The following is a 576,716-nucleotide window of genomic DNA, read 5'->3' on the forward strand; positions in this document are numbered from 1 at the left end:
TAAGAACTGTTGTCTCTCTGTTCGTGAGGAATAATGTTCTGCAGTTTTCATATAATATCTTTGGCTTTAATGTAGTAAAATGCTGGCCTCGTGGAATGAGTTGAGAAGACTTCAATTTTCTGAAGACTTTGGGTCGAAATGCTATTATTTCTTCCTTAAATGTTTAGTAGAATTCACCAGTAAATACATCTGAAAATTAAACTTTTGTGGGAAGTTTTAAAACTCTAAATTTCATTTCATTCATTGATATAGTGCTCTTCATGTTATCTATTTCTTCTTGAATTAGCTTAGTAGAATAGCTTGTATCTTTTAAGGAACTTGAAATTTTCTTTTCTCTTATGGGGGAAGCTGATGTCATTGGCTTGAGACCTTTCTTTTTTTTTTTTAAGTTTAGATAATTAGAGCAAAAATTTCCTTATAATTACTGCTTTAATTGTGGACAATAGATTTTCATATGTTGACTTTATTTTCATTCAGTTTTTAAAAATCTTTATTTTTCTTGTATTTCTTTTTGACTCACGTGGTATTTAGAAGTGTGTATAATTTACTTGCTAAATATTAGAGTTTTGTCCAGATTATTTTACTGAGTTCTAATTTAATTATATTGTGGTCAGATAATATACTTCGTATGGCTTTTGCCAGTCTTCTTGATTGGAAACAAATTTAATCACGTATTTTTGGACTGCTAGTTTCTAATTTTTAGCTATTATAAACAATTCTTGGATAAAATGAACTTGGGCTCTTTTTACCCTTTCTTTATTATTTTCTTAAAGTCTCAGAAACAAACATTTTGAGTCAAAGAGTACATACTTCCTTTTCTGAAATGTATCCATACTGTTACATGCTTTGTTTCATGTTTATATTCAATAATTTGCAAAGATTTTCTTCAGATTAAGATTTTTTTCTATAACATATTCTTAATGACTGCATAGCATTTTACTTTATTGATATTCAAAATTGTATTGACAATCCTCTACTGCTGGACATCTACGCTCTTTCTAATTTGAGGCAACTTTCCATAATGCTTTTAATAAACTACATTGTAGATCATTTGTCTGTGGGAGAGGATTGGCCTCATGAAAACAATGATTTAGGAAAATTAGGAACTACTACAGAAGACAGATTTGGGCTGAGAAGGACTGGAAGTAGAGAAGTCTATTCCATACCATTAGGATTCTAATATCATGCTTAAAAATGAGGCTGTGGTAGCAGCAGATGAATGGAGATGTTACAATGGATGCAATAAATAGTAAAATGAAAGAATCCATTACACTTAGCCACTCATTTTGGGAGAATTAAAATCAATTTCTATCTTTAAGGAGTAGCATTTCTAGATAAAATTGTATCTTCACATTTATTTTTTCTCAGCATTTGTGCTTATTTGTCAAGCAGTCATGTTTTCTAATTACTCAAAAGAGGTTTCTTTATAGATGATGAAAGGTAGCCAAGGAAAATGTTTTCTAAAGCAATTATGTAAAAGGAAGAGCAAGATTTATATAATTCACATTACTTTGCAAGGAATTCTTTTAGTCTCAAAATGTTTTGTCCTTTTGAATTATTAGGTTGGTCCAAACATAATTGTGGTTTTTTTTTTTCCATTGTTGGAATTTGCTGTTTGATACTGCAGTACATTCCTAGATAAATGTGATTATGTTATATGACATTTTAACGGGCATTTCTCACTTTATGTTTTTTGCTTATGACTTATTACTTGTTTATTTTATGTTAATTTTAGACTATGGAAATGATGTTAGACAAAAAGCAAATTTGAGCAATTTTCTTATCTGAGTTCAAAATGGATTATAAAGCAGCGGAGACAACTCACAACGTCAACAACACATTTGGTCCAGGAACTGCTATAGAATGTACAGTAAAGTGGTGGTTTAAGAAGTTTTGCAAAGGAGATGAGAGCCTTGAAGATGAGGAACATAGTGACTGTCCATTGGAAGTTTGACAGTGACCAATTGAGAGCAATCATTGAAGCCGATCCTCTTACAAGTACACAAGAAGTTGCCCAATAACTCAACGTCGATCATTCTATGGCATTCAGCATTTGAAGCAAATTGGATAAGTGGGTGCCTCATGAGCTGACTGAAAATTAAAAAAAAAAAATCATTTTGAAGTATCATCATCTGTTATTCTATGCAACAATAACCATTTCTCAATCAGATTGTGATTTGTGACAAAAAGCAGATTTATTTATTTATTTATTTATTGAGACGGAGTCTCGCTGTTGTTACCCAGGCTGGAGTGCAATGGCGTGATCTCGGCTCCCCACAACCTCCGCCTCCTGGGTTCAAGCAATTCTCCTGCCTCAGCCTCCCGAGTAGCTGGGATTACAGGCACGTGCCACCATGCCCAGCTAATTTTTTTGTATTTTTAGTAGAGACGGGGTTTCACCTTGTTGACCAGGATAGTCTTGATCTCTTGACTTCGTGATCCACCCGCCTCAGCCTCCCAAAGTGCTGGAATTATAGGCTTGAGCCACCACGCCCGACCAAAAACCAGATTTTATACAACAACTGGCGACAGTCAGCTCAGTGGCTAGACTGAACAGAAGCTCCAAAGCACTTCCCAAAGCCAGACTTGCACCAAAACAGGTCATGGTCACTGTTTGGTAGTCTGCTGCTAGTCTAATTCCCTACAGCTTTCTGAATATCATTACATTACTGAAACCATTACATCTGAGAAGTATGCTCAGCAAATCCATGAGATGCACTGAAAACTGCAACACCTGCAGCCAGCATTGGTCAGCAGAAAGGGCCTAATTCTCCACAACACCTGCCGGCACGGCACACAACCAATGCATCAAAAGTTAAACGAATTGGGCTATGAAGCTTTACCTTACCCACCGTATTCACCTGACCTCATATTCACTACTACTACTACTTCTTCGAGCATCTCAACAACTTTTTGCAGGGAAAACCCTTCCACAACCAGCAGGATGCAGAAAATGCTTTCCAAGAGTTCTCTGAATCCTGAAGCATGGATTTTTATGCTATAGGAATAAAAACCTTATTTCTCATTGGCAACATGTGTTCGTCATAAAGTTTCCTATTTTGATTAATAAAGATGTATTTAAGCCTAGTTATAATGATTTAAAATTCATGGTCCAAAACTTCAATTACTTTTGCACCAAACTAAGACAGGAACTTTGAGATCTGTAATCTTATTAGACTTTTTCTTATCATTATCTTATAATATTTAAATCAAAACATATTTGGTTACTTGACCTAGAGAAAGAGAATTTATGTCTCTTGTCAATAGCTCCCTGAGAGGACACAGCCCATAGCCTGTCTCCTGCAGTGCCTGGAGCACATTAGAAGCCTGTTGGGTGTGTTCAATGAATGGAGAAAACTTGTATCTATGCCTTCCAGTCCTATCTCATTACCCATTTCTTTCTCTTTGGAGTTCTTCTTCCTACCACTCTCACCATACAATTTTCAATGCTAAGACCTATGAAATGTTCATTATTATATGCATTTGCATAATCTATTTCTTATTTTAGCAGCTTATTTAGCTCTTTGTTCATATTTCTAAAAGCAAAATCTGTCATCTCATTTTAAAGTATCTTCTGAGCACTTCAAGTCTTTGCCTTGGCCAGGTCATCACAGTTACAGTGAGAGAAAGAATAGATGCCTGGCTTCATTATTCTCAGGAGGCTCAATCAAATGGCCATGTTCAACTCACTAGACTTAGCACCAAATTTCCTCACAAACCCAAAGAAAAATACGAGGCACACTGTCAGTTTCTTGATTGCTCATACAATGTCAAAAACCCAATATTATTACAAATCTAAATAAGAACATTATTTATAAATAAATAAGAAATTTATTTAGATTAGTGATACTAGGCCCAGTTTTCATTTCCCTTGTGGTATTCAGTATTTTTTCTAGGAGATCAGTTACATAACTACCTCAGTCACAAACTCAGTTCATAGAAACTGTCTGAGACTGCTTGTGCTGCTATAAAAGAATGCCTGAGTTTAATTTATAAAAAACAGAAATTTATTTTCTCACAGTTCTGGAGTATAGAATGTCCAAGACCGAGGAGCTGCAGGTTCAGCTGTCTGGTAAGAGCTTCTCACTGCTTGTAAGGTGGCACTTTGATGCTCCATCCTCTGGGGAAGTTAAATGGTATGTCCTCACATGGTGGAAGGCACAGAAGATCAAAAAAGGGCAAACTTCTTTGGTCCAACCCTTTTTATATGGGCACCCAATCCCATGAATGAGTGAAGGAGTCCTTATGACCTAATTACATTTCTAAGCCCACACCTCTAAATAGCATCCATTTGTAACACCTGTATTTTGGAAAAACACATTCAAACCATAGCAGAAGTCCAAAAGTATTGATTTTATTAATTAATGGATTATTTCTCACTCCTTAAGTCCCATCTGGAAATTTTATCATTTTAAATTGTTTAAATCCCTTTTATGCTATGTGCATGTAATAATATTGGCAATGCTACCCATCCAAATTTACCTAAAGCTTTTAAGATACTAAAAACTTCCCCACCTCTGCCTTTGTACTTATTAGCTAATGCGCTCAAGTGAAGACATTGAAGGCATTTATACTACATGTTGTGAATTTCTTTTTAGCGTTTTCAGCAAAAAACTCTCTCGATAAAGTATAACTTTTTTCTGACAGAATAAATAGCATATTATTTTTTATCTTTTTATTAAACATTTACTGGTTTAGTGAGCCTGGGAAAGTTATTTAAACTCTCCATACAGTGGTGCATTGAAGCAGGAGCCAGCTTGTGAGAGCCAATTGCTAAGTATTCAAGAGACTTGCCTAAAAGTTGTATGAACTTTGAGGGTTTGAAACCAGTGTTGGTGGGAGTATTCACCAGAGTTGGGGGCAAGTGTTACAAAGAAGGGCACTTTTTTCCCCGCAGAGCTGCTTTACCAGCTCACTACCACCCCTAAGCCTTATTCCCTCCTCCCAAAATGAGAATAATAATTTTAAACTGTATTAGATACGTTCCATTGCAGAAAACAGTCTCTCTGCTAGTTTAAGTAGAAAAGAAATTTTCTAGAGGGTCTTAAACGTCTTCTAGAATTGTAGGGAAGACTGATGAAACAGGTTATAGATACAGCTCTCTAAAATAAATGTGCGAGTCACACCATAAAACTGGGCCACCATGGAATGTACTGCCTCTTATATGTTCAGGAAGCTGCCTGTCCATTTGGGAAGCTGCTGCTATGGTTGCCAGTTCTAGACCTACTTTGCCTCCACCATGATCAGGAAAGCCTCCCTGATCAACAAGCCACCAGAAAACAGAGATCTCCACACTGCCTCAGTCTATGTCTCACCTTCAAACATTTCAGGAGAGCATCTGATTGATAGAAACTAAGTCACAACAAGAATTTTAGCTGCATTGGAGGCTCAGAAATACAGCCTTTATTCGGAGTGGTCTTGTGTTCAAATAAAATTCAGGAGTTCTGCGGGTATAGATTAGAAAAGACGGGGAGAACCGTTATTAAAGGACCTCCAGCAGTCTCTGCCATGGATAGCCTTTTCCCATCCCCATTACCTTGGAGTGCCTTTTTTCCCTAAACAGAAAACAATTCATACCCTGTCCAAGAGATACTATCTCAAAGTCGCATTCAGAGACTGAATTCAGCTCAAAAGAAAGAATCTCTGAGTGACAAAATGTCCTCACCATGAGGTACAGACCTCAAGCAATCCTCTCACCTTGGCCTCCCAAAGCACTGGGATTACAGATAAAGGCCACCATGCTTGGCGGAGACAGGGTCTTTATGGAGAGGAAATCAAGTTCAAATAAGGTCATTTGGGTGAGCCCTAATCCATATGACTGGCAGTGTCCTTATTAAAAAAGGGAAACTTGGGGCTCATGCCTGTAATCCCAGCACTTTGGGAGGCCGAGGCGGGTGGATCACAAGGTCAGGAGATGGAGACCAGCCGGGCCGACATGGTGAAACCTTATCTCTACTAAAAATACAAAAATTAGCCTGGCGTGGCGGCAGGTGCCTGTAATCCCAGCTACTTGGGAGGCTGAGGCAGGAGAATTGCGTAACCTGAGAGGCAGAGGTTGCAGTGAGCCGAGATCGCACCACTGCACTCCAGCCTGGTGACAGAGCAAGACCCTGTCTCAAAATATATAAAAAAAGGGAAAGTTGGATGCAGGAATGGCACATGGAGGGAGAATGCCATGTGACAATGAAAGCAGAGGTTGGGGTAATGTGACCAACAAGTTAAGGAATGCCAAAGGTTGCCAGCAAACCACCAGCAGTTTGGGAGAGGCATGAAACAGACTCTCCCTCATAGTCATCAGAAGGAGCTGGCCTTGCAGACATGTTGATCTTGGAGTTCTAATCTCTAGAACTTTGAGATAATAAATTTCTGCTGTTTAAGCCACCTAGTTTTTGGTATTTTGCTATGGTAACCCTAGTAAGCTAATATAGGCTTGTATTCATAATGCCCTAAAATAAGGAACTTGAACAGCAGGGTAACATGCTTTATTTGATCTACGTTCATTGTCTACCCAAAATGCTTTGGAGAAGAGCGTGTAAATAGGTGGACTCACAGTGCACAGTGCTCCTTCAGAGCACTCTCATCATTGCTTCAGTGTGGAGGTGCAGACAACTGACTTTTTCAACACTGTGAGGCACCACATTATTAAACTCACAAATGTTTTAGACTCTTGACCACAGGTTGAAATTCCCTGCCGCAGGTTTAAATTCTCTGTCCCCCCGCCCTTTTTTTTTAAGCAGAGATCTATATTCCCTTTATCCTCCTTGCAGCCTGGCTAGATCTAGATATAGTTCAACTCTCTCTTGTAAAACTTTGCTGAAAGTAGCAGTCACCAACTGACATCAATTGAATTTTTCCAGTGATCTAGCCTATAGCTACAGACTTGATAAGTATGTAGTCTCCTTTCCAAGGTAATTTAAACAGCAATTCGTTCAATACTTTGCCACTGAATAACCAGGGTCTCCAGTTTTCCAGACTGCTATGCTTGTTCTCATCATCTACTGCCTGGGCTGCTAAGACAATGAAATGTGCATCAATATCTTTTAGGGCTGTGCCCTATTTCTAAATTCTCAGTTTTGTGTTGTTCAGAGTTCATTTGCAGAGAACAGAATTCATTCTACCTAGTTTAATCAGAAAAGGATTTACTACAGGTTTTGTTATGGCTTAGAGAATCAGCTGGAGGGCTAAAGAAACACTCCAAGAATGCTTTACGAACAATACAAGAGTGGGGCCACCAATGCAGGTGTTCCTATAGATAATGGAAAACCCTCATGATCATAATGCAGTTTTGAGCCAGGGCAGGGGATGGGGACAGCAAGACCCAGGGCATAACTCCAGAAGCAACAGAACCACGACTTCTACCTTGCACATCTCTCATGCATGCATCTGATTAGCAGAATCTAAGTCAATCCAGTGCTGTAGCTGTAAGAATGTCTGAGCAATGTCTGTCATTCTGAACAATGATGTCTAGAATCAAGAGTTCTCTTTCTGTGAGAGAACGGGAAAAGGAGATATTGAAGAACAAGTAGTCAGATTGTGAATGTAAATATTTGAAGATTATTTTGGCACAGAGTGAGCCCTTAGCGATTGGCAGACTTATGGAAGTATAATACAAGTACCCTCCTTAAGAGGAGAAAAAAATCAGAAATATAAGATCAGATATACAAAAGAAAACTATGTCACAATCAGAAATACAAGATCAGCTATGTCAAAGAAAACTATGTCACAATCACTTTGAGCTTTTGGTCATTCAGGTGCACTACAGTGTTCTCTGACCTAGAATATTTGCAAATGTAACTTTATGGTTAACAGAGTTCATTCTCTGGAACAATTGACTTTGTAAGATAAAAATCCTGGCCCAAATGAATTCTCTTATACCTTGTTCCTTCTCCAGTGGTTTCACCATCCCATGCTTTCTGATACCCTTGATCTAAATAGATAAGAGCTCTCAGATGTGTATCAGGCCTGGTTTTATCTCTTTAAATTTAAATCCTAAATGTAGATTTGTAAAATAGAGCAGAGGTAAGCAGCGTTTTTCTAGAAAGGGTCAGGTAGCAATATTTTCAGCTTTGCAGATCATACAGTGCCTGTGAGCTAGCATGGCCTCTCACACCCAGTTGGAAGTTCCAGGTTGCCCCAGTCTAGTTTATCCTGTTGCTGCCCTGCTCTGACAGTCAGATTTTATACTGAGAAGGAGAATAGTATAGTGAATCAGAGAATAGAGAATCGTACAGGGATCACACCCGACCTCTGCCACTCATTTGCTGTATGACCTTAGGGTAAGTACTTAAGGTTTCTAAGCTTCATTTTGTAAGATCCAAGATAAGGTTCATGCTAATACCTACTTAGTGCAATGGCTAGACTATATATCAAGCATGTGATAGCTGTTATCTGTAATGGAGGATTTGGTGTCAGTTGTTTATATAATTTATGAGGATTATAATATTGTTAATTGGCTTTCATTGAAGTACTTTGATATATATGAAAAAGTAAATTTTGAATTTTTGTTTGCTTGTTTTTGTTTCTGTTGTTTTAAATATCTCATAACATGAATGTTTTCTACACAAGTATAGTGTGTTTTACTATTTAGTTGCCCTAATTTTTCTTAAAAGTATGCTTCTTTTTTTAAACAACTGGGCATATGTGTTTAACAACAGTACAGATAGCACAAATGTGAGTGAAAACATAAGTTCCATGGATATTTTAGTATATGATCCACTGATTCTGTGTCCAGTTATAAATGATCTATTTAGTCCTCAGCCTCTGAGGTCTGGAGACATACTTCCTCTACAGCTGATGCCATTCTCCATTTTATTAGGGACAGTGACAGACTCATTTTTTTTCCCTTTTGATCATTTTACAAAGCTTCAGTGGTTAACACACTTCAAGCCCTTCCTGGTTCAGATATATAGGTGTTCACTTCATTTGTTTCCCTTCTCCAGGGATCAAAACCTTGTGCTGCCAGTTTCTCAATGTGTGAAACCATTTTTTTCATAAGTTTAGTTGAGGAGATAGGAGAACAAGTCTGATACCAGTTACCACCTCATGGCAAAATACATTACTAAGATTTTTAAGAGTCTTATTTGGATACCAGAGTAATGCAAAATATTCAATTTATGAAAAAAAAACCAGATTTTTAAAACTTATGGTCTAAAAGCAGTTTTAATAGAAACAGAATGACTAGTTTCTTTGGGAGTTGAAAATTATCACGTAAAATCCTCTGGACCTTTTCTGAGCCACAGTTTGTCTTTAATATTCTCATAGTTTTTGTTTTTACAAGTATATTAGACTTCGTAACTCAAAATTCTTCTTCTAGAAATTTTGGTAATTTGTATTTCTTTAGAAATAGTATCCATTTATGTGTATTTGTTAGTTCCCAAAGACTTACTATTTTAATTTACCCTTTAATTGTTTTTTCCCCTTTCTTAGTCATAATTGCTTGACTTTTTGTTTTTTCCTTTGCTGTTTCGTCTTCTTTATTAGACTGTTTATATACCTATTTTCTAATGGTCAAACCAATCCCCACCAAAAATTTTTTAAAAACATGATGTGTTTTTTAAAATTTAAAGTTCTGGGATATGTGTGAAGGATGTACGGCTTTGTTGCATAAGCAAATATGTGCCATGGTGGTTTGCTGCACCTCTCAGCCCACATGTGATGTAATTTTAAATTTAATTCTCCTGTCTTTTGGCTTTCCATTTTTTCCCAATTTTTTGTTTGTATATTTGTTAATTCATTCCTTCTGATGTTTTTCTCTAACTTTTTGGTTGACTGATTCTTTCTTTTTTTAATTTAGATATGATTTTAATTGAGGTACAATGAAGTGTACATATCTTAAATGTACAATTCAATGAATTTGTACAGTCTTAGTTCTTGGTGACTAAATTCTGGCTTCAGTAATTTTGAGGCTTAGCTGTAAGTCAAGCCCTTGTGCTCTATAATAGTGTTTCTCAATTTTTTTTTTTTTTTTTTTTTTTTTTTTTTTGAGACAGGGTCTCTCTCTGTCACCCAGGCTGGAGTGCAGTGGCATGCTCTTGGCTCACTGCAGCTTCCACCTCTTGGGTTTAAACGATTCTCATGCCTTAGCCTCCTGAGTAGCTGGGACTATAGGCGTGTACCACCATCCCTGGCTAAGTTTAGCATTTTTAAGAGAGAGGGAGTTTCACCATGTTGCCCAGGCTAGTCTTGAACTCCTGACCTCAAGTGATCTGCCCACCTCAGTCTCCCAAAGTGCTGGGACTATAGGCATGAGCCACCACGTCCAGCCTCAAAATTTAATATACATAAAATCATCCAGGTGTCGTTTAAAAATGCAGATTCCAATTCAGTAGGTCAGGGCCTGAGATTCTGCAATTCCGATAAACTCCCAGGTAATACCAATGCTGCTGGTCTGTGGCCCCGACTTTGAGTATCAAATTTTTATAAGATATTTCTATATCCTTTTAACATTTTTTAATTTTTTTTTTAGCTTAATCCAGGTTGAGTTTCTTCTAGTTGCAAATAAATAGCTCTCAGTTAAGATACAATATACCCTCAGTCCTCGGTACAGGTAGCAGACCTGTATTTGTTGAATTAAATTTGCTGAATTAAATTAAGGCTTTGATATATAGTGTTTTGATTTTTGTTATTGTTAGTAACATTTTAAAATATTTTTGTTAATATTCTTCAGCATGCAGTGTTTAATTTTTCTCTTTAACCAATGTGTTTGGGGACAGATGTTTAGAAATTTTCAAGTAATTGGGGATATTTGTGAATGTGTTGTTTTGTTTACTTCTAGATTTATTGCCCAGGTTAGAAATTGTGGATATATTATTTCTGTGTTTTGGAATTTTAAAATGTTTTTCTTCTTGAAAATTCTTTCTTTAGATGTGTTAATATATTCAGTAGATCATAGTCAGGACTTGGCAGGGCAGCTGTTTTGTCACTTTAGGGTAAGTTTCCATATAGCTGATCAAATTCATTACATGCCACTTTTATATTTGAATTCTAGATGGAAACCTTATTTTCCCATTTTCAAACTATTTGTAGGGGAGATCTATCTGCTGCCTTACATACACAGTCCTCTCATGTGTGTAATGAAAATAGCAATAGTATATGCCTATTATCAGGCATTGCTGTAAAATGTAAAATGCTCAGCACTGTGCTTGTACCATAGCAAACCTTAAAAAATAGCTCCAGATGATATATTAATATATGTATTTCTGAATCTGCAGTTTTGCTGTTAGTAGCATTCTACTTTGATAGAGATAGAGTAGCTTTCAATTACCCAAACTTCATTCTGACCAAGAAAAACAGCAACAGATGAAGAACAAAAATAAAAGAAACAAAAACCTCCCAGAAACTATATGGAGGACAAGAAATCCCTTGGGGGGCATATGTGTGATGTAATGACTCCGGCCATCTAAAAACAAACCAAACAAAAAAAACAGCCAAGTTAATTTTGTTTAAAACATATTTTGCAGCATCCTCCAAGAGAATATACAGCATCCTTCTGTCAAGCAGTGTATCCAGAATGGAATCTTAATAATGAGATACAACTTTTTTACTTTTTTGAAATAGATATGTGGACTTAATCCTCTCCACCATTAAGCTGTGTAAATTCTCATAGTAAGAATTAGGCCTTTCATTTCTGGTCATTTACAGGTGCCTTGACGAAGAACTATCAAGCACCATCTGAATTGCATGGGGACTAAGAGCCCCAGTTTCAGAGTACAGCAGCCCTCAGCCAAATTCCTGTTTCTTCCCTCAGTAATTAAGCAACCTGCCTTAAGATTTATGCCTGTGGCTCCTCTCCTGTAAAAACTCACCTACCTTAGGAGGCTGTTAAGAGGATTCAGTGAGATATTAAATATGTACAACTTAATTAATAGCACTTTCCCCCAACCATTTCAGATTATTTATCTGCATATCCATCCATCCATCCAGAGAACCTCAGTAATTGGCCAATAATAATTCGCAAGTGAAAGGAGCTTTACAACTCACAAAGAAATTTTCTGTTATTATGTCACATGAAATAACACAAAGTATTTATTTTACATATAAAAGATGAAGTAAGGTTAAAAAAAAGCGGCCAGTAATAACTAGCTAGTAGTATTTGGTAATTCATTTGGTGAGGGTGACTTAAAAATGTATGGAGTATTACTTATTTTGGTTGCAAGTCTACCAGAAATGACTAACGGTGTAGCATTGCATTCCTCCCTGCTTTTGGTTCTCAAACTATGTATCTTAGTAAATGGAATATGCATGCAAAGCAGGCCTGGCTAATCAGTGCATCATAGCTACTTTGGCAAAGGAAGAGATTCACCGTTTCCCAAGCTTTCCATCAGATGGGTGACTTCACAGCCACTAGAAATGTTTCTCATCTTCGAGTAGATGGAAACTCCAACACTGTGCAGTTGCTAAATCCACTTGTCATACCCCCTCCTTTTCTCTACTTCTAAGGTTGCCCTCTAAACTTTTTTATCTGACGGTGGACACGAACACACTCACACACTCACACACACACACACACACACACACGCACGTTTGGCTAAAGGTCAATTCACACAGTAAGGTTGCCCTCTAAACGTTTATCTGACGGTGGGCACACGCGCACGCACACACACACACACACACACAAACACACACGTTTGCCTAAAGGTCAATTCACACAGTGGCAGTGACTTTCATTTTCCTTCCCAGCTTTCTCAGTTCTGAGTCCGGCTAAGCAGGAGGCAGAGAGCTCGCCCTCCTCTGCACGGGCTCTTTTTCTCATTTGAGAAGTAAGAAAGGTTAGGGTCAGGGTTAGAGTGGGTCCTGGGAGGAGTAGAGCAGTGGCGTGCTGCTAGGATATCCACAAGCGGGATGAATTTGGACCAGCTTTATCCCTCACTGTGATCCTTCACTTCGACTTCTGTTTCTCTGTCTCCCAGTTGGTTTACTGCCTGGCAAAGTTCTCTCACAATTAAGTGCCTACAGGACAGCCCCACCAATCCAAACCTGCAGGCAACCCCAGACCTCCGGGGCACCCCGGCGCGGCTCGGGCCAGCCCACACCCACGCGGAATCATTCCATTCATCTGCGACCAATCAGCGCTCCACACGCTCCCGCGCCAGCCCGTACGAGCGAGCGCGCGTTTCCCGGCCACCTCCTCCCAGCCCCCGGGAGCGCCCGGGTCCGGGCCAGGGGGCGGGACCGGGGGCTCGGCCCGCCTTACCCGGAGGTGCTGGGTTCCTTCCCGTCGGGCTGCTGCCGCCTGCGCCTCGGCGGGCTGGGAGGCTGATCGGTGCTGCTGGGAGCGGTGTGAGGTGCTGCGTGGCGCGCGGTGGCTGCTTCCACGTCCTCGCTTCACCTCGGGCAGCCGTGGGGCGAGCCACCGAGCCGCGGCGGGACTGCGGCGGCCGGGGCGCCCTGCCAGGTGCGTCTTCTGGACCTGCTCTAGGTCGTGGGACGAGGGAGTCCGCGGTGGGCGTTGGGGATGGCGGGCCCTGGCGTCCGGGCGGGAGTGGACCTCACAGAGAAAGAAAACTGAGCTCCACGGAGGGGACGGGGCGAGCAGGGAGGATCCCAGGGCTTACAACTCGCCCCTGCACGCCGCCCACCTGTTTAAGTACTAGGACGCCATTAGGCCTCAGTGTCCTCAGCTGTGAAATGGGAGCGGGGCGGTGGTAATCCCGCCTGATTGGGGGCAGTCCTGTTCGCACGAGCGCACCGCGCTTCCTGGTTCTTAGGCGCACTGACAGCGCAGGGGCAGCCGCGTCCCACCAGGCTTCGCGGAGGTGATGCTGATGGCTTGAGACGAAGTTTTCCCCGGGCTTACTGCCTTCCAAGGTCCCTGCTAAATGTATTAACTCATAATTTCTCACCAAATTAGCGTCACTGTTTCCCCTAATTCACACACAGGAAAAATCACCTTAGATCTTTGGGTTCAGCAGCCAGGACAAAATTTGACAAATTCATGGTGGGCCCAGGTTTTTAATGTGAAGTCTCTTCCAGCTTGTGATCAGCTTCCACAGGTTTACAAGACAGCTTTAGGCTCTGAAGTCAGACTACCTGGGTTGGAATTCTGGCTCCATCACTTATGAGCTTGTGATTTTAGACAAATGACTCAACCTCTCTGTTGCAATTTTCGCTTTCTGTAAAACAGGGACAATGATAGATGGACTTTTACTGTTGTATTAAATGAAATAATACAATGCAGTCCTTCTGTAAAGCAGCCAGAAGGACTGACCACATAGTAAGTGATCAGTAGGTGTTAGCTATTGTTATATTTTAAAATCAAGTACAGAGCATTAGGGTTTTTTTTTTAATCAAGTATTAGAACATTAGGGATTTGAAAAGTAAGCTGGATCATTCATATTGTAGAAGTACATTTCCATGTTGCATTTCTTTAAATAGTGAGCGCCTGCCAGAGCCAGTCTGAAAAAATAGAAGCTGCTGTACTTGTCTGAGTTGGAAAACTTTATAGTTCGACATTTATTGGAAATCCAGCTTATGCTGAAATTTTTATCTTAGTTAGAAAATATAATTAAATTTACAAAGCTTTGGTTTGTACGACACCGGGGAAAGTCCATGGCATGTTAAACTGAAGCTGTTCACGGAAGTGAAAACCATATTATTCAAGTAATGCAAGGTTAGACAATTCTGATACCTGCACTTCTTTAGTCATATTACAAAAGTACAAACAGATTTTTATGGCATTTATTTTCTATTAGAGGTTAAATGTTTTATTATGTTCCATATTTAAAATATGTGACAGATAGTTGAGAATAAATGGAGTTGGATTGATCAAGACTATGGTGCTGATAGATGGCCTCAAGAAAATTTTTACCTTTAAGAAAGCTGCCCTCCCTGTGATGGCAGCCACTGTCACCACTAGTGATCGCTTCAAAAACATGGACATAGAAAATATGAACAAAAAGATTAGTTTAAGGAAAAAACATGGAGGTGGACATTACTCAGTATTTGGCCATGGGACCGACAAGAATATAAAATCTTTTATATGAAGCTATTACATTCTGATAAGGTTAAGTGGTGCCTGTTCTCTCTTGAAATGTAAATGTTAGAGTTGGATAATTTATTGATATAAGGTGAAGATAAGGGAATAAAAGACTGAATTAGTAAAAGGAAGTTCAGAATGGTATTTAAAACATTTTCCTGACATTCTCCACAGTTGGAGATTGCAGGAGGTCAAATAGCGTGTTTTCCTTTCAATTAATGTCAGTATCCTGTTATATAAGGAGAAAGAGCCAAGACGTTAGTAACCCAATATTCTCCCCCTGACTTCTTGGTTCTAGAATAGATTCATATTTTGAGAGATGCTCGATTATGCCTGTTTACACAGAGGTAGCAGTTTTGATGGCAACTATTATTTCATGATGGACTTAATCTTGATGAAAATAATCCACGTGAGACTTAACTGCCTGGTTAAATATGTTGCTAGACATATTTAATCAGAGAGAGCATTCTGATTTTGTACTTCTTTCTCTTCCTTTCCTACCTCCCACTGCACCATGCTTTAAAAAACTATTAGTAGAATTTTTAAAATATTTTAGTTTTTGTTGTTATTTCTGTGAAAGCTTAAGGGTAGAATAAGTCAACCTTGAGAGTAAAAACTGGATTCCATCTGTTTCTGTAGTTCTAGGACCTGGTATATGATAGATGTTTGATAAATATTTAATAGTAGACCTCTTTAAGAAATTGTATTTCATTATGGTAATGGAAGTTTTAGTTTCTCAGAAGCTCTAGTATAAGTGAGCATACTCAGATAATCTTGAGGTGTTCCATAAGTGAGAATAGTAGCTTATTGTCTATTCATTTTTTCCATTTTTTGTTCACTGTTTTCATATTGAATGCTAAAACATAAGGAGAATAACATTGAACAAGCCACATTTCCTGCCCCCCAAAGATTTTACAGTTAAAAGGGAGAAGATAGCAAGTCAATAATTACAGCACAGAGTTGCTGTCAGAAAATATTGGAGGGGGAACTAACCCAAGTTCAGGGGAGTCCAAGAAAGATAAGTGGAAATTAGGTAATGAAAATATGCCACATCATAAAAGGGCTTGTAAGCTATAGCAAGGAGCTTGACCTTTATGCTGATCCATATGAATGAATGATAGTACTAAGTACCTTAAAGCTGCACATTCTCATCCTTTCTAGGTAACTTTCTAGGTAAATTTCTGTGTACTGGATTTGCCCAATGATAATGTTTGCTTCTGATAATAACTTTCCATTTCATCTTTGATTTCTATCAAAAGGTTTTGAGTAAATACTCTTATCTACCAACCACGCAACCTAATAGGTGACCTTTGGGTTTATAGAATATGTTTAATCATAGTGATTCCAGTAATAGATTAAAAAAAAAAACAAAAAAAAACAAGCCTTCTGCAAGAACTTGTGCTTGCTTATGGCATACTCTTGAATAAAGTCATTGTACTGGCTATTAAGTTGACGGCCTCTTGAATGAAATTGGGTATATTCTTGACTGAGAGACTTTTTGAATGAGCTCATCAACTTTCCATCCATGGATTGGATCTATACTTGTTATACACTTTGTATCACTTATATAGATCCTAAAAGGTATAGTGAATTTTCTATGTATACTTTCCCATGTTTCTATATAATTTTAGTATTTATGAATTTTAATGGCTTATATGCTCTAATTAGTGGTATTTAAATGTTGGCTACAACCTTAATTTATTTCTGTCACTTTAGTTTTTTTAGATCAGTTATTTCTGAACCCTGGCTAGACAACAGAATAATTAGTGAGACTATTTTAAAGGACCTACATTTCTGAGACCCATTCCAGAGCAAAGCCACTGAATCACACTGTTTGGCACTGGACCCTAAAATCTAACATCTAAAAACAGCAACAACTACTACAAAGCATAAAAAGGTGACTCTGATGTGTGCATCTGTAAGGTCGTCGTTGTCAACCTTATTCCCATAGAGGCTGGGGCTTGAGATTTCATTTAAATGTTTTCTTGACCTCTTTGCCAGCAATTTTATGGTTCTGTAATGGTCAACTTTACCCCTAAAACTTTTTTTCCCTTTAGCCTTTTACTGAAGAGTGGCAGGAATAGAGATAGAATAGTGAAAAGAAGGAATTACGTGAAGAAATTGGGGCTCTGGCACCAAAAGAAGACAAAGACCAAGTAATTTTTGTTTTGAAGCAATAACACATCAACAAAATAAGGGTCTACTCTGTGCCTGGCAGTGTTCTAGGTGGTGGAGATACAGTGATGAATAAAACAAGGACTTCTATGCTATTAGTTAGGAATGAGGTGGGCTAAGAGTAGAATCTAACACCTATGAATAAACAAGTTATATTGTCTGAGAATGATAAACACTATGAAGAAAAGATGTAACAGTAACTGCAGAAGGTTTTATGAAGGATAGGAGATTTAAACTGAAATTGGCATTACATTGTTATTAGTGATGCTAAGATTTGGGATCTAGCCATTTAGGCAGAGAAATATCGAGTACAGAGACCCTAAGTCAGTGATAAGCTAGATCTGTGTGAGGGACAGAAAGATAATCAGTGGGACTAGACCACTAGATAATGAGGTATGATGGTGTTGAAAGGAACCTATTCCTGTTAGGGGTAATCCCAAGCTTTTTGACTTGAAAATTTGGGCTCAATTACCATTTTAATAGGAAATTGTTAAAATGAGGAATACTGTGGCAAACTGAGGGAAGCCAGGGGAGTCAAGAGATTCCCTTTAGTCTTGAAGCTTTCGGTAGGCTTCTGGATCTGGGACTTTTGAGTCCATTGGAACAGTGGGGGCTGGAGGTAAACGTCTGAGAGTTAACAACATCTATACAAGACAGATGCAATCCCTTCGCTCTCCTCCTGCCTTCCCTTTTACTCTTTTATATGAATGATTTTAATAACTGTAAAAAAAAATATGTGATTCTCACCTCTGGCTATGGGTTGTTCATCTTGGGTGCAATTAGGAAAAAACGATGCCCAGGTCCTACTCTCAGAAATTATGATTAGATGATTTGGGGTGAGGGTAGCTATCTTTTTTAGCTCTGGTAGGTTATTATATTGTAAAGCCAGATTTGAGACCCACTGGTCTATTGCCTCAACTTGTGGTATTTGCTGATACTAATCTTGGTCTCCATAACAGAGAGAAGAAATGGAAGGACTTTCTGATGTTGCTTCTCTTGCAACTAAACTTAAAAACACTCTCATCCAGTACCACAGCATTGAAGAAGATAAGTGGCGAGTTGCTAAGAAAACGGTAAATTAGTTCAGTTACTTCTGTTTACGGTGTATCTTCTATCCAATGAATTAGTTGATGACTTTTAAAATTATATGGAACAATATGGACAAAGACCATACAGATATTGATCGACTTACCACCTATGCAACTTACGACCATTCGACTTTATGACCACAGTCACTAGCCATGACTGCTCCGCGTCTGGCAGCGCAAACGTTGCCCAGCTGGGCATACGACAGTGCGGACCAGCTTCTGGCAGCACTACCATCTCCGCGTGGCACCATTTCAACTGTACATTTAGCTTACTCAACTTAGGACCAAATCGTGTTATGTCCATTCCGCGGTCCCGACCGTGGTCGTAATTCGAGCACTACCTGTACTTTGGATGAATATGCAAGATAAATAATTGAGCTAATAAAGTTGATGGTCTCATGTCACACAGAGGAAGAAATACATCAGTAGTAATCCTATACTGCTTTTGTTAGCTCTTTGGATTTTAGACAAGAGGATAGGCTCCTGAAATCTAGAGCCTAAAGAATGCTCTCTTAAGTCAGCAAATAACATGTATCATTATCAATTTAAGAAAGTGTAGTACTCGATAGTTTAGAATAGTTTCAGATATATCAAAAAGCCTATGAAGGTAGCTAGTCAGTATTCCTTTTTACTAATATGACTTGCCCAGACTATTACATGGGTGAGTTGAGTGTTGCTAGAACCAATTCTAAAACCCAGGACACTTCTATTTAAGTGCTCTAGCTATTCTGATATTCAGAATTACTTGGGAAATGATGAGGAAAAACTGTAGGGACTAATTCACAGTAAAACTATCATAATAAATGTTAATTGTTTAATTGTTTTAAAGTTATGAACAATTTTAGAATGAAATATTTAGTGTTTCTAGTGTCATAGTCTGAATGCATTGGTAATGGTAAGTAAGATTGGACTAAGATAGTGCCATCATTGACTCTTACAGTATTTGGATCTCATTAAATGCTACTGAAAATATTTTTTGGAGGTCTATCATTTACAATGTGAAGAACTTTAGGATACAGAAGAAACTCAAATACAAATCCTCCTTTTATTGATGTAGATGACTTTTATGTATTCTGAAAATGTACTGAAGTTTTATTTTAATGCAAAGACAAATTCCCTAGACTTATAAAATTGTCAGTTTTGTGTCTAGCATTCCACCTATGTAATTATTACCATATAATGTTTTTATTTTTCTAGAAAGATGTAACTGTTTGGAGAAAACCCTCAGAAGAATTTAATGGATATCTGTAAGTACATCTTAATAGATTTACGCAGCTCTTAAGACTTTCTGAAACTTATATGCATTATCACTAGTAGTTATTGCTAGTAGGATTTAGCTTTTTAAGATTTTTTTTAACTTTTTTTTTTTTTTTGAGATGGAGTCTCACTTTGTCACCAAGGTTTGGAGTGCAGTGGCACCATCTCAGTTCATTGCAACCTCTGCTGCCTGGGTATAAGTAATTCTCCTGCCTCAGCCTCCTGAGTAGCTGGGATTACAGGTGCCTGCTACCACACTGGCTAATTTTTCTGTGGTTTTTAGTAGAGACAGGGTTTCATTATCTTGGCCAGGCTGGTTTTGAACTCCTGACTTAGTGATCAACATGCCTAGGCCTCTGAAAGTGCTAGGATTACAGGCGTGAGCCACCGCACCGGGTGAATTTTTTTAACTTTCTGGAAAGCATATTGGCCTTATGAATTCAGAGCCTTCAAAATGTCCGTGTCCTTTGTGGTCTGAGTTGGTGGTGAGGAGGTCATAAATAATGATATAAAATGGCTGATAAAATCTGAATTTCTTAGCATTGTATACATGACTCTTCTAATATTCTACATTTACTCAGTGCTATAGAACATTTTATCCTAGGACCTTATGTTGAAGAATTTATCAGAAAAATAACAGTTATTTAAGTACTTGCTCTTCTATCACAGCATTATTTATAATATTGAACATTATAAACCTGAATAATCAATAGATGATTCAGTATGAAACATCTGTGATAGAACATGATATAGCCTTTAAAAAACACATTTTTGAAGATTATTTAATAACATAAGAAAATAATATATTGCTTTTTAAAGCTTGTAGAGACAGCTGCCTTGCATACTTGGAGTAGAATATTCACATACTTAACACTCAGCCATTTTAAAAAATAAAACTGCTGGACCCTGTTAGTATACATGGAATCTTCTGAAGTGTAATGCCAAAGATAACATTCCCAGAGAGTTGAATGGTATAATATTTATGATAAGGACGGGGAAATTGGAGGTGGATTGAGCATTGTAAGCAAGTATGGAAGTTAATTCTTTAAATCAGTAATTCCCAGTGAGGCCTGAAAGTGTAAACACTGCCAAGGGAGCTTTATGCTTGGAGATCTGAAAAGACTTCATAGAGAGCTAATATTTGAGCTAAGACTTAAGAATTAGTATTTCTTAAGGAATGAAAGGCTTCATGTCCTAGGCAGAAGGTATTGCATATCTACCACATAAAAACATAGGAGAAAAACTGGTGGTTTTTTTTTTTTTTTTTTTTTTTTTTCAGATTCTTAAAGGGATATGTGATCAAAAGAGTAGTTGGACACAAAGTACTCTAAATGAGGCAGTAGCACAGAAGTCCAAAAGGGCAAATGAATGTGAAAGATTTAATGATGGTGGTAATGATAACCAACATTAATGGGAGCCACGTATTGTTCTAAGTACTTTATATTTAGGAAATACTCCTGATAAAAAATGTGGTGACTGATTCTGACTATGGAAATGGGGTTAAGAGAAAAAGAAGAGTCATAGCTGAATCTAAGGAATTCTAATTTGACTAGACTTATTTATGTTACTTCCACCTACCTCCTACCCCAAGTTAAAGAATATAGGATGGGAGAGCAGATTTACGATGGGGGAGATAATATAAGTTTGGCTTGAGATATTATAAAATGATTAAATAGCTTCAGATGCTTTTTTAAATAAAAAGGTACTGGTAGAGCTGAAGCTAATTTCTAATTTCATCTCCTTTCTTTCATCCCTAGAGGTAACTACTGTCCTGAAGTTATGTGTATTGTTCCTTTGTCGTACTTTGCCACATCATTATATATCCATAAACAATAAAAAGCATTATTTCGTGTGTTTTTTATGTTCATGTGTATGTGTTTGTATGTGTATATTTTGTTCAGTAATTTGCCTTTATTTTTTCATTAAATATTATGTTCTCAGGATTTAGCCATGTTGTTATATGTAAGTCCATTGGGTTTTTTTTTGTTAATATACCACAATGTTTTTATCTATGTTTGCAGATTTGCCTATTGATAGATTTTTAGGCTGTTGTCAGTTGTTTTCTACAAAGTACAATGCTATAGTAAACCTTTTGGGATATACCTCTTTGTGCACACGTGTAATTTTCTTTGGGTCATAGGGGTGTATATCTTCCATTCCTCAGACATTACCAACTTGCTCTCTAAAGTAGCAGTTTAAGGTTACTATTTACTACTTACAAGTTTTTAATCTCTGTCAGTGTGAAGGGTATTAATGAGATTGTTCTTGTTAGTATATACGTGATTACTAGTGAAGTTGAACATCTTTTATATATTTATTGATATCTCAGGTCAATCTTACTATGTCCTTTGCCCATCTTTTCTGTGGATTTTCTTTTTCCGATTGGTTTATAGAACCAATGTATCCTCTATAATAATTATTTGTTTATATGTGTAGCCCTACCTACCTTCTCCCAATCTGTGGCTAGTTTTAAAAAATGACTTATATTTTCTTGTGTGGTGTGCATGCTAATTTTCATTGATCTTTTGTATTATTTGTGTTTTTCTGTGTTTTACATATTCAAGAAGTCCCTGTGTAGTCTGAGGTCACAAAAATGGTATCTTGTATATTTTTCTCAAAATTTTAAAGTTTTTCATTTTACATATTTTACATAGATATTTAATTTTTATCTGGAATTAATTACTATGAGTAGTGGAAATAGGAACTTAAGTTTTATTTTCTCCATAAGGATAACTATTGAATCTAGGCACACCATTTATGGAATTATCCATTTTTCCCCACTGATAAGTAATGCTGCCTTTGAAATATGTCAAGTGCTGACATATTTATGAGTCAGTTCCTTGGTGTTCTGTTCTATTGCCCTATTTCTCTGTTCCTAATAAAAAGTTTTTAAAAGTCGAGGTAAAAATATTCATGTGCTAATATGTCAGAGGATAACTGAGAAAAAAATTTAAATAAATGGAAACCTTACGGCATTCTATAGACTGTTTTTGGCTATTCTATAACATGAAGCGACTTACAATGTTCATTATGATACATAGTATATCCTTCAGTTCTCTTATTAGAGTTGAGGCTAAAGGGTACATGCTGATAAAATAAGTGGTGGAACATAATTTATCAGAAAAGTTACTGGAATTTATTCCCTTTAGAAAAAAAACTCTTCATTAATTTTAATTTTAATTAATTAATTTATTTATTTGAGATGGAATCGCACTCAGTTGCCTAGTGGCATGATCTTGGCTCACTGCAACCTCCACCTCTGGGGTTCAAGCGATTCTTCTGCCTCAGCCTCCCAAGTAGCTGGGACTACAGATGCATGCCACTGTGCCTGGCTAAGTTTTATAATTTTACTAGAGGCAGGGTTTCACCTTGTTGGCCAGGCTGGTCTCAAACTCCTGACTTTAAGTGATCTACCAGCCTCGGCCTCACAGAGTGCTGGGATTATAGATGTGAACCACTGTGCCTGGCCTAAGTTTTATTCTTACTTTCAAGGTTACCTATATACTATAAGGGTATGCTGAAATTTTTTATTGTAACAGCAGTTGACTTTAACTTTTTTCCTCCAGCTACAAAGCCCAAGGTGTTATAGAAGACCTTGTCAATAGTATAATAGACCATATACGCCCAGGGCCTTGTCGTTTGGATTGGGACAGCTTGATGACTTCATTGGATATTTTGGAGAACTTTGAAGAGGTATCTGTTTATAGAACCATTGCTTTAGACTATGTGTATGTGCATGAGAGAGTGCATGAGTGAGCCAGAGTATATGAGCTTGAGCATTTGTACATACTTATATTCATTATATTCATTGCTTTGAGTATAGTACTCATGACAAAGATATCACATGGGAGTCCCATGCTGCCTCTTAAAAGTTTGCATTTCCTCATACTAATTAATGAGTGTTAGACTGAGTTTGTTTTCCACAGTAGCTATATCCTTGCTGCTTAAAAAAAATATTCAGCATCTTTAATTGTAAAACTCTAGTTAAGATTCTGAAATCTAAAATTCTGAAAAGACCACTATTATATTTAGGTTTCTAGGTGAATGTGTGAGGCATTTCTGTAATACTAAGCCAACATCAAAGACCAAAGATAAAAATCCTACCTTAAATATTCTAAAATTATGTAGCCAAAATAGCAAGCTGTTTCTATTTTTATTAATTTCTTGCTTAATGTTTGATTTCTTTAAATTAAAATGTTGTAGTCAAAGTATTTGTGGATTTGATCTTGAACACTAAAGCAGTCTATATCCCTTAATTCCATGTGGGTTGTTATATAGAATAAAATATGACTGTATTTAATTAGAAATTTGGATACTGGATAACTTGTACCTATTTTGATTATGTATCTTCTTCATGGCCATCCCATAGCAGTGAGATTTAGCATAGAGATCTAGATCTGTCAGAATCAGTGTAAGAATTATTATAATTATGAAACATTTTAAATAAATGTTCATTTCTTTCCAGAGATATATGAAGGTATGTGTGTTTCCTATAGTAGTAATACTTGTCTTACCTCTTGTTTTTCAGAATTGCTGTGTGATGCGTTACACTACCGCTGGTCAGCTTTGGAATATAATTTCCCCAAGAGAATTTGTTGATTTCTCCTATACTGTGGGCTATAAAGAAGGGCTTTTATCTTGTGGTAATAATCTCAAAACTTTATGCTTTTTTTTCAGTATGGTTTAAATATTCGTATTTTCTAGACTGGATGTTTCTTTCTTTGTGAAATATATTTTGAACTCTGACCCTGTAATCACTAAAATTTTTTTGCAAATGCTAAACTCTAGGGAGTAAAATAACAATATCAGAAGGGTTTCTGAAACCTTTCTGGTAAGTTTTTGTTCCCAGTTACATAGTATCCTCTAGGTCAGAGGTGGCAAATGTGGATCACATGACTGCCTCTAAGAAAGGGGTCTTGTAAATAGGTTTTCTTCTAAGACGCCCTTGGAAAACAATTTCTGATCATATACACAGGAAAACTAGATTTGGTATGTGTTAGGATATTCTTCCTTCCTTGAGCTTTGTTGTATTTTTCTTTTCAAGATTAAAAATACTGCCATTGGAAGGCTCCTGTTTTCTAAAATGTACCTATAGGTAAATTAATATTATTTTGTATATAATATATACATGAGTTAGCAGTTGTAAGTAAACATCTACTTGATTATTCTTAACTAGCAAGTACCAAAGTATAATATGGTCGTCACTGTGGGGAATAGTTAGGAGGCACCATGGATTATTGGCACCTCGAAGCCTAGGTGCTACAACCAAGATTTGTAGCTTCCAAGGAGTTACTAAGGTGACATGATGTCATGTATTCTGAAAGGATTAAAGTTTCCCCATTACCTGTCTGCCAACCTCTTGTCAGAATCCTCCTTGGTAAGTCTCTTTTTCATTCTGCCATGGTCACTCTTGGGGTTTAATTTTCATCTATATGGATAAGAATAAATATTTTAAAAAGAATTCTGGTAATGTTTTTAAATTAGAGTTTTATATAAATGTCAGTTGTTGCTATTAATAGTGTTATTGTTAAAATTGCCTTGTAGGAATAAGTCTTGACTGGGATGAAAAGAGACCAGAATTTGTTCGAGGATACAACCATCCCTGTGGTTGGTTTTGTGTTCCACTTAAGGACAACCCAAACCAGAGTCTTTTGACAGGATATATTCAGACAGATCTGCGTGGGATGATTCCTCAGTCAGCAGTAGACACAGCCATGGCAAGCACTTTAACCAACTTCTATGGTGATTTACGAAAAGCTTTATTATAGGCAAAATGCGTTCAAACTTGCAGGACTATGGATCAACTCTGTCTCTCAGCCACATGGCCTGTAAAAATCATTGATTCCACTCTTCTGCATAGCCTGTAGAAAAATTTGAAATAATTTTGGTTTAGTAGTACATTTGGTTTTATTCCTAAAGTAAATAGCTATCTAAGAGAGGGCATTTTCATTTTCTTTTCTTTTTTTTAAATTTTGAGACAGAATCTCACTCTGCTGCCCATGCTGGAGGGCGGTGGTGTGATCACAGCTCACTGCAGCTTTGATCTGACCATTCAAGGGGTTATTCTACCTCACCCTTCTGAATAGCTTGGACTACAGGTACACCACCATGCATGGCTATTCCTTTTTTTTATTTTTTTTTTTATTTTTTGTAGAGATGTGGTCTCACTATGTTGCCCAGGCTGGTCTTGAACTCCTGACCTCAAGAGATTCCCCACCTCATCCCCCTCAAAGTGTTGGGATTATAGGCATGAGCCCCCATTCCTGGGGGATTTAAATTCCCCCAATTTAAAATGTGGAATTCAGTTGCTGTCTAAATTTTGAGTCTCTTAAAAGTATCAGTCTGTAGCTGGAACAAATACATTCTTAGATTTATCTAGTGCCTAGATACCATTTTATAATAATTAGAATGGAGTATTATGGGTCCCCTAATTAATTTTGTGGCTGCCTTAAGTGAGATTTTCTAAATGATTTTCACATTCTAAATGACTTTGGGTTTTGAACTATCCATCTAGTTTACTTCTAAAATGAGAACTTGAGGCCTTTCAGTGTACGCAGGCAAATCTTTGTATATATTTATGTTTGTGTACATGCACACATCTTGAAATCCATTTCAATGTTTAATGTCAGTTGTTGATGTATTAGTATTTCTGTGTCTACTGTTTTGTTGTTGCTAATATGGGTAAAATGGGCCCTGAAATACATGCTAGAAAGGCCACAAAATGCACAAAAGCGTATAGTGTTTCAAGTGCATGATAGTTTGATTTGTGTTTTACTTTATTGAGTTTTCCTGGGTGTAAAGAAAGAATAAATCATAGTTCTTCATACCCATTTTGTCAAAGTGGAGCAGTGAAGCTGTTTTTTACTTTTGTTTTTATTTATTTTTTGCTCCTGGAGATGACAGATTTCAAAAAACAAAAGGTGGCAGCACCACAATGTTCATGGTGAATAATCTCATAGTATCGACATTGATCCAGCTCTGATAGGAGGGATGCACAAAGGGGTCTGTATTCTTAACGGCTTATTAATTACCAGTATCCTTTTCTAAGTTGAATTTACTTTTGAATTACTAGATTTCTTTCCCTTTCATTCGTTCTGCAGTAGTGAAAGAAAACTATTAGTTTCAGTTTCCCATGGTAATGGGTAAATGTTAGTTTTGACTTCTATTTTGTTCACTTATTTATATTAGTATAGAGTAGGAAGTCTCATGTTCTACTATTCTATCTAGGATGGTGAAATTCCAAAGGTGCCTAACTTGGGTAAGGGATTTGTGACAAGATAGTATACATTATTATAAGGGCTATTATTTCCTGACCTGGAGATCCCTAAAAGCAAATAAACTGCCTGCTATCTCTACTCTAGTGCTCTCTTTGTCCTTATCAACATATACTTCCTATGGAGTAATTACATAATTTACTATTAAACATGGATCCACTCTAGGTAAAATTACCCTCGTGGAAAAATTTTCATTGTGAAGATGATGAATTTAAAAATTATGTTTGAATCACCTAAAAAATATGTGCAGCTTCTAGATGGGCTCTGAAATCTGCTGGGCTCTAGCTGTGTACTTTAGAAAAATAACAACAGCTTTATTGATATATAATTTACATATTATGTCATTTACCCATTTTTAAGTGTCTAATTCAGTGAGTTTTTAAATACATATGTAGAATTGTGCAGCCATCAACACAATCTGGATTTAGAACTTTTCCATCATTCCGAAAGATTCCTTTTGTCTTTTTTGCAGACTCATATCTAACACAAATCTAAAGTTTATCACTGTTGCCAGGATAATTACTATAGGTTTTGTTTGGCTTTGTTTTGGAGAGTGGAGGTGTTCATAATTCTAAGCTCAGGAATCTTGTGATCATGTATTAAATATGTTATCTTATACCATAATGATATAAAAGCTTAATGATGTGGGTTGGGATGGATATTAACGTAAATAATTGAGTCTGCTGCTTCTATAGCAATGCTGTAGGGTAGAAAAATAATCTAAGTGATATATGTAATTTAAAAAATTCTAGAAGAAACAGCTGAAGTTAATTTTTATATTTTATTTAACTTAATACATTCAAAATGTTATTTTAACATGTAATTGATATAAAGATTTATTTTGATAGTTTGTATTGTTTCTTGTACTAATTCTCTGAAATCTGGTATGCATTTTACTAATTTGGGCAAGCCAAATTTTAAGTGCTCATCAGCCACATGAGGCCAGTGGATACTGTATTGAATAGCACAGTCCTATAGTATATTTATTAATTTGTCTTGTTATAAGATGAAATAGACTAATATGAAATAATATCTTAAATGGAAATCTTTTCTAGTCTCTAGATTCTTTGCTTGCTAAATAGGACATTTAAACTTTAGATATAAATCAGTTAGTAGTTGCCAATGAAATAAAATTATTGCCAAAAAATATTTTCCTTCAAAGATAAGTAACTTTTGATATGGCAGTTGATGAAATGAAAGAATATAATCTGCCTTGTTAGATGGTTATTTTCTGTAGCTTGTAGGTAGTATATATTAGAAACTTGTGTATGTAAGAAATATTTGGCATAATACTGTTTTCAGTACATAGTAGCTATTTTTTAAGGAAATTAGTTCCATACAAGAAAAAACTTATAATAAAAGTGATACTTTTGCATGAAATATTAGTTTGTGTTAATAACTCTTAGTTAACCCTTAAAGTTTAAAACAATATTCAGAAAAAATGAGAATCTAGCATTCTGTAGTTAATCTATAATATAAATTGATAAAGTACTAGTGGACTTGTAAATGTTAAAATTCTCTTCATTTCAGTGTTTCTTGAGGTTGGATATATTTGAAATTGTAGATTTCTATGTGCAAAATATCTCCTAGTTAATAGAGTTTTTTTATTCCCCTCCCTTCAGCCTATTCCTTTTCTAACTGAAGGACATTTTATCAACAGTAGTGTTGAATTCAATTAATATCTCAAGCTAAACAACAATGTAATTGAAGTTGTATCTGGAGAAGATAGGAAAACATTGCACAATTTAAGCCCTTAATGGTCTATTGAGCTTTTAGGGGATGTAGACTGCATGGCAGGGGCTACAGGGACAGAGCATTGCCTGTAATACAGATAAAAGCTTTACCTCTTTATTGGAGAGTATACTACCATCTTTTGAATCAGGTGTTTAAATCCAGTTTCTTTTAAGTAAATGGGGCTGTAGCGATCCCCACCATATAGAGAAATCAACAGAACCAGAGAAGTTAAGAGGCCTGATCAGGTTTCCCTTAGAACCTGTGTTGTATAATTACCTGCCTGATGTGTCTTCCGTGTCTTTCTTATTCAACTTCTAGAAGTAGAGAAGGTTAGGGCTTCAGCGTTGAAGAAACGTCAGAATAATTTCAAAAAACAGGAAGTTGGAATTATAATTTTTCAATTATTGTACTGTTTTTACAGATTTTACATATATAAATGTTAAAATTTATCTCTTGCAGTTCAATGAAAGCTATAATATAGATTTTTTAAAGAAGTTTATATAATTATTTTATGAACCAATATGTAAAACTAGAATATTTATTAAACTAATAAAGAATATGTTATTAGTATCAATAAAATATGTATTTTTAAATTGCTGTGAAATAAAATAAAAATTTCTAGACACTCTTAAAATTCGTCATTGATATTATCTTTGTAATTTAACATTAAGTACTATTTAGTTTCGTATGCCTGAACTTAAAGTATGTAATTTAACTTTCTGAATTCCTACAAAAGAAAAATATAAACCTGGAAAATAAAGTTAAAAACACACATGCTGATCTCTCCTGCAGTCTCATATAATTTAGCTATTATACAATACTGCTGAATCTTTATTTGCTATTATATATTTAGAACAAATGACGACTATATTCTGCCTTTGTAAATTATGGACAGGATTTATTGTACACATGTTCAAATAATTGTGTTACTTTGATTAGGAATTACCATGTTTTGTTTGGAATTGAAAAAACTAAAAGTAATGACAAGGACACTGATCTACGTTATCAGAAAGCAGTTAGGGATGCTGTGGGAAACATAGAAAATATGACTATGGAGCAGGAAGTTATTTTCCTCATTTAATAAAACATCTGGTACTATGGTTTGAATGTTTGTGTTCCTCTAAAATTCATACGTTGAAATCCTAACCTCTAAGATAATGGTTTTAAAGCTTTGAGAGTTGATTAGGTAGCCCTAATCAATGTGACTAGTACCTTTATAAAAGAGGCCCAAGTGAGATGCCTCACTCCTGCCATGCGAGGACACAGCAAGAAGGCACCCTCTGTGAGGAAGCAGGCCCTCATGTCTGCAGGACTGTTCTTGGACTTCTGCCAGAAATGTCAGAAATAAATTGTAGTAAGCCACCTACTTTATGGTATTTTATTACAGCAGCCTGAATGGTAATGAAAGCACTGGACTAGAAGCTGGGCAACCCTGGTCTATTCCTTCCTGCTACTGTGACCTTAGGTAAGTCATTACCTCTCCTGGGCATAATAGCTCTCTTTATAAAGTGAGCTTATTGGATTAAATGATTACTAATATCTTCTTTTAATTCTAGTGATTTTACAGTTTTACTCAACAGAAAATAAATATTTGAGCACTCAGTGTTAAAAAAAACATGCTATGAAACTTGAAGTATAATTTTATCTGAGAGAATGGGAAAACATTCAAGGAATGATTCAACTGCATATTTCAGGTGTAAGAAAAATGTCCATCATGTCTCACTTGAATTGTGGTAACATTTGAAATCACAGAATGCGAAGTTTTGGGTTCTTAAATGATTTATTATCATATTCTACATGCAAACTGCTTTACATTTCCCAGCAGCAAGGTATAGGCTTCTTTGGGCATGTTCTGACATGTCTGAGTGAACTTACACAAAGTAACATTGACCCTCAGTTCAAATTTCTACAATTAGTCTTCCAACACCCATTTTTTATAGTGTCACATATTCTTCAAGTTCCTGGAAAACATCCCCAAACCCCACACCCCCATATGTACACGTTTAATCCTTGAATTGGGTTATCCAATCTGAATCCAAGAAGTCACAGTGAGCTCTCATGTGGTCTGCCTCAGGCTTCAGGCAGCTGAGACAGCCCATGACTGTTGGGTCCCAACTGAAGGCAGTAGAAACTCACTGGTCAGTTACCACCATGGAAGAATACTGTAGCTCTACAACAGCAAATGGGCATGACTTTGATGAATTCTCTACAAACATTTTCTGTATGTACATTTATGGCCAGGCTAGACTTAATATATTTACCTAAATATATTGTAACGTATCTTTGTATTAAGTAGTCAGTAGCACCATTTTGTCAGGTTTTAAAAATGAAGTATTCACAGCTCTGTTTTCAGTGCTCTTCAGCTAGAAGTTGGGAAGGTAGCCTATAATCTTGGTTGTGTAAACTGAAAGTAGTTATACTTTGTCCTTCAAATCCTATGTGCTCTTGTGTTGGGCTAATGACTTGCAGCCCAAACTGTTAGATTTAGGTTTCCTGTATGCAATGCTGTTCCACTAATCTAATCCACTATGCTGCTATTGAGCTGCTTGTATTCCTTTAGCCCTTTGCTTTCAGCAACCCAGGAATAAAAATTTCTCCTTTAGAAAGGACTAGAAAACACATCCAGATAATGTCAGATAAGCCTAAAAGGCCCCATTAGGAAATAGGAATTTTTCCTTTCTCAGTGTCTACTAACCTATGATTTCTGTACCCTCACAGTATCTCCACTTCTTAGCTTCTCTTCCATCACTCAAATGACAGTCAATCTTTGTCCCTATCTTCATTTTATTTGTCCTCAGGAATAATGCAGCCATTAACTAATCACAGACATCTGAAATAGTCAAGACAACTAAAAGTACACATACTTTTAGTTGATTCAAAATGTCTCCCAAAAAATATTTCCTGACGACGGATGTAAAAATACTGCCTGCAATAACTGATATCAAAAGGAATTTACAAAAGAGTATGTAAAGGGACAAAAGGGAGACATGAAAAAGGACTTGACGGGAGCAGCTGGATCTTTAGAGAAATAAGTTCTGATGATTTTAAATTTTGTTGTGTGACACTTAGCTTCCTGCAGGTTGTCTTTTGAAATCTAAGCTTTCAGGTAGAATTCTATCAGAAATCCTGTGGGGATCACCTTTTCAGGTCAAATAACTTAAAAGATAGAAATAACGATGACAGTAGTGACCTTGATTTGGTCCTCATTGGCAACACTTTAGGAAGTACGTGATTTTTTGGAGTCTGAAGTTTTTCAGAAATTGGAGTCTTACAAAACTTGAAATTATCTATCATACTGTCGTTTACTCCATTTTGTCAGTGGAGACCTGGCCAATGCAGTTCTTTGCCTTCAGTGACTGAGGGCTTTACTTTTAACCTTTGGTGATTCCCCAAAATATCTTTGATGTGTTTGATTATTTTTATTTGGCTTAGAAGCACAGCAGATGAGCCAATTATGTCAGGTTAGATGCTCTGAGGAAAGGCTGCCCAGGTAGCTACCCAGAATAAGAAAGGAGCAAGGAAGTCTGTCTAATTCGATTTTGCACAAGATGAGATTCTGCTGCACACTGGCAACACTTCCCTGTGTATTTCAGCCTTTCACATCTAGTATTATTGCTTCACCTCTGTCTTGCATTTTTCCAGTCTATGATCAAGCCAGTTCTCAGCCAGACATGCCCCCTACTTCTTTCCTACCTGCAAAGATTCACCCATCTTTCACATACAGCCTGTGTTTCCATAAAGCTTTTCCTGGCAAAAGGGAGCTTCTCCCTCTTCATTCCTAGCGTTTATCATCTGCCTAAATTTAGCACAGGTTGTATGTATACAGGCTTTATCTGTAAGATTGGCTTTTCTCTCCAACTACAAAGCTCATTCCTGCATAGCATTGGATTTAATTCATCTTTGACTCCTCCATGGCATATAATAGTTTCTCAGTGAAACTTTACTGGGAAAATGGTTCCTGGAGTGGGCTGCCCCTGGGAAGCTTTAAAATTAGCAAATCACTTCCTTAAAGTGTGGTTAGGATGTAGGCCCGATATCCCCCAAACTATGTTGTTTAGTTTCTGGGAGAAACATTAGCTATTGACTTTACTCATTTCTAAAGTATCTGTCCATCAATGATTGTTTTCAAACTGAGCAATCAAAAAGATGGGCGGTGGGGGGGTCGGAATGTGGAATCTTAATTTGCATTTTATCTTTCCCCTCTCTCATTCCAGTAAAGTCTCTCTGCTACACACAACCATGAGGACTGGCAGATGATTCACATCTTTTGTTCTGAGTTTTACAGCGAGCATATCTTAGTGGCTATATTTTATTATTGATTGCTGCAATCGTTTAAAGAAAACATTATTTAGAGTTATAATTTTAGGTACTCCTAATAAGTTGATGTTGAGTTTTCTACTCAATATTTCATTTGTGACCTTTTGGTTACAGATGTTGAAAGTCAAACGGAAACACAAAGGTCATGAATGCCTATGTTTTCCTCAATATCTGGGTCACCAGCTTCCCTTAAGGGAGGTATTTTGGAATGAACAATTTCTCTGTGACAGAAATAGACCAAGACAAGGGCCCTTCTTGGATTTCTAAATATGTAAGAAAAGCAAAGGAAATCATTTACTCAGGGCCCTCTCTTTTCAAAAAAAAAAAAAAAATGAAATATGTAACACTCAGGAAAGTGTGGGGATTAGAAAGTGGCTTTCTTACATAAAAGAGCTGCCTGTTTGCCTATTCCCTGAGCTACTGATGAGAAAGTCATTGTCATATAATGCCACAAAATAAAGTGTATTATTTCCTAAAATAATTAATGAAAATCCAATTGATATAAATTACTCCAGAATATTATGAGAGATTCAGAACCAAAGGGATATTCTCATTTCTTAGCTTAGTAACAGCTGCAGATTGACTTAAATGTGAGCAAATGCCAGTGAAAGATGTCATTTACATAATTTTAAATGTAAGGATCAAATTTCTAAAACATGCTCAAAGTGCTAGAAATTTTTTAAATTCCACTCTCAGCCAATTCAATTCATACTCTCAATTTCTTTTTTTTCCAGGAATGATGCAATTTTGAGTTTTTAGTTCTGTAGGAAAATTTCACTAAGTTGTATCTCCAGCACAATTATTGCTGTGAGAACATCTGCAACATAAAACAAAATTTTCCCAACTTCCTAAGAAGCTAACGGGAATAAAAACCTTAAGCTAAGGAGAAAAAAACGTGGAATATCGGAATCTGTATTCCTGCAGGTCGCCAAAAAGGCATTGGGGTGCCATGAAAACCCAAGGTCATTGTTGTATTGTAAGGGGCCAGATAAACATTTTAGGCTTTGCAGTCCACATGGGCTCTGTTGAAAGTACTCAACTCTGCCTTGGCAGCATAAAAGCAGTCAAAACAATACGTACATAAATAAGCATGTCTGTGTTCCAACAAAAATGGGGCTTTGGTAGATTTTCTCTGTGAAGCATAGGTTGCTTGAGTTCTGAAAACTGTTGGAGATTCGAGTTCAGTTCTTGGGGAATTATATGGAAACTATTCTTTAAAAAAATATGCACATAAATTTTATGTGGGTATCTCAAAGACCAGAGATAAAAAGAATGACTGACATTCAAACAAGAGCATAAATAACTAATTTTGTTTACTATCAACCTCTTTTACTGATACTTTTCATTCACTGGGCATAAGAACTTAAACCCTAACTCGGCTGTACCCACTTGCTAAACTCACAAGATATTTAAACATTTTGAAGGAAAACAACATCTGTTGTGCATGGAATGACATACTCTTACAATGTTTGGGCCTAACTACTTAACAAATGAACATGTTACAACATTCTTTTGGCTTATGGGGGACTTTTAAAAATATTTCTGAGACTTAAGGGTGCCATAAACAAAACCTCAAATTATGAATAGCTATTTGTTTTCTATTATGCTGCCTATTAACTGTATTGCAGACATATGAAATAGATCAGGTTAAAAGGATGCAGTATGAGATGACAGTTTTCAGTTTATAGTCATACTTTTTTTTTTTTTTTTTTTGAGACGGAGTTTCACTCTTGCTGCCCAGGCTGGAGTGTAGTGGTGTGATCTTGGCTCACTGCAACCTCCGCCTCCTGGGTTCAAGCAATTCTGCCTCAGCCTCCTGAGTAGCTAAGACTACAGGTGTGTACCATCACATCCAGCTAATTTTTGTATTTTTAGTAAAGAAGGGGCTTCACCACATTGGCCAGGCTGGTCTTGAACTCCTGACCTCAGGTCATCCGTCCACCTCAGCCTCCCAGAGTGTTGGGATTTCAGGCATGAGCCACCACGCCCAGCCTACAGTCATACTTAATTATACCTTTACTAAACAGATGAACTGCTCTACATTTATCAAGGAAAGGCCAAACCTAGTAAATTTTTATCATTCGCAAACTGTCAGAGTTGGGAGAGAGCTTAAGGAAAACAACTTTCAAAAATTGGAATGTAAAGTCTATTGTATTTAAGTAGCCTGAAATAATCTTTTAAATGAAAAATAAAGATTTATCAGAGTGAAAATTCAATGTCATTTTGACACCATGAATCATAAGCAAATATTAAATATATACATTATCTATGCATTTTCCAGATCCATCTTCAAGAGGAGCTGAAAACAGCTGTTTAGAATAGTGTGATTTTGCAGTCTTAGCATTGCTGTTTAGAGTTTCAGACTAAATTCTGAGCCACAGATACCCTGCATTTCTCCCATCTGGTATGCTCCCGTCAGGGCTTTAGAGGACAAGCCTGATGGCCATAGGGATGTCCCACTGATCTGGGACACGGGGTAGCAAACCAAGACAGGAAAAGAGCAAGCAATTGGTGGAATCTCATCTTTCCATTATTGATCAATGACAATAAACCAATATTCAAATTGTATCACTTTTGATCAGAGGCTGAGAAGAGGTTTTCTCCCACTTGGCTCATTTGAGCTCAACCAGGTCGGATGCCTGGAGTCTTCTCTAGAACAGTATCTGATTACTTGGCAAGGCTTCCTTTTTCCCTAGTGGACCTCTGATCCAGAGGACAGGGAACAGACTGAGTTCTTGAAGGAAGTTAATATCACACAATCCAATAGTCTCGAATATATCACAGAGCATTTATGAAAGTTGGGATTTTAAATAACCAAACATAAATTAACCAAGTTTGTTACTGCTCTCCAAGAAAAGTATAGACATGGCTAAGCTTTATGAGCTGAGATTATATTATCTGATCTTAGGTAATATCCACAAGGATTAATAATAACAAAAATTTTCTTTTAATATATTGGTCAAAATATAGAAAGAGGAAACACTGAACTTGATTACTGTAAGTGGCTGGCTAATATCTCTCCAGTGATCTCTCTCCTTTTTTTCTTATTTGCCAAGGAGCCAAAAATTCACCCTGATTGTGTCAGGGGAATAAAAGGACTTTGAAAAATTTTACAAGAAATTATTAGGTACATTTTTATCACATGGTTATGAATATATATGTAATACCAATACTGAAATAACATGTACATAATTTTTTTTAATGCAGACACACATAACATCTAACCATTAAGCAGTGTTCAACCAGTAAATGCTCAACTACTAGCAATGACCCTGATCAGGAACATATGAATGATGAACATAAGGAAGTTAGAACATGGACTAACAGGCAGTAATTACAAGGAAATTGCAAATCCTTTTACGCAGGTTAATGTCTGGAAATTTTGCACCATGTAAAGTAAATCCAGACAACTAGACTGAACACTTTGCAATGACAAATAAGTGACATAATGGCATTATGATTTATTCTTCTATGTATATCTGTTCATTACATATTGAGTCAACCTTTTTCAAGAAAATGCTAGTACTGATTCACTTTTTTGAACTTTAAAAAAAAAAAAGATTTTCTTTGCAAGAACAATTCTAAAACAAAATAAATGGCTTACTAACTTTATCCTTTGCCTTTTCTGGCATTTTCTTTTTCCAACTTGAAATATAACCAGCTGCTTCTTGGGCAATAAAAACTGATTTATAAAACAAAATGGCTCTCTCCAAATTTTCAGCCTGTAGGCAACCCAGCATCAGTTACCATACATGTGAAACAGGACATAGGGATTGCTAAACATTCTGAATTACAAAATATGTTTAAAATACTATGAAATTGAGGTCACAGTAAAAATTGTTCCTTTCTTTTTAAGTCTTCCACTAAAAATGACTATAGAAGCTTGAAGATTATTCTAAAATCAGTATGTAAAAGATTTTCAAAAGTTTTTTGTTAAATCTATGTGTAATGGCAGTGTTGATTAAACTCTTCTAAGGAAATCTTAAAAATGCCAGCTATAGTCATATTCCAATTTTGAAGATAACTGGCAGGGTATCACCATTGTTATACAATCTTCATCATGCATATTTGGTATGGTTCAGATTTCCAGAAAGACATATTGCCGGTGATACAAGGATGGCATGCAGCATCCAGGCCTCAAAAATCAGATTCTATGTGCAGTCCTTCCCGAATGAAGACACATGGTTGGCTGACAGTAGATATTAGTAAGCAAGAATACTACTGGCATCATGGCAGTACTTAGGAGACTCTAGGCCAGGCGTCCCCAAACTACGACCCGTGGGCCACATGCGGCCCCCTGAGGCCATTTATCTGGCCCCTCGCTGCACTTCAGGGAGGGGTACCTCTTTCACTGGTGGTCAGTGAGAGGAGCACAGTATGTGGCGGCCCTCCAATGGTCTGAGGGACGGTGAACTGGACCCCTGTGTAAAAAGTTTGGGGACGCCTGCTCTAGGCTGTAGTCAAGACTCCAGGACCCATCAGGAATCAGAGGGACTAGTCAGTAAATAATTTAGTAATGCCCAGGAAAGTCTTGTTCTTTGAAGTTATGTTAGGAAACACTTCTCCTCTGAAGCACATGAATGGGCAGGAGTGGTCAATAAGTTTTTACTCAGTGTGTACATTTCTGAAAACACTTTTTGGCCTTCCACAGCTCTTCAATGCAAATACTGAGGCCACTTAAATCTAAGCATAGAACTTCAAGTGCCACTTTGCTTAAAATAAAAAGTACTCTAGACCAGTGCTAGTGGCTACCATATTAGACAGCACTGGTCTAGAGTACTTGATGTGACTATAGAGCACTTGATGTACCAAAGGCATAACATACACTCCTGATTTTGAAAACAGTATAAAAATAAAGAATTCAAAATATCTCATTAAATTTTAATATTAACTATATATTGATAGAATAATTTGGATGAATTGGATTAAAAATGCTACAGTTTCATCTATTTTTCTTAAAATGTGACTAATAGAAAAATTTAAATGACATGTGCTTGCATTATATTTATATTATATTTATATAATGCACTTGTTTTGGACAATAACTTCTACAGCCATATTATTCTAATTTTTACCTTATTTATGTGTCCTGGGAAAAGTGAAATTACAGTTTAAGAAAAAATACTAGATTCCAATTAGACATTGTTAATGGGGGAAATAATTCAAGACTGTCCTTCATTGTTAAACACACACACACATGCACACACACACATACATACACACACACATGCACACACACACATACATACACACACACACACACACACACACACACACACACACCCTAGTTTATGCTATGTACCTGAACTTGTCTCAAAATAAAAACCAATAACGTAATGTGATAATTGTTAGGTCTAAAATGCAAAATGTAATTTATTGCTTGTTGAAATTTAATTCTTTTGCTTTGTGACTATATTGCCAATTAGGAGTGATGTTATGAAGTATTTGTGAAATTAAATACCTATTTGTCTACTATTATTTAGCAAAGTAATCTTTGAGATAGACAATACATTCCATTTTAACAAGAAATATAAACATTGGTTGTGCTTTCAAAAATGTTCACATAATTATCCTAACTTAGGATGTATACATATGAAATCTCTGAATAATCTGACTGAAATGACCAACATTTTTGAAAGTTTGAATTTTTTCCTACTAAAACGATGAAACTAGTCACTATATAGTCATTGTCAGAATCTAATCTTTAACATATGAATCAAAATTTAAAACTCACATTGATTTTTAGAAAATGTAGCTTATAGGTTAAAAAAGATAGAGGGAATTATCTTCATCTCTTGAATACTCACATCAAGGAATGGTCATATGCACTCATTTAAATGAGTAAATTCTAAAATACACATTGGCCCTGGTATTTGCAACGTTGCTTCTGTAGTCCATGGGGCCAACCAATGCCGTCAGTGCTACCCTAGTGTTAGAATAACATAACAACTGCCCTTGGAACAATATGTCAGCCAGGGACAGGAAGGAATGATATGTTCTGATCTTTCAGCTAATTGCCACTTTCTAACAAGACCCCCTTCCCTCTCTTTGCTCTTCCAATACATACATATGTGTGTATGCATGCATGTGTATGTGCGTGGGTGCCTGTGTATATCTATTGAGTCTCATGGTAAAAAGTACAGCAGGAAGTTGATCCTCTTAAATAGAAATCTTAATGCTTAATAAAAAAGGCATTTTTAAAGGTTAAAAGCAGTGAGCCCCTAATAATGGACAACGTAAGAATTCTGAGAGGGAATAATTAAAGGAGAAAGGAAGAAAAGAGGGAAGAAGAAAAGTGCTCTTTACTAGATATACATATAAAACAAAACAAAACAAAACAAAATCTTCTGAGCTCAGATCATGTGCCTCTTCAGGGGCTCCATATCAGTGACCTGTCAGATTCTTAAACTATGAAAGACAGGAAGTCCCATCTTGTTTTCTTCCCATGAGAATAGTAGTAAAGGGAGATTTGTGATTGGAAAGAAGAATGTCTACTGAGGTCCAACAAGCTCTAGAAACTGGAGCTTTAATTTCATTTTCTAATTTAATAGTTTTGAGGGAAGACCAACATAATTTAAGAACTCTTTTTTTTAATTAGGATTTTTATGTGATAGTCATTTTTATTGTCTTTAACTTGGTCTCTGAAAATAATTGTTTTTTAAAATGAATTTTTTAAAATTAAGAAAACCCAACAATGTGATACATAATCTGATAAATATTCATTTCAACTCAAACTAGAAATAAATTGAGATACTTAGTGCAATATCTATAAGGGGAAAGTGTTCCTATGAAAGTTAAGGAGAAATTATATTTATTCTAGGTAAAATCATAACAAAATATTAGTTCTAATGTTTCAGCCTTTTAAGAGTCTGATTTAAAATCAGTATTTTTATTTTTGTTTTTGTTTTTTAAGGTAAATAAATGGCATTGTGCTAGATTTCTTGACAGGCACTATCTCAACACTACATTGTAAAATGTGGATACTTTCATTCTAAGTATGAGAAAAAGACATACTAGCTTTCCATAAATAACTAGTTTATAAGTGATATATGTAGATAACCATCAATTGGATAAAAAAAGAGCTTTGGTAAAGAATAATGTTTTCTTATGCTATTAAAGTCAATAATGAATAATCTTATAATGGAATATTATTCCTACTCCATTCAGACATTTTGGCACTAACCTGTGGAATACATTTTTCTAAATATTTGAAATTTGGTAATTACAGAGTTTATCCATTAAAATGTTCCTTTCTGTAAAGTTGTATAAATTCATGAGTAAATACAATTTTATCTGGAAAATGAAAAGAAATCAATCTTATCTTCAGTCTAAGTAGTCTTACCTTCTTTTCTTCCCTTTCTTTATTACACCTTAAGCTTCGTCTATCAGAAAGTCATCTCATTGGAGAGCAGGTGAAGGATGAAACTCAGAGTGAGTTTGTGAAATACTTTCTTCAGAGTTGTAAAATGGCAGAATCTTAGAAGATTTTGGTTATTATTAATACAGCATATATAAATAATAATAAAATAAAGCATTCTCCACATAAGCTTTAGGAACATATGGTTTCATGGCCTTTAAAGGATGCTTCAATTTCTTACTATTGCAAGTGGAATTTTTTTTTTTTTGCATGTATGTACAACTATCATCTACAAGCATCTCCTTGTAAACAGTTTGAACACATCAATGATAAAAAGTAAAATGTTGTGAAAGTCATGGGAACATGTCTTACAGCACTACCTAGTATTAGCTAAGCAGTAGTTCAAAGGAATTACTACCTTGTGAAGAAATCCAAAGGATGTAGGATGGCTGGGTTTTCAAACCAAAAACAGTTTGCTACTATTCACTTCAAATATGTGCCACTGGTTGCTGAAAATGTATGTTTTTAAGTGTCATGTTTTGTTTACTTGCAAAATTTAACTCATCGGGATTAGGTATCCATTACATGCCATAGAAGACACTATTATTTTCATAAAGCAGTCACATGCATTGAAGTTAGAATTACCAACTGGTATATATGTATTTGTTTTGCACCTCAAAAACAGAATCACTATAGTACATATCATGCTTCCACACCTTCCTTGCTGAAGGACAAAGTACATAAAATGCCGGTATTTGGCTTCCAGATTTGAAGGAAGCCGGTTTAGTACTCTGGCAGGATCACATCTTGCTGTGGAACTTCAAATCCCACAGCAGAGCTTCCTTGCTCTTCTCTGGGGGCTGCTGCTTCCTCCACAGTCTTCAGCTTCTCCTCTGCCAGGCCCTCCTCTGTTTGAGGGTCAGCCACCTTTATCCCATCCTTCACTGCCTTGGGCACCATCCTGGGGGCCTCTTCAGCATTCATATCTGCATCTTTAACTTTCTCTAAAGCCTGCAACTTCATCAGCTCAGCCTCTGCCCCCATAACTGGGGCTCGAGCCCCATCTCCTTGAATTTTCTCTCCTTCTGGAATAGCTTTGATGTCCTCGTTACCATCTTGAATTGGAGAAGGGTCTTGGCTAGCCTTGTGGCTCTCCTGGATACTGCCATGGCTGCTGCTGGCACTTCCCAGCCGGGAAGAGGCTACCACAGCCTTCACCGCTGCCTGATTGGAAACAGAAGAGTGTCAAGTGTTACCTCTGCTTTAACACACCGCATCAGAGCTCAATTCCAACTGTGCTTTTAGAGATTCTGTTTCATAGGTTAGTGTTAAAGCTTTCAAAGTATCTTATTCCTAGATTGTTTGTCAAAAGAAAATTTGGAAAATGAACAGTACAACCTCTTTAATCTCAAATTAAATACAAATTAGTGTATTTAATCATCTAGACAACTGAGAGCCTGAGTAAATGTGTTTACCCATGACTAACCAGTTTTTGAAAATTTTAAACTGTTTCCCAATATATTTGTTTTATGGAACACTAGTTCTGTGGATATTACTAGCTTTTACCATATGGATGTCATCATGGGGATACAAGAGTTCCATGATCAAGCTAGCTTGAGAAATCCTAGGTTAAGTCAATATTATGTAATTTGAGGTATTTATAATTAATTTGCCAGGCGTCCCCAAACTGCGGCCCCCTGAGGCCATTTATCCGGCCCCCCGCCGCACTTCAGGAAGGGGCACCTCTTTCATTGGTGGTCAGTGAGAGGAGCACAGTATGTGACGGCCCTCCAATGGTCTGAGGGACAGTGAACTGTTTGGGGATGCCTGAATTTGACCATGGAGTCTTCATATTTAGTTAGTCTGTATCAGCCTGTGAGCAATGGCTGCATAGGACCCTAATTCTGTCGCCCAGCTGTTCTCTGAGCTCATCTACTTAAAGAGCCAGTCCTAAACAGAGTTATGTAATAGAAAAGCTCCTAATCTCTATTCCATAGGTACTGTATAAAATGACATATTTTGTTAATTTACTATAGCACTTAAATTTTTACTTTTTTGTCAAGTAATCATTTATCTGTGTTAGTAAATACAGTTTCAAAATTTGTCTCCCAAGTTTTTCACATTCCAAAAGAAAACAGCTTTCTAAATAAATATCAGTTTTTCCTGAACAATGCCATTTAAGCAGTACACTTTAGTTAGATGGGAAGCAGCATTAATATATTTGGTATGTAAATATCAACTTATAACAAATTTCCGTTTATTAATAATGAATTCCTTATGAGAGGATAAGAAAACTGTAAGTAGCTTTGTGTCAGCATTATTGGAATTTCAAAGCAGGATTTTCCCTGGTGCTTTCAAAAATAAATAACAGTATTAGATGAAGAACGGTAGAACTATTATTGATAGATCAAGATAAGAGATACTTTTTTTAAAAAACCAAAACAAAACATATGCCATCTTACCTTAAGCTTACGCCGAGCATTGAATTCTTGGAGCTTCTTTTGAGCAGTATCCATGTGTACAAAATTGGCTGCTTTACCTGTGACCCATGGATGCTGGAGAGCTTGAAAGGTAGTCAGCCGTTTCTTTGGATCCAAAACAATTAATTTTCTGACCTGAAATAATAAAGAACCATAAACTTAAGGCAGGTTTTTGTGGTGACCTGGGCTTGCCCTCAGCTTACAAACTTCCCAGTCTTACTCTATTTCCCAGCTGTTCCACTAAATATATGTTGGAAAAAATTGTTTAAGTTCTCAGGGGTCACCGTGGATAGGAATGGCTTCAGGTAGCAGTAGCTGAGGGAGTGTGAAAAGATGGGGGCATGTACCACCTGAGACCCCCAAATTGACAGGCAGCTGTCCAACAGAAGTCAAGAAACAGCTCCCCACTTGCCTGTGGGCTGGAAGTTCTTTGAAGGCAGAACCAGCAAAATAATTCTGGGCTGCAATTCACAACCACCTAGAATTCAGAACTTAAAATACATTTCTGTGGTAACAGAATGAAATCATTCACACATCATCATTCTTTCTTGGCAATTCAATGACAAACAAAAGGGAGAGTATCCCAGCACTTATGGAATACTACCTGATGTTTCTATCTTGGGGTTCATAGTTCTTTCTAACCCCTTGAGGGTACATGAAGGACTAAGCCCAGAGTTTAAAAATCATTTTATAATCAAAGAAGTCAGTGGTTTGAGGGCATAATTTGTGTAAAGAATGGAATCCAATCATTGGCAGCCCATTCTTGGAGGATTACTACTGCTTGTGAGGATGGGCAGTCAATAAATTCCCAGGAAGGTCAAAAAATAAAATAATCCACAGTTCTGGACTTGGTAGGGGTGACCTGATATGAGGTAGAGAACTACTGGGATTCAGGAAGTGTGTTCAAGCCCTGGTTTATGCTGCTCACTACTTTTGTGACCCTAGACGCAGACATAATATATGAACTGCCTATGGATACCTCCTCAGGCCCTTTCCTTACAAGTCTTATTTCCACTTTAATTCCTTTGTAAATGCTTCTTAGATGAATATAAAACGTTTTAAAAACTCATGTAATCCTTTTAGTAGCCTTCTCATTTGGAACTAATAGTGCCAGTTCAAAAATGTGGGAAGCGGGGACGCTCATTTAGTGACTTGCCTAAGGTCAATCAATTTGGAATTGACGGAGCCTGTATTTAAACTCAGGTCTGTGTATATCAGAGCGTATCTTGTGGCCACTATGCCGTGACGTCTCCAAGGTGGTCAATCTCTCTGTACTTCAGCCTGCTCATGTGTAAAATAAGAAGCTTTGAATGATTGTAGGTCTCAGGTCTTTTCTAACTCTAATTACCTAAGGAGATGTGAACACAGGCGAAGGAAATTAGGTAGCAAATCAAATGAGGAATAAATACTATCTGGTTCTCTCAACACTTCCTTTCTGCAAAAGAATTTGTGTTTTGGCTAGATTTGCAGAAGGCAGAGACATGAGGCTATTTAGGCTTAAAATTGGAGAGGACATGGAGGAAGGCAGGATGGCTAAGAGAAAGCAAGCATGGTGGTAAATAAAAATCTGATAGTACTCAGCGCTATCATCCCTTGAACATGTCTACCAATAATTTTATGTAAATGAGATCTAATCCTTACAACATTTTTGACAATTAGGTATTTTCCTCTTATTTTTCAAACACATTGCTCCTCTCCCGCATCATTACAATCTTCCTCATGAAAATGCAAAGAATTTATTGAAAGTCAATGTACACCAAAAATTTATATACACCATTGTTAATGTTTACATTTGAAGATACTAGTAACAATCCTAACTGAATTGTTAGGGAACTTTCTGAAGGTTAGAATCACACTCAAAGCCTCACCATTACCCTGCAGTACCTCTTACATCCAGTTCCCCAACTCCTCAGCGTTTAGAGTGTCAATGACACAACAGATGTGGGTTTTGCTAGTAAGATGCATTTATGGAGCTGAAACGTTCTTCCAGTTCTGAAGTTTTAAGCAGTGATAAACTTACATGGGATCTAGCTGAATGAAGGAATATCAAAGCTAACCCTCTTAATCACTTCATGTTTATTAATGGTGAAAAGAAATAGAAGGAGGCTAAATAAGAGAACTATTTTAAGTTAGTTGATACTAGTTACTTAACATATATTATGTTCCTTAATTCTCACAACAACCTAGAGATAGGTACAATTATCATCCTAGATGAGAAAACTAAAGCATGCAGGGGTTGGGTCATAAGCCCAAGGTTACACTTCCAGGACATGACAAAGGGGGCATTTAAATCCAGGTGTGTCAGACTAAAACTTCATAGTGTTTTTCTGGATCCATTGTTTCATCCAATAAACATTTATTGAGCCTGTACTGTATGCCCGTGTGGTTCTAAGGTCTGGGTATACATGTTGTGTTCTGTCACAGAGCTCAAAATCTAATTAGGGAGGACCATTAAACAAATACATGATGACTATTATGAACTGGGGGGTGCAGGAGGTAAAGGAAGATTTTGGCAGAAGGAACCAACTGTAGGAGAGAGGGACTGAAGGGGAAGGCAGACCAAGCTTCCCAAGGGATGTCTAGCAGCAGCTGGAGCTTGAGAATGAGAGTTACCCAGGTGTGTGTGTGTATGTGTGTGTGTGTGTGTGTGTGTGTGTGTGTGTGTAATGGAGGAAAAGGTGGGGAAGAAGAAAGAGAGAACATTACAGAGCAGAAGAAAGAGTCATGGCAACATTCTGAGCTATGCTGATGAGAAAGTGCAAGTGTGCTACACTAGAGTGAAAAGTGATCAAAGGAGAGAGTGGCAGGCTCCAGACCAGGCAGTGGCCTGTAGATCTTGTTATGGGTTTTGGATTTTATCCTAAGATTCTTAAAGCAGGAGAAGGGCATGATGTAATTTATTTATAAGACCATCCCTCTGGATCCTGTGCAGACTATTTGAGAAAGTCATGAGAAGAGGAAAGGAGTCCACATAGGAGGTTGGAGCAGCAGTCTAGGGGGAGAGAACTGAATGGATTCAAGGGATGTTTGAGAGCATGGGGTATGACTTGAGGAAGGAGTTCCAATGACATATCTTCGTATCACCCATCACACACACTGACCTTCTTTTCCCGGTCATATTGGAAAAGACAAAAGCCTTATCTGTTCCATGAAGGAACACAGAGGATAAGGAAGAAATGCTTGAAGAAAAAAGAGCACTGGAAAGGGAGTCTGGACAACTGGATCAGCTCTAATAATACAGAGCTGGGAAGCTATGTGACCTTGGCAGTCATTTCACCCTCTGGCCTTTAGCATTCTCATCTTTAAAATGAGAGGAGGACTAGATGCCTCCTAAGACCTCGTGGACATCTAACCTTCTATGATTCAAAAGTCAGCTTTTAATTATGTCTGTGTGATTTTTCTCCAGTGGATCGATGATAACTGTTTCAATCTCATGCTAGCATCCTCTTGATTTTATAAGAGGTGAATGACCTCCCCAGAAGGTATGCATTTCCTAAATGCAAACAAATGTCAATATTAACTTAAGTGAGAAGAAATATAAAAACAAACAAAATGAACTATTAACACAGTGGAACATTTTTATAATGCCAATAATACATAATGGGACTTATGTTACTACCAGGATATTTTAATAACTTTGAATGAAATTTCAGGAAGCAATATTGTTTTAGCTGAAGTATATCTAGGCTGGATGCGGTGGCTCACAGGTGTAATCCCAGCTCTTTGGGAGGCCAAAGTGGGAGGACTGTCTGAGGGCAGGAGTTTGAGACCAGGCTGGGCAACATAACAATACCCCATATTTACAAAACAATTTTTTAAATTAGCTGGGTATGGTGGCATGCACCTCTGTCCCAGCTACTCAGGAAGTTAAGGTGGGAGGATTGCTTAAGCACAGGAGTTGGAAGCTACAGTGAGCCATGATCATGCTACTGCGCTCCAGCCTGGGTGACAAAGTGAGATCCCGTCTCAAAAAATAAAAAAATAAAAAAAAAGAAATGAGGTATATCTAAATTCTAGGCACTTGGAAGCCATGTTAAAACAGAATTCTTCTGTGTAAATTGTGTTAGAATTAACTCAGCACAGCTTTCTTCATAAGCAAGGTTTTTTATACTGATTAGGTAGTAAAAGCTCATTAATCCTACAGTGATTGCAGTTTATGATAATTCAGCTAATGATGAGCCAAAAACATATCTAGTTTTTATTCCCTAAAGAAAATATATTAATGAACTCATTTTATTAAAAATACTTTAAAATCAAAAGGACAAGAACAAAATTTAAAAAAATTGTACTGCCCATTGATTAGTTAAAAATCAATTTATTTCACTTTGTTTCATTTTGGTTTGGTTACACTTACCAAGTCCTTGGCATTCAGAGATACTTCATCCCACCAGGGGGAGATAAAGTAATATTCACAATTCAGAATTCTCCTGAACATGAACTGATCGCCTCGTTCATCATAGAATGGTTCAAATCCACAAAGTCTAGAGGAACAAAATATAGAGAATAAAATGTCTTTAAAAGCTCAAGTATATTTCATCAAATTTCTGTAGGAATTCAAGACTGTTCTTTTCTACAGCTTCTGCTATGGAAGTACATCTACTCAGCACAAGTATGTAACTGCCTTATTACAATTCACTACCGATAGTGTAAACACACAATCAAGGCCTCAGGAAGTAGGAATTAATATAAAACCAACTTAGGATTTCTACAAAAAGCTATAATAATAATTATTACACAGAAGAACAAGAATAATAATAGCTAACATTATAGACATTATGTTAAAGCCTCTCCATGGATCTTTTGACAGGTACTGAAAAGACAGAAAGACATGCAGACAGAGATTGATTAGACTTCCAATTTAGTATAAAAGGGAAGAGCTGGGATTTTTGAGAGTAAAGAAATTAAAAAGTGGAAAGAAGAAATTTTTCACTTATTTTTATTCTGCCCTATTCTATGAAATCTTCCATAGAAATGAATAAAGCTTTATGGTATTTCCATTCCATTCCAGTTTGGACTTCAGAAAGAACAAAGACAGGAACTGAAACTATTGTCAGGGAATGGCCTTACAAGATGTATAATATTAATACAGTCACCAGATGCAGTCGAAGAAATGAGCAGTCTCAATTTACCTCATTCTTTGAATCATTTTCTTCTACTGAGTCAGCTTAAAAATGAATGGGAAATGTGAGATAAAAGGGACAGAGAACTATCTTTGGCATCTTAACAAGAGAGAAAGGAAAAGCGAGCCTCCACTGTTTATAGATGGGTGGAAGTTCTAAAATCGGTAGGGACTGAGAAAGAGGGAACTGCTTAAAAAATCCCATGCCAGGGCGTGTGTTGCTTGTGTTCCATTTGAAAAAAAAAATGAGGGTGAGAGGGAGGATGAATAAAAGACATTTTCCCGAAGGCTTCCCTCAAGCTGGCCAGGTTGGTACATAGCATGAAAAATTAAAGTGCATCCTAATATGATGAGTTTTTAGAAAGAAGCAGTTTCTTATGTGCTTTTGTTCGTAGAATGTCCCACTGGGAGAATCGTTTGTCTCTTCCAGATATTCTGTAGCCAGCGAGAAAAATGTAAGCATTCTCCCCTTCCCTACTGAGCAATCTGCTCAGAGGATCCCACTCCCGACCTGCCTGTGGAAGAGCAGCCCAAGGTGAGACGGGGCACATGTGCTCACCTTGACAAGGAGAGAGTCTGGCCTTGCCTGCCTTGCCTGCCCTGCCCTGCTCTCCACGACACTAGAAACCTGTGGCCTGTTGCAGTTAGTCATGGAGAAATGAGCCAGCTTTCTAGACTTAGTTTAGGAGGTCACTTATATTTTCCCTTCTGAAAATGTAGAGACAAAAATGACCACTCGAGTTATAGTGCTCAACTGCCTTTTCTTTGATTTCAGTATGATTCGTGACTTTGTGCTTGGGTGACAGGAGGTAAAAGGCGTCAATTTAAAGCCTTAGGGCAGAACTGTAGTGTTGAAAGCTGAAGGCGAGAATTTGAATCTCTGATGCTATCTGATTTCTGATGAGATCACAAGGCCCAGTCCTGCAGCTTTTGTCTGTAGCGGCAGAGGGTTTAGGTATAAGAGTAAAGATACCAGAATTCCTGTGAGAAAAATTAGAACGGCCTTCATTTTCAGCCTAATGTCATTCTTAGAAACAGCAAGGCCATACCAACAGCCTGGTGGTAATAAGCTAGAACTCTTAAGAAGAGTGAAGTTAAAATGCAAGAGTAGCCACAAGAAGAGCGGCAAGAGTAAACAGAGTTCTTTATATGGATACGAAGAATCAAACGTCTATTCATGGCTTTATTGAAAAATGAGCCCCAGAGTTTACGTACATACAGACCAGTATCGGTAAAACAAATACCTCAACATTTGGAAGACAGAAGAAAGCATCTGACTGAAGCTTATAATGTAGCTTCATTGTAAGATTTACTTTCCCAGGAAGCATTAACAAAATGTATCCTTAGTTCTAATTCTTCATTTGGTTACTTCTGTACTCTGCTCTGTCTGTCTCCAACCCCCTCTGGTAAAATGAGTGACATGTTAGAGGTCATAGTCTCAGGTGCCCAGCAGGCCACTGAGTGTACATTAAACCAATCTAATAAAGGAGATCCAGGGATCCAGTGACCCAACCCACTAGAGAAAATGTGTCAGTTGACCTTGCCAGTGGACTTCACCAACTATTAATGAACTACAGAGTAAATAAAACATCCTCAGGCTTAGGGGCTGACAGAAGTTAGTTGAGAACTTAAGAATATTAGTTGTAAGCAGTACTGTTATTTTCACTTTGAAGGCTACCACTCTTACTTTCAACTAAACCTACTAGTTAATTACCTTAAGTGTATAAAGATGAAAGAAATATATAAAATAGTTTGCATAATTTGGTAATGAACTAGGGGATAGTACAGATTTTTAGAACTATCTTCAGGGTTACACTAACATATTTCTCAAATAATTACATTTTTCCCTTCATTTTTCCCATGTCAGTGATACCATGAAGTTTTATGCATTCCATATGTTCTAATTTTTCTGGGTAAATGTAACTTAATTTTCTACTTCCATCTCTCCAAGTTAGTTTATATCATTAATACTTAATGCCTCCCAGTACATTTCAACAGTGTACAATTGTCAGTATATAGGTACATAAATTGGGTATATTTATAGTTTACGAGCAAACCTAAATTTTGGGGACAACTACAGGATTCTTTACCTCTCCAAATTTCTCTCAAGCTTTTCTAAAGACACAAGGAATTGAACACTGAAAATATCTTTTTGTATTACATATTAGTAAGTGGCTATTTTATCAGGTGCTTGTTTAACCTTTTTATCTTGGCTGTCAGCCAACGTGTATCAGGTGAGCTTAGAGTCTGCTAATGTGCTTCTGGGCAGGCGGGTGGGTGGGGTTGGCCCCCCCACAGTTAGCCCATTCCTAGTCTATGTCACCTGGACACTGAATTTTTTAAGATCACTATTAAGTTAAAAACAAATTTAATAAAAAGCTTTCTGCTACGGACTGAATTGTATTCCCCCTCCCACCCCCAAATCCATATGTTGAAGCCCTAGCTCCCAATGTGATAGCATCTGGAGATGAAGCCCTTGGGAGGCAATCAGGTTTAGAAGAGGTCATGAGAGTGGGGCCTTCCTCATGGGATTAGTCCCCTCATAAGAAGAGACTCCACAGAGCTTGCTCTCTCTTTCTCCCCACCATGTCAGGGCACCGTGAAAGGGTGGCCACCTGCAAGTCAGGAGAGGGCCCTCAGCAGAAGTTGACTGTGCTGAAACTCTGATCTTGGGCTTCCAGCCCTCAAAACTGTGAGAAAATAATTTTCTGTTATTTAAGCCACTCAGTCTATATATTTCGTTAAGGCAGCCCAGGTAGACTAATATACTTACTTTCAAACCCTTTGAAATTTCTCTATAAATTTGAATATTATGCATTCCAACAACTAACTTTGTAGCACTCTAAATGGCAACAACGTCTCCTTGTTTTGAATTAAACTCTTGAACACATCAATATCTTATTTTTTGGTTGTTCTACAGTAATCTTCCTTCTCATATGCTCTTCTAATTGGTTGATTTTCTTCATCGCCACTTGCAGTTTCACCATTTCTTTGGCAAACTCCCTGAAACTCCTTATTTCTTATTAGAAAGGAGCTCAGGAATGGAGTTAGGGATACCACAGATTGAAATATTTTGCTCATTTTTTTCCCCCATGAAGTTTGTGTAGGGTGTTAAATTTAAGACCCTGGAAAACCTAACAGAAATAGTAAACAAAATTGATAGCTAAAACACATTTAAAATATTCCTGATAAGAAATATACCAGTTTGGAATTGCTTAAGAAATTAAATAGCCAGTTGCCCTTTTAAAAGGACTAAGTCTAATTATTTTAGATGAGATGCAAATAAGTAAAATAAGAGCAAGTTTACACAGGTGGTTTGGGGCTCACAGTCATTACCACTGGCAAGTAATGAATTGTTCCCTAAATCTGCTGCACATTGCATAGCAGATAAAGACATGGAAAAACCCTGGACAAGAATTCTGGTCTCAAGAAAATTACAAAATAAAAAGCAATGTTCATTTTCAGGAAATTCTATCACTAAATGCATTTTATATTTAATAGAAAATCACGAAAAGGCAAAAAGTAATCTTTACAGTTTTTATGAGAATTAGAGACACCTAGAAAATGTCACAGAAAGGTAAATAGTTTACATAAAAATTGCTTTTCTTCACTTACAAGATGTAGGTGATTATTCCTACAGACCACATGTCCACCTCAGGTCCATAGGCACAACCTCTAAGAATTTCAGGTGCTGCAAAAAAGTGAAAATTGTGTTAAGTTGGAGCTTACAGTCAACATTTGTATTTTAATATCAAGCAATGCGGAAGAAATGAATTCATCAAAAAAAGTTTCTGAACAGTTTTACAACCAATTTTCTCTCCCCAAACTACAGTATGAAGCTATAAATACTTATGTCTATTTTAATACTTATGAGAGAAATGACAGTCTGTGTTTGAGATGCATAAAACAACACTATTAACTTTAATATTCCATGTCAGAAGATCATGATACTGCTCAAATCAAGTAGAGCTGTATCTCTGCTACAAAAGACCCGGTACTTCAGAGGGAGTTTTGTACATAGAAATGAAAGTTAAGGGTAACAAGGGAGAAAAAAGTCACAATTATGTTCCTTGAGATCTAGACCTGCTGGGAGCAGGGTGTGTCAGTGAGTATGTGGGTCTGACAGTGCAGGGTGGGAACCAGGACAGATGGTGAGGAGGGTTGACAAGTATCTAGTCGGGAAGGTTGCAGCAGGGACTAGGAGGTGTCCTGGTACATGTCCTGGCACTGAGAGACACATGTAGGTTTCCAGGGAGCAGCTGATCCCAGTCAGCTTGAGGTCATGAACTGAGAAAGGGAAACTTATCTGTGCACAATGAGTAGGCTTGTATTAGTTCTGTCCACTGCTGTGAAAAAGAAAGGCTTTCTCAGCCATAAAATAGCCCTGGAGTGGAGAATAGTAGTATATTTTATATTTTTATTACCTTAGATTAGTGAAAATGGGTAATTAACTGGATCCAGGCAATTTTCCTGAGTGCTAAGGGTGTTATTTGTTTGCTCAATTAACAACAGAAGAAAAGGGGAAGTGAGAGTCCTATCATCTATGGAGAAATAGAGCTCAGGCCTGTTGTCCAGAGTGGCCTTTCTTGATTTTGAACACAAGTGCTCTAGGTGCTAGGAGTGTTTTCAAAGAAAGAGTTCTTTGATTAATGCTGAAGGCTGCTTGAGGAAGACCTTGGGGATGAGGATACCATATCATTCTCTGGGTGGGGGTTGAAATGCAAATAAACAAGATTCTCTGTCTATGCAGGCTGCAAATGTCATATTCAGTGTTGATTATCAAAGTGAGCTCTGGGGCCGGGTGCGGTGGCTCACAACTGTAATCCTAGCACTTTGGGAGGCTGAGGCAGGTGGATCACTTGAGGTGGAGAGTTTGAGACCAGCCTGGCCAACATGGTAAAACCCTGTTTCTACTAAAAATACAAAAAAATTAGCTGTGCATGGTGGTGGGTGCATGCAATCCCAGCTACTCGGGAGGCTGAGGCATAGCTTGAACCCAGGAGAATGAGACTCCATCTCAAAAAAAAAAAAAAAAAGAAAAGAAAAGAAAAAAGTGAGCTCTGGAAAGAGGCTATCCTCATGGGACTCTCTGGATTTATCATACAGGAATGAATACTGTGGATGTTTCACTGACCTCATCCCATACTAGCCCTTAACTCTTATCATGCTCCAATTACGATTTTCTCTTCCCTGTGGAAACTGTGTTACATAGAATATGAGGAATCTTCAAAAAGTTCATGGAAAATGCATATGATAAAAAATTATGCATGAATCTCACAATTTTTAATACCAAAATAAACTTTCACTAACTTGTCATAACATGTCCAAATAGGATCTAGTCTGAGATACTAAAAAGACTGAGACTTCAGTTTGAAAAGAGCTTCTATCTGAGCAACATTAATTCTGCTAAAACTGAAGCAAGAACAAACATCAAATTTGTGGTAAAGCTTGCGTGGAAGAATAGCAAAAACACTGAGCTTTATAAAAGTTTGTGGGGACAATGTTCTAAAGAAATTAACAGTGTACAAGTGGATAACTCACTTTAAGAAGGGACAAGACAATGTTGAAGATGAAGCCCACAGTGGCAGACCATCCATATCGGTTTTTGAGGAAAAAAAAAAATAATCTTGCTCATGGCCTAATTGAAGAGGACTGGCAACAACAGAAACAATAGCCAACACCACAGACATCTCAGTGAGTTCAGCTTATGCGATTCTGACTGAAAAATGAAGTTGAGCCAAGTTTCCACTCGATGGGTGACAACACCCTTGCACCCGTATCAGATGCAGACAAAAATACAGCTTTCAATGGAAATTATAAACAAGTGGGATTGAAATCCTGAACTGATTCTTCAAAGGATTATAAGAGAGATAAAACATGGCTTTGCCAGTACAATCCTGAAGAAAAGGCACAATCAAAGCAATGGCTACCAAGAGGTGAAAATGGTATAGTCTAAGCAAAAGCAAATTGGTAAAGAGTACGGGTCATGGCAATGGGTTTTTTTTTTTTTTTGATGCTCAAGGCATTTTGCCTGTTGACTTTCTGGAGAGCCAAAGAAAAATAACATGTGTTTAATATGAGATTGTTTTGAGAAAGTTAGCCACAGCTGTAACAGAAAAATTCCCAGGAAACCTTCACCAGAGAATCCTTCTCTTCCACAAAAATGCTCATGTTCATTCTTCTTATCAAACAAGGACCATTTTGTGAGACTTTTAATAGAAAATCGTCAGGCATCTACCTTGCAGTACTAACTTGGTTCCTTCTGACTTTTTTGTTTCCTTATCTTAAAATCTCTATAAGGAACATTTACTTTTTTTCAGTTAATAATGTAAAAAAGACTGCATTGACATGGTTAAGTTCCCATGATCCTCAGTTCTCTAGGGATAGACTAACAGGCTGGTGTTATCTTGACCTCGATGCAGCTTATGTTAAGAAATGAAGTTATCATTTTTTCATCACTTTTCACCATTTTCTGACAAACTTTTTGAAGTGACCCCTATGTGAGATAAAGAGCCTGTATGCTGAGATGAGGGTGTGCATTCTAGCTCTCTACACAGAAATTCAGCAAGATGCACCCTTTACAGAACTGTTTCTGCAGCCAAAACGTTTTTTTTTAATCTACAGGTAAATTAATCCTAGAAAATTTTTCTTTTAAGTTTTAATTAAAAAAATTAAGAAACATGCATGGCTGGTTACTATCATTTATTATCATTCACTCTGACATTCACTCTGTCAGGTTAGCTTTCATTCTCTGGGGCAATCTGTACCCCACAGAAGTTGTCTTTAAGCCCAACAGCCCTGACAGTGAACTTTCACTTGTAAAGGGGAACTCGGATTATGCTGCCATTGCAGGAGGGCTGCTACTGCCTATTTTTGACTCTGGGAACTATTCCAGCCAAGGAGCTGAATGCACAAATATTGAATATGCATATTCAACATGCATTAGTCCTTCTCCACTCAGGTTTTCACATCGGTGAATCTTATCTGGTCTGAAATGCTATCAAGCCCCACACTGACATTTAAACATAAATACAGAAACATATTGGGAGAGTCTTTTACATTTTCTGGATCTTGGTTTTTTACCTCTAAAATGTAAATGAATCACAATAGCTGATTTCCAAGTTAACTTTGAGTTTTACCCTGCTACCCATTATATTATTAGTAAAGAATGTGTTACTGACCATTCAACAAGAAGAGAGAACAAGAACCACCATTCTAACCTGCAGACCTGTTGCATTTCTCATTTCTTCTGCTACAACAGCTACTGTGTATCTGTGGGTACTCATCCTGTTGACTCTAGTGCAATCAATGCTCCCACCCTGTGTAGGCCAGGGACACATACTGGCAAGGGTCAGGTGTTTTCTCTAACCATTGTTTATAACTCCCAGCCAAAGAACTCTAAGGACAATGAATAGTGTGCTACAAACTGCTTTTTGGATCCACTTTATAGCGAGTCTGAGTTTTAAACCTAACACGGCAAGTTATGATCTCCTATCACAGCACTGGGTAGAACCTTACTCTCCAAAGGCAATTTATTTTTTGGTGAAACATTGTACTGCAATGAGGCTAAACTTGTCATGTAAAGAGCTGAACTTCACGAAGTGAAGAAAACAGACAAGTACAGTAAAAAATATTTTTGCCCTCCAAAATAAATTTCTCCTAAAAATAATTACCTTTTAAAAAAACTTATCTTTAAAATCATAAAAAATTGGGGTGAAACAAAGTCAAAACATCTAGACACAATTGTATATAATTTTTGATAACCTTTATATATATATATATATATTTTTTTTTTTGAGACAGAGTTTCACTTTTACTTCCCAGACTATAGTGCAGGTGAATTATTCCTAGAGAAAATTTTTAGGAATTTTTTCCTAGAAAATCTTGGCTCACTGCAACCTCTGCCTCCCAGGTTCAAGTGATTCTTGTGCCTCCACCTCTTGAGTAGCTGGGATTACAGGTGCCCGCCACCATGTCCAGCTAATTTTTGTATTTTTAGTAGAGATGGGGTTTAACCATGTTGGCCAGGTTGGTCTCCAACTCCTGACCTCAGGTGATCCACCTGCCTCGACCTCCCAAAGTGCTGAAATTACAGGCATGAGCCACTGTGCCCAGTCCAAATATTTTAAATTAGTAGTTAATATAGCATTGATTTTGTTCAGAACCAGCAGACCACACTCTAGTAAGCTAATTATGCACTTTCCATGAGCCAGATTTTTTTTTTATAAGAAAGTTCAGGCTCTGGCACCATAGCTTCAAGTCTCTTAAGTATCAACCTAAGTATCAAATGTCCTTGCAGATAATTCTACTAATTTGTGATCTCCGTAGGGTGAGAAACTTGGCTACTTTCAATCTAGTTTTTTTTTTTTTTAAAGACATCAATTAGTATATCTTTTAATGGTATCACTCCAGCTGTCCTTCATATCGATTCTCACCTCATTATGAAAACAAACAAAACAGAAGAAGAAAATCATTGTAAGATATAAAACAGCTTTCTTAATAATTTTATTTTTACTTCAGTAGCATTGGGAGAATAGGAGGTGTTTAGTCACATGGAAAAGTTCTTTAGTATTTCTGAGATTTTGGTGCACCCATTACCCAAGCATTGTATACTCTACCCAATGTGTAGTCTTTTATCCCTCACCCCCCATCTCACTCTTTTCCCTGAATCCCCAAAGCCCATTTGTATCATTCTTATGCCTTTGCATCCTCATAGCTTAGCTCCTACTTATGAGGGAGAACATATGATGTTTGTTTTTCCATTCCTGAGTTACTTCACTTTGAATAATAGTCTCCAATTCCATCCAGTTTGCTGCAAATGTCATTATGTTACTCCTTTTTATAGCTGAGTAGTATTCCATTGTGTGTGTGTGTGTGTGTGTGTGTGTGTGTGTGTGTGTGAGACTTCTTTTTTTTTTTTTTACTAACTCATTGATTGATGGGCATTTGGGCAAGTTTCTTTTCATATAACTTTTTTTCCTCTGAGTAGATATCCAGTAGTGGGATCGTTGGATCAAATGGTAATTCTACTTTTAGTTCTTTAAGGATCCCCACACTGTTTTCCATAGTGGTTGTATCAGTTTACATTCCCACCAACAGTGTAAAAGTGTTTCCTTTTCACAACATCTACACCAACATGTATTATTTTTTGATTTTTTGATCATGGCCATTCTTGCAGGAGTAAGGTGGTATTGCATTGTGGTTTTGATTTGCAATTCCCAAATCATCAGTGATGCTGGGCTTTTTTCTTTTTTTTTTTCATATGTTGGTTAGCCATTTGCATGTCTTCTTTTGAGAATTGTCCATTCATGTCCTTAGCCCACTTTTTGATGGGATTGGTTTTTTTCTTGCTGGTTTGTATGAGTTCCTTGTAGATTCTGGTTATTAGTCCTTTGTCAGATGTATAGATTGTGAAGATGTTCTCTCACTCTGTAGGTTATCTGTTTACTCTGCTGATTGTTTCTTTTGCTGTGCAGAAGCATTTTAGTTTGATTAATTCCCATCTATCTTTGTTTTTATTGCATTTGCTTTTATGTTCTTGATCATGAAGTCTTTGCCTAAGCCAATTTATGGGAGAGTTTTTCTCACTTGTCTCCTAGAATTTTTATGGTTTTAGGTCTTAGTTTTAAGTCCTTGTTCCATCTTGAGTTGATTTTTGTAAAAGGTGAGGAATGAGGATCCAGTTTCATTATTTTACATGTGGCTTGTCAATTATCCCATCACCATTTGTCAAATAGGGTATCCTTTCCCCACTTTGTTTTTGTCTGCTTTGTTGAAGATCAGTGGGTGTAAGTATTTGGCTTTATTTCTGGGTTTTTTATTCTGTTCCATTGAGCTATGTGCCTATTTTTATTCCAGTACCATGTTGTTTTGGTGACGATAGCCTTATAATATAGTTTAAAGTCAGGTAAGGTGATGCCTCCAGATTTGTTCTTTTTGCTTAGTCTTGCTTTGGCTATGTGGGCTCTTTTGTGTTTCCATATGAATTTTAGAAAAGTTTTTACTAAATCTGTGATGAATGATGGTGGTATTTTGATGGGAATTGCATTGAATTTGTAGACTGCTTTGGCAGTATGGTCATTTTCACAATATTGATGCTATTCATCCATAAGCATGGGACATGTTTCCATTTGTTTGTGTCATCTATGATTTCCTTCAGCAGTGTTTTGTAGTTTTCCTTGTAGAGGCCTTTCACACCCTTGGTTAGGTATGTTCCTAAGTATTTTAATCTTCTGTAGCTATTGTAAAAGGGGTTGAGTTTTTTGTTTTTTGTTTTTTTTTTTTTGATTCTCACCTTTGTTGCTGTTGGTGTATAGCACAGCTACTAATTTCTGTACATTAATTTTGTATCCTGAAACTTTGATGAATTCATTTATCAGATCTAGGAGCTTTTGGCAAAAGTCTTTAGGGTTTTGTAGGTATACAATGGTATCATCAGCAAACTGACAGTTTGACTTCCTCATTACTGATTTGGATGCCCTTTATTTCTTTCTCTTGTCTGACTGCTCTGGCTAGGACTTTGAGTACTATGTTGAATAAAAGTGATGAGAGTGGATATCCTTGTCTTGCTCCAGTTCTCAGAGGGAATGGTTTCAACTTTTCCCCATTCAGTTTTATGTTGGCTTTGAGTTTGTCATAAATGGCTTTTATTATATTAAGGTACAATCCTTCTATGCTGATTTTGCTGAGGGTTTTAATCATAAAGGGATGCTGCACTTTGTCAAATGCTTTTTCTTAAGTCCATTGAGATGATCATGTGATTTTTATTTTTAATTCTGATAAAAAGACTCCTGTTAATTTTCTGATATTACCCAGTAGATATACGTAGTATATCACATTTATTGACTTGCATATGTTAAACCATCCCTGCATCCCTGGTATGAAACCCACTTGTTCATGACAGATTATCTTTTTGATATGCTGTTGGATTTGGTTAGCTGATATTTTGTGAAGGATTTTTGCATCTATATTCATCAGGGATATTGATCTGTAGTCTTCTTTTCTGGATATGTCTTTTCCTGGTTTTGGTATGAGGATGATACTGGCTTCATAGAATGATTTAGAGAGGATTCCCTGTTTCTCTATCTTTTGGAATAGTGCCAATAGGATTAGTCCCAATTCTTCTTTCAATGTTTGATAGAATTCAGCTGTAAATCCATCAGGTCTTGGACTTTTTTTGTTGGTAACTTCTAAAATTAACATTTCAATCTTGCTGCTTCTTATTGGTCTGTTCAGAGTTTTTATTTCTTCCTGGTTTAATTTAAGAGGGTGGTATGTTTCCAGGAATTTATCCATCTCCTCTAGGTTTTCTAGTTTACGCCCTCTAAAGGTATTCCTAATAGCCTTGAATGATCTTTTGCTTTTCTGTGGTATTGGTAATAATACATTCCATTTTTTTCTAATTGAGCTGATTTGGGTCATCTCTTCTTTTCTTGGTTATTCTTGCTAATGGTCTACCTTTTTTTCTTATCATTTTAAAGAACCAGCTTTTTGTTTCATTTATCTCTTGTAATTTTTTTGGTTTGTTTCCATTTCATTTAGTTCTGCTTTGATCTTAGTTATTTCTTTTCTTCTGCTGGGTTGGGCTGGGTTTGTTCTTGTTTCTCTAGTTCCTTGAGATTTGACCTTAAATTGTCTATTTGTGCTTTTTCAGACTTTTTGATGTAGGCATTTAAAGGCATGAAATTTTCTCTTAGCACTGCCTTAAGTGAAACCCAGATGGATCCTTTGGCAACACCATCATTAGTAGCTCAGAGAAAAGAGAAGGAATATTTATTATTTACAGAACTTCAAATAGTAGAGGAAGCTCCAGAGAGTAGAATTGTGAATTGTGAATGGATGTTGCAAGATACAGATTTCTGACTCAATATACAAAACAATATTCTAACAACGAAAGCTGTCAGCAGTAATAGGGGCTATCTCCTTGGTTTGAGAGTGTTCACAAAAGCTGATTGACTCATCTCTCAGGATCCAAGGCTATTGGCAAGGGAAGAGAAGGAAGACTCCTGTTAATTTTTTTGATATTATGCAGTAAATATATAGGGTGTGGTATTAAATAATATCACCAGAAAACTGTCTATATATTCCATATATGTAAACGAAGTTGAGGATTATGGCAAACACTTACTTAAATCAAAGTTAACCAAATATATTTTGGCTTGAGATGGCTGATAAAATAGAAGTCACCAATATCCTCTCCTGACTTCTCATGTTCTTTTTGAGTTTAGAGACAGTCTTTTAATGTAATAGTAACCCTTAATTTCTGTGTCTCCACACCATAAATCACTTTCAGTGTCCACTTCTATAGAAGACACAGCTACTAAGATTATTTCCATTGTCTTGACTTTAGATAACCTGATGACTATGTGCCTGGATGTTGATCTTTATGTGATAAATTCCCCAGGTATTCTTTGAGCTTCCTGTAGTTGAACGTCTAGATCTCTAGCAAGGCCAGGGAAATTTTCCTCAATTATTCCCATAAATATATTTTCCTGACTTTTAGATTTTTCTTCTTCCTCAGGAACACCCATTATTTTTAGGTTTGTTATTTAGCATAATCCCAAACCTCCTGGAGGCTGTTTTCATTTTTTATAATTCTTTTGTCTTAATTGAATTGGGTTAATTCAAAAACTTTATCTTCGATCTCTGAAGTTCTTTCTTCTGCTTGTTCAGTCTATTGCTGAAACTTTCCAGTGCATTTTGCATTTCTCTAAGTGTGTCATTCATTTCCAGAAGTTGTGAATGTTTTTTTACTCATGCTATTTCCCTAAAGATTTTTCCCCTCATACCTCATATCATTTTTTAAAAATTTCATTAAATTTCACTTCACCTTTCTTTGGTTCCTCCTTGATTAGGTTGACAGTCAAACTTCTGATTTTTTTTTTCTTCTGGTAATTCAGGGATTTCTTTTGGTTTAGATCCATTGCTGGTGAGCTAATGTTAACTTTCTGCGGTGTGAATGAATCTTTTTTTGTCATATTACCAGAATTATGTTTCTGGTTCCTTCTCATTTGGGTAGGCTATGCCAGAGGGTAGATCTGGGGCTAAAAGGCTGCTGTTCAGATTCTTTCATCCCACAAGGTATTCCCTCAATGCTGTGCTCTCCTCCTATCTCTAGGGATGTAGCTTCCTGAGAGTCAAACTGCAATGCTTGTTATTTCTCTTCTGGATCTAGCCACTCAGTGGAGCTAGTGGGGTCTGGGCTGGTACTTGGGACCTGTGTCTGCACAGAGTCCTGTGATGTAAACTGTCTTCAGATCTCTCAGCCATGTATAGCAGCACCTGCTCCAGTGGAGGTGGCAGGAAAGTGAAATGGACTCTTTGAGGGTCCTTAGTTGTAGATTTGTTTATTGCAGTAGTTTTGTATTGGTTTGCTTCCTGCCAGGAGGTGGCACTTTCAAGAGAGCATCACCTGTGGTAGTAGGCTGGATCAGGTGATAGGTAGGGCCCTGGAGTCCCAAGAGTTTATATGCTTTGTCTTCAGAGTTTCTCAGCTGTCTCCTGGGGCCTGCAGGAACAATCTGCTTCCTACACAGGGTCTCTGAATTCTCTCCCATTTGTATATCTTCTTTTGACCATTGTCTATTCATGCTCTTTGCCGAGCTTTTTTTTTTCTTGCTGATTTGTAAAACAGTTTTTTAAAACGTATTTTAAAATACTTAGAATCATCATCTTTTCTGAATTAGTAAATAATCATTTATTGATTTTTTCTGGCTGTATTCCAAGTGAATCCAAGCTGTTTGCCACCTCCTAAAATTGTCTTATCAATTCACGTTATTGCTTATAAAACACTAAATGATACAGTGCTCTCATAAAATCACATATTCCAATCTCCAATGCAGAATAATTTTGGTAAAGAGTCTTAGAAATCCCAAGATATCAGACTTCTTTTTTTTTAAGCAAATTTAACTAAATGTAAAGAGCATACAAAAATTATACAAAAATTCAAACCTTATATATTCATTAACATACCATCTAGGCCAAAGAGTGATTTTTTAAACATTGAAACATTTAGAGATTGAGTGTTCCTCTAGAGATCAGGATCAGAATTTTACTTTATCAAATAAAATCATTGTAACTAGTTTTGGAAATGATTCTAAAATAGAAAGCATCAGATATGGCCTAGGGCTCACAGGGACCATTGGTGGTAAATTTGCCTTCATTCCTTAAATCCCCAGAAGAGAAATTAAGGGATGATTTTGGTCATTGATCGTACTTTCATTTTGTCGATGCCCTAGATGAACTTTATGATTCTTTCTTACTTACTGAGTTAAAACTACAGAGTGGCATTCTTCATCAGAAAACCTTTCAAACTATAAGTAACTCTTGGAAAAAATTTGAGGGAGACTAAGGTGAATGAAATCAACAGGTTCATTCATTCACTCATTAAAGAAATCATCAAATACTTCTTAAGCACCTGTTGTATGATAGGCCAACTATACTTGGGGGTGCTAGTGGAATAATGGTTGGGTTAAAGAGAACAAGTCCCTGAAGTCTAGGAGCTTACAGGTGGGTGGGGGGTGTAGAAGTTAATCAAAAACATCAAAGGAAGAAATGCAAAGTGATAACTGGAAGGGCTTGGTGGGAGAATGTCTTGTATTTAGTAGGGGGTTGGCCTGGTCACAGAGGTCAAGGAATGTGACTGAAGCAAGCAAAGTCTGAACTGAGATGTGGAGGATCTAGGGAAGTTAATTAGGCAAAGGGGTCAGAGGCTGAGGAAAAAGAGAGGAGAGTTGCAAGTAGAAAAAGAAGATATGCAAAGACCTTGTGGCAGGACGGAGCAAGGAGCACTGGAGGAACTGAAAGAAGCCAGCATGGCTGGAGCGCAGCTCAGGTATCTAGCCATGCCTATGTGTGATGAGCAGTGCCTGTGACTGCAGATTCAGTCAGTCAGGGGTCTTGTTTGTTTCAAAATTCTCTCCCTTCTTTTTTAGCAATTCAAAACACATGGGGAAAAAAATATATTTGCATTTGCATCTGAAAGTCTGAATCTGACTTTCCAGAATTATTCTCCATATTAGAGTTAGGGGAAAACAATGGTTTTGTTTGTTTGTTTGTTTTTACTGTAGAGGCTTGCCTTGAATTCGGAGTTTTCTGGGAGCCATAAAAATCCACTGTATTTTGAGCCCAGCATCTAGAGGCTCTCTAAACTGTTCCTCTGGAAAGTTGGAGGGAGGAGAGAGAAGGGTAAAGGACGCATGGGATTTATCTAAGGAGGCAGAAGAACAGTGTTAGGAAATTCTCTGCCTCTATCCTTTTCCTAGCTTGGCCTAGGAACCCAGAGGAGAAGAATGCACCTGGGGCAGCTGCCTAAAGGCAGCAGCAGTGCCCACAGTTGTGCAGACTCCCCACTGGGTGCTTTTCTCAGCCTCTGTACTTTGTGTGGTCCTTTGTTTAGCTGTCATCTACATTTGCTAAGAAAGGAGCACGACCTGTTTAAAACTTGGTGCAATTTTTGATTTGATAAGAAAGATAATGCCCCAGTTCAGGAGACTAAGTGCAGGGACAAAGACGCAGATGAGACTGAAATACAACTGAGACTTGCAGAGGGGGTTGCCTCTGGCTAGAAGCAGCCGTGTCCATTTACTACAGTGAGTCTCAGAACATTCTCTGTCCTATGTGTGTCATGCTCTGAAAGGTTGAGAAAGACTGAGAAGGTATTTGGGGCTTCTGTCATTTTAGTTTTCTGTGACTGGAGAGTGGTGTAAGAAAAGATAAAGGTAGGTGTTTTGAAACACAAGTGATGTACTTTATGTTCTAACTCACTCTTTCCTTTCTCCAGGGCTCTTGATTTTTCACACTGCAATTATCAGTCAATCTGACTCCCACTTCACGTTTTTCATTTAAGCTGTTAAAAAAAGTCTTCCTTACTAACAGAATTATATGATTTTCTCTTTGTATAAATCTTATAAATGAGTGAAAATAGTCTATTTTCCTCATCTTATTTTTTATTTTTTAAATAACATCTTGAAGAGAAAATCAAATATTTGAGAACACCTAGTGCTTTCAAAAGAGGAAAAAAAATACAACTTATTTTTATTACCCTGTGAAATCTGCTTTTCTTTGAAATTCCATCAAGGCTTCCTCTCTTGAAGTACTGCCATTTTCTCCAACTCTGAATCAGACCAAGTCTCCTGGTCACTACAGAGTTGTGATGGATGCTGGGAAAGTAGTATTAACTGCTGAAAAGCTACCTTTCAATTTTTGTGAAATGAAGTAGAATAAAATAAATAAACCTATCTCATCCTAATATTGACATTAAATAAAAATATCTTCAGTAGATGGAGGTGCAAAGATAAAGTAGTGGATGAGGAATTTAAAATGTCTCATGTGTTAAGTATGAAAAACATTATGAGGCAGGTGGATTGCCTGAGCTCAGGAGTTCAAGACTAGCCTGGGCAACACAGTGAGACACTTTGTGTACCAAAATACAAAAAATTAGCCAGGTGCAGTGGTGTGCGCCTGCAATCCTAGCTATTCGGGAGGCTGAGACAGGAGAATTGCTTGAACCCAGGAAGCAGAGGTTTCAGTGAGCCAAGATCATGCCACTGCACTTCAGCATGGGTGACAGAGCAAAACTCTGTCTCCAAGAAAATAAATAAAATAAATAAATAAATAAATAAATAAAAAATTATGTTTTTCTCTAAAGGAGATATAAACCTCACTGATGATTATCAATAATAATTCCTGCAAAACTTTTTATTTTTATTTTATGCATATCCTTTCTGTAATAACATTTTAAAGTGGAACATTCTGTAGGTGTTCTTGTCCAAAATAAGACATTTTAAGCAAGTCTTCTACCCACTTGCCATCAATCACCTCTTCCTTTTGACCTCTTTTCCTCCCATCATCCCACCCTCACAAATGTAATAATAGAGTCGAATCCTCACAGAGCTGTGAATTCTCTGGCACAGTTGGTTCTGTTCTTGAAGTAGTGTCTTCTATAGAACTGGGCATCAAAAATGATTTATGGTGTGGAGACCCAGAAGTTAAGGGTTACCATTACATTAAAAGACTGTCTCCAAACTCAAAGAGAACATGAGAAGTCAGGAGAGGATACTGGGGACAATCTCTTGAGATTCGATTTTATCAGCCATCTCAAACCAAAATATATTTGGTTAACTTTGAGTTAAGTAAGTGGTTGCCATAATCCTCAACTTAGTTTACAGGTACAGAATATATAGACAGTTTTCTGGTGATATTATTTAATACTACACACTATATAGCTACGGAGTGATATAAAAAAATTAACAGGAGTCTTCCGTCTCTTCCCTTGCTGATAGCCTTGGATCCCAGAAGATGAGTCAATCAGCTTTTGTGAACACTCCCAAACCAAGGAGATAGCCCTACTGCTGCTGACTGCTTCAGTTGTTAGAATATTGTTTTGTATATTAAGCCAGAAATCTGTCTTGCAGCATCCTTTCACAATTCCTAATTCTGCCCTCTGGAGCTTCTTCTACTATTTGAAGTTCTGTAAATAGTAAATGTTCCTTTTCTTCTCTCTGGCCTACTAATGGTGATACTGCCAAAGGATCAGCCTGGGTTGTCTACTTTTCTGTCTTGGGAATGCCTGATAATCTCGACTTGAAATGCCATCTATATGCTGGTAACATCCACATTTATATCAGTAGCCAAGTTGACACGTGGACATATATTACTTTCTGCCCACATGTCAGCTCCACTTGGATATCTAACAGACATGCAGAAATTAACAATCCCTAAGCCTGCTGTTCCAAATGTCTTCCCATTTCAGTAAATGTTAACTCCATTCCTTCAGTTGTTAGTGATCCCCTTTCCTACCTACTATTTTCTTCCCTTGTCACTGCATTCCAATCAACCCACCAGCTCTCTTAGTGGACCTTAAAGATACCTGATGTGTTCTTGCCTCAGGTTTAGTGTGCCTCATCCCCTTCACCTGGAACATTCTTTCCCTAGATATCCACGTGGTTTGCTCTCTCTTTTCTTTCTCTCAATTTTTTGCTTATATATTTCATTCTAACACAAAGCCTTCCTTAATTACCCTGTTTAAATTGTAACTCAGGCTCCTTTTCCAACTTTATATTACTTCACAGAAATGATCATCTCTTTCTGTATAATGTACATATTTATTGTGGTCTTCTCCCACTAAAATGTACTACAGTATACTTAAGGAAGAGTTATTTTGGTCTGGTTTTTACTGCTGTATCTTTATAACATACAACAGTGTCTAGTGCATAGCAGAAGTGCAACTAATATTTATTAAATGAGAAAAACCCTGACTGTTTTACACAACTGAAGTTCCATAGAAACCACTTTGTTCAGGGCAGCACCAAACCAATATAAGTACCTCAAAGACGCACTTTTCTTCAGATTTCGAACTTCTAATACAGCTTAAACTAAACTCGTGCCCAATCTGTAGAGTCCTTTCCTCTCTAAATCAAGAACAAGATTAGCTCTGGATGACCTTTCCTCGCCACACTGTATCTGTCCCTACTTTTCCTTTACTTGGCATTACTCAACTGATACAGATGCTGCAAGCATGCCTGTGGCAGTTATATGATGGCCTGGTGACATGATCTCCTCAGGGAGAAAAAAGGGTTATGGACAGAACGGGAGATGGATGTGGGGGACCCTTTCCACCCGGTTATCAGTCTCTGCCTCACTTCCTCTCCCCTTCCCTGATGGTCTTTTTCCCATTGTTCAAAAGCTACCCAAGAACCCTAGTGTGCAGCATACCAGATAGTCAAGTAGAAAGTTACAGTCGGTGCAATTGGAATTTTACCATGCATTTCATTAACTAGGTATTTTAAAAGATCATTGTAAAAATGAATTTACCACTTTGGGTGTTTAATTAATTCTTGGGTGAGATCATCCTTTACTTGATTGGATTCTAGTATAATTTGATACTCTTGTTATTTCACTTAAGCTATTTATTTTTTGGGAAATGAACATAAACACTATATGTTTTGTGAAACTATTCTAAAAGCTTCTATTTTAGGTTATGAAATGTATTCTTTGGTTTAAATTTTCCAACATTTTTCATATTAGTATATGTTCATGTTAGAGAAAATGTTTATTGGTTAACCTAACTTTCTGTTTTGTTGAGAGTTAAGCAGAGATCTCTTTTGTTCAACTGTTAGCTGCTGAAAATTTCTTAAATTTTGGAGAGTGAATCTAATGGGTTATTTCTTTTAAAATTAGCAATGTGGCAAGTGTGTGGGATCATCCTTGAAATCATGAAAGGGCACTAACGGAAGACAAGACTTGCTTAATTGTGCTGTGTAATCTTAGAAACTGTTCTGTGAATAGCATTTTAAGAAATACTTTCAATGGTAATATTCATATGACATGTTCAAATGTAAGGTCTGCTTGATATGTTCCAATAAGCTCTCTAGAAATTATTCTTATTTAAAAGCTTTTTAGTTCATGAATTCTTGAAAATGGCTCGTAAAATACATGTGTGTGAGGAAGAGAAAATTATTCTGTTTACTTTTAATAAGGTACTTTTAAATTTATCCTTTTAACTTATTAAAATATTAAATTAAAATATCCTTTTTTTCTCTGACTGTAAAAATTTCAGAAACTCATAGTGCCACGGCTATCTAGAGAAACTTGAATTCCCCTGATAAAGGCTGTCAGAGCACTGGATCATCTGTGAGGAGCTCACTGACCTCCATAAATAAATACAATGCAGTGAACGCTCAGCACAAAAGTGGCACTGGCAGATCAGATGCTGGGACCGACTCAATGAACTTCAGCACATCTCCTGTTTCATTCAGTGTCTGATCACTGAGGAGACTTTCTCTTCCTGTAGTCGTCAAAACTAAGAAACAAATCCCATCTTTGGTCCAATCATTTCCAATTTTGGAATAATAATTTTAAGCAGGTAAATATTGCTATACAAAAGGATACATTTTTCAGTGTAACTTCATACTTACCCAGTAGGAAGTGCCATATTTACCTAGTAAAAGTACTAAAATTTCTCAAACTATTATTTGGAAAACCAGTAGTCTTAAAAAAGATTATATTTATTTTCTCTATCTTTTTTTAAAATGGATTACCCTTTTAAAACCACTCTGTATTATAAGGAACTGTAACATTCATATTTAGTAAGTAATAGTTTTTTAAAAAACTATTTTAAAATGTCCATAAAACAATAAAGTTCAGAACTGTCAATGTCATTTAAATCTCAAGAGTATTATTTTTTAAATGAGTCTTTTTATTTCTAAACTAAAGAAATGTGAAAGAGATGCAGTAATTTCAAAGGCCCTCAAACCAACTCCCCAGATATTAGGACTTACTGTTGTGAGGACAAAATGGAAAAATCACTGCATAATCAAAGGAATTGATACCTTTTCAATAGTAATAAGAAAATGATGAGGATGATGATATTCATAATTATTGTAATGACTTCAGTAATGCCTAACATTTATTGCATGTTTTCGGTACCAGGTACTGTGCAAGAACTTCACATACATTATCTTATTTATTCTGTACAACAGCCCTATGAAATAAATGTTCTTATTATTTCCATTGTATAGTTGAGGAGACTGAGATTTAGAGGGTTTCACTAACATATTCAAGATGAAGCCTGAAGTAGGAACAGCCATCTGATTTCCAAGCCTAGTAAAGCATGAAAACATGAACAACAACAATACCACAAGAGCAACTCTACACCTGTGAGCAACAGGTAAACAGGGCCAAATATGGCCATCCCATCCCTGTAGTTACATATATAATCTGCAGAGAATGCAGACTGTGAAAGACACCTACCATGCCTTAGGGTAGATGAGCAATGAATATATGTGTGATTTTAATACTGAACATCAGGTTGGTGACACTGGCTTTTTTAGCCTATCACTATTTTCCGATCCTTTAGCAGGTGTCATTCAAGGATAGTTTTAAGGGCAGGAAGGCAAGGGAATCTCTCTTTTACCTGTCATTCCACACTTTCACCATGCCCTTCACATGCCAATAGCTAAAGTGCCACATTTAATCATCTCTGTATTATACTACCTCCATTTATAATTACTGATAATTATGACAGAACTGGTTACCAAGCAGTGCAAGCTTTCAAGCCTTCATCAGTTATAGTATATATGAAATATATGTATTCCTTCTATATGTAAACTCAGAATACTCTTATGGAATATTATTATTCTACAATATTATTTGTAGAATTAGGCACCTGCAGACTGTAAGTACAGAGATTTTTGCATATGATAGGAGTTTATTCTTCAATTGTTAATAATTAGCCTTCACTTTGGTTTGAATAGAAGCACAACATATATTTGCCATTACTAAAGCCTGAAAATAGCAAAACACTACACTTAGAGGCTTAGCACATGGGACATTTTTATGTATTAATACTTCCTCTGAGTTATGCCAGTAGGACTGTCTCAGAAAATAATGAGACCTTGGTAAATGCCAAAAGAAAACAAACTCTTAACAGCTTGTAGAGTCTGAAAATATAATTTGAATTATATGAAATGAAATATGAAACATGAACATACATAAGCTCATGAATAAATTAAATAACTGGTATTAGACTTTTTTTTATCTAACCCATTAACATATTGGTTTCTTTTCTACTCTAACAACTTGTCCTTCTTTTCTAGGATTGGCGTAGGTGGGTTTGAAACATCTACAGACTGCAAGTCTTAAACATCTAGACGAGTTAAAACATTTTGGCAGTTAATATTGTATAGTTACATTGCAGCACATTTATCAGGAGCTATGGCCTAATCGATCTTTTTCTTTTTGTGTGTATGTGACCTACTTCTTTTATCAAACACAAGATATTGAGAATCCCTTCAAAGCTGAACTCTCCATGGGTTATTTTAGAACACTAGTCATTAATTTCATTTATCTGGACCACAAATTTTAATTTTCTGGCCTGGGGTTTGGTTTTGGCTGGGCACATTTCCCAGGAAATAATGAGTATTTGCTTAAACATGAAGCATCTGTGATTTTTCTTTTGCGATTCACTTATAGGAGAACCCTCTGTTATTAATAGCCGGGGGCAAAGGTTCTATGAAAGAGACAGAATGCGTGGCTTTTCCTTTTTTACTTCCTGAGAAATGACAGATGGTATAACATAAACACTCAGTCTCTTAAAAGATGTAATATGAAAAGGCTTTCATTAAAAGTAAAGAGTAGACACAGTGCACATAAGGATAATCGACTTTGGATATAATCATCCTAAAAAGTAATGAAACAAGCTCACATCTCGTCTCTGTCAATAATACGGGTGTCAAACACCTTTTCCAGTTAAATGCTGTATTGTAAATATTTTAAATTTTTCTTTATATATATTATGATGTTTTTGACATCTTAAAAAGCCTTTCTGGCTGCAGAGAACCTGCCTCTCCTGGGGCTTGTTAATTATGAAAGATAATAAAACACCGCAGCCTGGGGCATGCTTTTCACATACAGATTAACCAGTCCAGTGCCATACCTCCTCCATCTGATCTGTACACCTCAGGAGGGGATATTTCTCTGCCTTAATAATCCAGGACCAGGAGCCAGGCAACCCACACAAATTATTCAAACTAGCCATTTCTAAACTGTTCACCTGCCTTGCCTTGCCTTTCCCAAGAAACTCCCCAAAAGGGCGGTGGCCTAAACTTTCCCTTCCTCCTGTCTTCTGCCACCTGACCACCCTAGTGTCTTTCCTGCGTGGCCCTGAGGGGCCTGCTGTGCCTCCTGTCTCTAGGACCTGTGAGTGTAACACACTTTTTCTTTCTGAGCCTCTCCTCTGTCTCCTCTTGTGACCACATCTGATTGACCATACCAAAAAAGATTACAAAAGAGTCTCTGTGTAAAGTCATGCTTTCTATAGAATCATGATTCTCACCAGTCTTGAGCTTGGGTCTCATTTCCAACTCTTTCTATATACGGACACTTTCCTCCCCACCTACTTATTCTCAAAAAGATACATGGCAAACTGATGACAGTATGTCTCTGGGGTGAGGAAAGAAAGGGCTAGAACTGATTTTCAAAGGAAATTTTAGCTTTACCCGTCAACAATCTAATTTTAGGATTACTTGTCAACAATCTAATTTTTGTAAGATAGATGAGACAAATATTCATAACGATATTAAAATTTACATTTAATTCAAAACCCTAGGTGTTGCCTCTGCTCTAGGTTATCTACTTCCTGGGCCCTAGTATTATGGTGATTTCTGTTTTTCCCAAGTGTTTTCCAGTGTTTCCTGTGTCACTACATATAAGTGTATCCTTAAAATCCTCCCCTCCTCTTCTGCTCCTATTATGAGGTAATACTTTAGTTTATTTCCTTTGGGTCAAGAGTATGTACGAAGACACAAATATTTACTTATTTAACCTTGCTCCAGTAAAGAAATATGTTGAACTTACTTGTTTTTAACTTCCAAGACTGCCCCAGCGTATACAATACTAATTCCATTTCTATATATTTTGCACTTTAGAGCCAAAAAACACTTTTATTTTCCATCTCAATCTCCAAAATAGTTCACTAAGGTAAGCAGAATCTACCTCCCAAACTCCATGCCAGGCTTCCTTGCTGCTTTCACTTCCTTTTCTTATAATATGGTAAACTACTTTTTCCTGATAAGCCACTACCTATAATAGAATTATCTTCGTCACTTTCAACCTCTTATTTCCCTTTTTCCTCATTATTTATAATCTAGGCTGAAATGGATATTTGCAAGAGAAAATAATAGAAAATAAGCCTCCATTATAAGATGGCATAATTTGTATGAAGGGCCTGTTTATTGAAAGGACAATAGATTAAAATAGTATTTTTACAATTTTTAAATATTTTTAAAAACTAAATAGTTGGATTTAGTAGATGAAATATGTCATCTGCTGAAAAGCTAGGGAATGACATCAGTATGTGTGTAGATTTCTGACATCAGAGTGGTAGAAAAGAGCATTTACATTATCTAATTCCTCTGTTTTCTTTCTATCCCTTTCCCCCTGAAATCCATCTGTCATAATAAGTCATAATGTTATCATCAAGACATTTACAAAATAGATACTTGATTTAAAAATGTTGCCTTGATTAAAAACCTTTGCTGGATCACCATTACTTATCAAGTCAAGCCTGAATCCCTTAGCCTGATGGTATAGATTCTTTAAACATGTGTTCCATCCGACCTTTCCAAGTCCATTTGTGCCCTCTGTACCAAAAACTCTGTGTTCTAGTCATACAAAGTTGACAAAGTGACAAACAGTACCTAAACTCATCAGATGCTGCCAATCCTTCATGACTTTGCTCTGCCTGTAACAGCTGACAAAGAATGCCCTGTGGCCACTTCTTTAATTGTTGAACTCTTACTCATCCTTCGGTGTCCAGCTCAAATACTCTTTCTTTCTAAGACCTCTCCAGCCAAAATTAATCCTAACTCATTAAAAGTAATATAAAATGCTTATATGGACATGAAGACATAGAGAAGGGCACAGAAGAATGCACGTGTTAATACTGAGTATAGTTATTTGAAGTTTTATTTCTTCCAATGACCAAGTAATAATTTTTCCTTTCCCTGAGACCAGGTTTCCTTTTATTGCCCAGGCTGGAGTGCAGTGTTAAAATCATAGCTCACTGTAGCCTCTAACTCCTGGGCTCAAGCAATCCTTCTGCCTCAGCCTCCTGAGTAACTAGGACAACAGGCACATGCCAACATGCCCAGCTATTTTTTTCCCCCACTATGTTGACCAGGCTGGTCTTGAACTCTGACCCTCAAACAATCGTCTCATTTCAGCCTCCCAAAGTGCTAAGATTATAAGCATGAGCCACTGCACTTGGCCAGATAATACTTTTGAATTTTAAAAAATTGAAATGAGCTGAACATGGTGGCTCATTCCTGTAATACCAACATTTTGGGAGGCTGAGGCGGGAAAATCACTTGAGGCCTGGAGTTCAAGACCAGCCTGGCCAACACAGCTAAACTCCCGTCTCTACTAAGAATATAAAAAAATAAAAATAAAATAAAAAAAGAAAAGATAAAAAAGCTGGGTGTGGTGGAATCCCAGCTACTCAGGAGGCTGAGGCATGAGAGTCAGTTGAACCCAGGAGGCGAAGGTTGCAATGAGCCAAGATCTGTCTCAAAAACAAAAAAAATAAAATTAAGATTTAAAAATAAAAGCAATAATGGTTAAATATTTCTATGAATACAGCTATATTGATTCATCTATACTAATTTTTTACAGGAAAGTTCTATGATTTTTAGGCCATTGGATACCTAGATTTTTATTCCTGAGCCTCTAACAACTAAATATGGAATCTTGGAGAAGTCTTAAGTCTCTGAACCTTAGTTAAGATAAAAATGTTAATAAATGAACACTAAAATTCTATGGATTTAATCACATATGTGCTTCAATGAATATATTACCATACTTTGCCAATGTCATTTTTATGATTTCAAAAGTTTTTTAAGGGAGTTAGTTGCATAGTATGTCTTTGCCTATTTCTGGGGCAGGGGTGACCTCAAATATAAAGGCCATGGAAAACAAGACAGATAATTCAAAATATTACCCTTTTCCTATGTTTCCATGGTGGCTTTCAATACACACAACCACACAACGCAATATTTCTTAAGATGCTATAATTTTTTGTTTGTATTTCTGGGTTCCTTCCTTCTTTCCTTCTCCCCTTCCTTTCCCTTCCTCCCTCCTTCCCTTTCCTCCCTCTCCCTATCTCTCTCTCTCTCTCTCTCTCTCTCTCTCTCTCTCTCTCTCTCTCTCTGATGGAGTTTCACCACCAGGCTGGAGTATAATGATGTGATCTTGTTTGGCTGCAACCTCCGCCTCCCGGGTGCAATCTAGTCTCCTGCCTCAGCCTCTTGAGTAGCTGGGATTACAGGTATCTCCCACCTTACCTGGCTAATTTTTTGTATTTTTAGTAAAGACAGGTTTTCACCATGTTGGTCAGGCTGGTCCCAAACTCCTGACCTCAGGTGCTCCACCTGCCTCGGCCTCCCAAAGTGCTGGGATTACAGGCATGAACGAGTGCATCTGGCCACATGTCTGTTTTCCTGTAGTTTGTGAGCCCCTGGGATGGGTATAAGGGCAGAAAATGCATCTCCCTGGTGCCATGCACTGGCTTCACTATATAGTAGGTGATTAATCGTTCACTGAAGAGATCAACTGAAATAAAGGGCATTTGTGTAAAAATATTCTCTTTGTTTTTGTTTTTTGAGATGGAGTCTCACTCTGTCACCCAGACTGGAGTGCAGTGGTGAACTCTCAGCTCACTGCAACCTCTGCCTCCCAGGTTCTAGCAATTCTCCTGCCTCAGCTGCCGAAGGAGCTAGGATTATAGGTGTGTGCCACCACGCTCAGCTAATTTTTGTATTATTATTATTATTTTTTTTAATAGAGATGGGTTTCACCATGTTGGCCAGGCTGGTCTTGAACTCCTGACTTACTTCAGGTGATCTATTCACCTCAGACTCCCAAAGTGCTGGGATTATAGGAGTGTACCACCATGCTTGGCCTATGTAAAAACATTCTGATCTAAGAGAAAAGGATGACTAATCTTGTGATTGATAACTTGAACTCAGATCTTTTTATAATTTAGATTAGAATTTTCATTGATCTGTGACATTCATTAACCACAACAATTTTAGGAAATCTTGTTAATTTTTATAAACTTTATTGGCTTTCAGGTTGTTGCCAAATTAATTAGACCATCAAGAAAAAAGAGCAGGTGTTATGGTAGTATGGGTCAAAAGTTTTTGCTCTTTCTGATTGTGATGTCTTCAGCCCATTCTGGGAGATGAGGTGGGAAGATGTGAGGAGCTCAACATCGTCATGGTCCAAGTGCGGACTGGAGAACTCTTGTAGAAAAATCTCACCTGAAGTCCTTGTCTTGGTGAGGCTAGGCCAGGCCATGAATGAGAACTAGGGACCACCCCATTCTCACTGTTGTCTTATATGCCCTCTGAATTAAACACACACTCTCCACCCAAGGAAAAGCAAAGGAAAGTGACAAAGGGCTCATGGATTTAATTCCAACTATAAACTACAGTGTTTCCTTCTCTTCTTCCCTATTGAGTCTTTCTACTGCCCAGTGGGTCTAAAAGTAGCCACTGGCTCAAAGGCATTCTAACAGCACTGCCCTAAAATCAACCCTTGAACCTCTCATAGAAAACAAGAAGTGATCACAGTATAATTTATATATGCCTTCTTCACAGAGACTCAAATTTTAAGCATTTACAAATAGAAATATTAGGAAATTTTTAAAATGAGATTGCTAAACAAAAATAGATGTCAAATAACAATGAAAGTAGGATATAATTGTGAAAAAGCATACCGCAGTACCCTGGGGTTCCACATACTGTCTTCATGAGCACTTGATGTTCCACAATTTTAGAGAGTCCAAAATCAGCTAACAACACAAGAAAAACATTTAATGAAGCACGTCTTTTCTCAGTTTATATTAGATGACAGAATATTTCTGTTATTCAAAAATAGAATTAACTTATTTATCTACTTGTTTGCTTTTCTATTTCATGGTGGGGTAGGTGGGTGGGAACAAGTTACCCAAGAAGAAGCTAAATAAATTAATTCAAGTGTTTCTTTAAATGGGAGAAAAATATGACTTCCAAATACATTTACAAATAAATCTGTATTTAATCTTTGTTCTTCTGTACATTCCCAACTTTCAGCAAATAAGCTATTTTTTCTTAAAGTAATAGTTGTAATATTTTGTCTAATGTTATTAATTCTGAAATTTATATAATAGTAACTCTAAGGGGCAATACAGAATCAGCGATATAATACAGAATCTTTAATTTATCAACAGAGTGGAGAAAAAACAGACTTTCATCAGTGTCATGAGAATTACAGAAATCTCAAAAGGTTTACTCGGCTTGAAAATAAATGTCAGACCCTAATGTATTTCATTTATAAGAATTTACTCTCACATGAAGACTATACGACTTTTTTGGTAAAAATCCTTTTTATTTATTTCTCAGAATATTACCTAGGTAAAATATTATCAAAAGTTGCTACCATTACAATTTGCTGAGCTACATCTCTGGCACTCGAGAAACATCAGGAAACCATTCAAGGCCATTCTCCAAGAGAGGCAGGTGCAGAATGAATTCCATTTTAGACTTCAAAGATAAACCCACATTTCCTGGCAGGTGCCTGATCCTTATCAGTGAAAGCAGCAGGAAGCCCTTCAGAAAGAAAACCTCTCCTGCCTAAATTAGTATCTATCCATCCATTTAAAGAAATTGCTTTAAGGATTAAATCTTTGAAAGCGATGTTAAAGAAAATGGAAACTGCCTGCTGTCCACTGCCTTACAGGAGTGGTTATGAGAACAAGCTGGCTACCCAACAGGACTTTCAGGATTTTTTCCTTAGGTTCCTGCATTCATAAAGCACATTATGTTGTCTGAGCTCTTCCCTGAGATGAACAACTTAGTTGTTAAAGGTGTTAACATCTGTAAATGCAGGGAACTTGGCAGATTAGCATGATAAGGACAGCACCAGAAGAGCAATACCCTTCAGAAGATTTCATGCAGATTGCACCAGCGAGAATTCATCGAAGATTAAGTTGAAAATATTTTTTGACATGAAGATTTGCTTTGGAAGAGACATGGAAAGTAACAATTATTATTATTTTTTTCTAAAGTGCTAAAGGTTTCTTTGGGTAGATCAGAATTTCCCAAAGTTCATCTTTGTAGTTTTTCAAAATGTGTATTCGTTTAAAAAAAAAAAAAAACTTATAGAATATGACATGTCAGTTTACATGTTAACAGTTTTAAAGTTCTGGAACTGGAAAGTCCTATAGAAATAAAAATCTTGTTTAACTTTTTAAAAGTTGGCATTTCCTAACTTATTTGCTCAGTCATAGCATTTCTGTGTATTGCTCCCACCCTTATTCATGCTGCTGAGAATCCAGTGTTCTTTGGAGTGCATTTTGGGAAAAGCAGATCTTAATTTATCTTTGTTCATATAAACAAGTGATTCAAAGCCTAGCTTCACTAATATGCACTAAACATTTTACGTCAAAGTTCTTTGTTACCTAAAATTAAGCTCCAAGCAATCTGTGGAATAAAAATTAATATCTCCAGAAAAGGTTACGTTTTCTATCATTTTGTTCACTATAAACATATTTACAAAATGCTAGGTCATCTCCTGAGGTCCTTGTCATTTCTAAGCTGATTCCTTTTTGTGCCCAGCAACAGAACACTAACTTCTAGGCAATCATTTTCAGATAAACATTCTAGGAAAGAGCACAAACTTTCCAAACAACACATTATTCCTTTACAGGTACCAAATATTCAGGAAAACTGAATGGTTGTAAAACTACATAGAGCAATATTTTAAAATTCCACACAGTTACATTTTTCTGCTCTGGGAAAAGGGCTTTACAAAACACGAAGAAATGTTCTCACCAATTTTGAGTGGAGCATCTGGGGCTGGAGTTGCATAGAGAAGATTCTCTGGTTTGAGATCACGATGGACAATTCCATTTTCATGTAGATACTAAAGAGGGAAAATAATGAAACAGCATTTGTGTAATTCTATTTATGGTTCGAACGTCTATACTTAATATTTTAAGAACTGTAAGTTATGTGATTCAAGAACACACATATGACTTAAAAATAAATACCATAGCCAGGCACGGTGGCTCACACCTGTAATCCCAGCACTTAGGGAGGCCTAGGCAGGTGGATCACGAGGTCAGGAGGTCGAGACCAGCCTGATCAACATGGTGAAACACTGTCTCTACTAAAAATACAAAAATTAGCCGGGTGTGGTGGCGTGTGCCTGTAATCCAAGTTACTTGGGAGGCTGAGGCAGGAGAATAGCTTGAATCAGGAGGCGGAGACTGCAGTAAGCTGAGACTGCACCACTGCAAGATCTCATCTCAAATAAATAAATAAATAACATAGAGGAAAATCTATTTTAAACTGTATACATTAAATAATGCCTTATAAATAGTTACCTAAATGTGATGCAATTTAAATTGTATAGAATCTTTTCCCAGAATGAAATATTTATTCCTCAGCTAATATTAGTTACAGTTTTCTTTATGCATATTAGTGTGTCAACTGGAATTGGCTAATTATTGTAACAAAGTCAAGGTGCTGTGTATTGAAATTTATCTGGCTTATTACCTATAAAGCATGATTGGATGTATGATCTTATAAACTCATATAGCAAAGGTTTCATAATTATTGCCCGAACAGACATTTAGATGTGAGTAGTTCTTATAGACAACTATCCTTAATAAGACAAATACTGTTTGATAATGAAGGATGTACTCACAGGCTCTTCTGAGAATTTGTAAATCTAACTTTCAGTACAGATGTTGACAGTTGTATTTGAGATGAATTTTCAAGATCACATCTAGCAACTCCATTCATTATATTGTACTTTAAATTATTTTGTAAAATTATGTGTAAACAATATATTCTCATTGTAAATGCTCAAGTCCCACCTGACTTCCTTTCCCCCAGTTCCAGTCCCCTCTTCAAAAGTAATCACTCATCAGTTTGAAACGTTTTTTCCCCAAAAGTTTGTTTGAACATTTTTCTATGCATTTACAAACAAGTATATGTACACTGGGCTAGATTCACTAATGCATAGAAAAAGCATTCTATGCTTTTATTAGTGAATCTAGGCTTGGAGTCACTTGTTTATATGAACAGATTTCTTTACAGATGTTAAATACTCAGGACATCTGTATTTGTATTACATTAGTTCATGCCTGTAATACCAGCACTTTGGTAGGCTGAGGGGGAAGAATTATTTGAGTCCAGGAGTTAGAGACCAGTCTGGGCAACATATCAAGAACCCACCTCTATGAAAAATTTTAAAAAGCCAGCAATGTTGGTGCATGCCTTGTAGTTCTAGTTACTCTGGAGGTTGAGGTGGGAGGTAACTTGAGCCCAGGAGGTCAAGGCTTCAGTGAACCATGATCAAGCCACTGCACCCCAGCCTGGGTGACAGAGCAAGATCTTGTCTCATAGGAAAATAAAAACAAAAAACCAAACCAAACAAAAGAATAAACACACACACACACACACACACACACACACACACACACACACACACGGTAATATCCCTGTTTCCTCCATTTTCCTACTTAAATATATCATAATATAATTTTTATGTGGCTTTTTTTTCTGCTTAACAAAATATCTTTGAAGACTTACCCTCATATCACTTTAGTGTATTCTATTTAATTCTTGCATCTTGCATTATAATTAATTTACTTATTCATTTTTAATTGACATTCAAGTTGTTTTCAATTTTGAAGAAGTTACAAGTAATACAATATAAACATTCTAGCACTTGAATATTTGAGTGTTTCTGTTGTATTTGAGTATTTTTCTAGGACAGATACCTGGAAGCAGGTCCAGTTGTGAAGCCAAAAGACATACAGTGTTTTTATTTTAATACATATTTCAAAATCACTCTCCCAAAAGCCTCCATCAATTTTTACTCACACAAATAATGTACGCATATATGTTAATATCTTTGCTAAATCTATATTTTTAACTTTTGCTGAGCTGGAGTGCAAAGATAGTATCTTAAGTTTGGTTTAATTTATCTTTCTCTGTTTACTAGTATAGTTGAGCTTCTCTTCATATGCTTCTTGGTAAATCAGTTTTCCTCTTCCATGAATTTCCTATTCATAACATTTGCCATGTTTCTGTCGATTTAAGAGAAAGTTTCCAATGTGCTGTTCTCTCTCCTTTCCTACCTCATGCCAGAAGGCAAGGAGTTCTTTATACTTAAGTCAAGTAAGGGGGGTTGCGGAGGTACAGCTTCAAGATCACTTAGTGGTTTGGGGAAACAGATAACTGGCTCATGTATGAAAACGGAAAGAAGAGAAGACAGTTGGAGCAGGTGAATGTGGAGAGGGCCTCAGGAAGATTCAGCTACTCTCAAATAATAGCTGGATGTACATTTCTCATGGGCCCAGTGTGGACTCTACAAGAAGGAATTAGACACGAGTCTCCATGAAGAGACTCTTCATGAAAGTGTTTCCTGTCAGTGGCTGCCACCTTAGCATCACAAAAAGCAGAGCATGAGGGTAGTGACAGAGGCATCTGAGGCTCTTACGTGTTTTAAACACTTACTATATTCTAAGCTCTATTTTTAATACCTTATACCTGTTGACTCATTTAATCTTCACAACAGTTCCATCCAGTAAGTCATCTAATATTTGTTTCTAAATGAGGAAACTGAGGCAACAAGAGGCTAAGAAATCTGTACAGTATCACAACTAGATACTAGAGTTGTGATTCAGACTCAGATATTTGGCTGTAGAGCACATATCCCTGCCTATTATGTAATTCCCAAGGAGATGCTCAATGAACATTTGTTACTTGACTGATCAGGGGAAGGGGACAAAATAAAAATAACAACAAAGGAAAAGAGGGGAGGATACTGGAAAAGAAAGGTAATGAAAGTGTGAAGAGAAACAAGAGAATGATAGAGGACCATGCTCCACTATGAATGATACCTAGGGAAAACATGCACATCCCCAAGAAGGAAGAGACTATCTTGATGTAAGCTGAGTTTGAAGGGGGAGATAGATAGAATATCTCATACAGTAGCCTTGGAACATATCTAAGAATTGCATAGTTTGAGAACAATACAACATACTGATTTTTTCCCCCAATCTTACCCAATTTAGAAACTATTGCATTGAGAAGAAAGAGAAGCTAGACATAGGAACACAGTAACAATGACAAATAAAATGATTTGGTAAGTTTTGTTTAGCAAAGAACTAATTACATGAAGATCCTCACTAAATGTTGTTCTGGCTGTCTTGAAAAGAAAAGGTGGTTGTTCCGTTCTAAGTACAAGTTAAACAACAACAACAAAAAACAACAAAAAAGAAAACATCATTTGACACTCCATAAAGGAGAACTAGACTGGATAAAAGAACGAAAGTTTGGAGAATAGTACTAGAACAAGGCACTATGCACTACCAAAGGAACAAGCTTTAAAACAAAACTTTCATAAATTGTACTCGTCAGTGTATTAAAGTGAAACTGATGTGTTGACTTAAAAGTCAAGTGGCTAAAGATGCAGTGATGCACGTAGCTATAATAGCACACTAGTGAGAAGTGGGCAAGTTCAAAGGCCTCTCTTAATAAATGAAGGCATCCTGTTTGACTCCAGTGGTGGGAATGAAGATGGCCAAGACTGCTGCTGGCCTGCAGCTGAGGTTTATGTGTGTGCTTTGTTGCTTTAGGATTGGGGTATGGGCCAGAAATATCAGAATGAAGCAAAGTTTCATTGTAAAACACTTTCTGGGATAGCAATATCACAGGGGAAAAGAACAGGATGCTGGTAGAGAGGGTAATGATGAAAACCTCTGGGTAGGGAATCCTGTGGTGTCAGATTATAGTAGTAGACAAGAGAAGAGGTCACAACGAACACACTGACTGTGGCGTGAGTCTCCTCAAAATTCTATGTCAGACTGGAGAAACAAACACTTTCATTGGATGGGAAATTTATTTCCTGTCTATTTATACATATGCATGCCATAAAACTATATTAAGTACATATTTCTAGAATGGATGATACGGCACTGGCAGAAAATGTTATTTTGCCTACATTACTTTTCTTAGATTCAATTCAAAACCTAAAATACTTACTCAATTAAGATTTTAATGAAACACTTATCTTTGATTTCAGTAGCAATCCTTATTAGGTGAATTAGTAGCAATCCTTATTAGGTGAATAAAATAATAAAGATTAGCAATCTTTATTATTTTAAATTAGACACTATGCAAAAACTTAATAGAAAAAGCTAGGTGTCTGGATTTAAACATACAAATTTCATGCTGACAGGATAAAAGTATATTTTAAAAGAGCAATTTACATTCAATCAACAAATAAATCAGCATGTAGAATTTATTTGTATACAAGATTAGAACAAGTATGTGTTGTGAAGCAACTGAGAAGATGTTGAGATTGTTTAAGAGGACAAACATGATTACTTCATTCCCTAATTTCTACTGTATGACCAGGTTTCAAAGAAGGTGAGATTTTAGGAATGGAAGCTATGGGAAGGTTTGGCTAATTACATAAAGGTAGGTATTCAGGAAAAACTTCAAAGCTTGGAAAAAGGTTCAAAAATTATCTATATTTACAGAGAAAGAAGCAACAACCACATTTTTTGTAATAGGAAAGAAGATATTATATTGGCGCACAGAAGTAACACGGAGAGCTCCCGTCTGCACACTCTAGCCAAGCAGAATCTAGGGACCTTGACTTTGGCTTTACAGAGAAGCTGAACTGTTTGGATTGTCCAGAGAAGCTGATTGGGCAGGACTGAGGATGAATGAAGAAATTACTCCATCCTCAGGCAGAGGTGAGCTCTTTCACCAGGATGAGAAAGCTGAAAATAGCATTATGAAAAATGGCTGTGCTTTAGATGACAGTGTACAGTTTATATATTAAAACATAAGAGTAGATATTTGGAATGTACTGGAAAAAGAAGAATTTTGGGATGCAAGTAAAAGCTATGTCAAACATGGCAAAGAGTAAAAATTTGTAGTTTTTCATTAGAAAAATTTACCTTCGCAGATGTAGAAATGATTCCTCAAGCAAGTATGCAGTAAAGTAGAATGAAGAATTAAAAAATAGAAAAGCTCCAATCTTATCTCACCATTTAGTGTTTAAAAAATGCAATAACCAAAATCTCAAATCTCCATTTTAAAGAGACAAAGACTGCTGCTCTGAATTCAGGGGGTGTCTAGACATGTAATTAAACTCTCTCCCGGTCCTAACAAAAACTGTTTCATTGTGTAATGAAAGTTACTGCACGGTAATTTAGTTTAATTACAGCTATGCTGTGTTCAATGGGCTGTGCGTGGTTAATTGATAATGTCTCAGGAGTTGGTAGGAGGAATTTTGAATCTCTTTAAAAATCTAACAGGACAAAGAAGAACCAGTCATTACAGAAAGAAAAACAGTATTCTGACTACAGTTTTCTTGATGGAAAGATAAATTAAACCACATGAATTTGCTCTTTTCCACTCAAAAAAATAAGAATGAATATACATAAATTAAAACAGGAACTTCAAAGTGAATACTCTATTTGGTGTCACGTCTGCTTTGGAGACCTGCTACTACCATCATCTTTATCGTTGACCTCTACTCAGTGATGCCTTAAGAATCATCAGTAGAATATACTAGAGAAGCAATTACTGTCACCCATGACAGGATCAACAGGTATGGTTAGTGTTATCTGGCTGTGGAATCTGTACTAAGCCATGATCCTTGGAGCATCTCAGGATCAGAAGAATCTATTTCAGGCAAAGTAGCCAAGCTTCAGAGCCTCTGAGCCATTCTTATCTATTTTGGAGTCATCCTTGATGCTTCCTTTTTCTTGACTGGCCTTGGCCAATCAGTCATAATTCTAATTCCAAAATATGTCTCATATCTATTTATTCTTCTCATTTACATTGTCACTACTTAGTAAGACCCTTCATATTCTTTACTGGCACTATTGTGTCTTTTAATCTTTTAATCTTCCCCATACATCCAAACACCAGGCCATCTTTCTAAATCACAAATTAACTCATGTCAATCATTGATTTAAAAATAAAACAGACTAGGCATGATGGCTCATGCCTGTAATCTCAGCACTTTGAGAGGCCGAGGTAGGCAGATCACGAGGTCAGGAGTCTGAGACCAGCCTGGCCAGTAAGGTGATACCCTGTCTCTACAAAAAACACAAAAATTATCCAGGTGTGATGACATGCGCCTGTAATCCTGGCTACTCAGGACGCTGGGGCAGGAAAATTGCTTGATCCAGGGAGGTGGAGGTTGCAGTGAACCGAGATCATGCTACTGCACTCCAGCCCGGGTGACAGAGTGAGACTGAGTCTCACAAAGAAAGAAAAAAAAAAGTCACTTGAAGCCACTGGCTATAAGCTTAAGTCTAATTTTCCCATGATGAGAATTAAAGGTCCTTCAAATTTTGTCCCCAGTTTGTGGCTGTGCCCCATCCTGGGACAATTCTTACCAGGCACTAGACACACAACCTTACTTACTATTCCTAAGCCATGCTATACACATTCCTACTTGGTTTCCAGAGGGTAAATCTTTCATGTACTTAATTGAATAATAATATTTTAAAGTGTATTTTATAGAGATTCTTGAAATAGTATTATTCATCTCACATGCTCTTCCAGAATCTTGTCACTTCCCCATCCAGAGACAAGAGTCTAGTTTTCCTTCTCTTGGTTCTGGGTAGGATTATAACTTGCCAGTAACCAACAGAATGCAGGAGAAATGATAATCTATGATTTCCAAGGTTAGGTCTTGATAGTCAATGTAGCTTCTATCTTGTTTGCTACATATTCATGTCTGGGTCTTTGAGCTGTCCTGTAAAAGGTGTGACTATCCAAGGCTATCATGCTGTAAGAAAATCGGGCAACATATTATAAGTGTAGTATTCATAGTACAATCAGCAGTCCCTGCCAAGGTTCCATGTGACAGACATTATCAACTTCCAGACATGTGAATGAATACAACTCTAGATTATCCTTTCTTCAGTCATCAAGCCCTTTTAAACCTTTGAGTCTTCTTGGCTTAGTCTCTAGACATTACGAAAAAGTCCTGACCCAAAGAGTATACAAATATAAGACAATGGTTGTTTTAATTTGCTAAACAGGATAATCTGTGAACATAGCAACAGTAACTGGAATACTTTATAACCCAGATTAATACCATGTTCTTTGTGAACTCTTCCCCCACTCTCATAAGCAAAACGCATCATTTTCTCTGCCTTCTGTGACATTCTTTATATCCATAGTCAAATACTTTAATGCTGTCATCGTATTTGTGTGCTTGCCTATCAAAGTAAAAATATATTCCTTGAAAGCAGAATTATTCATCTCTGTACTCTTACAATCTAGGCACAGGATGTGGTTTATAGTAGGTTTTTGAAAAATGTTTATAAAAATAGTATATAAAAGGAATGAATGAACGACTAGAATTATGAGCTAAATGAGCATCTATGGTATATATCAACAAAAAAGGAATGAATGAACGACAGAATTATGAGCTAAATGCGCATCTATGGTATATATCAACAAACTGACACAAAATACCAAGGAATGGCTAGAATTCACTCTGAAGTCTAGCACATATTTGTATTTAATAAATGTTTATTAAATACATAAAATGATGGGACTACCTGAGCCAAGACAGCACAGCTCCTAATATATCTGGATAAGAACAGATGTCCTAAGTCTATCCCTGTTCATAACCTTGTGTGGCTCTGTGTTCAAGTTAGCAACCTCAACTAATTCTGCTCTTTGTTTAAGGTACTATCAATGTATGTTCTTGAACAGCAGACAAGGAAGTGAAATATAACACAAATTGATTAGTTCCATTTTGTAGTGCACAACTGAATTTGCTTTAGCACTCCAGGTCAGTTAGTGATGAATTCTACAAGGTTATATATGTCTGATGAAGTCTTCATTTTGGTTCCATTTTTGAAAGCTGTTTTCATTGACTTTAGAATATCAGGTTCCTGGGCTTTTTTCTTTTACTTTTTAAAAATGTTTTAATTTTTAAAATATTTGTGTATAAACAGGAGATACACACACACAAACACACATACACACACACAAACACACACACACACACACACACACACACAAACAAGGTGTTTTGATATGGGCATGCAATGTGAAATAAGTACACTATGGAGAATGGGGGTATCTGTCCCCTCAAGAATTTATCCTTTGAGTTACAAATAACTGAATTGGTTATTTAAAAATATACAATTAAGTCATTATTGACTATAATAATCACCATAGTGTGGTATCAAATAGTCTTATTCATTCTAATTATTTTTCTTGGTACCCATTACCATCCCCACCTTCCCCACAACCGCCTACTACACTTCCCAGGCTCTGGTAACAATCATCCTACTCTCAATGTCCATGAGTTCAACTGATTTGATTTTTAGATCTTACAAAGAAGTGAAAATGTGCAACATTTGTTTTTCTATGTCTGGCTTATTTCATTAATATAATCATCTCCACTTCTATCCATCTTGTTGCAAATGACAGGATCTCTTTCTTTTTATGGCTGAATAGTACTCCATTGTGTATATGTACCACATTTTCTTTATCCAGTCATCTGCTGATAGACAGGTTGTTTCCAAATCTTAGCTATTGTAAACAGTGCTAAAACCAACATAAGAGTGCAGATACCTCTTCAGGTTCCTGATTTCCTTTCTTTAGGGTATATACTTAACAGTGAGATTACTGGATTATATGGTAGCTCAATTTTTCATTTTTTGAGGAACCTCCAAACTGTTCTCTATGGTGGTTGTACTAATTTACCTTCTCAATAAAATTTTACATAAAGCATTTTAACTGGGTGAGATGATATCTCATTTTAGTTTTGATGTGCATTTCTCTGATGATCAGTGATGTTAAGTACTTTTTCATATGCCTGTTTGCCATCTGTATGTCTTCTTTTGAGGAATGTCTACTCAAATCGTTTGCCCATTTTTTGATCAGATTATTATATTTTTTCCTATAGAGTCGAGATCCTTTTATACTCTGGTTATTGATTCTTTATCACAGGAGTAGTTTGTAAACATTTTCTCCCATTCTGTGGGTTTTTTCTTCACTTTCTTGATTGTATCCTTTTCTGTGCAGAAGCTTTTTAACTTGATGTGATCCTATGTGTCTGTGTTTGCTTTGGTTGCCTGTGCTTGTGGGGTACTGCTCAAAAAGTCTTTGCCCAGACAAATGTTCTGGAGTTTCCCCCATGTTTTCTTGTAGTCGTTTCACAGTTTGAGGTCATAAGTTTAAGTCTTTAATCCACTTTGATTTAATTTTTGTATATGGCAAGACCTAGGGGTCTAATTTCATTCTTTTGCATATGGATATCTAGTTTTCCAAGGACAATTTGTTGGAGAGACTGTCTTTTCCTCAGTGTATGTTCTTGGCACCTTTGTCAGAGATGAGTTCACTGTATGTGTATAGATTTGTTTCTGGGTTCTCTGTTCTGTTCCATTGGTCTATGTGCCTGTTTTTATGCCAATATCATGCTGGTTTGGTTACTACAGCTCTGTAACATAATTTGAAGTCAGGTAATGTGATTTCTCTAGATTTTTCTTTCTTTCTTTTTTTTTTTTTTTTTTTTTTTTTTGGCTTAGAATAGTGCTTTGGCCACTCTGGGGCTTTTGTGGTTCCATACAAAATTAGAAGTATTTTTTTCTATTTTTGTAAAGAATGTCATTGATATTTTGATAGTGATTTCACTCAATCTGTAGATTGCCTTGGGTAGTAAGGTCATTTTACCAATACTGATTCTTCCAGCCCATGAACTTTAAATATTTTTCCACTTTTTGGTGTCTTGTTCAATTTTTTTAATCAGTATTTTATACTTGTCATTATAGAGATCTTTCGCTTCCTTGGTTAAGTTTCCAGCTATGTCATTTTATTTGCGGCTATTTTTAAGTGGGATGAGTCTTTAAATTTCTTTTTCACATAGTTCAATGTTGGCATATAGAAATGCTACTGATTTTTATATCTTGATTTTGTATCCTGCAACCTTACCAAATTTGTTTATCAATTCTAATTCTTTTCTTGTGGAGTTTCAAGGTTTTTTCCAACTATAAGATCATATAATCAGCAAACAGGGGTAACTTAACTTATTCTCTCACACTCTGGATATACTTTATATCTTTCTCTTGTCTGATTTCTTTAGCTAGGGATTCCAGTACTATGTTGAATAACAGTGGTGACAGTGGGAAGCCTTGTTGAGTTACAGATCTTAGAGAAAAGGCTTTCAGTTTTTCCCCATTCAGTATAATACTGGCTGTGGGTCTGTCACATATGGCTTTTATTATGTTGAAGTATGTTCCTTCTATATACAGTTTTTTGAAGTTTTTTCTTTTTATCATGAAAGGAGGTTGAATTTTATTAAATGCCTTTTCAGCATCAATTGAAATGATCATACTGTTTTTGTCCTTCATTCTCTTGATATGACACGTCACAGTGATTGGTTTGCATATGTTGAACCATCCTTGTATCCCAACAATAAATCCCAGTTGGTCATAATGGATGGTCTTCCAAATGTGTCATTGAAATTGGCTTGCTAGTATTTTATTGAGGATTTTTGCATCAATGTTCATCACAGATACTGGCCTGTAGTTTTCTTTTTTTGATATATTACTGTCGGTTTTGGTATCAAGGAAATAATGGTCTCATAGAATGAGTCTGGAAGTATTCCCTCCTCTTCTATTTTTTGGAATAGTTTGAGTACGACTGATACTAGTTCTTTAAATGTTTTGTAGAATTTGGTGGTGAAGCCATTGGGTCTTGGGCTTTGGGCTTTTCTTTACTAGGAGGCTTTTATTTACTTATTTTATTTTATTTTACTTTGAGATGAGTTTTCACTCTCTCTACCAGCCTGGAATGCAGTGGTGTGACCTTGGCTCACTGCAGCCTCAGCCTACTGGGCTCAGCCTCCTGAAAAGCTGGGACTACGAATGCACACCATCCTGCCTGGCTATTTTTTTTTGTATATTTTGGTAGAGATAGGGTTTTGCCATGTTGCCCATGCTGATCTCAAACTCCTGAACTCAAGCAATCCACACACCCGGGCCTCAAAAAATACTGGGATTATAGGTATGAGCCATTGCACCTGGTGATGACTTCAATTTTATTACTTGTTATTGGTCTGTTCAGGTTTTAGATTTCTCTCTGATTCAATCTTGGTAGGTTGTATCTATGAATCTGTCCATTTCTTCTAGATTCCAACTTCTTGGCATATAGTTGCTCATAGTAGCCATTAATGATTCTTTAAATTTCTGTAGTATTAGCTGCAATGAATCCTTTTACATCTCTTATTTTATTTATTTAGATCTTCTCTTTTTTTCTTAATCTGGGAAAAAGTTTGTTAATTTTGTTTAACTTTCCGAAAAACCAACATTTTGTTTCACTAATCTTTTGCATTTTTAAATTTCAATTTCATTTGTTTCTGCCCTGATATTTATTAATGTTCTTCTACTAATGTTGGTATTGATTTGCTCTTGCTTTTCTAATTCTTTAAGATGCATCATTAAATTATTTATATAAAGTTATTCCTCTTTTCTGATGTAGGCACATAGAGTTATAAACTTCTCTCTGAATGCTGTTTTGCTGTATCTCATAGGTTTTGATACATTGTGTTTCCATTATCATTTGTTTCAAGACATTTCCTGACCTTTGGGAGTCTGAATATTAAATGCATTGAAATAGCCTTCAAGTTTAATTTTCTTGGTGTTCTACTTCGATGCAAATAAACTAGAAAATCTAGAAGAAATGAACAAATTACTGGACACCCTCCTAAGACTTAACTAGAAAGAAGATGAATCCCTGAGTAGACCAATAACAAGTTCTGAAATTGAGGCAGCAATTAACAGCTTACCAACCAAAAAAGTCCAGGGCCAGACAGATTCACAGTCAAATTCTACCAGAGGTACAAAGAGAAGTTGGTACCATTTCTTCTGAAACTATTTCAAACAATAGAAAAAGAGGGAATCCTCCCTAACTCATTTTATGAGGCCAGCATCATCCTGTTACCAAAACCTGACAGAGACACAACAAAAAAAGAAAATTTCAGGCCAATATTTCTGATGAACATTGATGTGAAAATCCTAAATAAAATACTGGCAAATCAAATCCAGCAGCATACCAAAAAAGCTTATCTACCATGATCAAGTCAGCTTTACCCCTGGGAAGCACAGCTGGTTCAACCTATGGAAATCAGTGAACATAACTCATCACATAAACAGAACCAATGACAAACACCACATGATGATCTCAACAGATGCAGAAAAGGCCTTTGACAAAATTCAACAGTGCTTCATGCTAAAAACTCTCAATAGAGTAGGTACTGATGGAATGTATTTCGAAATAATAAAAGCTATTTATGACAAACCCACAGCCAATATCATACTGAATGGGCAAAAATTGGAAGCATTTCCTCTGGCAACTGGCAGAAGGCAAGGGTGCCCACTCTCACCACTCCTATTCAACATAGTATTGGAAGTTCTGGCTAGGGTAATCAGGCAAGAGAAAGAAATAAAGTGTATTAAATTAGGAAAAGAGGAAGTCAAATTATCTCTGTTTGCAGATGATATGATTGTATATTTAGAAGATCCCATTGTCTCAGCCCAAAATCTCCTTAAGCTGATAAATAATTTCAGCAAAGTCTTAGGATATAAAATCAATGTGCAAAAATTACAAGCATTCTTATATATCAATAACAGACAAAGAGTCAAATCATGAGTGAACTCCCATTCACAACTGCCACAAAGAGAATAAAATACCTAGGAATACAACTAACAAGACACATGAAGGACCTCTTCAAGGAGAACTAGAAACCACTGCTCAAGGAAATATGAGAGGACACAAAGAGATGGAAAAATATTCCATGCTCATGGATAGGAAAAATTAATATCCTGAAAATGGCCATACTGCCCAAAGTAATTTATAGATTAAATGCTATCCCCATCAAGCTACCATTGACTTTCTTCATCAAATTTGAAAAAACTCCTTTAAATTTCATTTGGAACCAAAAAAGAGCCTGCATAGCCCAGACAATCCTAAGCAAAAACAACAAAGCTGAAGGCATCATGCTACCTGACTTCAAACTATACTACAAGGCTATAGTAACAAAAACAGCATGGTACTGGTACCAAAACAAATAGAAAAACCAATGAAAGAGAAAATAGCCCTCAGACATAACATCACACATCTACAACCATCTGATCTACAACAAACCTGACAAAATCAAGCAATGAGTAAAGAATTCCCTATTCAATAAATGGTGTTGGGGAAACTAGCCATATGCAGAAAGCTGAAACTAGATTCTTTTCTTATATTTTATAGAAAAATTAACTCAAGATGTATTAAAGACTTAAATGCAATACCTAAAAAGAAAACCTAGGCAACACTATTCAGGACATAGGCATGGGCAAAGACTTCATGACTAAAACACCAAAAGCAATGGCAACAAACGCCAAAATAGACAAAAGGGATCTAATCAAACTAAAGAGCTCTACACAGCAAAAGAAACCGTCATCAAAGTGAAAAGACAACCTACAGAATGGGAGAAAATGTTTGCAGTCTATCCATCTGACAAAAAATAAAATCCAGAATCTACAAAGAAGTTAAACAAATTTACAAGAAAAAAACAACCCCAACAAAAAAGTGGGTGAAGGATATGAACAAACACTTCTCAAAATAAGACATTTATGCAGTCAACAGACATACGAAAAAAAGCTCATCATCACTGGTCATTAGAAAAATGGAAATCAAAACCACATTGAGATATCATCTCACACCAGTTAGAATGGCAATCACTAAAAAGTCAGGAGACAACTCATGCTGGAGAGGATGTGGAGAAATAGGAAAATGCTTTTACACTGTTGGTGGGAGTGTAAATTAGTTCAACCATTGTGGAAGACAGTGTGGAAATTCCTCAAGGATCTAGAAACAGAAATACCATTTGACCCAGCAATCCCATTACTAGGTGTATACACAAAGGATTATAGATCATTCTACTATAAATACATAGGCACACATATGTTTATTATGGCACTGTTCACAATAGCAAAGACTTGGAACCAACTCAAATGCCCATCAATGATAGACTGGATAAAGAAAATGTGGCACATATACACACCATGGAATACCATGCAACCATAAAAAAGGATGAGTTCATGTCCTTTGCAGGGACATGGATAAAGCTGGAAACCATCCTCAGCAAACTAACACAAGAACAGAAAATCAAATGCCGCATTTTCTCACTCATTAGTGGGAGTTGAACAATGAGAACACATGGACACAGGGAGGGGAACATCACACACCAGGGCCTGTCAGTGGGTGCAGGTCTGGGGGAGGGATAGCATTAGGAGAAATACCTAATATAGATGATGGATTGATGGGTGCAGCAAACCACCATGGCACATGTATACCTACATAACAAACCTGCACATTTTGCACATATATCCCAGAACTTAAAATATGTAAAACATTCTTCTTGGTGTTCTACAATCTCCTTGCACTTGGATATTAATATATTTCTTCAAGTTTGGGAAATTCTCTGTTATTATCCCTTTGAACAAACTTTCTACACATATCTCTTTCTCTACCTCCTCTTTAGATTTGCCCTTTTAAGGCTATTTTCTAGATCCCATAGGCATGCATCATTGTATCTATTGCCACCTCTGTATATTTTCAATTAGCGGTCTTCAACGCCACTAATTCTTTCTTCTGTTTGATCCATTCTGCTATTAAAGGATTTTGATGCATTCTTCAACATGCCAATTGCATTTTTCAGCTCCAGAATTTCTGCCTGATTCTATTATTTCAATTTCTTACATTTATCTGATAGAATTCTGAATTCCTTCTCTGTGTTATCTTGAATTTCTTTGAGTTTCCTCAACACAGCTATTTTGAATTCCCTGTCTGAAAGGTCACATATCTCTGTTTCTCCAAGATTGGTCCCTGGTACCTTACTTAGTTCATTTGGTAAGGTCATGTTTTCTCAGATAGTGATGATGCTAGTAGATGTTCTTTGGTGTCTGAGCATTGAAGGATTAGGTATTTATTGTAGTTGTCACTGTGTGGGATTATTTGAAGCTGTTCTTCTTAAGGAGGCTTTTCAGACATTTTAAAGGACTTGTGTGTAGTGATCTAAGCTGTATGTACTTTAGGGGGCACCCCAAGCTCAGTAATATTGTGGTTCTTGCAGACTAATAGAGGTAACTCCTTGATAGTCTTGGACAAGATATGGGAGAATTCTCTGGATTACCAGGCAGAGACTCTTTTTCCCTTCCTTTATTTTCTCCCAGAGTCTATTTGTTCTGAATCTGGGGGTGGAGTGACACAAGCACCCCTCTGGCTACTAGAATGATTGTGCTGGGCCAGACCTGAAGCCCAGCACTGGGTCTTGCCCAAGCTCTGCTGTAACCACACTCTGGCTACTGCCTATGTTCAGTCAAGGCCCTGGGGCTCTACAACCAGCATGTGGCAAAGCCAGCTAGGCCTATAATCTCCCCTTCAGGGCAGGGAGGTTCCCAGGCTCCAGCTGGGCCCAGAAATGCTGTCCAGGAGTCAGGGACTACAGTCAAAAACCTTAGAAGTCTACCTGGTATTCTACTGTATTGCAGCTGAGCTGGCACTGAAACCACAAGACATAGTACTTCCCACTCTTCCCTTCCCTTTTCAAAAGCAGAGCAGCCCACAGCCGCTACCACCCCAGGCCACAAGGAGTACTGCCAGACTACTGCCGATGTTCCTGTAAGTCCCAAATGCTTTTAAGCCAGCTTGTCGTGAATGCTACCTGTCCTGGGACTAATCCTTCATGGCAGTGGGCTCCCCTCTGGGGTCAGGGCAGGTCCAAAACTGCCATCCATGAGTCAAGCTCTGGAACTGGGGTTGCCAGGAACCTGCTTGGTGCTCTACCCGCCTGTGGTAGTGGTGGTACCTAGCACCAGAAACTTTCATAGGCCAAGGCCCTAGATGTAGTACTCATGTATTGCTGCTGGTTATTTGAAGATCAAGGGCTCTTCAGTTAGCAGGTGATGAATACTGCCAGGACTGGGTCCTTTCTTTCAAGGCGTCAGGTTTCCTCCCGGCCCAGAGTATACTTAGAAATGCTGCCTGGGAGCTAGGGCCTGGAATAGGGCTCTCACAACTCTAGTGGCCTATCCTTCTGTGGCTGAGCTGGTATCCTAGATGCAAGATAAAGTCCTTCCGACTCTTCTCTTTCCTCTCCTCTCCTTAAGCAGAAGGAAGGTGTGTCTTTTGGAGCCAAGAGCCTGGACTTAGGGGAGGGGTGACGCATTTGGTTGTCTCAACTGGTCTTTCAGTATGTCACCTGCCCCGTCAGTCCACTGTCTCTGGGCCTAATTCAGCACTAGGACTCTTGTAAGAGTTGCAGTCCTTGTGGCCTAGACTGCCTTGCAAGTTGACTTGGAGAGTCAGAGTGCTGTAGCCCAGGGTGATAAGATTTGTGGGAACTCAAGTTCAGACCACTGGGATCTACAATTTCCCTCTGATTAGGACCGGTTTAAATGTTCCCTCCATGGGTGGGTATCAGCTGAATTTGGTTGGGGTTTCCCTTCTGCTTTAACAGGACAGCACTGAGTCCAATGCTTCACAATTGCTGTTCTCTCTTCCTCAGCATCCAGAGATGCTGTTCTTACCATGCTGCTGCCATTGGGGGCAGGGGAGGGGTGGCATCAGTGATTCAGGACTGATTTTTAATCTCTTCAGTGCCTCTTTCAGTGATATAAGGTTAAAACCAGGTACTATGAGCGCTCACCTGATTTTGGGTTCTTAGGAAGGTGCACCATCTTTCTCTGCCCCAAATCTTACATTCTTTACTAAACAATTTAAAATTATTTTCACAGTGTAATTTTTGGATAATGCATATGTGAAGAATAACTGTTATTGTTATCATCCATCTGTGAAGTCTACTTTCTCTATTTGAGGTATATATAAATTCACTTTAACATAACATCTCTTACCTTATGAATATTTACACAATATTTAATTTTGCATTTGGCCATAAACATGTTGCAGAATTGTTATTAACATTGCTTATGTGATAACCCAAAGTCAGTCCTTTTCAATACGGCACCATTTGATATGATCAATGATATATAAAACCAGAAAAAAGAGCCTAGTTATATATTTTTTTAATCTGGAGTACTTAGAAATTGTTATGGTTTTTCAAGTACTTCGCACATAAATATAAGGTACATTAATGATTTCATGAATTCAAGAATTAAAAATATAAAAATATTACATCATGAACTTGAACTCCATATAGTATCACGCTATTATTTAAATTGTTTGATACTGCCAATTTAGGTTAAATGATATGGTTTAAATAAAGGTATCTATTCCTTTAGAACATGTTGATTAATTTCAAAGCTATTAATAAAATTCCTGAGGTGATACGGTATTAAGGTAGAAATGCAGTATTAAAACCAAATTAAATGCATCTTAATACATTGTTCATGACATGAAAATTTCATGTGAATATACATGTGTTTTCTGGTGTTTATGGGGAATAAAATTTTAATTATATGCAAAGCTAATAAATTACTTAATAAATTATTCAATGCCAAAATGATTATATTTATACAGTATTGGTTATACTTGCCATAACAAATCATGCTAATTCCTTTTAGCTTTTCTTTCTCATCATTCCTGGTACTTAAAAAAGTTGGGTAAATGAATGAAAAACATTCTGAATCCTGCCAAACTATGTGCTCTCAGTCTTTCTATTTGTGGCTAGACTTAATTCAAAGGAAAATGGATCTGTTCTACAAAATCTTGAAGGAGGAGCTGGCAGGTGCTTGCATTTTGAAAGCACAGGAAGCTGCTATGCCTGGAAGTCATAGGAAACTGGTATGCCTGGTCATTCACAGGCTCTGGCACCACCTGTGCCAGGTGAGATCAACCTGATTCATCAGCCCACAGGGGCTGCACTGTATTTTATGACCTCACAAAACTGGCATAAATGGGCAACTACTTGTGAAGAAATACAATAATTGAATGAAAGTTGCAGTTGGCTATAAAGAATTAAATATATCTTCTACCCAATCTCTAACTATCGACTCATGTCAGGGATTTTCAACTTTTTAAATTTTTTAATGCTTTTGTTTTTTAGACAGAGTCTTGCTCTGTTGCCCAGGCTGGAGTACAGTGGAATGATCTCAAGATGTTCAACTTTTGATTTTTTCATCATTCCCGATATTCACCAAGTTACACAGCTAATCACACCTGGAAGAGGTGCCTCTGTGGAACTGCTACTATTTCCACCTACTCCTGAACTAAAAAGAAAAGAATATGCATATACTCTTAATTTATTTGAGACACTTAATTTTTCAAATTACAGTATGTAACATAATTCTCTTTCACTATGGCAAATAAGTAGTGTTCAAGAACTGAGTCCAAGAGTAAAACAAAGTAGAGGAAAATGTTAACAGGCACACCTGCTGCAATGCACCTGTGTCTTTTAAAGATGTATGACTTTTTTTCTTGCTATGTGACTTTTAAAATGGATGTATTGCACTTGGCTCATTTCAGTCTTACTCTCTGAATTCCTACCATGGTTAGGTATCTGCCTACTCATCTGTGTCTCTGTCTCTGGATTTGGATCCAGTATAATCTATACGAAGGCATGACAGTGGGTGATAGATGGCAAAGGATTAAGGATATAAACTGTAAAGTCACTTATTTGCGGTTCTAATCCTGCTTTTTCCAGGAACCATCTGTGTGATCCTGGAAAAGTTACTTAACCTCTCTGAGTCTTGGTCTCCTCATCTGTAAAATAAATCTGTATAATAAGCCTGATAGCCTTATAGGTGTAATGATTCAGTGAAATGATGTACTTAGTGCTTTTAGCTAAAGCTTGGTCCACAGTAGGTGCTAAATGAGTCATGGGAGTGATGTCTGGGACTGCTTATTGCTGAGATTGTTATTGTTAGGTCTTGAGTCACATGGATTCCAATTATGTACTCTTCCTAAGAGCCTATCACCTTTAAAAAAAAAAAAGAATAGAGCAAAAGCATTTATCCCCTTTCCTAAATGGCCCATTTTGAATGAAGAACTGAGGTATAATAAATGTGAATCAGTTTGTAACAAGGCTCTCCCTCAGTGATACTCAACTTAAAATAAGATGGTATTTCTGGAAATCTGCAGGATCCAGAGCATTAAATCTTGAGTGTGGCTAAGTTTCTGCAACAGCAATTTTATAGGCAAGAGGTAGAAAGATGATTTAGAAGTTAGATACTGTGGTTCTGGAATGGTTCCAACATTTGAGGGAACATTTCAAAGGGTAATTTGCACAGATGGTCAGAACCTATAGCACGTTCAACATATTATTCATAGAAATGTATGTGTTTCAACATTCAAGTGTGAGAAGTAGAAACCAAGACTGGAATGCAAAGTGTATTTGTGAAAAATTATGTTTTCAACTTAGATTTTCCCCTGTATCTATCATGTCAAGTTCTATAAAATTAGATTTCTTTTTCAAAATATAGTGGAATATGCCATGTATCTTTATTTAGATTTTAAAAGCCATTATTTTCCATGGAAAGTGCTCTCCTGCAGAGTTAGACTAGTATTATCATTTTTGAAAATAATGTGATTTAACAGTTTCTTAAATAATTAAACATATTTGGAGTCTCATTTTCCTTTAGAAACCATGGATATAAAACCAGTTCTAAAATACTCCCAACACTCAAAATGCTAGGATCCTAAAGAAGTTTTTGTAAATAATTAGATTCAAGTCAATGAATATTTATTGTGTCTGTTCCGTGTATATGGGTATGTGGGGTATATAAGGGTGGCGGTGGATGGTAGAGGAAAAGAGTAACAGATAGAAATGAATAAATCATCATTCCTAGTCTGGAGATGACCCAACCCATCACAGGAGCCAGGCCTGTGTGAAACCATAATATAGCATGGTAAATGCTATACACTGAGTGGTACAAAATGCCACATGAGTTCAGGAGAGAATATGAATTTGTTGAAATGATTAACTTATAGCTCTTGGGAAGAGCAAAAGATAAAAACAAATACAGGCCGGGCGTGGTGGCTCAAGCCTGTAATCCCAGCACTTTGGGAGGCCAAGGCAGGTGGATCACGAGGTCAAGAGATCGAGACCATCCTGGTCAACATGGAGAAACCCTGTCTCTACTAAAAATACAAAAAATTAGCTGGGCATGGTGGCTCATGCCTGTAATCCCAGCTACTCAGGAGGCTGAGGCAGGAGAATTGCCTGAACCCAGGAGGTGGAGGTTGCGGTGAGCCGAGATCGCACCATTGCACTCCAGCCTGGGTAACAAGAGCGAAACTCCGTCTCAAAAAAAAAAAAAAAAAAAAAAAAAAACAAATACAAATATAGTCATTCAGCTTTATAATTTATTATAGGTGAAGGAAGGAGAGGGTAGGACCTTAGATTAGAGATAGCTGCTTTCAGACATTAAGAAATGGGCCAGGAAGTCATAGAAACAAAAATAGTCCAAATGTTCCAACTGCTCTGATTTAAATGAACAAGTGTGGAAAATTATCAGAATTCCACAAGACTGCTTTAATTAATGGATGTTTGTAAAGATTGAGACTTAAAAGGCCCAGAAGTCCAAACGTTAAGAAGACCTCTACAGATAATTACTGTTGTGGTTAAGCTTAAAATGGGAGTTTTAACAACCTGGGGTTTCACTGGTGAGCAACTATGCAAAGGCCCATCTCGGAGCTTCAGGTTGTTTACAATTGTATAAATAATGACATAGGGAAATACTATTACCACTTTCCTCATAAGAAAAGATCCATGAAAAACTGGCAAGCACCTACTCGTTACTGAACTGCAAGTATAAAGAAGGCATTCTTAGACCTCTAGGTAAAAGAAAGCAGATCAACTATATGAAGGGAAATAGCAAGTTTGTCTCAGATTTCTGCAAGGCAACTTTCAGTGCAAGAAGAATATAGAGGAATGTGTACAGACTGCTAAGGTTAGAACCAAGTGTTCCACAGATATTTTAAGATGTCTGTATTAGTTTGTTCTCATACTGCTAATAAAGACATACCTGAGGCTGGGTAATTTATAAGAAAAAGAGGTTTAATGTTCTCACAGTTTCATATGGCTGAGGAGGCCCTCACAGTCATGGAGGAAGGTAAAGAAAGAGCAAAGGCACATCTTACATGGCAGCAGGCAAGAGAGTGTATGCAAGGGAACTGTCCTTTATAAAACCATCAAATCTCATAAGATTTATTCACTATCATGAGAACAGCATGGGAAAAATTTGATCCCATGATTCAATTATTACCTACAGGGTCCCTCCCATGACACCAGGGGATTATGGGAGCTGCAATTCAAGATGAGATTTGGACAGGGACACAGTCAAACTACATCAAAATCTTTCAACATAATCATTAGAAATCATGAAAGAACTTGGGGACTATAATGCTGATATGTCCTTCTGGAAACAAACCAGAAAAAAAAAAGACAAACCTAAGCAAAACAGAAGTTACTTGATTAAATCTATCTGACTAAGAAATGAGGAGAAAAAAGACAGATTATGTTAAGGGGAGATTTCCATTTGGATGCATTTAGAATTGTGCAAAGGTGTTTATCATTTTTGCAGTTACTTTTTGGGCTGCCTACTGGCATTCATTGTGTGGGGCCAGGGATGCTACACATCTATAAAGAAATTACTCTGCCCAAATGAAACTAGCATTCTTATTGCTCCCTTTGAGAAACTCTGCATCTTAGTCAAAGTGAAAAACTAAACTTTTGGAAGCATCCCTCATTCAGGAGTTATATACTTGAGATGGGAGTGAAGACAGTAACTAAAACCAGAAAATCAAGTTAACCTTCTGTTTCCATGACAGGCCCAGTATAGATAGGCCATGACCTAGGGTTTGTGCTGAAGAATGCAGATATATTTTTAACACTTTCCCAAATGAAAATCCCCAGGACTCATATGCTCCTTAAAAAAACTCCAAAATATCAGTTATAAGATATAAGCATCATACAACTGCATGGATGGAAACATTTAAAAATCACAGTAAAATATTACAATAGTCTCCAATGACAGAAAAGTTAAAGTGCAAATACAAAAACATATCACCACGGTAAAAGATACAACCAGAAGTCAGCACATTAAGATAATACATGGATGTTTTGAATTATTAGATAACACAAGGCTTACGAAGTATACAACCATGAATGCTTTTAAAAGCATTGGCCATGGAGATCTTATTGCAAAGTCAAATTTGATCAAGCATACTAACTTAATAATTTCAAAGTTGATAAATTGGTCAGGCTTGGGGGCTGACATCTGTAATCCCAGCACTTTGGGAAGAAGGCAGGAGGATCACTTGAGCCTAGAAGTTTGAGATCACCCTGGGCAACAGAGTGAGAACCCTTCTTTACATTTTTTTTTAATTAGCTGGGTGTGATAGCACATGCCTGTAGTCTCAGCTACTCAGGAGGCAGAAGTGGGAGGACTGCTTGAGCACAGGAGATTGAGGCTGCAGTGAGCTCTGACTGCACCACTCCAGTCTTGGTGACAGAGCAAGACTGTGTCTCTAAAATAAACAATTATATACAAATTTAAAAAGTTGAAAAATTGAATCCAATATTTATTTACTGAAATAGTTCTAATTACACTTTTTAAAACATCATCATTAGCCTTTTGGAAGACTGGCTAAAGCAGTTGTCCTTACTGTTGACTATGAATGTCCATAACATGTAAAAGATGTCATACATTCCACTCTGAGTATTAATTTATTTACAATTTATAATACAAATGTATTATTACATTGGTATTATGGTATTAATTTGTTTCTGTTTTGTTTTGTTTTTGAGACAGAATCTCACACTGTTACCAGGTTAGAGTGCAGTGGTGCGATCTCGGCTTAGTGCAACCACCGCCTCTCAGGTTCAAGCGAATCTCCTGAAACAGCCTCCTGAGTGGGACTACAGGCATGTACCACCAGACCCAGCTAATTTTTGTATTTTCAGTAGAATCAGGGTTTCACCACATTGGCCAGTATGGTCTTGATTGATCTCTTGACTTCATGATCCACCCGCCTTGGCCTTCCAAAGTGCTGGGATTACAGGCATGAGCCACTGCACCTGGCCTAATTTGTTAATAGTACTGACTTCCTAATTTCTCAGTCCTTCAAATTGTAATGAACTTTTTAGCTAAGTTTCTTGCATGTAGCAGTAGTTAATGGTTTTTGTGTTTCTGCATCTTACCTTATTGGAAACAGTTCACATGCAAACTCGATGACTTTCACAGCATCCTTATTATTTCTACTTTATAAATGAGAGGTCCCAATTTTGTAGCTAGAAAATATATTTACTGTAGATCTTAGCAACCTCAGCATATAATTACTTTCTTTCTTTACTAGGCAATAACCATCACCTTTTCACTTAAAGGAAACACTTTACAGCTCTCTTTGGCATTCTGAATTGGCAGTACCATTACTCTTATACTTTTTGGACATTATTAGTAAAATAAAGGTTCCCTGAGCAAAATCACTGCCATACTGCCACAGTTGATCTGATAATCAAGCTATGATATAATCTGATATCATAGCTTGGATATGCTGGACAGAGGGAGGAGTCTCATACTGGATGGCGCATAGCTAGAGGATGCAAAATTTTAATGGGCTACTCAGGTCAGGACAGATTGCAGTTTTAAACTTATGAATCATTTATTTCCAGAACTTTTCATTTAATATTTTTAGTCAGTGGCTGACCACAGATAAATGAAATAATGGAAAGTAAAACCTACGGTTACAGGGGTACTGTACAATACTTTTTTATCTATAGAGAAATGTCCTCTTCCTTATTCTTTTTTTTTTTTTTTTGTCTAAGACTATTCTTCCAGATGAATTTTAGAATTACTTTTTTGGATCCCAAAACAAAACCCTTGCTGAAATTCTAACAGCATTCAATTTATTTGGGAAGAAATGATATCTCTAAAATATTTGGAACTTGGGGATATGGTATGAATGTTTTTCTTTAAATGCTATAATTTTATTTATACAGGTTTCATTCATTTTTTTGATAATTTATTCTTAGCTATTAAATATTTAGTACTTATATAAATAGGCTTTATATCATATTTATATATATTTATATAATTTTATATATTTTATAACTATATCTTTATTATACTATAATATATTTATAGTATATTCATAAAATATAATTATATTTTATATAATGTAAAATATTTTATATAATTTTAATATTATATGACACATTATATATTTATATTAGATTACATTTCTATGTATACAGGTCCCATTCTGTTTTTGATAATTTATTCTTAGTTATTAAATAATTTTAGTACTAATATAAATAGCCTTTTTTCTATTCAATTTTCCAATTTATTTTTCCTGTTATATAGGCTCAATATATTTTATTTGACCACAATACTTTTCATTGGTTCTATGATCCAGTAGATTTTGTTTTTCCAAGAACACTATCATACCATATGCAAATAATTATTATTTCATTTTATCCTTTTCTGTTTTATTCTATTTCTATGTCAGGTCTTATTGCTCTGAATCAAGCTAACAGATGATGTTACTTAATAGTGGTAATGGAGGCATTTTTGCCGTATCTTTGATATTACTGAAGATGTTGGTATTTGGTGTTGATTTAAATGATTAACCTGGTTATGTATTGTGGGTGGTGGTGCTGCTGCTGAGAGGTGGAGAAGTGGAGAAAGAAGAGGGGGAAGTTGCAATTTGGTCTAAGTGATAAATTTCTAGGTTTAGATATAGATATACATAAGCTTTGGCAGCCAGAATCTATTTGTACAAAGAACTAAATTTTTTTCTAAGGAGAGCATCAGGCAATAATCTGGGCTTTGGGAGTAGCAAAGGGTTTTGAGGGGAGACAATTTTGAAGTTAGCACTGTCTCAGTCACTCATTTATCTCTGGACCTGGCTACTTAGTCTGCCTCTCAGTAAATGAGGGGTTGTAAAAATTGGGAGCAGTTTTTATTCAAAGTTACAAATTTGCTTCAGAAACAGAATTCTAAAAGTTTGGATATGTAGTGTTCTCGCTCTCATAAGTTTTGAAGATAATTTTAGTTGACCATTATAACAGCTATCAAAATACACATGTATATTTAAATTTATAATTTATTATCATTTTATGACACTTTTAATACTTTTGTGTTTTTATTCACTTAAAAAAATCACATGAACTTTTTGGGTTATATTTTGCCTTTGTTTTCTCTAATGATTTAGAAAATGTATCTCTAGTTTTTAAGTATATGGGTAGTGATTTTACAAAATACTTCAACCTATATTTTCTGTTTATCCTACATCAAGAATTAAATCAAATCTACTGACTCTTGGCTTCTATTGCAATATTTATTTTAGGCGTAAGCATTTTTTTACATTATATGTTTCCTATTTCAAAATTATTTGACAATTACATTTAGTTTTATAACAATTTATAGCTTTAGCTCCTTAATAATAATTTTTTTTTTTTTTGGTTTAGGATGGAGTCTTGCTCTTGTCACCCAGGCTGGAGTGTAGTGGTATGATCTCAGCTCACTGCAATCTCCACCTTCTGGGATCAAGCGATTCTTCTGCCTCAGTCTCCCAAGTAGCTGGGACTACAGGTGCGTGTTACCATGCCCAGCTAATTTTTGTATTTTTAGTAAAGACAAGGTTTCACCGTATCGGCCAGGCCAGTCTGGAACCCCTGACCTCGTGATCTGCCTGCCTCAGCCTCCTAAAGTGCTGGGATTACAGGCATGAGGCACTGCACCCAGCTAGCTTCATAGTAATTTTAATAATTGCCTCCAAGCCTTTTACAAGACAATTTCCTCATTTAAAATCTTATTTTTATTTATTAGTTGGCTGAAACATCATTAAAATATTTATTTCCCACTAGTAAATTAATGTTAGACAGGTTTTCTGAATACTAAAGATGTAAAATAGGTAAGCCCCAAAACTGGGGCTTAGCTTGGGAGGGTTCCTGGCTTCACCCAGGAAAGAATTCAAGGGCGAGCCAATAATGTTAGACTGCAGCTTTTATTGAAGCAGTGTTGTATAGCAGTAGAAGAATTACTACTTCTTGAAGAGCAGGGCAACCCTACAGTCAATGTGTCCAGAGTAGCAACTTAGAGGCAATTCTGCAGTCATATTTATATCCACATTTAATTACATATACATTAAGGGTTGGATTATGTAGAAATTTCTAGAAAAAGTGTGGTAATTTCTGGGTCACAGGGTTATTGTCATAGCAAGAGGCAGTAACTTCTGGGTGTAGCCATGGCAGTGATAAACTAAGATGGCACACTGGTAGCTGTGTCTTGTGGAAAGCTAGTTCCACCAAGTCCCTATTCTAGCTAGTCCTCAATTTGGTCCAGTGTCTAAGCCCTGCCTCCAGAGTTGAGTCTCACCTCCTACCTTACTTGTATATTACAGATGTTTCAGAATATTTGCAGCCTTCATATATGAGTGACTATTTAATGGTTATAGAATTCATAGATTACAACACATTCTTCCCTATAGACACTTGCTCTAATGTCCTCTAGTGTTCAATACTGGCTTGAGGTCTGAGTCTGGTTTGATTTTGTCCTTCCAGTATATGGTTTATATCCTGGCATTCTGTTTAAAATGTTGGTATTATTTTTGAAATGTTCAAAAACAACAGGGTAAATCTGGGTGTTTATCAGTTTACTCAGTTTTGACTAAAATGAGACATGGACTTACATTTTTTTGGCATGAAAAAATGGTTTCTTATTATATCCTTGACTACTGACTCTGTTTTATAGTCTGCTCATCTCCCCTTTGGGAAAATTGTTTTTTTAGACTGAATGTCTGTTCTCATATCTACTATCAACTTTCTTATAAGTGACATCTTTTCTCTTTTCTTCCTGCATTTTTGTAAAGCTTATTATATTTTGGGTCTGAATAAATCACTCAGTTATCTACAGCTTCAATTCTGCACTTAACTATTTTTAGTTCAGATTTTAATTTTTTAATTTGGTTTATGTAACCTTTATTATGCTTCCTTATCATTTATGCTCCTACCTAAGCAGAGCTTTATTTTTATTTCAAGCTGGTGATTTATTAATAACTTCTTCAAAATCAAGTGTGTTTCAATGTCAAAACACATGAATATTTCTGAATAAACAAAGCAGATGCTTTTAAAAGATATCTTTCATGCCTTTTTAATGTGTTTTCCCAAAAGTATGCTATTACTCTATATCTTTAAGACAAATTGCTTCCTGTTTTTCTATTTTAGGACATTCTTAATGGTTCCTATTTTCCATATTTCTTTACCAAACTTAAAAAGGGATTAATGCAAGTCTAATGTTTGCCAATAGATAAGACAAGTGGATTCTCCTTTGTGATTATCAACATTTACCTTAATTGTAAATCACCATTTACCTTAGTTGTCAATGGTGATGATCACAAAGGAGAATCTACTTGTCTTATTTCTATGTTGAAGTTCCAGTGAAGCAGTTCTTGTCATGTTTCCAGCCTCTAGCAATTTCCTATCAGGTTGTGGTTTGGATGCACAGTGGAAGAGTCATCTGTTCCTCCACCTGACTATGTGGAATTTATTTCTGAATAATTTGAAGCAATCTGTTGTTTTCTCTTGCATAGAGCATTACATAAGAATCAACAACTCTTAGAATTAATACTTCCATAGATCCTGCTGCCTTTAGCCCATCCTACAACTGCTGTCACATTCCAGAGACTTTTACTGACTGTTTTGCATTTATGAGACTTAAAGTCCAAGCTTTTCCATGACAGAAAAAAAGGATTTGAAATAGACTTAGCTCTCAGAGAAAGCCACTCACATAAAGTAAGATGCTGGATGTTAGCTCTGTCTGTGGCCCACATCTTGGTAAAGGATCTCACTAGGAGTGAGTGAGAACACCCAAGTCTCCTCCTGCTTGGTTCTTCTGTCTTGCCTTAGGACCCATCTTCACCTTTTCCTTTTAGAATATGGAAGCTTGTTGACAAATACTTCTTGTTCCTAGCAGCATTAAAACTTTGAAACTCTGTGTGTGTGTGTGTGTGTGTGTGTGTGTGTGTGTGTGTGTGTGTGTTATTGAACACAATAAAACAAATCTGAGAAAAGAAAATGAAGCACAAGGAGGTGCTTTCTTTCTTAACCTGGAAATGTCGACACTGCCATTTTATAAGATTCTACTACCACCTAGGAAGTGTGTGGCAATTACTATTTAATAATAATAAAATCAAAGTTCTATGGTCAAGCAATGACGTTAACAGAACATTATTATAGCATTGCCTGTAAGTTCTCATTCTGACCCAGAAATAAAATATATTCTACCTGATTATTGCAGAAAACTGTTCATTTTATCCAAACCACTCCTGAATTAGCCATTACCAATATAAAAACTTATTTTTTATGGGTCAAAGACATCACAAATTGTAGATTCACATCATACCCATATAATAGAAAGTAGAACTTTACTCCCTGAGGAAATACTTCAGCTTTTTGGCAAACAACTATTACCACAGAGTAAGGAAATAAATTTTATGGTCTCAGCCCATCCTCCAATAAACAATCAATGAAACAATAACCTAAAAATACAGTAGTGTTAGTCACTCTTTACCATCTGATATGGCTTGACTGTGTCCTCAATGAAATTTCACCTTAAACTGCAATAATCCCCATGTGTCAGGGAAGGGACTAGGTGGAAATAATTGAATTTTGGGGGGCAGTTCCCCCACACTGTTCTTATGGTATGGAATGATGGAATAAGTCTCATCAGAACTGATGGATTTATAAATATGAGCTCCCCTGCACAAGCCCTCTTGCCTGCCACCATGTAAGACGTGTCTTGCTTCCCTTTCACCTTTTGCCATGATTGTGAGGCTTCCCCAACCATGTGGAACTGTGGGTCAATTAAACATTTTTCATTTATAAATTACCCAGTCTCAGGTATGTTTTTATCAGCAGCAGCAGAACAGACTAATACAGTAAATTAAGGTACCAGATAGAGGGGTACTTCTGTAAAGGTACCCCAAAATGTGGAAGTGACTTTGGAACTGGATAACAGGCAGTTTGAAACAGTTTGGAGGTATCAGAAGAAAACAGCAAAATGTGGGAAAGTTTGAAACTTCCTAGAGACTTGGAGGGTTCAGAAGAAGACAGGAAGATGTGGGAAAGTTTGGAGCTTCCTAGAAACTTACTGAATGACTTTGACTCAAATGCTAATAGTGATATGGACAATAAAGTCCAGGCTGAGGTGGACCCAAATGGAGATGAGGAACTTCCTGGGAACTCCTGCTATGCAAACAGACTGGCAGCATTTTGCCCCTGCCCTAGAGACCTGTGGAACCTTGAACTTGAGAGATGATTTAGCGTATCTGGCAGAAGAAATTTTTAAGCAGCAAAGTGTTCAAGAGAAAGCAGAGAATACAATTTTGGAAAATTTGTAGTCTGTCAACGTGATAGAAAAGAAAATCCCATTTTCTAGGGAGAAATTCTAGCCTGCTGCAGAAATTTGCATAAGTAATGAGGAGCCAAATGTTAATCACCAAGACAATTGTGGAAAATGTCTCCAGGGCATGTGAGAGACCTTCACAGCACCCACTCCCACCTAATCACAGGCCTAGAAGCCTTGGAGGGAAAAATGGTTTCATGGGCCTGGCCCAGGGACCCCTGTGGTATGCAGCCTCAGGATATGGTGGCCTGTGTCCCAGCTGCAACAGTTCCAGCCATGGCTAAAATGAGCCAATGTACAACTCAGGCCATTGCTTCAGAAGGGGCAAGACCCAAGAATTGGTGGCTTCCACATAGTGTTGACCCTGCACGTGCACAGAAGTCAGTAACTGAGGTTGGAACCTCCATCTAGATTTCAGAGGATATATGGAAATGCCTAGATGCCCAGGCAGAAGTATGCTGCAGGAAACCTTCTATAGTGCAGAAGGGAAATGTGGAGTTGGAGCTCCCACATAGAGTCCCCACTGGGGCATTGCCTAGTGGAGTTGTGAGCAGGGGGCCATCATCCTTCAGACCCCAGAATGGTAGCTACCAACAACTTGCACCGTGTACCTGGAAAAGCTGCAGGCACTCAACACCAGCCCATGAAAGCAGCTGGGAGGGGAGCTGTACCCTGAAAAGCCACAGAGACAGAACTTCCCATGCCCATGGGAGCCCAAAGCTTGCATCAGCATGATCTGGATATGAGACATGGAATCAAAGGAGATTATTTCAGAGCTTTAAGATTTTACTGCCCCATTGGATTTCAGACTTGCATGGGGCCTGTAATCCCTATGTTTTGGCCAATGTTTCCCATTTGGAATGGCTGTATTTATCCAATGCCTGTATTCCCACTGTATCTAGGAAGTAACTAACTTACTTTTGATTATACGCTCATAAGTGAAAGGGACTTGCCTTGTCTCAGATGAGACTTTGGGCTGTGGACTTTTGAGTTAATGCTGAAATGAGTTAAGACTTTGGGGGATTGTTGGGAAGGCATGATTGGTTTTGTAATGTGAGGACATGAGATTTGGGAGAGGCCAGGGGCAGAATTATATGGTTAGGCTTTGTGTCCCCACTCAAATCCCATCTTGAATTGAAATAATTCCCATGTGTCAAGGGTAGGGTCAGCTAAAGATAACTGAATTATGGGAAGGGGTTTTCCCATTGTGTTCTCATGGTAGTGAATAAGCCTCAAGAGATCTGATGGTTTTATGAATGAAGTTCCCCTGCAAAAGCCCTCTTGCCTGCTGCCATGTAAGACATGTCTTTGCTTCTCCTTTGCCTTCTGCCATGATTGTGAGGCCTCCCCAGCCACTTGGAACTGAGAGTCCATTAAACCTCTTTTCTTTATAAATTACTCACTCTTGGGTATATCTTTATTAGCAGTGTGAGAACAGACTAATGCACCATCCTTAGAGAGAAACACTCCTACAAAGAAAGGATCACTGTTCACCTTGAGAACCAATGCCATGAGACACTGATATTTCCCAAAGTCATTCTTTCCTTTTGAGACAGAGTCTCACTTTGTTGCCCAGGCTGGAGTGCAGTGGCACAATCTTGGCTCACTGCAACCTCTGCCTCCCAGGTTCAAGTGATTCTCCTGCCTCAGCCTCCCTAGTACCAGTGCATACCACCATGCCCAGCTAATTTTGCATTTTTAGTAGTGATGGAGGTTTCACCATGTTGGTCAGACTGGTCTCGAACTCCTGATCTCAGGTCTACCACCTGCCTCGACCTCCCAAGGTGCTGGGATTAGAGTCGCAAGCCACCATGTCCAGCCTAGTCATTTTTTCTCAAAAGTCCTTCTCTTATAACCTGCAGTAGGTAGAGGCTATTGTGCACAAACTGTATCTACATATCTAAAGAAAACACTGTCCTCTGCCAGAGGCCATTCTGGGTGGCAAAATTCCTTGTTTATGATTTCAGCTTTTCAGAGCACTATTATAAGTATAGAATATATATAGGCCAAATTGTCAATTAGGGTAAAGTGTTTTGTTTTTTTAAAGATATTGTGATAATATCCTTCCTGTCATGGTCTATACATCCTTGCTTGGAATGAGCATTTTTTAAAGTTATTATAATGTGTAACCTTAAAAGTGTATTTCCTTAGAGACTGATTCCTCACCTTTTTCTTTTGCTTTATTAATGATAACCTTTGTCTACAGAAACAGAAACAGTGCATGCCTTTCTGGACCTCAAAAGGACACTGTGAGTACTTCTCTGTTAGAATACTTTGGAGTGTTATTTTTGTGTTTTTCTCTTTTTTTTCTTTTTCTTTTTTTGAGATGGAATTTTGCTTTGTCACCCAGACTAGAGTGCAGTGGTGCAATCTTGGCTTACTGCAACCTCTGCCTTGCAGGTTCAAGTGATTCTCCTGCCTCAGCCTTCTGAGTAGCGGGGATTACAAGCTCCTGCCACCGCATCCAACTAAATTTTATATTTTTAATAGAGACGAGGTTTCGCCATTTTGGCCAGGCTGGTCTCAAACTCCTGACCTTGTGATCCACCTGCCTCTGCCTCCCAAAGTGTTGGGATTACAGGAGTGAGCCACCGTGCCCCACCTTGTGTTTTTCTTTCATGCTGCCACTATTAACTAGACATATTTCCCATCCTGATTTGAGGCTAATTCTCCTACTTCAAAGTCTGATTCTGTGAATCACATCAACTAAAACCTAACAGAATAGCTATGAATTAACTTCTAAAGATCATAATCCAAGGATATCTAAGAAGAGGCAAGTCATACCTATTTAAAAAAAAACCTCATGTTCATGTCACCTTAATTAGTTTTTACAAAAGTGAGAGCACTCATCTCAATCCTGAGGCATTTCCTTGAGGTATTTTCTTATAAGAAAGATAAATAAGTTAGAGATGTTTTCTTATCCTCTTTTTATTACTAGACCTTTCAGAAAGAAAGTGTGTCTTGTGTTTACTTTCAGTAGCTCTCCTCGGGACATAGAATTCATGTTGTGTGCAAAGTGAACTCAGAGTTATCTGGTCTAGAAGACTTAGTGGGTATTCAAAAATGTTTGTTATTTTTATTGTTCTTTAATTCATCATTAGTTCTCAGATAAAGCAAAGAAAAAGAAGAGCATAAAAAGAAAAAAATAAGGAGACAGAAGCAAGAGTGGAAGAGAAAGAGGTAATTAGAGGAACTCAGACTGGAAAGAAGAGAATGAATAAAACCTTAGAGAGGAAGTAGGCAAAGAAGTGAGAAAAAAAGAATGTAATGCTAACTGTTAATAAAGGTTGAGAAAGTTTGATGAAAAGTTCTTATTGATCTTCTAAATCCTGCTGTCTGCAGTTCCCTACTCTAAATTATTTTTCATTATACCCAAGTCTTCATATACGTAACAGTCATAAATCTTCACAGTGAAGATCTAAGGGAAATGATGAACTTAGTTGGTTAGTACAATTCATTCATAGACCCAAAAATTACATCCTTTTTGAGGGGAAGGGAGTGCTTTTCATCCCTTGACTGGACATTTTAATATCCTTTCCACTGCTTTTGGATTTCATGCTGCCATCAGGGTGATGGTCTTGTAGCAAAAGTCCTTCAGGGCCTCTTCGTCTGCAGAATCATGTGAACCATTTTAGTAAGTCACCTGAGCCTCTCCAGGCCAGTCTCCCTGCCTCCCTAAGCCCTGGTTCCTGGTTCTCACCATATGTACTTAACTTTCAAGAAATAATCAAAGACCAGAGTCAGTGCCTTTGTACCTTTATTATGTTCCCTAAAAATGGAAAAAAATAAGTATTCTGGGAATTCCTTTTCTCTCATACTGGCTGCTAATTAAACAAATTTTCTTTAAAATTCCAATTCAGATACAACTTTCTCTGGCAAGATCTTTTCTGACTCGCTTTCTCTCTAGATATATCAAATAGCTTATTCCCTCTCTGACGCCTTTGAATTGCTAAGTGTACTTTTGCAATCTTGTAGCCATGGGTTTACATGTCTATCCACCCAGTTTATTGGCGAGCTTCTTGATCTCTGTATCTCAAAGTCCAGAACAAAATCTGGAATAAACTAGGGAATCAGTAATAGTTGAACTGAATTGTTTGTCTTATACAATGTTAACAAAACCCCCAACAACAAAAGTCATCTAGACTGTAATCAAAAAAATAATATTTTGTGTTCAGTGTAAACTAAGAATAATATCCTGAGTCACTAACTAACTTACCAAACCTCCTTTTGGCCAAGGAGATCCCAGGAAAACCTTAACAACTGAGTTCCTGGTTATGATGGGATGGGAGGTCAAACACGACTCATTATACTTCCTCCCTTCTGCAGTTTAGATGTGACAACTGACCAGCATTAATGCTAAAATAGAGATCTTAAGACTGATAAAATAGACTCTTTGTAGCAATGAAATATCAGCTTATAAACAGGTCCTAAGACCGTGACAGACAAGAGTTGAGTCACAGATCCCTACACTTAAGTAATGAACTGTGCTCTATCTGCCACAAGGTTTTTCTTTTTCTCTGGCAGCTAAACAAGCAATGACCTTGAGATAAGCAATGGTAAACCAACTGCAGCTCCACTAGACACTGATTAACTAACCTCGGCCCCTGTTCCACCGCCTGTAACTACAAGAGTCTGATTTCAGTAACTTTCTCCTGATTAGAACCGACCATGGACTGTGGTTATAGTCAGTTTACAGAGACTGTACACTTGAGTGTCCTGGTGTCCCATGGGCCTACTGGCATTTAGGGCCCAATTGTAATACATTAAGTTGTTAAATCTCCACCCCAAAATGGGCATAGGTCACATGTAACATGCATGTTTCGACAGGCATACGTTAAGGCTATCTTCATAAATATTCATATCTCCTACTGTATCCTGTTAAATATGTATGTTTAGCCAACCCATTCAACAAAAAATTCCTACCTAACTCCTCGTCCTTCAAAATGCCTGCTAACAGTCTCTGCCACAGGCTGCACTTCCCAACCTGTCAAATGGTCACCTTACAGCCTGTAACATGTTATAAGAAATACAGACTCCTTTCCAAATTTATAGATTGAGTTATTTTTAAGTTAACAAAGACAATCGCAGAATTCCTAGATACAAGATCCAGAATTTATTGTAGCTGACTTGAAAATTAAGAGAGAAGCCCATGTAGGCAAACTTTGGTAAAGTTTTGATATCATTATTATCATTAGTGATAATGATGTGCAGAAACATTTAACGAGAAGGAAATCCTTTCCCCTGCCCAGGAACTGCTTTCAGATCCCCTATGTCCCAATATGGCACTGTAATTTCACAATGTAGATTGCTTTTCTGTTCCAACATTTCTTTCTGATAAAATATTTATTCTCTGATTGAGCCACTAGTCTACTTTATTCTACGTCTGTAAATCCAAATATTATTACATTGACAGAACAGCTTGTTATTTCCTCTCTGGGAATTGTGATCTCTCAATTCTTATAGAAATTAAACTACTTTTGTTTTTTACAGGTAAAATTATTATTTTAGTGTTTCAATTCTTTAAACTTTGTGTTAATTAAAATCTATCCTCCAAAGATCAGTGCTCATACCTGAGTAGCAAGAGACAAAAGTCTCCCCAGAGAAAGAAATGCAAATATCATAGGAACTGACAGATTTCAACAACAAAAATACTTGCATTTTTGGTTTTAACCTCTCATTACTTACTTGAACTCTCTGAACCTCTTAATTGACAATAAGTGGACTCAAGCAGGAATGACATTCACAGAAACAAAGAACAAGTGTCAAAAGCAATTTTATTTTTAAACCCTTAAACTCCATTGTCCCTTCAAATCATACTTAATCCTGATTTAGCGGTATGTGGGTGTATGTTTGATATTCAGCGAAAATCAGTTTTTAGAAATTTGTGGGATCAGAATATTTTATGTAGAAGTATGCTCTTTGTGTTGTTTAAATGGATGGAAAATTATACAGCTTGCTCTGACCACATAAAAATTGTTAGCATATACTCAAAAGTTTATTCAAAAAACAGTGAAGTATCTTATTGCTTCAAGTAACAGGGCATATAATTCAAAACGGAAATATTGAGAAACCATTTTTATCCTCCCTGAGATATCGAGCAGTTGGAGAATTCCAATGGTGTCATATTTCTTCTCTTCCTTCCTCAGGATGACTTATGTTTCTCTTCATAATTACAGGATAGCAAAAGCAATTCCCAGCATCATATGCAGACCAACTAGGCCAGTGAAAAGGAGGAATGGCTTTTCTTTCCTTGAGTCTTCTTTACTAAGGGAAGATTTTTCCCAAAACTCATGAGCAAACTTTCCCAAGGAACTCACTGAGTAGAGTCGGATAACATGACCTTGCCCTAGCTGCAAGGGAGGCCAGGAGAATAAGTTCTGGTATGTTCCATCTTCCTATAAGGGAGATTGGATTTCTGCCAACAAAGAATAAGAGTTCAAAGTGGAAGATGGCTTTAATGTGTCAGATAATCTAAGGCTGAATATGCCTCTTAAATGGATAAACATCATTAAGCATAGTACTTGGTACTAAGTACAGACAGTAATTTATTTTGGTGTTACTTCTCTTGTTTTGATTTCATTGAACTCTAGGACCATTTCATGTACTTTAGTAGATTATGAACATTTTAGAAGACTCTGAATAAAAACAGAAATTCAGAATTTATTTTTTGTTTTTGAATAACATCCTGTATGATTTATTAAGCTATTGTCTCCAAACTTTATATCCATTTTTTTGTAGTCCACTTTACAATGCTGATACTTAAATTTCAAGCCACATTTTTCCTTCTCCAGTTGGCTCCATATTTGGCTCTGCCATGAGAGGGCATTAGGGAGAGAGTGGCAGCTAGAAGAGGAAGAAGGGATTGCTCCCTCCTGTTTGCTTTCTGAATCTGTTTTTCTGCTTGTTATTCCTGTGTCTCTGTGGAGGCACTCTTTCACCCTGCAGTGGCAGGTGGTTCCAGGAGTAGTAGTTGATTCCCATTTGCAGCTTTTACAACTCTCACATTACCAGTATTGGAGCCTTTCATAAGCAAGACCAGCACTGGCTGCCTGGAGCATCATCCTCAGAGACCTGAGGTCCAGCTTCATGGGAAATTCCTCTGAGGTCTGAAGCACCTACACCAGCCAAATAGTGAGCCCTCTTCACAAGTCCATAGAGAGCCTCCTTCAATCCTCTAAGTTTTAATAATTTTAACCTCTTCATTTTGTTCCCCCAGTCCCAGGGATAGCTGTTTCTTGAAGTTGTCACCACCACACATAATACCTTAGCTTAGTGTTCCTCATTTGGCTTTTCAGTTTTTCAGTGTCTAGTCATCAATTCATTATCAATTGATTTTCTCTATAAAAAGCTGACACTTGCTTTTTTAGAGAGTGAGTTTACAGGTTAATTTTTTTAATCAAAAGGAGCTTTTACAATTTCATCTTTTCTTGCCTCCCTATAATCATATCCATTATATATATATATATATACACACACACACATATACATATAGATGCTCAGATACCATATTGACATTTAAAGGGTTACATGCAACTCTTTACCACCATCATCACAGTCTTTAACTCAATCCTATCTAAAAAGCTATGTTATGCAACAGCAAATAGATTTAATAGTTACTCGACCATTTCCTTGTAGTTTTAAAGAAATGCAGTACTGATTAGCCTGGCCTACATAGTGAAATCCCATCTCTACTAAAATACTAAAATTAGCCAGGCATGGTGTTGTATGCCTGTAATCCCAGCTACTCGGGAGGCTGAGGCAGGAGAAATGCTTGAATCCAGGGCTGGAGGCTGCAGTAAGCCAAGATCACACCAATGCACTCCAGCCTGGGTAACAGAGCAAGATCCTGTCCCAAAACAAAGAAAAGAAAAAAGATAAGCAGTCCTATGCTCCATATGTACAAATTTCTCCAGGCTCCAATGTCACACTTCAAAATTAAGACATACAAGGGAGAACTGTGGCTAGAAAAAGAGAAGAAAGGCTGCATCAGTGATGGGTAATGCGGGGGATGATGACGTTTTGGAAACAGAGAAACTGTCAGGTGTCTGTGGTGACAAAAAAAGAACTGAAGATGGTGGCAGCAGTATTAGATATCAGAGGAGAGGGAATATTCCCTAATTATCCCTACAAGTCCATGGAAAAGGGATTTGACATTGTGTTCCCACAAGACGACCCTTCCAGAATGTCCAGACTGACCTAAACCATTTAACTTGGGACCACTGGAATTCATTTCAAGAAGAGAAAATACTCAAGAGGACTTAAGGGTTTGCTATCCAGGACTGATTGAATGAATTCCAATCCAAAGAGAAAAACGACTTTCAAACACACTTTAAAAGGTTTCACAGAAGCTATTTAAAGCCAGAAAAGCAGAAGGAACAAGGTTAAAGTCAGAGAAATACTGTAAAATATGTGGGGCAAGAATTAGGATGAAATACTGCAAGATATGTTACATAAGGAGTATAATTATACCTGCAACATATCTCCCAAGAACTTTTCAATCTTTAAGTTTTCTGCTTCTGTGCTTTCAACAACCAGCCTAGATATGTTATCTAGAGGAAATGTGAGATGTACCACTGATTACTCTGAGTTCCCAGCTGTCCCAATTTTTATAGCTATGTATAGCTATGTAATTGACAATAAACTATTTCATAAATGCCAGCCATTTCTCACAAGTTTTAAATTGCTTTGCTTTATACCTCTGAAACTCTTAGGGAAATTAATTTTTTTATTTAAGTTAACCCTTAATTGTAGTAATCAGAGAAAATCTGATTTTTACGAAGTTTCTTTCAAGGAGCATTTGACTTGAACGTGTTAGCTTAGCTCCTAAACTGGAATGTAGTGACAAAGAAAACCCCATCAAATTTCTTTTTAAATGTAGGATTAGCTATAAATTAATTAATTTATCTTTGCAGATCTGAGTCAGAGTTCTAAGAACTCTTATCCTTCTCTTTTATGTGGGGCACCCCTATTTGGAATATCCCTGCTTGAACTCTTTTATTTGTTAGTGGGTATAACTCTAAGAGGTGGAAAATTCTGATGCTGAGAACATCTATTTTTCACCAATTGAATAAGCGAGTTTCCCAGTCAGCTACATGAGGTATTACTAAATTGTAGCATTCCTACTGTGATAAGCCTTAAGAATGAAGAGCTGTTCTGAATGAACGAAGTCAAAGAAAGAACCTACTGAAGAAGGTGAGTTTTGAATGAGAGAAAAGAATGAAATGGTAGTAAGGAAACAGAAGAAGAATCTCACTCATAGAAGTAAGTTATAAAACTTTATCTCCTATGAAATGAGTAGAAAAATTATAGTAAAGATGTTTAGTACATGCCTCATCATCCAGAAAGATGAAATATAGAATGATGGTTCTTTCTTCATATTTTCATCAATTGTCATTTACTTATTCAGTGTTTACTGAGCTCCTACTTTATCAGGTACTATTTGGAGTCTGGGAATATAAAAGCCAAGAGCACAAAGTTCCTACTTTTATGCAGAGGTAATAAACACAAAACAGACAAAATACTGTTCAATTTTAAATAATTATAAGTGCAAAAAGAAAACACAACATGGTAATAGAAATGAAGATGACTTGGAGAGGTATTGGTGGTTATTATTTTAGGTAGAGTGGTCAGGGAAGGTCTCCCTGGAGAAGTGGCACTTCAGCAGAGACCTAAAAGTAGTAGAGGAGTGAGCTACAGAAAGATGTAAAGAAAGAGGGCTCCAGGCAGAGGAACAACAACTGCTCTGCGATGGGAGTTAACTGACCTTTGTGAGGGTCGGAAAACAAGGCTAGTGTGGCTCATAGTGTAGGTAGTGATGTTGGAACGTTGAGAAGGAACCTGAATATACAGGACATCCTAGGATATGTTAAGGCCTTTTGATTTTACTTTCGATGGGATGCCATTGCTGGTGTAAGCACAGAAAATATATAATTGATTTATGATTTAAATGGTAACTGGCTGACGTGAGGGGAATGGACTGGAAGTAGGTTTTGTAGCAGTCTGAGTAAGAGATTGTGCAGACTGAAACTAGGGCTATGGCTTAGTGAAGATGAAGAAAAATTGCCAAATTTGGGTTATGATTTGGAGATATACTGACTGGAGCTGTTGATTATTATTTGGGATTATTTGGATGTGAGGTGAATTCTAGGTTTTAGCAAGCAATGGCTGAATGGTAGTGCCATTTATCAAGATGAAGAAGATGGAGAGAGCCTTATAAAAGTGTTTTTGCTGTTATCAGTGAATGAGAGAACCAGGAATATACACCTACTGAAAACAGACAGCTTGAATTACAAAGACGGAAATGTGGGAATGTGAGGAGTGACTAAATTTGGTCATAGAAAAGTTAATTCCTACATGATAAACAAGTAGGGCTTCCGCCAAAATGAAATCACATTTCAAGTGAAATTATAGTTTTGTGACAAACAGCAGACTGTCATTCAAAACTGCATCTAGGATGCAATGAAAATTCAGGAATGAAGAGACACATAAATAAATAGTAAAAGCAAAAAAAAAAAAAGCACAAGAACAGATAATAGAAAAAGGTATGTATTTTGGTGTGGCAGCCTAGTTCAAAGGAAACAATTGCCTTTCCCTTAGAATAACCTCCCTTATCCCCAGGCCTGAGCAGCCACGTTTATACTGCACAATTCACACCCCATCCACAGCTGAATGGACTAGGGAAGGAAGTCTGACTCAAGCTATACGTGTGTAGCTTCTGTTCTAAAATTCTGAATTAAGACGAAGTGATATTTGTGTTCATTTTGAGTCAGATTTGAGTTTTTACTTTAATATGCTAATTCAGGATGGTTAGGTTGACCATATGTCACTTTGTGAATCTAAGCAGTAGAGAATATTAGTTGGAAGAGAACAGAGAGAAGCAGGTGATGAGAAAAAAGCAGCAGTGGGGAAGGAAAGTTCTGACCACTGTCCAGGGTGCTGGCTGGCTTCACACACCTCTGCAGCCTTACAATACACCCTTCCTGATTGTATGCATTCTGTCGCTTGCACATAGAGAAGCAAACGAAGATCACTCAGAACAATTATTTTGAAGATTACTTCATTTTCAAATGTTTTGTCAGTAGAATAGCATAAAAAGAGGAGAGTGGTATACTGAGGGGCACATGTCCCTCTCCCTCATTGTCACATTCTCTACCTACTGTCTCACGTGCCATCAGAGAATAATGTGCTACTGTCCCAGAAAGAAAAAAAGAAATCTGTCTGTTAGACCAAAGTATGTGATAGAACTAGAAACATGAAAAAGTACATGAATCCAGTTGGGTAAATTGCAAACACACACATACCACGCTGACTTGAGGATTTATTACCTGTTGTAACTATATACACGTACTAAAATTTCAGCACAATTCCTTTTCAAACTTTCTATTGGTATAACATATAAATAGAAAAGTACATGCAAGTTTACTGAACTTTTCTCCCGTGCAATCAGCACATAGATCAATGAGTATATTACACATTTTTTTAAGTACTTAGCTGGGGTGCAGGTATATCTGCATACATCTATAACATCTAATAAATCTTTAAACAAATGTACTGAGTATGAAGTGGCTTATACTCTTTTAGCTCTTTCATGAACATTGCTATGATTTCCATAAGTTAACTCATTTACTCTTTTCCACCATCCCGTCAGGTTAATCGCTACGCCTATTTTACAAAAGAAAACGGAGGCCTCAAAGATATTTAGTGACATGTCCAAGTTCACACAGCTAAAAACTGAACCTAGCTCTGTCTCATTGCCAAAGTATTCTTAACCGCTATACCAGCTGCCTGACTGATTCAGGTAAAGTGATAGTGGGCTATGGCCAGCAAGTTGACTTGAATAATTTATTATGAATAATAAGAAGAAATGAGGTTTTAAAATAGATAGTTAAGAAAAGTATAAACCTGCCACCATTATTATTATTTTATTAATTTATTTATTATACTTTAAGTTCTGGGATACACATGCAGAATGTGCAGGTTTGTTACATAGGTATACACGTGCCATGGGGGTTTGCTGCACCCATCAACCTGTCATCTACATTAGATATTTTTCCTAATGCTACCCCTCCCCTATCCTCCCAGACTGTGACAGGTCCCTGTGTGTGATGTTCCCCTCCCTGTGACCATGTGTTCTCATTGTTCACCTCTCACTTACAAGTGAGAACATGTAGTGTTTGGTTTTCTGTTCCTGTGTTAGTTTGCTGAGAATGACAGTTTCTAGCTTCATCCATGTCCCTGGAAAGGACATGAACTCATCCTTGTTCATAGCTGCATCCCATAGTATATACGTGCCACATTTTCTTTATCCAGTCTATCACTGATGGGCATTTAGGTTAGCCTCAAGTCTGCTATTGTTAACAGTGCTGCAATAAAGATACATGTGCATGTGTCTCTATAGTACAGAATATGAGAAAAATTTTTACAATCTATCCATCTGACAAAGGGCTAATATCCAGAATCTACAAATTTACAAGAAAAAAAACATCAAAAAGTGGGTGAAGGATATGAACAGACACTACTCAAAAGAAAACATTTATATGGCCAACAAACATATGAAAAAAAGCTCATCATCACTGGTCATTAGAGAAATGCAAATCAAAACCACAATGAGATACCATCTCATGCCAGTTAGAATGCCAATCATTAAGTCGAGAAACAAGAGATGCTGGAGAGGATGTGGAGAAATAGGAATGCTTTTATACTATTGGTGGGAGTGTAAATTGGTTCAACAATTGTGGAAGACAGTGTGGCAATTCCTCAAGGATCTAGAATCAGAAATATCATTTGACCCAGCAATTCCATTACTGTGTATATCCCCAAAGGATTATAAATCATTCTACTATAAAAACTGCCATTATTAAATGGAGAAGTAACAAAATAAAAATAGTGATTACAAGAGATGATTGTAGACTTACATATTTAAGAACAGGAATTGCGACTGGGTGCGATGGCTCACACCTGCTTTCCCAACACCGTGGGAGCTTGAGGCAAGCAGATTTCCAGAGGTCTGGAGTTTGAGACCTGCCTGGCTGACATGGTGAAACTCAATCTCTACTTTATACAAAAATTAGCTGGGCATGGTAGTGCATGCCTGTAGTCCCAGCTACTTGAGAGGCTGAGGCAAGGAGAATTGCTTCAATCCAGGAGGTGGAGGTTGCAGTGAGCTGAGATCAAGCCACTGCACTCCAGCCTGGGTGACAGAGCAAGACTCCATTAAAACAAACAAACAAAAAAGAATAGGAATTATAAGCAAATAGAAGTGCTTTTTTTTTTTTCAAGCATGCCACCAATAGTCATAGAATGATGAACAGGGTTAAGTTTACGCACATTTGAATAAAGCTTCAACTGAAGTTGGAAAGGTCTATGTAAGAGAAGGAAATGGAAGAGTTGAAACCCATTCCCTAGTGTGCAAACCTAGGCAACCAGAATTGGTAAATGTGTTGTGTGTGATAAAAGTCTGAAATGGGGTGGCTATTTGGATACAGTGAGAAGATGAATTTGATATTCAATGTTCATATAATCAGGAGCTGTTTTGGCATCCTCTCCAGGTTTCATTCACTCCCATTTCAAACTTTTCATCCCTCACTGTAGCAAAAAGATCAAACCCCTTTTATGGGAAGAAATAATTTGGAAGGACTGGGCTATAAAGCCAATTAAAGTTGGTGTTGATAGCTTAATAACGGATTTGGTTTGATCGGCTATTTCTAGAAGCCTTATGCAAAGGTTTTCAATGATGAAAAACCTTTTCATCATGGGTATGTAAGCTAGTTAGATATCAGAGTCCTCCCTCCCTCCCTCCTCTCCTCCTTTCTCCCTCCTTTCCTCTTTCCTTCCCTGCTTCCTGCTTTTGCTGTGGGTAAAACTCATAGGACCTGTGCTTCTGTCACTGTGGCTGATTTCTCAAGGTATTAAATAATGATTTTACTTAAATAACGAACTCCAAATAATGGAGTATACCTCAATTCTGGATAAATTTTATAGATTTGTCTCTTTAACGGATCCTGATAAATATCACCCCTACTTGGGCCCTGTCTTGAGTTCAAAGAATAATTTGTTCTGGTTTTATATTCGATAAATGAATCACCAAAGTGTTCCAGCCCATATTAGACACCATTAAATATATGGGAAGCTTTTAGCCAATTGAGTCTGTTTTATACAAGCAAATATTACCTGCTTAATATAATCCAAAAGAGCTTCTCGATAGTATATGTTTTTGTAAACGTGTATGCATTTAATTCCACCACTAACTTACAAAACTTGTATTCCAAATTAAATTATTAACATATTTATTTCTTGAAAAAAGCTGCTACATTTTTTATTTCTAATTCACTCATTTCTTGTCTTGAAAGAAAAGTCAATAATCTCTATGCTCCAAGGTCTATATCACATTCAACCTTCCTCCACATCTCTACCAAATTAAAACACAACAAAAGTAATGAAGAAATAAACTCAAGAATTGAGGAATAAAGAGTTGAAGAACAACAAAAGGCACCAAAATTTCATTTTGTCTCATAATAATAGAATGGAAATTAATTTAACACACTTGTGGCATTATATAGAGGACTGCATCTTTCAGACTTTGAGGAATCAATAGAAAATATCAGTTTATTCCATACATTTTTTTTGACAGGCAGTCTCTCTCCGTTGCCAAGGCTGGAGTGCAGTGGCATGATCTTAGCTCACTGCAACCTCCGCCTCCTAAGTTCAAGCAATTCTTGTGCCCCAGCCTCCGAAGTAGCTGGAATTACAGGTGTGTGCTACACATCCAGCTAATTTTTAAATTTTCATTAGAGATGGCATTTCACCACATTGGCAAGGCTGGTCTTAAACTCCTGACTTCAAGTAATCTGCCTGCCTCAGCCTCCCAAAGTGCTGAGATTACAGGGTTGAGCCACCATGCACAGCTTACTCCACATATTTTCTAATAAATATTTCACACCTTTGTGCTGTAAAATGTATGGCTTATCACAGATACGCATTTCTGAAATAATGATTCTGTAAAAGGAAGAAATGACTAAGAGTTGTACCATTGCTGTTACTTCGTACTTACAGCGACTGCCTCCAGGATTTGTTTAACAGCATCTGCAGCATCTCGCTCACTGTAATACCCCTTTTCCACAATCCTGGAAAAAAAAGAAAGGAAATGCTTCTCAAGCACATTCATTCAGAAGAGTGGGTATTAAAAGAAGTAAATTAATGTTAAAGATGGTCCATGTAAACAACTGAAACAAGCTACCCTACTACCATGGGAAAGATTTCTACAACCTGACACTCTAAAAATCTTTTGAGTTTACCTCGGAAATGGGGATGATTTTATTTTTCCTTGGCTTGAACTATCCATCATATTTGAGGATAAAACACTTTGCTTTAAACTTTGTATTGCAAATCATTCTAAACATACACCAGTAAATATTATACAAGGAAACACTCCCATGTAATCGTCACGTAGCTTTAACTAAAAATTCATGAACAGTTTTATCTGCTTAATTGCTTCTTCTCCTTCTTCATTATGTGAAAGCAAGCATCAGACATTATATAATTTCATTTCTAAATATTTAAGGAGGTATCTCTAAAAGATAAGGGACCTTCTAAAAATCATAGTCATAATACCAATATCATACCTATAATAATAATTCCTTATTATCAAATACACAGTGTTTCAAATTTCCAATTGTCTGAAACATGTTAAATTTTGTTTGTTTGAATCAGTATCCAAATAAAGTACAGGAAACTTGACTGGCTGGGATATCTCTTATTCTCTTTTAACCTGTAGTTTTTTTTCTCTCTCTCTCTTCTCCCTCAACCTTCTTTCTCTTCCTTCATCTTTCCCTTCTCCATCGCTGTTTCATTTTTGCATTGTTTCTTTTCTGAAAGATGGTCACTTGTTCTTGAGAGTTTCCCTATTTGACAGTGTGATTCTTTTTTTGTAAAACCTTTTAAGTTTAGGGGTACATGAGCAAGTTTGCTGCATAGGTAAACTTGTGTCATTGGGCTTTGTTGTACAGATACTCAGGTATTAAGCCTAGTACCCCTAAGTTATTTTTCCTGATGATCTCTCTCCTTCCTCCCACTCTCCACCCTCCTATTGGCTTCAGTGTGTGTTGTTCCTCTCTATGTATCCATGTATGCTCATCACTTAGCTCCCACTTACTTATAAGTGAGAACATGTGGTATTTGGTTTTCTGTTCCTGCATTAGTTTGGTAAGAAAAATGGCCTCTAGTTCCATCCATGTCTTGTAAAGGACATGATCTCATTCCTTTTATATGGCTGGATAGTATTCCATGGTGTATATGTACATTTTCTTTGTTCAATCTGAATCTAATCAAAGACCCTGGTACTACCTATTAATTAAAAAAAAATAGGGCAGAGAAATAGCTCCAAAGACATCAAAGGGATAGAATCACATTTGATTCTAGAGGATTACATTTCAATCTATAGCCTTGATGTCTTTGGAGCTATTTCCCTGCCCTCTCTATTTTTTATTAATGGATAGTGTTAGAATCTTGATTAGATGAAGGTTGAATTTTTAGTGAATACACTTTATAGGCAATATTGTGTATTTTGACAGAAGACACATGTTCAATTATGCTCCATTTCATGTTGTTAATGGTAAATATCAATGCCTAGATTCATCAAGTCATATTAGCAGTTTCAAGTTGGTAAAATCTCTCATTGCTTCTTCTTTCTTAGCTAAAAATTTTCCAATAATACAATTCTTTTAGGAAAGAAGAAATAAATTATTAGTTTTGTAACTTAACACTTTTCAAAATAATGAGTTTATTCACCAACATTTTCCATGATCAATTAGCATTTTTGTTCATTGTTTTGGTATCATTTTGAAAGTATGAATTTAACCGTATTTGATATGTTTCAATCTGCTCTAGCCATTCCTGGGTCAGTAGTAGGCTATGCAAGTTGGCTTTTTAAGTCTTTGGTAGTTCTTTTTCTAACCAGTACAATAACATACTTTAGGCTTATTTTGTACATCTGTCGTCTTAGACCTGGAATAAGTCATTGCCTCCTAGAAGTACAATTTCTTCTTAGTGGCAGATAGTAGTATTTTGCTAATTTTACATTTCATCCTTCAATTAAAAAATAGAAAGAGATATATATGTACATATGTTTATATTCCCATATTTCTTAGACAATAACATCATATTAATATGTATAAAATGTTTTATATATGTTTTACTATGTAGTCCATTTTATTTTCCTCTTTAATTTTAATTTTCTTTTGCATTTAGGAATGTTTGTATTTTTGTTCTAATGTCTTGAACATTAGTTTCTTCTTTTTTGGTTTGTTCTGTACTCTTGGCAACATTGACATTAACTAGCAGATATGATTTGGGTTTTTTGGATTTGTGTCCTCACCCAAATCTTATGTCAAATTGGAGGAGGGGCCTAGTGGGAAGTGACTGGATCATGGGGATGAATTTCTCCCTTGCCATTTTCATGACTGTGAGTTCTCATGAGATCTCATGGTTTAAAAGTATGTGGGACTTCCCTTTTTGTGCTCTCTCCTGCTCTGCCATGGGAAGATCTGTCTTGCTTCCCTTTCACCTTCTGCCATAATAGTAAGTTTTCTGAGACCTTTCCAGTCATGCAGAACTGAGAGTCAATTAAACATCTTTTCTTTATAAATCACCCAGTCTCAGGTAGTTCTTTACAGCGTGTGAGAATGAACTAATATACTATCAATCCAGCTAGTATGAACTTACAATACAAATACAATATATAGCCATCAAAAATTGAGAAGAAATAAGGACAGCTTGAAAAAAGATAAACTTCTTGATTGCTGTATAATTAGCAACAAGTAAAAGAATCTTATTTCAAAGTAATACAAGTGAGGAAAGAAAGTCTTATTATCTTAAGTAGGTGACAATTTTCTTATGATACAAGATGTGATTTTCAGAAAATCTGACAGCAGTCTGATTTTTGTCTAAATAATTGACTTGGTCTTTTTGCATGAATGTGGGCAAAAAAATTTTATTTTAATTTAAAGACTTTTAAGACATGTTTCATGAGAAACGTGGTTGTTCTAGGTTGAGTTATTCAGATTTGCGGCATAATCTTTCAATTTAGAGTGTTTTTATCATTCTTTTTAAATTTCAGGAATATTTTCTTGAAGTAGAATGTTCTCTATTAATTTTCTTCCATGGTTTTCTTCTTTGGGGTGTGCAATTATACATATGTAAGGATTTTTCTACCTTTGATTTATATCGTTGTTCTATAGTTTTCTTATTTTTAGCTTATTTTGTAACATTGTCTTATTTACATGTTTTTTGTGGGTGTTTCTTCCTGATATGCTTTACCTGCTTAAAGGAACTTTATTCTGCTCCTTATTGTCTCTCCTCTATTGACCTCCAGCTCCATCCATGTCCCATAATCATTCTCTATTGGAATTAACTGACATCCTTTCTGTTGCTGTCCATTTTTAAGCCAAATGGGTTTACTTAACCTTTTGACAGAGTAATAGGTCAGGATATCTTTTCCAGTTTCATGGCTCTTAACTTTCTGGTTATGTTCATTAAACATTCAAAAATATGCCCTCACACTTTCTGAGATCTCTTCCCCTCCCCTGGAACTTCATTCACTTACCTGTACCATCTCCACACTGATTAATTTGGATTCCCTTCCCAGCAGTTTCACCTATGTATAGAACCTTTTTCCCCAAGGGGCTTTAGATTTTCATTTCCAGAGTTCACAAGGCCTTGACAATGCATTCACTTTTCACACCTTACTGAAGGTGCACCCCTTTTACTTTTCAGAAATTTGGGTGGCAAAAAATCTCTCCCAATTTCAGCTTCTCTTTTTGTATTGGCCTACCCTTCTTTTAAATAAATTGAAAATTTGGGAGACTTGAGTGTTTGCATACTCGGGGTCTCTCATTTGTCTTCTTGCTTCCCTTGCTTCCTTGTGTAGAGGCGAAAATTCCACATGGCTCTTCCTGTTGTCATCAACTGGTCCTCACTGATTCATGTGTTAGGATTCATGGAGATACTCTGTCACCTGGTTTTGCTGTAGATATTGTCAGTGAGTTTTTGATTTTTCAAAACAAGTTGCTTTCTAGTCTTATAAGGAGTTTTTGGAAGACTGAAAAACAACTTTGTTGCTATGTGTAATGTTCCAGAATTTCAGGAGAAAACACATTTCTAGTATCACTGTAGATTAACAACTTCCATAAGATGACTTCAGCTGGCACAAAGTTTGAAAATGGTCAATTCAAACATAAAAGAGACAGGTTCAACGATGTTTCCAATTTTAAACAGAAAAGTTTTCTTGGAGTGTACCTCAAATAGCATATTTTCAGAAAGTACTTTTCTTTGATTTCTATTTTATTTAAATGTTGTTACAAGAAGTTTTAAGTTCTCAAAGTAGCTGGTATTAAAAGTTGAATTTAAAAATCTATAAAATGTTTCTAAAATTGGGGATGGGGTGAGAAAAAAGCAGAACAGATATGTCAAAAATAAAAAATGTATTAGAAGAAAAGACCTCAATGATTTTAGTTATTAAAATTCAGAAAAAAAATACTGATGCAAAAAATTAAATTATCTTATTTTCCTTATTTCATTATTTAGAACATTGGCAAGAAACACAAATTCATCATCTTTTTATTTTTTGGATACTTTACCAGCACTAGGGTCAAACAAAAGGAGAAAACAGATACAATATTTAGGACATGATTATTCATTTGTTCTTGAAAATAATTTTCTGATACTTACTTACAAAACTATAAAATTTTCCAATTCATGATTAGGTTAAATGGTCTACTTATAAAATTTTAATTGAAATGTTTCCTGGTGATATACTTTCTGAACATTTTAAAATTAAGTATGAGGGAAGGAGAAAAGAAGTACTATTGTGACAGAGTAAGTGTCTCCTCTGTGGCCTGTACCTAGAGCCTCAGGAACTTGGCTTTCTCCAGTCTTGTTAAAAGACTTGTTAACAGTCTTGTTAAAAGAGGAGAATTGTTAACAGTCTCGTTAAAAGAGAGACGTTCTTATAAAGATGATGGAGCAGAAGAGCTGTTAAATTTCCTTGCAACCTTATATTATCTCCAGAAGAGAATAAAATTGATTACCTCCTTGCCTGCAAAAAACAGTGTGGATTTTCCCCATAGTCACCAGACTAGAGCTTTACCACAGCTGCTTTTGCAGTAGTTTTCCAGGGTGCACCACTCATTCAAATGGCACTCCTTGTGGTTGAACAGAGCCAACTTCCACAAGCATGAGCTGTTTCCCCTAGGTGTCTATTAAAGACACAGTTCTTAGAGGCATCATCACTCTTCAGGAAGGCAGTACTTCACCCACTAGAATCTCCTCTCTATATTTTGGTTTATTATGTAATCTCAAGCTTCAGCCTAAGTATCTTCTATATTTTCATTTGGGTATAACTTAGGGTTAAGTGTCTACTGTGGGCTAAATGTTTATGTCTCCCCCAAATTCATAAGTTGAAACCTAATCACCAATGTGGATGGTATTAGGAGATGGGGCCTTTGGGAAGTGATTCTATCATGAATGATGAACCCTCATGAATGGGATTAATGCCTTTGTTAAAGAGACTGTAGAGAGCTTCTTTGCCCCTTTCACCACATGGGGACACAGCTAGAAAGTGCCATCCATTAATCAGAAGGTAGCCCCTCACCAGACATCGAATCTGCTGATGTATTTATCTTGGACTTTCCAGCCTCCAGAACTGTGATAAATAAATGTCATTGTTTATAAGCCAGTGAGTATAAGAAATTTTGTTATATCAGCCTGAATGAACTAAGACAGTGCTTGTGTTTCAGAATATGTTCTTGTATGAATGTCTAGGGCCTGGCTTGATGGAAGAGTGAATTTTCTTGAGAGCTATATTCAGATAGGAGGGAGAGAGGAGTAGTAGGTGTATAAAGAACAGTTAATAGAAACTTTACTAATTTTTCCCACTATGTGTTCAGTTAGTGAAATCATTTAATTAATCAGAGGATGCATTCCAACAGATACATCTGTTCATTTATTTATTCAGTAAATATTATGGAGTGACTGCTATGCGCTGGCCACTCTGTAGTGAACTGGACATTGCCTCTGCACTCATGGGGTTTCTCTTTGTGTAAGTAGACAGACAACATTCAACACAGTGTGGTAGATGATATGATTAAGGTATTCAAGAATGGACTAAGAGCTAGGAGAAAACGCAGGTAATCTATTCTGGAGGCCATGTAAGGTGAGGAAAGGATTCCAGAAATAGCTATATCTCAGCTCACACCTGAAAGGTGTATAGAAATTTTCCAGATGCAGGGAGGGTGGAAGTTGGGGGTAGGGATAGGTACTGAAGAAGGAGGTTGTGATATTAATTTACATTCCTAACTTCTAATGGGAGCCAGGTACTCGCTCAATATAAACAGAATTAAATTTGGGCTCTGCCCCAGATGAGACCACAGATGGTGGAGTAAAGAAAGTTACAAACAAAAAAAATTATCAGAGATGTAATGTACATGATGCAGGGTTTGAACAACCCAGGGATTTATTAATTCTGTAGTGAGAAACAGTGCCCATAGAGTAGATGTGTGGGGCAAGGACACGAAACACAAGTGCCTCCCCACCTCATCTCAGTGTGAACTCCACATACTGTATCTTGGCCACCCATCATCCTTCAATTGCTTCTCTTCCAAGCAGCTGCTGCTAAAAGGAGTTTTGCTCCCAGATGATTCTTTAACAAGATTGTCACAGGGTTAGGTTTCTGGAACTCAGACATCCTATCTTAAATATTTTATAAGTTGAGCTGCTACCCAGGCTATCCATGGCGGACTAAAAAGTTCAACAGCAATGAACTTCTCAAGTCGTAAATGGAGATTTACAACTTAGAACTGTGATTACAGGTGAAGATGTTACTGACCAGGCAAAGGAAAATAAAAGCTTGCAATTTATTTTTCTCAATTTCAGTGTATGACATCAGTAGACATGTTTGTCCGAAGCCTTCTGTGGTAAAATTATTAGCCTTCTCACTAGACTGTTGCTTGGATCACTCACAGAGCCTAGCTGCAAGAACTGCCCAGAGTCAGTAAATATTTATGGACTAAATACCAATTGCCAAGTGAATGGATGTCAGAAAAATTTCAGATCATGGATATTTGGACAATACTTTTGCCCATGTTCATTATCGTGGGGAACAAAAGCACTGGACTCAGAAGTGATTTCCATCACAAGTATATTGGCCATGACTCCAGGGGAAGAATAGCTGTGTGGATGCTTCCCAGAGGACAATGCAATAAGTGAAAAGATTATTGCTAGCTTTAGGAAGAAACTCAGAGTTACATAGTTTTAGATATTGTTGGAATAGCGTGAATCTTTTTCAAAACTTATTTTAAACTAAATCAAAGTCATTTAAATTCTGTAAAACTGAGTATTTGTTTCATGAAGTGACACATAATAATTCCTTTGTACAATTTAGCTGATGTCTCAAAAAACTTGCCAATGAAATTGAACTATGGATAAACAGTCAAGGTTTTATAGCTTTATACAAAATATACTCATGACTAAGTTTTAGAAGCAATGAAGTATTTAATCATTGCAGGGGTTTTAAAGCTATAAAAATAGAGGGGTAATTTTGGCTGATACTTTTGCTTTTTCATATTTAAACATAGTTATTGCTGTATTTCTCCTCAGATTTAGTAAACTAATTTCTGTTTTGTGCTTTGAAAAACAGTAAGGAAGCAGTTCAGATGCTACCAGCATTTTAAGATAATTGTCACAGGCCCCGGGCCATGTGGTTTGCCTCTCTGTGCCACATAATTTCCCAGTCATCCATTGTGGGCTAGGCCAGAGGGCTCAGAGCTCAAAACAAAATTTCTTCTACGATTTTAATCTCAACACTGATCCAAAAGGCTGCCCTAAGACTCCTGTTCCTACAGGCCCTCAGCCGCCAGGGGGCCTAACAGACATCTCGAGATCTGGGAAGGAAGCACGAAGGTGGTGGTGCATTTCCTCAAGCTCCTCCACTGAAACCCTCTGGCTTCAACAGGCCCTCTTACTCCATGACTCTGCCTTTTACTTCCACTGCTTGGTGTGCTGGTGCCCATGCTTTTCTCCCCAGTTGGTGTGTTTTTCCTCCCATCATTTAAAAATTATAGGATGAAAAACTACAGGCAATGCCTATTTCTCTCTATGGAGCTGCTGTAATAGATGACTCTTGTGCATTTGCTTCTGTCACACTAATTGCCACAAATTGAATTGAGCGCATCTCCATCCAGGCAGTTAACACGCGCACAGCAGCTGAAGAGCTCTAATCTGATCATATCCTGAGGCCCCAGACTTCCTGGCACATAGATTAGGAGCCCTACTGCTCTGCCCACCACTTGCAGCTTTTTCTCAAACGGCTGTGTAATAACTGTAGATGACTAGGTTTATGTGAGAAAGATATTGGTTTGAGGAGAATGTTCACTGAAGGATCAAATGACAGAGAATAAAAGCCCCAAATAATATAAAATTTTAGGAACCATGTCTTAAGGGATTCCCAATATACCATTATGCGGTTACATACAAAATTATTTTAAAATGAAATCTGCAGTAATCTGTGTAAATCTACCACTTCCTTGTAAGTTGCAATCACAGCTTCTCATTTTATTGATGTCATCATTGTCTGTTTTGGTGCTTTCTGTAAGAATTTTCCTTCCAAAGAATATTAAGTTCATATACTTTTCAGAAAAGTACTAGCACCTGTTACATTTGAATACTAAGAAGAAAGTCAGGGAATTGTGGATCAATGCGGGTGCTGGCCAGGGAGCTGACAAAAGACAGAGGAGTTCAAATCAAATTGCAAATCTGGGAATGGGCCTAAGAGAATCCCAGTCTACTTTCCTCATCCTATAGATAAAAGGCCTTATTCAAAGATATTATATCTATTGCTCAGGAGCACGCTGTTTATTTAATCGTTTGCTTGACAAATATCTAGCCCCAGCTTGCTTTCTGCCTAGCCCAGCTTTTAAAATCGAGACTAAGATGCTCATATTTTGTCCAACAGTGCATGGTCTTACTTTTGAATGTCATTTTGCCACAAGAGGCCCTTCCTTCTGGCCTCCACCTGCTAATTTCTGATTTCTCACATAAGAGTTAGCTCGGTCGGGCATGGTGGCTCAAGCCTGTAATCCCAGCACTTTGGGAGGCCGAGGCGGGTGGATCACGAGGTCGAGAGATAGAGACCATCCCAGTCAACATGGTGAAACCCCGTCTCTACTAAAAATACAAAAAACTAGCTGGGCATGGTGGCGCGTGCCTGTAATCCCAGCTACTTAGGAGGCTGAGGCAGGAGAATTGCCTGAGCCCAGGAGGCGGAGGTTGCAGTGAGCCAAGATCGCGCCATTGCATTCCAACCTGGGCAACAAGAGCGAAACTCCGTCTCAAAAAAAAAAAAAAAAAAAAAAAGAGTTAGCTCAAAAGATTTTGCCCCTTTCTGAAGCTGTTTCTGACTTATAAGACCCCCTTGTTTTGCATTCTACACACTGTTTTGTACTCTACACACTCTATACCCTAATTACAGCACTTATCATCCCCATATGAATACTTAGAGCTGAATATGGAGCCAATCTCTAACAAACGCAAAACATCTGATGATCTCTCTTTTATGTCTTGATCCTTATTTTTATTTCTATTTCCTAGCCCTCATTAAAAAAAAATTGTGATATTGTGGTCATTATTATAATCCCTAATATGCTTTTCTTGGAAGGTGATGGTACCTTAATAAATATTAGAGTCCATATCACATTTTTACTTTCCCTCTTTAGACTATGAGCTCCTTGAAAGTGGAGACAATATACAGTGGTTAACACACTGGTGGGAAGAGCACAAAGTAGGTGGTAAAGCCAGCATGGGAATGTGAGACCAGACTGTTAAGTGGGCTTTTTTGTCATGCTTAAAAGTATTGACTTTAAGTGAAAGTAGTGAGTAGCTTTCTGGGTTAACCTGATCAAGTCTATGCTTTAAACACAGACAGATGAAAAGGAATAAAACTAATACTCTCTAGGAGTCTACTGCAACGGGAAAGAATGCAAAGGCACAACAGGGCAGAAGCACTGGGAAAGGGAAAGGAAACAGATTTTTAAAGCTGCTCAGAGGAATAATTATGGGGAAGAGAGAAAGAAAATCGAAAGGAAAAGGAAATAATTAATTTTGATTAGTTTAGTTGGTGATTCAGTTCACAGGAAAGGGGAGCGAAATTGAGAGAGGGATGCCAAGTTCATTTGATTTAGAGGTGCTAATAGGACTTGGTGAGAAGCCTAGTAGACTGCTGAAAATACAGTTTTCATCTCTGCTGATACCGTAGCCAGTAGTATGGCTCAAACTACAGGCGAGTGTCAAATTTATCTACCAAGAATACAGGAAAAAGTTCAAGGGAAACTTAAGAGGTGGAGCAGAGAAGAAAAACTCAGGAAAGAGATCAAGAGAGAGAAAGCTGAAAAGTTGGATGAAAGTCAAGAGAAAAAGAGATGCTGTCCAACACTCCATGAATGATATGGAGAGGTAACCAGTAATATATAATGCTACAGACCAGTCTCCACATATGCATAGCCTTCAACATTAGCAGACCTTTAGTGCTCCTAAAAAACCCTTATTCTTGCCCTTGTCTGTTCTCACAATCACCCCTAAAATCTTCACCACTTCCTTCTTCAAGAGCCTTATTCCATTCTTTTCCAGTTAGTATTAGGAGGAGATCAATTTCCCTTCTTTAACAATACTGGAAAAGCAAAGGCTATCAAGATTGAAATACCCAAACCTCTCATATCCCACCACACTTCTATATCCAGCCCTAGGAAATCACTGCTTTGCTTCTATCTATAATTTTTTCCCCTTCTTGAAATTCCTTATAACGTCATAGAGTCATAGAATATATAGTCTTCTGTGTCTGGCGTTTTTCCCCTGGCATAAACTTTTTAAAGTTCATCCATGTTGTAGTGTCTATCAAAGAAACATTCCTTCTCATTGCTGAATCGTATTTCATTGTACATGGTGTTCATTACCCACTTGATGACATTTCAATTATCTCTCCTTTTGTAACACATCTAATTCCAGGTGTAGGCATCCATCTGGCCCCACTGTACTGCCTCCATGGAACTCAAAGGGCAAGGGGAACCAACAGACTTGCTAGTGCCCATAATGTTTGCTGTGCCAAAAATAACAAAGTCCTTTGTCTTTGATCCAGGAATCATGTGTTTTCCAGCATTCATAAAGAATAATAGGCTAATTTATTAGTTTATATGTAAGGTACAATTACATCTTGGTCCCAACAATGTCTTCTAACTTATTCCAAAAGTCTTTCTTTTTCAAAATTGCTTTGATTAATCTAGCTCCTTTGACCCTTTGTCTCTTTCTTTCTGCTTCTGTGGAAGAGCTTTTTTTTCTACCTTAAACAAATCCTTTTATCTGACTCTAGATCTCATTCCCTTTGTGCCTTTTCTAGAATGTTGTTCCAAATTTAAGTGCCTCATAGAAATCTCTCCCGCTTCTCTTTCTTATGAGCTCCTTCCCATCAGCAAATCAATGTACTCCCAGACCTACAGCTTAAAATAATAAATAAACTTCTGTTTATCTTGTGTGTTCTACTACCTTGCCTCTATTTTTCATTTCATGGACAAGCTTCTAGAAAAAGTAGACTGTAAGTCTAGTCCACGTCAAAGTATAAGTTTTCTTTACATGTAGCCAGATAAAGCCACATAAAGAGATGTATTTAAAATATCCAGGGTTGAAAAGCAAGTATATACATAGTAAAGTTCAAGTTAAGCCAACACTCAAGTAGGACAAACGTGAGATTACTAATCTGAAGTTTAATTTTTAAGCATAAGAGCACTGGCATTTGCAGCAGCATGACATGGTAGAAAAATGATATACTTTGGAATATGACATAGTTGAGTATAATCTTATCTAATTATTGTTATTAGATCATATATAAGCTGAATAACCTAACAGAAGTTAACAGACTTCTCTGATCCTCAGTTATCATTGTCTGTAAAATGTATACATCAAAGCCTACTTTATGTATGTGTTGCTATGATGATTAAATAGTATCATGTTAGTAAATTACCCTGCACACTCTGCCAGCAACCCAATAGGATCTCAAAAATGTCCCTCATTATATTGACTGATTATCCTTTTTTAACAATCACATTTTATAGAATTAACTATTAGAAAATTATGTTGATGACTAATTTCTGGCACAGTGGTCTTCATGAATTCAGACTTTTCCTAGGTTTGGTTAACCCTAATACCAACCAAGATACAACCCTAGAAAGACTGGGACAAGAAACAGCCTCAGTTCTATTTCTCAAATCTTTATCTGATAGAAATCCCCTGAAAATTCAGTTTGTTCTCACCAGCAATAAGAAGTCCAGAAATGCTGAAGTACAGTTTACTGTTAGGACTCAGATAGTAGGACTGGAGGTTAGGTCTGATTTTATGCATTATTACTACCTTTTTTAGTTTATGCTGTGGAAAAATATGGATATTAATACCTCAAAAAGGTGAAGGGTTATTGAGTGGGCTAAACAGATACATAGCTTTGCATAGAACCAATCAACATATAATGGATTTTCCATGTATAAATAGATATTTATTTTCTTGGAAATTATGTGAAAGAGACAAACTGGACTTAATAAGAAAGAAGGTAAGGCCATACAAGGAGGAAAGGGTTGGATCAGAAGACAGTCTGGTTGCTTGTACAGGGAAGATCATTAACCTTTATTAATTCTGTTTTCACATCTGCATAATGAGGATACTGGTTTTCATCCTGCTTGCTCAAATAGGTTGACTTTTTAAATGAGGAAAATATATTAGTGTCTATGAAAAATATTTAAATCCATATGTGAATTTTTGCTCTCACCAATGGTGGGTCAAACAAGCCTCCAGGCAAGAAAAATAAAAACAAACTAAATAAAATATTTGAACAGATCAGAGAGTTATTAAGTATGATGGTTAATAGTGAGTGTCAACTTGATTGGAATGAAGGATGCAAAGTATTGTTCCTGCATGTGTCTGTGAGGGTGTTGCCAAAGGAGATTAACAACGGAGTCAGTGAACTGGGAGATACAGACCCACCCTCAGTCTGGGTGGGCACTGTCTAATCAGCTGACAGCAAGGCTGTAATACAAGCAGGTAGAAGAGCGTGGAAAGATGAGACTGGCTAAGTCTTCTGGCCTCCATCTTTCTCCTGTGCTGGATGCTTCCTGCCCTCAAATATTAGACTCTAAGTTTTTCAGCTTTCAGACTCTTGGACTTATACCAGTTATTTGCCAGGGGCTCTTGGGCCTTTGGCCACAGACTGAAGGCTGCACTGTTGGCTTCCCTACTTGTATGGTTTGAGGACTCAAACTGGTCTACTGTGGAATTTCATTTTGTGACTGTGTGAGTCAATTCTCCTAATAAACTTCCCGTCATGTATACATCTATACTATTAGTTCTGTCCCTCTACAGAACTCTGACTAATTCACTAAGGAAGAAAAGGATTTAGGAACTAAAACCCAGAAGAGAAGAAAAACCCAGCAAAGCAAACCTGTCATCTGATGCTTCTGCTTTCCTTCTGAAGGCATTTACTGATTCCAACACAGCAGCTGACAGGCTGAGAAAGAAGCTGAATCAAGTTTCTGGCCATTGTACTGAGCTAAGGGGACAGAAGTTGGCATTCAGGGTCTGCCAAGTAAGAGGAGCCCTGGTAAAACGCCCTGGCTTAAAGTTAAGAACTTCAAAGAGCAAAGCCCTCTGAATAAGACTTGACAAGGAATATACCAGCCATTAGGAAGCCCAGCTTTGAATTAGCCCAATATCCAATTGTAGTAAAGTAATCTGTTTCTTAACCTTAAATGCCTGTTACAACAAAAGAAAATCTGCTTTTTTGGAAGGTAACAGCATTCCAAGTCTCAAATTCTAATAACTTTGGTACATACATTTGTATTGGAACAAGCCTAAGCAGGTAAGCAAAAACACAGAAAGAAATAGATCATGTCCTTTGCAGGGACATGGAAGGAGCTGAAGGCCATTATCCTTAGCAAACCAACACAAGAACAGAAAACCCAGTATTTCATGTTCTCACCTTTAAGTGGGCGCAAAATGATCAGAACACACGGACACATAGAGGGGGACAACACACATTGGGGCCTTTTGAAGGGTGGAAATTGGGAGGGTAGAGGGGATCAGGAAAAATAACTAATGGATTAGTGGTTATTAGGTTTAGTACTTGGGTGATGAAATAATCTGTACGACAAATCCCTGTGATACACATTTATGTATGTAACAAACCTGTAAATGTACCTCTGAACTAAAAAGTTTAAAAAAAAATTCTTTAGGAAAAATTGATGAAACAAACAAATGAAAAAGAGAAAACAGAAAAAAAAATCCATGATGATTTTTAAAAATGCAAAACTATACTTAGATACTTGAGTTACCTGACAAAAACCAGGGAAAAAACACTTCTGATTTAATTAGAAGACTGTAAGGATATTGCTAAATTTGCTGCCTTAAAATACAATCATTTTCAAGGAAAAAAAAGTTGGAAATTTGCTCTTAAAGCAAAACTCACACCTTGTCCACCTTGACAATTCAATGAAAATGGTGTTGAGGTTTTAAGAGTTGAGAACAAACCAAGAATGATTAAACAGAAACTTCATGGGAGCTTTCTTCTTCTCATGATGTCCTAACTGTGAAAATTTATTTATGTTTTAGATTTTTCTTGGGCACAAATCATTGATTTTATTCCAAAATTTCTAATAAATTGTCCTATGTAATTTACAATTTAAATTCTATGTAAAATAGCAGATTCTACTTGAATTCTATGTTTAATTTTTATAAGCATTATAGAATAGATTTTTTTGCTAATAAAATACAAACTTTTTGACTATAATTGACTCATATGATTATCTCTTCAGCAATTACTCCCTAGTTCATTCATTAGGTACGATTAGAGTCATCATTAGACCAGGAATGAATTCTTATCATCACAGTTAAATAAATTGGTTTTGACCTAAGTACAAAAAAAAAGATAACACATTACTTTTTAACTCTCAAGAAAAAAAAATCAATATATTGGATAATGCAGAATTTATTTTCAGCTTGATAAAATTTAAAGATAACTTGATAAAATTTAAAGAATTAAATAACTTAATGGAGAGACCAAGTTCTTATCAGCTAGGGCAATGTTGTAGACAACAACATGCAAAGGAAGAGTCTATCTTTTAAAACCACTAAGAGTTGAGTGCTTTACTGGCTGTCTGCCATTCTTTAAATGTTTTCTGCCAAATATGAATATTTCATCCATTTATCTCTGCAAATGAAATTTATCAATAGCATTTAGTTGTTTCGTTTTTAGCTATAGCTAAATTAAATTTCATCCCAAATTCTTTCATGGAAGAAAGGCTGGGAAGAAGAGAAGTAGATACCCTTGATTCCCAATTAACTCAAACCAATAGAGGGAGGGAAGTAAATAGCAAATACTATTAGCAGATGATTGCTTGGGTGTGGAATTCTTGTCCTGCAATTATTCATAATTTAAAAACATGAGATTTCTCTCTGATAGACCATAATTAGCCAAGAAATATGCAAAGTCTCCTTAGAGAAAGCTCATAACTCCAAAGCCAGCAGGATCTGACTATAAACTGACTCTATTAATGTGCCTAAAGAAGGAATACATCCATGAAAAAGAGTCAGATAAAGAGGTGTTAAAAAAGAAGCCATCATAGGCATATTGTGGCAATACCCAAATTACCCAGTTCAGGAGAGTCTTGCTTGAGGATGTGGGAACATGTGAACAAAACCATCCTCATAGTGGATTAGAACTGTCTAAGCTTTATTAGTAGCATAAAGCCTCTTCAAATTTGCTCTGAGATTTAGAGAAGTTAAGCAAATTATTCTAGGTTAGTTATGTATCTTTCAGTTGTAGAGTCAAGTTTCACAACTATGAGTCTTTCAAAAAAAAAAAAACAACTGCCGCCAGAGCTATATGTCTTTAGGCTACTGATATTCATTTCCTTCAGCTGACTTATTATTCTTATAATGTAAAAATAATCAAAATGTTATAATAAAGTCTAATAATATGTTGAACCTTCTCTAAAGAAGTTTCAACACGTATATGAACAAAATTCAGATGTATACCTATTACACATACATATGTAGTTGCGATGAAGCTAGGCCTTTTGCTCCTCATCTAAAGATCAAAATTTTCACTGGGCAATGTGAAAAAGAGACAGAACCTTTCAAAAACAATGTGAATACTTTTGAAAGCTCTTGAAGAGGCAGCAAATTTAACTGGATTGAATGGGGGTGGGAAGAAAAGTACCTTAGTCTATTTGAGCTGCTATTAAAAAACCCCATAACCTGTGTGTCTTATACATATCAAACATTTATTTCTCATAGTTCTGGAGGCTGAAAAGTCCAAGTACAAGACACCAGCAGATTTTGTGTCTAGTGAGGGCCTGCTTCCTCATAGAGGGCACTTTCTTGCTGTGTCCTTGCATAGTGAAAGGGGAAAGGCAGCTCTCTAGGGCCTCTTTTATAAGGGCACTACTCTTATTCCAGAGGGCTTCACCCTTATGACCTAATTACCTCTCAAAGATCCCATCTCCTAACACCATCACCTTAGGGAACAGAATTTCCACATACAAATTTTGGGGGCACACAAACCTTCAGATACTGGTAAGAGCAAAGGAGTGCTCCTCTCCCAACATATTCAAAACTAATCCCCTTAGGATATCTTTCTCCTCAGAGTCCCTTCATTGTAGCAATTGTTCATTCATTCATTCAGCGAATATATATGGAACATTTGCTGTGATCCAGGCTATATTAATGGTTCCCACAGTCTCTTCTGTCTTCACTCTAAACTGCAGTCCACCTGCCTCACCCTATTTTTAACCAAAACTTTTCCATTCATGCATGACTTCTTATCATTTCTAACATAGCCTACTTTGTCTTCTTTCAATTCCATTCTTTTTTGATTGTCTGATGAACACAACAAAAGGCTCTCAAGAGCGCATCAGGACAAATACAGAATTCTCATTAAGAGGGCAGGGAAGATGGAAAAACTATGGAAACATAAAGTTTGTGTGTCTTGTACAAATAGTTTACCTATATTATGCTCTTCCAGATTTCCAGGCACATCCCCCACCCCCAGTCTCTTCTCCTTTCTCACTCCTCTGCTTTGAAAGATGAACATACGAACAGGAAACCAAAGTTAGCAATAATTGGCTATAACAACATGTTTACTTTGCAACACGGAACTCTTTATATGGACTTCTAAAGAAAGTAAGCTTTAAAATAATCATTTAAAGATTATTGATTTTTATGAGCTTTTGGATCATAACAGAGAACACAGAGTACATGTCTAATTTTCCAAAATTTTCATCAAGTATTTTCTTAAAATATTTTTATAAATCTTACTATTTAGTTTAAATGTAATCTGATTTTAGAAATTCTATTTTTTTATTGAGGAAATAAATATTTATAAAGGTAAATAGATATTATAGTCTTTCTCTTTTTACTCACTAAATGTCTCAAGTTTTCATGTAACTACATCTTATCACTACCCTATCAACAAGTATGATCTGCCATTACAAAAAGTTTCAGGAGAAATGTCCTTTAGATTATATTTTGGTGGCCAAAAGTAAATCTTTCTGTGGTTATATTTCCAGAATCAACTCACCTATCAAACAGTTCTCCTCCTGTGACGAGTTCTAGGACCAGACTGATTTCTGTAGGGGTTTCAAATATCTCTTTAAGTTTTATCTAGGGAAAGATATAAAAAAAAGAGTATCACAAATTTCTTATTCCATCTTTCTTAGAAATAGCTAACACTATGGCTAAAACAACACTCTGCAATAGTAATATGTTGGATCACTGTTAACACAGTTTCCTCGTTCTTGTATCAGCTAGCTATTTCTCACTCTCTTTCTGAGTTGCTGATTTTATCAGTTACATCATTTTTTTTTCAAAGTTCCTGCAAAATGTGTTTACATTTTTCCTTTTGACAGTTGAAAAATATCTGCCTTAGAAACACTTTCTAACTTTTCTAAAATGTCCCAATTTCTGAACAGTTCAAAAATCAAAAACAACAACAATACAACTTCCTAAACCATTTTGGGCATCACGGTTGTTAGAGGTACAAAATGACTATTTCTTCTGGGAATTAGGACTTGAAATAAGGGGTCTGAGGCAGCTTAAAATCTGCCTCTATGTAAAGGATATCAATCAATAGCTAAAAAAATTGCCAGTGGGTAAAGGAATCCTCAGAAAAGTAGTGACGACAGTGACTTGACTGAGCATACCACAGTCTTCATCACATTCAGATATTCCAAGCAGTTTTAGGTATTTTTCTCCATATATATGAGAATCTAGTAGCCAGGACTAGTCTACAATTGAGGAAAATTCTACATTGACTTATCTTTGGAAAGAAGAGATGGATCGTGTAAAAGTGGTGATGGAGGTGGGAGATTTTATTAACTGCTTCCCCAGAGTCCTTTTCTCCCTACTTTATTATAAACAGAACTCCGATTTGTTCAGAGAAGCAAGGTGGCTAGCCCCAGACTGTGGATCATGAATGGCCTCAGGAACTAATTTCACAGCCTCTGTACAGTTAAGGGTAATCTTGTGACCAGCTCCAGCCAACAAAATTTGAAGAGACCCCTGCTGCCACAGTTTCTGAGAAAGCTTTTACTCTTCTAATGAGAATCTGTAGCTGAGATCCTACCCTCTTCTTCCCATTTTGAATATAGACGTGATGACTTGCAAAAATTGTGGAGCAGCCATATTAGGCCCAGGAGGGAAAAGGGTGAGGATGAAAGTCAACTGGCAGAACCACGGATGGTACCTGATTCTGGATGGCAGCACTGAGGAGCTGAGCCAGTGCTAAAACTGCCTGATTTCTGTTGCTTGCAACATAAGAAAAATATTTGTTTAAATCACCCTATTCAAGTTTTCTGCTATTTATAGCTGAAGGCTTCCCTAACTTATATGTTAAGTTTTAAGCACTTTGCCTTGAGCATAAGTAGGACATCACAGCTTCCTCAGAAAAATGGGCAAAAATGCTTTCTTGAAGTAGATGGCTTAATTCATAAAAACAATTTACGATCTAGAAAATGATTTTGTTCTTTTTCACTTCATCAGTTCAAGAAAGCTTTTTACTAAATCTTACCAACAGAGGCTTTGTCTTGTCTAGACAAAGCCTGAAGCAGAGCTTCTGAGGACATTTTATTTTCTGCATTCAAGTACATCATTTATTTGCATCTTCACATTGTTCTTGAAGCAGATCCTCTCTCAAAGCAGACTGAAATGACTTTGGAAAGCAATGTATTTTCTTCACAGGCTTTTTCAGTAATGGAAAATTAATAAGATAGGCACAAAAAGAAGGAAAAAGCCAGTGTTTTATTAGACCAAAACAAAACTCTTTGATTTTTATCCTTTTATACATGAAAATAAAGATGGTGTATATTTCTAATCTCTCTATTTTGGAACTTTTCTAGAGGTATTGCTTGCAAGACTTATTCAGCCAAAGATCGAAAATGTGACGAGATGAAGATAAGAGCTAGGCCGTGGTAGCTACCAGTGGTGGGAGAATCCCCTTCTCATCATCAGCATGGACAGTGAAGGACAAAGATCCCTTTCTCTAGCTCTGGAAATCATTTGAAATAGTAGTTTAAAAACCACTTACAATGTTTGGATGTGAGAGACGAAGAAGAACTCCTATCTCAGTTCTTACGATTTTTTTGTCCACCTAAAAGGCAAAATAAAAGAGATAAACTGAAAGAAACTCCCCGATTCATTGTGGCAGAGAAACAGAAACAGCAATAACTACCTGGGTGAGTCAGGCAACTGACAGAACTTAATCCCTTAGCTTTTGTGTATATGTGTCTCCTTCCTTTCTTTCTGTTTCAGCTACACCTCCTTTAGCTCTGCTTCCGACATAAGATAGAGCCAGGAACTAGTACGAATCACAGCTTGTCAGTCTCCTCACATGGCATCTTCCCCACTTTCCTATCAAAAGTCATCACTATCATGACTAAAGTACATCTCAACCTATCCTTCCTCCTTGCCTTCCTTTCTTATGTGGAATTCTCTGTCTAAACCCCAACGGAGCTGTCAATCATTTCACTTATCCTTCTCACACAGATGTAGCACACAACCCAACCTACCCAACCCGAATATCCTGTTCCCTGGCCATTGTGATAGGGTCAAGAATATTCAGCAGACCAAGTTATCCCAGTCAGGAGCCTCTCCAGAAATGCTGCTCAAATAATCAAGAAAGAGTTATTCCATCTTTCTCTGAAATCATGAGAGCAAAAGAGGATAGAGTCTGCTGCTAATAGTGAACAGTTTTGATACCATATGGGACCACTTTATTAAAATGATGCCAGTACAGGAAAAAACATTGCAGAGTTACAAAGAAAGAGGACTGTTGATATAATTTCATCCCCTGGATTCGGTTATACTAGTTTGCCCTTTGAATTTCTAATTGCACGAGCCACTACATTTCTTTTTTCTGCCTAAGTTATTCAGAGTTAGTTTCTGTTACTTGCCATGAAAGAATCCTAGTTAGTTCACCACTTGGTTTCTATGTTTGAGACAATGGCAGTTTAGTTCAGGATATTCAAAAATTAGGGATAGTCTCTCCAGCCCAATGATTGACTCCTTTAATCCAATAAGCTGGCATTTCAGAGCTCTAAAATTTATACAGTAAACATAAAGGTTTTAGTGTCTTCCTCTCCAACAACATTTATCGAAACAATTAACAGATATAATACCTGGACTTTTATTATGGTTTCTACCATTTGAGCTGTCCTGAACCCCTGAACTAGCAAGTTTACATGGTTTTGGAAATGAAGAAGTTTGTGTGCAATTCACAGTCAAACTCTGTGGGCATATCCAAGAGACTGCTTCAAATGGGAAACGGGTTCTTTCCTTTTAGTTCCTTCTGAGAAAGAAAGCACTCGTCTCAGGAGAAATCAAACCGCATGCCAATGGTGATAACCAATCACAACTTTCAAGATGATAAAGAACACTACCCAGTCATTTAATTTTCATTCTCTAATGAAAACATTAACCAACAAGGATGCAATATTTAAAAATAAAAAACAAATGAATACTCAAAGGACTTTTTCAAACTTTATATGTTCTTTTTCTTGGTTGCAAGGTGTAAATATATTTTACAATTATTTTATCTGGAAAATATTAATTTTTCCAGACCCTAAAGTACCTCACTTAAAGGAAACAGTCACCATTTCTAAATGTTTTCAGTTTTTATGAGACGGAAAAATGTTTACAAGGAGATCTTAAGGGGTTCCCAGCCCAATTAGAGATTTCTCAATAATTTATTTCACCAGTATACACAATAAAACATTAAATAGCCATATAGTCATGGTAAGGCCTCTTAAGCTATAGTAAAAGTTTTGGTCATTCATGCAGGCAATCAAGAGGCTTGAGATATTTTAATACATTCTTGCTAAAGAAAGTCAAGTTATTAAAATCAATTCGCAATACTACAAAACAAAAATATGTTTTACTTTTGTCATTTGGATGCGAGTCTGTGCAACCCAGCATACTTCTTAAAATATTTATAAACATCCCACATAAAATGCAACATCAGTTATAAATTCTTAGAGGAGAGAATGAATATATGATCTATGCATTTTAATACCTGACAGTTAATATGGTGTTACATAAGAGGGAAGACTCACTGTGATCAGAGAAAAGCAAGTTGCTAAGAACCTAACTTAAGTGACTGTACATCAAAGCGATAGGCTCTGGGGCTTTTGCAGCAAAGGAATAAAGACAGACACACATACTGATACATCCAGTGCTCTCTGACCCCAGAACTTTGGAGGCTGTTTCAGCAGTCTTCCCTGAACAATAAACCATAGCTACTCTGCATGATTCAGACTGCCTATTGACCAAAACTCTTTCAGTTGAAAGTAATAAACATTCAGCTCAAACTCACATAAGTTCCAAATGATAATTTATTGGCACATGTAACTGAGAAGTCAGAGTAGATCTATCTGCAGACATAACAAAATCTAGAGGTTCAGACTCAAATAATCTCTCTCTTTCTCTCTCACTCTCTCTCTCTCTTCCCCTGTGCATGTTTGTGTCTCTGTTTCTCTGTCTCTCCTTTTCAAATGGCATGAAACGTGGCCACAGAAGCACCAAGCCTGTATTTCTCAGGCTCATATTTCTAAGATGAGAGAGATGTTCTTTCTCAACATCTACCTAATCTTAAATAGTATTCTCATTAGCCTTGCTTGATTTATGTACCTACTCCTGGATGTAGGAGACATATAGTCATGACAAGGCCAAGAATGAGTCATAAGCGCTCTCCTTTGACCATGGTTGAGGGAGATGGCAGGCTTAGTTCCCTCAAAGAACGAATGTTATCAGACACTGAGGACTCCCTTATTGTTTGCTTTCAGTATTTGTTTCTTTCCTTTTACATTTGCATAAGATCCTGATCTATTACTCTGTTTCTTCCATGTCCCAGCCTAATCAGTCAATAATTATTATTCATTCATAACAACTCTTGCCATCAGTTGATTTAATATTTAAAGTTTTGACCACTTACCAGTAACCCAAATGGGCCCTACCAAAAAACAATTTAGAATTTTGCCTAGAAACTATTTTGAATCCATACTGGAAAGCTGATGTAGGTGCAATCACTTAGCTGGTGAACAAACCTAGCAGGGTACCTACTTTTGTACTTCAATTCTGCTGTTTTTTCCACTTCTGGGCAGCAACCTTGTCAATTGTTTTGATGTCAATAGTGATATAATTTGACGGAATATGAAGAACTTTAAGAAAATGATGGCTCTAGCCAGTATGAATGGTTGGAGTAGAAAATGGGATAAATAATTTACTAAAATCTTTGAGCTTTATGAGATAGAATAGAATTATAACCTCCATCATATTGTCAAAACTTATAAGTCAGAGGATCTTAAAAATAGAAAATTTAGAAACCAAAAATATATGTTTTATTGAACTAAAAATTTTAGGATGACTGAGTAAATTCTTTATTTTCTATGTAATGAATGTACAGAACACTGTAAGGGTAGGCTAAAATAGGTTTTATGTGCTCAGGCCCATGTTAAAAAATTGGGTCACAGGAAACAAACAAAATATGGTCCTTCCTACAATCTAATTTGGGAGATGCAACTCATCTACATAATGTTATCAGAAGACAGTAAAAGACAGTAGAGGAAGAATGCAAGTTACAAATGAACTTTGTTTTTAAAGTTCCACTGTTCAGTGGAAGATCGCTTTTCTGAGTCAACTTCTGCTAATATTCAAACAGTGGGCTTATTCTAAAAGACTTTTGAGATTACCAGTCATTTAAAAAATCACACTGTTGCTAATAGAAAATGAAGAATGTTTTGCTAGAGTGTGCACTGGGTACATGGAAGTGGTGTAAGGTGTGGGTTTCTGGTGGCTAATCAGTGGTGTCAGGCAGTATAGACAGCATGGTCCAGGAGGTAGTAGAGTGGCAGCACAAGACTCCAAAAGTTATTTAATTTAGTGAAAAAAGATACATTTCCCAAAAATTATTCAGCAAGACACAAACGCTTATACCAAATGACAAATGAGAGATCTTTGAAAAAGAGAGGCATTACTAGAACAGTCAGATGGCATTGTCAGAGCTCTTGCCTCACCTTCCATTTCAATTTCTGCAGATGCTATTAAAAAATTCAGATACAGATGTTTTATCACCACCTTCTCTTCAGGTCAACAAGGATTTCCTTGCTAATACCAAATAAATGAATTTGTCACTATTGCATAATGCTTTAAAGAAAATTTTAAGGACATTTAAAAAATCCTAATTTGTTCCTAAATTAAGATTGTTGTATTAGAATTTCTTTTTCTCACTAGGTTTCTAGGGTTTTGTAATATAGGCTTCTCCCACTCCCATCCCCCACCCCACCATTTTTCAGATATTTCTGATCAATTAAAATGAGATAGTAGAATCCTTTAATTTTTTTCTGATTATATATTTATATTAAACAAATATTTTCTAATACAAATATTAGAAATAATACAAATATATTCTAATACAAATATGCATTGTGAGCAATTTATCTTTTACCATGTTGTGTAGGGCATATTATATATTGAAATGCCATTTCTTTTTAGTTCTTTGAGAGTTGTTCAAATTCCTAAAATACTAAGAACAGGCCAGATTGCAAAAAGTCTGGGCTAGCAAATTTCTAGTAAAATCATTTGCTTTGTATTCAGAATTAATTTTTCTGTAAAAACAATTTTTTAAAATGTAATTATTTTTTCACTATACTCTATACCATCATTTCTCCATTTAAAATATGGTCTTAGGGTGATTTCAGGTCCTTAGGACCCTCTCAGGGTATATGTAGGGTTCGCCATTTTCCAATTGCATATCTGAGTGAGGCCAGATTTTTTCCACATAAAGTCAGCCCTCCATATCTGTGAGTTTGGCATCTTCAATTCAACTAACCATGGATGGAAAATATTTGGGAAATAAATCCCAACAACAATAAACAATAACTTGCCAGGCACAGTGGTTCACGCCTGTAATCCCAGTACTTTGGGAGGCCGAGGCGGGTGAATCACGAAGTCAGGAGATCAAGACCACCCTGGCTAACATGGTGAAACCCCATTTCTACTAAAAATAGAAAAAACTAGCTGGGCATAGTGGCAAGCACCTGTAGTCCCAGCTACTCTGGAGGCTGAGGCAGGAGAATTGCTTGAACCCAGGAGGCGGATGTTGCAGTGAGCCGATATTGTGCCACTGCACTCCAGCCTGGGGGACAGACAGAGACTCTATCTCAAAAAAACAAAACAAAATAAAACAAAACACAACAACTAAAATCGCAAATAAAAATATAGTGTAATAACTATTTACATAGCATTTACATTATATTACATATTAGAAATAATCTAGAGATTATTTAAAGAATATTAGTGCACATTCATAAATGATATGCAAATACTATGGCATTTTATAGTATGAGGGACTTAAGCAGCTGTGAATTTTGGTATCTGCAGGGGTCCTGCAACCAATCTCCCTGGATGCTGAAGGGTGACTGTACTTCAAACAAAATAACAAGTGGCAACAATTGAATGTGGAACTATATAAGAATCATGCTGTGTTCAGTTAGGTCAGATAGCAAAGAGATGTGCAAAACAATGACACTCTTCTCACTAAATATTTTATATTTTGAAAAGTAAGATATTTTCATTTGTTATTTATGTAAAAATATAATGGGTTTATAGTAATTCAAAATTTAATTAGTAATTTTTAAAAAATTATCATTTTTAATCTTTCATACAGCAAATATGCATAGCTATTTTTAATTCTCAATAATTTTGTATCAGCTGGGCATGGTGGCTCACACCTGTAATCCCAGTACTTTGGGAGGCCAAGGTAGGTGGATCACTTGGAGCTAGGAGTTTGAGAACAGACTGGTCAACAGGACAAAACCCTGTCTCTATTAAAAATATAAAATTAGCAGTGCATGGCAGCATATGCCTGCAATCCCAGTTACTCAGGAGGCTGAGGCAGAAGGATCACTTGAACCTGGGAGGTGGAGGTTGCAGTGAGCTGAGATTCTGCCACTGCACTCCAGCATGAGTAAAAGAATAAGAACCTGTCTCAATAATAATAATAATAATTTTGTAAGTAGAAAAGGCTCCTAAGACCAAAAACTTTGAGAGCAACTACTCCAAAAAATTTAACATTATACATTTGAAAACAGAATAAAAAGGAGGAAAAAAATTCCAGTAAAAATAATGTAAATTAAAAATATGTCAATTCAGTCATATATTTGCTCCTCTGAATGCTGGGACCCAGGGTGAAAAATGTGCAGGGAATAGTTTGGTGGAGGCTGGGAGGGGTGAAACAAGTAAGAATCTTCAAAGAAGGAACCTGGAGAAAAGTAAGGCCAAATACCATCAATCCAAAGAAAGTACACTAAGCAACAAAACCTGAATTACAAGTCAAAGTAATGATCAACAAGGAAACCAGCAGAGGGTAAAATTCAACAAAATGGAAATGGACAGCTATATGGCAAAGAAGCCAAGGACAACAAAATTGAAGCCAAAAATCATTCCAAGAAAGGTTAAGCTGAGGGTCATCTGTTTGTTGCTTTTTGGAAAGAAGTATGAGAGCTTCTTAAATAGCCATACTCCCAGGAGGAGCTCTCTTTACAAGTATGTCTTGGAGGTCACACCAATGTGGGTCTTGATAGCCATCTCCTCTCAACCTTTCCAATATTATTCTCATTCCAGAAGTTAGTGTTTTCCTTGCACTTTTAAATTGCCTTTCCAAATTCCTGGGGAGCTCTCACATTACCACTCAGAATAAATAACATTTTCCTAGAAAATAACTGTCAAGCAAACCACAAAATTCAATGGGCAGCTATCTGAACAGTCATTATTGCCACTTGAAATTAGCTTCCAAGTGTGACCATAATTAGCATCTTGAGAAGCATCAACAGATGGCTTTGAGAAACCAACATGACAACAACACTGAAACCCGTAAGATGTACCTTTAGTGTCTATAAAATATCTTGAAGAATAGTTTTTCCTTACTAACAATTTATGATTATAAAAATATATTTTACTAAAATCTTAACTTAGGACATGTATTTTAGCCCAAGTTCCCTAGAAAAAACACATGAGGCATGGATCAACACTCTGGTGCTTTATTTGGCAAACCCATCCCAATGAGAGTGAGGAAAGAGGAAAATGCAGAAAGGTCAGAGACACAGTGCAGTCAGCACCAAACATCCTAAAGAACTATAAAGACATACAGCAGGTCACATGGGCAGCTGTATCCAACAGGCACATAGTACTTTTCCAGAGATGTTTTACCAGGCTACTGTGCCTTGAAGAAGTCCATGGGAAGGAGAAAGAAGTGGAATTTTACCTACCCAGGACCTTCCTTTGTTTCCCATGGCTAAAATTTGGCCCATGGGTTAACTTTTCCATATTTCTGGGAGGTAAATGGCATCTCATTGGTAGTCACTTGTGATGGCATATTCCTCCACAAGGGATGTCATATCTCATTCAAACCCAAAGTAGCTATGAGAGCCAGAAATTTCAGGCATGTGCTTGGTTGGCTTACCTGAATCAAATTGCTACAGGACATTCGTTCCCCCTGGCTTAGGTAGCAAGTAGATAAAAAAAATATGAGGCGGCCCATCAGAGTTTTGTCCAATCACAGTATATCCTAGAGTTTTTAATCTGTTACTAGGTGCTATGATTTGACTGCACCCCCCCAAAAGTTCATGTGTTGGGAACGTAATTGACATTGTATTAGTATTAAGAGGTAGAGAGCCTTTAGGAGATTATTTAGGAGGTATTTGCCCTCATGAGTGATTTGATGCCATTATCCTAGGGGTGAGCTACTTATGACGGGAGTGGGCTCCTAATGAAAGGATACGCTCAGTTCTGTTTCTCTCCGTGACACGCACTTGCTTCAGTATCCTGCCCATCTGCCATGGGATGACCCACCTTCCAGAACTATGAGTCAAATACATTTCTGTTTATTATCGGGTCTATGGTATTCTGTTTTTAGCAATAGAAAATGGACTAAGAAACCAGGAAAACTAAAGTGACAGCAGTGGACTCACAGTCTTGCTTCTCTAATTTATAGTATGTTATTGCTCATCAGAAAGAACCTTGTCCCCACTTAAATTATTTGTCATTGCTCTTGTTACTAATATGAAGTGAATAGTCATCAAATGGCTTGACCACATGGGGTTTTTCTGTAATGCCTTGTCCGAGCTCCTTTACTTAAACTGCCTTAAGAATTCTAATGGCTTCTGATATACCTTCTGAAGATTATACACATAAAAAAATTAAAATTTAAAAACTTATTCAGATTTTCATAGTTTCAAGACTCCATGACACTCAAGATTTCTTAAAACTGAAATAAATCCCAATTTTCCTATCTGTCCTCATGTCAAGAGAAAAATAAGCAGAGAAGAGGTATAATTTCAGAGTAACACCAGAGAAAAAGTCTCAACCACTGGAATGAGATTGACCAAATACAGATCCTTCATTAAGATATGCAGAAAATACACTCTTGTGCTGGGACTAAGATTGTTGATGAGGAAAAGAGAAACAATTAAAAATACTGTGAAGAAGAAAGTAATGATACTTTAAACAAAAACAAAGGAAAATCAGTTTCTGCTTTGTGGAAATTATGAATGGAGCAAGGGAGTGAATAAACTGGAGAACAGAAGAGAAAATAAAACCAGATTTCTGTTAGATTTGAACCACTTAGCTATCTTAGATGTGGCCTATATCCAGACTGTGGAAGTTCAAATACTCTTGGAAAACTGGGGTGACCTGTGCAACTAGAGACTGCTGCTCTTTTTGTTCTAATCATTCAGGCAAGTAAAGCAGCATTTCCACACAAAACGCTCAGTTTTATCTTATTTTCCTTGTAGAGATTAAGACTCTAAATCTTGTTATGTCTCTGTATACCGTCTTTGGCTTCTTTGGCTTATTTTTGGTATGAATGATGTCCAGACATATGATGCAAAGTATATAATTGTGCTCATCAAATCCTTTATGGAAACAGAATGTAAGTCATTAATGGATAAATAAGTAAGCAACCAAATGTCTTTATGCTTTCCCAATGATTCCCTATGCATAACTTCTGCTTAATTTAGCATCCTATTTTCTGACATTCAACAAGTACACATTGGCACTAACACGCTTGGTAAAAAATCTTGACAACTGGAGTTTTGTTAGATTCAAGAATGACAATTTTAGTCAACAAGAATTTGAAAGCTAAGAACTTCTGTTCGAACACCCAAAAATCAAATGTGGGACACAAATACCAAGGTTTTCCTACATGAGGCTGGTACCTCCAATAAATACAGACTTTTAATCAACTCTCATTGTTTATCATTATCCTCTTGTTCTACCAGAAACCTGGCATCTTATGACTGTCTCACATTTGTCAGTGTTCTCAAGGAGTGACTTGTTTTTAGTCCAGTGGGGAAAGTACCCCAGGGCCTGGAAGTTGGATAGATATCCTTCTTCCTCATTGCTATGTCCATATCATTTCTCCTCCCTTCTTCCTCCAAAATCCCAGCTCCTTTGAAATGTCTTCCATCAGTAAATACATCCCGCAACTCCTCTTCACTGTAGTCACCTTCCAATCTCCCTTTCACGAACACACTCCTATACTGAACATTTTAGCAAGTATGTCTCTATCTCAACCATTATTCCCATAATCATTCTTAATAACTTCAACTTTCACGTGGATGGTTCATTCAACATTCTTGTCTCTCAGGTCTTTTACCACTGCCTCAATTCTTCCTTAGCCACTTATTTCCATGATAACATCTCAGGCCATATGGTTAGCTACCATCGGTTGAATCACATCACAAATCTTGATTTCAAACATTACACTCTCTGATCTCTACTACCTATCTTTATGGCTCCTACTTGGCTTAGATTCTATGGTCCTTTAGTGTAAGCCCTGTTCTGCTTATATATGTCTTCAACTTCTTTGCTCTTCTCTCCTTCAGTTGCATTTGCCAGGAAAACTTTTAATTGGTTTAAATGCTACTCTTCCCTTATTTAGTCCATATCTATGCCTGAACTGAAGTGAATGAAATAAAACATACAGCTATGGTTGCTGGTCCTATTTTTAATTTGTGACCCCAACTCTTAAGGGTCCTCAGCTTTCTCACTCTGAAATAGAACATGTTACACCTTCCCTCCTCCAACTTCTAATAGTCCTTCTTCCCTTTACTCTCATCTCATGACTTTGCTTTTAATTCACCGAGAAGTTATTAAAAAATCCAAAGACTATCTTCTCATCAGCCAATCTATTGATTTGTATGCATCTGTATTCAATTAATTTTATCCATTTATTTTACAAATAGTTTTGGGCACCCACTATGTAGAGATGCTATTCTGGACATGACAATACAGCAGTAAACAAAATAGATACACTTCCTGCCCTTGGAAGTTTATGTTTTAATAAGACAGAAAATGATTAAGTAAATATATAAAAAGCCCATAGTTGGTAAGCACAATGCAGTAAAACAAAAGAAAACAAACAGAGGTAAGGAAGGTGGAATGATGAAGGGTGCTATCTGAGATGGATGGTTAGAGAAGGTCTTTCTGATAGAATAACATAGGAAACGTCCATTTGGATCTGTGGGAGGAAGGTTTCAGACAGAAAAATAGCAAATGCAGAGGCCGTCAGCTATGAGTGGGGCTTGGAGCAACTGAGAGTGAGAAGGCCAGTTTAGCCAGAGCAAAGTGGCAGAGAAAGAAAGCAGAAGATGATGACCAAGGCTCTTCACAGTCAGAAGCTGGGTCATGAAAAGCCATGTTGCCCATGGTAAGAACTTTACAGTTTGGTGTAAAAGAGGTTAGATACAATTGCAGGATTCTGAGAGAGACAAGATATGATCTTAGTTAAATTTTAAAAGGATTCTTTGACTCTTGTAGGGGTAAGAATAATGGGACTCATTATGAGTAAAAGCAGATTCATCTAAGAAGTGGCTATGACAGTTATCCAGGTGAGAGATGATGGTTTGGGCCCAGGTAGTAGCAGTGTTCAAGGAAGTGAGACATGGATAGATATTTTTAAAAGAAGAGTCATTAGTATTTGAAGATGGACTGGCTATGGGATATAAGGGAAAGAGAAGTATAAAGGATGACTGCAAGTTTTTTCATCTGAGAAACAGGAAATCTAAAATTGCCACTTGCTGAGATGGGGAGACAGGAGAGAAGCAGCTTCAGAAAAATGCTAATAATTCCTTGGCCCTGTCCATTGTGCTGAACTCCCCTACCATTCTTCCCCTTCTTTCCCACTGGCTCACTGATCATCTTTGAGGAAGCCAGGATAGTCTCCACCAATTTGGGGTTCTTTCACTTTGCATTTGATAGTACTCTGTCTCAAATGCTCTTTTCCCAGATTTTTCAGTTTGAGTTTGGGATCAATGAAGAAGTGAATGAAAGGGACCACTGCATAGAGCAGGTGACAGTTTAGAGGTGCGGGCAGCAACAAGCATTGGACGTGGTGGGATGGAACAAGAAGGAGATTGACATTGCAAGGAAAGCCAATACTCTGTATTACATTTAACACTGACTAGCATGAAGTCAACCTTGTTCTGATCGGTATGGGAAGACAGACTCTGATCAGATAAGCTTGTCTTTGAACACTGTAAAACCCAATATTTTTTACAGCTCTGTTACCAGCCACCTCCTGCAGATGCTAAGACATCAGAGGAACAAAAGGAGAAAAGAAGGGCTTTCAAATAGAGGAGGAAACCCAGGATTTACATAGAGTTTAGGCAAAACAGGAGTGCCTCTGAGAAGCAAAAACCAGGAAGACACTTCTATTTTAGACCTTGAAGCCTTTGCAAGACAGGTAGATTTAGAACAGAGCAGTATCTCCAAAGGGAGTTACCTCTGCTCCTTCATTCATAGATTCTAAATACAAACCTATGTGCTTGCAGATACCAGAAATTCCTTTCACAGGAAACAGTCTTTTATTTTGCAATGAATGAAATTGGCTCAAAATATTCCTGGGAGATGTAACAAGCTGAACAAAGTTAATACAAAAAATCCGGCTGATGCTGGACTCTCACCAGAAAGAGGTTGGTCTTAGAGGAAGCAGGGAGAAGAGGGAAGGAACCTGATAGATAAAGCAGAAGAAGGATCTTCATGTCTTTACCCAACACTTTTTTCTCTTGCTTCTTTTGTCTATATCTCCCTAGGATCTAGAACACAGGAGCATGACCCTGATTTAATGCCTCTCATCTTTTAAAAGGTCTTTCTGTCCCTTACCACCCCCTCCTGCTTCCAAAGCATATCTCTGCTTCCCTTCACAGAAAACCTCTCTAGTGAAGCCTCTGAACTCTTTCTTCACTTCACCTGGGAGTAGAGGAAATAAAATTGATTTTTTCAAGTCACCATTCTGGTCTGACTTCTCTCCTACGTTAAAGGCCACAGTAATATTATATCATTGCCTAACTTGTCTCACTGCTTTGATCCTTATTTTTTATATTCATTCCCTCTGCACACAGCATCCAGAATGATGTCTTTAAAATGTAAATCCGATCATGTCACTCTCAGTTTAAATGCCTTTGTTGGAGTCCCATTGGGCTTACAAAAGTATAAACTCTTGGCCATAGACCTTAAAACTCAGGATGGCTTGGCCTCACCCTTTTGGTCTGATGTCACTGTCCTTTGTATGCAGGCCACTCAACTTCTAGACCAAGCTTCAAGGCGTCTGCACTTGCTACTCCCTCTTTCACCAGGCCTTTTTCACTCAGTTCACTAAGAGTCACCGAGAGGCCTTTCCTGGCCACTCCATCAAAGGTAGTTACAGACCCACACACATACAACATACACACACACCACGAGTCATACTGTTCAAACTGTATAACAGTTACAAAAAGTTATGTTATCATTTCATTGCTAATTCATTGTTTGTTTCTTACATCAGAGCATGAGTTTTGTGACAGAAAGGATCTTGTCTGTTTTCTGCATATGCTGTGTTTGGCGTTATTTACCAATATCTGGCATTTAATAATTTTTTAAGTGAATGAATGAGGTATGGAGGCTGGTGATTGAATACAGAAGCTGGCAACTCAAAGAAAAAAATCTGGTTTAACATTAAGCTTTGGTTAGATGAGATTAGAACTGATTAGTCAGTTGTCATCCTGCCACATAAGTCTACATATTTTTTCATGTTATTGACACTAATGGAGTGGAGAATGTCTGTTTCATAGCCAGAGCTAAGTATCCAGATCCTCTAGAGTCTCTAGATTCTTTCCCAAGGTAAATGAAGAACGCTTGGAAAAATATAAATTATTAAAGCACAGATGTAGTTGCTGACCTTCTAAATCCACTGCAGCAGGTAATGATACTCCTGCTGGCTCCTCTCCCCCATCATAGGCTATAAAGGCTTTTATAGCTTCCAGAGAGAAGTCCTGTCCTTTTCCTTCCAACAGTATACCTTAGCTTTAATTTGAGTGACCCATCATTTATATCAAACACAACCACAGACTGATTATAAGAGAAGGAAATGAGAGAGATTAGAAATGATAATGGTGAGAACTGGAAATGTACTATCCGTTACCAAAGAAGCAACTATGATATCCTTTGAAAGCAGAAAAGAATTCTACGGAGGCAGCTGTGGATTTTTTCATTTGCCTCTGTGCCCTCCATGGGTACAGAGCCTGGCTGGGTCTTTACTCATCATATTTCCCAAGAAGGAGCCAGCATCAGCATGATCTTACAAAAAAGAAACTGATATAACAAAGAGACAATTAATGTTAAGCCTCCCAAATTTTCTTTTAAGATTCATGTTTTAGGCCAAATGCAATGGCTCACACCTATAATTCTAGCACTTAGGAGGCCGAAGCAGGTAGATCACTTGAGGTCAGGAGTTTGAGACCAGCCTGGCCAACATGGTGAAACACTGCCTCTACTAAAAATACAAAAATCAGCGGGCTGTGGTGGCACGTGCCTGTAATCCCAGTTACTGGGGAGGCTGAGGCAGGAGAATCACTTGAACCTGGGAGGTGGAGGTTGCAGTGAGCTGAGATCACAAGATCGCACCATTGCACTCCAGTCTGGGCAACAGAGCAAGACTGCATCTCAAAAAAAAAAAAAAAAAAATCATGTTGTCAGAGCTAGAAGGGAATCAACATATATTAAATACTTTTATAAAAGTGTCATAGTCACATTAAAAAACATAAAAAATATAGAAGAGTGAAGAATATATCCATTATAACACAACTAATAAATGTATAATATACATATAAAATATATGTATAAAATGTATGTATAAAAGAAATATACATAAATATCTGAAAAAATAAACAAAAATACTCATATACATACATATCTGAAAAAAAATTTTTAAAAAAAATTTTTTTCAGATATGTATGTATATTTCTTTTTACACTTTCAAATATAAAAATATTTGAAAGTTTGTTACCTTTTTCACTAAAAATATCATTAACATTTTATAAATATCTATTATCCATAAACAGAATGTAAAACACCTTCCTAAAGGCCCAATGTCATCAGTGCCTAGCCATAAAATTAGACATGAATGATTTCTTAAAACTTATCACTAATATATTCCATCATCAGCATCCTTGTCAGTACATTTTTTAAAGAATTCAGTTTGAATCCTAGCTTGACCATTTAGAGTCCTTTAACAAGTCCCTTAATCTGTATGAGTATTGCTTCAATTTCATCATGTGTAAAATGGGGATAATAATTGTTATTCTGGAATATTATTGCTTTAAAGATTGAATAAGAATGTGTAAAATTTCCTAGTTCCTGTGAAATGTTCATTAAATGTCAGTGCCTTCCCTAGAATGACTTTTCAAATCAAAGTAATTATTTCTAGTCTTCTGTCTCCAGTTTTCTAATTCTTGACAAAGAAGTTACCACAATTGCAGCATACTAAGTTCAGAAATGGAGGGATTTATGAAAGTGTTCCACACTTACCAAAAGAAAGTGTCTACTAAACATGAAACACAATTTTATTTTTATTATTTTTAAAAAATTTCTGAAAGTGGATGACATCTTCATCAGAATCCTAAACTATATCCTACTGTAATCTTCCTGCCTGATGTGAATCAAAAAGACAACTAATACCTATTTGTATTTAAATAAATACCTTCCCTCACCTTTTCTGAAGACTAAGATAAGAGCTGCACTGTCCTGTTTAAACTTTAGGGAGGTTTCAAGATCATTTCATATGTTTACTAATTACTGTTGACCACCAGGGTCACATCTAAGTTGACTATAAACTTGGATGTCAGCCATGTCCTGTATATATTCAAGTCTAACAAAGGTGTAATATACTCCATCCTTTCCTCTTAGTGCCTTTTAGTAATTTTTATATGGTCAAGACAGTAATTTTAGTAATTTTTATGACCATTTTATATAACCAAGATTTTTAAATTATCAAGAAGGCATGAAAATAGTGAAATTTAGGTTTTCATTTTATATTCTTTCAGTCAAACAACAATGATTTATGTGCACAATTCCCAAACCATCTGCAGTAAGAGGCACAGTATTGTATACACTCGGAGGCCTGAGATATTCCTTTGGTCTTTTTCTTGATCCTTAAAACTAAGTGATTTTCTATTAGTTATAAAGCCAAGTAATTAATTATATTCAAACAGCTTATGACTTTGTAAACTGTTAAATAATAAAAATAAAAATAATACTCCTGAAAGTATTAACATTTTAAGCTTCATCAATTACATCTTAGGGTTTGATGAAAAAAATAAAATAAAAACCCAGATGCTTTTACAAGAAAGCTTAGCTCACTGCCTGTTCTTTCAAGGACAATTCAGACCTTTTTCAAAGATTCTAGCTAATATTGCTTATGAATGCTAAAACTTGGTAGGAAAAAAATGGGCTATATAAAGAGGGGCTTTTATGTGATTCTTTTAGAGTTATGACCAGAAAAGTATAGAAGAAATTAATGTTGAACCAAAAAATAATATAATCACACTCCGGCCCTGGAATGGGAAAGACAGATTCTAGAGATCTTAATGATTTGAGGTTTGAGAAAAAATTTCCATTGTCAATATTGCCCAATAGCAATATATTCTTTCTAGATGTAGAAGTCTGGATTTTCTGAGGTAGCATTTTAACATGAATGGAACCTAGAGCATCACTTGTCTCTGAAAGACCAGATACACAAGTGTGTCAGCTCATCCTTCCCAGAACCTTTCTCCATCCAGTGATGTGCACATCCTCAAAGCACTCCCATCAGCATGTCGGTAAGTCTCTTCTGAGTAACACTGCTCACAGGTTAAAAGCTTCATGTAAGAGTTAACTGGGTAGTATGCACACATTCCATGTTTATGCCCTATTATTTCTCCATCTCTGATATTTTCCAAGATTGTCTGACTTCAAAGTTATGGTGGCCAAGGGGCCTGTGATCCCTGGACTGCTTTGGTCTCTGAATGTCTGTTTAGTATTCATTGGCCTCTCCTGTTGAGCCAGTGAGCACATGACCTGTCCCCAGTCATCTGAAGCTGTAGGTTCCCTCACCTAGTCAAGTCTCTACTGCAGACAGCATCCGGCAGTGGCCCTGTTACATGGCCTGTTTATGCTCACCACACTCCCCTGGATTATATAAGCCAGAGACCAAGGGGAAAGAACAGGGTAAGGGAAACATTGCTCTGAGAGAGAGCTAAATTCAATCTTCACCCTAAAGAAATACTTTTAAACTAAAACAGACTCTTAATCTGGAAGAAACTAAGATATCTTTGACTGGAAATTTTTAGTATGTTTTCCTTCCAGGTATCCAGTGATAGCAAGAGGAATTCAGGTGCAGAAAAAATACTGTTGTTGAAAATAGAGGATACTTACACATTTTTTTGAAGTTATAAGTGTGGTGGGTAAATTTTGATTTGACACTCACCCACATTCCCCTTTCATAAAAATACATCAAAATTTAAAAGATGAGAATGATAAATTTGGATCTGCTTTATCAACAAAAGGTATCATATACAGTTGATAGTACTTTATTATGTATGTCACTCCTTGAAACTGATCAGGATACTCAGTGTGTCCTGGTGTCATTATGGTAAAAACAGTTCTAGATTGTTCTGATCCTAAAATCTCAAAGAAAAATGCTGGCAGTGAAGACTGAAACTGGACTCCTTCCTTACACCATATACAAAAATAAACTCAAAATGGATTAAAGTCTTAAATGTAAAACCCAAAACTATAAAAACTCTGGAAGGCAACCTAGGCAATATCATTCTGGACATAGGAACTGGCAAGGATTTCATGATGAAGATGCCAAAAGCAACTGCAGCAAAGCAAAAAATTGACAAATGGATCTAATTAAACTAAAGAGCAGAAGCTCTTTGCTGTGACTCTCAAGAGAGTAAACAGACAACCTACAGAATGGAATATTTACAAAGTATGCATCTGACAAAGGTCTAATATCTAGAACTTATAAGAAACTTACTCAAATTTATAAGAAAATAACAACCCCATTAAAAAGTGGGCAAAGGACACAAACACTTTTCAAAAGAAGACATACATGTGGTCAAAAAGCATATGACACAACGTATTAAAAAAAGCCTATGAATAAAAGTTTAACATCACTAATCATCAGAGAAATGCAAATCAAACCACAATCAAATACCATCTCACACCAGTCATGATGGCTATTATTAAAGAGTCAAAAAATCACAGACACTGGTGAGGTTGTGGAGAAAAGGGAACACTCAGACACTGTTGGTGGGAGTGTAAATTGGTTTAATCATCATAGAAAGCAATTCTTCAAAAAGCTGAAAACAGAACTACCATTCGACCCAGCAATGCCATTACTAGGTATATGTCCAAAGGAATTTAAATTGTTCTTTCATAAAGACACATGTACATATATGTTCACTGCAGCACTGTTTACACTAGCCAAGACATAGAATCAACCTAAAAGCCTATCAGTGGTAAACTGGATAAAGAAAATATGGTACATATACACATAGAATACTATGCAGCCATAAAAAAGAATGAGATCATGTGCTTTGCACGAACATGAATGGAGCTGGAGGCCTTGATCCTTAGGCCATTATCCAAACTAACTCAGGAACAGAAAACCAAATACTGCGTGTTCTCACTTAAAAGTGGGAGCTAAATGATGAGAACATATTGACACAAAGAGGAGAACAACAGACACTGGGGTCTACCTGAGGGTGAAGAGTGGTGGGGAGGGAGAGAAGCAGAAAAAATAACTACTGGGTACTAGGCTTAGTACCTGGGTAATGAAATAATCTGTATTTTTTTTAAAAAATGACATGAGTTTACCTACATAACAAACCTACATATGTATCCCATGAACCTAAAATAAAAGTTAAAAAAAATCAAAGAAAAATCCTGCCAGTGACAGATTGGTAGGTTGTGTGGGGGAAAACCATCCATCTGATATGTTCTTTTAGACATAACCATCCATCTGATGTTCTTCAGCTTTGCGGTAGAATAAGTATAGGTAACTTTAACTGAATTTATTCGGTGACAGATTCTTGCAGTAGCAAGGAAATTGGAATCTGACATATATAGCCATACCTATGCACACGCTGCCTCCCACCTACCACTAAGACAAAGAGTTAAGAGTCACATCAAGCCATGGGGTAGTCTGTATATCTCACAATTCCCAGTTGTGTTTCTTTCATTTGCCAGTGGATATAGTGTGTGAGAATCATTAAACTCAGGTTTTAACAGAATTTGGCAAAAATACCATGTTGCTTGCATTCTCTGCACACAGGAAATATTATCTGTCCATGTGTCACAGTATAACTTAGAAGCTGTTCTCAGCTTCTCTGTGACTCTGTCAATAAAGGCTTAATCATCCTTTATTGGGTAAGTAAAGAGAAACTTTTAGTTTTAGTCCCAAATCTGGACCAAAATCATTCCTGAATTATTTTTTTTCCTTTGTCTCTATCAGGGCCTTCATGGCGTGTAAAAAAAAATGCCCAGATTTGGAATTCAAAAGCCCTGAGTTTTAGAATACATTCTATTGTGTATTTTGGACATGCCACTTCTCTAAAACTCCCATGAGAAAAACACTTCCCTGGGGAGCTTTGTGTTAACATATGAAAGTGGGTACTGCATTATATAGTGTTTAATAATTAAATGTGGGTTCCATTCTTATTAGCATTATGCTGCTTTAGTGTTAAAAACTACTGATGCGACATATAGGGATTTGTAAGCGCTTAATTTTTAAAAAGGTTGAAAATGAATTCAGTACTGAAAACTACATGGATCTCTTTTAATTAGCATCCTCTGTACAGTCATTTCCCTTTTTCTAGAAAATTAATGGTTTTGAAGTTCTATGACTTGATCTTTTTTTAGCCTTCTTTTTCTCGTCTCCTTACATTGATGATGGATGCAACTCTGGCCACCATTCAACTTTTTGTACCATTAAAAAAAAAAAAAAAAACCTAAAATTTATTAACATATTTTCCCTGTTAACACTAAGATTATAGCTTTCCATTTCTCACTAAGGTATTCCTAAGTTTGCCTTGAGGCTGATAGCCTGTATCCTTCTGGCTCTCTCAGCTCTCCTGGTTATGGTCCATTGGACAGCACTCTCCAGCTCTGATCTCCTGACCCTGAGCTTCTCTCAGCTTCCCTAGTACCCCAGGCCCCCGCCTTTGATTACAAGGCATTTCCCACTGAGTTCTCTGAGAAGTTCCTAGACTCCTGCTTCTACTAGGCTGAAGCAACATAAGCTCTCCTTCTGAGGTTTCCTCTGTTTTTGGTTGGTTATACATCTTCTTTTTCTGCTCCACAGACCCCATTTAAAGAGTGAAAATCACTTTATTTCCAATTGATGAATGTTTATAAAAGTACTAATGTGTTAAATGTCATAATTTGAGTAGATGGCATACCAGCAAAGTAAATTAATTTTTTGGGCAACAGCACCCAGGCCTGTTAGTGCTCTAGCTCATGTGCTTGCTCGGTCTCTCTGTCTCTGTCTCTGTCTCTGTCTCTCTCTCTCTCTCTGTCTCTCTCTCTCAGTCTCTCACTCTGTCTCTCATCAGCTTGCTTCTGAATTGTGGTGCTTGCTTCTAAAAGGCAGCAAAATGCCTATACAAGATTGATATAATGAAAAGATGAAGAAGAATGCACAATTGTAGTAATTCCAGCAATTTTTATATCAATAAAGAAAATGCATCAAATCATAGCAATGAACACTCTGGCGGAATATGCCAACTTTCAAGTGTGTTCTTGAATGGTAAAGAATACAAAGCAGGCCAAGATTTTAACATTCTAACTGCCACCTTTACTCTCTTATAGATATATTCTCATCACAAACTGAATAGAAATATCCCTGTTCCTATTCCAGGAGACCTGATTTGATAGTCACTATGAAAATCAATAGGTTCCAACTGACAGAATGCTTGAAGAAGTTTCACTTCACTTGACACGGCTTGTTATCTGGAAGCTACTTTCCTTAATGTGTTCTGAGATCTCAATTGGGCCAAAAAGTCTATTTGAGCTTGTGATTTATTATTCTCTTCTCCATCACTGACCAAGGTGACCTTCCCTGTACTTCCACAGAACATCAGCAAGAGGTTAAAAGTGGCCAATAGCAGAGTATAATAGATGTATATCTTTAACCCAGACTGAATCATCCATCCCTCTTATGTACATCATAGCAATTAGAAAATGCATGGCTCATGGTCGGTTTTCCATATTCCCAAAGGATAGTAAAAAGACAGAGCAGGGAATCTCCATTGTGCATCCTGAGTCTGCCTGGTTGACTGCACAGTGGCAAAGTGTAGAGGATCTCTCTAGAGAGGTTGGTGGTTCCTACTCACTAAGGTATGAGAGGTTAGTTAAGCTTCCTCCTCTTGGCCCAAAGAAGTCTCATTTATTTTGCAATTTTTTTTTTTGAGATGGAGTCTCGCTCTGTTGCCCAGGCTGGAGTTCTCAGCTCTCTGCAACCTCTGTCTCCCAGGTTCAGATGATTCTCCTGTCTCAGCCTCACAAGTACTTGTGTATTTTTCAGCTTTATTGTGGTATAACTGACAAAAATTACACATATTTAAAGTGTACAATGTGATGTTCTGATGTACACATTACAAAATGATGGCCACAATCAAGCTAATTAACAAATCCATCACCTCACATAGTTATCTTTTTTTGTGGTGGGAATATTTAACATTTACTCCTAGAAAATTTCAAGTATAGGACACAGTGTTATTAACTATAATTCCCATGCTGTATGTTTGATTTGTAGAAATTGTTCATTTTACATAACTAAAAGTTTGTACCCTGATAATCATCCTTCTACTCTTTCTGAGTTCAACTTTTAAGATTACACATATAAGTGAGATCATGCAGTATCTGACTTTGTGTCTCGCATATTTCACTTAGCATAGTGTCCTCCAAGATCATTCATGTTGCTGCAATTGGCAGGATTATTTTCTTAAATGACATCGTTTTCTTAATTTCTTTTTCAGATAGTTTGTTGCTAATGTATAGAAATACAACTTATTTTTGTACTTCATTTATATCTTCTGAAACCTTACTAAAATAATTTATCAGTTCTTATGTAGTTTTTTTGTGGATTCTTTAGGGTTTTCTATAGATAAGATCATAGAATCTACAAACAGAGACAATTTTACTTCTCCCAAGAAGTCTCATTTAAATGCTGCTCAAAATATTTACAGGTATTTTTTTCCTAAGGTTATTTTGTCTCCTTTATTCTTTGACACATTTAGCTATTTTCCTTGGAGGATGATAATAACATCCATATAGTAAGGACCTCAAGCAGTCACACATTAATTTATATACTTTTCACTTAGTGAGACAGAAAAAACGTGAAATCAGACAAATCCATTTCCAAAATCTTGCTCTGCATTTACTATCTCGGTGGTTGTGAGCAGCTAGCCTCTCTGAGCCTCAGAAACCAAAACTGACCTTACAAAGACTATGTGAGGAAAGATGAGATTATTTATTTTTGCATACAACACATTTTTTGTTGCAATAATGTGTGTAAAGTTCCTGGCACACAGTAATTGCTCAATATATTGTAGTTACTGCCATTTCAGATTCTCTATTTAGGTACCTAGCTTTCTATAAACCATATACTCTGAGCATTACCTCCAACTACACCTACCCTTATCACTGAGAAACTGTTTCCTATTGCAGGTGGTGCAAAATGAGGAATGGGGAACAATTTCAGAAAGCCTACGTCAATGTTACACTCCTATCCACAGAATGTGAGGGAATCTTTTTCCCAAATCCTGGGCAAAGCTGGATATTAACATTTATTCTTTGTTTAGTTAATAATGATATGTTTTGACTGTGTTCCCCAAAGTTCACGTGTTAGAAACTTGATCCTCAATGCTGTGATGTTGAAAGGTGGGGCCTAAAGGGAGGTGATGGGACATGATTCCCCTGAATGGATTAATGTTCTTATTCCAAGAGTACTTCCCTTATAAAAGCATGAGTTTGGCACCCTCTTTCTCTCTCTCTTCCCCTCTCTTTGCTCTTCTGCCATGAGATGGCATGGGAAGAAGGCCCTCCCACATGCCGCCTCCTTGATTTTAAACTTCTCAGCCTCCTCCAGAACTGAGCCAGTAAATTTGTGTTCATTATAAATTATCCAGTCTGTGATGTTATGTTAGAGCAGCACAAACAAACTACAATAGGAGTAAAAATATTGTCTTATTAATTTAAGGTTATTTTTATTGTTAATGGCTATAAAATATCATCATTTTTATTTTTTCCGAATAGTATCTTTCCAAATATTTTGCCGTTTGTGAACAGCACAAGTTGAACAGGATACTGACCCTTAGTTTTCTCATGTGGACCCATTGAGAGTCCACCAGACTATACACATTCAATAAATAACAGCTACTTTAATTTTTTATTAGAGCTTTGGGGCTTTTCTTCATTAATTTCTAAATACTTTTATATTATTAAGGCTGTTGACGCTTAGCAAGCTGGTGATTGCTGTGGACTAAGTATTTGTGTCCCCACAAAATTCATGCTGAAGCCTAAACCCCAGTGTGATAGCATCTGGAGATGGACCTTGGGGAGGTAATTAGATGATGAGGGTGGAGCCCTCATGATAGGATTAGCACCCTTCTATGAGACAAAAGAGAGTTTGCTTACTCTCTGCTCTTTGAAATTGAACTCATGGTGAGAAGATTCTCTTCTGCAAACCAAGAAGAGTACCCTCACCACACACCAAATCTGCTGCCACCGTGGCCTCGGACTTCTCAGCCTCCAGAACTGTGAAAAATAAATTTCTATTGTGTAAGCCACCAAGTTTATGTTATTTGATCTCTTGGAGATGCAACTATAATATAGCGATAGCACCTACCTCACAAAGTATGACATATTATTTGTATGAGTATCATTTAAAAATCATAAAGTAATTTCAATTCTAAGTTATGGCCAGTGCAGTGGCTCACGCCTGTAATCCCAGCATTTTAGGAGGCTGGGGCAGGCAGATTACTTGAGGTCAGGAGTTTGACACCAGCCTGGCCATTATGGTGAAACCCCATCTCTACTAAAAAAATACAAAGATTAGCCACGCGTGGTGGTATGCACCTTTAATCCCAGCTACTCTGGAGGCTGAGGCAAGAAAATTGCTTGAGCCCAGGAGGCGAAGGTTACAGTGAGCCAAAATAATGCAATTGTACTCCAGCCTGGACAACAAGAGTGAAAATCCATCCCTCCCCCGAAAAAAATCCCGGTTGCTAGTTTCCTTATAAAGAGATATGCATATATGTTTACCTGTATATAAAAAGATAGGTGGATGTGGGAGCTAATGTCTGTCAACTGGTCAATTCTCATTACTTGGCCAATTAATATAGTACATCTCTATAAAAACATAGTATATTCTTCCTAAAGAAATCTTCTGGGGAAGTTGACATGACATGTAAAAGTTACAAAGAAAAAAAAGGCTAGAACAGGGAACAGAGCCCACCTTTGATGAATGCCTAATACATGCCAGGCAATACGAATGCATATTTTCATATGTATGTATGTATGTATGTGTCTCACTTCAGGTGATTCCCAGTTTACCCAGAGGTATTAATTATGTTTTCCCTATAAATTTTATTATCCATGTGTGTGCGTGTGTCTGTGTGTGTGTGTGTGTGTGTGTGTGTGTGTATTTCACTTCAGGTAATCCCCAGTTTACCCAGTGGTATAAATTGTGTTTCCTATCTTAAAACTGAGAAATCTGAAAATCTCTAATGGAGACATGCTAGAGATTCATCCACCAAGAAATTGGAATAAAGCCTATGTAGTCTGTAACTTAATCTTCAGATTCCCCTGTAATATCATAGTTATATACTCAAATGCTAACTCATAAGAATGTAAGGAAAAATAAATGGAACTTAAAAACCAACTAATAGAACAATTAACAAATCACAATGCATGGTTCTTCAATTAACTGGGAAGAGAATAAAAAATCAAACTAGCATTTATGGAAAATTTTATAAAATTTTGAGACATTTACTAGGTGAATGTTCATTATATTACTCAAGCAAAACCTTTCCAGAACTTTATCGGTATTAAAACAACTAAAATATACAAAATTAAACCTGGAACTGCTTTTCTATTGTGGACCTGGGCACAGTGCTCCAAGGTAAGAATCACACAGAAAAGAGCTTAGGGTTGGAAGTGTTTTAAATCTAGGTATTAGAGGCATCCGAGATTTACCTAAGTAGAAGGTCACAGGATCGGAAATTCTTATTGTGTGCCACATTACATTTGATAGCAATGATAGAATATGAACCCACTTTAGCAGTAATTTCAAAAGTACTCCAAAAACAATGTAAGTAATTCTGTTTACACAGAAGTGCATAATAATCCTCTGTGTTACTCACTGTTTGATTTTAAATCAAGCTAATGAGAGCATTAAAATTAAGTAGAATGAACTGGTACTCTTATGAAATATCTCTGTGAACTCATTCCAATTAATAACAATAATGTTCATCATGTATTACATGCTTCCTATGCGCTGGGAACTATTTATTTAAATCTTTGGTAGAACACTCTGACCTAGATGCTCTTGAACCCATTTTAAAGATGAAGAAACAGATTGAGAGACGTTCTATAACTTGTAAAGTCATTGAATTAGTATGTGGTAAAAATGTTCCTAAACTCAATCTGTCTGGTACCACAGCTCATAACATCATCCTACTGCTACATAACCTTTTTTTTTTTTTTGAGACAGAGCCTTGTTCTCTTACCCAGACTAGAATGTAGTGGTGCGATTTTGGCTTATTACAACCTCTGCCTCCCTGGTTCAAGCAATTCTATCACAGACTCCCAAGTAGCTGGTATTACAGATGCCTGCCACCATGCCCAGCTAATTTTTAAAAAAGATATTTTTAGTAGAGACAGGGTTTCACCGTGTTGGCCAGGCAGGTCTCGAACTCCTGACCTCAAGGGATCTGCCCGCTTTGGCCTCCCAAAGTGCTAGGATTACAGGTGTGAGCCACTGCGCCTGGCCACCATAGCCATTTTTAAGGAGAGTCAGAATATCTAGAAACTCTGATTTTACACACTGAGATTAGATCTCAGGCTCAATAATAGGTCTTTCATGAGAGGCATATATTTTACAGTTAAATTAATGCAAGCTTTTCCAAGAGTTGAGTTATACAGCTACAGATTTCATATGAATGCTGAAGTTTAAATATCTGTTTCCAAAATTCTAGGATACTATAAATTATTGGTGGGCATAATTTTCTTAAGTCTCAATCCGTTCTCCTTGAAAATGAGTCACATTTATACTCTGATGTGTGGTCATTTACATACATTCTGAGCTATGAACTCCTAAGGAGAAAGGTAAACTATAATTCATATGAATTACTCCTGGAATAGAGACTCCATCATCATCACATCATTCTTCAAAAGCTGAGATTCCATTTAACTCAGCAAAATTCAGTCCAGGTTGAAGTTTCCATCTGCTTAATTTGTTCTAATTTTGACACTTACTTGAATTTATATTTTTCCTTTCATGCAGTTTTAAGTTCACCATTTAACATCAATAAAAAGGTTACATCTTGTAAAACACTGGTTGTCCCCACTAGCCATATCTGTCAAAATCCTTTAATGACCCAAAATAACTTAATAAAATCTTTCTACTCTACTTCAAATATCACATACAGTAGAAACACTGAAGGGCTTGTTTCCTTCACCCTTCATTCATGATTTACAAAGTTCAAAGTTAAATTTCCACTGATAATTGCAAGAAAATTAGAAAATACATACAAGATAATGCAATATTTATGGGCAACAAAAATTGCACTTAGGCCATCCCTACCCAAGAGGAGAGGATGAATGTCATACCTAGGAATTTGATGACTTTTTCAGTACAAGAATCACTAACACTAAGTGGGAAAAAAAAATGAAACAAATAAACAACCCAAAAGGCACTTCAATTCATTTTCCTCTTTTGTTTACTCTTAACACCATCAAAGCTTTATCCCCGCTAATGACACAATGAGACAAATGGATATTGTTACAGAAAATATACAGGTGTTTTTCAACACAATAAAAAGTTGCCTCAATTATCATTTTCTATTTTCTGGCACTGCAATACATTTATAACAGTGAGTCACTGATGTTTGTTATAACATTTAGAGAGTGCAAGATCTTGAAATGCTTTCTGAATAACTAGAAGAAATGTTCAATTATGCGAACAGGATCTCAATGCTGAATTATGTTTTTCCCCAGACTTCTCATTATGAGAATGCTCATGTATCTGAAATGTTGAAATAGCAGAATGAACACTAATATACTATAATAATTGTTTATTTTTACCATATTTGATTTTCCTCTCTCTCCACACCTGTGCATATATATATAAAATTTGTTGTTGTTTAATCATTGAAAGTAAATTGCAGACTTTATGATGCTGGCTGATAAGTAATTTAGCATACTCCAATTCTTTGAAATGTAACTAAATATTAAATATATAATGTTATACCTATTTGTAAAATATATATTAACTTAAAGTATGTCTCATAATTACCTGTTAATTTCTCACAAGGATATTTACTATCCATAATATCCAGTTGTCTAAACATGACAAGTTCACTTTATGTTAATTATCAGAGTTGACTCTGTCCTGCAAGTGACCACCATAAGATTTCTCCACAAGAGCTGGTGCTTTAGTCTGTATTCCTATGGCTAAGTCAGAGCATTTACCTATTAAAACCCAGACATTTTGAGTATTTAATAAAATCTCAATGATACTCAGGGTTTTTTATGGAAAAATAGTCTCTTATTGCTAAACTACATTCTTCCTAATTATTTTATTAAGCTGTGAGAGAAGACCTTCATATTGTCACAAAATTGAATTTGTGTAAACTCCTATGGAAAAGTATTTAAACAGATCCTGAGAAAGAGGACTCATGTTAGGAGAAAGTCTGAGGAAGTCTTTCTCAGACTTAAAAATATTTATACATTAAATTATTTATAAGTTAGATGGATTTCCTTATGTTTATTAACTTTCTTAAATATGCTATGTTTTACTCATCTTCAGATAAAATATTGAATGGAGTATTTTCAAATTCATCTTAAAAGTCCTCCCTTATAGATATGGTAGAATTTAAACTCCCTCAAAAGGGGCAGTATCATAATTCTCAGTACTTCAGAATGTGACCTTATTTGGAAATTGCGTTGTTCCAGATACAATTAGTTTAGTTAAGACTGGGTCATACAGGAGTAGGGTGGGTCCCTACTCCAAGAGGGCTGGTTTTTTTTTCTTCAGAAGAGAGAAATCTGGACAGGGACATGCACAGAAGTAGGATGATGTAAAGACACACAGGGAGAAGACTGCCATGTGACCTTGTGAGAGGGAGCAAGAACCCCTCTTAGGGGACTGCCAGTCTCCCCTGGCCTCCCAGCAAGGAGATAAAATAAAAATATTGAGTTCCTTCTAGGGAGATTCCAGGCATCTAGCTAGCCCTGCAACCAGAAATTTGAATAGTAAACAAGAAATCCACTGAGCAAAAAGGTAATAATAGCTTAAACAATTGTTATCCAAGTAAGAGTCACAAGATGTTTGGTTCCTCATAGAAACTAAAGATAGCATCTCATATCCTTGAGTTGTTCTTCAGAAACCTTGACCCTCACCAGATGAAAAATGCCAATCACTGTCATGTAGACCTCAGATAAGGAGGAACTAAGAAGTGAACACTGACTACCATCCTTATTGTAAATTTCTTCCCTGAAAGCCTGTAGAGTCAGTCATGCCCAAAGGCCAGATCTTAACATTCCGTTCTTCTGACCACAAGTATTTAGACAAAATGTTGCTTCCCTAACCAACTATAAATCAAAGAATCTCAGAATCCACCTATTTGTAAGCCTCTACTTTAAGATATCCCCATCTTTTTGGGCCAAAGCAATGTATAACCTCCATATATTGATTGATGATTTTGCCTGTTACTTCTGCTTTCCTGATATGTAACCCTGCCTTTTACAATGCACCCTTGCTCATAAGCCACCGAGGAGTTGGGGTCTTAAGTGTGAGTTGCCTGATTCTCCTTGCTTGTCACCCTGTAATAAAAGCCTCACTTTTGCTCACTACAAGTCCTGGTGTTAGTGTTTTGTTTTTTTTTTTTTTTCTGCACACTGGGTGAGCTGGCTCAAGTTTGGTTTAGTAAAAACTGGAGACAGATATCAGAATAATGATCTATAAGCCAAGGAATGCAATGTATTTCTGGCTGTCACCAGAAGCCAGGAAAGTGGCATGAAACAGATCTTCCTCTGAGCCCTAAGAAGGAACCAACCCTGCCAGCTCTTTGATATTGGACTTCTAGCCTCCACAACTGTAAGAGAATAAATTTATGTTCTTTTAAGCCATCTAGTTCGTAGTAGTTTGTTGAGCCAGTCCTAGGAAACTAAGATGGATGGAAACACACAGACAGACAGATAGACAGATAGATGCCTCTTGGGCTTAGTCTAGTCATAAAATGAGGACAGGAACCACCCATTGAAATAATACAGTAGTCTTAAAGTTGTTAGTTGGACCACATAAAATTGCCATTTTTGAAGGCCAAGAAATAAGTTAAAAATTGCATTAATAAAGGCAATTTTGTGTTGTTGAGCCTAATAAATTACATATATAATTCAAGCTTTCTGAACCCTTTTTCTTCCCTTCAGGAGCAGACTCCTTGATTGAATTCCCAAAGAAAATATTTTCCCCACATCACTTTTCCTCTATAAATAGAATCTTAGGCTTCATTCATTTCCTTTAGATAAGGAAGTTTCCTTCTCCCTGACGGATATGGAATGAAATGCTAGAGGCAACTGCTTTTTGAGGTTTTGCCTGCTATTTCTCTCGTTTACACATCTCTGTGCATGGTTTATCCTAGGAGACAATACTGGGTATTCTATCTAATTCACATTCAAAGCTGAGGTTTCTTCAGGGCATTTCCTCTCATTCCATTTGGCACAGCAGTAACTGTGTTTGACAACATCTGCCTTATAGCACCACTCTGCAGCTCCATCTGACACTTTGTTCCCATTCACAGGCTCTTCCTGCCTGTCTTCTGAGGGAGATGTTTTCACAACAGCGAGAAGACAGTGAGGACAAACAAGAGCAGTGCTTACCCAACAAATATACATCATGAACCCACCAAATGGCTCCACTGACCTCTTATTCCAATTTATCAAAAACTTTTGACATAAGCCAGTGATTTTTAAACCAGCCTGTTGCCCTCGGAAATTCTTGAGCATTCACATGTGATTTCTAGCATTTATTTCTTAGAGTTTCATATGCCTCTTCCATCTCAAAGTTTCCTCAACTATGAAAAACAAATAGCCTTTCACATATTTTACTGACAATTTTTTTTAAATTATACTTTAAGTTCCGGGGTACATGTGCAGATCTTGCAGGATTGTTACATAGGTATACACATGCTATGGTGGTTTGCTGCCTCCATCTTTACCTACACTAGGTATTTCTCCTAATGTTATCCCTCTCCAGCATCCCCACACCCTGTTATGGCTCCCCTAGCCCCTCACCCCGCAACAGACCCCAGTGTGTGATGTTTTCCTCCCTGTGTCCATGTGTTCTCATTGTTTAATACTCACTTACGAGTGAGAACATGCAGTGTTTGGTTTTCTGTTCTTGTGTCAGTTTGCTGACAGTGGTTTCCAGATTCATCCAGGTCCACGCAAAGGACATGAACTCATCTTTTTTTATGGCTGTGTAGTATTCCATGGTGTATATATGCCACATTTTTTTACCAAGTCTATCATTGATGGGCATTTGGGTTGGTTCCAAGTCTTTGCTATTGTAAACAGTGCCACAATGTATATGTGTGCATGCATCTTTATAATAGACTGATTTAGAATCCTTTGGATATATAAGCAGTAATGGGATTGTAGGGTCAAATGGTATTCCTATTTCTAGCTCCTTGAGGAATCACCACACTGTCTTACAAAATGGTTGCACTAATTCACACTCCCACCAACACTGTAAAAGCATTCCTATTACTCCACATCCTATCCAGCATCTGTTGTCTCCAGATTTTTTAATGACTGCCGTTCTAACTGGTGTGAGATGGTATCCCAATGTGGTTTTGAATTGCATTTCTCTAATGATCAGTGATGAGGAGCTTTTTTTCATATGTTTGTTGGCCAACAACAGCACATAAATGTCTTATTTTGAAAAGTGCCTGTTCATATCCTTTGCCCAGTTTCTGATTGGGTTTTTTTTTCTTGTAAATTTGTTTGAGTTCTTTGTAGATTCTGGATATTAGCCCTTTGTCAGATGGGTAGTTTGCAAAAACTTTTTCCCATCCTGTGGTTTCACTCTAAGCACATAAACCAGTAAATCTAGATGAAGTGGATAAATTCCTGGACACTTACACTCTCCCAAGACTAAACCAGGAAGAAGGTGAATTCTTGAATAGACCAATAACAGGGTCTGAAGTTCAGGCAGCAGTAATAGCCTACTAACCAAAAAAGTCCAGGTCCAGATGGGTTCACAGCTGAATTCTACCAGATGTACAAAGAGGAGCTGGAACCATTCCTTCTGAAACTATTACAAACAACATAAAAAGAGGGAATACTCCCTAATTCATTTTATGAGATCAACATCATCCTGATACCAAAACCTGGCAGAGACACAACTAATAGAGAAAATTTCAGGCCAATATCCATGATGAACATCAACACAAAATCTTCAGTAAAATACCAGTAAACAAATTGCAACAGCACATCAAAAAGATATCCATCACGATCAAGTGAGCCTCATCCCAGGGATGCAAGGCGGGTTCGACATATGCAAATCTATCAACGTAATCCATCAACGTAATCAACGTCTATCAACGTAATCCAAAGACAAAAACCACATGATTATCTCAATAGATGCAGAGAAGGTCTTTGACAAAATTCAACAGCCCTTTATGCTAAAAACTCTCAATAAACTAGGTACCAGTGGAACATATCTCAAAATAATAAAAGCTATCTATGACAAACCCACAGCCAATATCATACTGAATGTGCAAAAACTGGAAGCATTCCCTTTGAAAACTGGCACTAGGCAAGGGTGCCCTCTCTCACTATTCTTATTCAACATAGTATTGGAAGTTCTAGTCAGAGCAATCAGGCAAGAAAATAAGGAGTACTCAACTAGGAAAAGAGGAACTCAAATTGTCTCTATTTGCAGATGATATATCGTATATTTAGAAGACCCCGTCGTCTCAGCCCAAAATCTCCTTAAGATGATAAGCAACTTCAACAAAGTCTCAGGATACAAAATCAATGTGCAAAAATCACAAGCAATCCTACACATCAATAACAGACAAACAGAGAGCCAAATGATGAGTGAACTCCCAATCACAACTGCTACAAAGAGAATAAAATATCTAGAAATACAACTAACAAAGGACATGAAGGACCTCTTCAAGGAGAACTACAAACCACTGCTCAACGAAATAAAAGAGGACAAAAACAGAAAAACATTCCATGCTCATGGTTAGGAAGAATAAATATAATGAAAATGGCCATTCTGCTCAAAGTCATTTATAGATTCAGTGCTATCCTCATCAAGCTACCATTGTCCTTCTTCACAGAACTGGAAAAAAACCACCTTAAACTTCATATAGAACCAAAAAAGAGTCTCCATAGCCAAGACAATCCTAAGCAAAAAGAACAAAGCTGGAGGCATCACCTACGTGATTTCAAACTACACTATAAGGCTACAGTAATCAAAACAGCATGGTACTGGTACCAAAACAGAGATATAGACAAGTGGAACAGAACAGAGGCCTCGGAAATAATGCCACACACCAATAACCATCTGATCTTTGACAAACCTGACAAAATCAAGCAATGATAAAAGGATTCCCTGTTTAATAAATGGTGTTTGGAAAAACTAGCTAACAAATGCAGAAAGCTGAAACTGGACCCATTCCTTATATCTTATACAAAAATTAACTCCAGATGGATTAAAGATTTAAACATAAGACCTAACACCATACAAATCCTGGAAGAAAACAGGCAATACCATTCAGGACATAGGCATAGGCAAGGACTTCATGACTAAAACACCAAAAGCAATGTCAACAAAAGGCAAAATAGAAAACTGGGATCTAATTAAACTTAAGAGCTTCCACTGACAACGTTTCAACCAACAAGAAATGGTAAAACCAAGTCATACAACATCTTGCGTGTGACTGCTGATAAAACATGCCATTTTATTTTCATAAAAAATATATTTAACACGAAATTCTATTTCATCAAAGTTTTAATAATCCTTAGCTCAGATAAATTTTATGACTATAAGAAATTAAATTAAGTGAAAATTCAGGCCAGGCGTGGTGGCTCAAGCCTGTAATCCCAGCACTTTGGGAGGCCGAGGCGGGTGGATCACGAGGTCAAGAGATCGAGACCATCCTGGTCAACATGGTGAAACCCCGTCTCTACTAATGGTGCAAAAAATTAGCTGAGCATGGTGGCGCGTGCCTGTAATCCCAGCTACTCCAGAGGCTGAGGCAGGAGAATTGCCTGAACCCAGGAGGCGGAGGTTGAGGTGAGCCGAGATCGCGCCATTGCCCTCCAGCCTGGGTAACAAGGGTGAAACTCCGTCTCAAAAAAAAAAAAAAAAAAGGAAAATTCAAAATCTTATCAATCAAAAGATTCCTCTACATTCTGGAATAACTTAAATCATTGCCTACACCAAACAGAAAATTCAGAATATAGAATTCATTAGTAGCAATTGCCATTTAAATTATTACCAACTTTCATTAAACTGTCTTTGTTATTTTGCTATTACTTTAAACAGTCTAAAAGATTGTTTAAAATGCCATTCTATTTCTATTTAGCTGAAAACTTTGTACCATTATGCTCTTCATTACAAGAGATTCTAAAATTTTCCTGTGCCAGACAATAAATAAACAGCTGTTAATTTTAAGCTGCCTTTAGGAAAAAAAAAATTCCTTGGCCTAAAAAATGTATTTGACTTCAAAATTTATGATACTTCTCAACATACTTTACAACTTGCTTTTCAGATACAGACATATATATATATCATATATTTGTTCATAAGAAATTTGAAAAGGAATGTGCTATAAAAGAGTATCTTGTCTTTTTGTGGTTTTATGAGTAGAGACTGTCTAAGAACACAAAATCCAAGTAGGGCATTACAATGGAAAAATACTCTGGGGTATAGATAGTATTACACAGGTGCTGGCAATTACATTTTGAACTCCCATCTGCTTTGTTTCTTACTCATTAGAGATGAGCCTAAGTCACTTTTGCCTCCTCAGCTTACCTATAAGTGTAGGGCAAAAGGGACAACCCCCAAACAAAAACCTTTCTTTTTTCTCAGTACAGTCTTCTAGATGAGCAGGTTCAGTCCCGGAAACATTAGCATTTGTTCAATTATACTCTACTGAAGCAAGTGTAACATTTGAAAATTAAGGCAAATTAGAAGCTGATGACTCCTTTAACAAATACATTTGTGTTTTATTTAAAATTCTTTTCAATAGCAAGCTTTTCTAACATATTAAAATGTGGTTTAAAAATTTAAATATTGAAATTATTTTATGTGTATGTGTGTGTATATATATGCAGACATACACACACACACACACACACACACATACATACACATATATGTATTTCCAAGAGCATGGCTGATATACAAAATAAGGTCTACCTGCCAACTCTAAATGTTTTTCTTGCCAAACTTCTCCCCACAACCACATCCAATTAGAGATCCAGTTGCTTTCAAAGTCTCATGCAATTTCCACCAGGCAACAACCTATTTGGGTTGCAACTCCCATAATTAAGAGTCAAACAAGTCACTTGCACATAGAAGCTCTCTGGCCCCTTTGTTCTTCAAGTCAGGTTCCTGCCTTCTCCAGGCCACAGGCTCCTTAGAAATGCCATTATACAATAAAATAAACTTACTGTTTTTTTTAACACTTTGAGAGCATAAGGCTTTTGGGTCCCCTTCTGTTTGCATCTGTACACAATGGATGTAGCACCCCTGGGGAAAAAAAACAAAAAGAAAATGTTATACTTTGGACATGAATTAAAGGAGAAAGCTTGAAAATAACTGTCTCTTGCAATAACCCAAGTAACTGACAAGTGCTTATAAATTCTATGATAGGACCAGCCCTGGCTGTCAAAAGTACTTCTTTTTAAATCACAACTGAATATAGTTTGCTCAGAAAAGTCTAGGTTTTCTAGCTTGCTCTTTTCTTTCTGCCTTATCCCTGTAAAAATAATGTACTTAGGGCTAGTGCACTGAGAAGGCTCTGGAATAAATCACATCCTCAGGTGAACGTTGTTTTTGAAGGAAACCCACCCAATTTCAGAATCCCAGAGCTCTCCTAAAGGTACATGGCTGGAATAAAATCATATGACTTTAGGGAGAGGGTTTAAGTTCAGCACTCTATATAGTTTGCACTTCCACAATTTGGTAAGGGAGCTGGGACACTGCCTCCTACTTTTTAATGTGTAGAAGAGATGGTAATCTGTAAAGAAGACAGTAAGAAGACACTTGATAACTATCTTTATATATGTGCAGGATTATTAATAAGAAAGCATTAAAAAGCAGGACAACATGGTCCAAATGCTTCGAACATCACATGAGAAGTAAAAGAATAAAAGAAAGAGAGATGAAAGAGAAGTATAGACCAAATAGGCTTGCGTTTCAACTTCAGAAAGAGAACTTCTAGAAACATCTTAAGAACAGTAAACTTGTTAGACTGAAGAATAGGCTAAAGGACCTCTTATAACATTGTCAGTCCTATGGTCCTGAAATTCCAAGTGAACACAAAGAAGTATAAAAATCAAACATTCCCAGCTATCCGAAGACAACAAATTTTTAACAAAGCCAAGAGAAGTCAAAGACTGGTGTGTTTTAAATGCAAATAGTTAAAAATATTAACATTTATTTTTAACACCTTGGTAAGGTATGACATATACATAAAGTAATAAAGAGTTCTAGAAATAGAATAAATGAAGGTAATATAAAATTCATTTCCTTATTTAAAATTGCTTTAAAAGACAACTAAGGCAAAAATATTAAAAATGCATTGTGTTTATAGCATGGGTAAAAATAAAACGTATGTAAGACAACAACAGTACAAATGATGGAAGGAAGAAATTGGGAAACACTGTTGTTAAATCCTTATACTACATGTCTAGTAGTCTAATATTATTTAAATATAGACTCTGATTAAAGATGCATATTTTGTAACCTAGAGCAATGACTAAAATAATTCTTTAACAGAAAAATCAACAATTCATAATGGAGCTAAAATGAAATACTCAAGAACAGAATGCAAAGAAGCAAAAACAAAATAATAGATTTAAAAAATAAAAGAGCTAACAATGTGATGGTTTTTAATCTAATCATATAGTTACATTAAATGTAAACCTTGTAAACCATGAATTAAAAGTTAAGAGCAGATTGGATAAAAAGTCAAGACCAAACTATATACTGTGTACAAGAAACTCATTTTAAATATATAAGAATAAATAGGTTAAAAAATAAAAGATGCATTAGGTTGGCATAAACCTGGTAAAAGAGATACTACATGAACCCTAACCATACAAAAGCAGAAACAGCTTGTCAATATGAGACTAAGTAAATTTTAGCAAAAGGATAAAGGGGGACATTAATTATGAAGCGGTCAACTATGAAAAATAACTTAATAAATATAAATATGTGTGCACCTAACAATATGGTTTCAAAATACATGAAAGAAAATCTTATAGAATTTAAAAGAGAAATTTAAAAATCCACAAATACACTTGGAAACTTCAATACATTGTCTCAGCAGTCAATAGGAAAACTAGTCGAACTCTCATCAAGAATTATAGAACAACAGACTAGTCCTACCAATTAAATTATACTAAGTGACATTTAGTAAAATCTCTACACCAAAACTTCAGATTACATTCACTTCGAAGTTATAAAAGAATAGACATGAATACAAACAAAATGTTTTTTGCCTGTGTTTTATGTAGGTAAATTAAGTTTCAAATGAAATAAAGAACAGTTGTCATATTTGAGGTAAGGCATTGGATTGGGGTAGAGGTGAAGGAAAATGATGAGGTGATTAAAAACACAGCTCCAACAATTACTAGCTATATGATCACATGCAAGTTACATGCCCTCTTTCTGCCTTCATGGTTCCCATCTGTAACATGGAAAAAATAACAGTACCTATCTCATGAATTGTTGTAAAGAGTAAATGTGCTAATCTATTTAAAGCATTTAGAGTGATGCTTGGCACAGTAAGGCCTATATAAGCATTTACACTCATTGTCACATATTTCTATATTTTTACAATTTTTACAAGAAAATATTCAAATGTTCTTCATGTAATTCTTTAATTTTAATTTTTACTGTTTTTTTAAAGGAAAGGATCCAAAGATAGTCCTACACATATATGATGGATTCTTTTCTGATAAAGGTAAAAAGGCAATTTGGTGACAAAAAATATATATATATAGTTTTTCTAGTACTTGAATGACTGAACAGACACATGCAAATAGATAAAAACAAAATTTATCCATATCTCACACCTTATATTAAAAAGTCCTCAAAATGGATCACAGAAATACAAAATAGAAACTATATAATTTCTTTCAAAAACAGAAAAAAAGTATTGTGATCTTTAGTTAGGCAGTGATTTCTTAGATACAAAACCAAAAACACAATAAATGAAAGAATAAGTAAATAAATTAAACTTCACTTAAGAGTGTCCGCTCTTTGAAAGTGTAGAAGAAAATATTTATAAATCAGATATCTTAAAAGGACTTGTGGGGGGGACTTTCAAGATGGCCGCTTAAGAACAGCCCAGGACTTCAGCTCCCAGTGAAAGTGCAGAGGGTGAGTGGACGCCGCATTTCCAGACGAACTGTTATTGCCCACAGACCAGGAGATACCCAGGCAGAGGGGTCGCCAGCGTCGCAATCCCAGCCGGTGCGGCTGTTTGGGCCCCCGCCGGGCTGATTCCGCCCGCGCGGCTGCTGTGACCACTCCCTGTTGCTGCGGTTCTCCGTACAAAAGCCACTGGTCTGGGAGCCCTCTTAGCTGGCGAGCAGAGCCTTGAGACGGCAGAATAGCCCATTCATCTGAAATAGCGAGCCAGGCCAGGAGATTCCTAGGCAAAAAATCCGCCAGGAGCCGGCGCCGCGGTTCGAGCCGACTCCGTGAGTCGCAGCACGGGAGATCCCGGCGCCTTTTCAACAAGCGACCGGAACGCGGGGTCGTTCAACTTAAAAGAAAAGACTCTGAGTCAGGGAGCCAGGTGATCAGGCTCGGTTGGTCCCACCCCTCCACCCCCAACAACAACGAAAACAAAAACAGTAATTGGAAACCCTCTGGGTTGAGCCCTTCAAACCAAGCACAGCTGAACCCGGACGGTCCGGCTCCGTGGGGGAGGGGCTTCCGCCATTACTGAGACTCTCCACCACTACTGAGGCAGGCTGCCGTTGCCGAGGCAACCCGCCGTTGCCGAGGCAACCTGCCACAACAGAGAGAGTCCGCCATAACAGAGGCGGGGCCACCATTGCCCAGACAGTTCTAACTACGCCCATATAAAAAGGACTACAGGGAAGAGCTCAGGGCAGCTGGGCGGAGCCCACAGCAGCTCAGCAAAGCCCCTGCGGGCAGGCAGAGGCTAGGCGTGCTGCTAGCTGGGCGGGTCCGACCTGAAAAAAAAAAAAAATCAAAAAAGGCAGTAGTGCAACGGAAACTCATAAAGCTCCAACTCCCTGGGACAGAGACAGACAACAGGTGGATAAACCCACAAAAATGGGTAGAAACCAGCGTAAAAAGGATGAAAACTCCCGAAACCAGAACACCTCTCCTCCTAAAAGTGATCACAACTCCTCACCAGCAAGGGAACCAGACCGGATGGAGAAGGAGGGTGATGAAATGACAGAATCAGACTTCAGAAGATGGGTAGTAAGAAACTACAATGAGCTAAAAGAACATGTTCTAACCCATCGCAAAGAAAATAGGAACCTTGAAAAAAGATTGGACGAACTGCTGACGAGAATGGACAGCATAGAGAGGAGAATAAGTGAATTGATGGAGCTGAAAAACGCAACACGAGAACTTCGTGAAGCATGCACAAGCTTCAACAGCCGAATTGACCAAGCAGAAGAAAGGATATCAGAGGTCGAAGACCAACTCAATGAAATAAAAAGAGAAGGCAAGAACAGAGAAAAAAGCGCAAAAAGGAATGAACAAAATCTTCAAGAAATGTGGGACTATGTGAAAAGACCTAATCTACGTCTGATAGGTGTACCTGAATGTGATGAAGAGAATGAATCCAAGCTGGAAAATACTCTTCAGGATATTATCCAGGAAAACTTCCCCAACCTAGCAAGGCAGACCAATATTCAAATCCAGGAAATACAGAGAACACCACAGAGATATTCCTCAAGAAGAGCAACCCCAAGGCACATAATCGTCAGATTCACCAGGGTTGAAATGAAAGAGAAAATGCTAAGGGCAGCCAGAGAGAAAGGGCGGGTTACCCACAAAGGGAAGCCCGTTAGACTCACAGCAGATCTCTCAGCAGAAACCCTACAAGCCAGAAGAGACTGGGGGCCAATATTCAACATCCTTAAAGAAAAGAACTTTCAACCCAGAATCTCCTATCCAGCCAAACTCAGCTTCATAAGTGAAGGAAAAATAAAATCCTTTGTGAACAAGCAAGCACTCAGAGATTTCATCACCACCAAACCTGCTCTACAAGAACTCCTGAAAGAGGCTCTACACATATAAAGGAACAACCAGTACCAGCCACTCCAAAAACACACCAAATGGTAAAAAAGCAGCAACACAATCAAGAATCTGCATCAACTAACCAACAAAACAGCCAGGTAGCATCAAAATGACAGCATCAAATTCACACATAACAATACTATCCCTAAATGTCAATGGACTAAATGCCCCAATCAAAAGACACAGACTGGCAAATTGGATAAAAAGCCAAAACCCATCAGTGTGCTGTATCCAGGAAACCCATCTTACATGCAAGGATACACAAAGGCTCAAAATAAAGGGATGGAGGAAGATCTACCAAGCAAATGGAGAGCAAAAAAAGGCAGGAGTTGCAATTCTCATCTCTGATAAAATAGACTTTAAAGCAACAAAGATCAAAAGAGACAAAGAAGGACATTACATAATGGTAAAAGGATCACTGCAACAAGAAGAGCTAACGATCCTAAATATATATGCACCCAATACAGGAGCACCCAGATACATAAGGCAAGTTCTTAATGACTTACAAAGAGACTTAGACTCCCACACAATAATAGTGGGAGACTTTAACACCCCATTGTCAATATTAGACAGATCAACCAGACAGAAAATCAACAAGGATATCCAGGACCTGAACACAGACCTGGAACGAGCAAACCTAATAGACATTTACAGAACTCTCCACCCCAAATCCACAGAATATACATTCTTCTCAGCACCACATCACACCTACTCTAAAATTGACCACATAATTGGCAATAAATCACTCCTCAGCAAATGCAAAAGAACAGAAATCATAACAAACAGTCTCTCAGACCACAGTGCAATCGAGTTAGAACTCAGAATGCAGAAACTAACTCAGAACCGCACAGCTTCATGGAAACTGAACAACTTGCTCTTGAATGTTGACTGGATAAACAATGAAATGAAGGCAGAAATAAAGATGTTCTTCGAAACCAATGAGAACGAAGACACAACATACCAGAATCTCTGGGACACATTTAAAGCAGTCTCTAGAGGAAAATATATAGCAATGAGTGCCCACATGAGAAGAAAGGAGAGATCGAAAATTGACACCCTATCATCAAAATTGAAAGAGCTAGAGGAGCAAGATCAAAAAAACTCAAAACCTAGCAGAAGACAGGAAATAACTAAGATCAGAGCAGAACTGAAGGAAATAGAGACACAAAAAACTCTTCAAAAAATCCATAAATCCAGGAGCTGGTTTTTTGAAAAGATCAACAAAATAGACAGACCACTAGCCAGATTAATAAAAAAGAAAAGAGAGAATAACCAAATTGATGCAATAAAAAACGATAAAGGGGATATCACCACAGATTCCACAGAAATCCAAACCATCATCAGAGATTATTACAAACAACTCTATGCACATAAACTAGTAAACCTGGAAGAAATGGATAAATTCCTGGACACCTGCAACCTCCCAAGCCTAAACCTGGAAGAAGCCGAAACCCTGAATAGACCAATAACATGGTCTGAAGTCGAGGCAGCAATAAAGAGCCTACCACCCAAAAAAAGCCCAGGTCCAGATGGGTTCACAGCTGAATTCTACCAGACATACAAGGAGGAGTTGATACCATTCCTTCTGAAACTATTCCAGACAATCCAAAAAGAGGGAATCCTTCCCAAATCATTTTACGAGACAAACATCATCCTGATACCAAAACCCGGCAGAGACTCAACAAGAAAAGAAAATTTCAGGCCAATATCCGTGATGAACATAGATGCAAAAATCTTCAATAAAATACTGGCAAACCGATTGCAACAGCATATCAAAAAGCTCATCCACCACGATCAAGTAGGATTCATTCCGGGGATGCAAGGCTGGTTCAACATACGCAAGTCCATAAACGTAATTCACCACATAAACAGAACCAAAGACAAAAACCACATGATTATCTCGATTGATGCAGAGAAGGCTTTTGACAAAATTCAACAACCCTTTATGCTAAAAACCCTCAATAAACTAGGTATTGACGGAACGTATCTCAAAACAATAAAAGCTATTTACGACAAACCAACAGCCAATATCATACTGAATGGGCAAAAACTGGAAGCATTCCCTTCGAAATCTGGCACTAGACAAGGATGCCCTCTCTCACCACTCCTATTCAATATAGTACTGGAAGTTCTAGCCAGAGCAATCAGGCAAGAAAAAGAAATAAAGGGTATCCAAATTGGAAAGGAGGAAATCAAATTGTCTCTATTTGCAGATGACATGATTGTATATCTGGAAGACCCCATCATCTCAGCCCAAAATCTCCTGAAACTGATAAACAACTTCAGCAAAGTCTCAGGATACAAAATCAACGTGCAAACATCACAAGCATTCCTATACACCAGTAATAGACTTCAAGAGAGCCAAATCAAGAACGAACTGCCATTCACAATTGCTACAAAGAGAATAAAGTACCTAGGAATACAACTAACAAGGAACGTAAAGGACCTCTTCAAGGAGAACTACAAGCCATTGCTCAACGAAATAAGAGAGGATACAAACAGATGGAGAAACATTCCATGTTCATGGTTAGGAAGAATCAACATCGTGAAAATGGCCATACTGCCCAAAGTAATTTACAGATTCAATGCTATTCCCATCAAGCTACCAATGACCTTCTTCACAGAACTGGAAAAAAACACCTTAAACTTCATATGGAACCAAAAGAGAGCCCGCATAGCCAAGTCAATTCTAAGCAAAAAGAACAAAGCGGGAGGCATCACACTACCGGACTTCAAACTATACTACAAGGCTACAGTAATCAAAACAGCATGGTACTGGTACCAAAACAGAGATATAGACCAATGGAACAGAACAGAGGCCTCACAGGAAATACAACATACCCACAACCATCTGATCTTCGACAAACCTGACAAAAACAAGCAATGGGGAAAGGACTCCCTGTTTAATAAATGGTGTTGGGAAAACTGGCTAGCCATGTGCAGAAAGCAGAAACAGGACCCCTTCCTGACACCTTACACCAAAATTAACTCCAGATGGATTAAAGACTTAAACATCAGACCTAATACCATAAAAACCTTAGAAGAAAATCTAGGCAAAACCATTCAGGACATAGGTGTAGGCAAGGACTTCATGACCAAAACGCCAAAAGCAATGGCAACAAAAGCCAAAATAGACAAATGGGACCTAATCAAACTCCACAGCTTCTGCACGGCAAAAGAAACAGTCAGTAGAGTGAATCGGCAACCAACAGAATGGGAAAAAATTTTTGCAGTCTACCCATCTGACAAGGGGCTGATATCCAGAATTTACAAAGAACTAAAGCAGATCTACAAGAAAAAAACAAACAAGCCCATTCAAAAATGGGCAAAGGATATGAACAGATACTTTACAAAAGAAGACATACAGGAGGCCAACAAACATATGAAAAAATGCTCATCATCACTGGTCATCAGAGAAATGCAAATCAAAACCACATTGAGATACCATCTCACACCAGTTAGAATGGCGATCATTAAAAAATCGGGAAACAACAGATGCTGGAGAGGATGTGGAGAAATAGGAACACTTTTACACTGTTGGTGGGAATGTAAATTAATTTAACCATTGTGGAAGACAGTGTGGCGATTCCTCAAGGACCTAAAAATAGAAATCCCATTTGACCCAGCAATCCCATTACTGGGTATATATCCAAAGGATTATAAATCATTCTACTACAAGGACACGTGCACACGAATGTTCATTGCAGCACTGTTTACAATAGCAAAGACCTGGAACCAACCCAAATGCCCAACAATGATAGACTGGATAGGGAAAATGTGGTACATATACACCATGGAATATTATGCAGCCATCAAAAACGATGAGTTCACGTCCTTTATAGGGACATGGATGAACCTGGAAACCATCATTCTCAGCAAACTGACACAAGAGCAGAAAATCAAACACCGTATATTCTCGCTCATAGGCGGGTGTTGAACAATGAGAACACATGGACACAGGGAGGGGAGCACTACACACTGGGGTCTGTTGGGGGGAAATGGGGGAGGGGTGGGGGGTGGGGAGGTGGGAAGAGATAGCACGGGGAGAAATGACAGATACAGGTGAGGGGACGGAAGGCAGCAAAGCACACTGCCATGTGTGTACCTATGCAACAATCTTGCATGTTCATCACATGTACCCCAAAACCTAAAATGCAATAAAAAAAAAGAAAAAAAAAAAGGACTTGTATCTAGAATACGTGAATAACTCTCAAAAGTCAATAAGAAAAACACATTAAAATGAGCAAAATATCTGAACATATACAACTGATAGTACAGAAATGTAAAGGATCTTAGAGACTAGAATGAACAAATATACATCAACAAATTGGATGACCAAGAAGAAATTAATAAATTCATAGATACATACAACCTATGAAGACTGAATCATGAAGAAAGAGAAAATCTGAACAATAATGAGTAAAAAGATAAAAAATGTAATAGTTTACCATCAAAAAAAGAAAGGAAAAGAAAAAAAGAAGCCTGGACTTAAAGGCTTACTGCTGAATTTTACCAAACATTTAAAAAACAAATATCAATCCTTCTTAAACTCTTTCAAAAACTGAAGAGGAGGGAATACTTTCAAACTAATTTTATGAGGCCACAATTACCCTGATATCAAAGCCAGACAAGACCACTACAAGAAAAGAAAATATCCTCAATGAACATAGATACAAAAATCCTCAAGAAAATACTAACAAACTAAATTCAACAGCACATTGAAAGGCTCATTCACCATGATCAAGTGATATTTATCTTGGGGATGAAAAAGGAAACATATTCAAATCAGTAACTGTGATATACCACATTAACAAAATGAAAGACAAATCATATGATCATCTCAATAGATGCAGAAAAAGCATCTGACAAAATTTAACATCATTCATGATAAAAACTCCCAACAAATTACATATAGAAAGAACATACCTCAACACAATAAAGGCCACAGATGACAAGCACACAGCTAATATACTCAGTGGTAAAAAGCTGAAAGCTGTTCCTTTAAAATCAAGAAAAAGACATGGATTTTCACTTTTATCACTTCTATTCAATACAGTAATAGAAACCCTCGCCAGAGCAACCAGGCAAGACAAGGAATAAAAGAAATCTGAATCAAAAAAGAGTAAGTTAAATTGTTTGTATTTTCAGATGATATGATTATATACACAAAAATCCTTAAAGACTTTACCAAAATACAGTTAGAAATAATAAATGAATTCAATAAAGTTGCAGGATATAATATCAACATTAAAAAATCAGTTGGGTTTCTATATACTGATAAAAAGCTATCCAAAAAAGAAATCAAGAAAATAATTCCACTTACAATAAATAAAATACTTAGAACTAAATTTAAACTAAGAAGTGAAAGATCTGTATACTGAAAACTATGTACAGTCATACAAGAAATTGAAGAAGACACAAAAGAATGAACGGATTTCCTGTGTTCATGGGTTGAAAGAATTAATACTGTTAAAGTGTCCATACTACCCAAAGCAATCTACAGATTCAATGTGATCCCTATCAAAATCCAGTAACATTTTCCACACAAATCTAAATTCCAAAATTCCTGTGGAATCAAAAAAGACCCCAAAGAGTCAAAGTAATCTTGAGCAAAAAAAAAAACAACAACAACAACAACAACAAAGCTAGAAATACCACACTACCTGATTTCAAAATCTACTACAAAGCTATAGTAATCAAATGGCATGGTACTGGCATAAAAATAAACACATTGAGTGAGCAATGGAACAAATAAAGATCCCTGAAATAAATCCACATATTTATGGCCAATTGGTTTTTGACAAAGATGCCAAGAACACATAATTGGTAAGAAATATTTTCATCAATAAATGGTACTGCGAAAACAAGCTATCCATATGCAAAAGAATGAAATAAGACCCTTAACTCACATCATTCACAAAGATCAACTCAAAATGAATTAAATACAAATGTATTACCTGAAACTGTAAAACTACTAAATGAAAAAATAGAGGGAAAGCTCCATAACTCTGGTCCTGGAAATATGTTTTGGATATGACCTCAAAAGCACAGGTAACAAAAGCAAAAATAGATAACTGGAATTACATCAAACTCAAAAGATTGTGCACAGCCAAGGAGACAACAGAGTATACAGACGACTGACAGAATGAATGGGAGAAAATATGTTTAAATGACACATCCGATAAGGGGTTAATATCCAAAATATATAAGGAACTCAAACACCTCAATAGCAAGAAAATAAATAACCTGATTAAAACATGGTCAAAGCTTATGGCTCAAAGCAATCTATAGAGTCAACACTATAACTATCAAACTACTAATATCGTTTTTCATAGAATTACAAAAAACTATTAATTTTTTTAATTGCATTTTAGGTTTTGGTGTACACGTGAAGAACACGCAAGATTGTTCCATAGGTACACACGTGGCAGTGTGATTTGCTGCCTTCTTCCCCATCACCTATATCTGGCATTTCTCCCCATGCTGTCTCTCCCCAACTCCCCACCCCCGCTGTCCCTCCCCTATTTCCCCCCAACAGACCCCAGTGTGTAGTGCTCCCCTCCCTGTGTGCATGTGTTCTCATTGTTCAACACCTGCCTATGAGTGAGAACATGCGGTGTTTGATTTTCTGCTCTCGTGTCAGTTTTCTGAGAATAATGGTTTCCCGGTTCATCCATCTCCCTACAAAGGACACGAACTCATCGTTTTTGATGGCTGCATAGTATTCCATGGTGTAACTATTCTAAAATTCATATGCCTTCAAAAATAGCCTGAATAGCCAAAGCAAAAAGAACAAAGCTGGAAGCATCATATTATTGAACTCCAAAATACACTATAAGGATACAGCAGCCAAAACAGCATAGTACTCAAATAAAAAGAGATACAATATACTAATGGAACAGAATATAGAAGCCAGAAATGAAGCCACACACCTACAGCCATCAGATCTTCAACAAATTCGACAAAAGCAATGGGAAAAGTTCTCCCCACTCAATAAATCATGCTAGGATAGCTGGCTAGCTATATGAAGAAGAATGAAACTGGATTCTCCCTTTCATCATGCACAAAACTTAACTCAAGATGGATTAAAGATTGAGATGTAAGACATCACACTATAAGAATCCTAGAAGAAAATCAGACAACTACCTTTCCAGACATTGGTCTTGGGAAAGAATTTTTGCCTATGTCCTCAAAAGAAGTTGCAACAAAACCAAAAACTGACAAATTGGACCTAATTAAAGAGTTTCTGCACAGCAAAATAAATTATCAAAAGAGTAAACAGACAACCTACAAACACCAGAGGCTTGGAGTGGAGAGACTGGGGAGATACTATGTTGGTTACAGGACACGAATGCTTAATTAGCAAGGAGGAACAAATTCAAGAGCTCTTAATAATATAGTTAATAATAATGTATTATATACTTGAAAATTACTGAGTAGTTCTTAAGTATTTATACCATTAAAAAATGAGATAATTCACATGTTAATTAGCTTGTTTTTGTTATTTCACAATGTATACATATTTTAGAATATCATATAGTACACTACATAATGTATAGTTATTACCAATGAAAAATGATTTGAACAGGTACTTTACCAAAGAAAATATAAGGATGCCAAATAACACAGAAAGATCCTCAGCATCATTAGTCATTAGGGAAATGCAAATTAAAATCACATGAAGATGGAACTACACACTGTGAAAGTTGATTACACAAATTGGATTATCCTTTTCATATCCAACTAAAACAAGTCCAGAGTGAGGAAGGCAAGGCATTTGGGACACATAACATTGCTTCAAAAATGTATTTCTTGACAAGTCTGGCAGCTGAAACTGCCTGTTGTAACTAGAGACCAGTTTTCTTTGTAACTGCTGCAACTTTAGGACTAATTTGGTTCACCACTATCACTCACTGATCAGGGCTTACCAGTTCCCCAGAACCTTACTAGTGCCAATGACCTTTCTCAAAAAGCAATATATAACATTTCTCCTGTTTATACAACCTCCAGCCTTCTTTGTTCTTCTGTCATACTGAAGACCACCTAGTCTGTATGTGTGCCCAAACTGCAATTCTTTCTTCTCAAATAAAACATTAAATTTAGAGATTTATCTCTGTATTTTTATTCTGCCTTCAACAACACTCAGTTGAAAGTGCATGCGCGTGCGCGCGCGCACACACACACACACACACACACACACACACAAAGGCTGGCAAGAGTGCAGAGCAACTGAAACTCTCACACATCACTGGTAAGAATATAAAATAATACAGCCACTTTTGAAAACAGGTTGACGGTGTTTTATAACATTAAGCACATCATATGACCTATGTATGTCTCTTCTAGGTATTTATTCAAATAAGATCAAAACAATGTTCAGTCACAAACTTGAACACAAATTTTCACAGCAGTTTTACCGGTACTCATCAAAAGCTAGAAACAGTTTCAATATCCCTGAACTGTGAAGTGGATTAATAATTTGTGATACATTCATGTAGTGAAATTCTACCTAGAAATGAAAAGGGAATTAATGAGGGTACACAAGACAACTTGGATGAATCTCTAAAACAATATCCAAAGTAAAAGAAGTCAGGTTCAAAAGTCTATATGGTATATGACTTCATTTATAATATTCTCACAGGCTAGAGAGGGATTGACTACAAAGGAGTATGGGGGAATTTTTTTCACATGATAGAATTTTTTTTATCTTGATTGTTATGGTGTTTACACAACTATATACATTTGTCAAAACAGGTAAAACTGCAATAAAATAGGTAAAATTTACTGTATAGAAATTACACTTTAATAAATATACAGTAAAAAAAGCCTTTTAGGACAACTATATTGTTTAAAGATAATAGTAGCTTATAGCATTCAACCCATTCTATTTTCATTTAATAGTAATAGGTGAATTTTTTTAAAAAAGAAATATATAAGGGAAAGACACAAACAGAAAAAACTAAAACTCTAATTTTAATTTTTATGAAAAATAAAATCAAAAAATTAGTATTACTCAAAAAGTCATGTAAAATATTAAATGGCATCCATTTGCTAATTTCCTCATCACATTAAATTAACCTATCAATAATTTCCATATATAAATCATTATCTTAGCAAAGCATTTTAAGAAACAATTAACAAATACATTTTGACTGATCAACTTTGGAACACAAGTATACTAGAAATAATGTTTTAAAGGCAAGAAAGAGTAAGCTAAAAGAAGAAAACAGCCTAAACTCATATGGAAATAACAATTCAATAATTCCTCAAAAACATAAACTATATTATTCACTGAAATTAAATAGTGGACTTAAGTATGTAAATGTAATTTTAGAAAGCAGTTACATTTTTGGTATGTTTAAATGAAAATAAGAATTATTTTGACGTAATGTACATTAACAGTTAATTTTTAATACAGAAAGAACATTTTTGTATAGTGTTGCATCTTCATTTCAAAATGGCATAGAGAAAACCACCACAAAATTGCTTGAGATTCAAAAGAAGCAAGGAGATTACAGATCAGAGGATATTTATGGAGTCATAGAACTGAAAAAAAAAAAAAAAAAGCTTTACTGTTCATGTCTATCCATTTATAACACATTCTTTGGCAAAAAGACCAAGAAATTATAGAAATTATATGTTGTAACTTTTTCTGCCATGATTTTAATGAGAAAAAAACTAATACTCTTTTCAAATCTGAGCTTGCTTTCCACTACTTTCTTTTACATTAGTTTTCTTTAATAGGAATTCTTAAAAAACTACTTATTTTTGACCTCTAATTTTGTCGAATATGGTTAGTTGGCTATTTAAAGCTTTAAAGACAAAACGTTAAAAACATATGCCATCATATTTTTTATTACACAAAAATAGAGTTGTCAGATATACAGTAAAAAAAGTATATTTTTATACTGTAATGTGTCTGTAAAATTGTGTGCAGTATTTGTACCTAATTGCAATATTATGTATAAAGTATATGTATAAATAAATATTACATATATATATATATATATATATATATATATATATATATATATGTGTGTGCACAATATATATTATATCCCCACACATTGTTCTGGAGAGCTGTTAAGAACCTGATGTTGGTACCTGACACTCTGTGCCCAACTTATGGAAGTGGGAGAAAAGCTCCAGAGATAATATTTATTTGCCTGAAAATGTTTCAAGTATAAAGTCCATTGCTACCACATTTAGGACTACATAGTATAGAAAGGGGCACTTCATCTTTCAGTTGACCGTAACATGCTCCTCATTCCTAATTCACATGGAATCACTATTTCTTTTCTCTTTTTCCAATAATCTTGCCCTTTTTTTTTCTTCCTCTCTTCTTTCTTGCTTTAAAGAAAGATAAATTGGTTTATTTTTTCCTCCAAAAAACAATGCAGGAGTGTTGATGTAACTGTTCATCCACTAGATGAGAGAGAGATATGCAAATGCATTCAAGGGGTCAAGTACAGATGAAATGTGATTCAAAATGGAATTAGGAAGTCTGGGTTCATATTAATATTTTAGGAAATTAAGATGAGATTGCACAATGTTCAGACAATTTAGCATCAAGGGCATTCTATTAAGGGAGGTTATAAATCAGAAATTATTTCTTCTAGGAGAGGAATAGTGGGATGTTTGTGATGATTTGAGGGAAAGCATTCAAGTTTGACTTTCCTTGCCACCAAGTCTACAATGTCCTCTTTGCAAATACAAGGGACTTCAGATATGGAATTTCTTAACACATAAAAGTCTGGAAGTACTGTTGACTACTCTGTTTTTCAGCTCCAGCTGGGTCTCTGCAATTATATGTCTCATGGCCACGTAAAAGTGTCTTTGCTAAGTTTATTAGGTCACGTAAGCTATTAGAGTTTCAGTTTTTTTTTTAATGGGAGGTGTCTTAAAATGAAACAAAGACTCATCTTTTTCTAATGTTGAATTTGCTTGGTTAAAAATACAGTTATGTCAAAATATTAATCATTTTAAAACATTTCAATAGATTTAATTTTCTTCTTTTGTTTTGTATTTGATTTTTAAAGTTTTTGTTTTCAATGTAGGTGCTTATTGGAAAGATCCTCTTAATATTCATTAGGAAAATGTTTAAAAGCAAGCTGTGATTTAAAAAAAGTGCCAAACATAGGCTGAAAATACAATGTGTCCAACTCTACATATCATCAAATTTCTCCTACATGACTGACTTGCTATTCTTTAATAAGCTATTCTTTTCACTGATTTTTAGGTTATATGAATTACTAAAGAAGACCAGTTATAACCCCAAAATTGATTCTTCTTATAAGGGAAAGCATGTCATTAAAGAACAGGAACCTGAAAAAAGTCAAAATCTATAAGTATTTAATGTCTGCATACATCCTGGCCCATTCTTGTTTTCACTGTTTCAGTCTCTTTATCTGTCAGCCTGCAACTCATCAGTGATCTTCAACCCTAGAATGCTTCAAGACATTCTCTGGTCACCAAGAGGGAAAAAATCTGACCCTCAAAATCAACAAAGAACAGGAGGAGAGATACTTAAATGATTTAATTAGTGATTTGACATTTCCAGTCTACAATGTGAAGAATGGCTAAACTTTAGAATTTAGAAGTTGCCATTAGATCTGGAGGTTTCCCAAGTCAGTTAAATGTTACACTCCTAAAATAAACCTCAAATATATCATGTCAAGGGATGATACTAAGCCCCAGATGTTAAGAAAAGTTCAAATCTAAAGTTTTGATAAGGTTGGCATCAGTCTGTCCATTGTCCACAACTGTACTCTCTTCTCATTGTCCACAACTGTACTCTTCTCAGGTTCATTCACTTGCTGAATCCTGCAGAAAGCAGCAGTAAGTACTTCACTTCAGTCTTCTCATGTCCTCCTACTGGGTACCTTACATCAACTCTCTGGTTGTCTCCCAGATAGAGTCTTCATTTGTTGTTTCAGCCTCATATCAGCTTATTCTATAGCCACTGTCTTATAAGTATCATTCCTGACCTATACACCCTTCTTCAAGACCTTACATTGGCAACTGTTAACTCTTCAACTCTGATCAACTCAAATTATTAATTATATTCTCTACTTTGTGGCTTCAGTTTCTCAAAATGCTGCCTGACTGCTAAACAATTTTTTTAAGTTGTTGCCTGACAGCACCCAGTTGTGAATTTGGCCCTAGTGTTTGGACCTCCATAAGCACTGGATTAAATACTGCTCCTCTTATTTCAGAAATTTAATAAAACTGCTGCCCTAAGATAAAGTAAAAGCTTAAGAAGCTCTGGAATCCAAATGCTGAATTTTAGCTACACCAAGGTAAAGCAAAAACAGCCTCAAATTATCAGGTAGCTTAATTACTTTTTCAGTCACAAAGGAATACATTAATAACAATAAAACTATGGAATAAAGGGTCTTAGTAACTCTTACCAGTCCTCTTTGTTTACTTCAAAATATTTTATGCCTCATATTGTTAGCTATTAGTATCGATTAATCAAACATCCTGTGAAAAGTTTATTTTCCTTTTTTTCTGTGAGTGGGTGTGTGCCCATATATGCAGCACACAGAACTGAATTATTGATCAATCATTTAATGTTATAATACGTGAAATAAGACAGCTATTGTTCATTCTTTTAACTTTTATCCTCCATTCAAAGTCCTGTTTGGTTCTATTCCATACCATCTACTGTAATATATTTAACGTGTGTCTACAAAATTCCATTTCCATACCTTCATTTATGTTTATGAATATTAATAAGCAATATATACCATTGTTTTTATATACTATTTAGATTTTATATGTGTTACTACACCATGTATCTCACTCCCCAATCCGCATTTTTTACACAGAACATGATATTCTTGATTAGCATAGTTCTAATGTTCACTGAATATGATACTCAATTATTCATTAGCATAATTCTTAATAAGTCTTAATTGCTGCACTCAATGGACATACCACACTTTATTTGTTCAGTAGGACTTGGATGAACATTTAGGTTTTTAACTACTTTAAACCAAAATTTAATGAATATTCTTTCTTCTGAGTTTTTCCACAACTGACTTATAACTTTCTAATGGGCCTGCAATTTTTCCTGCTATCTATGAGAAATCTTTTTAATCAGGAAGTAAAAGCACCAATGTTGTAATTCCTGAAGTCAGGCATAGCACCCAAATGCACTAGGCCAGCAGCTCACAGAAATCTCACCCTACATCTTTATGCTTGTATTCCCAAATAGAATCAAGGATAAAATTTAATTAGTTTTGAAGTACTAGAAAAGTTATTTCATTGTAGTGAGCACTGTCATTAAGGCTGAGGTTGTTAAGAACTGTAAGAAAAGGATGCTTAAGTTGTGTGGGTGTGAGCAATGTTTAGTCATATCTTTAAAAGCAGCAGAAATCACTGTTCATTTTAAAAGTGGAGTTAGATTTCATCAAGTGAAAATTTATTGGGTACTGTGCCAGGCACTTTATGGGATTATAAGGATGGCCCTGGCCCCTAATGGACTTAAAACAACATGAAAATAAGAAAAAAATCATATAAATAAATATAAAATTTTTTTTTATCATACTAAGTTCTGGGGTACATGTGCAGAATGTGCAGGTTTGTTACACAGGTATACAAGTGCCATGGTTGTTTGTGCATCCATCACCTCATCATCTACATTAGATATTTCTCCTAATGCTAACCCTCCCCTATTCCTCCACCCCCTGCTATCCCCCCCAGACCCCCAACCACTGACAGGCCCTGGTGTGTGACGTGTCCCTTGCTGGTGAGGAGTTGCGATCCCTTGAAGGAAAAGAGACATTCTGGATTTTTGAATTTTCAGCCTTCTTGCAATAGTTTCTTCCCATCTTCATCTATTTATCTACTTTTGGTCTTTGGAGTTGGTGACCTCTGGATGGGGTCTCTGAGTGGACATCCTTTCTGTTGATGTTGAAATTATTTATTTCTGTTTGTTAGCTTTCCTTATAAGAGTTAGGACCCTCTGCTGCAGGTCTGCTGGAGTTTGCTGGAGGTCCACTCCAGATGCTGCTTTCTAGGGAATCACCAGCAGGGGCTGCAGAACAGCAAAGATTGCTGCTGTTCTTTCCTCTGGTAGCTTTGTCCCAGAAGGGTCCTTGCCAGATGCCAGCCAGAGCTCTCCCTATATGAGGTGTCCATCAACCCCTGCTGGGAAGTGTCTCCCAGTCAGGATACATGGAGGTCAGGGAGCCACTTGAGGAGGCAGTCTGCCCCTTATCAGAGCTCAAACGCTGTGCTGGGATATCCACTGCTCCCTTCAGAGCTGCCAGGCAGGGACATTTAAGTCTGCTGAAGCTTTGGGCATAACTACCCCTTTTCCCAGGTACTCTGTCCCAGGAAGGTGGGGGCTTTATTTATAAGTTTGTGACAGGCTGCTGCCTTTTTTCAGAGATGCCCTGCCCAGTGAAGAGGGAGTCTAGTGACACAGTCTGCTTGCAGAGGCCTTGCCAAGCTGCCTTTGACCCAGTAGCTGTGGAAATGTCCCGTGACTTTGTTTACACAAGCAGGGTTAAAACCTCCTATCCAAGCCTCAACAATGGCTGATGCCCCTCCTCCCACCAAGCTGCAACATCCCAAGTCAAGCTCAGACTGCTGTGCTGGCTGCAAGAATTTCAAGCCAGTGGATCTTAGCTTGCTGATCTTCATGGGAATGGGACCTGCTGAGCCAGATCACTGGCTCCCTGGCTGCAGCCCCCTTTTTCAGGGGAGTGAGCAATTCTGTCTCGCTGGTGTTCCATTGGGGTATGAAAAAAACAAAACAAAACAAAAAAAAAAACTGCTGTGGCTAGCTTGGTGTCTTCCCAAACAGCTACCCAGTTTTGTGCTGGAAAGCTGGGGTGCTGACATTGTACATACCAGAGGGAATCTCCTGGTTTGTGGGTTGTGAAGACCGTGGGAAAAGTGCAGTATCTGAGCCAGAGTGCCAGGAAAAGTTCCTAATGGCTTTCCTTGGCTAGGAGAGGGCGTTCCCTGGTCCCTTGCACTTCCTCGGTGAAATAACACCCCACCCTGCTTTCACCCACCCTCCTTGGGCTGCACCCACTTTCTAACCAGTCCTAATGAGATGAACCAGGTATCTCAGTTGGATATTCGAAGACCACCCGCCTTCTCTGTCGCTGTTACTGGGAACTGCATGCCAGGGCTGTTCCTATTCAGCCATCTTGCCAGCCCTTCATATAATTTTCAAAGTAGGCTAAATACTAAAATCAAAACTATGGAGCTGTGGGTAGTACATATTTATAATTTATTGTCAAGACTGAATGTTTTTGAGGGTAGGATTAATTAATTATGCCAAAGCCATATACAGTATATATCACTCCATTTAGGTTTCCTTTGATTTCTCAGCAGTATCTTGAAGTGTTTCTAGTAAAAGTCTTTTATGACTTGTTACAGTACTGTTCATTGTTTTTTATTTCTTGATGTAATCATGATATTTTAGAATTTTCTTTTATGGTTGCTTGCTTCTAATATATATAAATACAATTTATTTTTGTATGGTAACATTTATCCTACAACCTTGCCAAATTAACCTATTAGTCTAGTGAAGTTTTTTGTTTGTTTGTTTGTTTCTGGGGTGAGGGTGTAGAGATTTCTACCCCAAAATACATTTTATCTGAAGAAATAGTTTTACTTCATACTTTACAATTCCCCTTTTCTTGTCCAATCGCACTAGCTTGGACCTCAAATATAATATTCTATTGAAGGAGTGGGAGCAGACATCGTTGCCTTATTCCTGGTCTTAAGGTGAAAGTTTTCAGTTTTTCATCACTAAAAATGACATTAGCTGTAGTTTTTCATAGATGTGGCTTGACATATTAAGAAAGGTCTTTTTCTTTCTTACTTTGCTGAGAGGTTTTTCTTTTCTTTTTCTTTTTTTTTTTGAGACGGAGCTTCACTCTTGTTACCCAGGCTGGAGTGCAACGGCGCGATCTCGGCTCACCGCAACCTCCGCCTCCTGGGTTCAGGCAATTCTCCTGCCTCAGCCACCTGAGTAGCTGGGATTACAGGCATGCACCACCATGCCCAGTTAATTTTTTTTTTTTTTTGTATTTTTGTAGAGACAGGGTTTCACCATGTTGACCAGGATGGTCTCGATCTCCTGACCTTGTGATCCAACCACCTCGGCCTCCCAAAGTGCTGGGATTACAGGCTTGAGCCACCGCGCCCAGCCTATTTTTCTTTTTAAATTATGAATGGACAGTGAATATTGTCAAATACTTAATCTGCCTTTATTGAGATGACTGTATGATTTTTTTTCTCATTAATATCCAAATGTGGCTACTTCCACTAATCAAGTAGTTAATGTAAAGCTCACCTTGCATTCTTGGAATAATCTCCACTTGCTGATAATGTATTGGTCCTTTTACATATTTCTGGGTTCTATTTGCTATTAATCATAAAAGAACTTTTAGACCTATGCAAAATTAAAACTACGAGGAACAAATATATAATTTTATTTTCTTAAATATGTCTGACATACTGCCCTCATAAAAAAGGAAGGATATTTTTTCAATTTTTTGCACAATTTTATGTAATACAGGCATTATTTACTTCTTAGGGCTTTTGTAGAACTCACCAGCGAAAATATCTGAGCTGTGGAGTCTTATTTTGAGGAAGGCTTTTAATAGAGAATGTATTTACTTAATAGATATAAGGTTATTTCTATTTTTATATCTTATGTCCCTTTTGGAAAGTTGTATCATCTTAGAAAATTTTCCATTTGATTTAATTTGTTGAATTTATTAGCCCAAAATTGTTATTTGTTCATAATATCTTTTCAATATCTACATGGTTTCTGGTAGATTATTCCTAATATTGTACTTTGTTTTTTTGCTTTTTCGTTTTCTTCATCAGTCTTGCTAGGGGTTTGTAAATTTCATTAAACATGTCAAAGGGGCAACCTTTAGCATTTTAAATTTTCCCCACCATTTGCTTTCAATTTTATTGACTGCTACATTATCTTTTTTCCCTCCTTTCTACTTCCTTTGAAATTGAATTGAATCTGTCTTCTTTTATATTTATTTACCTTCTTAAGGTAGAAATGAAGGTAATTAATTGTAAACCTTTTTAAAAAATACTCAGTGCTAAAATTTTTCTTTAAACGCTACTTTAGCTTATCCCACAACTTTCAATCTGTTGTATTTGCATTACCATTTAGTTGAAAATATTTAATAAATCTCCCTCAATTATTTTCTTTATCCTATGGCTTACTTAAAAGTATACTGCTTAATTTTCAAATACTTGGGGGATTTTTTGAATATTTTATTCTTAATTTAATTATACTATGGTAAAGAGCTTCTGCAGAGCAAAAGACACTATCATCAGAGTGAACAGGCAACCTACAGAATGAGAGAAAAATTTTGTAATCTATGTATCTGACAAAGATTTAATATCCAGAATCTACAAGGAACTTAAACAAATTTACAAGAAAAAAACAACACCATCAAAAAGTGGGTGAAAGATATGAACAGATATTTCTCAAAAGAAGACAGAAATTTATGTGGCCAACAAACATATGAAAAAAAACCTCATCATCACTGGTCATTAGAGAAATGCACATCAAAACCACAATGAGATACCATCTCATGCCAGTTAGAATGACGATTACTAAACAGTCAGGAAAATGGCAATTATATAAAAGACAGATGCTGGTGAGGCTATGGAGAAATAAAAATGCTTTTATACTATTGGTGAAAATGTAAATTACTGTGAAAGACAGTGTGGCAATTCCTCAAGGATCTAAAACCAGAAATACCACTTGAACCAGCAATCCCATTACTGGGTATATAGCCAAAGAATTATAAATCATTATACTATAAAGACACATGCATATATATGTTTACTGTAGCACTATTCACAATAGCAAAGACTTGGAACCAACTCAAATGCCCATCAATGATAGACTGGATAAAGAAAATGTGATACATATACATTATAGAATACTATGCAGGCATATAAAAGAATGAGTTCGTGTCCTTTGCATAGACATGGATGAAGCTGGAAGCCATCATTCTCAGCAAACTAATACAGGAACAGAAAATCAAACACTGCATGTTCTCACTCATAAGTGGGAGTTGAAAAACGAGAACACATTGACACAGGGAGGGGAACATCAGACATCGGGGCCTACTGTGGGGCTAGGAAGAAGGGGAGGAAGAGCATTAGAAAAATACCTAATGCACGTGGGGCTTAAAACCTAGATGGCAGGTTGCTAGCCGCAGCAAACCACCATGGCACATGTATACCTATGTAACAAACCTGCCCGTTTTACACATGTATCCTAGAACTAAAGTAAAATACAAAAATAAAAAATATGCATACTGTAAAGCTGGAAATTTTTAGAGATGTATTTTATGTTTCAATATATGATCTATTTTGAAGAACTGCTTATGCATTCTCAAAAAGGATTATTTAATCTGTCATCTAATCTGATGTTCTATGTCAATTAAATCAAGGTGATTGGTAATATTCAAATCATATATATTATTTATTATTTTGCCCACTTGTTCTAACAATTACTGAGCGGGGGGTGTTAAAATCTCTAGCTTTGTGCATCCATTTCTCTCTTCTTCAGTTTTTGCCTTATCTGTTACTAGCTGCATATACATTTAGAATTATGACTTTCTGATGTTTTAAATCCTTATGAAATACACCTTGATTTCTGGCAATGCTTTCTTAAAGTTTGTTTTACATCATACAAAAAAAAATAGCATAAACTATTGTATTATCAGCTAAATATAAAAAACTTTCTTGCAGAAAACTAAATATCACATGTTCTCACTCATAAGTGGGTGTTGAACAATGAGAACACACGAATACAGGCAGGGGAACATCACACACCAGTGCCTGGGGGTGGAGGGATAGGGGAGGAATAGCAGGGGGTGGGAGAATTAGGAAGGGATAGAATTAGAAGAAATACTTAATGTAGATGACAGGGTGATGGACGCAGCAAACCAACACCATGGCACGTGTATACCTATGTAACAAACCTGCACATGCACCCCAGAACTTAAAGTATAATAAATACATCTATTTTTTAAAAACTTTCTTATACTTAGAATTTGAATTATTTCTTTTTATATCCTTTTATTTTCAATCTATTTGTCTTTATATTTAAAGTGCATCTTCTAGAGATAATCTGGAAACTTTTTTCAGCATATCAATCTCTGCCTTTGGAGTATTTAGTTTATATTTAATATTATTTGTGATACAATTAGGTTTAAATCATCCATAATACTTAAAGAAATTGTTTCATTTGTTCTACTTTCATGCTATCATTTGGATTATTTTATTATTTTTAATCTATTTTATCAATTATCTTGGTCTTTACGACATATTTTATTGTTTTGTTAGTGACTGTCCTCAGGATTATAGTATATAGCTTATCCTACCCTACTCAGTTTATACTGTAAAATATAAACATCTCAAAACTGTAACTCCATTTACCACCTCCTCTTCCTTTCCTATCTTTTGGACTATTTTTATCTTATATTTTACTTCAATGACTTGATTTTGCTTTAAGTGACCAATTGTCTTAAAAGATAGTAAAGGCAGAATAAAAATGTGTCTCTCATATTACCTATATTCTACTTCCTATGGTCTTCATTCATTTCTATTAATCTGAACTTCTATTTAGTGTTATTTTTCTTCAAATTAAAAAAGCTTGTTTAGCATTACTTGTGGTGTATGTGTGCAACCATAGATTTTCTCGGTTTTCATTTATTTTAAAATGTCTATTTTATTCTCATTTTTTGAGGCATATTTCAACAAGATATACAATTCTGGGAAGACAGGTTTTTTTTTTTTTCCCTTGGAACTTTGAAGGTGTTGTTTCATTGTCTTCTGGTCTCTATTTTTTTTCTTTGAATGGGACATTAGCCATCATGCATATTCACTGTCCTATATGCAGATGCTCCTTGACTTATATTATAATAGGGTCCCAAAAAGCCCACTGTAAATCAAAAGAATCATAAGTGGAAAATTCATTTAATGCTGGCAACATAGCCAAGGGTCCTGAATTTATAAGTGGTTTGATTGTGATTTTTTTTTTTTTTTTTTTTTTTTTTGAGACGGAGTTTCGCTCTTGTTAACCCAGGCTGGAGTGCAATGGCGCAATCTCGGCTCACCGCAACCTCCGCCTCCTGGGTTCAGGCAATTCTCCTGCCTCAGCCTCCTGAGTAGCTGGGATTACAGGCACGCGCCACCATGCCCAGCTAATTTTTTGTATTTTTAGTAGAGACGGGGTTTCACCATGTTGACCGGGATGGTCTCGATCTCTTGACCTCGTGATCCACCCACCTCGGCCTCCCAAAGTGCTGGGATTACAGGCTTGAGCCACCGCGTCCGGCTTGATTGTGATTTTTTGATTTTACAATAGTGCAAACATGATATACATTTAGTAAAAATCATCAATTTACTATGGGATTTTGCCCTGATAAACCCATCATAAAACAAAAAGAAAAATCGTAAATATAGGACTGTCCATATATCATATCTTTGTTTCATGGTTTCTTTTAAGATTTTCTCTTTATCTTTAGTTTCTGGCTTTTGAGGATATATCTACCTTTGGTTTTCTTTGCATTTATCATGTTTGCTGTTCAATGAGCTTCTTGAATCTGTACTGTTCTTTACCTATTATAAACGTTTCCTTATTATAACTGTAAACATTTTTTTTCTGCCCATCTCTCTCTTTACTCTCCCTGAGATGTGCATTCCATTTATGATAGCCTTCTTGATATTTTCTCACAAGTTGTTGAGACTGCTCCTTTTTACCAATTGCTTTTCTTTCTATTTTTCAGATTGGATAATTTCTATTGATTTGTCTTCAAGTGCACTGACAATTTCTTCTGCAGCCTTCAATCCATTCTTAAGCCTATGCATTTTTAATTTCATATAACGTACTTTTCAATTCTAAAATTCCCATTAGGCTCTTTTCCATAGTTTCCATTTCTGTGCTGAAGTATTCTCTATGTTTAATTATTATCCCCATGTTTAGCTTTATATTCTTGAATGTATTAATAATTACAATAATTGTTTTTACAGTCTTTATCTGCTAATTCCAACATCTGAATTACCTCCAAATCTATTTTATTGACTCCCCCACCCCCACCCTGATTCTAAGTCACAATTTCTTGCTTCTTTGAAAATCTAGTAATTTCTTAAATTGTGTGATAGACATTTTTAAATGACATACACTGGGGAGTCTGTATTGTGTTATCTACCGTACTTTTAAACACAGCTGACCTTTTTTAGTAGCAGGCAGTTACATTGCTGACAAATTCTATTAATCCTATCCAGTTTGGTTTTATTTGTTGTTAGGAAAAATCTATTTGAATTTTGATCCTGATTCTGTGTTATGGTCCTTACTCTAGGATATAATCCTTATCTAAGTGTGATCTTTTTGAGGTCTCAAACAAAGATCTGAGGTGCTCAACAATGTCTCTCCACCATGGCCTGGCCACAGATCTAATGTCTCCCAGTTGTACATGCCTACCTATCCTCAGAGATTTCTGTTACCTCTCAGTGTCCCCACAGTTGCTTCTGCTTAGTCACATGAAATCTCATCATTCACTGTCCCCAGTTAGAGAATCCAGGTGAATATGGTACTCAGCTGTGTTTCCCTTCTCTCAAAGATCACAGACCTTTATTGCCCATTGCTCAATGCCTCAAAACAACTGTCTTATCACTACAGTCTAGGTTGTTTATTGAAGAAGGGCAAGTGTAGTACCTTTGATTCTATCATTGCCCACAGCAGAAGTCTTCCCTTATAGTCTTACTTTGTATCACCTTATTGAATTTTATTCAGACATGATTGTTACAAAAGGGAAACTAATATGTTTATTCTTCATGCATTTATTAAGAGTAAATTACAAATGTTGACAAAACTTGTGACTGGAGGAGATTAACAAATGATAAATCTATTTAAAGGCAGAATTAAGAAATTTCCCTTTGGTGCTCCAGGCTGCTTTTTAAACATCAACAGCATCTGTTATTGTTTCTGGAGAAGAAAAGGATTTTGAGGCATGAGATATAATTATATTATGTCAAAACACTGCACTCAAGAATTCTTCCTGTTGAATAGATGATCAAACAGACATATTTTAGGACAAAATAACTACCCATTTTAGATCACAGGCCTTGAGACTACACCCACTGCTGTTTCTAAAGGATTCATGTGGCTGAGAGCTATACCAGATGGCTGATACAGACATGCAAGAGATTTTATATCTCCCAGCTGTGACTTAGGCTTGTCAGTGACATTCAGTAACATCTAGCATTTAATATTAAGAGACTGTATGAATTAAAAGGCAGTAAGGTTACTCCTTCAACAAGAGGCTTAGCAGAGGCAAGGTTGGTGGCTTATTTAGCACACAGATGTGTTTTGTTTGGGCTGAACAGGATTTTTTTTTTTTTAAATGTTGAATGTTTTGCCAACATTTAAAAATTGGGAGACTTCACCAAAATTCAGATTTCCAGCTTCTCTTGAATACAGCAACACTAACTCCTTTTTGTGTCCAGCAGCATTGGTGAGACCCGAGTAGCAACTGTCTGCTTCTGAGAGGCTCTATGGTCCTTCCGGCAGCTTCACTGATTTACACCACCTCCCAGCTCCTGTTGACATTCACATTTGCCTCCTCTAATCTCATGAACACCTAGGAAGTGGGAATAGCTGGTAAACCAAAGCAGAGAAATGTTGAAAGGCTTACTTCCAGAGGTGTAGGTGGGATTATCAATTATTAGAGCTTATTTCATGTCTCCTCTTTACAATTCAGCCTAGCGGTTAGTGTTGCTGGGTTTTAGGGTGCAGGGGAGCATTTAGCTCCCCTGAGAGGATGTTTTTCCAGGCTCTTGGTCTCTCACTCACCCAAGAATGGGAGAGGGGACCACGGTGGGTACGCTTATAAGAAAATATCAGACCCCAAAGAGTTTTTTGCAGAAAAGTGATTTATTTAGGTAGCGAGAAAGAGAGAGAGAAACAGCTAGCTCTCACGCTGAGAAGGAAAAGCTGCTCTCACACTGAGTGAGAAGGGTTCCCAGAGGGGGAAAACCAACAAGGAAAGCCCCTCGCACACTAAGTGAGAATATTCAGAAAGGTAGAATCAGGAGAGGAAAAAGCAGCTTCCACGAGAGTGGAAGGAGTGCCCAGAAGGGTAAATCTACCCAGATAAGAGAGTCGGGGACTTTTAACCTAGCAGGAATTCCCACCTTCTCTAAGCCCCCGACCAAAGAAAAGTGTTCCTTTAAACTTCCGCTGGAGTGACTGATTTTTGCTTCTTTCCCAAGCATGTAAAAATTAAAACAAAGACGTTAAGTCTCCCAGATGGAGAGAGGGAGGGGGGCACTGGGAAGTTCTTGCCCTTGAAACTACGCCCCCTTGTGGACCCGGGAAGAGAATACATTCCTTCAGTTAGGAGTCCATAATTATTATTCCATTTCACAAATCAGACAATGTTGATAATAGATGTCACTATGCTATGACCACTATAAAAGAAAAAGCTAAAACTAATTTAACTATAACAGCCCATAGTTACGGCTGCAAGATGCATCTTGATTGCAGAGACGTTAAGATATGAAAGACCATGCACTTTAACAGCAATTAAAAACAGCAACATTAATTGGGCACAGTGGGTCACGTCTGCAATGCAGCACTTTGGGAGGCTGAGGCAGGTAGATCATCTGAGATCAGGAGTTCGAGACCAGCCTGACCAATATGGTGAAACCCCACCTCTATTAAAAATATATAATTAGCCGGGCATGGTGGCACATGCCTGTAATCCCAGCTACTTGAGAGGCTGAGGCAGGAGAATCACTTGAACCAGCGAGATGGAGGTTGTAGTGAGCCAAGATCATGCCATGGCACTCCAGGCTGGGCAATGAGCAAAACCCCATTTCAAACAACAAAAAAAATGGCAATATTATATATGACTAGTACTACACATTAACACTAAGTTACAAATTAATTTCAGTTTCTATCATTTTTGTTTCTACTCGATAGTCTCTTAAATAGGCCCCAGGCCTCTATCCTTATTCCTCTTCAGTCCTCCTCCATTCTACTACTGAAACAATCTTTCCAGAATGGAAATCTGACCATGACCCTCCCCTATGCTCTCTATCCCCATGATGGTGAGAAGAATCCAGTTTCCTTGGCATGTCAAGTGGGACCATGTGCCATCTTGCTCTTCTTCTTCCTGCCTTATATCCTTTTGTCTTCCCTTTTATACCTAGAAGTATCAGATTCACTGAGTCGAGCATGCTTCTCTTTTTGTTTACATCATCTCCTCCAGTTTTCTGAGGAACAAGGTTTTAGTCATTAAGGAATTCAATATAATCACCATCTCTTATGGCATACATATCACATTCTTTTTTATTCCATCCTGGACTCATTGGAAGCTAGCTTTTTCTACTCCTATACCTAGGAGTGCTTTGTGGTTTATTCACACACATGCCTATCTAGACCAGAGTTTGCAAGCAGCCATCTCATATGTTGATTCCACCTCAGTATATCTTAGATACAAAATGTTTAGACAGTTTTTTTAATTGGATGTCAACATTAACAACAGGGACATTTTACATTTTAAGCAAACTAAGCCTAGAAATGTAGAATTAGCATTCCTGGATAACCACAATCAGCTAAAGGTTTCGGTAGCTGTCTCATCAAAACTGGACATGATTTCCACAGTGTGTCAGGGGTCCCAACAGTCCCCATGATTTTGAATGTATCTTCTCACTCATCTAAAATACAGGCCTGCCCTCTATAAGCAGCAGAATTAGCAATTTTCATTATACACTGGGAACTCCTCACATTCACAGAGTGTCCTGCTAATCTATGTCCCTGGTGCCTAGCACACAGCCTGGAATATATAACCAGAGCTCGAGAAATGTTTTATGAATTGAATGAAGAAATCCGATATAATAATCACAACAACACAGCAAAAAGGAAAGGAATATTATGATACACAGCTGATAAACCACAGTTTTGGCAGTTAATATCTTATTCAAAAAGATGTAGTTAATGAGAGGAAGAGCACCGAATCCAAGACTCTGCTCTTTCTCAGGCCTTCTCACTAACACATACTGTGTCTCTTGTGGAAGTCTAACCAGACAGGTCATGAAAATGTAATACTTTTTTCAATTGATAAATTAATCACTACTACTACTGGAACAATGTTTCTAGAATAGAAATCTGACCCCATTACAGAGCATATTGTACATTGCCTTATATTATAGTTAATTGCATTTATGTGTCTCTCCAGTGTGACTTGAGGGTGAAGGCCTGTGACAAGCTAGTGCCTTTCATATAGTAGAAGTGGAATACTGGCTTGTAGAATTAAAATAAATTGAATGAATAACTCTCTGCTCCTTACCACTTCTGTCATAATAATGTCTTAAATCCTATAAGAAAGGAAGAAAAGGGAGGAAGGAAGGAGAGAAGAATAATATAAAAGAAAAATAAAAATACAATGAAGAGCCCACTTAAACGTACTTACTCTTTTCCATCTTTGTCAACAGTATTTGCCATCATAACACTGAAAAAATTTTTACTGTTTCTAATCTATTTAGATTTTAAGGTGTTACCTTCATTATCCTCATACTCAATCTGTCAGCTCTGTCAGATATTTGTATTTGCTTCCAGGAAGTCATAGCCTTCTCCCTCTGTATTAATGCAATTATCTGATTCTTTTATTAAGGCCCAAAGTGACATTAGTGACATTTCATTACAATTTAAGAGACACTCTTAGAATTAGAAGTGGCACTGCTTTCTTGGACAGTGTTGTCTAAGTTGAATTGCCTTGGACTATTATCAGAGCTTGGTATTTCCAGTTTGCTAGTTCCTCCACCTCCAACCCCACCTTCTACCCCAAAATAATATTCCTTTCTCTCTCTTCTTAGATATTAAAGTCGTTAGAGAATAAAACAACTGTTTTGCATGGCTATGTTATAGCAATCAGTCTTAAGAGAGTTTCATACTTTACTAAACAGTATTGAATGAGCCTCACTTTACTCATCTCAGAAAAAAGAAACCAGATCTGGGATTTTATTACCTGACAAGTTCTGGGAAAGGCCCAGGAGTACTACATAGCCACATGGATCATAAAGAATTGTGATTCAGCTAGCAACTTTAAATCCAAATATGGAAAGTTTGAGCACCTTTTTTGGGCTATTACTTAGTAAGCCATTTTGTGTCACAGATAGATAACACACTTCCTCCTAATGCATTTACTAAATCATGCAGTATACTTCCACAAAGCAACCACTATTATTTATAACTACCTTCTTGCCATAAATGAAAAGCTAAGATATAAAGAGATTAAGCAACTTGTGTAAATTAAATCAAGTGTTTCCATTTTCCTTGCGTGTAGTACAAATCTGCTTTTCTTTTTTAGCAAACTAACTTTATACATTCTACTAAAAAATAGCCTTTTAATACTGTTTTTCTTTTCTTTACTTTTTTTTTTTTTTTTTTACATATTACTCCACCAACTTTAGGATTCTGAATTTATTTGAAAACAAGAAGTAAAATTTGCATTCAGACAATACAGGGCCCGTTGTTCAAAAATTATTAAAATTTCAACATGGCCATAGCAGAGCATTAAACCAGGTGCAGAGCCCTTTTGAGCACAGGAATCTGTGGGGCTATACAGGACACATGCCCAGGAAGCTGGTCCTGACCACAGGCAAATCATTTGGCCTACTTGACCATTGGCTTGCTCATCTACAAATGAGGAGCATAATCACATATGCCATCATTATAAGGATCACATAAGTTGTCTGAAACATGTTAAAAATATAAGTTTGTGTTACAATTATTAGCTGAGGCACATTTATTTAACAACGGCTGTATTATAAAACACTTTCTACAGGCGAAGCCTGAATGAATAAGTATTGCTTATTTCCCTAGGAAAACTCAAATTCTTTCTTAAAACAACAGGCTTTACCATTATTTTATATCATTTGTGGGTTTAGCATAGTTAACAATAATATTCTCCTTCAAATAAGAGTTAACTATATAGATCTAACTAGGCACAAATGGGTGCCTTAAACTAACCTAAGCTGCTTTAAATCACTATGTAATGTAACTCTGAAATTTGACATTCATTTTTTAGCAGATTCCAGTCCTTGCATTGACCAGACCTCTAGATTCTGGGAAGAAATTCTCCTAGCACTTGTTTCTTATCAGATGCATTAATATTTAATCTCTCTTACAGATGTCAGAAGCCTAAGGTCTCTTCAGTTCTAAGCCCATGTCCTTTATATATTTCTTTATGCCTTTTCAGTAGTCTTCCTGCATTTTGTTTTTGGGTCAAAAACAAAGGAGAGAAACTTGAACCAGCTAGAAATTTTTTAATGAATTCCTATGTGCTCTTGATCCTCAAAACATATTAGGGTACAACCACAAAACCAACTCAGTTTTTAAGTGTAGAGGTCAAATGTCTCCACTACTTGTTCTGGTTTTGTTCTCAACCAGTCTTTCAGAGAACATTTAAATAGCTATGAAACAGGTTAGAATATTGCTATTCCTATTCTTGAAAATGCAATATTAATTGAAATTATAGATTGCTTGCTCCTGGTGATTTATCAACACCAGGAAAGCATTGAGACACTATGGCCTCCTATCCCTTTTGTCTTGTAGTATAACCACAATGTCACCTAAGAAAACTCTTTTTTTAAAACAAGTGATTTAAACAAATAATGGAGTTGCAGGTCAAACATGACACTATCTCTACGCCTGTAAAGGAGCCTTCTCTGTGCATCTTCATGTTCTTCAAACATCCATTTAAAGCTAAGGGTTCAGTCCTCAGAGCTGCAGGAAGATCAATCACTCAACATCTATCAAAAGCTCAGAGTTAAAAGAAGTAGCTACCTCAGGTGTTCTCATCTTCAAAGAGAAAAAGAAGGAAAAGGAGGTTACAACTCAAAGCATGTTTGCAAATGTCAGTTTGAGCGTTCTGGGAAAATGTCTGTAGAGTGAGACTAAATGGTTGAGAACAGTTAAGTGGGACAGTAGCAATCACAAAGTACCTCAAACTGAAACAGCAAAGGCTGATCATAGAAAAAGAACTGAGCTGATCCTTTATCTTCCCTAGGGGATTGGCGACATTTCCCCTGTTACTGTGGAGTAAGAATGGCCAACGGAGGCTGGAGAAAAAGGATTAGAGTATATTAGGCCACATGTCAAGGCTTTGATGTGATTAGAAATTATTGGAAAGCCCTTGAGAGAATGTCAATTTCCTCTTTATTATTGGTATTGTTTGCTTGGGTTATGAAATAATTTGAGTTCTCCAAAAATGCAATCTTGAATGAATAAAATGTCATGGTCTGCTTTGCTTCCTGCAGTGATTAAAAATAGCATCAAATTATTACCTAGAGAACCAAACAAAATGATAAACTCTTCTGTTCCCTGTTTAACTTCAATCCTAGATTTCCAACCTGCCTCTGAAGAAAACAGAGGATTGTGGCTGTGGTATTGCAGCCCTTTGCAATATCTCAGGTGACAATTATCTAGCAGAAGCTGCTGCCACTGGCTGCAGCCTGGGGAAAACTGAGAATGAGCCTTTTCAACAAAACATGGCAGAATTTGTCTAAATATTGCCAAACAGAAAATCACTTTTTCCAAGCTAATACTTATTTAGCTCCTCCTACACACATTGGGAAAAAAGAATTAGAAAGTTTAAGTCTTGGAGGAAAAGAGATTAAGAATGAGGTTTAGAGTTTCTTTATATGCAAAAAAAAATGAAGATCATAATCTTCAACAACTAAGATAGTAATGATGATTAAATTAGATATTTTATGTGAAAGGTCCTACCCCAGTGCCAGACATATAAATGAAACTAAATGAATTTTAATTTTCTTCTTTCTTCTTTATCTGATTTCAGAATTCCAGGTGAAAACTAACCTAATCAGAGAGACAAGAAATCATTAAAAAATGAGCTTGTCTGTGTTCTGTTCCCTACCTACAATATTAATATTTCAAATTAATCTGTGTGAATCAATACTCATTAAACTGCACCAGGCAAATGGTACAGAAAATTAAAATAGCTCACTATTCTCTACCTTATCAATTGAAAAGCTAATGCTACCAAAAGTTTCTAATTATCTGTGCAGGCAATGATTTTTCCCACTGATAAATTTTGAGGAGAAAATAAAACCTTTTAATTAACAGTTTTCTTCTTAAAGAACTCTGCCAAAAGCACACCCAATTGCACATACAGTTCAAATAAAGTATGGAAAACTTTTCCAGCTAATTCAGCAATAAACAAGGTAACAGTATGTTTATCACGAAACCAAGTGTCTTTAACAAAAATAGCCATGTAGAACCATAATATGGTAACCATTTGATCATGCCACTTTGCTATTACAATATATTATCTTTGATAACATACTTTTTATATCAAATCCATCTATCTCAGAAACTACATTTCATCATCTAAATTGATATGATCTACTCTTCAAAACGTCAACATTAAGAAAGCCTTTGTAGTTGTTTCTGGAGTATTTTAAACAACAATAAAAACACCCATATTGGTAAATGTCAGTTTCCTTCACTTTAATTGTCATTAAAAAGACACAAATGGTATTTTCAACATATTAACAAGACATTTATTTGATGGTCTTAATGGCTTTCAATCATATTCAAGATGAGAAATGAAACAAAAAATTACATCAGGGTATATCATTATATTGATGGGAATTAATTAAATGGTTCATTAGCATCTGCAGATTTTTAACTATCAGCTTCTTAAAGTTCTAAATATACTAGAAAAATATTCTGAAAAGGTTATAAAGTATTTTTGTTCCTTTTCTGAATTAAAGGCACTGTTAAATTTATCAGTTAATTATAAAGCAAACTTTTGAAATGTAAAATGTGGGTTATGGGCAAAGAAAGAACAATAAATACACTGTTATAAAACTGAGTTATAACATATGCTTTATTAATAAACAGATTTGCAGATTCATGATTGCAAAAATGTTTGAAATGTATTAAAACATGACTTTCCATTATGTGGATATGCTGTTGGTCAAGTCTTGCCTGCATTTAAACACTGATGAAGAAAGTGAGTCTTCAAAAGTAGTTCCAAGAGCATAGAAAAGTATCACTAACTCTTCATCAAAGTTACACAGCCTAAGACTAACAAAACCCTATACTTAAACTCAACTCTAGGTACCAACCATATCTCATACATTAAATAAACACATTCCCCAAAATGTCACAGCTTTTAATAATGTATTACTTTTTCAATTACTTTCTATTACACTTTTGGGGAGTAGCTTCTACTACTACTATAAAATAAAAATTATCCTGACAGAGAAAAAGACACACATTTAAGAACACTAATATTCACTACAAAGAAGATTCTACTTCTATTTTGTATATATCCATACAAATTATTGCCAAAAAAATTACTGAAAAGGACGATCAATTCACCTATCACACATCACTTAAAAGAGCATATATTAAAGTTAAGTCCAATTTTATTGGCTTCCTTTCTGAGTCCACAACAGTAAAATATATAAGCACCAAGTAGCTATGTCTGTATTCTGGGTATTCTCTGGAAATCCTTACAGATGAAATTCACTTAAAGAAAGTTTTTTTTTTTTTTTGATAATTCAAATGCAAAAGTACAAATAGCCAATTTATATTGTGTTCTAAACTCTGGGCACTATATTGATCACTTTGCACACATTATTTTGTAACAGTCGTCTATCATAACAGAAGATAAGAAGATAAGATTGGGGTTAGGAGACCTGAAGGAACATGACCAAGGTCACAAAGCTGACATGCAGCGGGAGGGAAGACTGAATTCGGATCTGGTCTGACTTCATCACTTATGTTCCTAGCCATTGTCAACTTAGACCCTGATTTTCACTGTTGATATTTTTGAGAAAAGTTGTGTAGATATTCATATTTCTTAAGTATAATGACATATTAGTTGATTACAAGGAGTTTCTAATGGAACATTCAATAGAGGGAAAAAGAAAAATCTCAAGTTTTAAATCTGTTAGTGAAGAGACTCCCACACAAAGAACACTGAGAATATTCAGCTTGGCTGCTCTGTGGGGTAGAAGCATTTTTGTTATCATAACTGTAGGTGAGACAGAGTTGCTACTGACATCTCTTGGGCAGAGGGCAGGGATATTTTGAAACATCCTGCCATGCACAGGATGACCCCTTATCCCACACAGCAAAGAATTATTGCTCCAAAATGCAAGTAGTGCTGAATTTGAGAAACCCTGGCTTAAGTTGAGACCTACTCGATTTAAAAATCACAAACTATTGAGGAATACAGAGTACCTAGAATAGACGGGGCATCTTTTTGGTGTGGTGAAAGGTCTCAAATCCTTCACACTTCGCTCAAGTTAAAGTTGCTTTGAGTTAAAAAGTTTTAACTCTGCAAGGAAGTTAGTTTTAAATATATTTACCTGAAGACAAAAAAAAAAGAGGGCCCCATTAAAAAGTGAAGCCTGCAAAATGTACACTTTAGCCAGTGCTCCAAAGATTATCCCAGAGAAGAAAGCGGATGAGCATAGCGGCTCTCCACTAACAAATCACATTAATCAATGGGGAGTTGGCCCCCAGCTCATTCCTACGCTGTTTCAAACTCAAGAGACATTTCTGAGTTTCCTGGATTGTTCCAGAACACTTAGAAGGCACAGCCTAAATAATCCTATTTAATTTGTGGATGAAGTATCATTCATTTGTATCTTGAAATTTCTGGCTGCCACTAGAAACTTCAGAATATTCAGAAAGAAGTCAAGGAAGCCTCTGGATATACTGACTGAGTCTTCTGGAATCCTAAAAAACACGCAAATTCAGGTCTCTTGGAACACAATAATAACTGACACCTAGCCCGCAGTTACTCACAACCAGGCTTTGTGCTATGCTCCTCACAGGCAGCTCCTCAGAGGCATTATCTCATTTCACTCTGAGAACAACATTATAAGCTAGTTATTTAATGCTGATTTTACAGATGAAGGGTAAAGCACAGTGAGGTTACTGACTTGCTCAAAGTTGTATGACTAATAAGAGGTAAATCTGGAACTTGAAGCCAGTTCTCTCTAGTATTAAAGTCTAGGCCTATAACCACCACGATATCTGGCTTGTTTGGTGATCCCTCAAACCCATATTCTCTGGGTACCTATTAGGAGTCCTCCACTTTGGTCTTAAGATCCTAGCACTCAGCTGCACAGGAAGTATTTGGGCCAGGTTGCAGGGTACATCACCTCACAATGAAATAGAGGTATTTCTTTGAATGAATAAGTTCCTTGTTTGAAAACTCATAACTGGAAAATCAAGAATTTTCTTTCCTTCAAAGAAAAAGGACTAACATTTCCAGAATGGAACTCTATCTCATATTTTTAGTTCTTCAACTTTTCTTTAAAAATACGTAACTGGTTTTCTACACATATCAGGAGATCTGACAGCTAAAAAATACCAAAGAAACAAAAACAAAAGCCAAATAGCAACAACATATCACCTGACTGCTACTGAAGATTGGGAAGACTGATAAATTACCCGTATTGATTCTCTCCTGGAATGAAACCAAATCTGACAGCAAACACAGCTGGTTTTATATAATATTTATGATTGTCCTTGAGACACAAGAAATTTGAGAACAATTTGATGTCTTTGAGGAAAAAAATGTCTTTTATAAATTTATGAAAGCTTTGAGAAAATTCTCAAGAAAAGCAAAGAATCCTTCAACTTTCCTTTGGATGACAGCTCTGCCAAATGAATAGAGGGTGCGAGGCCAGCTCTGGATAGCCTAGATGGTCCCCTACATGCCTGTGGAGGTCACAAACTGTCCAGAACAACCTGGCCTCAATCCATTACTTACACTTTGTACCCTCTTCTGCACCCACCTTCATTCTAAAGAAAGACTGGCCCATCAACATATCATCTATTTAGAGTTCAAAGATCAATTATTCTTCAAACAGAAATCCCAGAGGTACAAGGCACACTGTAGTGAGCTAATACAAGCATTCTCTCTCAGCAAGTCTTCCTTAAGGACAGCCACCGTGCAGGTGGTGACTGCCACATGGCAGCAGGCAGGCCCTCCATCTGCCAATTTTAGAAAATCTAAGGAAGAGAAACTAGAATGTTTTTTTCTTTTTGTTTTGGACCTAATTACAACCTTATGCCAGATAAACTGATGCCACATTCCCTTGCAATAAAACAGCAGGGGTGGGAGGAGGCTTTGGTTTTAAGTTTTTACCTTCACCCAGGTAATCCTCTCATTATAAAAAGATTAATGACAGCCAGACTCTGAAAATAAGCTCCACTAGTTACGAAGCTTATTTTTATTTTGAATCTTTATCTAAATTCAAACATATCATACCAGTGTTCTTAGAATGGATATGTGTGAGATCTGTTACATGTCTGTGAAAATGATCCTCCCCATTGCCGTCAGATGAACACAGCTAAGGCGACTCATCATCCCCACAGCCCAGAAAACTAGAGAAAGCATCTCAAATGAACATAAATATATGTTTCATGTACTCAAAAAGAAACATATTCACAATTCTTATTATAGTTCTACTACTATTTTAAAAAGCCAATACACTTTTTATAATTCAGTAGAATTTTCCTTAAGAGCTCAGAACATATCCTTAATCTTAAAGCTGTACCGTGTTCACTAGGACAGGGATTACTGAAGGATGAAAAGTAGTACTAACTGTCATTTTTCGTTGAGGAGTTCCTATGCACTAAGTACCAAGCTTAGCATCTACCTATATACCCCTCTGAGCCATCTTCCACTCTGCTGTCAAAGTATGCTTAAGTCTTAAAGTGCATTTTGTCATCTTTTTTTAAAAACCTTTCGGTAACTCACAATTGCCAATGGATACAACTCAGATTTCTTAGCATGACTTATAAGGCCATCTATCAACTCATTCATGCCTTCTTTGCCATTCGTGCCTGTAACAACTTCAAGCCTTACTGAACTTCTGTCAACCAACTACCTGGCATCTTACGATGTGGCACAGTATCATTTATCTTTATTGAAAGTATATGTACACAGATGACACTTTATTTTAGAAGGATACATTTATTTCCAAAGAAGCTACTGAACACATTAGAATGAATGTTTACTGGGGACTGAAGGTGAGGAGGTAGAAAGAGTGATAAAGAGATAACAAAGCAATTAAACTAGAGAAACCTTGCACAGGTGGGGATACTGGTGGCCATGACGAAGGAGCACCATTAACTCAGCTCTGCTCCCAAAACAACAAGGCTGAATATGCCTTGTTAGCCTAGGTAAATATGTGTACCAGGTTAATGTATGCACTCATGAAACGGTATCAGTAAACACTCCTCAGGTTAAGAACAGGACACAGAATACTGAACCCTGCCATCTACTCATTTCCTTAATCTAACAGACTATTTATCTATCTATTCTAAAGCATATGTGAGATTGCACATTTATTTTCCTACAAGTTAAGGTAACAGCCTAGCCTTTGTCCCCTATCAATGTCTGTCCCCACCTCCACATGATACTGAGACCACCAGTGGTGCTCGAGATGGAATAAATTCCAAGTCTCAAGTCCCATATCCAACTTACATTTATTTCAACTCACCTTTAAAAAATGAGCAAAGTTTTAGAGAACAGATATTTTAGTGAGATGACCGAAGTTAAAGGGTGGCCATGGAGAGACACTTTACCATGATCTGGACCTGGAAAACTCAATGCTAGGTGAACAAGTTGGAAAAGAAGAAATAACCTGTGCCACAGCTCACCCAGAGAAAGAGCCAGGAGGATGACTAAGCCAGCAGTAAAATGGCTTGTTAATGGCTCAGAACCTGAGTCAAATCTCACTCCTGGATTTGACTTTAGCTTAAGAAGCTTCAGCTTCTATGAGACCTTATGGGGATAGTTAAATGCAGCAACAAAAAATGGGCACACATTTTGCCCAAGAGTGGCCAGGAATCCTGGAAAGGGAGTGAGATGTTGATCCCAGACACCTGGAAGATTCCATCACAAATGCACATCTTTGATCATGCTGCCTTTTCTGCTATTCACCCTGCCCCGACCACCTAAGACCCAAGTCAAAGGCTTTCCTCTCCTACAACTCCCAGTACAGGCAGAATTAGTAAGTTTCTTCAGGGGGCATTTGGTTTGGTGTGGATGCTTACTAACAACGGAATAGTCTGAAGTTGCAAACACAACAATTGTTAAGCGATGTGCCCTCAGGATGCCCTAAACCAACAGTTAGCAGAGCCCTGAGACATTGCATTGCTCTTTTGCCTGTGCATTGTCTGAACTCACAAGATTCTAAGATACTCAGGTCCAAGAACCGTGTCTTCTTAATTCACATCTCTACCATGGATCGTAGTTCCTGGCAATTAGAAAGAACTTACTACATGTCTGTAATACAAAGGAAAAATCAGACAATGAAGTTAAACAAATATAACCACAAGATAGGTAATCCCTACATGACAAATAGAAGGTTAGTTATATCTCAATTATTTTTCATCTATAATTAAATGTAATTTTAAGATTATCGAATATTTAATTTTCCTTTTACTTCAAATAAATAACGGGGTTTCATTTGAAGACTGTAGAAGGTATGTTTAATGAATTCAATATTTAGGGCTAAAGCTCAGGTAATAAGCTATTGTTTTCCATAACACACATGATTCTAGAAGAATTTTACAAGACTGACTTTTCCTAAAATCTGAGTCAAACAACTGAACATCTCTGAATAACATTCTGGTTCCCACTGGACTAAATTTCAATTCCAGAGATGCTTAGCTGTCATTTTGAATTGATCTCCAAGGAGTATTGCTCCTAAAATTAATTTTTAAATTTCATCTGCAAGTTTTGTAGCTTGTAGATAAATATCTTTAAATAAAGAATAATAACTACAGTAAAGGGTATTAGTGTTTTTAAAGGGAACACTGATCAATTCTTTCATAAAACAAAAACATTCTTTAGTAATCCTTATTATTGCCTCCTATTTTATATGTTTTACATATTTGGATTTCTAAGCCCCAGGCTTTTCAAAATTAAAGCTCAATCATACTTTATTAGTAAATAAGGTGCATTTTAAAATAAGAACTAGTTTTGATAGATATATAAGGTAACTGGGACCCTGAGAATTTTAGGCAGTTTCCAAAAATGTTTAATTTACAGCTAAGTAGTAGCTGCACACTGAGAGAATATGACCTATAAATATAAAGTGTTTTAAGATTTCTTTTCAGTCTAAAGCCAATGGTAGTTGAAAAGCTTAAAGAATCCAGGGATTTATAATTTAAGAATATTTGCCCTTCAGCAAGCATCCTCAGCTAATTCAAATACCAGTTAAATCATTACATCAAAACCCCTTCAGAATAAATACTCCTTAACTGAGCAGAGATGTCTCTGTTTCTCATATGAAAACCAACTACCTTTAATCATTTTGCAAGTGAATAATAGAATAAATGACTGAAGAATAAGTATTCAAAAAACTACAATGGCTTATACTTTAATCTTTAAAAAAAAAAAAAAACCTTAATCTATAAATAGAACCAAGTTTATGTATAGGAAAGCTGTGGAGTCCACTACCATTTCCAAAATGGTAGTGGGGGAGGGTATAAGAAAGTTATTTGGCTAGAATGGAAGAATTGTCTCTGAATTGAGAAAATCCAATTCATTTGATTATTTTATGCTATCCAGATGTAGGTAACCCTATAAGAGTTATGTTTATTAAGAAAAATTCATCTTTCTATTTTCTCCCATTCCGCCTTCAAAGGAAAATAATGACTTTTAATGCAATGAAGGATTCACTAGAGACGTTCTAATCCTAGACATAGTTTCAAAGAAGATCAGGACTTAGTTCCTTTAATCACTCCATTCTAAGTGTTTCATCATTATCCATGTGGGAGCAAGTCAGCAGTTATCACCAGAGCTATTCTTTATTTTTCAATTCCTATCATTTCAAGTTAATTAAATGTAAATTTATATTCATTTTAACTGTTCAGTTTGCTGTCTATAAATCATTCTAAAGGATATGTTAAGTCTTTTTCAAAAAAGCTATTTGTTGCCATTCTCCAGTAAATAATCTTTTTAATTATGGCTAGGAAGAGATGTTGCCTGAAATACATAGAAGCAAATCATATTTATAGTGAAGATGCCCAGCCTTACCAGGTTAAGGAAGTGGAGTCGTATGTCTTACAAATGGCACCTGAACAGGGCTAATGAAAAAAAAAAAAAAAAAAATTGTAAGCCACGAAGCTATTAAATCCTTTTCTAGCGTGTGGACTTCAATTACAGGTCAGTTCAAATTGCAAATTTGTAAACTGCAAATTTTCCTAATGATAAATAAAATCCCATATATAAAATAATGGTCGCTGAGTTTATAAACACAACATAGAGAGGTTTGCAATCAATTTTGTTTTTCACGATTTTTTCCTTCCTCAAAATTAATTTTTATGCATATACATTTGACTAAATCTAATTTAAATATGCAGTTCAAATTCTTATTCTTAGGAGAATTCTTAAGGCGTGTTTAAAAATGATGTTAAAATAACTTCACTTGCTTTTAATTCCAACACTTACAATTCCACATTTTTTAAACATCTTTCTCCAGTCAATTTAAAATAGGTTGCAAAAGTTTAAATGGGTCAATTCCTTAAAGTGATGTGCTGAAATTTGGCAGTTTCAGTGAAGGAAAAAATTAATTTATTCATTTTAAAAGTCAATTATATTATTTTCTTCAGCTACTTATCCATGATATCTATCACTGTAAGGTCTATGGCCAAGTAAGCAGAAACTGAATTAAATATTTTAACAAAAAAAGGAGAAAAAAAGACATTTATTTAATTTTTTTTTTCTTTGAGAAGCTTGGACCAAAAAAAAAGGATTAATGCAAAGATTATCTATATTTTTCATCAGTGACTTCATTTTTACTACAACTACATACTTTCTTCAAAAAGATGATTCCAGAACTTTAAAATAACTTGAACAACTAGAGGAAGAGGCCAGTCCTACTCCCAGACAAGTCAAAGTTTCAGATTACAGAAAAGGAAAAATGTACACACAGCAATTCCAAATATGCTCTTTCTCTCTTGTATTTTCAGTTTCGTTAATGGTAGTAATTCTGTCTTGTTTCATAGATCTTATGAGCAAAGAAGCCACACGATCCAGACATTAGTATACAAATGGTTTATCATTTCTGTGATTTCAATTAGCTTCATCACTCCATGCTTTATTTCATTTCCCATTCTCTTGTCATTTTCTCTAGACTCAACATGAAATAATGGATGAAAGTGACAAAGAAGGCAAGGCGTGCAAAGAGAAAGAGACTGAGGTAGAGCCCAGCTAGAGCTGACTCTTGGTGAACAGAAGGGGCTGCTTGCTGGCTTGCTCAGGGAGGGGACCCCATGAGAAGCTCACCATAGGCGACATTTCAAAATATTGTGCAACAAGTCAATTTGGCAACCACAAAGAAACACCAATACAATGTCAAATATGGGACATATGATTGATTAGGAGTTGCAGAAAGCTTTTTTTAAAAAAGACAGAAATGGGAAGAAACCAACTTGCAGATTCCATTTGTCTCCGGATTTTCCAGTTTTATCAAATACATAACAACACTTTTCAATAGAGGCAAAGCACTAGCTACAAATGCTGACCACATAGGGAATTACAAATTCCTAGCAGCCACGGTTTAGAAAGTAAAAAGGAACAGGTTTACATTAATTTCTAAAACATACTTAATATAATCAGTATATTCAAACTATATCCAATATAAATTTAATACATCCCAAATACTGTCATTTAAACATTTAATCAATATAAATTAATGAAATGCTTTGCATTCTTTTTTGTCTTTGTAGTAAGTCTTCAAAATCTAAAATGTGTGTCACACCAATTGCCAGGTTCCAGTCCAAGTTGAGGTTTGAAGGGAGTGGGTGGGTGAGTGGTGGGTAGCTGGAAAAATACTTGAGGAAACAAAGCCAGTTTAGACATGCCTTTAATCTCTCTCTGGATCCAAGCCATTATGTACAGCATTAGCAGGGTAATTATACCTTTCACAGATAATAGTGGCTTCCAAGCCAAGCGAAAGCTCAATGTGAGTGGTTACCTAATGCACCTCATGGGGCATAGTTACATAATATTCGGAGTTGTGAGCCTGCACTCCAAATCTGCAGAGTCAAGCTGGGGTAGAAGGCTGCCTCAGCTTACTCCTGACTAAAGCGCAGCCATTTCCCTGACACTCCATCTCCTAGGCTGAAGGCATCTTCTGGGTAAAGACCATAGGGCAGAGCCCTGAATCTATGACCCACAACAAAAATACAAAGAGCAACATCTCACTGCTAGGATCTCAGCTATGCTACTTATGATGATTTGTGCCCAGCATAAGCCAGAGCCTAGAGATGCCCACCATCTCTATAGGTGGTCATCAGTAAGGCTCTCAATGGCCTTAATCTCCCAGAGACTCCTTGCAGGGCTGTTATGCTCTGCCAGTTGTCAGGGATAAAGGTACAACATTTGTTCCTAAAAGGGCATAGGTGCCTCCTTGGGCAGTAGTTACTATGTCTAAAGCCATTCAGTTTCACAACACCACCTTTCTCATCCAATCAACCTCATCTGTTAACAGAAGGAGGGCCATGCAGGTGTAATTCAGAGCCCAAGCAGTGTGCTCTACAAGCAGTAACTTGTGCTTCTACACTTATGACACCCACTCCAGGGACAGTCACTGCCAAGGGGTAGAACCACTAGGGGACTAGTCACACTTACACAAACCAAGAACTTAGCGCCTCCCAGTTATGCAGGTATCTGGGCAACATATGGAGAACAGTGGCCTCAAAACTCCTACATCCACCCTACTTCCATGAACAATGCTCTGCCTTCTCAATCAGAACCTTTGAGTAAGAACAAGACAGAATGGAAGAAGAAAGAAGAGTTGAATTCTCTCATGGGGTAGACTGTGATCATAGCTGAGTTTTCTAGCTATTCTTAGAACTCTGCAAGAGAGTATTCAAAATAATCTAAGTTTATTGTGCATTAATTATATTTCAATGAAAAGGATATTGTTTTTATTGCTAACTATTACTCTTTGCTATTCTTGGTTTTATATGGGCTCAAATTTTATAATGCATGTTTATAATTCATATTATTTAGAACTCATGTACATAATTTTTAAGTGATCAATAAGGAATTTTCAAAATAAAAGGCTACTGAAATAAATACCATTTCTCAATCATAAAATGTTCTCAGTATACAGATACTTAGAAGAAAATTGAGCAACATTCCTACACTAGGTGCTATGGTGAGGATGGCACTTCATCAATTTAGAGATACCACCAACTGCAAAACATACCAAAAAGAAAAAAACAGCTGCCAATTATCTGATGCCATTTACAGCAAAACATGTCCCAATTTCAGAGAAATGTTAAAATATACAAATCCTGTGTGTCTAATTATTGATGAAATACTGTATTTTTTAAATGATCTAACACAACTACAGGTAAAAGGTGCCAGATTCATGAAATTAACAGAGTATTCATGGCATTGAGACCACAAAGTTAGAGGAATAAGTACCAGTAGGATAATGTGTAACAACCGCAACATTCAGATATTTGTATTGGTACAAGGGGAAAAGGAAATAAATCTCTTAGATCTCTTCATCTGAACCACCACAGACAAGGGCCAGGCAATGAGAGACATTAGCATCCAGCGGAAAATTTAAACGGGTAACAAAATACTTCATAATCAAGAATTGTAATATTTCAACGAACTATTTAAACAAATTACAGTCAATGCAAAAAATCCAGAATATCAGAATTTTAAATAAAAACAGAACCAGTATAGTTGAATTTCTCTTTTGCCTCAAGCTCTAATATGACTCAGCAGGGCACTGAGAGCCACTCATGTCAACTGGAGTGAATTAAAATCTCTCTTAAATAGGTTTGATGAAGTGCATTGAGCTAGTTTTCCGCATCCCAGCCTAAACTTGAAATACCACATTACCCCAGGAAAAATTTTAGATCTTATGAATGAGTTATTAAGTCGTACTAAAAATCAATTGCATTGTGCTATTTTTGGAAAAAAAGAAGAGAATGCCTCATTGTTTTCCATTGCATTTAAAAGCATGTTTTACTAATTTTTAAATGCTGCTAGAAATCATTCATTTTTGGAATGTGATTCTAACCAAGCAAATTTTCGAAAAATCAGAATTCTAGTTTGCATTTTAGTTTTAAAAAGTGTCTGAAGCCTTTTGCTCATTTTAAAGGAGCTTAAGAGCAAGTTGGATCCTCCACCATTCAAAGCAACAGAATGTAAGGATTTGGGGCCAATCCTAAACAGTTATAAGCAGGAAGGCTCATAAAAGTTTTCACTTTTAAAACCTCATAAAGGTTCTGATCAACATCAATTTCACTGCATAAACCATTTTCTTGATTCATGCCATATTTGTGTCTACAATATAGTAATTTGAAACTGAATGACCCATAATCAATTGGGTATTATGCACAGATCCAGAACTGCTGCTAATGAATCAGAAGTGTCTACTCTGCAGGCATCTGGCTCATCACCTAAAAGAATTTCCCAAGAGTTTGTGATAGTATTATCAAGAAGCCAATATCCTGAGGGTTTTTTTGCTTTTGTTTAAACTCCACTATCAGTTACTAATACCCTTCCACCTTAAGCCCAATTTCTTTCAACCCATGGGTTGTCTATCTATACTCATTTATAGAGTTGCCCTATTTATATGAATATTTGTCAAATTACTTTTGGTAGAACACACTTATTTGATAAAACAATCATAGAATGCAAATGTAAATTTAAATAAATGGAAAAAATCAATAGGCAGCAAAGATTAAAGTTTGCTATCTGCCCCTTTTAAAAAGATTTGCCAAACCAAGACTTATTTTATTTTTTGTAACCCAGACATTCATCCGCAATGAACCAAGAATTCTTCATTATGACTTCTATAATATAAAGGCCAACCATGAAAATTTCCCTGACTTTTCCTGAGGAATGGAATATAGTGGTATTATTAACAGATTTGTTTTCCTTAGTCTTAAATATTTCCATATATTTGCTAAAGAAAAGCTTAACTTCTTTTAGAGGAAGCTTATGCTGAGCAACCAGATGCTTCTTTCTCCAACACAGCCAATAAGCATGCACTGATATGTGCCAAACCCACCGGGGTGGAGGTGGGATATTGACAGGGTGATGAAAAAGCTGACAATTTTCTAGAAGAAAGTATGTGGGCTATTACTTGCTTTTGTTTTTAGCAGGCAAATTTCCTGAAAGAATACATAAGTTATTTCTTTCTAAATGAAAAAGCTATGAGAACATATGGTCATCAATATTACACCGCTTTGAAAGAAGTCACTATGTTCAACTACAAAGCAAATGAAGACTGATAACATAATCAAAATTAAATATCTCAAACTCCAATTTTTGTCATATGCTTCAAACTCACTTTTTGAAACCATATGACCAAAACCAAAACAAAAAAACCTATTGGTTCAAGTTGTCCTTGTTCCCCTCTCATTTCCTGCTCTTTCTATTCTAACCACTAGACAACAGTGGGGATTAGAAGGAGCCCAGTCTATGAACATTTTAGAATATTATAGATTCATTCCCTCCAGAAAGAAAATTCCAAAATGTATTTTGGAGTTAAAGAGCAAATAAAGACAGCATCCTTTCTTACGTGTGCCAAGAGCCATAATTCTATTCTAACTTTTCCCTAAAACACATTTGTCTGATCAGAGAGATCTTTTACAGACACAGATCTGGGTTAAGCTCATCTTGCTCTCACTAACTGTGGTCTTCAGTGACACCAAGCTGGAGGCAAAAGGATAAACCGATAATTCTTAGGAATCATTTTAGGCCTGGAGTTCTTGAACCTAACTTGAACCACAATTTCCATATGTTTCACTCACTTTTGCAGTAGTAGAATATTGACTATGATTTTTAGATTGAGAAGTGAGCATGATGCTGCATCTAAATGAGAAATTTGTAGAATATGGAGGGACACTGACAATAGTCATGCTTTTAAAGATATTTATTGTTGGACACCCTCCCTATGTAACCATCTTCTTTTTACACTACTTATTCATTTGCAGATAGGCTGGTTTCTTTTTCTATTTTAAACTCTTAAATAGGAGATAAGGGGGAAGCCAATTTAGGAGAATTATCATGAAGAGTTAAATTTGAAGCCAGAACAACTGCAAATAAACCCTTTCAAACCACCACAGCTGGCAATATGTTTTTAATTTGAAATTTAAATCTGTAAGACTTTTAAAGTCACATATTTCTAAAATAAAATTTGCCTCTTGATGTTTTATGTAAAGAATTACTTCCCTGTATAGATATCAGAGCTTTAAGGCAATCAGCTTTTTATCACTTTGGATTAAAACGTGGAAAATATAACAGTTTCATGCACTGCACATAGCTTAGTAGCATCTGCAGCAATTTAATAATTATTCATGATAACAGTAGTTTGACTATATAATTTAAGAGAAATGCAACCTGCATTTCAAGAAAGGAGGAAACATTACCTAATTTGAGGACATGAACTCAAGCACCAAGGGAATCACTCAGATGCATGCTCTTCTGAGTTCCCACTGGATTTTCCCAAAAAAAAAAAAAAAAAAAAAAATTAGAAATAAGCAAAATTTGAAACAGAATACAGAACATGTGCATCAGTTGTGTTTTTGTAGCTTAGACAATGCTAGCATTTATAAGATATCACCATCTTACTTTTGAACTGAATAATATATAACTCAACCATGATTCTGAAAACTCTAGGGTAAAAATTAAAGAGAATATTTGTGGCATCCTCAACCTTTTAAGCTGTTTCTTCTAATTTAATTACTCAAAATAATTTAATAACTAATTTAATAACTCAAAATACATTTTTATTTCATTGACCGCATCAAAACAACTGTGAGCTTTCTATATGTATTCATCTGAATACGTTAGCAAATGAATGCATGGGTGAATAAATGGATAACACAAACAGATAACAAACTTTCCCAATTTTCATGAAAGCAAGTCATTTTTAAAAAGCAGACCACAGGCCGGGCGCAGTGGTTCACACCTGTAATTCCAGCACTTTGGGAGGCCAAGGTGAGCAGATCACGAGGTCAGGAGTTCAAGACCAGCTTGACCAACATGGTGAAACCCCGTCTCTACTAAAAATTCAAAAATTAGCTAGGCGTGGTGGTAGGTACCTGTAATCCCAGTTACTCGGAGGCTGAGGCAGAAGAATCGTTTGAACCTGGGAGGTGGAGGTTGCAGTGAGCTGAGATTATGCCATTACACTCCAGCCTGAGACCGTCTCAACAACAACAACAACAAAAGAGTAAACTACCACCACAAGAGCATCGAATATATCTAAGTTTCAATAAGCATAGTGTTTTCCTTCAAAAATTTATATGTAAGCTTAAATTAATAGATCTAGAAATATTAAAACTAATATTTTCCTAGAGAGTCCCATCCAACAATTAACTGAAGGTGTTCTGCCAAATAATAAGGATTGGCTTCTTAGTCCTCTGGGCACCCCAGAATCCAGAACAATGTATGACACATGCCATTTCTCCATACGTGTTTGTGGCAGGAAAGAATAAATGTGGGTGTCGATGTCCGTTCTACTTCCTTTAAGAGAAATCACTGGTTCCACTACTCAGAATACCAATTATCTCAACTTTAACAAAAATCAAGCCCTTTCTCTGTCAATGCTTCCTATACAGTGTTATTTCAAATACAGGAACCCTGCCCACTTTTAAAGGCAGGCACATTGCTGCATTCAAGCATTAAATTCTGTAAAAATTCATTTTTAAAAGACACTTCAAACATATATATTTGAGACAGTATCTTGCTCTGTCACCTAGCCTGAAGTACACTGGCATGATCACAGCTCACTGCAGCCTTGACCTCCTGGGCTCAAATAATCCTCCCATCTCAGCCTCCCAAGTAGTTAGGACTACAGGTGTGCACCACCACACCCAGCTAATTTTTTTCTTTTTTGTTATTGTTGTTACAGACATGGTCTAACTATGTTTCCCAGGCTGGTCTCGAACTCCTGGGCTCAAGCCATCCTCCCACCTCAACTTCTCAGAGTGTTGGGATTACAGGCGAGAGCGAGCATGCCTGACCCTCAAATATATTTTTAAAATCCAAATTCATGATAACAAAAGACTAAAGGAAGACTTAGATTTTCTCACTATGCTATTAAGGAGAGAAAAATATGTCTTTTTCTGAAGTTATAGTCTTGTTTTCACCAATAAAATAAGGTAGGCTTTTACTCTATGTGTCCTCATTTATATACACATTTTATACACACACACACACACACACACACACACACACATACACACACATTTATATGTGTACACATGCATTCACACCTTATATAGCATTATTTTACTGAACAATCTGTGGCTAATAAAGACTTTGAAATATTAGTTTTAAAGGAACTTAGATACACTTAAACATGATAACAATACAGAATGTTGCTGAAAGCCCACCTGTTTCATATACACTATCACTACCCATGAGGGTGATATCATGGAGCTAATTATGAGGATATATTGTCCCTGGTGCTGTTGTCAGACTGACTGAATATGCCAACCCAGTGTTACCATGACCTAGGTTATGCATTTATGATTTGACATAAAATTTTCTGCAAATGTGCATGTTTCTTTATTCTTCTGAAGACCACTGATTTTGGTGCAGGACGTTAGAATATAAATACATACCCATTGTGGCTTTTGTATTTTCATAAGCACCTGCAAATTTTTAAAACGCATTTTGTGTAATGTATACACACTGTCCTTATAAAATACTGTGTCATCAAGAAAAACCTAAGATATAAAACAAGTGAAAAGTATAACATCAAAGGTAGATAAGGAAAAGAAACGAAGAAAGCAAATGTCCTACATACAGGTTTAAAAATACAGGCCGAGTGTTATGGCTCATGCCTCTAGTTCCAGCACTTTAGGAGACCAAGGCAGGAGGATTACTTGGGACCAGGAGTTTGAGACCAGCTGCTCAGTATAGCAAAACCCTGTCTCTACAAAAACACTAAAAATACAAAAAAAAATTAGCTGGGCATGGTGGCTCATGCCTGTAATCCCAGCTACTCAGGAGGCTGAGGCAGAATAATTGCCTGAACCCAGGAGGCGGAGGTTGCGGTGAACCAAGATCATGCCATTGCACTCCAGCCTGGGTAACAAGAGTGAAACTCCGTCTCCAAAAAAAAAAAAAAAAAAAAAAAAAAAAAAAAAAAGTCAGCTGGGTGTGGTGGCACTTGCCTGTGGTCCTGGGGGCTGAGGCAAGAGGATCACTTTGGCCCAGGATGTCAAGGCTGCAGGAAGCTCTGATTGTGCTACTACACTCCAGCCTGAGTAACAGAGTAAGACACTGTCTCTAAACACATTAAAAATAAAACTACTGATTAATTAGATTCTTAACAGAGACTTCAGATAACATAAGTTACCAAGGAGACAGGTACTGTGAAGACATAAGGATGAGTAAAATTTTCCACTTGCTTTGGTTAACTTTAAAGAAAAGTAAGAATGTGTCGATAGATATCTAGAAAGAAACTTTGATTACAGGAAAGAAAATCAACAGCTATATATCATCTTTTTAGTTACTTTTTATTTCTAAAATATTTATTATATTTTTGTCACAAATTTAATATACACTATGTATTGAATATTCAAAAAAACAGGAAATCATAAAGAAGAAAATAATGTCACCACTGGATATGACTAGTGTTAACACTGAGATTTTTCAAACTGTTACTATTTTTCGAATACATAAACATATCTCCAACACTTAATAATTAACTCCAATACATATTTATATTAGATAACTTGACATAAAAATGAGTGATTCATTAAAAGTTTTGAGCTTATTTTACTTATAATTTTCAATCTTTTGTATACAAGAACCACAATAAAACTGATTCTGAGATTCTTGCCTTAGAATTTCCCATGGTAACATAAGGAGCCAGGTGGCATTTTCTTAATTTAAATGGCATTTGGACTATATAAGCCCAAGTTTCTTGATAGAATCCAAATCTGCTTATGTGGTTCCATACGTTTTACATATTGACTTTTACATCAACCTCCAAGAGAAGTGTGATTTTCAACTCTGCAGGTATGAGCAGGGGACCCTTGGCACCTTACCTTATGCCTGCACTTCTCCCACTTCTCACCACGTAGTCTCCCTGCTGATTCCATCATTGGACCACATGGCATCCACACACATGCAACTCACAAATGTGGAAAAGCTAATGTCTTTTAGTGCTTGTCTGTGGCCAACTGAAGAGTCACTGGAAAAAATGTTCCCCTTGACTCTGCCCTCAATCCCAGCCTCTGATGGATGGTTCTGAGTAGCAGATTATATGGCTTTTCAGGGGATAGACCCATGGGTGTAAGCAGTTACACTTCAGGCTCACACATCTTTACAGTGGCTGTCCTTCATTTTCCAGTTTATTTCTCTTAACCCGTACTCCTACTGCCTGGAATTTAATTCCCTAATTAAGTTACACTTAATAATAATTTTGTCTCAGGCCCTTACTTCTGGCTAGGGCAGGCGTCCCCAAACTATGGCCTGGCCCGCGGGCCGCATGCGGCCCCCTCAGGCCATTTATCCAGCCCCCCGCCGCACTTCGAGAAGGGACACCTCTTTCATTGGTGGTCCATGAGAGGAGCACAGTATGTGGCGGCCCTCCAATGGTCTGAGGGACAGTGAACTGGCCCCCTGTATAAAAAGTTTGGGGTTGCCTGGGCTAGGGATTAATGCATGACAAGAAGATGTAAAAATGTTTGCATAGCCATGAGAATTATTGGCCTTGCTTTTAAGATTAGAAGCACGTGGCCTAATAGCACAATGAAATGGCCAGTTACAACATCATCTTAGGTTCCAGCTCAAGGAAAATTTTTATGGGTTGGGGAGCAGGCATCTATTCTCCAAAACAGGGTTTATGTGTTGAACCAATGGCATATCTATGATACAGGTCTGGAGTGTACAAGTCTGGAAATCTAGGGACAAAGGTAGGATGGGCTCTTCCCACCTATACTCACAATCATCCACATGTGGAATTAGTACTTACTGTCCCCACAGCTTTACACCCTGCCATAGAATATTGGGTTCCCAGGGAGATACTGCTTCCACCAGCAGACATAATCAAGTTCCAACTAAATTTTGGATTCTTCATTATTGTGGACCAATAGGTAAAGAAATGAGTTTCTGTATTATGAGGAGTAACCAACCCTGAGAGCTAGCATTCCTGCTACACGATGGGAGTGGGGAAGAGTATGAATGTGAGGTGATTCATTGGGCATCTCTTGGTGCACTGTGATAATGGGGAATGAGCAACTGCAGCAGTTACAGGCCAACAAAAGCAAGGCATCTAAAGGTTTAGATCACTCAGGGATAAAGGTGTAGAACCACCCAGCAGTCAACCCATAAAGATTGGTGTCCAATTGCTGTCCAAGAGCAAGAAAAATCTAGAATAAATGGTGCAGCAAATTTAGAGTGAATATCAACTACAGCCCTGAGATTACTGGCAACAATGAGGACTATTAGTTGTTTGACTATCCTTCTTGCCTAAGTCCTTTAGAGATTATGACAGGCCACTATACTGAAGGGGTTACTTTGATAATTAGAAGTGGTGAGGAGGATATCTTGTATTCACCAAAAAAAGGTCCCTTAGGTAAGCTGAATATTTGACTTCATGCCTGTATTTCAACATCTCCTCTCTCACCATGAGCTGCCTATTTAGGCTAGACCACCAGCTCCTTCTCAGTACTCACACATGTGCAACATAAAAGTGTAAGGAAATTAGCTCTCTGTGCATGGGCCTTTGACCAATAGGAGCTAGGAACTGGCTGATACACAGTTATACTTTCTCTCCTACAATGGAAGGTCTTGAGAGGCACGTTTTTGCCTTGTAGAACAATCCTCTGAGACTGAGTAATCCATTCCAACTACTGGTAGCTTGCTCAGTAATGCATCATTTTATCAGCTTCACCTCCTTTTCTGTTTCATTTCCCCTACTATTCAACCCTGCTCCTTGGGACTTCACTCTCTAATAAAGTAATAGCATATATACTCTCCACCTCATGCTCTTCCATAAGAGGAAAGGAGGCTACGAGAATATAAAAGTATTTTCAAAAATCAACACAGAAAAGATAAACAAGATAGTAGAAAAATGAGTAAAAGACTGAATAGGGGCTTCATAAAATAGGAGATCTAAACAGGCTAAAAAAGAAAAAAAGCAGTGCTCAGGCCAGGCGCGGTGGCTCAAGCCTGTAATCCCAGCACTTTGGGAGGCTGAGGCGGGTGGATCACGAGGTCGAGAGATCGAGACCATCCTGGTCAACATGGTGAAACGCCGTCTCTACTAAAAATACAAAAAACTAGCTGGGCGTGGTGGTGCGTGCCTGTAATCCCAGCTACTCAGGAGGCTGAGGCAGGAGAATTGCCTGAGCCCAGGAGACGGAGGTTGCGGTGAGCCGAGACCGCGCCATTGCACTCCAGCCTGGGTAACAAGAGCGAAACTCTGTCTCAAAAAAAAAAAAAAAAAAAAAAAGTGCTCAACTGTTAGTAATCAGAAAAATATAATTGAAATTTCAGGCACTGTCTCAAAATAGTGTGATATGGCAAAGATGTGAGGTGATGGAGACTCATATACTATTGGTGGGACTGTAAATAGGTATAACTTCTTTGATAAAAAGAAACACTTTAATGAAGCAAAACTATGCATCCCTATGAACGCCAATCCATCTTCTGACCACCTACCCTAGAGAAACTCTTGCACATGTGTGCTACATTACAAAACAAGATGTTTAAAGCATCATTGTTTGTAACAGCTGAAATGTGGACACAAGCCAACTGGCCTTGAGCAGAATGGAAAAATAAATTGTGGTAATATTTTTATAATAGAATATCATAAGGCAATGAAACAAAAGAACTAGAACCATGTTCAAAACATGAATAAATCTTAAAAGCTTAATTTGACTAAAAGAAACAGATCAAAATATTATACACTGTGTAATTTCATTTATATAAAATTCAAAATGGGCAAAACTAAACTCTATTATTTACAACAGTACACTTAATGATAAAAGTACAAAGCAAAGCAAGGAAGTTGATTACCATAAAAAGGAAAGGGATATGATTAGGAGAAGGCCTGCCAGATGCATCTGGAGTGCTGGCAATTTCCCACTTCTTTTCCTGGGTGGTGGTTTTGCTTAACAATATTTCATTAGGGAGCATATGTATATTTTATACACTTTTCTATAGCTATGGGGGTTTTGCAAAAGGTTAAGACGCAATTTTTAATTTGCTTTTCATGAGAGATAACCACCTTTTAAACGTTACATCATCTCTAAGGGCCATATCAGTAAATGCTACAGAATGGCGATGATTAAAAAATCTGAAGACAACAGATTCTGGAGAGGATGCAGAGAAATAGGAACACTTTTATACTGTTAGTAGGAGTGCAAATTAGTTCAACCATTGTGGAAGACAGTGTGGCGATTCCTCAAGGATCTAGAAATAGAGATCCCATTTGACTCAATAATCCCATTATTGGATATATACCCAAAGGATTATAAATCCTGCCTTTGAGACTTACACCCACATGTTATCTTGTACAAATGTCTTGAACATTCCAAGCATCATTTGAAAAGGGGCTACAAAGGACTGAATAAAATACATAAAAGCTGTTATATAACTTAGCAATCATACCACATCATTGTTCATTATTATGCCAATTTATTTTTATATTAAGTGTTCTAATTATAAGGACACGTAAGCAAGAATTAGTCAACTACACATTTGCAAGTAAAAATAATCTATATGGTATTGTGAGATCCCAAAAGGCACAGCTATGCAACACTGGACGAAGGTTTACTCTCTCTGTAGCTCTATTTCTTCATCTTTAAGAAGATGTTAAGAATTACCTCAAAAGGGTGATTATGATGATGAAATGAGATGATATGTGAAGGCTGCTCTGTACAAAACCTAGAAACCTTTAACTCTTAGATGTTGTTCTCATTATTAGAATACGGGTTTCACTGAATTTTATATACCTCCATTTTTCTCTTACAAAAGTATGTCCCCAGCTCGATGACTTATACTTTGTGTTTTGGTCACATACCAATTCAGCTTCTGATTGATTCCGTTTAATGTCTCATTTATCCTAAACTTGGGTGATGGCAGCATCACAGCAATGCTACCAACGGCAAGTCTATGAGTAACAAAGGGTCCTCTTCACCAGACTGTCTTACTTTATCAGAAAAATGGATGACCACATGTAAATGCCAAAAGCAATTCCCCCAAACACTGCTCTGTCATCACATGGGAAACTACCCAACGATAAAGCAGAGATTCACCTGCTGATTAAAAAAACACTAATATTATCAGTAGACCATAATAGCACTGTCAGGGAACACACGCAGCTCACCATTAAGAGGATGACCATAAAAATGGATAAATATATCATTTTATTCTAACAGCACAGAAGAGTTACAACTGCAGCCATAAACAAAAGAGAAAAGATAGGAAGACTTTTCCACATGAAAAAGAATGGATTTTGAATGAATTAAGAAATGACATCCATTGCAGCTATGCTCACAGCACAGTGGGTGACATCATTAAGTACAGGAACCTCAATTTTGGCAAGACTTTTAAGTGTGTTTATAGAAAAATTTTTAGAAAAGCTAATAAGTATCATCCTGCTGACATATTGTGTTATTGAACAACTAAGTAAAGTACCACAGCATTCTGATTTCCATTAAAATCAGATTTCCATTGGCAACCTGTGCTTACATGAAGAAGCACATCAGAGTCTACAAAAACGTAAATTTAGTAGGATTCATCATAATGCACAGAGATACATGAGTATCTCAGATGTGTGTGCATGTGTATAGCTCATTTCCCAAGACATATATTAGCTGTTCATTAGTATATTTCATTCTACGTATTCTGCAGAGTACTGTTCTCTTTCTAGTGTACCACAATCACTTTAAGACAATTTTCATTTGTTTCAATTCCTTGAAGTAGGGCTTTATTTTTATGCTCCAGCCAAAAGAACAGTATGTGATATAATTCTTATTTTAGTGACAGACATTCCATATGTATCATGCATAAAATGTTAAAAAATTAGAAATCATCCAATATTTCTAGGATGTGTAGCATATGACACAGCAATAGCTTCTACTGATTTACAGCTAGGTTCCATAGGCAATTTTGTGAAAAAGTGAGTGTGTCATAATTTTAGGAGGAGATATCTCTTTTTCATGATTTAGGAAAAGATAAATCAGGAACAAAAAATACGTTAGGTGGGCAATCAAAATCTCACTACACACTTGCTTATCATACATGGGGATCAGAAATACTGGAGTATGTTTAACTTCCAAATTAGCAAAAGTAACATCAGGAAAAAGAAGAAATGCCCTCAGATAGCTTTCTCTTCCTTTGAACTCTTTTGCCTTTTATGAGCCTTTAAAGTTCAACAGTTTTGCCATCCTCCAGGGAAGCTCTTGAAGCTCTAAACTAAGCATCTTCCTCAGAGGGAGGTGGGGAGGTACAGCAAAAGAGACTACCTTAGGTTGGTGCTTCTGTCTGTGCCTGGGACCAAGCTTGTACAAGTCAGCCCTCAAAGGTTAGCGGAATCCAAATCTGAAGTGATAAGTGAAAAGTATGAAAAGATTCAGAGGAAAGCCATTATGCAGAGACCAGATAACTTTTTAGTTTCTTATTAGTTCATCTTTATGTTTCTCATATTACCCAATACAGTGCCTTGCAATAGCAGACTACAACTAAAGGTCTTTTGATTGAATATATTAATGTTTATTTAACAAATCCACATGGATACACAACTTTAAAAATGTCAAAGCCAAATATAAAGTGTTGGTTGCCTATGATCGCCTTCTAGCAATCTAAATATTGAAAATCTTCTGGCTAATAAATTAGGGTTATATAAAGGGTGTCATTTAAATAATTTGTGATAACAAATTCTAAGATGGGAGACTATTATTTTTGCTTCACAGTTACTTTATTAATTTAGTGATTTGTTTTAATTACATATTAAAGTTTCACCATATTTAAAATGTCAGACCTATTTTACGAAAGCCTCACAAATTATCTATTTTAACACTTTATGACACTATTCACATAAAATGATTTTTCAAGTAAAGTGGAATAGCAAAGAAAAAGGAAACAACCTAAATGCTCATGAGGATAGAAAGAGGTCATTAAAATATGTTACATTTTTAAACAGAATACTATTAATCAGTTACAGTGAATGAACTACTTTAGTTCATCAATTTCAAGATAGTTTTAAAATTGGTAGCATCATATACTTGCCATTGAATAGACAGTAGGAATGCCTCTATTGCCACTGATTAAGAATGAAAAAAAAATGTTATTCCTGAAGGCACACTTGGACAACTACAACCCTGTAACACTGCATGCAACAAACCATTTAAGAGTCATTTGAAGAATGAATATGAATTCTGATTGTTATTTGAAACCTTCTATTCACACCTCTGGACAGATCAAGAAACTGTGAGCATCAAGACTGCCACAATGGGTATCAGCAGTTTGGAAGACATTACTGGGGATAACAGTGGAGCATTCTTTAAAGAACTGTTTATTCATCAATACTCCTGATGGCACAGACTATGGTACTGTTTGGAAAAACACAAGCATCAGTAACTGAAGCAAGCAGTGATTAACGAAGAATTTAACTCTGACTGTGAAGAGGTTTTAGAACATCTTAACTAATTTTTCTTGTGTTTTCCTTTCTATATGTACAGACTACATTAGTCATAAATAAATGATTTAAAATCCTACATATAAATAAGTCTAAAAGAGCTTTCAATAAGGGTATCAGTTTAACTGGCAAAGGTTTTGTTTTCTATCTTAGTGACACAAAAATACTGATAAGTCAAGTATGATAGATCTTTATGCAAGTCCAAACCATCTCTGATTTACAATGGTTCCTCGACTTACACAATTTTGGCTTTATGATGTTATGAAAGCAATACACCTGAGGTAGAGACTGTATTTTGAATTTTGAATTTTTGATCTCAATCTTTTCCCAAGCTAGCGACAAGTGGAACAACTTGTGATGCTTGGCAGCAGTGGTGAACGTCAGCCCCCAGTCAGGCACGTGACCACAAGGATAAACAACTGACACTCTGCAGTGTGATGTGCTGCCAGATGATTTTGCCCAACTGGGGGATAATGTAAGTGTTGTGAGCATATTTAATGCAGGCTAGGCTTAGCTATGATGTCCCATAACTTAGGCATATTAAATGTGCTCCTGACTTACTGTACTTTCAACTTGTGATAGGTTTATTGAGACATAAGTACGTCCATCATGAGTTGAGAAACACTATACAAGGATAGATCTCATAAGCATATTGTTGAAAAAAAGTAGGTTGCAAAAATATGCTTACAGTATGATCTTACTTGTAAAGAAAGAACTCACGTAGAATGTAACCCTGTATTTTTGTGGCTATACATACAAGCGAGTCAAAATATAAAAAATAAACTGAAAGAAAACACATAGCTAATTATAGAGATTAATTTGATCCAAGAGGAGGTAAAAGATTGAGAATTAAGGTCATAGAAAAATGTGATTTAACTAATTCACTCATAAAGTTCTACTTTTCAAATGAGAAATATATTCTTACAGTATTGATTTTTTTTCAAGCAATGTATGCCCAGAAAAAACTGCCCAAGAGCAAATACATACAAATATCACCCAGTGCTTAATTATGAGTAGTTAATGGGACTGTCAGTCTTTTCTTATCTTCTAGCTGAAACTTCAATATCCACATCAGTCCCCTAATTTAAGAGAAAAATAACACTAGGGAACTGCATATGCACTTGTATTTTAAATGTCACTTAAGAGAATCAAGCATTAGCTCGATTATGCATCTATCAGAGTGACCCAGTCGTATTAGCCAAACAGCCCTATATTTGTTTTGTCTTTTGGCTTCCCCTTTGAGGAAAAGATGCAATGAAGAAAAAAAATACAATAAATTAGGAAGTCATTACCCTAATTCCAGAAAATTTCTTGTCAATTTTAGATAATTTTTCATGAGACACAGCATTCTTTCATCATCTATCTTGATATATGTTAAGCTATAAACATGGCTTTAAATGCTCATGAACTTGACTCCTTAAATCAAAAGTTTATCCTTGTATCTCTTGATAATCTTCTCATTACATAACCCAGAGAAACCAAAAAGATCTCTCTGGATTATGTAGTAAAGAGCTTTAACCCCTCTCTCCTGAAATGCTATTCTCCTCTTCCTTCTAGAGAAAGATGAATGATACATGTGCTTTACAACTCAGCATGTAAACAAGAATTAGGTTTACCATAGATTAAGGGAGAGGAGATGCAGGCAGGATATAGCTATATTTTATTCTATGTACTATATCATTTATAGGTGGGTTGCAAGAATAACATTATTCTAGTTATGCTAAGCTAAAAAGTTAATACAGAAAAGTAGGAGTGCAAAATCACTGACAGGACTACAGTAGCAGGCTTTAGGATAAGCCCCAGGAGCAGAGCCCAGAACAGCACTGCAGAACTGTCCAGCATGTCGCCATCAGAAATCTTTAGATTTCTAGATTCATGAGTCTGGAAGCCACCAACAACTCTGCTTAAATAGTCTCTTGACACATAACAAACTAGTGCCTTGCCTGTAGAATACTGTTACAGAAAACAAAGAACTCGAACTTCCCACAACCAGATTTGGCAATATCAACACCACAGCAGAAACACTGTCCCAACCTTCCTTTCTCCTCCAGATGTTATTTGAGTGTATAAAACTGGCAGGGCCAAATCACACCCAGAAACTCAGCAAAATCTAAAGAAGATTCCAAAAACTCTCCTGTCCTTCTCACTGTTGGTATCATAGCAACCATCCAACCAATGCTAATATTCCATTAATATTCTGAAGAAGTATATCCAAGCACTCTGAATTTTGTTCTGCGTTTTAATTAAAATTCTCAGAGGTCCACAGTGTGATTATGTTTCCTCTCTAGCCTACTTCCTTTCTGGTTCTCATCTCTGCCAATTTGCATGTAGAGCTCACTGTGTCACAGTTACCATCTGTTTAAATAACCCACATCTCAGAGATTTACACGGCTGCACGTGTCTTAGCAAACCTTTCAGTTTGGAGATCTAGGTCAGCTAGCCTAGATTTTTAACAGAACAGTTGGCTTTCCTATAGAAATAACTGTATTTAGAATTTTGGAGTGCTCATTTTTGTGCCAAGCTCTTGATCATCTGCATATATTTTAATTGAAATAAGGCAGGCTGATAGAGAAGCAGCAGCATGGTATTAAAGATAAGACCTTTGGTAGGTCACTTAAAAACTGATTAATAACTAGCTTATGTAACTGGCAGACTTACTGTGAGTCCCAAAAAATAATGTAAAAGAATTTGAGCCATTGCATATTTGTCTGCTTTCTACAGTACAATGTTTGTCTAGTGCTTTCAGAATGTTTTTTATATCAAATCTGTAATTCGCTGAAGCTGATTTTTAAAAGTAAGATGATATCATTATTGCCTGATATTTTTTCTAACGAGAAGATTCATTTAAAAGCTTGTTCTGTTTCAAAATAACCCCTATTACTGTGATCCCTGGGGAATATTCGTATTCCATTAGTAAATCACAATCAGATATATAAAAACACATTTTAGAAGATATTACTGTTCTTTTTATGAAAACTGCCTTCCAGTGTTTTTACTTACAAACTACAATACACATATCAAATTGACAGGTGTTTCAGACATCTTCTAACTTCAATACTGCTGTGAATACTGGCTCTATCACACTTCCTTCTTCCGAATGACCATATTCCTCAATTCACCCAATGAAGGCTTGTCAGGAATGATCCTATCATTCATTAAACTTAGTGTCCTAAGTTTCAACAATGCAAACAGCATTTGTGGATTGCCTAACTAAGCACCAGACCCAGAGGTGGGCACAAAGGACACAAGGATAAATATTATTCAATTCCTGCCCTGGGAGCACTCAAAATCTATGGGTAAATACACATACACATACACACCAGGCACACACATACATATGCACACTATGTAGAGCACTGCAAACAAAAACACAATATAATGAGTACCGCATTTTTGGCATAAAAAATAAAGTGATTCAAAAGCCTTAAAGATAAGCAATAAATTAGCAGTAGGAGTTAGGAATTGCTGAAATATCTGTACATTGACACAAAGTAGAAGAATTGTGTTCTATAATCAGTAATTCTATCATATGAAGGGAAAAGATGACTCTCTGAGAAAATTTTACTCCCTCCTCCCTCTGGCACATCTGTGCTTGGTTGGTGCAACCTTGAGTGTACAGCATCTGGCTTTCTTGTACATGGATTTGATGGCTCAGGGCCAGGCTGATTGGCAGAGACAGCTGAGATCTGCAGAAGGGATCCCAGTGTTGCTATGATGACAGAGCTCATCCTTCCAAGTAGCTCAGTAAGGGTTTCTCAAACTGAACTACAGTCATAGAGCTGGAAACCCAGGTCCCTTTGAACTTTGGCCCAGCCTCACTCCTTTCCTCCAGTAATATCCATCATTCTATCCTGACTTTTCAGGTTAGTATACACAGTAAGTTCAAGCCTATGACAAAATTTGCTTCAAATAAAAGAAATAATGGGTCCAAACTAGACTCATTTCAGGTAAAGTACATAAGTACTCCCCTCTGAGAAGGCCCTGTGTTGCAAAACTCCAGGAGTTGCACTCTTAACTGTCTAATTTCTCAAAATTTATCATCCATGTGTTAAAATAAAATAGCCCTCATACTCCAGGGGGCGCCATTGAGCCATACACTATTAGAGTCTCTTCGGGCTGTCCCCAGAGGTTGCATTGAGGTATCCCATTGCCATAGAGTTAGTGTGAACCAATCTTAAGGCATTTTACAATCCCTTCCAGAGCTCTCTAGGGTTACTTTTCCTATTAAAAGAGATCCGCTATATACTTATATTTTAAAAGTTCTTGTTATCACTGAACCTGGCCTTTTTTTCTCATTTCTTTGGAAAGGATAGAGTGGTTTCTTTCAGGAAGCAAAATCCCAGTTTAAGATGCCTTGCTTAGAAAAGAAACAATTATCTCAGAATCTCCGTAACAGACTCAATTGCTAAATAAAAACTACCACACTAGACTGTGAACTTCTTTCTATCAGGGATTTCTTCTCATCTGGTACTTTTGAACTGCATGTACTACCTTCTGCATTGCATTTACTCCATAAATATTTTTATACTTAGTTATTTTAATTATTAGTTTATTTACATAAACCTAACAGGATCTCTGTTTATAATATAATGCAGTATATATGTTGTGTACATATTTCAATGTTACAAAGTACATTTATTTTATTTTTTTCATTAAGTTAAAGGTTTTTGTAATTGGGAATGACCTTTCCCAAGTTATTTTGAACTATTTAAGCTGCCCTGTAAAAAAGCAAACAAGGCTGAATCTCCTAATTTCATATTGCAACTATTGTATAAATCTGTAAAATGCAACATTTACAGGGATTTGAGACAATGCCCATTTCCAACACAAAGGTAGGCACTCCATGTGTCCAGAGCCATGCAGTGACTCTAAAGCTATCAAGCATTCTCTTCACTGAGCATTGTGCAAAGCACTAGAATTATTCCTGTAGGAAGGCAACAAAAGGAAAACCCTTGCCTTTATAGACATTATAATCTCAGTTAGGAGAACTAATGCATACAGATGAATGCCCTAAAAACATTATTACAGCCTCTGAAACAGAAAGCAATAGAATACGTTGATTATTCAAATTCTACAATGGTATACTTTGACCACATATTAACTTTTCTTCTGTCTCCAAGTTACACTGCATCCTAAAATTTTTAAATAATTATTACTCATGTCTGAGAAATGATCAAATATTACTTATGACAGTACTGCATTTAAAATGTTTCCAGGAACACAGTTCTTATATTTATATACCAGCTAATCCTTATAACACATTCTAAATTCTCATCATTAAGAAGCAGTTTATAAAATCATTTGGTCCCCTAAACATCAATAAAAGCAGTGATATTATAAAACATATGAAATGATGCATGCGCTGTAGAAGCCATTGAGATAAACAAAAAAAAAGTGTATCATAAACTTAAAGAAAAAAACATGATTGCGTTTCATGACCAGCCTTTTAAAATTCATAACTTATTTTTTTAATCTAAAAACTATATTGATTATTGCAAAGTAACAGTGACTATCCACATCCTTTCAGAGCTGCTGGAACTTATGATCTCTTACCAAAATGGAAGTAACTGTAACTCTTATTATGGCAAACTCTGAAAAGGAGGTAAAAAGGAAAATAAAAATAAAATACTTTCTAGTCTGTTGAAATTGCAACAAGCAACCAGATGCATGAAACACTGCTTTTAATACCAGAAAATCAGTTGCAGGGAGTTTCTATGATGTATTATGCTTCTAATGCTTTTTGACATAACTTGCCCACATGCTTCTGTTTAATTCAATGGATATTTTATAGCCAACTGCTTCAAAATCAAGCCAAAGACTCATTCCAGCTCCTACTAGACTCCAGTGTTAAGTGGTTGAAAGCCTGTGGCCTCCAAAACCACAGCTGACATCTCAAGGATTCGAATACCTCCAGTATTCATGGATCTGCATGCGTTTTGCCTGTAAAACCTGGTTTCTCAAAATTTATCATCCATGTTTTAAAATCTTAATGAAAATTATGTAAAAAATAAACTTTTCAATAGTACATTTTGGACCATGTGACCATACCTCCTGAGAAATGGAAATTTGGTCAAGTGGGGAGATTTTCATTTAAAATGCTTAATTTCAGTCTAGAAAGATACTATCTATGGCAAACGAATAGCAATTTTAAGATCAAATTGCTTACTGCCTTTGAAGGTTACAAGAGACCAAACTTTTGTGATCAAAAAGGATCTCAGCAAATGGTAACAGAAAGATGGTCGAGAATTGTACTTTTTAAAAAATTTGGTAAGGATTCTTCAGTCTTAACATCTCTAATGTTTAACAATGATTAGGACATATTATTACTATTATCTAACTCATTAAGCAAGAGATGGGATCAAGATGACGGAATAAGAATCCACGGAAGTGACCCATCCCATCCCAAACCCATACAAATAACAGAAACATGTTTGAAAAATAAAGGAATACACAAGGCTGGTGGAAAACAAGGCATGACCTAAGTAATCAAGAAAGTATAAAAAATACAATTTTTTAGATTTTTACTTAATATATACATACATATTTTTACAGATGGGGTTTTGCTATGTTGCTCAGGCTGAACTTGAACTCGTGGGTGCGAATGATATTCCTGGCCTCAGCCTCCCCAGTAGCTGGGACTACAGACACATGCCACCATGCCCAGCAAAAAAATATTTAAATGACAGAATGCCTAAAGGCCAAAAACAATTTTAAATAAAAAAGGTGCAGAGCAGCCCCTAGATAGCTGCAAGCTTTTGGGGAAGTAGGGTACACTGCCAACAAGAAGAATAGAGGTGGCCCACAGGCTAAGGTGGCTGAATACCAGTGTGCTTGATAACAGGGGAGAAAAGAAAGTTTCAAAGAAAAACAGAAGGAGAGGATGGATATAAATCTTTAAACACTTATGTAATAGCAGTTTGCAAAACAGAGAATAGATACAGCAAACTTGTGGAAATGCTTCAGTAAATTATACGAGAATATTTCTCAAACTGAAATAAAAGCATTAGCCCTCACAATCAAAGGAATGGGGGATTTTAGAAGAAAACAAGCAAAGATTAGTTAATATTAAAATTAAACAATTCTCAACAATAATTGATATAAGAAGATGGTGGGACTATATCTTTAAAGTGATGAAACACACCACTTTGAACTTAAAATTCTTTTTTTTTTCTTTTATTAAAATTGATATATCATAGTTGTACATATTTTGGGGGTACATGTGGTTTTTAAGATACGTGTATATAATGTGTAATGATCAATTCAGGGTAATTGGGATATCTATCACCTCAAACAATAATCTTTTTTATGTTGGGAAAATTACAATTCTTCTAATTATTTTGAAATATGCAATAAACTATTGTTAACTATAATTTCCCTACTGCATTATCAAATATTAGAACTTTTTCCTTCTATCTAACCATATTTTTGTACCCATTAACCAACTTCTTTTCATCCTCCTAAACCTAAAATGTTCTACTCCCAACTATAATTCATATTCTAAAAGCAAAATAAAGATATTTTCAAGTATGTGAGATTCTAAGTCTATTACCCTCAGACACCCTGAAAGAATCACTACAGGTGGTACTAAAGTATAATGAAAAATGAATAGAAGAGGAAAACCAAACAAAGATGTAATGGTAAGCAAAGAAACAGTAAAATGTACGATAAAGTGCCAGTACGAATGCATTGTAATGTTTTAAATTCCAGTGACAATTTAGAATTTAAACCATAAATGCTATCAATATGAGAAGTGTCAAAAAAAAAAAAAGGAAGAACAAAGTAAAGTGTTCTAAGATTCTGGTCTTGTTCTTGCGAATATACAACTCAGCATACTGAGAATACAAAGTAAGAAACATTCTTGACTCAATAAATGCAAGCTGCAAGAACTGCACAGCATAGTGACCATAGCAATCTTCAAAATTGCTAAGAAGGCAGATTTTAAATGTACTCACAAGAAAGAACTGACAAGTATGTGAGGTGACAGACATGTTAGTCTGATTTAATCATTTCACAACGTATACATGTATCATAACATTACATTGTAACCCATAAATATATACAACTACTATTTGTCAAATAAAAATACAATAACATTAAGAAAAAAATCAAGAGCAACCATCATATTTCCTGGGGAAAGTTAAAGTTAGATATAAGAAAAAGATCTCTCTCTCTCTTCTACTGTTCAACAATATACTGGACTTTTTCATAAGTAGTCTTACACATTTTTTTTTAAAAAAAAAGAGTGGAATAACACTTAAAGATAAATGGACACATTTTAAGGAAGAAACTAATAATTTCCTACTCAATAATACTTTCTCCTTTTTCTTTTATAACAAACTTCAGATTTTCCCAATAGATAGACACACATTAAAAAGCTATTTAACACGTAATGTTGGCAAGAATGTAGGGAAACAGATATTGTCTCATTGAAGAGGAGTATTATTGAAGGGGTTATATTGGTATAATCGCTTTGAAGGGCTTTTTTTTTCCTATTAAAATTTCAAATGTGCATACACACTGATCCAAAAATTTTTCTTATCCAAATCCACCCTGGATACACACACATATATATATATGCATGTGTGTAGACATATAAGAAGACATTCACTGTGGCACTGTCATAGTGTAACGTAGAAACAAATGTGCATTGGAAAGAAAATTGTTAAACAAACTAAACTTTCACACTAGTCACTCATTCACAAATATTTATTGAACACCAGTTATGTGCCATTCACTGTTCTAGACCTTGGGGATGTATTAGCAAACAAATTCCAAAAATAAACTTTTCATTCTAGGGGAGGAAGACAGACAATGAAGAAATAAATCTATTACATGTCAGGTAGTGATAAATATAAAGAAAAATAAAGCATGTTAAGAGAGAGAGAGAGAGAGAGAGAGAGAGAGAGAGAGAGAGAGAAAGAGAGAGAGACAGAGACAGAGACAGAGAGAGAGAGAGAGAGAGACACCAAATGGGAGGATACAGGAGTTGGACAGGAACACCAAGGAACTTCTGATGAGGCTGTATTTGAGTAGAGACTTGAATGAAGTAAGGACATGAGGCAAGAAAATATTAAGGAGTGGAGCTTCTCAGTCAAGGAGACTGGTGGGCCTGTCTTCATGTGTTCCAGAAACATCAAGACACAGCCAGTGCGCGCAGAAAGGAGTGGGCAAGGAGAAGAATGCAATGAGAAATAAGGTAGCCGTACTCCATAGACGCCATCAAGTAAGAATTTTAGACTTTATTCTAAGTCTACTGGATACCATATAGCTATTAAAATTAATAATGTAAGTATATATGCCCTGGTATAAAGAGCCTGCAGGACAGACTAAAAAATTTGCAGAACAATACATACCTGCTAACACCTTTTCTATTAAAATGACACCCATACAAGACAAAGATAAAATGTTCTATGTGTATACATATATATGTGTGTTTACATGTATATGTGTGTGTGTATATGTGTATATATATATATACACACACATATACATTTTTTTAAGCTGATGGGTAACATTTCAAAGAGGAAATATTAGTTTCTTTGAGAAAAAAACCTGGAACAGAGAAAAGTGGTCAAGAGGAATTTTGGTAAATCTACACACTTTTAAATTTCTTTATGAGAACGAATACATCTATTACTAAATTAAAATTAGACTAAAAAATAAAGACCATCTTTAACCATCCAGCAAACGTCTGTATACCTAAAAACCAGGTATTGTTACTATTCTCTCTTCCAGATGAACACTTTATTTTTTTTTAATTTTTTTACTACCCACCCTGCCACCCAGACACTTCAGAATCTTACAATCTGTATATAAATTGTTCATAAGTACGATAATTACTCATAAAAACTATCTTTTTGTAGACAACTCTATCTGCCTCTGTGAATGTAGATGTGCTTATATATATGTATTTATGCATTTATATAAAAATACATAAGCAAATTTATGTATTTTTCTAAATATATAAATACTGTGTCATAAATGTTTGTGGCTAGGCCATTAGCACAAGATGGTAATGAGTACAGAAGTAATTAATGAGAAATCATAACTGAAATCATCAGTGACTACTGGTCTAGAGATAACAGTGGTATAATTTTTGACATGATAATATGTCCAACATGACAACAGTTTCTAGATTTAGAGAAAAGTGAATCAGTGAGGCATCCCTTTCCAACAACTCCTGATTCAGGGAAGCACAGAAATAAATATGGCACTTATGTACCTTCCTGGAATGCAATTCTTTAGCAGGATGCTGATAATTAAGTTGAAAGCATAGTCCCCTACATGATATCTGAGTGTATCAGAGTGGGAAAATAATGTACATAATCTGACAACTGGGTATGGATAGCCCTAGCAAATTAATTTTCTTATTGCTATGTAGTTCATAAACACCCTGTGTAGAGACAAGGATTATACAGAGAAGTGATGTACAAGACTGCAGAAATATTGGTGCTCCCTACTTTCTCTCAAAGCTTCTATTCTCAGAGTAATTTATTTTATTTCCTCTAAAATGACAGTAGACATTTTGCAATTTTGTAGAAATACTTGAATAATTTTATTTACAATACTTCCAAGTAATTAATTATCTTAATTACAAAAAGTCAAATACGTAACATTACCTAATATCTAATTCACAATACTGCCATAGTACATGATATGGATATGTTAAATCCAGTTTAAGTTTTATGTGAATGCATGTAAGCTGTAGTTTCTCAAGATTATAGCTCCAAAATACATTGCTCAGCTCTAGGCTCAAATCTAGGTTTCTGCCACTTAATAGTATAATCTCCTTGGGAAATCTGCATATTATATATATATATATATTATATATATATATATATTATATATGTTATAATATATATTTAATATACATATATATTAAATATACATTATTATATATACATGCTTAACACCATTATTGGCATGTATATGGTGGTTCTTCTTTCTGTAGCACAACACAGATGGTAAAGAGAATGGAAAAAAGAAAGCAACAGTCATCCATAAAATACTTGTAAAAAACCCAAAGAAAGATTTGGCTACTGACCTCTTTGGCAGAATTAATCCCAAGAAATTTTAAGTTGGAATGAAAATTTCCAAAGCACCTCTCTGACCTTCATGGTAAATTACTCATCTTTTAATTATATTCAATAACCTCCCCCCACTCCACACACACACCCCTAGGGCTGTTTGTAGGCCAGACACCATGATTCACATTGGTAACAAAGGAAATAAAGATATATTCCATGCTCTCTAAAGGTTGGTAGGTTAGGAGATAGGTAATACTTCTCATAATATTTTAAAAGACTATTCAAGAATTGGGGGAGATAAATTAAATGAGTTGGAGGAACATACCAATGACATCTGGATAATAGTGTCCATTTTGTTCTCTATCCTAGCTGAAGCTTTGAGTACAGAATATACATGAACTCTTATGGAACACTTAGAGGACCAGTGTCCTAGAAAAAAAATTTAGGAACTAAACAAGAGCAGGAAGAATGGTGATTAAGAGAAGGTAAAAAATCAAGCAAAGACGAAGTACAGGCCCATGTAAAATCAAAGATGTAGTCTTGCCAGATATTAAGGTAATTCTATACTTTCCTACATATTTGCTTGCATAGTAATAATACTACGATCATTTTATTAACTTCTGAGAGATGCTCCCAGCTACTGCTTGTTGCAATCTCACATCCATGACTTGCAGCTCCTTGCTCCCATCTCCTCCCACTAGCCAATCCAATTGCAACTATTTTTGAGTAGTGACACAGTATGGTAGGAGAATCATGGTGAAAACATAGGTGTGCATTCCATTTTGCTTCAACAACTACACATTAGCTAGCATGCTTTGAAGCACAGCATGTTCCAATCCTCCATCAAGTGATTTACCCTCACATGCCCTTGAATTCTTACATAAGGTAGAGACTATTGTCCTTTATCTGAACATTGAAGAGACCAGATCCCAGAGAGGTTTCACTAGCATACCCGAGGTCTCACAGTTTAAAATATCATATATATGGATTATTCAAGTTCTATGATCTTAAATATTACCAAATACATGTTCCACTGACATACTCACTGATATGGTTTGCTCTGTGTCCCTACCCAAATCTCATCTTGAATTATAACCCCTATTATCCCCAACTGTCGAGGGAGGGATCTGGTGGGTGGTGACTGGATCATGGGCGTGGTTCCCCCATGCTGTTTTGTGATAGTGACTTCTCACATGAGCTGATGGTTTTATGAGTGTTTGACAGTTCCTCCTTCATATTCTCTCTCCTGCAACCTTGCAAAGAAGGTGCCCGTTTCTCCTTCTGCCATAATTGTAAGTTTCCTGAGACCTTTCCAGCCACGTGAAACTGTGAGTCAATTAAACTTCCTTCCTTTATAAAGTACTCCATCTTGGATATAACTTTATAGCAGTGTAAGAACGACTGACATACTCATTTAGAAAATATTAGGTAATTACTACATGCTAGGCTCTAGGGTCTGGCACTCAGAAATATAGGTTGCAGGGTAAGAAAACTGAACTAGATGGATCCAAGTTGAGGTTTTGTCAGGCTGGAGAAATGAAGAATATGGTGGAATTGGGGATACTTTCAAGGGAGTATGAAAAATGTGGTTCATGGAATTTAAGAGTGAGAAAGGAAGGGTACAGGGTAAGCTGATAGGTAAGAAAAAAATTGAGGCACCAAAGGCTGAAGAAGAAGAGGTGTTTTGACAGTACTCATGTCAGAAGGCTGAAAGGAGAGGTTGTGATTCAAGGTTGGAATGTCAGGTGTGGAGCTGTTGCGTAGTTTCAGGTGTGGAGCTACTGTGTAGTTAGCTGAAAGTCATTAGGGACAAGGGAGTTAAAGCTTCCAGAGGCCAGGGGCATGGCAGCAACTAGAGAAAGAAAATGTGACCTAGGTGCTTAGTTGTTCAGTGTGTGAGAGGGAGTGATGGTGAAGTAAGAAATGGACAGGAAAGAGGAAGAGTAGCAGATGGAATGGTGAAAGCCTTAATAACAAGGGGTTTTACACAACCTTTTAGAAAAGAACTTACATTGATGAATTTTAATTTTTGTAACAGAGTTAACATTTAAAAAATATTTCCTAGATGTGCTTTCACTTCTCCTCCTACAAAATCATGTTTTCCAGTAGGTATTCTTTTTTTTTTTTTTTTCTTGAGACGGAGTTTCACTCTTGTTACCCAGGCTGGAGTGCAATGGCGTGATCTCGGCTCACCGCAACCTCCGCCTCCTGGGCTCAGGCAATTCTCCTGCCTCAGCCTCCTGAGTAGCTGGGATCACAGGCATGTGCCACCATGCCCAGCTAATTCTTTTTTTGTATTTTTAGTAGAGACGGGGTTTCACCATGTTGACCAGGATGGTCTCGATCTCTTGACCTCGTGATCCACCCGCCTTGGCCTCCCAAAGTGCTGGGATTACAGGCTTCAGCCACCGCGCCGGGCGGTATTCTGACAGTATAAGATTATGGGGCCGGGCGATTGCAGTGAGCTGAGATCGCGCCATTGCACTCCAGCCTGGGTAACAAGAGCGAAACTCCGTATCAGAAAAAAAAAAAAAAAAAAAAGATTATGGAAGGGGAGAGAGAAAGCTCTTTCAGAGGAAGAAGGACACGACACAGGGAAGCCTTTGTAGAATCGGAGGAGGAAATGAAAGACTGCCATATCTGGTCCTGGTGACTGCAGGAGTAGAGGAGAGACACAGGCAAGATCAAAAGTTCAGATGCATAGGTCCCTTACTTCCCTTGGGAGGAGGAGGACATTATGAAAACATCCAGCTGGATATGGGGAGCTCTATAAAACACTGGAGAGTCTGGTTAGTGGCATGCTTCCCTGTATGTTTGCTGAGGAAGTGCTTTGCATGCCCATGGCCAGCCATGTATGCCATAAAACAGACCCACAAGTATAGGAAGGTGGCTCAATGGGTGAGCTGAGTTAGACCTTCTGGCTCCCTACACCCCTGTTAGGGAATACAGGGAGTCCATAGGTTTCCATGTGTTCCAGGGAGGAGAGGAGGTGCTAACAGGGCTGGATGTAAGATAAAATAAGCCAAATGTGCAGGCAAATTGCTGGGACCAAGGATGTCACATAAGGGCTTGCATGGTACCCAAACTGCATGTCATTGCCTGCAGCTTAAAATCGATCTCAGCAGCCACTACTTCCAAAAGCAAACCAGACCAGCCACTGCATAGCAAGGACCCAGGAAGGTCCGAAGGATGCAGACTGGTTATGTGGCCACTATTTCTCCTGCTAAGAGTTCATGGAGAAAGCCCCTTTCCCCTACATAAACAGGTGTCACTTGAAGAGGAACAGGGGAAAGGGAGAAATATGAAAGACTGAATATTCATTTGGAAAAGACCAAGTTATACAAAATAGGTTACTGAAGTTAGACGATAATGTGATATCATAAACTGTCAAGTTTAAAATGTTTGCCTTCTCAATTCTGTTCAATCAGACCCGTCACAAATACCACTACTCATTGCAGAAGCTCAGCTCATATACAGAACATCAGGTAACTCGATTTTCTTGTCAAATATGCACGTGATGTGCAAGTTTACAGTTTCCATGCATACAACTATAAAAGCATTTCTTCCAAGTTATCATTATTGGTATTAAAATCCTTTAAAGCCAAATTTCCCATGTCTTGATTTCTTTATTGCTTCTAGCTATATATCCCTATATCAATTAAAAAAAAAACTTCCCTGCTTTCATATTTATTTTTTGCTGCTTTTCATTATTTGTAGTCACATCCATTCTTAAATTGATATAATCCAAGTTATATTTAGCATCTATAATCTTTCCTTTTCAATAGATCTTTGTTCCCCTAATCCTTTTTATTCTATGGTACATATCATTTTTAATATTTAATACTTCTCAGGTATAGAAGGGGGTAGAAAGGAATACTGAGTACTGTCTCTTTAAAATAGGGTGGAAACAAATTATCTTTGGCATGTCACATACCACGCATCCACCTTCCCAGCTATTATATTATATCACAAATATATGTAATATGATCTCCACTATCATTTCTCTCCATCCACCTTCATGTTTCCAGAGTTTTCTTTGAGTTTAGCTTCCTCAAAATTTTCTGTACAAAAGTTGAAAAGACCTTCCCTTTAATTTTTCCCATTAACTCCCTGCAAATGTTTAGATTTCCTTCTACAAAGTATCAGTTTACACATATAACTAAGTGGGGATCTTTCCTAGGCTGGAAATTCAAGGGGCCTGCCAAAGTAAAAGCTCCAGTGTTTCCATTATGCCCATTAAAATCTGTTTCAGTTTCATTTTTCCTCCAAAAAGATGAATACTTACATGTGCTATTCCAACATGAATCCATTAAATGCCTTTTTCTGTCCCAGTTCTCTCACAAACACACCTCTATTCTTCTTTGAATAATAATTATGATCATCTCAAAGTGGCTTTCAAGGGATTCACCATTAACATACATTTTAGCAAGAAACAGAAACCACAATATTCACTGGAAATATATAAAAGCAGAATCACTCATTCCCAATAGATCTAATGTGTCCATGGATCTAGAAGCACTTTTTACAACAAGAGTAGTACAAATAATTAGCAGAGGGCCCAGCTCAAGCTTCCATCAGGGAGCTCCTCACAGTGAATGACACTGGCCTAATGATGCCAATCTGCCTGTTGAGTGTAACTCCCAACAGACTTCTCTTGGAAAACACCGACAGCCTCAAGTTTAGTGAAGGGCATAGTGAGAAAAAAATCACTTCAACTAATCAGTACCGTTTGCTACCCAGACAAATAAATAATACAAAGATCTGTGACTTTTCAAATCAATTAGAATATGCATACTATATGTTCATCAGCATTCTCACTAATATTTACTGAATCAAAAGCAGTGGTGATCGTATTAGTGTTATTACTCTGAGCTATTGTGTTTGTAATGTGGGATGTTCTATCATCCCGTGTCCTTCAGAATGAAGATTCTTAATGTAGAAGGAAAACACAGATGTAATACACAAGAGATGGATAAAAACACATAGTTCTGAATTTAAATTCCAAGTATTATTGTTAATATATGCATACATAATAGAAAAGCCTGGAAACAATGACAAATCCTGTCACAATAAGCACCTCTAGGGCCCAAATTATGGTCTTGAAATACCATTTCCAACTAAAATAAACAAAGACTTTTTGGAGAAAGGACTATTCCACATTTAAGGCTTAAAATGTACAGATAAGCTCAGAGTATCTTAAACTAGACAATAAAGAAGTCCTCAGAGACTATCACAGTCATATTAATAGGATTCAAGAGCCAACCTGACGAGGCTCCTACTGACCAAAGGTGTGGAATGAAAGCAGAAGCTGGGAAAGCATGCAGAATCAGAAGAGAAGAGAACCCAGACTCTGGAAAATGTCAGTATTTACTGGCCGAGTAGAGACTATACCAGTAAAGAAGAAATAGACTGAGAGGCAAGGGAAAAGAAAACAGAGAGGCTGTTATAGCACAGAGACCAGTGGAGAACAGTATCTCAAGGAAGGTGTGGTCATTAACGTAGAATACTACTAAGAATTCAGATAAGGTGGGGACTGAAACACAGTCAATAGATTTATCACTTTGGCACCCCTAGCTAGAGCTACGGCATATGGCCAACCAGAATATCTGAATAAGATCTATAAACCAAATGCCATAGGGCTTAGACCAGGCGTCCCCAAACTTTTTACACAGGGGGCCAGTTCACTGTCCAGACCGTTGGAGGGCCGCCACATACTGTGTTCCTCTCACTGACCACCAATGAAAGAGGTGCCCCTTCCTGAAGTGCAGCGGGGGGCCGGATAAATGGCCTCAGGGGGCTGCATGTGGCCCACAGGCCGGTTTGGGGACACCTGGCTTAGACATTTGGTTTTTGAGGCCAAACATATCTGAAACAAGTATGATTCAATCTGGGGTGTGCGTATGTATGTATGTGTTGGTGGGAACAGGTAGGAGTGAAAGATCTGACAGAGAAAATTAGGCCAACTATGTCAATCTGTTGAGAAAGCCTAATAAACAGCAAGACAGTAATTCATAAGAATAAGGGGACCATTGGTGTCTAAACTTAAGTCTTGCTATTGTGCCAGAAATGTGGGTATTTTCAGAATTCATAGAGATCTTAAAAGTGCTTATAAATACCTGAGAATAGTAAAATACACCAAAAAGAAAAAAAAATCTATTCCCCAAAATGTAGCTTATATAAAGAATTCATGAATGTGAAGGTGAAAAGGCCTGGGTTGAAGAATGAAGCAACTGCAGTTCAGAATAAATGTAATAAGGGAGAAGCTCTTTATGGGCAGTTCTCACTAGCTCTCTCTCTCTCTCTCTCTCTCTCTCTCTCTCTCTCTCTCTGTGTGTGTGTGTGTGTGTGTGTGTGTGTGTGTGTGTGTGTGTGTGCGTGCGTGTGTGTATTTAGGAAACCTTTTATCCTACTTTTCAAACTCTTATTCTGTCCCATCTAGGCTGCCATCTCTTCTAAGTTTGCTAATTGATTGATCTCTCTGCCTCCAATTTGGCCTTACTCCAATTCATTCTATCAAAGATGTCTAAACTCCTCTATCTAAAGCAATTCTGTGCTAATGTTGGTCCCAACAAAACTCTAATGGCTCCCACCACCTACCAAGGAAATTTCAAAACCCTCCATGACATGGATTCTTTCCAAAACTTTATGCTGATGCTGCAGCTCAACTGGAAAACTCATTTCCTTCCGTTTTCCTTTCTTCTACATCTCCATCTGTCAAGGTTGCGGTGATTATTAAAACCCAAGAAAAAGTAAATCTCTTAATGAAGCATTTACTATTCATCTCACTTCTGTGTGATAGCTCCTTTCTCTGGTTCCCCATATCACCCATTCCTCCTCCTTTAAAGAATTTTCAAGATACAGCCTTATTTCATGTTTACCAGAATACAGAGTTTATTTCTGTCTACTAAATTTTGCATTCCTTGAAGACAGGGTTAATATCTTAGCCTCATGTATATATCTTATAATAAGCTATAAAAAGCCTTGAATCTGGTACATGCTGGATAAAGCCCTAATAAAGTGAAAAAATATATGTAAAATGAGAGAAGCTAAATTTTAGAGATTCTTAGGGATTATATTTAGAGTTGGAGAACCAAAGTATCTGACTATCTTGTGAATATGTTAAAATAACAACTTATCTTTATACCTCAAACAAAAGTTAAATTTAAATCCTAAAAGATGGTTTAGTAACCAGATGACCAGATACAGATAATGGCCAGCCAGTAAGCCACAGGGGGTATAAAACCACACCACATTTCTCTTTGGTTCCCAAGACAATGTTGCATTGCACCCGGCAGATAGTAGGACATCAATAAATAATACTTATTTAGTAAATTAATTAATTATTTCACTAAAATACTTATGAAGCATATCAGTGTTTCGGGGGTGTTTTTGGTGCTTGGGTTATAGCAGAATATATAATAAGCAAGATCCTTGCCTTCATGGGGCTTACATTCTCATGACAATGAGCAAGTAAAAGAAATGAACGATATACCTATAGTTACAATTACCTGAAGTCATTTAAAAAAAAAAACAAACTGGAAGATGGTAATAGAGGGTGTCTGGAGGAAGGAGACTAATACATATTGAAGAGTCTGGGGATCCTTGCCATCGAAAGGTCAATGGCAAGAAAGCCAGTCATGGAAACTTATGGAGGGATCTGACATCAAGTCAATCAGCGGATTGCTAGTATCTGCATCAAGCAAACAACATCAGACCTCGAGGAAAAGGGGGAATTGCCATGTCCAAAGGGACAGGACTACAAATCACCACCTATGTTCCTTAAGTACCTGCCTAAAGAGATCCTGGTTCCATCCTTGTCACTTGCCATGAAAGAAGAGGGCTCAACCTCTGCAGCCATTTCAACAGAGAAAATGACCCTCAAAGTATCACCAATGCAAAGGAAGAGACGAGAACAAGCTGAAATGGTTATCAGCAGTGAATTGTCCCAATTGTACTGGATCACATTAAAGACCTCAAACACCGCATGGACGACAGATGTGATGTGTGAGTAAGACCCTTGAAGGTCTGATGAAACAATGAAAAAAGATTTAGGGTGTCTGATGGGAAATTGAACAAACCAGACCAACATACTCTTCATGCATTCAAGAACCCTGCAAGGAGTTCTCTACCTGCTGGAAAGTTTTATGTTTATGTGCATCGTCGGGAAGCTACTAGGTCCTCCACCAGCTGTTTATACACCGACCACCCAGGCCGCTGACAACACCATCAGCACATCAAACCCCTGGAGTAACTGGTGACAACTGCACACGGAACAGAGCCACCGCTGCACCAAGATAACTGCAAGTCACACCAACAAAGCTGACAATCCGCAAGGCACCTGTGCAGCACCTGCCACCTCTTGCAGTAGAACCACAGACTCTACAACTCCATCCACAACTCCCACCAAACCAAGCCAACATCACACCAAAGTACATTAAAAAAAAAATAGCTGGTCATGCAAAAATCGGGTAGCAGAACTGCCCATGGAGAGAGCACAATGAGGGCAAATGCCCTAGGGAAGAAGTAAGCTTGGCAGTTTCAAAAGACAGAAAGGATAATATGCCTGAGAATTCATAAACCAGAGAAAGAATGGTAAGAGGTGAAATGGCTTTTTTTTTTCTTTTTTTCTTTTTCTTTTCTTTTTTTTTTTTTTTTTTTTTGAGGAGTCTTGCTCTGTTGCCCAGGCTGGAGTGCAGTGGCATGATCTCAGCTCACTGCAACCTCCACCTCCAAGGTTTAAGTGATTCTCCGGCCTCAGCCTCCTGAGTAGCTAAGATTACAGGCATGTGTCACCATGCCCAGCTAATTTTTTTTGTATTTTTAGTAGAGACGAGGTTTCACCATGTTGGCCAGGCTGGTCTCCAAATCCTGACTTCAGATAATCCACCCACCTTGGCCTCCTAAAGTTCTGGGATTGCAGGCATGAGCCACCACGCCTGGCCTTTTTTTTTTTTTCTATGAGAATGCTTTATTAGTCAAAACCACATACTCTGAAAGTGTTTTAAAATGCAACAGGAGGATATGAAGACACAAAGAACAAGTGCGTAGTGACACATGGCTATTAGAATACACTAAGTAAAGAATCCACACTGCTTACACCCTTTACAGAGTCTAGAGTAGGCGTCCCCAAATTGCGGCCCCCTGAGGCCATTTATCCGGCCCCCTACCACACTTCAGGAAGGGGCACCTCTTTCACTGGTGGTCAGTGAGAGGAGCACAGTATGTGGTGGCCCTCCAACCGTCTGAGGGACAGTGAACTGGCCCCCTGTGTAAAAAGTTTGGGGACCCCTGGTCTAGAGCCTAATTTGGGGGCTTTGAGAGTCACAGTTAGAATTTATTCTGAGCACAATGGAAATCTATGGGAAGGTTATACAGCTATTAATTAGAACAATTTGGACTGGCTTACATTTTTTAAAGTTTCCTCTCTATAAAAAATGGATTGTGGTAAGATTGCCAATAAAGAGAGTATTTCAATAGGCCATTTGAGATGCAGAGTACTGAACAGGATTAGGGTGGAGAGGAAATGGATATAGCAGTGATGATAGAGTTTGAAGGAAGTAGACTACAGTGCGAGTAGTAACAGAAAAGAAATAGCGTTGTGAAGAAATATGGCAATAAAAGTGAAAATAAAAGCAGAAAAGTAAATAACAATATTTCCCAAAGAGCTCAAATTATTTATTGTCCTTTAAACATGTTTCACTGGCCACTCAGTCAGAGCCCTAACCAACTCCTACCTTTCCTTCATTTTTCCCCATTTCACGCAACTTTACCATTCACAGTAATTAAGATGTATATAACATAAACGTTTCAGTAGTGCCTGAACATCACTAGCTATATTTATGAAATCTATTTCACATAATAGATATGGAAAACTGATGAAACACCTATTCCACAGAGGGAAAAAAGGAAAATCACCTGACACAGTCAAGATTTATCATTGAAAGTGTTCCCTTTAGAAAAATAGGGATGTGAACTACGATCTCTTTGGGCTATGTTCCTTTTTCTTCAGCTATCTGCCCGCTGGCTTATAGGATTCACTTATATTAGAAAGCAGTCAGCTAGGGGGTTAAATTATTGCTTTCTATGTTGCCAAAACACTCACTGTAATGTAATGGATACTTATGACAAACAGAAAGCAATGATACAAACCAATCAAACCAAAGTATGGGTCTGTGTGATAAATATATTCACTTTTAATAAATAGAAGAAAGAAAAGTAACAATTGCAAAGCATTTATTTTGAAATGTATCTCCATTTTTCTTCAAAAGGACAGAACCTGGGAAACAAATTGCAATTATAGCATACTATTATAATCTTTGTATAAACTTCATTAATAATAGCAGCTGCTCTACTGCATGACCCATTTCATTGTTATTGATGGAATATAGAGAGCCACATGAAAGCAAGTAAAGTGGGTCATTATTTACCTTTTAGTTTATACTTATGCATATGTAAAAGATGGCCATAAAATCCCCCTCAGGCGGGTGGATCACGAGGTCAAGAGATCGAGACCATCCTGTTCAACATGGTGAAACCCCGTCTCTACTAAAAATACAAAAAATCAGCTGGGCATGGTGGCACGTGCCTGTAATCCCAGCTACTCAGGAGGCTGAGGCAGGAGAATTGCCTGAACCCAGGAGGCGGAGGTTGCGGTGAGCCGAGATCGTGCCATTGCACTCCAGCCTGGGTAACAAGAGCGAAACTCCGTCTAAAAAAAAAAAAAAAAAAAAAAAAAAAAAAAAAATCCCCCTCAGATCAACTAAACTTTCAACAGGCTTCTTCCTAAGGCCTCTGACCTCCTTTTTAAAATGTGCTTCCTTGGGAAAACTTGCCATTATAAATTCTTGCTCTGCTGCTTTGAGACATAAATCTACAGCCCAGGAATGTCTTTTTCAAGAACCTGGAAGCCATTTCTTTTGACACATAACCAAGAAAGATAGTGCCCTATCTCTCAGTCTCTGCAGGAGAGTGGGAACCTAACTTCAATAAGCACCAATTAGGAAACTTGATGTCCTGATCAAGTTAATCAACCCACCACTAACATCCTCCTGTACTTTTCCACCAGCTCACCCAGTGCTCAGAAACTCTCCTGCCCTTTGTTTAGTGGAGTTCAGTTCAATCTTTCTCCTATATTACAATTTTCTTGGAAGTTTTTTTTGTTTTGTTTTGTTTTTTTTGGCCTGTTTAGCTAGTCTAGTGCAATTTTTTTAATGCACATCAAGTGACAGAATGAGGACCTTACACTGTGTCTCTACTGCCTGTGAAGGTATGTCAGCAGAGTGAGGGGCTCAGAAACCCATGTAAGGTGCTAGTGAATGAACACAAGGATGACTCTGCAGACCTAAGACCTCAAAAGTATTAAACTTTCAAAGATAAGGACTTCTCCTTAATATCCCAGGCTATATACCTCCAGAGAAAAGAGGAGGCTTGCTGTACAAGTTTTGCCTCTGAACAATGGCAAAGCATGTAAAAAGGAAAAAATACTTTTAAGAAGATCATAGTCCCCGGATTGGCACATATCCCAGCCCCGAAGAGCCTAAACTGGTTCACAAGGGGAGAGGAGCTGTAAGGAACAGTAAGTCATAGGCAGGGCCTCATTCCTGAAGGGTTAAGAGGCAAATTCTGCTTGTCATCAACACATAAGTTGTTAGAGAATACAACAGACGAAGGGATGGGGGAAATTCTCTTTAACTTTTGCATGATAAATGTGATATTAAAAAATGTTTAAAGATGGCTCTTTTCCAATGTTGGAAGCACAAAAAGTCATTGTGGTAACCTGGAAAAAAAACAATTATTAAAGTCAGAGAAGGAAACCATAAGGATATTGAGGTGAGGAAAATGAAGATAATTCTTGCTATGGCTGTTTGTGACTACATGAGGCTACTCTCGAAACCTCAAAGATTCAGAAGGGAAATACCTAGAGGAAGGAGAGGAGCCTAGCTGCTACAGAGTGACAGCTACACTCCCAGATTGGTGCAGCTGGGTAACGTGAGCTATGCTTAGCAAACAGTAACTACTGCATATTATGCACCAGACATTCTGCTAAGTGTTACAGCTACAAAGATGGAATACAACAAAGGCTCTCAGCATCCTAGTGGGGTCCAATATTGTGGAAATGATGTAATGTTATCAATGGTAATAAGAGTATGGAAAGTACTAGGGGAAAAAAGGTAATAACTGGGTTTGGGAATAAACAGGGGAAATTCCTTCACTGTGTATGACATCCAAACTGTATCTTTAAGGATAAAGTGTTTCACCAGATGGACAAGATCTGAGAAAGTGCATTCTACGAAGACAATCCATTTTAGGATGGAGGCCTCCATCAAAAATTAAGGTGACTGTTGGAATTGCAGCCTATTTATATATTCTGAAAAGTAGGGTAAGATTCGATTGTATACTGTGTAAAGAATCATGAGTGAGACAACCAGAATTTAACTATAAAGGTAATTTTGAGGATAAAATATAATCAACAAGGAGGAATGCTAAGGGAATGAAATTAGGAAACAGGACACATACTAGTTTATTCCAGAAATAACATAACTGAGAAAGGTTGAGGGTTTCAACGAAGATAGTAGCAGTAGGGATATAGGTAAGGTGTTGGATTTGAGAAATATTTATGGTTAGGAAAAAAGGGAGTAAATTGGAAGATAAGGAGTGAACAAAACTAAAGATTGAGACTACCTTCTTGAGAGATTGGTAGTGTAAGAGAAGACAGAAAGACATGCAGTGTTTCTGGAGGAAGATAAAATATTCAGATTCAAATATCAGGCCTACAGCTCAGAAGAAAGTTAGGGGCTGCAGATACATATTTAAGACAAGAACACTGGGTTATAACTAAAAATACAGGAAGACAAGAGACAAGAGCCTAAAGGTAGAACCTTGGAGCAAGCCCACACCTAGCCAGTAGGTGAAGAACGAGAAGCCAGTGAAGAAGGAAGAAGAGGATCAAGGAGGTATGCCGGAGATTTTATCAGTAGACACAGTGCAGGTAGGGCCAGTGGCATGAATTTCAGAAGGTTTTTATAATGAAGACTAATGCCAGAAAGAAATTGACTAATGTAAGGACTGAAAATGTTTCAGTTGACTTTGACCAATAAAAGAAGATCTTACTATTAGCAGCTTTAGTGACCTGATGAGACAGAATCAAGATTGACCCAGTCAGTGAAGACAATGAGACATGAGGATGGGGGAACACAAGTGAACAGATATGACCTTCAGGAATGTGAGTCATCAAGGGAACAAGAGAGACATTTATTTTGTCTTTCAAAATTCTTTTTGGCTATTATTTATGACATTAAAAGAATTTACAGAATTTACCAAAGAATTTATAAGTGTATTTAATTGATATGTCCTTGACAGACGCTTCTTAAATTATTTTCTGCTTGATTCTTCTAAAGTGTTCAGAAACACTCAATGTCACTTTTGATTGATCTTCAAATGACATTTTTCATAACACCTAGGTTATATATTTTTCCACTCACAGAACCTGTCAGGTTGTTAATGATCTATAAAAATCCACTTTCACACCCTCCAGGAATTCACTCTTAAGTGAGTCACAGGAAATCATTTGTTAATGTGAAGGGTCCTTTTGTAATACTTCCAATTAGTTTTACACAGTGGAACTTTCTGTAAGTCACATTTTTTTAATTCAAACCAGAACAAGCAGGAGATAACGCATATAAGTTTCGCATTTTTAAAAGGACACCAATGACTTGGAGCAACAAACATGGGGTCATCATTATTGCCTGGAGATGAGAATTCAGGGTGCTGTATGTATACCCATGTCCCATCCTCCAAAGACAGCAAATCCCTGATCCCAAATCCCCAATGGGCTATTGAAAACTTGCCCAATTCCTTTGCTTTGGTATTTTTTCCATGAATATCATGAGTTCAGTGCAAATATCTTTCAGGAAATTTGGGTTAAAATCATTTCTTCTTTCCTATACTTCAAATCAAATTACACTGAGAGAAACTTTTTTTTTTTTTATCATTGCTACAACTTTTTCCTGACTGCACTCAGTTTTTATTAAAAATTCATTTTCCATTTATTTAGAGACTCTTAAGCAGGCATCCCCAAACTACGGCCCACGGGCCGCATGCAGCCCCCTGAGGCCATTTATCTGGCCCCCTACCACACTTCAGGAAGGGGCACCTCTTTCACTGGTGGTCAGTGAGAGGAGCACAGTATGTGGCGGCCCTCCAATGATCTGAGGGACACTGAACTGGCCCCCTGTGTAAAAAGTTTGGGGACGCCTGCTCTTAAGTTATCAGCAGTTAAATGTTAAATTCTATGGCAAAAGCCAAGGTATGGGAGTGAGAGATAACAGAGATTAACATTAAATATATTACTCTCTAAGAAGCATATAATTTATATGTTTAAGGAGGATAAAGAAAACAAACTATTTCTGCCTGTTTTTGTGGGTTCTTGCTCTATGACTATGTCTCCTTTTATTTTACTGGGAGAAGAGGAAGAGAAGTGGAAAAGGTATAAACAGCATTATCTCAAAATGAGTTATCACTTGACAAATTAGCATGAGCAATAAAATATAATAAATCTCTTTCTTCCCTGGATTTGGGGCTAACAGCTTCATATAAATTTCATACTGTATGTTGAGATTTACTTCCTTAAGGGTATTTCCTAGGTTCTCTTTGACCTACATAGCTTGAGTTGTTTACTTTTCTCAGCTAACTTAGAGGCCTGTAACCTTTTTGGATTTTTGGTTTGGCTGTGTCCCCACCCAAATTTCAACTTGAATTGTATCTCCCAGAATTCTCGTGTGTTGTGGGAGGGGCTGGTCTTTACTGTGCTATTCTCATGACAGTAAATAAGTCTCATGAGATCTGATGGATTTATTGGGGGTTTCCGCTTTTGCTTCCTGCTCATTTTTCTCTTGCCACTGCCATGTAAGAAGTGCCTTTCAAATCCCACCATGATTCTGAGGCCTTCCCGGCCATATGGAACTGTAAGTCCAATTAAACCTCTTTGTGTTCCCAGTTTTGGGTATGTCTTTATCAGCAGTGTGAAAACGAACTAATACAAATTGATGTTAATTAGCCTAAATGTGGTGATTATTTTCTAAAGTATACGTATATCAAAATATCAAGCTGTACAATTTGAATATATCTAATTTTTATTTCAATGATATTAAATCTGTTAAAAAAATAAAGGCATTCAGACTACGTACTATTGGAATGTCCAATAAACTCATGTCTATTTTTAAGTTCCAGGATAAATGTGCAGAGTGTACGGACTTGTTACATAGGTAAACATGTGCCATGGTGGTTTGCTGCACCTATAAGCTTATCATCTAGGTATTAAGCCCAGCATGCATTAACTATTTATCCTGATACCCTCCCTCCTTTCACATCCTCCGCTATTTATTCTGATACTCTCCCTCCTCCCACACCCTCCCTCTGCTAGGCCCAGGGTGTGTTGTTCCCTTGAGACGGTATCTCATTTTCCATGTGTTCTCATTGTTCAGCTCCCATGTGAGTGAGAACAAGTGGTGTTTGGTTTTCTATTTCTGTGTTAGTTCGCTGAGGATAATGGCTTCCAGCTCCATCTATGTCCCTGCAAAGGATATGATCTTGTTCCTTTTTAAAGCTACACAGTATTCCTTGGTGTATATGTACCAAATTTTCTTTATCTAGTCTATCACTGATGGGCATCTGGGTTGATTCCATGTCTTTGCTACTATGAATAGTGCTGCAATAAACATATGTGTCAATGTATACAGCCAGTAAAGGGATTGCTGAGTCTAATAGTATTTCTGGTTCTACGTCTTTGAGGAATTGCCACACTGTCTTCCACAATGGTTGAACCAATTTATATTCCCACCAACCATGTAAAAGCGTTCCTATTTCTCCACAGCCTCACCAGCATCTGCTTTTTCTTGACTTTTTAATAACTGTCATTCTGACTGGTGTGAGATGGTATCTCATTGTGGTCTTGAATTGAATTTCTCTAATGATCAGTGATGTTGAGCTTGTTTTTATATTTGTCACCACATAAATGTCTTATTTTGAGAAGTGTCTGTTCATGTCCTTGGCCCACTTTTTAATAGGCTTTTTTCTTGTAAATTTGTTTAAGTTCCTTGTACATTCAGAATATTAGAACTTCGTCAGATGGATAGTAAAAATTTTCTCCCATTCTGTAGGCTATCTGTTCACTCTGATAATAGCTTCTTTTGTTGTACAGAAGCTCTTTAGTTTAATTAGACTATTTGTCAATTTTTGTTTTTGTTGCAATTGCTTTTGACATTTTTGTCATGAAATCTTCACCCAGGCCTATGTCCTAAATGGTATTGCCTAGATTTTCTTCTAGAGTTTTTATAGTTTGGGGTTTTACATTTAAGTCTTTAACCTATCTTGAGTTAATTTTTGCATGACTTATAAGGAAAGAGTCTAGTTTCAATTTTCTGCCTAAAAGCCATATTTATTTTTTTTAAAAAGATTTGTCTGAAAGACTGCTAGAATGTTACTGGCATAACTCTCACTGTCCACAGTGGTAAACTTGCAAAATACGGAAGATCAAACATACTGTTGTGAGCAATGAATATCACTTTACAAGTGTGCCCATGGTAGTTTACACATTTTCAAACATAATAAGCTGCTGCCAAGAATAGAAGCTATAAAGAGCATTAAAAAAAGACTTGGGCTGCCACATTATTCTGGTATATATGTGTGAATACTAAATCCTTTCCAGCCCTGAGAGTCAATTACTCCATTTATCACTGAAATTTATTGGTAAGAAAAGCCTTATTTTTATTAGGGCTCTCTAAAACTACTGGCTCATTTCAAATAAAATATTTTGAAATAATTCTAGATTCACAGGAAGTTGCAAAACTAGTATAAAGAAGTCCTACATGCCCTTCACCCAGTTCTCCCCAATGGTTATATTTTACATAATCATAGTAATATTAAAACCAGGAAACTGGCATTTGAGCAATGTGTCTGTGTAGCTCTATACCATTTCTCACATGTTGACTAATCTGACCACCAACACAACCAAGACACAAAACTATCACATCCCCACAGTGGTACCACTCATGTTCCTCTTTGTGGTCTCATCCAATTCCATCCCACCATACTACCACCATACCTAATCCCTTGAAACTACTAATTTGTTCTCTACCTCTATAATTTGGTCATTTTGAGAGTGTTATATAAATGGAATCACACCTTTTGAGATTGGCTTTTTTCACTAACATATGGCGCTTGAGTCCATCCAAGTTATTTCATGTATTAATTGTTTTTTGCTTTTTATTGCTAAGTAGTAGCCATGGTATGGATATAAGACAGGATCATTTTTGCGAGATATCCAGTTGGATTCTGTGATCAAAAAGTCAATATCAAAACGTCTACAGCTATATGTTGTGTGTGCGTGTGTGTGCGCGCACACACACGCGTGCATTCTAAATACAAGGAAACTGACCCTGGGGAAATGTTTTTAATCTTCATATCATTAGCCTTAAAAACAGTTTGTTTCCTACAACACTACTGATTCAACCCATTACCCACATATCCAGAAATACACTGGGAGAAGTTGTCATGTTAAGCATTATAAAACAGTGGTTAAGTAGAAAATGGGCATTTAATCAGAACACCATCCAGAGACTCCAAATAGCCACAAAATGATGATACAATGAATCCATAAATGCAATGCTTCTGAGACTACAAAGACAAATAATGGAGGCTTTGCAAGAATGGTCTGGGGCTTTGTGTGTACAAACACACAATTCAGCTGCTGTTTCCATTCCCCAGACAGGCTCAGCTAAGGTGGTGTGGAAAACATTACTCTAAAAGTCAGCAATAAAGATCTTAAGGACTTCAGAGCATGGCTTTTTTAAGGCTCCACTGAATTTACACAAACTCTGACCTAGCTGAAATTGTCAGCAAAGATAAACGGTTTGGTAAACTCTCCAAAGAAATGTATAGAAAATTAGAAAATCAGCCTACTAAACACAAAAATAAACTCGCTGGGCATGAATCCAAGAAAACTCACTCAGATTATAATAAAGATCGCTGCAAACATTTTCTGTTTGTAAGGAGAAATATAATTGCTTGATACTTGGGAAGAGTTTTTCCATTCATAGCTCACCAAAGTGAACAGATCCAATGGCAGTGATGATGGCACAGGATAGGCAGACCAAAGTTATTTATAAGGCTCAGGAACCAGGGCTTCATGGCCATCAACAGTAGTCAGACAACATCCAGCTATGATATTAGACCTGCAAACAACGTCCATCAGAAGCACACTTCAATCGAACCGGGGAATTTTTATACATAGCCCTAGTTTAAGCACCACATAAAACCATTCTGTTTTTTTTTTTTTTAAGAACTAAATAAAAGTTGGACAAAGTTTAGCTTTAGGAGTACTGGGATTTTGTTAGGCTCTTTTTCGTCCATGAGCTCACTGTGATGCTACTGCCATGAGGTGCTTCACATTTCCCCCCAGCATCTGATGTGGGCCTCATCACAGTATTTGCACAGAGTAGGGAAACAACTCCCCACGATCACAAAAGTCCCCAGCGAAAACCCAAGAACCTGACTGCAGTACACTTTTTACCCAATGATCCACACATATTTGGTTAGTTTCATTTTTATCACCATCACCCACAGAAATGTAGGTGCCTAGTGACGTAGGGCTGTGTGCATGATGCAATGATGGGGGATTAGCAGGAACAACTCCTTGGTCTGGGGGTGCTGGCAATCATAGGTAGAAATGTACATTCTCAGGAGTAGATAGGATGTGCAGGTAGATTTCTGTGAATGCTAAGAAAAACTTTACCTCTTTGTTCTATAGTTTCCTCAATATGTGAATTTCTGCACATCCTGCATAAACATCTCTGAAACACTTTAAAACTTGTATTTTGATATTAATGTTAGTTTCTGGTATTACAGCATGAGAAGGCATTAAATAAGGTTAACAGGTCTGTTCCCTGTGTTTTTCAAGGGTGTCAACCCTGCTCACCTCCAGGAAAGGATTCTGTACAGATACCTGGGATCATCTCACAGCACACACTACCATGGCCACGTGGCAGCAATCTCTGTCAGCCTCCCAGAGGGTGTGTCCACAGTGACTTCCCCTTGGGTGTCAGTACCTCCTACCCTAAATTCATTTCCTGTCAGTTTCTGTTTTTGTACCATACTCATAGACATTAATGAAGCAGCAGCAGAGCTGGTTATACCCTAGGAGGCAGAATAAAGGCCCTTGCCCTTAAGTTCCAAAACAGACCTTTTAAGAGCAAAATCTGAGTCACTTCCACATCCACGTGCAGGAATAATCTAGACAAAGAAAATGTATTCTGAGCTTCTACTTTTCATAAACAAGATTTGGTATTCATATCTTAAACTACGGTAGATTTACCAGAGTTTTATTTCTGCACACAATAAGATTTCTGAAATGCTTTTTCCAGGGGAAAAGAAAATGATTATATATAACATAACAGATAATTTATAATTTAAATAATTAAAATTTATTTGAGGATGATTTAAATAATGAGTTGCCTTGTCATTATGTAACCAAATGGAGCTGATAATGACAAAAGTCTTATCTGAGATGCAGAAATATCCGTGTGCATATATGAATATCAAACTAGAAAATTCAAATGGAAATTTTTGTCTCACTACTGAAAAATGAAAGAAAAGCCTGTATATAATTTGCTCAATAACCTCTCAGTAGCTAATCTTTTCTATTTTTCACAAAATGGAATGAAGTCAAGGTCATAAAATTGTAGCTAAGCATTTTAGCAAATGCACCATGTATATTTGTTCATTTCTGTTCTTTTTTAAAAAATTGTCTTTCATTTTTCTCAACACTGAAGCTGTTGGCTGTTTCAATATGGCATGGTGCTCCTCTTTCTGCTTCTTTTTAAATGAAAAGTAAGAAACAAAATATAAAATGGTATTGGAGTTCCCCAGGTGACATGACTGAAAAAACCAAATGCTGACCATCTGTTGCAGCAGAGCAGCCCAACCCTGTCCGGAACTGGAAATGTCTCTCCTTCCAGGCTCCAGGGGCAAGCAGGGCAGCCGGCACCTGCTGCTGGCCTGAGAGGTCTGCCTAGAAAAGCAGAATCAGCACATGGCTCTGAGGCTTCTCCATGGGCAGCTGCCAGAATCTGAAGATCCTTTTAGAAGAAGATGAAAGGCAAAAATGATGGGACAGGAAAGGTGCACTAAATTACCATCCATGCAGAAATCTGTTAAATTAAACCCAACTCCACATCAAAAACTGAGCCACTACCAATGAGAACATAAATGTGTGTATATGCATATGTCTGTGTTGTTCTAGTTACTTTATCAACAGAAACCAAGTAACCTACAAGAAACAAGTTATCTGTAGACAACAAAAGCAAGCTTGACAAAAATAAGAAGGCTATGACAAATGCAAATATGACTGACAACCTAAGCCCTCTATCTCTTTCTGTATTGTCCATGCACAGCTGTCATCAACAGAAGTAGCATCACTTGCTATTGTTAAGTATATGCCAGATTGGTGAAAGTTTGTAGACTGCTAGAATTATTTTTCTAGTCCACATGATGCTTCTTTCACACCTACCAAAAACTACCATTAATTAGAGACACATTCCTTATCTAGCCCTTATTTTGAATATCTGTCACATCAGAGATAAAATAATTTCTCAAGAAAAATTATGCACTGAGTCACGAATAATACAGTCAAAGTTTTTCTCACAAGTTATTTTGGTTAACATTATATTACAATTAACTTTTTTTTACAGCATTATTATTACTATGTTAGTTACCAGCTTACTGGTAAGAATATCACTGCAGAATTTTTAAATTGAGTACTATGTGTAAGTCCTTTTTGGGACCTGTAAGACTCCTAGGATATTTCTTTCACTAACTCTACTAGTAACCACAAGTTCCCCAAAAGTATGTTTAAATTTAAGCAGAGAGATCCATAGAAAATATGTGAGAAAATGCTGGTCATATCATAAAAGCCAAAGGAAGGATGCAGTTTTCTTTGTATTCCTCCACACTTCTTTTTTTTTGAGACAGAGTTTCACTCTTGTTACCCAGGCTGGAGTGCAAAGGCATGATCTTGGCTCACCGCAACCTCCGCCTCCTGGGTTCAGGCAATTCTCCTGCCTCAGCCTCCTGAGTAGCTGGGATTACAGGCATGCGCCACCATGTCCAGCTAATTTTTTAGATTTTTAGTAGAGATGGGGTTTCACCATGTTGACCAGGATGGTCTCGATCTCTTGACCTCGTGATCCACCCGCCTCGGCCTCCCAAAGTGCTGGGATTACAGGCTTGAGCCACCGCATCTGGCCTCACACTTCTTCATGTAAACAAAAATATGTAAGAAGGTATTGCAGTCACCACTTGTGGGGATCTGTCCTGCAAACCTTGACTCAACGACAGATGAGTAAACTCACTCACACATATCATACAGTGAATGGGTGGGTTGGGGTGTCCGGGCCACTAACAGACACTTGAGGAGGGTGCTGTAAAGAGATAGCAGCTGGCCGGGCGCGGTGGCTCAAGCCTGTAATCCCAGCACTTTGGGAGGCCGAGGCGGGTGGATCACGAGGTTGAGAGATCGAGACCAACCTGGTCAACATGGTGAAACCCCGTCTCTACTAAAAATACAAAAAATTAGCTGGGCATGGTGGTGTGTGCCTATAATCCCAGCTACTCAGGAGGCTGAGGCAGGAGAATTGCCTGAACCCAGGAGGCGGAGGTTGCGGTGAGCCGAGATTGCGCCATTGCACTCCAGCCTGGGTAACAAGAGCGAAACTCCGTCTCAAAAAAAAAAACAAAAAGAGATAGCAGCTGCCACCCCGACATGCTGGCTTCTCTGGCCTCTATTTAGCACACATTAAATGACAAAAGCTTTGAGTCAACATCACTAGAGTGAAGAGAGTAAAGTACAGGTTCTGAGGCTTAAAGCAAACACCATTAGTAGGTAATATCCTTGGTCAGCCTCCCCCTAGCAGCGCTATCCAGAATGATCAAAAGTTAGTTTAAAAGACCACATCAGTAAACAAGTTATTCAGATAAACTCCCCCACATTTCCTAGCTGTTTACTTTTCTTACCAACTAAAAGTAAAAAGATAAGCCTGCCTTCAGCTGAAACTTCTACCAAAACGATGCAAAATTCTCAGCCTTCCAAGAAAGTTTGTGACTACATTCTGTAACTTCCTCTAATATTTTTCTTTTAATATTTGTACAACCACCATGACTAAACTTCCATAAGAAGGCATTCACTCCAGGGTTTATGGTTATGCCATCCTATTTACAGCAAAAGCCCTGTATCTCTAGGCACAGATGATACTACAGCAGCCAACAATCAGAGTCACCACTTAAGTCAGCTGAAGAAGCCAAGACAAGTGACTCTGACAAAGTTTAAAATAATTCTCCAACTAGATCCATTCTTGGAAAGTGTATGACGGCAGAGTTGGGGGTAATTCCCAGGGTTGCCATATGACAGTGTCTTGGCACCCTGTAACTATGACTATGCCTTGGAATCCCATAACTCTGCCCTAGCCCAGATGCTTTCTGTTATGCTAACACAACTCCAGAAGTAACACAAGCATAAAGAAAATGTACAGAGATGCACAAGATTGGGCTCATAATTATTTTCTATCTTCTTCCATCAAGTCTATCTGAGTTCATTAGTAGCAATGAGATACAAACACTGGTTAAAAAAACACGTACACACACAAGTAAGTGAACCCCAAACACAATGCCACAAAGTCACATGTACATAACATTATATGAGATGGAAAAGCATAGGCTTCTTCAATCTACCTTGTATACTAGGAAACCTTCATTAGTGAATACATATTGAAATTTCCCTTCCTTAAAGCTCTGTATCACATTCTTACATATTTCAATGTAGTATTTAGAAGCCTTTAAAGGGAGGAAAAGACTAAGCAGGAAGAAAAAAAATAAGAAGCAAAGGAAAAGCATAGACGTCAGAAGACTCACAGAAAGAAAGGCCCTCTCAAATTAAGTCCATATAGCTGTATTTGTTTTTTATTTGAGAAAGAAATTAAGGAAGATAAGGCTATAATTGGCCCAGATCTGCCTTCCTTCCAGCTTTGTGATGCAGTGAACATGGCAATTAGACTGGACACGTCTTGTTAGGAAGTTCCCTTCTCTGATCGTCTTGGAGTTCCATTTTCAGGCTTTGACTACCAGTACACTTGTATATTTCTTTTTCTTTTTCTTTTTTTTTTTTTTTTTTGAGACGGAGTTTCGCTCTTGTTACCCAGGCTGGAGTGCAATGGTGCAATCTCGGCTCACCGCAACCTCCGCCTCCTGGGTTCAGGCAATTCTCCTGCCTCAGCCTCCTGAGTAGTTGGGATTACAGGCATGTGCCACCACGCCCAGCTAATTTTTTGTATTTTTATTAGAGACAGGGTTTCACCATGTTGACCAGGATGGTCTCGATCTCTCGACCTCGTGATCCACCCGCCTCGGCCTCCCAAAGTGCTGGGATTACAGGCTTGAGCCACCGCGCCCGGCCACACTTGTATATTTCTAAGACCAACCTGGACACCCATATAGCCAAGGCCTCTGCTAGACTACATGACCCTCGGAGAAAGAATTCAAAAAGAAATCTCTTCCTCTGAAATGAGCGTCTCAGTCAATGAAGAATGAAGCAGATGTCATTCTTTTGGTCAAAAGCCTTGTGTAGAGCACAAAGACTATGAAAGAGTAAAATGTAATCAGATTACTTACAACCCAAGAGCCTTTCACTAGTCACAAAACAATCAGTTCATAAATAGGAGGGGATAACATAAAATACAGCTACGCAACTGTAACAGATACAGCAATAGTTCCCACTTTTGAAGCCAAAGTTTTATTTAAGCATAGCAAGCCATAGCAAAGGATTTACAAAGCCAAGGCAACTGTTGGGCTGGAAAAAAAAAGTCACATCTATGGAAAGGCTAAGAAGTACTAGATAAAGAATATTTTTAAATATGGCTAAATGCTTGGTTCATCCCTGTAATCCCAAAGCTTTGAGAGGCTGAGGTAGGAGGGTCACTTGAGGCCAGGAGTTCAAAACCAGCCTGGCAACACAGGGAGATTCCATCTCTACAAAAAGTTTTTTAAATGTGAGAAAACTTAAGGTTGGGGCTAGAATTGAATGTTGCCTGGCAGGAAACATAGACAGTAAGTGGAAGTCAGGACAGAACATAGTGGTGATGGAGAATGGAAAACTTAGAGAGGAAGAAGAAAGATGGTAAAACAGGATCTAGGCAAGAATATAAAAGACAAAGAATAAAGCATATATGAGAAAGATAAATGAATATTACAGGGATGAAGACATTCTATGAAGGAGAAACAGTAAACTGGGAAGTGGGGTTGTACCTTTAGTATGCCAGCATTCTTCTAGAAATACAAAGTCCACATATAATAAGCCGTTAGGCATTGAAAATGGGTAACAAAATATGTGTTACCAGCTAACCTCAAAGTCCCGGATTTGGGTCCTCTGATAGTATTTTCAGCCCATTATCAAAAACAAAGCTGATTTTTAAGAAAAGCCAGTAGAGAAAATCTTTTTTTTTTTTTTTCTGAGATGGAGTTTCGCTCTTGTTGCCCAGGCTGGAGTGCAATGGCGCGATCTCGGCTCACCGCAACCTCCGCCTCCTGGGTTCAGGCAATTCTCCTGCCTCAGCCTCCTGAGTAGCTGGGATTACAGGCACATGCCACCATGCCCAGCTAATTTTTTGTATTTTTAGTAGAGACAGGGTTTCACCATGTTGACCAGGATGGTCTCGATCTCTTGACCTCGTGATCCACCCGTCTCGGCCTCCCAAAGTGCTGGGATTACAGGCTTGAGCCACCGCGCCCGGCGAATCTTCCTTCTTTAAAGAAGTGCATCATGCCTTCAGTGGGGTAGGAGAAGGCAAGATGATCTCCCCGAGCTCTGTGTAGCTGCCTGGTGGTGTATTCATGCACTCCGTCTGAATGTAAAAGCACTACGCATTGCCGCTGCCAAGTTGTGAACATCAAATGTGTGCATGGCCAATTTGCTCATAATTTCATTGCATTTTATTTTAGATATTTTATCTGTGACATAGTAAATTTGACAGGAAATTCACTTCAGAAGAGACCATAAGACAAAGTATAAGCTTTGGAGTCAGACAGATAATCAGACAGTCCTGGGGTAAAGCACTTCCTGCCTGTATGAAATGGCCAGGTTACTGTTCTCCCCAAGCCTCTGTTTCCTAGGGTTAATAATACTTATCCAGCAGGTTATTGTAAGAATTGAAGACAATAAAAATAATATTCCCAGCTCATAGTACACAGCTGCTAAATATCAACTGCTACTACTGCATGCAATTTCATATACTCAGTGGAAAAATACATTAAATATGCTTTTATGTTTTATAAGAATTTTATAAAAGTATATTTAAAAAGCAATGAACAATGAATATATTCTTAAACTAATAAAATATTCATCTATAGCCCTAAAATAAAAGGTATGGAAGATAATTAGGTGAAAGCAAATACACACACACACACACACACACACACACAGATGCAAGTATGAAAGAACTAAGAATAAAATGAATAGTGACCATTTCTGGGTAATGAGATTGACAGTAGTTTTTATATTCAGCCTTTTGTTTAACATTTTTAAAACTTTTATACTCAAAAGAATTTGTTATAATTATTTAGATTTACATATGTAAATATATATTTAAATACATACAGTTATATTCATATACATTATACACAAAATATAACATCTAGAACATTTAAATTATATTCCTTTTCAGTTTCAGTTATGTTTTATAATCTTTTTCAGTTTTCAGGCCATTGTCCCAAGTAGAACAGGTAATTTCCAGATCATTTGTGTTCCCAGAAGGAAGGAACCTTTCAAGTTTTACAGAGTTGGGTTTTCCCCAACTATTTGATAAAGGAAAGGCTCTCAGTCTTTTTCATGAATGATGAGGAAAGGAATAGGAAACTAGTATGTCCACTTTTTCATGCCAGTACACACCAACTGGTTTTTAAGTAATCTGGTAGAATTCAATCAAAATGGTTATTTTAAAACAGTAACCTCTTCAGATTCAACCAGTACTTTTCTATTTAAACCAAACTTCAAATTTTAATTTGTTAAAAAGCAATGCAAACACATTAAGGTGGCCCCCAAATAGAAAGTAGCTCAGAGGATTTGACAGAGATCCAGGATACAGTTCAGGGACCTGTGAAGACAATCTGTCTTTCATGCTCCACTCCTTTCCTGGCTAATGGATCTAACCACAACATGATTTGATTACACAGTTTCTGGCATATCTAGACTCTAGACCACATGACATTACTGAAATTTGATTACTGGTCATAGTCTAAGCCATATCTAGACTCTAGACCACATGACATTACTGATATGTTACAGGAGAGCAAACCTCATCTCTTTTTGATATAATAATACATCATCACAATAAGAAGGGATTTAAGCAGTGTCCAGAGGAAATATTTAATCTCCTCTAGGAATCAGGCACAACATATACTAAACACCATTGAGACTGAAGCAATGTGCTAGATATTGTGAGAGGACAGTAAAACAACACAAACAAAACCAGACTCACTTTCAGGACCTTTACTTGTCCTGCTTTTTTTTTTTTTTATGACTTGTTTTCTCTGGATTTAAATAATTTCTATAGCCTGTCACATTAAAAAGTAAGTGCTAAGATGAGGCTTATTAAGCCTGGGACACAGAACCTTCTCGATCTTACTGGCTGGTTTCCCACAGTAAGAAATCTCCAGGGTCGGGCGCAATGGCTCGTCCCTGTAATCCCAGTGCTCTAGGAGGCCTAGGTGGGTGCATCACGAGGTCAGGAGATCGGGACCATCCTGGCTAACACGGTGAAACCCCATCTCTACTAAAAATACAAAAAATCAGGCGGGCATGGTGGTCAGCGCCTGTAGTCCCAACTACTCGGGAGGCAGGAGAATCACTTGGACCTGGGAGGCGGAGGTTGCAGTGAGCAAGATCGCACCACTGCACTCCAGCCTGGGCAACAGAGTGAGACTTTGTCTCAAAAAAAAAGGAAAAGGCTGGGCGCAGTGGCTCAAGCCTGTAATCCCAGCACTTCAGGAGGCCGAGGCCGGTGGATCATGAGGTCAAGAGATCGAGACCATCCTGGTCAACATCGTGAAACCCCGTCTCTACTAAAAATACAAAAAATTAGCTGGGCATGGTGGCACATGCCTGTAATCCCAGAGGCAGGAGAATTGCCCGAATCCGGGAGGCGGAGGTTGCGGTGAGCCGAGATCGCACCATTGCACTCCAGCTTGGGTAACAAGAGCGAGACTCCGTCTCAAAAAAAAAAAAAAAAAAAAAAGGAAGAAAATTTCCAAAAATCAACAAACGTTTTAAAGCTATTACAATTTAATTTCTGCCAAAAGAAAGTGATGGCTCTGAACAAATATGAAAATCATTAACCCAAGAGTTAATAACCATTTAGTAATTTAAAAATATCTTTAAGTCAACATTTATTAAATTTCCACTTTGTGAAGAAGACACAAGGTATGATTCCAAAGGAGCTTACAGTTTCACAGAACAGAAACAGATATAAATACATTTAAGAACACAAACAGAAACATACAAACAAGTAAAATAGCGCTGAATTATAGCAAAGTCCTCTTGTTAGTCAGAGGTTACTTCAGTGCTTTCCAAAATGTATTCTGTAAAACACTAGTCCAGGGAGATAATCTGCAGGGGAACAAAAAGTCCTTGATCAAGTAAGTTTGAGAAACAGTTAAAAACCAGAATGTCCTTGAGCACATTGAAACCTGGAAAATCCTAGAGCAATGTTTAATCTACCATTTCTCAAATTTATTTAACCTTGCAATCCTTCTTTGGTCTTATAATTATTGATATCTGTGATAGTTTTATGTGTAAATTTTTATAAACTATAGTAGCATATTATTCAATTAAACAAGAGTCTTGGTATTACTATGAAGGTATTTTATAAATACAGTTAACAGGTACAATTAGGTGACATTAAAGTAGATTATCCTCCATTATCTGGGTAGGCCTCATCCAATCAGCTGAAAGTCCTTAGGAGCAAAACTGAGGTTTACCTGAAGAAAAGGAAATTCTACCTCAAAGCTATAGTATTAGTTCCTGCTCCAGACTTTCAAGTGTGCTGGCCTGTCCTACAGATTTCAGACTTGCTAGCCTTCCCAGCTGCATAAGTCAATTCCTTGGAAAAGAAATATATCATATTTATTTATTTATAAACAAAATAATATTTATAAGGATAAATTTATAAATTTCATAAAATTTATAAGTATAAAATATACATAAATTTATATATAAATATAAAGTTCTATTTATGTTTACTATTTAAAATATTACTAAAAATTTCTTTCTAAATTTATATCTATAAATATAAAATATAAACAACTTATATTTAATATAAATAGCAAATACTTAAAAATAAATGAATCAATGTATGTGCATGTGTGTATATGTGATTTTCTAGGATACATCCTACTATTTTTACATATATACACACATGCTACATATATATCTCAGTAGCAGCTGATATTTAACAGGTGTATACTATAAGCTGGGCATATTCTTTACATACACATATTTTATTGGTTGTTTTTCTCTAGTAGAACTCTGATTGATAAAACATCCCAAGGAACTAATGTTTTACATAACCTTCTTTAGGAAACACAGTAAATTCCCATCTTCTACAGCAATAAAATCTTATCTTTCACAGCACAGCATAACTATAATGAGATGCTAGCAGCTGTACACTGGAACCCCACTTAATATAAGGGATATAATAAATATTACTGGCTGCTGCTCAGCATGTTTCCTACAAATACTCACAAAAGTTGGCGTTGCCAGAGTCCTAAAAGTAGACCCTGACTGACATAAACAGACACTTGTAACCTCATCCCTACTGTGTCTAATTTGTTTAGGTATGGTGGTAATCTGGGCCTAAGTCAGTGCACAGACATCCCCCTGGCCAAGACAGTGGGTTCTGCTTCATTAAACAATAAAAGGAAGTAAAGATACCTACTGGCCTGGACGATGATGGCTGTTTGTCAGTATGAGAACTCATAGGCTGCATTTTGCTACCATGAGGGAAGCTGGTATGAAGACAAAGCCAACACACCAGGGAGGGCAAAGCTAAAATAAAGGCAGAGAAATAAATCTGTATCAAGTAGAACTGCATGTAAAAACTGAATAAGCTCTGGACTTTGGTGACTTGAACCAATGAATCTATTCTATTTTTAACGTGATCTCAGCTAGGTCTCTTTTGGTGCTTCAGTATTTACTCATTAAATTACATTTATATATAAAAGCACCCTAACTGATAAAAGGGAACAAAGAAGCAGTAAAAACTGGGAATATAAGAATACAGAACGCCCTTCTTGGGGATAGATGGACTGGGCAGGGTATATGGCAAAGGAAAAAGAAGTATGTTAAATGAATAGGTGAACACAAGCCGTATGCTTTCCAGTTATTCTGAGTATATGTACAAACACACTTATGTGAACAAACCTCAAACATCAGTGCTCCTTAAACATCTCAAGAATTCAATGAGAGCTATGGTGACTTGCTTCAGAAAAATGCCTCCACACATAAAATATAGCCTTCAATTTCAGAAGCTTCATATAGTCCCAAAACCTAGGCACAGAAAGGTCTATGGATCAAAGTTAGAAATCCCTGCTGTATATGGTGGCTGGAAGAAAAAAAATTGTTAACATCAATCCTTTTTATAAATAGACATAGAAGAATAAAAATAGAAACATGCTTTGGCTGACCACAGATTATTCAAACTGCAGTTATTTGTGAGAACCATTTACTCCTGTGGCTGACAATTTTGTTCACAGGATTACAACATACACACCCAACAGTTCTGTGTAACTTTGATTTGCATCAGAAACTTTGTCCATGAATGCACAGCATTTCATGGCACACACAGCAGTCATCTCATCACTTTTAAAATGTGAAGGCACTTTGTGTTATCAACAAACTTACGGACAGTTGAGAGGTTTCAAATATTAGATCAGAGAATTAATTGGGGCAGTCAAACTCATTTGCTGCTACTTAATGGAGTTAGGAAAATAAAAAACAAATTGAAGGGGTCAAAGTAGAGTTTGAGAGAAATATGAACCTGGTAGTGCGAACTCATGTCAGAGAAAATAGACTAAGAAAGGAAGAAAAGACATGGCGGAAACTCTATTAGTATATACATTCTTCAGTACAAGCTTAGATACAAGCATGTGAATAAAAGAAATATGACACTGTTTCAATTTTCCCCATTACCAATAATAAAAATTTCCGCTATTATCAACAATAAATTTTTCTTATCAGTTAAAGAAATTTAAAGCTTTACTTGACAGCCTATCATCATAGTCAGTGAAATTACTGACTGGGGTAAAGAAGAAAAGAGAAGAATATGTATTTAATGCATATTGGGTCCTGGTGGTATTAATTGAAATTAAGAATAAATATCAAAAATATTTCTCTTGTAAATAACATGGAATCAAGTGTCCCAGCTGTAAAAAAGTAAAAAGTAAGCTTAGTCCTGCAACCTGTGCAAGCCCCATAAAAGTACTACTTCCATGTGGGTTTTGCTAAATATTCTAGTAATATACTCATCAATCCATCCGCTCAGTAATTCACTTTTCCTGGAGTTGGGAAGAACAAACAAAAAAAAGATTTATTTAATTTATTATTATTACTATTTTGAGAGGGAGTCTTGCTCTGTTGCCCAGGTTGGAGTGCAGCAGCGTGATCTTGGCTCACTGCAGCCTCTGCCTCCTTGGTTCAAGCAATTCTCCTGCTTTCAGCCGAGTAGCTGGGACTACAGGCACGCGCTGCCACAACCAGCTAATTTTTGTATTTTTAATAGAGACAGGATTTCACTATGTTGACCAGGATGGTCTTGATCTCCTGCCCTCATGATCCACCCACCTCGGCCTCCCAAAGTGCTGGGATTACAGGCATGAGCCACTGAGCCCAACCTATTTTATGTTATATTTTAATATAGGTCAGCTTTTCAAAGTGGGTGGGACATTAGCATATTTAACTAGTATCTTCAAAGAGGTATAACAATGAATACCTCAGCCCCAATCACTTAGACCAGAAGACAATGCAAAACAACATCAAGGCTAGAATTCTTAACTGTGATTCCAATATATTTGAGGACAAAGATTTTTTTTACAAGGTGAACACTCTCCAAAATGGGAAGGAAGACAAGTATAAAATATTATGTAATGTTTAATAATTTTTGTTTTATTTCAATTTTTAAGACATATCCTCTGCAAAAAAAAAAAACAGTAAGCAAAACATACAAGGTAGAAAATAGTGCATATTTTAAAATCTAAATCTGTAACAGTTTCTTGGAGATACAAAATTTTATATTCTGAAATAATTCTGGAAAGCTGTAGGAGGAATAGCTAGGAATGGTTTAAGCTCAGCTTTCTGCAAATGGCACTTGTGAAGAAAGGAAGTATGTCAGAGACAAGGTGCAGAAGACCAAGCTTTTGGTTCCATTTCTACTGCTAACTGGCTTTGAGGGGCTGGAAGACACAGGTGACTTCTCTGTGCTTCAGTTTCTTTATCTGTATTAAAAAGCAAAAACAAACAAAACACTGGACTGATTGAATATTAAGGTGCTATCCAGCACTATGTTCCTGAAAAATCTAAGTCAGAATCTTAAGAATGGTGAAGATGTATGCATGTTGCATTCATGCAGCTATAGGCTCAAGATACAATCACAATAACATCAGTATTTTTACAGTATGAAGCTTGACACTCCCCAGAAGTGCCCGATTGTAAACACAGAAAAGAACCACTGGCTAGAAGACTCAACAGAGGTATTTGCCTGAATCCTGCCTCATCCTCTCAATAGGCTTCAAAAGGTACAAAAACAAACAGATATAAAACAAGAAGATATTGGCAGAGAGGGGAACAGGAGCCTTCCCCAACACAGGGCTAATAAAATTTCCAATTAGGTTAACTCAGTCATGATAGAACATATAACTAGCAGGCATTAAACATTTTTTGTTAATCTATGCTGTGTGACAAAGATTATTTCCTTGACAAAACTCTTCTCAGGCACCTGAGACGCCTTCTAGGTCCATCTGTGTGCTTCCTAGTAAAGTACAGTTTTCATAAGAACCTTGCTAAGTCAATCTGGCAAGAACCCACCACGCTGAATGTCTGATTACACTCAGGGTCTAATCAGGTTCCTCATCCTTCACCATTCCCCAGGTGATGCCTGATAACCCCGGCTACCTTCAGGAAAATCTGTGAGGTTGGTCTAGCCAGGTTCCCCGTATCACCGATGTTTCCTCTCAGTAATTTTCCAACCACTGTCCTTGCCCCTTGGCTATACAACCCCATTTGCCCACGCTGTCTTTGGAGTTCAGCCCAAGCTCTCTCTTCCCCACTGCAGGACCCCATTGCAGTGGTCCCTACTCAGGATTGCATGGTCCTGAGTAAAATCTGCCTTACTGTGCTTTACTAACTGTCACTGAATAATTTTTTTAACATCTGCCTAGAAAGGTGGAGGTACATGGGAACTATTAAATCTTAGAAGAGCTCCCAATCCAGGTGTAGAGGCAGACCTGCTCTCACGGCAGTGCAATAAAATGTAGAGGCAGAACGTGAAGCTGTTGGCATCCGAGCCAGGTAGGGCTTTCTGAGATGATACCTGCACCATCCTGAATTCAGAAAAGGTGTTTACAAAATAGGCAAGGGGGGTGTAGAAAGGGTGTGGGGGTGGGGTGAGGGGGTGTGGTTTGGGAAGGGGCTCCATGGAGGTGCTGCATAGAAACATGGGACAGCATGGCACATCCTGAGTGAGGAAAAATAGCTGTAGGGCTGGAGCCCAGGTGAGAACACAGGCATGGTGGGAATAAGACAGGAGTAAGATGGGAAGCACAAGAGCTGTTCTGAAAAGACCTGCTGTTCATGCAAAGGAGTTTCGCATCCTGGATGGAATGGGAGATGTTAAAGGATTTCAGGCAGGGGAGTGACATAATCAAACTTGGCCTTAGAAAGGTCATCTTACAAGCAGATGAAATGTGATAAGATTAGAGACAAGATTTAAAATACCAATGCAATAACCCAGGAAAGGAGTTCCAAATGATACAGATGAAAAAGATCAGTGGCCATACAGAGGAGGGGATGGATTTAAAATATATATATATATATATATATATATATATATATATATATATATTTTTTTTTTTTTTTTTTTTTTTTTTTTGAGACGGAGTTTCGCTCTTGTTACCCAGGCTGGAGTGCGATGGCGCGATCTCGGCTCACCGCAACCTCCGCCTCCTGGGTTCAGGCAATTCTCCTGCCTCAGCCTCCTGAGTAGCTGGGATTACAGGCATGTGCCACCATGCCCAGCTACTTTTTTGTATTTTTAGTAGAGACGGGGTTTCACCATATTGACCAGGATGGTCTCGATCTCTTGACCTCGTGATCCACCCGCCTCGGCCTCCCAAAGTGCTGGGATTACAGGCTTGAGCCACCGCACCCGGCCTAAAATATATTTAAGAGATATAAATCATACTCATTAACCTTTATTGAATGTGTGAAATATACTAGGTACTATGCCAAAAACTTTATAATACACTGTTTCACTGAATCTTCATAATAACCTTATGAGATTAGTATACCCCTTCCAAGGCTCAAAAAGGATAACTGACTTGCCCAGGGTTATATATGTATTAAGTTGGAGAATATGTCTTATTAGGGGCGTGAAGGAGAAATCTAGAATACCTCCAGTAAGTCTAGGTAAGGAGCAAAACAAATGGGGGTAACATGTACTGAGGCGGGCTACATGAGCAGGACAGCAGGTTTTGTTGTGGTTGTTTGGGGCGAGTGGAAGATGAAGTTAGTTTTGAATAGCCTGCATCAAAGTTGCCTGTGTGGTCTTCTAGTGGAAAGTTGCAACAGGCCACCTTAAATAAGGGTTGGTCCTGCCATAAATTATCCACCAACAGGACAAATACACAAACCAGTTATTGCCTAGAGCTTAATCTCTGCCAAGATAAAACAGACCTAACTTCATGCCTTCCCTTTAAGCCCTCAGCTCCAATGTGCTCCATTGTCTAAGAGCAAGATTCCAGAGGCAGCTTCTCCTATTAGATTTAAAGCTTCTCACTGGTTAGTACATTCCCAGTTGCATGATTTAGTGGCAGTAGTATATTTTCACAAGATTTTTCAAAAATGACTTAAGATATTCAATCATTCTTTTATATATATATAAGAATTTATCAGTTATAAAATAATACCTCAGAAATATTCCTTACAGAACTATAAACAATTTATGTAGATATTCCCCACTCTGGGCAGTGAAGTTCTTTCCCAATTAATCACGAAAAATGAAAGACAAATCCAGATTGAGGGCATAGGGGTGGGGGCTGGTTATTTCACAGGATACTTGTCCAGTATTCAAGACATTCAAAGTAACGAAAAACAAGTAAAGACTAAGAAACTGCCACAGAGCAAGAAAAACATGGTAACTACATGCAGTACAGTTGCCTAGACTGGATGCTAGAAGAGAAAAAGGACTTTAGTAGAAAAGCTAGTGAAATTCAAATAAAATCTGCAGTTTAGTTAATGTAAAAAAAAAAAAAAATTGGCCGGGCGCAGTGGCTCACGCCTGTAATCCCAGCACTTTGGGAGGCCAAGGCTGGTGGATCACGAGGTCAAGAGATTGAGACCATCCTGGTTAACATGGTGAAACCCCATCTCTACCAAAAATACAAAAAATTAGCTGGGCGTGGTGGCGCATGCCTGTAATCCCAGCTACTCAGGAGGCTGAGGCAGGAGAATTGCCTGAACCCAGGAGGCGGAGGTTGCGGTGAGCCGAGATCGCGCCATTGCACTCCAGCCTAGGTAACAAGAGCGAAACTCCGTCTCAAAAAAAAAAAAATTATTTTTCAAATAAAAAATATCGTTTTTAATCTTTGCAATAATCCTGTGAAAGAAGGCACTAGTATTTTCATTCTACAGAGGAGAAAAATGAAGCTTGTTACAATTTCAAAAATTCATTAGCAATAAACAGCTATGAGGTACCAGAGTTGGAATGTATCTTTACACTACCATAGTTGCCACTGGGGGTTCTATTAATATCTACCAAAGTCATAGGGTTATTTTATGTGGGCTGCAGTTCTGCTTTTTACTCTCAACACTGCCCTACAGCCAAAACATTTCCAAAATCTTAGAATCAGAGGATTTCCTGAAAGGCTGTGATATGCAATCATCTGCAATTCCTCCTCCATTACCAAGAGGCATTCCAGAATGAATAGCCTTTACCTAAATGACACTTAAGTAAGGTGTCATCAAATTTCTATCTCCCCACTTTTTTTCCCTTAGTTAGGAGTATATCATTAACAGATGTCTTGAAGGTTATTAATTTGTTTTCTTAAGTACTGCAATGAAGTTCCTTCACTAGAAGAGAGACTAAGACAATTAAAAACAGTTATTAACGAAAGATGAAACTGGAAAACAAGCAGTAATTTACAACTTAGGTATCGTGTTAGAGAAATACATTTTTTAGGTATGGCTAATAGTGACACCATTTAAATATTAACGTCTTCCAGGTGATATATTGATTTATCAGCATGCACAAACTAACAGACTGCTTTAAAATATTCCTTACTATTTACAGGTTTTTTTAGATTGTTAAATGATTTCCAGAACTCTATTCTTTATTTCTAAATCACAGGTAAGTTGCAGTAGTTCTGGGTTTGGTTATTTAACTTCCCAGGGAAGAATGCAACATTCAGAACGAAAAAATTAATTAATCTACAAAGAAGAGTTAAAGTTAGTGTGAATAAGATCACAAAGCAACAAAAAGATTAATATTTTCTAATTATAACACCCTTTTAGAAGCAAAGAAAATTGTAAAAATTATATAGAAAGAATCACATGAAACAGTTATTTTAAACTACCCCAACTGTCCTTTTGCCTGCAGATGTGGAAAATCTTATCTATACCTTCTTTTCAATACATGAAATGTCAAAAAACAGTAGTCAAATATTCACAAATACTGCACAAGGTACTACCCCTGGATAAAGGGGAAGCTTAGATGCTCAGAAAGCTTGCTCAGAAGCTGCAAGGAACAGCAGAGAATTACTAAGGCCTATTGCCAACACATTTCCAGAATTTTAGAATCTGATGAAATTTTCTGAGATAGTGTGCTATCCAATCACCTACAATCCCTCTGCCTTTATAGACAGCCATTCCAGAATTAATATTGATAATATCTAATGTGTACTGGACACTTACTATGTATAATGAATGCAATGACCTTATTTAATCATTATTATCTCTTCTTATGGGTGGGGAAGCTGAGGTTCATTGAAAATTTGTCTAAATGACACAGTTCAAGAGTGGCCAAACTGGGATTCTATTGCCCATCTTTCTAACTCCAAAGCCTGTCCTTTTCATTTATCTAATTATTTAACAATCCCTGCAAATAAAAATCTCCCTTCTTGGATAAACTCATGTTCATGCAAAGTCATGCAGTAAATGTCCCCATTTCAGTGTTGTGTGTTAGCTATTCATTAACCTAAGAAACATGAATCTTACTCTTGGGAATTTATAACGTAAGATAGAAAACTGACAATAACAGTCAGAGAAAGCAACCTAGTGCTAAAAAAATGCTGACAAGGTTAAAAAAATCCAATAAAACCAAACAAAACACAGGTAAAACAGTCCTCTAATTCATCATAAAGCATCACAGGTTTTTCAAGGCTTGAGAATGCATTTGGAATAAGGTGAAAATGTGGTCAAAGACCCAGAGGAACACTGGGTTCCTAGTCTTGAGAAAGTTTCCCAAAGTGATCGTGTGAGCTGTGCCAGAATGTAGATCCAAGTCCTGATGAAAACATATGATACTCAAGATGGGCCAAGTTTTATTTTTTAATAGCTGTGCTTCTAGTTGGCAACAAAAATCCCGTACCAGCTGCTGAGGAAATAATGTACCAGGAGCTGGCAGGCACTGGCACTTGGAAAGCCAACAGGTACGGATGCACAGTGGGATACCAAGGTGCTAGTGCCTGGAAGACAAGAGAGGAAGTGGGGATGTAGCCACAAAAGAACTGTCATCGTCTAGGGTCTGGCAAGGTGGAGGCATGCTAGGGAGCCTACCTCACATTAAAAAAAAAAAAAAAAGAGCAACTCAGAGTCAGCTTCAGCCATCCTAGATAAAGTAAGTAAGGGGCGGCCGGGCGCGGTGGCTCAAGCCTGTAATCCCAGCACTTTGGGAGGCCAAGGCGGGTGGATCACAAGGTCAAGAGATCGAGACCATCTTGGTCAACATGGTGAAACCCCGTCTCTACTAAAAATACAAAAAAAAATAGCTGGGCATGGTGGTGCGTGCCTGTAATCCCAGCTACTCAGGAGGCTGAGGCAGGAGAATTGCCTGAACCCAGGAGGCGGAGGTTGCGGTGAGCCGAGATCGCGCCATTGCACTCCAGCCTGGGTAACAAGAGTGAAACTCCGTCTCAAAAAAAAAAAAAAAAAAAAAAAAAAAAAAGTAAGTAAGGGGCTGCAGCTCTTGTGACATGGGGTTCTGGCCTCCCTTTCCCATCATCTGCGAGAAAACGCTGGACATCTGGGAAAGAAGAGCAGATCACTCCACAAACTGTGAAGTCAGACAAGTGCCAAAAAGGAAAAAAGGGTATGGGGTATCTTTTTCTGCTCTGCCCACTCTAATGAAGTGCCACAGACTGGGTGGTTTAACTAAAAATACATTTATTTTCACAGTTCTGGGGGCTGGAAGTCTGCAAACAGGTGCCAGCATGGTCAGGTTCTGGTGAGAACTCTCTTCCTGGCTTGCACAGGGCTGCCTTCTTGCTTGTCCTCTGTGGTTGGGGATGAGACTGAGAGCGCGCAAGCTCTAAAGTCTCTTCTAATAAGAGCACTAATGCCCTATCACCTCACCTAAACTTTAGAGTTTAAGTACTGCTAATTTTCTGCCAAAGGCCCATCTCCAAATCCCACTCTATTGGGAGTTAGGATCTCAATGCGTGCCTTTGGGGGAATAAACATTCAGTCCATAAGATGGCGAGATATAAGGGAATGCAAGCTACCTAGGCTCTGGTGAGAGGAAGGAAATGGAGAAATCAGGAGGGGACAGAGAAGAGCTCTGGGTCTAGGGATAAATGGACTCAGAAAACAAGGAGTAAGGTTGGTGAGGAGTGGCCTCCCTTCTGCCCCTTAGCCCTGTGTCTGCCCCTCTGCTTCCTACCCTCAGTTTCCTTTCACCATGCTCCTCTGGCCTCTGGTTGTCAAAAGAAACACGGGAAGGCACACATGTCTAAAATAATTCCTTTGACAGTGCATAAACATCAGGAATGTAAAGTTAATAACCCTACTTGGAAGTTAAGTCAAGCTGCATTTCTTTTTGATCAAAGATTTAAACATTTCAGTAAATAGCTTTTAAATAATATCCCCAAATAAAGATAGACATGGAACAGACTATCTATGCTCTTATCTCCTTCAAGACCCTCTCCTTAGGTCTTCCTTCCCCTTCTGTGTTCAAGGCAGGGGATATATTACCCAACCATGTGACAGGAGATTGCTAATTGGTTACATAGCCATAAACAGGTTATAAGTCAAGCTTTTAAAAATTAATGATTCTTTTCTAAAGGAAAAACTAGAGGGGTGGAGAAAGCCAGGAAACATAACTTTCTTCTAAATTTTCTCCTAGATATCCAGAACTAGTACTAGCATCTGTATGGTCTACAGAAGGATGTAAAAATGAGCAAATATAACAATAAGTACATTTTTTAAAGGTGATGCATTTTAAAAGCACAAAATAAGAATAAAATTTATGTGAGGATGCTCCAACACACTCAGAAAATCTTTCAAGCTTAGAGCCCTACTTACTCCAAAAGCTGCTCTGTCTCCTGAACAACATAAATAAGGTGATCACCCAGAGAATTCAACTGAAAGAAAATGCAGGTGCACACATGCTTTGGACTAGAAGGGATCATAGAGGCAGATGATCTTCTCACAGAAGATGACAGTATTCCCAGTCACTCAGAGATGGGGGCTCTTTAAAACAGAGAAGACTGACAAAAGACCAGACCTCCTTGGATTCAAAAGGACTTTCAATTGTGAAAACCCCACTGGTGCAACTGATTTATTACTCAGCAAATATTTAATGAGTGTTCACTATATACTAGGCATTGTGCAAAGATTCGGGAGACAGAGCAGTGAACAAAGGGACAGAAACCAGACCTTCAAGAGCTTACATTCTAATGGGAGGGAGACAGGTATTGTACAAGTAATTTCAGTGTGCTAGTTTACCAGGGGGTTCCTATAGGAAAAACATCCTGAAGAAAGAGAGTTTAAGTACTGCTGATTTTCCTGCAGCTATTCACCTAATTCCTCCGACATTTGTTCATTCACATAATGTTTCACAAACACTTAAGGGGAGGTAGGCATTAGGCTAAGGGATGGGCCAGTAATAGGAATAAAAGGGATAAGATATGGGGCTCCTCTGCCCAAGGAGCAGATATTCTGGTGGTGAAGATCACAGAGCATTCACCTGTAAGGCCATAAACAGTAAAGACGGGGAATTATGAAATGATATGAGAGAGGGAAAAGGGCAGACATTTTCTTACTGGGGTTGGATGACTGGCCTAGAGGGATTCACAGGAAAGGTACATTTCAGGCCAAGAGAGTTTCATGCGTAACACCACAGAGATATGAAGATCACTGAGGGGTCTTTGCAGCCAAGGCAGATAGAGTGTAAACAGCATAGGTGCTGAAGTCTGACAAATCAGGTCTCGAGTCTCAGCTCTGCTCCTCTTCACCTGACTGTGAGCTTGGACAAGGTGTTTCACCATTCTGAGCCTCAGGCTCCTCCTTGTGAATTGGTGCTGATGACAAACACCTGGTGCTATTCTTGAACTAATTAGCAGTGTACTTAAAGACACTAGAATCACACCAAGCTTCTAGTAAACATCCCACGATGGTAATTACGAAGAGAAGTGGTGGGGAAGTTGAGGTCAGATGATTGCTAACAAGGCTGCATAAACTGAACTAAGTAAAGTATTTACCCTATCAATACACAATTGGGAGTCATTATCTCCAGCCTCTCACCTTGTGGGCTGTGTGGGAATAATATTAAGTTTATGTGCTGGGTATGGAGCTCAGTGTTTCACATTTGTGATCTCATTTATTTGTCCCCAAAATGATGTGGGGAACACACTACCACAATCTTAACTTTACAAATGAAGCCAAGTGAGGTGTGGCTTTATGCCAGAAGAGGCAGTGAAGTAACAGTTGTGTCCTGCCTGTTCCTGTCTTAGCCCCTGCCTTGCTCAGCAGACCATCTGCACCAATCCAGCTGCCCAGGACCACCTGCTTGGCGCTCCCGCCTCAGAACCACCCCAAGTAGCTGCCTCGCCCACCTCTCCCCTGAAGAGCGGCTCCCCAGTGATCACTCCCTTCCACCACTCAGCTCAGACCCGGACCAGCATTCTGCTGCCCTTGCCTGGCCCAGGCCAGAACCTTAGGTCAACCGCTTCCCCCAATCCCAACAGCCCTTGGCTCAGTCCCAACATTCCATTTCCTCAATAGGTCAATATTTTAAAGAACTGCACTGGTTTTCAGGAGATCATCCTGAAAATTTCCTCAGGCGCCCACTTCGCTACATCACACATACATATGACAAGCTCTGTTTATTAGGTTCTTAGTTTGCCTCTAGTTACAGGTGGCACTCAGAAGAGCTCAAGAGTTTACCTCATTGAACACTGTTATTAGCATACATGTTCATATTGAGAGGAAAAAGAGAGGAAGAGCCCAGGGTCCCTCAGGAGTCACTAAAACGTTTCCACTCACAGAATAAACCTTTAGAGGCCTATTAGAACTGAACACTCTAGGCCAGGCTGATTTATTGATTATATATTTTGAATTTGGTCACATTTAATAGCATACTCTTATTTTCTCAGTGGTTGTCCTGACCAAGAGCTTTGAATAAAATGACTCACTTGAATGAATAAGTAGCAGATATTAAAATCCAGGTAAAGACTAATCTTAGACCAGTTTTCACAACTAAAGAATAACTTTGTGAGTCTGTTAGAGTCCTAAATGGAAGGTACCTGCTTACTAAGTTAAAGTAGTCATGAACTGTCCCTTCAAAGCAGTACAAGTAAGGCAGACCAAGCTAACAGTGTAAGATTCTGAGCAATGAAAGGGAAAATGCTAGTGTAGATCTCCAGTAAACAGTCTGTAAAGACCTAAAACAGGGAGATGTCATTCAAATACTGCATGGTAGGTAACAAGACATGTGTGAGCACAATTAAAGATCTGTCATCTTCTCTACTTCTAAGTTCCGGCTTGTAAAATCAATCAAGCGCTGTCTACAGGCATGACATATATCAAAGAAAACGCACTTTTAACAAAACATGCTACTACAAACTTGTGAAGAAAATAGGTAAGAATGTGTCCTATTCATTATCTTTTTCAGAGACTATTCCAATCAGACAGTGGTCTCAAGCTAGCCTTCCCTAATTTTTTTCTAAGTAAATTTGTACAAGAGTACCAATTTACTTTTGTACCTGGTGAATTTTTGAGCCATCCCACCCTAAAACATGACTTAACAAGTAAGTGGTAATAACACATTTGCTAACAGGGTTAAGCTCAGCATCCTGGCTCTAATGCCCACAACTCTTCAAGTACTGCCCACAAAAGGCTTTAGGTCAATGCCTTTAGCTGCTCAAGCCAGCAGTCGGCAAAATTTGCCATGAAGTGCATTAGTTGTATTAAAATTCAGGTTCTTGCAAACGAAGCCTATTTCTCTACTCTTTCTCCCTCTCAATTCCATGACCATTCAATCTTTGCTGTTGAAGCCAAAGTTAACATAACCCTCTGCTTGGTGTGCAAGCTGTATTCCTTTACTCTTGTTCTGTTTTCTTCTGTGTGACTGTTTTGGTTACAATGGCAGTAAGTTCTTATCAAAACCGTTCATCACGTACTCTTGAAATGCATAACAATTGCACATATGTACCCACTTCCCCTTTCTGCACAAAGACACACCTTGCAATATGATTTTTTATTTGCATTTTGATCTATATATTTGCTTTAAACTCATTTTTCATAAAGTAGAATGCTATTTAAATATAAAGAAGATTATTCAGTATCCACTTATGACTACGATTCTTTGGCCTAATCATCATCCAATAAAATGCTTTTGAGCACACGCTCCCAAACTGTGTACACTTATGTATACTTACATTATACTTATGTATAATACATATATACTATTAACGGTATATATGTGTTACTCAACCAACATTAATGTGCTTTTTAAAACATCCCAAAAAAATTAAAGACAAAAATTAGAAAAAGAAACCAAAATAGAGTCTCCAATACTTTCTTCTAGCACCTCACTTTACTATACATTCCCTGGCTATGGGTAACCCACTTTACAGACCTCTGCTACAATCAAAATATGAGTGGATGATTTAACTGTAGTCTATTCAAAATATAAAGAGGAATAATTCAAAAGATTGCTTAAACAAGGTCCCCATTTAAATGACCTTAATTATCCATCTGAGAAATATGCATAGCATACAGAAGGATTATTCAATACACAGCTAATATATTAGCAAATGGAAAAATTAACTGAACTCTCCTAGAGGTAGATCTTTCATCAGTGACTTATTTAGCATATTATTGTAACTCTAAATATAATAGAAAAATGATCCATTAGAAACATATTTAATTATTATGTACAAAACAAATGTCCCACCAATAGTCTTTTCAGATGAACACTGTTCATGGTATGGAAATTTAACTTACACGCCCTTCAAATAAAGCCTCTTCATTTTCACAAACATTATGTGAAGTAAACATCAGTCATATAATCAATATCAGACAGAAAGAAACAGGAGGAAGAAAGAGAAATGGAACTAGCCAACATGTTACATAGGTAAGAACCACAACAGTTTCAGTAGATTTTGTTAAAAGATGAGTATGCATTTAAAGCTTGTGCCCACGTGGAAAACTAATATAAAGTTGACATTTTCAAAGTGAAAGAGAGACTAAAGGTAGTTCCCTGAATACATGAAGATTTGATAGCATTTTAACCTGAAATTCTCACACAACTGAGGAGGAACACAAGTTTAGCTTGACTCGTTTAGGTTTGCAAACCACAGACCAGACCTAGCAGCCATTTGATATTGTAAGGTCTGCAATCTTCTTTTGATTTTTAAAAATGCAAAAACAATTATTGCATTTTTAAAAATCAAAAGAAGAATATTTTGTAATGTGAACATTACATGAAAGTCAAATTTTACTGCCATCAATGGCATTTCACTGGAACACAGTAACATGCTACTGTCTATATGTTGTCTGTGCCTGCTTTCTCTCCACCATGGCAGAGAAGAGCTGCAACACAGACCAAACAGCCTTCAAGCCTAAAAGACTTACTGTCTCTTTTTACTCGCTCTTTACCTGGTCTAGGTAACCAATCTCAGTCCAACATTTCTCCTTTCTTACCTAGCCACATGCTATGGGATGATTTTTTCCTTTTTTTTAAAAAATTAGCCTCATCAGTTTTCTCTTATCCATCCCCATGTTTGATCTACATTATAGGTAGTGGCAAATTCTGAGTCTCACAACCTCAGCCCAAGACCCAGCTACTTCTATAGCCGCCATTTTTCTCTCACAGTGGTTACTTTATCTACAACTTGGTTTTCAAGAGACACAGACTCACTCTTTTTTTTTTTTTTTTTTAAACGGGTTGTCTTTGGTCTGACATCAACTTACCCTACTAACCTTATCTGCCACTGTAATGTTCATGCTTTGTAAATACTGCAAAACAAAAATGTATATCCTGAATTTTTCTGTCCTTTTTTTTGCATTTTCTTAGAATGTATCATCTGCCTGATGTACTGTTTGCCAGTGCTTTACCTATTAAAATCCTGCCAAATTTCAAAGTCTACCCTCTCCCATAAAGACACCCCAGACCTGTCAGAATTATCACTCTGTCATGAAGACAGCTATGGTTCTTAGATCTCTCTCTCATATCAGTTTTATTCATTCTACTCATTCATTAATTTACCTTGTATTAGGTTTATTGTTGGTGCCCTATTAGTAGTACCCTATGTACTTGGAGGCCAAATATTGTTTTATTTATCATGCTCATTCATTCTCTAGCCCCTAAACTCACCCCAGATGCACTGCCAGCATACATTGTCTAGGTCAGAATTACTGAAAAGGTTAGAACTATAAAGAAGAGGACTTTAGGTAGCACAAAGGCATGGAATTAAATAACAAGGAATCAAAAAAAAAAAAGAGAGAGAGAGAGAGAACATCCTTTTCCTTTCAATTACTTTTCAATCATTCTGATTACATCAAGAAGAAAACCTCAATTTGTGCTACTCTGGTTTTACCTCCGGTAATCTTTGATAATCTCTTTTTTAACAAACAGACCAGTCCTCAGGGTTGCAGCCTTCTGCATGTGGACATGTACAGCTATAATTTACTAAAAATGCTATGTCTTTATTGCAATTTATTTTTATAATTTGTTTCTATTTATGGCAAATAACAATATGCTTTTATTTACAGTTTCCAATTTAGTGAAAATTATATTCTTGGTAAATTAGGTTAACAAAAATAAGGTAATTTAAAAGTAGAATACACATATAACAGAAATCTTATGGTATCATATAGAAATGGGAGAAACATTTGGTAGTAGCAGATACTCAGTAAAGCCAAATGAACATAATCTATCACCCTCCCTGTTGCTGTTCACTAACTATATAACTGAAAGAAAATGCGTAAAACACTAACTTCAAGACACGATTCTCAAAAGGAGAGAGGGGACATATTGGATGATGTTTAGAGACAGTTTTGGTTGTGACAACTTAAAAGGGTGTCGCCACTGGCACCTAGTGGGTAGAGGCCAGGGACACTGTTAAACATCCTGTAGTGCACAGGTCAGCCCCCCACAGATTATCTGGGCCAGAATGTCTACAGGGCCTCAATTGAGAAACCCTAATCTAAGAGAGAAAGGTCTACATGCATTGCCCTTTGCCCATCACTATGAATCACTGTCTCTCCAGACACTGTTCTTTTCTTTATTTGATCTTTACCACTGACAAGATAATGACTGAGGAAAACCTCTGACAAACTGTATTGAAGAGTCCATATCCTTTACGTACTAATACTGTGCCATCAATGTTTAGATCTAATTAAAACATTAGAATCATGAAATCTTCAGATAATCCTATACTAAAAATAGATTTTAAAAATAATTAAGGTAAAGATCAATATAATTTGAGTAAAACCTTGACTCTAGCTGCTATCAACTTCATGAAAAGTTGCTCTTTGTCCTGAATTCTATGGTTTTTTGACTCAATTAAATACCATATTATGCAGTATGAACTTGACCTTGAAATTTTAAAAAAGTCAATGTTCTCTTTATTAGATATGTAGCTTTCCCAAAAGACAGCTTAAAAAAAAAAAAAAAAAAAAAAAAACCTCTACTTAAAAAAAAAGAGAGAGAGAGGAAAAAAATAAAGTACTACCATAAAATGTTTCAACAACAAGTAGTTGAAACACTTCACTTGGCTAACACTGCTTTGTTCTTAAATGTATTACTGCAAACACATAACCCACACATATATGTCTGAGGGTAAAGTGTTTACAAGGAAGTTCTTTGAAGCTATTTTGTGGTTAGTGTTCTTTCTCTCTCTCTCTTTTTATCAAGTGAAGTTCTCCAGAACAGTTTAGAAGCAGATGGCACCTGTGTCTTTTTTTTTTTTTTTTCTCCAAAATCTGGAGTTATTTTTAACCTTGTAACAGTGTTTAAACATGGAAAAGTAGTGTGTTCTTAAAGCAATGATGTTATCATAGTCTTCAGTTGACTTTAAGGCTTTTTACAATGAGTATATTTCCAAATTTAGCATTTACTATACATTAACTTTTGTGGATGGTATAGCTCAGAGACATTTCATGCCTTTAAGTCCAACTTGATTTAACTCCTAATTCTGATACACCTGTGGTAAAGTGATAGTGAAGGTGAAACTGAATCCTTTTCATTTCAGAGCCACAAAACACTCTGCCAACAGAAAAGTAACATTATTTTTAACAACAGCAAACTACAGAGGTGGCAGCTATCAATACTCACACTGAAGAAAGGAAACCAATGCTGATTGAGATTAGGGCTATTGTCAGGTTAGTTTTAGGGAGAAGAGAAATGGGTTACAGTAGTCTCCTTATCCTAGGGTCACTAGAATCAATATCCCTACAATATCAAGATCAACATCGCAAAGAACAGGAAGCGGTACACATGCTGCACCTGGCCCACTTCATGATCATTGATTCGCCCTCTTTAAAATCACTCGTTGAACACCTGTTCAGTACTAAGTGCTGCGTTAGGCAGGAGCACGTAACAGTAAACAAGCCAAAGCCACAGACTCTGCCTTACAGAAGCTTATAATCAGCGTTCCTTGGAAGAGCCTATGCAGCCCCAGTTTTTACTCTCCCACTTGCAATCCCACCTTGTTGCTCAGTCAACTGCCTGAGAAAAGAATCAGATGCACAGACAACAAATAGGGACAGCACGAGTATACTTTTAATTCCTAGTTAGATTAAAAAAAAAAAAAACCCACCCCCAAGAGCTGAAATTTCTAAGGGCAGTCTGTGTCGCAGGAGATCAGCAGCCAGCAGTACACCTACCCCATAGGCTGTGGGGCCCGAAAGTACAGTGTCAGGGAAGAACCAAAGTGAAGCTCTGGCCAAGAAAATGGTTTAGGAAATGGATGGACCTAAAGAAAAGGAGACTCTGTTTCTTCACCAGCCATGCTGTGGATGGAATTGTGTCCCCTCAAAATTCACATGTTGAAGCCTTATCCCAACCCCAATATGATGGTATTCATAGGTGGGGTTTTGAGGAGGTAATTATGCTTGGGATTAGGTTAGGTGGGTAAAGCCTTCGTCATGGGATCAGTACTCTTATAAAAAGAGGCACCAGAGAACTTGGTTTCTCTCTCTCTTCCCCTCTCTTTCTCTCGTCCTCTCTGCCTTGTGATAACACAGTGAGAAGGCAGCCATCTGCAAGACACAAAGGGGGCCCTAACTGAGGAAATGCATTGGCTGGGACCTTGATCTTGGAATTCCTAGCCTCCAAAGCTGTGAGAAATGCATGTCTGTTGTTTAAGCCACCCAGTCTAAGACATCATGTTATATCAGCCAAAGTCAAGAGGACTAAGACAAGCCAAGGGCATTGGTTGAAGCCCCTCTCAGAAAATGCACACTTTTGTGTTTCCTTATAGAAAGCATTTGCTCACCATGACCCGAGGCCAGAGTATGCATTACCATGTAGAATATGCCACTTCTTGGCCTCTGAGTTCCTTCTCAACACAGCCCCTGGAACCCTCAGCCAGTTCAGATTACTGTGTGCCCAGGAGATCTTGGGGAGACACCAGAGTTTTTCCAAAATATTTGGAAGGGGAAAATCAATAATGACCTGGAGGCAAAGATAGGAGAATTTTTCTCTAGAGAGCTGCACCGAAAAGATACCACCCAATGTTGCCAAATGGTCTGCAGGGAATTTCTTTAAAGGACTCTGCCTCATAGCTTAATCTGTCACACACAGATTTATAGCCTAAAACAGCACTTTTCAAACTGAGTCACAACCCATTAGTGGGATGTGAAATCACGAGTTCAGCCAATTTTTTTAATGAAATAGATAAAATCAAACAGCATAGAATATAACATATTAAAGTACATTGCTGGTAAGAAGAATAAACATTGTTTTATAACATTGTTTCTGTTTCACACACACATACACACAAACACCCCTTACTATTGAAATCTATTTGGTTCCTAAGCAATAATGCGTATAGCAAGAGACCCTATATAATTAGTTTAATTGGGTTGACACACAAATGTATTTAAAAGTATAAATGTATACACACAATTATGTATAAATGACACATAAATGCATTATTTACAATTACATTGTAGTGGGGAGGAGTATGCAAAGTCCCTAGCCTAAAGAAACTACAGTAAGTGGAATGGGAACTAAAATAAAATAAAAAAGGCTCCAAAATATTTTACCACATTCTTCTCTTGTCCTAATTATCTGTCATTTGGTTTGGCTTCCTTCAATTTGTATGTCTGGGAATACATCTGGTTTTGTTATAAACTTTCTTTCAACCTGGAACAACAGAGAGAAACTAAAGGTGGGACAACTGAAAAACAGGACATGGATTTGCATACACAGACCAAATCTGCAACACCAAGTGGGCCAGACCACTTTCTGTCATTCCATGTGCCAAACCACAGTGCAGGTCTGGACCAGAGGCAGCTCCCTTCTCCCTCAGAAAAGCCTTTCAAATGCCAGTTTCTCAAATCACTGGGCATAAGACCAACTGCTCTCGAGGATATGGAGCCCTGAATAGGATTATGGCTAATTGATATTTTTAAATAGAATTGAATGTGTGTGTGTATCACCATTTTTGTAAACTTTAGGACCAACTCTATGAACAAAACAGTGTTTTCAAATGTGATTTTAGGAAAATTAGTTTGCCTGATACTCTTAAATAACCCCTCTACCCTATGTCCTCTCCATCAAAAGAAAGTAATCACATCTGTCTTGGTCTCAGTGGCTGCATGTGGATCAGTGCTGCCAGCACCTGCCTTCACAAGCACTATCCAGAGCTTCAGGTGGATATAGCCTTGGGAATTTAGCTCCCCTTGAGTTCCCAGACACATCCTCAGGGTGTATTGCCCCAAAGATCACTGTCCAATCTTCTTGCAATCAGGAGTCATTACTTTACAAAAGACAATTGTAATGAAGGAACCTACAAAACACTAATTCTGGTGGAGATCTACTTTCTAGAGCTAACCACAAGAGAAACATATAACATCGGAAGCACTGTTCTCTTAGCATATTAATGACAACTGCGTTGCTAATGAATTAGAGTCACACTGGCAGACAGATTTGGCCCAAAGCTGAGAGTAAGGCTTGAAACTAATGACCTGAGTTCAACTTCATCACTAGTGCAGGAAGAAAGAAGACTTTAGTTACTCAGCCAATACTTAAAATGATCATTCTGCTGCATTCTCTGGCTCTGCTAATTCTTAATCATTATATCTGGAATAGTAGTTGCTTTATGTTTTAGGTTTACTTAAAAATTTCTGATAATGAAGTGGTACTTCTCAAAGTCTCAGCCAAATAGAGTAAGCATGCACCTCACCAATGCTGCCATCTACAGAGAACTTACCAAACAATACACATCACTGCTGATAGAGCCTAAGTAAGAGATTTTAGCTTGTATTATTACTTAACATAGTTAAATTCTGTGACCTTTTACAATAATCAAAAGGCTAAATAATACAGCAAGAATCTTAGTAATGTATAGACAGAGGGTTCCTGACAGGATGGCTTTGACTTGCAATTTTTCAACTTTTATGATGGTGGGAAAGTGATAGCATTTAGTAGAAACCGTACTTCAAATTCTGATCTTTTCCTGACGTAGCAATATGTGGTAGAATACTCTCTCCGATGCTGGGCAGCGGCCATTAGCCACATCTCCCAGTTAACCACAGGAGGGTAAACAACCAGAACTCTAGAGTGTTCTGTGTTGCCGGTTTTTTGAATATTGTGTTTTGTGTTTCATATCTCATCATGTCTACAAAATCCCATCTGTACGCAATATTTAGCAAATAAAATCGGCTTTATGCTAGATGATTTTGCCCGAATGTAGGCTAATATTAAGTGGTCTGAGCATGTTTCAGGTAAGCTAGGCTATTTGTTAGCTTAGCTGCAGTAAATGCATTTCCAACTTCCAATATTTTCAACTTATGGTGGGCTTATTGGGACATAACATCATTGTAAGTCAAGAAGCTTCTGTATAACTGATTAATATTTGTCCTCCAAAATTTACTGCAACATGTTAATTCTGAACTAAAAAAAAAAAAAAAAACAACCCGAACTTCAAATTTCTTAGTTGTTTCCTATGCAGATACCATCCCATAAGTGTGTACAACTGGCAGGGTTTTTTTTTCCCCATTTCTCAAAGAGAATTTCTTGAGTTTCATGATGGTGAAGACAACATGTGTGGATAAGTCAGCCTATTTGAGGCATCTAGGGTTAATGTAACTCTGAAAGCACACAAGCTGCTGGGACAGTCCCTGCAGCAGCATCAGGCACTTCCTCTACTACATGGCAGTTTATAAAACACCAAGTAAACCATTTTAAGTAGATCAACTCTTTACTCAGAGGTTTACATGGCTCCACTGTCATATATCACAAAATTAATAACAGGTAGGTTTTGGATCTTAGAAAAATCAGCATCATTATCCTTTCATTTGAACCTACATACAACAGATCTTCAGATGAATACCGAAAAACGTGATCAGAAATGGATGTTTATGTATACGTTATTCAGCTCAAATACTTTGAAACCTTTTTAGCCGTGACAAATCACTGAATTCTCATTCAGAGGTTTGTCTTTTTTACACATGTTCTATATTCAATGAGCCTTCAATAGTAGTAGCAAATCGCGGGGAGAGTGAGCAGTAATCATTACATCTTCCCAGTAAGTACCAACATCCAGAATCCCGCTCCGGATCTTCCAAAGGCTTTAAAAAAATTAAAAGGCTGTGAGCAAAACTAGTTGCAGCAAAAAGAGAATGGAAAATGAAACTGCAAAGTAGTAAGTACAGAAACTGTAAGTTGTCAACCATTGATATTCCCTATACTAAAGATCCTGGATCTAAAATAAGTGTTGAAAGCAAGTCTCCTTACCTATGGATAGCAGAAAGAAAAGACAAAAAAAAGGAAGGGAAAGAAAAACATAATTTTCAATGGAGAACATATAGAATCATTCAGAAGGCCAAAGTGCTACCTGGTTGGATATTCAGAGGAGGGATAAGGGACATATCTCCAATCTTAAGGAGATGATCTGTTGCATATATAATTTAAACAAATCACTCCAATCCATGAAAGAACAGAAGCAGCAGCATTCGCACTAATTACCACTGCCTGGATCCCAAATGCTGCTTTCTCTTTAAAGCCACAGTAGTTCATTATTCTGCCTTCAACTATCTTAAATGATTCATTTCTCCCTTCACTCCTGAGAAGACTCTGCAGGGAAGATAGTATTTAAGTTTAATTTCTCGTGTCACTTGCTTTGGAGAGCTTGATGAGGGGAACGAGGAGGAATCCAATTTAAAAAATGTGTCTTGATTTGGAGGGGCACCCTCCGGCCCCCACCCCAAAAAATAACCACAAACAGGACCCTCTGTTAAGCTATAATCGTGAGCAAAGACATCACTTGGGAAAGCAGGGCCCACGTGCGGTGGGAGCTGTCACCCAAAGGAAGTGGCAGCCTACGAGGAAGAGGGAGGGTAGGAGGGAGCCGATCCTACAGCTGCACCGGCCTAGGCGCTCGGGTGGGGTGCGGGGACGGGAGCCGCACCTGAATGAAGGTTAGCTCTCCCCCGGACACTAACTAGGCGGAGAAACACCGAAGGGCGGGCAGGCTGGCTCCCGCGCCCTCGGAGCCGACGCCGCTGGAGGGACAAGCCCCCGTGCACGCCGCGGGCTTCCCCCGCCGGAGCCCGCGCCTTACCGTCCCAGCTCCGACTCCACCTCGAAGAAATCGCTCAGCGCATCCCTGTTGGAGCCGTCGATCCAGTAATCCGGGACGAGGCTCGCGGTCCCCGGGGCCGCGCTGGCGGTGACCGAAGAGCAGGACGCGGAGGAACAGGAGGGCACCGTGACTTTGAGCATCTTCGCAGCGGGACTCCGGAAGCCGCCGCCGCCGCTGCCCGAGCGAGAAGCCGCCCGCCGCCGCCGCCGCCTGCGAACGCGGGAGCGAGAGACAGGCGGCGTCCTTCACGCGCGCACACGCCCACCGCCGCCGCCCGCGCCCGCAGGGACGGTGGGCGGGAAGGGGCGAGACGCGGCGAGAGGGCGCGAGGGGGAGCCCGGAGTCGCCGCCCGCCGGAGGGAGGTGAGCTGCGCCGCTGAGGAGAGGCTCCCGCCCCCGCGCTCCCTCCCCACTCCCGCGCCCAGCCTTTCCCGCCGCCCTCCCTCTTTCCTTTCTCCCTCCCAGGCTGTGGCTGCCGCGGGCCGGTAGGGCGGCTCCGGATGCTGGAGCTTGGGGAAGGCTCAGAGACCCGCGCTGCATCCCACGCGCCCTCCCACGGGGGCCGGAGCTGGAGGGAGACCGGGCGCAGCGGGACGCTGGCTCCGGGTCGGCGGGTGCCAGGCGCACCCCGGGAGCACCTGGGTCCAGGCTACCCCGCCGGTTAGCTAGAGAGGGACCTAGGTGGCGGTGGCGCAACTCATCCCGCCCGGAGCGCGTCTCCGTGGCGAGTCCCTCCCTTCTAGCACCGGCTAACCAGCCATCCCTCTGTCAGAGCTTATATTGGTAGCCGGGGAGGGTGTGCGGTGGTCGCCAATCCCTGAGGGCTTCTGTGCCTGGACCCAGTGACAGCCGGAGGGGAAGGAAGCGCCCAGGTCCACACTGACCCGACTCACCTTTGAGTGAAGTCTTCAGTTGGAACAGATGCTGTCTGTCGTCGCTGCTGGTGGCACTGCCTCCTCTGGCGCTGCCGGAGCTCCTAAAAGAGCAGACACTAGGCAGTGTCGAGTTCAATCTCAGCATCTGAAGCCAGCAACAGAAGGGGCTCAGAATTACGGTTCTAGAAAGGCCTTTGGAAGCCAGCTAGTAAACCCTCTGCCTTAAGACAGGTCTTGTCCTCCTTCATGACAGAGCATATTGCTACATTTAAAGCTTTTTCTCTTCCCAAGAGATGTCTCCCATCATAAGCATTCTTACGGCCTGTCCATCAACTGTCATGGCTCTTGTTCTCAGTCTTAAATATACATCACTTATACTACCCTTGAACTTTTTCTTTTCAGATTTCAGCAAAGACAAACAATTAGTCATATTATGATACCTATACATGACAGTTTTTATATCACAATTCATTTCTGGCTAAATAGCTCTAGGCCCTTTCATCTTGCTTCACAGGTGTTATTTTAGCCTTTTTTTCTCCCTGACTTTCCTCCAGCATGCACTAAACTATTCCTGATAGCACAACCATTAACATGGTCCAATATTTAATCTAATTTATGGATTTATTATTCTTAAAATCCTGACTGCTATACTAGTGAACAAACAACCAAAAATGTCCAATCAAGTAGTTACAGGAATGTGATTCCTAGCTGATTGGAAATAGAAAACAAAATAACAGTCATCCATCTCTTAACCACAGTGAGAACTTGAAGAGATACATTCTTACGCATTGCAGATGTGAGAACATCATCGAGTATACTTGTACATACCCAGATAGTATAGCTTACTACACAGCTACGCTAGATGGAATAGTCAGTTGTTCCTTGACTGCAACCCTGTACAGCATTTTACTATACTGAATGCTACGGGCTAGCGGTCCCCACTCTTTTTAGCAGCAGGGACCAGTTTCTTGGAAGACAATTTTTCCATGGACAGGGGGTAGAGAAGATGGCTCTGGAATGATTCAAGTGTGTTACATTTATTGTGCACTTTATTATTATTACATTCTAATACATAATCAAATAATTATACAAGTCACCATAATGTAAAATCAGTGGAAGTCCTGAGCTTGTTTTCATGCAACTAGATGGTCCCATCTGGGGGTGATAGGAGACAGTGATAGATCATCAGGCATTAGATTCTCACAAGGAGTGTGCAAACTAGATCCCTCGCACGCGCAATTCCCAGTAGGGTTCATTCTCCTATGGGAATCTAATGCCATCACTGATCTGACAGGAGCCACAGCTCAGGCAGTAATGTGGGTGATGGAGAGCCCCTTTAAATACAGATGAAGCTTTCCTTGCTTGCAAAGCCCAGTTCCTAACAGGTCACAGAGCAGTCTGTGGCATAGGGGTTGGGAACCCCTGCTGTAGGCAATTTTAACACAACGATAAGTGTTTATGAATTTATGTATATCTAAACATAAGAAAGGTACAATAAAAATATTGTGCAAAAGATAAAAAATGGTACACCTGTATAGGGCACTTATCATGAATTCAGCTTGCAGGACTGAAAGTTGTTCTGTGTGAGTGAGTGAGTGATGAGTGAATATGAAGGCCTCAGACATTATGCTGCAATAGACTATAAATACTGTATGCTTACACTAAATTTATTTAGAATAGTTTCTTTCTTCAATGATAAATTAACCTCAGTTTGCTGTAATTTTACTTTATAAACTTTTTAATTTTTTAAAACGTTTTGATTCTTTAATAGAAATCACTAGCTGAAACACAAATACAAGATATTTTATACAAAATACATTGTAAAACTGTACAAAAATATTTTCGTTATATCCTTATTCTATAAGCTTTCTTCTTTTTAAAACAATTTTTTTTAAACTTTTTGAACGTTGTTGAAAACTAAGACATACATAGACACTAGCCCAGGCCTATGCAGAAACAGGGTCATCAATATCATGTCTTCCACCTCCGTATCTTGTCCAGCTGGAAGGTCTTCAGGGGCGATAATATGCATGGAGCTGTGTTATCTATGATGATAATGTCTTCTTCTGCAATACCTCCTGAAGGAGATGCCTGAGGCCGTTTTACAGTTAACTTTTTTTTTTCTTTCTTTTTTATTGCATTTTAGGTTTTGGGGTACATGTGAAGAACATGCAAGATTGTTGCATAGGTACGTACATGGCAGTGTGGTTTGCTGCCTTCCTTCCCCTCACCTGTATCTGTCATTTCTCCCCATGCTATCTCTTCCCACCTCCCCAACCCCCCGTCCCTCCCCCATTTCCCCCCAAGGGACCCCAGTGTGTAGTGCTCCCCTCCCTGTGTCCCTGTGTTCTCATTGTTCAACACCCGCCTATGAGTGAGAACATGTGGTGTTTGATTTTCTGCTCTTGTGTCAGTTTGCTGAGAATGATGGTTTCCAGGTTCATCCATGTCCCTGCAAAGGACACGAACTCATCGTTTTTGATGGCTGCATAATATTAGGTAGAGGAGAAAACTCTAAAATGACAATAAAATATATAGTATAGTAAATACTATGCTAGTATTTACTAGTTACATAGTATGAACTAGTAACAGTCATTTATGACCATTACAAAGTATAATGTGCTGTACATAATTGCATGCACTAGACTCTCAAATGATTGGCAGCACAGTAGGTTTGTTTACAGCAGCATCACCACAAACACATGAGTAATGTAGAATGCTATAAGACTAGGCTATGATGTCACTTGGTGACAGAAATTTTTCAGCTCTATTGGTCTTACGGGACCACCATTATATATGCAGCCCATCGCTGACCAAAATGTTGTACAAGATATGACTGTACAAAAACTATTCCTCATGATAATTTTATAATGACGAGTGCAAACTCAATGTACAGATACTCTAACAAATAACAAGTACTGCAAATTCATGCAAATTCACTTAAATTTTAGTAAAATTTTTTGGTAAAAGACTGAAAATGTCCACATGATGTTACTTCTCAGTGGATGGATTCACTATCATGTTGAAAAATCAAGTTCACAAGCAAAGCAAGTTAATAAAGGTCTCTAAAGTAAATTCTAGCTTCACTCAGCAAGTTTCCCTTGGCTTGCACTGACCAGTGGAGAGATGGGCATGAAATAGTTTCTAAGCCATTTTTATTCTCACCACTTTGAGGCAAGTCCAGCAGCAGCAGCACTGCATGTAAATACTTGCCTGTTGTTAGCAATTTCTTTACAACGTAAACCCAAAGCAAGCATGTTACATTAAAGGAGATGGTAAGCCTTTTTCTCCTGCTATTTTAGGTGACAATGATTCGAGAAAGCCGTTTCATGGTACCGAGGTGATTCTAGAATTTATATTTATATTCAGCTTAAGTTTAGTCATTTGACATCTATGCTTTCCATAACTGACTTTTGTAAATATACTATTAATTGAAGTTTAAAAACAGAATATTTTGTATAATTAATGCAGCTTACTTTTATTTCAGACATAAATAAAAATTAATAAATATTATATTAAAATAAGTGGAACAGGAATTAAATATACAAAATGTACCATTACTTCTTATCAAACCTCAACTGAAATGACCAGAAAAGGAACAGGGTTATTGTCTCACAAAAAGAAAAAGAGAAGTGATATCAACTGAATCTTGAAAACACAAACAGTAATAGACATAGAGGAGTTAATAAACCTGAAACCTTGATTTGCAATGGGAAAGCCAATAAGAAGAAATTTAATCCCTGTTATAAAATCAAGACATGTTCAGAAGTTAGAGTACTACATGGTTCTCAAGCTGAGGCAAAAAACAGAGAACAAAACATTGGTTAACAATGTGTATAAAGTTATTAGGCCCCTTCATCCAAATTGGAAAGGAAATAGGCAAATTGTTTTTGCTTGAAGATGATGTGATTTTACATTTAGAAAACGCTAAAGACTTCACCAAAAAAAAAAAAAAAAAAAAAAAAAAAAACTTAGAATTGACCAATCCTGTAAAGTTGCAGGATACAAAATCAACATATAAAAAGAGTAGCATTTCTGGATCCCATTCATAATAGCTACAAATAAAACAAAATATCTAGGTATAAACTTAACAAAAGAAGTGAAAGATGTCTATAATGAAAATCATAAAACATTGATGAAAGAAATTGAAGAGGACCCAAATAATGATAAAGATATTTTATATTCATGGATTGGAAAAAACAATATTTTTAAATGCCCACATTACCCAAAGTAATCTACACATTCAATGCAATGTCTATCAAAATGCCAATGACATTCTTCACAGAAATAGGAAAAATAATGCTAAAATTTAAGTAAAACCCCAAAAGAATCCAAATAGACAAAGCAATCCTGAGGCGGGGGTGGTGGGGGAAGCTGGAGGTATCACATTACATGGTTTCAAATTATAATGCCTAATATTGTAACCTAATATATATGTATAATCTATATTAGGTTTTATATATTATAATATATATTATTTTATATATATTATAATAATATATAATATATATTATTTTATATATATTATAATAATATGTAATATATATTATTTTATATATTATAATAATATATAATATATATTATTTTATATATATTATATATATAAAACCTAATATATTATAATACCTAATATTGTAACCTAATATATATGTATAATCTACATTAGGTTTTATATATATAATATATATTATACCTAAGTATAGTAACCAAAAGAGCATGATACTGGCATCAAAACAGATATATAGACCAGTGGGACAGAATAAAGCATCCAGAAATAATGTCATACACTTACAGTCAAATCATTTTTGAGAAAGGCATCAAGAACATGCATTAGGGAAAGGACAGTCTCTTCAATAAATGGTACTTGGAAAACTAGATGTCCATTTGCAGAAGAATTAATCTAGACCCCTATCTCTCACCATATACAAAAAAGCCGAAGTGGATTAAATACTTTAATATCTGAAACTATGAAACTACTAGAAGAGAACATTGGAGAAACACTCGAGTTTCTTGGTCTGGGAAACATTTCTTGAGTAAGGTCTCGAAAGCACAGGCAACCATAGCAAAAATGGACACATTGAATCACATCAAGCTAAAGTTTCTACACAGCAAAGAAAACAATAAAAAAAAAAGTGAAGAGACCACCACAGAATGGGAGAAAATATCTGCAAACTATCCATCTGACAAGGGTTTAATTACCAGAATATATGAGAAGCTCAAACAACTTTATAGGAAAAAAAATCTGATTGAAAAATGGGCAAAAGATCTTAATATACATTTCTCAAAAGAAGACATATAAATAGCCAACAACTATATAAAAATTACTATTCATCAGAGAAATGCAAATCAAAACAAGGAAATATCTCACCCCGTCTTTCTGATAAATGGCTTTTATCAGAGAGACAGGCAATAATGAATGTTGGTGAAAATGTGGGGGAAAGGGACCATCTTACACTGTTGGTGGGAATGTAAATTAGTACAGTCACTGTGAAGAACAGAACAGAGGTTCTTCAAAAGTAATAAATAAACTAAAAATAGAACTACCATGTGGTCCCACAATCCCACTGCTAGGTATATATCCAAAAGAAAGGAAATCAGTATATCGGAGAGACATCTACACTCTCATATTTATCGCAGTACTATTCATGATAGCCACAATATGGAATCAACCTAAGTATCCAGCAGTGGATGAATGGATAAAGAAAACATGCTATGTATACACAAGGAAATATCATTCAGCCATAAAAAGAATTCAGTCTTGTCATTTGCAGCAACATGGATGAAACTGGAGGATATTATGTTAAGTGAAATAAGCCAGGCAGAGAAAGTCAATATTGTGTGTTCTCACTCATATGTGGAAGCTAAGAAAAATATTGAACTCTTAGACAGTAGAATGATGGCTATCAGAGGATGGGAAGGGGATAAAGAGGGGATAGTTAATGGGTACAAAAATGCAGTTAGAGAGAGGGAATAAGATTTAATGTTCAGTAGCACAATAGGGCAACTATAGTAACAGTAATTTATTACATATTTCAATATTAACTAAGAGTGGAATTGGAATGTTTCTCACAACAAGGAAGTGATAAATGCTTGAGGGAATGGATATTCCAGTTGCCTTGATTTGATCATTACACATTGTATGCATGTATAAAGATATCACACGTCTCCCATACATAAGTACAACTATTATTGTATTCATAACAAAATTTTTTTTAATTAAAGTTTTTAGGCTTCCTAGATAACCTCTTCTAACAATTCACAGCCAAAAAACACTCATACCAAATCGTAGAAGAAGATAATATATTTAATTTTATAAATGTTGAACATGAAACAAAATGTTTTAGGTCAGAAGATACAGCTGAGACCATATTGAAAACAGAGATTAAGTGAAACTCTGCACAGTAAGCAGTGAGACTGCTGAGGCCACAGGCTCTCAGAAGGCTGAGAAATTGGTTTATGTCTCTTTTACCCCTAGCCATACAGCAATTGGTGGATTCTTCACTGAAGAAAATAAGTAACCTAAGGAGGGGTAAGCCTATGAGCACTGACACTGAGATACCCCCAACAAAATATCCTCATTTTTGTAAATCACCTTAGAGTGAAACCTAACCCAAAGTTTCTAATGAGTTACTTAGTGTCTCATTCATATATGAAAGGGCAAGATTGCATTCTGTTAATGGCAGAGAAGCTGGTATTACTAAGCTTCCTGCATATAAAAATTACAATCTCTGGACTAAATATAAACACAGTTACTTAAATGTGCAGAATAACAGCCAAAATCAGAAAACTGGAAATGATGTAACCCATGAAAGAAAGAAACTCTTCTGAATGAGATGTACATTTACTTGGCATTTTCTCTGAGGGCACTCTTGCAAGCAGCACAGGACAGCTACAACTCAAATAGAAAAATGTTGGTCTTATTAGCTTGAGGTATCAGAAAACAGAATTCAAGGCTGGCAGAGAGGTTGGAATTTGAGAAAGAAATTCCAGAAAGAAGGGACCACAGTGAAAGAATTAAAAAAAAAAAATCTGGGTCGGGCGCGGTGGCTCAAGCCTGTAATCCCAGCACTTTGGGAGGCCGAGGCGGGTGGATCACGAGGTCGAGAGATCAAGACCATCCTGGTCAACATGGTGAAACCCCGTCTCTACTCAAAATACAAAAAATTAGCTGGGCATGGTGGCGCGTGCCTGTAATCCCAGCTACTCAGGAGGCTGAGGCAGGAGAATTGCCTGAACCCAGGAGGTGGAGGTTGCGGTGAGCCGAGACCGCGCCATTGCACTCCAGCCTGGGTAACAAGAGCGAAACTCCATCTCAAAAAAAATAAATAAATAAAATAATTTCCTCTATATGATATTCAAGGAAAGGCAAAACTGAAGTGGCAGAATGCAGATCAAAGGAAACTGACCCCAGGATGAGTCATATGTTGATATTCACACAAAAAGGATTTAAAACCACTATTATAAATGTTTAAATAATTAAAGGAATTACCATAACGAAATGGGGGTTTTGTTCTATGGGGCTAACATGGGAGGGAATCAAATGCAAAAGGCTCTAAGGAATTTGGGGAGTGATAGAAAGGTTTTATATCATTATTATGGTGGTGATTACAGGATTTTATTCATTTGCCAAAACTCTTTGCATTATATTTTTAAATTGATAAATTTTACTGTACGTAAGTTGTATCTTAATAAAGACAATTAAAATTAAAGGCACAGTCCATGTTCTAACTTAGGTAAAATTAGAAGTCTATTAATATTGGAAAGAAAGAAGTTAAGTTGTGGCCATGTACAGATGACTTGGTTATTTTATAGAAAATTCTAAAAGTTGAGTTAGACTACTAAAATTGATCAGTGAATTTTCAAGGTGACAGTACACAAGATCAACATAAAACAATCAGTTGTATTCCCACATACTAATAGGAAATGATAGGAAAATTCAATAAAAACATTTGATTTACAATAAAATAAAAACATAAAATACTTACGAATCAATTCAACAGAAGATGTCCAAATTTTCTACAGTTAAAATTACCAAATATTGCTAAGAGAAAGTTTTGCAAATCGAAACTACAGTGAGAAACAATTTTATATCTGTCAGAATGACAATTATTAAAAAGTCAAAAAAAAAAAAAGATTCTGTTGAAACCACAGAGAAAAGGGAATGCTTATACACTATTAGTGGAAATGCAAATTAGCCAGTATACAAAGCAGTTGGAGACTTTTCAAAGAACTGAGAGCTACCATTTGACCCAGCAATCCCTTTACTGGCTATAGACACGAAGGAAAATAAATCGTTCTGCCAAAAATACACTTGCACTTGTATATTAATTGCAGCACTATTAATGATAGCAAAGCCAGAATCAACCGAGGTATCCATTGGTGGTGAACTGGATAAATAAAATATGGTACATATACACCATGGAATACTACAAACCCATAAAAAGTAATAAAATCATGTCCTTTGCAGCAACATGGATGTAGTTGGAGGCCATTATCCTAAGTGAATTAACACAGGAACAGAAAACCAAACATCACATGTTCTCACTTATAAGCGGGAGCTAAACACTGAGTAAACATGGACATAAAGGTGGGAACAACAGACACTGAAAACTACTGGAAGCAGGAGAGAGAAAGAGGTGGATGGGATGAAAAACTACCTATTGGATACTACACTCACTACCTGCATGGTGGTATCATCCATGCATCAAACCTCAGCATCATGCAGTATGCCCCTAAAACAAACCTGCACGTGTACCTTCAGAGGGCAAAATAAAAGTTGAAAAAGTCTAAGTGCAAAGATATGTCATGCTCATTAACTGGAAGACTCAATATTGTTAACATGTCAATTCTCTCCCTAACTGGTATGCAGAGTAAGACTAATCTTTTTTTTTTTTTGACATGTAGTCTTGCTCTGTCGCCCAGGCTGGAGTGCAGTGGCATGATTTCAGCTCACTGCAACTCTCTGCCTCCCAGGTTCAAGTGATTCTCCTGCCTCAGCCTTCTGAGTAGCTGGGATTATAGGTGCCCAACACTGCACCCGTCTAATTTTTGTATTTTTAGTAGAGATGGGGTTTCACCATTTTGGCCGGGCTGGTCTCAAATTCCTGACATAGTGATCTACTTGCTTGTCCTCCCAAAGTGCTAGGATTACAGATGTGAGCCACTGTGACCAGCCAGACTAATCCTAATAGGCTTTGTCTGTAGAAAATGAAAAACTTATGCTAGCATGTGTAAAGAAATACAAAACATCTGGGATACCAAAACAATCTTGAGAAGAACAAAGATGGAGAACTCTATCTGATTTTAAAATGTATTATAAAGTGACAGAAATAAAGACATTATAATATTGGTATAACAAAAAAGAGAGGTCAATGGTATAGAATGGAGTACGGAAATAGAATATATACATGTGGTCAATTTAATTTTGAAAAAGATATCAAAGCAGTTAAATAGGCAAAGGAAAGTTTTACAGTAAATGGTACTGAAATAATTAAATAAACACACAGGAATATATGAACTACAATCTTTTTCTTGTACCACAAAGATAAACTTAATTTAAAATAAACTTTTTATATAGAAGCTAAAACTATCATAGCATTTCTAAAAAAGACAGTAAAGAATGTCTCTAGGAACTTACAGTAGATAAAAATATCAGACAAGACACAATGAGCTCTAAATATAAAAGAAAAAGATTTTAAAATTGCAATTTGTCAAATTTAGAAACTTCTGTACAGCAAGAGACACAATTAAGAAAGTAAAAACAGAAGCCACGAGCTGAGAGTAAGTTTCTCAATAAGACTATTTGACAAATAATATGCATCCAGAATACACAAACCCTTGGAAATCAATAAGAATAAAACTAGCCGGGTGCGGTGGCTCAAGCCTGTAATCCCAGCACTTTGGGAGGCCGAGGCGGGTGGATCACGAGGTCGAGAGATCGAGACCATCCCGGTCAACGTGGTGAAACCCCGTCTCTACTAAAAATACAAAAAATTAGCTGGGCATGGTGGTGCGTGCCTGTAATCCCAGCTACTCAGGAGGCTGAGGCAGGAGAATTGCCTGAACCCAGGAGGCGGAGGTTGCGGTGAGCCGAGATCGCGCCATTGCACTCCAGCCTGGGTAACAAGAGTGAAACTCCGTCTCAAAAAAATAAATAAATAAATAAATAAAAATAAAAATAAAAATATGATTAATGGACTTCTAGTGTCTGCTGTGAAGATAGAGAGCGGGAAAGAACAATGTTTTCCACCCTTACAGAAACAACAAAAAATGCAAGGTCAAGATTTTCTTGAAAAGTTCAGAGAAGCGAGGTCACAGGAAAACCAGATAGTCTAAAATCTAAGGAGAAAAAGATGCCTATGAGGAAAGATAGCACTTGCTAACCTGGAACAAACACAGCCAGACATCAGTTAGAATTTGATTAGAAGAGTTAATAAATTAAGGGGTGTATTAGTTTATTTTCATACTGCTATAAAGAACTGCCTGAGTGAGACTGGGTAATTTATAAAGGAAAGAGGTTTAATTGATTCACAGTTCAGCATGGCTGGGGAGGCCTCAGGAAACTTACAATCATGGTGGAAGGCAAAGGAGAAGTAAGCACCTTCTTCACAAGGCACCAGGAAGGAAAAGTGTGCTGAGAGAAGGTAGCAGAGCCCCTTTAAAAAATCATCAGATCTTGTGAGACCTCACTCTCACAAGAACAGCAGGGAGGAACTGCTTCCCATGATTCAATTACCTCCACCTTGTCTCTCCTTTGTTGTGAGGACCATAATTTAAGATGAGATTTGGGTGGGGAAACAAAGACTAACCATATCAGGGAGTGTTGAGTGTGGGTTCACAAAGCCCCTGGGAGCCACATACTCCTATGTATAGGGGCAGTTTATATCTTCTTGCAGTCTTTTCTGCATAGACTCTTCTGGGCATACAAAAAAAAGGGGGGTGAGAGTCCTGAGAAAGTATGCCTCATGATGCAGACCTGGAGGATAAGAATGGTAGCTACCATGAAGAGGGTATAAAACCAGCCAAGACCTTCTCCCTTATCTCCCCTAATAAATAGAAGACTTCATCTGCAAGTGGTTTTGGCAAGAAGCATTGTAACCTTTAGGCACTGGGACAAACCTAATGCAGCTGGAGGAAGGGAACAGGGAAATATCCCCTTTTCCTGGAGTAAGAGACAGGAATATGTGCTGAACACAGAACTACAGATGGTGAAAAGGCAAGAGTTCTGAGGTCACGTTCCCAAGACCCAAGTATATAGGGCCTCCTAAAACTGAAGTTTTTTTGTTTGTTTTTTTTTAATTGCATATTAGGTTTTGCAGTACATGTGAAGAACATGCAAGATTGTTGCATAGGTACACACATGGCAGTGTGGTTTGCTGCCTTCCTTCCCCTCACCTGTATCTGTCATTTCTCCCCATGCTATCTCTTCCCACCTCCCCACTCCCCGTCCCTCCCCCATTTCCCCCCAACGGACCCCAGTGTGTAGTGCTTCCCTCCCTGTGTCCATTTGTTCTCATTGTTCAACACCCGCCTATGAGTGAGAACATGCGGTGTTTGATTTTCTGCTCTTGTGTCAGTTTGCTGAGAAACTGAAGTTTAATCAAAATAACAGAGATGATCCCCTCTTTTCTCTAGTACCAAGCTGACAAGCATCAAATAACAAGTAACGGTGGGGTGCTGCTAGGAAAGTCATAAGATAAGGGAGACAGACCCTCTCAGCTAATGCAAATGAGAGAACAAAAGCTGAGTGTCCAGCAGATAGAGGAACCTGCTCAGGAAACCAGGCTCCATCGAAAACTAAAGACATTGTTAGAGAAATCTGAAGCATGTGGTACACCGAGGATAAGCATAGCATAAACTGCGAGTCCAACCAGTATCCTCAGTAGATTAATCCAAACCTCCACACAATGCCTAACAGAAGGGAAGGCACGCTTCCTTACAGGCATGAAAACCACCTATTTCTACTCTCCAACAACAAGATGCACACATTAAACACAAAATTATGAGCAAACAAAATGGCAAGAAATAAACAACATACTGCTAAGAAACAAAGCTATAAACTGAACTGGACTCAGATGTGACAGAGATGTTAGAATTATCTGATAGCAATTGAAAAATAACTTTGACTCTGATGTTAACAACTGTAATGGAAAAAGTGAAAACATGAGATCGGTGGAAAATTTCAACAAGGAGGTGAGAACGAAAAGAATCAGATGAAATTTCAAGGAACAAAACCCGCTATGGTAACATAAAAGAAGAGTGCCTTCAACACACTCATCAGCAGACATGGCACAGCCTAGGAAAGATTCAGTGAACTTGAAAGTAGGTCAATTGAAAACACCCAAATTGAAACACAGAGCATCCAAGACCAATGGAACAATCTTAGAAATTCCATTTAGTCTCACAAATGCCTACATGGAATGCCAACAGGACAGAAATTTTCTAGCATTCTGTAGATTGTTCATTTTCTTAGTTTATTTTGCTGTGCAGGAGCTCTTTAGTTTAATTAGATCCCATTTGTCAAGTTTTGCTTTTGTTGCAGTTGTGTTTGATGTATTCATCATGAAATCTTTGCTTGTGCCTAGGTTGTCTCCCAGGGTTTTTATAGTTTTTAGTTTTACATTTAAGTCTTTAATCCATCTTGAGTTAATTTTTGTATATGGTGTAAAGAAGGAACTGGAGGCCATTATTCTTAGCAAACTTACACAGGAACAGAAAACCAAATACCATATATTCTTACTTATAAGTGGGAGCTAAATGATGAGAACTCATGAACACGTAGAGGGGATCAACACACACTGGGGCCTACTTGAGGGAGGAGACAGAGTATCAGGAAAAATAACTATTGGGTTCTAAGCTTCATACCTGGGTGATGAAATAATCTATACAACAAACCCCTGTGACTCAAGTATACATATGTAAGACACTTACAGATATACCACTGAATTTAAAATTTAAAAAACAAAAAAGAAAGAATAGGACAAAAAAAAATTGAAGAAATAATGGCTATGAATTTTCCAAAATCAGCAACATACACCAAATCACAGTTACAAGAAACTTAGAGAACCACAGGAGGATAAACATTGTGTGTGTGTGTGTGTGTGTGTGTGTGTGTGTGTGTGTGTATCTGGACATATAATATTCAATCTACTCGAATCAAAAGACAAAGAGAAAATTTGAATGTAATTGGAGAAAAAACATACCATGCACATAGAAAAATGATAAATTAAAAAAAAAGAGAAAATATATTCAATAAGGGGAAATAAACTAAAAAGATAAGAAAACAAATTAATGAAATGAAAAACAAATATACCATATAAATACTCAGCCCAAAGTTTGTTCCTTAAAAGAACCAATAAATTGATGAACTCCCAAATAGATTAATAGAGAAAGAGATACAAGTAACCATTATCAGGATTAAAGCAGGGGAAATCACAATAAATTTGATAAATTCTAAAAGTAATAAGAGAATATTATAAACTTTTGAATAAAATATTTCTCAGGAAAACACCATTTACTAAAACTGATACAAAAAAATTAAAAACTACAAACTTTGGATAGCTCTATAAATACTAAAGTTGAATCTTTCATTGAAAAGGTACACACACACACACACACACACACACACACACACACACATACACACACACACAGGCTCCAGACCCAGATGGGTTCACCTGAAAATTCTACATTTTAAGAAAGAACACCAATCTTAAACAAACTTCCAGAGAATTTTAAAAAGAGAAAAATTCTTAACTTGTCCTTAGAAGCCAGGATAAGCTGGTTTACAAAAAGTAGGTTATGGCTGGACACGTTGGTTCACGCCTGTAATCCCAACACTTTGGGAGGCCCAGGAAGAGGGATGACATGAGGTCAGGACTTCGAGACCAGCCTGGCCAACATGGCAAAACCCCGTCTCTACTAAAAATACAAAAATTAGCTGGGCATGTTGATGTGCCCCTGTAATCCCAGCTACTCAGGAGGCTGAGACAGGAGAATCACTTGAACCTTGGAGGCGGAGGTTGCAAGGTTGCAGTGACCCAAGATCATGCCATTGCACTCCAGTTGGGGTAACAGAGCAAGACTCCATTGCAAAAAAAAAAAAAAACAAGTAGGATGCAAGGAAGAAAATTTTCAGGCAAATATTATTTGTGAACTAAAATATTTTTAAGCAAAATATAAAAATTTTACTATGTTATGACTGAATTGTGTTTATCCCAAGAATTCAAGATTAACTTAACATTTCAAAATCACTCATATATTTTACCTACGTTAGCAAAAAGATAATCTTCTCAATAGAGGCAGAAAAGAATGATAAATGTCAAATCCATTAATGACTGAAAACACAGAAGTACTTTAAAAACCAGAATAGTGTCTGCAACAAAATTCACATTTAATAGATGGTGAAAAACTTCCCTCTGAAATCAGAAATTGTACAAACGTCCTCTCCATCACTACTTTCACTTTTACTCACTATTGTACAGGAAGCCTTATCCAGTGTAATAAGACAACATACAAAACAAAAACAAAAACCTAAAAGGAATAGTATTGAAAACACCAGTTACTATCACAGAAAATATGATGATTCGTGTTGAAATCCAAAAAGAATCTAAAATGAATTCCAGGAGAACCATCCCAGCAACCCTACCATGGCTGGTGTTCCCTGGACACCATGAACCGCACTGTCCGAACCTTCATCACTCCTGCCAACACCGACCGTCCCCACAACTGAGATGATGAAGGAGGAGCATGAGGTGGCTGTGCTGGGGGCACCCCACAATCCTGCTCCGCCAACATCCACCATGATCCACATTCGCAGCGAGACCTCCATGCCTGACTATTTCATCTGGTCCCTGTTCATCACATTCTTCATGAACTCCCCCTGCGTCGGCTTCAGCATTCGCCTACTCCGTGAAGTCTAGGGACATGCTTAGTGACATGACTGGGGCCCAGGCCTATGCCTCCACCACCAAGTCCCTCAACATCTGGGCCCTGATTTGGGGCATCATCATGACCCTTCTGCTGATCATCATCCCAGTACTGATCTGGAAGTCTATCGATAGATCAAGAGGAATCATCCAGGCCAGGGGCTCTACCTGTGACCTGTTTCCCACATACTCCACCTTCCATTCCTCGCCCTGCCCCTGAGCCACGTCCTGTATCAGCCCTTTAAACTCACACACTTTTCTACAATGGCGTTCAATAAAGTACATGTGTTCCTGGAAAAAAAAATAGTAATAAAATAAAAATAAAAGTAAAATGAATTCCAAAAATTAATGAGTTTATAGTTACTAAATGCACAGTCAATTTGCAACATTTGATATAAAAATTATATTTCTGTGTATTAGTAGTAACTAAAGAAAAAATTAAATCTATGGTGTTCAGGAGAAACAAAATTAAACTATTAAAATAGAAAAAATAAAGTTTAAAAATTATTAGCACATAATAAAGCAGATATATCAGTCTGGAATTGTGAGGGGTGGTAGAGAAGAAAAATCAGAAAACAGATAACAGTAGGCTACAAATCTTGTCCCTTGTAGGTAGAGATATTCTGATTAAACGTGGACATTGACAGAAAATTATAAGGTTAAATACATCTCAAAAAATAGAATAAAAATGAGAAAAATAGAAAGTGTATAGCTTTTCAACAACGAGGTGGAGGAAGAGAAAATAGGACAAATAAAGTTTGATAGACAAAAGGTAGAGAGCTTAAAAAAAAAAAAAAAAAAACTCCAAAATCATGAAGTATTTAAATGGCAGCGTATGAGATGCTATGGTGCACTGTCAAGTTTATTTCATTCAAAGGTAGCATCCTTTCTGAGGGTCAGCCTGCATTCAATAACTGATCCCAGACTCCTTCCCTCAATTCAGGACAACTCCTAAGGTCCTTCTCATATTGAGCTCTCCATGAGACTGGCTGAAACCTCTGGTATTGCACTTCAGCCTCTCCTTCTGCCCAGTCTTTCCTGGACTCCCTCACAGGGGTTGTTTCTGATTATTCCTCAAAACCTTTTCAGATGCGTATGCCTGTCTTCTCTATCTTAACAAATGTTTCTCAGGGGACTTGATTTCAGACAGTTGGTGCCAAGTGGACCAAGAAAGCGGAACTTCAAGGGTAGAATTTTGGAGCCAATCACCCCCCAGGTGGCTAATAATTAAGATCTCACCATCGGTAGCGAATGGAGTGTGGAAGATCCTGGAATACTGTGGCAACATATTCTGATTACATTTTGTTGCTTAACAAATATATGCAAAGCTGAGTGGCTTAAAATAACTATTTTATTACCTCTCATGATTCTGCGAGTTAATCAGGCTTAGCAGGGCAGTTCTCCAGCTTCAATGATGCTGCATGAAGTTGTAGTCAACTGGAAGCTGAATTGGGCTCATTCACTTGTTTGGAAGCTGAGGCTAGCTGAGGCTTTGAGATCACCTGAAACTGGTGAGCAGTGTGCCTATAAGTGAAGTCTTCAAAATATGGCAGCTGGGTTCCAAGAAGAACATACCAAGAACAAGGTTTCTCAGAGAGAAGAACTAGAAAAAGCAAGATCATTTAAAGACTAAAGCCAGCATTTTGTATAGTACAACATCACTTACACCGTATTCTATTATCAATGTAATCACAGCATAGACTAGATTCAAAGAGAGAGGAAGCAGGACCTGGAATATGTATATGGAAGGTGGGGTTAAACTGAGCCACCTTAGAACACTAGCTAATGCACAGTATAATTGTTAAAATTTCATTGGTGGTAAACTCAGAGGGTACAATAGTGAAGGAAAAGCATTGATGGGTACAATATCTCAAAAGTTTGAAAAGTTTGGGGAAAGTAATAATTATAAACAATGGAATCAAATGCATTTTGCTGCATGCAACCACGGCACCAGAGAAAGAAAAGAAAAGGCTGAGGATGATTAATCATGAACTACAAGCAAAGTGAAAAAGCCAGTGGGCTTCCCTGGCAGTTTTTGAAGAAACTGTCAACTACCGCGGTGGGACAGCAGAAAGAGTGGTGGATCGGGTACAGGACTTATTTATAAATCTGGCCAGCTGCAATGACACTGAATTCTCAATCTTGGAAGTGCTGTTAAACCCAGGTCAGTTTCTTTTTTGGAAGAAGTCTTGAGATGGAAAGTTCTTGGTTGACACACTAAAGAAATTTGAAATCCCAATTTCCCTGAACCATCTGCAGAAGTGGCCCACTCCTCCCTGCTAAAGGCTATCGCACCTCCCTTGACTGAAGATGCAACAGAGACCTCTGGCTTATAAGACAGTGTGCGTCTTCTTCAGGATCTGTCCCACCAATCAACAATCAAAACTGTTTTTGGAAAGTACTGTTAAATTCAACATTTGGCAATTATAATGAAAAAAAAAAAAAAAAAACTAGAAAAGACGTGGATAAACAACATTGTAAGTTCAAAGGAAATTTAAAATTATATTAGAGCCAGAATCATAGGAAAGTATTTTGATTATCTTTATGCCAGACATTTAGAAAACTTAAGTGAAGTGTATCACTTCATAGAAACATATATAATAACTAATTCAAGAAGTCAAAAGTAGAAGTATTATGAATAAAGAAATGAGCAGGCAACTAAAATATACTCTTTAAAAAGACCTTAGGTCCAAATAATTTCATAGAAGAATTTTATAACACTTCAAGTAGGAGACACTTTTTATATTTTATATCAACTATTTCAGAGGAGAAACAATTATGAAAAGCTATGTAAGTCATTATATTAGAATAGCCAAATTCTGCCATCAACAAAGGACAAAATGTGTACAAAAAAGAGAAAGAGAATTAAATTTGTCCTCATATGCATGCATATTAAAATCCTAAGTAAATATTAACATGCCAATCCCAGAAGAAAATTAAAGAATACTGTACTTCATATTCAAGTATAAGTTATTTCTGTCTTAGACATTTGCAAAAATCAGAGAACAATTGCTTCTCTGGAAATATATATGATTAAAAAGGCAGAAATTTCAGGATATGAAGAAATTTAGAAAGTAGAGTGTTATTGCATTAACTACTTATTGTATACCCAATACTATATTACACAAAATTCAAAAACTATCACAGTGGTTTCAGCCTTTGCTTATGAGATTGTTTCTTTTTCTTTTTTAATGTATCTGAACTAATATTGAGTCCTTTCATCCTCTCTTTATGTGAGATAAACTGATCTTTGTCTAACCTCTCCTGATGCAACTTTATTGGCAGTGATTCTAACCAGTTGTTGTTTCATTTCCTTATTCACACTGGTTAAATGGTAAAGTTCCTCTCTGTTCTTTGGTAGGAAAAGGAGAGGAAAATTTTGAGATGTATACTTACAAGGGAGAATCTAACCAAGGGTCTTTCAGAACACCTAGTTAAACATTAGAAAATAAATGTATATATTATTATTAGTGGACTAATGGAGAAAATCCATTAGATTATATTCAGTACCTATTAATGATTCAAAAAATTAGCAAGCAGAGACAAAAGGAATATTTCTAATAAAGGACGCTTACATGAAATCTATAGAAAATACCGTAGCTGATAGCAAAAATATGGGAAATATCCTCACTAAACACAAGAAAAAGTAGGGGATACCTGTTGTGTCTATGGCATCCTCAGTGTAATAAAGACACACAAGAAAGGAAAAAGAGGCATTGCTATGGGAAACAGAGGTAAAGCTAACACTTTTCTTTTCGTAAACAATATCAGTGAGAAAATGGATGTCACTGAAAAATACAAGGAGTTAAAATATAAAATTGAAGGGACTATGTACATATATATATCTATCTAATTATATATTTGTCTAGCTATACAATCTCCTCTTTCATAAGAAAGAGAAGATACCACAAAAGAGCCAAAAAAATCTGAAAAAGACTATGAATGAGAGATGACTTCAATTTACATATGATTACATGTTATTAGACCTATACTAATTAAACTTTAAGAGTTTAGAAATTGGAAAATGAGTCAATAAAATGGAATAAATCATATAAGCAGATTCATGTATCTGTAGGACTTTAGGATTAATTTGGTTTTTCAGACAGTGGGAAAAAATATGTCATCATTAAATTGTAGGAATTGTAGCTATCAATATGAAAAAATAAAGTAATATAATGTTTATGCCTCACATCATTTGCTAAATTTCAGATGCTTTAAAACACAAAATATTAAGCAACAATATAAATGTGTTAGAGAAAAAAAGTACAGAATATTTTTTTAAAGCTATGGGGTAGCAAAGGTTGTAAACAAAACCTCGACCCAGAAACCTAAAGTATAAATGACAAGTTTCACCTAAGAAGCTTAAAAACTTCTGTATAATGGGAATGGGGAAACATAGTAAAGATAACATACAAGTGGCAGAGATGAATTACTGCAACACATTTAATAGACAACTTATTAATAACCAGAATGTGTAAAGACTGCTATAAATAATTTAGGAAAAGGCAAACAACTCAACACTAAAACGAGTAAAGGATGCCAGATGGTAGTTCTCAAAAAGAGAAACAAAAGGGCCAGTAAACATGTAAAAGATATTCACAGGCAATCGTGTGTGTGTGTGTGTGTGTGTGTGTGTGTGTGTGTGTGTTTGGTTTTTCACCTATCAGATGGCATACATTGTTAAATCTGGGACAGATATAGGGAAACCAGCACATCCATATACAGTAGATAAGAGTCTTTTTTGGTAATATATTTTGGGAAGGCAATTAGGAAGAATGTATTCTAAATCTTAAATATCCTTGGCCCAACAATTCTGGCTCTAGCAATATATTTTTAAGAAATACATTCATGAGTGCTCAGTGATGTCCATTCGAGGCCATCCGTAACTTCATTGTGTTAATACCAAACTAGAAACACTAAAATTTCCATCAATAGGGGAAAGTTGTGAAAAGAATATGATATATGGCACATATAACCAACCTATATTACATGAAAAATTTTCCAATTATATTTTTGTAAGTTCAAATAGTAGGATATGATCCCCTTTGTGTTAAAATGTCAGTAAAGGTATATGTAAATACCTGTAATTGCATGGGAAGGGACAGAAGTATGAACACCAGATGCTTGACAGTGGCACCATCTGGGAGAGGAAAGCAGGACAGGCATACTGCAATGGTCATTTCAGGGTTTGCTCTCAATATTTTTGCATTTTAAAAATCTTTTACCAAGAGAATATGTTCATCCATTAGTAAGGTAAATAAAAAGATAAAACAGTTATAGCAGTGAGGTAGCAAAGGATTTTCCTTTTTAGTCCCTAGCAATATCTGTCTATGATGGACAAACTGGCTTCCAGTTCAGGTATTCCATTGATTTTGGCCATGCTTTGAGATACAGCCAAATTTTTAACAGATGCAGAGGAAAAGAAGAAGCATGTTTCTCAAGGCAAATCATTCATCACAACAATCATGTCAAACGCCTTTTCTTTTGCTACATATTTACCTACCCTCCATACTTTTCCCCAACTGGAATTGAGAATTTTCCTTCCTGAAATCTTCAGTTGCTAAGCAACATTTTCTTCTCTACAGAGCATAGTTGCTGTACTATACCAACTTTTCCTCAACTTCATCTTTCTCTTTTCTCCTAATCGTCTCTCTCACACACACATATATATACACACATAGAATTTCCTTCAGCTTGTCTATGTACATCACATTTGTTCATTTTTTATTGTTGTAAACTCTTAATTAAAAGAACAAAGAGAGGCTTCCCTTTTCCAATTTTAAGAGGATAGCAACCTCACAGATGGCTTTCCAAAAACTCAGAAGAGGATTGGTCTGGAGGTTAAAGTTTGGGGATAAAGTCCTAGATCTTGCACATTGCTGTATGATGATGATTCTCAGATGGCAAAGACCTATCATAATTCATTCAGTGTGCAGTTATTGAGCTACTACTGTTACAATATTCTGGATTTTGAGAATACAACAGTTGATGAAAACAGTTGCCACCCTCAAGAAGATTACATTTAAAGCTTTGTATAATATGAAGGCCTATTTCTGCTTCCAGCTTATTCAAACTCTACCTTAGCTCCCAACTACATTTTACCCTGGACAATGGCTGGACAAAGAGGCAGGGTATGTAGTAGGTGTTTGCAAAGCCTCTGCCCTACCTGGGTGCTAAAGGAGTGAAGGGGTGCAGAATGTTTTCCTTCTCTGGCCAACAGAGCTTGGAGACTGGCAGTGGACAGGCCTCAAGCAAGGAGCTGAGCTTTGAGATTTTGGCCCCTGGAGAGCTTTAGTCCCTCTGGAGGAGCTGCTGGTCTCCTTGGCCCTGAAATCCCTATTAGGTATTCACCCATGTGGAATGCTCACATATTGTTTGAGAACCATTGTTATACACAAAGCCTGCTCTGCTGGGATTTAAGTTCTGGCTCCATTACTTTGTAGCAGATTCACTTCCTATTCCATTAGCCAGACTCTACCAATTGAGACTAGGGGGGAGAGAGCCTTCCCTAGAAAAAAGCCATGCTTATCTATCACTGACCTGCAAGAGCACATCATACGGGTGGCCACCATTTTTTGATTATGTTTATAACACTCACGTAGGTCAACTTGAGTACTAAAGGTAGTAAAAGCCAGCTCCCTAAGGACCAATCATTAGGGTACCAGAACAAGCAGAGCTTGTAGCTCCTAGTAAAAAGGTAGCTCCTAGTAATAGGGAACTGTTGATAGAGAGAGGCCACACATTTAACATAATCAACAACAACAAAATAATAAGAGCACTTAAAGGCATTTAGTCACTACACTAAAATATACTTTCTCGAAATAAAAAGACTGCTTTTTAATTTTTTTCAAATAAATTTGATAGATGAAATGAAGAATAGAATGAGCACTGTGGATAATTAAATTATTGTCGTGGAAAATCTAAGTGTAGAAATGTTTCAAAACATGTAGCAAAAATAAAAAGCAATAGAAACCCTGAGGGAAGAGGAGAGTGATTTGGAAAAAGTATCTAGGAATCAAAATATCTAAATTATACTATATCCATTGGAGAGATAGAAACAAGAAAGAAGGCAATAATTAAATTCTAGAGAGCAATCTCTGGCTGCAAGAAGGATTTGATTCTGCATATTAAAGTTCTCACTCTCTCTGAGCAGGAGTGACTGCTAAAACATATCCAAGATAAAGAAAAAAAACAACAACAACATAAGTTTAAAAACAGAACTAGTTACAAAAGAAAAATGAAACAGACTGACATTAGATTTTTTTATATGTGATCCTGAAAGCTGGATGACATTTAAATATCATCCACAGGCTAGTGAGAGAAAAGCACTGCAACCCAATAAGCAAGAAATCACAGATAGTATCAACACACATCTCTTCCAAGGGGAATGCTTAAAAACAAACAAACAAAAAAGCATTAGCCAAAGAAATAAATCAGAACAGAAATCATAAAGTAAGGAAAGGTAAGAAGAAAGATTTTGGTGGTAAGAAATGAACTTTGCAATATATATCTCTATATGTAATGAGAGAAAGACTTGAAATAATAAAGGACTTTGAAATAAAATGGAACTCTAAAATAATACAAATTAATAGTTTAGAATTAAAGCACAAAATATTTCCCTGTAACTTTTGTGTTGAGAATATGGAGAAAGGAGAAGTACAAGAATTCTAATCATAGTTTGAAGAGAGTAGGGAATTTGGGCATTCATCTCATTCATCTTTTGGAGTGCAGCCAGGAATTAGAGGTTGCTATGGTCAGCAGGGAGTGTTTCCATTAGGATTGTGTTCAGCTACACAAAACAAGAAATCTGACTAAAAGGGGGCTTATGTTTCTCACATAACAGGAATCTGGAAGCAGGCTGTCCACTGCCGTTTCATGGTGCTAACAGGGACCTAATCTCCTACATTCCCACGCAGTTCTCTTTCTAGTGACTTTTGTCATCCTCACCTGGCTACTCTACCTTTACTTATGTGGAAGAGCAAAAGGCAAAAATACATTTCCAGCTGAGTCTAAAATTGTTTTACCTAGAGCCCTACCAAATAAATTTCTGCTTCCATATCATATAGCCAGAGAGTGGTCCATTGGCCACTTCAAATCAAAAGAAAGCAAGGGCAATCAAGTTTGCAACACTTCCTGCCTCTGGAAATATGTGCATTCTGATTAATAGAGAGAAAAAGGAGAATCAGATAACTAGCAATGTCCACAATTGGAACAGTTAATAAGTTGCTTTTATATCGTAAGTGAGAATTTATACTTGAAACAAGATGGTAACCCCAGTGTAATGGGTAAAGTTCAATAAAGTTAAAATTTCAAATTAGCAAGTGTAAATAGGAGAACAAAGAGTGATTTAATCATACCAAGAGAAACAAGTAAAAGAAGGAAACAATATAATAAAATAAATGGTATACTTTAGTAATATGGCAGAAAATGTGTAACTTCTTACTTTAAATATGAATGAACCAAATTACTCAATTTTAAGAAACAAAACCCAACTATATGTTATTTGTAAGATATATCGCTAAGGTGATAAACTAAAACAGACATTAAAAGGCAGAGACACGGGCGGAGGAACAAAAGGCAGAGACAGAAAATAAGAAAGAATCAGAGGGAAATAGATGCATTAAACAAGATAAAATTATAAAATGCGGTCTACACAGACAAAAAAGCCATTGTATAAAAAGAAAAGACAGTTATTGAAGAAGATATAGTAAGCAGAGACATGTATGCATCAGATAACACAGATAACACGGTGACTAGAAACACTGTGATAACTGTTATAACTATAAAAACAAAAAATAGAGGGAAATTTTAATATGCCACTTTAGTAATTAATTCACTCTAATAGAAAAGAAGCTTATCTTCTAATAGAGTTGATGGGAATGAGGGAATCAACAGGCAATTATAATACCGGAAATAATTGCTACGATAGAAATGAATACAGACTGTCCTGAACCCAGTTTCTGTTCTAGTAGATGGCACAGTCACAAAGTAGGTTAGACAACAATGGTTTCTGCCTTGTAGTAGTTCATGATTATGGCAGATAGTTCCATTCTGGGAAACACTTTAAGGTCAAGTTTTCTTCTTAAAAGTTTTTCCTCATTTAAGAAAATACCTTCACCAATACCAAGTACCAAAGTAATCTGCAATAACACGTGTGAATTTACTAAATATTTTGAAAACATTTTGAAAAAGATAGTATACTTTCTTTTTTAGATTACTGATATCATTCATTAAATATTTTTAATGAAATGTAATGAAGTAAATGTCTGGGGAAAACACTCAGCTAATTAATTATTTTTTTCTCATTATATGATTGCATAAAACAGGTGTTCACAGGTCCTTTGAAACAGTCACCGTTCCAAGATGTGCTGATGAAAGTTACCTTTGCTGCTCTAATGATCTGCTTGGCTGACAGGTTCCTAGGGGCTCCCAGGACTGACTTCATTACCTGAGTTACTGATTGCTCCCTTAATTTCTCAAGATTTGACAACTTCCCTAGCATACTCCCTTCTTCCTCCAAATTTGTTCACTTTAAGATTTATTTCCTGATCTTATTCTGATTTAGTTATTGTTGTAGTTCTCAATTGTGATTCAAATATGTGATAGTTACTAGAGCAGTTGTTCATATTAAGACCTTAAATTTTACAGAAAACAGAACTGAGAATTACATAAATCCAGTGTTTCGTGAAAGACTGCCTTTATAAAATGCCAGCATAGAATGATGGTTAGGAAATAAATACATAAAATTACTTTAAAAACCTGTGAATATAGCAATTAGATTCAAACTCTTTAAAATATGTGTTCGATTACGTGAGAATATAATTGCATCTCTGAATTTCAATTTTTGTGGGTTTTTTGCCCCTAATTGGTTCACTTCTAGCAGCTCGGTGAACGCTGAACATTAAAAATCGCTTAGCCATTTTTCAGATCATTGCTACAAGTTCTCATTCTTTGAGTCTGACCCTGACAAGCTAATAATTAAGATCAACAGTGATTTTCCATGAAGATTTTAGCACATCTTAGAGAAAATTCTGTAGTTCTGCAGGGCCATTTGGGTCATCACAGTGATTGAGGACTGCTAATTATATATTTTTTCTATTTGTAGCAGCTTTACTGAGATATAATTAATATACTAAGAACTGCGTATGTCTCATGTATACAATTTGATGAACTTGAATATATGCAAACACCCATAATACCGTCAACATGATCAAGGTAGTAGATACATCTAATAGCTCTCAAAAGATTTCCTTGTATTCCTTTGTTTTTATTTTTGGTTTACATTTTGTGGTAAGAACACTTAACACGAGATCAACCCTCTTAACATGAGATCTAACAACTTTTCAAGTGCACAATAGCACAGTGTGAACTGTCAGCACTATGTTGTATAGCAGATCTCCAGAACTTACACATCCAGTATAACTGAAACTTTTTACCGATTGAACAACTCCCCATTTCCCCCAACCCCTAGATCTGGCAACCACTGTTGTATTCTCTACTTCTATGAGTTTGAAGATTATGGATACCTCATATAGGTGAATTCATGCAGTATTTGAGATATCTCTAGCTGTGAAACTCATAAAAGCAAAAAAAAAAAAAAAAAAAACAATAGTGGTTGCTTCTTTCATTTAGTGGATAGAGTGAGAACTGTTAGAGGGCTTACAATGCAAGGAACAGTTGTGCACATTGAAGAGTTCTCTCACATAAGCACAACTTTTCCACACTGACAGATGTTTATGCAATTGAAAGAACAGTTTATAATTAGCAGAGCTTAAAACATTTGACATATAAACACACAACATCTTTAAAATATAATCACAAAATATTTCTCATGGTTTGAATACTTTTCAAAAATACAACAGAAATATTGACCATTATTTTAGGAAATCACATTGTGGAGAGCAACACTACTAGTGCATTTTGACACAATACACTACACTACTATTGGCCTGCTTTCTAAAGCTTAGTTCATGTGCGAATATGTAACAGAAAGCATTGAGACTCCTTCTAACAGATTAGAACAGAATATTTTTAAGTTAGCTGGGGCAGATACCATTTAGAAATCTTACTGTATCTATTTAAAAAGTTTTATTTTAATTTTCATATTATTGACCTCTTATGTAATTGTAAATTATAGCACAGGATAAATCTAGGTTAGAAAATCATATCTTAAAACGTTTTCTTGGAGTTACCTGTTACTATTTTCCTGTGCCCAGAATCAATCACACAACCTCTCTGTGGCACCTGATCTTTCTGTTTGTTTCAGCCTATCCTCTATACCCTGCTTCCCAGTGTCAAAGACAGAGGTAATTATAATTATCTGTTGTTATCTTTGTATCATTGGAGGTTAGCTCACTTTTATTGTATACAAATAATTCCTGTTATTATACTCCCAATGCTGGGTTTTATTTTTATGTCTTCTGTGTCTCTGCTCTATGATTCTTCTGTGTTCTTGCACTGAAAGTGTTAGATTAATTTCTCTTAATCCAAGTTTATTCATTCTGAACAAGTGTATATATCTAGCTTCCTTAGTATGTTTTCTGTTGAAATCTTATTTAATATTTACATATCAAAATATACTTAACAATATTAAGAACTATTTTCCATTTTTATTAAACTTAGGGCATTATATTGATTTAAAAGGTATGTAGTTTTCAGGTTTTAATATCCCTAAATTTAATCAAAGAACAGTGAATGGAGCATCTAGTTTGATAGAGTTAAGAGTCACAGATCTATGTTATTTCCCAAAGATTTAGTGAATGTGGTATGAGTATGATTGTGATTGTGGCTGTGGTTGTAGCAACTAACTATGGCACTGGTTATCATTACCATAGGGTTGTATATCAAAGTTAAACAAGAATGTCAGCTAAGTACTGATGCACAACGCTTGGCAAAAAAAAAAAAAAGAAGAAAGTGAATTTACTTTTCATTTCTCTCTTTTCCATTCTCTTTTTTCAATTATCCCTGCCAATATATTTCCTCCATTTTTCCTTCTAAAACATTCACACTTTCCAATTTCATCTCATGCCTTTACTCAAGCGTTCACCCTTCCTGGAATGCCCTTCCACCATAGTTTGTTTCAGAGTCAAGTCAAACACTGTAACAGTGAGCATTCCCTCATTGTCTTTATTAAAGGTAATTTTTTAAGACTGAATTTCCTTAGTACTATTTTAAAGCAAATATATTTCTCTTCATCTAACTTTCTTCTTTATATTATTTCTCTTTATACATATGACTTACTATGTCATAGGAATTCATAAGCTCCTTGAAGCCAGAATGTTTGGTTTTATTATCCCCCTACTATGTGCTTTACCTGACCAAATGAATGAATAAACATAATCCATCAGAAGCCTTTATTCCTGGAAAGTTTGAATAGTGAATAGTTGTTATTTTCAATATAACTATTTCAATATTTTCCATAACGCTGTTATTTTTAATAAGATTGCTACCGGCTGGGAGCAGTGGCTCAAGCCTGTAATCCCAGCACTTTGGGAGGCCGAGGTGGGCAGATCATGAGGTCAAGAGATCAAGACCATCCTGGCCAACATGATGAAACCCCTTCTCTACTAAAAATACAAAAATTAGCTGGGCATGGTGGCGTGTGCCTGTGGTCCCAGCTACTCAGGAGGCTGAGGCAGGAGAATTGCTTGAAACCGGGAGGCAGAGGTTGCAGCGAGCCGAGATTGTGCCACTGTACTCCAGCCTGGCACCTGGCAACAGAGTGAGACTCTGCCTCAAAAAAAAAAAAAAAAAAAAAAAAAGAGAGAGAAAGGAAAAAAAAGATTGCTACCTACTCTTAAAAGCAATTGGGGTTATACAAAATCTGCACTCTCTAAGAATTCAGCAAAATTGCAAAGAAAAAATATTAGTGTTTCACATACAAATGTTTAGGTCTCCTGATAACATTTCTACTGAAACTTAACTATGGTTCAACTTTCTGAAGTCTGTTTCCAGTGACAAAAGAGGAACGGCCCTATTAATATCGCTGTGGAAATATCACATGGTCTAACAGAGAGAATGGATATTTCACAAAGGAAGATGTTATTTGGATTAATGGGTAGGTGGAAACATTTAGTCTAGTTCTTTCTTTAGCAGTATGCTGTAACAAATTGTACTTGAATGCAGAGGCATATATTAGAGGACATTCTCTTTGCAGAATGTCAATGATGTTGTGTACTTCTAATTCTTCCCTGTCTTCAACTTCTGAGCCTCATAAAATAAAAATTACCTATTAGAAAAAAAAGCAATTGAAACCAGACCCTGAGGTGGTACCTTGTAAGTTTATAGCAGACTAGCTTTGGGAAGTATAACCAGAGATACAGCACATGGGAGCTTCAGGAGGCGAAGGTTGCAGTGAGCCGAGATCGTGCCATTGCACTCGAGCCTGGGTAACAAGAGTGAAACTCCGTCTCAAAAAAAAAAAAAAAAAAAAAAAAGAAAGAAAACAGTCAGGGGTCTTGTAAAACCTACTCTGACGAACAGAAACAGATTTTGTAAAGTGAAGCATAATTAGTGCTACAATCATGAGGATTTTCCAAAAATTTTAATGGAGAAAATGTATAGCTTGCCAAAAAGAATAAAAACCAAGCAGTGGCATTCAGTAATTGGGCTTTTATGCCTTACTAGATACTCACACTTAAAAAAAAAAAAAGTTTTAGTCATTTCATGTTTTCACCTTTTATTTATATTACATCTATATTATTTCAAACATAAATTTCTCTCTCAATTCCCAACAATTAGGATGCAATTCAATTTTTTTTCTATTTTGGATTTGTTACTGCTATCATTATGAATAAGCTTATAAAACATGCACAACTTTTCTTTGCCTTATAAAAATAATTAATCTTTTGGTTAGGGTCCAGCCATAAAAACAGAAACTATAGTTATTTTAACAGAGTAAATTTAATTTAAGGAATTGGTTAAGGAATTGTTGGAGAATGCAAAAGGAAACACCGAAGTAACAGATAAAGAAATTGTAAGAGGCAGCTGCTAGGACTGGAAGAATGAAAAGAAAGCTTCAGGTTATTTAAACTGACTAGCTGGTACTGGTATCTCAGGAGCATGGAAGAGGGACCCTGCATAGCTGAGACTCAGAAGTCTCAGGAAGGCACCTGAAGGGGCACCTGCAAGCTGGTGCTGTTATCTCTAAAGAGGCAAATGAGGCTGGCTCTGGGAGTGTAAGAAATAAACTGCTGCTGCCAATGTGAAGGATTGCTGTGGTGACACTGCAGGAGCGGGAAACAAAACTGGAAGGAGCAAATCTTTTCTGCCTCTTTGTATTCTTCCTCAGCCCCAGTTTGGCAGGAAGCCAGGTGGTGAAGAAACACAGAATCCAAAGTTCCAATTCCAGGATCTCACAGAAGAGTAGAGAGGAGTGTGTTTGAAGCAAAGAGATAAAAACTAATAAATAGAAAGTATAAGGAACTACTCTTTTTTTTTTCTTTTTTTCTTTTTTTTTTTTTCATTTTAAAAGATGGGGTTTCACCACGTTGGTCAGGCTGGTCTTGAACTCCTGACCTCAGGTGATCCGCCCACCTTGGCCTCCAAAGTGCTTGGATTATAGGCGTGAGCCACTATGCCTGGCCCAGGAATTACTCTTTTATATCTTCATGGATATGTGTACTATAAAATTTTAACTAATATTTTAAATCTTCATTATTTCTATATTATACCAAATGCAATTCCTTCAAAAGTGAAATAATTGTTGTAATAACAATTATAAAATTTTTAAAATAATTATAAAAATTATTATATAAGTACATATAATCTAATTATTAAAATTGCAAGTGAACCTTTTTGTTAACATGACATTAATCAATTTCTAAAAAGTGATTTTTCCTTGCCTTATAACAATAATGGATTACTTATGTCATAATTTTATTCAAGTTGTTAAAGATATACTAAACTATTTAGTATCTTTGGTTATGATACTGCATAAGAATTCATTGATTAAATTACAGCCTTATAGTCAGTTTTGCTTATCAATTAATCTCCAGGGTTTTCTCCAAACGCATTATTTTCAAATATTAGTACTAGTTATTAAAAGAATATTACAAAATTATAGCATGAAATAACATAATTTTGAACTAATTAGAAAACAATCTTTATGGCCGGGCGCAGTGGCTCAAGCCTGTAATCCCAGCACTTTGGGAGGCGGAGGCGGGTGGATCACGAGGTCAAGAGATCGAGACCATCCTGGTCAACATGGTGAAAACCCCGTCTCTACTAAAAATATAAAAAATTAGCTGGGCATGGTGGCGCGTGCCTATAATCCCAGCTACTCAGGAGGCTGAGGCAGGAGAATTGCCTGAACTCAGGAGGCGAAGGTTGCGGTGAGCCGAGATCGTGCCATTGCACTCGAGCCTGGGTAAAAAGAGTGAAACTCTGTCTCAAAAAAAAAAAAAAAAAAAAAGAAAGAAAACAGTCTTTATAAATGGAAATATAGAAGTGTTTTGTTTCCAACTTTGCCTCTAAAATATATACATATATGTTTTTCTGTCAAGCTACATACTTTGCAATAAATAATGTCAGTATTTTTGTAATATCTGCTATGTGCCAGATACTATCATGCTCATTACAGAGAAGATTCTCATTACAAATGTTTGAGTGAAGTATTATTATAATGAATGAAACTGAGGATCTAAAAGCATGAGTAATTTCCACTAAAATTACATGGCTAGTTAATTGGCTACCAATAATTTAGCTTTCTTATAGTGCCATTAACATCAATTACATTGTCATTGATATTAGTTGCCTTATCTTACCGTTGGTAAGATTCAAACTTTATTTATTTCTCTAAAATATAGTTTTTTTGAGAAAGAAGGTATCCTACAATCTTCCCAACTCTCTCTTCACACAGAATTATGTCCTTAGCAGTGGTTTATGATGCACACTGCTAAGAGAATATAAAATATGATCAAAGTCTAATCCAATGATAAAATAATAAAGTCTCAGAGTTGCCAAGGACCCCAGTCACCAACACTCAATCTATAACAAATATCTTCTTATAATACAGAGAAAATTTATTTATTGAAAATGTATTGAGCCCTTGCTCTTCCTAGGCACAATGCTATGTGGTTTACAGGCACCGTCTCATTTAATTCTCATCACAAGAGAAACAATAAATCAATACAGGAAGGTTGACAAATACAACACGAATGTACACATTTAATTATATTTCTAAATATCAGCAACAAAAATGAAAAACAAAATAGCACCATTTACAATATTATAAAAATGCACTAAACATCTAGAAATACATTTATTAGATACTAAGGAAGGATTTCTATGCTCAGAACTACAAACCTTGATCCCAGCACTTTGGGAGGCTTAGGGAGGAGGATCACTTGAGTCCAGGAGTTCAAGGCCAGCCTGAACAACATGGCAAGGACTCATCTCTACAAAAATAAAAAATAAAAAAATAGCTGAGTATAGTAGTATGCACCTGTGCTCCCAGCTACTTGGGAACCTAAAGTGAGAGGATTGCTTGAACCTAGGAGGTCAAGGCTGCAGTCAGCCATATTCACAGCCTGGGCAACAGAGCAAGACCATGTCTCAAAAAGAAAAAAGAAATACATGACAAGAGTAATAAACCATGCATATGAACTGGAAAACTTCATGGTGAAAAGATGTTCATGTCAATTCTTCTTAAATTGGGATATACATTTAGTTCAGTCCCAGTCAAAATATTAGGAACTATTTTTTAAATTTTGTTTTGTTTTGTTTTTTTTGCAAAGAAAACCTGACAATCTGGTTTCATAGTCTATATAGAGGTACAAAGAGTTAAATACAGTCAGAGCAATTATAAAGAAGAATGAAACTAGAGAAATTATGAAAACTGATATGAACATCTATTATTAAAAGGTATATTACTTTAGATAAAGGTAGTATTGGCACACAGATTAGCAAATTGACCAATGGAATATAATAGACATTGCAATAAATAATGCTTTCTGGCAAAGATGACACTGAGGTGTTTTCAATAAAAATACTTTAGTCAGGCCAGGCGCGGTGGCTCAGGCCTGTAATCCCAGCACTTTGGGAGGCCGAGGCAGGTGGATCGCGAGGTCAAGAGATCGAAACCACCCCGGTCAACATGGTGAAACCCCGTCTCTACTAAAAATACAAAAATTAGCTGGGTATGGTGGTGCGTGCCCGTAATCCCAGCTACTCAGGAGGCTGAGGCAGGAGAATTGCCTGAACCTAGGAGGCAGAGGTTGCGGTGAGCCGAGATCACACCATTGCACTCCAGCCTGGGAAACAAGAGCGAAACTGTCTCAAAGGAAAAAAAAAAAAAAAACTTTAGTCAATTGGATATTCATATTAGAAGTGATATATCTTTACCTGTACCTCACACCATACACAGGAATCACTTTCAGATGAACTGCAAATTTAAAAGTAAAAGGTAACAAAACAAAGTCTTCAGACAAAAAAATGGAAGAATATCTTCAGGTCTGTGAAATAAGCAAATATTTGTTAAGCTGGGACAAAAAAACAAAGGAAGAAATAGATACATTGGATCACATTAAAAATATATGACTTTTGTGCATACTACTAAAAAAGCAGGTCGTAGATTGGGGATGACTCATATCTAGTAATATAAACAACTTCTACAAACCAGTAATTACAATTTAGCCAACCAAAGAGAAATATAGATAAAAGATAAACAAATACTTTCTGAAAGAGGATATTCAACAATCAATAAACATGTAAAATGGGCTCCACTTCAGTAACAATCAGGGAAATGCATTAAATTTAAACCATAATGCAACACTACTATACATCCACCAAACTGGCTAACATGAAAAAGAGAGAAAATAGCAAATGTCAATGAGGATGTGAGAACACATAAGCACAGAATATTATAAATAAATGATTAGACTTAAAGTTTTCTGTTTTGTATTGATAGGAGATAGGTAAAATTATTGATTAATTTTAAACTTAACAAATGTATTACAAATGTGTATTTGAAATATTAAAATATTAAGAGAATAAAAATAGAACATACAACATTCAAACATCTAGAGAAGGAAAAAGTAAAATAATGAAAACTGAATTATGCTAATATAAGGCAATTAATCAAAAAAGCATGGTAAATAGAAACATAAGCTAAAAGATGTAAATATTAATAAATCTGAATTTCCAATACAGTTGTATAAGATAGTCTTTTTTTTTCCTTTTTCTAGAAAAAAATAAGGTAATATTTTGCATCTGCCTTTCAAAAATAAGAAATGATGTTAGGAAACTAATCCTGTAAGCCAGGCTGCTGCCTTAAACAAGAATCTTCTTACTCCTTTCTCCTTTAGCCTTGTCAATGGATGAGACACAAGTCTGGAAAATCCCATGCCTTTTTACTTCTTGAGGAGAGAAAAAGAAGGAAGAGATAAAGGAAGGAAACAGACTGGTTTTAGCAGGTCTCTGTTCTATCTAGTATTGTCTCTGGCAGGGGGAAAGAGCATGAATGAAGTAGGGGCAGAGGAACGATCTGGTCTCCACCTACTTGGTGGGTTGATGGCTTTAGCAAAAAGCCAGCTGGCAGGCTATGGCTAGCTACATTGTCTTGGAGGTGGCGGAGGAAGGCAAGAATAGCTCTATACGAACTAAAGATAGCACATGTTTTCTACACAGCCACTTCAGAGTATAAGTTGGATTTTATAATCCTGTTTCATGATTCATTAAGCAAAAGCTTAAAATGTTATTTAAAGTATGTATTTTCAAGATATCTGTTTTAACATTTAAACTGTTGCTTATAGTCTTAAATAATGATATTAATTTTACTTTTTTCTTTTACATCCAGATTCATTTGCTCAGTTCTATAGAAATATAGAAATAAAATTTTAAGTTACATATTTTAAAATATCTGTTCCCCAGTATTTAAAATGTTTTAAAATTTGCTTTTGAGTAAATTCAACAAAAATATTTTCATAGAAGATTGCTGCAATGCTCTATATTCTAGCTTGCCCTCTTCTACATACCCTGCTCCAGATCATAGTATAAAGGTTCATGCAATGAAATTAAATTTCAAGGAAAAAAACAGTAAAGAAGATGCTGTAAAATATTTTAATTATGGCCTTTAATTATGGTACCTTTTGTATTGGTAAGAGATAGGTAGAATTATTGGAATGATAATTGACACCATCCCATAAGAACTCTGACATTATTCTCATGATTTATAAAAGTCAAATATATCAAAAGCCTATTCAAATGAACAAAAATGATAAAATATATGAGAAAAACACTTTAGAATGCTCTTCATCTCTGTCAAATGAAAGAATAAATACTGTGTTTAGCTCTAATGAATTTATAATGCAACATAATTCATTTTCATTAATACCTATTATTTGCTATTAAGAAGGCTAAATTTTCATATAATTAATATATGACAGTTTTATTTCATATGAATTTTTTTATCTCTTCAATAAGGAGGCCATTTTGTTTTGGTTTGACAAATATGTGTCTTTTTACCGGTAACATCCTTCTCATGAAGTAGATTTGACAAATGTTTCTTTGTGTCATCTTATTATATTTTATTTATGATAAAATAGCATTTCATAAAATACAGAAAAAATATAATCACCTATAATTCAACTATCTAAATATAATTACCCTTATTTGTTTAATAGTCTTTTACATATTTTTACATTTACATACAATTTTTTAATGAAAGTAGGCTATTTTTTACATTTGAAAGCTCACTTTTTAACCACATACTTTTTGAATATCTTTATCTCCTCACCAATAAATAAAAATATATCTACAATTAAATATTCCATAACTTTTCTCTTATGATAAATTGTTAATACTATATACTCAGTTAGGCGTTATTTTGGTATATTTTGATTTTCATGTATTTTATAGTTTTTGTTTATTTGAATAGCATTTGATATATTTGACTTATATAAATTATAAGAATGATATCACAGGTTCCTATGAGATGGTCTGAATTATTCCAAAAATTCAGAGGTATAGGAAGCCATATTTCAGTGTTCATTCTTAAACAGGTTCTCTGAATGTATCAATTAATCAACACATTTTCAGTTTTTTCCTTGTCTATACAGATAACTAGGCAAATTCTAATAATCCTGAAGATACTAAACTCAATCCTGTGTGGGTTTTTTTTCTGGTTTTTACTCTTTTAAAAAAAAGTATGTGTGGCTGACACTGCTGTTGCTTACCCAATATCTGTTTTCTCTTTTTTAAATAAAGATTTCCATCTTCAAAGTATCAGCGTGTCCCATAAAAATCATGCAATCTCCCAGCCTCTGTTGCAGCTTAAATGTTAATCCTAAGCTTTTTTGTACTGTATTTAAGCAGCAGAGCCAGAGCACCCTCATCTCCCAATCTAATTTCTTAACGGGAGACAGTAATCAGCTGTGGTTTACACTTATCTAACTAACACTGTATCTTACCTCTTGTGGAGGAATCTTTCAGCCAATCCATACTGAAACCCTGTAGTATCACAAACGAACTTGTCTACAAGGCCATGCAGGTAACATAAATGTATAAATGAAGTGTAAATCAGATAGGGATAGAGAAGCTGTGATTAAGAGAAGAAAACAAGTACAGCCTAAGGCATTCATGTTCAATTTTTCAAGAGATATTTCTGGCCAAGCAAATCAAGGTTATGGGTTTTATTTATTTATGGGCACTAATTTGCAGCCTCCACTCTCCTCCATGCTAAGCATTGTGCAAGACGCTAGAGGGGATACTGGACAGCCTAAGACCACTGTCCTCAAGCATTTACTTTAGGTAGTAAGATGAACAGTCATGAATCACTGACAGCAAACAAAACAGTACATAATTACCTACTAGGATATCCAGTATTGACCACAAATGTTGTAGGTGTTTTGAAAAAGGCATGAGAATAAATGCTGGGAAAATTGAGAATGCTTATGAGAGAGATGCCCTTTGATCTTAAACTATGAAGAATGGGCAGAATTTGGCTATTCATAGCAATGTGGAGAATAATGGGAAGCCAAAAAGGGAACCCAGAATGAAGACATTAAAATGGGAACAAGTCTCGTGTGTTTTTGTATGGGACAGTAGAGATTGGCCTCACAGAGAAGAGAAACATTTGTACCATTTGGGGAAATGGTACAAATTAGGTTTGGATGGGTAGAACAAAATCAGGTTGGTGAGGTCTTTGGAAAATTGACAATTAGATTCCAGACAGTGGGAAGAACATAAAAACTGTAAAAACATAAGAACATCGATGGCAAAAAGTCTGACACAAAAGAAAGAAATTTAATAAGAAAAGTACTCAGGAAATTAATTTTAAAAATGACAGTATATACTTTCCTTAGATAACTATGCCATTTATTCATCCATTCACTGACTTTGGCATTCAGTAAGTGTTTGATCAGCATGTATGAATATCCCAAAGCCTAAACTAGGCTCTGGAGTTAACAATCCTAAAACAAGCAAAGAAACAAACAAAACATAAACACCATGCAATTGGGTTATACAGAATGTAGTGAGAAGACCTAGAAATATCTAAGAGTATTCTTCTTAAGGTGCTCTCAGAACAAGCTAAAATCATGCAATGAGATTTCCCACTCAAACAACACTTTTTTTTTTTTTTTTTTTTTTTTTTTTTTTTTTTTTTTTTGAGACGGAGTTTCGCTCTTGTTGCCCAGGCTGGAGTGCAATGGCGTGATCTCGGCTCACCGCAACCTCCGCCTCCTGGGTTCAGGCAATTCTCCTGCCTCAGCCTCCTGAGTAGCTGGGATTACAGGCACGTGCCACCATGCCCAGCTAATTTTTTTGTATTTTTAGTAGAGACGGGGTTTCACCAGGTTGACCAGGATGGTCTCGATCTCTCGACCTCGTGATCCACCCGCCTCGGCCTCCCAAAGTGCTGGGATTACAGGCTTGAGCCACCGCGCCCGGCTCAAACAACATTTAATATAGTTTTGGTTGTGCTAGCTGACTTAATTAGGTACCAGAAAGACGAGACAATGGAAAGAAAAAAGCAAATACATTATTTGTAGATAATAACATTGTATTTCAAGAAACCATAGTAAGAGAGTCTTATCCTCTAAGTGGTTATGAAATTAACACTGAAAAATCAGTAGCCTTTTGGTTTTGGGCTTATATATGTAAACAACAGTCCATTATAGAATATAATAGATGAAAAAAATTGCAGCTACAACTAAAGAATGAACTTTAGATGTGTATATAATCTATAGGAAGAAAACTATAAAGCCTACAGAAAACTTAAGAGAAAACTTTCATAAGTGGAAATACCTACTTGTTTTTGTTTAAGAAGACTAAAAAGTATAAAGATTTCTATAGTAGCTTGCAATTTTAGCATGTTCACAACTAAATTACTTCACTTATCTGTGACTCACCTATAACACATGAGTAATAATAAAAGCTACCTATGGAGTTGTTACGAAAATGAGTTAAGAGTGTGTAGTAAGCACTATATAAGTGATGATAGATAGATAGATAGATGATAGATAGATAGATAGATAGATAGATAGATGATAGATAGAATACCAATGGATATCTTTATGGTAGGGGTTAGGGGGAGACAATATTCTTTGTTTACATGAAAAATAAACATACTAAATAACTCAGAAAATTCTTAAAAATAATCTAAAATACAAATTTAAAATTTGATGTTAGCATAGATTGAGTAAAGAGATGAATCCAGAAACAGATTCAAATGTCTGTGGGAATTTAGTGTTTGATAAATATAACCTTTCAAAACAGCAGAGAAATATGAATTACTCAGCCTGACCAACATGGAGAAACCCCATTTCTACTAAAAATACTAAAACTTAGCTGGACGTGGCAGCACATGCCTATAATCCCAGCTACTCGGGAGGCTGAGACAGGAGAATCTCTTGAACCTGGGAGGTGGAGGTTGCAGTGAGCCAAGACTGCACCACTGTACTCCAGCCTGGGCTATAAGAGCAAAGACTCCATCTCAAAATAAAATAAAATAAAATAAAATAAATAAATATGAATTAATTAGCAGATGAGATTATAGCAAGAAAATGACTATCAGTAATGAATTAAGTTGTTAACCAGCTGACTTAAGTTTATTGAGTATGTACAGTTCAGTTTGTATACGTAACAGTAGCCACTGAAAACCCTTGAGTAGATGGACAAAGTCAGGTATTCCTTTGCTTAGAAAGCAAGCAAGTTTCCAAACAAATGCATATACAAACACTGATTGAACAATCAACAGCAAACAGCACAAAACAATCCATGACCTGCTCTGTAAACTTGATGAAGTCCAATTGACTAAAGTTTTAGGTGCTCTAACCACAAACTTACTTAAAAGATGCACATGTGATATACCTGACAACATTCATGAGAAAAGATTCTGTCACCCATATAATCAGCAGCATCATATAATCAACATCCACCAGTCTTTTAAATCAATGGCTGGAACCAGAACTGTTTTAAGATTCAAGGCGCTAGCTCCATCCCTAAAGGTGTGAAATATGGCCTCAATGGATTCTTAAATCCTGGTCATGCATGAGTAGAGAGTAACTCCAAAGTTTTTCGACCTACCCATACATCTTAAAGACCTTTAATTTCATCAATAAGATCGCATTTCTAGTTTTCATCAAGCTAGTGAGCAGGTAACAATTTTCAACAGAATTTTTAAAAATAAAAAACGATTTCTGATATCCAATATACTAATTAGAAAAGCAAAGCTTGATGGAGTTTGGGATAAGAGAAGAGCCTGTGGTTACTCCTCAGGAGTTCTGGTTTGCTGATGTAACACTAGCTTGTCTGCAAGATAGCATAAGCTGAGTAACACACATGGTATAACACTATACATGCAAAAAAACCCCTTTAAAGTAAATTATAGACATAGTGACAGTTGAACTCATACATCACTTTTTAGAGACAAATACATCCAATAAAGCATTTTTATATGACGATTTTAAAAGGTAGATGAGGTTACTAAGGTTGCTAAAAGAAAATAGGAGAAACATTTTGAACTCTCTTATTCTTTCTTAGCAATCAAACAAAAACCAGATGCAATTGAAATAAGATATATTTGACTTCCTAAGAACAAAAATTTTAACATAAATTAGTTCAAATAATAAATAAAAATTTGAAAAAAATATTTGCAACACGATAAGAACTAATTTTATTAATATAATAAGCTTGTACAAATCAACCATCCAATAGAGAAATAGGTAAAGAAAATAAAAAGTCAAATCTAAATGGTACTTATACAAAAGGATGCTGGACCCTATTTATAATAGAGAAATGCAAAATGAAACTAAATGAGTCCAGACTTTTCAATCAGGACAGAAAAAGTAAAAATTTGGTAACATATATGACATGGAGAAGCCCTGACCATCCATAAATTACGTGAGATTATAAACTTGCAAATTAGAAATGTCTCTCAAAATCCTAAGTATACATACTTTATTCCCCAGTAATAACACATTTGGGAATTTATTCTACAGATATTTATCACTTATGTACGAAGAATATATACTTGAATATACATTACCACATTGTTTGTAGTAACATTAAAGCAAAAACCACCTAAATTTTCACCAGTAGGATATATGTTCCATGCTGCTACATCTATACAATGGCAGTCACAGCTGTTAAACATAAATATTCCTAAACAGAAAATCTCCTATATATATATATATGTTTTATATATAGATATAGATATAGATATAGATATATCTCCTATATATAGATAGATATATATAAGAGATATATATATATCTCCTATATATATAGAGAGAGATATATATATATCTCCTATATATATCTATTCTTCATATTTTATTACTGTTTTAATTATACAAAAATAAATAAGTCTAGGTATTCTCTCAGAGGATATTTAAATTAGTCAGAGACAGATAAAGTAATTATATATATATATATATATATATATATAGAATTAAGTGAAAATGAAGGTTCAAAAAGTATTTGTGATATGTGAACCTTTGAGAAAAATTAAAAATTTAACATCTGTGTATATACACACATATGGCATAGACTATATCTAGAATAATTCACATTAAATTGGCTGCTCCCCAGCAGATGTGTATGGGGAGAGAAACAAGAGGCTGGTGATGAGCCATCAAGCTCTTTTTACTGTATACCTTTGTACTTTAATTTTTTTACTATCTGTTAAGTATTACTCCTTCAAGGGAATGTGTGAGAGGGAGAAGGAAGGAAGGAAAGACAGAGGGATGGAAGGAATGTAAATTTTAGACTTTTATAGGCAGTCAATATTAAGATTTTTATCTTTATGACAGCTAGAATATTCACTTGCCTTTCATTGCTAACTATTGTTTTTGGATTGAGCATTAAAATGAAAGTATGGTCAGTTATTTTATTCTTAACTTCAAATGGATTCTCTTCTGTGAGTCAATAAATGTCAGTATAAATGTACATAAGAATGCTCCATTTATGATCAATTTTGTTGTCTCATTTTCTATAAGGAGTGAAGACCAATACAAAGAATATTGCAGTGAATGGGTGTAAGACTTCTGTATGGAAACTGTACCAATCCACTGATTTTGAGGAAAGGAAGAGGTAATTATTTCATGAACAACTATTTGTGGGTAGAAAGCAATTCTTGGAATGGAATGTTTATGTTTTTCCTGGGAAAGCAGGCAATAAGTGCTGAGAATGTATTATAGTGTACCACATATCATCATGAAATGAAATTTATTTTACTTGGCATAAAATGATAGCAATTTGCTCTGCTGCCATGTTCTGTTTTCTTCTGGGTAAGATTTAATCTTATTTCAAATCTAAGCAAGTTGCTTACATTGAGAATAAATGGATTAAAATGGATAATGAGAACTGAACAGAAAAACTTTCACCCCATCAGATCCAAACAATTTAATTAGAGCGAAACACACTCTGTTGGAAGACTTCTATCAATGCAGCCTTTAAAAAGTTCCTTCTCTCAGCTGTGCCTGTATTTTGCAGTATACAAGTTAATTAAAATAATAATGATCTAGTGAGAACCTATGGTGGTTTACCTTGGGCTAAATTCTATTACTATTTCATTGCTTAAATTTTATTATTCTATTCTTCATATTTTATTACTGTTTTAATTATACAAAAATAAATAAGTCTAGGTATTCTCTCAGAGGATATTTAAATTAGTCAGAGACAGATAGATAAAGTAATAATTACAGTACTATGGGAAGATTTTTACTGAAAAAAAAATGTAAACACATGCATTTATCATTGCTGTCATATAAAACTCCATAAAATGTAGTAAAACATAAAGTTAAATAATTGTAAACATATTAACTTACCTAAAAATATAACAGAAGTAAACATACAGATAAAATTAATGAAGGTGAAACCCAGATGAATGAGTAGTGAACAACAGCAAACCTGAAGTATCATAAACTTAAGATCACTCCGAAGATTCCCATGTTGCTCAGTTCTCATTGAACAGAGCTCCCTGCTCAATCGTCAAGACTACAGAGTAAGAAAAGCTGGAGAAGACACATGATAACATTCTCTCTATTAGGCACATATATATTTAGCTTGATTTTTTTTTTTTTCTGGTGGAAAGAACTGATTCTGCTGGGCACAGTGGCTCATGCCTGTATCCCCAGCACTTTGGGAGGTTGAGGTGAGTGGACCACCTGAGGTCAGGAGTTCAAGACCAGCCTGGGCAGCATAATGAAACCCCATCTCTACTAAAAATACAAAAAATTAGCGAGGCATGGTGGCACGAGCCTGTAATCCCAGCTACTTAGGAGGCTGAGGCAGGAGAATCACTTGAACCCAGGAGGCAAAGGTTGCAGTGAGCCAAGATCATGCCATTGCACTCCAGCCTGGGCAACAAGAGAGAAACACCATCTCAAATAATAATAATAATAATAAAAGTATTGATTTCATGAAAATATTTTAGTAATTGTATAAGGTACCTTCTCAGAATTGATAGGTGCATATTTACATGCAAAAACTGGCAAAATAATTGGCAGCAAGACACATTTACATGACTTCATTTCTAGGTTTGTAATATTCTCTCCAGTGAACAGAATCAAGGGGCATATTTTATAAAATATCTTTTAAGTGAATCTGTAAAGCCCTAAAGATCTGGCAATATCTGATTCTGCCCATAGCACCCAGAATCAATGGGGAAAATAGAAGAGAAAAATAGAATTGTTAAAAATAAATTCACCAAAGTTTTTAAGAAATCAGACATACTGTTCATGACTCGTGATTATGAAAACATATCACTCATGAAATTTTCATGAATGGACCCATAAGACCTATAGTTGTATCAAATGACATGCTTTCTTAGAATGAGGACATAACATGAACAGATGAACAGAAAATGGAACAGAGGAGGCAAATTTCCTACATTCCAAATTTGACCGTTCCTAGTCTAAAGCTGTAAATAAATGCCCACAGCACTGATTTAAACTGTCTCTATCTCTTTGGGAGAAATGAGAGAACAGATAACCAGTTTTGGTAAAGACATAGATAGCATCACTTCACTTTCTACAAAAAAATAAATGTATAATAAGAAAATAAATAATTTTGTTTTGGTAAATTCAAGAACTTAGATGAAATAAATAAATTCCCTGAAAGGCAGAGACTGCCAGTGCTTGCTAAAGAGACAATAGCATGAATAGTCATACGGATATTAAATAGGTTGAGATTATAGTTAAAAACTTTTGCATAAGAAAACATAGTTTTGTCAGGCCCAGTGGCTGATGCCTGTAATGCCAACACTTTGGGAGGCTGAGATGGGAGCATTGCTTGAGTCTAGGTGTTCAAGACTAACCTGGGCAACATAGTGAGACTCTGACTGTACAAAAATATGCACAAAATTAGCCAGGAGTGTTGGCCCATGCCAGTAGACTTGGCTATTTGGAAGGCTGAGGTGTGAAGATTGCTTGAGTCCAGAAGGTCGAGGCTGCAGTGAGCTGAGATCATGCTATTGCACTCCAGCCTGGGTGAAACCCTGTCTCGAGAAAGGATATAAATAAAATTAAATGTTAAAAATAAAATATTTGGGTCTGGGATTTGGTTTGACCCTAATTTTACAAACTACTAAGTCAACTAATTACTGGTTTCATCAACGCTTTATAGAAAACATAAGGTTTGTATGTCAGAAAGGACTTTATCACTCATACCACAAGAAGCATGAGCATTAGCATAATTGCTTCAATTTCTCTTGATGTACTTGACAGAGTTGCACCTCAGAGGGATCCAGATGGAGTCTATATACATAGTGACATTCTATTTCACCTGAGGAAGACTAAACATAGGGATTCCACTACTTTTATAGTGAGTAGTAGCATGACCTTCTCTCTGCCTCTGAGAGAAAATTTTAAATTAGTAAATAAATATACAGTGTGTGAGAATTTCTGTGAAAAGAGATAAACAATAATACAGTAGCTCAGCAGAGAGTTGGGGTAGAGTCTTCTCAGAGCAAATTATTCTTTAACTCATCAAAAGATAAATTGGACTTATTCACAAGATTGAGGACAAAGGTGCTAAGTGGCATTCAGCTACGTGACACTCAAGAATATGCTTCATTGGCAAGGACCCCAAGTAGTTCAGGGAGTGGGAATGGGGAATGCAGGAGAGGAGGCAACTGTTGAGGGAGGAGTTGGCTGAGTCAGTGTTCAAGTCACGAAGGAGGATCTTCTATACTCAAAAGGGGATTGTCAGAACAGATTTGTCTGAGGCAAGAGCGTTCTTTCAAATGGGAGATGTATTGGAAAATGAGGAAACAAACAGGTCACTTCGGTGGCTGGTGAAGTAATCTTAAAAAAAAATGGTAGCAGTGGAGATGGAGAGTAAACACACCCTATCTATTCTAAAGAGATGGAATATATAGGTCCTGGGATAGGTAGGCAAAGTGAAGTCACAGCTGAATTTCAGGTTTCTGTTTGGGCTTCTGGGAGAATGTACTGGGAAAAGAATTTAAAAGAGGAGCACAATTTTATACGAAATGATGAGTACTGTTTCACATTTGTGTTTGTAAGATGTGAGGTGTCTAGGTTCAGCTGCCCAATAGACAAGACTCAGGAAAAAGTGTGGACTGGAGACAGTTATTGGAGCCCTGAGCCCAAGTGAAATCTTATGAGAGTACATGAAGTGATAAGAGCACCTTGGAAAGAACTCTAATGCATGCCAACATTTAGTGAGAACATTTATAGAGGACGGACTAAAACTAAGAGAGAAGGAATGATCAGAGGAAAACTTGACAAGAATAGTGTTTCAGAAATTAGAATATTTTTAAAAAAGAAGAAGACTGGCCGGGCACGGTGGCTCAAGCCTGTAATCCCAGCACTTTGGGAGGCCGAGGCGGGTGGATCACGAGGTCGAGAGATCGAGACCATCCTGGTCAACATGGTGAAACCCCGTCTCTACTAAAAATACAAAAAACTAGCTGGGCATGGTGGCACGTGCCTGTAATCCCAGCTACTTAGGAGGCTGAGACAGGAGAATTGCCTGAGCCCAGGAGGCGGAGGTTGTGGTGAGCCGAGATCGCGCCATTGCACTCCAGCCTGGGTAACAAGAGCGAAACTCCGTCTCAAAAAAAAAAAAAGAAAAAAAAGAAGAAGAAGACTGGCAAATGCTACAAAATATAACACAAAGACAAAAAAAAAAGTGTGTCTCAAATTTCACAATAATAAAGGATGATGTAGTGAGAGCAGCAGTTACCTTAGCTACCATGAGGCAGTGGGGTGGAAGCTCCATGTTACAGTGAATTGGAAGGAGAAAGTAGAGAGAGCAAGGGTGACTGTTTTTAAATTTTTATTTTATTTTAAGTTTCAGGATGCATGTGCAGGATGTGCAGGTTTGTTACGTTGGTAAACGTCTACCATGGTGATTCACTGCATCTATCATCCCATCACCTAGGTATTTAGTCCCACATGCATTAGCTATCTATCCTGATGCACTCCCTCCCACCCTGCTCCTCCTGACAAGCTCCAATGTGTGTTGTCCTCCTCCCTGTGTCCATGTGTTCTCATTGTTCAGCTCCCACTTATAAATGAAAATATGCTGTGTTTGGTTTTCTGTTCCTGTGTTAGTTTGCTAAGGATAATGTCTTCCACTCTATTCATGTCCATGAAAAAGACATCATCTCTTTCTTTTTTATGGCTGCATAGTATTCCATGGTGTATATGTACCACATTTTCTTTATCCAGTCTATCACCAATGGATATTTGGGTTGTATTTTTTTTTCTCTGAGACCAAGGCCATGGGGCCAGAGATGAGTCCATTTTAATTGCTGGGGAGGCAGGGAGGGACCTTAGAAATAGCTCTCTCCCCCCACCCCACATGTCCCATCCAGTTTGGGCAGGAAGCCACTTTCCCTAAAACAGTTCATTGCTGGGATCCTCTGAAGCGCTGCTGTGGAGGGCAGCCGCCAGACGAGGGCACAGGGCCTCAGAGGACGCTGATGCACTCTGTCAGCTCCTGTCAATGTCTTTGCTATTGTGAACAGTGCTGCAGTGAACATACACGTGTATGCATCTTTATAAAGGAATGATTTATATTCCTTTGGGTATTTACCCAGTAATGGGATGAGCAAGAAAAATCTTTTAAGTATGCAGGTCAGAGGAAAGTCAGACTACTTGCATTCTTTAGACAATTGATTTTGAACGAGGATTAGCTATAATCATTCAAAAATCTTAATTCTCAATGACTAAGGTGACATAGGATAAATAATTCGTCTATGTGGCAATGTTGAGATTTAAGTCGGGCCTTCTGTAACCTGTGCTCTTAACCCCAATTTTTTCTAGGACACTGTATAATTACTGTGTTCATATCCATATGGCCTGTGTCTTCACAAATCAGATATTTAAGGAGTCTCAAGAAAGGTCTTAAATCATTCAGTTGTATAATGCTCAAGCTGAAGAGAATGAATTTAACTTGATCATATTATGAATGTTTAGTTGACCCAGGGGTGTTAGGTATATTTCCCTAACCTACATAGCTACTAAGCCTGAGGCTGAAAGTGGAAGCGTTATCACCTGCCTTCTCATCAGTTCAACATATTAAAAAAAAAAAAAAAAAAAAAAAACTGCACTGAAAACAACAGTCTAATGTGTAGGAGATACAAGCGTTTCTTGTCTGAATGAGCCAGATCCCTCCAATTAATCAGACCTAACCCTGCTTTGGTACAATCTACATCCCAAAGTTCAGAAATAAAATTGCTTCAATTGGAAATAAGTGTTTTGATCCTACATGTCTCTAAACCAGACTCTCGTATGAGTGATGACAAAGACCCAAACATATTGACCCAGACAATAAATATTGATTCAGTGCTCTGGGGCATAAGCCCAGTTCCACTCTTAAGCATTGTAGCTGAAAAATAATATTCTCATTTCCATATAAAAGAAGTAAGGGTTGGCAAAATTACAGTCCTGAAATTCATAGACACAGGGTAGCACTAGCTAAAATTAAAGTTGTTTTTTTCTTTTAATTTTAGGGGTTTCTTGTTTAATGAGTACAGTTCTTCCTAGTTGTGTCTCATCTTTTTGCTCAGAAACAAAGCTTATTAAAGATCCCCGGCCTCAAAGCTAAGACTGCCATGATAAGTAAATTAACATACACACAAACCCCGAAAATGATTTTATTTATTTATTTATTTATTTTGAGACGGAGTTTCGCTCTTGTTACCCAGACTGGAGTGCAATGGTGAGATCTCAGCTCACCGCAACCTCTGCCTCCTGGGTTCAAGCAATTCTCCTGCCTCAGCCTCCCGAGTAGCTGGGACAACAGGCATGCGCCACTATGACCAGCTAATGATTTTTAGTAGAGACGAGGTTTCACCATGTTGACCAGGATGGTCTCGATCTCTTGACCTCATGATTCACCCACTTCGTCCTCCCAAAGTGCTGGGATTATAGGCGTGAGCCACCGCATCAGGCCGATTTTATTTAAGTAAAAAATGAAAAGGAGGCTGGGCATGGTGGCTCATGCCTGTAATCCTAGCACTTTGGGAGGTCAAGGCTGGTAGATTACCTGAGGTCAGCAGTTCGAGACCAGCCTGGACAACATGGTGAAACTCTGTTTCTTAAAAAAATTTAAAAAAAAAATAAATAAAAATAAATAATTTTTTTAAAAATGAAAAGATAGTTGGATAACTTAGAACCAGTGATGGGTATGTGGAATAGAGAAGTCAATGTTCACTTAGGAAGGTCTTGGTAAAAAGAGGCAGAAAAGAGTGTTACGAGAAGGTAAGGGGTAGGAGCCATAAAGAATAAATCATTTAAAATAACTCTAATGCAAAATAGTGCTGTCAGATTTCTAGTTTTTATAAAATTATCAGCTATCTTCTAACTCTATTTAAATCTGTGTCCTTTTAATTAGAGAGTTTATCTCAACAGCTAAGTCCAGAAATAGACAGGTAAAGAAATCCTGTCTAAAATTATAACACATTTAACTTATTCCCATGAGAATAGGTTAATTTATGAAATAGTCACCTGACCTGGGAAATAAAATAATGTTGGGAATTTGCAATTATTAAGGAAGAACTGATAGCTTAACATTTCTTCTGCACTTCCCATTACTTAATCACTGCTAAAAGCACATGTACAGTTTCTCTTAAGATCTAAACCATTATTTGTGCAATTTAAGAAAACCACCAGCCTGTACTTCGGAAAACAAAACCTAGAACATTTTCTAAATCATAATGATTTCTAGGTTTGCCTTCCTGAATATGTACGGGTTTTTGTAACCAACCATAGATTATTACCACGACCTATGTTCTATGACCTACATTATGCACATGCATATTTTTCTCAAGAAATTTAGATCCCCTACATTTTCTCAAAAGCAGATGCTTTCCTTCTTAGATAATATTTTGAAACATACTCACAAGACCTTTAAAATAGAAAGGAAAAACCAAAAGTGTGTATTTTAAGAGATGTATTGCAATAGCTCTTAATTGTGGAAGAAAAAGATTCTGGTCTTTTAAGAAAAAAAAAAGAACTTATTGTAATGATCTTGCATTGATCTAAGAACCTCAGAGGAAGATGGCGAAGGTCCAGCAGAAATGGACTACTTGGAATACCAATATCATCATTACTGACATATGCACTAAGTACTTCAGTTTGTACTGCCAATATCACCAGTACTGGATTCTGGACACAGCCATAGCACCACTCTCATGGCTGTCCTGAAAACTTTATCTCACTGCAACCACCACTGCTGCCAGAGGGTTCTCCAGTTTTCCATACCCTATGTTACTAGCTTGCAACTTACAGATGCATTTGATTAGCAGAACTAGGTCACATGCTCACACTCTCAATACGAGGAAGTCTGGGAAATAAATATGTAGCATCTTCAGCCTCTCTTCCATTCCTTAAAGCCTTGTCATCATCTGCACTGAGGCTAAGTTTCATGGATTCCAGACGTTGCAAAGGGAAAAGAAAATGAAACACAGAAGAAACTGGTCTGGAGATCTTAAGTCGCAGAGCTGGAAGTGGCACACATATTTGTTCACATTCCTTTGAGGAGAAATTAACGTGGTCACAACTAACGTCAAAAAAGACCAGGAAATTGTGTAGGTCTGGGAACCTCTATGTCAACTTGCAATTCTATTTCTATGAAGGAAGAAGATAATGGATTTTGGTGGACAGTGAGCAGTCTCCACTACAGTCAAGTAAGTGAAGGTGGCTAACAAGATATATTTAAGAGCCATTGAACATCAAAATTTATGAGATGAGGAATTCTTCAAACATAGGAAGAAGGCTTAGATGCTGGGCAGGCAAAAACAATCAAAATATCTAAGCAAAGAGAAGGATGTACTACCATATTTGTGTACAGTCTTGCGTGATCACCTTCATGAGCTCCTCTTCTGCATGTTGCTGCTCCTCCTTTGCTCTCTTTTCTGATCCGCACACACACTCTTGTGATCTCATCTACTCTCATTGTTCAATGGCCTTAAACATACCTCATTAGCCACCTTCATATACTTGACTGTAGCAGAGACTGCTCACTGTCCACCAAAATCCATTATCTTCTTCCTTCATAGAAATAGGATTGCAAGTTGACATAGAGGTTCCCAGACATACACAATTTCCCGATCTTTTTTGACATTAGTTGTGACCACGTTAATTTCTCCTCAAAGAAATATGAACAAATGTCATGTGTGCCACTTCCAGCTCTGCGACTTAAGATGTCCAGACCTGTTTGTTCTATGTTTCATTTTCCTTTTCCCTTTGCAGCCTCTGGAATCTATGGAACTTAGCCTCAATGCACATGATGACCAGGCTTTGAGGAATGGAAGAGCAACCTAGGAACCTGGGTTACTGAATAAGAAGCAGAACTACCCACCAGGCTGGAATGCTGACCTTGAACTAAAGTACGAGAGCCTGTATTTAAAGGCCTATCTCAGATAAGCTACTGGATTATTGTTAGTTATCTTTATCTTTTTAAAGTGGTTTAGTCTTATCCTAACACACACACACACACACACACACATGCACACATATACTAACAAATTTACCATCTCTCAGTAAAATCAGTATGTACCCAACTGGGTACACATACTGGGTACAAACCTTGGATTGGCCTAAACTCCTCTTTCTCTCTTGCTCTCCAAATTCAGCAGAACACTAAATTATGATATTTATACTCATTGAACTATTTCTTTCTTTAAATCTAAAGCTGCCACTTCAGTTTGGGCTCTTAGTTTATAGTTCCCAGTGTGCCTTTGTTTAGTTGCCCTCTCTGCATCGAATGTCTTCTGTCTCTCTTTCTGTTTATAGAGATTGAATCTCACTGTGTTATCCAGGCTAGACTTGAACTCTTGGGCTCAACCAATCCTCCCACCATGGCCCCCCAAAGTGCTGGGATTACAGCATGAGCCACTGCTCTTGATTTGCTCTCTCTTTTTCTCTAGCTTTTAAAAAAATGTTAATTTAATTTTAAGTCCTGGGATACATGTGCAGGATGTGCAGTTTTGATACATACATAAATGTGTGCCATGGTGGTTTGCTGCATCTAGCAACCCATCTCTAGGTATTTTTACTCATCTTTCAGGACTCAACTTAGTTACTATCTTCAACAAGGGTCCCCAGTGATACACAAATGTTCTTCCTCTATGATCCGCTAGCACACAGTGGCTATCTCTAGCTTAGCAGTTGCCCTAAAATGTTGAAATTAACTATAAATACGAATAAGTAGACTGTAAAAACCTTGAGGCAGAGATTGCATCTGTTGGTAGAATGACTATACTCCACTATTCAGATGTATAAAGAAATGATTACAGTAATCGGATTGCTGGGTCAAATGGGATTTCTATTTTTAGGTCATTGAGGAATCACCACACTGTCTTCCACAATGGTTGAATTAATTTACATTCCCACCAGCAGCGTAAAAGTGTTCCTATTTCTCCACATCCTCTCCAGCATCTGTTGTCTCCAGATTTTTTAATGATCGCCTTTCTAACTGGTGTGACATGGTATCTCAATGTGGTTTTGATTTGCATTTCTCTAATGACCAATGATGAGCATTTTTTCATGTTTGTTGGCCTCCTGTATGTCTTCTTTTGTAAAGTATCTGTTCATATCCTTCGCCCATTTTTGAATGGGCTTTTTTTTTTCTTGTAGATCTGTTTTAGTTCTTTGTAAATTCTGGATATCAGCCCCTTGTCAGATGGGTAGACTGCAAAAATTTTTTCCCTTTCTGTTGGTTGCCGATTCACTCTACTGACTGTTTCTTTTGCCGTGCAGAAGCTGTGGAGTTTAATTAGGTCCCATTTGTCTATTTTGGCTTTTGTTGCCATTGCTTTTGGCATTTTGGTCATGAAGTCCTTGCCTACACCTATGTCCTGAATGGTTTTGCCTAGATTTTCTTCTAGGGTTTTTATGGTGTTAGGTCTGATGTTTAAGTCTTTAATCCATCTGGAGTTAATTTTGGTGTAAGGTGTCAGGAAGGGGTCCTGTTTCTGCTTTCTGCACATGGCTAGCCAGTTTTCCCAACACCATTTATTAAACAGGGAATCCTTTCCCCATTGCTTGTTTTTGTCAGGTTTGGGTATATATCCGAAGGATTATAAATCATTCTACTATAAGGACACATGCACACGAATGTTCATTGCAGCACTGTTCACAATAGCAAAGACCTGGAACCAACCCAAATGCCCAACGATGATAGACTGGATAGGGAAGATGTGGTACATATACACCATGGAATTTTATGCAGCCATCAAAAGCAATGAGTTCACGTCCTTTGTAGGGACATGGATGAACCTGGAAACCATCATTCTCAGCAAACTGACACAAGAGCAGAAAATCAAACACTGCATGTTCTCACTCATAGGTGGGTGTTGATCAATGAGAACACATGGACACAAGGAGGGGAGCACTACACACTGGGGTCCCTTGGGGGGAAATAGGGGAGGGATGGGGGGTGGGGAGGTGGGAAGAGATAGCATGGGGAGAAATGACAGATACAGGTGAGGGGACGGAAAGCAGAAAACCACACTGCCATGTATGTACCTAAGCAACAATCTTGCATGTTCTTCATATGTACCCCTAAACCTAAAATGCAATAAAAAAATTTAAAAAAATAAATTAATTAAAAAAAAGAAATGATTACAACTTTACTCCCTTGCAATATCAGCCTTGCTGCTTTGCCTGACACTGAGCTCCCTACAGATTGCAGGAAATGCAGATACCTTTTATTGTGCAAGAGGGCAAAGACAGACTCAGAGAGCAGTACTTTTGCCTGTTTCTTTACCTAAATCTCTCCCTTAGCTGCTACTAATTAATTATCTACAAAACAGTTTGAAATCTTTCCAATCTTCCAAAAAAGCAAGGAGTAAGCCACTTCTCTCTGGTACTGTCCCATTTTTTTCTGGTGATTCTAACCATATTTCTAGGGTTTTGGTACAGAAAAGAGTTACACTCTTTTCAGACTTTCTTTTCTGTGTGGATGGAACCCTCCTTGCATTCTCTCTGCATTATGACTTTAATTCTAAGATCCGGAATCACACCCAGCAAGTTTCTTCATATATAAAAATAAAATGTGCAAAGAAAATTTGAAATTTACAATTCTTCTTCTCACACAACAAATACTGGATTTCAATATTATTATCCTGATATGAATTTAAAAACTCTAATTTGGATGTTCAAAGATGACTCCTTTGCATATCTACCCTACTGCTAATCTTCCTAGAGAAAAAGATATCTCTGACAGAAGAGCAGTTTCTCATTAGAGGAAAGTACACAAAAACATTTTTCTTAGGTGAATTCCCAAGAGACAAACCCCCTACCAGGTAAAGATATTTAAACAAGTAAGATGTCTTCTCTATACGTGGAGAATTGTATGCAGGAAGCTTACTAGGGAGTGGTCTCAGCCACAATCTCATAGAGGAAATTGGGGAAGCAGAGGGAGAAGTCGAATTGCTGTGCAGTTGCAATTAAGCCTTTAATTGCACCATGGGTGCTCTGGAGCAAGGATTCAGAGAAATGATGAGAATGGCTTTAAGTTTTCATAAGCCAAGTGTGGTAGATTATCTTTTCCAAGATGGCCCTAACAATATTTCCCATTCTACATGCTCTTTTGCAATGTTACCTCTCTCACTCTGCCATCAGGAGATGAGGTCTGTTTCCCATACCCTTGAATCTGGCTGGATGACCTGAAGCAGAAGTATGCAGTATAACATCTAAGCCTGGGCCTGAAGAGATCCCTGCCTTCTGACTTTGATATTAAGACAGTCCTTGGAAGCCAACTACCATGCAAGAAATCATGCTACCATGAGACCACCATTTTGTGAGGAAGCCCAAGCTACACATATGAAGAGAAACAGGATACAAGAGAAGCACAAAAATACAATATATAAATATGCAAATAAAGCCTTCTTGGACCTCTAAGAAACTAACCTAGTTCAGTTGACTGAGTGACCTGGCCAATGTCACCACTAAGGCCTGCTTGAATTCTTGACCCATAGAATCATGAGTACATAAAATGATGGTTGTTTTAGGTCACTACATTTTGATATAGTTTGTTACACCACAATAGAAATGGATGAAGAACCCAGCATCAAAATTTTTTCAGATCTTTAGAGCATGTCCCAGCTGACATCTAGATTGCATTGTCTTAAACAGTCCTCCATGCAGAAGACTTTCCAATAATTCCAACTTTCTACACACAGGAAACAGTCAAGTTGGACTCTCTTTGTAACAGTTAAAAGATGGTAATCTCCCACTTCATTCACCCTCAGTCTTACTCGATTTTGCCTATCACTTCCTTTCCTAAATTTCTGAAGCTAAAGACCACTCAAGTTTCAGTAGAAACCATGACTTTTAAATCAGAACTATTTCATTTCCTTGAGAAAAATTTTCTGAGTTCTGAAGCCAGTCCCCTGAGAAAATGCTGATGGAAAACATAATTACAGCATCCTAAAGCATTAGGCTTCCTGTCCTGATTACAACAAAAGACTCATGGGATTTCCACAAGACAGCCACTCCTGGAAACGATTCTATAATTGGGATAAAAGGCAAAAGGAAAATGAAATTCAGATCAATTCCTTGGGTTCTTCCTGTTTATCCTTATTCTAAATTTTCACATAACAAAATGAAGTAAGATTTCAGTGTGCTATTCTAGCATTCACTGTTTCCTTGCCTTTGGTATCCAAGTTTTAAAACCCTGATGTAGTGCATAGAAATAATAGAAAATTCTCATACTGTGCTTCCGGTTGGGTGGAATCATCCTATGTCAATACTAAGTAATGCAGCTTCCAGGGAGTCAACTGACTTGTCCGACCTTGCACAGTCATCACCATTAATCATGGCAGAATTTTTTTATAGAGACCATGGTGGCTATCAAATTGTCTTATTCTGTTTCTGCTGCTATTATAAAATATATGAGACCAGATAATTTGTTATAACAACTTATTTCTTACAGTTCTGGACATAGGAAGTCCAAGATCAAGGTCCTTGATGGCGAGGTAAGGCATTCATGTTGCATCTTCACATGGCAGAAGGGGCAAATGGACAGAAGAGATGAATGCTGTGTCTTCATATTTTGGGAGGGAGAAGGGCAATAAAGGGCCTAGTTAGTTCCCTCCAGCTTTTTATAAGGTCACTAATTCCATTTACAATCACAACTTAATCTCCTCCTAAAGGCTCTTTCTCTTTGTATTATAATTCATATCATCACATTGGCAATTACGTTTCAACATATGAATTTTGAAGGACACATTTAGATCATAGCACAAATTGTAATTATGGAAAATAATAGACAACCACAAATTATGTTGTCATACTCCTCCCACAGCCTCATTTCATTAAATTGTTGAACTCTGACCTTTGTAACCTACAAAAACAGCATCTCCATAGGCTTCAGCCTAATACAAATAATAAAACTAAAGCCTGTAACAAATTGAGTGACTGCCCAAAGGTGACCCAACTAGGTTGACACTGGCAGGGCTGCTATTAGAATCCAGTCTTCGTTTGACATACCCTATGATGATTCGTTTTACCCTCTGCTACTTCTTATCATCAATCAACATTTTAATGATGTTAGGTGGAAAGAGCTCAGGATTTAGAGACCTTGATAAATTCAGAATACAGTGTTCCAAGTCATTGAAGTTCCATGAGCCATTCATTCTTTACCTGTAGAATGGAAATAGTAAATTCAAAATCAAGGAGTCTGTGTATAAAGCATCTATTATTCATGCAGACCCTGTGTGCAGGTAGGTTGGGCTGCCACATACGTAGAGAGTTCTTTGACCTCCCAGAGGAAGTCCCTGAAGGACTTCATTAAGCACCCTTTAATCTGACATCCTCATTTCCCTTGTTTGGTTACTTTTGGGAATGTAAAGTGTTGTATATTGAGAAGACCTCTTACTTGTTTAAATATCTTTACCTGGTAGGGGGTTTGTATCTGTCCTTTTGGTGAGTTTAGTTAATGAAACTAGTTAGATCAATCAGCTACCATTCTACTCAGAAAGTTGGTTCAATTCTGTTGAAGTCTTGAAGGAAAAATGAGAGATCTATATTCAAATAATGACTCTTGGTTATTAATGCCATCAGTCAGAGTTTGAATAATAGAAAAATTAACAAGTAGACATATTAAGAAAGGTCTCATGGAAGAAAAAATATGTGAACAAAGTTTTAAAAGTTAGCATCTAACCTTGCAAATATACAAATATACAACAAAACAAGGTAAGATGTAATGAGACTTCGAAGATTCATAGGGAAATACTTCTCAGATAAGATTCTTCATTTGCAAGTAAGGGAACAACTATGGTTACTTAAGCAATAAAGGGGATGTGTTAAGGGGATAACAAGCAGCTCATGGAATGGACAAGAGGCTGGAAACCTGAGTTTGGATGCCAGGGAGGAATCAGGACCAGATGCAAGAGCAACTCTAGCTACAGAGACAGCATTGTTTTTTTCTATTCACATGTCTTTCTGTAGGTCTAAGGGTAAAGGAATTAATGGGACAAGTTTAGATCAAGTCCACAGAGAATAAGACTACCAATTTACAGCCACACCAGAACTCTACAGGATAGATAATTCTACCAAAAGAAAATTAGGTTGTGTTCAGGAAGAAGAATACATGTTGGACAGACATATGAACCAATAAGTGTCCACCCTAGAGTAGAACACAAGACCAGGTGGTTTGAGTAGGAAGGAAAAGAGATACATTGAAGACTTTCTTTGTGCTAGGTACTGTGATATTTCATACTTTCTATCATTTAATTTTCAAAACAACCCTGAAAATCAATTATTTTCTCCTTTTCCAAATGAGAAAACTGAAGCCAGGTTAAGGAAATTGCTTAGGTTTCTATGGCCAATAAGCATTTGGGCTGGGATTTGCATTTGTGTCTGCAGCTCTGCATTTGTGCTCTTTTAAACTGAGAGACAAGGCAAAGTTAGTAGTGCTGCTAGCCTTTAGGAGGAGCAGGCTAGCTTAGGTGTCATAGCAGGAGGACTGGCAGAGTTATGGGTCCTGCAAAAGGAGAATAAAAGAGAGATAGCAGTGAAAAGATCAGCAAACAGGTACCAAGACAGAACTGGAGAATAACAGAGGAAGGATGAAAGCTATAAAAATCTCCCCATAGGCTAGAGATTAGTCTTATTTTACTTTTTTAAAATAAATAAATAATAAAAACAAATGCAAGTACACTGACCTCCAGGTTGGCAGGACAAGAGATGGGACAGAGGGACAGAAATAAAGGAAGAAAAGGGGTATGAAGCAGGAAGGAAGCTGAGTATTTGAGTTGGTCCAGCGTCTGAATGTCAGTACTTTTTATAAATGGACAGATGCTTCTTTTTCCAATAATTTAGCACTAAAAATATTTATTGAACACTTGCTATAGAGACTACAGTGACAAAGAAAGAGACTAGTATAAACTAAGATTTGTGAAATAGGCAGGGAAACAAGCAGGCCTGGTAGGCCATGGGAAGGAGACCTGCTGTCATTAACTTTAAGAACAACTTGGAGCTATTGAAAGATTTCAGAGAGGGGAGTGACATAATCTCATTTATACTTCATCAAAATTACTCTGGCTACGCAGTAGCAAATAGACTGAACGGAAAAGAATGGCAGCAAGATATCCACTTATTACTATGGAGTCACTTTCTGAGTGAAAGAGAAAGCCTTCCTTAATTGAATTTAGTCCCTATGACTTTAGCCTTTGTGAGTGTTGAGGGGAGAATTGTGCAATGAGCTTTCTGGACCTAGTAGCTGCTATGGTTTGGATGTCTGTCCCCTCTAAACCTTAAGTTGAAATTTGATATTCAAGGTTGGGTCTCCCAGGAGGCATTTGGGTCTTGGGGGTAGATCCTTCATGAATGGATTAATGCCTTTTCTTAGGGGCTCATTTTGTTAGTTCTTTGTTTGTTTTGAGACACAGTCTCACTTCTTACCCAGGCTGGAGTGCAGTGGTGTGATCCTGGCTCACTGTAATCTCTGCTTCCCAGGTTCAAGCAATTGTAATGCCTCAGACTCTCAAGTAGCTGAGATTATAGGTAGACATCACCACGCCCAGCTAATTTTTGTGGTTTTGGTAGAAACAGAGTTTCATCATGTTGGTTAGGCTGGTCTTGAACTCCTGACCTCAAGTAATCTGCCTACTTCAGTTTCCCAAGATGCTGAGACTGTAGGTGTGAGCCACTGTGCCTGGCCTCATTCTGTTTGTTTCCTTCCACAATAGCTGGTTGTTAAAAACAGCTGGGTACCTCCCACCCCCTCACTTGCTTCCTGTCTTGCCACGTGATCTCTGCACACACGGGATCCCTTTCACCTTCCACCATGAGCGGAAGCAGTTTGAGGCCCTCACTAGGTACTGCATCTTGAACTTTCCTGGGCATCAGAATTGTGAGTGAAATAATTACTCAGCCTCAGGCATTTTTTAGCAACACAAAATAGACTAAGATAAATCCCTTCCCTCCCTGTGTTAATACTCTTCTTAATTCCTCACTTCCCATTTACATCGGTGAATAAAGAGCCTCCACTTTCTTTTGTTCTTTTTTGTGGGGCAACATTTAGTCACCTGACTGGGAAGAGACTTAAACAAATTCAATAACTGACATTCTAAAAAGTGGTCTTTCCTCTCTAGGAGGGATGTTCACATTTTAAAAGATGCAATCCATTGAAAAAACAAGAGCATTAATGGTAAATTTTCAGTCTTGGGTTACTGAGGGGGGCTATCAAGGTGTTTGAGGTTGGTGAATTTGAACACTCCTTAAATCCATCACCAAGTATGAAATATGTAGGCCTACATTTGGACTCCAGTGAAAGGTTACTTTTGACGTCAAAAAGCATGTCTTCGTATAATTGACAAAACCAAAGGTCTTAAAGGTTAGCACATGGACCAGTCATTAGGCACAGACTGCATAACAGACACAGAGAATCACCCATCCCACCATCCCCCCGCCACTTTGTTGGAGCTCATATCAGGGCCTGAAACTAAATTTGGCATCAATTGTAAACTCTTCATTGAGGCACCTAACATCTAGTTTAGTCATAAACATCCCATTTATGACATTGGCCTTTATGATTCAGGGTACACCTGAGTGTTGCGAATGTTTTTCAGACTTATAAACAATGGAAATTAATTTCTCCTGGTTTTAGAGGCTGGGAAGTCTAAGATGAAGGTGCCAACAGATTTATCTGGTGAGGGCTTTCTGACTCATAGCACCTTCTAGCTATGGCAGCTCTCTGAGGCCTTTTATGTTTTTTAATATAAATGTTTTTGAATGGAACTATTTCTTTTTTAAAAAATTAATTTTGTTATGTACATTTCAGTCATACAACATGATTGTAGGATACATATATGGTAAGACGGTTACTACAGGGAACAGATGAACGTATCCATCATCTCACTTAGTTACCCATTTTGCTTTCCTGGGGCCTCTTGTATAAGGGCACTAATTCCACTGATGAGGGTGCTCTTCACTAAAAACCTAAGCACCTTTCAAAGGCTCCAGATCCTAATACCATCACTTTGGGGATTAAGATTTCAACATGTGTATTCTAAGTGAGTAACTCAGGAATGGAAAACTAAACATCATATGTTCTCACTGACATGTGGGAGCCGAACTATGAGGATGCAAAGGCGTAAGACTGATACAATGGACACTGGGGACTTGGGAGGAAGAGTGGGAGGGGGCAAGGGATAAAAGACTACAAATTTGGTGCATTGTACACGGCTGGTACACCAAAATCTCACAAATCACCACTAAAGAGCTTGCTTCTGTAACCAATTACCTCCTGTACCCTGATGTCCCATGGAAAAATTTAAAAATAAGCATTGACACATAGAAAAGGTTAAAAACATAGCAAAATAGCCGGGCGCGGTGGCTCAAGCCTGTAATCCCAGCACTTTGGGAGGCCGAGGCGGGTGGATCACGAGGTCAAGAGATCGAGACCATCCTGGTCAACATGGTGAAACCCCGTCTCTACTCAAAATACAAAAAATTAGCTGGGCATGGTGGCGCGTGCCTGTAATCCCAGCTACTCAGGAGGCTGAGGCAGGAGAATTGCCTGAACCCAGGAGGCGGAGATTGTGGTGAGCCGAGATTGCGCCATTGCACTCCAGCATGGGTAACGAGCAAAAACTCCGTCTCAAAAAAAAAAAAAAAAAAAAAAAAAAACATAGCAAAATAAAAAAGATTTCACCATACGCATTTTGGGAAAACAAAACGTTCAGATCATAGCAATAAGTCTAGAGAATCAATAATGTCTAAGTGTCAGAAACATAATAACAGGAGGCACAGCACTGGGATCTAAACAGTGTGGGCCTTTGTGCTGTGCTCTGAGCACTTTTAAATATGTTGTACCTTGTATTTCTCAGTACAGCTCTAAGAGACAGGGCCATTAGCATTTCCAAATAATAGAGAAGGAAATATAGCTAACTGACTTGAAGACATTCAGCTCATAAGGGCAGCACACATGAAAGGTAAAGTGCATCAGTTGGAACCTCAAATGGTGCAGCTCTGCTGCTTACCAGTTAAGTGACTGATATGGTTTGTCTGTGTCCCCACCCAAATCTCATTTTACAGTTCCTGTAATCCCCGTGTGTGGTAGAAGGAACCCTGTGGGAGGTAATTGAATCGTGGAGGCTGTTTTCCCCATGCCATTCTCGTGATAGTGAGTAAATTCTTCTAAGAGCTGATGGATTTATAAGGGGCATCCCCCCTCACTCAGTTCTCATTCTTTTCCTTATTGCCACCACATGAAGGACGTGTTTGCTTCTCCTTCTGTCATAATTGTAAATTTCCTGAGGCCTCTACAGCTCTGCAGAACTGTGAGTCAATTAAACCTTTTTCCTTTATAATTTATCCAGTCTCAGGCAGTTCTTTATAGCAGCATCAGAATGGACTAATACAGTTTCCTTGGCCAAGTTATTGACACACACGCTTGTTTTTTTGGTTGCCTTATATGTGATATAGAAATAATGCCAGTATTTCACATATACACCATAGAATACTATGAAGCCATAAAAAAGAATGAATTCATGTCCTTTGCAGGGACATGGGTGAACTGGAAGCCGTCATTCTCAACAAACTAACACTGGAACAGAAATCCAAACACCACATATACCCATTCATAAGTTGGAGTTAAACAATGAGAACATATGGACACAGGAAGGGAAACATCACACTCTGGGACCTGTCGGAGAGTGGGGGGTGGGGGCAAGGGGAGAGCATTAGGACAAACACCTAATGCATGCAGGGCTTAAAACCTAAATGACAGATTGATAGATGCAGCAAACCACCATGGCATATGTATACCTATATAACAAACCTGCATTTTCTGCACATGTATCCCAGAACTTAAAGTAAAATTAAATAAAAGCAAGAAAGCAAGCAAGCAAGGAAGAAAGCAAGAGGAAGAAAAAAAAGAAAGAATGCCCGTATTCTGTTGTAGGGTTGTTTTGAGGATTAACTAAAGAAGTGATTGCATTGACTCCTTGTCTTCTGTAATCTGTTCTTCTACTGTCTGCTGAGCTCCCCAGTGGCCCCACAACTAGAACTTTGGTCCCCACTGAGCCTATCCTCCTTGAGCCATGCCCAAATCTTTAGCATTGCTCACTTCTTCCTTGACATGGGTCAAACTCCAAAGCTCTCTTCCCTTGTGTCCCTTTTACATAAAGAACATCCATTGAAAAACAATTAAAATAAATTAATAGCAATGTTGAATAAAGCCCAGAGTGTGTCTCTCTTCTGTTAGCTTGTGACTGGTTTATTTGTTTTACCATCTCTCTCTGCAACAAGGAAATGAATACATGATGGTAGATTTGCAGACACCATGACTTTTTTTCCTAAGGAAGCGTAGGGGCCTTCCTAGTTTCACAGATTACACACCGTAGGTAATCACCAACTCTGTTTGGGTGAGATTGGTCCATTTAAGAAACTAATTGCAACATGGAGTGATGGGAGCCAAGGGCAGGTGTTCGCAATACGGGCTGCAAAATAGAATCACCTGGGAAGCTTTTAAAAGGCTTGACTCTCAGGCTATACCATAGACAAATTAAATGAGCATTTTTTGAGCTAAAAACCAGACAGGTATTATTTTTTAACTCCCTACATTATTTCAATTTAATCTGGGCAGTTAACAAAAATAAATTTCAATATTCAGCCAATAAATTTCAGTATTGAAAACTGCTGCCTGCTGCCTGACTTTCTGGCCACAGTAGTTAAACTCATCTAATCAGTTTTTCTCTGGCTCCTTCACAAAACAGTTTGTTCACCTGCAAACTTGTGCTCACATATAATAAATCATTTGCATTGCCTTGAAGATGAATTTCATTTTGCAAAAATTACCACTAATTAAAAGACAAATACACAACCAAATCCTGACATTTAATGTTACTATTTGAACATGTGTTTCTCATTTCTAAAATCAACTGGTAGGAAGTCAAACTAATATACTCAATAACAGAAAATAATACTTTCTTACTGGATCCCTGAAATTTAAGAGATTTGCGGTGAGGAGTCCTCACATGTTGGATGGTGTCGTCATCTACTGGCACAATGTGGTATTGCAGTTCACCGTTAGATCCTGAGGACTCCGAGAGTAAAAATGCCTCTGCCCAGAGGGGGTTACTTATCACTCACTCCAGCGAGGCATAATGTTTCTGGGTCCAATACGTGGATTCCGCATCCTCAAAGGAGTCTTGGCTCTTACCAAAAGTCTAGTATTAGTGACCAAAATCTGATACTGTCTCTGAATATGAGAGTTAGTTTGATTAAATTGTGTTTTGATGCAGAAAAAAAAAAAATTTGTGGAGTATAAAAATACAGAAAAAAAAATTATTTGAGGAAACTTTAAAAGCATTCTGTGGATTAAACTAAAATTTGAAAGAGTTATAAATCCAGACTATTAGGAGACTTTCCCTCTCCTGATTTATTTTAATGGTGCTGAATAATGCTTGTGAGTGTTATAATCAGCCTATCTGGAGAGATCCTATAACAAGCACTGAGATTTATCTTCCCAATATCCATTAGCCCCTTCCCTTTTACTAACAGTATCCAAATTTTGTTCCAAGAAAAATTATCCCAAGCTACAAAACTCAATGTCTAGCACACCATCGCCTTCAGTTAGGGACCTCTACATGAAACTGTTCTCATCGATGGAATGTGGGTAACAACAGTCTGCTGGGAATTTCCGGGGGAAAATTTTACTTCCTGATAAGCATGCCATCCTTCTTCATCCTTTCTGCCAGTAAGGTGGGCAAAGGCAAAATAGGCATCGTATGGCCATTGAAATAGAAGCCACACGCTAAAGACAGCAAGGTAGGGAGGCAGATGAAGCCTGGACCGGCAGTGACTTCACGGGCCTAATACAGTAGCTCTGGACTCCCTGCCTCCCTAAAGACAGCCATTATAGACTGAATTTTGTCCCCACAAAATTTATGTGTTGAAGTCTTAACTCCTCATGTGACTGTATTTGGAGATAGGACCTTTTGGAAATAATTAAGGTTAAATAGGGTCATGGGGTGAAGCCCTAATCTGATTCGACTGGTGGTCTTAGAAGACGAAAAAGAGATGGGAGGAACTGAAATGAGCAGCTCCTTAATCTTAGACTCCCAGGCCTCCAGAACTGTGAGAAATACATTTCCGTTGTGTAAGTCATCCAGTCTAGAGTATTTAGTTACAGCATCCTACACAGACAAAAAAAAAAAAAAAAAAAAAAAAAAAAAAAAAAAAAAAAAAAAAAAAAAAAACCTCATTTGGTTAAGCCACTGTAATGGGTTTTCTATTGCTTGCCTGTGTGCTCTCCTCTGATGCAAAATGGGGTACCTGAAAATGGAATGTTGCAAGTAAAAGAGACAGAAATACAAAATTTCCAGGAATACAAGCTAGAGAAGTAGACAAGCCTTAGCCACTACAAGCTGCAAAGTTGATGACTTTTTTAATGTGGAATTTTTTGTCCTTACTGTAGCCGTAGCATCAAGGAAAGTGATAGAAAAATTAAAAATGTGTGTGCTTTTTAATTGCTGAGTTTTGCAAAGTCCCCATTGAGAGAAATGAATTCATACTAAAGCTAGTGATTCCAATAAGCTAAGAGAGCAGGTGTGGGCCTGTGGCCTGCAATCTAAGACATCTGAGAAGCCTATATGGTTAAGAGTCTACCAGCTTTGGAAAGAAAACACATTGCTTTCCTACCTCCAGCTGAAGCCTTTCATGTCAGAGCTGAAGCAGCAGCCTTAGCAGGGGCTGGTATTGGGTTCCCAGCTCTCTCTTCCAGGTCTCTGCTGGACAAAGGAGGCATACCTGCTGGTAAATACAGATTAAAGGGTGTTGCTTTTCCTCCAAATGTACGATTTCACATTGCTGATGACAGAAGTTAAGGGGAAAGACTACGTGTGAAAAATGAAGACCTGTGACCAGGAAACAATATTTCTCCGACCTTAATACTATGACTCCATACAATCTTTGGCTGTGGTTGCTCACAGGTGGCATTGAATAGACTGAAAGCCTATGACATTTTAGAAGGAACTGTATTTCTTTAGAAATACATTTCTAAATACATTTAGAAATAACTGTATTTCTAAAGAAATGCCAGGTCAGTAGAGGAAGAAGGAGGCTGTCGGGTTGCAGACACCAGGGTGGGCAGCAGTGCCAGTGGGCTTTGGTCCACAACTCTCCCTGGAAATGCAGGAAGGCTTTGACATGGAGAGGGAGCGGCTGCCGCCATAGTTTCGAGCTTGGCGCTAGGACTTACCTCAAACTTGTGTACTGAGGAGACCCAGATGTTGGCCTCAGCTCCTAGGCTTAACTCAGCAGATCAACCCATGAGAACTTCTATATTGAAACAAAGAAAAGGATCCATCAGAAAACAACATCTATTTTCTTGAGCATGGCAGCGAGGAAGCGGACAGGTATTGGAAACCCTACTCTCTGAAAAGCAGACTGAAAGGTGACAAAGAAGCTCAAGATGGATGGTGGAGAGGGGTATAACATTCTAGCACCTCAATCTAGAAATTTTAGTGAGAAACAACAACAGCTAAATGGAAGAGCAAGGATCAGAATTCCCAGAGGATGGTTCATAAGAAAAAAGAAAGAGGCCATGATTGGAACTCATCAGCAGCTGCATAGCGGGTCATGCAAAATTACGTGGAGAAGGGAGAATAAAAACTTCCCAGATAATCAAAACTGGAACTCTAGCTTATCAGGTCCCAGATTACTTTTTTTTTTTTCCTTTTTTGAGACAGGATCTGGTTCTGTCAGCCACGCTGGAGTGCACTGGGCCATCTTGGCTCACTTCAGCCGCTGCCTCCAGGTTCAAGAGGTTCCCCTGCCTCCGCCTCCTGAGTAGCTGGGACGACAGGTGGCTGCCATCATGCCCGGATTCTTTTCGTATTTTAAACAGAGACATAATTTCACCACGTTGGTCAGGCTGGTTTCAAACTCCTGATCTCAAGTGATCCATTCACCTTAGCCTCCCAAAATGCTGGGATTATAGGCTTTAGCCACTGTGCCCAGCCTCAGCGTACTTATTAAATCTCAAGCTAATCAGAACTATGATGGAGCCAAATTTATTGATCTGCCATCACCAAGAGTGCTTCCTAAACCACCATACCACTCATTCCTGTTTCCTTTATTCCTTCAGATAAGGAAATAATGATTCAAATTAAAACCTTACTGAAAGTATAGGTATAAAATAAGATAAAATACTGATGTTTAAATTTAGTTGTGTTTACAGATAGTTGTCAGTTGGTCTGAAATAAATTCACCAGGGAATAAATCTATTAATGTAGAGTTGCTAATTAATGTAAAATATATAATTAGACTTCACCTCATTTGTTGTATGTGCACTGTGATGTAATAGCTTCAGTGCAACTTGAAGTAACTAAATTAATAATTGTACTTGATATTAAGTGTTCTCAACTGAGTAACTTTTAAGTGAAACCGTTCACGTTTAGATTTGGGGAGTAGTAAATAAATAAACTTTTTCTGTTGCTTATTTGGGGAATATAGTGATTTAAGATGATCATTCACGGATCAGTAGACTGTTGAAAGTTAGTGAATCGGATTATAAACATTTAGCTAAGATATACAAGGATTGAGAACTAGGCAAACAACTCAAAGTTTAGTATCTAGAAACACCCTAACTAGTAATATGCCAGCAACTGGGTGCACTACTAAAAGAAAGTGTGAATATTTTTAATAGTTGGATTTTAGTAATTGGTACAGTGGTGAAGATGGAAGGGCACTTGGGACTCATTAGAATGAGGCATACTGTACTCCAGGGGCCCTGTGTACTGGATAATTGGATAGTCTGCCAACAAATATAACAAAACCATTTTTTTTTTAGAAACAATATGTAATGGTCACTCAATAGCTTTCAAAATACATTTTTGTATTATAGCACCACACAACCTATTCTGAAAGTGATCTGGCATCATCATTCCTACAAAACTTGCTTTGGAGAGTGGAAGCTTGCTTGGGCAGTTGTATAATATGGAATTTTTAAGTACCTAGGGAATAGAGAGCCATGTAAATATGTGTAATAAACTGATGCATATGTAAAATTTTCTTGGCCTTTATCCTACAAGAAATGAAATATTTTAATATGAATTTTCTGAATGTAAAATTATGGGCTGTTTTTTATACTATGGCCTAATTTTAAAGGCCCAAAATAATATTTTTTAAGTTTGCCCTTATGCCGAAGTGTCAGTGTATGTATGTTATACTTGATTTGGTTGTAAACTAGATTTCAAAGTAAATCCTAGTGTCATATGTTTTGTAACCTACAAGATTTAGGCTGCTGAAACATTATTTTTAAGATATGTAAAGTGTGGTGGAAGACTACGCTTTTTCCTTCTCTAAGCCCAGAGAAAAACTACTAAGGGGTCCCTCCAACCCTGAAGATTTGTTTTGGCTTTTACCAAGACTTGTAACCTATGATATAAAGAGAGTTTAGTGTGCGGTGCCAGTGGTGTTTGTTTTTTGTTTAGTCAAGAGTAAATTCAACCCAGGGGACCACTTATGCAAAAGATGTAAACTCTTGCATAATACATTGATAACATGTTTCACCAACCTCAAGGGTAAATGCTAAATATAAGTTAACCAAATAGCAAGTTAAAAGTAAAAAAGTATGAGTGTCAATTTAAAATTTCTAATTGTTAATGCCCTGTTTTCCAATTGTTCATCTTTTGTGATGTTTATAAGCAGACAACTAAGTTGTATTTATCCAAATAAATTCAGATGAAATTGCCTACATTAAATATTAATATTCAAAAGACAAGTTTATATAATACTTTATATAACATGAATTTAAAGCATAAAATTTAAAAAATAAAATTGTTTCACCCCCCCAAAGAATAGAAATATCAAACATCATGTGATCCATCAATAAAGAAGTAACAGAACCCCCATTTCACCCACAGAAATGAGTTGTGGGAGCTGTTCAGTCCTCAAAGGTTCTGCTCTCCGCATCTTTTTTGGCGTGGCCATAGGGAATCATAAACCACAGGACCCTAGCAAATTTGGCTAGCTAAGAAATTTATGTCACTGCTAGAGTAGGGAGTCCTTATTGTTCTTGCCTGGCAATAAGTGATTGTTATGTGCTATGTGGGCCAGTGACTGCTGTGTTTCTAGTTCTTCCTGTTTCCAAACAAAAACTTATAACTTCTGTTTAACCTTATTGCTCACCAGACAATGAGGAGCCATTTTGAGACCTGATGAAAAGCAGAACACACATTACACAAAGATCCTATTTTCAAAGTGAATGAAATAACTGCATGCGACAATGGTGTGCTGTTTCTTAGGAAGAAGCTGGAGAAAGTATTCTATTTATGAGAGGAAGAGTATGTATGAATATTACAAAGCCAAAGGGGTAGAATGTGGTAGAAGCCACTAGTTTTCCACCCAATAAACTTTCTCCTTTCATTTCTTACTAACGGAATCCCAATTTTGTTCAAATCAGCGATGTGCTCAAGAGCTGGGGATATGGTGACTGATCAGTTTTCCCTTTTTGTGTTAACTGCAAGAAGGCTTAAAACTAAGTTTGCAGCTCATCCTTAACAAGGAAATCTCTGTGATGTGCAGTATTGTAACGGCCTCATCCCTAGTTATAGCTTATATTTCAATCCATGATTTACATTTTTCTTTTTCACCTATTTTCATAAATACTGTTTTGCTATACTTACTTATTCCATCAAACCACTTTAAAACATTTAAAAATAAACCTTGTAGAAAAAGCAGCAAGGAGGGCCAACAGAATGAAAGAGAAGGAGAGAAGAAAGAAGGAAAGAAAGAGAAAAGAAAGAAAAGAGAGAAAAAGAAAGGAAGGAAGGAAGGGAGGGAGGGAAGACGGAAGGGAGGGAGGGAAGACAGAAGGAAGAAAGGGAAAAGAAAGAAAATGAAGGAAAGGAAGAGGAAGGAAGGAAGCAAGGAAGGAAGAAAGGAAGAAGAGAAAGAAAAAGGGAGACTTGGGAAGAAGGAATCAAGGGAAGAAGGAAAGGAACAGAAAGCAAGGACATACAACACACACTGAACCTTGCAGGTCTAAACCTATGAAAGGAAGATAAATGTCATTCCCACTGATGATTTAAGAATTAAACAATGCGATTTGTGGAGAAAGACTAATAAAAGATGGAATACAGTACAAAGGAATACAAAGATGAAATTAATTGGCTGAAGTATATGCTTATAGTTCCAAGCTTTTGAAATATTCTTTCTGGTGGCACATGGGAAATACTTTGATGCATGATAGCCTGTAAGTACCCCATCAGGCAAGCCATTCCAGGGACAACTTTCCCCAACCACAGTGTCACTCGCCAGGTAACCTGAGGAACAGTGGTGGCTTTTAATTTGACAGAGAAAAGCGGGGGCCAGAATGGGAGTCAAAATGGGTGACTAAGAAGGCACAGATATGAGTGCCTCGTATGCACTTTGTGGATTACAAATATTTACTGTCACTTGGTCCTTCTATCACTTTCTGTGTTCATGTACATGTTCTCTACTTCTTTCCTCTAACACATCTCGTGGGTTGCCACCTTATCTCTGCTTAACAAGATAAGCTTTGTTTATCCATTTGTTTTAGAATGTCCTCAAATAAAGAGGACATTCAATATTCAATATCCTCAGTGACACCTGACATGTTTATTTTTTTAATTTTTTATTTATTTATTTATTTATTTATTTTGAGATGGAGTCTCATTCTATCGCCCAGACTAGAGTGCAGTGGGGTGATCTCGGGTCACTGTAACCTCTGCCTACCAGGTTCAAGTGATTCTCCCACCTCAGCCTCTCCAGTAGTTGGGATTACAGCACACACCACCACACCAGGCTAATTTTTTGTGTTTTGGTAGAGATGCGCTTTTACTGTGTTGCCCAGGCTGATCTCAAACCCCCGAGCTCAGGCAATCTGCCCACCTCTGCTTCCCAAAGTGCTAGGATTACAGGTGTGAGCCACTGTGCCTGGCCGACCTGTCATCTTTTGCTTTAACAATGCTCCTTTCTACATCCATTCATAAGAAGGGAAAATGTCTAATTTTGAATTTGGCTTAATGCAGCTCACTAAAATAAGTATATGTAAACATTTAAACAAATGCCTATCATATTTATGTGTATATATTGGCATTAATATCTATTCATATCTTCACTGGGCATTTCAGGCATATTTCAAGACGGTGTAATAAAAGTAGAGATTAGTACCTACCTAAATATGAGCTATGATCCAGGCAGCAAATAACTTCATTAAATAAGTCAAATAACTTAATTATTTGAAGGTGCATTTTGCAACTTATTCATCTGAAAGGTAAAGATTTCTGCTCAAGGCCAGGCATGGTGGCTCATGCCTATAATCCCAACACTTTGGGAGGCCAAGGTGTGCAGATCACCAGAGGTCAGAAGTTGGAGCCTGGTGAAACCCCATCTCTACTAAAAATATGGAAATTAGCCCAGTGTGGTGGTGCATGCCTGTAATCCCAACTATTCAGGAGGCTGAGGCAGGAGAATGGCTTGAACCCCGGATGTTGAGGTTGCTCTGAGCCAAGATCACACCACTGCCCTCCAGCCTGGACAACAGAGCAAGACTCCATCACAAAAAATAAATAAATAAATTCTACTCAAAAGCAATCACATAAATCTACTGTAGAGTATGGATTAGTTTGGATTAGGAACATAGTTTGTGATAATTAAGGTGTCCAGTTAGTGACAACTAACTTTAATTGGCTATATTCTGGACCGGTGTTATTTTTCTATTCTTGAGGGAATGAGTGCTTGCCAATTAGGATTTTTGGTGCCCTGATAAAGAATATTTGTTGCCGGGTGTGGTGGCTCACGCCTGTAATCCCAGCACTTTGGGAAGCCGAGGCAGGTGGATCACAAGGTCGGGAGTTCGAGACCAGCCTGGCCAAAATGTTGAAACCCCCTCTCTACTAAAAATACAAAAATTAGCTGGGCGCAGTGGCACGCGCCTGTAATCCCAGCTACTCAGGAGGCTGAGGCAGGAGAATCGCTTGAACCTGGGAGGTGGAGGTTGCAGTGAGCTGAGATTGTGCCACTGCACTCCAGCCTGGGTGACAGAGTGAGACTCTGTCTTAAAAAAAATAATAATAATAAAATAAAATAAGAATATTTGTTAAGAAAAATTATCCAAGTTTGAAAATAAGGAAAAAATATTACTGCATGTCCTTCAAAAGTTATGCTAGAACATTAGCTAAGAAGCCACATTGTCTGACAAGAGTCATCTGATGATGTAAGGGGAGGTTACTTTGAACGATTATTTACATTTGACTAAGGCCCTGATTCTGTAAAGTTATTTGTTAGCTTGCAGAAGATTGAAAAGTTGTTAAAAACTATATGCCAGTAGAGATACAAGTAATTTCTTTTCAGAAAAGATATCCCTAATTTTGATATTTATTGCTCTGTAGAACATTAACTAATTTTTATGTTTTAAAATAACCTATTTATTAACAATGCAAACTTTTTGGTTTTATCCAAATATAAATTACAATATTCTTAGTTAGTGGCAAAGCATCAAAGGTTCTATACCTAACTGAGCAATTGATTTGAGCAGTCTTTCTTTCAGTCTCTCGTATCCTCTTAGAACCAGCTTTCCTTTCCTAATATTCCTAATAGTTCCATCACTGAGTTCAATGTATTTTTAGTTTTCTTAAAATTGTATTTGCGATACTCTTTTCCTACCCTCATTTAAATTAAATTAGGAAATAGACAAAAGTTTAATAAAGGTGATATACTTAAAGATAACAAACTCAAAATATAGCCATGTGTTGTTTATTGACAGGGATATATTCTAAGAAATGCATTTTTTTTTTTTTGAGACAGTCTTGCTCTGTCACCAGGCACCAGGCTGGAGGGCAGTGACAGGGTCTCGGCTCACTGCAACCTCCGCCTCCCAGGTTCAAGCAATTCTCCTGCCTCAGCCTCCCGAGTAGCTGGACTACAGGCGCGCACCACCATGCCCAGCTAATTTTTGTATATGTGGAATCTAAAGTTGATACCAGAGAAGTAGAAAGTAGAATAGTGGCCACCAGAGGCTGGGAGGAGAGGGGAAAGGGAGGACTGGAAGAGGTTGGTCAGTGAATATACTAACTTTAGATATTTTATTTTTCAGTTCTAGAATATTATTTTAGTCATTGTCAGGAAATTATAATTGTTCTGTTAAAATTCTCCATCTTTTCATCCAGTTTGTTCATATTTTCGTCAACTTCCTCCTAATAGTTTCAATTTATCTCTGGTTTCAAATGTCTTCAGGGCAAGATCAGTCCTGTGTGTATTACAGGTCCCTCCCTTTGGCAAGCCTTTGGGATCTCAGCACAATGAGTTGTCAAGAACTCCCTCTCTGACTTACCACCCAGCCTTCAGATTCCTGGGCTACGATGCGCTCTCATCACAAGTCTCCTGAGGGAGAATCAGTGGGCAGAACTTGGCCTTGAAACTCCTCCAGATTCCAGCTGGTCTCACTAACCCACATACAGACATTTAAAACTCCACTGACTGCACCTTACCCAGGAAGAGTCTCCCTGCTTGAATCAGGCCCAGTCCTCACCACCCCACGCCTGACTCAGCAGTTGCCCCTGGGGAAGATAATGGCTACTGATTTTCATTCTAGGAAGCACTTTTCTCTTTGGAGTAGGGTTCCTTTAGACTTCTTCCTATCCACAACATTTTGATGGCTTAAAAAACATGTTATTATATTATATTTTATTTTTTTTAGTTGATTACAACTAAAACTGCAAGCCTCTTGTTATATGATCAATAGTATGTTGTGAAATGCTATGGTCAAATTCATAAATGGCCCGTGAATGCATCCAGTTTTCTCTGCCTCTATTCTACCACCCGATCCAAGCCACCAACATCTTCCCCAAATTCCTCATTGATCTCCCTGCTTTTATTCTCATTTCACTAGTCTTGAATCTGTTCTGCATTCTGCAGTCATTGAACTCTTTAAAATGCATACCTAACGATAGCACCCTCTTGATGAACACTCTTGGATAGCTTATGGATTTTGATAAAGATAAAGATCAAAATCCTTAATGTGTGGTTTTTGGGTGATAATGCTGTGTCAAAGTAGGTTCACCAACTATAACAAATGTGCCACCCTGGTACATGGGGGAGATTGTGCCTGTTTGAGGGGAGGTTTTGTTTCTCATATATACATATGGGAAAATCTCTGTACCTTCTCAATTTTGCTGTGAATCTAAAACTGCTCTAAAAATAAAATCCATTAAAAATATGTAACTGCATACAATCTGTCCACAAATAATTATTTTTACAGGCTATTTATCCTGACAGATGAGGTGATGAAAAGACTGCCTCATCAGTACTTTGCTCAGACATTCTAGACTAGGCCTGAGATTGACCTTAATTCTTCTTGCTGAATGAGTGTGGGGTCAATAGAGGGCACTCCAACCCCAACCCAGAATCCAACTTATCTTTACATTGTTTTAACAACTATTTTTTTTGTTGGATGTGATGGCTCCTGCCTGTAATCCCAGCACTTTGGGAGGCCAAGGTGGGTGGTTCACGAGGTTGGGAGTTCAAGACCAGCCTGATCAACATGGTGCAAACTGTCTCTACTAAAAATGCAAAAAAAACAAAAACAAAAACAAAAGGCAGCCTGACCAACATGGTGAAACCCCATCTCTACTAAAAAAGAAAAAAAAAAAATGGCTAGGTATGGTGGCACATGCCTGTAACCCCAGCTAAAATAAATAAATAAAATAAAAACAATTATTTTATTAGCAACTTGGCTCATAAGTGACTTAATCAGTAAAGTTGGGACCGGCATTGAGAGCAGTAAGACCACCTGGCGCCAGCCTTAAGTGGGAAGAGGCCAGAATTTGGGATGCTGTTTAGCAAGCTTATAGAAAAGAGTAGGGTCAATGTCACAACTGTCACCTTCTTTTCTTTTCTGAGATGGAGTCTTGCTCTGTCACCAGACTAGACTGCAGTGACGTGATCTCTGCTCACTATAACCTCCGCCTCCTGGGTTCAAGCAATTCTTGTGCCTCAGCCTCCCAAGTAGTTGGGATTACAGGCATATGCCACCACACCCAACTAATTTTTGTATTTTTAGTCGAGGCAGAGTTTCACCATGTTGGCCAGGATGGTCTCGATCTCCTGACCTCATGATCCACCAGCCTCAGCCTCCCAAAGTGCTGGGATTACAGGAGTAAACCACTGTGCCTGACCTCTTTTCTTTCTCATATTTAAAATTTCAATTGTTATTTGAGTACAGGTCATTTTTGGTTATATGGATAAGTTCTTTAGTGGTGATTTAGTATACCTTTAGTGAGATTTTAGTGCACTTGTCCCCTGAGCTGTGTACACTGTATCTGAAATGTAGTCTTTTATCCCTCTCTCCTTTCCCAACCTTCTCTAAGTCCCCAAAGTTTATTACATCATTCTTACGCCTTTTTGTCCTCATAGCTTAGCTCTCACTTACAAGTGAGAAGATACAATATTTAATTTTGCATTCCGGAGTTATGACTTCACTTAGAATAATTGCCTCCAGTTCTATTCAAGTTGCTGCAAAAGACATTTTTTTTTATGGCTGAGTAGTATTTCATAATATATATTTTGCCCATTTTCTTTACCTACTTGTTAGTTGATAGACAATTAGGTTGGTTTCATATCTTTGCTATTGCGAATTGTGCTGCTGTTAACATGTGGGTGCGTGTGTCTTTTTCATATAATGACTTCTTTTCCTTTGGGTAGATACCCAGCAGTGGGATTGCTGGATCAAATGGTAGTTCTACTTTTAATTCTTTATGGAATCTCTATACTGTTTTCCATAGTGGTTTGTGGTTGGACTAATTTACATTCCCACCAGCAGTGTAAACTTGTTCCCTTTTCACAACATCCACACCAACATCTATTGTTTTTTATATTTTAACTATAGGCATGCTTGCAGGAATAATGTAGTAGGTATTTCATTGTGGTTTTGATTTGCATTTCCCTGATGATTAATGATATTGAGCATTTTTTTCATATGTTTGTTGGTTACTTGTATATCTTATTTTGAGAAATGTCTTTTCATGTCCTTTGTCCACTTTTTGATGGGGTTGTTTCTTTCTTGTTGATTTGTTTGAAATTTTTGTAGATTCTGCCTACTAGTCCTTTGTTAAATACATAGTTTGCAAATATTTTCTCTTACTCTGTGGATTGTCTGTTTACTCTGCTGATTATTTCTTTTGCTATGCAGAAGCTTTTTGTTTAATTAGGTTTATTTATTCTTGTTTTTGTTGCATTTGCTTTTGGGGTCTTAGTCATGCCTAAGCCAATGTCCAGAAGAGATTTACTGATGCTACCTTCTAGAATTTTTATGGTTTCAGATCTTAGATTTAATTCTTTGATCAATTTTGAGTTGATTTTTTGTATAAGGTGAGAGATGGGTATCCAGTTTTATTCTTCTACATGTGGCTTGCCAGTTTCTTCATCAGTCTTTATTGAATAGGGTGTCCTTTCCCCAATTTATAATTTGGTATGCTATGTTGAAGAGCAGTTGGCTGTAAGTATTTCGCTTTATTTCTGGGTTCTCTCTTCTGTTCCACTGGTCTACATGCCTATTTTTATGCCATGCTGTTTTGGTAACTAAAGCCTTGTAGTGTAATTTGAAGTCGGGTAATGTGATGCCTCCAGATTTGTTCTTTTTGATTAGTATTGCTTTGGCTATGTGGACTCCTTTTTGGTTCCATATGAATTTTAGGATGGTTTTTTTTCTAGTTTCATGAAGACTTATGATGGTATTTTGATGACGATTGCATTGAATCTATATATTGCTTTTGGCAATATGATCATTTTCACAATATTGATCATTCCCATCCATGAGCATTGGATGTGTTTCCATTTGTTTGTCATCTGTAATTTCTTTCAGCAGTGTTTTATAGTTTTCCTTGTAGAAATCTTTCATCTCCATGGTTAAGTATATTTCTAAGGTTTTGTTTTGTTTTTGTTTTTTTTTCTGTTGTAAAAGGGATTGAGTTTTTTATTTGATTCTCTGCTTGGTTGTTGTATAGCAGTGATGCTAATTTTTGAATTTTTATCCCAAGACTTTGCTAAATTCATTTATCAGATCTAGCAGCTTTCTGGATGATTCTTTATAGTTTCTTAGGTATACAATCACATCAGCAGCACACAGTGACAGTTTGACTTCCTCTTTTCTAATTTGGATGTACTTTCTTTCCTTCTCTTGCCTGATTGCTCTGGCTAGGACTTCTAGTACTATGTTGAAAAGAAGTGGTGAAAGTGGATATCCTTGTCTTGTTCCAGTTCTTAGGGGAATGCTTTCAACTTTTCTCTATTTAGTATGATGTTGGCTGTGGGTTTGTCATATATGGCTGTTGTTACTTTGAGGTAAGTCTCTTCTATGCCTATTTAGTTGAGGGCTTTTATTGTAAAGGATGCTAGATTTCATCAAATGCTTTTTCTCCAGTTATTGAGGTGATCATATGAGTTTTGTTTTTAATGCTGCTTATGTGATGTATCACATTTATTGACTTGTATAGATTCAATTATCCCTGCATCACTGGGGTGAAACCCACTTGGCCATGATGCATTATCTTTTTAGCATGCTGTTGGATGGAGTTAGCTAGTATTTTGTTGAGGATTTTTGCCTCTGTGCTTACCAAGGATATTGGTCTGTGGTTTTCTTTTTTGTTATGGCCTTTGCTGGCTTTGGTATTAGAGTGGTACTGGCTTCATAGCACGATTTAGGGAGGATTCCCTGTTTCCCTCTTTCGGAATAGTTTCAGTAAAATGGGTACCAATTCTTCTTTAAATGTCTGGTAGAATTCAGCTTTAAATCCATCTGCTCCTGGGCTTTTTTTTTTCCCCCAGCAATTTATAAATCACTGATTCAGTTTTGCTGCTTGTTATTGGTCTGTTCAGGGTTTCTGTTTCTTCCTGATTTAATTTAGAAGGGTTGCTTATTACCAGAAATTTATCGATTTCCTCTAGATGTTCTAATTTGTGCACATAAAGGTGTTCATAGTAGACTTGAATGATCTTTTGTATTTCGGTGGTATTGGTTTTAATATGTCACCTTTTTTCTATGAGCCATGGTACTGCCAATTCTAGAAGCATTGTTCAACACTCACAGCCACTTAGAGATACTGAACCAGAATAACCTAAGCCAGAACAAGCGAGAGTATTTGCATCAGCTGTTTTATTTCACACTAAAATGTTTCACCATTGATAAGGTATACATCAAAATGCATTTAAAGCATCCCATGTATAATGTGCATGAAAACTATCTCTATAGATACTGAATGGTGTAGGAGGAGTATTGGACCTTATGAAATAGAAGACAGGATCTGTTGCCAGTGTAACAGCAAGCTCTACTTTCCCTTTCTTTCTAACAGTGTCTCAATTTTGTGTTTAAATAGTGGCCAGAGGTATCTTTCCTATGCCTCTTTGACTTCCTTCTTGAGAAGGTTCTCTGAGGTCTGATCTCTATAGCTGTGTCAGTCAGCTTGAGCCTACAAAATGACAAACATAGGGAACAAAAAGCCTTGTTGTAAAAATGAAGCAGAGGAAGTAGGGGGAAAAGGCCTATGTCTTTCTCAGGACCATTGAATAATGTTACCACTGTGAAAAACTATCTACCAGACTTCTTTATGTGTGAGAAAAATTAATTTTTACTTGTGAAAATCAAGGTTAGTTGTTACTTAGTCTTGAATTTTTTTTTTTTTTTTTTTTTTTTTTTTTTGAGATGGAGTCTCACTCTGTACCCCATGCTGGAGTGCAGTGGCTGGATCTTGGTTCACTGAAACTTCCACCTCCCAGGTTCAAGTGATTCTCCTTCCTCAGCCTCCCTAGTAGCTGGGACTACAGGTGCATATTACCACGCCCAGCTAATTTTTTGTATTTTTAGCAGAGATGGGATTTCACCATGTTAGCCAGGCTGAGAAAATATTCTTAGCTAATAGAGAATTGTCTCTTATTTTAGGAAAACACACAGCAAGATGTTTTTCCTACTGCAAAGGATAGTATTTTATTATAGTCGCTGCTGTTATTGCTACTAGGAAGTTTAAGTGTGAAGATTTCCCAGTATGTTGCAAAGTTAGGCAGCTAAGGGGAAGATTTTCCTGCTTTTGACCCCCAATACCTTGTGAACACCCTTCTTTGCATGGGGAATTCCCCACTTAGAGTCTCTGCTTCCTGAACATAGAAACTTCATCTCTCAGCATTGGGTATAAGCCTGAGCCCTAGACTGTTCCTACTAAATGCCCTAACATTACCATATGAGTTGTAAGTACCACGGAGAAGCAGATGCTGTGAGTGAGGCATTGGAGACAGAGGTTCCAGTATCTATGGACAGTATCAGCCATGTGTACCGTGGGATGGCCTAGACGTGGTTCTCAGCCACTAAGTCTTCAAGGGACTTGGAAAAAGCCTTAATGTACTTAAATATTTTCTGCTAAAAATAGCTGAAACTGATTCTAAACATGCAGAGTGATACATTTCATTATGTTAATTGAAGCATTTTTTATTTATGACTTAATTGTTTTATTCTAAAGTTTTCCATCTAATCCTAATTGAACTCATTAGGTGGCTTATCCAACTACATCTGAGGTTGAATGGAGTTTTAAAACCTGAGACCAGCCCTGATCCCACTGGCTCTCTCAGAGGATCAACAGCAGTTCTGATTCATATTGCATACCTTGGAACATTAGATGTAAAGCATTTTCAGAGATATGCATTGGGTGTTAGCATATGCTAGCACCTCTTGGTAAGGCTATGTATTTCTCTAACCAATCAATTAGTGCAATGATTCTCAACATTTTTGGTCTCAGGAGCCCTTCACATTCTAAAAAATTATTGAGGATCTCAGTGTTACATGAATTATATCTATTGGTATTTCCTGTACTTGAAATACTGTAAGTAAATAGTTTTATGAAAATAGATTTTCATTATATTTTGCTGACCATCTGAAAATATTTGAACCCCCCCCAGGGAATACTGGACAGACAACTCTTAGAAAACCACTAAATTAGGTATTTATGGAACACTTGTGTGCACAAAATTTAAATGGGCTTTATAGCAAATTTGGAAGGTTAGCTGATGGCAGATAAAGGAATGAGACTTCCACACTGGCACAAGAGGAGGAAACCAACCATTAAGGGCATTGGAGATGCAGGCAAACAGTGACACACGTGGTCCTGCATGATCCAAATTCACCCTAAGTGCCTCTGGGCAGTGCTGTTTATTTAGGAGGTTTGCTACAACCAAGGCTATGAGAAAAGCAAAAAAAAAAAGGCCTTATGTTTCATAAAAGAATAATATTTTTAGGGATTAGTATTTTGTTTATAGATAAAACTTTTTTCAAGTGACACAGGTATGGTATATTTGCTGCTCTATTGTCATTTATCAGCAGGAAGAGAATGGTAATTTCCATCTTTGAGCTCTGGTAAAGGGTAAAGAGATAAGCTAATGTAAGATTATGCTTTTCTTCAACATTTAGTTAGTGTGGAATCAAGTGGATTATTTCTGTTTGTTGTTGAAAGAGTGAAACTCTCCGCCCTGATATTCTTCATGCTTTCTGGGAAATCTCAGGTAGGTACCACACCACTGAAATGAGGATCTCTTCTGCCAAGATCCACCCTTCCCACCACTTCCTGGAGAAGTTTCTGGCTCAGCCAAGCTACGTGACTCATGGCAACTCCCTCAGGTCTTCTGCCTCCCAGTTCATGCCAGCTGAGCACAGAGAGAAAGAGACAGGGCTCAGTGCTGACCTAGAGACCATTCACACCTCATAAAGACCCAGTGTCAGGGACTTGCATGCAAAAAAGTGTGATTAGGTCAAGTTGTGGCCTGGAGTTTTGGGAAAGGTCTGGTGACTTGGGTGACAAACACAATTGTAACTTCCAAAGACCACCTTCCAGAGGAAATAAGATCTGGCCAGCCACGTGATATAGCTACGAAGTAGCATGGATGGATGGATGGATAGATGGTTAGAGATGTATACATACATTTTATTTGAAAAGCTAAACAAAAAAAGTAAAAAGTAAAATACAGTAAAAAAACAAAAAACGAAAACAAAAAAAACCAAAAAAAAACTATAGCCAGGCGCGGTGGCTCAAGCCTGTAATCCCAGCACTTTGGGAGGCTGAGGCGGGTGGATCACGACGTCAAAAGATCGAGACCATCCTGGTCAACATGGTGAAACCCCGTCTCTACTAAAAATACAAAAAAAATTAGCTGGGCATGGTGGCGCGTGCCTGTAATCCCAGCTACTCAGGAGGCTGAGGCAGGAGAATTGCCTGAACCCGGGAGGCGGAGGTTGCGGTGAGCCGAGATCGCGCCATTGCACTCCAGCCTGGGTAACAAGAGTGAAACTCCGTCTCAAAAAAAAAAAAAAAAAAAAAAAAAAAAATTAATTAAATATGAAGTGCATAAAAATATATAGGCAGCAACACCCAGAATCAATATTTATTGATATTTTATCTTAATTCAAAAATACACAAAACATTGCAGAAAAAAGTCTCCTTTGTACCCAGTTCCAGGACCATTGACCCCTACATATTCCCAGAGGTAGCAGCTGACATGATTTTGGACACCCCTGACTTTCTATTGCCTTTCTCATGGCCCCCATCTCTGAATGCTGTCCTGTCTCTCTCTGCAATACATGCCCCTCCCACTCCCTTTGTTCAAGATCAATGGCAGCTGTCCTCTGTGCAGCCTCCCCTGGCTCCAAGAAGGCGGATGTGTGCTGCCTCTCCTCCTGCAAGGCTCATCTCCTGTACTTGGGGGTCAGGGGCCTTGTCTTATGTGCGTTGGGATCTCCGTCCTGCCATATCCCATACAAGATTATTGAATGAACCACTGAGAAAAGGGAATGGAATGGGTTGAGAGAAGCACAGTTCCACATGCACCTTTTCCCTTACCTATTGTAGCCCACATTTTTGAAGTACCTTCACTTCACCTCCTTGTCATCACAGCAACAGAGATGAACAACTCATCTCTGCCCCCTGCCTCCAGCTTTCCACACAGTGTACCAAGAGCTAAAACGGCACCCAGGCCCCTGGGGGATGGCCCTCAGCTCCAGGGACCACGTCTGACAAACTGCAAGGCTGTTTGTCTCTGCTTCCCTAAGCCTGGCCATCAGTTATCAGCCAGGAATGGAGACATGGTGTCTTCCAAGAAAAAAAAAGATAGTTTTTTTTCCTCCAATTGTTTTATCTCTTCATATGCACAGCTTTTCTAACTTACAAACCCTTTGTTAAAATGAGAATGGTAGTGAAGCAGCATGCAGGCATTTATTCATATTGTACTTTCTTCCCTTCAGGTATCTATGTGTATTTTGAGGCTACTCAGGAATTCCTGTACACACACACACACACACACACACACACACATCCATGTGTGCCACACTTTGAAACAAAGGGAGAAACTCGGCTGGGTGTGGTGGTTCACGCCTGTAAACCCAGCACTTTGGGAGGCCGAGGGGGGCGGATCACGAGGTCAAGAGATGGAGACCATCCTGGCCAACATGGTGAAACCCCGTCTCTACTAAAAATACAAAAATTTGCTGGGCGTGGTGGTGCAGGCCTGTAGTCCCAGCTACTTGGGAGGCTGAGGCAGGAGAATTGCTTGAACCCCGGAGGCGGAGGTTGTAGTGAGCCAAGATCACGCCACTGCACTCCAGTCTGGTGCCTGGTGACGGACTGAGACTCTGTCTCAACAACAACAACAACAAAAAAAATCGAGAAACCTCTAGCAGTCACTCTTTGCAGAGTGTGAAGGCTTAGAAACATCTCCTTTATCTTGGTTCTAAAAGAGAGCAAGGCAAAAGGCTAAGCAAAATAATATAAAAGAATAATTAGCTAAAATATAAGCTTCATAAGGACAGGGATTTTTATATGCTTTGTTTTCTAAACTATCTCAAGACAATAGAGCAGCATCTGAGACAGGGTCAGAGCTAAGTATTTGTTGAAGATAGAACGAATAAATTAATGATTGAAGGAAGGAAAGAGGAATGATCACAGCACTATGAGCTGGATGGGGAAGCTGTCAGCTTTGTGACTCTTTTTTTGGTATATGATGCTTCATGGAAATTAAATCCACATGGTAGCATGAGTCCAGGCTTCCATAACTCACTCACTCACCATTTCATCAGCCACTGAGCTTGCATCATATTTTACTCTAGAGAATAAGGTGTGGCCAGGAGTGAGGAAACAGGGCCAGAGTTCTGAGTCAGACATCATTCTGCGAAAGTTCAAATGAGAAAAAATAAGTTAATAGTAAAGACTGAAATTTAGCTAGAGATAGTGGAGAAAAAAAAGGGTAGCCAAACAAAACAAAAACCCTGGCTTTGAAATATTCATTCTTGGCTGTGGTAGCAATAAACAATATTGTTAAATTTTAAAAAATTGTTTGCAAGGATTTATGGAATTTTTATATTTTCAGAGAACAGTAAACTATTATTATCTACATGTCTGCAGTGTCAATAAATCATCTTAACAAAATAGAGATAAAACTAAGTTTTGAATATTTGTACCTTTTCAGAGACATTGAGTACATTCAGCTGGAATTGGAAATCAGCATAATCGGAATTGGAAAATGCAGCATATTATACACAGACATTGGGAAAAAGATCTCTACAGAATTCTTTATTTTATATATCCAACTGATTAAATTTCACCACGAGTCCTCATATTACTAGATTTAGGATGGGGAACAAAATTACCAATTAAAAAGTATCTTAATCTCTTTCACATTAGCTTAGGCTCTTTTGGATAATACTTTGTGAGATTTTATGTTCAAATTCCCTACCATGCCTGTTTCTTTCCTCACAAAGTAAGGTTCACAACGTGTGAGGGCCTTCTGAGTTGCCAGACTCTTCTCAACTTCCTCCACCAGGGCCATGGTCCCACCTAGCCTGTGCCCTGAGTCTCTGCCCGTCTTCCAACTGGGCCCTGCGCCACACGGTGGAGCAGCCACACTCTGCCACTGGGGCTCTACAGCAGGCCTGTTGGCATTCTACTCCCAGCTGCCTCACTCATTTGCCTCAGGGAGCAGGTGGAAACCTCCAGAGCCCTCCCATTGTCACCCACAGTCATGGAAACTGTGTGAGCTGTCACTGTCATTTCTTTCTGCCTAAGTCACACCCCTTGACTATGGCTACCATGTATCAGGACAGAGGCCCTGTGAGTCAACCTCCTCCAGGGGAGTCAGGACTTAGCCCCACAAGTCCGGAGTTCTACCTAATGTACCCAGTGATTTCTCCAGTGAATCCTCCATTCCCTCTTCTCCTTTTACTTCTAGATCTGGGGCCGGGGTCTACAAATCCTATCAAACCCTGTTCCTCACTTTCCCTCCTTGAGTCTTCTTCCTAGAACGAAGAGAGATCACAGGTGAGAATCTTATGCCTTATAGCCTTCTTTTTCCCCTTCTCCAGTTCTAAGTTCAGTTATATTAAGTCACCAGCAAGATTTGTTAAAACACATATTGCTAGCCCCTACCCACAAAGTTTTTATTTCAGTAGTTCTGTAGTGGGGCCTGCATTTCTAAGTTCCTGGGTGATGTTGATGTTGCTAATTGGGGAACCACAGTTTGAGAACCACTGACCTATACCGTTTGTTACCTTCTCTAACATCACTACTCCCTTTCCCTTGCAGTAAGTCCATGGCTTAGCCTTAATGGAGGAAGGACTGCAAGGTATATGCCTTATATTGTATCAAATTTGTATCTCAATCACTGAGATTACTCTTGGAAACAATTTTGGCTTGAGAGTTTCAGGATCTCAAACTATTAACATCAGAAAACAAGAGTCTGCAGAGCACAAATAAGACTAATAATGATCAAAAATGTATAAGAATAATTCTTTAAAAGACTGATGTGGTCTTGTTCCTTTGCCTTTCCAAACATACCACCTTTTCTGAGATTGAGGCAACTTTCTCATTGGAAGGAGACTAGTTTTTTTTTTTGTTTTTTTTTTTTCAGGGCTGTAACCTGAAATACTATGCGAATACACATAAATCATTCTAAAATGGGATTTTTCAGTGACATGATAGCTTTCCATCCTCTAAAAATGTAATCTTCACTTTAGCATAATAATTACGAGAGAGATGAAGACAGGAAGGTGGGGGTGTGTGGGGGTGGGCGAAGCTTTTTTGTCCCTGGCGGATGGTGAAAAGCTTATAAAACAAAAACAAAGGGATTCCTCTTTCTCCAGATGAAAAAAGGGAAGTGTAATAAATGAGGGGAAGACTTAGGACCCAGATGGGAGGGTTTTTAGTCATCAGTGCGCAATCTCAATTCTAGGAATAGGCTGAACATCAAGTGGATTGTTGACTGCCTTTGGCAGGTACTGGTTGCAGAGGAAAAACACAATCAAAGGAATGAAGCACTCTGCAAAGAAAAGCAGAATTCAAAGAGTACTTCTTGCATTTCTGTGCCACAGGTTACAAAAAATTCCTGAAAACAAAGTGACCTAACCCTTATTAGATAATCCAATATTCCTGAATTCTTATATTTCCCTTCCTGTTTAAAGATTATAATTTGCAGTCAAGAGTCCTAAATAACATGATAGAAAATATAATTAAAAAAATATTAACATCAGCCTTGCAGGCAAACACATTAGTAAAATCTTGTCTCAATGACCTGGCTCTCCCTGGGCACTTTGACTATCAGAAAACAAAATTACAAGTTATAAATTTAATTGGCTTTTATTCACCATTCATCAGGGAAGCCCTTCATTCTATAAAGTACAATGAGAACTCCCAGGGAGTTTTATAAGCTGATAACAAGGAAATCGAACACTAGAGAAAAAAGGTTAACATCAGGTTACTTTTTGTAAGGGTTAAAGTAGAAGAGGCTACCTTATTGTGCTGACTCAGGTTGACGGAAATCTCCTGTTTTCTAAGGTAACAATGGTCTGTTTTGGAATCTACCTGCTTCACTGAAGTTTCAGTTTGATTATGTGGCATTTAGCATGAGTGACTTCATTATAGTTTGGTCTGGTCTGCTGGGACCCAGTGCAGAAAGCTCAGTGCAAAACTATGGCCTTCCCAAATTTTTTAACAACCTGTTTATGTCAACCTAAAATAATCGAAAGGGTATGAATCTAATTTAAAGAGAGTTTATAAATGTGCAAAGTTTAAGGATAGCCCCCCGGAAACACCAACTCCAAAGAGTCAGTATTCTAAAGTAGAGAAGTTAAGGTCTCATTTATGTAGGTAGAGACAGAGGAGTTTCTTTTAGCAGGATTATAACATTATTCATGCAAGGTTGGGAAATAGTTATAGGAATTTGGTTATAGGATTTTTTTGGGGAAGGGTACATTTAGCATTTTTTATAGAGGGTGAAATACTTGTAGGTTTTCTGACATCTGGTCTAAGCAAAGCAGGACAATAAAGGGGAAATTGATCTATAACAAGGTCATTAAAAAGGCAAGAGGTTTTTTTCGTTCTTGACATCATTTAATTATCTCTAGTCATTGCACAGAACAAGCAAAATAAGAAAGTGAGTTGATCTATAATCTAAAAGAAGTAGCCATATGTGACTGAGATCAACATCACATCTCTCTCAAGGCTTAAAATGTCTTGGGGATTGTAACAGCTTTTAAATTATATTTCTTTTCATACAATACAAAATATATATATCAATCAGTTTACATATTTTCTATCCTCAGTGCTTTTATCTTTACAAAGGGCATATATTTAAAGTATAAAAATTTCTAATGCACAAAAATTTCAAGTACACAAATATTGGCTAGGAAATAAAGTCTCATCAATTGCAGAAGATAAAATTCTTTTGGATTTTCTAGTGACACTGTATTGACAAAGTGTTCGGCAGTTGAGATTGGAATATAAAAATCAAATCATTTTACCACAAACAGCAACAACCAATTATAATATGTATTAGAAAATGAAATTTTTTTATAGTAACAAAATTCCCAGAATGTCAAAAAGGGTTTTATATATTTATTATATATATATGAAAATCCATGAAACCAAAAGCTCTCCCACAAAAGATGATTTAATGAAGACATTCATTGTTCTTGAAGGGAAATACAGGTGGTCCTGAACAACACAGGTTTGGAATGCAAAGTTTCACTTATATGCAAATTCTTTTTCAACCAAACACAGATAAAACATATGGTATTTGAGGGATGAAAAACCCTCAAATACAAGGGCTGACTTTTCATATGCATATCATATCCATGATCTGCAAAGCAGATCGTGGGACCTGCTCGGATTTTGGTATCCGCAGGAGTCCTGGAACTGGATACCAAGGGAGGACTGTACTCAGTCTTATAGGTCTCTCCAAATCAGTCCTGTAAATGTGGTGCAACCCATATCAAAACCTCAAGAGATTATGCTAACCAGCAGTCAATAAATTTTTATAAAACTTTAAGAAGGCTTTGCCCTAAATTTGAAAACATACCAAACTATAATCAAACTAATGCATTATTAGGAATATCAAATAGCTCAATGAAATAATTTAACACATAAAGAAGTAGCATTTCAAATTGGACATTAAGAGTGGACTTTTCAATAAATGAGTTTTGAACAGATACTGGAGGCAGCGCTCTGTTTTACTCTTCACAAAAATCAATTCTAGATAAAGATCTACACATTACTCACACAGACTCAGGTCATAGAGGAAAACATGATAAATATGAAATGTGAAATGAACACATGCAAACATAGGAAGATACATATTGTAAATGTCTTAGAAAATAATTTGCTTTGGCCAGGTGTGATGGCTCACACCTGTAATCCCAGCACTTTGGGAGGCTGAGGCCGGTGGATCACGAGGTCAGGAATTTCAGAATAGCCTGACAAACAAGGTGAAACCCTGTCTCTACTAAAAATACAAACATTAGCCAGGTATGGTGGTGCGTGCCTGTAATCCCAGCTACTCGGGAGGCTGAGGCAGAATTGCTTGAACCTAGGAGGCAGAGGTTGCAGTGAGCCAAGGCCACAGAACTCCAGCCTGGGCGACAGTGCAAGACTCAGTCTCAAAAAATAACTTGCTTTCGATCTTGAAGTAAAAGTCATGAAATTAATCAATTTGATTGTACACAAATATAAAACATTTATTTAAAAAGGCACCATGTAAAATTAAAGCCAAATGGCTAAGTAGGAGAAAATGCTGGCAACAGGCATAAAAGATTAACACAGAAAATACAAGAGAACTCCTAACAAATCTGTGAGATAAAGGGACAAATCATTCAACAGTAGAGGAAAAAGACAATTCACAATATGTTTATATGTTTTAAAATAAACATACAAAAATATGTCCATCCTCACTAGTGAGAAATTTGATTCAAAACAAAAATAATTTTTAAAATTAGATTAATAAACATTACAAAAATCTAATAGCAAGTTTCGTTAATTATGTGGGGAAGCAGATTCTCATTTGTTGCTGAGGGGAACTATAACTTGATCCAGCCATTCTGGAAGCCAAATGGAAGCATCACTTCAAATTAAAAATGCTTATACTCCGGCCTGAAATTGAAATCCTAAGCATATACTACAGAGAAATCCGTATATGTACAAAAAGGGCTCATATAGAATAATGTTCCTTCCAGCATTGTTTGTAATTATAAAGGAGAAAAAAAGAAGGAAAACTTCCTTAAGTGTCTATCATAGGCAAAAGCAACTGTTGGACACTGCAAAAGAGATTAGGTAAATATGAATATACAAAAATAAAAAACTCCCGAGTAGAAACAGCAAGCTGTAGAATCATATACCTATATGTTCGTTAAAATCACAACTGTACATTTCCTGCGGCTGCAGATAATATATACACATTCTTAAACACTCATAAAAACAGTCTAAAACAAGATCTAGGAGAGTTAATAACTTACTTCTACGGAGGGTATTGGGACTGAAGATGGTTTTCAAAAAAGTACACAACCAAAATGTAGCCATATATTACATGTGCAATTTAAAAATTTAAAGGTAAACCAGTATGCACAGATTGATATATTTTTAAGGAAAATACAGGCAAAATTATATTTTGTATTTCTTTCCTGCCCTTGATGGAAACAGTACATGAAAGGTCTAGAAGATTACCTGCCAAAATGATGATGTAATACTACCTAAATGTATCTCCGATAGCAATACACTGAAGTCTATATGCTCACTTTAAAAGAGAAGAAAATTTGGTTCATGATTTGTATAAGCAATACAATTTCAGTTTATAGTGCTTATCATTTTGTTTTAGTGATTTACAATCTTTACTAGGCATAGAATTATATATTAGAATTTTGCCATATTCCAATTTAGAATATAGTATTTAGGAAGAGAAAAATATCATTTTTTAAGTTAGAACTTAAGTCATTATTAACATTTCCATCAATGGCATTAAGTCAATACACATTTCTAAAAAAACCCCCGAAATTCAGTACAATAACCAGATTGGTTTATTTCCTTAGTAGTTTACTAATTTTTACCTTACATCATTAAATAAAAACATGAACATTAAAGGTATCATTGGTAAACGCCTTTTGCTTCTTCTGGAGATTATTCCCTAAAACTCCCTTAGCTGAACAAGACGCTACTGGTGTTTGCATTCAACCCACTGCATTTCATGAAAGACCCAACTTTTGAGTGTATAAACTAAGAATCGTTTTTAGATCACTGTGCTTTAAAGAACTGCTTATTTTTAATTCATGTATTGCAAAAGTCTTGAGCCATAAAAAAAACCAAAATGATGATGAGGAAGAAAAGACAACTCCAGGGCTACCTGGTTTCTAAAGAAAAGTGTATTCAGCAGTTTCCTCCCAAATAAAAAGGTCATCAGTGAGGAAGGAAAACCTTTGAAGGCCAACTTCCGATGGAATTTGGAATTTCCCTTACCTATCCTTGCTATCAGTTTAAATGTCTACAGCAATTTGCCTTGGGCAAGGAAGGGCCTCCCACATTTCTGATCCATGAACAACTTCCTTTCAGTATGTTACAATGGAGAAAGCACTAGGCCAGTCTTATATCTGACATTTTCAATTTAATTCAGCAATACTTCACAGTGAACATGCAGCATCTCTTATATGAGATATATACTCAAAAAATATAGCAGGTAATAATTTTAAAATTTTTGAATTTAAAATAATTTTCATAATTAAAAATAATTATTTAAAATACTATAAAAGCTAATGTGAAGAGACTCAGAAAATAAATCATTTGAGCAGATTCTTTTGAGTCTTCAAAACAAAAGGTAGGTATAATTTATTTTTTTAAACTTTTTGTAGAGATGGGATCTTGCTTGCTATGTTGCCCAGGCTGGTCTCAAGCAATCCTCCCGCTTTGGCCTCCCGAAGTGCTGGAATTACAGGCATTATCCATCTGCCTAGGTGGCACGTGTGATTTTACTTCAAGAAAGTATTTAGCATTTAAAGTGGAGATTTACTGACCAGTTAAGAGTGCTAGCCCTTATTTTCTTTTCACATTGACCCTTGGAAAATAAGAAATGAGTTCAATTGAACCTATTTAATATGTAAGTCTTTGATTTGTTTAGTCACAAATTTATTTTCATAACAAAGCACTTTTGAGGTAATTTAATATACACATGCTTTGATTGAAGAGTGATTGCAAATGGATCCAGTTTTCTTCCACCTGGGATGACAAATTTGTTATTTCTTCTAGGAGTATTGGCTCTGAAGGAAGCATTTTAAGGTGTAACTGCAATGAAAAAAATATGACAGTTTAACATTTAAGACAATTAAAATTTTAACTAATCTGGATTCAATTTTTCGACCAAAGGAACCACATAAGACATTATTTGAATACTTTTTTCTTAAGCGTTGGTTTATTCCTATCTCCAATTTTCCCTTCCTCTATCAAACTTTTTTTTATTATAAGCTCCTTTATGGTACTATCGCTTCTCTGGTAGAATTAAAGTGGTCATCACTCTTCTCCACCTAAAGACAGTCCTGGTACAGATCCAGAAACAAGGTCCTAGTTCTAAGACTAAATTCACATTTCCACATTGCTGTATGTTTTCCCTCTCAATATTCCACATTGGTAATAAATGGCAGACAGGGTCCTTTATCTTCTAAAATTTCAGTAAATTCATATTTGGGAACTAACACTTCGCAACTTTGGAAAAAGATTTAGAGACAATTTGTGGCATTTCTGTATTTTAATCCTACATGTCACTTCCTAAATATCTAACTTTTAAATAATTAGGTCATTTTAGGTATGAATGGGATAAAAATCAAATCTATTATCACCAAAAATTGGCATCATCTACCTCCTTCAACACATTATACCACTAAAGTAGACCCTCAAAACGTGAGTTCTCCTTTATACTAATCTTAAAATAACTCTCTTATTGTCAAATGATCAAAACTCCTTTACCAAGGATAGAAGTAAATATTTTGATTTCAGTAGTAAAACAAACAAACAAAACCCGGTTTTCTATTCACAATCACAAAAAACTTCCAAAATGTAACTAACCACTGAAAAAAGAAAAGTTAATAGTTCAGCACACTGGTTCAAGCAGACAGCATCAGGTCAGGGGGTAAAGTCAAAATTGTTGTGCAGTTGAGTAAGAAAGGAAAACAAGACTACCAAGCTATACTGTCCAGCTGTCCAATGCAGTAGTCAATAGCCACATGTGAGTATTTAAATTTCAATTAATTAAAACTGTATAAAATTAAAAATTCAGTTTCTTGATCATATTGTCTACATTTCAAATATTCAGTAGCTACATGTGGCAAGTGGCTACAATATTGGAAAGGGTGGATATAGAACATACCCATCTTTGCAGAAAGTTCTATTAGATAGCACTGCCACAGAGGAAGAAAAGCTGGGTAGTACCACCTGACATTAGACTTACCTTTAGAAACAATGCAAGGTATGCCTGGGCTAACTCGAAATCACGCTTTCTGTCCAGCATCATCCCAATCATTTTCAAGAAGCTCTGCATGACTTCTATAGACCCACCACAATCAGGAGACAAGCTTCGCAGCTCTGTTTCAATTCCTGATGGGCCTAATTCTTTCAGAAGGTTGAGAGCCATGTCATCTGCATTACATTTTAAAAAGAGTCCAGTTATGATTTGATTATAATAATTTATCATAGAAAAGTACAGTTTTCCCTTCCATACCCATATGTTTAAATGGAATGGGAGATTCTTCCTGTCAATTAATCTTTTTCATATTATGTAGTAGAATGAAATTCAAAATAATTGAAAATCAATACAAATGATGACAGCAATAAAAAAGAAAGTACTTAGAACACTTTTTTCCCCATAATTTAACCTTTTTTCCTGTTAGAATCTAATGCCTCACAACAGAAAGTTTAAAATTTAAAAATGCTCATATCTCTCTCAGAGTAAATCCTAATATAAGAAGGCTATAAAGATACAAGTAAAAGTATTAATAGTGGTTAGCAGTGGAAATCTGATGAGGCATAATAATTTATTTTTCTTTTTTATTGTTATAATGTTATAAAAGTACATAATCATTAGGAAATTTAATACTAACAATATAGAAATACATAAAATCAGAGGGGAAAGACCATACCCCTTATTCTTACCCAGCCCAAACCTACTTCTTCTCCCTAGAAGTGTTGTTTCATATGTACCCTAGGAAAACATACTCAATACACTTACAGCTATTTTTTATGAGCCACTTAATATGAGAATTGCAATGACTATGCTTTAGCTTTCTGAAAAGGAACATCACCAATGACAAAAGTCTAATCCATTTTAGATCCTTCAGTATATATTAAACAACAGTGTTTTTATTTTTTTGTCTCCCCACAAACATTAAGAAGTCATTTACAAGGGCTTATTAGTATCCTTCTTTGACTTTTGCTAATGTGGACTCAAGTGATCTTAGTATGAAAACAAAAGCATTTGAATCAAAACAAGAGGATAAGTTAAAATTATCAGGAGAGTGACCATGATTTTTTAAGTGATTACATGAGACGGAGTTTCGCTCTTGTTACCCAGGCTGGAGTGCAATGGCGCGATCTCGGCTCACCGCAACCTCCGCCTCCTGGGTTCAGGCAATTCTCCTGCCTCAGCCTCCCGAGTAGCTGGGATTACAGGCACGTGCCACCATGCCCAGCTAATTTTTTGTATTTTTAGTAGAGACGGGGTTTCACTATGTTGACCGGGATGGTCTCGATCTCTTGACCTCGTGATCCACCCGCCTCGGCCTCCCAAAGTGCTGGGATTACAGGCTTGAGCCACCGCGCCCGGCCGCGATTACATTTCTTATGGCTCATCACTATTAGCTACAGATTGTAGCCTTCAAAATTTAAATGTATTAACAAAAGAGGTAGATTAAAACATTTCCCTTTTAATAGAATAATTTGAAAATACATGAAATCATCTAAGCAGTCTGCTGTATTACAAATTATAAATAAAAACAAAAGGCTTGCAAATTTTCTGATACAAAAAAATGACATACTAAATTTTTACACTTAATTCACATCAAGAAGGATCTCATTATAAATGAATTGAATTACACTTAATTCCCATCAAGAAGGATCTCATTATAAATGTAGTCAATAGATATGTTCATCTCCAAATAGCAAAAAATAAATTAGAAATATGAAAAATCTTCAACAGATTTTTGTAATATCAATACCATTTGAGTTTAGTGAACTTATTTAATATAAAAGCTAAAATTACTTGAAATTAAAACCAAAATTTCAATCATTTTAATTTTTACTATCTTCTCTTAACTACTGAGAAATCTGATAATACTTCTTTCAATCTCTCCTCATATAAAATAAGCTGAAGATATTTGTTAAAATATTTTATAATTCAACTTACATTTATTATTTACCAGTCCTTCTTCAAGTTTCAAGCAGAAATCTGATTTTTGAGCCAAAACTCCAAGATTTACCACTTTAGACTTAAACAAAAACAAATAGACATTATTCAAATAATACAAGTAACATCCGATAATGTACAGTTTGTAATTAAAAGCTATCATCAATTTACCCCATATCTGTAAAACTAGGTCTTGTTAAATAAGTGCACAAAACACATACAAACAAACATACACTCATATACTTAGAATGTTCTAATTTGTTTTTTACCTGCTGAGGATCATTATTTTGTTCAGGTGCAGCATATCTGGGTACAAGACCAGGAATTGTTGGAATGAAAAATGGTGCTGATTTGGGTACTTTGGGTGGTTCCCTTGGTTTATTCTTTTTCTGATTAAGAGAAAATGAGAAAGAAAAATAGCAATTATCCTGCCAACAATTTCTAATATTTAATTTTAAATCAATTTCAAAACAAAATACCAAAAAGTAAAAGAGGAATGAAACTCATAGAAAGTTAAAATACAATCTCTTCTGACCAATACCCAGAGCTAACCTTAACCTGAAATTTCCAATGCAGATCTCCTGCACCCTTGCTGACAGGCTGAAAAAAAGTGACACAGGAGAAATTCTACCAAGGGCACAGGAGAAATTCTAAGATGAACAAAGCTAATCTTCCTAAAATATGAATATTTATGTGAATATTTAAATAAACTTTTTGTATTGAGTACAAACTCATAAAACAGGATGGAAAGCAAAATTTACATAAATTCTTAATAGAAAAGAGTTTCTCAAATTACTTTTCTCCAAAAGAACTTTGGAGCCACAAGCAGACTGACATTATAAATAATTTGATAATCTTCTTGCAAAGTACAGCTCTAATTCTTCTATTTCACTGGAATTTTAATTTTTCCTTAGTACTCTGTGCTTTTAAAATGCAAGAAAACATGATTGCTGGTTTGTAAATATTTCAAATGCTAGTAAAATTATATAAGGAAAAACTCCATTGTGATTTCCTGAAAAAAAACTGAAAGAATTTTGTTTTGGTGAGTACACTGCTACATATTAGTATTTCAGGAACATTTTCCTTTGGAGACAGAGTTCCACTCCATTGCCCAGGCTGGAGTGCAGTGAGCTCACTGCAACCTCCGCCTCCAGGGTTCAAGCAATTCTCCTGCCTCAACCTCCTGAGCAGCTGGGATTACAGGCGTGTACCACAGGCCTAGCAAATTTTTCTATTTTTAGTAGAGACAAGGTTTCACTATATTGGCCAGGCTGGTCTCAAACTCCTGACCTCAAATTATCCACCTGCTTCGGCCTCCCAAAGTGGTAGGATTACAGGCATGTACCACCGTACCCTGCCTCTCAGGAATATTTGATGAAAGAGCCTTTCTATGGTAAAGTGCCTGATAAAGAAGTCTCACAATTTTACCTCACATTATTCTTCTATTCTTTAGGAGCTCTGCAGTCTTAGGCAGACTTTCTATTCCAAAGTGGAGTCATGGCATAAAAGAAAATGATTACGTGAACACAGGACAAAACACTGTTAACTGTAGTGTAGAGCCCTTTAGGATGATGGAGACTGTAAGGAGTCACAGTTACCATTCTAACTCACCATTCTTGAGTTAGAAAGGGGACAGTCACTGATTTGTTAAAACCCAACGACTTTGGAGGAACTCCATAGTGCCCTGAAAATTATCTAATCTCACAAAGAAAAGCGAAAATAGAAGTTATCCACAGGACAAATATAAACCATTATCTTGGTACATTCTTGTTTAATAGAAAAATATTAGAGGTTTTAGCATATTCCTCTCATAAAGATAATCCACTCATGTTTTGATACAAGATTTTATGTAGTGCAAACTGCATCTTAGTGAGGACCACAGTAGCCCAAAAACTCATCTCAGTTAATTGTGCATTATTCTGATTGCTCCCCCACAGTAATCTACTTGTACAGTTTAATGCCTTGCATTTGAACTATTTCATAAAGTACTCCCTTCAAAGCTGACAGTGTGGACACCATCATGAAGAGATTCGACACCATGCTTCTAGACAGCACACCTTTATACAGATGACCAACCTCTCAAAAAGTTAGCAAGTAAAAAGAAGCAATTTTAACTTCTGTGAGGAAATGTAATGTGAAAACTTTTCTTTCCTTATCCAAGACACGCATTTCTTTTCTTGTGTTATTAGTTACAAGGACAGTTACATCTTGTTAGTTACTTATGTCAGTGTTCCTTAAACTTTTTACCAGAGCCCATACTGTGACTTAAGTCACCTAGCCTATCTAGCGTATGTGTATGTCTAACCAACTCACGTTTCACCAAATAATACTTGCATTCATGATCAAAAGGTAACCTGAAATTTTTCACTCTATTGTATTCCTTTGGGTAGTTTTTGTTACTCACTAGTGGGGGTCATAATACATACTCTAAAAAAATACTAATCTATACCATAGTTGTCCATTTTTCACGCATAATGATAAATTCCTCAAGGACATAGGAGTTGGATTTTTTTTTACCACCATACTCTCCAGGTACATTATTTAGTACCTAGTTCATGTTAACTTATGTATCTGGCCCTGGTACAGCAAGTTCTAAAAATCTTTCAGTAGCTGACAGAGTATGGTGTAAGACAGGGCATGGTGTGAGATAAAGGGTTAACTTAATAAAATGAAAACGTAGTGAAATTTCTCTGGTCCTCAAATGCCTACCAGTAGAAATACATTATAATAGCTATTTTTTGTTCCCACTTGTCTTAGAAACTTATATAAAAGTGATTTCTTAGGCTGGATTTTAAAGGATTAGTTTCCAATAGCTCTGTACAGGCTGAACTTTTGCCACATCCAAATGTCTGCTGAGTTTCTCCAAGTTGAAATAAATATGAGTATCTTGTGATAATCACACCATATTAAATAATACCTGATTAAATAGAATTGTCACTGTTATCTTATACATTAACTGCTCCTCCTAATGCCCTCAAAGTAGGGGAAGTTCTCTCTGCTTAAAAACATAAAGATGTGCCGGGCGCGGTGGCTCAGGCCTGTAATCCCAGCACTTTGGGAGGCCGAGGCGGGTGGATCACGAGGTCGAAAGATCGAGACCATCCTGGTCAACATGGTGAAACCCTGTCTCTACTAAAAATACAATAAAACTAGCTGGGCGTGGTGGCGTGTGCCTGTAATCCCAGCTACTTAGGAGGCTGAGGCAGGAGAATTGCCTGAGACAAGGAGGCGGAGGTTGCGGTGAGCCGAGATTGCGCCATTGCACTCCAGCCTGGGTAACAAGAGCGAAACTCCGTCTCAAAAAACAAAACAAAACAAAAACCAAACGTAAAAATGCTTCTGGATGCATGCTTGGGGTCTATTAAGTGCATTAATTAAATGTACTACAGTATTACCTTAATAACATCAAGATTAAGAAGGTTTTTCCACCGTGATTCAGGAAGAAGTGAAAGAGTCACCAATTGCTCATCCAACTGTTCTGGTGAATCATACTCTATCATTTCATCACTTGGTTCTACTGTTTCTTCTGATACTTCTACATCTTTAAAAAATGTTCAGGTAAAACAAATTAACCCAAAATGAGATTTTTACCATATAAAAGCAACTTAATTCATTTCAAATTCATCTGTTTCATAACATGTTCACTCTATGCAGCCTTGTAAACTATTCATTTATTTCATTTCCTTATCCCTGTCTTTTCCTTATTTTCTCATATTAACTACAACTCCCATCACTAGTCCCAAAACACCTTCTTCACTGGTATACTATTTGATATATTATAAATGCCACATCTATTATATTTCTGCATAAATTCACAAAGTCATTCAAAGTCTTTTCTATATCAGTTAAAAAACACTTTGGTTGAATGCACTAAAGTTTGCCTTTGGTAGCAGTATCTCCTATATTAGGTTTATAATATTATACCTCAAAAATTATTTTGCAATTTTGTGATTACCTTGGGTTTGGCAAGTACCAGGAAGCATCACTACTGAAGGGACATAATCTGTAGGAAGTGGCCGTAATGAAACAACTGAATACAGAGAAATATTGGACCTGAGAAAACAAAACAGAAGCAATATTTTAAAAATTATAAAAAGTTTCTTCAGGGAAAAACGCTACAATCTTAAATTTGACTACAGACTTCTATTAGTTAAAAAAAGGCCTCAAAGATAGACTGTATCAATTTAAAAATGCCTTGATTTATGTCATAGATGCCATTATAAATAATAAAGCTATATAAATTATTGAGTCTCTTTCCTGACATAGTATTAAAGACAGACCAGTAGCAGATAATACTTTTATAAGGCAAAATAACTTTCATATATTGTCTTGACATATATCAACCTTTATTTAAGGATATTGTAACAGAAGGAAAAATGAACTCAGAGAGTGAGTCACAGCGTGACTGTGTTGAGCATATTCTTGCAGTTGCTGAAAGATCATAGATTCCCCTTTTCTAGAATATCCCTCTAAGTAGCTATATTTCTACTTCTCAGTCTGCACCCTGGCCATGGATGACTAATGAAGATGTAGACACCTGTCCCAAAGTAGGGGACAGGTTTTTTTTTTCCCGCACGCTTTATGAAGCTGGAACAGAAAATAAAAATTAAGAATTTCAGGTTTTGAGTAATTAATAGCAGTACTTTATAGAGAAAGGCCATACTCCTGCTGGGAGGTCTCATAGCTACTATTCTTTTCTAAATTGTTGTAGCCTCATGGATTCTAGGAGATACTCCATTTTACAAATTAGGGTGAACAGGGTCTATTTCTATTATATATTAAAATTGCTTTGTATCTTCAAATATAATTATAGCATTTTATAATTAAATGTTTCTCTGCAATCAATTCTTTCTTTTACTCAATAATAATAGTTAAAAGAATTAGATGTTTTAAGTTAGGAAAGAGACAAAATTTTTTCTAAACACAGGTGATGTTCTATTTATTACGAGCAATCATAATCCCTTACAAGTTCATCATAAGAGAATTTGAAGATCATATAAGGATCTTTACATGGTCATGCAACTAGAATAAATCTCAGAAAGTATTCTGCTTATACTCGTGCCTTTTTTTATAGACAAAGTAGGCTGAAGTTCAGAAGTGACTGGCCAAGTTCATTAAAGTAGTAGTGGGACACTGGCAGGAAAACTATGGCCTGGCTGAGGACTCCTTTTTGCTAAACTTTTAATTAACTTATTCTTTCTGCAAATAAAAGCCAAATACAATAACAGATAAAAATCAATCATTTGGTTTAGAATATATACTTAAGAAAAGCGGTCTACATTACCAAGCAGATGTTTAATCAATCACAAACTTACAGTGAATTAAGTATTTATGTTAACCTGTGACATTTCCATTTAATGACCACTTTAGCAACTATAACTTTCTGACAATACAATCTTCATTATCCCAAAACAGCACTGTATGAAAGAACTTACCATAGATAAATTCCAAGGTGGTCCACATGGGAAGTTGCCAGAAAGTCTCCAGTAGGAGACATAGAAACATTCAGAGGAGCCGAGTCCAACAAAAAGCAGTCTATCAAGCTACAGAAATAATTAACACATTAAAATTATCTGAACTCTACAAAAAGGATATAATTCACAAAAATATTTTTGCTAAAAGGACAAGGGATAAGAGATGCAGAAAATGCGTGTTGGTGTTTTTTTAATCATCAGTATCAATCAGAAAGTCTCCACTAATAAACAGCTTTGTTAACTACGTTACTATGTGAAAATAATCTCACTTAATGAGAAAGACACAACATTAACTAGACCAACTAACTGGAGAAGCAGTTTCAACAAAAGGGAGAAAAGAGGAGGAAATCTGTTTTTCTGGAATACTAAATTTTGATAGGATGACTTGGGGACAATTCTAAAGACATAACATTTAAAATAAATCTAATTATTAGTATTCTGTATTTTTTGTTACTTCAGTGAAACTAATGAAAAACTTAGGCAAGAGGAGAAAGTAATATAACAAAAAGGATGTAAATAAGAATGGTAATTTAAAAAAAAAACCTTTTGAGCAACTGCAGCTGTTTTTCAAATAAGTAGTTATGCTATACATGAAACACATGAAAATTCAGTCTCTAGAGCCACAAAGTAATTTATGGAAACTAGTCCCATAGCTTTAAAATCCTGAAGGGGTTTACAAGTTGGGGTGAAAGGGAGAGTAACCACAACCAGGCAGAGGACTCAGAATGGGCTTCACAGAGAACACTTGTGTTTGAGGGGAGCTTTACAAATGGGACAGGATTTCAATGGATATTGATGTCTAGTAGAGAAAGCATTTTCTGGCTAAGAGAAATGTGGCAGATAAGGCGAGGGAAAATACAATTGTATATAGTGAGGAGTGCAGTTTTGTAGGACCATTAAGCATAAGCATAAGCATAAGGATAAGGCTGCATACAATGTTTTATATACCAAACACCTGAGTTTGTTTTAATCTTGTAATTGATGAAAAGTCATTAACCACTGAAGAGGAGATAGTGGCATAATCTTCTCTTTCATAGAAAATTTGCAATCAGAATGTAGAATATATTAGAACAGAGAGAATGGTGAGAATATGTAGTAATCATCTAACAAGCAACAAAGATAACTAGGATGGTGAGAGCAAAAAGCGAAAAGAGGTATATTTAAGAAACAAAGAGAAGGCCTATACTCATCTGAATCCTGCTGGAAAGATTCCTTAGGCTGCCTAAAAGTGAGTAGCTTTCAGCAGAGTATACTGGTTTTTAATGACAGCTATTCTTTTTTTTTTTTTGAGATGGAGTTTCGCTCTTGTTACCCAGGCTGGAGTGCAATGGCACGATCTCGGCTCACTGCAACTTCCACCTCCTGGGTTCAAGCAGTTCTGCCTCAGCCTCCCGAGTAGCTGGGACTACAGGTGTGCGCCACCATGCCCAGCTAATTTTTATATTTTTAGTAGAGAGGGGGTTTCACCATGCTGACCAGGATGGTCTCAATCTCTTGACCTTGTGATCCACCCTATTCGGCCTCCCAAAGTGCTGGGATTATAGGCGTGAGCCACCGCGCCCAGTCCAATGACAGCAATTCTGAAGTCAATAAACATATTTTATTTATTGACTTCAGCTATTCTGAAGTCAGTAAATATATATATAAATATATCCATAGGAAGGTACACACAAATGACTCAAGTTCAGGATGTACATTAATAATACAAATTACTTCAAGAGTAACACTTTTTTTAGTGCTCTATGTGAGGAAGTATCCTCAGTACTTGAGTGTGCTAACTAATCTAATCTTCACAAACCCTACAAGGCAGATCGTCCTTACCATACAGTCCAGAAAACTGAGGTCCAGTAAGATTTTAAATTCACTCAAGGCAGAGAGCAATTGGGTCAGTATATTCACTCAAGCAGTTCTACCCAATTCATATTGTTAGCTAATATACATTCTAGTAAAGCCACTACTGAAACTGAAGCACAAAATAGGGCAATAGCTTATACACACCCAGGGTATGCCTACACCAGTGATTGACAGGACACACCGTGAGCAGCTCAAATGTAAATGAAGACTGTCCAGTGGGAGGCATTAAGTTGCTCACCCATGGTAAAATGCCTCTCTCAATTTGCTGAAAGAGCCAATAAAAATGTAAACCTTAAACAATGACTGCAAGAAAAGACAATTAAAAGCACTGGAAACAAACACACACCCATCAAACTGTGTTTAGGAAAATGACTGCTGTTTAGTTGTCCTTTACGGGAAAGGGAGCAATAGCTTGTCTGATTTCTGTTCGAAAGCACACAAGAATGGCTTTTGTTGGGAATCAAAGGAATTGGGGAAAGCACTTGCTAAACACTTACTCTATGCCATGGACTGTTAAGTTATTTATGTTAAGCCATTTAATCCAAACAATCCAGAGATGAAGATATTATTCTAACACATACAGATGAAGATTAAACCTACGATACGGCAATTTCAAATCTTAAGGTATCTCCTTTGTCTAAATATTAGTCATCAAAAGTTTATGTATGTGAAGAGTAAAACTTCCTAACATGTTTAGGAACTATCTGTTAAGAAGAAAACTTAATTGCTTGAGCAAACTTATTTTATTTAAACTATAATTATCTTGTCAACTTCGTTGTGTAACTTCATTTCCACAGCTGTGGTGTGTGGGTAGATGGGACTTCCATTATATAAAACCACCAAATTGAGGAAGGTGGTTTCCACATACACAGCATATTCTACACTGTCACATTAGTTCATAAAACATAAATGCACAGGCTCATCCCAGACCTAAAACTACCATACAGTTTCATGCTAATCTTAAAAAAATAAGTTCAGTCCCAGGTACCTTATAATTTCTTCCGAAAGAATATTAATACAATTCCTATTCTAAGGGATCAGATTACAAGATCAGAGCCCTGCATATACATTCAGTAGGTTGTTTCTGATGATTATTTTGCCCAAATGGAGACTGTTTCCATATGTTCTATTTTCAAAGTGCTAAAATCATCTTCCACAGAAATCTTTAAGGAGTAGCACAAAGGGATGTTTTTGCCTCAGTGAGAAATTCAAAACAATGTTCTATTCCAATTCTTCTCATGTAATGTTCCTCAGGAAGTAGGGGTGGGGTAAGACAGAACAAATGAAGAATTCTATGAAGACTATTTAATTTTACATATTCCTCATCCCTCAAAGAACTCAATCTGGACCGGGAGTGGTGGCTGATGCCTGTAATCGCAGCATTTTGGGAGAATGAGGTGGGCAGATCATTGAGGTCAGGAGTTTGAGACCAGCTTAGCCAACATGGTGAAACCCTTTCTCCATTAAATATACAAAAAAAAATTAGCCGGGTATGGAGGGGTGTGCCTGTGGTCCCAGCTGCTCGGGAGCCTGAGGTAGGAGAATCCCTTGAACCCTGGAGACGGATGTTGCAGTGAGCTGAGATTGCAACACTGCACTCCAGCCTGGGCAACAGAACAAGACTTTGTCTCGGAAAAAAAAAAAAAATTCAATCTGAACTTCTGTTAGATCAAAAACAACCAGACATAAAAGGTGGTGGTAAAGGAACGATAATTTCAGAGATATAAAATTTCAACTGTTTCTCTGAGAATTTTACAAACATAAAAAATGTTTCAGCACTTAAAAAAAAACTTCATAGGAAAGTTTAATACCTACGCAATTTGTTTAAAATAGGCACAATTCCAGATGGATATCCCTGTATGTTAATACACTCAAGGGTTTACTCATAGACAGCTTCACTTTCCAGGCTATGTAACATGTTTTCATTATTCAAATTATGTAACTGAAAGAAAAACTAGGAATCTCCATAGGTTGAATTATGTTTTTTAAAAAAGAGGGAAATTAAGGCCAGGTGCGGTGGCTCAAGCCTGTAATCCCAGCACTTTGGGAGGCCAAGGCGGGTGGATCACGAGGTCGAGAGATCGAGACCATCCTGGTCAACATGGTGAAACCCCGTCTCTACTAAAAAATACAAAAAAACTAGCTGGGCGTGGTGGCGTGTGCCTGTAATCCCAGCTACTCAGGAGGTTGAGGCAGGAGAATTGCCTGAGCCCAGGAGGCGGAGGTTGCGGTGAGCCGAGATCGCGCCATTGCACTCCAGCCTGGGTAACAAGAGCGAAACTCCGTCTCAAAAAAAAAAAAAAAAAAATAAAGAGGGAAATTAAAAAAAAACCCAAGTTACCCACGGTTGTATAATAAAACACTAACCTTAACTTTATTATCTTCCACATCAAGAAAATCAGTTCATTCTTAAAACAAGACACAGTCTGAGCCAAGGCGATAACATAACAACAGTTCTGCCAGGCGTGGTGGCTCAAGCCTGTAATCCCAGCACTTTGGGAGGCTGAGGCGGGTGGATCACAAGGTCAAGAGATCGAGACCATTCCGGTCAACATGGTGAAACCCCGTCTCTACTAAAAATACAAAAAATTAGCTGGGCATGGTGGCGCGTGCCTGTAATCCCAGCTATTGAGGAGGCTGAGGCAGGAGAATTGCCTGAACCCAGGAGGCGGAGGTTGCAGTGAGCCGAGATCGTGCCATTGCACTCCAGCCTGGGTAACAAGAGTGAAACTCCATCTCAAAAAAAAATAAAAATAAAAATAAATAAACATAACAACAGTTCTTTCTCCTGTGCTTATTTTGCCATTTATAAACTAAGTTGCCTTGGGCAAATCACTTAACTTTTCTAAAAGCCTCCACTTCATCATTTTTGAAATGGGACTAATAACAGTAATAGTACCTACAACCTCTTAGGATATGAAAAATAAAAGCACTCACAGTGCCTAGCAGCATATCGTAAATGTTAGCTTAGTTGCAATTAAGCAGCAGCAGTTGTTTGATAGTTATTCAAGCTCTCTCATTTGGTCCACTTCAAATTTTAACTGAAACTATTTTTTTAAATAAAAATATGCTTTTTCCAATCAATGTTCATTTTATTACATTTTCTTTTAATAATTCGATGTGGTCACTTCTTGCTCTTGTGCTACACCCAGCTTCATGTCTCTCTATTCGCTTACAATGGCCTATGCTCACCTAAAAATAAGATACTAGAGTTGAAAATTTATCAGATTTTGATCTTTTCAACTTTTTACTGATATAAGAAATTCAGCAAAAGGCTAATGCTGAATCAAAAGTTAGTGGCTTTGAATGCTACTTTCAGATCCTAATTTTTCTATTTCGAAGATGAATTAACCACTTAAAAAAAACCTGCCGATTTATTACTACTGAATAATCTATCTCTCCCACTAATATTAACTAAAACTATTAAAAAAGAAAATGAAAAAGGCACTATGCCAACTCTACTATTTATATAACTTTCTTACTTTACAACAACTCAAATTAGTTAACATTAACTTTTAGAAAATAGCAAAAGCCCAAGAAGTGACAGACCACTAATATTTCTAATAGTGTCTTTAACAAAATGTTTAATTAAAGAAATACCAACTTTAGGTGAACCTTCTAAAACCAAAGGAGGATACAGTCAATAAATTATATTTTGATTTACTCTATTTTAAGTGAAAGAGACACACCTGTGCACAAAGATCCCTAGTTATTAGAGCTGGACCCACTAGCAACAATCCTTAGCAGTGCTTACTACAAATCCACTGTATACTCAAGATAGGTAGGTATGCCTCAGGCTTGTTTCAAACTTGAAGGGAACTGAGGACATCAGGGTTTTTCCTTCCTAAAGGTCAAATTGTTTTCATGTATGAGCTTATCCAATTCCTGAGTAGGAAGAGGAAGTGAACAGAGCTTAATTTAGGAAAATTTTAGATTAAAAAGTACCACCTTCCTTCTGATTTTTCTCATCTATCTTTTTTTAATGGTATGGTACTGTTAAATTAGATGTTTTGCTATTCCCATAATTCTTCCTTTCTTCATACTCATCTAGGCAATCCTATGTTAAATGATATGATTTTAAATGGTATCTACACCTACATAATTTTTAACGACAAACCCCACACACATTCTGTATGTCTCTTCTGTTTATACCATTTACAGATTTGGTTGTTTTCTCTTTAAAGTGCTAGAATAGGAGCAAATTTCAACCCATGAAATAGATTTCTGAACATCTGTTAGGTTTTACCCAAATCTAAAGACACATATTTTTACTACTTTTAAGATATAGTTTGAATGTCCCCTCTAAAACTCATGTTTAAACTTAATCCACAATGTGACAGTACTGAGGGGGAGGGCCTTTAAGAGGTGACTGGATCATGAGGACTCTGTCCTCATTAATGGATTAACCCATTCATAGATTAATGGATTATCATGAAAGGGAAACTGGTGGCTTTATAAGAAAAGGAAGACAGACTTGAGCCATTACATTATCACGCTGAGTGACAGTCCCAAGGTGGTATGGGGTATCACCCTTACTAATGTGATACCCCATACTACCTTGGAACTATTCAGAGTCTCCACCAGCAAGAAGGCTCTCACCAGCTATGGCCTCTTGACTTGGGGCTTTTCAATCTCCCAAACTGTAAGAAACAAACTCCTTTTCTTTAGAAATAACAGGGTTTCAATATTCCAAGCAACAGAAAATGCACTAAGACTATCTAAAATGCCTTCTTTTAAGAATTATGTTAGAGTACCACAAGAGATATAATATACAAAAAGGAAAAGTTAGCGTTTTTTACTTTCTAACTAAATTCAGCATGAACTAAAAAAACTCAAAATAGAAGTTTGTCATCCTTAAGTCTGAGCTTTATCAAAAAGGCCAAATGAGCTTTCCTAAGGTTTAGACAACTTGCTTCTGTATCTCAATTCTGCAGGATTAGAAAACCTAAGAGAGATTTCACTTTTCTATTATCTTTCATGACACTACTACCTGCTGTTTAGTTATCATTAAAAACACTCCAAGGACACAATATAGTCATGTCAGAAAAATCTCCAAATATAGTCACACTGGAAAAGCATATAATCTATTAACTACTGGTAAAAGTCACATGTGAAGAAAATAACTTAGAAATCTTTTTATAAAGGTTAGGGATTTAGAAATACAAACTTACCATCCAGAAGGAAGGTCCCAAGTCCTAACAGAGCAATCCATTGCAGCGCTTATTAACCAACGACCATCAGGACTAAAAGCCTTTAAATTAAGAAAATATAATATACATATATATTTAAAATATATATGGATATATTTATATGTATGCATGTATGTATATAAAGTTAACACCTTAAAGAATGCAATAAATGAAAAGATAATGCAGGCTTCATAAAAAAATTAATTTGAGTAACATTCAGGCTGTCTTATTTCATATAAAAGAAAATACCACTTCCTAAATACCACTGATACGGAATTTGGATAAAGATTAGGCTTTTAAATGAATTACTAAAAGTTAAAAAAATAAAGTGTATTGCATTAATTTTCAAACCATAATTTTCCATTTATTTACAGACAATATGTTTATGTGTGTGATTGAGTCTATTTTTCTTGAAGCTTATGTTAAACATATTCTTTTCTCTTTTAATAAAGCTTTATTTCTAAACATAAGCCATAATAATCAGATTTTTTCAAAACAAATTTAAATAAACTACTTATGCCACCCATTATCTTTTCTAGCTATAAAAATGGATAAATAATAGATCTCTTTGCCTGCAGTACCTAAGGGTCGTCAGGCACAAATTAGAGCACATGTGAAAAATGACCCAAAAAGAAAAACTTTAAGGCTTGTAGTTGTAGCATATTGTTCATCCAGCAGTTTAAATTAGTGGGTGATACTGGAATATGCAAATATTATCAGGCTGCAGTAATATAACGGGAACTCAAATCTCAAGTTACAAATAGATCAACTTACAGAAGGATGGTACAGATAGCAAAGCATGGGAAAGAATGACTCTGAGAGGTAAAGTCATGTTATAAATTCTCAGATTTAACTAAAAGAAGTAACTTATTACTGAACAGGGAAACTCTAGATATACAAGTTGACAGTAAGGTTTGAAAAAGAAAGAAAAAGGAAGAGCAAGTTGACACAGATGTTTTCAAAATTGCCATTTCAGCACAACCAACTCCCATCCTCATTTCACAGATGCTGTCAAAACAAATTCTGTTGATGTGTAATTCTGCCAGCCTCTGATCTGCAGAACACAATGTCCTGACCAGGATTTTTTTCCTTCAATTCTTAAGGAAAGAAGTAAATTCTGATTTTTTGGTGTGAAAACTAGTAACTGTAGCTGTTGGGTTTGTCACTAAGTATTAGGGTTTTATTTTTATTTTACTTTTTCCATTTTCAAGCAAATCAAAGTATCTGCAATTGATGAAAAATAGTAACATAGACTTAATATGGTCCTCGAATGACAAATTTATTTTAAAAGTTCTTTTGAATAAAACATGCTTTTTAAACTACTTTACTTCTTACCATATCATATATCCCACTATAGGAACATAATAGTAAACTTAAACACATTTTTATTAATTAAATCCTTTCAGAATTAACATACATAAACTCCAGAAATAGCACTAAGCTAAAATAAACCAGATACCAAATATTCCAAGCAAACGGTCTTTTACTATTAATTCATTCCATACATAGTAAAACAGAAATAAGTTCTCGCAGCTTATTTTAATATTAAGTTAAAAATGACATAAACCAATGGATCATTCATATCTATAGTATACTCTGGCCTTGTTTAATGAAAAAAAGATGAGCTCTAAAACTTACACTTCAATTTGATGGCATCAACTCCCTGAAAAGTATTAAACTTTTAATTTAAAACTTTCTTTAAAAATCTTTGAAAAATGGCCTGCAAATTAAAATTGATAACCACCTCATATAATGATTTTAAGGCTATTAAAGGATAACACACCCAAACAGAAGTAGAAATAAGTTGAGTTTTATCAGCTAGAGTTTGTTTTACCATGTCATTTATTTGGCCTTGGTGTCCAGAAAACTCTCTGACAATCTTCCTAGTTTCTATGTCCACAACACTAATGGAGAAGTCATCCAAGGCGAGTCCCAGAATGCCACTAGTAAGATAAATACACCAGTTTTAGTAAATAAAAAACCCTTGAACTAAAGTCTTATATCCACTTGAATTTTGTTAAATCAAAAACACTTAGGTGAAAATTAAGCCAAATGCCGTTCTTTATTAAATACTCTGATTTTTCTCATTTGGTAAATTGTGACTTTAAAACTTTTACCAAAAGAATCAAAGAGAAAATCCATTATCATTAAAAGTTTACCTGTCTCTATGAAGCAACATGATATTTGGAGATGAACTGAGGCCCATAGAATGGATTAAACTTTTGCTTTTAAAGTTCCAGAATTTGAGTAATCCTTCACTACCAGTTGTAACTGTCAACTGGTTTAATCCATCCACTGAAACACCTCTAATAGATCCCTTGTGAGCTGTAAGGTACATGTCAAAAGAAAAAAAGAAATCAGAATTGGCAGTGTCTCTCTGAACAATACACATAGTGATTCCTTAATTCAAATACATAAGCTGCCACTTAAATATCCTTGAACAATTTTGAAATTAATCTGAATTTCAGGGGGGTAAGGAGAAGAATCTTAATTATTAACACTGAGTAAAAAAAAAACAGAAATCAGGTTGGTATCACATAGGTTTGAACATTTTGTTAAAATTTTCTGCTTAAAGCAAAAGAGAAAAAAAAATTAATCTGCCTAATATCCACATAACTCTTAGGTACCCATGACTTTTCTCTTTCAACATGGTCCTTTTGATACAACTGCAGTATCTGCCGTATAGGGTTGATTGATAACCCATCTTAAACTTTAGCAAAATGCCCAGGACTTAAAGATTATAAATGCAAGCTATCATTACTAGTCTTGTATTTATCTATATTAATTTAAAAAAAGGAAAAAATTCTGTACCTTGATCCTTGCCGAAACTTCCTCGATGTATACCAGACTGCATGTTATATACATCTACAGTTCCTGATGAGAGGCCAATTACAGCAAAGTTTCCACAAGAAGTTATATCCACTGCCTTTAAGGAGAAAACAAACAAACAAACAAACAAAAAACCCCATAAATGACAAAGAAAATAACATTTTATTGCACTTTATGCTTGCCAGAGTATTTTTTTTAATCTACTACTTGTTCCTTTTTATTTAAAAAAAAAGCACGATAAATACATTCTTTCATTAGTTTTCTTAGACATAAAGTAATTATATTTGGGTGTATAAGAATATATGCTAGATTCTATCTCCACTCTTTTAAAAGTATCAAGAATTATTAACTAAGAAAACAAAACATAACTAAGGTTAACTCAATTTAAATGTACAAAGTCCGGAGAACTACATACGGGACTAGCCTTCAATTTTTATTTTATTAACAAGGCTAAAGTCAAAACATTCCATTGCCTAATTTCTTTTTGTCTTGCCTTTATTATCTGCTTCCGTGGCTGTCATCAAACCATAAACATACCATTAGTTAGAATGCCCAAGCAAAAGCCCAAAATATTTTAATTATGACATTTTAGGAAGGGAATATATAAGACACACTACAGGGGGAACATTTGGTTTATAAGCAAGTTCTACTATAAACCCATTTTACTACTTAAAATAACAATAGTGTATCAATATATTTTTTTCTGTATTTCAGTGGAGGTAACAAGATCATTCAATGGAGAAAGAATGGTCTTGTGAACAAATTGTGCTGAGACAACTGGATATCCACATGCAAAAACATGAATTTGGATCCCTATATCATACCATACACAAAAATCAATTCAGAGAGAATAAACCCAAATATAAGAGCTAAAACCAGGAAGCTCTTATCAGTCACAGGAGCAAATCTTCGTGTCCTTCTGCTACACATTGCTTTTTCAAAAAGCATAAGCAATATAAGAATAAACTGAACTTCATCAAAACTCAAAACTTTTAGTTAAAAATGATACCAAAAAGAAAATGAAATGATAGCCTACAGAATGGAAGAAAACATTTGTAATTCAAATATCTGATAAGGGACTTGTATTGAGAATATATAAAGAGATATTACAAGTTAATTATTTTTAAATATTTCTCAAAAAAGACATACAAATGGTCTATAACCACATGAAAAGATGTTCATTCTTCATGTCAGTAGGGAAATAGAAATCAGAACCACAATGAGATAATACCTCACACCCAATTTCAAATAAATGTCTGTAACTTGGAAAGCTTAATGTTAAACTATGTTTTTTCAACTAATATTATGAGGAGAAACCTTGAGTACAACAAGATTTCCATAGGAAAGCTTTAAAGCGAAAATATCCTTATAAACAAGCTCACTTACTGTTGCAGTTATGTCATCTTTCTTCAATTCTTTTGGCTTGAGAAAGTAAGCACCTATTGTAGATTTTTGGTAATTCCACGTTGAGCAAGATAGCTTACCTTGATGGCAAGCAATGATACCATCCCAGTCACTCTCACGAGCTTCCTCTAAAACATAATAAAAATCATAAATCAAATTACTTTTCATTCTGTTATTCATCTATTACTTATTAAGCATCTAATATTTCAGGTTATCATCAGACACTAGGGATACAATGGTAAACTAAACAGGTACTACCTGATACTAATGTTTCCAATCTAACGAGAGGTTATTTTTTAAGACAAATTAAAAATGTGTGTATTTATGTGTTTTTAGTATACAACAAACTAATAAGAGATTTGAATTAGAAGAAATTGCAGTAAAATATGATAGTGTCTTATAAAACCACTCAGGAGATTTGGGGAAAATAAATGTCTCTCTGGATAGAGTGGTAGAACAAGTAGAAATTACCTGGGGTGGGGGGATAACATGCACAAGAAAAAAAAATGAATAAAACTGAGGACAGCAAGTAAGTGTAATATCTTTTGGGAGGAATGGGAGTCGGGGAAGGCAATCAGGACCACACTACCAAAGGTCTCGAAAGTCATGTTAAGGAGATGAGATTCCACTCTAAAGGTGTAAGAAGCCACTAAAAAATTTTAAGCGTGTAATGTGATTTAGATGTGTTTTTAGAAATATCACTCAAGCTCTAAGAAAAGTCAGAAAGGTGGTCTTAGTAATAACCTTCAAATAGAAATAGTGCCTACACAGTAATTTCCCATGATAGATTTCAGGCAACAAACCCATTATCTACATTTTTCTTAAAATCACTTCATTGAAAGAAGCACTGGTGAAATGACATAGCATACTAAATCCTGATATTCTTAGATCTTAATTAGTCAGAGCTCCATGTTCTCATACTTTGCTGTTCCAGTTCTTTTTGCATTAGTGACTTTCATTATACTAGGCATATGACAGAATAAAAAGAAAGGCTATAAAATCAAATATTAGTAATAGCTATTATGAAGAGCAAAGCCTGAGGTTAATAGATAATAAGTTCACATTTAAAAGAACTCATTTTAGTCTTCACACAAGATCAGCATGTACCTGAGTTACTTTCTGAATGCTTATTAATATCTGTAAAAGCATTTATTAAAACAGAAAATAAAATAGCACACAGTAGGAGACAATGACAAAGGAGAACGTCTTGAAATACACTATGAAGTTACTTACCTGCTGCAAACTTTGTGATGGGTGGAAGTCTCACTGACATAGTATTCTGAAGTCCTTTACGTTTGACTCTCTTTTTATTTATTAATCCTGGGGTTGGAGGCAAGGGGGACACAGAAAGCTATGAATCCTTCTTAATAAAAAAAAAAAAGAAGTATGTAAAAGAAAAGCTATCGTCATATAACTATAAAGTTCAAGATATTCCCATTTAAGTCAGAAACAAAACAGATGTTACTACCACTGTTATTTTTTAATTCTAAGAGAAATTACTTTAGATATTGATTAAAAAATAATCTTAAATTTCATCTGAAAGTATATACATAAATGAATAGTAAAGATAGTCACTTAAAAATTAGTAATAAAACTGAAAAAGATTTTCTTGTTTAATAAACAAAATCTTTCAAAGGCTGATAACCATGGGAAGGGAAGGAGAATAAAATGATTGCTTTGAAGCAAAAAAATTGGACACTGCTTACTTTGATGCTTTCTCTAAGCTACCTTCCATTTAAAAACCTGTGCACTCTAGAGACAGCTCAAGAGAGGCCATCAACATCTTTTGGGTGGCAATAGTATGTTTTTACCACCCAAGATGTCTAACTTTTTCCAATAACCTCATAGCAGAACTTCAACCACTTCTTATGGTTTACGTTTATCTATTTCATCCAAGAAAAGAGAAAATTATTAATGAAGCTTTCTCCAGTTGTCTCATAGAATGTTGAAATGTTTCTTTTGTGACCAGCTTATTTTCTGTCTTGCAAAGGACCTACCATGTCCCAAACTCTTATTGAATTTTTCATGTACCGTGGAAAATGACCGAAGAGTTCCATCTTGACCTGTTGACATACACAGAAAATCTCTAATCAAGTTTCATCAAAACAATGGACTATATGAATCACAAATTTTATAAAATTCAATTTGAAAAACCTGAAGTTACAGTTTGGGACACTTTAAAGGGAAAGCCAGATTGCAACTACATTAAAACACTCAACTTTTTTTTTTTTCTTGAGATGGCGTTTTGCTCTTGTCGCCAGGCTGGAGTGTAACGGCGCGATGCTGGCTCACCGCAACCTCTGCCTCCTGGGTTCAGGCAATTCTCCTGCCTCAGCCTCCCTGGTATCTGGGATTACAGGTATATGCCACCATGTCTGGCTAATATTTTCTATTTTTAGTCGAGACGGGGTTTCTCAATGTTTGTCAGGCTGGTCTTGAACTCCCAACCTCAGGTGATCCACCCACCTCAGCCTCCCAAAGGGCTGAGATTACAGGGGTGAGCCACCATGCCTGGCCTAAAATACTCAACTTTGTATAGAATGGCATTTAGTGAGAATAAAGGATAAAATGAAAATGAGATACTAGTAATTTTCAGCAGACTAACAGAATTTTTAGAATCTGACCATTCTGTCTCTGAGGATTAGTAAACAGAAGGACACATTAAGTACAGATAATAACTTTAAGTCACTCAAAGAGATATGCAAATCTAAATATTTGTAAATACCAAACCTAATAGGGCACCCAAATCTCAACACTTGCTAAAAAAAAACTAATAGTATGAAGCAGAAGCTCACTTGCGCTTAGAATCTGTTGTCCATTCTGTCCATAGTATCTGATAGTGGTAAGAGGAGCACTATGACCCATTCTGAATCTCAAAAGTCGGCCGTCACCTGTAGGACCATCAAATATCCATATCTGCCAAGAAATAAAAAAGTAAAGTTTTTATCTGCAAGCAGTCAAATCACCCCCTACATACATCAACTGGCATTGTGTAGTGCTTGCTAAGCCACTGACCCTGGAAGTATAAGGGGGAGGGTGGGTATTGTGGGAGAAATTAAACTGTAATTCTTTCCTGCTTCACTGCAATCATGTCACCTACTGTGCTTTTTCTTTCACCTATACCAATACCTCCTTCCGCATTCATCTTCTAGGTTGAAAGCTGATACATTAAAGCAAGCTTGTAATAACCAAAAGGGTAAGTCAGATGAGCCAGGAAGATAACAATCATCATAATACCCTGAGAGCATTGTCACCGCCATTTGTGACAAGAAGTGGCTCTCTATGGAGAAATGTCAGTCCGGCAATTGCTGTAGAGTGTGCATTTCTCATTTGATTGATTAATTTTTTGTCCTCTAGATCCCAGAGTCCAATATGGCCACATGGGCTTCCAGCTGCCATTACAGGATGACCATCTGTTATTAAAATAAAATACATTAAGAAAAATACTTATAGATCCTCCCAAAATAAACAAGAATTCTTCTCTCTTCCCTTTTATTCCATAAAGTGAGAAAAAAACTATATACCAATTATTTATTCAAATTTCTTTGCCTCCTTTTACCCCGGTATTCATTCACTCCTATTAGATTAAGCTACCAGACAAAAAAAATTTCTGAATTTTAAGGTAATGAATTTTAAGTTTCCTTAACTCTTATCAATAAGTATGTTAAAAGTTACCTGTGCGAAATGAAATTGAAGTAATGGGTCCCCAGTCTTGACGAAACTTCATTAACGTTTCATTAAATTTAATGTTGTGAATGATAACTTGACCTGACATAAGACCAATAGCAACAACATCCACAGCTGGTGCCTAAAAATTGAATTATTCAAACTTTTATTTTGTTTTCTTAAACAAAATAGCTTTAATAATCCTTATGCATCATTTCTTAGGTGTTATCAAAAGAAATAATAAGTATTTTCCTAAACGTGGCAGAAAAACTCAACGAGTATTACTAATCTGGCATACTTTTTTATTCAGCATAGAAGTATTTGGAAATTATTTTTCCAAATTACTTCCCAGCTTCGATTCTTCCAGTCAACATCCCATCCCCATCCCCAAAACCTAGCTGGTAAGATTTTGATAAGAAAACAGCCACAACAGAAAAGAAAGCTATGTATAAAATCAGTACAGATCACTGGATTGGATGGAAACAGAAAAAGGAGACAACTCTTAGAAAACATACAAGGCCTGTGACATGCATGGCAATGTGTAACCAATTACAGAGGAAGTGAAAAATTGTTTACTCAAGAAAGTAGAAAAACTTACAAAACAGGGGAGAAGGCAAAAAAATGTATTACAATGAGCCTATTCCAGTTCTAATATTCTACGGTTATTACGGTCTATACTGTAATATAAATCTTACACACAGGCTCTATTATGAATTTCTTTACTTTAGCAAAGATCAATGTCAATATCCTTATAGACTGGAATCAGGCTACACATTTTATTAATTTGTCATCAAGTGTCTACTATGCATCAGACTCTGTGTAGAAACTGGAGATACTGAAACAAATAATCCCTTGTCTTCAAACGACCTAATCCTCCGATATTTATGGAGTCTTCTGGATAGGCAAAAGTGGAGCTACATTGATGTCAGTAAGAGAAGATAAGGAATACATATAAATTGGGCAAGTATAGAAAGTGGATGCTAAGAAAAATAAGTGTATACTGGCTACATATGTGGCCAATAGAAACACAAGATTCAATACAGGCATGCATTCATTTATTTATACATATTTTGCAGAGTCATTTAAAAAAGTAGTTCTTTCTTTCTTTTTTTTTTTTTTTTGAGACGGAGTTTCGCTCTTGTTACCCAGGCTGGAGTGCAATGGCGCGATCTCGGCTCACTGCAACCTCCGCCTCCTGGGCTCAGGCAATTCTCCTGCCTCAGCCTCCTAAGTAGCTGGGATTACAGGCACGCACCACCATGCCCAGCTAACTTTTTGTATTTTTAGTAGAGATGGGGTTTCACCTTGTTGACCAGGATGGTCTCGATCTCTTGACCTCGTGATCCACCCGCCTCGGCCTCCCAAAGTGCTGGGATTACAGGCTTGAGCCACCGCGCCCGGCCTAAAAAAGTAGTTATTTCTTAAATAGTCCATCATCGAATCAAACATTAGGATTTTGGCTCCAATTATTTCAGACCATAAATCTCAACATCTTGACAAATTTATCTGCATGACTTACAATATCCCTTGCATTGCTGAATACTCATTACCAGTCTACACAAGACACTGGACTATATATCTCCACAAAATGATTAGTAAAGAAGGATCCATGGGTTTAAAGTCAAACTATAAGCAGATTCCAAAATTGTTATTGGCGAAGGCATTATTACTTGTTTAAACTACATTTCCAAAACACTATTTCTTCAGGGTAACAATTTTAAAGGTAAACTAAGCTATATATTGTTTTGTCTTTACATCTAAAATTATGATTGATTCTTGAAACTAAAAGATTTTCCTATTAACTTTGTTTCCTCTTCGATTTAACAGAAAAATACTAACCTGCTGAAGAGCTGTCACTCCAACTTTCCATCCTGGAAATGTATACAGAAGTTTACTACAAGAAGAAAAATAGTTGAAAGCTTTTTTTTTTGGAGGAAAACAAAATCAGCTACACATTTAAAAAATGAAATAATAATAGGTGATATTTATTAATTTCTAACTCTTCTACACAGTATTCTGATAATTAAGCTAACGTCACAAGGTTAGTAATATCATCCAAATTCTAGATCTCAAACTACTATGCTATGCCACCTCTTTAAGAAATTAAATGTCCAGGCCGGGCGCGGTGGCTCAAGCCTGTAATCCCAGCACTTTGGGAGGCCAAGGCGGGTGGATCACGAGGTCGAGAGTTCGAGACCATCCTGGTCGACATGGTGAAACCCTGTCTCTACTAAAAACACACAAAAAAAATTAGCTGGGCATGGTGGTGCGTGCCTGTAATCCCAGCTACTCAGGAGGCTGAGGCAGGAGAATTGCCTGAACCCAGGAGGCGGAGGTTGCGGTGAGCCGAGATTGCGCCATTGCGCTCCAGCCTGGGTAATGAGCGAAACTCAGTCTCAAACAAAAAAAAAAAAAAAAGAAATTAAATGTCCAAAGTGGGAAAAAAAAAATGTATGAGTGATAAACCATTTCATATTACAGACAACAATTTAAAAAAATTTAGGACTGCAAAAAGATCGTCATGAAAGGGACTAACATATTTTAACAACAATATTCTATGTATGTTATATGACTGTTACATGACAATAGTAATGCTGCTCTTGATTTCAGAAGCAAGCCATGAATGATAAATAACACATCCATGGAACAAACAGAAGTATCTGAAATCATAACAATTGTCATTAAAGTATTAAATCACATATTAAATTGTGTAAATGGGCACAGATTAGTTTACTGAATACAATGGCTATTTAAAGTACAGTAAAGAATGTACATATCAAATAAAGAACTAAAGAAAATAACCGTAAGGGCAAAGACAGCATTTCAGTCACCATCCCTGAACCTAGCACAAAGCAGGCAGTCAATGGTACTTGTTAAATTGAAACGAAGCACTGATTTAAAACATTATACCTTTTTTTTTTTTTTGAGATGGAGTTTCGCTCTTGTTACCCAGGCTGGAGTGCAATGGCACGATCTTGGCTCACCGCAACCTCCGCCTCCTGGGTTCAGGCAATTCTCCTGCCTCAACCTCCAGAGTAGCTGGGATTACAGGCATGCGTCACCATGCCCAGCTAACTTTTTGTATTTTTAGTAGAGACGGGGTTTCACCATGTTGACCAGAATGGTCTCGATCTCTTGACCTCATGATCCACCCGTCTCAGCCTCCCAAAGTGCTGGGATTACAGGTTTGAGCCACCGCGCCCGGCAAAACATTATACCTTTAATAATCTTATTTTCTCTTCTGAATTTATAAAGACTTTGGAAAAAACAATTTGGATGGTCAAATATTTTTATTTGCTTTTTTAAATGCTACACAAAGAAGTCTGAGCTGCCACCTTTTTTTTTACTGATAAATGTTTAATTAATGGGTAGAAGTATTCAAAATAATTTATCCAGCCCTCCAGCTATATTATAGTAGATATTCACCATATCTATGGGAAATGATGAAAATACTTTCAACCCTGAAAATCATTTCTAAATGCTAGCACTAAATTATCATTGATTTACTTTTCCATCTTTTACCTTCATATTTGGAAAATTTTCATGTATGGAAAACTAGAAGCTCCCCAAGAATAATCTCATAATTATTATTTTCTGACAGATCTCATATTATTAGAGCCTTCTGTATAGCAATTCTTTACAGTTGTTAGGCCAACAGTACATACTTTTCAATGAGCATTTATGAAGTTGTCTAACGTGTCAGGATCACATGCCAGCTTTCACATAAGTGATGCCACCAGCAACAACTCCAAAAGCAAGCATATAGTTGTATAGCTCAGTATCCCTGGGTGATTGGTTCCAGGTCTTCCCAACCTCTCTGCTGATACCAAAGTTAAGAGATGCTCAAGTCCCTTACATAAAATGCATATAATCATCACACATTTATGCATATACTTTAATCTCTAGCTTACTCAAAAAACCTAATACTGTGTAAAATTATGTAAATAGCTGTTAAGCTGTACTATTTTAAAATATGATTTTTTTTTTTTTTGAGACGGAGTTTCGCTCTTGTTACCCAGGCTGGAGTGCAATGGCACGATCTCGGCTCACCGCAACCTCCGCCTCCTGGGTTCAAGCAATTCTCCTGCCTCAGCCTCCTGAGTAGCTGGGATTACAGGCACACACCACCATGCCCAGCTAATTTTTTCTATTTTTAGTAGAGACAGGGTTTCACCGTGTTGACCAGGATGGTCTCGATCTCTTGACCTCGTGATCCACCCGCCTCAGCCTCCCAAAGTGCTGGGATTACAGGCTTGAGCCACCGCGCCCGGCTAAAATGTGATTTTTATTGTTGTATTATTATTTATTTTTTCTTGAATATTTTTGATCCAAAGTTGGTTGACTCCTCTGATACAGAGGACCAACTGTATTTATAGACAATCCTCCAAATAAATAAACAACTGCAGGAGAAATGAGACTTAAGTATGTATCAGGAAGTAATAGATAATGATAAGGGGACAACTATATTATTTTCTTTTTTTTTTTTTTGAGACGGAGTTTCGCTCTTGTTACCCAGGCTGGAGTGCAATGGCGCGATCTCGGCTCACTGCAACCTCCGCCTCCTGGGTTCAGGCAATTCTCCTGCCTCAGCCTCCGGAGTAGCTGGGATTACAGGCACGCACCACTATGCCCAGCTAATTTTTTGTATTTTTAGTAGAGACGGGGTTTCACCATGTTGACCAGGATGGTCTCGATCTCCTGACCTCATGATCCACCCACCTCGGCCTCCCAAAGTGCTGGGATTACAAGTTTGAGCCACCGCGCCTGGCCAACTATATTATTTTCTAACTAAAATACTTACTTGGATTTTACATTCCACAATTGCAGGCTTCCTTGTTCACTGCCCAGAAGTATTTTATTCAAGTAGGTACTTGGATGCAAAATTGCAGAAATTTTAAATACTGTTTTATCAAAAGTCAATTGCAGGTATTCTTCTACAAAAGTGAAAGTTATAATTATTTTTTATAAAATAGTTTAAAATGTTTTATATAACCATATATTTATTGCTTAAAAGTCTATCATATCAAAGATTCATATGCTAAAATAAACCACAGAATCAGATACTAATCTATAAACATTCCTTGAGAAAATAAATGAAGGGCAACTTGTAAATGTAATTTAGACTGTGAAAAATTTTCTACAACTTCTAATAAAAATACTATTAAAAGTTTCATTCACTTTTGAATTACTTTACAGAAAAGGATAATAAAGTTTAAAAAAAGATCAGCATTAATGTTTCTATAACTTGATCCACAAGCAGGAGTGAATATTCCAAGTGAAGTGCTTATACTTAGCTTTTCCAGGGAATAAAGACCCAACTATATGGCAAGTTTGATGGGCCACTCAAAATATGCCAAAAATAAAAGGCACATCTCAGTGAAACTAGTAAGAATACTAGTTTTGTCACACATTTCCACAAAGGAACCTCTAATAAAGGAAAAGAAAAAAACTTACAACCCTGTGGAGTGTGGGGTGGCATAACCAGTGGTGACTTGCTCTAAGACCAAAAAATTCTCTGAAGTCTTTTGTTATATTCAAAATTTCTATGTTTGAATTTTTCTTTTTACTTTACAGTTCCTCCAGAATTAAAACAATGTTTCACTAAATTTTCCAATAAATTTGCATATCAAAGAAGGTATTTTATTGAGGAAAGGTGTAGATATTCTAGGAATAAATGCTTCGTGTTTAAAGATACATAATCCCATAAACGTAGCCACTGTCTAAGACAGGCGTCCCCAAACTTTTTACACATGGGGCCAGTTCACTGTCCCTCAGACCACTGGAGGGCCACCACATACTGTGCTCCTCTCACTGACCACCAATGAAAGAGGTGCCCCTTCCTGAAGTGTGGCGAGGGGCCGGATAAATGGCCTCAGGGGGCTGCATGCAGCCCGCGGGCCGTAGTTTGGGGACGCCTGGTCTAAGACTATCACAGTTGAAAGAAACTGATTCATATCCCTAGGAAACGATGTATATTTTCTTTCTGATTATAAGATCAAGTTTACTATTAAAGTCTCCTTTACTAAAAGTTGAAATACAAACCAAGAATTATTCAGGTATGAAAATACATCAATATTCACTCCATAGGGAAAACAATATAACAAATCATTTTGTAATAATATATTATAACAAAATAGCAATGGAAAATATATTCGTTGAGGTAAGCACATCCAACAATTTATAAGTACTTAACTTGCTAAAGTTGTTTATCTCTTTCTTACCTAGAACTTTTTTTCTTATACATGTTAAAGATTTTTATTTTTATTTTTTTACTATTTACAGGCCAAACCTCTGGCACAGATATTGACACAGATTTTAAATGTTAACTAAACACATACTACCCTAAGATAAAGCAAACAAATTGTTAACTCTTACCTTCTGAATATATGTGCCAAATAATAAGAATGCTGTCAGTATCAACAGAGATAATGTGGTCTCCAAAGGGTTGCAAGAGATGGATTTCTGCCTTATGACCCTTAAAGGTATACACTATCTATAACATCAAAGTTTAAAAGAATTTCATATTACTCAGTCATTATGTCATATTGTTCATATTATCCCAAAAACATGCCAATCCTGAGATGCTTCTGTTAAGAAATGTTGCCCAACTCTTGATTATTCAAGGTTAGGATGAACACATAAATATCAAGGAACCAGGCGTGTTCATCTGCTCCCTCAGCCAGTTCAACAAGAAGGTAAACTGTTCATTAAGAACAAAGAAATGAGACCTCTGAGGCTCAGCCTTCCAACTCAGGTTAGAGAGGAGGCATGCATACAGACCTAGGTCCCTCACCCAATTCAATCAGTGCAACTACATATATCCTAGTGAGATGGTATGTTCCAGAAGGCTGATCTCTATATACTCCATAATCAACTGGCCGTCAGATGAGTTACGAAAGGGGGATTCAGGGTCTTCTTCCCCATACCTCTCTGCTTTAACAGAGTCCCTTATCGTAGCTGATCCTTCCAAAAGTATAGCCCTTTCTCCATGGTTTCAGTCCTCACCAGATTCCAATAAAACTGTTTCTTCTCTGTGGCACTTTGGCATTAGGGGTGGTAACAACTTCCTACAGTTGATAGTGTCTGATGCCTCCCCACCCCTACTTTGTTCCACTAACCCTGACCATACCTGTGCATATAGGTCCTTTATTAAAGTCTCTGCATTTGAACCACATATAGGATATACATATAAGATAAAGTCTCCTCATGTGAATCACATATATCTCCCTGAGAAAACTATAAACAATACAAAAATGAACATTTTTCCCAAGTCTACAAATCTGAACACCTTCTATTAAAAGAACTCCACAGGTAAGTTACCTTCCTCTGCCACAGACAGTGATGATAAAAGACTGTGAGAACCACCTCACTCCAAGTCCCTGACAAGTACAGTGATATTATCGTTTGGGTTTCTTTGTATCCCCATTCCTACTTTTCCTTTCATTCTAGACCATTAAAGCCAGGTCATCTCTCGAGCTAGTTGTTCCAGGACAAATTCAGAAAACTGGTAGATTTAGACCCAAAAAGCTCTTTTCTTAGCAGTGGAGAAAACACAGAATGTAGCATTCTCTAAATAGGGAACAAGCATCTGGTTTTTAGAAAAAGAGTTATGAGCTAAGTTATGCATAGTGAATAACCAATCCACATAAAGTGCTAGTAAAATATTCCCAGGAAAGCATTAAAAAAAAAAAAAAAAACACTTAATAATACACATTATGTCCTATCTCAACAAATACACAGAACAAAAAACCCTTGAGATGGGGACTGGGCATAAAAAATTTTAAAGAAGGTGTCCAAGTAATTCTGATACTCATCTCTGACAAAGAAACTGAGTAAAGCACCAGTTTTAAGTAAGCCTTTTCTGAAAATTTATCTTCCTCCAGAAAACTGAATATACATTAGAAATAAAAGAATACTGTATATTTCCAGAGTGTGCCCTTCACTATCATAACAAATAACTACTGACTGCAAAAGACAAACAAGTTAAGTTTAGTGATACAAACCTCTTTATTACGGGCAAATGCAGAGAAAACATTTCCATACGCAGCAAAGACTAATCTGCCATCAGCTGCCATGCAGCAGATATCCTGTGGAACAGAATTACCTAGGAGAAAATACAAAATGAAAGAAACAAGAATTTTTAAGATGTTAAAGAGAAACCTCAAGTATACATATAACATTTTTCATGGCTATAAGTTAAAAGTATTTATAAAGATCAAAGTTGAGAATCAGAGTATAAAATGTTGACTAAAATATTTTATCTATCTAGAAGTAACTATGAAACTAAGGATAGGAAATCACCTTGTTCTTCCCTAAGAGAACAAAGGTCTAGGATTTGCAGAAATAAAAACATAATCTTAGAGAAATGAAAAGAAGCTTTTTGAGGTTATTTGGAAAAAAACTGTCATTTGATACATAAAGCTCTGACAGACAGTCATCCAGTCTTCATGTGAACACCTGTTTTTTCTTTTTTTTTGAGAGATGTCTCGTTGTGCCACCCAGGCTGGAGTGCAGTTGTGCAATCTAGGCACGCTCCAACATCTGCCTCCTGAGTTCAAGTGATTCTCCTGCCTCAGCCTCTCAAGTAGCTAGGATTACCAGTGTGTACCACCACGGTCGGCTAATTTTTGCATTTTTAGTAGAAGCAGGGTTTTGCCATGTTAGACAGGCTGGTCTTGAACTCCTGACCTCAGGTGATCTGCCCGCCTTGGCCTTCCAAAGTGCTGGGATTACAGGCATGAACCACCATGCTTGGCCCATGTGAACATGTGATTATCTTCTGGAACATCAAGTTCACTAATAACTCCAGAAAAATTTTAAAAGTAACTCAAAACCTGGATCTCTAACTCTACCCTTTGGACCAATCCAAAAATATTCCATATGGTATTCTATATGTCCACTCCTAAAACATTTAAAGACAATATTGTTTCTAGTCTTCACCAGGTAAATATGCCTATCAGTCGAGCACTTCTCACGTGACATGTGATTCTTCTCTCATTATCTTGGTCATACTGACCTTTTCATTTCCTCTTTTTGAGGCGTGAGGTTTAGAAGACAGAGGATTGTTGTATTTTTCATGCTGTAAATTCCATTATTAGGATTTGTTTGCATAATCCTGTTTCTATAGGTTTATCATTCACTTTTGTATTCAATTTAAGTTCCAATGCCTTTCTTCTGCCTTCCAATCTATTATTAAAATATAAGTTTAATAGACATACACATTACAGTCCTTGTAGGTCTTTTCTGTTTCTCTCACAAGGACCATATTTAATGGTAAAGTTAATATCTCTTGGCCCTGAGAAATCCTTTATCCTATTAGATAGTTAAATAAAAAAAACAAAACAAAAAAAAAAAAAAACAAAAAAAAGCCAGTGTGATGGCTCAAGCCTGTAATCCCAGTACTCTGGGAGGTTGAGATGGGCAGACCACCTGAGGTCAGGATTTCGAGACCAGCCTGACCAGCATGGAGAATCCCCATCTCTACTAAAAATACAAAATTAGCTGGGCATAGAGGCGCATGCCTGTAATCCCAGCTACTCAGGAGGCCGAGGCAGGAGAATCACTTAAACTTGGGAGGTGGAGGTCGTGGTGAGCCAAGATCATGCCACTACACTCCCACCTGGGCCAGAAGAGCTAAACTCCATCTCAAAATCAAAACAAAACAAAACTCTTCCACTGAAAAAACATACCGGAATGTGAGAAAAGGGAAAACTTTTCCTTACAGAAGGAATAATGGCAAAAGAAAATCACTTCAGGCCAACAATGCTTTATCTGAAATACTTGAGATCAGAAGGGTTTCAGATTTCAGAGTGTTTTGGATTTTGGACTATTTGCATGACCAGGTGAACATTATTAATCTGAAAATCTGAAATCAGAAATGTTCCAATGAACATTTCCCTTTGAACATCATGTTAGTTTTCAAAAAGTTTCAGACTTTGGAGCATTTTGGGTTTCAAGTTTTTAGATTAAGGATAATCAACATGTATTTGGCAACCATCATACTAATAACTGTTAAGTATCATCATAAAATGCTAAAAGCAGAGATGATAACTTTGAAGAGTAGTAGGATATTTACATAGTCCCAGTGCATATTACCAAAGGATACTTATTGATAACCAAGGCCAAAACATTAACTTTAAAATGGAGCCTCCTAACCAATGACTGCCATGAATAGAACTAACCAACAGCATGTGCCTTCCGATACAATTCACTGTGATTCCTGCCAAAGGGTACAACCTGAATCTAATCCTGAAGAAATGTCAAAAAATCTCAAACTGAAGGACATTCTAAATGAGCCTGTACTCTTCAAAAATGTCAATGCGTCAATATGATGAACCACAAAGAAAGTCTAAAGAACAGTTTCAGATTAAAAAAGATAAAAGACATGTAACAACTGAAAGCAAAACATGATTCTATCCTGGTATCCTTTTTTGTTTCTGATATGTAAGTTTATCAGATATACATGTTACCCTGGCTTGCTTATATGTTCTGTAAATCTCAAATTTACGTCAAAATAAAAAAAATTTTTAGATATGCATAAATTCAGAATAAAGTCTATACTTACTTACTGCAACCAGACTCAGTTTCTGAACCTGTTTAAAAAAAAAAAAGGTTAAATTTTCATTAACAAACACAATCATAATAACCTAACACCTGAAGATAAAGATACAACCTCATTAAGTATATTTGCTATGCTGTCCTTCATAAGAAAGACACTTACTGATCCTAATTTTTATCATTAGAAAAGTTTAGATTTTCAACTATATTTCACCAGGAGTGGTGATGGAAAGGGTAGGCATAAGTTTTCTATAATGAGCCAAGTATTAAATATTTTAGGCTTTGCAGGCCATGCATGTGGTCTGTTGCAACTACTCACTTCTGCCACTGTAGCATGAAAACAGCCATACACAATACATAAATAATGTGCATGGGTGTATTAAACTTTTATCCATACATACTGACATTTGATTTTCACAAAGTTTGCATGTCATGAAATATCCTTCTCCTCACCCCCAGCCTGACCCTGCTAACATTTAAACACGTCAAAATCATTCAGAACTCCTGGGTCATACAAAAACAAGCAGTGGGCTAGAGTGGCTTGCAGACTCTAATTTGCTGACTCAGTCAAGGCTACTGATCCAATTGTATGACCCTAGAAAAATAAGCTCCCTGTGCCTCAAATTTTTCATCTGTAAAACAGGAATTTATTTACTTTATGGGACTGTTAAAAGGATTCAATGAGTAAATTTGTGTAAAACAGAATGGGTCAGTCATATAGTAATTGCTCAATACATCATAGCTGCTACCATCACTACCACCACCTATTCACAACTTGTCTAGTTTCCCCTGTAGAAGCAGCTACTCTGTGGGACTGTAGGAAGTCTGACTGAGGACAGCTTATATAGCCACAGTCATGGGACAGAGCACTTGTAGACCCAATTAGTGACTTAGGTTCATTAGTACCATTGTTTTGTTTTGTTTTTTTCACTCCCAAGTATTTTCAGTTTCAGAGGTCATAGCCCAATGCGTTGGCTAGTCTGAGCAGTGTACAGTCTGGGTAAAGAGCATTTGCATGCCATGATGTTACGAATGTATCATCAGTGTTAGAACTAGAGGAGACCTTAAAAGCCATCTTTATTGTGACTAAATGTCAATGCACTGTAAGTAAATTGCTAACTTTGTAAAATGTGCAAATATGTAACTCTCCTAACCAAAGGGTTTCTTTGGAAGTAGAATAAAGGGAAAAACACATGTGTTTGTGTGTAACACAGTGTCAGCAAAGACACTGTACCAAAGACAAGATTTTAAAAGCTCTTTGAGAGAAACTTAGAAAAAATACATTTCCAAGAAGAAAACATAATCAGCAAAAGTTAGCAAGCAAGGACCAAGTGCAGAGAATGATAATACTGCTCTCACAGGATTAATGGTATGCTTCTAACCCACCCTGTCTCCCTTACCAACCCAGACTGAGAAACCCAACTGCTCTTGACCTCAGTTAAGCCCTCACTTTCCTCTTCCACTAACTCAACTGGTTCCCAACTCCCAGCTTTTCTTGCTAATAATCCATTTGATAGTCACAATCCTCCGAAAGAGACAACTCTACAACATGTTTTCCATAAAAGAAAGTACTTAACACTATTACCATTCTCATCACCAAGGTTCGGGCTCTCACAGAGCTTACATTGTTTTGGAGAAGAAAAAAGAAATTAGTAAACAAGAGACACTATTACAATGATTGATAAGCTCTTAAAGGCAAAAAAAATCATCATTGACAAGTAACAATTTTTCTGAAATTTACTTCTGTTTTTTTTTTTTTTTTTTTTTTTTTGAAACGAGTCTCGCTCTGTCGCCAGGCTGGAGTGCAGTGGCCCGATCTCTGCTCACTGCAACCTCTGCCTCATGGGTTCAAGCAATTCTACTGCCTCAGCCTCCCAAGTAGCTGGGACTACTACAGGCGCGCGCCACCAAGCCCAGTTAATTTTTGTATTTTTAGTAGAGACGGTGTTTCACCCTGTTGGCCAGGATGGTCTCGATATCCTGACCTCGTGATCGGCCTGCCTTGGCATCCCAAAGTGCTGGGATTACAGGCTGAGCCACCGCGCCCGGCCGAAATTTACCTTTATAGTTCATATAAAGGTGCTACAGTATAATGATATCTACCTTGCCAAGAAACGGCTGCAAGGCTTAGAGTGACAGTGCCAGACACTTAGCGTTAGTTGAAAATAACTGATTGCTATCAGATATTTTCCCTAACCGTAATTAATCTCACCCTCTCTGATCATCCCAATGTATTCTACCTAGTGCGAATTTCTAAGCCAGATCATGTCACCAATAACGTAATAGCGTGCGTGTTTTTCTCTCTCATTAAGAATGCAAGAAGTAGAGATTTGTCTTAATCATGTTTCCACCTTCAAGGGAAGATCAGTAAGTATTCACTGAACAAATATTATTGCCACAGAACTGAGATGTGGTCTAGCAGTGTCCCCTTGGCCAGCCTGCCTCTGAAACTCGCCCTAGCAGGACTGCAAATGCTAAATCAGCACGTGTTATGTGATCGGATGGTGAAACATTAATAGGACAGAGAAGGGTTAAAGAAGGGAAGCCCGTGGTAGACGGGAAGAGAGAACCGGATTGCTCCAGGACAGAGTGAGGGGTCGGGAGGGATGATTCCTGGGAAGCCAACCAAAGAGGTCACTCACGTCATAAGTGTGGAAACTCTTGCCTACGCAGGTTGTTACATAGAACCGGCGCTTGAGCGCGCTGAACCGCACCACGTGTGGAATGTCGTTGCTGAAAAGCCCCAAGGCCCGGAACCCCGCAAACAGCGCGCTGGCTGTGCGCTTTTCCGAGGCCTGTTCCATCGCCGCGGCGATCCCGGCTCCTCTCCGCTCCGGTCGTGAAGGAAAACACGTACCCAGCCCCTTCAGCGTAGCAGTCCTCGGCCACAGCAGGAGACCCAAGACCGCTTCCGGCGCTCGCTGCCAATCGCGTTTCCGGAGACTACCCTCAGTGCAACACATAAAGTGCTCCCTCCAGAGCTCGCATGGGAGGCGTGACCGCAGTTCCGAAGGCTACGGTTTCCAGCACGTTGCCTCGCGTTGTTCTTCCGACTCTTTTGCTGCTGAGGGAAACGCCTCAGGTTCCCACCGGACTGCAGGGAAGCGCGACTCCCAGGAGAGTGGCGAGGAAATCAACGTCTCGGAGATGAAAACGAGTTAAACATATGATTATTAAAAAATGTACCAAAACGTGAGACTGGAAAAATTTGAACACTGGACATCCGGTGATATTAAGGAATTATCTTTAATTTTTACATGTGATAGTAGCATTATGAATACATTTCTAAAGATTCGCATCTTTTGGATACGTATTCACATATTTACAGAGGAAAACCATAATGGACATTTCAAAGGGGACAGAGGGATGCACCCACAGACTCCCTGGGGAGTAGAACTAATTACTTGGGGGAGGGAACTGCTCACTTGGGCAACTTGGATGAATATAGAGTTCTCCCGGAAAAGGAAGATAAATATTAAATGTTATTGGGACCCCTGGATTAAGTCAGTATTCCTTGAGGTTGGCTGTCAAAAGCAGACAGTAGCGGCTCTAAAGAGGAGCTCGTCAGGATACAAAGGAGAGCCTGGGCAGTTCTTTAGAGCTAAGTGCCTTAGGGTGTTGAAAAAGACTGATTCTAGTGCAGTAGGTGTCAGATTCTTCATTCTTCAGGAGCCAGCTACCTTATCAAGTTGCAGGTTTGGGGAGCAATGTCTGAGCATGTAAACTAAAATAGTGGTGACCTTACAGCCCAGGACCAAAGTTCGATATATGGAATAAGCCCTTATCTTACTGTTTTGTTTCCATTTCATTTCTTTTCTTTTCTTTTTTTTTTTTTTTTTTTTTTTTTGAGACGGAGTTTCGCTCTTGTTACCCAGGCTGGAGTGCAATGGCGCGATCTCGGCTCACCGCAACCTCCGCCTCCTGGGTTCTGGCAATTCTCCTGCCTCAGCCTCCTGAGTAGCTGGGATTACAGGCACGTGCCACCATGCCCAGCTGATTTTTTGTATTTTAGTAGAGACGGAGTTTCACCATGTTGACCAGGATGGTCTCGATCTCTTGACCTCGTGATCCACCCGCCTCGGCCCCCCAAAGTGCTGGGATTACAGGCTTGAGCCACCGCGCCCGGCCCCATTTCATTTCTTTTACGGAAGTGTTTTGGCAGCCTAATAAGGTTTGGATAGAGTGACTAATGAAAACATACTTTTACTTGAAAGGGATGAAGAGGGTCTATTATACCTAATGAACAGAGATCAGTGTAATCTCTCGGGTGCCTTCCAGTTCTAAAATGTAATTATTTTATTATGAAACAAAAGTAACTTGTTAGCTAATTTTAATATCTTGTTAGCTAATTTAATATCTAATATTTAATAAAAAATTTTTCTTGAACAAAAAAAATTGATGTATTTTGCATTTCTTGTCACAGAGCCTCAAACACTTTGGATGTTAAGATAATTAAGGAGAAGATGCTAACAGAATGAGAGCTTGTTATTTAGTTGACATGTTGTACTTACTTGTACTTTTGTTTATACCCCGGATTTCTAAATAGCAGTGCACATTTTCAGCCATGTTTGTCGTATGACTTAAAAGTGGACAAGTTGCTAATTATTTGTAAATGTTATTTAAATTAAAAAAGAGGAAAAAAGAGCATCTCATTGTACCATTAACTTATTTATTTGGCTTATTTTGTTTTAAAAGTTTAGTGAGTAAGCTCCAAAAATGTAGAGAATTTTTTTTCATTTTGTTCATTAATACATAACAGGCACATGGAACAGTATATGGAACAAAAAGAGTGCTTAATAAACATTTGTTTAACAAAAAAAGCTAAATTTAAGTAATAAAATGCTAAAAATGTGGAATGTTCTCTTTTTTATGTTTCCTCCCAAAGTAATGAGTTATGTACTTTAGCATCCCCAATATTTAAACTCCCTCTTTGTCCTTCGCCCAAGATTTGGGCGCAAATCCTTCATGGTGGAGCAGGAAAAGGAAGCATTTGACTTACTTTGGCCATTGCATATGAGCAAACGTGATGTTCACAAAGTCCCAGCAGAAGCTTGAAGAATTTAAGCTCTTGCTCTTTTCCATTGCTGAAAGAGAAAGGCATGTCTCAAATAGAAGCTGCTTTTCCAGTCTGGGTCCTGAAAAGAGAAGGTCTGTCGATAAGATCTGCAGCTGACTTGAGGTTACCGGTTTGTAATGAGTGAGAATTAACTGTTGTTGCAAGCCAGTAAGACTTAGTGTTTGTTTGCCTTCTAATTATGACCTAGCAAAAGTCTATGTGAATTTTGGAGAAATGTGTGAAAGTTAACATCTAAAAATAAAAATATACATATAGTTTATTTTTCTTTATACAAGTTTCAAAGCTGCATTACAGAAAGTGAGGACTGGGCTGCAGGTTCACAAATGGCAAATATCCTCTAGTGTGATTTTAAGGTTTCCAAATTATTCATGTTCTTAGTTGTGTGCAAAAGGATGACACAGAATAAAGGCTCAGTGGATGTCTGATGCTTGAATAAATGCAAGTTTAATTTTTATTTTGCAACTTTGGGGGAAAAGAAGGGACAGGGTTGTTTTAAAAGAAGCTGTGAAAGGGCCGGGCACGGTGGCTCACGCCTGTAATCCCAGTACTTTGGGAGGCTGAGGCGGGTGGATCACAAGGTCAAGAGATGGAGACCATCCTGGTCAACATGGTGAAACCCCGTCTCTACTAAAAATACAAAAATTAGCTGGGCATGGTGGCGCATGCCTGTAATCGCAGCTACTCTGGAGGCTGAGGCAGGAGAATTGCCTGAACCCAGGAGGCGGAGGTTGCGGTGAGCCGAGATCGTGCCATTGCACTCCAGCCTGGGTAACAAGAGCGAAACTCCGTCTCAAAAAAAAAAAAAAAAAAAAAGTTAAAAAGAAGCTGTCAAGAATAATGACAGGTTACAATAACATTGATTGATAGTTTCCTTTTCCTTTTGCACAGAAGCAGATGACAGGAATCAGAGAGTTTATCTGTTAGTTGCTGCTGCCAATTCAGTTTCTGACTCATGATGGCCTTTAAAACAGTTTATTCTTGGGAAACATGTATTTAACTTTTAATTCACTTTAATTCCTTCATTCCTTTACTCAGCATGTGTATTGAGAACTACTATGTGCTAGATATTGTACCAAGGTAAAATATGGGCTACACTCTTAAATTATTACCAAATCTTCCTCAAATGCCACATACATTTGATATTTACCCTGAATTATTCCATAAACTTTATATCTATAATATCTGCTCCAAACACAGTCTAAGTTCACCCTCAATGCAGTTTGAAATGCCCTGTCACTCTACTCTCTTCCACACAAGAATAGCTAGCAGAAAGGAGAGTAGAACAGGGAAGGGTGTCGGGGCATAAAAAGACTGCATCTATGAGCACCATCTCGAAGAGTGGCATCTCAGCTACAATTGGAAAGACAATCATCTATTAACATGAGAGTTGTTTATAGAAAGTTTCTTAGCCCATTTGTGCTGCTATAACAAAATACCTGAGACTAGGGAATTTGTAAACAACAAAAATTATTTCTCACAGTTCTGGGGCTGGGTAGTCCAAGATTTAGCTGCTAGCAGGTTTGGTGTGTGGTGAAGGCCTGTTCCTCATATATAGCACTGGCTAGGTGTCAACACATAGGAGAAATGACAGAAAGGGCAAAGGGTGATGAACACTATGTCCTCACATGGTAGAAGATGGGAAGAACAGAAGAAACTAGGCTAGTTTCCTCCAGCCTTTTTATAAGGAACTAATCCACTTATGAGGGTGGAGCCCTCCGGATATAATCACTTCCCCAAATACAGTGGGGATTTAAGCTTCAACATGAATTTTGGGTAGGACACATGTTCAAGTCACAGAGGGAAACAACGTGAAATATGCCAAATAATGGCATCCTATTTACATGTTTACTTTTCCTGTATCTCTACCATCCCGGGTCACAATTTTAGGCTTGCTCCCTAAGATATTGGGGCTTACCTTCATCTTGCTCATCCCTTACTCCTACTTCAAATTAAATCAAGATTAATTTTGTCTTGGCATTCAGGTAAATTGTAGCATTAAACAGTAAGAAACAATAACCACCATTACAGAAAAACAAAAACAAAAATTTTATTTAACTAGCTCATGGAATGGCAAATCCAAAGAAGGGTGAGGTCAAGACAGATTAATCTACATGTATAATTATATATTTACAACGTCAGCCTATTTCCATCTTTCTCTGCCATCCATGGCTTCATCTCAATGCTGGTTTTAGGATAATTGTTAACTGTAATTGCCACTGCATGTTTCTGTGTTTGTATCTCATGAGAGGGGAAGACCATCACTCTATTACCTTTTTTTAAAGTGAGGAAACTTTTTTTAAACTATGAAAACAGAAAATAGAAAAAAATGCAGCAACAGCACTAAAAGTGAGGATGCCTCAGTTTGGAATTCACTTACCCCCTCTCCTACAAACCTCTTGCTCCCCACCTCCACACATCAAAATGACACTCTATGTATAAGAAATATCAAAAACAAAGAGACCTAGAAAGAGTGTAACAGTGGGCACAAATTACTTGGCAAACAAAATGTGGAAATGTTGTAATGTAAGGGTACAATTATCAATAAATGGCTTCAGTAATTTTTTAGGCATTGGATAAAAATAGTATCAGCAACAAGAAAGCAAAACTGTATGGATACAAAGAAGGGAAGAATTATAACAGAAGTAGACTTTCATACAGCTTTCTTAGCCTCTGAATGAAGGAGACAAAAGTGAGAATATAGATAATATAAATAGCGTAACTAACAATGTAGTCTGAATAGGTATATATCCAACTTTATATGCTTAAATCACAATTTGAAACTTTTTTTTTCGACCATGAAACATTGATATAACTGGCCATATACTAGTCCACCAAGAAAGCCTCAATACATTTGAAAAACCAGAGATGTATGATCCATATTGTGGCAACATTTGGAAAGTTCTTACTAAATTAATATGATGCATCCTCTTACCCATTATTTTTGACTGTGTAATTTAAATGATTTCTTTTATATTAGGACAGATATGGAATACATAGAAAAACAAAATATATAAATTACACTACATTTTTAAGATAAAGCAGAAGATTCAAAGAAACTGCACTTAATGGGATGACTTTGTGCTGCCTCCTTTCTCCCTAATCCTCAATTCTTTTGGGGAAATTGGGCCCAAAACTTTGTGAAAAATTGTGAGTGTATTTCTTTTCACAGTTCAATAAAAACTAGTCAGTGAATCCTTACTAAAATGGAGTTAATAGACTTAAAGGAATTTCACTTATAATGACATTTAAGGACTTGGATCAGGTCTTCAGAGGAAGATTTTTGGAAAGCAGGCATGTCCCAATTTTCCTCAAGACAAAAGAAACTGCCTATTCAGCCACACCCTGAGCTTCTCTGGACAAAGGCTGAGTCTTACTTACTTTTCTGTTCCCATTGCTTGGCTGAAGTCTTGTTCCACAGTAAGTACTCTTTAAATGCTTATAAGGACATATAATGTAAGCTTCCTCTTACCTGTTGGCAGGTAAGATGGATTTAAGGATAATGAGCTTCCCCTCTTCTGTCATGGTTTAGCCCCAACTAACCTCAAGGGAGTGATTAGAAGAGCATGTCTACTCCTAGGAAAAATCAGTGCATTCCCATGTGCTCTATTTTGGCTTAGGTTCTATGACCAGGGTCGCCCTTCCTATTGGTATTTGGAGGATTCTGAGTGGAAGGTGAGTGAGAGGGTGCCTGTGGCTCTAGCTTGCTGCAAAAATTCAAGAATAGATTTGATATCCCCTGTTCACTTTTGCCTACTTTGTTTCTTCTGGGTGTGTGGAAGGTTCAAGAGGAGAGAAAATAGAAAAAGACCAGTGACAAAATTTAAGAAAAGGATGATTGCAATGCATCCTGAGCTGCCTATCTCCAAATATTCTTTCCTATAAGCAGAGCCAACAGCTATAAAGGGGAGGAGTCAATGGGCTCCAAGGATGAGTGGAGGTAAAAACTTGAAGAAAGATAATGTCCCTTAGAAAAGTATGTGTGTAAATTGTCTACGAACTAGATTTGAAAGATGATTCACAAGAAACGAATTTGAGAATTATTTTATTAAGAAATATATAGTGTCAATCACAAAGAAACATGTACATTTTCAAAAGTGTTCACAAAATAAATTAAAGTACATTTTATAATACATATATATAAATTTATATATAATGTGTGTGTGTGTACATATATACACACACACAGTTTGTAACAAAAATACTTCTCAGGATCTACTTGCATATACCACTCTTGTCTGCTAGACAATATTTAAAACTTGGCTTAGAATACTTTCACAGTATTTTGCTTGAAAATTATTTTAAATTACTTCATTATATTTACAACTATTTGTGAAACCCCATGTGCATTTATTTTCTTCTCTTGTAAATTTTTAGTTTAACACAATTAGTGTCATTACATGCAGAAGGAATGTCTGCCTTTTAAACATAAATTTAGGTGCTATCGTTGAGTTAAATATTTTTCCTTTTTCAGGGAATGAAGCCCTAATACACTTTTGGATTTTCCTTTTGAGTAATGCTTATACAATTACAGCTGCGAATTTCTGCCACGAAGCCAGTCATCAATGTTATGGAAGCTTCCCTCAATATTTGAGGAGTAGTATTTCCCCTGCATTATAAACTTACATTAAACAATAACAACTTACAAAAATAAGTTAAGAAATTCTTCTGTAATTAAAAGATAACTATTTGTGGTCTTCTTTGTCACAGTTAATGTTTCATCTACTTAATAAAGATGATTTATTTTGGTGCTGTGAAACATGACCATAATAAAGATGGTTTACTGTCATTTCCTTAAAGTTCGAATGAAGCGACGCCACAATCCTTGTAACTGTGAGACTTGTTCCAGACACTTATTGGTTGTGACTTTTCTTTTTTTCCTCTTCTTCATTGCCTGAGTATCATTTATCTGTAGAATGTGAGAATCAATAGTCAAAATTACTTTTCACTATCTTTAGTAACTGTTGTGTGCAGGTTATGTTGCCTACTCCATGCAAATCCACCTTTCAATGTGTTTCCAAAGCACCTGCTTACTATGTGCTAGTATGTGCCTTCTCCAGGGGCATGCCTTCCTATTTCTCCATCCACGCACTCTTGCTTCAAGGACAAGCACCACCTCCTTCAAAAAGCCTCTGCTAATAGCTCACACCTTGCTTTTGGAAACTCTTCTAGTGCTTAAGAGTGTGTGTCATTTAACTTGGCTCTCACATGCTTTCCTTAACATTGCATCACAGGTATTCCCCATAGCACTGAGGACATTGTCTTAATCATAGGAAACACTGAATATTTGTTGAATGATTAAGTAAATGAATGAATTGCTGATTTCAAGATCTCCCTGACAAGATCACAAGTTCCTCATGGGCAAGAACTATCTTATACCTCTTTATAGACATAATTCAGTAGACATAGTCTAGTTTTTGGACCCAAAATGCATGCTCCTCCTCCCCATCCTTCCTCCTTCCCTGCCCCAACATCTAGATGTGCCGCAGACCTCTGAGGGCTTATTTTAAAGAGGATTCCAGTGTATGTCTTTATCTGAATTACCTTTGAGTAGTGCACTGGGGCTCCTAGACACACGGTATGCAGATTAATAAAGTCACGGGGTTACTAAGCACAAATCTTACAGTTTAAAATATGCAAAGTCATAACTATTATTAGTCTTAGACTCCCCATTTGGGCTTGGGAGGTGACTGAAGTAAATTTCTCCAAACTCTCCCTTTCTCACATGCTGTCCAAAAACTTGACGTAACTTTTTGTTTGTGCTCTTATTTGAAGGAATTTTATTGTGGCCATCTGTAGATTTGCCAGGGCCTCCTTCATAAGAAGGCATGGAGTCAAATAGGTTTCTCATATGGCTGTCTGGTATTGAATTTCTAATTCAAGCTCAATCCAGAGCAGCCCTATGACTTCAATCCTCAACCTCTAAAAAGTGACAGTCTTGTCCATCTACTTAGATTGCAGATGTATAAAGTTCACTAGGTTAATAAGGAGCAATCATACATATCTGCACTTGTCTCTCTCTTTCTTAAAGTTGTCATGATGAAGATAAATTCTCTACTTTACTTGCTGACTGAAATAAATATTTATTGAGTGCCTACTATGTGCCAGGCACTGTTCCAACTACATTTACATGTATTGACTAATTTAATCCTCATAAACAACCTGGATAAGACTGATAAGACATTTACTTCACCCATGAAGCTACAGTACACAGAGGCTAAGTAATTGATCCAAGTCTTTACAGAAGTTATGGGGCAAGGATTCAATCTCAGGCAGACTGTCTCCAGAGTTCCCACGCCTAACTTTCCGCTACACTATCTCCATATTTAATGCTACACATGCATTCAAATGCAAATAACTACATCTGTAAAAACATGTAAAGAGACAGCAATAGCACCCATACAAGCAATTAAGTAAACGTAGGATAGAGATTTTATGTATAATGCAACATTTTAACAAAGAAGCTCACAATAACTAAGTGATAAGAACAAGCGGTGTTGCTCAAACTTTGGACTGGACAAAAATCTCTTACAGAACCCCATAACCTGAGATTTTGATGTTGAATGTCTGGGCTGAGTCCCTGAGAACTGGCATTTTTAATAGCTATATCCCTAAGCTGCAGCAATCAAAACATCCTGATATAGGAGGCTCACTCATCATACCTTGAAACATTGCCCTAAGGTTTAGGACCGTAATTCAGCCAAAACGGACTCAGAACCCTAGAAATAGATGGGTTTAAGTCAAGGTATCAACGTGGGACTAACTGACATCCTACCGCTTTTACTCTGCTCGTTTGCTCTTGAAAAGATGAAACCTAGATAAAAGTCGGAGAACGGCTTCTACACGAAAGCCCCAGTTTAATTCAAGGTTATCCCCAAGGTATAAAGCGAGCGTCTGAGGCTTCAGGCTTACCTGAGTTTCCGAATAGCCTGGGCACCAGAGAGCGAGGGTAGCGTTAGTTCTCACAGCGAACAGTTCCTTGGCCAGCGACGCGCAGCCGAGGGTGGGATTGAAGGTCAGGCGCTGGATTTCAGTAAGGCAGTGTGACTGCTCATCGACGGCGAAGTTTAAGAGAAAAGGCGAAAACACCAGAAAGAACAAAAAAAAGAGCGAGAGAGAGCGTTGGTGAGAACTGAGTGAAAGGGGAGGCGAGGAAGGTTGGGGAGGAGCGGAGAACCCCACAAACAAGAGTAAGGGCGATTGAGAAGAGCAAGGAAGAACCAACCGCTGGGGAGCAGGGGCGTGGCGAGGGTGGCAGAGGGCGCCTGTTGCGAAAGGACAGTCACCCACGCTCGCTCCGCCCAAGTCTCCAGGCCGCCGAGGAAGCCAAAAGCCTGCGCCCGAGCGTGAAGGCTGGGACCCCAGTAGGTGGTGCCCCCGACAAGATTTCCTGGTCCCAGTTCCCGATTTGCCTTTCCTCCGGATAGAGACTTCCTCTCCCTAAATTGGAACAGAAGTGTTGCCCCAAGCTAGGCGCAGCCCAGGGCTGGCAGCCCAGTTGTCCCCTATCCCCGCCGGCGTTGTCCGGGAGCCTAGGCACCTCCCGGGGTTCTGCACACCGCAGACTACTCCGTCTCCAAAATGCCTAGCGCCTCCCTGGAGAAAGCCAGCAGCACTGACCTCTCTACTCACCCGATTGTTACAAAAGATGGTGGTGTTGAACTCGGTACTTTTGGTCTGGAAGAAAGAAAAATGTGACAAGGAGGGTCAAGACTTTCAAGTCTACAAGGAAAATCATTCCCCCACCCTTTGTTCCCAGGCTTTAAAGGTGCTCTGAAAACAGTTTACAGTCAGATACCTGTTTCCTACATCATCGACAAGGCAGTGAACTTGTCTTCAGATAGTGCTGGCTAGTGTTTGAAACCACACCAAAAGGTTCAGGTCTCAGAGGGAGACCTCCCCACTTCCTTCCCTCAAGTCACGACTGCGCACGGCACTATGCTTGTGAGCAATAATGCCATTCTTTGGATGTCCACATCTGTACTGTAGCCGTTCATGAATACAAATTCTATCTAGAAATTAGGTTAATCAGGAAAATGATTACTACAAAAATTCTAAGTACATCATATTCTATAATAAATTGCATCCTGAAACATCTAAAACACTGGAGAGACCTGAAGCACAGCATCAGTCCTTAGGGCTTAGCTCATGAGAATGATCTCTCTTTTACTCCTCTTTCTTAAGCTCTTACCTCCTGCTGTCTTTTTACAGCATAAACGGAGCAGTACTTTAGCAGAGGATAGACATCCTTGATGCATAATGCACTGCCTATCAGTATCTGCTCTTCATCAGCATCTGCAGGCTTAAAATGTGCTAATTTCTAAATAATTATTTTAGATGCCAATATTTGAGTGTCACTTGTACAAGTTCTTGACAAAATGTGGGAGCCGTTATTTTTTTTGAAATTATTTTTCTTTCCTACAAAGTTAAATTGTAGAGTGTGTGTATGTCTACCTTTCTGATGAAAATACATTTGTTTCAGAAAAGTTTCTTCACTTACCCCACTCATATATGTACGCAAGTCTTCACCAATAGTACGCCAATACTCTTTTTTAATCTCCATAAAGTCACAGTTAGTGAAGTCGTAAGTTAGCACCAGCCCTACAAGTTGTAAGATGAAGATTTTCCTGAAAGAAACTGACAGAACATATAGTAAGGTATCAGGGAATGTATCTGGAAACCCAGTTCCACCCCAGTTTCACACTAAACCCTTCCCGCCAAGGCTGAGTTGCCTCTAGATCTGTAGGGCCTGCCTTAGGGGCCAGTGCTCAAGCACCAGGCTTTGCCTCTCTTTTCCAGTACACAAGAGGCCCTTATTCACCCATGCTGTTGCCTTAAGTTGGAGTCTCCCTGATGCTCCAGAGCTTTCTGGCTGCACATATATAACACCTAAACGCCTACGGGCTCTTTTCTCCTAGGCCAATGATTTTCTACCATGTCATTCTCTTCCTTTATAGAATTCTGAATTGATGATGTGAAAGGAAAAAAAAAAAAAAGGAGTAGCTAAATCTATGGAATTTTAACATTAGTAAAGTCATCAGGAATTTCCCTCACCTTCCTCCTTTTTGCTTTGCCCTAAATTCTTCATATGTGTGAATGTCCTTTAAGAAATGGATACTGGTGTCTTTCTCCTATAGGGCGAAATGACCAATTCTTTCTGTTTGGGAAAAACACCTTCTGAAACCAGCAGTCGCTTTAAAGATTTGGGAGTCCTTGCGTACTGCCCATGCGTCCTGAACACCTTTGAGCATTTCGTGTGAACACTCAACTAGTGCTTTCCCTTCTCCTTGGCTAGTAAGAAACTGTGCTTACTTATGGGATGCTTAGGATGGTAGGTGCAGTCTCAATCTTCGACAGTGCTTCCCTGCGAAAGCATTAAATGTGCAACCGTGACCAGAAACTCAGGGGCAGGAAAAATAAGAGGATGAAATAAATGGAAAAAGATCTGATGTGTCTTGTTCTCAAAAACCCTACTTTTCAAATTTCCTGTATCAATTTCAGGAAAAGCGCCTACTCTTGGTAACTAGGGTCACCTTAGGGGCTGAATTGTCCTCTAGCACGTTCTAGTAGGTGTCAAGAACTTTTAAAACCACAAAGTCCAGGGCCCAGCCACCTTCACCGTCACACACTTAACGCCAGCGCTGGACTGCGCTGTTGGATGCGCAGCGATGAGCGCACGGAGAGGATGCAGTCCTGCGCCCAGCTCTCCCGGAGGTGGCGCACGCTTTCGTGCGCTCTGCTTCCCTGCGCTCTGCTTCGCTGAGGCTGAGCCCCGCGCCGCGTAGCCTGGAAAACTTCGGTCACCTGGGGCCTGAGCCGGGGCACCGGTTTTAGAGACAGGAGAAGCTACAAGATGGCAGCCTCAGATTTGGACTAGCAAACTCTTGCTGATTCAGAAAAGAATGGTTAAAAACTCAACCAAGTGAGTCAGGGAGAACGCCCTAGAGGATGTCTAGCAGTCTTCCTAGCTCCAGCAGCACCAACGGAGGGCTGAAGCCGGGGAAAGGCCGACACACTGATCAGGTTGCTGAGATAAACCCCCTGCTCCGCCCTAGCTTGGCTACTGCTGCCCCGGGCCCCCTCGACACATATCTCCCCTCTCTCTCTCCTTCCCTTCAGCTCCCCGGTCCATCTTCCCCCTACCCCCCTCCCTCGCGTGTCAGAACCTGCATTGCCCTGGTCCTTGGAAAGTTCCTAGGAGTCATCGCTCGGAGCAACGAGATTGGACACCGTGTGTACATACCAGCAAATTTCACAGGCCATGCGGTGCCTGCGGAAAAAGAGCAGGGAAGGTCGAGGGGTGCGGGAAAACAGTAGGGAACAAACTCCAGCCAGAGTTAAACTCTTTTTCATAGAAGGCACTCGTCGAGAGGGGCGGAAAACCTCTGATTCACCGCTGACTCCAAAGATGCTGCTTTTCTGGGATTCTTCATGTGTTGTACTTAAGTCACCACAGCATTAATTGAAAAAGAAGTCCATTTTTCCTCCATCACCAACTTCTCAGGGTATTGGGGGATAATGCCAAAGCCTGATTCATCTGTTGTGACATCAGAGGTGATTCTGGTCGGCAGCTGGACATTGCATAGGCAGACAGGAGCTAAACCCAGATTTCTTCACTAGGCTGGGATAGCTCCAAGAGACAAAGGCAAGGGCATGGTGGCTGCTTCTGTCACCTTCACCTCACTTACCCTCCCCCTCTAGTGGCTTGTTGTAGGGTCAGAGAGTGTGACTGCCCACTGGAACCTTCAGCTTCATCTCTTGATTGCTGATGGGGGCAAGAACAGCAGAAAGCAGCCTGCATTGAGGTTCGACTTGCATTCTACTGGAAGTATAACCAGAATGCCTCTCCCTTATTTTGTTTCCTCCTTTAAAACCCCCTGTATCTATGATCTATGCAGTCTTTGTAGAGATGAGGCAAGCAGGGTGTCTCCACCTCCGACATTCTGAAAGGCGTCTTTTTGTCTGTTAAAACATTGCTTAACACTTGTTCCTGTTGCCCCCAATTTCCTTATCTGTAATTATGTGACCTCTTAGATCACCTTGATTATATTACTTTTCTGTTCAAAAAGTTATTGGAAAACAACCTACTCAAGGTTGTTTTGAGATTTACAATTTTCCTCTTGCATTGACTCCAAGCTGTCTTTCCAGCCCTGTCTTCTTCATCCTCTTAGGCATCCAGCAAACAGTATCTGAAGGTAATATGGTGTAAACCTGCTCTGAGCTTTCTTCTTCCAAATCTCCCAATATGATATGTTAGATTTTCATGTCTTTCCATGTTCATCTTGTTTGATGTCTCCAAAAGTGGTCTCCTACCTGGATGTGACCTCATTATTTTTTAAGCCACATTTATTTAGGACCTCTTTCTATGGCTTCCACAGATTGCTTCACATTTCAATAATGCTTTTCAACCTTATCTCTTTATTAGATTGCAAGTTCTTTAAAAATAGTTAATGTTTTACAGCAGACCATTTGCTCACTCTTTACTTTTCCAGTAGCATTTGAAGTGACTTCCAATAAATACATTGGTGCCAAAAGATAAAAAACAATCAAGGTGAGACAAAACAATGGAACAAAGGAATAAGGCATTTAGAATCAGGTTCAGAAAAGGCTACAGAAAAGCATTACTAAAAACTGGAGAATTAAAACAATTGATTTCAAAAATGAGTTCTGAGCTTCCAAACAACCACTAGGCTATGACTAGCTTTGTTACCCACAAACTCACTATGAAAACCAATTTTTCTTAAGCTTTTGGTTAAGAAAAATTGATCATAAGCACAACAGGGCTCAGGCTTCTGTACTACATGTAATAGATATTTAATGAATTCTCAATATGCTTAAGCATATTAACCTCTTATGAAGATCATTGTCAGGGAGAAATTCTTTTCCATTGAAAGAATCTCTCTATAAAGACTTCCTTTTCTAGCTCTTTGCTGCTGTCTTTCTGGAATGTGCTTATGTCTTGTTTGGGGCAACAAATCAGACCAAGACCATCTGTGAAAATTCCTGGTGAGCTGAAAAGCTTCCTGTTTTTCCTCTCTTTTTATTTGTCCAAATGCTGAAGGAGTGAGCAGTATCTCCATACCTAGTTTGTCAAGAATGGTGTGTCTTCTATATGGAAATAGAAGTGAGATCATTTGTAACACTGATTACTCAGGGAGCTTAGGTAATACTCTCACCCAGATCATGGACCAGAAAATGATACATGACATAGCTCGCTCTCTTTTCTTCTACCCGTACTAAAAAGATAAATTATTCATTTATTTTCTTAATACTTTTATTTCTTGTTTTAATGATGCTTCCCACTCTTTCTTTTATTCCTTTATTGTTTTCCTTCTTCTTTTTAAACTTATGTCTTTCTTCCTCTTCCTTGAATCATCCTGAAAGTTTAAAGTAGCCTAAAACTCATAGAAAATTCAGTCTGGGTTTGAAAAATAGTTGCCAAAAGAAGACTGCTATTTTTTTAAACCTTATTCAATAATGGAATGATTGGATTTAAAACAATGGAAAGGTTATCAGAGAAGTTATTTATGAGATGGGAGAGATCGCTCTCTTTGGAGTAAGAAAAGTCAATGACATCAACTTTAGCTTGTTAATAACTTAGAAAGGGTAATAATGAACTTTCCCCAGCAGAAGGGTGTTCTTTGGTCTTGAAAGTAAGGTGTATTGCTCTGGATCCTCCAGGATACAAGTCATGCAATCATTCTACGCCTTGGTTTTCATATGCTTATATAAAAGAGAAGTGTCATGTTTTCAGAGGTGAACATCACCTCTCTGTTTCATGTTCTACTTTAATCATTTATAGCCAAGTATGGTATTTATGTAAGGAGAAGTGGCCAGTGGTCACCTCTGAATGTGATATCTATTTTGCCTCTTTCCTCTGCATTTTACATTTATATTCATGCAGATTTGCTGTTGGTCTAAACCAGGCGTCCCCAAACTACCGCCTGCGGGCCACATGCGGCCCCCTGAGGCCATTTATCTGGCCCCCCCGCCGCACTTCAGGAAGGGGCACCTCTTTCACTGGTGGTCAGTGAGAGGAGCACAGTATGTGGCGGCCCTCCAACGGTCTGAGGAACAGTGAACTGGCCCCTGTGTAAAAAGTTTGGGGACGCCTGGTCTAAACCATTGATTTGGCTGACCAGACTCCACACTACCTCTAAGATCTATTGGGAACATCTGTGGACCAGAAGGTGTAGTGAAGGAGTTTCCTATGACAGATGTGAAAAACATATTTTTTAAATTTCATTTTATTCCCAGGCTGATGGTACCTGCATAATCAGTCCATGGCTGTAAAATGCACCCAGATCTTTTTGAAATAGAGAGTGAGGAGACTAAATGTATTTATGTAAACCTCGTGCTTACATTCATTGCTCTGTGAAGAAACAGTCTTGCTCTCAGCCAGTTGGGGGTAAAATAAGTTCTTGCTTACTTTGCTGTTTTTCTACAACATAATAGGACATGAGTAGGGAGAAGATTGTTCAAGAAGAATGTAAGAGTTCAGTTTTCTTAGAATGCTTCAAAAAAAGTTTTGGAAGAAGTCAGAGCTAAAGGATAATTTCAGTTTTGGATACTTTACAAGGATACTTACTATCCTGGACATCTTCTATTTTCCCCTCTGAATGTGATATCTATTTTGTCCATTTCCTTTGCATTTTACATTTGTAAAGGTATGCTCTCTGTCCTATACCCTGGGAGCCAACCTATAAGGACTGTATCCATAGGCTTCCCTGACCTCCAGCTTCTGGTTGGGTTCACCTAATCGGAGATATTGGCAAGAGATCAGAAGGTAGTAAGACAGTGAAGTTTGGATTTTTAATTCACCCATTCTCCAGCTGTTACCTCATTATAGATTGGATGCTTTTTGTTATAGAGGGCCACAGCTCCTGTCTGTTAACCTTTTCATCTTGCTGCCTGCCAGGTTCTAGTAACTGTTTCCTCCCTTTGTCCTTGTAGTGTAGGGGTGACAACAGCTTCTTATTTTTGCTAGCCTGGGATAGGATACTCCACTATTGTAAAACTTACAGTTTGGCTGTGCTAGACCCAGTTTATACCCATTGTTCTGGAATAATTTATTAAGAAAGCTTCCTCTCACCCTCAAAAGTGGTGCCATTCCTAAAACAGCAACTCAAAGTACTGTGAAAAGAAAGTGGCACCATTTCAACAATGAATTATATGATTGGTCCTGATTTTCCTGCTTCTTTGTAAAGAATCCCTTTATTAAACTTTCCTGCAATTACCCAGTTTGAGTATGCTCCTTATTTCCTGTGGGCCACTGACTGATGCAATCATTCACAGGAGTCAGTAGGATGTCATCACATGCAGCCATCAGGTAGCATTCCTTTCCTAATCATTTAAGTCTGCCTTGTGGCATCATACCGGTTCTATATGTCTTGTGTTGTACTGAACCGAGCATCGAAAGTCAACGCCAAGACAAAAGTATGCCAAATTGCAGGGTCTTTATTGCCGGCGGCCATGGAGGACTCGCATCTCTCCAACCTGTGGCCCCGAATGGAGGGTGTCAAGACCCTTTATACCCCTAAAACCACCTCGGGGGTGAGGATGAGGTGCAGGGATGGGGATGAGGGGTTTCAGACATTCCGGGGGCTAGTGGATTCTGTAAATCACCTCCTGGATGGAGATGAGGGTGAGGGGCTCCAGACATTCCAAGGACCAGGGGACTTTTGTCACTCCGATTGTTACTTAAGCGGTTTACAGAAGTCAAAATAAATGTTAGTTTAAACATTGTCTGGTAGTGGTGGGAATTACAGACCTCAGTTATTTATTGCAAGTCGCAGGAGCCAAGATGGCATGGGTTTGGACTGCTTGCGCCTCACATTGGGGTCACAGAGAGCAGTTTCAATAGAAAGCCAAGGTATGGTTGAGGTATGCAGTTTTATGTGGCTTTTTCTATGTCACACTTGCACAGGAAACAGTGGCTCTTAATGTTTTATTATAACTGTTAGAAAAAAGGCTTCTAGCTGTGAAAGATGAGTTATAAAAAGTTCTGGAATTTTCCTTTTTTTCCCGTCTCTTCTTAGTAATATTGCTGACCAGGATTTGCAAGAAATCTGTGTACCTACTAGACTCTATTGTGTAATTTGCTTTTAGTTTAGCCCACATTGTTTATGTATAAAAGAGACTTTTAAAAAGTGACCATTATGTGAGTCAGGTGGTAGCCCTCAGTTTAGTTCTCATCTGGTGTATTTGAGGCCCTCCAAGTGTCTCCACTTTTGTGAGTCTCACTATTCTCAGTAATAATCTCTGGATTAAGCAATCACCCCAAGTATATTTCTTCTTTTAAACAGAGTAAACCCCTAACAGCCATTTTGTGTGTCTCACTGAGGTCTAATTTCTTCCCATAGAACCATTCAGGGCTTCTGAGAAAAGGCTGCCTGACAATTCCAGACACGTGGGGGTGGAGGGAGGAAGAACCAGAAAAGGAGACTCTAGAAAGTTCAGAAGAGGATAAATAGACAGCAAAGAATTGGGGTCTATGAGTTTGACCTGAGGACTGTCTTCATGTGGGTATATCACCTAGAAAAGATTTTGAGAGATTAGAGCAGGAGGTCAGCAAACTGCAGCCTGTAGGCTAAATTCTATTTATTTGTTGGTTTGTTTTTTTGAGACAGAGTCTTGCTCTGTTGCCTGGGCTGGAGTGCAGTGGCACAATCTCAGTTCACTGCAGCCTCTGCCTCCCAGGTTCCAGTGATTCTCATGCCTTAACCTCCTGAGCAGCTGGGATTACAGGCACATGCCACCACACCTGGCTAATCTTTGTAATTTTAGTAGAGACGGGGTTTCACCATGTTGACCAGGCTAGTCTCCAACTCTTGGCCTCAAGTGATTGGCCCGCCTCAGCCTCCCAAAGTGCAGGGATTACAGGCATGAACCACCACTCCCAGCCTATGTAGACTAAATTTTGCTTATCTATCTGGTTTTGTAAATAATGTTTCATTGGAATACAACCAAGCCCTCTCTTTTTACAGTATTGTCTTTGGTTGCTTTTGTGCTGCCAGAACAGAGTTAAGGAGTTGTGACAGAAAACATCTGACCTGCAAAGCCTAAAATACTTATTGTTTCATTTTTCACAGAGAAAGTTTACAGATCTCTGCTCTAGGACATCATACCACTCAGCCTTATGATAGGTTTGGTTTTAACTCTGTAGTGTTTACAATCCTTTTACCAAAAAAGTTTATCAACAGTATGCAAAGGTCCCATGGTATGGCCCCAAACCTGCAATTTCTCCAATCAAGTAATTCAGTCAAGTAGAATTCTGTCTCCCATTTTGTTCTGACTTACAGGTCTTATTCTTCAACATTTGTAGTATGAACTCCTAACTCATATCGAGTACCTCCTAAGAATACTAATTATACTCCTAAGTTCTCAGGTCTTTCCTCATGTTCTCCTAACAGTTCTAAAAGTTCAAATCTCTTTTAAAGAACAGTTATTCCAAAAATGTATTTGAAAAGAAGATAATCATTTAATAACAAAGATATTTAATAAATATTTCATACTTTGCTATTTTACAAAACCAGGAAAGAAATTCAATGACTTCTTATCTCAGAGAGTATAGGCTACTCTCACTTGTTGGAAAGAAGAGATTTATGAAGCTGTAGTGTGGGTGTTATTCCTATTAAAAGGATGTGCCAATTTATAGCTCCATTGTAATGTAATTCTATGAAGAATACTTGCGTTCCCCCAAACCTCCAAACTTCTCTTATACAATGAATTGCGTTACTTTTTCCATGTATACTTTTATTTTTGTAGTTAGAGTTTTTTGTTGGTTACTCTTCTTGGAAGGATTTCTTATCGAGAACAATTATTTTTTAATAATCTTGATAATTTTCCCACTTATGCATTTGAATTCTTATTATGTTGCTCATATCTGCATTTATATCTGCATTTAGGACCTATCACATTATCTACACACATTATATCTTAATGTAAATCAATTACATTTAATATTTATTGAACAATTTTTCATTGCAGTGAAATAAATCTGAAGATTCAGATAATGTCCTATAATATTTTGTTTTATAAATAAATAATTTTAAAAGAGCCCTGAGAATGAATAATTTAAAAAATACAGTAGGTCACTAAGCAGTCAATTGGTACAAAGATCAGGCAATGAGGGCATGTCAACCTGACTTTGACCTAGGGCAATGTGCTTACATCATCTTTTTTTTTTTTATTCCTCACTGGGATGATTTAAAGAGTAGTTAGAATAAACAGAAGGCTTTGAGTATTTGAGGAGAGCACCAATTGTGTATTTTATAAGTTAAAATGTGAAACACTGAGCATAGTGTTTTGCTTTTTATCTTTAGATAGAACTGCCTACCGCTAGGTGTCTCAGTGGAAGTGTGCAGCATCAGGTGCACCTGAGAAGCAAGTGTTCCTGAGCAATTATGTAATGAGCATTTGTGTCTTCCTTTGCAAAGGGTTTGGAGTGACAATCTTCATTAGTTATTATTTTTCTGCTGGAGAGTGAGGCTGAGTGACTTATTTTGCTTAGGCTGCTGTAGCAAAATACCATAAGTGGGGTGTCTTAAACAACAGATATTTATTTCTTACAGTTCTGAATGCTGCAAGTCCAAGATCAAGGTTCTGGCCAACTCCACTTAGTCCTGGTGAAGCCTCATTTCCTGGCTTACAGATAGTCTTAGTTTTGCTTTATCCTTACATGATGGAGAGAGAGGGCATCTCTCTGGTGTCTGTTCTTAATCTCATCATGAAGGCTTTACTCTTAGGACCTAATTACTTCCCAAAGGTCCTATTGCCAAATACCATCACATGAGAGATTTCGGCTTCAACATCTGAATTTTGGTAGAACATAAACATTCAGTCCATAATATTCACATCTATCTGGCATGATGAGAGAAAGAATTGCCTTAACTGAACCCTAGGGTCCAGACCCTGGACCCCAGGAAATTAGTCTCCATCATAGACAGAAAATACATATTTATTGATGGTTAAATAAAATATGAATGAGATAACATCATTATGTATGGTTATATTATCTTTATGTTCTATCTTTTAGGCAATGGGAACTATTTTAAAGATATGGAAAATTGTAGCATTATAAAACATCCCCATCCCTTTGAATGAACTCCAACAGCTTTAACATTTTGCCATATTGCCATATTTGCTTCACTGTTTTGTTTTGTTTTGTTTTGTTTTTTTGTTTTAAACAGACACAGTCTCATTCTCACCCAGGCTGTAGTGCAGTGGTGCAATCATAGCTCACTGCAACCTCAAACTCCTGGGTTCAAGGGCTCTTCCTGACCTAACCTCCTGAATAGCTAGAATTACAGGCACACACCACAATGCCCAACTAGTTTTTAAATGTTTTGTAGAGACAGAGTTTCATTATATTGCCCAGACTGGTCTAGAGCTCCTGGCCTCAAATGATCTCCCCACTTTGACCCTCCAAGGTGTTGGGATTACAGATGTGAACCACTGCACCCAGCCTGCTTCGCACTTGAAAAAAAATGCAACATATAGATACAATAGACTATGGATTAGCTAATCTTATTAAGTCAATGTTTAATTATCTGATTTGGGTCATTGTATCATGGTTGTTATTTACAGATAAAGTATTTTGTGTGTGTGTGTGTGGATAGAGACAGAGGGAAGAAAGAAAGAAGGAAGAAAAAGAAATAAAAAATATATTAAAGCATAGGTAAAGGATGTATGAAAGTTCTTTGTTCTTGTCTTTTAACTATCTTTCAAGTTTGATATTATATGAAAATGACAATATACAAAAGAATTACAGAACAGTTGAAGGCTCTGTGTATCGTTGCATAATTCCATGATTACTATTCCTTTCCAAAGTTAATTACTACTCTGAATTTGCTGTTTATCACTACCATATATATCTCTGTAATTTTTTATTTTTACAAATATGTGCTTGAAAACAATATAATTTAAAAAGTTTATATAAATGCTATCTTCTATTCTTCTGGAGATATTATTTATATATGCATACATGAATGCATATACATACATAGGTTTGCATATCCCAGAAAGTTTTATACATATATATTTACATACTATTTTCACAAAAATAACATTGTCATATACTATTCTGAGTTCTTTTTTCTTCAAATAGTATCTTAGATACTGCTCCATATTATCTCATAAAGAACTTCTAAGGAATTTTTATTGACTTATAGATTTTCCTTTATATAAACTATATCAAAATTTAACTTTCTTGTTTTTATAAAATTATTTTTAATCTTTATGATTCTAAATGATGCTTCAATGAATAACATTGTTCACTCATTATTTAGTATATTTTATCCAAGTGTGAATTATCCATAAAATAAATTCTTACAAGTAAAATTGCTAGGCTAAAAAGTATGTTGATTTGTAATTTGTATAGACATTATCTATCTACCTATCATCTGACTACATGTTATCAATTTATAGACGTACCAGTAAGATGGTCACATATCATGAAAATGTCAGTTCCCTGACCATAAAAGATGCTATCAAACTTACTGATTATGCCAAACTGATGAGTACAAATTAAGTGTCAGTGCTGTTTTAATTTGATTTTATTTTATTATGAGTCAAGTTGACTTTTTTTGAGAGTTACTTTAGGTTTATAGTAAATATCTTTAGTTTATACATGCATAAGGATGACTTATGTTTCTTTTTATGTGAACTATCTGCTTAAATGCTTTGCTGGATGTTCTAAAGCAAGCTTGTTCAACCCACTGCCTGCAGGCTGCATGTGGCCCAGGATGGCTTTGAATGGAGCTCAACACAAATTCATAAAATTTCTTAAAATACTATGAAATTTTTTTTTGCTATTTTTGTTTTAGTTCATCCACTATCATTAGTGTGAGTATATTTTATACGTGGCTCAAGAAAATTTTTCTTCTTCCAGTGTGGCCCAGGGAAGCCAAAAGATTAGACACTGCTGTTCTAAAAGGTTGTTGGTAATTTCCTTATTAACTTGAAGGAGATCTTTTTAAATTAGAAAAATTATCCCATTGTTAGCATATGAATAACAAATACTGCCCTATACTTGTGATTTGTTTTTGACTTGCTTATAGTGGTTTTTTTAATGAAGATTATTTTAAAAGTCTAGTTAAATTCTTAAGCATTTTTCTCATGGATTCTTTTGTGTCGTAGTTGGAAATGTCTTACTTATTTTGTATTAACAACAAGGACATAATTTTTCTTCACAATAGTGAACATTTTTTTAATTTTTACATTTAAATCTTTGATCTCCCATTAACTCTGGGATAAAATGTAAGCTATTTATCTTTCTTTAAACAAATTTTTATTTGAATATTTTTCTTGAATAACTTATTTCCCCCCATTAATTACAACAGGTGCCTTATAACATGTATCTACATCTATATAGGTATGCCTGGGCCAGCATGAAGCTATTTTAATTATCAAAGTTTGTATTAACATTTCTTTTTGATACTATTATTTATTCTGAAATGTACGTTGTCTAATAAACACATATCTGCTTTTGATTAATGATAGTATGGTATATCTTTATCCACACATTATCTTTAACCTATTTATGTCTTATATTTAAAGTTAGTGTTTTTATAGGACTTTTAAAATATTTTATTTTATTTTATTATTATTTTTGAGACGGACTCTCACCCTGCCACCCAGGCTGGAGTGCAGTGGTACGATCTCAGCTCACTGCAACCTCCGCCTACCAGGTTCAAGTGATTCTCCTGCCTCAGCCTCCCGAGCAGCTGGGATTTCAGGCACCTGACATTATGTGTGGTTAATTTTTGTATATTTAGTAGAGATAGGATTTCAACATGTTGGCAAATCTGGTCTTAAACTCTTGATCTCAGATGATTTGCCTGCCTCAACATCCCAAAGTGCTATTATTACAGGTGTGAGTCACCACTCCTGGCCTACTGGGTTTTTTTTTTTTTTTTTTTTTTTTAGATGAAGTCTAGCTCTCTTGCCCAGGCTGGAGTGCAGTTGTATCATACTGGCTCACTGCAATCTACGTCTCCCAAGTTCAAGCAATTCTCCCTGCCTCAGCTTCCCAAGTGGCTGGGATTACAGGTGCCCATTCGACCACACCTAGCTAATTTTTGTATTTTTTAGTAGAGGTGGGGTTTTGCCATGTTGGCCAGGCTGTTCTTGAACTACTGACCTCAGGTGATTCGCCCACCTTGGCCTCCCAAATTGCAGGAATTACAGGTGTGAGCCACCATATCCGGCTGTGGGGCTTTTTAAAAATACAATCTGAAAGGCTTTTCCTTTTAATTGAAGTATTCAGACGATTTACATTTAATATGATTTTTGATAAATGGAGTTTAAATCTATCATCTTGCTATTAGGTTTTTTCCCCATCTTCTCTTTGTTTCCTTTTTCTTCCTCTGCCTTTTTAAAAATTAATTCAGTATTTTTTTAGATTCCACTTAATTCCCCTATTCACTTATTAGTTATAGGTCTATTTTTGTGTGGCTGCCTTAAAGTTAATAGTAAGCACATATCTTTATATTGTCATAGTCCACCTTCAATTAATATTACACCATTCTATGTGTAGCTTAAGTACATTACAAACAAGTACAACTCTTTCTTCTTTCTTGGCTTCTGTGTAATTGCTGTCATATATTTTATTTCTATATCTTTTATAAACCCCATCATACAGTATTATTTTGTTTGAACAGTCAATTATCTTCTAAAGAGATTTTTAAAATTAGAAAAGTTTACCTTGTATATTTACCCCTGTACTTACTAATTTTATGCCCTAAATCCCTTTGTGTAAATCTATATTTTTATCTGATAATCATTTTTCTTTTGCTGGACAAACTTTCTTTAATATTTTTTTAATGAAGGTATGTTGGTAATGAATTCTTTTAGCCATTGTATGACTGAACAAGGCTTTTTCTTTGCCTTCAATTTGCAAATTTATTTTGCTGGCATAGAAAGCTGTTCCTTTCAATACTTTAAAGATCTTGTTCTACAGTTTAGTGGTTGGTATTATTTCCGAAAAGGAATCTACTGTCATCTTAATATGATCCAGGATTAACATATGGTATATTTTCTCCTCTGGCTGCTTTTAAGATTATTTTCTTCATCACTTCTTAAATTTCTTTTAAATTTTCTAAACAGTGTGATTTTGTGTGCTTTTGTGCCATTTTTCTCACATTTCCTATGCTTGAGGTATACTGAACTTGAACCTGTGAATTTATAGCTTTCATATTTGGAAAATGTTCACCTGTTATTTCTTCAAATATTTTTTCTGTCCTCCCTCCTTTGTGAACACCAGTTACATACATATTTGACCACCTGAAGTCATCCCACAGCTCACTGATTCCCTTCGCATTTTTTTTCATTATTTCTCTCTGTGTTTTGATTTGGTTTTCTTCTATGCTATATCCTCAAGTTCACTAGTTTTTCTCTTGCAGATTGTAATACACTATGAATGTCATCAAGTACATTTAAAATTTCAGATGTTACTTTTTTATTGCTAGAAGTATGATTTGGGATAGTTTTTAAATCTTCTATGTTTCTATTGAACAAGCTCAATCTTTTCTCTATTTTAGTAAACATATGGAATACAATTTAATTGACTATTTATTATAATGTCCTTTCTGTTAATTTTATCATTGCTCTCATTTCTGAATTTGTTTCTATGGATTGATTTTTCTCCTCATTATGGGTGGTATTTTCCTTTTCTCTTGCATTCCTGATACTTTTGTATGGTGTGGATTTTGTTAGGAGTTGTATATTTTTTGTATTGATATATTGTGATTGATACAAAATATTTTAGTTTTTGTATTGATATTCTTGTGATTGATACAAAAAATATTTTACTTTTCCCCTGGTGGAACCAGGGAGGCTGGACAGCTTGGGCCCAAATATTTTATTTTGTATTCATATCAGTTTTGGTATGTAATTAAGTTGATAGGACAATTTTCTTCTTTTGAGGCTTGAATTTAAGCTTTATTAGGCAGAAGCTGAGCAGTCTAGGGCTAAATTTTTCCCAGGACAAAGGCAAGAACTTTACGAGTACTTTAACTGAAGATTCATGAATCACTTCCGCTTTGGTCACATACTAGTCCCCATTCTGTGTTAACACTGCTGATTGTCCCCTCTGCTCCTTTTGTGTGATTCTTTTCCTGTTATCTGGTAGTACCCTTATATGCATGCAGTGATTAGTACTCAGATGAAGGCTTCAGGGTACTAGCATAGCATCATATAAAGAGAGCAGGCTTTAAAGTTGCATACCTTACATTCTAATTCCAGCTCTGCCAGTTACTAGCTGTGTGATTTTGATCAATTTACAGCAGTCCCCTCTTAGCCCCAATTTTTCTTTCTGTGATTTCAGTTGACCACAGTCCAAATATATTAAATAAAAAATTTCAGAAATAAATAACTGACAAGTTTTAAATTGCATATCAATCTGAGTAGCATGATAAAATCTCCACAGTGCTGTCTCATCCTGCTTGAGAAATAAATCATCCCTTTGTCCACTGTACCCACACTGTATATAGAACCTACCTATTTGTCACTTAGTAGTTGTCTCATTTATCAGATCAAGTGTCACAGTGCCATAGTACTTGTGTTCAGGCAGCCCTTATTTTACTTAGTAATAGCTCCAAAGCTCAAGAAGCCTGTGTCTAATTTATGAATAAACTTTATCATGTGTATGTATGCACAGAAAAATCATACTATATATGGATTCAGTACTATCCATGGTTTCAGGCATTTACTAGGGAGTCTTGGAACATATTTCCTGAGAATAAGGGGTTACTACTCTACCTTTTAAGATTTGCATTGTATTGAATACTACTGATACTCAAATGTCTTTAAGAAGTTTACAGTCTTTTAGAAGTGTGCCCAGGACATCAACGTGGTGAAATACTGTAGTTATTGGTATGAATAAATATCACAAGCTATGAGAAAAATGAAGAACAATAGAACAATATGGATTAAACTTATTAAAAAAAACCTGATCTAGGGGCGGGGCCAAGATGGCCCACTAAAAGCAGCTGTGATCAGAAGCTCACTTCCATAAGAACCATAACAGCATGTGAATCCTGCACCAGAAACCAAGGTATCCAGGTTCTGTCCCAGAACTGCCAAGACAGCTGGCGTGACCCACAGAGAGGGAGGAAGAGCAATGTGGTTCGATGGCACACCTGAGAGCCACACAGGGCCGGGGAGCCCCCACCCTGCAGCCAAGGGAGGCGGCGAGTGAGCATATTATCCAGCCTGGGAAGCTGTGCTTTCTCCACAGAACGGTGCCACCTATGGATCAGAAGTTCTCACTCCTGAGTCCATACCACCAGGCCCTAGAGTCTTTACCATGAAATCAGGCATTCTTAACAGCCACTCAACTAGAATTTGCTTAAGCCTGCAGAGTTACCGGGAGGAGTGGCAAGCACAACTGTGGCTGCCTGATGTCTGAGTAGCTTGAGCTCCTTAGGGGAGGGGTAGTAGCCAACATTGGGACTGCTAGCTGCCCAATACACTAAGCTCCCAGGGCAGGGGGAGGGCTGCAGCCATATCTATAGTTCCAGGCCATGTTTTTCCCCTGTTGGAGCCAGGACAGATGGATGGATTGGTCCCAAGAGGTATTCTCCACAGCCCAACACGCTGCCTGTGGAAGACTGTGGCCAGAGTGCCTTTTCAGGCCTGACTCTGACCCATCCTTCTTCACTGGGTGCGGCCTCCTTGCAGGAGCTCCAACAACTCCAGCCAGGGCCTCAGGGACAGAAGTGTGATCTTCCTGGCCCTGAGCCCCTAGTGAGAGGGATGGCGGCAGTCTCCATGGACCAGCAGACTCAGTCTTACCTTCTGCTAGTTCTGAGGAATCTGGGCAGCCCTGATGAGTGTGTTTCCCCCAGCAAAGAACACCCCCTCCAAAAAGAGACAGCCAAAGTGCTTTGTTAATTGAGTCCTGTCCCCATGCTACTCAACTGGGTGAGATCTGCCAACAGGGGTTGTCAGACACCCTATATAGGAGTGTTCCTATTGGCATCAAGTTAGTACCCATCGAGGTCAAAGATCCCCCAGGAAGGAGCAGGTACCCATATTTGCTTTTCTCCAGCCTCCTTGGGTGACATCTCCAGGTGAGAGAGTGAACCAGAAGAATAGGGCCTAACGTGAACTCCCAGAAAACTTCAGCAGCCCTACAGAAGACAGTCCTGACCACTGAAAGAAAAACAAAAAAGCAACAACAGCAACAGCATCAACAGAAAGAATCTCCACAAAAATCCTCATCCAAGTGTCAGCAGCCTCAAAGATCAAAACTAGAAAAATTCATGAAGATGAGAATCAACAAAAGAATTCCTGATAACCCCAAAGACCAAAGTGCCTCTTCTCCTCAAAATGATTGCAACACCTTTCTAGCAAAGGTGCAGAACTATATGGAGGATGAAAAGTGAATTTCAGAAGGTGGGTAATAACAAATTCTGCTGAGCTAAAGGAGCATGTTCTAGCCCAATGTAAAGAAGCTAAGAACCTTGATAAAACGTTACAGGAGCCGCTAACCAGAATAACCAGTTTAGAAAGGAACATAAATGACCTGATGAAGCTGAAAAACACAGCATGAGAACTTTGTGAAGCATACACAAGTATCAATAGCTGAATTGATCAAGCAGAAGAAAGGATATCAGAGTTTGAGACGCATCTTGCTGAAATAGGCATGCAGATAAGATTAGAGAAAAAAATGAAAAGGAATGAATAAAACCTCTGAGAAATATGGGACTATGTAAAAAGTTCAAACCTATGATTGATAGGGGTACCTGAAAGAGACAGGGAGAATAGAACCAAGTTGGAAAACACTCTTCAGGATATTATCCAGGAAAACTTCCCCAACCTAGCAAGACAGGCCAACATTCAAATTCAGGAAATACAGAAAACATCACTAACATACTCCACTTGAAGATCAACCACAAAACACATAATCATCAGATTCTCCAAGGCCAAAATGAAGGAAAAAATGTTAAGGATAGCCTGAGAGAAAGGCCAGGCCACATACAAGGGGAAAACCATCAGACTAACAGCAGATCTCTCAGCAGAAACCCTACAAACCAGAAGATCATGGGGGCCAATATTCAACATTCTTAAAGAAAATAATTTTAAATCCAGAATTTCATATCTAGTCAAACTAAGCTTCATAAGCAAGGAGAAATAAAACTCTTTCAGACAAGAAAATGCTGAAGGATTTCATCATGACCAGGTCTGCCTAGTAAGAGCTTCTGAAGGAAGCACTAAATATGGAAAGGAAAAACTGTTACCAGCCACTGCAAAAACACACCAAAATAAAAAGACCAATGACATACAAATAAATTGCATCTGACTGGGTGTAGTTGTTCACACCTGTAATCCCAGCACTTTGGGAGTACAAAGTCGGGGATCACAAGGTCAGGAGATGTAGACCATCTTGGCCAATGTGGTGAAACTCCATCTCTACTAAAAATACAAAATATTAGCCGAGCATGGTGGCACATGCCTCTCTATTCCCAGCTACTCAGGAGGCTGAGGCAGGAGAATCACTTGAATGTGGGAGGCGGAGGCTACAGTGAGCTGAGATTGTGCCACTGCACTCCAGCCTGGGTGACAGAGTGAGACTCCTCTGTCTTAAAAAAAAAAAAAAAAAATTGAATCAATCAGTGTGCAAAATAACCAGGTAACATTGTGAAGACAGGATAAAATTCACATATAACAATATTAAACTTAAAAGTAAATGGGCTAATGTCTCAATTAACAGACACAAACTGGCAAATTGGATGAAGAGTTAAGACCCATGCTGTATTTAGGAGACCCATCACATATGCAGACACATATAGGCTCAAAATAAAAAAATGGGGAGCAATTTACTAAGCAAATAGAAAGCCAAATAAAAGCAAGTGTTGCAATTCTAGTCTCTGACAAAACAGACTTTAAACCAACAAAGATCAATAAAGGCAAAAAAAGGCATTACATAATGGTAAAGGGATCCATGCAACAAGAAGAGCTAACTATCCTAGACATATATGCACCCAATACAGGAGCACCCAAATTCATAAAGCAAGTTTATAGAAACCTACAAAGAGATTTAGACTCCCCTACACAATAACAATGAGAGATTTTAACACTCCCACTGTCAATATTAGACAGATCAGCAAGATAGAAAATTTACAAGGATTTTCGGGACGTGAACTCAGCTCTGAATCCAGTGGACCCAGTAGACATCGACAGACCTCTCCACCCCAAATCAATAGAATATACATTATTCTCAGTGCCAAGTGGCACTTATTTGAAAATTGACCACATAATTAGGAGTAAAATACTCTTCAGCAAATGCAAAATAACTGAAATAATAACAAACGACCTCTCAGACTCAGTGCAATCAAATTAGAACTCAAGATTAAGAAACTCACTCAAAACCACACAATTACATGAAAATTGAACAACCTGCTCTTGAATGACTCCTGGGTAAATAATGAAATTATGGCAGAAATATGTAAGTTATTTGAAACCAACAAGAATAAAGAGACAATGTACCAGAATCTCTGGGACACAGCTAAGGCAGTGTTAAGAAGAAATTTATAGCACTAAATGCCCACATCAGAAAGCTGGAAAGGTCCTAAATCAACACCCTAACATCATAATTAAAAGAACTAGAAAAGCAAGAGCAAAGAAATTCGAAAGATAGTGGAACGGGCAAAAACTGGAAGCATTCCCTTTGAAAACTGGCACAAGACAAGAATGCCCTCTCTCGCCACTCCTATTCTACATAGTATTAGAGGTTCTGGCCAGGGCAATCAAGCAAGAGAAAGAAAAACGGTATTCAAATAGTAAGAGAAAAAGTCAAATTATCTCTATTTGCAGATGGACACAATTCTATATTTAGAAAACCCCATTGTCTCAGCTCCAAAATTCCTTAAGCTGATAAGCAACTTCAGGAGAGTCTCAGGTTACAAAATCAATTTGCAAAAACCATAAGCATTCCTATATGTCAACAATACACAAGGAGAGAGCCAAATCATGAATGAACTCTAATTTGCAATTGCTACAAAGTAAATAAAATACCTAAGAATACAGCTAACAAGGGACGAGAAAGGACCTCTTCAAGGACAACTACAAACCACTGCTCAAGGAAATAACAGAGGACACAAACAAATGGAAAAGCATCTCATCCTCATGGTTAGGAAGAATCAATAGTGTGAAAGTGGCCATACTATCCGAAGTAATTTAGAGATTCAATAATAGTCCCATCAAACTACCATTGACATTCTTCAGAGAATTAGAAAAAACTACTTTAAATTCCATTAGGTTAAAAAAAGACCCGAATAGCCAAGACAATCCTAAGCAAAAGGAACAAAGCTGGAGGCATCATACTACTCGACTTCAAACACTACTACAAGGCTACAGTACCCCAAACAGCATAGTACTGGTACCAAAACAGACATATAGATCAGTGGCATAGAACAGCAACTTCAGAAATAACACCACACATCTACAACTATCTGATCTTTGAAAAACATGACAAAAACAAGCAATGGGGACCCTATTTAATAAATGGTGCTGAGAAAACTGGCTATCATATGCAGACAACTGAAACTGGACCTTTTCCTTACACCTTATATAAAAGTTAACTCAAGACGGATTAAAAACTTAAATGTAAACCCCAAACCATAAAAATCTTAGAAAAGAACTAGGCAATTCCATTTAGGACATGGGCATGGGCAAAGATTTCATGATGAAAACGTCCAAAGAAATTGCAACAGAAGCAAAAATTGACAAATGGGATCTAATCAAACTCAAAAACTTTTGCACAGCAAAAGAAACCATCATCAGAGTGAACAGTTTGCCTACAGAATGGGAGAAAATTTTTGCAATCCACCCATCTGACCCAGCAATCCCATGGGTACATATCCTCAAAAATATAAATCATTCTACAATAAAGACACATGCACATGTATATTTATTATATCCAGAATCTACCAGGAAATTAAACAAACTTACAAGTAAAAAACAACCCCATCAAAAATTGGGCAAAGGATATGAACAAATACTTCTCAAAAAAAGACATTTGTGCAGCTAACAAAAATATGAAAAAAAGTTCAATATAACTAATCATTAAAGAAATGCAAATCAAAACCAGTGAGATACCATCTCATGCCAGTCAGAATGGTGATTATTAAAAAGTCAAGAAACAAGAGTTGCTGGCGAGGCTGTGGAGAAATGGGAACACTTTTACGCTGTTGGTGGGAATGTAAATTAGTTGAACCATTGTGGAAAACAGTGTGGCACTTTTCAAAAGAAGACATATATGAGGGCAACAAACATATGACAAAATGCTCATCATCACTGGTCATTAGAGAAATGCAAATCAAAACCACTTTGAGGTACCATTTTATGCCAGTTAGAATGGTGATCATTAAAAAATCTGGAGACAACAGATGCTGGAGAGGATGTGGAGAAATAGGAACATTTTTACACTGTTGGCAGGAGTGTAAATTAGTTCAACCATTGAGGAAGACAGTGTGGTGATTCCTCAAGGACCTAGAAATAGAAATTCCATTTGATTCAGCAATCCCATTACTGGGTATATATCTAAAGGATTATAAATCATTCAATAATAGGACACATACACAGGTGTGCTCACTGTGGTGCTGTTTACAATAGCAAAGACCTGGTACCAACCCAAATGCCCATCAATGATAGGCTGCACAAGGGAAATGTGGCACATATACACCATGGAATACTATGCAGCCATGAAAAACAATGAGTTCATGTCCTTTGTAGGGACATGTTTGAATCTGGAAACCATCATTCTTAGCCAACTGACATAATAACAGAAAATCAAACATGGCATGTTCTCACTCATAGGCAGGTGTTCAACAGTCAGAACACATGGACACAGGGAGGGGAGTCTCACACACTGGGGTCTGTTGGGGGGACTAGGGGAGGGACAATAGGGGATGGGGAGGTTGCAGAGGGATAACATGGGGAGAAATGCAAGATACAGGTGACAGGGGGCTGGAGGCAGCAAACCACATTGCCATGTATGTACATATGCAACAGTCGTGCATGATCTGCACATGTACCCCAGAACCTGAAGTGCAACTACACACACACACACACACACACAAACTCACACACACAAAACAAACAAACAAACAAAATCTTCAATGTTATGTATGACAAAAATTTCTTTATTCTTTTTTGTTGTTGGGGTGGGGGAGCTTCCATTAGCCAGTACTCCTAGTATGACGAATACTTTGCTTAATTTAACAAGTATTTAATTAAAGTGAAACAAGGACCACTTCAGTGTGCAAGTTATGCTGAAACTCTACCCCAGTGAATTTGGCTTTTTGGTCTTTAAATATTTAGGAGTTTATTTTTGTATACTGTTCGAAACTGTGAAGGAAAGAAAAAGAGGCTATAGTGAAATTACTGCTGTTTTGTTTTTAAATCATTCTTTGTGGAGAATATTTTAGATAATCATATTTTTGAATTACTAATTTAGAACTGGGGCAAAGCGAGGTAGGAGGGAGATGGAGCAGAAGAAAAAGAAACATTTTTGTTGACGAGTTGAAAATCTGTGGTATGGGCTGCATGGTTTTGGAAATATTTCTTCAATCTGGGTTATGAAATGTTGTTTTAATTAGAATTTGTTATTATAAACTATAATAAGATTGCTATCATGAGCAGAATTTACCTGCCCCCAAGATAAAATTTTCCAAATGATTCTTTATTGGTAATAAAATAGCCAAATCACATTAAACATATGAACTAATTGAATAGGCTTTGATGAGATATTTAGTTCTTTCAGATAACCTATCTCAGAGAATCCAACAAGCAGGATTTGGAAAAGGCCATTGAGAATATCAGGCAGATGGGTGGGAATACAAATACAGGTGCAGCTGAATTTCACACTGAGTTTGTTGCAGAAAGCAAAGAAGCAGTAAGGAAACAAAGTGCCATGTCACCTTGTCATGACAAATGGCATGTCCAAGGATAGCATTTTGGAGCCTGCAAACAGACTGAGAGAACAGCACATTCGAGTCTATGCTATTGGGGTCAAGGAGGCCAACCAAACACAGCTGCAAGAAATTGCAGAAGAAGAAAAGAAAGTGTATTACGTGCATGACTTTGACGCATTGAAAGACATAAGAAACCAAGTTGTTCAAGAAATCTGTGCTGAGGAAGGTTGCAGAGATGAAAGCTGACATCAGGTTTGGTGGACAGTTCTGGAAGTATAGGACGCGAAACCTTCAGCAAAATGAAAACCATTATGAAAAACCTGGTGAGCAAGTCTCAGATTGGAGCAGATCAGGCCCAAATTGGTGTAGTCCAGTTCAGCGACATCAATGAGGAGGAGTTTCAGTTCAACAGATTCATGTCCCAAAGTGACATTTCAAATACAATAGATCAAATGGTTCACATTAGAGAAACCACCTTGACTGGTAGTGCCCTGAGCTTTCTGTCTCAGTACTTCAGCCCCACCAAGGGCGCCCAGCCCAACGTCAGAAAGTTTCTCATCCTCGTCACGGATGGTGAAGCTCAGGACATAGTAAAGGAACCAGCGGTAGCACTTCAGCAAGAAGGCATAATCATCTACTCTGAGGGAGTGTTTGACTCCAATGTCACTCAGCTGGAAGAGATCGGTGGCAGGCCCGAGATGGTTTTTTTATGTTGAGAATTTTGACATTCTGCAGCCCATTGAAGATGATCTTGTTTTTGGAATATGCAGCCCCCATGAAGAATGCAAGTGGATTGAAGTTTTAGACGTTGTGTTTGTCATTGATAGTTCTGGCAGCATTGAACATGATGAGTATAACGTCATGAAGGATTTTATGATTGGCTTAGTGAAAAAAGCTGGTGTGGGCAAGAATCAGGTCACGTTTGGGGTTCTGAAGTATGCTGATGACTCAGAGGTGCTGTTTTATCTGGGTGACTTAGGCACAAAACTGAAGGTAATTCTAGTGCTCCGGAATGACTGGCCCATGGGTGGCAATACTTATACTGCTGAGGCACTGGGCTTTTCAGATCACATGTTCACTGAAGCCCAGGGCAGCCGCCTGAATGAGGGGGTCCCCCAAGACCTCACTGCGATCACCGATGGGGAATCTCATGATGCTGATAAACTCAATACCATGGCAAAAGCCTTGCTGGACAAAGGCATTCTTGTCCTGGCTGTGGGGATTGCTGGTGCCAATCCCGTGGAGCTGTTAGCCATGCAGGATGAAGTGATGAGTACTTCTCTGTGAAGACTTTTAGAGGTCTGAAGGGAATATTTTCAGATGTGACAGCCAGTGTCTGCAACTTTTCAAAAGTAGATTGTGGAATTGACAAAGTAGATCTTGTTTTCCTTATGGATGGTTCAAATAGCATTCACTCAAGTGACTTCAAGATGATGGAATTTCTGGTGTCAATTGTTCAAGACTTTGATGTCAGCCTCAGCAGAGTGTGTATAGGAGCAGCCCAGTTTAGCCATACCTATCATCAGGAGTTTCAACTGGGAACTTTTATAGGTGAAAAGGAGATATCATTTCAGATTGAAAACATAGCAGATCTGCGGAAACATACACACCGGTAATGCACTCAGGCAGGCGGGATATTACTTCTGGCCAGACATGGGCAGCAGGATAAATACAGGTACCACACAGGTGCTGCTGGTTTTTACAGATGGCCAGTGGTGGCCCCGGTCACGGAAGCCCTGAGATACAGAGGAATTGACATCTACTCTGTGAGTATCGGGGATCTGGATGACCAGCAGCTCATTAAGATCCCTGGGGCAGAGAAAAACCTGACAGTGTACAACTTTGACAAACTGAAGAAGATAAATAGAAAAAAAAGGATCGTTCGCAACATCTGTGGTACAGATGTTGGGACCTGGGCGAGATCAACTATTTCGTAGATGTTGTGGTGGGATTTGATGTCTCAGCTCAGGAGAAAGGGCAGCCTTTGCTCGAAGGTCAGCCTTGGATGGAAACCTACTTCAAGACATCTTATGTGCCATCGGCTCCCTCAATGGAGTAAGCTGTGAGGTGGGCAGAGATACTCAGGTCAGAGTGGCTTTTCAAGTGACAAATGCCATAGAAAAATATTCTCCCAAGTTTGAAATCTACAGCAAAAACATACTAAACAGCTTGAAGGATATAACAGTTAAAGGATCATCTCTTCTTAATGCAAACCTCTTGCATTCTCTATGGGATACATTTCAGAACAAATTGGCTGCTCGAGGAAAGGTGGTCCTTTTATTTTCAGATGGATTAGATGATGATGTGGAGAAACTTGAGCAAAAATCTGATGAACTTAGAAAAGAAAGCCTGAATGCCATCATAACTGTTGCTCTGGAAGGATCTGCTGATTCAAGTGACTTGGCTGATCTTCCCTATATTGAATTTGGGAAAGGCCTTGAGTACAGGACACAGCTCTCTGTTGGCATGAGAGATCTTGGGAGCCGGCTGTCAAAGCAGCTGGTCAATGTTGCAGAAAGGGCATGCTGCTGTTTGTTCTGCAAGTGCATCGGTGAAGATGGCACAATGGGAGATCATGGACCACCAGGGAAAAAGGGACCTCCAGGTTTTAAAGGCTACCTGGGAGAGAAGGGAATTGCTGGAGAAAGAGGAGCCCCTGTACCAGTGGGAGAGCAAGGTACTAAGGGATGCTATAGCACCAACAGTCCTAAGGGAAACAGGGACTAAATGAACAGGAGGAAGAAGTTGGAGAAAGTGGAATTGGATTAAACGAAGAACAGGGTGATAATGGTCTCCCTGGAAGAAAAGGAGAAAAGGGTGATGAGGGATCCCAGGGAAGCCCAGGGAAGAAAGGGACTCCCGGTGACCATGGCACAAAGGGCCTGAGAGGGGACCCTGGAGCTCCTGGAGTTGATAATAGCATAGAAGGACCCGCAGCCTTGAAAGGAGAATGTGGAAGACAAGGAAGAAGAGGCTGGCCAGGTCCCCCGCCAGAGAGTAGACTCCAGAAGGAAGACAGCAGCTAATGGCAAAAGGGGACCTACAGGCCCACAGGGAAGAACGGGGATCCCAGGACCAGATGGACTTGAAGCCTCCCTGGGACTTAAGGGCCCTCAGGGCTCAAGAGGAGAGGCTGTGTGAAAGGAGAAAAAGGAGGTGTGGGAAGTAAATGTCCCCAGGGGCCTCCAGGACCCAGAGGAGAGGTAGGGAATCAGGGCCGTTTGGGAAGCCAAGGAAATAAAGGAGAACCTGGAGATGTTGGAGGGGAAGGAGTTGTTGGCTTTCCTGGTCCCCGCGGCATACAGGGCGATGATGGCAGTCCAGGTTATGGTAGTGTTGGACATAAGAGAGCAAAGGGACAAGGAGGATTCCGTGGAGAAAGTGGACCTAAGGGCAAGACGGAGGACCCTGGTGGTCTAGGAGAGACTGGGCTGAAGGGAGCAGGAGGAACAACGATATCTGCTAGGTTTCCAGGAGAGATGGGATCCCTTGGGGAACCAGGACCTCCTGGACGTAAGGGTATGAAAGGAGCCAAAGGCTTGGCTTCATTTTCTGCATGTGAGCTTACTCAGTACGTGCGAGACCGCAGTCCTGGCAGACGTGGAAAACCCGAATGCCCAGTGCACCCAGCCGAGTTGGCATTTGCCTTGGACCAGTCCAGGGATGTCACTGAGCAGGAATTTGAGCGGATGAAGGAGATGATGGCTTTCCTGGTGAGAGTCATTAAAGTCCGGGAGAACCGCCGCCGCATAGGAGGCGCATCGCCATCCTCGCCTGTAACTCCCACGCCAGGCACCTCGTGCGCTTCTCAGATGCCTGCAAAAAGAATCGACTTCTCAGGGAAATTGAAGCTATTTCTTATGAGAGCTCCTCTGCCAGCCGGGAGATTGGCAGAGCAAAATGGCAGATATCATTATGTCCACTTAAATGATGAGAAACTCAGGGCCAAAAGAGTGGACTTGACTTAAGTCTAATTAGAGTAAAGATGAGGAACTCCTGCCTCAACAGCAGACATGGGCTCAAAAACAACTTTGTCCTGGATAATGATGCATTCATAGCTGCTGGAGCTGGAGGCAGGGCCACTCACGTGACACCTCTCTTCCCTGGACTCTGTGGTGCTTTCATGTTTTCCACGCAGCGGCCAGAAAAGTTTTTATAAGAACAAAGATCTATTTTGTGTACTCATGTTCCTGTGTCTCCTCATCTTCCTGATAAAGCTCAGATGCACAAGGATGTTCCCAAGGATAAAATGACAGGGATGACAAGGCCCCCCACTTCTTTCTTGATGATATCTTCAACTTGAATTTATGCCGTTTTCCCTCATTCTCTCTTTAGCTGCTCTAAACTCTGAACTTCCTTTATTTCCACTTATTTATCTATTTATTTCTTCTTGCCATCCTCCACTACTATGGCACCTTTCATTTCTAGAAAGCACAACTGAGCACTTCTCACTCCGGGCCCACCTGCGTGCTGTTTCCTCTGACCACTTTTGAGCAGCTTTCTTCTACTCTTCCCTGAGGTCTCAACTGAAATATAATTCCGGAGGAAGGGCTTTTCTAAGTAGGTCAGGATTATTTGCTGTATGTTCCTATAGCTCTTTTTATTTCTTCTGACCATACGTTTATTACACCTACACTGTCTGCTCCACCCAGGCAGGCGACATTTATGTCTTGTTCATCTCTTCATTATTGTTAAAGTTCAGTGCTTTCACATAAATAAATCATTTCTTCAATGAATAAATCAGTGGACAAATGAAGACTTTTCTTCCTCTATTCTTAAATTCAATGCGAACCACTTTGTACTGGGTATGAAGAGATTGATCTTAACCCCGAGCTTTCAAGGGAGATAGCTTTTGGTCAGCTTTTTGGTGATATTACTGAATATTTTAAGTTCCATGGTATTGAATAGCGGAGGAGGAGCTCTTATTTTGCATTTCTAGCAGCAAGTTTCTGTCTTGGCAATTAGGCATTTAAAATTTTAAATTATCTGTCCCCCAAGGACAGGAAACATTGATCTTATAGGAAATACATAGCTATATTGAGAACAAGTTCTGAGATTAATGGGAGCCAAGAGCTGTAGCAAAACGCAACCATTTGTGTTGACAGAGCAGGCAGTCCACATTCTGCGGACTTAGTGTAGTTCCCGGACCAGTAGTATCAGTATCATCTAATGACTTGTCAACAATGTGATTTCTTAGGCTCCACCTCAGATCTACAGAATACAAAACTGAAGGAGTGAAGCCCAGCAGTGTGTGTTTTAATCAATCTTTGATTCCGATGTCTGTTCAAGTTTGAGAACTGCTGTCATAGGTTGTGTAGGAAATCCTTCCTAAACTAGGAATACACTAGGAAGGATTTCCTACACAATCTGTGACAGCAGTTCTCAAACTTGACTCAGTAAGAACTTAATTTCCATCCTTTCTACACAGTCTATGTCAGCAGTTCTCAAACTTGACTCAGTAAGAACTTAATATTGAGCGAAAAAAGGCTCACACAGCTAGAAAAAGACTCTCAGCTGGGAATGATAAAGAATGAGATGTCATTTAATTTGAAATAGGAGCTGTAGAATGGAGAGTATTTCCTTAACCACATTGTAAAGTGTTCCAAGCACTTTTTTTCATGAGAGTAAACTGGAAATGGATTACTAGAACTCATTTCAGAATCTGCATAGTTCATCGTATTTAAGCATATATGATAAGGTGTTCTTAGCTTTCATTCTAAAGGTTGAAGATCACCTTCTTACATTATGCTGTGTCAGCAACGGGATTGGTGTGCTATACCTGATTATTGCAGTCACACTCAGGTATGCAAAACAAGCAACCCTGACAGAATATTGTATTAAAAGCAGAAGACTCAACTGAGGACAAAACTCAAGAGGGAAAATTGAAGGTACTCTTTTGGCAGTTCTGACTTCATTTTAGTTTTAATTACCGACTATTCTGGCAATCAAGACAAAGATGAAGATGTGACACACTCTGTGCATTTATACATAGCCCCCTGAGTTTCATTACTGCCTCTATCAAAAGAGTAAGAAGGAAATTTATTTTTTGTCTTACTATTATATTCCATTGAAATATTTTCCCAAGTGTATAAGCAGGACTGAAAGAAGCTTGATATCTGCATCAGCAGAAAGTCTCCATAGTCTCCTCAGTTTTTCTAATTTTTTAAATTTTATTACATGGTCTTATACTTTCTGCAGCATACAAATTTACTTTAATTAGCAACAAAAATATCACACAGCTGACAGTGAATAAAAATCATATCTTTGTACTGTCTACTCTTCTGCTAATATTAAAGGTGATACTTATGATCCATGAATTAAGATTACTCTATTTCTCTATGATTTTTAAATTATATACCTCAATTAAATCTGACTACCAGGAAATAATTGGGCAGTGGAAGCCTAGTGTTTTGCAAAATTGCTTTCGCTGATCAATTTCACTGATTCTTAAGAGTATGACTTTTTCCTCTTTTAGTTATTTTAAAATGCACAATTATATTTCTTTTCTTTTTTCCTTATTTCCTTTCCTTTAATTCCTTCTCTTCTTCTCTCTCTCTTCCCCTTCCTGTCTCCCTTCCTTCCTTCCTTTCTCTTTCACTTTTTGAAGATGAGTACAGGAAACAATATTGAAAACTCTCTATCACATTTTCTATACACATTTCATTGTTAATGTTATTCTTATCTTTAATTTTACCTATATCCAGCACCATGCAGAAAATTATCTTTAGAATTCAGTACCAGAAAAAATTTGCTCTTGAGGCACTGGTATTTTTCTTCCTTATTGATAGTGAGACGTATATGACTGACTTCTTTTCTTTTTACCTGTGTTAAAAAAACCCTCAAAGCTAACTATTAAAGGCAGCTTTCTGGGCCTTCAGAATGTTCATATGCTTTTTTCATAGTTCTGGATATGTAATAAACTTTCATTTCATGTATCATTTTTACATGATTAAATGCAAGAATGAAATAAAAAATGTTACTTATAATTTATAATCAAATAACTTAGAAGCTTAAGAATTATACTATTTCCCAGGTAGCAACCCAAATGACACATCTTAGTAATCATATATCCACATATGGAAAATAGAACAACAATTTTTAAAAACATTAATTTAACCATGGCTGAAAATAATTTTCAATGTGCCATATTCTCAATCTCTTAGAATCGTACTAATTTGTTTTTATTATTGTTATTGATGTTTTTGGAGCTACAGTCTTGCTATCAGTTAATGCACGATACTTACATTGTTATTGATGTTTCTGATATGGGCACTCAACCCAGAGAAATATTCACTTGTAGTTCTAAAAGAATCCACCTTAAACTTCAGAGCAATTGTTCTAAGATCTCAATAAGAAAACTACGGTTAAATGAAGTTTTAGTTCATTCATTTTCACTGCTACACAACATTCATTGCCATATTTGTAAAATCTATTTTTCTGTCCATAGATACTTCAGTTCATAATAATATTTACTTCTACACACAGTCTTATAATGAACATTCTAGTGAGGCTCCTTATTAATCATTTTAGCAAAGTTTTGTGGGTGATAAAGCTTCTTAGATTGGAAGTCTAAAAGTATATTTATTTTTCATTGACTGAAAATAATAACTTATTCAGATAAAGAACTTTAGGTTGACAGTTAGCTTAGCTTACCACTTTGAATCTATGACTAATTTTCTTCTAGATTTTGTTGCTAGTGACATGGCTGCTTTGAGTCTAAGTCATCCCTTTGTGAGAAAGCGCTCTTTGTAATCTGGTAGTCTTTATGTTTTTTAGTATGTGTTTTCACTGTGAATATTCAAATCCTTATAAAATAGTCTTAGCATTATATTTTAGAATGTAGGGAAAAAAACCTGTTATTCCCTCTATTCTCTTCTATTGGAATGCTTATTAAAAGTAGGTTTAAAATGTTTTTCATTAGAGTATTTTAAGAGCTTTTTCATAACTTTTAATTTCTTTTCTCACTGTGATATTTTCTTGGTAAATTCATTATTATTGTGCTCAATTCTGGTTAATTTCTCTTTGACTTCTATTTAGAGTATATTTCACTATATTCTATTTACAACTAATAACTATATTTGTATTCATTTATATTTTATATTAGTTTATTTCTCTATTCTTTTCTTTTTCCCTTTAGTTTTATTTTATCCCTAAATACCACAGAACACTTATTTTAAAATCATTTTTGGATTGCTTTATTTTCTTTTTATCAAGATAAATTAACCTAGTTATTTTCTTGGCTGTATTTATGGATTTTCTTCATGTGTAACAAAAGTGTAATATGCAGACTTATCTTGATTAGAACGTTTTTCTTTTTTTTTTTTAATAGACCAGGGGAGAGTGCAAACACAGTCCCCCACTACCACAAATTATGCAGTCGAGTTTCCCGCATTTGGGGAAATCTCAGGTGTTAGCACATCCGGAGTGCAATCGATAAGCCTCGCCCTGGGAAAACCACCTTCGTGATCATGGTATCTCCCCTGCCAGGTAAGTATGAGGTGTCGCCCCCAAAACATTTTTCTTTGATTTTTCACTCATACTTAAATATTTACCTCTCAAAATGTAATATTGTGGTTATTTGGGAGCTGACTCCTTCCAGCTCCATGAAGCTTTCACTCCTAAACCAGACCACGTCCAAGGTTTAAAGCTCCTGTGCCATTTTAGATTATGACTAGGTTTGTTCAGTTTCTAGCTGGAAGATGATAATTTCTGCTTTCTCTTACTTTCCTCATTAAAAAACTTTATGAAAAAAAAAAAACTTTATGAAAGCAATGTCCTTGCATAAAGACAACAGCTTTTTAAAAAGTCTGTCTTTGTATACAAAGGAAACCTAATCTCTGTCCAGTTGCCAAAAAATGAACTTAATGCTGGCCCCCTGGTCTCTGTGGGTCACTTTGAGTTTTCATTTTCTCATGGGAGTGTCTCCTCTCCTGTGTCCAGATCCAGAGTCCAGAAGGCTTTAGCCCAACCTGCTCCTTTGGTATTTGGTTCTATCTTTGAACTAAAATGACATGTTACCATTTTATTTTCTTTTAAAAATTAAATCTATGTCTTTTTAAATTATATTTAAAATTATTTGATCAATTATTTATATATGTTTGGAGAAGAAAGTTTGTGTGTGTGTGTGTGTGTGTGTGTGTGTGTGTGTGTGTTGGGGGATGTGGGTATGTGAAAAGTATCTCGCAGATTCATCTTGCCTGGGGGTTGTTTCTTAATTTCATAAACTTTTTTCATACATAAGGATAGCAACTCTTTTATTGTCAATTTTCTACAAATGTTTTACTCAGCTTGTCCCTTTTTTAATTGTATTTTTTATGTTTTAAACTTTATGATTTCTGTCTTTACTATTGCACTTAAGAAATATTAACCTATATTTTATTCTAGTGCTTTTATGATTCTTAACATTTTTAAATGTCTATACATTCAATCTTTCTAAAATATATTTTGTTTTGAAATAGTAATATACTATTTTTCCAAAATCATTAATATGTTGTTAAATATACATGTTAATATATCTTAAATGTGTTAAATAACCCATTGTATTTTCACTGACTTGAAATGTCTTATAATACATTCTAACATTCTAGTTTATGCTAAATGATTCTTTTTTATTTTCTTAGAGATGGGGTTTCACTATGTTGCCCAGGTTGGAGTGGCAATTTACAGGTGCCATGACAGTGCACTACATCCTCTAACTCCTGGGCTCAAGCAATTCTCCTGACTTAGTCTCCTGAGTAGCTGGAACTACAGGCAAGTGCCACTGCACACTGCTCTACTAGATTATTCTTTATATTATAGTCTAATTAACTCTTCTATTTTCAGTACCATTCATTACTTTGTAATGAATTTTAATATAGAGGGGTTGCTTTGCCAAGTTGCCGACACATGGATAAGAAAGACCAAACTGTGGACCCTGGTGGAGTTTCCCAAAGTATTGCCTTCTGAGACCCAACTTGAATAGCCAACTGTCCCCACCTTCTTCTGTATGTATGGTCCCAAAATTTCCATTTTATGCTCTGAAATGAATTATGAGAATAGATAATTTGCAAATCAGTAAGTTATAGCAGAAAGACTGATAGGTAGAACGTATTCCAGGAAGGTCCTATCTTTCCTCATCTGTAAAATAGGAATTCTGTACTCACTGAACAAGGATTTTGTGAAAATTCTACTTAATAAATGGAGGCAACAAGAACATTTATCACCCTAAGAAGTAAATAATTAATAGAAAATAATTATTGTGTGCAGTACTTTTTTTCTCCTGAAAATCAGTAATAAAATGTAGCATGCAGAACTACAGGTGGATATTTTTCTGAGTTGAGTACCCATACCAAAAACATCAGTAATAACCGATGAAGGTGTGCAATTTAAGAGTAAAGAATGAGAACCTTCAGAGCATGCTTAAAAACAACAGAAGCAGGGAGCAAGGACAGGAGTTTGTTTCTTTCCTGATAGAAAGTGGGAAAAAGGGTCAAGTCTAAAATTGGTCAAATCCAAGGAATGCATTGTGTGAGTAAATTTCTTGATGGAGAAATATCTATCTGTAGCTGAAATCAAGGTAAGGCAAAAGAGATGATACATACTACAATATCTGATTTACTTTAAACTACTTCAGCATAGATAGTATGATATGATGTACATTCCAGTTACTTACATTTCTACTCTAGAAGTAGACTATTTACTGAATAATACACCTTGCAGCTATTGTTAGCTAGCTTGCACCTATAGTTCTCTGTACTTTCCTGCATACCTGAGACTTTTCATTTTGTTACTATTGTAATATTATATTTACACACTCTATTGCACTTATCTGTATATGTATCTGCTTTTCTTATTTGAATTTGAGGTTTTGGTGTGGATGGTCCAGGACCATGAAGTTACATATTTTTGCAAACTTAACAATTATCAGGGTGCCTGGCACAGAGTAGACATATCATAAAAGTTTCTGAATAAGTGGTGGAACAAATGAATGAAAGCTTTTCGAGATCTTTGTTTTTATAGTAGTCACGGTAGTTCAGATACCAGGTTAGAGAGGTCAGTGGAGCTAGTGATGTAGTTTAGCTGTTTGCTTGCATTTCATCCTATGTGAAGATCTTTGTTTTCTTTCACACTACCCTATTCTCCTAAAACAATAAAAGTGACTTATACATACACATAAATTACAGTAGGATAAAAAACAAATAGGTGAATAAATATAAGTGAAGGTAAAATCAATATAGGAAATTAAGATATACCAGGGATACAGCTGACATAAAAATTTCATACAACAAATATGCTACATATTTGATAAAAATTGAGACATAATAGTGGTTCTGAGCTTCCCTTTAACAAAACAAAGACAGAAACAAGCCCAGTAGCAAAACTTATGGTGTTGATGGACTAAATACAAACCATATACTGAGAAGAATGCCAATTTTTACTTGATCCTCAATTAGGCTTTTGGACATTGTCATAGCTGAGAAATATTTCTACCATAGGTGTTCTTCACTTTGTTTTTCAGCTTTAGTATTTACATTTTTAAAACCTCTGTGTTAAATTTCTCTGATAAATTTCTAAATTTATTCTCTGTTTACTTGAAGTTCATTGAACTTCCTTAGAATAGCTATGTTGAATTCTTTGTCTGAGTGATTATACCTTTCCATCGCTATAGGGGAAGTCTCAAGTACCTTAATTTGTTTGGTGAGGTCCTATTTTCCTTAATTTCCTTAATGCTGTAGACACTTGATCATGTCTGCACATTGAAGGATTAGGTATCTATTTCAGTCTTCACAGTTTGGACTTGTTTATGCCTGTCCTTTAGAGGCCTTTTAGGGACTCTAAGCAAACTGTTTGCTGTGTTCCCTGATTCTCTGCAGTTGTCCAAGCACTGAAAGATATTCAAAGTGCAAGCTTATTCCAAGTCTTCCAAGGACATCAAAGTTGATGCAGCTTTCTGGCCAAGACGGACCTGGGGAAGACCCAAGTAGGATATTGGGTCTGTGTGGGGATGCTGGCCAGGATCCTGAGCCCAGAAGACTTTCCCACTGGCCAGGGGTGTACGTCCCAGCAGATCTTTAAATAGCCATACTCTAAAGTAGTATGGGTCACCAAATTCAGTAAGAGACACTAAAGTAGTGGAATGACACTACTTGTGTAAGACAGACGGGCATCACCCAGCAGGTCTCTGCATGAGTGGTATAATTCCTCAACTTCAACAGGAGGAGCAAAAGCTGAGACTATACTCTCTCAGGATCTACTGTGAAATGGAGACTGGTGTGCCTATCTCATTGACTTAGGTGGGCGTGTGTCTCCCAGAAGGTTCTTGCACAGATAGAAAGTTTTCCAACTGCAGCAGGAGAGAGTACGGAGAAGACTGGGCTCCCTTGGGAACTACTGTGGGAAAGAGACTGAAGAACCTGGTCTTGGTGTGTAACCCAACAAGCTTCTGCCTAGGTAGGAAAGTTTCCTTTCTGAAGCATAAGGGATCAGATAAGGCTATTTTATTACAGTAACTAGTTGGTAGTACTTTAATTGAGATCACCCCTATTTAGTTCATACAATAAATCCATGTCATCAGGATGTAAGATATTATTTCTATCAGACTGAAAAGTTTGAGAACGAATACTAATCCTTATACAACACATGGGGGCTGGTGGCAGATGGTTAGGGGAAAACACTTTTTAATTTCTAACGCAGAACTTTCTTGGAAGCCCATGTGACTGAAATATAAAGAAATACTTTTTAAAATAAATATTTATTTGTATTTACAATAATTACTTGCAAAATTCAGCTTTTCAGCGCAAAAAAGTGGTCTATATTGCAAAATACTTTTAACTTCACAGGATATGTAAATTAATGGTATATGAAACCTGCACTCTTTTGTCTGTCTGAAGTTATGCCCCAGAGGGCTTGGTTTAAGATTGTGTCGACTGATGTTCACCAATAGTACACACCAATAAATTAATTAATTGAGGATTATCTTCTCTTTGAATATACAGTGGTAAATATGAGAGCAGAGAGTATCAAAGACAAGAAATGTCCACAAATCTGAAAGAGAGTATTTTGAGACAAGTTGATGAATGAAACAGAACAAAGCATTCCATGGCACAGAATCAGTTCTAGGAGTTGTACTGGGGAGGAACTCTTTTAGACAATACCAAAGGGCAGCTACTTCCAAGCTACTTCTATGTAATCTGAATAAGCCAGATACCAAAAGTAAAAAGACGTTATGAAAAAGGAAATTACAGGGCTGTTTTCACTTATTAATGTAAATACAAAAACATAAATTCAAACAGTGTCTAAAACTAATAATGAACTATAGCCAATTTTGGTTATCCCAGAATAAAAGGAAGGTTTAATATTAAAAAATCCATAAATATGTCCAACCTCTTAATATATTAAAAGAAACAAGAGGAAACATCTGATTATATTTAATATCCATTCATTATTTCAAAACTCTTTATAGGTTAGAAATAGATTAATAGAATTCCTTAACCTGATAGTAAATGCAGTGGTATACCATAGCACTCAAAAAAAAAAAAAAAAAAAAAAGAACCAGAGTGACATTTAAAAAGAGAGATAAATCTTGGCATTATACTATTAAATGAGATTCTTTTCATAAGGTCAAACAGCTAAAGAGAAACAACATACTTTTAAGGATACATAGATGCAAAAAAACTATATTAAAAGGGAAGTCATGGAGTGATTGACATAGGATTCAGGAGGATGACACTTTAAAGGGAGGAAGCCAGGGAGCTAGGCTGTAGAAGCTAGATATTTATCTGAACTAACTGACTCTTGTTTGAGATGGTGGTTTCAAAGCAGATTATTACATAATTCAAAGCAAAAAATCAACCAAATAAAATCAGCAGGCTTGAAATGATGACCACATATCATCATGAACCACAAATTGTGATTCCTCCAGTTTCCTGTACAAGAGGCCAAATGAAAGTGGGAAAGAAAACAGGATAGCATCTGGAGGGACATATTCTGAAAAAAATTTTTGATTAAGGATTGAAAGATTTGAAAACCATTTTATACTGACAAGGAGAAGACAGTAATGAAAATGAACCTGGGGAGAGGTTAATTTTCTCCATAATAGGAGAGAAAAAGAATAATCAAAGGAGCAGGTCATGCTGAGCAGGCAGGCTAGAACCAGAGCACTGGGGGAGATGGGCCTCTGAGAGAGGGCTTCTCTCCTGCCCTATCAAAAAGAGACAAAGTGAATGGTGTGGATGTGAAAACCTGTGCATAATAGGAACTTTCAGGAGTTCCCCTCTTACGACAAATATTTTCTCTTTAAAATGGGAATCAATGTCGTTTTCTGAGTGAGAGGGTTGATGGCAGGTAGGAAGCATAGGGAGAGCTGTGAATGTTTGAATCATAGGGGTTAAGAACTGGCTCCACATCAGAGATACTTAGGTTTGGATCCTGGCTCTCAGAGGGTAGTATGGATGTTACCATATTTATACATTTCTACCATGACTGTGGTTCTCTTCCTCCTTTTTTCTCTTACCCCCTCCTCTTTTTTTTTCAGTGTCTTCCTTACCATTCTTCTTCTTCACTTCTAGTTAAAAAAAAGATGAAGAGATAGAGGATGAAGAGATAGATAGATATGATCAAGGGTGTACATAAAGGGAGGTGGTAAGAGTAGGGAGGAATAGTAGCAAAGAGAGGACTGGAAAGGTTTATGGGGAAAATCAGTGTGAAGAAACTGAATTGGTCTGAGATCATGATCACAGAACTGAAAGACTTAATGTTTCAAGAGTGGAAAATTATATGATAACAAGTTTACATATCTATCTATGGAATTAGTTTACTAATATGGAATTATGATGATGGAAATGAGAGGTTAAAAAACATGCTAAGGTTCATCTGGATCATTCATGTACACACTGATATTAGTAAAGTTGCTGGCAAGCCTTGGGGTGAAAGGAGGACATTAAACCAGATGCTAAAGGCTTGCATGAATGAGAAGGCACACAGTTGTTTACACTTGCTAAATTTATTACACTGATGATCAGTAACTATTTAATTCCTAGGGGCTTCAGGCTGAAAGTGTGATTTCTTGCCATGTACTTATCTTCACACCATAACACTTTGGATGTGGAAGTTATTAAAAAGGAATTTTAAATGAGGTAAAGAATGCTTAATGCAATTCTCATTGTATAGCTAACATTAGATATTGAGAGAATTATGGAAATAACATACCCTGACCTTAAAGAATTTTTAATTTGCAGAAGTTATGTTTACACATACAAAACAATTTGAGAATAACAGACTAGCATAGGGTACAAAGTGGACAAGTGAGTGAATGTGCAAACATTTAGGGTACAAAGTGAACAAGTGAGTAGATGTGTACAACAGGTATTTGGAGAAGGGATAGGCCAATTCTATTAGGTTCTTATATGAACTTTGAGGAAAATAAATGATGGAGACTGCTTTAGAAATTCCTTTATTTATATGGCTTAGAATTACCTTTTATACAGTTTTTTTCATCTAAGATTAAAACAAAATTTTTCCAAACACGAGACATCCATTTATTCTTTATTCTCTATTCAGGTGCTCTTTAATTATCTAAAAATTTTAAAGTTTTCCTAGAGGAAATTTCTAATATCATTATCTTCATCCTTTCTTTTCTCCAAAGTATGCGCCCTTTGGTTTGGGAATTCAAAATGACATTATTCATTTAAAAAACAACACACAGAAAAAAGTTGGATTTAATGGAATGCAGTGCAATTTTTCCTTAGGTTTCTTCCTGAAGTTTTCATTATTTCCAGTTATATATAACTGAAGGAAGAATTTATTTCCTGCAAGATCTGTGTAGATCTATTTTGCATAAAGAAAATCAAATGGTTTTTCACAGAGGTTAATAACAATAAAACTATATAGTTCATCAAAATTACGCTCCTTGGTTATTTGGGAGAGTCCACAGTGTGCCCTAGCCAAAATGCCTTTTCAGGTAGTCACTATATTGTTATTCAGGTTTCATTGCTGGAATACATGGCCTATTGCCAAGACATACCCAATAGTGCCACAGGCAGTGGTAACTCTTTGCGAATTGGAAAATTCTTCTCGATTCAGGAAAAAAAGGAAGGGATCTTAATTATTGGAATAAGGCCACAGCAGAAGAAAGGATATTTGTTATCACAGTAATAACCTCACACTCAGCAAGCCCCTTAGAGGAAAAAATTAAGAAAATTAGAAAATTAATACTTTCCTTTAATCTGCTAACTAAGAAAGCCAAATAAAAATTTTGACAGTTTTGGCCAGGTGTGGTGGCTTATGCCTGTAATCCTAGCACTTAGGGTGGTGGAGGTGGGTGGGTCACCTGAGGTCAGGAGTTCAAGGCCAGTTTGAACAACATGGCAAAATACTGTCTCTACTAAAATTAGAAAAATTAGGCTGGTGTGGGTGCCTATGATCCCAGCTACTTGGGAAGCTGAGTCAGGAGAACTGCTTGAACATGGGAGTCAGAGGTTACAGTGAGCCAAGATTGCACCATTGCACTCCAGACTGTGCAGTAGAATGAGACCACCTCTAAAAAAAAAAAAAAAAAAAAAAAAAAAAAAAAAAAAAAAAAAAAAAAATTTTTACGATTTCTATCATAGTTCTATTTCAATAGTCAATAGTGTGGTCCAAAAACCTTGGCTTAAAAGTGAGGGTATATGAAAGACTGTCAAAGAATTTACCATGGTAAGTGGGAAAATAATTAAAAAATTAAATTTCACAAAGCATACACAAGTTTCAATAACTTAAGTGACCAAGCAGAAGAAAGGATATCAGAGATCGAAGATCAACTTAATGAAATAAAACAGGAAGTCAAAAGTAGAGAAAAAGGAGCGAAAAGAAATGAACAAAGCCTCCAAGAAATATGGGATTATGTGAAAAGACCTAATCTACATTTGATAGGTGTACCTGAATGTGACAGGGAGAATGAATCCAATCTGGAAAACACTCTTCAGATTATCCAGGAAAACTTCCCCAATCTAGCAAGGCAGGCCAACATTCAAGTCCAGGAAATACAGAGAACACCACAGACATATTCCTCAAGAAGAGTAACCCGCAAGGCACATAATCATCAGATTCACCAGGGTTGAAATGAAGGAAAAAATGCTAAGGGCAGCAAGAGAAAAAGGTCGGGTTATCCACAAAAGGAAGCGCATCAGACTCACAGTGGATCTCTGCACGGAAACTATAAAGCCAGAATAGAGTGGGGGCCAATTTTCAACATCCTTAAAGAAAAGAACTTTCAGCCTAGAATTTCATATCCAGCCAAACTAAGCTTCGTAATAGAAGGAGAAAGAAAATCCTTTATGGACAAGCAATTGCTTCGAGATTTCATCACCATCAGACCTGCCTTACAAGAGCTCCTGAAAGAAGCACTAAACAAAGAAAGGAACAACCAGTACCAGCCACTCCAAAAATGCCGCAAACGGTAAAGACCATCGACACAATGAAGAAAATGTGTCAACTAATGGGCAAAACATCCAGTTAGTATCAAACTGGCAGGATCAAATTCACACATAACAATATTAACCTTAAATTAAATGGACTAAATGTCCCAATCAAAAGACACAGATGGCAAATCAAACAAAAAGTCAAAACCCATCAATATGCTGTATTCAGGAAACCCATCTCATGTGCAAGGACACACATAGGCTCAAAATAAAGGGATGGAGCAAGATTTATCAAGCAAATGGAGAGAAAAAAAGAAAAAAAAAGTAAGAGTTGAAATCCTATCTCTGATAAAATGGACGTTAAACCAACAAAGATCAAAAGAGACAAAGAAGGGCATTACATAATGGTAAAAGGATCAATGCATCAAGAAGAACTAGTGATCCTAAATATATACATACCCAATACAGGAGCACTCAGGTACATAAAGCAAGTTCTTAATGACCTACAAAGAGACTTAGACTCCCACACAATAATAGTGGGAGACTTTAACACTCCACTGTCAATATTAGATCAATGAGACAGAAAATTAATAAAGATATCCAGGACTCGAACTCAGATCTGGACCAACCTGACCTAATAGACATCTACAGAAACCTCCACCACAAATCCACGGAATATACGTTCTTCTCAGTCCTGCACATCACCTACTCTAAAATTGACTACATAATTGGAAGTAAATCACTCCTCATCAAAAGCAAAAGAATGGAAATTATAGCAAACAGTCTCTCAGAACACAGTGCAATCAAGCTAGAACTCAGAATTAAGAAACTAACTCCAGGAGGCTGAGGCAGGAGAGTTGCCTGAACCCAGGAGGCGGAGGTTGCGGTGAGCTGAGATCGCGCCATTGCACTCCAGCCTGGGTAACAAGAGCAAAACTCTGTCTCAAAAAAAAAAAAAAAAAAAAAAAAAAAAAAAGAAAAGAAAAAAGAAACTAACTCAGCACTGCACAACTTCATGGAAACTGAATGACTGGCTCCTGAATGTTGACTGGATAAACAATGAAATGAAGGCAGAAATAAAGATGTTCTTTGAAACCAATGAGAATCTCTGGGACACATTTAAAGCAGTGTCTAGAGGGAAATTTATAGCAATAAATGCCCACCAGAGAAGCAAGATCTAAAATTGATACCTTACCATCACAGAAGATCTAAATCGATACCCTACCATCACAATTGAAAGAGCTAGAGGAACAAGATCAAAAAAACACAAAAACTAGCAGAAGACAAGAAATAACTAAGATCATAGCAGACCTGAAGGAGACAGAGACACAAAAACATCCTTCAACAAATCAATAAATCCAGGAGCTGGCTTTTTGAAAAGATCAACAAAATAGGCCCATAGCCAGATTAATAGAAAAGAAAAGGGAGAAGAGTCAAATAGATGCAATAAAAGCAATAACGGGGATATCACCACTGACTCCACAGAAATACTAACTACAATCAGAGATTACTACAAACAACTCTATATACATAAACCAGTAAACCCGGAAGAAATGGATAAATTCCTGGACACTTGCACCCTCCCAAGCCTAAACAAGGAAGAAGTTGAAACCTTGAACAGACCAATAACAAGGGCAGAAGTTGAGGCAGCAATCAATAGCCTACCAACCAAAAAAAGTCCAGGTCCAGATGGGTTCACAGCTGAATTCTACCAGATGTACAATGAGGAGCTGATACCATTCCTTCTGAAACTATGCCAAACAATACAAAAAAAGGGAATCCTTCCCAAATCATTTTATGAGACCAACATTATTCTGATACCAAAACGAGGCAGAGAATCAACAAAAAAGGAAAACATCAGGCCAATATCCAAGATGAACATAGATGCAAAAATCTTCAACGAAATACTGGCAAACCAACTGCAACAGCACATCAAAAAGCTTATCCATCATGATCAAGTAGGCTTCATTCCGGGGATGCAAGGCTGTGTCAACATATGCAAGTATATAAATGTAATCTACCACATAAACAGAACCAAAGACAAAAATGACATGATTATCTCAATAGATGCAGAGAAGGTCTTTGACCAAATTCAATAGCCCCTTATGCTAAAAACTCTCAATAAACTAGGTATCGAATGAACATATCTCAAAATAATAAAAGCTATTTACAACAAACTTACAGCCAATATCATCCTGAATGGGCAAAAACTGGAAGCATTCCCTCTGAAATCTGGCACTAGACAAGGATGCCTTCTGTCACGAATTCTATTCAATATAGTATTGGAAGTTCTTGCCGGAGCAATTAGGCAAGAAAAAGAAATGAAGTGTATTCAATTAGGAAAAGAGGAAGTCAAATTGTCTCTGTTTGCAGATGACATGATTGTATATTTAGAAGACCCTGTCATCTCAGTCCCAAATCTCCTGAAACTGAGAAGCAACTTCAGCAAAGTCTCAGGATACAAAATCAATGTGCAGAAATCACAAGCATTTCTATACATCAGTAACAGACTAACAGAGAGCCAAATCATGAGCAAATGCCCATTCATAATTGCTACAAAGAGAATAAAATACCTAGGAATACAGCTAACAAAGGATGTAAAGGACTTCTTCAAGGAGAACTACAAACCACTGCTCAAGGAAATAAGAGAGGACATAAACAAATGGAGAAACATTCCATGCTCATGGTTAGGAAGAATCAATATTGTGAAAATCGCCATACTGTCCAAAGTAATTTATAGACTCAATGCTTTCCCCATCAAGCTACCATTGACCTTCTTCACAGAACTGGAAAAAAAACACCTTAAACTTCATATGAAACCAAAAGAGAGCCAGCATAGCAAAGACAATCCTAACCAAAAAGAACAAAGCTGGAGGCATCACACTACCAGACTTCAAACTATACTACAAGGCTACAGTAATCATAACAGCATGGTACTGGTACCAAAACAGAGATATAGACCAATGAAACAGAACAGAGGCCTTGGAGGCCATGCCACACATCTACAACCATCTAATTTTGACAAACCTGACAAAAACAAGCAACAGGGAAAGGATTCCCTGTTTAATAAATGGTGTTGGGAAAACTGGTTAGCTATGTGCAGAAAGCAAAAATTGGATCCCTTCCTGACATCTTACACTAAAATTAACTCCAGATGGATTAAAGACTTAAACATAAGAACTAACACCCTAAAAACCCTAGAAGATAACCTAACCCTTTAGGACATAGGCATAGGAAAAGACTTCATGACTAAAACACCAAAAGTACTGGCAACAAAAGCCAAAATAGACAAATGAGACCTAATTAAACTCCAGAGCTTCTGTACAGCAAAAGAAACAATCATTATTGTGAATTGGCAACCAACAGAATGGGGAAAAAAATGTTTGCAATCTATCCAGCTGACAACAGGCTAATACTTAGAATCTACAAAGAACTAAAACAGATTTACAAGAAACAAACAAACAAACTCATCCAAAAGTTGGCAAAGGCCATGAACAGACACTTTTCAAAAGAAGACATATATGAAGCCAAGAAACATATGAAAAAATGCTTATCATCACTGATTATTAGAGAAATGCAAATCAAAACCACATTGAGATACCACCTCATGCCAGTTAGAATGGCGATCATTAAAAAATATGGAGACAGATGCTGGATAGGATGTTGAGAAATAGGAACACTTTTACACTGTTGGTGAGAGTGTAAACTAGTTCAACCACTTTGGAAAATAGTGTGATGCTTTCTCAGGGATCTAGAAACATAAATTCCATTTGACCCAGCAATCCCATTACTGGGTATATACCTAAAGGATTATAAATCAGCCTATTATAAAGACACATGCACACATATGTTCATAGCGGCATTGTTATAAAGACACATGCACACATATGTTCATAGCGGCAATGACCTGGAACCAACCCAAATGCCCATCGATGATAGACTGGACCAGGAAAATGTGGCACATATACACCACAGAATACTATGCAGCCATAAAAAACAATAAGTTTTTGTCCTTTGTAGGGACGTGGATGAATCTGGAAACCATCATTCTCAGCCAACTGACACAAGAACAGAAAATCAAACACCTCATGTTCTCACTCATAGGCAGGTGTTGAACAATGAGAACACATGGACACAGGGAGAGGAGCATCACACACTGGGGTCTGTTGGGGGGCCAAGGGAGGTACAGTTGGGGGGTAGGGAGGTGGGGGAGGGATGACATGGGGAGAAATACCAGATGTAGGTGATGGAGGGATGGAGGCAGCAAACCACATTGCCATGTGTGTACCTATGCAACAGTCCTGCATGATCTGCATATGTACCCCAGAACCTAAAGTACAATTAAAAAAACTTAAATTTCCCAAGAACAGGTAATAATAGCTCTGCCAATCGTTTTACTTTTGAATATAAATTTGTTTCTACATGTGTCTCTTGGGAAAACCCTTATTTTGAAATAAGTTTCAACTTCCTTTTCCTATTTCTACTTTTTCATTGAGTGGAAAACAAGAAAAAGTATGCTTGATGAAGAACATCTATGGATTTGAGCACTTGCATAGAAAATAAGCTACTAATCAAGTACTGTTTCCACGTGAAGTATCATTGGCAGAGAGAACATGGGAGAAGGGAGGAAAACACTTACTCCCTTAGGCTAGAGAAGTGGTGACATGAACAGGTATGTGCCTATCCTGTGTTTCCTCCTACATTAACAAGAAAAGGTCAGGTGTAAGACTCCAAGAAACTTTAAGGCTCTGGTGGTTTCTTCTTTTCACTCCACAGCCAGAAATACGCAATCAGGCAGATATTTATCCCTGTGGGCTATTTCTTGGGTGCACGTGGGTTGAAGACTCAGGTGAGTAGGGATAAGTGTAGTGCTGCCAATTATAGCTCGTTTCTTTCAGGCAGCAGGTATTTTCATCAGGCTTACAGTGAGCTGAAGGTAGGGGTCAGCTGTTTCTCCTAAGAGGAGATGGGATGGGAAGGGTGAAAAGCCTGGGGTGGGCATGCGCACAGTGTATTCCTTTTCTTGTTTTTTTCTGGAGCCTTGAAGTGAATCTGCTTCAGGCAGTTGGTGCTCATTCCTTCCCAGGAGCCAGTCTCAGAACTTTGATGTATGGATAGACCAATGCAGTAAGTACATTTACAATAAATTACTCTCTCAAGCAAGCACTCAGTTTTCATGCTGACTGAGTGTCCAGTGATGAACTGTCATCACTGATGTAGGTTGTTTACACATACAGACTATCAAAGGAGGCTACCACCTCGTCAAATTGGTAATGTTAAGTTATTCTTCAGATACTTACTTAGAGGAAAGGCCGAGGCCTGACTAGGGAAAGGAGAAAAAAGAAAAATTGGTGGTAGCCTTTAGCTTCTCCAAGAATTCAGATGTTTCCTGTAATGTAGCCTAAATTTGCAAACTTTACTCAACAAAACGTTAACTAACAGGAATCATCTTTTTCGAAAAGCAAATTAGTAATTAGCTATTGTTTCTCAAACTCCTGAGTGAGTATTGTGATAAAGAATTTCAGAGATTTCATAAGTGGGTGATGAGTGAACAATTTCAGTTTAGTCTCATCAAAATTGCAGTGTCTGGAAATTCCTCTTTGGTTCTGGAAATATTTTACTGTTGGTCCCAGTTTTCAATATAGTAAGTTGAGAGACACAGTTGCTATATATCATTGGCTGAGGACCAAAGTACCATGGTTGGTATACTGGCTCTTCCTTACACCAGCTGTGTGAACTTTGGACCAGTTACTTAACCTCTCTGTTACTCAATTTCTGATTCATAAAGTAGGAATAATAATTATAGTACCGAAGGGTTATTGTAACTATTCAATGAGTAAATATATGTATGCCACTTTGAATTTCGTTTATCACATAGTAAATACTCAATAGATATTAGCTGCCATTCTTTTCTTTTGATATGTTAGTGAGATTTGATGTATTTTTGAAATTTGACATATTAGTGAATGGGCTGCCTCAGAGGCAGCTAGTGAAACACTCCTTTAAGCTAGATCTTGGTCATGTAGTATCAAAAATTCTGACCTCAGGTACTCCTGCTAGGCTGCCGGAAGTCTTATCTCTAAGTATGCTCCTTAAGGGCCTTGTAGAGACTGGAACTTTACAACTATAAACTGCTGTCCTTCAAGTTTTTCCCTTTTTTTGGTCTCTATTAAACTCACTTTCCTCCTCACTTTGAGAGGTAAAATAGGAACTCTTAACTTTGGTCCCAAATTATACTGAAAGAGTATTTCATTTTGACACTACATTTTATGTCTATTTCTCCTACTGGACTGTAAGTCTCTAGAGGGACTCTACCATTTCTCTAGTGTTTAGCACAGAGTGTGACATGTGGTAGATGAATAGTGAGCAAGTCTTGAATGAAATTTATTGAACTCTTGAGTTCTTAGAATCTGCAAGCCTTCCAACTCATTCTCCCTTTATGATTTGATGTCATTTTCAACTCAAGTGAACACCCGCCGAATTAGTATTTTTGGGCTGCTATAACAAAAAAATTTATAAACCAGGTAGCTTATAAACAACAAACATTTATTTCTTATAGTTCTGGAGACTGAGAAGTCTAAGATCAAGCACCAGCAGATTTGGAGTCTGGTGAGGGCTTGCTTTCTCATAGATAATGTCTTCTCACTGTAGCGCACATGGTGGAAGGGACTAGCTAGCTCTTTGTGATCTATTTCGTAAGGATACTAATCTCAATCACAAGGGTTATGACCTGGTGATCTAATCGGCCCAAAGGCCCTACCTCTTAATACCATCACCTTGAGGGTTAGGATTTAAACATGAATTTGGAGGGGAAACATAAACACATTCTGCACCACCACCACCACTGCCCCACCAAATTCATGTCCTTCTCACATGCAAAATACATTTATTCCGTTCCAATAGCCCCAAAAGTCTAAGGTTCAGAGTGTTGTGTAAATATCATTTAAATCAGATACAGGTGAGACTCAAGATACGATTCATTCTTAGGCAGATTTCTCTCCATCCATGAACTATGAAATCAAGCGTATTATATGCTTCCAAAATACAATGGTGAGACAGACATAGAGCATTCCCATTTCATAATGGAGAAATAGGAAAGAAGAGGGAAACAGGTCTCAAGTAAGCTCTAAAACCCAACAGGGCAAACAACATTAATTCTTAAGAATAAGCTTGTTCCACTGGATATACCACGTTCTGGACATGTGGGGTGAAGACTGGGCCCTCAAGTTTCTGGACAGCCTTTAACCTCGTGGTTTTCCAGGTGCAGCCCTCACCCCAGCTCTCAAGGGTTGGAGCCATATGTTTGTGGCTCTCGCAGACTGGACTTGTATATGCAGACAGTCCTACCAGTCTGAGGTAATGGGGGTGGCCTTGCCCCACAGCTCCAAAAAGCATTCCTCTAGTAGGTGCTCTCTATGATGGCCTCAACTTTGTGGCATCTTTATATTTTCAAAAAATTCATATATTTAAATCCTAATCTCCAAGGTAGTGGTATTAAGAGGTGAGACCTTTGGCACGTGATTAGATCATGAACATAGAGCCTTTATGATTGGAATTAGCACCCTTTTCAAAAGAGACCACAGAAAGCTAGCTAGCCTCTCTTTCATGTGAGGACACTACAAAAAAAGTGCCATCTATGAACCAGGAAATAGCCCTCACTGGAAATCAAGTCTGCTGTTGCCTTTATCTTGTATTTCCCAGTCTCTAAAACTGTGAGAAATAAAAGTTTGTTGTTTATAAACCACCTAGTTTATTATATTTTTGTTGTAATAGCCCAGACAGACCAAGATGCCTATTTCATGATGAGTAACTTCAGCAAAACTCATCAGCACTCTCAGCTTCTTTCCTCCCCAGTATTTTGCCACACCCCACACTGGCTCTTAGGAGCTGCTTACTTTTTTCTTCTTGCTCCAAAGCTTTAGGACTCTTCAGGTAGAAGGAGAATCCCATGATCTGTATATGAGTGAAATGCCATGTTTGTGAATTTCGACTCTGTTACATTTGGGAAATTCTGTGCCTACTCTTGGTCATTTCCTTGAATGGATATTCCAGAATACCTCAGAAATACCATTGTTTTGTACATCTCATTCTCAGTAGCTGAGCTTTCCTTTCCTTTGCTGAAAAAATAGAGGCCACAGCCATTGGACAACCTTGCCCTTCCTGCTTTTCAGTTCCTAATTCATTATTTTCTTGCCTGTATCCTTCTCTTTTTCCTCAAATTCTTGAATGTGTCTTCTGGTTGCTCCTTTGTCTTTATCTGTCAATTATGTCTTCTTACTTTTATATCAGTCATTTCTTTTTTATTGCCTTTTTACAAGACCAGAAAACAAGTTCTAACATTGTAAAAATGTTCCTTTTAATTCCACCTCTACTAAATGAATCATTTGAACATCTAACCTACATTTTTTTCCCCCCAACTTCAACTCTAATTTCCTTCTCAAGCGTCATTCTCTGGCTTCTATTAATACCTTTTGGAAAACTTCCCACTAAAATATTAAATTTCACATTGCCAAATGTGAAAAGTGTTTGCCAGAAAGTCTTTGCTACTTAGCATTCTTGATCCACCTGTGGGCATTATATTTTGCTGTCCATTTCCCTTTTTCTTGACATTTTCTTTCCTGTAACACACATTCTCCTAGCTCTCGCAGTCTGTCTGGTCTATCGTCGATAGGTTTCACTAATTCACCCATCTCCTTTCACCTTTGTTTCATGTTTGTGTTCCCATTAATTCTTCCTTGGACTTCCCAGTTTGTTTCCTTTATTGACATCATCCAGTTTTATGATTCTAGCTGTCGCCTAGTTATCAACTTCCAAAGCGGTATCTTCCTTGTTGCTTTTATCCTGAGACCAATTTTCAGCTCTATACTAAGTATCTTTACATGAATGTCTCATAAACATCTCAAATTCAGCATGGTTCACAAGAAACTCCTAATTTCATCCATTGGTTGACCATATGACAATGAAGTGAGGAGTTCAAGAATTCCCTTTCATCATCACAGGTGTGAGTTCATTTTTGCCTCTGGTTGTCACTGAGTAAAGAAAAGGAACCAGAGGGAACTGACTCATATGACAACTAATGCTTGTTGGAGGTAATGGGAAGCAATAATCGGGCCAGGAAGATCCCAACTTGGGGAATCTTCCAGTGCAGTTTAAGAAAATGCAGGGCAAAGGAAGATCCTGGTTTCTAAATATACATTTGGTTACTGGGCTGTGGGATCAGAAAAGAAGGACCATGGTGAGAGAGTACAATCAAAGAAGTTTTAGAAGGGAACCTGAAACACTTTCCCAACTACTCAGGTCTGCATGAAACAGACCTGAAACTTACAAGTTGTTTCTGCCGTAGTGTCATCTTTTGGAACAAACTCTCGGAAAATAGCATGTTTCTTTGACACTGGAAAATTTACTATCTGTAATGTTGGCTGGAAGTTTCTAAGAATTTATACTGCTTTGTCCTTTCTCTCCATCAGAATTGTTGGTAGTCTTTAGAAAGGTAAATTTTAAATACAATGCACAGGAGAATATAGTTAATTACTAAGAATACCACAAGTTACTCGTTTAATTTTCTGCTAGTTTATTCCTAGCTTCTGTCTCTTTTGTCCTTGTCACTTATTTTCTCTGCTTTTGTTGGAGTATGTTGAGGAAAACTATTCCAAATGTTCTTCAGACTTTGGGATACCACTCTATTCCTTGCGAGGACTGAATACATATTTTTGTCCAAATAATTGAATAAGAGCTGGCATATTTTATGGGGTTAAAGATTGTGTAGAAACTCAAAGAGACAGAACTCTGAACCTATCTCTCAGAGACTCACTAAACAATTTTGTGGTTAGTGGAAATTGGAGGACATTGTGTTAAGTCAGGCACTGAAAGGCAAATATGCATGTTCTCACTCATACGTGGGAGCTAAAACACTTGATTTTCTGAAGGTAGAGAGTAGAATAATGGTTATCACAGTCTCAGAAGGTAGTGGGGAGAGGGAGATCAGATGAAGTTGGTTAATGGGTACAAAAATACAGCTAGGCAGTAGGAATAAGATCTAGTGTTTGGTAGTGCTATAGGATGACTGGACTTAACAATAATTTATTATATAGTTCAAAATGACTAGGGAAGTAGATTTGGGATGTTCCCAACACAAATAAATGATAGATGTTTGAGGTGACGGATATCTCAATTACCCTTATTTGATGATTATACATTGTATGCTTTTTTCAAAATATCACAGGTACCCTATGCATATGTACAACTATTATGTGTGCATAAAAATTAAAGATAATTAGGCAGGCTGCATGTATTAGAGCTTGAGGCGTGCTACAGCAGATCCATCCTATCTAGAGTGTGTCCCTGTTGTTCTCTTGTTCCCTTGGTTAATGAGCAGATTAAACTTTCCCAGGCTCTTTGTCTTCCATTATAGAGCAGCCTACTGGGATCTGAAGTTGTCAACGATATGACATATATGGATATAATGGTGGTTGTATTAATTTCCTAAGATTGCCATAACGAATTGCCACAAACTTGGTAACGTCAAACAACAGAAATTTATTCTGTCACAGTTCTGGAGCCTGAAATAAAAAATCAAGGTATTATCAGTGTGTCTTTCTTCTAGAAGCTCTGGGGAAAAATCCATTTCTTTCCCTTCTCCTAGCTTCCGGTAGCAGCTGATAGTCCTTTGTGTTCCTTGATTTGTGGACCCGTCACTCCAAACGCTGCTTTCCTCTTCACATGGCCTTTCCCTCTGTGTCTCAAATCTCTCTCTCATTTCTCTTCCAAGGACACCTATTAGGAGCCCACTCTAAATCCAGGATAATCTTATCTTGAGATCCTTAACTTAGTTAAACCTGCAAAGATTCTGTCTTTAAATAAGGTCACATTCGCAAGTACCAGGGGCTAGGACTAGACGTATCTTTGAGGGGTACATAATTCAACTCACTACAGTGGCCAAGATTGCTTTCTCATGCCTGAAAAATAAGGCTTCTGGTAATTCAGTATGAGCCTACTATAATTAGGGAAAATGAATTGAAGATTTAAGAAAATAAAGTTGCTTGAATTCTTATCACACTTTGCCTCTGTTGTTGCAGAATTTCTTCTTTACAGATTTTAGGCAGTTATAAAGAAGGTGACTATTTCAAAATTCTAAAAAAAATTTTAAAACTTATTTGTGTCGTGCTTCGCATTTTTGCTTAATTCTATAATTATTTATAGTTTCTAAATTTTACAGTGGTATATACTTGTTAGAATTACAGAGAAACCAAAATAAGTGAATATACCTTGAACTCCCCATCCACATATAAAGACTCTTAATTATTTGGTGCATAACCTTGAGATTGTATTTAGCTTACTAGATATTTACACATTCACATATATCTATATAACCATATGTAGCAGATAACATGCATATATATTTGTTACATTTTTATTCATAATACATGACTTTTTAAGAAATCAATAAATATATATCTTGTTGATGTTTTAAAACATTTTCATAAATTCTTTGACTCTTCCATTTCATCCCATCCCATCACAAATTGGAGTTTAATTCTCCTCCTATTTGAATATGGGCTAGACTTAGTGACTTGATTCTAAAGAATATTATATGGCAGAATGATACCATTCTAATTCTGAGGCTGGGTTATAAAATGTGACACAGCTTCTATCTGGCTCTTTCTCTTTTGGAAAACGTACCTGTGAGGGGATCCCTGAGTCGACAATGTAAGATGTCTGGCTATTTTGAAACAGCCATGCTGGAGGCAGTATGTGGAAAAACCATATTAGAGAAAGAAAGAATTGCCCAAGGAGTCACAGCCATTTCAGTCCTCAAATGCTTGCCTTACCCCAGACAATCGTCAGACACATGATAATTTCAGTCTCCAGATTTTTAGCCACCTGAGATGACTCTGAGCAGAGTAGAGCCATTTCTGATGAGCCCTGAACAAATTGCATATTTGCGAGGAAAGAGATATTGTTGCTGTTTTAAGTCATTATGTTTTGGAATATTATGTTATGTAGCAACAGATAACTGGAATATGTCTACTTAATCTCTCTTAATGGCTATGCAGTGTTTTAATATTATGTGTGTGTCACCTTTAATGGGTTTCTTATTGTTGGACATTGAGTTTTTCAAGTTTCCGTTGTTTTAAAAATTGGAACAACGTTGAACATAGATGTCTGTTCTCTTGTGCAATTATTATTTTAAGTTGAAATTTTGAAAATTTCAGGTAGTACACAAAAGTGTGTCATGGTGATTGTTTTGGCACAAGGATTTCAAATTGTACGTGGTTAATCTTTTTAATCTTGCCAGTTTAAGGCAGACATTACTTTTCTTCATTGACATGTAGATGTTATAACTGATTTTCTGATAGTTCTATTAGTGGGAATACATCTTATGATTTATTGTTGTGATTTACTTAATTTACTACTAATGTTTTATTCATCCTGTCTTTTGTCAGGGCACACATAGAAAATGGTAGTACTTGTATGATACCCCAAGGTAAACTACAGGGGTTTGGAGGTCACCTATACGAAATATAAAGAAAAAATCATTATATTTTTATGAGGAATGATATTAATATAATGATATTTATCTGTAAATTTGAATAAAACCTCCAACTTGCAGATAAATTATTTCTGAATTTACTATGGTGAAGTTTATCTTGCTCCCATGGAAATAACTTTTATTGTAAATATGTACTAGCATTTATGATTGAAAACATTACACATAATTATCTCATAAAGGCTTGGTTATTTTCTCTTTAAATTCTTGTAGGTCATTGTCTTAGTTCATTCGTGCTGCTATTACATAATACTTGAGACTGGTTCATTTATAAAGAATAGAAATTTATTTCTCACGGATTCTTCAGACTGGGAAATCCAAGGTCAAGGTAATGTCAGTTTTAGTGTCTGGTGAGGGCCTGGCCTCAGCCTCTGAGATGGCATCTTGCTGCTGCATCCTCCATAGGGGACCAATGCTGAGTCCCCAGTTAGCAGAAGGGACAGAAGCGCAAAAGAGTCTAGCTAGTTCCTTCTTCCCTTATAAAGTCACTAATCCTGTTAATGAAGGCTCTGCCCTCCTGACTTAAGCACCATGTAAAGGCCCTATCTCTTAATACTTTCACACTGACAGTTAAGTTTTAACATGAATATTGGATGAAACACAAACATTTAAACCATAGCAGTCATCATCAAGAATAAACTTTATTACCATAGACAGGTAATACATTATAAAACACACTTTACATCCACTGAAATTTTTTACTTTGTAACCACAGAATTTATACTTCAGCTAAAGTTTTTTCTTTTCTTTTATTGAAATATGCAATGTTGACATTTCTTACTATAATGTGAGTGGGCTTTGAATCCAACCAAACTTTTTAACATTAAATATTTGAAAATCATGGTGAAGCTTTTATTTGGAGAACATATTTCATGATAAGAACATCTCATCATTAGTTTAAAGACCTCTAGAGAGAGCATATGCCATAAACGTACTGGGTCCACAGCCCAGAGATGTGCCCCCCAGGATTTTCTGTCACCATTGGGAATGGGAAACCCATCCCTGAGCAGGTATCTTGACTACTGAAGTAGATGTCCAGTGATAGCACCAACTTGCCCGTGCTCAGCAAGCTATGGAGAACAGCAAGTGCCAGGTGTAGCTCATCCCGCATCTTGCTTTCAATCTGTGACAGATAGATCTTTGAACCCACCACCAAGATCATCACTGTCTGTGGGAAAAGGTGTTGGGGCTCAAGCTGCTCAAGCCTTGTCCTGTTGCCTCATGGGCTGAGATAAAATTGCTACTCCCCTGCACACCTGCAAACAGTTTTCTGGACAAGCTTTGCACTAACGGATTCAACTTGCTAATATTTTATTTAGGAATTCTGTGTAAAATATTCATAATTGTGTTTACCTTCATTCTCCTTTTTTGTGGTACTTATGTTTAGTTTATGATACAGCTAATTATGTTGGCTTCATACAAATCGTGGAGTTTTTTCATTGTTTTCTCTGTTCTGGAAAAGGATAAATAGGCTAAGGATGATAAACCAGTTGAAGGCATTCTAGAACTTATTCCTAAAAGTACATAGATTTAGAACATTTAAAATACAGATTTTACGGTTGTTTTTTACTTCAAGTGATTTTTTAAATTGAATATTCTGTAAATTTTGATAATTTACTTTTTTAAAGAAACATTTTTTTTTCATTGAAGTCTTCGATTTTTCAGTGGAGTTGCACACAGGATTCTCTCATAATTTAAATAACTTTCTCTAATTTGGTGTTAATCTCCATAGTGGTCAAGATTGCAAGTTACAGGTCTTCTAGGATTCCAATAATGGCATTACCATTTGCTTGCTTTGTGGCTTCAACAAGTTTCTTAATGCTCTGAGGCTTAGTTTACTCTGAAAAATTGGAATACAAATATCTATCTGATAAGGCTATAAAGAGTATTAAATATTCCAATGATTTTAAAGTACTCAACAAAGTCTCCGGTACACAGATAGCTACACATAAATGACAGCTTTTATCCTTATATTTCTTACTCTAACTGTTACATAACAATGCCTTCCTTCTTTTTTTTGGATTAGATTTGACATTTCATATGTGGTTTTTCTTCCTAAAGGAATAAGTCTTTGAGTTTATATACTTATTCTACTGTTCCTGTGTTTAATTAACTATATACTCAACATTTAATTCTTAGTTTTTTATTCTGCTTTTTGTAGATACATTTGTTATTCCTTAAAAAAATTTACATTAATATTTTATGAGAGAGCCAAGTTTGTATAAAAGTTTTACATTATCTTGGTATAATAAATTTTCCCACAAATGATTTTTTGTGATGTATTTTTAAATTTTTGATTTCTAAAATTAGCATAGTGTTTTATTTTGTTACTCTTTAGCTTCTATTATTCTCAAATTTTACTTCTTATTTTCTGTACTCTGTGTTTAAGAAATATTTTTAATGATCTGAATTTCCCTCTGAATACAGTTTTAGCATTTTCATTGTTTTTAAAGATTTATTCTCTAATTTCAGTTTTGCCACAGGAGTTATTGAATAGAATAACTTAATATTTTATTTTATTGTTTCATTTTTTTTCTGTCTTCTTAGCAAGATTCTCATGTTCAGTGACTGAATTGTCCTAAGTTTTTTTTTTTTTTTCCAACTTTTATGTCCAGGAGTACAAGTGCAGGTTTGTTATATAGGTGAACATGCATTTTGGGGGTTTGTAGTACACATTATTTCATCACCCAAGTATTAAGCCTAATATCCATTAGTTATTATTCCTGATCCTCTCCCTCCTCCCTGCTTCCACCCTCATATAGGCCCAGTGTCTGTTGTTCCCCTCTTGGTGTCCCTGTGTTCTCATCATTTAGCTCCCACTTATCAGTGAGAACATGCAGTATTTGGGTTTTTGTTCCTGCATTAGTTTGCTGAGGATAAGGCCTCCAGCTCGAGCTATGTTCCTGTAAACATTCCCACGAAGAGTATAATCTCTCTTTTCTAGTGGATGCATAGTATTCCATGGTGTAAGTGTACCACATTTTCTTTTTTTCCCTTTAACTTTTATGTTCTGGGGTACATGTGCAGGATGTGCAGGTTTGTTACATAGGTAAATGTGTGCCATGGTGGTTTGCTGCACGTATCAACCCATCACCTAGGTGTTAAGCACAGCATCGGTTAGCTGTTCTTCTTGTTGCTCTTCCTCCCCACTCTCAGTAGGCCCACAGTGTGTGTTGTTCTCCTTCATGTGTTCTCATTGTTCAGCTCCAACTTATAAGTGAGAACATGTGGTTGCTGGTTTTCTGTTCTGGCGTTAGTTTGCTGAGGATAATGGCTTCTAGCTCCATCCATGTCACTGCAAAGGACATGACCTGGTTCCTTTTTATGGCTGCATAGTATTCCGTAGTGTGTGCTTACCACCTTTTCTCTATCCAGTTTACCACTGATGGACATTTGAGTTGATTCCATGTTTTTGCTATTGTGAATACTGTTGCAGTGAACATACTTGTGATTATATCTTTATAATAGATTAATTTCTATTCTTTTGGGTATATGCCCAACTAATGGGATTACTGGGCATCAAATACCAATGGGCCAAATGGCATTTCTGCCTTTAGGTCTTTGAGGAACCCACCACACTGTTTTCCACAATGCTTGAACTAATTTACACTCCCACCAACAATGTAAAAGCCTTTCATTTTCTCCACAACCTCACCCGCATCTGTTATTTCTGGACTTTTTAATATTCACCATTCTGACTGGCAGGAGATGGTATCTCATTGTGGTTTTGAATTGCATTTCTTTAATGATCAGTGATGTTGAACTTCTGTCATATGTTTCTTGGCCACATGAATATCTTCTTTTGAGAAGAATCTCTTCATGTCCTTTGCCCACATTTTAATGGTTTTGTTTTTCTTGTAAATTTGTTTCACTTCCTTGTAGACTCTGGATATTAGACCTTTGCCAGATAAATAGATGGCAAAATTATTCTCCCACCTGTAGGTTGTCTGTTCACTCTGAATATAGTTTCTTTTGCTGTTAAGAAGCTCTTTGGTTTAATTATATCCCATTTGTAAATTTTTGCTTTTGTTGCAATTGTTTCTGGCATTTTCATTATGAAATCTTTGCTGCGCGTATGTCCTGAATGGTATTGTCTAGATTTTCTTCTAAGGTTTTACAGTTTTGGGTTTTATATTTAAGTCTTTTATCCATCTTGAGTTGATTTTTGTGTAAGGTGTAAGGAAGTGGTCTAGTTTCAATTTTCTACATATGGCTAGCCAGTTCTCCCAGCACCATTTATTAAATAGGGAATTCTTTTGTCATTGCTTGTTTTTGTCAGGTTTATCAAAGATCAGATGTACCACATTTTCTTTCTCCAGTCTACTATTGATGGGCATTTAGACTGACTCCATGTCTTTGCTATTGTGAATAGTGTGCAACTTTATGATAGAATGATTTATATATTTTATATATATATATACCTTGTAATGGGATGGCTGGGTTGAATGGTATTTATGTTTTTAGGTCTCTGAGTAACCTACACACTGTCTTCCATAATGGTTGAACTAATTTACTCTCCTACCAACAATATATAAGCCTTCCTTTTTTTTTCAAAACCTCACAAGCATTTGTTATTTTTTGACTTTTTAATGATAGCCATTCTGACTGGCATGAGATAGTATCTAATTGTGGCTTTGATTTGCATTTCTTTAATGATCAGTGATGTTGAGATTTTTTTCATATGCTTATCGGCTGCATGCATATTTAAAGTGTCCGTTTATGCCCTTTGCCCATTTTTAATGGGGTTGTTTGTTTTTTCTTGTAAATTTGTTTAAGCTTCTTACAGGTGCTGGATAATAGACCTTTGTCAGATGCATGATTTGTAAAAATTTTCTTCCATTCTGTAGGTTATCTCTTCACTCTGTTGATAATTTTATTTGCTGTCCAGAAGCATTTTAGTTAACTAGATTTGATTTGTCTATTTTTGCTTTTGTTGCAATTGCTTTTGGCATCTTCGTCATGAAATCTTTTCCATTCTTATGTCCAGAATGGTATTGCCTATCAAAGAAATCAGAGATGACACAAACAAATGGAAAAACATTCCATGCTTATGGATAAGAAGAATCAATATTAAAATGGTCATATTGCCCAAAGCAATTTATAGATTCAATGCTATTCTTACTAAACGACCAATGACATTCTCCACAGAACTAGAAAAAACTATTTTAAAATTCATATGGAACCAAAAAAGAGCTTGAATAGCCAAGGCAGTTCTAAGCAAAAAGAACAAAGTTGGAGGCATTATGATACACGTATTCAAAATATACTACAGGATGACAGTAACTAAAACATCATGGTACTGGCATAAAACAGACACATAAACCAATGGAACAGAATCAAGAACCCAGAAATAAAACAAACCTGACAAAAATAAGCAATAGGGAAAGACTCCCTATTCAATAAATAGTGCTGAGATGTCTGGCTAGCTGTGTGCAGAAATTTGAAACTGGACCCCTTCTTTATGCCATATACAAAAATTAACTCAGGATGGATTAAAGACTTAAATGTAAAGCCCCCAAAACTACAAAAACCCTGAAAGACAACCTAGGCAATACCATTCTGTCCTAAGTTTTAATTTTACAACTGCCTCCAATGTAGATTTGTTGTTACATTGTGGCCTTCGAATTCCTGAAATTCTTTATCACACCTATCTTCCTCTCCGTATTATTCTGTTACTTTTAATTTCAATATTTTCCCTTTATACATTCTTTTCTCAATTTTATAAAGGCCAAGTCTTCTTTTACTCTTTCTAGAATGTCAGCAAGTTCCAAACATTTTCTTTTACCTACTTCTGTAATATATTTTCTAAAACCATCCTTTGATCCTATAGAAGGCAGTTTATTTTGCTTTACTTTATTTTCTCCAGATCTCATTTAAAATTTTTGTTTACCTTTTTGCATTTTTGAGTAGGTAAAATAGATCCAGACTTGTTCGTTATAGTGAGCATTGATTCTTTGCTTAAATCTGCAAGTGGAGGTTGTATTAACAGCCACAGATTCCATTATATTTCTAGTTAATAGAAGAACTTCATCTCTTTTCCATTGTTTATTGAATCTTTTTTCTACTTCTTCTGCATGGTATGCTAAACTGATGTCCGTATAGTACTTCATTCCAGAATATGCTATTATAAGGGCTCCCTTTTCTGCTTTTCTTCATGGTGCTTAAATATAGGCATGCAATCCTTAACATTTACTGCTTCACTGCTAGTTTCCCCTTATCTTCTACGTAAGCATTTTCTGAAATTTGGAGTATCTTCCAGACGATACAGTCCTCTAGATCTGTATTCTTTAGAGGGCCCAGCTATGGTTCATTTCCAACCATATCCAAACCCACAGGAGTAGAAGTCTATGTGTTCAACAGGAAGTATATACCTGTAGCCCACACATTTCCTTGCAAAACACATCAAGGGCACCTGGACCATCACTAACAGTTGTTCTCTTCTTTTTTGTGTGTTTTATAGTAGCCATCTGAAGAGGTGTTAGAGAGTATCTCGTTATGGTTTTGATTAGCTTTTCCCCTATGATTATTGATGCTGAGCATCTTACCAGATACCTGTGGGCCATTTGTTTGTCTTCTTTAGGGAAATTTTTGTTCAAATAGTTTGTACTTTTTTTAAAAAAAAATCAGGGTTTCTGTTGTTGTATTGCATTATTTTTCTTTTTTGCTATTTGAGTTGATGGAGTTCCTTACATATTTGGGATATTAACCCCTTATCAGATGAATGCTTCACAAGTTTTTTCTTCCATTCCATAGGTTGCCTTTTACTCTGTTGATTGTTTGCTTTGCTGTTCAGAAAAATTGTAGTTTGGTTTAGTCACAGTTATGTATTTTTGCTTTTTTTTTTTTTTTGGCTGTGTTTTTTGTGTCATATCCAAGAAGTCATTACCAAGATCAATGTTATGAGGGTTTTTCTCCATTTTCTCTTAGGAATTTTGTAGTTTCAAGTCTTAGGTTTAACCCATTGTGAGTTGTTTTTTGTGTACGATATAAAGTAAGAGCCCAATTTTATTCTTTTTCCCAATTCCACTTATTAAAGAGACTATCGTTTTTCCATTATGTGTTCTTGGCACTCTTGTCAAAGATCAGTTTACTGTTTATTTGTGGATATATGTGGTATATGTGCAGATTTGCTTCTCAGCTCTCTATTCTGTTCCATTGGTCTATATGTCTGTCTTATACCAGTATCATGCTGTTGTATTTACTTTAGTTTTATAATACATTTTGAAATCAGAAAAAGTTATGCCTCTAGGTTTGTTCTTTTCTTGAGGCCATTTTGGCAATTTGGGTCTTTTGTGGTTTCATATTAATTTTTGAATTGTTTGTTTCTGTTTCTGAAAAAAACTGTCAATAGGATTTTGATAGGGGTTGCACTGAATCTGTAAGTCATATTGAGTAATATGGTTTTTCAACAATGTTGAATTCTCCAATCAATGAACACAAAATGTCTTTTTCTTTATTAATGTGTGTTTTAATTTCTTTTATCAATATTTCATTGTTTTAATGTATTTCAGCTCCTTACTTAAGTTTATTCCTTAGTATTTTATTTTTTATATCATTGTAAATGGGGTTGTTTTCTTAATGTCTTTTTTGGCTATTTATTATTAATATATAGAAGTACAACTGATTTTTGTATGTTGATTTTGTATGAGCCAACTTTTTTTGACTTTGGTTTCTAATTCTATGTTTTTTATATTTTGAGTGTGTGTGTAAAATCTTTAGGAGTTTATACAGATAAGATCATGCTGTGTATAAACAGAGTTAATTTTATTGCTTCCTTTCTGATTTGGAGACTTTTTATTTCTTTTTCACCCCTAATTGCTCTGGCTAGGACTTTCAGTACTATGTCACAAGAGTAGGCATCCTTGTCTTATTCCTGATCCTAGAGGGGAAGCTTTCCATTTTTCACCATTGTGAAAAACATTAACCATGGGGTTTTCATATATGACCTGTATTGTGTTGAGGTTATTTTCTTATCTCCTTGTTTTTTTGAGAGTTTTTATCATGAAAAAGTGTTGAAATTTGTGGCTTTCATGCCCACAGAAGGAGATGAGTGTTGTGAGGTGGTGGTGGGCTACACAGATTGTGTGGTGTGAGCTTTCTGCTGAAAGGAGCTAGGTGAGGGTCCCAAACATCTGGCAGGGTAGTTGGTGTACCTCAAGAAATGGATGCTGGAGGATCAGGTGGACAGCCTCTTGGTTGACTCTGGGGCCACTAGTTGTTCCTGAACTGATGGTGTCTCAGCCAGGTTGTGCTTGTGCAGTTCTACTGTGTACCTGGAAAAAAGACGCTGGGTTCCCTTCTGCCTCTGAAGGGGCCACAGATAGCATTAGGGAGACCCCAGCTGACGAAGATGTGGTCCTGCACCAGATATCTGGCCATATCTGCCAGAATATCTCCGCTCACCTAATTGGCGACATTAAACAAGGCCATAGCACTGAGAGTAGTGGCTCTGGCCTCTTTGCTCTGTGTATGGGATGCTGAAGCTCATGGAGGAAGCAGATAAGCTTCTGTGATCTGCGCAAGTGGATCACCAGCTCTTTGCCCTGGAGAAATTGGATGTCACTGGCAATCGGCATGAGGAAGTAGTTGCATGTTAGGATGGACAGACATATATGATTGATGACAACCACACTGTCGTCCACTTCCAAGTGGTTGAAAATATTCTATGTAGGCTTGCATACCTACAAAGAGGGCCACAACAGTCCCTGCCTCCTATAAGTGACTTTCAGCCAGAAGATCTCTGTGTACTGGGAGGTGCAGCTGGAGCAGATGGAGTCTACCAATCTGCTGAAACTGCTGGAGAGCAACCCGGAGTACCAAAGCCTGCTACAGGTGCTCGGCGTGGATCCCGACAACCTCCCTGTGGCTCATGCCCTGCTTCACCAAATGCTCTACCCCATGGACCAGCCACCACAGTGTGTTCCCTCCAGCCTCCAGGATCCCACCTAGCTGTACTTGCCTCATAGCTGGTGGAGGATTCTTCTGAACCCTCACCCTACCCACTAAAGGTATCTGTGGTATTGGCAGGATAGAGAATGTGCATTACAGAAGTGCAGGATTTGACTCTGGGCATGAAAGGTAGCGGCAGTCTTAGGGTGAGCACAAACTGCAGACCTCATGGTCTTTTTGGTGAAAGAAGAAACAAATTGACCCTCTGCTCATTTTCTTATGGACCTCACCCATCACACCAGCAGGATCGTAGGATTCTGGCCTTGTTCCAAAAAATCTGGGACATGTCCCACTCCCCACTCTCACTGTGTAGAAAACAAGAGACTTGTTTGTGTGGCCCCAACACCCATAAGGAAACCAAGCTTTAGGCCCAGGGGAGCAGTGGAGGTAAGTGCTCCTGAACTGATGGTGTCTCAGCCAGGTTGTGCTTAAACTCTGCCTTTCATGGCAGAATTCAAAGTTTTTGATACTAGTAATTGTTAAAGGAATGGCAAGCTGTTTTGTTTTGAAGGGTCTTTCAGCACAATCTACAGTCTGATCTTACGTATGCTAACAACCTTGAGATGATTTTCCTCCATTTACCAAAGCAGCTGGGTCAGTTCTTTCTCATGTTGCCATATTCTTCAGGTATTAGTCAGCTTCAGAAGCCCTGCTCCCATTTTCCCACCCCGCTATTCCCCCATAAAACACCTTATTGTATGTAAGACAACAGACATTTAAAATGTGATAAAGGTTTATGATCCAGACCACAATCAGAATTATATCTTGGGCCAATAAAAAAAAAGAAATTTATCAAATGCCTTTTCTGCATTTGTTGAAATGATTATGTGTTTTTACCCTTCATTTGTTAATGTGGTATAACCCATTTATTGATGGGCATATGGAATATTATCCTTGCATCCAAGGGATAAATCTTACTTGGTCAAGGTGTATGATATGTTTATTATGTTGTTGAATTTGGTTTGCCAGTATTGTGTGCAGGATTTTTTTCATCTATGTTAACCATATTAACCTGTGGTTTTCTTTTTTTAGTATCATTTTTTACCTGGTTTAGTATCAGGGTAATGCTGATTTCATAAACTAAGTTTGGAAGTATTCTGTGTTCTTTAGTTTTTAGGAAGAATTACGAAGCATTAATGTTAAATTTTTAGATGTCTGAATTCAACACTTGAAGTCATCTGGTTCTGGGCTGTGTTTTTATTGGAAGGATTTTGGCTACTAATTCAATTCCTTACTATTTATAAATCTGTTCAAATTTTCTATTAATGTATTATTCAGTCTTGATAAGTTTTATGTTTCTCATAATTTATTCATTTCTTCTAGGTTACCTAATTTGTTTGCATATAATTTTTCATAATACCCACTATCATCATTTTTATTTCTGAGATATCTGTTATAATATCTCCACTTTCATTTCTGAGTTTATTTGTTGGAATCCCTCTCTTTCTTAATCTAGCTAATGATTTGTCAATTTTGCTTACCTTTAAAAAAAAAGGCCAAATCTTATTTCATTTTCTATTCTATGTTTCATTTATTTCTGCTTTAATCTTTATTATTTCTCTCCTACCTTTCGGCTTCATTTGTTTTACTAGTTCTTTGAGGTATATAATTTATTTAAAATCTTTCTTCTTTTTTTTTTTTTTTTGAGATAGAGTTTCGCTGTTGTTACCCAGGCTGGAGTGTAATGGTACGATCTCGGTTCACTGCAACCTCTGCCTCCTGGGTTCAAGCCATTCTGCCTCAGGCTCACAAGTAGCTGGGATTACAGGTGCACGCCACCACACCCAACTAATTTTGTAGTTTTAGTAGAGATGGGGTTTTTCCATGTTGGTCAGGCTGGTCTCAAACTCCCCACCTCAGATGACCCACCTGCCTTGGCCTCCCAAAGTGCTGGGATTGCAGGCATGAGCTACCATGCCCAGCTTCTTCTTTTTAAAATAGATGTTTATTGCTATAAAATGTCCTCTTAGTACTGTTTTTGCTGCATCCTGTAAGTTTTGGTATGTTGTGTTTTTGTTTTAAGTTGTCTCAATATATTTTTAAATTTGACTTTTGATTTATTTTTTGAGCTATTGTTTCAATGGAGTGTGTTTATTTCCACATATTCATAGATTTTCCAGTTTCCTGTCTATTAATTTTTAGTCTCTATTATGATCAGTAAAGAAAATTGGCATGATTGGACTCTTCTTAAATCTGTTAAGATTGGTTTTGTTACCTAACATGACCTATCCTGGAGAAAATTACATGTATGCTTGGGAAGAATGTGTATTCAATTGCTGTTGTGTGGAATGTTCTGTATATGTCTATTAGGTCCATTTAGTCTATCATGTTGTTCAGGTCCACCTGTGTCCTTATTGATTAACTCTTCTACCCATTATCAAAAGTGGAGTACTGAAGACTTCTATTATTATTGTATTTCTGTATTTTCCCTTTTATTTCTGTTAATGTTTGCTTTATATATTTAGATGTGTTGATGTTTAGTATATATATATATCTTCCTGGTGATTTTACCCTTTTATCATTCTATATTTTCCTGTATCTTGAGGCAGTTTTTGACTTAAAGTCTATTTTGTTTGATATAAGTATAGCCACCATGCTTTCTTTTGGTTATTATTTGTATAGGATGTGTATGTGTATATATGTATGTGTGTGTATGTGTGTATGACACACACATACACACACATAATTATTATATCTTTTTGTTTTTAGCCTGTATGTCCTTAAATCTAAAATTAATCAGTAGAGCACAGCATATAGTTGAATCTTTTTGTTTATACATTCAGTTGCTCTGTCTTCTTATTGAAGAATTCATTCCATTAACATTTCAAGTAATTATTATTAGAGAATAACTTACTGTTGCCATTATCTTAATAGTTTTCTGCCTGTTTTGTGATTCTTTTGTACCTTTTTTTCTCTTGCTTTCTTCCTTTATGTTACATTGAGTTTTTGGTATTGACATGCTTTGATTTTGTTCTCCTTTATGTAGATGTTTTCTTTGTGGTTACTGAGGGGCTTACATAAAACAACTTATTGTTATAACAATCTATTTTAAACTGTAAACAACTTCAATCACATATAAAAGCTCTATATTTTAACTTCTCTCCTTCCATACACATACTTTGTTATTATTGTCACAAGTTACCTTTATTCATATTGTTTCTTTTAACATATTTTTATTTGTAGTTATTTTTAATACTTTTGTCTTTCAACTTTTATACTAGAATTAAAAGTGATTTACCCACTACCATTATAATATTACAGTATTCTAGATTTTTCTATTACTTCTTTCAGCAAGTTTTATACTTTTATATACCTTTATATTTCTGTTTGATATCCTTTCATGTTAACTGGAAGACCTTCCTTTAGCATTTCTTTTAAGATGGATCTAGTGATGATAAACTTTTTCAGGATTTATTTGTCTGGGAAAATCTTTATTTCTGCTTCATTTCTGAAAGACGGTTCTTCCAGGTATAATATTCTTGATTGGCAGGTTATTACTATTTTTTCTTTCTTTCAGCATTTAAATCCCATTTTCTTCTGGCCAGCAATGTTTCTGCTGAGAAATCCATTGAAGGTCTATGGTGCTGCCCTAGTACATGACAAGTTGCTTTTCTTTTACTACTTTCAAAACTTCATCTTTAATCGTTGCCAATTTTAATGTCTTGGTGTAGGTATGCCAATTTTAGTGTGTCTCAGTATGATGTTTTTGAGTTTATCTGACTTGTTTCCTGAATTTGGATGTGTTTTTTGTGCATAAAAATTACTTGGGAAATGAATTTCATCAATAATTGCTATTGGTAAATGTTTGCTGTATGATAACTTTTCATTAATTATGGTAGACAAAGCATAAACTTTTTTTCTTTCTTTTGAAGCACATTGAAATTACCATAAAGAAAAAGTGACGAGAATTATAGTAGGGGACACCAGTAGGTCAAAGAGTTTGGCACATTTCAGGAAGATAAAAAGTAGATGGATTGGTAGTGGTGAATAAACTGAAGCATAGGGAGCTATACCCCAGAGCTCACAGAAGAAATGACTGAAACAGAAGTGATAATGTTTATTCTTCTAGAGAAAAGCCACCACAAAATGGTAAATAATGAGAGCAGGACAACAGATGTAGGAGAAGATATAGGAAATGAAGGAATTGATTAAACAACCATCTGTATGTTACCTCCTAAACTCAAAGCATGTGACAAATTGTTTTCAGATTTAAATCAGGAAAATAATCTCTAATAAAGTTTAGTAATCACCCTGTAAAGTTTAAAACTCAAAAAACAGTTATAAGAATATTATTTAGATTAATGAAGGTAATAAAAACCAAAAAGGGAAAACATTTTTAAAAATCCACCTGTAAGAAAGAGACCAGGAGCAAAGTATAGGGAGAGAGAAATTAACTTTAATTATTTATTTCAATTTTACTTGAAATTTAATGGCTTCTGCAATGTTTAAAATTTTAATTCCATGTACCTTAATTACTTTACAATGAATAATTAAATAATTACTGCTAAATGTTTAATTGTTATTGGTTATGGTTAATTTTTTCATTCATTCATTCAATCAATCTATCTTCCATTCTTACTATGGGTCAAACATTATTATAGAGTTTGAGAATAGTGGTCATTGCCTCATGGATTTTATATCCTACTGAGGGATGCTAAGGATTAACAAGGAAACTACATAAATGAATAAAATATTTTCAGATAGTGATAAGGCCTTAAAGAGAATAAAACAGGATAATAAGATTTGATGTATTTGGGGCTAAGGGTATATATTATGTGAGGGGTCAGTAATGTAACTCTATGGAAGAGATCCTTGAGCCAGGACCTGCTTGTTGGATAGAGAGAACTAGAACCTAAGGTCCTTGCTGGGCTCAAGGAACAAGTACCAGTACAGTAAATAAGGGGAGAGAGTATGGGGTCCAGATGAAGAAGGGTCTTATAAACCATGTCAGTGTGGATTTTATTACAATTGTGAAGGAGAATGACTGAAATGTTCTCTGGGTTCATCCATATTATCACAAATGACAGGATTTCCTTTTATTTTTAGGATGAATAGTATTTTAGTGTTTATGTGTGTATCACATTTTCTTTATCCATCCACTTGTTGATAGAAACAGGCTGATTCCATATCTTGGCTATTGTAAATAATGCTGCAATGCACATGAGAGTACAGATATTTCTTCAACATACTAATTTCATTTCCTTGGATATGTACCCAGGAGTGAGATTTCTTGGTCATATGGTAATTTTATTTTTAATTATTGAGCTTTATCAAGCCATTCCACAATGTATACATATTAAAAAACATCATGTTGTACACAATAAGATATGAACATTTTATTTTTTTAATTGGCAAAAAAATAGAAGGGGTACATTCTGAAAACTATGGACCCCACTTCAATTGATATACATTTGATTTAATAAAAATTTCACTATGTCTTTGTTGTTCTTCTTTTACTACAGACCAGTGGCTTTCATTGGAATTCAGACTAAGAGTTGTACACCCCATAATGTAATAAAAACTATACTTTTTTTTTCATTTTGGTTTTCGTGGTTATTGTGTAAAGCAATTCTTTTTCATGGTGCTTAGGAGAGAACAGTTTCCTAGAAGTGTGCTGTGGTTTATTTTATCTCTTCAAGTTGATGACTAAGATCATAAACTGAAATATACATGTTGGAGTACAGTTTCCAAAAATAGACCTCTGATGAATATAACCTTATTAACTCTCATTTCTTGCCATTCTTATTTCCACATAGATACAAGTGGAATTCTGCATTTGTGTTCTTGCTAAGGTTTTGCACTAGAGATTGCTGAAGTATCTTCTCCTCCATCTCCTTTTCCTATCATTTTTTCCTTCCATTTATCAGCTTCCTCTTACCAATATTCTCAGTCTTCTACTTTCTTTGCTTTTTCCTCTATTTTTTTCCTCCATTTTTCCTGCTGATTTCCTTCCTTTCTTCTCTTTTTCCCTCTTCTTCCATTTCCACCTCATTGTCTTGCCTCCCTTCCCACCATTTTTTTCTTCAGTCTTAAATATATCCCCACTATTTTTAGGGACTACAGATAATCTTACGCTAGCTCTTCTTCTTGTTTTCTGTGACCACTTTTATTTGTTTGTGAGTTAAGGGAGGTGGTAATAATGGGACATTGCAGGTGGTAAAAGTGTAGTAATTGCCAACAAAGAGGTTAAGATAGGCATTTCAAACTCAAACCATCCCAGTGGAATGGTTTGGCTGTGTCCTTACCCAAATCTCACCTTGAATTCTCAAATGTTATGGGAGGGACCCAGTGGGAAGTAACTGAATCATGGGGGTGGGTTTTTTTCATGGTCTTCTCGTAATAGTGAATAAGTCTCACAAGATCTGGTGGTTTAAAAAGCAGGAGTTTCCCTGCACAAGCTTTCTCTTTTTGTGTGCTGCCATCCATGTAAGACATGACTTGCTCCTTTTTTGCCTCCTGCCATGACTGTGAGGCCTCTCAAGCCATGTAGAACTCTATGTCCATTAAACTTCTTTCTTTTGTAAATTTCTCAGTCTTGAGTATATCTTTAACAGCAGTGTAAAAATGAACTAATATAGTAATTGGTATCGGGAGTGGAGTGCTGCTGAAAAGATACCTAAAAGTGTGAAAGCAAATTTGGACCTGGGCAACAGGCAGAATTTGGAACAGTTTGGAGGGCTCAGAAGAAGACAAGAAAATATGGGAAAGTTTGGAACTTCCTAGAGACTTCTTGAATGGCTGGACAATAATGTCTATGCTGAGATGATCTCAAACAAAAATGAGGAGTTTGTCGGAAACTGGAGCAAAAGTGAGTCTTGTTATGTTTTAGCAAAGAGACAGGTGGCAATGTGGCCCTGCCCTACAGATTTGTGAAACTTTTAACTTGAAAGAGATGATTTAGGGTGTATTTCTGGAAGAAATTTCTAAGCAGCAAAGCATTCAAAATGTGACTTGGGTGCTGTTAAATGCCTTCAGGTTTATAAGGGAAGCAGAGCGTAAAAGTTCAGAAAATTTGCAGCCTCACAAAGTGATAGAAAAGAAAATTCCATTTTCTAAGCAGAAATTCAAGCCAGCTCCAGAAATTCGCATAAGTAATGAGGAGCTGAATGTTAACCCCCAAGACAATGGGGAAAATGTCTCCAAGGCATCTCAGAGATCTTCAAAGCAGCCCCTCCCATCACAGGCCTGAAGGCTTAGGAGAAAAAGTGATTTCACGGGCTGGGCCCAGGATCCCTGTGCTGTGTCAGTCTAGGAACTTGGTGCTCTGAGTCCCAGCTGCTTTAGCCATGGCTGAAAGGGGCTGATGTAGACTTAGGCTGTGGTTCAAAGGGTGCAAGCCCCAAGCCTTGGCAGCTTCCGTGTGGTGTTGAGCCTGCAATACACAGCAGTCAAGAATTGGGTTTGGAAACTTCCACCTAGTTTTCAAAAGATGTATGGAAATGCCTGGATGCTTAGGCAGAAGTTTGCTGCAGGGATGAGGCCCTCATGGAGAACCTGTGCTAGGGCAGTGCAGAAGGTAAATGTGGGGTGTGAAACCCCACATAGTTTCTGTACTGGGGCACTGCCTAGTGGAGCTGTGAGAGGAGGGCTACCATCCTCTAGCTCCCAGAATGGTAGATCCACTGACAGATTACACCATGAACCTAGAAAACTACAAACACTCAACACCAGCCCATGACAGCAGCTGGGAGGGAGGCTGTACCCTGCAAAGCCGTAGAAGTAGAGCTGCCCAGGACCAAGAGAAGCCACCTCTTGCATCACTGTGACCTGGATGTGAGATGTGAAGTCAAAGGAGATCATTTTGGTGCTTTAAGATTTGACTGCCCTTGATTTCTGATTTGCATGGGGCTTATAGCCCCTTGTTTTGGGTCAATTTCTTTCATTTAGTACAGCTGTGTTTACCCAATGCCTGTGCCCCCATTGTATCTAGGAAGTAACTAACTTGCTTTTGATTTTATAGGCTCATAGGCAGAAGGGACTTGCCTTGTCTCAGATGAGACTTTAGACTGGTGGACTTTTGAGTTAATGCTCAAATCCTCTCTGGCATCTGTTGTCTCCAGATTTCTTTTAATGATCGCCATTCTACCTGGCGTGAGATGGTACCTCAATGTGGTTTTGATTTTCATTTCTCTAATGACTTGTGATGATGTATATTTGCCCTTTCATTTTAAATATTGATTGACACTGGCAAATGTCTGCAGTCAAAAGAAGGAATCCTGTTGGATTTATCTACTGTTGTAGCACCAATAGTCATGTAATAACCATGCATTAAATTTTCACTAAGAAAGGGTTTGACTAGAATATTCTGTGTGAGTAACGGCATTTCATGGCAAAGGAAGGTAATATTTGAGGCCAAAATAACTGACCTTTTTTTTTTTTCAGCAGAGGAAGGAATTAATAATTATCCTTTGTAATCTATGAGCATTATTTTATGGTATTCATAATGGGCAGTGGGGTAGATTATCATTTTTCTTGGAGGAAAAGTATGTTTAGACCTTTCCTAAATAAAAACAGTATGTATTCCCTGCATAAACTAGAATAACATATTGGGTTATGAATAATTTATAAATAACATTAAGATAAAACCTAATATATTGAGTAAAAGAATTATTCAGTCAACAAGGAAAACAAGTTGTATTGCATAATAAATACAAGTTTCTGTCATAGTACTATGTCTGTTAAATGCAAAGAGTCACCAATTCCAATCCCTATAGAAGTCTGATAAGTACCTATATTGGTGGATCAAACCTGGAAGAGATAACAGGAAGTGATGGGGACTGAGGCTGTAGAGAAACAAACATGCCTTGCTTAAGTTATTCAAATTCAAGCAACAACCATACAAAATAAACTGAACTGTGTCTGGACAAACAAGAAACAAAAACCACCAGCAAAACTTTTTCTGCCCAGATTTGGCAACTGGCCACCCATTTACAACGTTTTTTTTTTTTTTCCAAAGCCAGCAGGCATGCTGCCAACATGCAGTAGAATTGACTTCTGGTGTTCCTTTTTTCTTTGCAAGTTGCACCTCAGCCTACTTGATATTTCATTTTCTTAACTCATTGGCTTCCAACACTCTGCTTTGTTCTTCTTTTGTTAGGGAAAATGGTTTAGTGCTATACATCTCACATTTCCATAGACGAGGGAAAATGTTCACTTTACTGCCCAGGTGGAGTCACTATTAGTGAAATGCTTCTGGTTCCTCTCTCTACTGTCTTCATTACTTTCTCTTTATCAAGAGGCACACACAAGAGCAGGTGTCCCCAAACTATGGCCTGCGGGCTGCATGCAGCCCCCTGAGGCCATTTATCCGGCCCCCACCTGCCGCACTTCAGGAAGGGGCACCTCTTTCATTGGTGGTCAGTGAGAGGAGCACAGTATGTGGTGGCACTCCAATGGTCTGAGGGACAGTGAACTGGCCCCCTGTATACAAAGTTTGGGGATGCCTGCACAAGAGCCTCATTCCAATTGAGTGGGATTAGCACCTGGAAAATTAAGTTTCAGCCTGATGGATTTCTCTCTTAATTCCTAGGTTCAGACAGGATAGAATCCTTGTTTCCTTTAGGTCTTTGATGCCTGGTATTCTCAGAATGCTCTGTAGTTCTACTTCTCATATATGAACTTCAAGATCTATGTTGTAAAAGGTGGTAAAAGGTCTCTATGTTGCCTACCAGTACAAAGTATGCTCTCCAATTCAACTTTGCAAAGCAATAAAACAGGTAACAAATTTTAACTCACACTTGGCTTCTGTTCTATTTACTACTTGGTTCAGATTTGTAGTGGAGGAAAGCTAAGAAATTAGGCACTCGGCAACTTATGAGACCTTACAACATGCTTCAGCAAACCGAGGGGATTTCGTGGCCATCAGGACATGTTACAGTTCTTCCTTACATTCTCAGCCTATGGACCTAGTAAAATATTAAGAAATAGTAAGAAAGCATGGGTTAATCTATTCTATTTCTGCAAGATAAGGGTGAGGGTGATTTCTAAAGGATATAACTAAAATACAGGAAAAGTATATGCACTATTTTTTTGCCTTAGCATCTTTCGCTTTATCATAATCATTTTTATATGCTTATTGTTTTATTATATCTCTGTTAGAAAATAATGGATATGTATCTTTTTGTTCCTTAATGAGAAAGGAAATGTTATCATTAGACATAATCACTGTAAATCAACTTAGGTACAAATGAGATAAGCAAATCACCTTAAAAAAGGGAAGCAGAAATCAGGTTATATTCATGAAAATTTGTCTACCTCTCCTAAACCAGGGGCTCTCTGAATCATAACTATCAGGTACAAGATTTAACAGATAGCAAAACCCCTGGAGAGTCTGTTAATAGGATGATAGGGAATCTTGGTAAGAAGACCACCATGAATGTGGCTCTGAAAGAGTTGGGTATATTTCAGGAAACTAGTACTTTGTATATATGTAAAGTTTATAAATGAGTTTATGATTCTCAAAATTTAGTGATGTAGGGAAACTCTAGACAAACATCAAAAACAAAAACTGTAAAATAAGGAGTCAGGGAAGTCAGTAAAGAGAGTCTCTGCATTTATATCTACTATTCACATCAGCCAGAATAGGTTGTCTTAATCACCTACATAATTTGATATTCACTGACATGCAAAGAAATTGGCTTATTTACTGTTACTAAAGATTTAAATTACCTTCTCCAAATACACTTTGATTGATACAGGGCTAGTGTAAAGAATGATAATGAGAAATACTGTAAGTAGTCAGTGTTTTCTGTTTACATAGCAGTCATCTAGTCCAAATGGAGATAATGAGGCTGGATATGGCTAATGGGTTGTGTAATACTAGCACTTCAAATCCTCAGTAAACCTAGTTTTGAATTAATAAGATTATAAAGGAGATTGAGGCAGCACTGGAAAAATGATACTCTTGGCAACAATAGCAACTACTGAAGTGCTGACACCAGAACTGACATCATGGTAGACTGCTTACTTGAACAGTCCAAAGTTCTGAGATTGAGAAAGAGAGAACACCAGGAAAAAGAGATGGAAAGTCTTAAGAGAGATGTTCTTTCTTTACCAAACCATTGAGCCGAGATGTTTAACACTTCATTTAAAAATCACTGCTTAAGGTTTTAATCTCATTATACATTTCTTATTTACAAATTTAACATGTATTCTCATCTATCTGAATTTTAAGAGAGTTGGCCTAGTAATTCCAATATCTTTTTCCTTCAGAAGTGTTACAAGGTTGCAAGTCTTAAGGGGTCTTAAGTCCTAAAACTGAGTGGAGATGTTTAATAAAAACAATAATATTTGAGAATTTCAGGAATTACAAGGTTAATTTTCATCCCAGGAAACTTGATTCTGATGAGGACTAATTTGATCATAGAAGGATATGGAGAAAAAATACTTCAATTACAAGGTTGTACTAACATGACAAGTTGGATTACCTCCTCCTGAGTATGTTACTAGAATTAATGTTGATGTTTTTGGAGAAGATGGCCCTCTGGAGTGAGTAGAACTCATACAGTGCAGAGCACTGGCAAGTAGCTACACCAAATACGAAGGTCTGGAGCAACCCACCAAAATGAAAACATGGAGCAGTTTCAGATTCCCGGGGAAGTCGGCGCTCTGATAGAGAAACTGGGACAATAAGTGGATCAAGGGGTTGAGTGGGTGCTGATCTTTCCCAACAGCACTCTATTCATCCTCCCATTCAGCCATCAATATTCCTATGCAAAACATTAAGAAATTAAGAAAACTAAAGGAAATTGTGCCAAACATAAGTCTGTGTGTACTTGATGTGGTTTTTACTCAGGAAAATATCAAAATCACCCTTAGTTGATAAGTGAAGATATTCTTTTCAAGAACAATACATTTTAATCCTCAAGAGCAGTTTTGCCTTCACTTGGAAGGATTACAAGTTTATTTTCTGTTATGCTGCTGCAGGGATTTAAAAATTCTTCTATACCAAGTCATAACCTGATAAGTATGATTTAAACAGTGTCTTTTAGCCTAACTCAAATATTGAATTAACATCATCACCAGTGACATTTGGATCAGAGGTGAGTCAGAAGGAATGGTGTAGATTTTGACTTCCCATATTTATTTTATGACTAAAAAAGGATAGACCATTAAATAGAAAACAATTTCAAGTGCTTGCCCAGACATAATCTTTCTGGGAAAACTACAATCTGAGGCAAGCAGAGAAAGCGGGCCGCAAACCTTTAGTTGATATTCCCATTTCCAGTTTGTTTCTCCTAATCCTGTTACTCCTAGTGATGAGCGCTATGTCTCGAGGCTGGCACTACAATTCCAAGCATCTTCACGAATAGGTCCAGAAATCTGAGACTATTTACTCTGGTGGAAAGCAGCACAGTGTATAGCATCTGATAACTACTTTCTTGCCTTTGACTATTCATGCCAACATGAGCTCCTGATGGACATAGCCACAAACTCTGATCAGTATTAACATTTAGCCATGCCCTTGCAAATATTTGTGGGTAGAGGCCAGGATGTGTGTGTTAAACCTATCTAAGAAAAGGATTAAAGAATTCTACTTTAGAAATTGAAGATGAATGAATGGATTGAAATACAGGATAATGATTGGTATGAACTAATTTGAAGTATGGCAACGGTGAGTTCATTGACCCAAGAACAACTTTGGGCAAATGCCTTGGCCAGCATGATCTAGCTCTGTCTGCAAAATGTTACCCTAGGCAGAATGTCAAATTTACTGTGGCTTCTCATATAGGAGCAAGCAGAGTGAAAGCCTTGTGCTTAAAAAAGTAAAGGTGCTCCGTATTTGGTGATGACGGTGGTGAAGAATTCTGTATCAGTTAGGGTTAGATTCAGTTGCATACAACAGAAAATCCTCAATAAGCAATAGTTTTAGTCATCTGCAAGTCTGGATGTAAGGAGCACAGGACTGGTAGAGCAGTGCCATGGTCATCAGGAACGCTGATTCCTTCTGACTTCCTGCTCTTGCCTTCTTTTGCATATTGCATCATGGACCAAGATGGTGTCTGGAACACTAGCCATTATATCTGTAGTTTTTTAAAAGGAGAGTTTCTAGAAGTCTCAGACAACATTTCCACTTTCATTTTATTGGCTAGATGTTAGTTACATGGCTAAATCTAGCTGCAAGGAAAGATGAGAAATAGAATCTTCTATTAAGTGTTCAATTGAGATCTATACTTTAATTACTAAGGAATCATGGAATGAATATGTAGTGTCAATTATAAGGTTGTTTTACAAGAAATATTTTAAAAATCAAACATCCAAGAGTTTGAGCATTTTTGTTTTTAATATCACACAAACTAAATTTCTCCAAACTTCAGAGATGTTTTAAAGGTCTACATTAAAAGTAATAATTCATGTTTTAATCTTATTCTTACCTGTTCCGGTATGTTCCCAGAATCTTCCACAATGTTCTTGGTATTTCTAGAGGTCTTTTGTGCTTTAAAATAAGTCTAATTATGGTCTGAAGAGCATGCTAGGAATGCTGTTGCTGCTTCTTCCAGGTCTCCCTCTGCCCACCAGACACCATACATGCACCAAACTATTCCACCCATTGTTCTAGCTCCAGCTGTGTTTGTTGGCAGCACATCTGTCTTTTCTTGTGCCTGTTTCCAGTGGTTCCAGCAGTGGAATCTCTCTCTCTCACACACATAGACACACATGCATTGCATGTGCAAAATGTGTGCTTAAGTTGAAAATACCATGGCCATTTACCTCTAAAAACTTCAGTAAGTATTTCCAATGATTAACAATGTTTTCTTAACCATGGAACAGTTACCAACTTTAGTTTATCAGTTTGTCAATTGACCCAATAAAAATCGTTAAATGTTGAAGATTTGAGGGGGTGGAAGGAAAATCACTATGAATTTATAATTTACCAAAAAGGTAATGAAAGCTTAAGTTGCATGAACTGAGGCAAGTAATTTGAAACAGAGAAGTAACTGTGCCTTCCTAACTGCCAATTGGATACACCTGAAGTGTTGTGGTCAGTGTGGGTTTAGGCTCCTTGTGCTGGGCAGACAGCATGGACAGGAGGTAGCTCATCTGTGTTCTGGCCCTTCTCATCACCAGCATGGGAGGTCAGCTCATAGATAAAAGTCTGCCTCAGGGGAAGTCTGTCAGCCTCTTCCCTTTCTCCATATCTGAATCTCAGAAAAAGCATCCCAAGAATATAGTGAAGTAGGACAACTGCTGTGGCCCCCTCTGAACTACTTGTCCTGGGCCTGTTCTCTGTTCTTGCCATCACACATACTCTTTGCTATAGGAATTTTGGCATTGTCTTGTGCTATCCATTGGAACCTATTATCAGTATATCATCATTATGTAGGACAGGATGTAAGTACCTTCCAAAGACAAAATATTTCAGATTTGATAAACAGGAATTTTCCAATGGGATGAAGAAGAATCATCTACAGACAATATGTTGCTCTTGGCAAGGGCCCAGGTGAGATATTGGGGCACGGAAGGTATCTGGGGCCTGGGTGCAGTGTCTTGGCAGGTCTGTTCGAGGACAGGAGGTGGGGAAGATATGCCTTGGGGTACACCTCAGTTCAGATGCTCCCTCAGCTATGCTTTGTCTGGATGTAAGAAGCTTCACAACTGCCTCTGCCCTCAGTCCCGATTTGGCAATGAGTTAGCAACTCCCCTAACTCTGTGCCTGACTTAGTTAAATTTGGAGAGAATTTCCCCTAAAGCACTGATAATCAATTTTATCACCATGGATTAAGAATTATTGGCAGTACTTCAGGCAGACAGATTAAGTTGATGACTATACTAGCCTTTAAAAAATGACTTCATGTTAGCAGAAGAGATTTTTACATGTTGCTACTGGTCAGAGAAACTGACTCGATTTGAGAAATACTGTATGAGAAAAACCAAGATGATACAAATTACCATATGCATGAAAGGTCTACTTCAATTTTTCATTTTTCTGCATGGCATTTATGCCAGATATCTTCTCTTGAGAATACTTATCTCAGTCTCCTAACTTATCAAAACCAACTTTTTCAAAATCTCACTCTGAATAAATGGTTTTTTGTTAAGTCACTGCATATTAGTAATCATATTGATAACTAATCATATCTTCATTAAATGTCTGATGACTTATTTTTAATCTTGATTTGTGGTTTAAAGCTTGGCTTAAAAAGCATGTGTATATGAAAGACCTTAAGGAAGGCATCATTGAGAGGGATGCCAGGTATGCAGCAGCTCAATAGTAGAGAGTTTTGGGGCCACCAGATTCATATTGTATTTTCAAGTGCTAATTCTGCTTATATCCTGAAACATTCTGACTAGAAACTTCCTTCTTCCTGCAAATCCCTGTCTACACTGTTCTCTCATTTTCCTTGTTTTCCTTAGAAGGTCAACCCCCTTTTACAGGGGACAGAGTGATAAAAGTGAGTGAAAATTGTGTCCTTCACTATCAGCCTTAGGCTCTCTACAGTATATGTTTATTATCTTTCAATGTGCAGTTTCTTTGAGAGATTTGTCTGGGGATAGCAGAAAAAAACTTAGGAGTTGCCAACCTTAGAAGACGAAGTCTGACATTCTGTTATTTCATGGAAATATCTTTTGTTCTTATTCTTATGCATTCAATAATAAAATATTTCCCCCAAAAACATATATAGTCACTCTTTATTTGCCCCGGCCTTTTCAGTATGGCCTTCCTTAGATCCGGTCTCTGTCTTTGCTCTGTGCTCTGAAAGCCTGACCTCAATGGATCATGTTACATGGACTTCCTCACTCTCTGGCTTCTGCTCAGGTTTGCAACAATGAGAAATGCAGCTAAGAGGTTAATCTCGTGTGTATTTTCTCTGCCCTGCTGCTATTGAAGCTGCATTCCTCTACCTTCCTCTACCATGGCAGGTTATGTCATATGGGTCCCTTCCTGGCATCAACTCTCCTTAGGCTCCTGTAAGATCATTTCTCCTCTTGCCCTCAGGCCTAGGAGTGGAAGTTTCTTGCTGCTGAAAGTCTCCAGGTACCTCAGTGTCTGGTAATAAGGTCTCCTCAGTCAGTTAACCTCTTGGAATGAGCCATCTGTTTCTTGTTGGGACTCCAGTTAAAGCGTAGGATCAACAAAAGGTCAAATGTATCTCACATTATTTCATTCACTCCTCACCTATTTATTAAGCATCTCTAGTTGTACTTTTTAGACGTTGGAATGATGGACAGTTTGGGGAGATATTCGTCAAGGAGGACAACTAGTAAAATGGCAGAGTAGTCCTTTATGTTCTGCTGGAGCCACACTTGACCTTGAAGGATCCTTTGTCTGAGGCCCCCATCATTTAGCCTTCTCTGACAGAAAGCTGTAACTACTGCTGAAGGAGCTATTCCAGCTATGTGTCTGTGTCTCACTTGCCAAAAATGTGTCCTGTCAATTGAGATCTGATAGATGTGTCCATGTGTTTGTATATGTTTGTGGATGTATAAGGTGAGATGAAGAGGTCAACAGCAAATATTAAACCAATGTCTAATTTTTTAAAACCCATTTTCTATTTTGATCAGGAATATAGACAGAGTAGAAGACATTTATGCTCATTTAGGAAACATGTGGGATTCAAAAGGAGTATTATAAGTAGAAAAGTACCTAGGCTGTGAATTAGAAGGATCTGAAATGGAAAATTGGTACTAAGAGGCAAGGAAGACAAGGTGCCAGCAGTCTGCTGCAGAGGCAGGGAATAAGAGCAATTCGACAATTGATTAAAAGTTAGGCACACACCTGGATTGAATCCTGGCTCTGCCACTTGCTAATTACATGGTGCTCTGACTAATCATGTAAGCTTAACCTACGGCTCTCTCCTCCCTTAAGTGGGGGCAATTCTGCATATATTGTTAAGTTTTTGAGACACAGTATTTGCCATATAATAATTGCTCAGTAGCTTCTCCTTTTGTGCAGTGTATTTTCTAACCTATCAACACAGTCTCTCACCTCTTTTTTTTTCCATCACTACACTTTGGTACTTCTGTTTTCCATTAGCGACATTGTCCTGTCTTCTGTTGGTTCTTAAATGTCTGAGGTTGGGACAATGTGTGCTAAAGTAGTTCTGGAAGCTCTCAGCAAATTAAAACACTAGTACTGTCAAGCCCTTAGCTTTCTGCATTCTGCAGATCACATGTGTTTCTTAGGTTATAAGTATTTATTTTTTGGAAAAATCAGCATGGGTTTGGTGATGAGGCAAGAAGCCAAGTGCTGGAGACAGGCCTTTAATGGGGCAGGAATAAAGGTCAGATGCTGAGGATGTTGATCTGGAGATGATCCTCTTTATAAATGGCCTCTGTAAACATGTTTTAGTCAGTGGTCACGGATCTCTTCAGGATTTGATCTTGTGATGCTGTTTCCCAGCCGTTCGGTCATCAGACTGTATATTCCCAGTTAGAGAAATCTTACAGCAGCCATGTTTATTTACCATGTATTCCAAGTTTTTAAATAAAATTTAAATATCTCCACTCAATATAGACATCCTGACATCAACCAGTTTTAGCCAAAGAGAAAAAATATTTATACAAATTTAATAAACTAAAAGGAGCTTTTCTATTAAAAGGAGTCTTTTTTTTTATTTACAAGACTATGATTAGAAACTGTAGGTTGTATTTGCTAGGTCTGACCATACACAGCTAGGACCAGGACTGTGCCTAAAGATTTGCTTGTGTGGAATGAATTGAGGGACACACTCTTTTCCTCCTGATCAAAATAGTGTCTCTGTCTCCAAGGCTGCAGCACTCTGCCTTGTGGCCTCAAGTAATTATTCTCTTTAGTGAACACCAACAAGAATTTTTAAAAGCAATTGCTATGGCTTGATGCTGCATTGGGTGAAAATAATAATAACAGTATACAAAACATTCAGCTCACATCTTGAAAAAAGTTGCATTTATGATTTTAGGGAGTTTTCTTGGTAGTAGTTTACATTAATTTAATTGCAAGTAAATAAACCCAACATGCACCCAGCTTTGACAAAAAGGGCAATTTACTGTCCTTGTTGGCTTTTTCGGTTGAAGCCACTCTTGGAAAAGTTCTTCCTTGTGTCTGGAACCAGGACCATGAAGTACATACTCATTTGTTGTCAAAACAAAACAAAAACAAAAAGCTTTCTTTAGCCAAAATTTTTTAGGAATCACAGAACTCTAAGGGATCTGGATTAGCTAATGTAGTTAATGGGAGTGAGAAAACACAGATTTACTAAAACCAGTGGGTTGGAGTAGAAGAGATGCAGTTTCCCAAAACATTATGAGTAATATTATCATTTGGGGATGAGTAACACAATACATGTCCACCACCCTCTTTTAAATCTCCATAAACTGTTGCTTTTTGTGAGGTGTTTGGAGAATAAGAAAATGAGGCCAACTGAGATAATTTGTACCACAATATGAATTAGCCCTTAGCTAATTTACTAACTTGTAATAACATCAAAGGCCAAGTTATCTGCAGAGAAAGTTGTCTCCCCACTAATTTTCATTAATAATTAAATTCTATATTCACGAGGAAGAGATTTTAAGGTTTGCTTGAACTCTGGGCTCAAAATACCATACCTGATAACAGTAATTCACATAGTATCTCAGCACGTCTGTCCACCTTCAGCTTTTTTTAAATTCGAAAATGAAATGAACCTGCACCATGATTCATTTCTAATAAAATATAATTAAGCAAATAGGTTTAAAATAATCTGAATACCAATCTTACTATAAACTGCAAGCTTTTGTGATTTCAGATAGTAATATGAAAAGCCTATTTAATGTGCTTCCTTTTGCTACAATTAACTTTTTGAAACCAACTAGTGTATTGCTTACATGCCATTGCTCAATCCACACGGAGACCCCGAGGGGACACAGGAAGATCACTGAATAGGAGTCACAGGAGCTGAGCTCTGTGTCACCTGGTTTTACCTCCTTCTAACTGGTGATACTTCGCATGCTCTTACTTCTCTCAGCCTTAAGTTTACTCAACTGCAAGCCAACCTTTTCTGCAGTCTTTTATTTAGCAAGATCATGCTTATGGTCTGAAATGAGAAAAATTATCCTTTCTGGTTCCTAAGGAAGCCTCATATTCTTGTTTTTGTTTTTTACTAAATATCTTGATACTTGCTTTTGCCATCTTCCAGCATATCTAAGAGAAAGAATATAAATAAGGTATCTTCTTACTTCTAGCAACTAGCTTAAGGCAGGACAAACCACTGCTATAGACAAAAGTCATCACCTGCCAGTTCTTGCAAGGACCAGCATGGAAAAAAAGCCAGTTTTGGCTTACACAAGAGGAATTGACATCACCTGAAGTCGATAACAACAATATTAATTCACTACCTAAATTATTTTCCTTCAGCATTCCCTCAACAGAGAAGTTGGAATGTTGTGGAAAACATACACAGAATATGGACCGAGAGTATCTTCCGTTTTGCTACACCCATTCTACAATACTTGCAGTGTAAAATGCTTGGGTAGGTGCACAGATACACAAGACCTAAAATTTTACTCATTATCTTGCTGTTTAGTTGAGAAGACAAGAGAGAAATTTGTGAAAAAAATATAATAAGAGTAAAATAAGAATATAAGTAACATGGTCTGGCTCTGTGTCCTTACCCAAATCTCATCTTGAATTATAATCCCCACATGTTGGGGGAGGGACCTTGTGGGAGATGATTAGTTCATTGGGGTTGTTCCCACATGCTATTCTCATGATAGTAAGTTCTCATGAGGTCTGATACTTTTATGAGGGGCTTTCCTTCTCTTTGCTCTGTGCTTCTCTTTCCTGCTGCCATATGAAGATGAATGTGTTTGCTTCCCATTCTACCATGATTGTAAGTTTTCTGAGGCCTCCACAGCCATGCAGCACTGTGAGTCAATTAAAACTCTTTCCTTTATAAATTACCCAGTCTCAGATATTTCTTCATATCAGTGTAAGAATAGACTAATACCACAAGAGATATATAAAGTTTGCATATGATTTAGTGGGGCTTGAGTGGTTCAGCTATTTAGTGAATACATTGGGAGAAATCACTGAATTAGTCAAATAATCACTCATATTTAGAAGGTTTTTTTTTACAATAAAAAAATAGTTGGTCTTCATCATTTCCAAGCTAGATATAACATTGATGATGATAAATAATTATGGGATATGAATAACAAAAGTTGCTATTACATGCCTATTACATACCAGGCACTTTTCATATTAACTCCAATTACAGGGATAATTTTACCTCTCATTGGAAGGGTAGGGAGACAAAAACTAAAATGTCAAGGAAGCAGCAACTCCTTGTTGCTCTAGGTACAACCATCACCATCATGTGAGTTCACATAATCATTATCATCATACTCAAGCTGTGATGTCATCATCACAATATAGACAAGATAGGGAGATATTTTATTTTTTAAATTATGCTTTAAGTTCTGGAATAAATGTGCAGAACATGCAGGTTTGTTATATAGGTATACGCATGCTATGGTGGTTTGCTGCACCTATCAACCCATCATCTACATTAGATATTTTTCTTAATGCTATCTCTCCCCAGCCCCCCCACCTCTCAGTAGGCTTCAGTAGTGATGTTCCCCTCTCTGTTTTCATGTAAAATATTAATATGTCGAGTGGCAACTGTGAGATAAAATATGAAGTCACTGTGGACTGCAGTAGTCATGGAAGGTATCACAAAGGAAGGGAGATGTGACTTGGACCTTGCAGGCTTTAGATGCATAGATTGAAACAAGAAAACCTTTCCAGTCTATGAAATCCTACCCAGGGAATCTGTGGAAGCAGAAATTGCTATGTACATATGTAAAATGTAGGTGTTGACTGGTGTGGTTGAGTAGGGCATTCTTTCTAATGGCCTACAAGGCTTTTCATGGCCTGGTCATCATCACCTCTCTGACTTCATCTTCTCACAGTTTTTGTCTCACTCATTCTCATGCCAGCCAGGCTTGTCTTTTTGTAGGTCCTAGAAACTGCCAGACATTTCATCAGCCTCAGGGCCTTGGCACTTGCTGTTCTCTCTGTCTTAAATGATTTTCTTCTAGATATTCATGTGACTTACTCCAATATGCCATTCAAGTGTTTGCTCAGATGCCTTCTACTTGATGAGGCCTGTCTTTGCCAACCTGTAATTACAGACTTCTTTGACACTCCTCATTTCTCTTCTGTGCATTTATTATCGTCTAAGATCTAGTATAATTTATGCATTTTTGTGTGGTTGGTTATTGGCTCTCTCTTCCAACTAGATAAAGCTCCAGGAGATTAGGAATCTTAAAATGTCATGTGTTTCTGAATTCCAATACCTAGAAAAGTGCCAGGAACATAGTAAGTGATTAATTATTAAGTGTTGTTCATGAAGATTATTAGTGTGATTTAAGACTACAAAAGTATATGGAGATGTTTCTCTGCCAGGAAGACCTAGGAGATTTTTTCAGGAGAGAAACTATATTGGTGCTCTGGAAGTGAAGTGATCTGACCTTATAAAAGTGTATGGCAATAGAATTGCAAATAAAGAAAAGTATTTATTGTTAAAGAGGGTATTTTCAAAGGAAGACTATTCATATTTAGCAACTGATGCAACATTAAAATTGGGGGTATGGAAATGGAGTGGGAACATAGAAGGTTCTGACTGTCCCTGCCCTTCTTCTCTATTATTTTCCCTCTCTGCCCTGCTCTGTGCCATGGAAGGCTGACCCTTGTGAACTGCCTCATTTGGGCTGCCATGCCACCTGGCTTCCAGCTGGGTTCACTGAGTGGAAGGAGCAACAATAGAGTGAAGGGTGGCAGGAGATGAAGATGGGAGTCTTTCTTCCCCTATTCTCCTTGCTTTGGATCTATGTTCTGGCAATGGCTATATCCTTTTATAAGGATAGTGCTATTGGATGGTCCTTTCTATACAGTTCAAGTTTTCATAAAGCTTCTGATTCCTGATCCTTTATCTCTAGGGCTATTAAAAGCTTCCTACTTTTGCCAGTCTCCAAATCCATCACTACTTTTAGTTTGTTTCTGCAACTTGCCCATACCTCTAAAAGTAGTTCTTTTATTAAAGATTAAGTTGAACCATGTAAGGGTAAACTCTGCTTACTTCAAGGAGTATGACTGATGGAGAGGGGAAGAAGTTATGATTGACTGTACATTTTCAAACCTAACAATTGAAAAAGAAAATCACCCTTAAGAAAAATAGAAAAATTCAGAAAGAAAAATATCAATTTTGAGAAATGATGAAAATTTAACTTTGAAACAGCCATAGTTGAACAAAACCACAAAATATCGAAGTGAAGTGTTTATTAGTCAGACAGGAAGACTAGCTATAATAGAATAAAAGGTGTAATTTATTTCATCATCAATTTATTAAGCTCCCAAAGTGAGTCAGATTCAGGTCTGGTCTTTATCGAAGTCTGAGTATAACTGAGATCTTTGAGTTAGGAATGATGATTAGTGTGTAGGAGGGAGTACAGATTGAGAAATACAGAAGGCCCAGAACTGAAATCCTCTCTTCTCATTTAGGACTTGAAATGATAAAGTGGAGATAGGCAAGAGGCCAGAGAAGGAGAAGAGAGAACTCAACAAGCAGAACATGGAGAGTGTCAAGAAGGGTGAAATAAAAATTCAAATATTATTAGAAAATATCAGCTATATGCCATGAGAAACATACTATTTACATTGGTACAAAATCAGAATACAGATTAATTTATAATATGAATTATATGACATAGTGCCACAGGATCCTTGGGGTATCTCTTTTCTGGCCAGAAACCTCTGTGGCCAGTAGCACCTTTGACCGAGTTTTGCTTGGGCCTCCTCAGCTTGTTCTGCCCGCTTAGCTTAGCCGGCTATGCTTGGCTCATGCTACCAGCTTGGATCCTACACCTAGCAAGGGTGAGCAGAGTGGTAAGGGATGTGTTAGCAAGTGAGCATGGGGTCTGGTGACAACGCACAGCCAGGCATGCCTGTGGCAGGGTGGGGGACTTTAGGCACTGACACAGGTGCAGCTCCCTGTGAGACTGGCTGGAGCAGGGGTACTGCAAGCAGCTTCTGTGGTTGGCACTGGAGAATGCAGTGGTGTCTGGAAGCTTGGAGATGCCAAGAACCACAGAGCCCTAAAGAGGGTGTCACAGCCCTGGCTTGGGGAACTCCTAGGTCTGGGCTCCCTTAAGGGCCACAGCTCTTCTCTCCTTCTTGTCACTTGGTGAGGGGTATGTTTCCACCCTGTTTGTGTTACATACAGCTCTTTCATTCCCACCATTCATCAGGTCCTGAGTTCTTGTCCCACATATAGGAAGAATGAGGTACATGGATGATGGAGGGTGAGCGAGGCAAAGAAGTGCTTTATTGAGCAACAGGACAGCTGAGAGGAAACCACAGTGGGTAGCTTCTCTCCATAGGCAGGGTTTCCTGACATTTGTTCAGCTCTCAGCAGAGAGGAGACTCATAGGGGTAGCTCCTCTCTGCAGGCAGGTCATCCCAACGTTTGTTCAGTTCTCAGAAGAGAGTAGACCCACACTGGGTAGCTCCTCTGCACAAGCAGGTTGTCCCAATGTGTATCTGAGTCTGTCTACATCTGGAGTTTCTGTGTTCTTCAGAGGGGTGCATGCTGATTGGTCCATGGGTGGCCATGGGTCAGCCTGGAAAAGCACCATAAATTCTCCTATCAGTCCACAGAACTGGCAGCCCTGCCCTTAGGCTTCAGGCCATCTCAGGCCTGAGTTGGGGCTTCACTGAGGACCTGCCCTTTTCTGCCAAGGAGGCTGTCTGCCTCTGGCAGCCACCAGCCTGCCATCCCCAGCTCCCAGGCTGTTTGTGCCAAGGGACACCTGCAGGTCCATGTAGAACCACCATTAGTACCTGCTTGGCCTCACTCTTGTGCTTGTTGGTGTCCAAGGCAGCAGGGGGCTGGCTTGTCCACACTGCCCCGAGTACACCCACACCTGGCTGGGTCGTGACAGCACCTGGCCTTTACCACAACTTGGCTCTGAAATTAGGTAGCTGCATTTGACAAGCAGGTCCAGAATGTGTTCATGGAACTGAGTACCTGAAATAGAGCTAAGAAGAGATCACTATGTATAAGGAGGTGATGAAATCTAGAGAAAAGATTTTTGTGTTTCCTCGGGGTGATGACAGGATTTTGAGGTGAAGAAAAGGTCAAAGGCTTTAATAAATAATAAGTGAGAATGACTGAGAAAGCGTCGGATGTGAGGCTTAACAAGAGAAGAGAAGAGTAATTGTCTAGAAGTGGCAGTGGAGAGATAGGAGGATCCTGATGCCATCTTAGAGTCTTGATGTACTTGGAATATTGGAAAATGATTCAATTCGTGGAAGCCATTTTCCCTGGGAAGAACTAAACTGTAGTAAATAGCAAGCACGGAGGAAACTACAAAGTGAAGATTATGAAGATAAGAGTTTACTAGTCTTGGAATGGGAATTTCTAAAAAAAGATTGAGTAGTGAGTGCAATATTGGGAATTTAAATTATGGAAGAGAAATTGCATAAAGAGGGAAGTAGGAAGAATACAGCAGTCTAAGAACTTACTTGACAGAAACCAAGGAAAACAGGCTAAGGATCTGTAGACATATCTGACTCACAGGTAGCCAGGAAAAGAACTGATGTTATCCTGGTGAGCATGAAACTCAAACATTTAGAGTTGAATAGCATTCAGGAAGAGCCTCAAAAGAAATACCTCTCTATCTAATGTTCCACTTTTAGTCACTGTTGAGATTATCATGTTCAGAATAATGTTACCAAACTGTCAATATGATTATAGTATCTGCTTTTCTTAAACCTATTTAATACCTACCCATTCAGAAAGAAGTCCAAGCTACCAAATTTTGAATGAGTAAAAAGGAAGAATAAAGAATAGTTTTTTGAGAAATATGAACGAGTAATATAGAAATGCAGGTGTATTTAGGAAGATGATGGAGGGAAAAAGAAGAATGATTGAATAAGTATATAAACATATTTTGAAGAGGAAAAGAGCTGTATGCTATTAATAGAAATATCGACAAGAAATCAAAGAAGCTAAACCAGTGTTTTCTTTGTTTCTACCAGTTCTACACCTTCTGGCTTTAAGTGCAAGAGAGTGGAAGAGAGTTATTGTACAAAACCATAGACTTCTGAGTCAAACAGAGTAACTTAAATTTGAATAATGGGTCTACCATATACTAGCCTTGACCTTAGAGAAGTCATTTTACCTCTCTTAACTATATGTTTTTCATTTACAAAGTGAGGCTGACCATATGAATCTCTAAGTGGCTTTGAATATTACATGCAAAAACATGAGAAAGTGTAAAATATGATACTTGACATATGGTAAATGCCTAGCAAGCGTAGATTCTGCCTTTCTTTTTGGTTACTTTCTTTTTTTGTTACTTTCTTTTTATAATTTTTATGATAATGATTTGTAGTTGTCTTGATAGTTTCTGCTTCTGCCTATCAAAATTCAGTATCATCTTAGACTTTGTTCTTGAGCTCGTTCCCTTTGATGATTCATTTTCCCATTTTGAAATCTGTGATGTGTGCATTGGTGGTTCAGTTTTTTCATGGACACTCAAAACATTCTCACAGTCTTCAGAACATTTGACTTGAATGTTAACCTAGGTAAATTTAAACTTATTAGAGAATCCAGTTACTCACTTGTTATCACATACAGTGATACATTTATCTAGGTTTTATAAATATAGGAATTGACCTTCATACTCAATCTGACTTCAGGCAGTGGGCTGCTGCCAGAAGAACAGAGATTTGTTTTTTAAATGAATCTACTCTCTCTAATCTCCAATTGTTTAAGTGTTTTGAATGAATTTATTTTCCCTTTGTCTAGTGGTAAGAGTTCATGCAAATTACTTTAAACCTCTGGGTCTCAAAAAATGTGAGGGTTATTCTATGTATATGATTCTCAAAACGTATATGATTCTGTGAAGCCTAGGGATATTTCACACTTTTCTAGAGGCCACAGCTGGTTTGCAGTAGATTGAGGAAGAGAACTCATACCTTCTAGCTCAGAGAGCACTGTATTTTCCCATATGCTCCTGTTAATCACAGGAAAATAATGTCACACTGTTGCCAGTGCTGAATACATACAGGTCTGCAGCAATCTGGTTCTTGCCTCCTAGGAGGAAAGAGTTTGATAGAGGGGCATAAGGCAGAGGAAAACATTAAGGCAAGTTTTAGAGCAAGAATGAAAGTTTATTAAAAAGTTTTAGAGCAGGAATGAATGAAAGGAAGTACACTTGGAAAAGAGCCAAGTAGGCGACTTAAAAAATCTAAGCACCCTGCTTGACCCTTGACTTGAGGTTTTAGACATTGGCATGGTTCTTGGATTTATGTCTCTCCCCTCTTGATTTTTCCTTTGGGCGGGCTGTCCACATGCACAGTGTCCTGACAGCACTGGGGTGGGGCCGCATGCACAGTGTTTTTGTTTTTGTTTTTTTTTGAGACGGAGTTTTGCTCTTGTTACCCAGGCTGGAGTGCAATGGTGTGATCTCGGCTCACTGCAAACTCCGCCTCCTGGGTTCAAGCAATTCTCTTGCCTCAGCCTCCCAAGTAGCTGGGACTACAGGCGTACGCCACCATGCCCAGCTAATTTTTGTATTTTTAGTAGAGACAGGGTTTCATCATGTTGACCAGGATTGTCTCCATCTCTTGACCTCGTGATCCACCCGCCTCGGCCTCCCAAAGTGCTGGGATTACAGGCATGAGCCACCACACCAGGCAGTGTTTTTACTGAAGTTGTGCACATGCTCATTTGAGGTGTTTTTTCCTCACCAGTCCTGTGTTCCTAGAAGGTTATAGACCAGTTAAACTCTGCAGTTTTGCCTCTTAGTGCTCATTCTTGAGCCTGTTCACCAAACTCCTGAGATCTTAACTGAAAGCTGCTGATCACCAGTTTCAGTTTTCTATTTTTTTTTTGGAAGACTGCCTTTCCCTGACACCGGCTGCAATCAATTATTATTTTAGAGAGAGTTTAACAACCTCTTGACCATCCTCTGATGGTTGCCTGACATTCCTGGTTGTGGGGGTCCCTCTCCTGCCCTGTTCATATCTGCCTGGCTACCTGCTCCAACAACATGCTGCCATCTTTCCTATTACTTTCCCTTACATAGAATCAGCTCAACTAAACCATTCTTGACACTCTTCTGGCCACCTCAAATAGCTCAAGACAGAGAATAAACATGTTTTTTAGGCTGCTGATCTTGGGTAATAGGCTCCAGGGATCTAAGAAGAAAGGTTATAGAGAAAAATCGTTGGCAAGAAAAGAGAAGTAAACAGAAGAGTTCAGATGTCTTCTTTGGAAAAGAAGGAGGATTTGTCCTAGAGCTCAAAGAACTTAACACTAATAAATTAAGATGCTGAAATACAAGAGTATCAGCAAGTTTGACCTTTGCTGTGATATCTCCTGTTTGCTGTGTATACATATTATATAAGTCACTGCAAAGCACAAATTTCTCACATGGGGAGATTCCATGTGGTTTCATTTCGCTTGGTGGTATGAATATGAAGTCATGTTTTGAATGATCTCACAAAATTCCATGTTTTTAAAATCATTTCAACATGACAAGTAACTAAGAGGCTATGGGAAATCCCAAGAAAGGCAGGATGAAAGAAGAAAATAGCAGACAACCGTCAGTGCCTGAATAACTGATATTATAGTTAACTCTTCCAGGACAGTGAGTGGTGAAGATAACATAAGAAAAAGAAACCTAAGAAACAGAACCAACTGTCAATTAATAGTTTTCTGTTTTGAAAACAGCTTTTATTTGTTTCTAACTCTTCTTCTGGGAAGTTGTAGCTTTCCAGGGGTAAACTCTAAGTTCTCTCTTGTGCATGATTTTAGTTTCACAAAGAAGTGGTTGAAATCTTGGGTTCTTTCTTTTCGCACTAGGCACTGGCTGTCCTCTGTAACAGGAGCTGTGTGTTGGTTGATGTTCCAATATAGAGATATTTCCAATTTGTTCTGTTCTGTTCCCCATTGGTCAGGGGCTAGATGCTCTCCTACATGCCTCCATCCTCATACAAGGTGTCCAAATGCCCCTCCTCCTGTTTAGGAGCTAGGAGGTTCCCAAGACTATTGAACTCAAGGTTTTCTTTAGGTTGGTGACATAGATTGTGTCAGTTCTTCAGTCCATTGCTGTTCCTTCCATTCTGCGTATCAGTTTTTGAGACAGATAGTATTCCTTCTGCTTCCCTCCTCAAAGACCACTGCTTTTATTCTTCCATATCGCTTTGGTCTACCTTGCAGATACTCTACAGCTGTCATGCTATAGCACCCATCTTAATCATTATATTTACCTTTTCTTAAACGGACCAAGTGGCATGAAATCAGAAGGCATTTGTTTGATTAGTTTTGTCTTCTAGTGAAGTTTCCTTTGCTTGTAAGTGACATACAGCAAATTTGTATTAACCTTAAGTAGTAAGAAAATTGATTAGAGAGATACTATGATATCTTGGTGAAATAAAAGGAAGAGAACAATCTAGTCCTAAAAAGGGCAGAAATACAGCTGGGTCTTGAGAACTGCTAGTTCCAGGCTCTACAATGCCCTCACGGCTATTTTCCTCTGTCTATTGACTTTTTTCTTTCGGTCTAGATTGGCTTGCTCTGCATGATAGAAAATATGACCACTCACTAATTCTTAACTATAACTTTGTAATTGAAAGAAAGATATTATGTTTCCCTTCCCTCATAGAAAAAGAAGAAGAAAAAGACAATCGGAGCAGGATATCTCCTAGCCACAAATTTATTTTAGACAATAAAAAAATAAATTTCAGAGCTTCTATTGGAACTTAGTACAGTGAAAGGATCAGCCCTTAAGACATATGTGTTTGACAATGAATTTGTTTTCCATTCCCAGCAGATAAAATTGAAAGTATAATTTGGAGATGAAGGAAAAGAATTAGCACTGATCTACATAATGACAATATTAAGTATGTCATCGTGAGACTGCGAGCCTTGTAAATCCTATGGCTGTTAAGAATATTTATCTTCCTCCTTATGAGTTGAAATGAAGCTGTTTTATAAAAGCTGATATTTATATTTTCCAGATATACATGTGAGTGTGTGTGTTTCCACCACTACCTGCTGGAAATTAGAATAATAATTGGACAAGTTCTGTGACAACCACTGATGCAAAGACTTGGGTTGTTATTTCAGGCTGAATCACTCAGACCTGTCAAGATATACAGAGCAAAGCCAAATGCGTCATATAACAGAAGTTTCCTATCAGTAGGGACATAGTATCCCAAAAGGTGTGTGAAACATCACAAAGAGAGACAGACCTGAAAATTAGCCAGGTGTGGTGGCACATGCCTGTAATCCCAGCTACTCTAGAGGCTGAGGCAGGAGAATCACCTGAGTCCAGGAAGCGGATTGCAGTGAGCTGAGGTTGCACTATTGCACTGCACTCCAGCCTGCCTGGGTGACAGAGTGAGACTCCATCTCCAAAAACAAACAAACAAACAAACAAAAAAAAAACGAGACAGACCTGAGGAAGGGAGCATAAGATTAGAAACAAAGGTGTTCATGAGAGGCTACCCTTCGAATTTTAAACTTCTTGATTGCCTTTGTTTTAGATGGTGTACACAGCAGATGGCAGTCAAAAAACAAATATCATCACAGACAAACTTCTTAGCTTCAAAAATATCTACCTAGAGAAGATATGAGAAAATGTGTCATGTGGCACCAGGATGAGTATAGAACACAGAGCAGATACCTTCATATTCCTTGGTCCCACAGGGGTTGATAGGCCAGGAGACCCAGATTTCAGCTATATGAAGCAACCTGCCAGGGTATTTGCTGCAAGTGTGAGAAGCCACATCTCACCTTCCTTTGCCATTGTCTATAACACTCTTGTGTGTCAGAGATACCTTCATGATTACAGTGTTCAATGCCACAAGATGTATTTAAGCACATTTATCAGAATATGTGTTTGATCTAAATTAAATCATCTATGACATACTTAGGGTATTCATACTTTTTGATGATTACCTTTGTAGGTTTTGCAGTCTGGACATCTCCACATAGAGTTACAGAACACATGGTAGAAGTTACATTATTTAATTTTCTCCCTTTTTATGTTTTAATGTTCTTTAGTTACTTCAGTGTCTCTGTAAAGGCCAAGATGGCTGTTCAACTTTATGTAGCAATGCTGTGTGGAATTAAATTATAGGCAGTACAGAAAATGTATCTGGTACACAGTAATGCTTTTGCTCGTTACAGTGCAGAGACAACAGTACACTATTAAGGTAACTACATCAAGGAATATGGGAGGTGAATAGCAGGGAAGAGAAGTTTTCTTAGGAAGGAGCAGGGAACTTCAGAGTGGACTACTGTAAGAACTGTGATGTAATGGCTATGTGGACACTGCAAGGAGAGACATGAGAAAATCCTGTTTGTACACACAGACTTGAGATAGGTAACAGTAAATTGGGAAGAGAATTGACACATGGAGTACATGTTATGATCAAATTCTAGATCCCAGTTACAAAATCTCATGGTAGAAATTTATTGATTCATCTTTTGATTCATTCTGCTAAAACCCAGACCATCACTCAGTAGCTAGGTAATGGTATTCCTTCAGGCATGACTGGGGAAGAGGGAAAGCAGTTTCCAAAATGGAAGAGGGTTTAGACGGGCAATCCCACAGTAATGCACTGTTGGCCACTTTTTCTGCTACTCAGCATTAAAACTGAAAGCATATTAATATTCTTGGCAAAGTTGACTTTTCCATATATTCCTTCTGTTTGACATAAATATGCATTACACTGGTCATAGATAAAGAGGTTTATTTATTAAATGAGATAGTCTTTGTGTTTCATGTGTTTTAGTGTTTAAGTGTGCAATCAGACTTGAAGCTGCTTACCGCTAACATGACAAACTAATAAAAGACCTCTGAAAATAAGGAAAATCAGAAGGACCAAAGAAATAGAAAAATTGCTTTTTAAATTCCAAGAAAATTAAAGTTTTCAGAAGCTATCTCATATAACCTGAGAAAAGGAAGAAAATTGCAAAAATGATGAAACCGAAATGAAGAATCCCCGACTAGAAACATTTTTACTGAAAATTAAACAGCAATAACATAAATAACTACTTAAAAATTTTATTCTGAAATTGGCTCATGATTACGATTTCTATTTTTTCTTCTGCAAAATCAAGAATATCAGGTCTTTAAGGCTACTTCAGCATTGAGAGGAATGTTTTACAAAGAAAAGTGACTGAAACTTCAGACACTTCTAGCTAGACTATGAACCTAAGGTCTTTCTGAGAAAGACGTGTGGCCTCTAAACAAGAACATATTTCTTTGGTAACTTTTTTTCTCTTTAATATGCCTGGTCAAGGCAAAATATTTGTCCTCCAGGGATCATTCTCTGAGACTAGTGACCCATTTCTGTTTGGAAGAACTTTTATGTGGACTTTTTATTTTTACTGTCTGATTTTGTCTCTCTCTTCTGCTACAACTCTAGTTCAAGCCTCCATCATCTGTTTCCTGGAAAACTATCTGCTAATTATTTCCCCCTAATTCCTCCAGCCCTTCTTCTGTTTCATTCTTTCTACTGTAGAAAGACAAAACTTTAAAAAATGCTAAATAAATACATACATACATACATACATACATACATACATAGATTCTGTTTAAAACCTTTTGGGAGCTGCTTCTTGCTCTTGGACAAAGTCCTGCATCTTCCCTAGCATCCATAAAACCCTGAATACTTAATCTTTGTTTATTCTACATTATTCTCTTCCATTGCTTTGCATGGTCAAGCCTAATGCCAACCAGAAGGTGGTTGCATTTGTAGTTCTCTGTCTGAAATGCTTTTCTCCGTACTTCTTCACCTACTTAGCATTAATTTGTTGCTATACTGAATGTGAGTGGTCCCTCAGAATTTATATGTTGAAATCCTAACTTCCAGTATGATAGCAGTAGGTGGTGGGCCCTTGATGGGTGTTTTGGTCACAAGGGTGGAGTTCTCATGAATGGAATTAGCACGCTTGTGAAATAGGCCCCAGAGAGCTTCCTCACCTATTGTATCATGTGAAGACACAAAGCGAAGACAGTTGTCAATAAGCCAAGAAGAGGAAGAGGGCTCTCACCAGACACCACTTTGGAATTAGATCCTAGGTGAGCTTGTTATTCCGTTTAGTCTTTGTGGAAATATCAAATGTAGAGAAGCAGGCAGAGCAGGAGTGTCATCATTTTTATGGAAGCCTGCCAGCAGGTGACCAAGAGCAGTGCAGAGTGGTGTGGCCTTACTTTGGAGAACTTTTTTCTCTTCCAGGCTTCTTGGCCTTTTAGGTACAGACAACGAATTTTATGCGAGCACCCCAAGAAGATCAGGCTAAACCAGCTCACAGAAGACTCATGAACATTTCACAATACTTTTTTTTAAAATTACAGTTTATAATGTATATTCTTCTCCAGAGTTTATATTTATTTACAAAGCATTTTTCCTAACAGCTCAAAATTCTAAACTTGTCATCAATTTCTTAATGGCAAGAATAGGTGACATGATTTTTCAAGGAATTTGTCAATACCTCTTGAAGCTGCCAGGGAAAATCAAGCCCACACAGTGGCATGTAGACCTGAGGCGGTCTAGGTTCCTCCTCTGACCCATTATGGGCAGGTTGTTTTCTTCCCTGTAATTCACACAGGGCTCAGGTTTTCCAGTCACTTCTGACTTTGTCCAAACTGAAATAACTAAAAAAATAAACAAAAGTCCAAATTCTTTAGATGTTCTTCTACAGGACCAAGGACACTGCAGCTACTAATGGCATAGGATGAAGAGGGGTAGACTTAACAGGGGCAAAGGGGCAGTGTTCACTTACCTTAATTTGTTTGGGAGAACAGATAAGTCTGCTTCAGTTTCAGTACAGAATAAAAAGGCAAATTTCAGAGGCATTTCATTTTATTAAGATTTCATTATCATAAAACACTTTTAAGAAGGTCAGCCTCTTCAAGCAATGTGAATACGGTAACTTTCCAGTGTTTGTTAAATATTCCTGAATCAGATGCATACATTACCCAAATGTCAAAACTATGTGTTTCTGTTAGACAATGTGCCATTTATTAGAAATTCAACACTTTAGGTCTTAGAGTTTAAAAATGTTTTTATCTTACATGAGTTAATTTTATTTTAAAATAATAATAGATGACTAATCTCCCTAAAAAAGGGTATTTTTTTTCAGATAGTGTACAGATAACTATTCTGAAGTTTAGAGGTATTAAGTGGAGTCCTGTACACTAATTATGGACAATGTAGATGATAATTTTAAGTCGCTGTAAGTGGGGTGGGTCATCAGGGGAGTAGAAAAGCAAGGGGAAAATCAGTAGGAGATTTCCTTTTTGGATAGTTTGAAAACAATTTGCTCTTGGGCAGGAGTTGGAGATTTAAAAGTGATGTATTGAGAACAGGGCCAAGATGGCAGATTAGAAGCAGATGAAATTGGAGGCAGTCACAGAGAGGAATAAAAGGGGTGAGTAAATACAGCACCTTCCACTGAATATTCAGCTACTCGCCTTGGGACTGCTCAGGGAAACAACTTGACTCATGGAAAATGAAGCAAAGCAGGATAGGGCAATGACCCACCCAGGAGTGCCATGAGCCAAGGGAAACCCCATCCCCAGCCAAGGAAAGCAGTGACTGATGGTGCCGCTCTGGGAAACCGTGCTTCTCCCATGGATCTTTGCAATCCATGGATCAGGAGATCCCCTCATAAGCCCATGCCACCAGAGCCTTGGGTCCAATACACAGAGCTGTGCGCAGTCTTGGCAGAATAGCTGCTTAGTCATGTACAGAGACACAGGAACTTTACATATTCCCGCCCTGGTATCTCCAACAAATGTGTCTGAAACTGAGGCAAATCGGAAATCTGCACACAGGACCAGGAAGGGGGCTGAATCAGGGAGCCAAGGGGCGTCATTCTGCAGGCCCCACTTCCACTGGTACCTCAGAAGATAAGGCTTACTGGCTTGGAATTCAAGCCAGCCACCGGCAAGAGGATGGAGTCTGCCCAAGACTGGGTGAAGCCCCTGGGAGAAGGGACGGGCCACCGTCTCCGCTGTTAGGTCAACTCAGTCATTCCAGCCTGTGGACTTTGGCGACTTCAAACTGCCTGGATGAGGAAGAGTCCCCTCAGCACAGTGCAGCTGGTTTGCAAGTTCATGGCAAGACTGTTTAAGTGGGATCCTGATCCATTCCTTCTCACTAGATGGGACCTCCCAGCTGGGGCTTATAGTCACCCCTATACGTTTTCAACAGACAGAGCTCTCATCTTTCCCTGGGATGGAGCCTCTGCAGGGAGGGGCAGGCTGTGATCTCTATGATTTGGTCGACTCAGCCATTCCAGTCTGTGGGCTCTGGAGAGTTTAATGGTCTGGATGAGAAAGGATCCCCCAGTGCAGCATGGCTGCTTTGCCAGATCATGGCCAGACTGCTTCTTTAAGTGGGTCCCTGATGCATTTCTGCTCACTGGGCAGGACCTCCCAGCCAGGCCCTCCAGCCTGTATGTATCTATCTGCTGTCTGCCTGGAATGGAGTGCCCAGGGGAGGGGAGGGCTGCCACCTTGGTTGGTTGGATGACTCAGAGGTTCCAGCCTTCAGGCTTTGGAGAGTTCAAGCTGACATGGGCAGAGGTGGTTGCTCAGCACTACTGGCTGTTTCATCAAGGTGTGGCCAGACTGCTTTATTTTTTTATTTTTAAAATATTTTAAATTATTTACTTTTGTTGTATTCTAGGTTCTGGGGTACATGTGCAAATCATGCAGGGTTCTTGCATAAGTACACACATGGCAATGTGGTTTGCTGCCTCCATTCCCCTATCACCTACATCTGGCATTTATCCCCATGTTATCCCTCCCTGACTCCCCTCACTGTCCCTCCCTTGGCACCCCTCAACAGACCCTAGTGTGTGATGCTCCCCTCCCTGTGTCCATGTGTTCTCACTGTTCAACACCCGCCTATGAGTGAGAACATGAGGTGTTTGATTTTCTGTTCTTCTGTCAGTTGCTGAGAACGATGGTTTCCAGATTCATCTATGCCTGTACAAAGGACACAAACTCCTTGTTTTTTTATGGCTGCATAGTATTCCATGGTGTATAGGTGAGACATTTTCCTTGTCCACTCTATCATCATTGGGCATTTGGGTTGGTTCCAGGACCTTGCTATTGTAAACAGTGCCGCTATGAACATACATGTGCATGTGTCTTTATTATAAAATGATTTATAATCTTTTGGGTGTATACCCAGTAATGGTATTGCTGGGTCAAATGGAATTTCTATTTCTAGGTCCTTGAGGAATCACCACACTGTCTTCCACAATGGTTGAACTAGTTTACACTCCCACCAACAGTGTAAAAGTGTTCCTATTTCTCCACATCCTCTCCAGCATATGTTTTCTCTAGATTTTTTAATGATCCTGATTATAACTGGCATGATGTGATATCTCAATGTGGTTTTGATTTGCATTTCTCTAATAATCAGTGGTGATGAGCACTTTTTCATATGTTTATTGGCCTCATATATGTCTTCTTTTGAAAAGTGTCTATTTATTTTCTTCTCCCATTTTTGGATGGGTTTGTTTTGTTTTGTTTTGTTTTTTCTTATAAATCTGTTTTAGTGTAGATTCTGGATATTAGCCCTTTGTCAAATAGGTAGACTGCAAACATTTTTTCCCATTCGGTTGATTGCTGGTTCACTCTAATGATTGTTTCTTTCACTGTATAGAAGCTCTGGAGTTTAATTAGTCCCCGTTTGTCTATTTTGGCTTTTGTTGCCATTGGTTTTGGTGTTTTAGTCATGAAGTCCTTGCCTATGCCTATGTCCTGAATGGTTTTGCCTAGATTTTCTTCTAGGGTTTTTATGATGTTAGGTCTTATGTTTAAGTCTTTAATCCATCTGGAGTTAATTTTAGTGTAAGGTGTCAGGAAGGGATCCAGTTTCTGCTTTCTGCACATGGCTAGCCAGTTTTCCCAACACCATTTATTAAACAAGGAATATTTTCCCCATTGCTTGTTTTTGTCAGGTTTTTCAAAGATTGAATGGTTGTAGATGTGTGGCATTGCCTCTGAGGCCTCTGTTCTGTTCCATTGGTCTATATCTCTGTTTTGGTACCAGTACTGTGCTGTTTTGATTATTGTAGCCTTGTAGTATAGTTTGAAATCAGGTAGCATGATGCCTCTGGCTTTGTTCTTTTTGCTTAGGACTGTCTTGGCTATGCAGGCTCTCTTTTGGTTCCATATAAAATTTAAGGTGGTTTTTTCCAGTTCTGTGAAGAAGGTCACTGGTAGCTTGATGGGAATAGTGTTGAAACTATAAATTGCTTTGGGCAGTATGGCCATTTTCACGATATTGATTCTTCCTAACCATGAGCATGGAATGTTTCTCTATGTGTTTGTATCCTCTTATTTCCTTGAGCAGTGGCTTGTAGTTCTCCTTGAAGAGGTCCTTTATATCCTTTGTTAGTTGTGTTCCTAGGTATTTTATTCTCTTTGTAGCAATTGTGAATGGGAGTTCACTCATGATTTGGCTCTCTGTTTGGCTGCTATAGGTTTATAGAAATGTTTGTGATTTCTGCAAATTGATTTTGTATCCTCAGACTTTGCTGAAGTTGCTTATCAGTTTAAGGAGATTTGGGGCTGAGATGATAGGGTCTTATAAATATAGAATCATGTCTTCTGTAAATAGAGACCATTTGATTCCTCTTTTTCTAATTGAATGCCCCCCCTTTTTTTTTTGTCTTGCCTAATTGCTCTGGCTAGAACTTCCAACACTGTATTGAATAGGAGTGGTGACAGAGGGGATCCATGTCTAGTGCTGGATTTCAAAGGGAATGCTTCCAGTTCTTGCCCATTCAGGATGATATTGGTTGTAGGCTGGTCATAAATAGCTTTTATTATTTTGGAATATGTTCCTTTGATACCTAGTTTATTGAGAGTTTTTAGCATAAAGGGCTGTTGAATTTGGCCAAAGGCCTTCTCTGCATCTATTGAAATAATCATGTGGTTTTTGTCTTTGGTTCTGTTTATGTGGTAGATTACGTTTATAGACTTGCAATGTTGAATCAGACTTGCATCCCAGAATGAAGCCTACTTGTTCATAATAGATAAGCTTTTTGATGTGCATTTGCAATAGGTTTGCCAGTATTTTATTGAAGATTTTTGCATCGATGTTCATCTGGATATTGGCCTGAAGTTTTCTTTTTTTTGTTGAATCTCTGCCAGGTTTTGGTATTAGAATGACGTTGGTCTCATAAAATGATTTGGGAAGGATTCCCTCTTTTTGTATTGTTTGGAAGAGTTTCAGAAGAAATGGTACCATCTCCTCTATGTACGTCTGGTAAAATGTAGCTGTGAACCTGTCTGGACCTGGACTTTTTTTGGTTGATAGGCTATTAATTGCCGCCTCAACTTTAGCCTTTGCTATTTGTCTGTTCAAGGTTCCATCTTCTTCCTGGTTTAGGCTTGGGAGGGTGCAAGTGTCCAGGAATTTATCCATTTCTTCTGGGTTTACTGGTTTATGTGCATAGAGTTGTTTGTAGTAATCTTTGATAGTAGTTTGTATTTCTGTGGAGTCAGTGGTGACATCCCCTTTATTGTTTTTTATTGCATCTATTTGATTATTCTCCCTTTTCTTTTTTATTAATCTGGCTAGCAGTCTATTTTGTTGATCTTTTCAAAAAATCAGCTTCTGGATTTAGCAATTTTTTGTGTCTCTATCTACTTCAGCTCTTCTCTGATCTTAGTTATTTCTTGTCTTCTGCTAGCTTTTGTGTTTTTTTGATCTTGCTCCTCTAGCTCTTTCAGTTTTGTCAATAGGGTGTTGATTTTAGATCTTTCCTTGCTTCTCTGGTGGGAATTTATTGCTATAAATTTCCCTCTAGACACTGCTTTAAATGTGTTCCAGAGATTCTGGTATGCTGTCTTCATTCTCATTGGTTTCAAAGAACATCTTTATTTCTGCCTTCATTTCATTGTTTATCCAGTCGACATTCAGGAGCCAGTCATTCAGTTTCCATGAAGTTGTGCAGTTCTGAGTTAGTTTCTTAATTCTGAATTCTAATTTGATTGTACTGTGTTCTGAGAGACTGTTTGTTATGATTTCTGTTCTTTTGCATTTGCTGAGGAGTTATTAACTTCCAATTATGTGGGTAATTTTAGAGTAGGTGCCAAGTGATGCTGAGAAGAATGTATATTCTGTGGATTTGGGGTGGAGATTTCTGTAGATGTCTGTTATGTCAGGTTGGTCCAGATCTGAGTTCAAGTCCTGGATATCCTTGTTAATTTTCTTTCTCATTGATCTAATATTGACAGTGGAGTGTTAAAGTCTCCCACTATTATTGTGTGGGAGTGTAAGTCTCTTTGTAGGTCATTAAGAACTTGCTTTATGAACCTGGGTGCTCCTGTATTGGGTGTGTATATATTTAGGGTCGTTAGTTCTTCCTGATGCATTGATCTTTTTACCATTATTTAATGTCCTTCTTTGTCTCTTTTGATCTTTGTTGGTTTAAAGTCCATTTTATCATACTAGGATTGTGATTCCTGCATTTTTTTGCTCTCCATTTGCTTGATAAATCTTCCTTCATCCCTTTATTTTGAGCCTATGTGTGTCCTTTTACATGAGATGTGTTTCCTGAATACAGCACACCAATGGGTTTTGACTTTTTATCCAATTTGCCGGGCTGTGTCTTTTGATTTGGGTATTTAGTCCATTTACTTTTAAGGTTAATATTGTTGTATGTGAATTTGATCCTGCCATTTTGATGCTAGTTGGATGTTTTGCCTGTTAATTGACACATTTTCTTCATTGTGTCAATGGTCTTTACCCTTTGGTATGTTTTGGAGTGGCTGGTACTGGTTGTTCCTTTCCTTGTTTATTGCTTCTTTCAGGAGCTCTCATAAGGCAGGTCTGTTGGTGATGAAATCTCTCAGCAATTGCTTGTGCATAAAGGATTTTCTTTCTCCTTCGCTTGTGAAGCTTAGTTTGGCTGGATATGAAATTCTAGGTTGAATGTTCTTTTCTTTAAAGATGTTGAAAATTGGCCCCCACTCTCTTCTGGCTTGTAGGGTTTCTGCAGAGAGATCCGCTGTGAGTCTGATGGGCTTCCCTTTGTGGGTAACCCTGCCTTTCTCTCTGGCTTCCCTTAGCAATTTTTCCTGACAATTATGTGCCTTGGGGTTGCTCTTCTTGAGGAATATCTTTGTTGTGTTCTCCATATTTCATGGACTTGAATGTTGGCCAGCCTTGCTAGGTTGGGTAAGTTTTCCTGGATGATATCCTGAAGAGTATTTTCCAGCTTGGATTCATTCTCTCTGTCATGTTCAGGTACACCTATAAAATGTAGATTAGGTCTTTTCACATAATCCCATATGTCTTGGAGGCTTTGTTCATTTCTTTTCACTCTTTTCTCTCTATTCTTGCCTTCTCATTTGATATCATTGAGTTGATCTTCAACCTCTGATATCATTTCTTCTGCTTGGTTGATTCGGCTATTGAAACTTTGGTGTGGTTTGTGACATTCTCCTGCTGTGTTTTTCAGATGCATGAAATCATTTATATTTTTCTCAAAGCTGTTTATTCTAGTTAGCATCTCATCTAACCTTTTTTCTAGGTTCTTAGTTTCTTTGCATTGGGTTAGCACATGTTCTTTTAGCTCTGAGAAGTTTGTTATTACCCACCTTCTGAAGCCTGTTTCTGTCAGTTCATCATATTCATTCTCCATCTATCTTTGATCCCAGCTGGTGAGGAATTTTGATCCCTTGGAAGAGGAGAGGCGTTCTGGTTTTTGGTGTTTTCATCCTTTTTGTGCTGGTTTCTTCTTATCTTAGTGGCTTTATCTATCTGTGGTCTTTGTAGCTGGTGACTTTCGGATGGGGTCTCTGAGTAGACATCCTTTTTGTTGATGTTGAAGCTATTTCTTTCTGCTTCTTAGTTTTCCTTCTAAAAGTCAGGCCCCTATGCTGCAGGACTGCTCGAGGTCCATTCCAGACCCTGCTCACCTGGGGATCACCTGCAGGGGATGCAGAACAACAAGGTTTGCTGCCGGTTTCTTCCTCTGCTATCCTCATCCCAGAAGGGTATCTGCCAGATGGCCTGAATTCTCCTTTATGAGGTGTCTCTTGGGGTATATGGGGATCGAGGATTTGCTTGAGGAGACAGTCTGTCCCTTATAGGAGCTGCAGTGCTTTGCTGGGAGCTCCATTGTTCTGTGCAGAGCTCCTGGGCAGGTACCTTTAAGTCTGCTGCAGCTGAACTCATAACTGCCTCTTTTCCCAAGTGCTCTGTCCTAGGAAGGTTGGCTTTATTTATAAGTTTCTGCCATGCTGCTGCCTTTTTTCACAGATGACCTGCCCGGCATGGAGTAGTCTAGTTACAGTCTGCCAGCAGAGTCTAGTTACTGAGCTGCCACTGGCTCTTCCCAGATGTTGTGTGAACTGCCTAGGTAGTGGTGGATTGCCTCAGTAGTGGGGGATGCCCTTCTCTCCTCTGAGCTGGACCATCCTTGATCCTGCTTCATTTGCTGGGAAACTCTCAGTCCAGGGCCTTTGAGATTGCTTTGTTTGTCTGGGTGGCACATGCCAAGCCAGACTGCCTTGCTCCCTGTCTCAGCCCCCTCCCTTTCAGTTGAATAGGCGGCTGTATCTCCCAGGTGTTCCAGGGGCCAGTCAAAATGGCCGCCCAGACTTGTGTGAGTTTCTATGTACCGACCTGGCACTTGCTGAAACTGCAGAGCTGAAAACTCATGGCGCTTTTTGGTCTGGGAATCTCCTGGTCTGTGGGCAGTGAAAACTTGTTTGGAAATGTGGTGAGCACTCACCCTCTGTGCTGTTCTCACTGGGAACTGCACTCCAGAGCCATTCCTATTTGGCCATCTTGGATCCTCCCAGACTGCTTCTTTAAGAGGAACCTCATCCCCTCCACTTCATGTGGAGGGTCCTCCCAGCTGGGACCTCCAGCCATCCCTACCTGTGTTTAATAGCTGACAGAGTTGTAATTTCTCCCTAGGATGGAGTGCTCAATGGGTGGGCAGACTATCATGTTAGCTATTTGGGCTTCTCAGTTTGTCCAGCCTGTGGGTCTTGGAGAGCCCAAATCGATCGGGGCTGAAGGGACCCCCAAACACAGCACAGCTACTATATGAAAAAGAAGCCAGACTGCTTCTTTAACTGAATCCCCAACCTTGTTTCTCCTGACTGGGTGAGACCTTCCAACTAGGTTGAATAGCCACCTCCTATAGGAGCATACAGGCTGGCAGCAGGTCAGCAACACATTGGGATGGAGCTTCCAGAGGAAGAGGCAAGCTGCCCTCTTTGCTGTTTCATAGAATTCACTAGTGATACCTGCAGGTACCAGAAAAAAATGAGGTGACTAGGGACTGGATTGGATAAGCAGCAAACCACAACAGCCATATAGTAGAGTGAACAGACTATTAAAAGGAAAATAAACAGAAAACAATAACACAAAAACTCAAAAAAACCCATCCAAAGGTCAGCAACCTCAAAGATCAAAGGTAGATATGGTCACAAAGATAGAAAGGATCAATGCAAAAACACTGAAAACTCAAAAAACCAAAGATCCCCTTTTCCCCAAAATTACCATAACACCTCCCAGCAAGGACTCAGAACTGGGCTGAGGCTGAGGCTGAGATGGCTGAAATGACAGAATTTGGCTTCAGAATGTGGATAAGAATGAACTTTGCTGAGCTAAAGGGGCATATTGTAAACCAATGCAAAGAAACTAACAATCATGATAAAACAATATAAGAGCTGACAGCCAAAATGCCCAGTTTAGAGTGTAATATAATCAACCCGACATACATGAAAAAAATGCTACAAGAACTTAACAATACAATCATAAGCACTAATAGCAAAACAGACCAAGTGGAGGAAATAATCTCAGAGCCTTGAAGATTATCTTTCTGAAATAAGACAGGCAGACAGAATTGAGAAAAGGGAATATATTAGCAAAAACTCTGAGAAATAAGGGATTGTATAAAGAGACAAAATGTATGACTGATGATGGTATCTGAAAGAGTTAGGGAGAATAGAACCAGTTTGGAAAACATACTTCTGGATATTATCAGGAGAACTTACCCAACCTAGAAAGACAGGCTGACATTCAAATTCAGGAAGTGCAGGGAACCCAAGTAAGATACTCCATGAGAAGATCATCCTTAAGACATATAATCAACAGATTCTCCAAGGTTGAAATGAAAGAAAAATGTTAAGGCAACCATAGGGAAAGGCCTGGTCACCTACAAAGGGAAGCCCATCAGATTAACAGTGGAGCTCTCAGCAGAAACTCTACAAGCCAGAAGAGATTGGGGGCCAATGTTTAACATTCTTAAAAAAATTTCCAACTCAGAATTTCATATCCAGCCAAACTAAGCTTCATAACTGTAGAAGAAATAAGATTCTATTTAGACAAGCAAATACTGAGGGAATTTGTTTCTACCAGACTGACAAGAGATCCTGAAGAAAGCATTAAATATGGGAAGGAAAAACCATTGTGGGAAAAATACACAGAACAGCAACACTATGAAGCAACCATATAAACAAGCCTGCAAAATAACAAGTTAGCATCATGATAACAAGATCAAATCCACATATAACAATATTAACCTTAAATGTAAATTGGCTAAATGCCTCAATTAAAAGACACAGAATGGCAAGCTAGATAAAGAACCAAGACCCGATGGTATGCTGTTTTTAAGAGACCCATCTCATATGCCAAGATCAGCCTCACATAGGCTCAAAATAAAGGGATGGAGGAAAATTTACCAAGCAAATGAAAAACAGAAAAAAGCAAGGATTGCAATCCTAGTTTCTGAAGAAACAGGCTTTAGATCAACACAAATTTGAAAAGACAAAAAAGGACATTATACAATGGTAAAGGGTTCAATTCAATAAGAAGAGCTAACTATCCTAAATATACATTCACTTAACACAGAAGCACCCAGGTTCATAAAGCAAGTTCTTAGAGACCATCAGAGAGACTTAGATTCCCACACAATAATTATAATGGGAGATTTTAACACACCACTGACAATATTAGATCAATGAGACAAAAAATTAACAAAGCTATTCAGGACCTGAACTCAGCTCTGGATCAAGTGGACCTGATAGATATCTACAGAACTCTCCAGCCAAAAGCAACTCAATATACAGTATTCTCATTGCCACATAGCATTTACTCTAAAATTAATCACATAATTGGAAGTAAAATACTCCTCAGCAAATGCAGAAGAACTGAATTCATAACAATCTCTCAGACCACAGTACAAATTAGAACTCAAGATTAAAAAATTTGCTCAAAACAGTACAACTACATGGAAATCAAACAAACTGCTCCGGAATGACTTTTGGGTAAATAAAGACCTTAACACAGAAATCAAGGAGTTCTTTGAAACTAAGGAGAACAAAGAGACAACTTTACCAGAACCTCTGGGATGCAGCTAAAGTAGTGTCAAGTGGGAAAATTGGAGCACTAAATGCTCATATTAAAAACCTAGAAAGATTTCAAGTTTATAACCTAACATCACAACCAAAATAAATAGAGAAGCAAGAGCAAACAAACCCCAGAGCTCACAGAGGACAAGATCTTCCTAGTTGGAAGATCAGAGCTGAACTGAAGGAGATAGAGACATAAAGAAAACCTTTCAAAAAATTAATAAATCTAGGAGCCGGTTTTTTGGAAAATAATAATAATAAAAATAAAATAGACCACTAGGTAGACTAATGAAAAAGAAAAGAGATAAGATTTAAAGAAACACAACCAGATTTGATAAGGAGGATACACCATTAACCCCACAGAAATACAAATAACCCTCAGAGAATACTATAAACACCTCGGTGAACATAAACTAGAAAACCTAGAAGAAATGGATAAATTCCTGAACACATACACCCTCCCAAGCCTGAACCAGGGAGAAACAATCCCTGAATAAACCAATCATAAGTTCCGAATTTGAGGCAGTGATAAATAGCCTACCAACAACAACAACAAAATCCCAGAACCAGTTGGATTCACAGCTGAATTCTATCAGATGTACAAAGAAGAGATGGTACTATTGCTAATAAAACTATTCCAAAAAATTGAGGAGAGACTCCCCACTCACTCATTCTATGAGACCAGCATCATCCTGATACCAAAACCTGGCAGAGATACAACAAAAAAAGAAAACTTCAGGCCAATATCCTTGATGAACATTGAAACAAATATTCTCAACAAAATAGTGAAGCTGGAAACCATCATTCTCAGCAAACTAACACAGGAATAGAGAATGAAATACCCCATGTTCTCACCCATAAGTGAGAGTTGAAAAATGAAAACACGTCGACAGAGGGAGGGGAACATCACACCCCAGGGCCTGGCAGAGGGTGGGGGGCTACAAGAGGGATAGCATTAGGAGAAATACCTAATGTAGATGATGGGTTGATGGGTGCAGTGAACTACCATGGCATGTGTATACCTATTTAACAAACCTGCATGTTCTGTACATGTATCTAAGAACTTAAAGTATAATAATAATAATAATAATAATAATAATAATATTAAATAATGCAAACTGAATCCAGCAGCACATCAAAAGGCTTATTCACTGTGATCAAGTAAGCCTTATCCTTGGGATGCAAGGTTGGTTAAACATATGCAAATCAATAAATATGATTAATCACATAAACAGAACTAAAGACTAAAACCATATGATTATCTCAATAAATGCAGAAAAGACCTTTGATAAAATCCAATATTCCTTCATATTAAAAACTCTCAATAAACTAGGTATTAAAGAAACATACATCAAAATTATAAGAGCCATATATGATAAACCTACAGCCAACAGTATACTGAATGGATAAAAGCTGGAAGCATTGTCCTCCAAAGCCAGCACAAGACAAGGATACCCTCTCTTACTACTCCATTCAACATAGTATTGGAAGTTCTGGCCAGAGGAATCAAGCAAGAAAAAGAAATGAAAGTATTTAAATTGGAAGATAAGTCAAACTATCTTTGTCTGCAGATGACATGATCCTATATTTAGAAAACCTCATTGTCTCAGCCCAAAAGCTTCTTAAGCTGATAAGCAACTTTAGCAAAATCTCAGACATATTTCACATAATTGGATAAAACTATTCTAAAATTCATTTGGAACCATAAAAGAGACCAAATAGTCGCAGTATTCCTAAGTAAAAAGCACAAAGCTAGAGGCATCATGATACCTGACTTCAAGCTATACTGCAGGGCTATGGTTATCAAAACAGCATGGTGCTGGTACAAGAACAGACACATAGACCAATGGAACAGAATAGAGAACCCAGAAATAAGACGACACACATGCAGTCATCTGATGTTCAACAAACCTGACAAAAATAAGCAATGGGAAAAGGATTTTCTATTTAATAAATTGTGCTGAAAGAACTGACTACCTATATGCAGAAAATTGAAACTGGACCACTTCCTTACACCTTATATGAAAATCAACTCATGATATACTAAAGACTTAAATATAAAACCCAAAACTATGAAAATTCTAGAAGAAAACCTAGGCAATACCATTCAAAACATTGGGCAAAGATTTTATGATAAAAATGCCAAAAGTAATTGCAACAAAAGCACAAATTGAGAAATGGGATCTAATTTTAAAAAAGAGCTTCTGCACAGCAAAAGAAACTATCAGAGTAAACAGACAACTCACAAAAAGGAGGAAAATTTTTGTAATCTATCCATCTGACAAAGGTCTAATATTCAGCATTTATAAGGAACTTAAACATATTCACATGAAAAAAACAACCCTATTAAAAAATGGGAGAGGACATGAACAGATGCTTCTCAAAAGAATATATACATGCGGCCAACAATTATATGAGAAAAAGCTCAACATCACTGATGATTAGAAAAATGTAAATGAAAACCCCAGTGAGACACTACCTCATACCAGTCAGAATGGCTATTATTAAAAAGTCAGAAAATAATAGATGCTGGCAAGGTTGTGGAGAAAAAGGAATGTTTTTATACTAGTGGTGGGGGTGTAAATTAGTTCATTCGTTGTGGAAGACAGTGTGGAGATTGCTCAGATACCTAGAGACAGAAATACCATTCTACCTAGCATTCTGTTACTGGATCTATACTCAAAGGAATACAAATTGTTCTATTATAAAGATACATGCATGTGTATGTTTGTTGCAGCACCATTCATAATAGCAAAGATATGGCATCAACCTAAATACTCATAACTGATATACTGGATAAAGAAAATGTGATGGATATACACCATGTAATACTATGCAGCCATAAAAAGAAACGAGATCATGTCCTTTGCAGGGACACGGTTGGAGCTGGAGGTCATTATCTTCAGCCAACTAACACAGGAACAGAAAACCAAATACCATGTTTTCTCACTGTTAAGTGGGAACTAAATCATGAGAACTAAATAACTCACTGGTAAGTGGGAGCTAAATGATGAGAACACATGGAGGAGAACAACACACACTGGGGCCTGCCAGAGAGTGGGTGGGTGACAGAAGGAAGAGCATTGGAAGGACAGCTAATAAATTCTGGGCTTAATACCTAGGTGAGGGGATGATTTGTGCAGCAAACCACCATGGAACCTGTTTACCTAAGTAACAAACCTGCATATCCTGCACATGTACCCCTGAACTTAAAAGCTGGAAATAAAAAAAAAACTAGATTCAGTACAGAAGTAGATAAGAGATTCCAGCCACTGTCTATTAAGCCAGACACTAAAGACAGTTATGAAATATAAAATAATGCTGCTCTTTTCAGATACTTTTTGTTTGGAAAAATATGGTAGTTTTTCCTAAAATATGCTTTTTATGTTAATTATATAGATGTGTTATTATTGTGAAACAAATTGATATTTTAAGATTTTCTGAGTTTTAATTTTTAACACTCTTTATATCATTAATAAAAAACAAAAACGGAGACCACAGTGTAGCTATACCCCAAAGCCAAACACCTGAAACCACAAGCCAAAACTTACATCATCCTGATTTCCCTGAAACACTAGCTCTAAGCATAAATAAAACACAAAATCATAAACATAAGCTTTATGTTCTTGTTAGCATGAATTAGTGAAATTAAACCATCAGCTGTAGAAGAATCAGCTTGAAGAGTTCTGGTTGCCTTAACAAAATGATGAAAACATCCAATCATAAAAAAAGTCAAATACTTCCTTTGTGTTTTACAAACTATGTTGTAACTGCTGTGACTGGGGCTTCTTACCACTTTGGGTTGATTTCTCCTGGTTCACAAATTGTTCTTTTACAATAAACTTAACGATTTTTCTTAAAAAAAAGTGAAATATTTATATAATATGTAAATTCACCCAAAGATCAATTAGGGCCGAGTGTACTTTCTCTCTAATCTTTTGGCCTATTCATACCTTCTTTAAGTAAATGTTTAACTCACCACTCAACCTGGGTACAATGACCGCCCCCGCCCCCCATAGAGGCCCATGTTGTAGGGAAGGGATGAGAATATAAAAGGAAGTACTGTATTTTTGCAGTCACATGTATAAAACCCACAGCCTTCTGTAGATGCCACTTCTTTATCTTCTTATCTGTCTCAGGTCATACATGGGAAAATTCAGGATGTGGGAGATATGGAGATAACTACTAAATAAACCACTGGGTAATATTAATTAATTGGCTCATTCCAAGAAGTAGTTGTCAAATAGTATTATATTGCTCTGCTAGATGTCATTGTGGTGTGGTTATACGATGAGTATAATGTATGGTTTTTAATCTAAATAGTGCAATTTTGTCTAGAGAGAAAGTTAATATACATGACAATTTTAATATTACACAAGGAATAATGCAAAAGATATCATAAACCAGTTATGTTGGTGCTTTTTTAAAAAAAGTAAGTGGTGTAGGATTTGATGGGTTTATGGAGGCTTAGACCACTTTGGGGGGCCCTATTCAGAAGGCAGTAACATTTTTTAATAGCAGTATTTGAAAGTAATAACTGGCTAACAATAACTCCTAGGGAAAAATAGCACAGGAAGCAGGAGAAGGCAGGGTCACTCAGTGCTCTTGCTAAAGCTGAGTGAAAGGGGCTCAGAGTTACAACACTGCCAAGGTATTGCCCAGAATCACCCAGGAAGACCCACCAGCATGGGGGTCTCTTCTTTTTGGATTAATATACACCCATAGCAAAGAGAGTATTTGCTTTCTGTCTTGAATTCTAGGGGTTGCTGATGAAATCAAATTAGACAAGAAAATAATGTGGTTCTCCCATTAGAGTGTGTGTGTCAAGGATCAGAAATAGGATGGAGAAGCTCCAGGGTGAGTTTTCTGCCTTCACACTGCATGCCTCCAAACTTTGAAAAACAGGCTCTAGGTGGTGCATTAACAAATATTTACTGATTTTTAAATATATCTCATGATTTGTGCTTTAATTCAGCTTCAGATAGTGTCCTTTTCCCATGTAAAAGTTATTTCTTTGGTGTTTAACGGTTTCTGTCAGAAGCAGTGGTAATATCGCACTTAGTCCCAAATCATTTCAGAAGACCTAGAGCCAGGAAATCACATTACCTCTCTGTGTAGTAATCACAGGATGAATCATGGTATTCTTAATTTTCCTTTTGTGCTAGTAGACTTCTCCCTCTGCAAAGTCACTCTGTTGCCCAATAGGCCTCTCTTTTACAGCTGAAGTCTCCCTCTGGAGTCCCTGAGTTGCTCTCCAAACCTAGGCACTCTACAGATATTGTGTCCAGTGTACAAGAGAACATAGAAAACCTGTCAGTGTTGGACATGTACATGTGATGGAACATATGTTTAAAAGTTAAAATTTATAGATTGTGGAGTGCCAGGTCCATAGGAACATATGTCTCAGGCAGTATTTGTGATCCAGAAATAATATGAAGTTTTTTTTAACATAAAAAAATGTTCATTTATGTAGTTCAACTGTTTGAAGTTTAAGGACTTACTTTTTTCTGAACAGTTACTGTGGACTTGATGGTCTTACGGAATTGGTGGGAGACTGAAAGGTAGAGGTTATATATCAGAATCATTTTTGGAGTTCTAAAATTCACACAGGCTCCCACTTCTTACTGATACTTACGTGTGCACCCATAAGTGCAAGTCCCAAGTCTCACTGAGACGTATGTATGCAATACTTGAAACAAAACAATTTCTCTACTCTTTGGAGACTACTGATGCAGATGAGTTCATTACTGGTTATGCAGTTATACTAGTTTAAATAATGCCCTGAAATGATTTGAGAAAATTTTTTAGGTATGTTCCACAAGGCTTTATTGTTTTCTCTGTGCTTCTCAAAATTTTTATTAGTAGTTTAGAAGAAGATATAGAAATTAGATATTTGGAATCAAATATGCAGTGATACAACGCTATGAAAGGAACCTAATAGGATTCATGAAAGTATTGGAATCCAAAGGGATCGCATAGGCTGAAACACTTTACTGAAATAAAGTCAAATTTAGCAGGAATAATTTAAACCTTCAATTAATGTTGAATTTATTTAACATTAGCAAATGTTAATTTTTTATTTTTGAAATGAATTTCACTCTTGTTGCCCAACCTCCGCCTCCCAGGTTCAAGTGATCCTTCTGCCTCAGCCTCCTGAGCAGCTGGGATTACAGGAATACAACACCACGCCTGGCTAATTTAGTATTTTTAATAGAGATGGGGCGTCTCCATGTTGGTCAGGCTGGTCTTGAACTCCCGACCTCAGGTAATTCGCCTGCCTCAGCCTCCAAAGTGCTGGAATTACAGGTGTGAGTCACCGCACCCAGCCAACAAATGTTAACTTATTTAACTCACAAATAGAAAACTATGTATGAGGAAGAGACTGCAACTTTCTAGAAGACCTAAATTAATTGAGACTAGGTAAAAGAATATGAGCCTTTGTTTAAATTAGCCTGATTTGAAATGTACAATGTAAACCATTGCTAAAATCTTCTCTAAAATAACAAATTCTAATAGATGATTTTAGTATATGGCTGATTAGACTAAGGTATCTTCTACATTTAATCTCAGATTAAAAGAAAATAATGTGAAAGGCTTAAAATAGTAATTATAAGGTCAGTGTTATATGATATACCATAAGCTGTAGAATTATGCAACAGAGAACATCTCTGAGTGATTACTGTGTTTCTGGACTTCTTGTCAGATTTACTTTTGTGATGGAGCTTTTATGCCTTAATATTCTATCCCACGATCAACTAGTTCTCATTTACCTGATTTAACAAGAAACCTAAGGGAAGAAAATGAACTAGAAGACCCATGAGAGCCTTCCAGCCAATTCTGCCAATTTATTTTTGGCATTGGTATGATTCTCTGAATTCACATTCTAGCCTAATAGCATTGATTCTCACCACAAATATCTAACAAGTGCCAACTAATAAGCCAGGCGTTTTCTGGATCTTAGGGATAGTACCAAAGGTGACGGGCAGTATTCTTCCTTCAAAGAGCTCAAACTTTGCAAAAAGACAAATGTAAACAAATACAAGACAACACGACATGGTATAAGAGAACCCTGGATGTATAGAAAGAAGGAAAAAAATAAATTCACTTGAGAAGTGAAAGATTTCAGAGGAAGTGGAATTTAATTGGGATTTGAAGGATGGGTTAGTGTTTTCAAAGAAAGAAGAAAAAAGGCAAGACATAGAGGAGGAAGCAGATCATGCTGGGAGTGGGAAAGAGTTCTGTGTGGTCAGAATGACTTTGCAAGGTGCACTGGTTTGGCTCGAAGGGTCACGTGGGATGATATGTGGTCCAAGTAAAGGAGTTGACAAATCATCCTGATGGCAAACTACAATGAGTTTTTAATCTAGGAGAAAACATAATCAGATTAGCATTTTCAAAAGATAAATATGGAGAGTATATGGGATGGGGTTTACAGAGAGGAGACAGTTGCCTGAGGGAAACCAGTTAAAAAATTATTTAGTTTTTTAGATGAGAAATGATAAGTGCTGAATCAAGACAATAAGAATCGGGGAACAAAAGAGGATTAAGAAGTTAGCTTTTATGAGTCAGATTCCTAGACTTCAATCAGATATACATTAATTTGGAAAGCTGAGGATCAAAACTGTTATCTCTGGCAATTCTCTGAATGTGTATATGCCACCTGAGGTCCTATTTGAGCTTTCTTCCACTGCACAGGCCAACAGAAACATGTCAATACAATCTTGTCAGTGGAATCTTAGTTCATTTTCAGGTTAACTTGGCCATTATTTTTGTGAAATATTTTTTTTTTCATTTTTCTGTTTATCTTACTCTTGTAAAGCATGTTTGCTACTGTATGGCTTTGTGAGCTTCAAGCTATTAGAATTCTGTCCAAGAACAAAGTTGGCACTGTCAGAGGGTATTTGAAAATGGCTGGCTCCACACACACAAGAGGAGTTTTAGCATGAGGGGACTGAGCTATATGGTACTACCGTGGTGGAGATATTAGTCTATGCACTTGTCAAAAACTATAGAAGTGTATACCTTAAAGAGGGAACTTCATATAATTTTTAAAAATCAACTAATACTTTGGAAGAACTCAGTCTGTGAAAAATGGATTTAACTGTATTTTTAATGTCTGATACAATTTCACTGCAAGGGCAGAGGTAAAAAGAGGCCATCCTAAAAATCTTTAGAAAATAGTGTTTGGACTAGATACTATATCACTAAAGATAGAAAAAGAATTTCTTACAAACACAGTACTCTAGTTGGTATATTTGTTTTTCACAGTAGTATGTGTTAGAAATTCAGAAACTCATCGTTTTTGATGGCTGCATAATATTCCATGGTGTATATGTACCACATTTTCCCTATCCAGTCTATCATCGTTGGGCATTTGGGTTGGTTCCAGGTCTTTGCTATTGTAAACAGTGCTGCAATGAACATTCGTGTGCATGTGTCCTTGTAGTAGAATGATTTATAATCCTTTGGATATATACCCAGTAATGAGTTCACGTCCTTTGTAGGGACATGGATGAACCTGGAAACCATTATTCTCAGCAAACTGACACAAGAGCAGAAAATCAAACACCGTATATTCTCGCTCATAGGCGGGTGTTGAACAATGAGAACACATGGACACAGGGAGGGGAGCACTACACACTGGGATCCGTTGGGGGGAAATGGGGGAGGGGCGGGGGAGGTGGGGAGGTGGGAAAAGATAGCATGGGGAGAAATGACAGATACAGGTGAGGGGACGGAAGGAAGCAAAGCACACTGCCATGTGTGTACCTATGCAACAATCTTGCATGTTCATCACATGTACCCCAAAACCTAAAATGCAATTAAAAAAAAAAATCCAAAATCCAATAAACCCTATAGGGATAGGCAGTAATCTTCCAAAAAAAAAAAAAAAAAAAAAAAAAAAAAGAGAAATTCAGAAACTATTTTTGTATACTAGGAATGAACAAAGAAATGTGTTGTAGATAATGAGAGCCAGATTACTCACTGCCAGAGAAAGAAGTTACACATAAGCTGGAGAGGTGGAGGGAAAGGCTAGAATGAAACTTCTGGTGCTGCATTAGAGTTAGAGATGTTGGAATGAACTCATTTATTTTAACAGATATACAGTTATATATGCATATTAACATATAACTATATAAACTAGATATGTATTATATATGGGTTCATGTACATCCATAAATTTCCCAGGCCTCTGTATTAAGAGAGCCTTAAAAAGTGACATGCTCTAGTAACAATAGAAACACCAAATGCTTAGATTATAGTTTCTAAATGTCATTCTGCAATAAAAGAAGCCAGGAGCCCTTAGAAAAATGGCTGACTTCAATCTGGGGCAGGGAATATATAAGATGATCCTGGAGCATCTTATAGTGCCAGAAAGTAAAGCAGTGCTGAAAGAAAAGAAAAAAGGAAAGGTAAGAGCATGCCAAGAGGACACAGGAGTCGTTATGAAATGGAATGGCCAAAGCTGGAAAAACTTGAGCAATATAATGCATTAAAATAACACAGAATTGTAACAGAGGATAAAATAAACCTTGTAGAGTCATTATTTATATAAATTAGTGATTGAATATATAAATTAAAAAATAACAAATGGGGAAGAAGGAATAGATTTTCCTTATGGAAGAATTCTATTTAGTAAATGTAGAGGGGAATAGGAGATCACCATTAGAACACCATCAGAATAATTGCAGCAGGCAAAATCCACAGGTGAAGCTAATGTTAAGAGGCACAGCTTTAAGGAGAAACAGAATATTTGCACAGCCTTAAAGTATCTTCTGAGAAGTTTTAATAGTATCCACAAATTCTCTGATACTGCTTTTTCCAGGAGGTGGAGTTAATTCTCCTTCTTTTGAGAGTGTATTGGATTTAGTGACTTTCCTTTAATGAATAGAATATGGAAAAAGAAAGATAGTATCTATAGAATGGAGAAAACTAGGCATCCACCACCTTAATCAAGTGATTAAAATTAACATCATCTGTAATGAGTCATGTCCACATTATGCACTTCCTGAAATGATGTAATGAGGAAAGCCCTTCACTTCTACGGCCTTCTTCCCTTAATCTGCAACCTCTGTTTACTCATGGGAAACGTCAAACACAGAGTGAGGGATAGTCTACAAAATACCTGGCCAGGACTCCTCAAAATTGTATGAAAGACAAGGAAAGACCAAAAAACCCTATTTGGTCAAAACAGACTAAGAAGATGTGGCACCTAAATGCAATGGACGCTTCTGAATTGGTTCCTGGGATAGACAAGGGACATTAGTGGGTAAAGGTGGCTCAGTCAGAATAAAGTCTGAAGTTTAGCTTTTAGTCCTGTATTAACATTGATTTCTTATTTTCGATATATATACCATGGCTGTGTAATGTAGAAGTTGAATGAATTATATATAAGAACTACTGTTGCAGTTGTGCAAACCTAAGATTAATTCCAAATAAAATTTAGTAAAAACTGATTGGCTTTAAACTTCTTTCTCTTTCACTGTAAAATAATGTTAGTTTTCAAGGAGCTGGAAATTTCTTCAAGGACAAGGCAAGGTAACATGGAGTTACAATAAAACAAGAGGCTTATCTAGAAATCCTGCCAGGAGTGTTTCAAACATAACCCAATTGTGAGGCTTCAACATTAAAACTTCAGAGAAATTAAAAATATCTGAAACTAAAAATATCTGAAAGAAAAATTATTGAATATTTTAACAAAACACACGAATATGTCTAATTTCTTTAGTGTAAACTTTTTTTTTAAGTTTTACAAGCTTTAGACATTTATGTTTTGCTCACAAGGTAAAGGAAACCCTACTGAAAAAAAATAAGTGTTTTGGATATTTTTTATAAAGCTGTACCACCTGACTAATGTTCCACAGTGAACAAAATGTTTCTAAAATTTTCTGAAATTATCTTGACTGAATGAATGGGTAAAAGCTATACTATGATAATTGATATGAAAATAAATCCCAAAACCTGCCTAGGTTTAACACCCAAATGTAAAAACTGCTTCTTTCTTATACATTTGGTATACTATTTTTAAAGTCCTCAGAAATAGGCTGAACATAATCTCAGAGATGCTTTTCTTAGTATGCAGTAGGGCAAATTAGCAGGAAGGGGTCAATTTCAGTCATGCCACTCCCTAAAACCACCAAGATTCTCAGAATGCAAGAAATCCTTATTTCATCCTGTTTTGGACACGTGAGATATGAGGACTTCTCAACCATAGAGTACAAGTCGAATCTTGCAGATTTCGGTGAGTCACAGAGGTTCATTTCTGACAGATGCAGATTTCCCATAGCATGGTTGCAAATTCTGCCCATATGTTCACCATAAGACACTTAAAGGATACTTAAGAACATTACTGCTTAAAATATGTGTTCAACAATAACCTGGTTACAAATGACTATATATGCCAAAGTGATTCAATAACATGAGATTATTATCCATAATTCAATAACTGAAAAGTTTAACCAGTGATTTAATCAAACAAAATACAATTGTAGACAATCATTAGATAAAAGAGCCAACTATTTGCTAAGACTTCCATACACAGAATACGACAATAAAAGCATTATCTGCACACAAGAGATTACTTGTTTGTTCTCAATATCAAGAGGCTAGAGGGGTGAGGATGAGGTTATTTAGTTCAGCCACGGAGATAACAGATTTTAATGAACAATGTTTTTTTTAATTGCATTTTAGGTTTTGGGGTACATGTGAAGAACACGCAAGATTGTTGCATAGGTACACACATGGCAGCGTGATTTGCTGCCTTCTTCCCCTTCACCTATATCTGGCATTTCTCTCCATGCTCTCTCTCCCCAACTCCCCACCCCCTGCTGTACCTCCCCTATTTCCCCCCAACAGACCCCAGTGTGTGATGCTCCCCTCCCTGTGTTCATGCGTTCTCATTGTTCAACATTCACCTATGAGTGAGAACATGCAGTGTTTGATTTTCTGTTCTTGTGTCAGTTTGCTGAGAATGATCGTTTCTGAGTTCATTCATGTCCCTACAAAGGACATAAACTCATCATTTTTGATGGCTGCATAATTCCATAGTGTATATGTGCCACATTTTCCCTGTCCAGTCTATCATCAGTGGGCATTTGGGTTGGTTCCAGGTCTTTGCTATTGTAAACTATGCTGCAATGAACATTCGATTGCATGTGTTCTTATGGTAGAACGATTTATAATCCTTTGGATATATACCCAGTAATGGGATTGCTGGGTCAAATGGAATTTCTATTTTTAGGCTCTTGAAGAATCACCACACTGTTTGCCACAATGGTTGAACTAATTTACACTCCCACCAACAGTGTAAAAGTGTTCCTATTTCTCCACATCCTCTCCAGCATCTGTTGTCTCCAGATTTTTTAATGATTGTCATTCTAACTGGCATGAGATGGTATCTCAATGTAGTTTTGATTTGCATTTCTCTAATTACCAGTGATGATGAGCATTTTTTCATATGTTTGTTGGCCTCATGTATGTCTTCTTTTGGAAAGTGTCTGTTCATATCCTTCACCCACTTTTGAATGAGCTTGTTTGTTTTTTCTTGTAAGTCTGCTTTAGTTCTTTGCAGATTCAGGATATCAACCCTTTGTCAGATGGGTAGACTGCAAAAATTTTTTCCCATTCTGTTGGTTGCCAATTCACTCTAATGACTGTTTCTTTTGCTGTGCAGAAGCTGTGGCGTTTGATTAGGTTCTATTTGTCTATTTTGGCCTTTGTTGCCAATGCTTTTGGTGTTTTGGTAATGAAATACTTGCCTACGCCTATGCCCTGAATGGTTTTGCCTAGATTTTCTTCTAGGGTTTTTATGGTGTTAGATCTTATGTTTAAGTCTTTAATCCATCTGGAGTTAATTTTAGTGTAAGGTATCAGGAAGGGGTCCAGTTTCTGCTTTCTGCACATGACTAGCCAGTTTTCCCAACATCATTTATTAAACAGGGAATCCTTTCCCCACTGCTTGTTTTTGTCAAGTTTGTCAAAGATTGGATGGTTGTAGATATGTTCTGTTGCCTCTGAGGTCTCTGTTCTGTTCCATTGGTCTATAGCTCTGTTTTGGTACCAGTATCATACTTTTTTGATTACTGTAGCCTTGTAGTATAGTTTGAAGTCCGGTAGCATGATGCCTCCAGCTTTGTTATTTTTGCTTAGGATTGTTTTGGCTATGCAGGTTCTCTTTTGGTTACTTATGAAGTTTAAGGTGCTTTTTTTTCCAGTTCCATGAAGGTCATTGGTAGCTTGATGGGGATAGCATTGAATCTATAAATTACTTTGGGCAGTATGGCCATTTTCATGATATTGATTCTTCCTAACCATGAACATGGATTGTTTCTTCATCTGTTTGCGTCCTCTCTTATTTCATTGAGCAGTGGCTTGTAGTTCTCCTTGAAGAGGTCTTTTACGTTCCTTGTTAGTTGTATTCCTAGGTATTTTATTCTCTTTGTGGCAATTGTGAATCGTAGTTCGTTCTTGATTTGGCTCTCTTTAAGTCTGTTATTGGTGTATAGGAATGCTTGTGATTTCTGCACATTGATTTTGTATCCTGAGACTTTGCTGAAGTTGCTTCTTAGTTTCAGGAGATTTTGGGCTGAGATGATGGGGTCTTCCAGATATACAATCATGTCGTCTGCAAATAGAGACAATTTGACTTCCTCGTTTTTTATTTGAATATCCTTTATTTCTTTTTCTTGCCTGATTGCTCTGGCTAGATCTTCCAGTAATATATTGAATAGGAGTGGTGAGAGAGGGCATCCTTGTCTAGTGCCAGATTTCAAAGGAAATGCTTCCAGTTTTTGCCCATTCAGTATGATATTGTCTGTGGATGTGTCATAAATAGCTTTTATTATTTTGAGATATGGTCCATCAATACCTAGTTTATTGAGGGTTTTTAGCATAAAGGGCTGTTGAATTTGGTCAAAGGCCTTCTCTGCATCAATTGTAATAATCATGTGGTTTTTGTCTTTGGTTCTGTTTATGTGGTGAATTACATTTTTATAACAGATTTTAATGAACAATGTTTTTTAAGGAGCGCCAGCCTACATGCATATTTTATCCTTCTGAAAATTATTATTTGATTAATACAGAGATCATTTCCAATGATCCCAGGCTTTGGGACCTTATGGCTATCCTGCAGGATTTATTATATGCATGTGAATATTAAGGGATGAAGAGGAGGAGGGGATTTCATTCAAAACAGCTTTGTCTGAATATGAGCTAATTTACCCTCCCACCAACAGTGTAAAAGTCTTCCTACATATGAAGTCTTCTCTACATATGAAGACTGAGCAAGTTCAAAGAAACAGAAAACAATTCAATACTGCTCCTCACAAGTTTCCTGACAAGGTGTTAAAAGAGTGTCAGTAATATCTTGCAGAGAAGAGAAAAATGTGTCAATGAGTGTGGTTCGATGATTAACAAGGCAGAAAGGAATGTGGAACTAGTTTCCTGCAAGAGTGCCAAGAGAAATAAACCCTACAATTCCCAGGGCACAGCAGGAGGGAGGAAATTGATATAACTTGATTTAGTTCACTCCAAATTCAGCTGTGGCCAAAAACCAGGATGGTGGAGAGATCCCATGGTCCACAAGGCAGGGTGACAGTAGGGGTTGGGCAACACCCTGGCACTGAGAGGTGGACCTCTAGCTGGAATGTCAGCAGTTCTGCAAGGTAAAGTGAAGGTGTGGTGCAAGGGTGGGAGGGAGCAGGCCTTGGAAGGGTCTACTTGTGTGCCCAGCCATGCATTCCTGGGAGTCAGTCTACAGATGATGGTCAGCTGTCACTGAAACAAAGCAGAAGTGGAAAGGTGAAAAATGATGGACAGAAACTGTATTTCTTCGAAGTCTTTGGGGAGAGCACTGCTTATGGTTGAAAGGGATATTTCATAAAATGATCAGGAGCAAGACCCCCAAGAGCATGTGCAAGTCACAACAGATGTTTGCTGAAGTGACTTCTAAGTCTTGTGGACTTAAAAAACGGCCAAGTTTCTATACTGCTGAATGAATTATCCATGTAGGGGACCAGAGCTGAATTGAGGAAAGCAATTAAAAAAAAATGTTTGTGTGCACATTCTAGAGAGTACAGCACAAAAAGGGAAAAAGGGTAACTTTGTAGTGGAGACAACTGACAAATATTGCTTCATGAGGTCATGAAGTTAAACATCAACAGTGGAAAGTCATATTGATAGTACATCCCCTTGACGTGATATAATAAAAATGGCACAATACCTCTGTGGCCTTTCTTCCACAATCCATAACCCCAGTAAGGTCACCAAAAACAAAGTCTGAGAAATTGTCACAGCCTAAGGAGACCTGATGACTTAATGTAATGTGGTATCCTGGATATAATCCTATAACAGAAAAAAGGCCTGAGGTAGAAACTAAGAAAATAGGAAGAAAATATGAACTTTTAGCTAATAACAATAATGTATCAATATTGGTTTATTAATTGTAATAAATGTACCATGCTAATGTTAGATGTGAATAAGAGAAACTTAGTGAAGAGCATATGGAAGCTCTCTGTCCTATCTGATTTTTTCCCCTAATTCTAAAAGTGCTCTGAAATGAAGTCTATTAAAATATGTATGTGTGTGTGTATATCACTCATGAATATAAATATTAAACAAATATTAAAGGAGATCTAAGTCATTAGCTTGCCTCTTATTTATTTATGCAGCTAAGAGGACTGGTAAACCCTCCTTCTAAATCTCCTTTGACAATTCCTTTTTCCCTGTCCCTTCTCTCTGTACCCTCATGCAGGCCCTTAGTATTTTCCTGCAACTGCCATCTCCTTTTCATGAGTCTCTGTGACTTCAGTCTCTGCTCCTTTTTGACACAATGTGAAACAGTCACTTCATAGTTCAGTTTTTTTTTTTTTCTAGTGTGAATTTCTTGTTTAAAAATTTCCTAGAGACTCCATCATTGCTCTCTGTATAAAATGAATTCTCCTGGTCATTCAATGCCTTTAAGGATCTGGCCCAGTCATTCTGAGCACATTTCTATCATTTCTTATGTTAACTTACTGATGCTCTTAGTGGTTTTCAGGTTTTAAAATATTTTTAGTAAACAGAGCTTTGTTTTTCTCCAAATAAACTCTTAACTGGAAACCCAAGTTACCGATCAGATAAAGACACTACCGAGGAGGGCCTGGATCAAGAGGTAACCTCCTCTTCAGCCTTCTCCTGAAGGATCTGTTGAACATCATCTGAAAAGCTTGTTTCTGAGTCAGTGGACTTCTCACTGCCCCTAGGGCACTGGGCTCCCCTGCTCTTGACCCAAATGCTTTTATTTCCTTGTTTTTGCCAGTGTTGCAGTCTACACTGCCCTTTTCCTGCTTCTTTCTCATTTGGTCCTGTCAAAATCATCCTCATTTTTCAAATACCATCTCTCCTCACAGGGGTTCTCTTATTGTCAAGCCAAAAGTGGTATCCCACTCCAGTGGGGTTCTTGGCCCTTGATTGAACTTCTCTTTTGACATTTAATGAATGCTGACTGATCTGTGACAGAATTATTTGATTATACTTATCCTCCTCCTTAGTCCATTAGCCTGTGAATTCTGTAGGGACAAGATCTGTGGTTTTCATATCTGTGCATTCTCCACAATAGCTATCATGATGCCTGCACTTAGACTTTCTGGCAGTGTTCTTTGAATAGATGGTTGGCTAAAAGGAATGCCCTGAGTTTTCTTGGGCTTGAACAGAGTTTCCCCTTTTGATCCACAGACTACTTCCAACTCGTAGTATCTGTTTGCTCCTTTTACACTCTTTCTTTTTTTGACTAATGACTTCCTATCTGACAATTAAATATGCTAACTCCCCATGTCCTAGGAAGACACAGGGAGAAACGGATCTCAAGTTATTAGATTATATCCCCCTCTCTCTTCATCCCATGCTCTTCACCCAAATGTGAGTCCAGTGTCTGGGGCATTATAGGTGTTCAATGTGTGTTTGTTGAAATATTGAATAAAAGAAAATGATTTGAAAAGAGAGCAGTTTTTAACAGCAAAAGAAGACTGTCTTCGTAGCCTGTTTCTGTTGAGAATCAGCTGTGGCAATTGTATAGCTATCCATGGAGAGATATGTTAATTACTCTCAAAATGATCTATGGCATTCCAATTCAAACTTGGGGCTATCTGCTTGCCTCTAAAACTTAGTACCCATTTCTGTACAAACCTCTTATTTACACTGTGTCATTTAGCTTGGTTTTCCCCTTGAATGCTGTTCTTGATAATGATACAAATATTTATTCTTAATGAAAATGTTGGAGAAGAGTACAGAGTGTGATGTTTCCCAGCCCCTGCAATTCTCTACAGATGGCCTTAAACACAAACCACAGTGAGCAGAGCTTTGCAGACTGTAGCAGGTGACTCAGTGCCAGAGTGTGCTTGCTTATAGGATTTTGCAATGGTGATGAAGATAAAAAAGATTAAGGGAATGTTTTTGGTGTGAGTAGCTAAATTTAAAATCACATAAAGGTTAGCCTGAGTTTCCAAACTTGTTCACCTGTTTTTCCCAATACAACGTGAAAGACAAAATGTTCTACCACACACACACTGAAGAATTGTATTTAAAATGCTCTCTTTTTTGTTATTTAAAATGATTTAAATAAATTCACTAGAAAAGATTCAAATCTAAAAAAACATACTGAACAAACTGAGAGCATTTCCTCTCTTATGACTACTTTCCTTTCCAGGGCAACCACACTTCTGAGTTTGCTGGGTATCCTTTCAGTCCATTTTACATAGATGTCTCTGTTTTCCTATATTACATTATTCTAATACACATTATACATAGATTAGACTACAGGTGTATCATTACAAGTTACTTGCAGCTGTATGAAAAATAAATAACCACAGGAGCATTTATTTTTATGAAATAATAAGCCAAAGACTGGTGGGAAGATCCACAATGCCGTGAGGGACCCAGTTTCTTCATATCTGTCCAGTTCTGCCCTTAGTTGTTGATTTTACCCGCATGCTTGTTACCTCAGGACCTCAGACAGCTGCTCTATCAGCAGCATTTTTTCAGTTCCAGGGAGGAAGAGTGGAAAGGACAAAGACCAGTGATGACACAACCATCAGAATGCTGCAAGTTGGCCCCACAAAGGTGGAAGGGTGTCTAAAACACATTTTGTTAAAGCTGAGCACATTGTCTTCCTGAAGAAGATCAGAGGTTTCTTTGTAAGAAAAATTGAACCAATGGCTACTGATAGGCAACTACCATGCCCACCATAACTAATTTTGTTTTTCCCACTTAATAATATACCCCACATCCCTTCACATGTTAGTACATTTCTTATTATCTTTAATGACTATCTAGTATCCTAGTATGTGAATGTACAACGTTTTGGCTATTCACCTACTGACGTATGTATCTATTTTCTTTTATTTTCTATCTAAGCAGTGCTAATATGAGCATCTATCAATCTTAATTTTAGATTTAAAATTTGTACTTATTTCCTTATAAAAGCTTCCCCCCATTATATAAACTTCAGATCTCACAGCACCTGGAACTTATTTCTAAATATTTTATAATCTGATACTTTTATTTCTTCTAAATATCTGATATTTTAGTCGACATTTTCAAAAGAGGATATAATCATCATCATTAATCATAGTTAACATATATAAATGAGTGCAAGGCATAGTTCTACATGCCTTATTTTAAAATTAATTTAGTTCTCGCAATAACCCTATGGGATAGGTGCTATTATTGTCTATAGTTTACAAACTGAGAAACTGAAACACAGAAAGACTAAGATATAATGCCATAAAATTACTGGCAGAGCCATTTTCTTCCATTTTTCCTTTTTCAAAATCCCAAGAATATTTTCTTACTCAATGAAATGGTACATTAAAAAGTTGTTGAATATTGAAAAACATATAAACCTATCTATCTCTTATAATTTAAATCTTAATGAGAAATAGTACAGAATGAGAAAAATACATATTCTTCTGCTTGTTCAATATTAATAATATAGAAACAAGTTATCCACTTGACATTATTGAGAGATAAATGTTCATATAAATACATTTTTCAGATAAAGAATGCTTCATGCTTTACAAACTAAAACAACTCCAAGACTTTATTTTCTTCAGGGAACACTGAATAGGAATATTACTTGTAATGCTATTTTCAAACAAAAATGATTTAGGGGCCATTTGAATTTATGTCATGATATCAGCTACTAATTCTGATATCAGGATGACTACCTCTCTATTCCTTTTTTTTTTTTTTTTTTTGAGACAGGGTTTCACTCAGACAGCCAGGCTGGAGTGCAGTGATGCAATCTCTGCTCACTATAACCTCTGCCTCCTGGGCTCAAGTGATCCTCCCACCTCAGCCTCCCATGTAGCTGGGACTACAGGAGTACACCACCACAACTGACTAGTTTTTCTTTCTTTTCTTTTTTTTTTTTTTTTTTTGGATTTTTTTGTTGAGACGGGATTTTGCCACATTACCCACACTGGTCTCAAACTCCTGAGCTAAGGCAATTCATTCATCTCAGCCTCCCAAAATGATGAGATTACAGGTATGAACCACTGCACCTGGCCCTTCTCTATTCTTTTGTGTCAAGGAAACCAAAAATATTTAGAATTATGACTATCATAGGCATCAGTAAGCATTGTGTTTTTTTCTAAGAGTGCATGTGCAGGTTTGTTACATGGGTAAATTGTGAGTCTCTGGGGTTTGGTGTACAAATTGTTAGTCACCTAGTTAGTGAGCATAGTACCTGATAGGGTTCAAGTAGTCCCCATTGTCTATTGTTCCCCTTTTAGTGTCTGTGTGTATTCAATGTTTAGCTCCCACTTATAAATGAGAAAATGAGGTATATGGTTTTCTGTTTCTGCATTAGTTTGCTTAGGATAACAACCTCCAGCTCCGTTCATGTTACTGTAAAGGGCATAATTTTATTCTTTTTTATGGCTGCATAGTACCCCATGGTGTATATGTACCACCTTTGAAACAATCCAGTCCACTGTTGATGGGTATCTAGGTTGATTCCATGTGTTTACTATTGTAATAATACTGTAATAAACATGAGTGCATGTGGCTTTTTGGTAGAATGACTATATTCCTTTGGGTATGTATATACCGGTAATGGAATTTCTAGGTCAAAAGGTAATTTTGTTTTATTTAAGAAATCTCCAAACTGCTTTCTCCAGTGGCTGAACTAAGTTAGAGACCCACTAGCAGTGTATAAGTATTCTCTTTTTTTCTGAAACCTTGCCAACAACCCCATTTAAAAAAATGGGCAAAGGACATGAGCAGACATTTCTCTAAAGAAGACATACACATGGCAAATAAGCATATGGAAAAAATGCTCAACATTACTAATCATTAGAGAAATGCAAATGAAAACCACAATGTGATGCCATCTCTCACCAGTCGGAATGGTTGTTATTAAAAAGTAAGAAAATACTAGTAAAATTTAAATGGTGGTCTAAAGATATCACTTACCAGGTAAATCTGTCAGCCTTTTATTGGGCTGTAGAGTTTAGAAATTTGGAGACAACTATTTCTAAACCTCAGAGGTTATAGTAGTGAGCTTAGGCTGCCATAACAAAATATCATAGAGTGAGTGGTTTAAACAACAGACATTTATTTCCTCACAGTGTTGGAGGCTGAAAGTCTAATATCAGGGTGTCAGCACAGTCAGTTTCTGGTAAGGACCTGATTTGCAGAGGCTGCCTCCTCACTGTGTCCTCATATGGTTGAGAGAGAGAACTGGAGCAAGCTCTGTGGCATCTCCTATAAGGATGCTAATCCCATCATGAAGGCCACACCCTCATGACCTCATCTAACACTAATTACCTCTCAACGGCCCATCTCCAAATAAGTTCGCCCTTGAATAACACAATTTTGAACTGTAAAGGTCCACATGTGTAGATTTTTAAAAGATACATTGGAAAATTTTTTGGAGATTTGCAACAATTTGAAAAAACTTGCAGATGAACTTTGTAGACTAGAAATACTGAAAAAAAAATAGAAAAAAGTATCTCATGAATGTGTAAATAGATGCAGATACTAGTCTATTTTCTCATTTACTACCATAAAATATTAACAAATATAAAAAGTTGAACATTATCAAAGCTTATAAACAGACCATACAAAGTGCCATTTACAGTCAGGAGAAGTGTCAAGATGGTAAAGATGCAGTATTAAAGAATAACCACATAAAATTAACTATAGTACATGTACTACTGCAACAATTTTGTAGCTTCCTCCTATTGTAATTACTGTGAGCTCGTGTTGCAAGCATCCTTTAAAAAGACTCTAATGGTCTCCACAGGAGCAGCTATCTTTCCAGCAAATTTTATACTGCAGTAAAAAGTTTCTCTTGCAGTTCCTACGTACTTTTCATCATGGTTAGTACAATACCATAAAATTAAAATAAATCCATATGAACTGCTACTTGTGATGCTGAAAGTGCTTCCAATAAGCATGTGACATTACAGGGAATAGTTGAATTGCTTGATATGTACCGTAAATTGAGATCTGCAGCTGCAGGTGCCCACCATTTCAATGAAAATGGATCCAGAGTGATATAGTTTAAATGTTTGTCCCCTCCAAATCCCAGGTTCAAACATAATTCCCAATGTTGGAGGTGGGGCTTGGCGGAAGGTGTTTGCAACACTTAATGGATCCCTCTTGTATAGCTTGGGGCTATCCTTGTGTTAATGAGTGAATCTTTGCTCTAAATTCACCCAAGATCTGGTTGTTTAAAAGAGTGTGACACCTCCCCTCCCCTCTTTTGTGCCCACTCTGGCCATGTGACATGCTGGTTCCCCCTTCACCTTCTGCCTCATCAGGAGTAGATGCTGGATCTATGCTCGTACAGCCTGCAGAACTGTGAGCCCATTAAAGCTCTTTTCTTTTTAAATGATCAGCCTCAGGTATTTCTTTACAGCAATGCAAGAACAGGCCAATAAACGAAGTAAGGATTATTTTAACAAAAAGGGAAATCTGTGAAGCTTTTGCCGAAGCTACACCAGCAGGTGTGAAAATCTTGTGCTTTTTGTGAAATACCTGTTTTTTTTTCACTTCTGACTTAATTACTTGGAAAGTGTGAAATATCTTTTTGTTTCATATTTAAAATGTAGTTTTTATGTGGGTTCAGGATTACTATAAGAAAGACATACCTATAGACTAATACAATTCAAGAAAAAGCAATGTTATCATATGACAATTAAAGCAAAAGGAAGATGAAGGATCTAAAGCTAGAGAATTTAATGCAAGCAATGAATGGTTTGATCATTTTAGAAAGAGATCTGGCTTAAATAATAGGATAACAGGAGCAACAGTTTCTGCCAACCATGAAGCAGCAAACAAGTTGCCATTAAGAAAATCACTGAGGAGAAAATGTATAGGCCAGAATAGGTTTTTAATGCAGACCATAGTGTCTTTTTCTTGGGAAAAAAAATGCCACAGAGAACATTTATTGGTAAGAACGAAAGGTGAGCACCAGGATTTAAGGCAAGATGGGATAGGTTAACTCCACTGTTTTGTGCATATCTAGTCAGGTTTATGATCAGGACTGTCTTTATTATAAAGCTGCTAACCCCCGAGCCTTGAAGGGGAAAGATAAATACAAGTTGCCAGTCTTTTGGCTGTACAACAAGAAGGCCTGAACAATAAGAATCCTTTTTCTGGATTGTTTCCACTGATGCTTTGTCCCTAAAGTCAGGGAGCACCTTGCCAGTAAGGGACTATCTTAAAGTTCTTTTAATATTGGATAATGCCCTTGGCCTCACAGAATCCCATGAGTTCAACATCAAAGGTATCAAAGTTGTTTACTTGCTCCTAAATACAGGGTCTCTAATTTGGTCTCTAGATCGGGAAATTTCAAAGACCTGTAAGGTTCATAACACACAGTACTCTGTGGAAAGGATTGTCAGTGCTGTGGAAGAGAATCCCGATACAGAGTACATCATGAATGTCTGGAAGGATTTTACATTTGAAGATGCCATTATTGTTATAGAAAAATCTGTTAAACCTATCAAGCCAGAAACAACAAATTTCTGCTAGGGAAAACTGTGTCAGATGTTATGCATGATTTCACAGGATTTATGACACAGTCAATCAAGGAAATCATGAACGAGATTATGGATAAGGCAAAAAAAAAATGTTGGAGGTAGTGAAGAGTTTCAAGATAAAGATCTTAGAGAAATTTCAAGAGCTAACAAACAGCACACCAGAGCAATTAAGGTGAATCTCCAGCTGGTAGCTGGAGATGAGTACTTCCAAGCCAGTGCCAGATGATGAGGAAGAAGATACAGAAGAAGCAGTATCAAGAAACAAATTGACATTAGATAATTTGGCAGAAGGGTTCTGGTTATGCAAGACTGTTTTTGTCTTATTTCACACCATGGCCCTTTCCATGATATGAGCACTGAAACTAAAGTAAACAATAGAAGGATTGGTACCATACAGAAATATATTTAGAGAAATGAAAAAGAAAAAAAAAAATCAGACACATAATTTAATCAAGTTACACTGAGTGTGCCTGTCTCTCCTGCTTCCCTTTCTAACTCTTCTATCTCTGCCCTCATGAGAGACGAAGACTAATCCGTCTTCTTTTCCCACTCGTTAGCCTTTTCAATGGGATAACCATGAGAATGAAGACCTTTATGATGATCCACTTCCACTTAATGAATAGTAAATATATTTCCTCTTCCTTATGATTTTCTTATTAACATTATCTTTTCTCTATCTTACTTTATTGTAGGAATACAGTATATAATACATATAACATCAAATGTGTGTTAGTCAACTGTTTCTATTATTGATGAGGCTTCTGTTTAACAGTAGACTAATAGTAATTAAGTTTTGGGGGAGTCAGAAGTTACAAATGAATTTTCAACTGCAGTGAGTGTTGACATCCACAATCTGTATGTTGTTCAAGGGCTAAATGCACCATCACATTAGGGGCTAGGACTTATATATGAATTTGGGGGAAATCCACTCAGTTCACAGCATAGGTCTTTCTTAAGTATTTCTCAGTCTTCACCTAGATTCTGAAAATTGTACTCCTATATCAAAAATTGATATTATACTATGTAAAGAGTGGGAAGCAGGTAGCAGTTTCCTTAAACACCACTTGAATTTTTAGCCAGACTGCTTATATTCAGATTAAAGTAGAATCAATAAATCTTACTTTGGGGTAGAACAACCTAATTATAGCACTGATGATAGATAATGTCTTCTCCCTCTTTCCACTCACTTTCTTGACTGTTTCTAGGTCATAGTTGCATATTTGTGATGCAGAAAAAAATATATAAATTTTTAACATAATATAACTGAGAAAGTGGATATATAGTAACTTTGTTAATTGCACATAAAGCTAACTTCCACACAAAACTAACTGTAATGAAGTAAAGTAACATTATTATATTTTTTAGTTATTGGCTATGATAATTAAAATAGGGTTATAAAATATCTTATTTCGAGATTTTCCTAAACAACTCACATTTTCTACATGCATTGTGGATGTTGTAACTGTCTTGTCAGAGTTTACGTAGAAAAGATTCCTGATGTTGGGGACATGTTTATTTTGGAAAGCCTGTGCCTACAGGAAAATTGGCACAGACTGTATTTGGCGTAACTGTGGCTTCTGCACACTGTCAGGCCAATTTGGACATTAATCACAATAAGAAATTGTGAGTCCTAGAGGAAGCAATTTTTAAAAAAAGCAATAAAGAATGCAAAAAAACAAAACAAAAAGCTACCTTTATACACATACATTGAACCAACAACAAATTCCTGATTTTGATAATATAGTGTAACTAGGAAAGATAATGGAACCGCTAAGGAAAATTGGGTAAAAGTAGACTGCAACTACCTGTGAATCTATAATACTGTCAAATTAAAATCTGAGAAAAAAAATTGCTACCTCAATAAGGAAAGATCCTTGAGCAAAAAGAACAAGAATTGAAAAATAAATCATTGATATCCACTAATGTGAAAGTAGGGATAGGCTGTTTAACTTTGAGAAGACTTACACTGCCTTGAGGGTAAACTGGGACACTTGATAGAGTCATGAGGTAACCTATAGTTTGCAGATTTGCAAGCTCCTTGTAGCTTTTGCTCAAGCTGTGGTTTTCAAGGGGACGTTACCAAAAGAGTTTTCTAGGAAAGATTAGGCAGATACCACAGCAGGGTGGTCAAAATCAAAGGGCAGAGATTTGAGTGGAGCACTTACATAAATTCGTTTTTCTCTGGAAAGGGCAAAAATGGTTGATTCTCCCGAGTTGTGCTTTTCTGATTTCCAGCTGACCTTTTCCTCTCCCTCTAATTACACTGAAGCCAATGTGGAGAACAAGAGGGGCCAATTAAACTAGGTAGAGGGAAGGAGATCAATTTGGACCATTACTATTGATTTAGGAAAGACAAGTTCATAATAATGAAATTGTCAATCCCGTGGGCTGAAAGTTAGCTCTTTCTCTATACTGCAAAGGTAACAACTCTCTTTCCATTTCATGGCCTGAATATTTGTCATCTATTTTCATTATTATCTGTTTTCCTCTCAAATGAATGATAAGCTCCTTAATGCTGTGTTTTTTTTTTTTTTTAAGTAAAAGCAAGACATTTAGAATACATTAATCTTTTGAGTAAACTCCATTGGTGTCAGTAACTGCAATGTTGCAGCTTTCAGCATTTCATATTACTAGTGAGTGAGGATGTTTTTAAAGGGTGAGAATAGGAACAGAACAGGAGATACAAGAATGTCAGATTTCACACCTATTAAAAATTAAAAAGTCAGAATCATTTTCTTTTCTGGACTGGGTCTGGTGGCATGCACCTTTAGTTCTAGCTACTTGGGAGGCTGAAGCAGGAGGATGGCATGAACACAGGGGTTAGAAGTTACAGTGAGCCAGGACTGCACCACTGAACTCTAGCCTGGGTGACACAGAAAGACTCTGTCTCTATATAAGAAAAATTAAAAATAAAAGAAGTTTCTTTTCTGCATCAAAACTGTACTACAAACTTCAGTGTTTTCATTTTACCCAAGACTCATCCTCAACTGGACTGGGAGTATGTGAAGAAAGTACTGCTGTGTTTGAAGTGCTCACCTGGAAATTTTTTCCAGTATCAACTGATGCAAACACATTGGTTGATGTCCCTCCTATACCACCACTGGAGCCAGGAACATATGTACTATCAGCAGTTTCTTCCAACCATGAAGGAGCATGCTGTTGAGCACCTAACCTCATCCAACAGCAGCAAACAATCCAACTTTATGAATTTTCCATCCAAACTTTGAATTTCTTTAGAAAAGTAAACTGGATATAAGGATTTGATGTTTTTCCTTTGATGGCATTATAAGGCAGGAAATTAGCTTCATTTCTGGTCCAAAACTCATATCTAGTATGAAATCAGCTACATCTAAAACTAAATATTTTAATTGAGACCAATCTTTTCTTTAACTGTGTTAGTCTTCCACAAGTAGCACATGATAAATTAAAGCCTTATAATGCCTGAGAAAAGAAGGGAACACTATTTTGGTTTCAGACCTCTGTTAGGCAAATTATATGCTTGCTGCCGCTATACACATATGTTAAGACTGACAGTTTAACTTTTCTTTAGTTTTACACATTTTTAGGGATAAATATTATTATGTTTACTTTGCATATGAAACAGAAGGTCAGAGGTGTTAGATAATCTCTTAAGTGGTAGAGACAAGAATCCAACTAAGGTCTGTCTGATTTCAAAGTTGACATTCCTTTCATTACATGGATTCACCTCTTCAGTCTCTAGATTTGTTTAGCAGTTCAATGGCGAACCACAAATATTTGTTGGCTAGCTAGAGAGATAAATGAATGGATGATGAAATAAAATCTTTTAAGGCTTTATGGACAGTATTAATCTGAAAAACAGAAATGCTAATAGGAATCCTTATAAAATCAATCTGCATTTCCGAGCAGCCCTGTTTTTTTCTAACAAAAAATGGTTGCTCTAACCTTCCTTAGAAGTGAAAGGAGAACACTGCTCCAGTATATTCATCATTAGAATGGACTGTGGTCAAAATAGAAAAGTAGGTAAAGAGAGACTTAGGAATTCTTCCACAGCCACACCTGGCAGCTCTTGCTTAGCACTGTTTGTGTAGTCACTTCCTGACCCGAGTCTGGGACAACTTCCAGGATTAGCTCCACTTCTCTTCGTTTCACAGTCCTAGCTGGTAGTCATGGAGGAAAAGCAATCTCCAAAGACAATTCTCTTGAGGAAGTTTTGCTTATAGAATTTTGGAACATCCAAATAGGCTGAGTTCGAAAAATCCCATAATGTCCTTCTCTCATTAGTTTTGTCACTTGAAGTAAGCCACTTAAGTATGCATTCCAAAAATTTGGAATATGGAAATTTCCTCTACAGCTGATGCTACAGATAAAGGGCAAGGCTCACCGTAGGCATGCATTAAGATGTGGCTACTCCTAGTAGTAATATAGCTGAATATTTTTGGTATCTATGAGACCTGTACTTTTTCCAACCAAAAACGAATTTTTTAGGCGTTTGTGATTGTATCTGCATTATAAACCTTATAAAAGTCCCATAATGTATAGTTAAAGTATTAATAATTTAATCCCTGTTCTTAAAGAGAAAACAATGTAAATTTGGAACTATCCTAGCACTTGAGCTTTCCTTACCTTGCTTTGGATTTCGACCTTAGTTTGCTCCTCTTTGGAGAGTTTCTATTCTGAAATATACAGAGGATGTCAGTTTTATGGTCACTAGAATCCTGCATACATATAGGACACTGCTCATGTACAAATTCCTCCATCCGCTCAATTTGGAAACAAAGGGAAAGTTCTCATGAAAGTGTTGGGACTATAAGTCTTTATGGATCTCCTGTGTTTCTCCACAACTTGCAAACAGAGCTAATAGCCCTTTTGTTCTAGTTTATTGTTTCACAGTTAATTGCAGAGTGAAAGACATTGAAGACAGCTGTAGTCTCTCTTTGCAGAGCAGAAGGTAGATTTGTTTATTGTCCTGCACGATCAAGATAATATTTCCCTTCAGGGCAAAGGTTGGCAGGTTTGCTGAAACCCGCTACAACAGATTAGGTTCCCTAAGCTAAAGATTCCGCTGCATGTCCAGCAACTACCTGGACCTCCTCTGCTGCAACAGCATGGAACTTTGGGAACAAGGAGCAGCAACACTGAAACAAAGTTTATGCTATCTGCTGAGAGTAGAGTCTATTGCCTCTAATTCAGAAATCTCTTGTTTCTGAGTTAGAAACTGTTATTAGAAACTGAATTACCTGTTTCAGCAGTATGAAACTGTAACAGGTTAACGTGTTAGCTTGTAAGTAAAAAAAAATCATGTACCTCACAGTCTTGACAAAGGGCATGTAAAAACACTAGAATATGCTATTGACATCCCAGAGGAATCTTTTCTGATTGGATAATACTGGTAACTTAGGAAAATAGTTGCAGGAGTCATAACTGGTCCTGGAAGGACGAGTAGAAGTGGGCTGAATGGAAAGGCTAAGAGAGGTATTCCAGGCAGAAGAAATAGAGCACAGATGTGTGTATGTTTATGAGAAACTGGGATGTTAGAGTCTGGATCACAAGAGGATAAGTATTGCAAGATAAAATATAAAAAACAATTTGAGGCCGGACGCGGTGGCTCAAGCCTGTAATCCCAGCACTTTGGGAGGCCGAGGCGGGTGGATCACGAGGCCAAGAGATCGAGACCATCCTGGTCAACATGGTGAAACCCCATCTCTACTAAAAATACAAAAAAAATAGCTGGGCATGGTAGTGCATGCCTGTAATCCCAGCTACTCAGGAGGCTGAGGCAGGAGAATTGCTTGAACCCAGGAGGCGGAGGCTGCAGTGAGCCGAGATCGCGTCATTGCACTCCAGCCTGTACCCAGCCTGTACCCAAGAGCGAAACTCCATCTCAAAAAAAAAAAAAAAAAAAAAAAAAAGCAATTTGAGATTATAGTGAGAAAAGAAAATTGATTTTTGGATTTGCTGTTCTACTGAACAGTCTCAAATTAATTGTCTCATTTTAGTAGCACAGCAACTTTCCTAGGTATGTATTACTATCCTGTTTAAAGAAATTAAGTCTCAAAGAGTTTAAATAATTTCTTTTTTCTCTAAGAGTAAACAACTAATAAGTAAATAAGTACTAGAACAACAATATAAAACCAATATTCTTTTCATACCATCTTCAACCATTCAGTGAGGAGTTTTTACTTGTATTCTGTAAACACATCAGGAGCCATGTGTTTTATTATTATTTCAGTTTTCCTTTAGGTTAAGATGTCCTGCTCAGGTCTGCTGTAAATGAATGATTTGACAGCAGTATGAGGTATTGGAGGGGTAGTCTGGAAAGAGCAAGAATAGTTATGACATGTGGTAGTACACCCGAGCATTTGTAAGGGGCCTAGAATGGTCATGGCAATTGTGATGGATAAGAGAATGATTAATGGAGTTTGGAAATACAGCATATTGTAGGGGAGACATTATTTTTTAACCATGAGGAGAGGTTTCTAGCTTGGATGACTAAGTGATTTCACTAACTGAAATAGATGATTCTGGATAAGGAGGAACTGAAGGGCAATATTATTAAGTTTATAAAACAAATGAAGTGGTATAGAATGAATTTCAGATGGTTAAATTTAGGAAGGTTTTGCTTTGTGGAAGGTACATTTGAGAGTAAGAGATGTTCAGTTTTTCCTTGTTAACAAACTATTCTTTCATTGGTAATTACAACCTAATGATTAAAATTCTAAAGTCCTACAGATGTAAGATAGCATTTAGCAAAAGTGTTTACCTTCCAGTTAGAAAAAGGACCAACACAGAACAGAATTTCTGAGAATTAGAATGCTAATTTACCTACTCTGCCTTTTGTTGCACTTCATAAAAATCTTCGTTGGTCGTATGTCCATTGTTTATTTTTACTGGAATAAAAAAATGCTAAATATTTGGCACAAAGCGACTATCAAATTCCTCTTATTCTGTGCCCTTTCTCTCTGAAACCTCTTCCAAAAACCAAATCTTTGAAGCTATTTAAAGTAAGTGTTGCTCATGAGCAGAAAAGACAAAAATTAGGTAACTTTGTTGACTGACTTTGCTTATTCTTTACACTAGTTTATAAAAAGAAAGACGGAATGAATCATACCATCTGTGAATTTGCATGTTTCTCTTATCACTTCTTTAAAACATGGCTTTTCTTTGAAAATGACCACAAAAGTTCCTCTTAAAAAGTTTATTCTCAAGTGAAAAGGTGAAAAAGTTTTGTATATGTATTTATAAATGCTCAAGTTTTGAATCAATGTTTCATCAGAGCTCCAGTTAACAAACTGATTCACTACCATCACCATTACCAGAAAAATAGTATCTCTCACTAAATAGTATGGACAGCTGACTAAATGTAAACCATGACCATTCATGCAAGCATATTGCCTAATAACTGATTCATTCATTTTTATGTTTTTCATAAGAAAACTTACACACACGCAGGAAAGAGGGACAGCGAGAGATAATACCAAAATAGGAGCTGCTAAATGAGAGAGGTAAATATTTGATGAGGTGATGTCTTTATCACCCTGCAAAAGCAATTTACACTTCAAATTCTCTGCTGGCAGTTTGAAGGTTTGAATAGGAAAGCCAGGGTATTTCTTTTTAAATTAAAATTTGCAGATGTCTTTTCCTTATCTTGGCTAATTGTGAATAATGCTGCAATTAACTTGTGAGTGTGAATATCTCTTCCAGATATTGACTTCCTTCCTTTCTTTCGAATATACACTCAGAAACGGGGCTGCTCCATCTATGGTAGTTCTCTCTTTATTTTTTTGTTTGAGAAACAGCCACATTGTTTTTCAGTGGTTGTACTAATTTACATTCCCACTGATAATGTACAAGGATACCCTTTCCTCCACATCTGAGCCAACATTTATCTTTCTTTCATCTTTTAGATAATAGCCATCCTAACAGTGTGAAGTGATATCTCATTGTGGTTTTGGTTTGCATTTCCATTATTAGTGATGTTGACATCTTTTCATGTGTTTGTTGGTCATTTATATATCTTCTTTGAAAAGATATCTGTTCTGGTCATTTGCTGTTTTATAGTCAGAATAATCTCTCAGAATGTTATAGCTATATGTAGTGTTACAGCTACATAATTATAGTAGTTATAATCATGTAGAATGTTATAGTTATATGATTCATTGTTATAGCAGCGAATCATGGCTCATTAAATAATTTAGGTAGATAGTTACTTTGTGAATCATTAAAACTCATTCTTAACATTCACCTTTAGTTCGATTCTGGGTAGTTTTAGATAATAAGTGTTTCACTATGTACTCATTCAGAGTACGGTACATAAAAAAGCATGTAGCTTTTAGGCGGATGTACTCAAAGCTTTGTTCTATAGTAAATCCAAGAATATTATCACAATAATAAAGGATTTTTGGTGTTTGATCTACAAATAGAAAAGCTTTAAAGGTTGAGGTGAACTATCTTCCTCAGGACAAGGGTAATCAACCATTGGCAACCTTTTTTTTTTTTTTTTTTTTTTTTTTTACTACAAAGGACCAAATAGTAAATATTCTCAGCTTTGCAGGACGTATGGTCTCTGTCATAATGACTCAACTCTACTATTATATTGTGAAAGAGGTAAGTAAATGAGCAAACATGGTTTTGTTCCAGTAAAACAATTTGCCAGTGATGGCTGAATTTGGCCAGTGAGTTGTATACTGCCAACATCTGGTTTACATTTTTCTTATATTTGCATTCAAGCCCCCACTCTTCAGAGCCTAATACATTCTTTAAAAAGATACAAATTAAGGTTTCTTGAATGAGTAAATTATTAAAATAGAGTGATAGAATAAATATACAAATTCATTCACAAATTTAACAGGCATATTTTGAGTATCAGACACAGTTCTAGGCTCTGTAATTGTAACTAATGGTCCAAAAAGCCCACCACACCCTGCCCATAAAATAATTCTGCCCTGATCGAGATTATATTCTCAAGGAATAACAGACAATATGCAAAATAAATAGTAGAATATATAATATGTTAAATGGAAATAATAGGAATAAAAAAATAAAGGCGGCACGAGAGGGGAGACTTGCCATTTTAGATTACTCAGCCAAGGAAGGCTTTATATAAAGGCCAGGTTTCAGTGAAGACCAGAGGGAGGTAAGGGAGCATCTTCTAGGCAAAGGGAACAGCAAATGCAAAGGCTCTTAAAGTAGTATATTAGTATTTTAAAGGTGTCAATTCTTCCTATTTTTTTATTTATATTTAAACAAAGCACTTTTAAAAATAAGGTATTATTCACATGTAATGAAATGTACCAATTTTAAGTGGAGAGCCTGATGAATGTAGTTTTTGGTGTCATGGGTACTATATTTCATTAGTTTTTGAATGTTTGACCAAAAATAAAAATACGTAATTTTCCAAAAAAAAAAAAAAATAGCCCATTCAGAAGAAAAGCATAATCTGAGGTAAATGAAAAACTTTCTCCCAAACACTTCATACTGGATAACTATTTGGTAGGAATATCAATTTAAGGCAAAAACGTAAAGAGTAAGTAAAAACATGATATATCTAGTTTCTATTTTTAAAGACCACCTAGTTGTTGCTTCTATAATTCTCATAACATGTTTGATTCTTTTTTTCTTATTGATTGATTTATTTTTGGAGACAAGGTCTTGCTGTGCACTCAGGCTGGAGTGTAGTAGTGTGATCATGGCACACTCCAGCCTTAAACTCCTGGGCTCAAGTCATCCTTCTGCCTCAGCCTTCAGAGTAGCTAGAACTATAGGCAGGTATCATTATACCTGGCTATTTAAAAAAATTTTTTGCAGAGATGAGGTCTCAGGGTCTCACTATGTTCCCCAAGCTGGTCTCTAACTCCTGGGCTCAAAGCGGTCTTCCCACCTTGGCCTCCCAAAGTGCTGGGATTACAGGGATGAGCCACCGTACCCTGCCTTATTTCTTGCGGTATTCTCTCAGACTGTTGTATTGTTTTATCTTGTTTAGACTGTCCCTCTTCAATTTCATAGCCACTAGCCACAATGATTAGTGAACACTTGAAGTGTGTCTACTGATGTTCTTTAAATATAAAACTCACATTAGATTTCACCATTTAGAAAAAAAGTGAAATGACTCATTTATAATTTTATATTAAACATATAGTGAGATTGTATTTTATTTATATTAGGCTAATAAAATATATCACTGAAATTAATTTCAACTGTTTCTTTTTACCTTTTAATGAAGCTGCTAGATAGTTTGCAATGACATGCATGACACACACTATATTTTGTTGGGCAATGCTGCTTTAGATGTAATAGTTAACAACCATTCCACCTGACTCTAAAACATGTATACTTTTTACATTTCCTTGGCTAAATATTTTTTATATTCTTCTTACATTTGATTTTTGAAAGGTCAGTTCATTTTTCATCTCCTCCATTACTGTGTCACTTCTTCCTGAGCCTTTCTTATGTGTATCCAGCCTTTCATATCTCAAAGACAACAATGTATTTGCTTTAATTTGATTTCAAAAAGATCTATTTGGTAAAGAGTTAAACTATTTTGTTGTACAGTCTTTCTAGTGCATATTTTAAACTAAATTATGAGCATACAATGAAGTATAGAAACACAGAAAGTAATACATTAGGGTAAAAGACAAATCCGAGGCACATTAAGATTTTAAAGAGTTTATTTGGGTAAGAAGCAATTCAGGAACTGGGGAACACCAGACCAGAAGAGGTTTAGTGCTCCAATGACAAATCATCAGGGCAAATATTTATAAGCTAAATGTAAAAGCGAAACAAAGAAATTATCGATTGCTTCCAATTACAGAGTCGGCTATTTTGTTGGAAAATCCCTAGTCACATAATCATGTATTCATTGGCTGCTTATGATTAGCTGATGTTAAAGATTGTTTCTAACATAAGCATTTACCAGAATGACCCAAGTTGTTTCCCTTGTATTTGCAGTTTTAACCCAGGTTAAGTTTTGCTTATGTACATGGCTTAAGTAAGGTTAAGCTTTCTTTTCTTCTTTATTTTATTTTTTAAAATTATTATTATACGTTAAGGTCTAGGATACATGTGCACATGCAGATTTGTAACATCAGTATACATGTGCTGTGGTGGTTTGCTGCACCCATCAGCCATCATCTATATTTGGTATTTCTTCTAATGCTATCCCTCCCCTAGACTCTGACCCCCCAGTTAAGCTTACTTTTAAGGCCTATCCGGTTTTGTTTGCTCAGGAATTTTTCAAGCCCAGTCTTCATTTTAATTTTGCTTTAATATTAGCAATATATACCTATCACTAAAATAAGCTGTTAATATTTGATGTACTTGCTTTAGATTTCTATTTGAGAAATGAAATGTTACTTTTCTTTTCCATGCCTAATGAGTTCATTACTATCCTGATATCACATTTCATGTCCTTGCATGTTTTGAAATTATGGCTATAAATATTTTCTTCATAAACAAAATAAAGTAATAAAGTAATTATTTTTTAATCAAGAATTTTTAAAAATGGTTTACTGATTTCCTCAACAATCTGACTTTTTAAAATTAAAATTACTTTTTTCCTTTTTTTTTTTTTTTTTTTGAGATGGAGTCTTGCTCTGTCACCTAGATTGGAGTGCAGTGACCCAATCTTGGCTCACTGCAACCTCTACCTCCTGGGTCCAAGTGATTCTCTTGCCTCAGCCTCCTGAGTGGCTGAGACTATAGGCATGCACTACCACACTTGGCTAAGTTTTGTATTTTTAGTAGAGACAAGTTTTACCATGTTGGCCAGGCTGGTCTGAAACTCATAACCTCAGGCGATCCACCTGCCTCGGCCTCCCAAAGAGCTGGGATTACAGGCATGAGCCACTGTGCCTGGCTTAAAATTAAAATTACTTTGAGAGAAGATACTTATGGTGATATATTATTTATGTAGCTTAACTGCTGCATAGAATCATTTTATATATCTTAACTGCTGCATAGTTTTCCATTCTAAAAAAAGTTTATAAGGACAACTAGAATTGATCAAAAATTCTTGACCATTATGAACAGTGTTGCTATGAATATCTTAGTACTTTTTGTGAGAGTTTTTCTGAGTATGGATACATAGAAACAAAATTGCTGAATGACAGAGTATGCATATACCAACTTTAATAAGTATAACTGAATAATTATCCAAGGGGCTTACACCAACTCAATATTTCCATCATCAGGATATGAAATCTTGTTTCTTCACATCCTTACTGGAACTTATTATCAGATGTATTAATTTTTATCAATTCTATTTGACGTTGAATGGAATCTTAATGTGGTTGTAATTTTTATGACCAAGCTTACGCACTTTCTTTTGCTTACATCTTCATTGGCCATTTTGCTTTTCTTGAGTGCGAATCATCTGTTTACGTACTTTGGTCATTTTCCTTACATTGTTTGCTTTTTGTTTATTTTTTCAACAAATATTTGTATACTCATACTTTGATAGCTATATACTTCCAAATATATTATTATAATCAATGGTTTGTCTTTTAATTTTATTTATGGTATTTTTTTAGGAAACAGAAATTTGAATTTTACAGGTAATTTTTAAAATTTTTTTATGATTTGGGGCTTTTTGAGTCAGGTTTTGAAAATCTCTAAGGTCCTAAAATAACCTTTTACATTTTCTTATTAGTTTTGAAAATTTTATTATTTTAATTTTAATTTAATGGAATCTATTTCTGTGAATAGTATAAAGTAGGAATCTAATTCTTTTATAATATTGTTGTATTATATTTTATTTAATTGCAACACCATCTACATCATTTAGCAAATTTTCATATATATATATATATATTTATTTATTTATTCAGGTGGTCTTTCTTTCAGCTATGTGTTCTGATCTGTTTACCCCCATCAATAATTACTATTTAAATTAGTATACCTTTATGGCAGATATTGATAGTCAATAGAAAGGAATAATCTATTATACTGTTCTTCCTCAGAATTTTCTTGACTCTTTATGATGCTTAAAATTGACAAAAAAATTAAGATTCAATTAAAATTATTTGATTTAAATTGGTGAATATTTTTATTTTTACAATATTTTACAATATTGAGTCTTCCTTTTTATAAATGTGACACGTCTCCATTTATATAAGGCTTCTCGTTGGGTTTGCTGAGGAATGACTGTACCTCTTTAATTGTAATGGTTTGGCTTATATTATTTTCTAAGATCATTTTTTATCTGTTTTTAATCATTTTATGTCATCACTGAATCCACTCTTATTTCTGCAGTTTTCAGAGAGAATATTAACATTATAGGGAAGTATTTATATTTTTCATCTACTTTATACTTATTTTTATGGTTTATAATCTTCATATTCCTTTTATTTGGCATGTCTCTTCTCCTCCTTTCTCTGCTACTTCCTTTCTCATTAGGACTCATGTTAGAATGGCATCTTAATGGACAAGTTAGCTGTGAAAGATAGTGTGGAGGAAGAGCTAGAGGACTGAGGTGAACCCACACATTTTCTGAAAGCATTATTACATGTAGTTTCATATTATTATGTACTGTACTTAGGAAGGTACAGCCCATTTAACAAGGCAGCAGCAGATGGTAAATGATTCAAACAATATGTGCTTGGCAAGACATGAGGGAATGCGTAACATAAATCATCACAGAGGAAATTATGAGTACAATTTTAAAAGAAAAACACTCATTTTAATATTGTATGCTAACTATTACTGTAAAACATTTAGTAAAATCTGTATAATTATGCATTTAGATAAAATTGCTCTATTATTTTTAAATTATTAGATTGGATACTGCACCCTAGTGATTAATGACCTGCTTAAAGTATTTTTTCCTAAGCCCTCAGGAGGGAGATATTCTTCCTCACCTTGCCTTAAATATTTCCCCCTCATATTGAAGCAAAATAGTATGGTAATTAAATGTTATAATTTGGGAGGCTGACTGAAATTGGCAGATTCTTAAAATCTACTGTTTACCATTCATATCATTGCACATTTTTAAGCCCTAGCTTCTTCACTGGTAAAATAAAAGTAAATTGTTTATGCATGTTATTGATTTTATTGTGTTGTGCAATTGAAAGAATCCACGTAAAGCACTTAACAAGAATACTTGCCATGCAAGTGCCTCATCATTGTAAGCTATTATGATTTCCGTTTAGGCAGTAATTAATCTAGAGCAACTCTACTATTTAGCACATTTTTTACAAGATAATTTAAAGTTTGTTGTGTAACCATAACTTTTACAGTAGAATTTGCTTAGAGATTACCATGAGGATTACAATTCTAATCATTGCCTCTTTTACTCCAAACCATGGAAAAAGACCTAACAAATGATGCCCTTCTAGAAAAGTGACACCTTCCTGGCAATGTCTTCATTAACCCATGATGTGGGTTAAGAGGACTGAACAAATGTTCTGTTTCTAACTGGTTACGAGGCAAAGTATGTACCATTAAAATTTATAACCTACATTGGGTCTTCATCTTTCATCTATCAAGGTATAAGGTTATCCATGTTTAAGACTGGCTGCAAAATCATTCACAAAAATATACCCCATGAGTACACATTAAAGAACCCCTTTCACTTCTATTTTTCATGGAGGAATCAGCAAGAGAAAAAATATTCAAAGATAAGAGTCTCGTGATAGTAGAGAAGTCATGATCTGTGATCTTAGGAGAAGCTGTTTACATCAAGGATGCCATCTTCTTCTGGGGAGAGACTTCCCTGATTAGCCTTACCTTAAGGGTTCCAGTTGGTGTACAGTTCCGTGAGTATGGAGGGACCCTTATCGGTTATGAGGTTATGAATCCAAGGTTCAGGTCCTGAAGTTCTGCTGCAGTGTGGGTGGCAAGAACAGTCTTTCCCTGATGTTTTCAGAAGATCCAGTTTTCAGGTTCTAGGTTGTTAAGGGATTGATTGTCCTCAGTCAATGACCTATAAAAGCTTTCTTTACTTGATGAAAATACACTATGTCATAATAATCTACTGTTATAACATCAGCTCTCTTGCATGGGAAAGCTTTTATGTATCCAGAAAACATGCATTGAAAAATGACAATCAAATGAAATTCCTCCATAAAGGTTTAAATGGGCCTTCAGGTAGCCAAATGTACCTGAAGCTTTGATTGTCTTCCCAGGAATATGGGTTTGACAAGCCAAATATTGGTCATAAACTATTTTAGCAATTTAGAAGTCACCATACAAATATATCTTCAATTAGGATTATTTTATCTTTTCTATGATGAGTCATGGAATGCAGAACTTTTAATAAGAAAAGCTTTAAGGACTCAGGAAGAACAAGGTGGGCCCTGGTTCTCCATGAATCCATGCTTAGCTTTGGACTTACATCCTCTTGAATACCAGTTGTTTCTCCAATTTAGATGCAAAAGACTGCTAACTGATGAGTTATCATGGGTAATTTGACCTAGACTGTGAAGTTCATTCAAATTGTATATCTAAAGAATATTTAGTATTGGCTGATTTAGCATGAAAATCTGTCGAAGTATTTTCTGGTATTCAATTAATTTTTGTTCTACTTGGATTAGCAGTTTTATAAACCAGTTCGTCTTTTCATTAAAGTTCTAGGAAATCTTGCCCAGTTCAAACGGTATGATTCTAAAGTCATTAGAAACCTGTTTTCCAAAGTGCTTTTGCGGGTCCTTTCTATCCTTTCATGAGCCTCCTAAAAGACATTATATTCTAGGATTTTGCATGCTTGTGAAGTTTT

The 576,716-nt window shown here is 37.2% G+C and overlaps 4 protein-coding genes, 1 long non-coding RNA gene, 1 other non-coding gene and 2 pseudogenes across 14 annotated transcripts; 4 read left to right on the forward strand and 4 right to left on the reverse strand.

Moving 5' to 3' along the window:
- The first annotated feature begins 13,183 nt into the window (after positions 1-13,183).
- STARD4 (StAR related lipid transfer domain containing 4) lies at positions 13,184-29,081 on the forward strand. The gene is made up of 6 exons (XM_010339913.3): positions 13,184-13,393; positions 18,109-18,222; positions 19,435-19,484; positions 23,061-23,187; positions 24,023-24,137; positions 25,039-29,081. The coding sequence occupies exons 2-6, from the start codon at positions 18,118-18,120 to the stop codon at positions 25,260-25,262; spliced, it is 621 nt and encodes a 206-aa protein (XP_010338215.1). The 5' UTR covers positions 13,184-13,393; positions 18,109-18,117; the 3' UTR covers positions 25,263-29,081.
- Positions 29,082-30,263: 1,182 nt separating this feature from the next.
- On the reverse strand, positions 30,264-297,797 carry CAMK4 (calcium/calmodulin dependent protein kinase IV). Of its 6 annotated transcripts, none has more exons than XM_074382746.1 (11): positions 297,745-297,797; positions 175,631-175,709; positions 141,390-141,452; positions 139,386-139,468; positions 121,782-121,854; positions 77,145-77,235; positions 75,050-75,124; positions 51,391-51,466; positions 47,011-47,137; positions 42,639-42,791; positions 30,264-41,400 (listed from the first exon to the last, which is right to left on the reverse strand). In XM_074382746.1, the coding sequence occupies exons 7-11, from the start codon at positions 75,081-75,083 to the stop codon at positions 40,960-40,962; spliced, it is 831 nt and encodes a 276-aa protein (XP_074238847.1). In that variant the 5' UTR covers positions 75,084-75,124; positions 77,145-77,235; positions 121,782-121,854; positions 139,386-139,468; positions 141,390-141,452; positions 175,631-175,709; positions 297,745-297,797; the 3' UTR covers positions 30,264-40,959. The 6 variants fall into 6 exon arrangements, with proteins under 6 accessions (XP_074238847.1, XP_010338225.2, XP_074238841.1 ...); XM_010339923.3 differs by lacking the exon at positions 297,745-297,797 and adding an exon at positions 296,831-297,480; XM_074382740.1 differs by lacking the exon at positions 297,745-297,797 and adding an exon at positions 293,310-296,793.
- Positions 297,798-321,860: 24,063 nt separating this feature from the next.
- LOC141580643 (uncharacterized) lies at positions 321,861-351,496 on the forward strand. Of its 4 annotated transcripts, none has more exons than XR_012512926.1 (4): positions 321,861-325,710; positions 330,959-331,066; positions 338,093-338,186; positions 346,823-348,375. It is a non-coding gene; the product is annotated as an uncharacterized LOC141580643 (long non-coding RNA). The 4 variants fall into 4 exon arrangements; XR_012512927.1 differs by lacking the exon at positions 330,959-331,066 and adding an exon at positions 350,198-351,496 and having other exon boundaries at positions 321,877-325,710; positions 346,823-346,959; XR_012512928.1 differs by lacking the exon at positions 330,959-331,066 and having other exon boundaries at positions 321,874-325,714; positions 338,096-338,186.
- Positions 351,497-381,886: 30,390 nt separating this feature from the next.
- WDR36 (WD repeat domain 36) lies at positions 381,887-422,679 on the reverse strand. Its single transcript, XM_039471020.2, has 23 exons — positions 422,396-422,679; positions 419,761-419,788; positions 417,200-417,300; positions 415,572-415,689; positions 413,998-414,130; positions 411,036-411,090; positions 409,206-409,338; positions 408,768-408,943; positions 408,326-408,446; positions 407,528-407,593; positions 406,764-406,850; positions 405,513-405,658; positions 404,109-404,223; positions 403,457-403,622; positions 403,132-403,240; positions 401,280-401,359; positions 394,216-394,323; positions 392,736-392,833; positions 392,176-392,321; positions 389,050-389,169; positions 388,781-388,862; positions 386,831-387,018; positions 381,887-385,671 (listed from the first exon to the last, which is right to left on the reverse strand). The coding sequence occupies exons 1-23, from the start codon at positions 422,555-422,557 to the stop codon at positions 385,522-385,524; spliced, it is 2,688 nt and encodes an 895-aa protein (XP_039326954.2). The 5' UTR covers positions 422,558-422,679; the 3' UTR covers positions 381,887-385,521.
- Positions 422,680-428,897: 6,218 nt separating this feature from the next.
- TSLP (thymic stromal lymphopoietin) lies at positions 428,898-433,915 on the reverse strand. The gene is made up of 5 exons (XM_003920934.3): positions 433,882-433,915; positions 433,328-433,464; positions 432,460-432,504; positions 431,740-431,874; positions 428,898-429,736 (listed from the first exon to the last, which is right to left on the reverse strand). The coding sequence occupies exons 1-5, from the start codon at positions 433,913-433,915 to the stop codon at positions 429,614-429,616; spliced, it is 474 nt and encodes a 157-aa protein (XP_003920983.1). The 3' UTR covers positions 428,898-429,613.
- A 15,668-nt stretch (positions 433,916-449,583) lies between these two features.
- On the forward strand, positions 449,584-459,678 carry LOC101054214 (collagen alpha-6(VI) chain-like; annotated as a pseudogene).
- A 4,400-nt stretch (positions 459,679-464,078) lies between these two features.
- LOC120365938 (U1 spliceosomal RNA) lies at positions 464,079-464,242 on the reverse strand. The gene has a single exon (XR_005580757.1). It is a non-coding gene; the product is annotated as a U1 spliceosomal RNA (small nuclear RNA).
- A 29,472-nt stretch (positions 464,243-493,714) lies between these two features.
- On the forward strand, positions 493,715-494,618 carry LOC101027387 (KICSTOR complex protein ITFG2 pseudogene; annotated as a pseudogene).
- Positions 494,619-576,716: the final 82,098 nt, after the last annotated feature.

Source organism: Saimiri boliviensis, chromosome 1, assembly GCF_048565385.1.
Source record: "Saimiri boliviensis isolate mSaiBol1 chromosome 1, mSaiBol1.pri, whole genome shotgun sequence".
NCBI classification, from domain to species: Eukaryota; Metazoa; Chordata; class Mammalia; order Primates; family Cebidae; genus Saimiri; species Saimiri boliviensis.

Coding starts and splice junctions, on each gene's coding strand:
- STARD4 (XM_010339913.3), top strand. CDS start 18,118: ATGGAAGGACTTTCTGATGTTGCTTCTCTTGCAACTAAACTTAAAAAC. Junction 18,223..19,434: donor GGCGAGTTGCTAAGAAAACG/GTAAATTAGTTC, acceptor TTATTTTTCTAG/AAAGATGTAACTGTTTGGAG. Junction 23,188..24,022: donor TTTTGGAGAACTTTGAAGAG/GTATCTGTTTAT, acceptor CTTGTTTTTCAG/AATTGCTGTGTGATGCGTTA.
- WDR36 (XM_039471020.2), bottom strand. CDS start 422,557: ATGGAACAGGCCTCGGAAAAGCGCACAGCCAGCGCGCTGTTTGCGGGG. Junction 404,224..405,512: donor AAGATGACATAACTGCAACA/GTAAGTGAGCTT, acceptor TTCTCCTTAAAG/GCAGTGGATATAACTTCTTG. Junction 388,863..389,049: donor AAAATAATGATCCTCAGCAG/GTAAAAAACAAA, acceptor TTTTTGTTTAAG/TCTAAAGTGGTAAATCTTGG.
- CAMK4 (XM_010339923.3), bottom strand. CDS start 296,991: ATGCTCAAAGTCACGGTGCCCTCCTGTTCCTCCGCGTCCTGCTCTTCG. Junction 141,453..175,630: donor TCAAAGTGTTAAAAAAAACA/GTAAGTTTATTT, acceptor TTTGCCTTTTAG/GTGGACAAAAAAATCGTAAG. Junction 139,469..141,389: donor GTCTCTCACATCCAAACATT/GTAAGTGGTTTT, acceptor ATCTTTCCCTAG/ATAAAACTTAAAGAGATATT.
- TSLP (XM_003920934.3), bottom strand. CDS start 433,915: ATGAAGAATTTAGGGCAAAGCAAAAAGGAGGAAG. Junction 432,505..433,327: donor TGCGTACATATATGAGTGGG/GTAAGTGAAGAA, acceptor TCTTTCTTCCAG/ACCAAAAGTACCGAGTTCAA. Junction 429,737..431,739: donor CAGGCTATTCGGAAACTCAG/GTAAGCCTGAAG, acceptor CACATTCTACAG/ATAAATGATACTCAGGCAAT.